This window comes from Pseudorasbora parva, chromosome 17 (assembly GCF_024679245.1).
Source record: "Pseudorasbora parva isolate DD20220531a chromosome 17, ASM2467924v1, whole genome shotgun sequence".
Classification (NCBI taxonomy): Eukaryota; Metazoa; Chordata; class Actinopteri; order Cypriniformes; family Gobionidae; genus Pseudorasbora; species Pseudorasbora parva.
Genome location: NC_090188.1, coordinates 16,160,340 through 16,577,699, shown reverse-complemented (window position 1 = coordinate 16,577,699; position 417,360 = coordinate 16,160,340). Strand labels below are relative to the sequence as shown.

The 417,360-nt window shown below is 37.5% G+C and overlaps 18 protein-coding genes and 3 long non-coding RNA genes across 46 annotated transcripts; 15 read left to right on the top strand and 6 right to left on the bottom strand.

The window, feature by feature from the left end:
• Positions 1-3,500: 3,500 nt before the first annotated feature.
• On the bottom strand, positions 3,501-9,230 carry si:dkey-174i8.1 (arylsulfatase I). Of its 2 annotated transcripts, XM_067420941.1 has the most exons (4): positions 8,175-9,230; positions 7,182-7,732; positions 5,800-6,132; positions 3,501-5,716 (listed from the first exon to the last, which is right to left on the bottom strand). In XM_067420941.1, exons 2-4 carry the CDS (start codon positions 7,439-7,441, stop codon positions 4,621-4,623), a joined length of 1,689 nt encoding a protein of 562 aa, XP_067277042.1. In that variant the 5' UTR covers positions 7,442-7,732; positions 8,175-9,230; the 3' UTR covers positions 3,501-4,620. The 2 variants fall into 2 exon arrangements, with proteins under 2 accessions (XP_067277042.1, XP_067277041.1); XM_067420940.1 differs by having other exon boundaries at positions 7,182-9,230.
• A 2,884-nt stretch (positions 9,231-12,114) lies between these two features.
• On the bottom strand, positions 12,115-259,271 carry ndst2a (N-deacetylase/N-sulfotransferase (heparan glucosaminyl) 2a). Of its 4 annotated transcripts, XM_067420775.1 has the most exons (17): positions 259,119-259,271; positions 217,879-217,983; positions 98,533-98,567; positions 58,995-59,103; positions 29,270-30,912; positions 22,621-22,708; positions 21,121-21,275; positions 19,810-19,995; positions 18,608-18,736; positions 18,120-18,302; positions 16,500-16,596; positions 16,291-16,414; positions 15,802-15,976; positions 15,313-15,483; positions 14,007-14,116; positions 13,801-13,903; positions 12,115-13,169 (listed from the first exon to the last, which is right to left on the bottom strand). In XM_067420775.1, the coding sequence occupies exons 5-17, from the start codon at positions 30,287-30,289 to the stop codon at positions 13,044-13,046; spliced, it is 2,667 nt and encodes an 888-aa protein (XP_067276876.1). In that variant the 5' UTR covers positions 30,290-30,912; positions 58,995-59,103; positions 98,533-98,567; positions 217,879-217,983; positions 259,119-259,271; the 3' UTR covers positions 12,115-13,043. The 4 variants fall into 4 exon arrangements, with proteins under 4 accessions (XP_067276876.1, XP_067276877.1, XP_067276878.1 ...); XM_067420776.1 differs by lacking the exon at positions 98,533-98,567; XM_067420777.1 differs by lacking the exon at positions 217,879-217,983 and having other exon boundaries at positions 259,119-259,242.
• LOC137045591 (uncharacterized) lies at positions 127,836-133,022 on the top strand. Its single transcript, XM_067422300.1, has 3 exons — positions 127,836-128,486; positions 130,392-130,537; positions 132,258-133,022. The coding sequence occupies exons 2-3, from the start codon at positions 130,439-130,441 to the stop codon at positions 133,020-133,022; spliced, it is 864 nt and encodes a 287-aa protein (XP_067278401.1). The 5' UTR covers positions 127,836-128,486; positions 130,392-130,438.
• On the top strand, positions 133,950-137,590 carry LOC137045590 (uncharacterized). Its single transcript, XM_067422299.1, has 3 exons — positions 133,950-134,859; positions 134,960-135,105; positions 136,826-137,590. Exons 1-3 carry the CDS (start codon positions 134,610-134,612, stop codon positions 137,588-137,590), a joined length of 1,161 nt encoding a protein of 386 aa, XP_067278400.1. The 5' UTR covers positions 133,950-134,609.
• LOC137045375 (uncharacterized) lies at positions 137,365-147,129 on the top strand. Of its 5 annotated transcripts, XM_067421967.1 has the most exons (4): positions 137,366-137,622; positions 141,401-142,197; positions 144,100-144,245; positions 145,969-147,129. In XM_067421967.1, the coding sequence occupies exons 3-4, from the start codon at positions 144,147-144,149 to the stop codon at positions 146,731-146,733; spliced, it is 864 nt and encodes a 287-aa protein (XP_067278068.1). In that variant the 5' UTR covers positions 137,366-137,622; positions 141,401-142,197; positions 144,100-144,146; the 3' UTR covers positions 146,734-147,129. The 5 variants fall into 5 exon arrangements, with proteins under 5 accessions (XP_067278069.1, XP_067278068.1, XP_067278066.1 ...); XM_067421968.1 differs by lacking the exons at positions 144,100-144,245; positions 145,969-147,129 and adding an exon at positions 139,535-139,680 and having other exon boundaries at positions 137,365-137,622; positions 141,401-142,264; XM_067421965.1 differs by lacking the exons at positions 137,366-137,622; positions 144,100-144,245 and adding an exon at positions 138,710-139,680 and having other exon boundaries at positions 145,969-146,073.
• Positions 148,641-152,333, top strand: LOC137045311 (uncharacterized). The gene is made up of 2 exons (XR_010898736.1): positions 148,641-148,724; positions 151,636-152,333. It is a non-coding gene; the product is annotated as an uncharacterized lncRNA (long non-coding RNA).
• On the top strand, positions 168,671-173,856 carry LOC137045589 (uncharacterized). Its single transcript, XM_067422298.1, has 3 exons — positions 168,671-169,320; positions 171,226-171,371; positions 173,092-173,856. The coding sequence occupies exons 2-3, from the start codon at positions 171,273-171,275 to the stop codon at positions 173,854-173,856; spliced, it is 864 nt and encodes a 287-aa protein (XP_067278399.1). The 5' UTR covers positions 168,671-169,320; positions 171,226-171,272.
• On the top strand, positions 174,784-178,424 carry LOC137045588 (uncharacterized). The gene is made up of 3 exons (XM_067422297.1): positions 174,784-175,693; positions 175,794-175,939; positions 177,660-178,424. Exons 1-3 carry the CDS (start codon positions 175,444-175,446, stop codon positions 178,422-178,424), a joined length of 1,161 nt encoding a protein of 386 aa, XP_067278398.1. The 5' UTR covers positions 174,784-175,443.
• Positions 178,199-187,963, top strand: LOC137045377 (uncharacterized). 5 transcript variants are annotated; one of them, XM_067421973.1, is made up of 4 exons: positions 178,200-178,456; positions 182,235-183,031; positions 184,934-185,079; positions 186,803-187,963. In XM_067421973.1, the coding sequence occupies exons 3-4, from the start codon at positions 184,981-184,983 to the stop codon at positions 187,565-187,567; spliced, it is 864 nt and encodes a 287-aa protein (XP_067278074.1). In that variant the 5' UTR covers positions 178,200-178,456; positions 182,235-183,031; positions 184,934-184,980; the 3' UTR covers positions 187,568-187,963. The 5 variants fall into 5 exon arrangements, with proteins under 5 accessions (XP_067278075.1, XP_067278074.1, XP_067278071.1 ...); XM_067421974.1 differs by lacking the exons at positions 184,934-185,079; positions 186,803-187,963 and adding an exon at positions 180,369-180,514 and having other exon boundaries at positions 178,199-178,456; positions 182,235-183,098; XM_067421970.1 differs by lacking the exons at positions 178,200-178,456; positions 184,934-185,079 and adding an exon at positions 179,544-180,514 and having other exon boundaries at positions 186,803-186,907.
• On the top strand, positions 189,475-193,167 carry LOC137045308 (uncharacterized). Its single transcript, XR_010898735.1, has 2 exons — positions 189,475-189,558; positions 192,470-193,167. It is a non-coding gene; the product is annotated as an uncharacterized lncRNA (long non-coding RNA).
• Positions 259,272-260,484: 1,213 nt separating the features above from the next.
• Positions 260,485-297,246, bottom strand: zswim8 (zinc finger, SWIM-type containing 8). 10 transcript variants are annotated; one of them, XM_067422432.1, is made up of 27 exons: positions 295,648-297,237; positions 294,450-294,482; positions 290,469-290,622; positions 290,208-290,302; positions 286,045-286,217; positions 281,990-282,097; positions 281,514-281,595; positions 281,279-281,399; positions 280,005-280,206; positions 279,600-279,775; positions 278,239-279,466; positions 277,835-277,966; positions 277,560-277,739; positions 276,966-277,149; positions 276,768-276,866; positions 276,524-276,648; positions 275,456-275,744; positions 275,165-275,317; positions 274,775-274,997; positions 271,661-271,950; positions 270,530-270,753; positions 269,937-270,428; positions 269,402-269,642; positions 268,096-268,269; positions 267,641-267,760; positions 265,348-265,526; positions 260,485-262,046 (listed from the first exon to the last, which is right to left on the bottom strand). In XM_067422432.1, the coding sequence occupies exons 1-27, from the start codon at positions 295,823-295,825 to the stop codon at positions 261,843-261,845; spliced, it is 5,859 nt and encodes a 1,952-aa protein (XP_067278533.1). In that variant the 5' UTR covers positions 295,826-297,237; the 3' UTR covers positions 260,485-261,842. The 10 variants fall into 10 exon arrangements, 8 of the variants coding, with proteins under 8 accessions (XP_067278533.1, XP_067278534.1, XP_067278538.1 ...); XM_067422433.1 differs by having other exon boundaries at positions 268,096-268,266; positions 295,648-297,236; XM_067422437.1 differs by having other exon boundaries at positions 269,402-269,582; positions 295,648-297,236.
• Positions 297,247-298,647: 1,401 nt separating this feature from the next.
• si:ch211-51a6.2 (neurotrypsin) lies at positions 298,648-325,086 on the bottom strand. 2 transcript variants are annotated; one of them, XM_067421485.1, is made up of 14 exons: positions 322,454-325,086; positions 320,318-320,360; positions 314,413-314,655; positions 310,070-310,208; positions 309,794-309,972; positions 308,764-308,911; positions 305,777-305,955; positions 305,479-305,620; positions 305,084-305,298; positions 303,654-303,795; positions 303,295-303,573; positions 301,419-301,541; positions 301,005-301,285; positions 298,648-300,271 (listed from the first exon to the last, which is right to left on the bottom strand). In XM_067421485.1, exons 1-14 carry the CDS (start codon positions 322,532-322,534, stop codon positions 299,949-299,951), a joined length of 2,517 nt encoding a protein of 838 aa, XP_067277586.1. In that variant the 5' UTR covers positions 322,535-325,086; the 3' UTR covers positions 298,648-299,948. The 2 variants fall into 2 exon arrangements, with proteins under 2 accessions (XP_067277586.1, XP_067277587.1); XM_067421486.1 differs by lacking the exon at positions 320,318-320,360.
• Positions 325,087-325,494: 408 nt separating this feature from the next.
• chchd1 (coiled-coil-helix-coiled-coil-helix domain containing 1) lies at positions 325,495-329,019 on the bottom strand. The gene is made up of 3 exons (XM_067421487.1): positions 328,742-329,019; positions 326,462-326,574; positions 325,495-326,068 (listed from the first exon to the last, which is right to left on the bottom strand). The coding sequence occupies exons 1-3, from the start codon at positions 328,869-328,871 to the stop codon at positions 325,964-325,966; spliced, it is 348 nt and encodes a 115-aa protein (XP_067277588.1). The 5' UTR covers positions 328,872-329,019; the 3' UTR covers positions 325,495-325,963.
• A 17,385-nt stretch (positions 329,020-346,404) lies between these two features.
• si:dkey-191g9.5 (rap1 GTPase-GDP dissociation stimulator 1-B) lies at positions 346,405-364,219 on the top strand. The gene is made up of 14 exons (XM_067421547.1): positions 346,405-346,908; positions 348,495-348,599; positions 350,088-350,210; positions 351,092-351,217; positions 352,627-352,755; positions 354,397-354,522; positions 354,703-354,846; positions 355,078-355,209; positions 355,323-355,457; positions 355,974-356,099; positions 357,267-357,406; positions 357,490-357,616; positions 360,787-360,915; positions 362,796-364,219. Exons 1-14 carry the CDS (start codon positions 346,896-346,898, stop codon positions 362,921-362,923), a joined length of 1,683 nt encoding a protein of 560 aa, XP_067277648.1. The 5' UTR covers positions 346,405-346,895; the 3' UTR covers positions 362,924-364,219.
• LOC137045079 (uncharacterized) lies at positions 358,341-360,191 on the top strand. The gene is made up of 2 exons (XR_010898684.1): positions 358,341-358,818; positions 359,257-360,191. It is a non-coding gene; the product is annotated as an uncharacterized lncRNA (long non-coding RNA).
• A 4,240-nt stretch (positions 364,220-368,459) lies between the features above and the next one.
• On the top strand, positions 368,460-381,504 carry si:dkey-191g9.7 (uncharacterized). Of its 3 annotated transcripts, none has more exons than XM_067421341.1 (3): positions 368,460-368,655; positions 375,806-376,418; positions 378,541-381,504. In XM_067421341.1, the coding sequence occupies exon 3, from the start codon at positions 378,551-378,553 to the stop codon at positions 379,835-379,837; it is 1,287 nt and encodes a 428-aa protein (XP_067277442.1). In that variant the 5' UTR covers positions 368,460-368,655; positions 375,806-376,418; positions 378,541-378,550; the 3' UTR covers positions 379,838-381,504. The 3 variants fall into 3 exon arrangements, with proteins under 3 accessions (XP_067277442.1, XP_067277443.1, XP_067277441.1); XM_067421342.1 differs by lacking the exon at positions 368,460-368,655 and adding an exon at positions 372,788-372,937 and having other exon boundaries at positions 378,544-381,504; XM_067421340.1 differs by lacking the exon at positions 368,460-368,655 and adding an exon at positions 372,788-372,937.
• Positions 381,505-383,898: 2,394 nt separating this feature from the next.
• On the top strand, positions 383,899-384,297 carry sprn (shadow of prion protein). The gene has a single exon (XM_067422295.1). The coding sequence runs from the start codon at positions 383,899-383,901 to the stop codon at positions 384,295-384,297; it is 399 nt and encodes a 132-aa protein (XP_067278396.1).
• Positions 384,298-384,894: 597 nt separating this feature from the next.
• On the bottom strand, positions 384,895-389,114 carry mtg1 (mitochondrial ribosome-associated GTPase 1). Of its 2 annotated transcripts, XM_067421343.1 has the most exons (11): positions 388,825-389,114; positions 388,459-388,523; positions 388,281-388,385; positions 388,084-388,170; positions 387,921-387,977; positions 387,752-387,842; positions 386,755-386,816; positions 386,570-386,666; positions 386,402-386,483; positions 386,149-386,261; positions 384,895-386,007 (listed from the first exon to the last, which is right to left on the bottom strand). In XM_067421343.1, the coding sequence occupies exons 1-11, from the start codon at positions 388,925-388,927 to the stop codon at positions 385,910-385,912; spliced, it is 960 nt and encodes a 319-aa protein (XP_067277444.1). In that variant the 5' UTR covers positions 388,928-389,114; the 3' UTR covers positions 384,895-385,909. The 2 variants fall into 2 exon arrangements, with proteins under 2 accessions (XP_067277444.1, XP_067277445.1); XM_067421344.1 differs by lacking the exon at positions 388,825-389,114 and having other exon boundaries at positions 388,281-388,381; positions 388,459-388,501.
• A 1,434-nt stretch (positions 389,115-390,548) lies between these two features.
• On the top strand, positions 390,549-394,322 carry elovl6l (ELOVL family member 6, elongation of long chain fatty acids like). The gene is made up of 4 exons (XM_067421998.1): positions 390,549-390,794; positions 390,904-391,035; positions 391,980-392,131; positions 392,385-394,322. The coding sequence occupies exons 1-4, from the start codon at positions 390,700-390,702 to the stop codon at positions 392,810-392,812; spliced, it is 807 nt and encodes a 268-aa protein (XP_067278099.1). The 5' UTR covers positions 390,549-390,699; the 3' UTR covers positions 392,813-394,322.
• A 3,474-nt stretch (positions 394,323-397,796) lies between these two features.
• mxtx1 (mix-type homeobox gene 1) lies at positions 397,797-399,644 on the top strand. Its single transcript, XM_067420617.1, has 3 exons — positions 397,797-397,818; positions 398,004-398,185; positions 398,874-399,644. The coding sequence occupies exons 1-3, from the start codon at positions 397,797-397,799 to the stop codon at positions 399,642-399,644; spliced, it is 975 nt and encodes a 324-aa protein (XP_067276718.1).
• Positions 399,645-402,754: 3,110 nt separating this feature from the next.
• Positions 402,755-416,009, top strand: tspan14 (tetraspanin 14). Its single transcript, XM_067421687.1, has 9 exons — positions 402,755-402,868; positions 404,250-404,336; positions 405,517-405,567; positions 406,118-406,264; positions 406,472-406,642; positions 410,670-410,795; positions 412,443-412,496; positions 412,969-413,082; positions 415,692-416,009. Exons 2-9 carry the CDS (start codon positions 404,256-404,258, stop codon positions 415,758-415,760), a joined length of 813 nt encoding a protein of 270 aa, XP_067277788.1. The 5' UTR covers positions 402,755-402,868; positions 404,250-404,255; the 3' UTR covers positions 415,761-416,009.
• Positions 416,010-417,360: the final 1,351 nt, after the last annotated feature.

The following is a 417,360-nucleotide window of genomic DNA, read 5'->3' as shown; positions in this document are numbered from 1 at the left end:
AAAATCATAATACTATAAACACTTATTATAATAGTTACAATACAAAGCATTTAATGGAATTTTTGTTTTTGTTTTTAATTCTACAATTGTCTCCTATGGGACTTTCCTTATGAGGAAAATGAGCCTTAAAAAAAGAACAACCACAAGGCAATCTTTACATCATTCCTGAAGAACTTCAACCTGTGGACTGGTAAGTAAGTACTTTATGGTTTAGGCCAGATTTGACCCTCCTTACCTACCTGACTAATCAAAGGGTAAAAGTGTAAGATAAAGACGCACGTGACAGCATAAATGCAGATGCTTCAGTTACACAAGCTCAATTCCATGTCTCATTGCATTCCGAAAATCCCCAAGTAGATGTATTGTTGATGTAAGATGAACATAATAAGGAGACATAGGGCGTTTCTCAAATGGAAGGCTGCATATCTCGGTTCCCACGTCATCAAAAGTCATTGAAGACCATCTCGATTTGAAGGATCCTTGGAAGGGAGATTCCGTTTCACATCCTTCATTTGGCCTGTTTAAATGGACGAATCAAATGCATCCATCACCCATAATTCTTTACACACATTTATATTCACAAAAATAAACTGATGGAAAAACGAGTTGGTAGTTTGTTATAAAATGTAAGATAAAAATAATGTTTTCGGATATGAGAGCCACCCGCATAGATTTGATCTTTAGTTTTGCTGTAAATTTATCACCAACACTTAACTGATAATAAAGTAAGCCACCGGGAGACCGCAGATGGCTTTCATTCACCGCATTTATAGAAAGGCAGTTAATATAAATATTTGTAATGAGTGTTTTTCCCAAATTAAGCTTTAACAGCATTTTCGTGCTGTTTCCGTGGGAGGGTGAATATGTGTGACATAGCAATGCAAACTTAAAAGAGTCATTGTAGTGTTTAATAGCTGAGGACACTACAATCCTCAGAAGGACTGGACTGAGAAGGACAGTCTCGGTAGGATGCAGCCTTCCGTTTGACAAACACACAGCCTTTCAGGCTCACACTAGCATCTTGTCAATAAATACAATCATACATTTAAATGTTTTATTTTTTATCGATTTACTTGATCCACTATATTATTCCGTTTTAGGGACGTTTATCGCTTCAGAAAAAGAATAAACACTGTCTGAAGGATGTAAATACTTTCTGCTTTCATGGTCAACCATGTGAAGCAAAGGTTTGATTAGAAATGAAGAAGTGCAGGGACTGTAATTACACAGAGGCAGGTTGATATGAAAGCTTAATTAGAGCAGAGGTGGGTGGTTATTAATTGCAGCGTTCCTGTAGCGCTGTTGCCGTGTATGGGAATCTGTCCTTGCATGCTGGGAAAAGCCACATTTCGGTATCCTCAGTCCTCCGCAGAAGCTCAGCAACAGAGAATGGAGGGCTTGCTGCCAGACAGCGTCGGTTCTTCAGGAAAACGTAGTGCTTTTGGTATTTTAGACCATATTTCCACATCATGTTAGAATTGTTTGTAAGATGCATATTGTGCCATAATCAGGCTGTTTTGTCTATAATAGACCAATGTTTGAATATAATAGAGCTACTTTAAAAAAAATAAAAAATAAAAATAAAGAGGTAGGCTATCAGCAATGTCATGCTCTGACCACATTATCACTTAATCTATGTAATCGAAGATCAACTGAAGCGTCACAAAACGGGCTAAGAGGAGTCTGTGGAGCGTAATGCAAATGTATTGTATTGCACTTGACATCTTTACATTAGCACAATTACCATCTTAAGATTTATAATTAGCCTTTAATGAGTTTTCCCTTGTAATGATGATTGTTGCAACACCACATCACGTTGCTTTATTGATTTGCGAAACAAATGTGTAATCCACTACTACATTAAACGAGGATGAATGCAAGATGTTGTAAGCAATTTCAGCCATTTTGCTAAGTTGCACCACGATCGGCTGCGAGTTAGGCCACCCGAATTCCTTCGACAACCTGCTTATTCCAAAACCCCACCCTTCAAAGACTTGTCAGCAAACCTGTGTTGTCAAACTAAACATCTACAATGGATTACAGTAAAAAAACAAACAAAAAAAACGTGTCCCAGTGTTTCTGGTATTAACATGTTATCCATCTGCTGTGTTGTGCTAGTTGTACGCCACAAAGAAAACGATGCTTGATTTGCCAACAATTGAGCTGGTTCTTTTTTAACGATTCAAAACAAAACAGTCAGAAGCAAATTAGTGAATGAGACAGTAAATCGAGGAGTTACAGATTGTAAAACTTTGAACAAGATGTGTGTTTTTGTCATGTCCATTTGGAATTATTAATCGTTACAGCAACATATTCTTTAAATGTGTGAGACTTGCTGAATGATTTGTCATGAAATTTAAGATTTTAAAAAAAAGTTATTCTTAAAAAAACCAACAACAAAAAACCCACTAAAAAGCTTAACTGTAACAGTTGGCATGTGTCAATGGAACCATAAACAATGAAACATTTGACTTTCATAAGAATATTTCTGCTTGTTAAAAAACAACTTATTAAATATATCTGATCTTTTTATGATCTGCAGAGTTATGGTATCAGATCTCAATACAGCCTAAAACATTACTTTATATAACTGCAACATCTCATCATCATTGCATATAGCATGACTGGTGGATTAAAGGTAACAGAAGCTATGCATTCAAATACATTCATTCAATGAATTATTTGGTGTATGTAAATGTAAAAATGATGTATCCCCCCTGTAGACTTGAGCGTGGACAACAGCGTACCGAACAACCATATGTATCAAATGATTCTGTATGGACAAGTAAAACATCACTTTTTTTTTCTTCGTCTGAGCGCCTGTATCTGTCAGGTAGTAAGGACATTTTTTGCGTGGTATTTCAAAAACAAAATGCTCATAACACCTTTAAGAGATGCCAAACTCAGCATGTGTTCAGGATGACTCATACACTGTGAGGGAGTTAGTTGGATTGCCCATTGTGCATTCTTACCACAGTTGAAGTCTTTCCAAAGTGGGTTGAAGCTGTTTTGAGTTGTTTTCTGAGATAAACAGGAGGAGGAAGTGTTTTTGTTGCATTGGTGAAATTACAACACTTACATCTGCTTACATTAAGGAATAATAGTTAGTTGCGTAATAATTCGTCCAGTTACATTCCTGGATTTTCTTCACTTCTTTAGAATTGGCACATAGAAACAGGAAACATAAAAATGCCCACTGGACTATGACCTACAACAGATTTACATCAGAGATTGTAAAGGTGCGGCCACACTATACTTCCCTTTCTCCAGTCCAAGTCTGAAGTAATTTTTACTTTTTGTATTATTTTCATTCTGCTGAACAAAAAATAGATGTTGATAACCAAACAGTTTTGGCGTATTGACTGTAATTCTATGGGGAGGGGGTACAGGTCGTACAGGTTTAGCCTGACAAGAGGGTGAGTGAATACAGACAAACTATGCCTTTAACATTTAAAAGAACACAGCATTATTCAGCAATAACAATTCAAAGGAAAGTCGGAGCAGACTGAATCATGTTTTAATGAATCTTTAACAACAGCCTCCAGAAAGAAAAGATACACAGTTATTCTTGCTGTGTAGCTCTTAAAGTAAACATATGTTTGTGACAGTATGAACACATCTTTATGGGAATGCTATTGCAAACAAATCAGATGGATGTATTGTTTTCTAGGAACGCTAAAAGACAAAATAATCAGAAATACACACGATTACATCAGAGTAAAGGGATTAACATTGAGGTAAAATTGAAAAGTTATTTTCAAAATATGCATTACATTTAATACAGAGCACATTTCATCACTTCTTGTGAACTGTGTCTCTTGAAACCAGGAGATGAACAGGCCAAGAATGTATTGTATAAAGGCACACAGCCTTCATACCCAAGAGTAATCATCCTCCTCCTCCTCAAATAGCCCTCATTTTACATAAAATAAACTACTTTATCGCTCTTTTCCTTGCTCTTGTATTCTTGCTTCTACATCTGCACTGACCTGATCTACTCAAACTGAGAAGGAATGCAAGAGGACGAGAAACAGGTGGAGGAGAAAGTGCAGAAACAATGAAGAATCTTGTGTTATTCTGGTTGTGGTGGGCTATGTCAGAGCGGATTTGGATTGAGCACAAGCATAAAAGCAATAGGTAGGAGAATGAGAGAGGCGTGAGGAGGAGTGCAAGGCAGAGGCATGTCAGAGAAAGAACAGATAGATGAGAGAAAGTGAACCAGGGGGTGGATAAGAGAACACTGATCCAGTGAAGAACAATATAAGTGCTGTATTATTCCCTATTAAATCAGTGCCACTACTTGCATCATTTGCTGTAGTCAGATAACTGGATCATTTGATAAAGATCCAGTAACATCTACATTAAGTGCTTATGAAATCACATGTGATCAAATTCATTCATCTTCTTTCTGGGTCCCATTAACAGTAGGCGATCTGAACTTTACAGTAAAATCCATTGCATCATACAGATGGGAACGTCTGTGTAAAAATCTTAGTTCATAATGCAGGCAGGACATTTCAAGTTCTTGATGTCCCAGTGTGCCACGAATTATCTTTCAAAGACGAGTGAAATGGACGGAATAAAATAGCTTTGTGGATCCTGTCCACAACTACCTCTTGACTACAAGAACAAAGTGGCCCTTTGCATACGGGTACCAACCTTTTTAAACAAAGCTTTGAGTTTGCAGACTTTACAGGTACTTTTGGACCTGGCCTTTCTGTTTATGCTGTCTGGTTCCTCATTATCCTCTTCATCTCCTGCCTCTTCCTGACCTAGCCAAGGAGTCCAAACCCCTCCATGAAGTTGCGGGTCCGCCATCGGGTCGTCTGGCGGATTGCGTGGAGCCACAGCAGTCTGATTGTACTCGGCAAGCCGGGTCAACAGCACCTTGACCACCTCAGGCCGCGCCTCAGCCAAATCTGCCCTCTCGTAGGGATCAGCGGTGACGTTGAAAAGCCAGACGGACTTCCCTCGCTGGTCTCGTCTCTTTTCCATTCCCTGCCACTGCTGCGGACCACCTGGCATAGTCTGCGGAGGGAACCAGTCTCCGTCGCCTACGTTCCCTGTCAGAAGTTTCCAGTCACCAGCTCGTATGGCTGCCCGCACTCCTGTATCCCAGATCCCAAAACCGTTAAGAGTTAGGAGTCTCGGGTTGACTTCTCCATGTCTGCGTGACACTGGGTCAATGTTGAAGAGGATTTCAGTTCGCGGACAGGGCAGGCCGCTACTTATAGCGCCCCAAACATCTTGGCCGTCTAGGCGGCTGGAATCAGACTCGCGGTATCCTGCGAGAGACAGCAAGGTTGGGTACCAATCGGAAACATGAATCAGAGCCTGACTCACCACCCCCTTCCTTTTTAAAAGTGGGCTGTGTACAAAGCCAACTGCTCGAACTCCACCTTCCCAGTAGGAGCCTTTGCCGCCGCGCAGGGGCCAATTACAACCCCCTGATAGAGGTTGGCCCCCGTTGTCTGAAGAGTAGACGAGCACAGAGTTGTTGTAGTAGCCTCGCCCCCGCAGCTCACTGACAATTTCACCTACTGACTCATCTACGCCGCTCACCATTGCGGCATAGTGGCGCCGAGGTCTGTTGCCAAGGGTCTGGTAGCGTCTGAGGAGATGCCCAGGAGCTTGTAACGGTGTGTGCACGGCCTGTAGGGCCACATAAAGAAACAGGGGCTTCCGCTGGTCATGATGTCTCAGGATTTCTTTCACTCTGCAAGAGTCCAAATGACGACAAAAGTTAGCATGACTCATTGCAGCAAAGAATTTGGTTCACAAATGGTTGCAGTTTCTCACCTCTCCGTGTAAAGCCTTGTTGAGTAATTTCCACTCAGCTCCCAGGCTGGCCGGTCTCCATCATGCAGATCGAACCCACAGGCCTCTGTACCGTCACAGCTTTGGAAGTTGAAATGGTCTCCGCTGCCCGTCAGTGATCCAAGGAAGCTTTGAAATCCACGGCTCGTTGGCAGACACTCAGGCCGGCAGAAACCCAGGTGCCATTTCCCTACCATGTGGGTGCTGTAGCCAGCCTGCCGGAGCCTCTCAGGGAGCGTTGGTATGTCAGAGGGCAGGCAGAGGGGCTGGCGTGCACGAATGATCGAGTGTTGAAGCCCAGTGTGAATCTGATACCTGAAGCAATAGATGGTAGGTGCTGATTGTGACGGATTTTCACTGGGTTCCTCAAATCTGGCCCTGAAGGGCCACCGTCCTGCAGAGTTTAGCTAAAACCATGATCAAATTTGCCTACTTGTAATTTTTCTAGTAACTCTGAAGACTTTAATTAAAGGAACACTCCACCATTTTTAGAAATAGGACTTATTTAACTTCTTTCCTGCATTTAGATATGTGGGCAAATGCATTTTTGTCTCAGTGCATGCACTGTTTTAGTTTGGCAGGGTCGCCGCTAGCTTAGCATAATGAATGGAATCCTATGTTGCCAGCTAGCATATCCAGAGTAAAAGGGATCCAAAAAACCCCCCACCTAATTACTTCTTGTGGCCTGCGTATTCACAACAAGTACAAAGAGCGATGCAGATTAATACTAGGCGATGTCCTAGACAGATATTGACTTGGGACTATATTATGGGGAAGCACAGGCAAAGCACTGCTACTTAGGTGCACACAGCTATCTCTGCGACCAAGTAGCAGTGTGTCCCCAAAATATACTCCCAAGTCAATATCTGCCTAGGAAATCGTCTAGTCTTAATCAGCATAGCTATTTGTACTCATTGTGAATACACAGGCCACAAGAAGTAATTAGGTGGGGTTTTTTTGTTTTTTGGATCACTTTTACTCGGGACATGCTAGCTGGCAACGCAGGAATCCATTCATTATGCTAAGCTAGCGGCGACCCTGGCAAACTAAAACAATGCATTTGCCCACATATCAAAATGTAGGAAAGAAGTTGAATAAGCCCTATTTCTAAAAACGATGAAGTGTTCCTTTAACTTGCAAAAGTGTCTTTTTGAGCTAAACTCTGCAGGAGGAACCCTTGTCTATACTAATAAATTAAATGGGTATAACCACAACATAAAACAGCAACTAATATTGAATATAATTTATATAATAGGATGAAATTAATAGTAATTGCATTCAGGTATGAAATACACACAGACATGTACATACACAGTAGGATGCATATAATAGTGGCATTAGAACAACAATAGTAAGTCTCTTACCGTCCAGTCATAAGCTGGCTTCGTGAGGGGGAACAGATGGGCTGAACATAGTAGTTTTCCAGCTTCACCCCTTCGCCAGCCAGCTGGTCCAACACGGGCGTGTGGATCTCTGAGCCATGGTACCCGATATCATTGAAGCCTTGGTCATCCACCATTACAAAAACAATATGTGGGGGAACTCTGCCCGGTCTGAGAACCTTTCCCTCCATAGTGTGTAGAAGTCCTAGCACTAGGCAGAAGCCAAGCACCAACACATCCATATCCAATCCACAAGGTTGCCTGTACGTTGACCAGCCCTTTGGTGACTTTTAAATATTCTAAATGTTCTATTAACCAATCCAGATTAATAGAGAAAGCTTGCTGTTATGATCCATCAAGAAGGTCCTTTATTTTTACTATGAAATCCGTTCTGCAGGTCTTCACGATTTGTTATGCTAGGATGGTACAGTTTACTGTATGTCTGAGAAACTTTGTGAGCTGAGCTGATCTGTCCGAGAGTAAACACTGCTGTCTTCTAACAAGACCATGTTACATTCCTCAAGCACACACACCTACAGGATCACGATAATAGAACAGTAATCAAATGTGTTAAACATCCTTAAAAAATGAATTTCATTATAAATATATTTTAATTGAATAGCACAAAGTTTATATACTTTTAACATTACTTTTTATACATTATATGAAGTTTCAATTTGTGATGCTGCATGTGAATGTTTCTTGATGAGGATGAGGAATTGTTTAAAAATATGGAAATATGATAAAAATACAGGACAACTAAAAAAGAAGAAAAAAACAAGGAAATACATTGTTGACACCATCTGGTCAGTAAGTGTATTACACCAAACTAATAATAGGTACAGGGCATTAACTGTGTGGATGATATTGACAAAACAACAAGCATTAGTGCAAGTGAAGCATTGCTGATGAGACAAACTTCACAAATGTTTTCACTGATACTTTAATTACTCAGAAGCACAGAAAGGTGTTTACCTGATAATGAGTTCCCAGAACAGAGGCTGGCTTTCCTCTATACAGGCTAACTGATGCTTGCAGTGGAAGTATGCATGGCAAGGACAAGCACTGATCTGCTAAATAAAGCTCAATAAAGCCTTTACTTGCATTGATTAGACGCACATCAATTAAAGGGACAGTCCACCCAAAAATAAAATCAGTCATCAGGCTCCTATTTAACCAACATAACCTTTTTAAAACTAATGAACACATTCAAAACTGTGTCCTTCCATTACATCCATAAAACCAGTAGCAACCGCAGAAATACACACCAACACACCAGGCCTGAGCTTGTATTTCAAGTAAATGTGTCATATTGTAAAACCTACCAATTCAATAAATCACAGCAGAAACTAGTGGCATTGAACTGTCTCTACCGCAGCCAGGCGACCACTGACACGATAACATAAATCATGTGATGTTTGCAACACCTATAGATGAAGGTAAAAGGCCATGACGGTAGATCACCGCTGGGGAATTACAGACGAAGGCCGTGAGAATTAAAACAGGGAAACAAACAACGACACACAAGCGCTCACTTCCCTATGAGAGGAGAGGTGCGGCACACATATCCGACCCTCTGAAGGGCTATCGACCGCGCTCAGGTTTGCTCTGCCAGCGATCTCCTCTATGTAGCAGAGAGGAAATCAATGCCACAAAATGAGTCAATTTCCTACATTAAGCCAAAACAGACGACAGTCTCACCCAAGTGGGAAATTTCACAACCATTTCAGTGCAGGGAGAAAAATGGATGAAGAAGCCAGAGGGAAAGAGAAAAAAAAACACATAAAATGAGCAGCCTGGCCTTCAAATGGTTTCGCTCCAGGACCCTGATTTACCTTGGACACTGTGGCAACCCAACACTAAATTGAAATCGCAGTGTGGCAATTTCACTATGGGAGACTAAACAGATGTCAAGTAGAACAGACTTTTAATAATGTAAACAAGCCTTAAAGGCATTGTTCACTCAAATTTGAATATATTTTATATATGTACATATATTAGTTCATACAATAAAAGGTTTGAAAGACAAGAACAGACAGTTACACAAATCTTCTTTTGTTCAGTAGATGAAAGAAAGACAGACAGACATATAGGCTTGGCACAAAATAAGTAAATGACAGAATTTTCATTTCTACCTCTTTATGTTATTGAAAGCACAATATAACATAAGAGGACATTGAACTTTCTCAAGAGCCTCTTTTTGCCAGTGACATCAAAGCCTTTCCAGTAAATTACTCTTTAACTACTACTAAAACTAAATATACATGAATACACAAACACACTCAAAAGAGGTGTAAACATTTTGTGGCCATATACCCAGTGAGCCTATAAAGCCCATAACACAATAAAGCAGCCGTGTTATTAAAGGGAAAGTTCACCCAAAAAAGAAAATTCTGTCATCATTGAATCACCCTCAAGTTGTTCCCAACCAGTAAGAATTTCTTTCTACTGCTGAACACAAAAGAAAATATTTTGAAGAATGTCGGCAACCAAACCGTTGATTTTCAGGAGAAGAAAGAAATTAATATAAGTTTGGAACAACTTGAAGGTGAGTTAATACCTTTTTTGGTGAACCATCCCTTTAATCAACGGATGAGTTTAGATGTTCTAGAGGTACAGTGTGCATATGCATGCATTAAGTTAGATGAGGAGAGCATTAAGCCATCACAAAATCACACAAGTCTGTAGCGCCTCTATGTGGAGTAAAAAGGCACAACAATGACATTACTTAAGGAGCTACCACAAGGACTGTACTATATAAATGTTACAATTAAATTAAATTTGTTAATGCATTTATTGAGACAGGTGCACATCAGGCTCTCACATGCATGGTGTTGGCGTATTTAGAGAAACGAATATAGATAAAGTGCATTTTGAAAGTGAAATCACCTTCTCATTCACATCTATGTATCGTTTTACAGACATGTTTTCTCTTAGTAAATCTTCCACAGGAAGTTCATAATGCAGCAGTGTGATCTGTGGTGAGAGAAATGTGGTTTGCTTGAAGTCACTGCGATGGAGACTGAGCTGCTTAAAAATATTTATGTATTCAATATTAGACACAATATGACTGTTAGATGCTCTCTTTTTGTTGCTTTTGGGCATTTAAAAAAATATAAAAAAGTGCATCCCTAGACAGAACTGTGCCCTTTAAAAGTTGTTTTGGTGGCAACATCCACAGGCAGCTATTTTCTAGGCAGTTTTCTAAGTAGAGCTCTTCTGCTTGAATGAAATAAGGAATAAAAATTCGGGTCAGTAATACTTTTAGGTGTTGCTGAAAGAAACATTGATCTTTGATCAAATAAGTGCAGTTTGGTGAGAATAAGAGATTTCAAAAGCATTAAAGGGGTCAATGACTGGCTTTAAAAAAAATGCTATTGTCTGAGGTCAACTTATGACATTCATATAGTTTTTACATTCAAAAACATTATAATGAATAAGTAATAAGCTATTTTCTACACTGGTTTTGAGTCTCTCTCATGAAACGCTCAGTTTTAATGACTTGAGCATTTAAGACTTGGAAACACCCATGGCTAGGATTGGATAATATTTGCATATTTAATGGAAACGGCAACTGGAATTAATCGCACAGGTGGCCGCAGGCTCGCAAACACGATTCATCTCTCATCCACCCGCGATTAACTGGAATGTTATCTTTTTATTACGTTACTTGGCCTGCCCGATCGATGAATATAACTGTGAACCGTACACACACACACACACACACACGTTTATGTGAAATGTGGGGACGATTCCATTAGCATAATGGTTTTTATATTGTACAAACCATATTTTCTATCCCCTACACTGGCCCTACACCTAAACCTACCCATTACAGGAAACATTCTGCATTTCTACGTTCTCATAAAAACTCATCCTGTATGATTTATTAGCATTTTGAAAAGTGGGGACATGGGTAATGTCCTCATATTTCACGGTCTCCTTGTAAAACCTGTGTCATACCCATGTCATTATACACGTGTCCTGATATTTCACTAAAACAAGCAAAAGCACGCACACGTACACACGCACACACACACTGCGTGCCCATCAAATATCAAGTCATGAGAGTGAACAACGCACATCGAGAAAGGAATGTTATTTCACTATTTAAGATAGCGTTTTGGTAGCCTGTCTGGAAAACACAAAGTCGCGCGACACTGGCCTTTGCAAATACAGTCTCTTGTTTACAAACTAATCCACGGTTAAATAAAGGGACAGACTTGCATTGTCTTCCCCACGTGAGCTGGATACTCATTAAAAATAAAGTTCATCCATGCATTCATATTAGAATCTGAATGAAGTTCATGTGGTATTTTTACTGCTTAGATAAAAATCTGATTCGGTTTAGCTCTATGTAGGCCTTTGTCATGTTAGCGGCACGAGATGGTGGGCGGGGCTACATAATCAGGCGCTGTTCTTTTTCCGTTGAGGAGGAGCTTCACCACACGTTGACGTTACGGTGTGACATGTTCTGAGATCGATTGTTTTCTGGGCCTGGTGTCAATAGAAGCTTTTCTTTGACTAACAAGGATGTTTTCAGCTCTGAAACTTGCAGTATATTCTTATATTACCATGACCTTTTATATATCAAAAGCTCAAGGGAAAGTTGATTTCTCAATTCATCACCCCTTTAAGATACCTTACTGACCCCAAACTTTTGAACAGTAGTTTCTAATTAAATATAAATTAAAAACTGGGATCAAAACACTGGTATTAAATTTCCCTAGAGCTCAAAACACTTAAAAATGTTCTGTTTTGTCCAGCTAATACACATACGTGTTTCTAAAGTGCAAAATAAATAAATAAAACAAAATGATTAAATGAGGTGCCATAAGATTCCCCCTACTTTTTAGCCCATAATCTGCTCTTTTAAAAAAATGCTCAGTACCAGATCAAATGAGTCACACAAATATATCCAACCTCTCTAAGTGTTTATTAGAGATAATACAGCGTTGGAAGTTTTTAAAATACATTTTTTACAAAAAAACCAAAAAGACAAGACAGCAGCTTCTCCTTGTGTAGGAAAGACCACACAGCCCAGCCCTTCTCCTCTCCTGTGTTCACTGCTCCTGACATACAACACATCTGCCACAGCCTCTACATCAACTTCCACATGTCAGTGTGCGTAGTGTGGAGGAAAGTGCATGGTTAGGATAAATACGGGGATACACCTGATAAGACACTTGAAATAAAAGCTTTCCACAAGATTCTAGAGGGAGACGAGACATTGTACAGATGCTCCCTCGATTGCATATACTTTCTTTCCGTTTGGTTTCTGATCCAGCTTTGTGCGTTTGTGTGTGGAGAAGAGAAGGGCTGCTGATCTGACGTCCTCTAAGTGTCCTACTTAAACAGAGCTCTTGCTGTACACAAACGCTGTCAGGTTCAACTGTTGTCTATTCAGTCATAATCCCACCCACCCGGACCCAAAATATACAACACTTTTAAATGTACATTGCTTTACAATCATTCCTCAGGCGAGATGAGCAAGGCTAGACCGTGTGTGTGTTTTTGTATGAGTACAAGTGTGGATTAACACACTTAAGTCACCAGGTAATTCATGCTTGTCCACACTGATTGTGCGTTCCGGTCCTGATAGGCAGGTCTGTCATTAAGAGTAGAGAAGGGACTACATTTCCCAGTATTCCCTCATCTTAAGCATGACAGACAGGGCATGTGAGCACCTTGGCAGCAGGGAGAGGCTGAAGTTTGCAGTCCACTCAAAGCCGTCAGTTATTTCATCTGGTACTATAGTTTTGAACCAAGTGGTTTAGGTACCTCTGTAGTGAGCAGACATTATTATTTAGGCGTTCTGATACTGGAGGTGCAGTAGGCGTCCTCTCAGCTCCAGCTGGTGCTCTGGAGCTCTTCCCTGAGCCAGGTAGGTAATGCCTGGCCCAGCCGATTTAGCAGCCGCAACAATTCCAGGTTATGCTCTCGGTAGTACTCCGTCAGGAAGGCACGTGTCTGGGGAAACAGAGCTGTTTCAGGAAACCTGCAACTTAGACCTGTTGCGAGTCCTAACTAACAACTAACTGGGCTACCATAGTATGAAATACAAGCATGTGCGTACATGGTTGTATTTTTGAGAAAATAACGTTTATTTAATTGAACCACATTGCAATAAATGAAAACATGACAAATAGCCAAGAATTATCTACTGAGCATTTTTCTGTTCATTTTAACAGTTAAATTGTTTTCTGAAAAACATTATAATTCTTTGACCACTTCAGCTCTGCGAACCACATTTGGGTCCAAATTTACATAATTATTCAAAATATGCTGCAGAGCTGAAGTGTTAAGTGTAAAAGTTGAAACTAACCCTGTGTGTTTTGTTTCATTCTACTTGCAATGAGCCAAAATGCAGCTTGTATTTTACTAGTTGAAACATATACAGTGATATATGACACATGACTATCTGTGTGTGAGTGTGTGTGTGTTTGTGTGTGTGTGTGTGTGTGTGTGTGTGAGGTCAAGCCCATCACGTCTCACTGCCTGTGAGTCACGCGTCTATAACAACGTGTTCTTGCCACTGGCATCACTAAGAAAGAGAGAAAGTTATATAAGACAGTAGAGAAGAGTTGAGACTGCCATCTACCTCAGGGGCCATTTCAGGATATTTTCTGCCTTTACTCTTCCCCAGACACTTAGGACGCCCACCTTCCAACCTCTGACACCAGAATCCTTTACCTTCATCAAAGCTGCAAAACACACACAACACATATTTATAAGAGTAAGATTATTTACAAGAATATACAAGTGTTCATTAAAAGAGTGAGGGGATGTGTAAACAGCAGGACTCACACAAGGGCCTGGGTGTAGTTAAAGATGGGCGTGACCCCCAGAAACCTTTGGATGCCATCCATCACCAGGGCTGGGTTAGATCGGAGCAGGGTGCCGTCTACAATATGGAGCTAATGTGGAGGAGCGTCAAATAAAGAAAGCATTAAAAAAAGCATTCCTAATGTATTGAAAAATTTTACTGGTATTGACATATTTTGAGAAAAATTGTTGGTAATAAATGCAACACACTACTGGCAAAGCAAGCAGTGTTGTTAACTTACATATATCAAAATTGTTAACTTACATTAAGCTGAAATAAAATATAAATATTTCTGGTATGTGAAAAGCAAATTTGAAATGTTGCTTTGGCAGTACTAAAATTACTAGCACTAAAACTGAAAAAAATAAATGCAAAGATATATATATAAATATAAATATATATATATAAAAAATTAGTTATTCAGGTCATCCAATTAGGTCATTTGTTATTATTTCTTTTGTAATGCAAAGCTTAGATGAAAATGCGGAAAGAAATAAGGACAGATTTAACGCCACAGGTTTTAAACCGGGTGGTGAATTAAAAAAATCAAAATTCCCATGAGCTTTTGATATATAAAAGGTCATGGTAATACCATGGTAAAGATCCTATAAGTTTGAAAACAGAGCTGAAAACTTCCTTTTTAGTCAAAGAGAAGCTTTTATATCACGTGGGGGAGAACGCTTGTGTTTTTGCTTCATTTCACTGGTCTAAAGTGCTTGATTTACAGACACAATGTTGTGCTTTCTATATTGGATCCGACAGGAATGGTGCTTATGTGAGTAAAACGTCTTTTTTATATGTAATAGTACTAGTCCCGTAAACGTACGCCGTCAGCAGAATTTTTTTTTTTGATCTGGGCGTGCACGTGTGTGTGTGTGTTCGCTCTTATATCAACCAATCGTGCGGGTGCAGGCCATGTAATACATTCGCGGGTGGATGAGAAATAATTGATTGTGTTTGTTTGATAAAGACAAGTTGCAGTTGCCGCTTTCAAAATAATCTCTCCCTCATGTGAACTGACACTGGGGTATAGATATGGGGCCAATCCTAGCCGTGGGAATTTACTTCCAAGTCTCCAGTACGGCATGCCCATCAAAAACCTGGTTAAGGAGACAGCCTCAAACCCAGGGTAGAAAATAGCCTATTACTTATAAGTTATGATATTTTTGAATTTAAAAACCACACAAACGTCATTAACAGTATAAAAAACAAAACGAAAAAACAGTTCATGACACATTTAAATGCGTTTGCCTCCAGAGTTGTTAAATACACAGATAAGGGCACTACCTGTCTGGCCTGGTAGTGCATAAGCCAGTGCTCTAGATGTGTGGCGTATGTCCCGGGCTGAAGGCTGCGGTTCTGGAGGGTCAACAGGTCTTTAGATGCAGAGGGACCTGCAGTTACAACCTCATGGAAAGTATGGTTTATTGCAGCAGGGTCCTGGTGTGCTCGCTGATGCTGACAAGACATAAAAAAACATAATAAAAGAGAAATTCATGTCATAATTTCTATGGTGGAGTATGGTATGGTGGAGGCAGATTCATGGTTAAGATAAATTATATCTGTCCAGGATGCTGCAGACAAGAACTTCTACTTCCCGCTGCCCATATACAGGCTGCCCTATTAATGCATTAAATGATTGACAGGCAGAGTGCTTAAAAAAGTCTATAGCTGCCACAAAGATGTGATATTTCAGGACGTAATTCAGCTATGTGTGTCAGGTAATGGAGATATTTTCTGAGTGAATCTGGAGGATGAAAGAAATCTGTAGAGTACCTGATACCAAGAATAGGCTCTGTCGGCTGGGTTGATAAGCACAGCTATGACCTTGGCTCTGGGCAGTAAGGCGGCAGCCCTCTTTGGAGCCACCTCTGTGTCAAAGTAGTTGGCACTTTTTTCAAACATGAAGTCTGTGCTGACATTTGAGGGGAAGGGAAAGAAATCCATGTACCTGAAAAACGTTAAGACACTCAGCAAATACAAATATACCATAAGAGGGCACCATCACAATCATTTTATTTCCAAATAAACCCAGACAGGGATAAGTCTTTCATTACAAGACACTGTAAATTATGTCTCGCTATTAAAATTCATTTTTTAACAGTGGACTTGTTCTGTAAGTAATGGATCTATTAAGACTTTAATCTGAAACCCAGACAGTACTATTGATATATTAAAGTGTAAGGATGATACAAACATTTTATGACTAATGGTTTGTGTCTGCTACATTGGCTGGGAGAGAAATTGCTGCATTGTGTAGATTACCAGTCAATGCCATTGTGGTAATTTGGCCCGTTAAAGAACTGGATCTCCTCAAAGGTGACTGGGCTGGGGAAGTTGCTGGTGATGGCGGGGTGAAGGGTCAGAAAGGAGTGCAAAGCGGTGGTACCTGTTGTCAAAAATAGTATCTCAGATGCAATATCTAGCTTGTATTTTGGACCATTAGATTTGAGTCTGGAAACACCAGGACTTACCTGTTTTCTGTGGGCCAATAACCAGAAACTTGGGCAACCTATCACAGGTCTTCTCTTTGGACCAGATGTCTTTATGTCTCTTGTCATGACAGGGGTTCTGAATGGATGAAAAGATGAATAAATATTACTCACTTTTTAAATGCAATCATTTATAATCATTCATTTATTACTCACATTACATGACTTTTTAAATGCAATCATTATTACCATTTGAATTATTATTTTATAGCACTTTTTTTATAATTTTTTTTTTTTGCATGTCAGACACGAATCATTGTAATAATGAACAGATCAAAGGTCACAAATGTCTACAAAAAAAATATGTTTATTTGGGTTTCCTTAATTTTTACAACGAAAAAAATAATTAAATTGAGTATTATCGATAATGAAAATAATCGACAGCAACTTGATTATCAATTAGCCGCGTCTGCACGCTGTGCCCAGGAAAACCATGCGCCTGATGTGATAACGCATTTCTTTGGATGTAACAAAAATGGAAAATAGCGGAGGACAGAGTAAACTGCTGGGGGAAAGGTGCATGATCCAAGTTGTCCAAAACATGAGAATGCTTTATATTTATAAGCACTTCTTACAAAAGAATAAGCATTTAATCGCGTCTTGCTCTGTCACGTTTTGACGGATGTTTAAAGCCTCTCACGTGTTTTCCACAGTGCATAACTTTGTTTATATCCTTATTTGTAAATATTACAAAGTCCTGCAAGTATTTCCATTTTACACATTCTGACAACAAGCTAGTCGATAAACTTCAATGAATGAGCTCCGGTGTGCACATGCGCATTAAACCTAAAGAGGGCAGTAGAATATGAGCACAATAATTCAGACTAAAATACACATTTTGTTAGAAATTAGGTTTAGGTTTAAAAATATACATGGAACACGAGTAATCATATTTGTGAGACCGATAACACTACAGTAAAGGAATCAGGGCTGTAGCTAGGGAATTCTGGACCCCCTGAAAAAAACCTGGATGTGGGCCCTCTATCATATAGGATATGGGCATATAAATAACACACACTTTTGCTTATTTTATATTAATTTATATACAAAGTTTATATAAATTACATCAAAATGGCAAAAGGTGATTAATAACTTATTGTGAAACACTGCAAGTCATCAAGCTATTTTTTTAAGACAAACTTATAAAATAACTATAAACACACACACGCGCACACACGCATGCACACTCGCACGCACATACACACACACTTTTGTGAATTGTGGGGACATTCCATAGGCGTAATAGTTCTTATAAAGTACAAACCGTATTTTCTATCCCCATACACTGCCCCTGCCCCTAAACCTACCCATCACTGGAAACATTCTACATTTTTATTAAAAAATACTCCTGTATGATTTATAATCATTTTGAAAAGTGGGGACATGGTGAAATGTCCTCATAAGTCACCCTCTTCGGTAATACCTATGTACTATGTATATTATACACATTTGTATCCTGATATGTCGCAAAAACAAGCGTATGCATACACGCACGCACCCACGTATGCACACACGCACATTATATATATAAAATTAAATAACTAAAAATCTAAATGTATCTATTTATGTATTCGTTTGGTCACATTTTTGTGATTACACTACCTGCCATAGGGGGTCCATCTCCTCTGGAAAGATTTGGAAGTATTTCTCGCCTAGTTCCAGAGGAGGTAGAGTCTGTAGCCGTAGGTTGGTCCAGCACTGCACAAACTTCACAAGAGACTCAAAGGTGTAGAGACCGAGTCGATCGTTTCCATAGTTAGACAGGTGAGTCATAAAGATGCTGATCTGCGGGTGGAAACAGCATTATTTACTTTTATGTTAATTTGTTTATTTTAAAGGAAAGCTGTGGAAACATCTACTACTTTCATTGTGAAGATCATAATCTAGTTTATGTTTCCAGCTGCTGCACTAGCAAACATGTCAGGCGACAGGGCCAAACACAAACAAAAGCACAGAGTGCAAGGGCAGGACTCTGTCACCACTTAAGGCTTTAGGACATATAAACAAACACACAAAAAAATATATACTCACTCCCATTCACTAAACACAGACACACACACACACACACACACACGGGAACAAATGCTCACAGGGTTTAGGAGGACGGTAAGGAAGAGTTCTCCTCCACGTATGCTCTTGTCCAGCTCGTGCGAGCCTCCAGGGTACTCATTATAGAAGATGGTGTGAGTAAACAGGCCACATGTCTGCCTGGGCAACACCTGCAGACAGAAGAAGGTTAGAGACCTGAACAGACAGCCCTTAATTCTGCTCCAGCCGCCACAAGAACGACCAAGACAAATGAATTAGAACTTAAAAGGAATGAAACAGTCATTAGTCACTTCATCTAATAATGGTGGGTAAAATTTGAGTTCAGGCTACAATAATGGCATTATTGTTTCTAGGATTTGAAGGATCTAAATCAAACAACACAAGCAGAATGAATCTCTAAATTGTTTATAGAATCATTATTGGATCAATTGTTGCACACAATTGAATTATTAAAGAGATACACAGAAAAGCGTTCTGCTGCTGTTTTATGAATAAAGGCAACCAAAATCACACCAAAATCAAAAAACTCGGGAAAAAAAATCACAGAAACACTACTGTAAAAAAGTCAGGAATTATCAGATCAATTTTTTTATTATTACAGTGCAAAGATGCATTAATTTATCAAGGTGACACTAAAGATATTTATATTGTTACAAAATATTAATAATAATAATCATTTCAAACAAATGCTGACCTTTTGAACTTTCTATTCATCAAAGAATCCTAAAAAAGTTTTCTACAAAAATATTAAAGTGGTCCTTGATTATGATTTCTTTTTAACTGATTTTGTAAACTTTTTTTGTTAAACTTTAGTTAGTGTTTAATGTTGCTGTTTGAGCACAAACAACATCTGCAAAGTTCAACGCTCAAAGTTATTATACAAAGGGAGATTTTCTTTTATAGAAATCGCTTTTTAAGGACTACAACAAGTAGCAGGTAGGGACTACAAAAGCTTCTTCATGGGTTAGTGACATCACTAACCCTAAAATTTACATAAACCCTGGAGTCTGTTTTAGGAGTCTGCTCAAGCTGTCGCATCCGTCTTTTTATGTTTATTGCAATACAGTACTCATTTGCTTTTGAAGCGACACACACAAACATGTAAAAGTTTTTTACATGCTATAAAAAATTATCTGTGGGGTATTTTGAGCTAAAACTTCACATGCTCGCTCTGTGGACACCACAGATTTTTCCCATTTACATTTTTTTTTATTTTAAAAGGAAGTGAAGCAACATCTTTTACCTTTATGTCACGATGTATAAAGCCCCTGCGATGGCGTGCCGGTCTCAGGTGTGGATATTCTTCTGTGCTGGTCACTGTGATCCCCCATACACTTTTCCAGGCCTCGTACAGCTGGCTGTGTATGGGATAGACCCCTGAATGATGAGGGGCCACAGCGTAGCCCATGTCTGTGGGAATACCATGCTCCTGTAACAGGAAGAGACAAACAAACGCTCATTTATATAGCCACTCACCACTTGAAATTCACTTGCAATTCCACTGCCAAGACTTATTGGGCGAATGGGAGTAGAACAGAGGAGAAAAGTCGATGAGAGACGCATTAGAGACACCTTTAACAAGACATGTCATCAGGGTGTGTGCAAGTGAGCAGCTTTTGATTATGTCTCACAACAGAGGCAGTGTGTCAAGAGGCGTAGTTATTTCCAACACCACAGGAGGGTGGTATACAAACACATCATAAGATAGGCAGAGGGCTTTACTTCAAACCCAAAGTGCCAGCTCTAAGAGCTCCATGTGTGTGTTCCTCCTCACTTGTGTGAGCACAAACTGTGAGATCCACAAGCCCCGGCTAAGAACGGCCCTTTGCAGGCTCATTAAACCTTGATGAAGGAGCTGTGTCTTCTCCATTGAGCAGAGAGCAGGAGAAGGCATATGTCAGTGTCTGCTCTAAAGACAGGATGTGACAGAGGGATTAGCGAGAGGAGGAAAGGGCTGGTTAGTATTCACTGCATGTTCTCTTTCTCTGTCTGTCTGCCTGCGGTCCATATCCCACTCCAATGACCATCATTACACCAGGGTGGGCTCATTTCAACAGGCCAAATTCACAATCTCCTCAGCGGATGCACACAGAGTCAAGGTCAAAGAGAATCCTACCGATCCAATGAAAAAGTGCTAATACAAATCTATAATGAAATACCAACAGGAGATAAAGCAGGTGGCAGAGAATCGATACTCGCACCTCTGCGACAGCAGCAATAATGGCTGTAAATAGCAACACAATGATGAAGAAACAAAGCGTGCTCCCCTGTTGCAACACAACCCATGAGCGAAAAAAACTAATTCAGAAAAGACTGAAGAAACGAATTACCTATGATTTTTCCCATCCAAACTTAATATGTCAAGAAAACTATAAGTAAGAATTCTGTAAGTTGGCTGAAGAGTGTAAACACTTGAAACATTCAAACAATGGAGTACCAATAAGGACAGGGTCATTTCCAAGTCTTAAGTTTCTGGGAAACATGTTTGGTAACTTAAATGCTATGTTTAAAAATCAATAATTCAGTTTTAAGATGCATAATTTTACCAGCTAACCTGTGCAAACTGCATATTGAGTCTCATTTGCTCCGCCAACACACTGACATTGTGGAAGAGGTGAGGCTGCATGTGACTCCACATGTGTGGAAACCACCAGAACTCATGCCGATGCTGTAACAGCATGTCATCACCTTCATCCTCCTCCTCTGTACCTGCAAACACATATATACATGCTTAAGACCATTGCCAGCTGTAAAAATCTGTTTGTTTTTGCTTATGTAAAACAGATCGGTTTTATTTTTTTGTAGTCTGAAGAGGAAAAGTTAAAGGGTTAGTTCACCCAAAAATGAAAATTAATGACTTACCCTCATGTCGTTCGACACCTGTAAGACCTTTGTTCATCTTCGGAACATAAATTAAGATATTTTTGTTAAAATCTGATATGTTCAGATATACCTCCATTAGCCACAATGTCATTTCCTCTCTCAAGACCCATAAAAGGTACTAAAGATGTCGTTACAAAGTCCATTTCACTACAGTGGCTCTACAATAATTTTATGAAACTATGAGAATAGTTTTTGTGCGCAAAAAAACCCTAAATAACAACTTATGTAGTGATGGCCGATTTCAAATCACTGCTTCCTGAAGCCTCGGAGCTTAATGAATCAGTGTATCAGCAGTTCGGAACGCCAAAGTCATGATTTCAGCAGTTTGGCGGTTTGAATCGATACGCTAATTCATAACGGTTTGAAGCTTTACGAAGCGGTGTTTTGAAATCGGCCATCACTATATAAGACATTATTTTGGTTTTTTTTGCGCACAAAAACTTTTCTTATAGTTTCATAAAATGATTGTAGAGCCAATGTAGTGAGATGAACTTTGTAATGACGTCTTTAGTACCTTTATGGGTCTTTAGAGAGGAAATTACATTGATGTAAATAAAGGCCTTTCTGAGCCAATGGTTTTCAACAAAAATATCTTCATTTGTGTTCCGAAGAAGAACAAAGATCTTACGGGTGTCAAAAGACATGAGGGTAAGTAATTAATGACAGAATTTTCATTTTGGGGTGAACTAACCCTTTAAATACTTTGCAAGTTGTTCAAAATCTGATCATTTTTTGGTATTTACTCTCAGTCTGAACAATAAAATCAGATTACACAGATTTAGATGTTTCAAGGTTTCCACAAAAAAACATTAACAATTTCAAAATTGATAATAAGAAATGTTTCTTGAGCAGCAAATCAGCATATGACAATGATTTTTAAAGGATCATGTGACACGGAAGACTGGAGTAATATTGAGCTTTAACATCACAGTAATAAATTACATTTGAAAATAAATAAATAAATAAAACACTATTTTAAAGTGTCTTTACTGTATTTCTTATTAAATAAAGCCCTTGGTGAGCATAAGTGACTTTATTCAGAACATTCACAACAACAATGAATAAAAGACCTGTCCATAAATAACTAAATAAAAGAAACTAAAACTTAATTTTAAAAAGTGTAAACAAACGCTAAAGATTCAGACAACAAAAGTAGGGAAAAAATAAGTACCTGCATGGTAGAACTTTCCAGAGAAGCCAAGATTGAAGGTGAAGTTGGGAACTAGCGTCTGTAGTTTATTCTGCGTGTTGAGCAAAGCCTTGAAATTAAAGAAGAGTTATGACTTTAATAACACGCTATCAAAGTACTGTCCAAAATCTGTGTAATAAGATTAGCAATTTGCCAAGAACAACAACAACAACATCTGACTTTGAGCTGTGCTTGATGGCAAGAACATCAACCGTGCTGTTAAATTAATCTCTCCACTACCTTAGGCATTCACGTTAACAAATGTATGAGCTAAAGTCACCAACAGATGGCAGTGTGGTGCCAATTCAGCCCTATGAAGAAAAGACGAACTTTCAGGCCATCGGCCAGATCGACAGACTGAGTGGGATGTGAAATATACATTTGCATTCAAATATCCTCTACCCACAGGCAGGTCAGACGTGCAGAATGAAGCTGCAGACTTAACATCAATCTAAACTCATCCTTGTGAAATGAACAGATTTCATAACTTGGCATCACTGCGCACATCTAGCTAATGACGGCGCTGTGAGGCTTGAAATACAAAATGATCCTGCCATCAAGCCCTTCAAACCCTGAGAGTGATATGGGGGTATAAGCGAATTACAGCGCTGTTCCAGCACAAATCAGACGGCGGGGAGAGATAGTGTCGCTTTCCGCGCAAATCTAACACAAAGCTGAGCCGATAGTTGCAGCAGTATCACAAATCAAGATGAGCTGCTGGGGAGAGAAGGCTGCTGCTTCGCAATGAAGAGATGGCATCTTACGCTGATTTAAGAGCCGTCGGTGTCCCTGAGTATGAGTGTATCCAATATTTGTTCTGCCTTGAGTGTGTTTGCTCAGCATGTCAGCATAATCCTGCAGTTTTTATGGCAATCTGCAAGCTGCCCAAGACAGTAGGGCGGTGTCCAGGAGTGGACAATCAGTAGTGTGAATCAACTTTGACAGTTTGATAAAAATAGTTAGTTTAAAAATTATACTGAACAAATTTGTCTCCACCTAACTTTGCCATCACATTAGCCTTAGTTCAGCACTACAGCAACATTTTCATACCTGAATCCCATTTTCTTCCCATAGCCAGTCTGATTATGTCTTAACATTACAGACTCAAGATAGTTCTCAAGAAATGATTCGGCTCCGGCAGCCAGATTGAGCGAATGACATGGGTAAAATCGTCATTCCCATACAGATAATCTCATCTCCCTGTACAACTGACACTCAGTGGTGACATGAAGTCGCAACAAACTGTAAAAATGAAGTATAAACAATACACTGCTGTTATAATACAGCAGTAATCAAGTCTAGGCCTAATTAAGAGTAAAAACAGGCTCTAAAGTGTAAGAACTTTATATACCGTTAAATGTATATATATGTATGTATGTATATGTATGTGTGTATATATATATATATATATATATATATATATATATATAAATATTTTTTTTAATGTGTATTTATTTGTAAAGTTGAGTTTAAGATTCAAATAAAAATTAAATGCATTTAACATATGTAATAATTAATTCATTCTTGTTATGGCACTCCATAGTACACTGTTGACCCTACACTGTTTACACTGTTGATATTTATATGAAATATAACATTTATATAAAATGTGTTTGTGTGTGTGTGTGTGTGTGTGTGTGTCTATCTATCGATCTATATACATACATACACACACAAAATATATATATGTATTTATTTATTTATTTTTAGTAGAGCAAAAGTGTTTCCCGGTTGTTAAGAGTATTTTCGGCTGGTACATTTTCTTAATTGAATTGGCAGGTGTGGCAAGTTAATTTTGGAACTACACATCAATCAGAACAAAGAAGGAAGAAGAGCACTGAACTATGTGTACGTATGTGCATAATGTATATATGTGCGAGTAGGTCCAAATAAGCTTCAATGCTGAAAAAGCAAATGGAGTAAGAATAGATGTGATTAGTCCACCATTAGACACAGTTTGTTTGAGTTTCTATGCAGCACCACTGGCTGAGGTGATTACAGCCCACTTGTTCAGCTCGAGGCCAGGTGGCATGGCATACATCACCATACGAAGCTGGCAAAAAAAAAAAAAAAACATAAACACAGCTCTGTGGGAGGATAATCTGTCTGTTACACACATATTCCTGCAAACCACTCATGCTATCTGTGGAATGAACATGGATGAACTAAAAACCATGCTCCGAGGTATTGTTCACCAGTAAACATGATGATTAAGAGGAAAACATTTGGAACTGAGAAGCTACAATGTTAAAGATTCTTGCACCAGTAAATAATAAATAGCAGCTGTTGTGCGACAGGCTGGGTTTTAAGGGATGTTTAGACCTAAATACAAGTTAAGCTCTACCAACAGCATCTGTTGCATGCTGTCTATTACCACAGAAAATAATTGATTCACCCCAGTTAGAAAAAAACATAACATGTCGACAAATATTCACTTACGATAGAAGTTTGTGAGGCAAGTACATAGCAACTGCCCCATAGAATGCTACTGTAAGTGCACTGATTCTATTGTATAGAGCTTACCTTGCATGCAGTTTTATGCAACTGAGGTACAAGATATATATATATATATATACATATATTCTTTCAGTCCATTTTTTTTTTTAAACTGAGGGCATGCACGACAATATTTGTTCATTCATGTGCAAAAAAAAAGAAATCCCAAAAAAAAATATTCGATTAGATTTAAAGATGCCTTTCCTGAGAATGTCAAAGTTTTACCAAGGTAGGATTTAATATTTGTAAGGTAAGAACATAATTCCCAACCTCAATAATGAGACTTTAAAGAATAGTTTAGCTAAACATTTAATCTCTGTATCATCACATTTCAAACCACTGTAATTTTGGAGCTTGACAGGAATGGTCATGTTATTTTTTACAATGGAATTAAGTCATACAGGTTTAAAGGTATGAGGCAGAGTGAGTAATGACAAAAATAAAGAATGAATTCTTGTATTTGTGCATAGCTATTCATCTTACACAAACAGAGAAATATTATATCTCGATACAAGACACATAAAAATCTACTTATATCTATCATTATGCTGACGTCACACATCTATCCATTCGCCAAATTATCAAATTAAATCCAATTTAAAATTGCCAAAGACCAATCATTAATGTACACTTCTCCACATCCCTTGCATATGAAACAAAATGGCGCTATTGTCAAATATAATTGATGGTAGACTAATTAACTGCCTGACTGACTCAGCAAGCAGACAGACAATGCAGACTTTTCTGCTGAAGAAACATCTTCATGTTGTCAATGCAAATGGGACATTAATTGACACATTATTTCTTATTAGAGCTGTTAATTTACTTTGACTATCTTCAAAGAGGATGACCTCTGGGTGGTGTATCTCTTTACAAGTGTATGCTATCCGTTTATGGCTCCTGAGGGTGTACAGACCACGGGCAGCAGTGTGGTTTGCATAACGTGGAAGGCTGAAAGCTTCTACACAACCTGATGATGAGAACTGGGAGGGATTCATAAGTCTGCGTAATCAGCCCCTTTGGCAAAGCCGCTAATAAATAGGAGGTTAATAGGCACATTGTCCAAACAGAGCAATTATCCCTTGCTCTAACAAGCACATTATTTTGAGTACTAGCTGTTAGCCTCTCTATGACACTACAATGCTCAATGCACAATCTGCGTACCATGTTATCTGTTAGCCAATAGGGGTGTAACGATACACCAATGCCATGTTTTGGTTCATATCAGGTTTCTGGAGCCACGGTTTGGTTCGGTTCTGTTTGCTGTGTGTGGAGGCAAGTTAAAAAGAAATAAATGCCTCAACTGTAGACTAGTCTAATAACCTACTCATATTACCATTTACCATAATAATAATAAAAATAAAAACATCAAAATTAATAACACACACACGCACACAAAAAACACCCCCCCCCCCACACACAAGTAAAGTCCCACCTTAGCCTTAGCCTACATAAATTGTATAAATATGACTACTGAATGAATAAATAGGCCTATAAGTTAAAGCTATTAAATAGTTTTTGTTATTACAATAAAATACCCACCACATTTATTTAAAAACAAAGTGAAAAAGTGGCATTTTGAGGTTATGGAAACAGTTACCATGGCGAATACACAATACATCATGAACTGTTAATGAATCATATAACTGCTCCTGATGAATAGAAATGAACATCATACCTGCATGCCTTCCCAGCTAACACACGTCGAATCAGTTATGTGATTTATGGGTACTGTACTTTTATTTCATGACTTATGAATTGACAAAGTAACATGGCTCATAGTTTTTTCGTGCTTTATGAAGTGATTTACAGCGCGCGCAGCCCATTTGGGTGGGCTAAAGGGTGTGCGCTACGAGCACAGAATAACGGCTGACAAGACAGGAAAACGGTTTTCTGAGGCAAGGCATATTTTTTATTTCGTAACAAGCTACGAAAATTATGATTTGCTGGGACTCCAAGCAAGGTAGCATTTTGTCTACCTGGCTAAATGGAGAAACTGGCTCTATATGTCCTTCCACCATGCAGCATGAGCGATCACCCAAGTCACATTACATGCACTTGGAAGGCAAAAGTTTAGTGTAGTATAGTGTAGTATCATAATATTTAGTAAAAATACAGCTCTTATTAGTTGCTAAAAGTGCACATAAGAGTATCGCGGTTCATACCGTGGGTGGTATATCGTGGTTTTACAGTTCGGTTGGAATATCGTTACACCCATATTAACCAATGTATTATTACCCATTTCAAGAAATATTTTGCTTGTTTTGCTTGTTACGTCAACGGATGAAATGATGATTTTGAGAGAACAATGTGAACGCTCACAGTGAAACAACATTGAGCCCCCTAAGAACTTTTAAAAAGATGGTTCACCCAAAAATGAAAATTCAGTCATCACTTAACTCACCGCCATGTCATTCCAAACCAGAGAAAAAAAAGAAAATTACACATAGGGTTGTGCCGATGGACGATATCATCGTCCATCGTGATGGCTGTGCGACATCACGATGGAGAAACACCATCGTGATGCCACGCCCCCGCCCCGCTGCGAGTCTTGTGAGTCGACACCAGAGTATGTGAGCGGAGTGGAGCGGCGGCAATTTCCCCTCCACGCTCTTTCGCATTCAAGAATGCCTCCGCTCCAGCTCCGCTCCGGGTTCACCATCTCCCTCTCCTCGCCCACTGATATCAGAAACACTGCTCCGTCTTTGCTCCGAGGAAATTTGAGGCTAATAACTGAACTCTGAATAACTAAGCTCTGAAATATCACTATAAAGTTCGGTTTATAACCTGCATTAACTGAAAAAAATTATAAAAAAATAAACAATAAGAGATTAAGAGCCTAGTTTCAACGTGGTTTATTGGAACATTTGTGTGCATTTCCCCCCCACTATGCCAAACTGGCTTTATCAAAAGTTAAATATCATTGATGCTTTTTGCAGTGCAAATTTGTTTGTATGTTTGGAAAGATGAACGTTTTCGTCAGTTATTTTATCTACGGATCAATACAGATTTCTGCTCATTCAAAATCATATAATAGAATATAATAACTGTATAGGCTACCTACTGGCTAGGCTACTAATAACTGTATGCAGGTAAGCACTAGGCTACAAGATGTTTTTGAATGCATTAGAGAGAACGATTAGTTTGTGTGTGAATAAGTGCTACCTGTTTAAAATGTGCTTTCACCCGAACATATTCAGTATGAGGTAAAAAAGAAAAGAAAAAAAGAATCCCTTAAACTTTAACATCCCGCCATCGCCGTGTTCTGAACACTGCACTATGCTTATTTAAATCTTTTCGTTTCTACACATTTTAGGCTACATATTCCTCATGTCTGTGAGGTGAGCCTGCTGAGTTTCAGTTTATTTGAGACGCGCTCCAGTTCATGATCATTGAAAGCGATCGCTTCCGCGACCTCATAGTCAAGTCTAGGCTACTTATTTGCTTCTTATTAATTAAATACATGCAATTGGCCAAAGAAACCTTTATTAAAATTAAGATACAATTTGTACAAAACGAAAGAAAGGCTTTTTACAAAACAAAACTTAATATTAAACTAAATATAACCACCAAAATCATTTCTGACCCACTCGCATATTTGCACTTATAGCCTATCATAATCAGATAAAATAAAAAATAAATATTAGGCTTTAATATTTAAACATAAATTAAAAACATGTTTTAATGGCTAAAACAAGCATAGTAAGCTACAGATTTATGTCATGTCTGAGCTGGATTTGAACGAACATCATTTTACCTCTGGGTTCATGAGCACGCGCCTGCAGATTATTGAGCTGATCACACCGGCTCCGCTCCGCTAGTCATTACAGGCTCGTTCCCGACAGAATGCCCACGTATTCAAAAATGGTCGGGTTTAAATGGGGCTCGGGCTCATAATATAGTTAATGTGTCGGGCAGGGCCGGTCTCTCGGGTGCATTGGCTTGGGTAGGGTCGGTCTTGATTTTTTTGAACTGATCTAAGCTCTAGTTCGAAAAAACGAAAACGAAACTAAAATATTCTTTTTTCGTCCCCCCCCACAGTTTTGTGTCATGGCAAAGGTCAGGTCACGGCTGTGAATAAATGACAGAATTAAACATTTTGGCCAAAATTATTCCAAAGTTAGAAGAGACTTACCTTCACATCTGTCACCTTCATCCGCGTACCCTCCTTTCCCACAAATATATCATCCACGTCAACTAGAAGATGCCTCTCCAAGGACAGGCAGAGTTTTTTCCCTGTCAGATAGGCTATGGCATCCACAAAAATCAACTTATGCAGCCAAAATGACAGATTGTTGCCAAAAAGCACCCTCTGAATGCCGTCGTGAAGGCCAAGGTCCTGAACTACAGTGGCATGAAGGGCTCGGTTGGGGCCCAGGTTGGCCAGTGCTTCTGATGACTTTGTGACAGCCAGAAGCACGGGCTCGTAGGTGCTGTGGTTAGACTGAAAGACCGTCCAGTCATCGCCAGGGAGTGGGCCCTGCTCCACCTCATTGGGTTTAGTGATATACAGTAATGGGGCTGCAGGGTTGATGTGGTAGTCCCGTAGGCCCAGGTTAGAGTGCAGGAAAAGCGGGAAGCCCTTAAGCTGGGCACTGAGCAATGAGTTCTCATTGGCTTTGAAGAAGCCAATGATGCCCACACCAAATTCGGCACAATATTTATCCAGCAGGTCACGGTTCCAAGCATCCAAGTTGACGTACTTAAGAATGTTCTCATAAATGACCAGGGCGTAGCGACCAACATCTTGCTCCATCAACGTTGGCATGTCGCCTTTGCTGGGTGCAATCTCAGTGTGGTAACGGAAGCGGCTGGATTCAAGGATGGCCACAATCTCTTGTCCGAGCTGAGAGTAAATGCTCTCCACAAAGACCAGCACCACTGGCTCAGTTCGAGAGTTATCCACCACTTTAACTGTCCTCTGCCGGCCTGTGAAAGTTGGCAGAAAAAGAGGAGCCCGTTGTCCTCCTGCTGCAGCCGCGACCACCTCACCACAGTCACTGAAGGGCAAAGGGGGCGCCTCTTTAATTTTAGGGCTGTTGCTCACATAGTAGGCCAGGAAAGCCATGGAAAGCAGGCAGAAGACGATGAGTGCCAGGATGAGGCGGTGGAGCTCGAGTTGCCTGACGCCCCGCACTAATTTCCACAGCCCCATGGCCACAGTGTGAAAGCGGGACCAGGGAAGAGAAGGGGGCAGAGGGGAGGCTGAGAGGATGACTGTTGCAGTGTTCGCAGCAAGAGGTGTAAAGCAGAGAGGAAAAGAGAAGGAAAAAGGAAAAAGGTTGAGCAGCAGACACCGGCACAAGCTTTGGGTCAGGAGTAGCCATTTATGCTAGGTCACCATGGCCCCCATAGTCCATGACGTGTGTCTCCGCTTTGATTGCTGCCTCTAGCCCCAGTCCTCCAATGAGGTCAACCAGCTCTTTCTCCCCCACCACACGTTCCCTAAGCACACTCACTCTCGGCTGCCGTCTTGGGCCTGGGATAAGAGGATTGGGTTTCTTGATCTCTCTCGACACTCTACCACCACTCGACAAGGGATCAACGGTTTCACCGCTGATTTCTTTTGCGTTGCTGTGCACAAACTTTCAAATAAGCATGTGCTTCTCAGTGAAGAGGTCTTTGGGATCTTTTGGAGAGCTTCAAGATCGGTGATTCACTTGCCCCGCTGGCCTCAGCAGCAGGTTCTCTGAGGGCGTTCACCACTGGAGCCGGATGGTGAACATTGCCCCCAGTAGAGGCCCAGCATGGATGGTACATTCACCATTGAGTCAGAATCTGAAAGGAAGAAAGGAGAGATGCAATTAGTTGAAACATCATCAAACAACTTTAAAGAGCGCATGAAAAGGGGAAGCGAGCAGATCTTAAGCCTAGTGAATGACGAAATGCTGCATCACACTTTATACTTCTAAGTGGTCATGTGATTTTGCTATTAGTGTGACTGTTGATGCGGATCACTACATTACCATGGAGTCTTCTTTTTTCTCATGACTCCTAAAATAGTCCTGGAGCTCTTGTCCTTCAGTAAGATAGCATTACAGGTGGAATAGAGAGATCACTGACCTTATGGACAAGTGACTGGAAAAGTTTTAAAGGTAAACTTTGAACTAATTAGAGCATGGGTAGGCTGATGATGGGTAATTCAAAATTGTGATTTGAACGCACTGTTTGCAAACTTGAGAATATTCTCCATAAGAGAGCAAGACAACAGCTAGATCTACTTTCAAAATGCTGGAGACGGAAATCATCGGATTCCAGGCACATTTTCTCATTCCTTTCCCCACCAAGAGAGGCTTTGTAAGCTTACAGCCAGCTATCAGTCTCTGACATGATCAATGCTAGCCACTCTGTAACTATAAATCAGGGCTGGCACTTAAAGGATCATTTTTCCCACAGACGGACAAGCATGGCCTGTGCTTTGGTCAAAGGCACCTTGTCTAGCACAGATGATAAGCTAAGGGAGAGAAATAAAGGAAACAAGAAACATTGCATAAGGAATGACAATACACTAGAAAAGAGAAACAGACCTTTACTTCTCCCCTCAAAGCTAATAATAAATTCAGAGAATCCTAATTTGGTAATTCACCTGTCTGAGAGACGGCAAAGAATAATTACAAAGAAAAAAAAGAGAATGGAAGCAAAGTGCTCAGCTGCATTAAATGTATCAAACTTAGAATGAACTCTACAGAAGAGCATATCCTGATACGGAAACATAGGTTATTATTAGCCTGGGAGCACTCTAACCTCCCTGACCAGTTCTACATCAGTTCAAAACATACACACGAGTGCACACAAACAACATGTTTCCATCACAACACATTGCAACTCATGAGACCATAAAGATACACTCAGATCAGTGTATCTAATTCAACATTATGTTATCTGTACGGTAAAGCAACAGGGTGAAAGGCAAGGAACGGCAGCCTTGAATCATTGCGCAGAATGGTTTCACATGGCATGTGCTGCTGAAGCCGGGATGAAATTACTACTGAGCATTTCTCATCTCAGGAGAATAGCTTTCACATTTGAGTCAGAGAATGCAATCATGAACTATTCAGAGCTGAACTCGACCAGGAAATGATCAGGATGGCCATGCATATCTTGTGTTTATTACACCACTCGTCAGAAAACAAACATGCTCACAGAGTAATGGTACACATGAGCACCGGAGGTAATAAGATGGGGTGGAGTGTGACTAAGGGAGGAAATAAGATGCAGAGGAAGAGAAAACAAATACAAGAAGGAATAAAAGATGGTCAAGAAAGGAGATAAGGAAAAAGCAAGAGAGGCAGCAGAAAGTCACTGCTTACTAATAAGGCTCTACTGATGTCTTAAAGAACAGTTTGCATTTTGAGAGTTTACATTTCCCATCGGATGATGTTGGGTAAAATCTTTCTAATTTAGTGCTCAAGTATTAATAAGGGCTCTTATTATCTAATGTTCAAAGTAGTTTAAATGCAGCCTTATTTCAAAAGCAGTTTTTTTTATTATTACTCCAAAATCCAAGCTACCTGTCAGAAGTATTCCAGTAAATAAAAAAATAATAATATCGTGTGCGCGCATGTGAAGAGAATCAGGAAATGTAATAGAATTGGAAAATGGAAAGTCTCGCTTCAATATCCTGTGACACTGATATTTTCCTGGTAATGCAGAACGGTGTTAATGGGGCAGAATGAGGACAAAATGAAGGAGTGAGTTAATGTGAGACCATGTGTGAGAGCAAGAAAAATGACTGATTAGACAAAGGCATGAACAGGTGCAGATGTTATCACCTTGAAGATATGACACACGCATGTACCCAAAGACATGTATTTACAAAAATACGGGAGACTATGACAAACCGGGATAGGTTTAATCATGTAACGGCATTTCACCTGGTTAGAACAGTGTGTTAACTGTACATCGTAAGATTACCAAACCAGGAGGGAACTAGTTCTTGTGGTGATGCATAAATTATCCTGCCCCACTGATCCATGACCAATGTGACCTCTGATCCCCTAACCCATACTGGCTGAGCTTTTATCAGGGCCATGTGGGGTCTCAGGTTTTCATCACACCAGTTTCTTTCTGCTCTAACCAAATTACGCCAGAACAACTCAATTTGCCTTTGTCCTGTATCTTGACCGCTAAAAGAAATCAGATACAAACTCAATCAAAACAGCAGCTGTAAAGTAAATGCATTTAAGCCACTTATCTATACCAAACTACATTTTTACATTTTCACAAATAAATAAAGCAAGCGAGCTAAGGCTGTGTGAGTGGTTGCCAAGCACTGCCTGAGTTCAAAAGGCTTTTTAACATATTGCTATGTGGCTGCTAGGGTGTTAAGGGTATTTGCTTAATGACCCAAGTCAAAAGAGTCCACCTCAAAGTCTCTATTATGTTGTGGTTCATATATAGCTTTAATGGAAGTCTATGGGATTTACTCATCCATATTATAATCATCCAAGTAAAAAGTCTGCTGTGTTAGAATAGTGTAACTCAAATAGTGCAACCACGATTCGAGGTTTCTTTCATTTCCTTAGAACAAATGGCGTAGGACATGTTACAAACCAAATTTTAATACTTGTGGTTAGAAGTTTTTCAACCTTTAACCCCAGCTATATACAAATATGGATAATTAGCCTACAGGAGTCATAGTGCAGTGTGCAGTGACCAGCAGGGGGCTTCCACACACAATGGAGCACACTTATCGAAAACCATCCGTCAATTATTAAAAAAAAAAGTTTATACTTTTTAACCTAAATTGCTCATTTGTTGCTCTGCGGCTCGCCACAGATTGCGTAATCATGTCATATAGGTAGGCAGAAGTAGGTGGAAGTACCACTCAATGTGACTGTGTGAGGACTAATACAAACATCCTATTCCAAAAACACTCCATCTTCAACTTCATAATCATCCGACATCGTTGTTTTATCTTTTTTTGTGCATTTGTATTAGTCTTCACATATGCGCTTTGCAAACGGTATATCGGCCTACGTCTAGCGTGACCTTTCCAATGTGATTGCGCAATCCTTGGCACATCGCAGAGCAGCGCATGATGAGCAATTAAGGCTAAAAAGTATATACATTTAATTTTCTTGCATTTGGAAATTCCCAATCGCTTCGCCCTGTTCTCTGACTAGGACCGCGAAGAGCCTCTGAAGCCCTTAGAAACTGCATTGATCTTGACCGTCAACATTTTGGTTGCCATGATGTGGAGAAAAATCCTGGAATGTTTTCCTAGAAAAACGTAATTTCTTTTCGACTGAAGACAGACAGACATGAACATATTGGATGAGATGGGGGTGAGTAAAATAGCAGGAAATTTTCCATTTTAAGTAAACTAATCCTTTATGGTCTCTGGGCAAAATGGAGGAGGGGCTATCATTAGGCCCCAAGGTCATGTTGTATTTGAGCCACAGGTGTGCAGGCCTCTGGGCATCATGGGCATCTTGCCTGTACGTGTACACACACACGCACACACACGAAAACCAGACTGCTTCAATCAATACTAAGTAAAAAAAGAGCACTTTAAACTGCTACTATGTGTGGAGAAATTTAATGAGCCTGCAGCTTACCTGCTACATCCAATTTTCAAGTGAAAAAATACAGAGTTTCTACAATAACAAAACGCTTCAATAGCAGAAAAAAATCTTTAGATGGATTCAATCCTGTGGGGCAATTAACATGCAAATTATTTATAGAATTTACAAGCCGTGGGGGATGGTGAAAAAAGAAAAGGAAAAAAAAAAGCGTATTTTTAATCAAAGGAAATGCTTTACAAACAGCTGGAGAGTGTGGCTTAATCGGAGCTATAATTTTGAATCCCTGAATTCAAGACGACTGCAGGGTGACAACAACAATGCTCACCCTCAATGCTCGCCTGAACCACAAATGTATAGGACAAAGAGATGAAGAGGGACCATGTGAGGACCCTCTCCTCAGCCTCTCTGCCCCAGCAACCCCAGGGTCAAGCCCTCTCTACCAAAACACCACAATGCTGACCATCAAATTCCCTAGGCCAATGCCCCCCTCCCCTCCCCCTACCAAATAGACTCAACTCCAGTGCATGAAACACAGGCAGAACAAAAACAAAAGAAGAAAGAATAAAACTCCCCAGACAATTTGTCGTCTTCATGACATTTCTGGTTTCAGCTGAGGTGTGTGTGTGTGTGTGCATGTGTGTGTGTGGGGGGGGTGGGGACCAGGAGAAAAAAGAAATCATAAAACTCAAAAGCCTGCAAGCTGAACTCCGTCTATCAAGTCTGTGAATTTCTTTCAAAGTGGACCGAGATAAAAACAGCTTTGCTGCTTTTCATCCCATTTAGACTTCAATTGGACATGTGAAGTGTGGCTAAACTACATCTTTAAAGTGTTTATTTTACCCGTCCATTTCTCAGAGTGCAATGTGAGAAGGAGGGCGGTGGTGCTGATAAAGCTCTGCTTGTGTTTGGCTTTTGAAAACACCGCCTTCTCTTTCGGCCTCTCTGAAAATAGTGCAAAAACAGAATGTATAATGAGTGACTGAAAAGGAATTAACCAAACTAAGCTGATTTACTGATGCGAGTTGCATGCTGAAGAGCTCCAGCAGGGTTCACTGTCGCTGACCGCTGATCTCCTGATAATTCTCTCAGCGCAGTCTGTTAATTGTGGGATTACAGGACAGCAATTAGTGAGCCAGACTTAACGGGAGAGGACAAAGCGACTGAATAACTAACACAACTGGGACGAGCTTAAATCAGCAGCCTCCAAAATCTGGGTCGAAGTTTTTATGAGAGCAGCCATCTTAGAACAGGATGCATGTCTTATGGTGACAGTCAGAGTAAAAATCTGAATTAACCTTACAAAAGCAATTTCTTTACAAGAGTGGGTACTCGCTGATGTACCTGATGATTTTGGAATAAATTGCTTCAAATGCAGAGTATCATTGTGCAAAAAAGGACAAGCTTTTATATCAGGTTATGTTGAAACTACTAATATAACAGCAGAAAATGAGAAAATTGTGAAACTACAGTGTGAAATCTACCCAAGTGGTAACAGTCAATATATTCAAACCTATAAAATGTTTTACTTCTGGACATTCATTCAAAATTTGCAAGTTGTTCATGCAGTCTGCCACAAAGACTGATTAAACAATTGCATTTGGAGATTACTGACTGGTTTCAGGAACTAAATGAACAAACTCAATTCACTAGACTATTTGGATATCTAGCATTTGAATTACATGTATCAACATCTTTACCATTTAGGTAAAAAAAGAAGAAAAAAAGGAGGTCACAGACAATTCAGCAAGATTAGTGAACAAAATGATGGATAACATTTATCAGATTTGCCTGTCAGTCATTTATTCGTCATAAGGTCAGTGAAACAGTAGGTTTCCTCTGAATTCATGAGCTGAAATTTAAACTGAAATATCGACACACCACAAGAATTTGAATTGGAATGAATGAATGAAACTGTGTTTATGGCTTATAAACCATCACCCTTTAAGGGCACACTATGTAAGATTTTTGGATAAAAATATCCCAAACCCAGTAGAACAATGTTATTTATTTTGTCTACTTATGTACTTACATTATCCCAAATGTTGCCAATCAGTCGCCTATCAATAACATACCTGCGCTAGCCTCGATTTTGTAGAAACCATGGAAACACCAAAGATGCTTTAATATATTAAGTGTTTTATTAGACAGGTGAGCAACTGTTTGGATACATTTATCGATGGAAAACAAATCATTGTTATATAGCTCAAACACAATTAGTCTTATTGTTTAAATCTAATGATTACCACCAGCACCATGTTTTACCATTCCTAATATTGATCTAGCTTACTACAGTGTGCAAGAAGTGTCTCATAGTAGCTGCTGAGTGAAAGCACAGAGTAGCATTGGTAAATGTACTGCATTTATACAGCACTTTCAACAGACCTATGGCCATCCAAAGCGCTTTACACATTGCCTCACATTCACCCATTCATACACCGACGGCGATGTCAGCCACGTAAGGCACCATCCAGCTTGTCGGGAGCAGCTGGGTTTAGGTGTCTTGCTCAAGGACACCTCGACACTTGGTCAAGTGAAACCGGGGATTGAACCGGTTTGTAGACAACCTACATGATCCACTGAGCCACTGCCACGGTGCCACCCCAACATTTTAACATTATAACCAAACTGTCAGCACACTTAAATGTATCTAATATAGTAAAACAGAGCTGTGTTACCTCACATTCTCATGACGAGAGAAGTGGAAGCATTAATCTGCGGCTTAATAAAAGTCATCAAGCTATGCCTTTGTTTTAAATGAAAATATTTTAGCTGGACAATAACTTTTCTAGAGCTGATGTATCTCTCTTCCATTAATTTCCTATTATCATTGTAAAACTGCTTTGAAATGATCTACAATGTTACAAGCGCTACATAAATGAATTTGACTCGATTTAGTGGCAAAAACTGACATTTGGCTTCAAGGTTTAAATTCTTTCGATCTTTCCATCACTTGTTTTGACAAATCATGGTTTCCATTTAAAAAAATTACAAAAGAATTATAAGAAATTTAATATCTCTGAATTTCAACTGATTTTAATTATACTTTCTGCAATTCTACATCCTCAATTAAAAAATAATACTCATCTACACTTACTAATCCTCAAATAATATACTAATCCTCAAATAATATATGGACTACAGTTAGTCCACGGTTCAATACATGCCTCGGTTTTTAACCACGGTTTTTCGGTTCGGTTAGTTTTTTTTGCTATTCTATTCTGAATAGGTGACAGGAGGTTAGAAAAAGGTTAGGGAGAAAATGTTTTTATTGCAATACTCTTTCTTGATTTTACTTAAAAGACTTGAAAAGCCTTACTTAAACTTAAAGCTACACTGTGTGATATTTTCCCCCATCTAGCGGTGAAAAGGTATATGACCATCCAGTGAATAATAGTTTCTGTTCCTCTCAATTTCGATTTCGTTTCAACTCCTACGGTGGCCGATTTAGTCATGCTTCCAGTTCGACCTCTTCGGTGAGTGTTGCTTCAAGTGATGACTTTTGAAAACTATTATAATTTGCCAAATGATCTATGATCAAATTAATCTATGTAATAATAATAGTTTTACGTTTTCGTTATTTTTTACCATTTCATTGCTAACATCAGCTATCAGGTTCCCAGACGAATGCAAGCTAATCTTAGTAAAGTAACTTTTATCAGTGCTATCGTTATTCTGTATATTGTACGACATCACTAGCGTAAGGCAAACAAATTATAATGCAATTAAAATATTAATCTCATGTTATCCATCATAGAACACGGATTTATGTTATAAGGTAAACAATACTTTTCCATCTTTGACGCGAGGAAAACTATCCTAGACGTCGTTCTAGTGTTATGCACAGCACACCATGATATAATAAGCCAAGCAACAATAAAACTTCCAATATACACAAATAGGCTGAATTAATATTACCTATCGAGAAGAACGCAGGCAACGTCGGCGTCCTTTTTAAAATCGTTGCTCCTCATGAGCTCTTTCCATCTTGGAAAGGCCACTCCAATATTTACTTTTGTCTTGTTGATTTGCCTGTCGCGTTGCCGTCTTAATTCTCTTTTCCGCTTCCTTGGCGACTCTGATACATATTCCGCAATGTTACTAGGTCCCCGACCCGGGTCGAATTCGGTAATCAATTCCGGGACGTGGTTGCTTTCACACACAAGATGACCCGGCAATGTTCCGGGAATATTGCGGGTCCGACGTGCAGTGTGAAAGGGGCTTAAGAGTGATCCTCCATCATCATATAGCAGCCTCAAGCAATCCTCCTCTTCACATTCGACACAGTGCCATCGAGTGTAAAAACGCGAAAAGCGAAGCTTGAATGTCCCTCTTTGGCAAATGTACTTTCAAGATGGAGAAGCAACATGGCGACCGCCATCCGAACACTCAACACGTATGTATTTTCAATGGTATATTATAAAATTACGAGAATACATTACTACTTGAAAGAAGTAAATATACATTAATGAGCACATATATTTTTGAAAGAACTAAGTGATTTTAGCTACGAATATACTAAAAAAATGACATTGTAGCTTAAAACTTTACTTAAAAAAACCTTGTACACATTCCCAGTGTATTGTATAATATAAAATAAATATATACAGTGGCAGCTCAGAGATGAACAGTAGCATTTAAGTATGGAATTAAATTAATAAATGTAGGCTAAAATTAAAACTGCATAGTCTTCAATATACAACATTGATTAAAAGCTACTGTATTAAAGGTTTTTTTGTTTTTTTAATATCATCATATTAGAGGTGACCTGGCCCTTTAACTGCTGTCAGTTGAAGACCTGGTCACATCTCATATACAGCCGTGCAATTTTACTTTCACTTTAGACATAACCGACTGTGTTAATATGTTAACCTTGAGTGTATTTTACAGTAGTGCAGTAAGACTGTCCAGTAATCACGTGTTTGACAGACGTTTAGTGCACGGGCTGAATGCAAAACTCAAACAGAGCAGAAATAAACGTAGACAAATGGAAATATTAATTACATGCAAAACCGACAAAAAAAACACAATTCACCAGCGAGTATTGAACCGTGAATGCCGTACCGAACGGTTCCATATTATATTGAGTATTGTGGCATATATATATATATATATATATATATATATATTATATATATATATATATAATTTTATTTTATTATAACTTAACATCAAAGATTTTAAGAGACCAGATCTGTTAGGAATGACAACAAGGATCGGAACGGTATAATGGCTGGAAGGAAGCAGATAAAATGTTTCATTACAGAGAGAAGAAAAGAGGGAAAGAGTTAAAAAAAAAAAAAAAAAAAAAAAAAACTTCTATTAGTGGATTCCCACGCTGAAAAATATTGAGGGCTAATCTCTCTCATTACTGCAAAATAAATATTTAACGATTAAAAATGGCACCTCATTAGAAGGCCGATTTGTCACGAGAGCCTGCTGCAGTAGGCAGTCAGTCAGAGACGATTCTCTCTCATTCTCTCACAGGTGCCAGCTGTGATGAAGCCCACTGGCATCGCCAATGACAAGTCCGTGTCAAAATATTTACATTGCTGGTGAGAATGTCATGCCTATCCTCCCTGCTAATCCAAGCTCTGGAGCATCACTACGATGCAGAAGTGCATGTGATCAAAGTCCTTGTATGCGTGAGAGAGAGAGTCTCTGGCTCAGTTGACACATGTTAAATGCGAGTATATTTCAGTTGGCCAGTTTTGGTCGAGAGATATTCAGAGGTGTGGGGACTGAGAAAGCAGGAAAGCTGAAGAGACAAGGATCAAGCTCAGGAGAGGCTGAGGACACGCCTGAGCTTCATCTACCTTGAGATCAAGTTGTTCCCTCCCCGCATCACCACACACGGCTGTTTGGAGAATAAACCTTCAGCTCCTGTATGCTGCAGAGGCGAGCAAAGTCGGCCACCCACCGTGTGTGTGTGTGGGATGGGGGACACACGCCTGTTCTGAAGGCAGAATGGAGGAATCTCCATTCTGTTTTAAAAAAGGGTGCTCATGCACATTTGGTATCAAATGGGCAAGAAAAAAAACTATCCTTAAAAACAAACAATTTGTAGTCTTTCTTCATTGCAAATCACTGCTGGTGTGAACACCCTTAAAAGACTAACTCAGAAAATACGAGAGGCAGGCAGAGAGTTGCAGGCCGAGCTGTGCATCATTATTGAAAAGTGAAGGATGAGTGCAGGAGTATATATATATATATATATAGAGAGAGAGAGAGTTGAGTCCTGTTTACACAATTGAACTGTCTTGGCTGCCTCTCAGGATGAAAACACAGTTCTGAGTGTGTTGGCCAAAGTCTTAATCAAATCAAAAGAGTGGCAAGGTCAAGGTTGGACATGTTAGAGGCATGATTGAATAGTCTATTCCAGCTACATCTGCCGGTCTAACAGCTAGAGTCTTCTCAATACAACTCAATATATTTATTAAGAAGTCAAAGTTTAATAGAGTATAAATTAATATCTACATCATGCTTTCTATAATTAAAGGTGGGATACGTGTTATTTCACAACCGTTTTAGAAAAATATGGAGCTAGAAATATGACAAAATGATCTGAATTTGAATTGTATAAATCTGAATTATTGACAAGTGTAATCTAACAAAATTGAATATTATGTTGCATTTTACACAGAACTGAATTTGATTTTTTTTAAATGTTGACTATAGAACCTTTGAAATTGAACACATCTGAAATGTTTGTATGTCGAAATTGTATAGACATGTATTTTCAAACAGCAGATATTTTGTTCTGAATTAATAGACTGTAAATATTCAGTTTTTAAAAATACAGATTCAAGATTTCAGATAAAGAAGAAATTCAGATCATCAAATTCAATGTTCTAAAATTCAGATCATCAAATTCAATGTTCTAAAATTCAGATCATCAAATTCAATGTTCTAAAATTCAGATCATCAAATTCAAAATTCTAAAATTCAGATCATCAAATTCTAAAATTCAGATCATCAAATTCTAAAATTCAGATCATCAAATTCAAAATTCTAAAATTCAGATTATCAAATTCTAAATTCTAAAATTCAGATGGCAGAAATTCAGATCTTACAGAAAGTAGGCCAGAGGTCATCATCAGGGAAGAGTAAAGGATGTCAGAAAAATCCAACGGAGCACCATCTGATCATTTCATTTCCTGTTTGTAATGGAATAAAGAGAAGATCAAACAGCCCTTTTATACTTTTTTGTTTATTTTAGATTAATGCACAGAAAAAGAGATTTTGGCTAGATTTCTCATTTTTCGTGCATGATTTACAAATCACTGATTAGTGAAGAAAATCTCAGCATTTGACGTCATCTGTCGTTCTCCAGGGTTGAATCCAACTTCGCTCCCTAAACCCTCTCTATTCCCTACTTTAGTCCACTAATACAGTTAACTTGAAGGAGTGAATGAATGTAGATCCGATGAGGTTTCTTTCGGGGTTGGGGGTGAAGTTGTTAACAATAATAAGGGGAAATGCTCTAATGTGGCGTGACCTATTTTTTAACAGTCTATGGCGTGACATTCACAGATCACTGTAGCCCTCAGCAAGGTTATTTTCGTAAACGAAAACTGAAACTAAGACTAAAACTATTGGTCAAAAAACATTTTCGTAAACTGAAATAAAATTTTAAAATCTGAATAAATAAAAAACTAAAACTAAACGAAGCTAACTACTCTTACTAAAAAACTAACTGAAATAAAATAATAATTAGCAAAAATAAATATTCGTTTTCGTTGTTAATAAGCTCTCTTTAATGTGGTGGAAAATCTGACTGTGGCGGTTGAGGGAGTGTCTATTGCGCTACTGCGCGTCAAGTGATCTGAGGAGGAGATTAACTGCTGTCCTGTGACGGACGCGTGCAGACAGGCAACACATCGCCAGTCCTAAACGGGAGTTCACAAAGAATCAATGCGTCCGTGGCAGTGAAAGGGGAAATAACACAAGGTAATGAGATGCACGTTGAACTTCTTTTAAGCTCACTGTTTTAGAATGCCATTTCTTAAGCGACGAGAGACGCAGGCACAAAAGTCAGCAACTATATAAGCAAATAACGTTACTAGCCTACTGTGCGTTTGAGATTTCATGTTTGCATAATATTGACAGGCTAAAAGGTGTTATCATAATCATTTACTACTAATAATATTATTATCTGTGTGGAGACATTTCCCCACAAAGTAGGGAATGCCAGGACACACACACACACACAGGTTTGTTTCACTATATAATGAGGACATTGCATGGACTTCCATTGATTTTATATCAGGTTAATGATATTTTATATCTCCTAACTCAATTCCTATCCCTAAACCTACCCATCCCAAGAACGTGCAAAACAATAGATTTAAATAAAAACATGTTTTGGCCGATTTATAAGCCTTTTTAACTAGTGAGGACCAGTCAAATGTCCTTACTAGTCAGTTATCATAATATTTTACTAGATAAGTGAGGACATTGGTCCCCTTTACAATTATAGCACAACAAACACACACACACACACACACACACACACGCACACACACATGTCTGGTGCGCTATCTTTGTGGGGACTTGCCATATAGACGGTTTTTATACCATACAAACCATATATTCTATCCCCCTACACTGCCCCTGCCCCTAAACCATGAGTCTGTGTGCATTCAGTTTGAAGTCCTCACCAGGCTAGAAAAACATGTACACACACACACACACACACACACACACACACACACACACACACACACACACACACACACACACACACACACACACACACACACACACACACACACACACACACACACACACACACACACACACACACACACACACACACACACACACACACACACACACACACACACACACACACACACACACACACACACACACACAGAGCAAAACAGTGTACATTGTACTAGCCTACATTGTACTACTGAAGAAATTAAAATAAGCTTTTAATTGTTTAACAATATTTCATCTGTTATGATTGAGTTTGTCTGGAATTTATAATTTTTACTTTTATATTTTACGTTGCATCTATTTTGTTCTTTAAGATAGATCCTGTATAGGTCATAGTTTGACTCAAGCTTTTTTGCTCAAAGGTGAAGACCCAACTTTACTGCATGTTTTGTAAGACCGTCCTGGGTTTAAACATTAATGCTCGTTTATCAAGTTATTTCACTTAAGGATGTTTAGTAAGATTAAACTCTAATCTGTTAATTAAACTTTGCTGAAATTAAAAACCTTGATTTGGTCTCTACACTTCATTATGGTAACTCTGCTAAACTATAATTACTAAAACTAAAACTGAAACTAAATAAATAAAAACTAAATAGAAATGTATTTGCAAAATAAAAACTAAACTAAAACTAGCAAAACCATTTGTAAAACTAACTAAAACTAAACTGAATTTTGTAGCAAAATTGAAAACGATAATAAAATAAAAACTAATTTAAAAAAGCAAAACTATAATAACCTTGGCCCTCAGTTCAAGCAAATGGCGGTGCTCACGACATGAACCAATCCCCTCCGCTTTACAGCACGAGAGAAATCATGAATGAACACAGGGCTGTCTGTAAGGGCTCCACATTATCTTTTTCTGGGACAAATCAAAGAGGGTTTTACTTTCCCGACCGGACAAAGTCGCGTTGAGGCTGGCGCTGCCTGTCTCTTTGTGAGACATTCGTGGAGAAATCAAAACAAGTGAGCAGCAATATAAACGGATCTGTTTTGCTGAACATTATCACGATTTCAAATACATTGCAATCGTGAATTGTGTAGCATAATTCATTATTAGGTACTTACATTTTAGACTCAAAAAACTTTTTTTGTTTTATTTCAACTACGATTTCACTGACGAAAATAGCTCCAAAGGAACAACACTCAGCGTGGTGTTTTGTACTGAATGATTCAGCGTTTTGAATGAATCATTTGAATGAACGACTCAATGACTCACTCATTAAGATGATCACTTGCTGCCACCTATTGGCGGTTTAGTTTCATGTTTAAAAGTATAATTGCATTTTTTTATTTGTATATTCAAACATTTAGAACATCAATCTCATAACATTATTTATTGTTGTTTTATTTTTGCAGTTTAAATTAATTCATTTGATTGGTAAAAGCCCTAGTGTCTTACAATTATAACTGCATTTATTAATCAAATGTAAGAATTTAACACGAAATGTATACATTTAATAAGATTTTTAAAAAAATGGCCTTTATAAAATGACATAACCCCCTGGGGTAAATATCACAAATATGCAGATTTAAGTAGGCCTATAAAAGCTGATAAAACACTGATGAGAATATTGCTTCAAAATCAATATATTTATACCACCAAAAATCCCCCCAATACACTGTACAGTACATACAATTTGCCATGTACTCTACCTGATAGGCCGGAAGTTAATCAATATCAAATCAAATTTTAAAACTTGTGACAATGCCCAGCACTATAGTGTAAATGTTTTTTACTTGAAGCAAATGCTACCTTTACCTTTATTTTCTTGTCAGAGTGCACCAAAATGCTTTGTTTATTAAAAACTACTGGGAGGCAATGCCCCAGAGAGCCCCCTAAATGTATTTCATTCGGAAACGAGTCACCTTTTTCACCACTTGTCAGTTTAGAGGTATTTATTTGAGGGTATAGGGGGCGATTTCAGATTCAGCCCAGGTCTGTTCAACAAAATAGTAGTCTTATAACAGTAGTAGACTACCGCTTCTTAAACTGTACAGGGCAGGTCCTAGATCAGGCAACTTTTCTGTGCAACTTAAGGCGTTTCACAGAAACAAATGTTTATCTGATATATAAAATATTAATCAGCACCCGGCCTGTCTTATTTAATTGTGCGGTAAACCACACGAAAAATTAGGAATCTCTTTGTCCGTGCATTAATCTAAAATAAACAAAAAAGTATAAAAGGGCTGTTTGATCTTCTCTTTATTCCATTACAAACAGGAAATGAAATGATCAGATGGTGCTCCGTTGGATTTTTCTGACATCCTTTACTCTTCCCTGATGATGACCTCTGGCCTACTTTCTGTATGATCTGAATTTCTGCCATCTGAATTTTAAAATTTAGAACATGATGATCTGAATTTTAGAACATTGAATTTGATGATCTGAATTTTAGAACATTGAATTTGATGATCTGAATTTTAGAACATTGAATTTGATGATCTGAATTTTAGAATTTGATGATCTGAATTTTAGAATTTGATGATCTGAATTTTAGAATTTGATGATCTGAATTTTAGAACATTGAATTTGATGATCTGAATTTTAGAACATTGAATTTGATGATCTGAATTTTAGAACATTGAATTTGATGATCTGAATTTTAGAATTTTGAATTTGATGATCTGAATTTTAGAACATTGAATTTGATGATCTGAATTTTAGAATTTGATGATCTGAATTTTAGAATTTGATGATCTGAATTTTAGAATTTGATGATCTGAATTTTAGAACATTGAATTTGATGATCTGAATTTTAGAACATTGAATTTGATGATCTGAATTTTAGAACATTGAATTTGATGATCTGAATTTTAGAATTTTGAATTTGATGATCTGAATTTTAGAACATTGAATTTGATGATCTGAATTTTAGAATTTGATGATCTGAATTTTAGAATTTGATGATCTGAATTTTAGAATTTGATGATCTGAATTTTAGAACATTGAATTTGATGATCTGAATTTTAGAATTTTGAATTTGATGATCTGAATTTTAGAGCATTGAATTTGATGATCTGAATTTTAGAATTTTGAATTTGATGATCTGAATTTTAGAATTTTGAATTTGATGATCTGAATTTTAGAACATTGAATTTGATGATCTAAATTTCTTCTTCATCTGAAATCTTGAATCTGTATTTTCAAAAACTGAATATTTACAGTCTATTAATTCAGAACAAAATATCTGCTGTTTGAAAATACATGTCTATACAATTTCGACATACAAACATTTCAGATGTGTTCAATTTCAAAGGTTCTACATTTAAAAAAATCATATTCAGTTCTGTGTAAAATGCAACATAATATTACATTTTGTTAGATTACACTTGTCAATAATTCAGATTTATACAATTTAAATTCAGATCATTTTGTCATATTTCTAGCTCCATAGAAAAAGGACTCGGGTCGAGTGGAATAACAAACTTGTAGCCAATCAGCAGGTAAGGGGCGTGTCTATGAGAAGAGAGGCTCAGTGCACGTCATTATTCAAAACATGAGTCACACAGGACAGACATTAGCCAAGAAAGAACTAATATATGCTGGCTTTTGCTTGAATATGCTCGTGTGTCATGTTCGCTTGTTTGTCCATTTGCGATTGTACTGTGGCTCACTTCAGCGATGATAAAGACCCGTTCATTTCCACACTGTATGGAGCATCTAATTCCCCTCAGTGTTTCAAGGTTTCAAGCGTCAGCTCACAAAATGTGTCCGACAGGTCAGATATACTAAACTCCTAATATACCTAATATTTGTTTTCTCTTTACATCTATATTACCCATCCGGTCATAATTGTAATATATGTCGTTAGACTATCGAGCTTGTATAGCCTACTAACTTTATCGAGTTGTTCATGAGAACTGTTTGTGTTTTGTGATTGCTATAACTCTAATCTCGTCATAATTGTAATATGTTGTTAGCTGGACTGTCGGCTCGTGTTCTATCGAGTGGTTCATGAGAACGGTTTGTGTTTTTGTGATGGAAGGGGTGACTTTTTCATTGAATATTCGACCTGGATTAGTAACACACAGATTCTGCCACAGTTGTTGCCTGGGTTACGTATGTGTGGGGCGGAGCTATCAATATAGGGCCGAGACCCTTTTTGGGGGTAGGGGCGTGTTTTTTTTTTTCGTGATTTGAAATAACAACAATGGTTACCAGATATCACTTATCCCACCTTTAAGTGCTACAAGTGCATTCAATTAACAAAAATGTTGTGAACACATTCAATATGTATATAGTAAGGTGCAAAAGTCAGAATCCAACTATTGAACATGCTTCTATTTTGCATCTCTAAATGAACAATTATCAGCATAAACATGAATGTAAAAAAAATCCTTACTTTTTTTTTTTTTTGCTACATTGACATATTATATTTCAAGATTGTCAATGTTGTAAATAGCATCTTGTGCTTTATTGGAAGAAAAAACATATGATCTTTTCACATGATAAATGTCACAAATGTACTTATTCTTAAATAGTTTACATCCTAAAACTTAGTAATCAGCTTTATTTAAACCTTGAATTGAAATGTGGACTCCAGAGCCCAATGTGTCAACTAGGTCATTAGTACACACACAGTACTATGGAGAAATTGTACTAAATAATTTTTTTGTGTTTAAAATGCATGATGTGTTCAGCGTTTTAAAAGCATATTTAAAGTCTTTAAAGTACAGCCTGTTTCCACTTTCTAAAAATGGGAGAGGAAACCCATTCTGACGTTTGTCCTGAAAGCACAGGCCTGGTGGTAGATTGAGGACAGACAGACTGCAGAGGCAGACTTTTGACCTCACCTGCCCTTACAAAGCACCCACATTGACGTCAAAATTGTGGCCAGTGAAAATACTGAGAAAACTTCTAAAGGGATAGATCACCTACAAATGAACATTAGCCTATGATTTAGTCACCCTTAAGTCATCCTAGGTATGTATGACACTCTTTTTTCAGATTAATACAATAAGAGTTACATAAAAATTTTATCCTGGCTCTTCCAAGCTTTATAATGGCAGTGAATAGCTGTTTCTGTTTTGAAGTTCATAAAAATATATCAATCAGAAAAGTGCTCCACAAGTCTCCAGGAGGTTAATAAAGGCCTTCTGGAGCAAAGTGGCGTGTTTGTGTAAAAAATATATCCATATTTAAAACTTTATAAACTGTAATCTCTTACTTCCGCTACTGACACATTCACGGGAGACTGGCGTCCAGCGCAAGGTTATTTTCGTAAACGAAAACTGAAACTAAGACTAAAACTATTGGTCAAAAAACATTTTCGTAAACTGAAATAAAATTAAAAAATCTGAATAAATAAAAAACTAAAACTAACGAAACTAACTACTCTTACTAAAAAACTAACTGAAATAAAATAATAATTAGCAAAAATAAATATTCGTTTTCGTTATTAATAAGCCCTATTTAATGTGGTGGAAAATCTGACATCTGACTGTGGCGGTTGAGGGAGTGTCTGTATATTGCGCTAGTGCGCGTGAAGTGATCTGAGGAGGAGATTAACCGCTGTCCTGTGACGGACGCGTGCAGACAGGCAACAGATCGCCAGTTCCTAAACGGCAGTTCACAATGAATCAATGCGTCCGTGGCAGTGAAAGGGGAAATAACACAAGGTAATGAGATGCACGTTGAACTTCTTTTAACTTAAGCTCACTGTTTTAGAATGCCGTTTCTTACGCGACGAGAGACGCAGGCACAGAAGTCAGCAACTAGTAGAAAGTAACGTTATAGCCTACTGTGCGTTTGAGATTTCATGTTTGCATAATATTGACAGGCTCAAAGGTGTTATCATAATCGATTTACTAATAATAATATTATTGTCTGTGTGGAGACATTTCCCCACAAAGTAGGGAATACCAGGACACACACACACACGTTTGTTTCACTATATAAGTGAGGACATAGACTTCCATTGATTTTATATCAGGTTAATGATATTTTCTATCCCCTAACCCAACCCCTATCCCCAAACCTCCCCATCCCAAGAACGTGCAAAACAATAGATTTAAATAAAAGCATGTTTTGGCCGATTTATACGCCTTTTTAACCAGTGAGGACCAGTCAAATGTCCTCACTAGTCAGTTATCATAATATTTTACTAGATAAGTGAGGACATTGGTCCCCTTTACAATTATAACACAATACACACACACTCTCTCTCTCTCTCTCTCTCTCTCTCTCTCTCTCTCTCTCTCTCTCTCTCTCTCTCTCTCTCTCTCTCCTCTCTCTCTCTCTCTCTCTCTCTCCTCTCTCTCTCTCTCTCTCTCTCTCTCTCTCTCTCTCTCTCTCTCTCTCTCTCTCCTCTCTCTCTCTCTCTCTCTCTCTCTCTCTCTCTCTCTCTCACACACACACACACACACAGACAGCACAACAGTGTGTTGGCTGTATTCAGATGACTTTAGCTGTGGTCTTACGCTGCTAGCCTACATTGTACTAATGAAGAAATTAAAATAAGCTTTTAATTGTTTAACAATATTTCATCTGTTATGAGTGAGTTTGTCTGGAATTTATAATTTTTACTTTTATATTTACGTTGCATTTATTTTGTTCTTTAAGATAGGCTAATACTCAGAGGATCTATGTCAAAAATATCAAATATAATTTTTTAATACCAAAATATAATTTATTTCATTTTTAATCTCCGGATCGTTGTTTGTATAGGTCATAGTTTGACTCAAGCTTTTTTGCTCAAAGGTGAAGACCCAGCTTTATGCATGTTTTGTAAGACCTTCCTGGGTTTAAAACAATAGTGATTTTCATTTAAGGATGTTTAGTAAGATTAAACTCTAATCTGTGCAAACATTAAACTTTGCTGAAATTAAAAACCTTGATTTGGTCTCTACACTTCATTATGGTAACTCTGCTAAACTATAATTACTAAACTAAAACTGAAACTAAATAAATAAAAACTAAATAGAAATGTATTTGCAAAATAAAAACTAAACTAAACTAGCAAAACCATTTGTAAAACTAACTAAAACTAAACTGAAATGTGTAGCAAAATTGAAAACGATACTAAAATAAAAACTAATTTAAAAAAGCAAAACTATAATAACCTTGGTCCAGCGTAGGATAATCCAGTGAGAATATACTAGTTCTCGCAAGAACATTTTGTTTTGCTCCATCCTATATCTTGTATAGTTTTAAAAACAGCCCTTCCATTGCCTTGGATCAGCCAGGACATTTTTTAATAGAACTCTGATAGTATTCATCTGGAAAGAAGAATGTCATATATACCTAGGATGACTTGAGGGTGAGTAAATCATTAAAACCTTGTTTGTTGTTGTTGTTTTTTGGGGGGGTGAACTATCCCTTTAAATGTCAAGCCTGGCTCTTAAGGGTTCACGTAAAGTAATTGGTGAAAAAAAGTAATGAGTTAAAGCAGCAAGGGAATTAGTCTCAATCGATTGCATAAACTAATGCTAATGCACCTCACCTTGTTGCTCAAAACAATGCATCCTGGCAGTAACATAATTGCTGTTGTTGTGATGTACCATTAACTCTCAGATTGTTCTTTAACGCAAAGTCTAATATGCTGAGAATACTTGTTCACTTCTCATTTCCAAAACGTACTTGCCTAAAATAAAAGTGATGAGCTTGTTGTTGTCTTTCCCTGAAACTCTTCTGTACAGTATGAAGTGAAACCACGCTGTCCCGAAAACACACTCAACATAAGTTTCCCTACCCACTTCCAGGCAAAAAACTTCAAGAACTTCTTGAATAAACTTCAAATGTGAGTGAAGTGTCTTTTTAACCAAGCACATCTCTGAGAAGAGGAGACCAGTCATCTTGAAAAGCCCTAAGAGTGGGATGCCATTTCCTCCTATCTTTATGCTTTCTGATGTCTGGCGGTGAGCAGACGAGGCAGCAGATTTGGAAGGCACTATGTCCTTTAGCAATGTCCGTCTCCTGGTGGGAAAGCAGGCAGGGTCGCTGAGGAGTTCACAAGAAGCTCTGATCAAAGGCATTCCCCTGAAGAAAGCACACTTACCTACAATCGCCATGGTGGCACTCAGCCGAAATCCAGTAGGGGTCTTACTAGCGGGTGACATATAAAAGTAACTGCCTTCCTACTTCTGTTAAAAAAAGCACTTAGCAAACAGTGTCACGAAGAGATAGCTGATCGGTTTTGATTTTACAAGGCTCACACTGTCAGTGTTTGAAACTGATTACGAGTAATTATTTACAATTATTATTTATTTCCATAACCGATAAATGACCAATATTAAAATTCTATTCAATTTTGTCAAAAAAAAAAAAAAAAAAATCAATAGTTTAAAGTGCTATAAACCGAATTTAGGATTCACAACATTATAATACACTCCATTAGCCTGATATCGTCATACTCAATTCTAGTCAGAATATTAGTCTGATACTGCTTCATTGGGCTGTAATTATGGGGTGTGTTTCAACCATAGACTGTAAAAAAAATATGGCCGTAGTGTCCTTGACGTCACCCATAGGATTCCGATAAGCCGCTCTGAAGTGTAAAGAAGGGGCGACCTGGGCGTTGCCATCTTGTGAGCAAGTCATCGCGTGTCACTCCCGGATAACAGAAAATGGGCAAAAAGGCGGGATGTGCGGAGCTGTGGTGACGCAATGACTATAGACGGCAGACAAATGGCTATCCACTAGTAACCATGCCCTTAATTATGCAGAACTTCAAGGCTTTATATAACGTAAACGAATGAGTTATAAAATAATTCACCCCCCTCACAGTTGTCATGAAGATCAAAATTAGCCTTATAGGCCAAAACCACAATTTGTACCAGGCTGTAAACATGTTTTTTTCTGTTGTAAAGTTGAGAATTTTAACATGAGGCTCAATGAGATTCTGCTCCCTTCTGGAGCCTGCCTCTAGTGGGCAGTTAAGGAATTACAGTTTCATTACTTCCGTATTGGCTTCAAGAGGAAAAGACCTCAATTGGATAGACCTACAACCAATCAGAGCAACGGAGCGACGCATAATATTAGTTGTCTAATGCCAACAGAACTCAACTTCACTCTGTTGCCAAGTCTGAGGTAAAACAGACTTTTTTCCAAGCACACACATGCACAGAACAGTTTTTTTTACAACTTGACAGAATGAATGGAACAGAACTCAGGGTCTTGATATGGTCTTTACAAAACTGACATGCCATATTAAAACCACAACCAGCCACAGTAAAAAAAAAAAACTTGTAAATGTAATGAAATGCAGTGCATGCTTATTTCAATATGTCAAATGTGCCACATGCACAGTAATATGCACTTTGAAAGTTGCTTCAAATTTGTCAGCTATGATTTCAGTTCTTTTTTGTAAGATTTGTAATAAAAACATAAAAGTTAATAAATTAAAAAAAACAGTGATACATCTGAGCATGTACATAGTCAACCCCCTAACTTGCTATAACCTTGAGTAATGCGTGTAACCATAGTGACAATAACAATAATAAATACTTCGAATTGCATCTTTAATGAATAAATAATTGATTCTTATTGGCATTTCAGCCCACTGTGTTCAATCCTTTCAGAGTTGCGGTGAAAAACACTTTCTGTTCATGCAACACATTTAAACTCTTTAAAAAAATCCACTGTGGCTCCTAAAATTTAAGATTGTCTCCTTGGTCATAGAATGCAATTGCAACTCTTTTCTCTAATGCATTCAATAACATGTTATAACTGCTTTCTCCTGCTATGTGTAAAAAAAGAAAGCAGAAAGGTGTGTATTTCAGAGCATGTTTGTGTCAAGTTACAGTATATAGAGAGAAGGGAAGGCTAAAAATCCATATATTCGGAGAAAGATGTCACAGTGGCCAATCACGGCCAGCTTCTGTCACCAGTGTCATCATGACATGGGTATTTAGAGCTTTCTAATTGGTTGCACTGTGCAAAGGCATCGAGAGAAGAAAAAAAATGACAACTGACAATAGATCCACTCTTGCTGTCAAGTTACACATCCACAAACCGCCCACGTCCTCTACCCAAGGTGCTGCAGTTATACAGTGCAAAAAAGAATTTAGTTTGAAATTCGCAGCTTCCTTTGGGTTTAATCCGATGGCATGCTGTCACAGCTGGCCAATCAGTGGCAAAACTGCCTCTGTGAACTTTTCATTTGTGTGAGTAGGCGTGAGAAAAAGCGGCAGGGGGTGTACGTGTGTATCCGAGAGCGACCTTGCTTTCTTTCTATACCCCGTATTGTCATTCTGTTTTTCTGGCCTGGGGTTTAGGACCCTCCCACATCCACCACAAAAAACAACAAAACAGAATGCCTCTTTGCTCCAATTAAAATTTCTTTGGCACAACTTCGCTGCAGTTATCTTTCCACTTTGTATCTCTCTGAGGAAGAAGCTTGCCAGTATCCTTCCATTCATGCTGTGATCAATCCCACCATGCACACAAAAGTCCTCGAAGACCCCACAAGCACAAACTTGCCTTTAAACTTGGTCTCTTTCTCTCACACCACACAAATACAGGCAGACATCATTATACAATTGAGGAGATGTGCATGCAAGGCCCCTTTGAATAATGAATCTTCCCTTACAGGGAGGTCTGAATTAGACAAACCAAACTGTAACGGGCCTTTAGAGCAGTCTCTTGCCGACAGAGCCCTCAATAGGAAGTAGCGTTTTCCCCTCATGCTGGGATTCAATGTCTAGGTGAGGACGGTATCTCCAGAGGTACGCTCAGTTGGAAAGGTGCTTGCTTAATTGGCACAGAGCAGGAAGGAGGACAGGAGAGGAGACAGGGGGGCGGGAGTAAGGTTCAGGGGCCACGATTCTCTTCCTGGCAGAGCTGATGGCACTGCTGGGACCACACACACATATACGGACACACAGGGGAGCAGGCTTTTGTTCAGCATTGTCACATCACGGAGTAGGACACTGAAGCATTCATACTGTCTCTCTCTCTTTCTTTCTTTCTTCCTCTCTTAAGCGCTCAAAATACAGAGGTTGCAGAATAATGACAATCATTCAAGTACACTAACATGCCCACTCAAAAGAGTATGCCTGCATTTACACACATTTGTACACCCACACACAGGCAACACAAACAGCAAGATCACCACACACACACACACACACACACACACACACACACACACACACACACACACACACACACACACACACACACACACACACACACACACTTCTATGAACATCTCTACAGCTGTAACCCATAGGGATATGCAGATAGAGCTCAAGGGTGTGCACAAAAAGTGATTTCTGCATAAATTGGTCATAAAATGTGATCTGATCTTCAGTCAGGTCAAGACAATAATTGAAAACAGTCTGTGTAAACATAAAACATAAGAGAGGCACATTTTTATGCCTTTATTTGCATGCCTTTAACGAACAAACTCTACACATTCATAGTGCAGTGTGGAAAAGTACAGTATGTGAATCTCTAGGCTAATGACTTTCCCGAAAGCTAATTGGAGTCAGCTAACCTAGAGTTCAAATAATAAAACAAAGTTGCAGCTGCTGGCCACATACTTTCTCTTGCAACTATAATGAAAAAATAAATGGTGGAAAAATTAAATGGATAGTTCAACCAGAAAAAAAGACCAACAACAAAAACCTTTTCTAACCCCATAGGACTTTTGTCCTTTTTTTAAATTCTAATTTATTTAGATTCATTTATCTTCATGAATAGATTAATTTAGGCTTTTGTTTAATTGGTCATATATCTTTATTTATTATTATTATGTTTTAATTCTTTTTACAACTGTTTCTATTTTTACACATGGTATTCTTTTTCTTATGCATACGTTACCACTATTTTAATTCACTTCTATGTAAGGCACTTTGAATTGCCATTGTGTATGAAATGTGCTGTATAAAAAAACTTGCCTAATTATAAACATCGATCAACACATAGTACAAGCACATCATACATGGAAAACAAACTAACATTACTTGCTTGAAGCACAAGAACAAATTTCATTGGTTTTTGAGCTTCCGCTCATTTAATTACATTGTCTTCATGAATTTTTGGTAGAATGGTTTTTCAATGGAGAGACTGAAATCTTTCAGGTTTCATTATAAATATCTGATTTGCTGATTTCGCTGATTTGTCTTATGGCTTTGGAACAACGAGGTTGAGTAAATGATGACATAAATCAGACTTTTTTGGTGAATTAACTCTTAATAATTTTGAACAGCTACAACCAGATTAACATAGAGTACTTGTTGTTTTATTGATACAAAATGAGTAACAATAAACAGCTTGTGAAGTATAAAATTATTAAAATTATTGTATTTTGTGCTTAGAAACACTTCTGACGTCACATGACCGTTAATTTGGATAAATTACAATTACATAGAGTGACTTGCAAACTGCAACAATAATTGTTTTTATTCATTATTTAAATGCGGAATTTATTTTTGAATCACAAATTTAAAAAATCTACAGCAAAGCAAAACTATTTGGGAATATTAAGAATCAGTATCAGACCATATCATTTAAATAAAGATTGTATTTACAAATATATTTATTTTTACCCAGTTCTACATCGCAGTGAGATAAAACTCCCCTCATCCCCTCAGGCTCAATTTCTGCAGTCTAAACTTAAATCAAATCAGCACCAGGGGGGAGAAAAAAATGACAGCTCTCCAATTGGGTAAGAGAGTCATCGATCATGACGGCCCATGTCATTACCGTGACAGAGCTGCACTCAGCAATTCAGCTCATATTCTGTTTGAGCAGAGTTCAGAGGGGGATAAGGAGCACATCGAGCGCCTTTTGCACAAAGCACCTAATTCTATACAGTACTGATCTCATTTCTCTCTCTGCCTGCTCTCCAATCAATGCCAATCAATTCTTTTACACTCCATTCAATGAATGGGTTATTGGCATTACTCATAGTATAGACAAAGACCAAGTATATGATGAACAACAGTAGTCAGCTCTCAGTGCCTACTCATACAGTTACATAAAGATAAAATAAAATAAATGTTATCGTGTCAAGTCATTCTCATTATTTGAGATCTAGAGTTAATACCCACAAGTTGTCAGTGACAAATAAATAAAAAATGAAGTGGAGTGAATAAGATCTAGGAACAAAGAGGCAGCTGATGACAAAGGTCGACAAATAAGCACACTGATGCAATCTCAACTGAGCAAACAATATCAAATCAAGACAATCTTTTAGTCTTTTTGCGTCTCTCTTATAAAACACAGACCCTGGGCAAACACATAGCTAAGTGTTAATGGGAAAACAGCTGCATATTCTCACCGAAAGAGATAAGAGTATAGGGCGATATGACAAAAATATCATATATGATTTTTTTCCAGGGAGATCATGATACGCAATTTTATCAATTCCTTTTAAGTAACGTAGCAGTATAGCAAAACTAATTTGACTTAGTTTGGCCTTACAGGATGACAAAATATAAAAGAATGACAGACCATTTATGCCAAAGAAGGGGTGGGTGAGTATGAAAATCTTTGTTATTAATAATAAGCACAAAGCAGCAAAGTAAATTGTATTATTAAAAAAAATAATAGGACAAATACAATACAATAAAAAAAATGAATTTTTGCTTTCAGTTTTTTCAGCTACAATATTTAACAGTAGCATTCAAGAAACTAAACTAACAAAAAAATTAAGCGCTACATAGACTTCACTGTATAAATAATACATCAATTAACTCCTATTAAACCTCATGCAGAGATCTAATATAGCGACACTAATCCAAACTGTTCACGTTAACTTTGAGAGGTGATAGTTTAAACGTAATAAGATAAAAAAAGAGAACTTAGTTTAGTACTCACACTGTGTTTGACTTCTAAAACTAGCAAGGCTTTACAACAAATAAAAATTCGTGATTTCGTGATTGCAAATAACTGCAATGTCATGTGCGCATATTAGGGGTGCCATGAGGTCTTGTGAGACTAAACTGTGACAAAATTTCTCGTTGAGCTCGTCGAGCTGTCTCGTGTCGGTCATGACGGAGCGTGAGGGTAAAGTTAGAACAGAATATTCCAACGCTATGTTTAATAATGTTTATTATGCCTCGACTCTAGTTTTTGCTTTTTACAGAATTTTTTTACAGACAGGTCTGTGGCAGAGAATATGTTGCGCAAAAGAAGCAATGTCTATTTCAATGTAAGCCAAATATCTATTTTAAAATGTGCATTCAGTACCACCTCTTCCTATTCACAGAGTACACAGAGTCGCGGAATTGAAAGTAAAAGTAAATGGGAGTGCTCATTCAAATGTGTTTTTTTATTTTAATTACTGCTGTTTGAAAGCAGCTCCTTATATGAAAACTATCTGTGTAGCTGTAACCATCTCTTAGCTCTGTATCATTCTATAAGAAAAATGTGTGGTCTCTGTTCGCACTTTGAATATTGAGTACTTTGATTATGGTTGTTGTTTGCACTTAATATCTATGATCAATTTGTGGGAAGGAGTTCAGTTAGGAGGTCAAAAGACACTCATGTGCAGTTCTAAGGTGTGAAGAGACAATCATACAGGAGAGAAGCCAGTTAGCCACAAAGTTTTGGAAAAACCCTTACAGTGCTTGTTGTCTTTTACTACATATGATAACTCGTACTTAGAGAGTAGAACTGAAACAACATACTTTACTAGCGGATGACATCAAAGACCTAGAGAGCTTGTATTCTCTATGGAGGTGTGGTCCATAACCTGCCCTGGAAGTGTGCATGTGCTTTCAAGCAGCATTTGCTTTAGGGAAACGCATAAAAGCTCCTCTTGGTTCTGGGGTCAATTACATCTAAATTTGACAAGCTTAAGAGGTGCACTGGGTACACAATTCAAACACACACATACTAAGTAGATTCAAAGAAAAGCCTAGTTTGGCTAAGTGAAATTTGACTTTCGAGCTCAAAGAGTGAGCGTGAAGCATTTCTGCCGATCTGTCACAGTGAGGTTTGGATAGCTGCTCTGCAGGACTGGCAACAAACACTTGAGTGAGTTTCATTCACATTAGTCGAATTAAGACTGTTACCATGCCTACAAGCAACTCGGAAGTGAGAAATGAGGACTGTTTTGATATGGGGTGCTAATGAATAATGATGATACATTTGGTCAAAATCAGTGCCATACAAGGTTCACACTATTACTTCCGTATCAGAATGGCATAATAAGAGGAACAATCTGTTTAATAGTCTGGGGTGAACCAATAGCAGAAAAAAAAAAAGAGCACAAAAAAAAAAAAAAAGTGTTCCCCCCCCCACACACACAACAATAAGTTTTTACTTGCAACAATAGCTGTAAATATAATAATTTAACTATGAAATATTAATGTCTTCTTTAATCTTAAAACATTTTAACTTGAGACCATCACAAATTACTGTGACAGACCTGTTTAATATTAGTCAGCCGATAACTTTACCATGCGATACATTTTATTTGCAGAAATCACAACAACGTTCAATATATGTCAGAAAATGAAATTCTTATACAGGGTCATCCATATTGTTGTACCATGAAAACAATCACATTCACAAAATGAACGAATGAACAAACAAACAAATTCAGGCCAATTATCCATAGCTGATTTTTTTGGGGGGGTCTTTAAACGTACGCATTCCTACAAGGAAATTAATTCAGGATAAAATCAGTTCAAAGAACAAGCAACAAAAACAACACTTACTTCTTGCAGCTGCAGCTGAAGCTGGTCATAAGACAGCTTGATAAATCAGTCAGTGTTAGTTGATTTGTCCTGGGTGGAAGAGTGTGAATCTCAGCGTGTGTTCAGACACCTGTAATGAGGACAGAGAGGACATGCGGTGAAGGTTTGATAGATGACTCTTGCGCAGTTGAGTCACTTTTGCAGTCAATATTTGCACTCTCTCCTTTGTAAGGTGCCTCTGTCTCAGACGGTCCACTTTTCTCTCCTAGCCTATGATCTGAACACCACTGAAGTGCTTTGTGTGTAATGGTGTAAATGTATTGACAAACAATGCAAAGATGAGAACACCCCATGACCAATTGCAGACCATCCACTTATACTCATACACAGATATAGGAGAGGAAAAAAAACTACAAAAAAGGTTTGATAAGAGATGTGAATGATTCCAATCTTTAAGGGATTTAAACATAAAATTGCCAATTGAAATTGCCAAATGTTTTATGAAAAAGATACAAAATATTGTTGCAAGGAATATGCCTTATTACATGCGGAGATGGCCTGAGTGCATCATGCATTAGACAGTGATGAGTAAAAATGAGCCAATCCTATAATTAAGTGAAGCAATATCTAATTTTGATGCAGTGTGATAAACATCACTACTACAATTAAGGGTCGGAAATATCAGTAGATGAACAAGTGTCTAACGAACACTATATGAAAAGTATATAATATAATAATTCAAGTTGACTTGTGCTAAACAATTAATATGTGATTTAAATGAAAGTTCAGAATCAAGACATTCACAAATATATTCAATAACATCAACTTTATGCAGAGGAGTAGGGTCTCTAAATAATGCAGCAGTTCTTTAGAAATTAGTAGTTTACTAATATACTATAGTTACCGTCTTGGAAGTGCTAAGTGGCACACTCATCTCTAACATGCACTGGACCCAAAAAGAAATGTATAAAAAAACTTTATGAAGAGAAATAAAATGAAATTATTTATGAAAGAAAGATTCAGTCAGATCAGGCTTTCTAAAAACAAGTAGACCTCATGGTGATCTTCACAAGAACAAGCATGCATCTGCTGTCTGAGAGCGCATTTCTGCTGTAGCTTTATTCTTTGGCTGGTAATGCACGACAGGAGGCCGAGAGAGAAAACAAGGACACGTGGAGAGTGAGATACTGTGAAAAAGAGTGCGTATGTGTGTGAGAGAGAGAGAGAGAGAGAGAGAGAGAGAGAGAGAGAGAGAGAGAGAGAGAGAGAGAGAGAGAGAGAGAGAGAGAGAGAGAGAGAGAGAGAGAGAGAGAGAGAGAGAGAGAGAGAGAGAGAGAGTTTTTAGGGCGGGTAAAAAGACAACAGAGGAAGTACATGGGATGAAGCCTTTGTTCTTGCAGATGCAGATTGAGAGTTTAATGTTTAATGGACCTCAGAAAGACAAAGATCTCTCAGAGGACCACCTGAGGAAACCTTAACCAGGATGTCAACTAATAACACACCTTCAAATGGGACGAGAGATGGGTCACAATGTCGACCAGTTGTCTTAACAACAGCCCAGTTGATTAGATATTTTTTTGTGATATTTCTAGTGCCTGTTTTAATTAGCATTCTGACAGCATGCTGCATTGTTGCCCTGTAAAACCCTCTTGTAAATGTTGCATCTTTAAATTCGTCTTTGGTTGCTGAACTTGCATCTCATGATGTTTGAGCATCCCGCCATGAATGCTGCAAGACAAAGCTCTGCAGAAGTTAAAAATAGTCTGACTTTTAAAATGTGCCTCAAGTTCCCTGCATTTTGTGCAACTGAATTTAGCTTTTGTATTTAAACTCTGCATAATAAGTCAGAGTTCAGGCAAACCTTAAAACCAGACTAGTTTGTTTGTCATTCAGATCACCCAACAACTAGTAAATTTTAATGGAATGTATTTCTGCACAAACAAGAGGGATGTCACTGACCCAATAACAAAAATAGCTACATTTTAAACCAAACAATTACACACAAGACATTTACAGTTAAATAGCACTTCATCTCTCCTTCACTAACACAGACACACAAACCTCTGCACAGTGTCAAGGTCCCAGTGAGAGCAATGTTCCACTCTCCACTGACTAATTCAATACTGATAAAAAAAACTAAACAAAGCATGACTATCAGCACTGGAGGATTCCCAGTACCAACAGTGCACAATCTCTCAACTCTACCCTCCCTCTACATGACTCTTCCCATTCATTTCACCGTTTCCTTCACATTCCTTGGCTTTCTTCAGTTATATTAAACAGACTTGGGTTATTTTCAGAGTATCATACTATTGTATGATACTATTGTATACTCCTACACATCTCACCAGGGGTTATTCTTCTGTAGTAGTGGGAAGTTCAGATCATTTACAAACTCGGATCTTTGAATCTCGTTCAGCAAAATGAACAGATATTTTTTCAAGTCAGAATTCGTTAATTTCAGCACAATATAATTAAAATGTCACGTTAAGTTCCCCAACACATCTAGTGCTTGCACAAATGTTGATCACATTTGGAATAAAAACTAAATTATGAGCTAATGCAGCCAAAGGCCAAACTTTGAGAAAGAAATGACTACCGTAATTAATTGCTTAGCTGGGCCTTCAGGCGATGCAGTCTGCTTGTTCACCTCACCTTCGAATCAGAGTCGTTCTTTCTTTGTCACTTCACATTTAATGACGTCTATTCCCTGGAAAGATTACTACACCTCTTGTGTCTTCGGGTTTGAGTTGTTAGTTCCGTCATCAGTCTCTGATCTGAGCCGTGACAGCCTTGCAATGCATGCAGTCCCAGAAACAGAATTAATTAGTTCACCTCTCAAGTCTTCAGGTCATTCGTTCACCAACTCACAGCCCCATAAGCCGAATGCAGAAACAGAAAAATACAGAAGTAATTTGGGCTGGGTAAAAAAAAAAAAAAAATTATTTCTTGATTTTAATTCGATCGATTCTTATTTTTATTAACAAAATGTCATTCTTAAATCCAAGAATCGATAAGTTTATCCTGTTTTCAGTTGATGAATGAACGTAACTTTGTAGAGCACCATCCATCCAAATAAATCGCAATAATCTTTGTGCTTTGTTAATTTTGATAAGATACAAAGTGTCAGATTTCAAATTACATCCATTTTATTATGAAAAAAATAATGAAAAGGAAAAAATAATTATACTGTTTTGTTTGTTTGGCACAATGTAGTGTGCAGCTCAGCTCAAGAGAAGTGGCAGTGAACAGATCATCTCAGCTTTAATATTAGTTACAGCGTGAAATAAACATGAATGAACGTCTGACTCTGAAGGCATGTTAAAAGATGAAGAATTAAACATTGGAGAATGGAATCACAGAAAGACGTCAGTAAGACAGCTTATGAACAATGTCATGCAATGTCACTTTTACTTCAGAAAAACTATTCCGTGTCCATAAACTCGTTAAGTCAGCTAGAAAAATTAACTCTAGAGAGGAGCATTTTGACAAATCTATTCACATTACATCGGCTATTCATTATAATTTTAACATTCTTCAAAATGAATATGCATGTTTAAATAAATCTGTCAAGTTTCTTTTTATAATTGCTACCATTTAAATGTTTATTTAAAAAAAAACTAATTGGAGTAGAAATATGATTATGTAATTACAAAGTTAGTAGTATAGTTTTTTAATAATAATAATAAAAAAATCCTTATATGAGATGCATCCTTTAGTGCATCTCATATAAGTTAAGGTTGACCTTCAATATTACAGTAATCTACCAACTGACTACCATGTATAGTTTACAGCAGTATTTAAGATTTTTTTCCATGAACTTATATACACCCAAAATAATCAATATTGAATTGAATGGAATCAAAATCGTAATCGAAAGCTTGCGAATGGAAATTGAATCGAATCGTGAAATGTGTGTCAACACCCAACCCTATAACCGACGGAATGAACACAGTGTCAACACAGAATGAACAAATCGCTTTTTGAGATAACTTGTTGTTCCCGAATCATATTAAAGATTCGTTCAAAATGAACAATGAACATCACAATTCTTTTACCGAAAGTCGACTCGTCATTTTAATATGATGTCATTGCGTTGCTGTCTTGCCACCAGCCAATCGCTGCATTGTTGATCATGGTTTCGACATTCGAGCATCAATATATCTGCCTTTTCCAGTGAACACAAGAACACACCTAATCTCAGACAACTTAATCCAGGTATTTTAATAAAATTCGCAAATTCGTTTGAAGAACCAAATTAGCCAGCGATCAGTTATCACGATTAATGGATTTGGCATCTGTCAAACCATCTCAAATGTATTAAGCAAGTTATGAAGAATGGACACAAATTTACTGAATTACACAATTCGTGTTATGACATCATGTGAACCCACATTATTGAGAGACAACAAAATACTATTCATTGAAAAGTTTATCATTGTATAACACTGTTGCACTTTAAAACACCATCACACTTAATCTATGCAATATGCAGCGCACTAGCTGAACAGTCTGATTCATCCATCTACATGCCCTCTGGCATAACCCACCTACACAGTGTGTGACAGAATAGTCATTAGTTTGTGCAGGGTGCTAATTGATTGGCTAAAATCTTGTAGACAGCTTGCTGATTGGCTGAGTGTTTGACAGCAATGGAGACCCTTATGTCAGACCCTTATAACAGCTCTGCATTATCAGACAGGAACAGGGCGAACTCCATCAACCCCCTCATTATGCAGTTTTCCCAATGACTGCCAGTTTGCACATGCAAAAGCACACAAAAGCCCACAGAGATCTAAAATGACCTTTGAAAAAAACCCAGCTCTCATTTCTCCATCACTGCACCATCAAACCAGCAGCGAGTGTGTGACGATGTGGTTGGAATAGAATGCGTAACAGCGCATGGGCGGCTGTGACTCATCGCTCCGGCAGGGAATCGTGAGAGAACGGTGCGACTTCGACAACGGTCTATATGCAATGGAAGATTAGAAAATGAACATATTGAAGATTGTGCAGGGCTGTGCTGCTGTGGCAACGCTCATAATCATGGGCATATTTCACAAATAAAAGATGAGTGGAGGGAGGAGCGATGTAATAAATGAAATACACTTTAAAGATGCTGCAATCCTTGTGACATTTCATAAGCCAAAGCGTTGCTTCCAATTTGTGGGTTGCACGAGTGAGAACGGCACCGAGCGGGGGGCGTAGCATAACACCACTGCCAATCTAGTGACAGTGAATGACTTAATTATACCTGAAACCAAGCCATGAAAAAAAGACAGATGTAGAAGACAGCAAGAGATTTATCACAAAGCTTATCATAAATCAGCTCTGTGTGCCAGGATGAAGGCAGGGACAATAAAGCCCACTCAGAAAACACTTTAAATTCATCAGCGTGATTTGTGAAAGTGAAAGAAACAATTTGTTTAAATCCTATAATAAAAAGGCTGATAGAGAGGCATCACTACGGGACAGATATGGCTGATGGAGCTCTCACACACATCCCTGAAGAACCACTCAACCTCTCTCTAAAGGCATTTTATCATCTAGGCTACACAGAGGAGATAAAGCAGAAAGGGAAACCTGTTGTCATATAATCTCCTTATCCTGACAAATACCGTCAGTCTCTTCAGCATTGGACACAGCTTTTGCACATATCGGCCTTGAAGATGTACAACAGCACATAATGTATGTCAAAATATAGATCAATTTATCCATTCTCTAAACTGCTTGTCCTATGGAGGTTTGAGGGCAAAATGTAGATGTGATAAAAGAAAAGAAAAAAATATTAACATATCAACATATCATCATAGTCTGTGTAAACAACAAAAAATATAGGTGCATCTATAGGTGCATTTTCACGGATACGTGTGAACAGGGATTGGTTTAAAAACACAAAAGGAAAAAAGTTTCCAGTTTTTAGTACATTGTTGCCATGTAAACTTAACCTTACCCTAGGGAAAAAATGATCAGTTCCACAAAAACAATTAAGCAGCACAGCGGTTTCCAACATTGATAATATAATAAAGGTTTGTCTGGCTATCACCAGACCATGCTCAATCTTTTAAGATTGAACATTTATCTGAGGAGTTTGCTCTGCATTTTCTTCTGCACAAAAGGCATGATCAACAGGAATAGTTCAAATGACTCTGTACGCAACTGGATAGTACTTTAACCAATCACACCAACGATCCATTGCTTCTATACCCCTTATTGTGTTAAACCTACCAATATCATGAAGGTGAGGTGGATAAGCCAGTTTGTGATTGGGCCCTTCAAATTTGTAACGGTTTCCAGCCTGAGTTGCAGGGCGAAATCAAATCGCCAGCAGATCGGGCTGGGTTTACTCAGTCTAAATAGAGGTTTCTTGAATACTGAATTGCTGAAAAGTTTCAATGTTATAGGAAATGTTTTAAAAATATATTGGAATATAAAATAATAGTTAAAATCAAATAAAAAATAGTAAAATAAATTGTAATTATAGTTCACAATATCGTAATTCCTCAAATAAAGACTGTGGCCCTAATTTACCTGAACTGAAGAAGGGAACGGGCTTTTATTTGAAGCAGGCTTTTATTAGGTGCAGGCCTGTATTTAATTACATCTGTTTGAAAAAGAATTGCTTTAAATAAACTGTTTTAAATGAATAGCGCTTTCTAAATAAGTTGCACATGAGGAAAAAGGCTTCCTTCCACTTAAGAAGAGTTGTGCACTTTTAAGTTTTCACTTTATTTTAATAAATATAAAATTATTTTCTACTTAAAAAAAAACTATAATTTTGTTATTTTTCTAACCCAATTAATGACTCCGCGCTTTCTATATATCGGTTGCACGAGGGAAAAAAGCTTCATTTCAATTAAGAAAAGTTGAGCACATTTAAGCACATTTTATTTTATTAGCTTATGTCGCTTTACATCATTTTTTATACTTAAAAACTATAATTTCCTTATTTTTCTGACCTAAATAATTACTCATTTTAAGTTAAATGCAGAGTAAGACGAGAAAGATGATAGGTGAAGACCAATATTTGTGTAGCCTGCCAGACATGGCATTTTCACAGACGTTGCATCTCTCATAGACTATTTAAAATGGCATAAATGACTCAGTTATATTCTCAATTTAATTTACAAAGCAATCCCGGCAAAGTTTTTTAGGTTATCTATAGAAGAGACTACTATAGGATTAGTGTGCGCCTCCCTCGCATGTACGTAGGGCGCGTGGCATCAGGAGGGTTGCACGATGTCGGTCAGTCAAGGCACAACCCTACTGTACATTACGATGAACTTCAATTCACATTAAATGAAAGGCATTTAGAAGATTATCCACACTATTTCCCCAGGCCTTAATTTGAGACCGGTCTTAATTTGTTTGTGCTGACCTCGCCCCCTGCCACTATCAGAGGCCCGGCGTTTAATTGACTACAGGCTTTTATTTGAGGAATTACGGTATTTCTGCTTTTGCTGTATTTTTTATCAAATAGGCCTAAATGCAGCCATGGCGACCATAGGAGACCTCTTTCAAAAACATAAATAAAAAAAAACCTTTGAACGGTAGTTTATATAAAACACTGGTGAATCTGTTAAATAGAATACTACATTCTAAATGGCAGATGAAAGCATTGGTAAGAATATTTCATAAATGAGCATGCAACAGGCAGAGTCTGTGGGTACAGATCCCATGTGGGCCTGTACATGCTCCTCTGCTGACTCTTATGCTCTCGTGTGATGTTATGTCGTCTCAGTTGCGGAGCTTGATGCTTGATAAAACACAGAGGGATCCCTGACCATAAAAAAATAACATTTAGTCCCCATGGAACATCAAAACATTTTCATTGCAAATTTTAAGAGTTTTACTGTTGGAGGCAGGGAGCAGTTTTTTAGTGCATGCCAAGGAGAAAACAACCTCCGCTTCCACCAAAGCTGTCTGTTTCCAACTGCCAGGAATCTAAATCTGCAAATAGATTTTATAGGTCTCAATAAAATCTGAAAAGTATCAAGAAAAAAAAAAAAGTTGTTTAGAGCCTTCAACTGGAGCAAGACCAGGATTTTATATATATATACAGTATATACATATTTAGTTTTGCTCAGAGGCAGATATGTTTGGAGCTTATTAGAGAATTCAGATAAGATGTGCAAGTAAGTTCTGGACAATTTAGCTAAAATAAAAAAAGACCGGTTCAGCCGAAATTCAGTCATCATTCTCTTCCTCATGTTGTTTGTGTATGTCTGACTTTCTTCAATCGAGATGTTGTGCATAATGTTCAAGGTGCGCTTTTCCATATCAAATGAGCACTTAAAAAGCTCAAAAATCTCATTCAAACTTTATTAGAAATCTGTGCCTTACCATAATTTGCACATTGGGAAACCGATCAAAGTTCCAGGCTTCAATGTGTATATGAGATTTTTATGAGAAAATAATCTCTCCTGTTATGTTACATGGAAGAAAGAAAAATCACAGGGGTTTCAAATTACATGCATTAACAAAGAATTACCCTTTTAGGGTTTGTGGATTTCCAAACTCCTTAAACAACTAGGTTTCCATGGAGGCTCTTCATAAATACCTTGCTCAAGGGCACTGCAGCATAACCATGGGTCATAAAGCAGCTTGACCCTTGTGTAGGTGGGGAGAGACAGCGAAACAAGGAATGATCATCAGTGTTGTGTTGCAGGAAAACATCTTAGTTTGTAACTCAGATGTAACAGCGATGGTCGAATATTGAAAACGATTATTGGCATGACTTTAAAAAATATATTTCTTTTTTTCTGATTGGTTATTGCAGCATTCTTGGTGCCCGAGGTCTGATTGGTTAGCGTTGGGACAGCATGCTGTCAAGAACACTGAAATAAAGTGAAACTATGGTCCTGAATGCTCGAAGTGATGTCAGTACAAGATTTGCAGTACCAATCTGCCATATATATAACATTATAATTAGAACACTATTGTGATAGAATGTTGTAAATTCTTTGTGGTTTAGTTGCCAGTGTGTTGGCATTGTTACTGGAAGAGCGCATTCACAACAGGAGTTACACATTTAGACAAGCACGTCATATTAGTGTGCGCATTCACGTCCTTTTGTGGTTGAGATGTAAGTTGTAATATTACTTCTGTTATATCTGATTAATCTCATATAGGATCATATGTTTGGTGAGTTTATTAAACCGCCAACCGTTCCGTATAATACTAAATCATCCCGTATTTAAGGCATCAATGAAGCACTCCGTATGAAAGCCATACAGAGCGCAGTTTGTCCAATATATATACATACATATATATATACAGGGAGGGATATGCTCTAAATTGAGAACTATTCATTCCTTTGAGACAAATCATTGTTTGATTTGTGAACATAGAAGTTCACGTAAGACTTTAAGACCTAGCAGAATCCTACATATTGCTCCCGTTACAAGTTCAGTGTCTCACGTTAACGGCAAATCTTTTTCACTGTTCACATTTTGATTTCGGCAAATAAATTTGGCAAAATAAATTATTGTTCATGAGTGCAATATTCATCCGTGCAAGAAAACATGCACTCTCCTCGAAGGAAGGCATGATTAAAAAGGGAAGTCATCTTTAACTATATTGTAAATTAATGTTGTTACATAGAGATTTTAAAATATATAGTTATATAAGTAACTTGTAGCGTATTCTCAACCTCATTATTGAAACACAAAATAACCAATAAAGCAATCAACTCCAAGTCTTCCAAAGTTGCGGCCTAAGCTTATTTGAAAGACAGCTGTTAACCAGATTCTTTGTTTTCAAGTAGCACATGGAACTGTCTCTATACATGATGTGATTGGCCTGACCAGAGTTTGGTTTTTCAAGCTCATAAGCCAAGTTGCTAGATGCCCTGGGGCCGCTAGGGTGGCTCTAGATTTCTAGGCTAACTTAATATCTCTTGGTAAATAAATATTCAATAATTTGAGCATGGAGCCACATTATATCCATGGGACTAAACCATAAAGGGCATTTAAAATTACAAGATTACAAGGTTACAAAATAAAGGTTTATTAAGAATGAGAAAATCAAAGGATACTGAGATATATGTAATGCTTATAGAGTTACAGGCACAATATGGGAAAAATAGTATTGATGGCACATTTAGACTCTGTTTAATTGTGTTAAAGAAAAAAAAGAAGAAAAAAAAGATACATGATTCTCATTTCACCCTTCTCTGTGTTCAGAAAACAACCATTGCAAATGTGTACCAATTTATTGGGCCATAAAAATTGAGAGCGAAAGTAAAAAGTGTTTGAAGAGTTAGAATCTAAAAGGATATTAAGGTATATCTTCAAAATAATTTACAGTGCAAACTTTGATCAAAAAACACAAAAAGTGCCTTTTTCCAATTTTTTTAACTGTCACCATTTCCATATAATCTACTTTTTTTGTGCTAAAGTCAACAGATTTACTTAATAGACCTGCCAATCGCTGTAAAAATAAAATAATGAAGCTGCCATCTTTCTAAAGTCATTTTTACACCATTCTGACATTCTTGTCATTCTGACACCCACTACAAAATATTGAATTACTCACATTTAATCTCACATATCACATTTAAAGGTGCACTATGCAACTTTTCCGTCGGCCAGAGAGGGCACCTATTCAAAACAAAGGTGTAGTTTGAGGATGCCAAGTTTGAGCACAGCATCTTGGGACATGTGGTCTTCACCTCACAGCCAGTGGAAAATAATCGGGCTAGGACTCATCAGAAATCATTTTGATGGATGTGGTTATTAACATTACTGTAGTATGAAGCAGAGCAGGACTGAGTGTTGTGGAGCTGAGCAAGGCCGCTGGAGTGATTGTTAATGAGATGAACAACACACGTCTCACAAGCAGCAGGACTTTTATTAGGACGGGGAGGGACAGTTGTCGGGTGCCTGCGCTATTTCCGTTTTTCCGGTCATGAGTATGAGGTAACGTAGTGACGAGTATGAGGTAACATAGTAACAATTCTCTCACAATTTACAAATAGTTGGAAACATTTGGGATATTGTAAGTACTCAACTGAACAAAATATATAACACCAGCCTAGTGTTTTTGGATATTTTACTGCAAAAATACTACATAATGCACCTTTAACATTTTCTTGTTTGTCTTTCTTCATTTATGTTTGCCTTTCTTCAGAAACAAAAGTACCAAATTTAAACATTTGAGCCGGGAAAGTTTCTGAAATTTGGTTGGTTTTGACACAGAATGACCCAAATGTGTTTGTCTGAGAGCTTTTTATACACATACTTAACTGCAGATACTGAAATGGCATGCACTGTGTGGTACAGTGCAAATATTTTGAGTGTTCCTTATTCTGTCCCTTATTTTCCTGTAAAAAACACATTTGTCCCCTATTTTCTTTTCCAGAAGTTGGCAACCCTAACAGTTGGTAACCCTAACCATACAGGTTTCCTTTTCAAAAGCATAGATGATATTGTTAAGTAGTGTTATTTTTTCATATTTTTTTTTATATTTTTCAACAGTAAGCCTGTGTTTTAATTAAAATGATTTCTCGTCATGGCTTGGAAAATGTGCAGTGATGTCAGGAATCACTTGACACAGTAGAAGAAAATACAGTTAAGTGCAAGATGTGCAGGGCCAATCAGCCGTTCATTATAATGAGGACACTATAGAATGTAAAGACGACTTTGTTCTTTAGTTGCTCGTTTTCATTTTGTGGAAGTGAATCTAACTAACTTCACAGCACTATTGGCATTTTCGTATCATTTTTATAAATCACAATTGCTACTTAACACTTCACATGCTAGGGAGTTGAGAAGCAGCAATACAACTAGTCTATAAACATTATCTTTAAAAAAGCTGCATTCATTCAAAAAGACTAAGTTCTCTGAGGGGAAGCAAGTCACTGCTTGATAACATCAACAATAAAAATTAATAGACATTGGAGAAGCCAAATCAAAGCTACTCCAAACTAACGGCAAAAAGAGAAGCACAAAAGCCAAAGGACATATAAAGACAGAAATGTTCATCAAACTGCCATGACAATGGATGAGCCTAGACCTTCTGACCACCCCTCATTTTTATCCATATCCTTTGACCTGTCCTTTCATCCCAGAACATTCCATTAACTGCACTTCTCCTATTAGAGACCATCAGAACCCTGCTTAAATCAATGCTTTGCTGAGGAGTCCAGCAGCGCTCCAGATCAACTGGCACATTCCCGTGTGACTCACAGCGGCTTAATGACTTCATTTCAGCTCTGCACTCCCAATCACCAGACTGGTATTTTTAGAGTAGTGAATGCTCGCACATTGTCTGTGACTCTGCTTTAATTTGCAGACAGGATATAAACAAAAAGGTCAGCTGAGGAACGGGAGATAACCGTGCTCGCCAAAATATGGAGGGAAAGGGAAGGGAGGAACAATGGCAGAATCTTACATACTCTCTCTGAGACATGATATCAAATGTTTGGCTATGCCATCCACAGCTCTTCCTGAAGTCTCCAGGGCAATAAGAGAGAGAGAGCAAGAACACGTCTCAGAGGAGCTGAGACAAATGGGCAGATCAGCCAGCTGTGCAGGTAGAAAGGATATTCCCGCACTTTCCTCAAACAGAATTTTTTTTCGCTGGGTCTCTTGGGAATGGGGAGAGCTATTGATCTGACTGGATCAGTTTGGTTATGGGGTGATGAAAGAACATGGGTCGAAAAGGCCATTTAGCTATGATGGATGGTTTGTTTAAAACTATGAACAAAGAAGAGCTGTATGTTAAGATATAAAACAGTGCTAAAAATGTAAGCAAATGCATTTAGTGTCACCTTGTTCAAGGTTGGACACTGGAGAAAATGAATGGTGTTAATTAAGGATGGGAAAAATTACATGATTGATTTTCTTAAAGTATTGGCACTTTTAATGTCACAAACACGGTGGTTTTATTCAATACAGCTAAAAGAATACAGACTACAATGTATGAAGGTTATATGAAGGTCACATTAAAACTATAAATTCTTTACCACGCCTCCATCATTTATGTTCGCTACCCTTGAAATGTATTTTTTTACTTTACAAACAATGACTGGAATAAACAAACCATTGTCAACAATTTTTCAATGTTTTAAAAGAAGTCGCTCATGCCCACCATCACCAAGATCGTATTTATTTGATACAGTAAAACAGTTATATTGTGATATATTATTACAATTTCAAATAACTTTTCTATTTTAATTAGGTTCCATATGGATCAGTACGCATGTGATTTTTACCTCCACAGAGTGAAAGGTAATCATTTGCACGCATTTTGTCTTGCTAGTTTATGCATTTAATACATTTTAAACAATTCCAGCAATGGAAGAGGCAGAGGAGAATTTAATTCAGTACTTGTGTGTGCACATACGGAGAGGGAGAGGGAGAGGGAGAGGGAGAGGGAGAGGGAGAGGGAGAGGGAGAGGGAGAGGGAGAGGGAGAGGGAGAGGGAGAGGGAGAGGGAGAGGGAGAGGGAGAGGGAGAGGGAGGTGTGTTTCAGATAGCGAGCAAACATCGAATTGATTTCTCTTTCGCATCTTCCTGCACTTGGATGGACACAAACACAAAATTGTCGAAATACCCATCTCGGCAAATATTATTGTTAGTGAATTAAGTGAATGTGGAGAGTTGAGAAAGATCTCAGATGTGCTTCATTATATTGGATCTGTGCGTGGAGTCTTAAAGTGACAGCAGCCAATAAATACCTACTGTGGTCCATCTTTGATATTAATCAAACAACAAAACTCTCCTTTAACAAAGATTGATCTAAATGAATACTACACTTAAACCTTACATTATTTGTAACTTTGTTTATTGTATTTATCTATGCTTGTAATTAGTGTATGTGTTCTTTTTACTGTCTGTTCACTTGCCTTTTAACTTTATTAGTTAGGCTAGTAGTTTTTGCTGTGGTATCTGTCGGAGTACTTAAACTGAGCTTTAATGGAACATGTTTTGAGCACCAGCTCAGCATATTTCCTTCTGAAGGATCATGTGACACTGAAGACAGTGGTAGTAAAGCTAAAAATTCAGCTTTGCCATCAAAGGAATAAATCCTATATTTTAATAAATATTTTAATTTGAAGAAAACTATTTCAAACCATAATAAGAGTATTTTTTGTGTCTTGGTAAGCCCTGTTTACACCAGGTATTAAGATGCATTCAGATGATCAAGTGTAAAGGGGATCTAAAACGTTTTAAGCGTGTATTTTCGACCATTTCCAGAAGCGCATTTTTACTGGATTGATTTCGTAGTATAAACGCTCATGTGGTCGAACAGCCACAAAAGACCGCCTACTCTCCAATTATGGGACTAATGAGTCAACATGATAGCCAGAGGACTAAAGAAGACTGTTTGAAGAAGAAAAACATGCCAAGCAAAATATTCTCTCACCATTCCTGATTACTAATATGCACTCACAGTGTTCAGTGTGGTCTTGCGCCTGTCAGAGCAGAAACGAAAGCTGATGCTCTCTGTATGTTTTCCCGTCGTCTCAGGGTGCATTCATATGTAAATTGCTCAAGCTTCTTTTGTCCATTAGATCGAAAGATCTGAAAAGAACTCTAGAGACTGAGAGACTTCTTTCAAAAAAAAAAATATCTTACTGACCGCAAACTTTTGAGCAATAGTGTATGTTCTCAAAGTCTACAGGACCAAAAGTGTAACAGTGAAGATTCAAGCACACTGAATAAACATTCAAACACAGGGCGCATCACCCTATACTCAAACCTGCACGTCGTAGAGCTTGCATTTTCTCTCTCTGGTACAAACTGTACAAACCATACAAACTGTATATTCTATCGCCCTACACTGCCCCTGTCCCTAGACCTACCCATCACAGGAAACATTCTGCATTTTTACTTTCTCAAAAAAACTCATCCTGTATGATTTATAAGCCTTTTGAAAAGTGGGGAACTCTGGCTGGTCCCCACAATGTAGGGGATCTCTGATTTTACTATCCTTATGGGGACATTTGGTCCCCACAATGTAATATAAACAAGGACGGACGGACGGACGGACACACACACACACACACACACACACACACACACACACTTATATATATCACGCCAAAAGAGAGGTCATTCAGAAGAAAGAGATCCGAGATGGATCACAGATCAGAGGAAAAAAAGGGGAAGAAAGAGAAGGCAAATGATAAGGGATAGAGCAACGAGGAGAGGAAAAAAGATAAATAAAAGTAGAAGGTTCCAGGCGCATCTGTCAGTGACATTGACAAGGCCAACCAGGCGTGGTGTCCAGAGGCGGTGGGACAGGAGAGTTGAGAAATGTGTGCTCCACACCACAGTGCCTGGGGCAAAATACACACTACTCATCCAAAGAAAAAACACGTTACTCACACACACACACACACACAACACTAATGGCAAGGCTTAATGAGATCCAACAACTGGCTTTGTGAGTTTTTATTTTATTGGAAGTCACCTGAATTCCATCAAGTCAGACCTCAGTGTTTTGGGAGCTAAGGAGCAGAGTTAATATCTATCGCACCAGATAAACAAGAGAAGGCAAAGCGCAATACTCTGAGACTCCACCAACAGTGGGTTTGGTTTTGAGCCTTTGAGGAATCTCTGTCTGACTGAAATTTGACCCAATAAACCAACAAGGACAATAAGCACTTCTCCAAGCCCCTCATTAGATAAGGTGGAGGTCTGTCTCTAATGCCAAATTAACACCAGTCCAATTCCAAAAGCACAGATCCTATCCTATTTGACCTGAGGCCATGTTGCCAGTGTGGACCGTTACAGCCCATAATCGACATCTGGGAGAGATAATAGTTCTGTGTAAAGGCTGGAGGCGGCGGTCTGGTGGCGCGAGCGTCTAACAGGGCGGGAGACTAATCCAGCCCCATGCTGCAACAGGCCCCAGCATCACAGGAGGTTGGATTAAACCGAAGACCAGACACAGGCAATTGGGAGGACGACTATTTCAATGGGAGCCTGACCCAAGAGACGAAGGATTACCTGATGGATATATCCATGGAGGTTTTTACTCCTTGCAGTCTTTTCGTTGAGCACCAAATGTTGGGTCCCCATGGCCAGAGTCTTTAAAAGGCAGATTAACGATAATCCATATTAATGCAAGAGGGAAAGCTACATAATACTCTAAACCTACACAAGCAACCAGAGAGGAATGTGTGTGTTGTTGCTAATGCTTATTACAGTGCCTTTTTTATGGTAAAAAAGGCAAATTTACCAAAAAATAGCAAATAAATAACTAATCTAATGCATATAACAATCATTATTCTGTGAATGTCAAGATGCACCTATCTAATGTAATGTTGTACATCCTGATGTATCCAGATCTTTTTTTATGATTTTGCACAGGAGCTAGGCAACAATATGTCATGCAAATTGTCTGGTAATAACTGGCTGCGCTTCAAAAGGGCAGCAGCAAACAGGGTCAAAACTGGAATTGTTTGAACTTTAAGCATCACATTACAACGCTTGACCTGAGCATAACACAGAGCCGGGGGTAATGCTGCAGCTAAATGCAATAGGGAATGTCGAGATGAAACACTGACATTTTTTAAATGAGCAGCACTGCTGGTGTGTGTCTGTGTGTGTGTGTGTGTGTGTGTGTGTGTGTGTGTGTGTGTGTGTATACACAGAACCGCACAAAGTAAAGATAAATAAGAACAACATCTCTAAAACAAGATTTGGGAAAAAGGGAGTGCTCAAGGCAGCAAAAGAGCAGTGTTAATGATTTAGGTTAAAATGAGATTTTAGGCTTTGGTTCGGAGTATATGAGGTGCACACATCTTGCTTTCTCAGTTGGAGAGCCACAACCTAATTTTTATGGTGAATATGGAGCGAATTGGGGCACTCAAACAATGGGGGTGGAGGGTTTCCACCAGCTGGTCACCCCTCGGATGTTGCACAGCATATCAAATTGACCAATCGATAAGCCCCTCCCCTCGAACGCAGATGAGCCAATAGCAGTTGAGCATCAGTTGCACGGGCACCGGAACTCTGTCTTTAGGTTTCAGCGCCATAGAGACACATTAGAAAATCTGATGCTCTCATCGGTTTGATGGTGTTTATGCTACAAAAAGGTGAGGTTTTCACACTGACAGCTGTCATTGTAAGACATAGCAAATCCGTTTGTTTGTCCGAGTTAGCAACAGTAACTAAGGGGGGCGGGGCTTACCGATAGGTCAATTGCACCCGACGTCTTGCTTGTCTATGTACTACGTATTAACACATAACACGATACCATCTTCATGTAAAAATTCAAAATCTAAAATCTGCAGTAAAATTGCACACAGTTAAACAGGTGCAAAAAAAGACTCAAAATTCAATACCTAAAGAAGCAAGCTAAATCTAAACAGTAGATAAATAGTAATAAAACAGAAGTAAATTGAAAAATAAAATCGAAAATAAAAAAATAAAACCACTTGGTATTGTAAATATTATTTCCTCTTGTATGATGCACTTCCCTTCGACATCCCAAAGAGTGTTAAATAATTAAAAGCAAAATTTCCAAAGTCAGAGAGACGTTCTTATTTTTTGAAAAGTATAAAGCTCACATCAACCAAAAAATAGACAATGCACATACAGCTTAAATTATCTTTAGTGTGCATGATAATGCTAAATTAATAAAAGCAAAGAATAAATCATTGGTAGCAGTAATTTTAATTTAGTGCTCACCTACAATACAGAGGGACAAACCACTTGAAAGTGCCAATCTTTGGGCTCATAAATCCCCCCCCCCCCCTCCTTTATTCATTCTCCATCTCTCCCTCGCTCTGTCTGTCAGAGGGAAAGAGGCGAGGGTGGTTGTTCACTTCGAGCGTTCTTATTGGGTTAAATGCACCACGCTGCTTTGCCCCTCTCTAATGCAGTGCAGCTCAGGAGACGAGACTTCCCGCTGAGAAATCTCTGAGCCGGAGAGAACATGTTGACTCACTGATACATTAGACACACTTGCAAGAGCGCAAACACATGCGCGTGCACGCACACACACAAAAAGAGCTTTTTCGTTGACGCATCCCACTTACAAACACTTTGATTCCACTGAACAGAGATCAAGATGACACCCGGAGCTAAAATTTATGGAACATACTGATTAAAGACTGACAACTTGTTATTCAGAAGAAAACTGTGAGTGACTCTGAGCTTCAAAAGAAAAATAACAATAGATTTCTGTCCCCCAAACTTCAGTTCATTTCCTCCCTCAGCTGTCGCTCTCTCTTCAGGAGGCGACTGAACACTCTGTGTGGAGGTAATGGTGCGGCAGTTGAGACGCAGCGGTTCAATGTGTCAGATCGCATCAGGGTAGAAGCATTACCCTGCAGCAAGACACACTCAGAGGAAGATGTGCTCTGCTCGCACACAAGTTTTAAATGATGGGATTAAGCAATGGAGCTCTGGATTATGAGAAGAGGGATGAGAGTCACTGATGCTTATTGACAGCCTGAACGTTCTCTCTAAATACTTGTTTCTCATATGAGAGAATAAGGCGAAGTACAAAAAAAATCAGCTCTAAATAGGGCGAGTTAAACATGAAGGTAATGACTGAGTAGCATTCTCCCTTCCTTGCCTGAATCAAACTCGCTAGAGTGTCAGTGGTAAAGTCATGCTTAATTCATAGTCCTTGTGGAGATACACAGCCACACACACTGGGGTTTGGCCACTCTGGTCTCATTAAACCCCTCAGTGGGAATGTTGCAGAGATTCAGAGAAGGTATAACTGACATGGACACACACACACACACACACACACACACACACACACACACACACACACACACACACACACACACACACACACACACACACACACACACACACACACACACACACACACACACACACACACACACACAATATGAACACATACAGCTGTGATCACAGCCACATATACGGATAAAATACTTGCAAAAATAACACAAGTAACACTAAAAAGTGTGAAAAAGTAAAATAGTGTGTGAAAAAAATAAACATCCATCTAAGACAGTACTGTTATAGTCACCTAAAGCTGAAAACATATATAAAAAATAGTTTTCATTAATTGAAATAAAACTGTCATAAAATATAAACTTGATGAAAAACCTAAACTTATTTCATTTCATTTTAGTTTCCAAAGCAACATTTCTAGTTTAAGTTGGAAGTACTAAATATGAAATACAACTAAAGCAAATAGGAGAATTTTTTTTTTTTTTTTAAAGCGAATAACATTTACTAAAACTAAAAAAAAATATATATAGAATATTTTTCTTTCGGCTGTTCCCTTTAGGGGTTGCCACAGCGAATCATCTGCCAGGAAATATACTGATACTGAAATAAATTACTTAACAGTTCTCACAATCAAGGTTAATGTAATTACAAATGTATTATTAAATGTATGTGTCCGTGCACCATTTTTATGTTTCTAGTCAGTGCAAAGTCCAGGAAAAAAGCCTTTTCTAGGGTTTGATACTGAAACATTCACTGCTGAAAAAAAATCCACCATCCACCATAAAACAACTGAACATTAGCGATATAATGCATTTACAGGAAACGTTACCTTTTCTTCAGTCTCTCAAGACAACAGAAATGGAGGATCAATGCATATTTCATGATGGCACATTATTTTTTAATAGCTACAATGAAGAAACATGATAATGATATAAGAATGATTTCAGTCCTGATGTTATGCAGCGATGCTGCTTAAAGATGTTTTAATGCACAACCACATAATCATGTCACAGGAAATTGAATCATCAGTGTGCTAATGTTTAGTGGATCAAGGTCTCTGATAGTGCCCGAATTCACATTTACCACATGCTGATTCCCATCATAAAAAACTATATAGTGAAATAAGACACAGTAACTCTCTCCTCATTACAAGAAAGGCAGAATCAATACAGCCATGTGAATGTTTCACACAAGGACTGTTATCAAGCCCATAATAACCACTGCCGACTCATGAGCAGATCAACCCATCTCTTCAAACTCATATCACCGCATCTACTGTAGCACATTTATATTCATGCACTAGTCCAATTAGCTTTTGCCATGAAGTAAATTTGCTCTTAATTTCCATTTGCGAACGTGCTACTTTAGACGCGTTGCTTGAGCGTTTCCTGTCTGATTGTAAACCGTCTGCCATGTTTTCTTGCTCCAATTAGGCTGGTGAGAGTTGAGTCATGCCGGATGAGGAATCCTATTACTTTAGAGACCAGAGGAGGAAGGAAATAGAACAGTGATTGAGTGTTTGGCATTCACAGCCAAACGCATTGAGATGTTCCGTGGAGGGAGATAATTCAAACTGTGACACTGAAGGAGGAAGCAGGAGAGATGGAGATAGAGAGATACAGGAATGGAGGCTGACTGTGTACAGATCTGACATGCCGTTCAAATCATTTAAGATATCCAGCTCTCTCTGAGGCACTGACTCAAGTTAGGCTCAAAGATCCAGCTAGGTTTCTTTTGTTCACCTTAAGATAGACAATATGAAGTTACAGCCACTTTCATTCAAACAGTCTTATGTTAATTTAATGACATCTACCTTTAGAGGTCATGTGTGAACAAGGTCTATCACATCAGGTCTATGATAAATTTGCAGGGGAAAAAAATGCAGTTTGAGCACATACCAAGTTTGGATGCACTGATGCAAGAAATCTGCTGCTGTCAAAGAGCTTGAGCCAATCACAAAATTTTCTTGTAAGCCTGAGACATGAGAACAAAACATATTGATTATTTATGAAAAGTTAGGGGAAGAAATTGTCCAATTAAACAGATACTGAAACAAGAGAACTTCAGATGTCTGCAACTACTCAGATGGAAAGATTACTGGAACAGTTGGAGATTCTTTTACAATTTGACATAATTTAGGGCAAATTACATCAGTTTGGGTTAGGGTTAGAACACATTTCGATGTTGATGTGTGAATGGTAGAAATACAGAAAAAAAGACAGGACAGCTCCGTGTGTAAACTACAGATGTACTATATTTATGGGATAAATCAGGCATTTTTTACTACAATATAAACAGTTTTGTGTGAGAAAACTGTTATTACGCATTATAACACTTTCCTTCGGATATACCCATGCTTATAAACTACTGTTTAAAAGTTTGGGATCAGTAAAATCCAGCACCCTGGCATTTAAAAATAAAAAATATTTAAAAATATTATAAAATTAAAGAGAGATTTAAAATGTAATTTATTTTAAAATGTATAGTGCAGATTTTCAATAAAGCAACAATATATTATAGGTTGGAGAGAACAAGATAGGCTATTATTATTATTATTTCTTTGTGCAAAAGTATTATAATATGAAATTTAAATGATTCATACATTGTATCGTTAGACATTAGATTGAATGCCTCCTTGATAGGGGTGTAACAATACATCGATATAGATCCAATACATCAATCAATGCATTCAAGCGATTGAAAGGACTTGCATAATGTTACAAAAGATTCCATAAAATACTATTGTTTGAACTCTATATAAAATCGAAGAATCCTGAAATGTTTTTATTAGTTACCTTAGCACCAAATCAGCATATTATAATGATTTCTGGAGAATCATGTGACTGATACGAGTCTGCTACGACCCACCCCCGGAATCAGGTTCATGTTTAATGAACAGACTCAGGTTTGGGTCGGGTTCGTTTTAGTAACTAAGGGTGCGATTCACATTTGTCATGTTTAGTTGGATTAAAACGGACCCTGGTGCGATTGCTCGGTTAGTGCGGTTCATTTGAACATATTGCAACCCTGGTGCGCACCAAACAAGCGGACAGAGACCGATAAAAAGATAAAGATGGGTCTCGGTCCACTTTCAAACGAACTCTGGTGCAGTTTGATTGATATATGAATGCAACACGGACCAAAGACATGTAAACGGACCAAAAACAGGATGTGATATCAAGATTTGACGCTACAAGTCAGCTGATTTGACGATGCGGAAAAATCGGTGTATCAAAAATTAGTAGAGGGCAAACGTGGATCAACGACAAGGTAAAGTACCTCATCAATATTTGGTCCGACGAGCATGTTTTTTTCAAAAATGCTAGAAAAAACACACAAGCATACGTCGTTCTTCTCATCAAAGGACTTGTTGCCCATTAGTCGGTACAGACGATGGAACTGCCATTTCTTTTGTAGCAGATCTTAGTTTCTGCATACGGGAGGAAATCCTGGTTCTGTACACACATAAAATGATTGCGTTTAATCCAGCACACAGCACTGTTTTGAATGTTTGGTAAGCAAGCTCCGTCGCGAAATATAAGTCATAAAAGCCAACCAATCAGGTTGTGACCGCATCCCTATGCCTTTGGTTCGGTAACTTTAGGTTCGCTGTTAAAAATGCCAGTGTGAATGCTAAGCAGACGTTTTGTTTTTTGGTCTGGACTAAACGGACCAAACTAAAAGTGTGAAAGCACCATAAGAAAAAGGAAACAGGCTATATATACACATAGTTTGCGGATCTAGGGTTCTGGTCCGGTTTGGGCTTAAAATGTAAATGTAATGGTCGGGTTAATGATCTCAATTTTAAAATTAAGTTTAAAATTATAGTTTGACAATATTAATGTTTTTACTGTAGTTTTCATAAAATACTGTAAATGCAGCCTTGTTAAACATTACAGAATCCAAAATGTTGAATGGTGGGGTACATTTCAACAACTCTATGTAACCGTAAGTTAAGTCTCCTAATGACCAGAGGGAGCATCTTGCCAGGAAGCAGGTGATTTTCTGAAGCTGAAGGTCAATGTCTACTTGGCAGTATTACAATAACATTACTCTGTATGTTGTACACAACTTTGAGGGACTCCCCTGCAGCCCAAAAAAACTCCACAAAAATAATCAATACAAGGACCAATGCAATATTATGAGGAAAATCAATCATTACACTGTAAATTGTGTTGTGATGCGAAACGCTGCACTTGCAAAAAAACTATCACACACACATTAAAGGCCATCTGTAGCAACAAGGAGGAAATGGAGAGGGAGTTGTGATTGGTTTCCACACCATTCCCATAATTCATGAAGCAAATGCTCTGATTGTGTCAAGGAACATTAATTGGCCATTGTGGTGCTGTGAGCCATAACTAGAACAGAGGCCAGGACACCAGCGAGACTACACAATATCTATTGTTACATTATGTACAAGTGCAGAAGTGATGAAGATGTCGGTTCGATTGCCTTATGACTACAGAGAAAAGGGGGAGAGGAGAAGCTGGCAGTGATGAAGAGACCTGCAGGGTTTTTTTGGCGTTGCATTAACACTAATTAGGGTTGAATTGATTGAGAGGCGAACACCCTCTCTCATTATAGTACAGTCATTACTCTTAGAATGACAAGTGACAGTGTTTCAAATGAGACTGAGATAAGTCAATGCTGCTGCTGATAGCAGCATCGCTCAGAGACTGCACGCAGCGGCCCAACAGACAGACTTATTAACGACAGCTATGGTACCTTACACAGACTCGTGGCTCGTGTCCGAAACCTGAAAAAGGTTACATGGAGTAGCCCAAGGTTGGGAGGAATCAAGGTATGTCTGAATCTCATGCAAAATACGATCTAATGGGATCTCCCATGCAAAACATCTACAAGATATCAAAAAATACCAGTCACTGTGATTTTACTGCACTTCACAAGTGGAGTGGATGTGACGAACATTAGAAAAAACAAAAAGCTAAATGCAAACTGTTCTTTTAAGAATTGCTTTATAAAAAATTAAAAACAATACTTGTTACTATCATTTTGAAATTCATAATATAAATGTATTATATATATAATATTATAATTCAAATTTTATAATATTATTGCTGTCAAAATGAACTTTGCATCAGTTTTGTCGTCATCCTTTGACTAAGGTCACATTATATGATCATGCTCTTATTTGATGCAAATGCTTTTAAACATTTAAGCATGAAAACACAAAAGAACGCAGTGCAGTGCTAATGTGTTTGTGAATCTCCTGTCTAAGGCGAATACACACACGCGCACACACACACGACTTACGTGTGAAGGCCGCTTCAGACAGCGCTTGAACGGACAAAAACACAAAATTATGCCAAAACTCACATTTTGTCTCACAAGCACAATCTTAAATGAGTTAAATGAACGCAGAGTTGTGAGAAAATGGGATGCATGTCAGATCCATGTCATGTGCAGCAGTACTTAAAGTGAAAGCAGCCTTATAAACCTGTTGATGTTTGTCATCAAGGATAATCAAAGAACAAGAGAAAAAGATCACTTCTTTTTCTCTTGTTAGAAAAAAAAAAAAAAAAAAAAAAATTATATATATATATATATATATATATATATATATATATATATATATATATATATATATATATATATATATATATATATATATATATATATATATATATATATATATATACACACACACTACAAATAGGCTCACCAAAATTAGACAGTTGAAGACTGAAAAAATGTTGCCTGGTCTGATGAGTCTCGATTTCTTTTGAGACATTCAGATGGTAGAGTCAGAATTTGGCGTAAACAGAATGAGAACATGGATCCATCGTGCCTTGTTACCACTGTGATGGCTGGTGGTGGTGGTGTAATGGTGTGGGGGATGTTTTCCTGGCACACTTTAGGCCCCTTGGCACGGCCTACCCTACACTACCCTACATTGTTTCTGACCATGTCCATCCCTTTATGACCACCATATACCCATCCTCTGATGACTACTTCCAGCAGGATAATGCACCATGTCACGAAGCTTGAATCATTTCAAATTGGTTTCTTGAACATGACAATGTGTTAACTGTACTAAAATGGCTCCCACAGTCACCAGATCTCAACCCAATAGAGCATCTTTGGGATGTGGTGGAACGGGAGCTTCGTGCCCTGGATAAGCATCCCACAAATCTCCATCAACTGCAAGATGCTATCCTATCAATATGGGCCAACATTTCTAAAGAATGCTTTCAGCACCTTGTTGAATCAATGCCACGTAGAATTAAGGCAGTTCTGAAGGAAAAACTGGGTCAAACACAGTATTAGTATGCTGTTCCTAATAATCCCTTAGGTGAGTGTGTGTGTATATATATATATATATATATATATAATTTAATAAATATAAATATATATATATACCCATTTTCTTTTTTTTCTTGGGAAGCCAGAATGAATTTACAGCTGGACACATGTTAATTGTTCAGTTACTTGTCTGTGTGGTTCAGCTATTGTTTGAAAGTATAAACATCTGGCATCTAATGGAGTAACTGAAAGCAGGAATTAACTTAGTGGCCAGTTTTTACATTTATGATACAATTTTAGGCAGTGAAGTCCTTTAAAGGTTCACTAATTTGACCACTCAAATTTATAAGTCTTTAAAAGCCTTCCTGAAACCAATACGGTTTTCTAGGTAGCAAGGCAGGTGCCTTTGGTTTCAGCCAAGACAGCAGTGATCTATCCTGCTCCTGAAGATCAACACTCCTGCAGAGTTTATCTCCAGTCCTGCTGCAACGCACCTGTCTGTAATTTTCAAGTGAACCCGAAGACCTTGATTAGCTAGTTCAGGTGAGTTTGATTAGAGTTGAACCTGAACTCTGCGGGGAAGTAGACCTCCAGAAGCAAGTCTGAGCACCCCTGCGGTAGCACAAATTAGCATCATGCCTCTAAAATGGTACAAAGCTGATTGTTGTTGGACTGCTCTCCTCCACAAAGGCTAGTAATTGAAGCATCTCTGCTTCTCGGGCAGAGCTGCAGTGAAGAAAGAGGTGTTTCATTAAAAGTAGAGAGTGAGCGCAAAGTGTAAAGACAGATGAGGAGCGTTAGTGCAAACACAAGAGAGCGAACCTGCAACATGCCTTGATCAAGCACCTAAAAATGCCAGGCACGTACGCAGGCACACAGGCGTGTCCTGGTTTGGCCTGCAGTTAACGGCTCTAACAGAGCGTCTTCCCCTCTCCATCTGCTTGGTCATCTCAGTGGCACTTGGCAGCAGATTCAGGACTCACCAAATCCCCTATACTAGCGACACCATTCGTGTCCCAAACAATCGGTCTTGCTTAGCTTACACTCTCTACACTATCAGGCATTTACACACTTATGCAGCTTAAGGACGCTCAATGTTAGGGATGTGCAAACTACAGTTTGAAAATTGGCATAGTTGGTGGATTGTGGGAATGCTATGTCAATATTACGGAAATCCTGAATAATTAGGCTGGTTTCAGGCTTCCTAATCAAATGCTACAGATCATTCAAGTAGGATGTTTTGTGGTCAAAACACTCTACCGAGCACAACAGAATATAAAAGAAAAGACCCCATGATGCATTTTATTATTATTAATACTAATTATTATTATTTATATGAATACTAAGTATTGTTGTTATCAATAAATGAAAATACAATTATTGTTCAAAATATATTTTCAGAAAATATTTGATATGCTGAACATACATGACAACTACAAACAGAAGATTGTATTAGATTTCAAAGCAAAAAATACTATAAAACAGGGCTATTCAAATCTTACCCTGGAGGGCCAATGCAGTGCAGAGTTTAGCTCCAACCTTAATCAAGCACACCTGAACATGCTAATCAATGTCTCCAGGATCATTAGAAAATCACAGGTGGGTGTGTTTGATCAGAGTTGGAGCTAAACTCTGCAGTGCATTAGCCCTCCAGGGTAAGATTTGAATAGCCCTGCTATAAAATATACATACAAAAATACATTTCAATGAATGGAATAAAAAGTTAATAGAACTAAAGACTTTTAAAGAAAATATATGACGTAATGGACAATAGACATTCATTTCATTCATCTGTACTGTAGTGATGGTGTTTTTAAGAGGTTCATTTAACTACTATACTTCCAGAATATAAATCACAATTTATTTTTAATCACGCTGCTACTAATATAATACAATTAATGTCAAGACATCTTGGTTTGTGCTGAATGAAAGCGGTACGTTTTTTTTGTATAGCGCATTTACCACACACCAGTAGTTTCAGTTTCACTTTAAAATAACTTGTTTAGACTTGGTGTTTATAATAAATATTGTTTACAATGAATGCCACTATAATTTATGTTTGTTTTATACTTACATTTTTTGTATATTGGTAAAAATATATTCTTGTTCTATTCTGAATACCAATACATTTTAAATATTTCATTGTAGAGGGTCAGGAACCACAAGTCATCAATGCAGCTTACTTGGTTTTTTTTACTATTAAAAAAAAAAACCCTCTAAAATTACTTTACCTCGCTAATCACCTAGTCTATACTAATCAACTTTGTGTTTTTTCTCAATCTGTAATCCAATGCTGTGACACAAATATGAATCTACAGTCTCCCCCCACCACAACTCCCTTACTGTCCCTTGTTTGGCCCTGCTCTGTTCTCTCAGCTGCAGCCTCTCTCTCACCAGCCCCACAACACAATGAACGGCTGTCATTGCCACTAAAACAACCTGCAGATCCTGATGACGATTATCAGCCTGCAGGCGGGAGAGTCAGAGAGAGAAAGAGATCAAATGAAGGAGAGATGTCAAGCTTTCAAAAACAATAACACCAAAGAAATAGATATCAAATAAGATCATACAACCCAGTATTTTCTCACACACAGCGAGATGGAGCAACTACAACAACACGGTAAAGCACAGCGCACACAAGAAAGAAGGCCTGTCTGCAACAAAAAGCCATGGATGTAAGCAAACTTGCAGGATAAGGTCGTCAACACTTGGAAGACATGTTTGGTATGTTTGGTATCGAATGCACGAATGGTATCATGTTTGAAGCATAAACTCACTTAAATTTCTGCTCCAATTTAAGACATTTTTGATGGGCCTTAAATTGTAATAGGTCAAATTAAGACTTAAGACCTTTCTAAGACCCACAGAAATCCTCGTAAATAGTTGAGAGAAAATGTGTGTATTATTAGATCTGAATTCAGTCTTAATGAGCCCTGAGCTGTTTTCTGGGCCCTGGAGGTGTTTTGACATGTCCTGACATTTGAGCTCATTTCTGTAACATTTTCATGGCTAAAGTCAGATTACACTGTATTCGGCACAAGCTCTGCTACAATAATAGCATGTATGTAAAAGCATGAGCAGGAGTATGAAAAGTTTTAAGTTTTGAGAAAATTATGTTTATGCATGGTTTGTGAAAAAAAAAACAATTAAGTCACTGAAATAAGGCCATAAAACCTTTTGAAACTTTTTGACTTTTGAAAACTAGATCACACAGGCTAGAATTTTTGCTTCAAGATGATGTAAAAATCACTATGGCCACTCATTCACATGAAACAATATATTGATTTAAAATGTGTAAGACGTTTTGTGTCAGGAAGGCTTATGTGGAGAGGGCGTGAAACATCCAGAATATTTTTAGATTTCGTTTTTTCACACCTGAAAAGACAAAGACCCTCCACTGATGGCCCTATCAGCTCAATGGGACTGTGAGGGAATTAGAACAAAGGATATGAAGAGATTAGAAGAATGTATTTTTGAATCGTTTGCATTTATTTACAACAACAAAAATCCAAACATACACAACGAAGGACAAAAAGAGGGACAAAAATAAGGGACAATCGTGGTTCTTTATAATGGACACTCAAAACGTTTGCACTGTAATTTCAGTGTCTGCAGTGAAGTGTGTGTAGAAAAGGCTCTCAGATATAAACACATTTGTTCTGCTTAACCTATTAATGCACAATTTAATCCTAAAAACAATTTTAACATCATAGAAATGAATGCCATTTGTTACACACAAACCATCTAAAGCTTTATACACTGCCGCTCAAAAGAAAAAGAAAGAAATAGTTTTATTCAGCAAGAATGCATTACATGTGTCAAAATTTACAAAAGTTTTCTATTTCAGATTAAAGCAGTTTATCTTGTATAAAAGAAATGACTGCAAACTGGCACAAATAGATGTTTTACCAGTATTTTTGTTTTTTTCAAACATTGCTATTTCTTATGCTAGATTTAGTGTACATTTCAGAATATAAATCTATGTTAATTATGTCCTTAATTAGTTTATTTAAAAAATATATATATATATATAACAAAAAGAACTGTTAAGAATACAGTTAAAATAGTGAATCGATAAGCATATTAATACTGTTAAAACCTAAACAAATAAATACCTATTCCTAGCTATGACAACGACAGCAGACTGTTTGTCAGGTGTGTGAACTTTCATTGTCCAATGCCCATGACATTGAAAACACAACAGAAAAAAAATATATATAAAATATATATATTTTTTGCAGTGTGCACCTGGCCTAAAAAAAGTCCCTTGAGACCCATATTAAAAGCAGTAATGGAAGGCCCGTGATACTGAATAGAGAAAGAAGAGAGAGACGAAAAAAAACAGACTCTCTGGGGGTGGATATGGTGAGATGAACAGACAGACAGAAAGATGAATACACAGACAGACAGGCTGCTATATCGGCACAGCATGTCTACTGCTAACAAGGACACGCAGACCAGATGAGAGAGCATACCACCTCCACAAACAAAGGCACAGACAATCCTTCTTGTTTGATGGTGACTGAGAAATACATGGTCTCTCTGCTCTAAGGTCATCACATCTGGATACAAACGCAATTGTCATTTTTCATAAGGTTTGAGAATGTTTGATTGTAAAAATGTCTGAAACTGAATAATGATTTACAGTGTTCAGTTACATTAGCTGTTGGTGGAGGTGCATTATTTAGTATATGCAAACTGAATGCTGTACTAAAATGACAGTATTTCCTGCACCTCTTTATGACACAGCTGAGTGTGTAGTACTACTGCAAAAGAAATGATGTCTTGAGTCGTCAACTGATAGTCTAAATTGAATATCAAAAGAGAGATACATGGTAAAAATACAGCTGCCCATGAAAACAAATACATAGTGTGATAAGATTTGTTAAATTACTTTTATGAGCTGGTTCTTATTAACGAATTAGTCACAAAAAACACTCAAAGTTTCAATCAAATTGGTTTGTCTTAAGAGTCATTAACACTCAGTAAAGCCTAAATCGTTACTTTATTCATGTTTTACTCAAAAGTAATCCAATAGTTACAGTATAGTCAAATTTTTAAATTAAGCTAAACTTTTTGTTTAGTATTATAAATGGAGGATGCCTTTACACTGTTAATGCAGTCATCAATGGCTTAGAATCATCAAATCCCATCTTTATTCTTCATTCCAGTTGCAATCTAGAGTGTAGGTTTACTTTCCATCTGTGCTTGGGATTGTGTAAGTAAACATTACTTTCTGACTCTGTCTGCACCTGACTGACCATGTGTTTATAATAGCATCTTCAACCAAACCATAGGAATCAAGGCATGAGAAGCATTCCTCTCTAGTTGTAACCCTGAAGCTATTACAGTGGTTACACCCTTCAACAAAAGCCATGGCAAGACAGCCAACTGCAGGAAACATCTCTGATAGCTTTCCTCCTCCTGTCTTTCCTTTAATCTGTCCCTTCTCCATTCTTTTCTCCTGCACCCTCATCTCCTCTTTTCCCTCCCTCTGGGAATCTCTTCTCCTCATTACCTCCTTCCTTTTCTTTCCGTCGTCACATGCATTCTGCTTCTCTCATTCCTCGCCTGCGTCATTACTCCGCTCATCCTTCTGGTGGAAACAGATCCTGAACGTTCCTGTGTATGCGATTAAGCTGCAGGGACTCATTTACTGATGGCTCTCGGCTTTCAAGCACAGGCGAACGATCACTCAACCTCACATACCTGCACTGTTTCACTCTCTACATGCTCCATATGCTGCTCACACAAAGTAAAGAGTGAGGGAAAGTCAAGGAAGAAATGCTGTGAGCGGCCATATCATTCCTCCTAAACTTAAGACTGATCTAGTCAGAACAGCCATCTGTTGGGATCCCTGAACATTGAGCAGAGCAGGAAACACAGTGTCAATCTGTTTTGCCATCACATTTTTATATTATGCCAATGGCAGGCGTCTGCTGCAAGACGTGCCGTTCTGTTGTATACTTCTTAGTCTATGCTAAAAAAAATTAACTCAACTATTGAGCATCAACACCAAAAACTGAAGTCATATTATTGAAATCCCCCTTTCAGCTTGATGTAAAAGAGAGGGAGTGCACTGGTGTTTGGTTACCCCCGCTGAGAGCAGCTGCTGGAGTGACAAGGTAAGGTAAAGCTATGCTGTTGGTGTAAAGTTGCAATTGTAAAACTGGTAGAAATATGGAGTTGTGCTGGTGTTAAGGTGAGCTGATGGAAAAACACAGCTTCAAATTGCAATGGCTTTAGATTCATATCTCAAGATCAGATCAGGTTACTCTGTCCGAAGGGAGTAAAGTCACTGACTGTTGGCCTCTCTATAAATGACTCAGCAGTTCCCATTGTCATTGTGTGCCTGTTGGTGTCCCAAGTCAAACGGCATGCAACTCTACACACAATATTTTGCTTTTGTACTGCAAGTAGAAACAGTGAAATGTGTAAATATGCTTGAGCACAACTTCTGTTGCAAATTGTTTGTATACACTACAAGGTACACTACACTCAAAAGGTAGTGTCCAACACATTCAGGATGAACTGGAATGAAGATTGCAAGCAAGGCCTTATCATCCAAAATCAGTGCCTGACCTCACAAATGTTCTACTGGATGAATCGGAGGGTGGTGGTGGTCCCAATACCTTTGTCCATATAGTGTATGAGCTGGTAATTTTTATTTTTACTGAATGTGCAAGCAAGGCAAGGCAGAGAGCCATGAGAACGGAGAAAGGCCGGTGGCATGAGTGCTAATAAGCATCCCCTGTGCACCACACTAGTCACTGTTCTCTTGGAGCCCCAGAAACTTTATGTTGAACATTTGCCGGTTCTCACCTCTTAATCATCTTAAGATCGCCAAGGCTGCATTTAATTGATTAATAATATAACATTTTGCTGAATACAAGTAAATACTTTTTTGACCCCAAACTTCTGAAAGCTAGGATACCTATAAAACTCTATGCACTATTTTGCTAATCTTTTAGGAGTTGCTCGAGTTGCTTGTTACTTGTTTGAAAGGTGTAGCAGAGAGCAGCTGGTGCACCGATGAAGTCTTGTAACATCATGTCATAAGTCTAAACCTCATGCTGTTATTTAGTGTCTGGATAAAGTTTGTTGGACATTTTCTCTCCCAGACTAGCACTGTTCACAGTCTCACTCAGAGCACCTGGAAACATGCCATCTCAGCTTTTCAGCAGCATGCAATCAACAACACTGAGTGTTCTTCGCTTATGCACAAACACGCATTCAATCGCCCCCTGATTTTCCTACCTTTAACATACAGGCACTATCAGAGATGAATAAAATTTGAAAGGCAAGTTAAAAATGTCCCCTTTCCTCATGTCTACTGCATTTAAGGAATACCGTTTCCCACACAAACTCCAAAACACAGGCATGCACATACACATAACAAACTGACTAAGACAGATTCAGCTCACACCCCAAGTCTGCTCTTTGCCAACGGCCTCTTCCTGTCTCTGCGGTGAAAGCTGAGGGAGAGCTGGGCAGTGGGCGACACTGACAAATGTCCAGCTTCAACCCCACAAAGTGAGAGAGGAAGAGAGAGAGAAGCATGACAGTTTCTTCTCCAACAAGGCCAGCTGCACTGCAGCAACCCTAAAGTCCTTGGTTCAGATGACTTCCTTTTCTTCCCCCTCATTCTTTCTTCATCGCTGCTTTTAATTCTCAAGCAAGCCAAGTACAAATTACCCCCTCATGCACAGTCGGCAGTAATGACAGCAGCAGTGAAAGCGATATGAATTCACCCTGGTGATGAGGTCTCGGTTCAGGTCAGCCGGCCAGCTGTCCGTCAGGCAATAGCCATCGTGATGGGTTACCGTTAGTCTGGTGGTGGAGAAGTCAGTACAGCCAGACCTGTAGGGCTCCATTAGCGCAAAGCTAATGAGACAGAACCTCAGCGGGCGGGAGTACACGCTCATTATGGCAGGATCATGGGCCTGTGCGGGGCAGGGAACTGGAGTGTGTGAGCGTGTGACTTATGGCAAAGAGGTGTGATGGAATTTGTTGAAATTTAAAGCTTCAGGGCTCCATTTCCATTAGAAAGAAACCAAGTATAGATTGGATGTGGAATGCATTTCTTAAACATCTGCAGGAACTGTTGCCTAAAGCGGTCTAATTTACATAGAAAGCAGGAAAACAATGGAAAAGACTGGCACATGATCTTGAAGCACAATGTAAACTAGATGTTTACATGTTCTGAAAAAATCGCAAGTGGTGCTTGCATCTGTAAAACTTGCTGCCATGATGACAATCGGTTATGAGTGGTTGCCTGGGTGTTGTTACCACAGTTGGCTGGAATCCAGAGTTAAAGAATTGTCTCCCTTCCAATTCATGAGTTAGAATATGAATTGGCAACTTATTGCAATTGACCTAACTGTCGCATTTCAAGTTGAATCGGAATGACGAGGAAATTAATGAAGAACACAAGAACTCAACAGTGCTCTCATGCTCTCTCTCTCTCTGAAATATATTTTATTCAGAAAATGTATTATTTTTTGGTGCTGAATATAATAAATAATAATACTTAAATAATTAAAATAAATTGTATTCTTTTGAGAAGTATATTCTATTGTACAATAGTAATATAATTCTGTCATAATTTATTTGTTAAACCAAACTTTTACTTTGACGGACCTTGTTTGACAATGGTTTCTTAAATAAAATGATTAAATTCTCATCAAGTGTTTTCTCAGAGCAGCTCTGGATATGTTAATGTGTTCATGTCCTCATATTGTGAGAGAGCAGATGGTGAAAACACCATGAACAGCGTACTTGAGTAGCAGACGAAATGGCACAGCTCATTCAAATAGACAAGCAGAACAGGCAGATTATATATTTATATAGAAATCTTTTGCACTTTAATATTCACATACCTTGTCGTGATTACATTTTTTTTGTACAGCTATACTTTAGATTTATTCATCCATCAATATGTGCGTTTTACAAGAGATCTGCGTTATACTATAAATTCCGTTTTCATAAACAGATTTCGGGACTCCCTTTGCATCACGGAAATCGTACAGCCTTAAGTTCGAATCAGGACATACCTTTATCTGCACAGATAGATGTCCTTGAATATAGGCGCCGGCGGACATGTTCAATGTGTTTCCTCCTTTTGCAGCCACTTGCATCCTCATTTTTGGCAAAACTGGATATCTATCTATGCTCCACAGTATACCCATATTGCAAATTTAAACTTTTTTCTAAGAGGGATAGATAGACAACAGCTTCCATCTCTGACGTTTCCTCTGCTGTACGCGTGTAGGTGGAGCAAGTTGAGAGTCTAAGCAGTCAAGTGGAAAGAAGTTGCCCCCCTCCACCCCCCCAGATAAGCAAATGTGCACAGTATGAAAATTGTACGTTCATACTGTGACTTACTGTCATACCTTACATTGACATTACTTGCATCCCTATTTAAAAAAATACATAAAAAGATCACACTTAAAGCGGTTTAATTAAGTTGAATTTCATCCAACTCGATTAAGCTGAGGTATGAGTATACTGTGCTACTGACCTGACAAACTGAAAGGACCTCAATAAGAGTGACTTGATTAATATAGCCTGTCACTCACGTGAACTCAGTCTGACCTAACCCAGGTTTCCTTCTCTCCAAGATCCACAAGAGCACAGCCAGCCATAACACAGCCTGAAAGGCTGATCAACAAAATGGACACCACCTGCTAAAATACAACAGGACCAAAATGCCAAAACACTACAGTCCCTTCTTTCCATGAGTGAATGCAGGGAGGTGTCCAACTTGTCAAAACTACACGGTGCCTTGACCTGCACTTAAACAAAATAAACAGAGCCAACCTGCTCCATTAGGGCACAGCTGAGTGATGTCAGTGCTGGCACAGCCCCTGTGATGTAACACGGCACGCTAACAGAAAAGACAGAGCTGCTTTGGCCATAAGGGACTGCGACAGACTGCGCTTTAGCCTGGCTCTAGCTTTGGAAGCCATACAGAAAAGCCATTACCAAAGGAGCAATTTAACAACATCAATTAATCAATCAGAGCAGGCCGGAAATGAATTTGGCGAGCGCCTCAACAAGGAGTGAATTTTTGATACCGAATGTGTCATATTTCAGAATGGAGGTTGGGTGAAGATGAAAAAAACAACAACAACAACACAGAACAGGAAAAAGGTCTCATTTGGATGGTGTCCCAGCTTCCAAAAGTCTCACTTCATTAGCAGAAGTGGTAAAGAAAATAGCAAGGACTTTAAGTTAACTTTGCCCACCAAAGCAGCCACGGCGGCAGCATACGAAATGATAAAGGACACAAACAGCTGTTCCCTGCAAGACGTGTTGATTAGCGTATTTATACATTTCTAAACAAATCTTGGATGAGAGATTGCCAGGTCAATGCGGGACTGATTGTGTGCATGCAGATTACTGCAGCTGATTAGTAACAGGGCCTTATGTTGCTTTAAGACGACAAGAGACCAATACTGATGACAGGAAGTGCCCATCAATAACCAGATACTGCGTCTCAGGTTCAGTCTCACTCCATCTGTCTCAAACCAGCCTTCAGTTTAACCCCCTCATTCACCACATTACCTCCCATGTATCCTCAGGTGGCCCATCTGTGCGGAGCGGCAGTCTGTGTCCGTGTCCCCTCAAGACCCGTTAGGGAGAGGAAGAGAACCGTGGCTTTCACTCCACACACTTCGGCACATTCAGCAAGGCCTGATCAATCGGATCAATGGGGGTGATCAGCGTTATGAGCTCTGATCAGCCCGCATGGGGAACCGGCTAATCCAGTTAAGCCATTAGCAACCCGGGGACAGATGAGCCTGTTGGGCATTGAGCCCATCTATGAGGTCTGCTTATTAGAACACTGACATATGGAGACAATAGAACACAGTCATGAATGTAGGGCCCTGTGCTTTTGCGAAGCAAAACACAGAAGGAATCAAAGAATCCAGTCATAAAAATGGAATGTACGGAATGTCACGATTGTAAACATTTCAAAAGTAGTGCTGTACACTAATCAAGATATGAACTTGTAGGCAAATGTGTGAATATTAAAGCAAACTTCTGTTTAAATATGCATGACCTGCATGTCTTTGTGTGAATAAGTGGCGTAGTTTAGTTTACAACACATATTGAAGCATGTATGATGCTCATGGTGGTTTCAGCATCTGCTCTCTCACTATAGCCCTGTTTCCACTGAAATTACCCGGAACAATTTGTACCTGGAACTTTTTTACCTCCAGACCTGCTACTGTCTGCGTTTCCACAGTAATATTTTTTGCGCGACAATATGTCTGCAACAATGGAGGAGGTTCAAGCTGTGCTGCTTTTGCTGGTTATGTATTGGTATACTAAAGAAGTAATTAAAACGGCAGAAAAGAGAAGTAATACTAAAGCGAATTCTGAAAGCTTGTAAAGCTAGATTTATGTTAATATCAGCTATGACAGACATTGACCGCGAAATGGCTGAAACGAACACGTGCCATCAGACAGAAAGAGCAAGACTGATATTTACTGAACGCAGATCAAATCTTGCAAAAGACTTAAGAAAAATACTTAAAAATGCTGGTTGATATAACATAAGATGCTCCGTGAGCTAAACCAATCAGCATGTTCAGCGCCCAAGTCCCACCCACCAAGTTCCTGAACTTTGAAAAAGTACTACCTCACGAGCAGGGCCGTTTGGAGGGGGAAATATTTATCCGGAACTTCATTTAGATCCCGGTTCCTGCGGTCGAAACACACCGAGTAACACCCAAAAGTTCCTCGTTCCTGGGGAAGTTCCTGCTGTGGAAACACGGCTTATTTGTGGATAATCCACATGAATTTGCTCTCCAGGGCTGCTCTGAAAGTCACTTCACCAGCATTTCACTTTATAAAACTATTGTCAGATACATACAGAAAGACCTCAAAGGTCTTCGCATCGTAAAAATTAAACTTTGGTTTAGAAACTATGACAGAAATATATTAAAGGTCCCGTTCTTTGCGATTCCATCTTTCAAACTTTAGTTAGTGTGTAATGTTGCTGTTAGAGCATAAATAATACCTGTGAAAATTATAAAGCTCAAAGTTCAATGCCACAGCAGGAAGTGCAGGGATGTAATGATGTCACTAGAACCGTTTGTTGACTAACCCTCCGCCCAAAAGAACATGCAAAAAAGGGGGCGTGGTCTTGTTGCTCTCCCATGTGGAGAAGAGCGCGCATTCAGCGCTTGCATCTCCCCGCTTTGGTAAGAGGCGGGACCTTTCCGGGCAAAGTGGCTAAGCTGCTGTCCAATCGCAACACGGGAAGCGCTGGCCCAATTAGAACTCGTTACGTGTTTCTGAAGGAGGGACTTTATAGAACAAGGAAATCATGAGGCCGTTTTTAGGACAGAGGAAACAGCGCTGTACAGATAAGTAAAATGTGTGAAAAATACTGTGTTTTTTACACATGAAACATGAACTCATGTTATATTGCACACTGTAAACATAATCAAAGCTTCGAAAACACACGAAGAATGGGACCTTTAACTCTTTCCCCGCCAAACACGGAAATTTCCGTTATTTGTGAGACAACGCTTCCAGGCCAATAACGGAATTTTCCGGGTTTCCAGGTTTTCACTGTCGTAGCTAGGGGGCGCTATTGCGCATCTTCCGAATGAGAGCACTGAACCTCCTGATCAAAACACACGCGAGTAAGACGCAGTGAAACGAACGATCGCATGTAATCATATGCATATGAAAAATAACCTGATCATCATCAATAAACAGCATATGAATCAAAACTGCCTAATGTTACTGAATGAAATGTGGACCCAGGACGAGCTACAGGACTATGCAAGCATTAGGAGTGTTGATGGACTCGAACTCCTCCATCTGCGTTTGATCGTCGCTCTGAATCTGATCTGGAAACAGTCTTTCACAAAAATGTGATTTTCTCAGCTTTGTGTTCAAAATGTTACTTTTTTTATGAAACCTACCCATATTCCAGTGTTGATAAAAAAGAATGCATGAAGCTAGAATAAAATGGTTTTATTTGTTTAAAAAAGAGGGTCAGCTCTTTATTTTGATATATTGCATGCTCAGATATTCATTAAACAAAATATTCTATGGGCTATTACATTTTTGTGAAAATTGAAAAAAAACTGAATGCATTATTCACAGGCCCCTATGAATGTAGGGCCAGAGGATACAAGGATGGAGGAGGGGTGAGACCCTGCCCTGGGTAAACACAGAGACAACGTGGCCCCGTGCTGGAGGTCACCCTTCAGCCTGTGATTGAGCATGTGGATCAAACTACATTAAATGCACTACAGCTTGTGTTACAGAAATCCATTTTCAGCTCAGCAATTACCAGCCACAGCCTTCAACCTACACTCACACTTGCTGCCATCTGGGAACCGATTTAAAACACAAGATCTGTCCCATGGTTAGAAAGTGAGTGAGCGAAGGACCGGTGGAGGAAACTTACAGGTCTGCTTGCGGAGTTAAAAGGCATTAATCATCAGTCCTGATGTTGTTTTTCCTGCTGCTGCATTTCATTTGTTTCATATTTAGATGCTCCTCAAAAATGAATCTCTGCAGGTGCTCAAGTAGGCTGCCGATGGCAGAGAGGGCATTAAACGGCTCTACCATAAATTACACAACCACATTAAAAGCTACTGCAGAGAGAAAAAAAGAGAGAGAAAGAAACTAGTGCTGCTAGTAAGCCAAAATAATAAGCTAAACATGATTCAGCCTCCTTTAGAAATGTGTCTTTTTCAATCACATCCTCTACTTTAAAGAAACACATTGGCAGATGGAGACAACAGACATCCTCAGCGGGGTGAGAGGTGTCAGATGTGGTTGGAAGAGGGCGAGAAGAGAAAGGAGGAGAAGAAAGGTGAAGAAAAGAAGAGGGGTTGAAGAGAGAGAAATATGGTCATCACAACACTGTTGCAACATAACAGTGGAAGGGATTTAAATGATCTCTGCATGAATCCTCTGCCTCTGTTACACTGCAGAGACTTCAAACTCCGACTACAGAGACGAAATGTTGCCTAAACAGAGAAACCACCTCAAAGCAGCAAAAAATGAAAATGTCGTACTTTGCATTCAGCCTGGGAGCAATCGGAGATGGAAGGAATAGTTTATGCTGCTACTAGATATCAAAGGGAACCAAGTTTATGCTGCTATAGCATAAACGTACCAAAGGTTCCCATGGCGCACATTTGATATAGATGGCTGCTCCCCCCATTATGATGCTAGCTCACTTTTGTCTATTTTACATTGAGCTTTTCCCTCTTGTATTTTCAAGTGTTAGAATGACAAACCTGTTCTAGCTCCATTTATTCATGAATTAATGTCCCAATAGTCGCACCTTGTTCTTTTCTTTATGATACAAATATACTAGGGATGCACTGATACAAAAATCCTGGTTGATGGTTATTTAAAAAAAAAAGATGATATTTAGCTTTTAAAGAAATTAAAATTCCATACAACCTTGTCTAAATAACAAGAAATCAAAATTAATTAAAAAAATAATTCTATGTTAATTGATGCATTAAAAGAATGTACAGTATGAAAATAAATGTTAATTTTGAGATTTGATAAAGAGTACAACATTAATTATATATTACAAAAGATTTATATTTTAAAATAAGTGCACAGCTTACCTTATTGAAGGGAGTCTATCAGCAGAGCCAAAGACCTAGAGAGAGAGAGAGAGAGAGAGAGAGAGAGAGAGAGAGAGAGAGAGAGAGAGAGAGAGAGAGAGAGAGAGAGAGAGAGAGAGAGAGAGAGAGAGAGAGAGAGAGAGAGAGAGAGAGAGAGAGAGAGAGAGAGAGAGAGAGAGAGAGAGAGAGAGAGAGAGAGAGAGAGAGAGAGAGAGAGAGAGAGAGAGAGAGAGAGAGAATCATTACCAATGCAGCTCAAAGCTCTACAAATTGAGCCCCTGCTGTCCAGGTCTACATTAATGTAACCTGTCTTTTTCCTATATTCCTCAGACCAAATGAGGGGAAAAGAAAAAACGACATGGAATGACTTCTTAAGCAAAAAAAAAACCTCTGACCTTGAGCATTAGACACTTTTCAAATCTTAGGACCGCTGTATCATTTAAATTAAAGGTAATATTATCATGTCAAAATGAACCTTTACGTGTTTAATTCTCACCCGATTCATTTCCTGTATGAATAAAAACTCATCATCAACCTGCGTTTTCCTCATGAGGAAGCAAAAGTCTTGGGAGACAGTCTTGGATAGCCCTAACATATCGTTCTGGATCCTCATGCATACAGCTGTATTTCAGGAAAGCTGCTGCACTCTATTGTTCAAGCCTAAACTGCACAAGACTCCTATTGGAGGGAATTCTGGGGTGAGAACCTGAGGGATCAGGGGGCTGCTGGTCCTTGGCACTTAACCCCCAAGCCCCAGTACTTTGCACCACAGCATTCCAACCATGCATGTCAAACGTCAATCCTCACGGATGAGCCGACCAGCCTGTGGACACTGTACATAAATAATGTAATGCTATTGGCTTCAGCAATGAATCATTCATACATGTTATACACATATTTATGCATGCACATTGCACAGTATTGCAGATCATTTTTCCATGTACCTTTATTCTTACACATGTATTTAAAAAAAAAAAAAATCACTGAAACAGGAGTTCATGGTCATATTTAGAAATGAGATCTGATGCTGTCAATAAAGAAACATGTCTCACTGGACAGACTCAATGAAATATGCTTCTGTCAGTTGCAGATTTAAGACACTGTTGATCTTGTTTGGACCTCTCTCTGCCCATGTGATCTCTGCCAATTAACACACCGAGAGCAACACTAACAACCCCGCTCGACGGATTCCACTGTGGATGGGGTTTCTAATCCAATTGTAAACAGAGTCTCCCACTTGGGACAGAGCAAGAATGGAGAAGAGGAAAAAAAAAACTGTGAGACAGAGAAAGAGCAAGAGATAGTGATAGTAAGCAGTCTGCCAGCAGGTGAGGATTAGTAGACTATCATAATAAGATTTTACCTGTGTGTGGTATATCAAATCAGCACAGCAGAGGGGAGTTACACAAGACAGCATTTCTACACGACATTCCACAGCTTCTCTCTCCCAGCTCCCTGCACCTGACCATGTTTAGGAGACATAGGCATTGGCAAGAGACATGCTCTATATAAGAGACGCAATGGAAACTTGATGGTGTACAGTTGATAAGATAAGCACCTGCTCTGAAACGTGATAAGTTAAACAGACAAAAAGCATGATTGCGCATCAATCTCACTCTTGAATACAGAAAGCATATTCCAGTAAAATTCAAAAATGCATTGCAAATTCAATCCCTAATATTATTGATTCGATTTTAAACACTAACAAATCTTCTAAAAATGTTTCTCATATTTTCATCAACAGCATTTTAAGTTAAATTTGTGCTAATCGGTTCTTTACGCCTATGGTAGTTTTTGCAATGGAATATGCCATTTTGTTTGCATTTGCTCTATTTATGCGCATTGACTTATGTGAATAAAAGCCTGAATTAAATTTGTTCATCATACAATGCCTTGGATTAAACTGTTTTATTCAGACAGAAAGATTCTTAATAACTATAGTAAATTATTTAAATGAATAGCAATAACACATTTAAATAGAATTTAACACCTCTCCAAAAAGTTTTTTTTATTTACTTTTCACCCCCAAAAAATTCCCCATTTTCACTTTTTTTTCAGCCGAATACATGACAGAAGCCTGTCGTCACTATAGTTACCTGAACTTATAAGGAGCCTTTCAAATAGAATGCATTTTTCCATTCTACTGCACTACATCTCCATTGTTTCCAATGTTTTTTTGTTGTTCAATGTCACTGACTTTTCGTTCCACTGACCTGTCTTGTGATTTCAACCCTAACCGATTGAAAGCGCACTTATTTCAGTGTTATTTAAAAGGCACAATAGATTTTTGGGATTAAAATATCCAAAATCCACTACAACAATGTTATTTATTTTGTTGATTTATGTACTTGCATTATCCCAAATGTTTCCAAGAATGTTTAAATCTATAGAAAAAAGCAATTTTCCATTTAATTTTCAGCCATTTTGTCCGTCATCATACCCACGTTACCCTTGATTTCCGTTTTCCGTTTTATTTTGTAGAAACCATTTAGACACTTTAATATAGGTTTTATTATACATTCATGGTCAGAAAACTAATCATTGTATATAGCTCAACACCATTAGTCTTACTGTTTAAATGAGACATGAGCACAATGTTTTACAATTCCTAATATTGATCTAGCTTACTGCAGTGTGCAATAAGTGTCTCATAGTAGCTGCTGAGCGAATGCACAGAGTAGCATTATATCAGAACTTTCAGGACACTCAATGTACTGTATATAATATGATAAAACAGCGCTGTTTTACCCCACATACGCATGGGTGGAAGAAGTTATCTGCAGCATAATAAAAGCTATGCAAAATAAAGACGTCCTCAAGCTCCACCTTTGATTTGAATGAGACCTCGAAGTGGCAAAAAATCTTGTGTATCAATATCAAGCCAAAAATAGAAGTTGTTTTTTTAGAACGTTTCAGCTTCTCAGGTAATTGCAATGGTATGACCAAATTTAGTATCTGCCAAATAACAGTTGATAATCAGAGTTTGAAATGTATATTCATAAGTAAATATGAATATTCATGAAAATACATTAAACTCCCCATAATTTACACCTTGATACCATGTACTGTAAATATATCGGACTGTTTTTTTTCTTTTCTTGTGTGCTTTTCTCAGCCTCTGCTTTCCCACTATACAGTCTGAAGCCGCGTTGTGAGTGTATTATGCACCACACAATTATTTTCAGCTAATAAAAGAAAACACTGCAATTTCTGGTGTTGTTTGTTTAGGGCATTCTACAGACCTTCACCAAACTTCTCAAACAGCCATCCTCAAATTGTTTTTAATCAATGCATGAATTTCGTAGCAAACCGATATAAAAACGATCTGTGCTTTCATTTGGTTTGGCCGGGCTCAACACACCCCAACCACACCCCACTCATAGATCAGCCCCCGGAGAGAATTCCACCATGAAAAAAAGGGTGAATCTCTTATTAAAAAAGCACATTCACTTCTATTCAGAGTGGCTGAAGTTCATGAGGTGACATTTGCGAGCTGACAAGCACATGGCCCATCATGCTAATGCTACAGAGTAATTAATCTGCCCCCGATGGAACCCAAACCACTAAAAGGTCACTCGCATACGCTCACTCTTTGCATCTCTCTTATATACACACACGCACGTGTATCCACGACTGCACAGCCACAATTCACAGCCAAGACCAAACGCAGAGAGGAGGAAGTGCATCAAAACAGCTAATTTATCTTGTGGTACAGAGCGTTCTGCACCTCTGCTTGTATCTGTATTTGTGTGTGCATTCTGCTATCACCCCTGTTGTTGCCGTTCTTCAGCTGACAGGTGAGATATGAGCATTACCTTGACCTGTGAATCACATGTGGAGGGGAAGAGCTGGTTTTCCCCGAGTTAATGCAAATGGAATCAGTGCAGGAATATTCTTCTCTGCAGTGAGATCTATTCAAGCGGCACAGACCACTGATCCTTCACTGCTTATAAAACTCACACAAGCAGCGTGCATGTGCATCTCATCCAAGGGAACAAGCCTTTTATTATTACCCATTCCTGGGTTTGTGGATAGAGGATCTGGACTGAAGAGACAGGTCAGCCAAAAATTGAAATTCTGTAATTTACTCACCCTCACCACACTTCAAAATTGGTTTCAACATTCTTTAAAATATATTTGTTTATCTTCAAAAGAAGAAAGGTAGCCATACAAGGTTTGGAAAGACGTGAGGGTGAGATGACGACAATATTTTTTGTGTGTAAACTAACGCTTTAGGGAGCAGAAGAACATGCTGCTGGGAAACATGCTGCTGGTTTGTTAATGCATATGTTGCTTTCATATGCAAGGTCAAATGTACCTGCATGTCTCTCTGCATCACTCCTGTGTTCAAGCTTTTCCCCATCTCATCTGCATATTAAGTCCCAGCAGGAGGAGTGTGTTAATAATTGGACCCTCCCATTCATGATTGGTGGGTCAGCTGAGATCAGATACCTATAAGGGAAAGTGGTTAGGGCAAGTGGGACCCATTGCTTTTTGTGTGCGAGAATCTGTGTACACATTCGATATAAGATTTTTCCACTTGCATCGTTCTCAAGAGCTTTGTGACAGAAGAACATATGCTGCATGTTTGATGAAGAGCAAACTACCTACACATTTACAAACGCCTGAAATGGCAAAAAGAGAAATTAATTCTCTTGACTGCAAATGAAGCCTTTTGTGCAAGTATGGAACTGCGCTCTATGATGAATAGCCACATTTGGGTATAAGATGAATCTCAGACCGGTGTATCTGATAAAAGCCAAAAGTCTCTGCAGTCCCACACTAATAAGAAGGAGATCTTCATGGCTGATTGCCGTGGCCCGCAGGCGTCACAGAATTGTGTCAGGACTATACAAACAACCTATGCAGATCCAACGAAGATTAAAAGGCAAATGTAGGATATGGGGCTTTGATACAGCAGAACACCGAGGTCTGGCGTATCTGCTTAGAGCAGGAAATATCTAGATGCCTGGCCACCTGTAGGCCTATGATATTCACTTAAGTGCCATGCCTTTTTAATGAACAGACAAGTTAAGATGTGCCCAAGACAGCGGTGCAATTATTAAGCAGGTTTGCCAAAGTACACTTTCTAAAACATGCATTGGTCTTCATGTATAATTCACTGTTATTAAAGATAATTTAAATGTCAGTAAATGCAAAGCTAGTGACGTTAAAAGCCTGCTTGGCCATGTGTAAATACGAGAAAACCATTAAAATGGCACAGTGCCAGTTTTACAAACAAATACACTTAACGCATTACACCCACAAAGAATTGCTCAAAAAGCACACACTATGTCGTACAACCTAGAGCTGTGTGAGTAATCGAAATTGAGTTTGTGTTATTGTACTTCCAAAAATAGTTGGAAGCTTCCAAATGGGACCTGCTTGATATTAAAAAGTGCGAAAGAACACCCGTTGTTCCTCCGGTGACTTTCTGTGTGTGCCCTCAGAGACGGACTAAATAAATAAATATATATATATATATATATATATATATAAAATGTACTCTTTTGTTTGTAATTTGCTTTTTTGCTTTTTTGATTTTTTGCCATAACTGAACAGCCCTAGTTCAACCAAAGAAGCATGCTCACGCTCCCTCTGCAGAAGAGAGAAGGGGAAATAAATATGAAACGCCACTAGAAAAGTGCACTGCAGGAGAAGTGCACACTCTTGCACTTTCTGACAAGAGGAAGACAGCGAGCAAGGCGAAGATTTATGGCGTGCACAACATCAGGAGTTGATAATTCTATTAGAGGTAGCACCCAGGATTAATACACATCTTCTCTGGGTCTTCCATGTGAGCAAAACAAAAGGGTAAAACAGTTAGTTCTTCCCAATAGATCGATAGGAGAGAGGCAGGAACCTGACATAACTACAACTCCAATCACTAAAAGACTACATCAAACTACTAAAGGGCGATTCGAAAGCGAAAAAATAGCCATGACAAACAGTGAAAAGACCCAATAAGCAAAGATAAAGAGGTACAAAGAAAAATATATTCTGTTAATTGACATAATTTACATTAAAATTGGTGCAATGTATCTTGAGGCACCAAATTTGAAAAAGCGTATAAGAGATTAGAGAGCTACAGTGGAGTTTCATTAATAAAAAATTTAAATATCGATCAATTCCCTTCACATAGATATAGTATAGGAGATTTTTTTTGTGTCCTTTTTGGCGCTTGACAATGCCTGGTTAGCCTTTTGTGCAAAACATCTGTTTGTGTTCCACAGAAGAGAGAAATTCATATGGGATTCCAGTTTCCTTTTTTGGGGAGGAATTATTCCCTTAAAATCCCAAACAAAAAGCTGTCGTAGAGGCAGCATTGATTTATAATACAGATGTCTCAATCAAAGCACAGATTTGTCTACTGGTTTCCTGTATCAGCAGAGATGCTGAAGCTTTGTTCCGAAACCTAAAAACATTTCAAGGCATCATAGAGGCATGCTAGTGGCACAAATGCTGCTTTAAAAGGTATGAAACTTAATTACACTGTCTCACATGATCCCTAATTTTGGCTAAAATCTAAGGCATGTATCCTTTTGGGAAACACAACCCCATAATGCACTGTGACAAGCTCTGTAAAAACATAAATTGATGATTATAAACGTGCCTAATTCATTCAATACCAAAACCTACTGATAAAAACTATTTTAGTCAATATTTGTGTTTGTGCTATGGCTTTTTATAGCTTAGTAACATGCTAATAACAAAAAGAGCCTGTACACTTAAGTGGCCTTGGCTTTGGAAGTATTTTTCCCATAGGGATTTGAAAAAAGTATTTCTTTCAGCTACAAAGTGAATCACATTATTACAGAGTTTTGAAGCAAAAAATGAGTGTATTTAATGGCTTTAATGAGGGAAAGAACTACAATCCCATTACGCATTTTGAAAGGCAAAATTAAAAACGAAGAAATACAAAAAACATTTTTTAAAACAAGTATGCATGTATATGTTTTGATGTATTCATTATATGTATGTAGTTTGGGAGTGTAGGGAGATCTGATCAGATTTGCAGTGCTTCATGCGCACTAAGTGTTTATTGGCAAGACTTGCTTGTGATTGTTAGAGATATTATTCAGAATTGTGTATAATGTAGTTTTTCACCAATAATTCCTCTGTCAAACCCGATTATTTATGGTTGAAAATGCAGACTGATAACTTCAGCAAAAACAAATTAATGATCAACCTTGAAGCTCACAGAAGGACTTTAAAGGTTTACAAATTAACAAAATTTCTCCTAAGTTTCACTCTATGGAAATGAATTTAAGTTGCTTCCCATAGACAGTGTTCCCAAACAGTCAATGATAAGGTTCCATTTCTGTTAGGATAGTGTTGACAAGGTTCTGGAACAGACTCAGAGAGTGGGCGATGATGGACAGAACACCTGTAGGACAGCTACAGACAGGAATCCTTCAAGACAAGGGTAGTAATCTGGTTTAGTGCAGAACGGACAACCCAAAATGCACTTCTTTCTCTATGGGGACCGCCTGTCCAGATGCTTCTCATGATGTGGCTTGCAGTTGCAGCCCAAAACATTTCCCGAAAGAATAACCAACAAACTGATCTACGAGACAACAGACATTAACTAAACAAAAAATAAATGACAAATTCATGCACTTGCAACTATATGTTGTGTGGAAGCTCTATAATGAGGAACAGCTTATATATAGCAAAACATTTACTGCCACAACACTTTAGGCCTTAGGTCTGATAGAGATCTTCACCCCATGAAACACACAAGCCCGAAAAACTAAAGAATGACAGACACACAAAAACACAATGTCCTCGCATTCACTTTATCAGAGCTCAATTATTTCCATATTATGAAGGCGCTGTAGAAGGACAGAGGACCGTAATAAATGGCAATGAGGCGATACTAATGTATCTCTCTTGTGCTCCCCACTTTCAGCCTGAGAAAACACAACAGAGAGACTCTCAGGCCTGGATGAACACAAACCCTTCTGAACGAGCTTGAAATTTTTTAAGGGGGGTGGGGGAGTGGGTTGAGGCTTAGCTATTCATTTTTCCCCCTGTGCAGCAGCCTGCCTCTTTGAGTTATCATAGGGCAGTGTGTTCACAGCCTGTTTCTCTTCAACCACCCCCCACCAATTGTTCCCAGCCTGTCTGCCACAGGAAATTACACTTCCACCTTCAGGCCATGCACGAGCAGGCAAGGCCTGCTTCCACATGAAGACCAAAAACAAGCAATGAGAGAGGAAAAGACGGATGCGGACAGACACGCAAGGCAGGAGACTGGCTCAGGCCCGGTTTACATCTGGTATTAACACTGATCTCAGATGACCACATGAAATGGAGTGGTCGACCGAAACAGAATGAAGTTCACTTGGTAGGGCTGGGCGATATGGCCAAAAAATAAATCATCATGACAGTATTTTCATATCTGTTGATATCAATAATTATCATGATAAATGTCAAATATTTATATATCCTGAGGGGAAGTTTTAGAAATCAGACAGTCAGACAGAAATCAACTGCATGTGGTTTTAAAACACTTTATTGGTCAGGAGAACATGACAAAAACTTGCCAAACTGGTAAACGTCTCCCAAATTTGAGGTAGAATATTAAAAACAAAATATGCATGAAATAATCCATGTCGCAATCCATGTAACTCGAAGATGTAATACTTCTGTGATAGGGCTGGGACGGTATGGATTTTTTCTTACCGCGGTTGTAAAGCAAGAATTTCCCACGGTTCAGCAGTAAACCGCTTTTAAACTCTGATGCCACACCCCCTGTCTTGTTGTGAGTGCAACACACACTAATCTTCTTCTATAGTTTGCTCTGTAAATTAAATTGAGAGTATAACTAATGCATATATGCTATTTTAAATACTGTAGTCTATGCCAGATATATATAGCCTATATTTTAAAATAATAAACGCTTAAACATCCATTGCATAAGCATGCATGTTTATTTTTTCCATCAGTGAAACGATACACTAGCCTGTAAAAACTGTAAATGATTATAAGTAAATTATGGTAATCTTAAGAAAATTAAATATTTGTTTAAAAAAGATTTGTTTATTTACCTATTTCCCCGCAAACTGCGCAAAGATGCGTCATGCCGCTTTGAGATGAATGTGGGACACAAGATGGAGAGACACCTTCTTGAATATCTTCATCTTCATGTTTTCTCCTGATGTCGCAAAGTAACACTTGTTGTAAAACGTCTGAAGAGTGAATTTTATCTTCCTCAGGGTCAAGACATTTGGTCAAGACATTTCTCTAGCAGTTCATAATGTTTGATTATGCACTACTAGAGAAAACGAAGGCAAAATTGCTACATGTGAACTGTGCTATTCAAATAAACTTTGGTGCGCCTCAAGTCTAATAACAAGCACAAAATGGGTTAAATTAAATTTTGTCCTACAGTGTTTTTCTACTTTACCACAGTAAAAGATGTGAATGGGTATAATAGACTTAAGCACACGAAAGGAAGAAATTATTTTAATTCCCTGCAAAAATTAGTGTGACGCGAGTAAAGATTTGGGAAAACAAACGAGAGGTCCCGTGGGATAAAATTGACTAACGTTAGGCCTATTGTTAAAATGTACGGAAATCTGAACATTTGATGACCAGATTGCAAAACAGAATTAAAAAGCTGGCAAATCTTAAATTGGCCTCAGCTTCCCGCTCTCATTCGGCATGAATCTATAGCCTATGTTTTGATGTCTGAGTAACATCTGCAAATGTATTTCCCATATAAGTGCTTCACTCTTGTGGTAATAATCACGTAAAACAGCGTTCACATACACAACACTAGTTACGTGATATAATAACGAAATTAGTTTTAAGTAAAAATGTAGATAGGGCTATAAAAAGTGCACAACTCCTCTGGAAGCAAGCTACTTTTTTTCCTTCGCGTGCAACCTAGCGTGGATAAGTCCTTATTAGGGTTTGTAAAATAACGAAATTATAGTTTTTAAGGAGTAAATAGTATTTATGTAAAGAGATAGGCTATATTAAAGTAAAAAAGTAAAACTCACAAGTAAAAGCAATGACTTTTTTTCCCCTCAAGTGCAACCTAGCGCGGAATCGCGGATGAATGGGTTAGTAAAATAACAATATTATAGTTTTTAAGCAGAAAACAGTATTTATCTAAAGTGATAAAAGAGTAGCCTATAGTAAATCATGTATTTTATACAATTTTAAAAAATGACTGTCATCGTCCATTATAATAGAGAGAACAATATGAAAAAAATATGAAGGCTGCATGTTAAGTTTTTTTTTTCTTTTTTCGTAGGCGTCATGTGACTGCGATATTGCGGTAAAACGGTAACCATCCCAACCCTATTCTGTGATACTTTTTAGTATAAATATAAGTGTACAAATGCAACAGTTTAATAAAAAATACCACAATTATTCAATTACTCTTTTAATATGTCTAAATTAAAATTCAACATAAATATATCACACATTTAGCGATAATTATCGTTTTATCACACATCCCTATCACCTGGTATTAGCATACATTTGCCCGAGTAGTTCTGGCTATTATGACATTCCTATTCAAAAATCCTCTACCCAAAACCGCAATGAATCAGAAAATCTGTATCAATACCCAGCACTAATGGTCACATGACCAGCTTTGAATGTGTTTACATTAGAAATCTGTCAACCAGTAGAGATTTTGGACTATCGTCGCCATCAGTTACACTGACTCACGTAATGCAATTGTAAGCTTTGCGGTTTAAAAACAGATTGTTTTAAAGCATTAAAGCACAATTAGCAGCGAAAGACAACTCATTTTATTATATGTGCACAATCTCTGAGAGACGTGTGACATGAAGCAGCTGGTCAGAGTGCGTGAGGACTGAACTGCCAAATGTCAAATGTTAAACAAGCCATATAGAGAAGTTACATGTTCAGTTGCAAAAAAAAGCGCATAAGTAAGAGAAAAAGCAGTTGAAAGGCAGCCAGTCATCTCTTCAAACTTATTTAAGGTCAAAACGTTTATAGATTTCTATCAATTAAACATTCCACTCAAATCGGAGTTTAACAAAAGCAACAAATAAAAGCATGTAAAGGAAAGAAAAACCTAGAGTGTCGCTGAAATGGATAAAGGATATTAGGAGCATCGAACCAGAGTCATAAGGATATGGCTGGAAGGAGAAAAGGTAAGTAAGAAACAAACATTTAAATAAATAAAAAACATGGACGTCTCTTCAAGCCGAAAGGTCTTGGTTTCAAAATGGAATCTCATTACTTGGCTCTCCAGGCGGCAGGAAAACTATTAACACAACAGCTGGATTTAGACAGAGGGGAGTAAGACCATGAGGGAGAGACTGAGCGGGGGCCAGGAAAAGAAAAAGTGAGCTGAATAGACATGTCAGAGTAACATGGGGGAATAAAGAACGTGATGTGAGCACGGATGACAGAAGTTGAAGCAAGGGGTGTAGAACGAGAGTGTGAGCGACACAATAACTTTAAACCTTTCACCTAATCCACAATGAGACGAGCTGTAACATGCCAGGAAATTAGCTGCAGCAGACTTAAATGTGGGTTCAGCGAACAAATATAATCACATGGCTACGAAAAACAACTTATATAAAACACAATCGCATTTATAGTGCTTTTCTGACACTTTCAAGCTCAACAGCCCGGATAATTTTTTGATAATGTGCAAGTAAAATTTCACGCGGTCGCACTGGTGCGAGTGCAAAATGCCGAGCCAGAGATGGATGCACTCAGTCAGCTCTGCAATACTATTCAGTATTTTTAACCACATAAGGTTTATTTTAACATTTCACACATTTAAAATCATAAGCATTAGCAAAACAATACATGTATAGTTTTGAATATTAGGGGTGCGACAAGATCTTCTGCCCTGAGACGAGATTTCTCATCAAGTAAAAGGCTGTTGTGAATCCTCATGTCGGAGGGTGAAATTTGCATAGAATGTGTCACCGCTACATTTACATTACATTTTCTGCTATCGTTTAGATTTTTTTAATAGAAATAGAACATTTCAGATATACAGAAAAATAAAAACCTTTTAATTTAGCTGAAAACGGTCACTTAAATCGTAAACTATTGTAAACGTCTGCTTTGCTCAACCAGCACAAGCTGCAATCGTGCACAAGCAGAAATTACAGTTCAATGATCAGGTGATGAAAGTAAGGAGAGATGATTGACAGGACCATGGCGGAGAATGTGCTCGCAACAGAGTCTAAGACAGTGTCTAAACCAAATGCGAGTGGTGCAAAAGACAATACAACCCATTATGATCAGTGATGCTGTGTACACTGGTGACAACAAAGTGACCGTTGCAAAGGATTTGTCCTTCATGTCAGTACGTTAAACGATGCATACGTTTATTGTCAGAGATTTGTCGTGTCTCATCGCATCCAGTATAGACAACTTAACTGATTATAAAGGGTTACATTGTCTTTTATTGTGTCGCATCATGTCCGGTGTTGACACGGTTATCTTGTAAAATGTGCGGTCCGCACCGCCACTCCCTATACACACGTGGGATCGCAAAGCAAAAGAGTGAAAGTAAATGCAATCTCCTTGATTCACACAAATAAGGCTACATACAATAGCCTGTCTCCCAATATCAACGCTATATAGGCTGGGCTGTGTAGCTGTAACAACCTCTTAGCTCTTGTAAGGTCTGAAAAGACTCGTGAAATCATACAGAAGAGAAGCCAGTCAGCTAAGATTGAGTCATTTTACAGTGCTTGAGTATTGTTGTCTTTCAATGTACTTGATAATTACTCCTCAAAGTAGAACTGAAATGACCTTCATTACAAGATGATTAGTTAAAGTATTTCAAAATGCACCTGGAGACTATTTGTCCAGTCATGAATTTTGCCATTGAGGACTTCTTAAAAATACTGTGCAAAATTCTTGTCTCACTCATTCTCGTGAACCCAATCTCGTATCTCGTCTCCTGAGCTTTGATGTATTTCAGGAGAAGCGGATTAACTGATGTGTTGTGAATTTGACATTCTCTAAACTGCGGCCCAAACTAACATGGAGACAATCTATAATCAAGCATTATAGATCAACTAACATGATTATTATATTTTATTATTAATTATCATAATTATCATTTTATCATGATTATTACGTTTTTTTCAACAACAAAACACATCCACGTGTATTTGAGAATCGGAATATCAGGTAGTTGATGACATAACCAGCAATTTTTTTTTAAATATATTTTTAATAAAAATATATATTTTTTAAATAAAAAAATCTGACATACAGCGCTATTGTGGCTGCTTTGTGTACCATGAAGGGCATGAAGCGTCATTTAAATATCACTTTAATAAAAATAACACTCATGGTAATAATACTTGAGTTATACATGTGATAATACCTTCTTTTAAAGGTACACTATGCAGTATTTTTGCAGTAAAATATTCAAAAACCACTAGGCCAGTGTTATATATTTTGTTCAGTTGAGTACTTACAATAATCACAAATGTTTCCAACTATTTGTAATTTGTGAGAAAATTTCTATTTTAACCAAGGAGCTGGGACATCTGAGCATAGCATTTGAGGGAGTTGCCTGTCAATTGCGTCATATCTGTGTTACCCTCGGTTGCCGGTTTTATTCTGCAGAAACGCTTCACTCTTAGCAGTGTGCAACAAGTGTCACAGCAACCGCTGAGCAAACACGCAGTGTAACGTCATAACATCATTTTAAACACACGTAAATGTATCAAATATGATAAACAGCGCTGTTACCTCAAACTCATGACTGTAAATATAAAGCCTGGCGACTGTGTCCACGTCATAATAAAAGTCCTGCTGCTGGCCAGGCGTGTTGATCACCTCATTAACAAATCTCTTCAGCAGCCTTGCTCAGCTCTACAACACTTGGCTCTGCTCTGCTTCACACCACAGTAACGTTAATAATCGCATCCTTTAACATGATTTTTTGCCAGAGTCCTATTTTCCAACGGCTGTGAGGTGAAAACCACATGTCCCAAGATGCTGCGCACAAACTTGGTGTCATCAAACTACGCATTTGTTTTGATTAGGCTCTCTCTAGCGGATGGAAAAGTTGCATAGTGCACCTTTAAATGTGTGCTTGTTAGAAGCAATGTTCAGATTAAAATATTTTGCAAATAAATATCAAGTTTTAGTCACGTCAATCTTTACATGCAAAACCCACATATAGAAATCAAGAGAATGATTCATCAACATGCAAGGTCATTATGATTAATATAAAATAAAGGGTGCGAACCAAATTCTAAGTTGGTGCAACCAACTGAGAAAGCTAGTCACACCAGATGCGACCAGTGGAAAGAATGAGTCTAGAGCCCTGTGTTTAATGGAAATTGATTATTGGGTGAACTAACCCCATTTGCCAGCAGTTCAAAACTGAAAGAATTAGAGTCTACATCAAGTTCTCATAGAGCTTTTACTAATAAAGTGGAAATGGCCCAATATTAAATAACAGATGCTCTTTATCCAAAGCAACTTACGAGTCGGCCTACACAAACCACAAGTACAAACTCTCTGAAGCACTGAAATAAATACAAAAATCTCTCTCACAATTCATTGTGAAAAGGATTTTGATTTCAGTGACTCTCGACTCCATCAAGAATATAAACATATTCTTAATCAATAGGCTACCGCCACCCCAGGCACACGGGAAAAAGCAAAAGCCTTGATGAGATTTACTATGCAACAGAAGTGCTGTCCATAAGACTCAAGCAGAGTCGCTCCCTATAAAACCCTGTTTAATTTGGTCGTTCTGAAGCCCTTATCTGTAACACGCAGTCAGCAATATAAGTGACAATGTCTTTTCCAGCTGTGAAAAGAGAGTAGGAAATGTCCTCAGGGAGACAAAAACAGTCTCAAATATGAGCTCCAGCCAAGTTTCCTCCCTTTCAGCTTTTATTATTGCACAGAGGCAGAGAGAGAGAGACAAAGAGGAAGTCTATCAGCGTTGCATAAATGCTTCCTGAAACCTGGGACTCATCTCAAGAGTTCAGTAAGAAATAAACACTAGCACTGACTGCATTTACAGGTATAAACTGACACGTGCACACTTTAAACAGTTAAGCACTAACGTTTACATACACAAGCACAGAAAAAGGGATGTCACATCATTTACCTATTGATCTGCAAGTAAATAGGTGCTTAGTCTTAAGGAGAAGCTGATGCCATTAAGTCATTAAATATATTTTATGCCTTAACACACACTTGAAGATAAAGGCAAATATTTACTCTCATCTGCTCTCAAAGTGATCTGGACAGGCCAGGTGCTTTGAGCATGCATGTATGCCGTAAATCAATACAATAAAACCTTGCAGGACAAAAGTGCATAAACTTTTGTAGGCAAATTAATCTTTATATGTCTTAAACCTCTACATAATAATGAAGTTCTGTCATCTAAGAGCTTAACAGTTATATTAAAATCTCCTACCAAAAATATATTTTCTGATTCATGATTAGTTTTGTAATAAACACTTAAGACACGGTTTCTAGGTTTGCAGCGATAGCTGCTGCGGTGTTCAGGCGAAAAACTGGTTACATCACATGCCCACCGTGGCACCTCCCCCGCGTGAACCCACCATTCAAGCAACCTGTCCCCGAATTGGCACTAATTCTAAACCGAAAGTAAAATGTTTCACACTGTCATTCATTCACCGCTGCAGAGGTGGGTTTTCAGTTAATTCTTATGAAAGCTTAAAAGAACACACCACCGTTTTAGAAATAGGGCTTATTCAACTTCTTTCCAACATTTCGATATGTGGGCAAATGCATTTTTGTCTTAGTGCATGCATTGTTTAGCATAATGAATGGAATCATATGTTGCCAGCTAGCATGTCCCGAGTAAAAGTGATCCAAAAAACAAAACAAAAAGCACCTAATTACTTCTTGTGGCCTGCGTATTCACAATGAGTATAAAAAGCGATGTAGATTAAGGCGATTTCCTACGCAGATATCACAGCTCTCATCCTCACGTCCTCCGACTGTTGAGCGGTCGAAATGTATTGCGTGCCCAAGTAGCTCTGCGCCCAAGTAGCAGTGCTTCGCCTGTGCTTCACCATAAATTAGTCCAAGGTCAATATCTGCCTAGGAAATGGCCTAGACTTAATCTGCATCGCTATTTGTACTTGTTATGATACGTGGGCCACAAGTAATTAGGTGTTTTTTGGATCATTTTTACTTGGGACATGCTAGCTGGCAACATAGGATTCCATTCATTAGCTAAGCTAAGCTAGCGGCGACCCTGCCAAACTAACAGTGCATGCACTGAGACAAAAATGCATTTGCCCACATGTAGGAAAGAAGTTGAATAAGCCCTATTCTAAAATGGTGGAGTGTTCCTTTAACTTCCATATGAGACGCTACGGTGGCCGACACAGGACAAAGATGCTGTCATCCAAGACATCAGATTAGCTAGAGCTCTGTCAAGCAGTTTGTCCGTTTAGAGCTACTGTAGAAACAGACGAAAAATGTTGATTTCACTGTAAGAGGGCCTTTCTTAGACAAAATTCAATATATTTCTTTGTAAAATTTACATTTATATATTTTTGTCAAATAATAACTCAATTGAAATTTAAAACCAAATCCGATTAAAACCAATCTTCAAGGAGATATTCCAATGATATTTTCCTGGGAGGAGGTTGTTTCAGCTTCTTCACTTTCATTACTTCAGAAATAGCAGAAGTAAAAACAGTGACAGGGGTTTTACATTTGTTATAAAGGCAAGATTTTCAATTTGCATGATTACACTTCCAAGAGTTAGAAAAAAAGAACACAAATATGCCATAAAAATCAATAAATTATTAGAGAAAAAAAAATCCATGTACACATTTAGAGAAAGAGATGGTAAAATAAATATAACACCAGATTCTGCAACAGCACAGCTCTCCTTCAGTCTGTGGAGTACGCACCCTCATGCTGGTCTTTCTCTTGATGAGGAAAAGCCTGGAATTCATTTACTACGGCAGAAAACAGCCCAGTATCTTTCGCTGTGAAAACACTGATGCACCTTGTGATCTCCACGGCAATCGCCCTCGACTCCGCGACTGCAAAATCCGCCAGTCAGTGTGGTTTGGCCTATTATCTTTTACACGCAGACGGAGGGGACCGGAGCCTCTCACTGAGGTGATTATTAGACATTGGAAGGTCAAAGGCCACCACACCTCCAATTTGAATGAGTCAATGTAAATTACACACTTCCCAACTTCCATTTGGATTAACTAAAAACATTTGTTTATTTCACTCCTTTTCACGCCAGTGCGCACACACAGTCCATAACGCTAGCATCAACTGGCTTGTTTCCATCATGCCTCTTAAGTGATGTCAAAGTACATGGTTTCAGCGTTTAAAACGTATTCTTTCAACCGACCTGAATCGTAACACACTTGTATCGATTTTTTGACCAGGTCCGACTGAATCATTACATCCCCTACAACACACTGCACCTTTAAATGTGTATGCATTGAGGCGCTCATTTTACAGAGTAAAGATGTTAAAAATATCGCTGTAAACTTAGAGAGGAGTAAAAGGAACTACAAATAGGGAAAACACTGCTAAGCTTTTTCTGTCAACAAATATTTTGTATTGTGTATGTTGTACCAGTGCTTCACCAATGTTCATGTTTTTGGCTTCTGGCTTCTAACATTTTCTGCATCTTTGGTCGCAGAGGCACTGATTCTCCTGTTGTCTCTCTCCACTGGAAAAGCAAGATGATAAATGCATTGCATTGTCTAATTTTCTCTTCGCGTCACCAAACATAATTTTACTACTAGTGTATCTACGGAGGTGGCAGGCAATGAGCATGAGAATTCTCTGCACTCTCTCCAACATTTAGTGAAACACAACGGGTCACAAAACCACAAGACATCATGATTAGAAATGCTCTGTTTGCAATTTTCTTGGGCAATTCTTGTTTCCGAACTATAATTGGCTGCATATACAAACAAAACTCGACTTTTCAATGCAAAATATTTTCATAAAATTTGTTTTATTTATTGTAAAAACTCTAAAAAATAAAGAACAAATTGCAAACAACAGCACAAATAAATGCAATAGAATAAAGAGAGGTATGAAATAAACACAGTTTTAATTTTTCCAGGTGGGTCTAACAGTGTATTCACAGAAATGAAAAGAGTCACATGATGCGATTTCTTGTTTTTCTTTCTCCTTAGGGTTATGTAGCTGTTTGTGCATGTATGAGACCTGCAGTTACAAAGCTCAGTCTCAAACCCAAAGAGATATTCTTTGTAAAGGTCAAGGCTCAGCCACACCTTCCTAAAACGCTTCATACAAACACACCCCTACATCTCCACTTCAGTATGTGGGGGCGGAGAAAAGAAGGAAGGCGTAGTTTTAATTATCGCTGTAGTATTGTTTTCGCCGGCACCACCATGTAATGGAGACTCTGTGTTTTTCATTGCGAAAGTCAAATTACTTTGTTTGGCCTTTCAAAAGAGGGGGCAATTTACAAAAAAAAAAAAAAATTCAAAAGTGGTTAAGCTTTATTTACAACACCATTACAGAACAGTACAGCCCAATTTTTTTCGACTGCGTGCTGTGCATTTTTCAGAGGACTGTTTCTAGCACCTGGAGAGCACAAAGGCTGATTCAAAAAAGTGGGGCAATTCCATCTTTGCAAGTACAGTCTGGCACTTCTGACTCACAGACACAGGCTGTAAGCATGTTTTAATTTTTTAAAGAATTTGCTACTGACCATTCAGTGAAAGTTTTGAGCAGACCAGTATAGAGTATCGTTTGTTTGTCGTTTCAACGATAACAAATGCAAACTTCCCAATCCGAAATAGAGGAGAAACAATAATGTACAGTATGTGTAAAATCATTTTTTGAACCTAAAACCAAGTAAACACATTGCATTAAACCAAATACACAAAATAATATTACAATTAAAGTTACAAAAGATTTTCATTCAAGAACAGGGAGTGGTTATCTTTGGCTTTTTTCTTTGATTTTAAAACAGAAATATTTGACTGCTGTCACTTTAAGAGTTCATGCATGCAAAGGTGGGCATATACGGTGTGAATCCTGTGCAGTTTCAGCAAGGTCTTCTACTGACACTGGCTTTACGTCGTATGCAGTCTACTCGTACAAAGCTCACGATCTATGTGCATGACTTGACTGCTCACACTATACATGGGAAATATGCACAATAACCCCCGTGCCAGCTAGCACCGATAGACCATGATATGCTGTACTAGAGAGATAGCCTGGTCAAATGCATTAGCTATCGATATCAAGAGAATTAATTTCCAATTTATGTATTCAATTATTATTAATAATAAATAATATTGTTATCATTAACATCATCATCACATCACTATTATAGGGTAGGCCTCCCTTATTATTAAATTTATATTATATTTAATTTGCCCCGCAATAATTTCATAACATGCGGCATGATAAAGATTAGAAAGATTTGCTTCCTCCTCATTGAAATTAAATTATTTAAAAACATTTAGGCCGACAATACAATTAAATATAGGCCTATAATTAAAATGATTAAGAGTCTTTATTATGTCAAAACACTGCAATAATATCAGTCTCAATGAAAAGAGCAGCTTTATTTCAAAAACAACTTTAACATGAAATAGGCCTTCTTCTCTTCTCATTTTTTTCCCCACTAGGCCATATGGGCCACAAGAGAAATAGGCCTAAGAAAATCAAGACATTTATATGTCTTCAGCATGTTAAAGTAGTTTCTGTCTCGTGGTCTCTGAGAATATAAGCTTGTCAGATTTTCCTATTATTTTCTAAGGTTCTTCACCGACATAACTCTTGCGCAAAGTTTGCACATTGCGTGATATCCACTGACTCTCCTTCATGATTTAAAATGCAAAAATAAGTGAAAATAAAGAGAAAACTGAAAGAAGTAAATTAATGATCAAGTAGGCTACACGGTTGTTTTGAAGACTTAGATTATCCATTTTACACCACGAACTGGAGGCATGCAACAGTTAGCTAAATTGCTGCTATTTAATAACTGCCTACAGAAGTTAGACCTCCCTCTTTAGGTTTTCTTTGCTGCATTAAAGATGAAATGGTTCAACTTCTGCTTCCGAGAAGGCGCAGTGAGGGGAAATGGGGCAATCAGTTCGTAGCTCTGCTTTAGCTGGGCGCCCTCACGAGGGGTGACCAGAATTTCTGACATGCCAGAAATTCATCTGACCATCCGATTTGGAGAGGTTTATCGCCTCTCGTTTTCCCCTGTTTTTTACCTCATGACAAACAACCCATGACAAATATTTTTAAAAAGTGGCCCGAAAAGTTGCGTGACTCAGAATTCGGAAGATTTTGTCAACTATTTATGTTCCAAAAACGGACTTTTTTTAACTGAACACTCACCAAGACACTCACACTTTTTGGTACTTGCAACTCACAAGCTGTTTGAAAGGCAGCTTTATGTGTGTGCACTTTTCGTGTGAGCTCGAAACCTGCAGGAATGTAAAATGATACCGTTGTATCAATACTGCAGAAAAGGTGTTTTGGAACCATGTCAGATATTTCAGTATTGATGCGTATCGAAATTGATAGTAGGTTTGATGTTCTGAACGTTTTTGCAGTGGTTCCTTCACAGTTTACTTTTGCCACACAAGAATTATAAATTGCAAAACGTGTCCCCCACTCACACGAAAGAACTTCCAAGCCAATGACATGTTTACATGCAAGTGTGAGCATGGCTGTGCCATTACTGCAACAAAACAGACTGGCCCAGAATTATAAAGATGTGAGAGAATTATAAAGATGTGAGAAATTATCGGAATATGGCCGTCGATTGGTGCATCTCTAATCATGAAATCAGAACAACAGGTTACACCCAAGACATAAATCAGGTCCTGCCATGTCCTTAGAGAGAGAATAAATCCTGAATGGCGTATTGTGGACTTGTGATCCAATAGCACATTTGTCATTTTAAGAATCAAAAGGGTGCTCATGAGCATCCACTTTGTGGTCACTTATTACAAAAATCTACATGGCATTAGGCCTTGGCACATGGCTGAGGGTGACATTTGGGACAGGGAAAGAGAGGTTAATGTGGAAGGATAAAAATGACAGGACACAGGAACAGTCTTTAAGATGGCTGAAGCAGGAGTGTTGACATTGTGCACAAGCTTCAACTTCTCCTGTATAATCTCCTACAGTAAACCCTACTGCTGGTTTACGGCCAGCCTGAGAGACAGTGAATCCTTGGCATCTTGGCAAGACCCTGGAAACTCTGCCTCATGGAAACAGTGGGGCACCGAGCTCCAGCATCACGACGCCTCCAGCAGAGCCATTCTGAATCTCGACCATATGGACTGTCCTTTTCATTTCAGCTTCTTGACTCTGCAGATGCCGGGCTGCTCAACACTCTGCAGCGCATGGGCTGAGATCAGAGCATGTTACAGATGGTTTGAATTTAATAATTAACTGATTAGATGCTATGAATGAACCATGAATTATTTGGCTTTTTAATGCTGGAACGCAATCTTGGTTTAAAGTAGGCGGCATGGCTAATGTGAGAGGATGTCAGAGTGAGATCAGGGGCTTGAGAAAAGAAATGGAGAGGGGTGGGGCAGGGTTATTGAAGTTAAATAAAACTAAAAACATTTTGGTGCTTGAATAAAACATGGACTGAAATAAAATGCAATCAAAATAAATTAACTTATTCTGGCTAGTTGTCAAGTTGTTAAGTTGCCAAATATCTAATTTTCATTTAGTTTAACTTGACGTACTCATTCAATTATTTAAAACTATATATATATATATATATATATATATATATATATATATATATATATATATAAAATTATATTTAAAAAAAGACACCTGAGAAGAGTAAACCTGCCCTTCAAACTGAAAATCATCTTATTATTACCTGCAGCGATATGAATGTCACAAACTTTCTTTAAGTACTCCCATTGGGTCTCTTTCACTAAAATAAATTAATTGTGGGGATGCTTTTGTATGGACAGGAGAACATCTCATGAAAAAAATCTTGAGCAATGCCAAGTGTGCCATTCTCATCAGTTCTCACAATACACACCTTTTATGAAGACCCAGATTACAGAGCTCTCATTAGCCAGCTGTACATGTACATTTGCGTTATTCAGAGATACTTTGCAGCTGAAGCTATAATGTAGCTTTTCTTGTATATGTTTGAATGTATTTAAGATGAAATTAAATTGTATTTAATAATTTTATACATGGATTATTTATACAATTAATGCAATATACTTCAATTTAATTATAGTCATGTTTGGATGAAATTTAACTTTCTAACATGATTATAAAGCCATACAGACCAAGTACATCTGGTTTCAGCCATTTCTATAGTTTTTCGTAAGTTAGGAAAAAAATATTTGTACGCAAATTTCGCGCACCAATTTGTGCATACGCATGCTTAGGGAAGGAGACTTATTGATTTTATTATTCTTCACCTTATTTCTACCCCTCTATACCCCAAGTTTCATCATGATTCATTATTAAGCAAGATCTGCCTGTCTACCCTCCGTGCTGTTGCTGTTTGAGCTAAAGAGCCTGATCACGAGTCAGGTCAGAGCATTACCCCACTTAAGCCCAGTGGACGGCAAGTGGGGTGTAGAAGCCTTCTCTGAACTGAAGTGCACTTGACTAGAGAACAGGGGCACAGAGACCAGGAAAGTGTTGCAGAAAGCTGCAAAAAGCCAGGCGAAAGAAAGTATGTGCGAGCTAAAAGAGAAAGATTAAGGCACAGAGTGACAGGGAGACTTATTTATAAGAGGGATGGATAAAAGTGACAGCGTGACTGCAGTGGTGTGAAGCAGTCTGGAACGAGTTGGTGAATAGGACCAAGACTTAAGGTAAGAAAGAATAAAATGAGGGAATGATAAGAGACTAAGATTTAGCCCCTTAAAAAAAAAGCCATAGGCAACGCTTTTCTTGGCAGATTGTCCAGAGTCGGGGCTTATTCAGTGAGAAAAGTCTATAGCCATTAGCAAGACATTAGGAGACTTAGAATCAGGTTCTTTTCACAGTGTTCATGTATTTTCCTAGATATTCGGGGGATTGGTTGGGGTCAGAATATCAACGAATGGGCAGGACTGGAGCATGAGATGAGAACACTGGCAGATGAATGGCTGGAAATGAAGGACAATACAATAAGGTGAATGAAGAAGAAAGTGTGAGAGAGCTATATGGAGAGATGGAGGACAGAGAGAGGGAAAATGAAATGGCAATAAAAGAAAATATTCACTCTATGAGGGCAAGTCTAGTCTTGTGAAACAATCCATCCCCTTCACTCTATCGATAGCAGTGAGCCTATTAAAACTGTGAGCCTGCTGTAATCTGCTCTGTGTTTGTGGCAGCTACACCTCTTTCCCTCATATATACCGACTCCGGAAAGTGTTATGGAGAATGTGCAGAACAGTGGTCATGGTGACAAAGCTGTTGTCATGGCAATAAAGAGGTCAGGGTCTGGATGCTAAAGGTTAAAATCCTTAGATTTGTATTGGGTTAAGATGCTGCAGTTTCCACAGGTTTGTTGAGAAGATCAGACAAACTATGAACTCTGGGATATATTCTATGACTTATATTCTATGACTAGAGCTGCACTATTCGGGATTGAGAAATCACTTCTTTTTTTTAAAGTTTATTGAAAAAATGAATAGGCTATTTTTGTTCCTTTTCTGGTTTGCTTTAAACTTGGATGGCAAAACAACAAATAACATTTTAAGAAAAGAAAAAAAGATATAAGATAAGTGAAAATGGTCTGCAAGTTATACAATAATGTTCAGCAGGGCAGGGCTCGTAATGTTGTCTCTACGCGTGCAGACTTGTCAGCGCTGGAATGCAGCCACAAAGCCCTGTGCTGCCACAACCTCTTACAGCTGGAGCGGCCGACATGGACACAGCAGGGTCACTGTGAGGTTAGCAGGTTAAAAAACACAAAAGCTCACTAACTACATCAAGACACGCAAGGCGAAATCACAGCGGCGCTTCCCTCCTGGACCTGAACTCAAAGTACTCAAAGTGACAACACAAGCAAGGAACAGAGAGAGAAATCATAAGGAAAAAAACCCAAGGAGGCAGAGCTCATGCTCAATTCCTCTGAGGTGCTGTAAAAAGCCAGAGGGCCTGAACCAACACACGCATGAAAAATGACTTGGCATGAGAACAGCATGAAAACGTCTGCGGTCTCGTGCGCTCGTGCTTGGCGACCTCAATGCCGAGCCACTGTAGGCAACTAATCAGCAGGCTACCAGCAGGCTGTGCTACAATCACTATCTAGATACACTGTGACACTTTCTCAATAATGTCTATATTACATCATGATCATATATGTTGCATGTCATCCAGACTAGAAGTAGCAAACTTATTTCAGGTTGAGAGCCAGGTAGGGGAAAACATGCAGACTAAATTACTTGTACTTGGTACAAAAAAATTGTGTGCATGTACCGAATTAAGCTTTATCACAAGGTATGAATGAAGTTGGCATCAATCAGTGTTCCATCTAAGCTGCTCATGTATGTGGCTGTGTACGTTTCAAGTAGAGCTGCAGGATATTGGAAAAAACTATCACTGCAGTATTTCGTTTTTCTGATATATATACAGGGCTCTACGCTAACTTTTTTCTTGAGGAGCACTTGTGCTCCTAATTTAAAAAAAATTGGAGCACAGTCAAAAATTTAGGAGCACATTCTAATCCACACATTCCAATTATAACTTTCCTATTACAGGACGATATTTGTCCTTTAATGTCCAGGGGCATTTTTACCATTATAAGAGCAATGTTTTCTAATCTTATTAAATGTATGCCTCATCTATCAATTTCTTAAATTCAACATAATTCTGACATAATATTACCAATAACTTCTGAAAGTACAGCACAAATACAAAAAAAAATTAAAGCTGCAAGCAGCATTTAGCGGGGTTCAAGCCTTTAAGGCCTTTAAAGCACATAGGCATTAAAGACATTAAGTTTTATTTAGCAAGATTTTAAACACTAAAATAATAGATGGAAAAGTCCATTTACAGTCAATATAGGCAATTTAACATAGGAAATGCATGGTTCTTATAACTTTTTAACAGTTATAGCGCCACCTATAGTCCAATCTCTTTAAAACTTTGCATGCTTCATCAGCATGTTATGCCACATATACCCAACAGTTTTCGTGAATTTTTGAGCTTCCCTTTTGAGTTAGCGCCAACTAGTGGCCGATTTCTTTCAAAATTCTTACAGACCTCTAGGACCATGAGTCAAACATGCCCACCGAGTTTCGTTCCGATCGGCCTCTGTTAACCCCATCTAATAGGTGCTCAAATTTCATTGGCCGATGGCGGCCATGTTTTTTGAGATACGCCAATGTCCTCATAGACGTACATGGGGCCTTGGACCAAGACACTGCATACCAATTGTCAGGTCAATCGGACTAGCGGTCGCGTGGTTACAGCCCTTTTCATGTTTTTTTCGCATTATAGCGCCACCAAGTGGCCAATCATCGCGATTTTTTTATCGTGACCTCAAATTGAGCCGATATACATGTGTACCAAGTTTGGTGACGATATCTCATTTCCTTCTTGAGTTATAGCCTTTTTAGTAAAATAGGCTCCGCCCTGAACGTCCATTTTGAAGCGATTTAGCATAAATGAATCGAAATTTCAACTTTTTTTTGATAACTATTGATAAACAGAGACCAGAGAACATTTTGACACTGGTTTGGTTCCGATCGGTCAAAAAACCAGGGACTAGTTTGCAAAAGTAGGTTTTCAATAAAATTCAAAATGGCGGAAAAATTTGCATACTGGAAATAAAATCTGAGATATACATTTTGTTCGCCAAGGACTCAGCTTTCCAATGATATATGACACTTGAGTGTGGACCAAACGGTTTAGGAGTTATGAGCCTTTTCTCGCAATTGATTGCTATAGCGCCACCTATGGGCCAATTGGGGTCATAGCTTCTCAGGGTCTCCCCAACATGAGTACTACCATCTGACAAAGTTTCAAATTTCCAGCTCTTACGGTTTGGTCTGCACGATGCGTTTTAGCGGAGAATAATAATAATAATAATAATAATAATAATAATAATAATAATAATTAAAGCTGCAAGCAGCATTTAGCGGGGTTCAAGCATTTAAGGCCTTTTAACCACATAGGCATTAAAGACATTAAGTTTTATTTAGCAAGATTTTAAACACTGAAATAATAGATGGAAAAGTCCATTTACAGCCAATATAGGCAATTTACCATAAAAAATGCATGGTTTTTATAGCTTTTTAACAGTTATAGCGCCACCTATAGTCCGATCTCTTTAAAACTTTTCATGCTTCATCAGCATGTCATGCTACATATACCCAACAATTTTCGTGAATTTTTGAGCTTCCCTTTTGAGTTAGCGCCAACTAGTGGCCGATTTCTTTCAAAAATCTTACAGACCTCTAGGACCATGAGTCAAACATGCCCACCAAGTTTCGTTCCGATCGGCCTCTGTTAACCTTGTCTAATAGGTGCTCAAATTTCATTGGCCGATGGCGGCCATGTTTTTTGAGATACGCCAATGTCTGCATACCAATTTTCAGGTTAATTGGACTAGCGATCGCGTGGTTATAGCCCTTTTCATGTTTTTTTTCACATTATAGCGCCACCAAGTGGCCAATCGTCGCAATATTTTTATCGTGACCTCAAATTGAGCCGATATACATGTGTACCAAGTTTGGTGACGGTATCTCATTTCCTTCTTGAGTTATAGCCTTTTTAGTAAAATAGGCTCCGCCCTGAACGTCCATTTTGAAGCCAATTAGCAAAAATGAATTGAAATTTCAACTTTTTTTCGATAACTATTGATAAACAGAGACCAGAGAACATTTTGACACTGGTTTGGTTCCGATCGGTCAAAAAACCAGGGACTAGTTTGCAAAAGTAGGTTTTTAACATAATTGTGAATATTTAATTAATGATTTGATTGACAGCAATGGGTCTAGAGGCAAATTTGTTCAGCATGAGGAGATCTATCATATGATATGCATATTTTGTGGATGCGTGAAAAAACACGTGATTTCAGAGCCATAAAACTCGTTAGCGCCAACTAGTGGCCGATTTCTTTCAAAATTCTTACAGACCTCTAGGACCATGAGTTAAACATGCCCATCAAGTTTCGTTCCGATCGGCCTCTGTTAACCCCATCTAATAGGTGCTCAAATTTCATTGGCCGATGGCGGCCATGTTTTTTGAGATACGCCAATGTCCTCATAGAAGTACATGGGGCCTTGGACCAAGACACTGCATACCAATTTTCAGGTCAATCGGACTAGCGGTCGCGTGGTTACAGCCCCTTTTCATGTTTTTTTCGCATTATAGCGCCACCAAGTGGCCAATCATCGCGATTTTTTTATCGTGACCTCAAATTGAGCCGATATACATGTGTACCAAGTTTGGTGACGATATCTCATTTCCTTCTTGAGTTATAGCCTTTTTAGTAAAATAGGCTCCGCCCTGAACGTCCATTTTGAAGCCAATTAGCATAAAATAATCGAAATTTCAACTTTTTTTTGATAACTATTGATAAACAGACACCAGAGAACATTTTGACACTGGTTTGGTTCCGATCGGTCAAAAAACCAGGGACTAGTTTGCAAAAGTAGGTTTTCAATAAAATTCAAAATGGCGGAAAAATTTGCATACTGGAAATAAAATCTGAGATATACATTTTGTTCGCCAAGGACTCAGCTTTCCAATGATATATGACACTTGAGTGTGGACCAAACGGTTTAGGAGTTATGAGCCTTTTCTCGCAATTGATTGCTATAGCGCCACCTATGGGCCAATTGGGGTCATAGCTTCTCAGGGTCTCCCCAACATGAGTACTACCATCTGACAAAGTTTCAAATTTCCAGCTCTTACGGTTTGGTCTGCACGATGCGTTTTAGCGGAGAATAATAATAATAATAATAATAATAATAATAATAATAATAATAATAATAATAAAAATCAGTACAATTACAATAGGGTTTCAGCACTTCGTGCTTGAACCCCTAATAATAATAATAAAAATCAGCACAAATACAATAGGTGTTCAGCACTTCGTGCTTGAACCCCTAATAATAATAATAATTAAAGCTGCGAGCAGCATTTAGCGGGGTTCAAGCCATTTAAGGTCTTTAAGCATTTGACGCCTTTTGCATGGAAGGTTTTTAAGCACTAAATGAATTTGAGAGATATCAGGTGAAATCAAGTGATAAAATGACAAAATGTGATTTGAAATATTATAATAGTGACTTTATAAAGTCTAAATATGAATTATAGAAAAATATTAATCAATAGTATGAGAAAATTACTATTTTACTTTGCTAACAGGATCAATATGTTGCTAGGTGATTGGTAGGTTGTTCTTGATGGTTGTTATGGTGTTGCTAGGCAGTTGTTAGCTGTCACAGATGGTTACTATAATGTTTATAGAGTTCTTTCTATGTTCTTTGCCTGATTTAACACTTAGCTAATCACTGCTAGCATGTGTAGCATGTTGGAAGTGCTGTTTGCTAGCATGACAGACAGATAAACACACACATACACACACACACACACACACACACACAGACACACACACACACACACTTCTGTTTTACATATGAATAAATGAAATAATGCTTATATAGATATGTGAAATAAAAGATAGATAACAAATTGCTTAGTCTTTGTTTTACACTTTAATTTCAGGTGTTATTTTATTTGTAATGTAATATTATTGTTAAAAAAACACACACATTAAACTGGTAAACATTGAGAAAATTTTATTTGCAATATTATTTTAATTATTTTAAAACGTTTATTTATGTGCTTTGTTAGTAGAATGAACCAACGAGTGGTCTTTTGTAATTGTAAGGGATATGTAATAGGCACATTTTCCATGTTAACTTATTTAAACTTCAATTTAGTTGCAAATATATTTGAAACAAATGATTTTGACAAAATGTGATAGTTAATGTTGTAATAGTGACTTTATAATGTCTAAATAGGAATTATAGAACATGATAGGTAAATGGTATGACAAAATGACTATATGAGCCAACAGGTGGCAGTAGAGCAGCACTCATTGGCTCATTTTCATTTTTAATGTCTGTTTTTCATTTAATGAGCACATTTTTCAAGTTAATGCCATCAAGCATGCTTTACTTACATGCACATATTGTTGAAGATATAGATATTTGAAATAAATGATTGGTAACAAATAGCTTAGTCCAGGTTTTCCTATTTTAAAACATTTTCAGGCATTATTTTAATTGTAATATAATAATTATTTGTGAAACATAAATCAAATGAACAAATGAATTGGTAACACTGACAAAATATCATTTGCAATGCTATTATAATGTTATTTTTAAGTTTATGCTTAGTAGACAGAATGAACCAATGACTGGTCCTCTGCTGCCCTCTGGTGGCAATTTTAGGTAATATGCCATATACGCATTTGCACTTTGTCACCTTTTTCACTGTTATAGAGGCATTTAATGCCCGATCTCCATGAAAAGGTTCCATGCTTATTTAGAGTCACATGTTGCATTTGCCCACTTATTTTTGTGAAGTTTTGAGTTTTTGTTCAGGATTAATATGCTTTTAAGCAAGTTTTGCCACATCTCTAAATGACCCTGTTATAGCTCCCCAAAGTTTAAAGGTCATCATGTTTTTGATAACTATTGATCAGGACTAGTAAGGACTAGTTTGCGAGGTTTTTAACATAATTGTGAATATTTAAATAAAGATTTGATTGACAGTATTGGTTATAGAGGTAAAGTTGTTCAGTATGAGAAGATCTATCATAATATATGCATATTATTTGGCTGTTTTAACCCCACCTGATTACAGAGATGGAAAATACTGGTTGGGCTTGCATTGGGAACAAGTGATGCACGTGACAAAGCTGTAGACGAAGAGGTTGCTGGAGCAATGCAGGCTCTGGAGAGAGAAGCGATGTAGTGGCGCAAGACCAGGTGTTTTAAAGGAAAACGGTAATTTCATGTGACATGAAGCATTTTTGATTGGCATGCTGGAATGTGTGCGTTCAGGTAAAATTGGTGAGCGTTATTTTTTATATATATATATATATATATTTCTTTTGTTGTTGTTGCTGTTCAAGACCAAGAAATGCTGATTTCGCTTTGTTTATTTAAAGAGATTTTTTTTGGTAAATTTTTTGTTTTGTTTGTACAAGTGTGTTCACAGAACAAGTGCGGAAACGATTGTAAAATCAGACATTTATTTATATTGTATTTTATTTAGATGCTCTTGGCGGATTTGTAAAGGTTTTGAAATTTTTCAAACAACAATGACATTTAGATGTGTGCTTTAAAGATATGTATATAGTTATATTTGGCAAAGGCTGTTGTATTTATTTTAACACTTATATTTAGGTATTTATTTATTTTTGTTTTTATTATATTTCATCTAGCAACCTGATAGCTGTATGTCAAGGTTTTTGTTTGACTGTTTGAAAACATTTTTTTTTTATTAGCTATAATGCCAGATTATTATATATATATATATATTTTGTTGTTGTTGTTGTGCTGAGTACAGTGTTTTTTTGTTGTTGTATGATGTGTTATGTCAAATAAAGTTTTCTAAAGGAAGCCGAGACGGTTGTTTTTAATGACTTTGAAAGTGATTACTTAATACTGTTGTTTTTTTTTAAATAATGTATTAAGCAATTTGTAGCTATAAAAAGGAACATATGTTAGATTCTTGAACGTTTGGTAATTTACTGAAGTCCGTGGTGATTTTGATGACGCTTTCATTTGCAGATGTTTATGTTGCGTATGGCTGTCTAATGTTGTGTTAGCTACAGGTTGTGTAAGTAACTAAAGTACAGCCTATATTTTATAGTTTGATGAACATTTAGAAATACATGTTGTAGTAGTTTAGGTATGTACGTGATTTCGCGTAAGATATCAAAATAGCCTGCACGTGTAAAAAGAACTCATAGCAAAACCTAACAGGTCACAGAACTTGCTTATGTGATCATTTTTCAGCCTGGTGTGAATAGTCTTGGATGTTCGTTTTGATTGTGAAATCTTCTGAAAGTAAATGTCGCTCGCGGTGCTTTGGCGAATAGGCTTGATTCTTGGGATTCGGCTCAAAAGAGCGATTCGTTGAAGAATCGTGTAGTACCGTGTGAACTGCAGTTACAGAATATTCAGTGTCGGTGCTTTCGTTAATTTCTTTTTAGCATGTCAGGTATTTCATAAAATGGTGAAACGACGTTAAAGTTTGTATGCATTTGCAGAATTAAAGTATAAGTGGGAAAATATCTCGTTTTGGGGGGAAAAGTGACGGTATTGCGGGCTACGCTATGCAGTGGGTGGTGACGTAATACAAAAAAATATAGGGAAAATTGTGTAAAACGGTAAAACATATATCGTGTCAATAGGTATTAGTCGAAGTACTTTTTCTCGGGGTAATATGACTCGGACGGGACGACGTGTGCGCGTTTTATTGTCCGGTAGTTGTGTGGCGAAAGTGTTTATGGGTAACGTGTTTACGCGAAGAAGACGAAGGAAGAAGACATCATGGCAGGTCCCGCGAAAAGATCCAAAACTGATGTTCAGGAGGAAGACTGCGTTAGTGGTTATATTCATGCAGTAAGTACAGTAAAAGTAGGAGTGCGCACTGGAGGACATTATTTTAACGCGGTTATTCAAGTGAGCCGCGAGGAATATCGCCATGTGGTGGTTTTCGCCGTCGAGAAGCGGTCAAGTTTCTGCCAGGCCGAAAAAAATAGGAGCGCGGTGAAGCTGAAAAATATCCGAAGACGCGTCAGTGAGTATTTTCGTTTTTTTTTTTTTTTTTTTTTTTTTTGCTTAAAGAAGTTGGTAGTGTTGTTGTGATTCTGCAGGCATTAAATGTCAAGTTTGTGTTAGGTGCGGGCGGAGGCGAGTTTGACGTCCAGTGCGGAAAATCGACAGAAATGGTTGTGGTGAAAAACATTGGTTTCGCATTCAAAGAAGCTCCACAGAATTCCAAAAGAACAGTGGCCGAGCTTAAAGCGATGGCAGGACGACAGCAGGTAACCGTGAAAGTGACGACTAAAATGTTAAAAGGTGCATAGATGTTGCGTTTAAGCAAGAGGTGGTGTAGAGGGGGTGGGGGTCGTGCACTGGTAAAATGTAGCGTGTATTGGTAAGGTTTGACGTCTGTAGAAGTATTGTACATGGTGTTTATAATATATTATATGTATGTATGCATGTATATGTGTCGGGGATGGAAATGAGCATTCGCCACCAGCCATATGAGGGTGATTTTGATTTGTCTTGCATTAGGTCTTAAAGGCACAGTAGCCTATACAGCTCTGTTTTAATGTCACACAAAAGATAAGGACACCACTCACTGCTCTTGATTGAATAGCTTTTGTAAGTTTAGTAAGGATTCATCTTTAATTTAAACAGTTAAATATGCAGTTATTTTACATTTGATTACTTTATTCAATTTCTGTACCTTTCTGCTGGCCAGTAGGCCTGTACATTATTATTTAATGTACACATGTGTGGTCAGGTTAAACATTTTAGTTTGTGAATTTTGCAATGTGCTAAGAAAAAAAAATGGCATAATTTGTAATTGATTTATTATTTGAAACGTTAATATTAATGTATGCAATTGTAATACCTTGCTTTTTAGTAAAGTTACAAAGACATAGCCATGAATGCAATGGTACTAATAATTGGCATATTTTTTTGCTGTGTTTTGGTTTTCGGCCTTGGTTTCCTGTTTTTCGGTTTCGGCCAAGAATTTTGATTTCGGTGCATCCCTAATGACAATGTTCTGCTCGTTATGTCACCAACACGCTTCAGAAGATGCCAAAACTAATAGTTTCATTGTTTGGACTGAAAACCTAAAACTGGAAGCTATAAAAGACTATGAATCATAGAAATGCCACATCCAGGTAAAAAAAAAAAAAAGAGCTCTCAGAGCCCTACTCATTTAATTAAATGTATATCAGTTCATGGTTGGTGTGTGTGTGTGTGTAAGAGTGAGAAAATGTCAGTATTTTATTGAGACTTGAGATTAAACAAAATTGCTTAAGTATTGTACAGCTTGTAGAATTCCTTTTCACATGAAGTTACACATTGTCAGTTAAAAACAAGAAAGTGGCTGGTAAAAACATTGAGTGGCTGGTAGATTTTGACGTCAACCAGCCACAGTGGCCGGTGGACAAAAAAGTACATTTCCATCCCTGGTGTGTGTGTGTGTATTTACATTGACATGGTGAAGGAGAGAAAGTATGCTGATGAAGATGACATAGTGAAAACGAAAGTGTTTTAAGAATATAAAAGTTAACAGTAACCAAGACAGGAGTACTTTGTGTTGATAAATAAAGGAAATCATGTGTGTTCAATAAAGCATAATAATATTAAAAATATGTTTTATAAGTAGAGAAAGAAAATTTGTTTAAAGAATAGACGTTTTGAAAGCATTGAAGATGATGGCCTTTTTTTTTTTGACAGTGAAAAGAGTATATAACACGTCATTATATGACACTAGTACTAGGAAGTGTGAAAGACCTTAGAAGACCTTATGTTGCTTAGCTTTATCATGTTGTGTAAATATTATAACAACATGTTTGTAGTTGTTATAGCTATAATGGTGTAAAAGACAAAGGCTAGATAGTGTGTAGAAAGTGTAATGTTATGCGTAGATATGAGTTTAGAAATAGTGTGTTGAGTGGTGTTTTGTTGCTTTTATGTGACGCTACGTTTTGGGATGTAATTGTTTTTGTATTTTTCCCTCAGGTTGGACTCATAGAAGTGAAGGTCCGACACATAGATCTGGCAACGGAGATGGTGGAAATAAGGGGTGCCAATGTAGAGACCCAAACCTGCCATGTTGAGGATGCCTCTGGAAGAATCAAGCTGCAGTTGTGGGCAGGACAGATTGGAATGGTGCTGGTCGACCATTCGTATCAGATCCGCAATTTGTGTACCCGTGAGTACTTGGGGGATTTGTTTCTGACCACAACGTGCAGCACTGAGATTGTCGAAGTGAAAGAAGTGGCTGGAGCGAGTTCTTTTGAAGAGTTTAAGGTGGCAGAAGAGGACGTCAGCATCTTAACTGGGACCATTAGCCGGGCTGAAATATCAGTTTCGAAGAGGTGCACTAAGTGCCAGACGTGGCAGGTGGAGTTTAATTCCACCATGCAGTTCCATCGGTGCGAACGGTGTCGATTTCTTCAGAAGTCTTCGAACTATCAGTGTACGGCCAAGGGAAGAGTGGTGCTGTTGTTAAATGAAGGAGATGAAATGGATTTGACAGTGTCAAACTCTGTGATACGTCGCTATCTGCAAAAGGAGAACATGCTACATTTGCTAATTGAAGGGCAAAATGTTGAGGAGCACCTGTTATCTGGGGAGGCATGGCAGGTCAAGATACAACGTGAGGTCGTAGTTACAATAGATAAAGTGGCTGGGCTTGCATTGGGAACTAGTGATGCACGTGACAAAGCTGTAGACGAAGAGGTTGCTGGAGCAATGCAGGCTCTGGAGAGAGAAGCGATGTAGTGGCGCAAGACCAGGTGTTTTAAAGGAAAACGGTAATTTCATGTGACATGAAGCATTTTTGATTGGCATGCTGGAATGTGTGCGTTCAGGTAAAATTGGTGAGCGTTATTTTTTATATATATATATATATATATATTTCTTTTGTTGCTGTTCAAGACCAAGAAATGCTGATTTCGCTTTGTTTATTTAAAGAGATTTTTTTTGGTAAATTTTTTGTTTTGTTTGTACAAGTGTGTTCACAGAACAAGTGCGGAAACGATTGTAAAATCAGACATTTATTTATATTGTATTTTATTTAGATGCTCTTGGCGGATTTGTAAAGGTTTTGAAATTTTTCAAACAACAATGACATTTAAATGTGTGCTTTAAAGATATGTATATAGTTATATTTGGCAAAGGCTGTTGTATTTATTTTAACACTTATATTTAGGTATTTATTTATTTTTGTTTTTATTATATTTCATCTAGCAACCTGATAGCTGTATATCAAGGTTTTTGTTTGACTGTTTGAAAACATTTTTTTTTTATTAGCTATAATGCCAGATTATTATATATATATATATATATATATTTTGTTGTTGTTGTTGTGCTGAGTACAGTGTTTTTTTGTTGTTGTATGATGTGTTATGTCAAATAAAGTTTTCTAAAGGAAGCCGAGACGGTTGTTTTTAATGACTTTGAAAGTGATTACTTAATACTGTTGTTTTTTTTAAATAATGTATTAAGCAATTTGTAGCTATAAAAAGGAACATATGTTAGATTCTTGAACGTTTGGTAATTTACTGAAGTCCGTGGTGATTTTGATGACGCTTTCATTTGCAGATGTTTATGTTGCGTATGGCTGTCTAATGTTGTGTTAGCTACAGGTTGTGTAAGTAACTAAAGTACAGCCTATATTTTATAGTTTGATGAACATTTAGAAATACATGTTGTAGTAGTTTAGGTATGTACGTGATTTCGCGTAAGATATCAAAATAGCCTGCACGTGTAAAAAGAACTCATAGCAAAACCTAACAGGTCACAGAACTTGCTTATGTGATCATTTTTCAGCCTGGTGTGAATAGTCTTGGATGTTCGTTTTGATTGTGAAATCTTCTGAAAGTAAATGTCGCTCGCGGTCCTTTGGCGAATAGGCTTGATTCTTGGGATTCGGCTCAAAAGAGCGATTCGTTGAAGAATCGTGTAGTACCGTGTGAACTGCAGTTACAGAATATTCAGTGTCGGTGCTTTCGTTAATTTCTTTTTAGCATGTCAGGTATTTCATAAAATGGTGAAACGACGTTAAAGTTTGTATGCATTTGCAGAATTAAAGTATAAGTGGGATAATATCTCGTTTTGGGGGGAAAAGTGACGGTATTGCGGGCTACGCTATGCAGTGGGTGGTGACGTAATACAAAAAAATATAGGGAAAATTGTGTAAAACGGTAAAACATATATCGTGTCAATAGGTATTAGTCGAAGTACTTTTTCTCGGGGTAATATGACTCGGACGGGACGACGTGTGCGCGTTTTATTGTCCGGTAGTTGTGTGGCGAAAGTGTTTATGGGTAACGTGTTTACGCGAAGAAGACGAAGGAAGAAGACATCATGGCAGGTCCCGCGAAAAGATCCAAAACTGATGTTCAGGAGGAAGACTGCGTTAGTGGTTATATTCATGCAGTAAGTACAGTAAAAGTAGGAGTGCGCACTGGAGGACATTATTTTAACGCGGTTATTCAAGTGAGTCGCGAGGAATATCGCCATGTGGTGGTTTTCGCCGTCGAGAAGCGGTCAAGTTTCTGCCAGGCCGAAAAAAATAGGAGCGCGGTGAAGCTGAAAAATATCCGAAGACGCGTTAGTGAGTATTTTCGTTTTTTTTTTTTTTTTTTTTTTTTTGCTTAAAGAAGTTGGTAGTGTTGTTGTGATTCTGCAGGCATTAAATGTCAAGTTTGTGTTAGGTGCGGGCGGAGGCGAGTTTGACGTCCAGTGCGGAAAATCGACAGAAATGGTTGTGGTGAAAAACATTGGTTTCGCATTCAAAGAAGCTCCACAGAATTCCAAAAGAACAGTGGCCGAGCTTAAAGCGATGGCAGGACGACAGCAGGTAACCGTGAAAGTGACGACTAAAATGTTAAAAGGTGCATAGATGTTGCGTTTAAGCAAGAGGTGGTGTAGAGGGGGTGGGGGTCGTGCACTGGTAAAATGTAGCGTGTATTGGTAAGGTTTGACGTCTGTAGAAGTATTGTACATGGTGTTTATAATATATTATATGTATGTATGCATGTATATGTGTCGGGGATGGAAATGAGCATTCGCCACCAGCCATATGAGGGTGATTTTGATTTGTCTTGCATTAGGTCTTAAAGGCACAGTAGCCTATACAGCTTTGTTTTAATGTCACACAAAAGATAAGGACACCACTCACTGCTCTTGATTGAATAGCTTTTGTAAGTTTAGTAAGGATTCATCTTTAATTTAAACAGTTAAATATGCAGTTATTTTACATTTGATTACTTTATTCAATTTCTGTACCTTTCTGCTGGCCAGTAGGCCTGTACATTATTATTTAATGTACACATGTGTGGTCAGGTTAAACATTTTAGTTTGTGAATTTTGCAATGTGCTAAGAAAAAAAAATGGCATAATTTGTAATTGATTTATTATTTGAAACGTTAATATTAATGTATGCAATTGTAATACCTTGCTTTTTAGTAAAGTTATAAAGACATAGCCATGAATGCAATGGTACTAATAATTGGCATATTTTTTTGCTGTGTTTTGGTTTTCGGCCTTGGTTTCCTGTTTTTTGGGTTCGGCCAAGAATTTTGATTTCGGTGCATCCCTAATGACAATGTTCTGCTTGTTATGTCACCAACACGCTTCAGAAGATGCCAAAACTAATAGTTTCATTGTTTGGACTGAAAACCTAAAACTGGAAGCTATAAAAGACTATGAATCATAGAAATGCCACATCCAGGTAAAAAAAAAAAAAAGAGCTCTCAGAGCCCTACTCATTTAATTAAATGTATATCAGTTCATGGTTGGTGTGTGTGTGTGTGTAAGAGTGAGAAAATGTCAGTATTTTATTGAGACTTGAGATTAAACAAAATTGCTTAAGTATTGTACAGCTTGTAGAATTCCTTTTCACATGAAGTTACACATTGTCAGTTAAAAACAAGAAAGTGGCTGGTAAAAACATTGAGTGGCTGGTAGATTTTGACGTCAACCAGCCACAGTGGCCGGTGGACAAAAAAGTACATTTCCATCCCTGGTGTGTGTGTGTGTATTTACATTGACATGGTGAAGGAGAGAAAGTATGCTGATGAAGATGACATAGTGAAAACGAAAGTGTTTTAACAATATAAAAGTTAACAGTAACCAAGACAGGAGTACTTTGTGTTGATAAATAAAGGAAATCATGTGTGTTCAATAAAGCATAATAATATTAAAAATATGTTTTATAAGTAGAGAAAGAAAATTTGTTTAAAGAATAGACGTTTTGAAAGCATTGAAGATGATGGCCTTTTTTTTTTTGACAGTGAAAAGAGTATATAACACGTCATTATATGACACTAGTACTAGGAAGTGTGAAAGACCTTAGAAGACCTTATGTTGCTTAGCTTTATCATGTTGTGTAAATATTATAACAACATATTTGTAGTTGTTATAGCTATAATGGTGTAAAAGACAAAGGCTAGATAGTGTGTAGAAAGTGTAATGTTATGCGTAGATATGAGTTTAGAAATAGTGTGTTGAGTGGTGTTTTGTTGCTTTTATGTGACGCTACGTTTTGGGATGTAATTGTTTTTGTATTTTTCCCTCAGGTTGGACTCATAGAAGTGAAGGTCCGACACATAGATCTGGCAACGGAGATGGTGGAAATAAGGGGTGCCAATGTAGAGACCCAAACCTGCCATGTTGAGGATGCCTCTGGAAGAATCAAGCTGCAGTTGTGGGCAGGACAGATTGGAATGGTGCTGGTCGACCATTCGTATCAGATCCGCAATTTGTGTACCCGTGAGTACTTGGGGGATTTGTTTCTGACCACAACGCGCAGCACTGAGATTGTCGAAGTGAAAGAAGTGGCTGGAGCGAGTTCTTTTGAAGAGTTTAAGGTGGCAGAAGAGGACGTCAGCATCTTAACTGGGACCATTAGCCGGGCTGAAATATCAGTTTCGAAGAGGTGCACTAAGTGCCAGACGTGGCAGGTGGAGTTTAATTCCACCATGCAGTTCCATCGGTGCGAACGGTGTCGATTTCTTCAGAAGTCTTCGAACTATCAGTGTACGGCCAAGGGAAGAGTGGTGCTGTTGTTAAATGAAGGAGATGAAATGGATTTGACAGTGTCAAACTCTGTGATACGTCGCTATCTGCAAAAGGAGAACATGCTACATTTGCTAATTGAAGGGCAAAATGTTGAGGAGCACCTGTTATCTGGGGAGGCATGGCAGGTCAAGATACAACGTGAGGTCGTAGTTACAATAGATAAAGTGGCTGGGCTTGCATTGGGAACTAGTGATGCACGTGACAAAGCTGTAGACGAAGAGGTTGCTGGAGCAATGCAGGCTCTGGAGAGAGAAGCGATGTAGTGGCGCAAGACCAGGTGTTTTAAAGGAAAACGGTAATTTCATGTGACATGAAGCATTTTTGATTGGCATGCTGGAATGTGTGCGTTCAGGTAAAATTGGTGAGCGTTATTTTTTATATATATATATATATATATATATATATATATTTCTTTTGTTGCTGTTCAAGACCAAGAAATGCTGATTTCGCTTTGTTTATTTAAAGAGATTTTTTTTGGTAATTTTTTTGTTTTGTTTGTACAAGTGTGTTCACAGAACAAGTGCGGAAACGATTGTAAAATCAGACATTTATTTATATTGTATTTTATTTAGATGCTCTTGGCGGATTTGTAAAGGTTTTGAAATTTTTCAAACAACAATGACATTTAAATGTGTGCTTTAAAGATATGTATATAGTTATATTTGGCAAAGGCTGTTGTATTTATTTTAACACTTATATTTAGGTATTTATTTATTTTTGTTTTTATTATATTTCATCTAGCAACCTGATAGCTGTATGTCAAGGTTTTTGTTTGACTGTTTGAAAACATTTTTTTTTTATTAGCTATAATGCCAGATTATTATATATATATATATATTTTGTTGTTGTTGTTGTGCTGAGTACAGTGTTTTTTTGTTGTTGTATGATGTGTTATGTCAAATAAAGTTTTCTAAAGGAAGCCGAGACGGTTGTTTTTAATGACTTTGAAAGTGATTACTTAATACTGTTGTTTTTTTTTAAATAATGTATTAAGCAATTTGTAGCTATAAAAAGGAACATATGTTAGATTCTTGAACGTTTGGTAATTTACTGAAGTCCGTGGTGATTTTGATGACGCTTTCATTTGCAGATGTTTATGTTGCGTATGGCTGTCTAATGTTGTGTTAGCTACAGGTTGTGTAAGTAACTAAAGTACAGCCTATATTTTATAGTTTGATGAACATTTAGAAATACATGTTGTAGTAGTTTAGGTATGTACGTGATTTCGCGTAAGATATCAAAATAGCCTGCACGTGTAAAAAGAACTCATAGCAAAACCTAACAGGTCACAGAACTTGCTTATGTGATCATTTTTCAGCCTGGTGTGAATAGTCTTGGATGTTCGTTTTGATTGTGAAATCTTCTGAAAGTAAATGTCGCTCGCGGTGCTTTGGCGAATAGGCTTGATTCTTGGGATTCGGCTCAAAAGAGCGATTCGTTGAAGAATCGTGTAGTACCGTGTGAACTGCAGTTACAGAATATTCAGTGTCGGTGCTTTCGTTAATTTCTTTTTAGCATGTCAGGTATTTCATAAAATGGTGAAACGACGTTAAAGTTTGTATGCATTTGCAGAATTAAAGTATAAGTGGGAAAATATCTCGTTTTGGGGGGAAAAGTGACGGTATTGCGGGCTACGCTATGCAGTGGGTGGTGACGTAATACAAAAAAATATAGGGAAAATTGTGTAAAACGGTAAAACATATATCGTGTCAATAGGTATTAGTCGAAGTACTTTTTCTCGGGGTAATATGACTCGGACGGGACGACGTGTGCGCGTTTTATTGTCCGGTAGTTGTGTGGCGAAAGTGTTTATGGGTAACGTGTTTACGCGAAGAAGACGAAGGAAGAAGACATCATGGCAGGTCCCGCGAAAAGATCCAAAACTGATGTTCAGGAGGAAGACTGCGTTAGTGGTTATATTCATGCAGTAAGTACAGTAAAAGTAGGAGTGCGCACTGGAGGACATTATTTTAACGCGGTTATTCAAGTGAGCCGCGAGGAATATCGCCATGTGGTGGTTTTCGCCGTCGAGAAGCGGTCAAGTTTCTGCCAGGCCGAAAAAAATAGGAGCGCGGTGAAGCTGAAAAATATCCGAAGACGCGTCAGTGAGTATTTTCGTTTTTTTTTTTTTTTTTTTTTTTTTTTGCTTAAAGAAGTTGGTAGTGTTGTTGTGATTCTGCAGGCATTAAATGTCAAGTTTGTGTTAGGTGCGGGCGGAGGCGAGTTTGACGTCCAGTGCGGAAAATCGACAGAAATGGTTGTGGTGAAAAACATTGGTTTCGCATTCAAAGAAGCTCCACAGAATTCCAAAAGAACAGTGGCCGAGCTTAAAGCGATGGCAGGACGACAGCAGGTAACCGTGAAAGTGACGATTAAAATGTTAAAAGGTGCATAGATGTTGCGTTTAAGCAAGAGGTGGTGTAGAGGGGGTGGGGGTCGTGCACTGGTAAAATGTAGCGTGTATTGGTAAGGTTTGACGTCTGTAGAAGTATTGTACATGGTGTTTATAATATATTATATGTATGTATGCATGTATATGTGTCGGGGATGGAAATGAGCATTCGCCACCAGCCATATGAGGGTGATTTTGATTTGTCTTGCATTAGGTCTTAAAGGCACAGTAGCCTATACAGCTCTGTTTTAATGTCACACAAAAGATAAGGACACCACTCACTGCTCTTGATTGAATAGCTTTTGTAAGTTTAGTAAGGATTCATCTTTAATTTAAAAAGTTAAATATGCAGTTATTTTACATTTGATTACTTTATTCAATTTCTGTACCTTTCTGCTGGCCAGTAGGCCTGTACATTATTATTTAATGTACACATGTGTGGTCAGGTTAAACATTTTAGTTTGTGAATTTTGCAATGTGCTAAGAAAAAAAAATGGCATAATTTGTAATTGATTTATTATTTGAAACGTTAATATTAATGTATGCAATTGTAATACCTTGCTTTTTAGTAAAGTTACAAAGACATAGCCATGAATGCAATGGTACTAATAATTGGCATATTTTTTTGCTGTGTTTTGGTTTTCGGCCTTGGTTTCCTGTTTTTCGGTTTCGGCCAAGAATTTTGATTTCGGTGCATCCCTAATGACAATGTTCTGCTCGTTATGTCACCAACACGCTTCAGAAGATGCCAAAACTAATAGTTTCATTGTTTGGACTGAAAACCTAAAACTGGAAGCTATAAAAGACTATGAATCATAGAAATGCCACATCCAGGTAAAAAAAAAAAAAAGAGCTCTCAGAGCCCTACTCATTTAATTAAATGTATATCAGTTCATGGTTGGTGTGTGTGTGTGTGTAAGAGTGAGAAAATGTCAGTATTTTATTGAGACTTGAGATTAAACAAAATTGCTTAAGTATTGTACAGCTTGTAGAATTCCTTTTCACATGAAGTTACACATTGTCAGTTAAAAACAAGAAAGTGGCTGGTAAAAACATTGAGTGGCTGGTAGATTTTGACGTCAACCAGCCACAGTGGCCGGTGGACAAAAAAGTACATTTCCATCCCTGGTGTGTGTGTGTGTATTTACATTGACATGGTGAAGGAGAGAAAGTATGCTGATGAAGATGACATAGTGAAAACGAAAGTGTTTTAAGAATATAAAAGTTAACAGTAACCAAGACAGGAGTACTTTGTGTTGATAAATAAAGGAAATCATGTGTGTTCAATAAAGCATAATAATATTAAAAATATGTTTTATAAGTAGAGAAAGAAAATTTGTTTAAAGAATAGACGTTTTGAAAGCATTGAAGATGATGGCCTTTTTTTTTTTGACAGTGAAAAGAGTATATAACACGTCATTATATGACACTAGTACTAGGAAGTGTGAAAGACCTTAGAAGACCTTATGTTGCTTAGCTTTATCATGTTGTGTAAATATTATAACAACATGTTTGTAGTTGTTATAGCTATAATGGTGTAAAAGACAAAGGCTAGATAGTGTGTAGAAAGTGTAATGTTATGCGTAGATATGAGTTTAGAAATAGTGTGTTGAGTGGTGTTTTGTTGCTTTTATGTGACGCTACGTTTTGGGATGTAATTGTTTTTGTATTTTTCCCTCAGGTTGGACTCATAGAAGTGAAGGTCCGACACATAGATCTGGCAACGGAGATGGTGGAAATAAGGGGTGCCAATGTAGAGACCCAAACCTGCCATGTTGAGGATGCCTCTGGAAGAATCAAGCTGCAGTTGTGGGCAGGACAGATTGGAATGGTGCTGGTCGACCATTCGTATCAGATCCGCAATTTGTGTACCCGTGAGTACTTGGGGGATTTGTTTCTGACCACAACGCGCAGCACTGAGATTGTCGAAGTGAAAGAAGTGGCTGGAGCGAGTTCTTTTGAAGAGTTTAAGGTGGCAGAAGAGGACGTCAGCATCTTAACTGGGACCATTAGCCGGGCTGAAATATCAGTTTCGAAGAGGTGCACTAAGTGCCAGACGTGGCAGGTGGAGTTTAATTCCACCATGCAGTTCCATCGGTGCGAACGGTGTCGATTTCTTCAGAAGTCTTCGAACTATCAGTGTACGGCCAAGGGAAGAGTGGTGCTGTTGTTAAATGAAGGAGATGAAATGGATTTGACAGTGTCAAACTCTGTGATACGCCGCTATCTGCAAAAGGAGAACATGCTACATTTGCTAATTGAAGGGCAAAATGTTGAGGAGCACCTGTTATCTGGGGAGGCATGGCAGGTCAAGATACAACGTGAGGTCGTAGTTACAATAGATAAAGTGGCTGGGCTTGCATTGGGAACTAGTGATGCACGTGACAAAGCTGTAGACGAAGAGGTTGCTGGAGCAATGCAGGCTCTGGAGAGAGAAGCGATGTAGTGGCGCAAGACCAGGTGTTTTAAAGGAAAACGGTAATTTCATGTGACATGAAGCATTTTTGATTGGCATGCTGGAATGTGTGCGTTCAGGTAAAATTGGTGAGCGTTATTTTTTATATATATATATATATATATATTTCTTTTGTTGCTGTTCAAGACCAAGAAATGCTGATTTCGCTTTGTTTATTTAAAGAGATTTTTTTTGGTAAATTTTTTGTTTTGTTTGTACAAGTGTGTTCACAGAACAAGTGCGGAAACGATTGTAAAATCAGACATTTATTTATATTGTATTTTATTTAGATGCTCTTGGCGGATTTGTAAAGGTTTTGAAATTTTTCAAACAACAATGACATTTAAATGTGTGCTTTAAAGATATGTATATAGTTATATTTGGCAAAGGCTGTTGTATTTATTTTAACACTTATATTTAGGTATTTATTTATTTTTGTTTTTATTATATTTCATCTAGCAACCTGATAGCTGTATGTCAAGGTTTTTGTTTGACTGTTTGAAAACATTTTTTTTTTATTAGCTATAATGCCAGATTATTATATATATATATATATTTTGTTGTTGTTGTTGTGCTGAGTACAGTGTTTTTTTGTTGTTGTATGATGTGTTATGTCAAATAAAGTTTTCTAAAGGAAGCCGAGACGGTTGTTTTTAATGACTTTGAAAGTGATTACTTAATACTGTTGTTTTTTTTTAAATAATGTATTAAGCAATTTGTAGCTATAAAAAGGAACATATGTTAGATTCTTGAACGTTTGGTAATTTACTGAAGTCCGTGGTGATTTTGATGACGCTTTCATTTGCAGATGTTTATGTTGCGTATGGCTGTCTAATGTTGTGTTAGCTACAGGTTGTGTAAGTAACTAAAGTACAGCCTATATTTTATAGTTTGATGAACATTTAGAAATACATGTTGTAGTAGTTTAGGTATGTACGTGATTTCGCGTAAGATATCAAAATAGCCTGCACGTGTAAAAAGAACTCATAGCAAAACCTAACAGGTCACAGAACTTGCTTATGTGATCATTTTTCAGCCTGGTGTGAATAGTCTTGGATGTTCGTTTTGATTGTGAAATCTTCTGAAAGTAAATGTCGCTCGCGGTGCTTTGGCGAATAGGCTTGATTCTTGGGATTCGGCTCAAAAGAGCGATTCGTTGAAGAATCGTGTAGTACCGTGTGAACTGCAGTTACAGAATATTCAGTGTCGGTGCTTTCGTTAATTTCTTTTTAGCATGTCAGGTATTTCATAAAATGGTGAAACGACGTTAAAGTTTGTATGCATTTGCAGAATTAAAGTATAAGTGGGAAAATATCTCGTTTTGGGGGGAAAAGTGACGGTATTGCGGGCTACGCTATGCAGTGGGTGGTGACGTAATACAAAAAAATATAGGGAAAATTGTGTAAAACGGTAAAACATATATCGTGTCAATAGGTATTAGTCGAAGTACTTTTTCTCGGGGTAATATGACTCGGACGGGACGACGTGTGCGCGTTTTATTGTCCGGTAGTTGTGTGGCGAAAGTGTTTATGGGTAACGTGTTTACGCGAAGAAGACGAAGGAAGAAGACATCATGGCAGGTCCCGCGAAAAGATCCAAAACTGATGTTCAGGAGGAAGACTGCGTTAGTGGTTATATTCATGCAGTAAGTACAGTAAAAGTAGGAGTGCGCACTGGAGGACATTATTTTAACGCGGTTATTCAAGTGAGCCGCGAGGAATATCGCCATGTGGTGGTTTTCGCCGTCGAGAAGCGGTCAAGTTTCTGCCAGGCCGAAAAAAATAGGAGCGCGGTGAAGCTGAAAAATATCCGAAGACGCGTTAGTGAGTACTTTCGTTTTTTTTTTTTTTTTTTTTTTTTTTTGCTTAAAGAAGTTGGTAGTGTTGTTGTGATTCTGCAGGCATTAAATGTCAAGTTTGTGTTAGGTGCGGGCGGAGGCGAGTTTGACGTCCAGTGCGGAAAATCGACAGAAATGGTTGTGGTGAAAAACATTGGTTTCGCATTCAAAGAAGCTCCACAGAATTCCAAAAGAACAGTGGCCGAGCTTAAAGCGATGGCAGGACGACAGCAGGTAACCGTGAAAGTGACGATTAAAATGTTAAAAGGTGCATAGATGTTGCGTTTAAGCAAGAGGTGGTGTAGAGGGGGTGGGGGTCGTGCACTGGTAAAATGTAGCGTGTATTGGTAAGGTTTGACGTCTGTAGAAGTATTGTACATGGTGTTTATAATATATTATATGTATGTATGCATGTATATGTGTCGGGGATGGAAATGAGCATTCGCCACCAGCCATATGAGGGTGATTTTGATTTGTCTTGCATTAGGTCTTAAAGGCACAGTAGCCTATACAGCTCTGTTTTAATGTCACACAAAAGATAAGGACACCACTCACTGCTCTTGATTGAATAGCTTTTGTAAGTTTAGTAAGGATTCATCTTTAATTTAAACAGTTAAATATGCAGTTATTTTACATTTGATTACTTTATTCAATTTCTGTACCTTTCTGCTGGCCAGTAGGCCTGTACATTATTATTTAATGTACACATGTGTGGTCAGGTTAAACATTTTAGTTTGTGAATTTTGCAATGTGCTAAGAAAAAAAAATGGCATAATTTGTAATTGATTTATTATTTGAAACGTTAATATTAATGTATGCAATTGTAATACCTTGCTTTTTAGTAAAGTTATAAAGACATAGCCATGAATGCAATGGTACTAATAATTGGCATATTTTTTTGCTGTGTTTTGGTTTTCGGCCTTGGTTTCCTGTTTTTTGGGTTCGGCCAAGAATTTTGATTTCGGTGCATCCCTAATGACAATGTTCTGCTTGTTATGTCACCAACACGCTTCAGAAGATGCCAAAACTAATAGTTTCATTGTTTGGACTGAAAACCTAAAACTGGAAGCTATAAAAGACTATGAATCATAGAAATGCCACATCCAGGTAAAAAAAAAAAAAAAGAGCTCTCAGAGCCCTACTCATTTAATTAAATGTATATCAGTTCATGGTTGGTGTGTGTGTGTGTGTGTAAGAGTGAGAAAATGTCAGTATTTTATTGAGACTTGAGATTAAACAAAATTGCTTAAGTATTGTACAGCTTGTAGAATTCCTTTTCACATGAAGTTACACATTGTCAGTTAAAAACAAGAAAGTGGCTGGTAAAAACATTGAGTGGCTGGTAGATTTTGACGTCAACCAGCCACAGTGGCCGGTGGACAAAAAAGTACATTTCCATCCCTGGTGTGTGTGTGTGTATTTACATTGACATGGTGAAGGAGAGAAAGTATGCTGATGAAGATGACATAGTGAAAACGAAAGTGTTTTAAGAATATAAAAGTTAACAGTAACCAAGACAGGAGTACTTTGTGTTGATAAATAAAGGAAATCATGTGTGTTCAATAAAGCATAATAATATTAAAAATATGTTTTATAAGTAGAGAAAGAAAATTTGTTTAAAGAATAGACGTTTTGAAAGCATTGAAGATGATGGCCTTTTTTTTTTTGACAGTGAAAAGAGTATATAACACGTCATTATATGACACTAGTACTAGGAAGTGTGAAAGACCTTAGAAGACCTTATGTTGCTTAGCTTTATCATGTTGTGTAAATATTATAACAACATGTTTGTAGTTGTTATAGCTATAATGGTGTAAAAGACAAAGGCTAGATAGTGTGTAGAAAGTGTAATGTTATGCGTAGATATGAGTTTAGAAATAGTGTGTTGAGTGGTGTTTTGTTGCTTTTATGTGACGCTACGTTTTGGGATGTAATTGTTTTTGTATTTTTCCCTCAGGTTGGACTCATAGAAGTGAAGGTCCGACACATAGATCTGGCAACGGAGATGGTGGAAATAAGGGGTGCCAATGTAGAGACCCAAACCTGCCATGTTGAGGATGCCTCTGGAAGAATCAAGCTGCAGTTGTGGGCAGGACAGATTGGAATGGTGCTGGTCGACCATTCGTATCAGATCCGCAATTTGTGTACCCGTGAGTACTTGGGGGATTTGTTTCTGACCACAACGCGCAGCACTGAGATTGTCGAAGTGAAAGAAGTGGCTGGAGCGAGTTCTTTTGAAGAGTTTAAGGTGGCAGAAGAGGACGTCAGCATCTTAACTGGGACCATTAGCCGGGCTGAAATATCAGTTTCGAAGAGGTGCACTAAGTGCCAGACGTGGCAGGTGGAGTTTAATTCCACCATGCAGTTCCATCGGTGCGAACGGTGTCGATTTCTTCAGAAGTCTTCGAACTATCAGTGTACGGCCAAGGGAAGAGTGGTGCTGTTGTTAAATGAAGGAGATGAAATGGATTTGACAGTGTCAAACTCTGTGATACGCCGCTATCTGCAAAAGGAGAACATGCTACATTTGCTAATTGAAGGGCAAAATGTTGAGGAGCACCTGTTATCTGGGGAGGCATGGCAGGTCAAGATACAACGTGAGGTCGTAGTTACAATAGATAAAGTGGCTGGGCTTGCATTGGGAACTAGTGATGCACGTGACAAAGCTGTAGACGAAGAGGTTGCTGGAGCAATGCAGGCTCTGGAGAGAGAAGCGATGTAGTGGCGCAAGACCAGGTGTTTTAAAGGAAAACGGTAATTTCATGTGACATGAAGCATTTTTGATTGGCATGCTGGAATGTGTGCGTTCAGGTAAAATTGGTGAGCGTTATTTTTTATATATATATATATATATATTTCTTTTGTTGTTGTTGCTGTTCAAGACCAAGAAATGCTGATTTTGCTTTGTTTATTTAAAGAGATTTTTTTTGGTAAATTTTTTGTTTTGTTTGTACAAGTGTGTTCACAGAACAAGTGCGGAAACGATTGTAAAATCAGACATTTATTTATATTGTATTTTATTTAGATGCTCTTGGCGGATTTGTAAAGGTTTTGAAATTTTTCAAACAACAATGACATTTAAATGTGTGCTTTAAAGATATGTATATAGTTATATTTGGCAAAGGCTGTTGTATTTATTTTAACACTTATATTTAGGTATTTATTTATTTTTGTTTTTATTATATTTCATCTAGCAACCTGATAGCTGTATGTCAAGGTTTTTGTTTGACTGTTTGAAAACATTTTTTTTTTATTAGCTATAATGCCAGATTATTATATATATATATATATATTTTGTTGTTGTTGTTGTGCTGAGTACAGTGTTTTTTTGTTGTTGTATGATGTGTTATGTCAAATAAAGTTTTCTAAAGGAAGCCGAGACGGTTGTTTTTAATGACTTTGAAAGTGATTACTTAATACTGTTGTTTTTTTAAAATAATGTATTAAGCAATTTGTAGCTATAAAAAGGAACATATGTTAGATTCTTGAACGTTTGGTAATTTACTGAAGTCCGTGGTGATTTTGATGACGCTTTCATTTGCAGATGTTTATGTTGCGTATGGCTGTCTAATGTTGTGTTAGCTACAGGTTGTGTAAGTAACTAAAGTACAGCCTATATTTTATAGTTTGATGAACATTTAGAAATACATGTTGTAGTAGTTTAGGTATGTACGTGATTTCGCGTAAGATATCAAAATAGCCTGCACGTGTAAAAAGAACTCATAGCAAAACCTAACAGGTCACAGAACTTGCTTATGTGATCATTTTTCAGCCTGGTGTGAATAGTCTTGGATGTTCGTTTTGATTGTGAAATCTTCTGAAAGTAAATGTCGCTCGCGGTCCTTTGGCGAATAGGCTTGATTCTTGGGATTCGGCTCAAAAGAGCGATTCGTTGAAGAATCGTGTAGTACCGTGTGAACTGCAGTTACAGAATATTCAGTGTCGGTGCTTTCGTTAATTTCTTTTTAGCATGTCAGGTATTTCATAAAATGGTGAAACGACGTTAAAGTTTGTATGCATTTGCAGAATTAAAGTATAAGTGGGAAAATATCTCGTTTTGGGGGGAAAAGTGACGGTATTGCGGGCTACGCTATGCAGTGGGTGGTGACGTAATACAAAAAAATATAGGGAAAATTGTCTAAAACGGTAAGATGTTTAGAAAGTAAAAGTACTTAGTTGTACTTAATTTCGCGTTTCCAACATGGTTTATTTTGTTACATTTTCCGATGTTCAACCAAATGCTTAAAAAAAACAAAAACAAACATTAATTTCGTCACTGAACAAATGACACAGATGGTCCGGTCATTTTTCAGTATGTCAGAGAGAAACAGTTATGAGTTTGCATGGCAGAAGTTTTCATTTGAAAAGCGCTGTAAGTTTGGAAGTACACCAATCGTTTAAAATGTTGTTGTTCTTAGAACATTTCTCGGTTCAGTTAAGTAATTTTAAAATATATTTCAGTATATCGGTTTATTCTAGGACAAGGGAAAGTGACTTATGCCAGAAAGTTAATTAATTTAGTAATATGTGGATCAGCACTAAGTCGGAGACGAGATCTGTTTAAAACGAATTGTTGAACTGGTTCGTTCTGGTCGGTTCACTAAAAGAACCTGTTCAAAAGAACGATTCGTTCACCATCATCACTTTGATGAGATCGACCATCCTGAAACCGTCATTGCTTTGGTTCCTTTGTCAATCACTTCACTGTGTCAGGTAATTCTTAAAATGGTCGAATACATAGTTGCGGTTTGTTTGTGAAAGTTATTTGTGTTAGTATATTAAGCGTGCGGGTATAGATTTAACGTTGATGTTTGATATAGTTTGCTTCGTGTATTGTGACTAGCTAAATGCTATGTTAACTGCCAATAAACAATGTAAAAAACGGTTTATGACGATTTTAATAATTAGTTATCGGAAATGTATAAATTCATTCTTTTGAAGGCTTTTATGTTAATGTAAATTGTGTGGGATAGTCGTATGAAAGATATGCGTGTATGAAACTAGGGCGTAACATTTGTTGCATGAGTAAATCAAGTAGGCTAATAGGCCTATGTTGTATGTTGGGTTTAGACATTGACGTTAAAAGATGTCATTACGTTGTAAAGAACGTTGCTATAAATGCAAATACAAATTTGTAGTACAAAGCTAGTGCTTTCCATTTATTAAATATTGTGGTGGGAATATTTAAATTGATAATAATTGCAAAAAAGGTTTTTAATGTCGTGTTTTGCGACTAAAAAAACTAAAACGCTAGAATTTACTTGTGTCCTTATGCAATTGGGAAAAAACTGTATTTGCATTGCGCAAAGCCAATTGCAGGCATTGTTCACGTGATCAGCACGTGATCAGGTTTGCGCCTGAGAGCCGTTTCTGTTGCATGTTGCATGGCGGCTGCTTGGCGAATTTTTATACCTTTGCATACCAGAAGCGTGTCTTCAAAAAACATTGACAGCAAAATATGCTACAGAATATTTACTTCTGTATTGACTGGTGTAAAATTTCAAAATCAATAATTCTGTTTTTTTTTTTAATTATTATTATTATTACAATTGGTCACATTTGACCATCAATGAGTGTGACCAATTAGTAATTAAGGAATACCTGAGGGCTAAATACAAGAATCACATTAACAATGTTGCATGTCTATCACTCTCCATAATAAAACGATCCTGTAAATATGGTTGACTTAATAATCAATGAACACTAGTGTTCTGTTTACCAAAACTTGCTGCAAACATATGTATAGTAAAAATGTTGCGTATCTGCTTAAGCATTCAAATGCATTGACATGACGCTGGAAGTATTGAGCGGTCCATGATCCATGTGACCAGCGCACGACACAGGGAGCTGAGATCATGTCGCAACTCCGCTTTTCAACGCCTCTGGCTTTAACATTTTTCTATACTGGTATTAGCCTTCTGGCTGAAATGCTCTGTTTTAAGGTGCGTGTCTGCTGTGAGACTTCAATGAAAACACACACTGCTGTGATTGGCTGAAATCTTTGCATTTGAAATTAGATTGTGGCGGAGGGGATGTGGTTTAGTCAGGCGCGAGCAGCAGCAGCAGCACTGCCAGTCCAGAGATAGACAGAGCTGGGGAAAGATTGCTGAGGTACTTTAATTTTACTAAGTTGTTGAGAACGCGAGTTTATTTTGTTTGTATCTGAGAGCTCTGAATAAACACGAGTGAACTTTGCTACGTTATTTCTCTCACAAAATGCTTTCATCACAACTAACAACAGACACGACATGAATACAGTTAAAGCTTCTATTAACAGGGTCATCAAAACGGCAGTTTGGGCAAGTGGACTACAGATAAACATGTGATTGACAGATCCGAACATTATAAAGAGTGTTCTTTGATCGATATCTGTAATTTAATTATTTAAATAACAGATTTGTTTCATGCTACTAAAAGAAATGATGTGAAGTTGATGGTTTTAGTCACTGGCATGAGTCACTGATGCATCAACACGACCAGCAGCTGGACTGACAGTTTTAAATGATTTAGAAAGAAGTCTGTGTGAATTTGAATGATTAGCTACAGATCAGAAATCACTGATCCCAGATCAGGCATTAATGAGCACTGTTACTTACTGTTTGTGGCGGTGCTGTCGAATCCATATGGTAAAGCCTGTGCTGCTGACATCGCGACTGATAAACTGAATCCATTCTCTACTAATTCTCTGTGCGGGCGAAGCAGAGGAAGGGGAGCTAACCTTTCCTGATGACGTCATAACAAGAGAATTCAAGATCAAATCATTTCTCATTTTATCAAAGGCAGCGAAAGACAGCCAGAAGTCGCTTTACATAGATCAAAATTTCTAGCCACTTGGGGACAATATTCAAGCTAGCGGAACTCATATTAATGTTGAAAAACCTCATAAAATAAATTATTTTTAAAAAAATTATTACATGCAATGATTTTATTATTTATGATGATGCAAATAATAAATAAACATTTAAAGTGTGTATGCTGTTTAAAGTAAACATTGTTGATAAAAAAGATCAAGTGAAACCAACTATCTAGGCATAATTATTATTAAAAGGAGAAACATATTACGTAGAGACATAGCTGAATTTGTACAACATTAGCCTAATATATTTCTGTTTATTTGTTCACGTTAATGGGTTTCTGTGAAGACCTGTGTTTATGAGTTTTCTCAAATGAAATGATAAAATCTCATAAAAGACGGTTTTATGCATTCATGTCCTCATATAGTGACACAGCAGACATTAAAAAGACAGTGAGTGAGTGTCGTGTGTGTGTGTTCATTACACTCGCTCATTAGTGCCCGTCATGCACATACAGACACAGAACATGCAGCAGCGGGAGTAATATGTAAATAGTATTTTGTAATTTAATATTCACGTACAACAGTATATATTCAGCTATAGTCTGGAGCTCTGCGTTAAGATAAAACATGGAAGCCACTGAATAACGGAGCTGCAAGTACGCCTAAGAATAAAAATATATCGATACTTCGTTCTAAAGTATCAATGTCTTGTGGCCAGAAATGTCACGATAAATCAACATATCAATTTTTTTTTTTACCACCCGTACTGTCTTGTGTTTGTGAATTAATTCATTTGTGTCTTTGTTTTGTTTTTTTGTGTGTGTACAGATGCCGCGCACAAAGCAGTCTCGGCGATCCCAGGCAGCCAGGAAGAGGATGGCGGACCGGATGGCTGCTGATCCTGAAGAGGCTCTGCCACCTCTTAAAAAATTGGCAGAATTATGTGAACGTTGTGTACATCACAACGTGTTAAAAAAACAATCTAAACATGAATCTAAACATGAATCTAAACATGAATCTAAACATGAATCTAAACATGAATCTAAACATGAATCTAAACATGGTCTGAAAAACTTTGAAAAGCCAACGAAAAGTCTTAAAAATCCTCTGACAACTATGATTGACAAGTCATTGTCTGAATTTGTACCTGAAACGTCTGTACCATCCATCTCTACGTCTACAGATAATGAAAACATTACCTTGGAAGATGTTTCTGATTTATTTCCACAAACATCCTATTTAAGAGGGTCTTTCCATCAAGGCCATTACCGGTTTGGCTCCAATAGAAGCAAGCAATGTGCTACAAATAGTTTATGTGCAATCTTGATGTGTAAGGTTAAAAATGTGTTGAGATGGACCCAAAATGATCTGAATGCTGTTCTGATACAAGGAGATAAACTGTACAGTGCCATGAGAGATGCAAGCAAAATTAATGATCCGATACAAGGCTTTATACAAGTTTTGGAGCTTCCTGACACACACATGTTAAATAATTGTAGTTTTTCAATAAACTATGGTGAATCATTTTCAGGTTTGTTTGGTGTTGATTTCTATGACGAAGGTCTGCAAGGCTTTGCCATGTCATTTGATGAAGCTATAACTCGAGCATTCCAGAGGTTTGATGCCTGTTTGGTAAATATTAACCTAAACATATGTGCAGCTGTCAGAGAAGGATCGTGGTATGCAGTGATTGATCCACATTCACGACAATGTGATGGAACATGTACAGCTGATGGTAAAAGTATAGTGGCTTTCTATGCCAATATACAGTCTTTGCTTACTCATTTCAGGAAACTTGGTGTGTCTTTGAATGCAAATAATGTTCCATTTGAGGTTACTGGAGTCAATGCAAATAAGATAAATCAGCATGATTGCTTGGTTTACGATTCAGTGATGGAGGAAAATGCTGAAACAGAAAGAGTACGTAAACTTGTCAAATCAGAAGTTGATATTAGTTGCAGGCACTCTTTGCCTGATGCTATAACCACAGAGGGAATCCTTGTGAATGATACGTGTACAGAAAAGAAAACTGGAATATCTTTTGAATACTCAAGAAATGATAATGCAGATGATTTTGAATTTATTTCACAAACTGGCAGTGTTTCTTTTCAGTTTTGTCCATTAGCAGTGGAACAACAAAAAAGTATTTGTTTGAAGCTGAACATTGTACACGTTGTAAAAGAACAGAGTAAAATGAATGAGATTGCTGAAATGGTTGAACCTTGTGAAACCAAAGATATTGTGGCTGATGGTAACTGCTTTTTTAGAGCAATAGCTTATGCTGTTAGTGGAAGTGAACAAGAACACCGAAAAATGAGACTTGCTTTAGTAACGCACATACTACAGAATGAAGGACGATACATTCAGTATCTCAGACATGGACACACTTCTATTGCAAGCTATATTGCCACTTCAAGAATGAAATATGTTGGAACTTGGGCAACAGAGCTGGAAATACAAGCAGCCAGTGATTTAATTGGTGTGAACATATTTACTTATAGTCAAGATAAATGGCTTAAATATTCACCTTCACATTTGTCATCTAATAGACATAGATGTCAATACCACGGAATTTACTTGAAACATGTAAATAACTGTCACTATGAAGTTGTTGTATGTGTAAAAAGAACAGATGGTAGCTGTGCTTCCATTTGTAAATCATCATTTGAAGATTCAATGTTAAATGCTAACTCAGACCCACGTAAGCTATATAGACAAAAAGTCCAATACAATAATAACCAGGACTTAAAACACAGAAAAAAAAATTCTGTAAACAAAAGATATCATGATGATGAAACTTACAAAAAGAAACTAATGACATGCAGCACTGAAAAGTACAATAAAAATGAACAGCATCAAGAACAAGTAAAACAATATAGCACAGATAAATACAGAGATAATACCTCCCATAGGGAGTCAGTCAAAAAGTACAGTGTGGACAAATACAGTGACAATACCTCCCATAGGGAGTCAGTCAAAAAGTACAGTGTGGACAAATACAGTGACAATACCTCCCATAGGGAGTCAGTCAAAAAGTACAGTGTGGACAAATACAGTGACAATACCTCCCATAGGGAGTCAGTCAAAAAGTACAGTGTGGACAAATACAGTGACAATACCTCCCATAGGGAGTCAGTCAAAAAGTACAGTGTGGACAAATACAGTGACAATACCTCCCATAGGGAGTCAGTCAAAAAGTACAGTGTTGACAAATACAACGACAATGAAATACACAAAAACAAATTGATAGATTACAACAAACAGAAGTATAAACATGATATAAGATTTGCCAATAGTATTAAAATGAGAAATGCTGAAAGTCGAATTGAGGCAGAGATCAAAAGGAAAGAGATTGACTGTGTAATTGAACAATTTAAACAAAAAATATCTATAGGTCCTGAGTATGTATGTTCAGTTTGTCATCGTTGCTGCTTTAAAATGCAGGTGAAATACTGTAAAATAAATAAATATGTACAAAAATCGGTCCATGCTGGCTATATTGCAAACAAATGTATAACGCATAATTATTTGCATAACTGTAATAAAGGCTGCAGTGAACAATGTATTTATAAAAATACCCCAGCTGAATCTCTGTGGATTTGTCACACATGTGATAGAAAGATTAGTGAAGGTAAAATGCCTGCTGAAAGTGTAGCAAATAATCTTGCTCTGGATCCAATTCCTGTTGAATTGAGCCGTTTAAACTCTCTTGAGCAACATTTAATAGCGAAACATATCCCATTCATGAAGATGCTCGCGTTGCCACGCGGCGGACAAAATGGCGTACATGGCCCCATAACATGTGTTCCGTCTAATGTGACAGATGTGGTAAATGTGTTACCAAGATCAGAAAATGATGATTTAATGATACGAGTAAAACTTAAGAGGAAATTAACGTACAAAGGACATTATGAATTTAAATTTGTGCACACTGATCATGTCAAAAATGCTTTGGAATACTTAAAAGAAAATAACAAATGGTATACAGATGTAGAATTTAATGAAACTTGGATTAATCCTCTGAGTAAAACTGAAGAACAGGTTAATGATACAACTGAAAACACTGAACATGATTTGGATGGATGTCAGGACACATGTGTCGATAAAGAGCAAAATATTGAGAATCAGGATGAAGAAATCACTGATGAAACACTTCATGATCGACAGCAACATGGTTTGTTTATGGATTCGTGTTTACAGCCAGTAGATATTGCACAAGAGGTTTTAGATCAACATTTTGATGGCATTATGTCACTTGCACCAGCAGAGGGCAATAATCCAGTGAGAATATTAATGGATGAAACCAATGAAGCCAAATGTTTTCCAGTTCTCTTCCCAAAAGGAACAGGAACATTTCATGATCAACGACCTGAAAAATTAACGCTGTCTAGATACTTAAATAATAGAATCCTAAATGCAGATGGACGGTTTGCTCAAAACCTAGATTACATCTTTTATGGACAATATTTGTCTGAGCTTAATCAAGTTATTTCAAATGTATCTATTGCTTTACGGAAAGGTCATGACACAAGCAACAAAACAAAAATTACTGCAGAAATGCTAACAAACAAAGAGTCACTGCAAAAGATTTTAAATTTTGATCAGGGGTATAAATTCTTGAAGCCAGTAAGAGGGAGTCCTGTTTTTTGGCAAAGCGTTCAAAAAGATTTGTTTGCAATGGTGAGACAATTAGGTATCCCAACATGGTTTTGCTCATTTTCATCAGCAGACTTGCGATGGACAGAACTAATGCAATCTATTATTAAACAAGAGGGTTGTCAAACTCCTATTGATGAATTGGACTGGTCTGATAGATGTGGGATGCTTAAACGCAATCCTGTAACTGCTGCCAGAATGTTTGATCATCGATTTCATTGCTTTCTAAAAGATGTGATCATGTCACCAGCACAGCCAATCGGAAAAATAATAGATTATTTCTATCGAATTGAATTTCAGCAGCGTGGATCTCCTCATACACATTGTCTTTTTTGGGTTGACAATGCACCTCAAGTAGACAAAGATGATGATGATGAAGTTGTAGCATTTGTTGATCAATATGTCACTTGTGAAATGCCACCTGAACAGCAAAAGGAAATGCATGAAATTGTGAGCACTGTCCAACAACACAGCAAAAGACATTCAAAAACATGTAAAAAGAAAGGAACTGTGTGTAGATTTAACTTTCCACGTCCACCTAGCAAAAATACATTCATTACAAGAAGCAGCAAAAGTGATAAAGATGAAAAAAAGACAGATGATGAAAAAAATGAAAGTAAATGCAAAAGGACAAACAACTGCCAAGAAATATCAAAAGAGTTAGCTGAAGCTATAATGAAAAGAGTGAGAGAATGTTTGTTAAATAGTGATGCTGTCTTTGACTCAGTTGATGCTATGTTTGCATCTATTGGTATAAATCAAGAGACATTTGAAATGGCTTATAATAAAATGACGAAGAAAACAAGTGTTGTGTTGAAAAGAAAGCCAAATGATGTATGGGTGAATCAATATAATCCAGATCTTTTACGATGCTGGAATGCAAACATGGACATACAATTTGTTGTTGATGCTTACTCTTGTATAGTCTATATAATTTCCTATATTTCTAAAGCAGAAAGAGAAATGGGATTGCTGCTGGCTAACGCTCAAAAAGAAGCACACAATCAAGGTAATATGGATGCAAAACAGGCTTTAAGAAAACTAGGAAGTGTGTTTTTACATAATCGAGAGGTCTCAGCTCAAGAGAGTGTGTATCGACTAACTAACATGAATCTAAAAGAAGGATCAAGAAAAGTGGTGTTTATTCCAACTGGTACTAATCAAATAAGAATGAGTTTACCCTTAAACACCATACATAAAAAAGCTGAATGTGGAGAACATGACGGTGATGGCATATGGATGAAAAGCATCTCAGACAGATACAGAGCCCGTCCACATACAGAAGAATTTAGTGGAATGTGTTTAGCAACCTTTGCATCAGACTACAGAGTTTTGACTGCTTCTGAAAAATGTCCAGACAGAGTAAGACTGGAACATGATATGGGGTTTGTGAGAAAAAGAACTCGTACAGACTCTGCCATTGTGCGATATGCTCGTTTTTCGCCAACTAAAAATTCAGAAAATTATCATCAAAGTATTTTAGAATTATTTTTGCCTCATTATGTGCGAGATCAATTGAAACCAAAACATTTTAATACACATAAGGATTTTTATGAGACTGGATTTGTAACAATTTTAAATGATGAGCTTGAGTCAGTTAAAATGATAGTGGACACTAACATGGGAAAATTTGAAAAAGAAGCAGACACAATACAAAGAGCTCAAGAAGATTTAGAACAACATGGACCAATGGAAGATGCTTGGGCGCAAATCTGTCCAGAAGCAGAACTTGAACGTCTAGAATGTCTGGAGAGTAAGAAAGAACAGGTAGTAACAGAAGAAGGTGATGATATCATTCCTGATCTATTACCAAATGTAGGTACTTTCAAGGTAGAAAACAATCCATCAGCGATGACAAAGCAAGATGCCATGGGTTTACTGCGTTCTTTGAATGAAAAGCAGTCAGAAATATTTTACAAAGTGCGGCAATGGTGTTTAGCAAAAGTACAAGGTGAAAACCCAGATCCATTCCATGTGTTCATATCTGGTCCAGGAGGTGTTGGAAAGTCAGTACTGATTAAAGCCATCTATTATGAAGCCTCTCGAATTCTTTCGAAGTTAACAGACAACCCAGATGAGACACATGTGTTATTAACTGCCCCTACCGGTGTGTCAGCCTACCAGATTAATGGATCTACTATACATTCTAGTCTCTGCATCGGAATAAATGCTTCTCTGCCATATCAGCCACTTGGAGATGAAAAAATTAATTCCTTGAGAGTCAGATTTGGAAAACTACAAATATTAATAATTGATGAAATTTCAATGGTTGACCATAAACTTCTAGCATATATTCATGGAAGATTGAGACAAATCAAACAAACAGGAGATTACTCTGCATTTGGAAAAGTTTGTGTGATAGCAGTTGGAGATTTTTATCAGCTGTCTCCTGTAAAAGGAAAACCACTATACACTGAACCCATGAACAGTGTCAATCTTTGGGAAACTAACTTCAGTTTTATTGAACTTACAGAGATTATGCGCCAGAAGGACAAACAGTTTGCAGAATTATTAAATCGTTTAAGGCTACGTAAGAAAGATGAAGCAATGCTTGAAGAAGATATTGCAATGCTAAAAACATGTGAAACAGGTGATGGTGATGAGAGTACAGATATCCATATTTATGCAACTAATAGTGAGGTTGATGAACATAACCTTAAAATGGTGCACAAAATATGCTCTGACACGGTTACTGTTAATGCCCAAGATTTTGAAAGAAATGCTAAAACTGGCCGAATGGAAAAAAAGGATGGGTTTCATCTCAGAGTTCACAACAGTTCTTTGGAAAAATCCCTTGAATTAGCAATCGATGCTCGAGTAATGCTACTGAAAAATATCAACATATCAGATGGTTTAGTGAATGGAATTTTTGGAACACTTAAAGAGTTCTGTTATGAAAATGATGAAATATTTCCATCAAAAATATACATTGAATTTGACAATGAACGAGCTGGTAAAGAAGCTAGAGGTAGATATCCATGTTTGAGACCTGGACTGGAGAATAGCACACCAATTGAGCCTGAAGAAGAGAAAGTGACAAGCAGTGGTGGTGTCAGAAGACAGTTTCCTTTGAGATTGGCCTGGGCTTCCACAGTTCACAAAGTGCAAGGTCTGACAGTGAACAAAGCTGTTGTTTCATTGAAAAAGATATTTGCTCCAGGACAAGCATATGTAGCATTAAGTCGAGTTACCTCTCTTGATGGACTCATAATAGAAGATTTCAAAGAAAAAGCTATTTATGCAAAAGACAACATTCAGGAAGCTCTACAAAGAATGCCTCCGTTCATTGATCCATGTGAAACCATAGAAAATGTAATTTTTCAAATGATGTTACACAATGTCCAAGGGCTAATTCCACATATTTCAGATATTCGGCAAGACAATAGATATTGTAAAGCAGATATGATTTGTGTAACAGAGACGTGGCTAAAACCAAACTATTTTGAGAACGATATCAGTCTTTCTGGATTTAATTTCCATAGCAAATCACGAAGTGTTGCATATGACACAAGTGAAGATGTTTTTGATAAACTAAAAGAAGAAAATCATGGTGGTGTTGGCATATATCACAGAGAGAATGTAAAAGCTGCTTTAGTTAATTTACCATGTATTAACATTGAATGTCTAATGTGCAATATACAAGACGTCAACACAACTGTGGCAGTCGTATACAGACCACCATCATATACCATGGCATTATTTAGAGAGCACTTGATTACCTTAATTAATCAAATACACTGCTTATCAGGTGGCAAAATAATTCTAGGAGACTTCAATGAAAACATTTTCAATAAATCAACAATTCATGATGTTATGCAGCATTTTGGCTTCACACAAATAGTGGAAAATGCAACAACTGAAAATGGCACATTAATTGACCATGTATATATTAAAGATATTGACTTGGATAAAATAAAGATTAATATAATGCCCACATACTTCAGCTATCATGACTGTGTTGTGCTCAAGTGGCTATTATAATGAATCTTCCAATCAGATGGGGGGTGGGGGGTGGGGGGTGGGGGGTGGGGGAAGGGGGTTTGTTGGGATACAGAAATGGATGTTTAATACTGGACAGTCTCTCTGGGAATGCTGCTTTCACGTGCTATCGGAATTAGCGTAAATCAATTTACTTAGTTGGAAATTTAACATGAACAATGAACAAAACAAAAACAACAACAACAATATATATATATATATATAATAAAAATCAACTACAAAATATTGCTCAAAAAGATTAACAAAATAAATAGGCAAAAATCACCTTGCTTTCCATCAAAAATCCTATTTTTCTTGCCAATAAAATGCATGAACATGCCAAAATAATAATCATGACTTAAGAAGTCAGAAATAGGACAATTCCGATAGCACGTGAAAGCAGCATTAGTCATGGGGATTGTTAGTGGGTGTTAAGGCCATGTACAGTACATTTCCATATTCATGTTACATTTTATAATGAACTGTTAATGTTTTATTATTTAAAAATACAATATATATATATAATTAAAAAAAGACATTTATTCATTGGCCTTAACACCTGAAACATTCTATTAGTTTCCTTTTTCATTGATACATTTATTGATTGATTGATTGATTAATTAATTCATTCATTCATTCGTTCATTTATTCATTCATTCATTCATTCATTCATTCATTCATTCCTTCATCCTGTTTATTTCTTTCTTTTGTGGGTAATTGTTCAAAATGTTTATATATGTCCTTTTACAATAAATTTGTATGGAGACTTGCATCATACAGTTAGCACTAATGAAATTTACTTTAGCGTACTTTAAAAGGCGGTGTAAAAAAATTGAACCAATTATTTACAGCGAAACAATGAATGGGAAGATATGTAAAGAAGAAAGGAAAAAGAAAAATTATCTTTAAGAAATATTGGACTATCTTTGACTATCTGCCTCAACCATAAGAAAAATCCAGGCGACAGCTGCTTCAGGCAAATACTCCAAATCAGATGGCCAGTAAACATTAGTAACAGGGAATTGTGAGAGAGAACCAGATAGCAGCCTGTAGAGAAAAAATCCTCCAAAGAAGATGGGGCTGGATTGGCCAAACTCTCAAAAAACCTGCTAACAGCATTATTACATAAGTGTGGACCTGGAACCCTCAAGGCGAGAGAAAAAGTGGCCGCCCCCCAAACACCTGGTGACAAGACTTGAATTCCAAGGAAATGGGACTGTCATGGGGACAACTGGAGAAAGTAGCTCAGGACCAGAACTGTTGGAGAGCTTTTGTTGACAACCTATGTCCCAAATTGGAGTAGAGGCGAATGATGATGATGATGATCATGAGACTATCTTTACTCCTTCATTCTCCTCATATTCCAATACTTCAAATATTCATAAACAGGTAAGACAGTGTTTATCTTTTAAATTGGTTATAACATATATTAACATAATATGCCTCTATTTATATGTTTGTGTTATAAGAATATTGTATTAAATAAATGGTTGCTTTAAGCATACACATACATATATTAATTACATCCTCATTGTCTATATGTACATCAAATGTCTTATGCTGCTTTGATGAACACTTTATTTTCATTATTAGGACAATATTTAACTAGAACCAGCTGAAGATTGTATTTTATGCAAATCAAGTAAACAGTTTGGCAGCAGAGAACAATGTCCAGATCCTTACACCATCACCATTGTGGATTGTTTATTCAAGGCAAGTCATGGATTCCTGCTGTCTTTATCAAATATGGACCCTACATCTGTAAGGCTCAGTTCAGCAGCAATTCAGATTCATCAGAGTACATGGTAAATTATTCCCAGTTCATTTTTGTGACTTTGAGTTCATTGCAGCTTTAGCTTTCTGCTCTTGTCTTTCAACAAAAGATCAACATAGTCTAGTAATTTTACATTAACATGTATTGAACATTCTGATATGCTGACCATTCTGAAATGTTTATCTCAGTTGTATCTGACCGACTTTTTGTGTTTGACAGAGGCCAATGTCATCTGTCATTGAGGGTCACACTGTCATCATTGAGGATTGTCTATGAGCTGAGCGGCCACTGAATAATTGTCATGGGATGAGCTGGATTATGCCACATTAAAAGATCTTCACTTTCCACTGGTTCCAACTTCCAATCTCCAAGTTACAGCATATCTTCATCTCTGCTGGTTCAGCCCAGTCATTAGATGTCTTCGTTGCCACTGCTTCAGTCCACTCCCAATTCATCTTCATCACCGCTATTCCTGCCCAGCTCCAAATGTATTTTGCTGCAGCTGATCAAGTCTCCTTTGTCATCATCTCAGCCTGGCTCTACACTGTTCACAACTACACCTATGTCAGTCTGGCTGCTGGTTCACCCTACCTCCTACGTCCATCAGTTCTGTCGTGTTCCATCATCTTCTCTTAGTCACTCTTTGCCTCCTCCCTCCATTGCATCCTGCCTGACTTCTTCCTCCATCATCTCTACTGTGATGTTTTATTTTGTCAGATCCTGGGTCTCATTGGTCATTGACTCCTCATTGCGAACCTGTTACTTCTATCCAGCATGAGCGCAACTTTTTTGGTACTGTGACTTTTACGGTTATGTCACAATATTATTTGGTTTACTTACTCATGATCTCTAGTTTAACTTTGTCTGTCACCACTTGCCCAAATTCTTGTTTGTTGTTAGAGTTTTTTATTGTTATTTATTTATTTATTTATTTATTTATTTATTTATTTATTTATTTATTTATTTATTTATTTATTTATTTATTTTTTGTTTTAATGTAGGCATACCCTACCACACTACCTTACTTTCAGCTCTGCTGTTTCATGTGTATTTGCCTGAACACCTTAAATAACTTCTTAGACATAAGTATTAAAGATTCTCTTGAAGAATGTGGACTTTTCTTTTAATATTTATCGCTTTTAGATATACTTCATTGAATATGTTATTTTTGCTTTTAAAATGTAATTTCTCTTCAATGCACTTAAAAGGAATTAAATAATGGTTTATTTTTATTTTATTTGAGGGTTGTTTTTAATTAATTTGTGTATTTTGTACTATTTAACAAATATGCTTTTTAATTGAATGTGTTAATTTTGCTTTTAAAATGTGATTTTTCTTCAATGAATTGAAATGGAATGAATGAATGGTTTATTTTGTTATTGTTGATATTTGATATTGTTATTGTTGATGCAATATAGTTTTGAACATATACTGACACAAACTCTTTGCCACTTTCATATGTGCAAACAATTTAAATTGAATGAATGAATGATTGAATATACTACTGAACTTTTGAATATTTTTCAAATATTTTCTTAAATGTGTTTAAAATATATTATTCTTTAATTTTTGCTTTTTTTGGTTATTATTTGACATTTTTTAAATATTGATATGTACTATTTTACATTTTATTTCTAGATGCTCTCATTTCAATTTTTACTACTTCACAATTATGGATTTTCATTTAATATGTGATTAAAAACATTTTTAACACAAACACATACTTTAATATGCAAAATAATTAAATTGAATGAATTATTTATTTCTTATTATTTCATATTCTTATATTATGCATTTTGTTATTCTGTCTTTAAAATGTTAAATAAATTTTGGTTTCTTTGACTTTTTAAATTTTTTCTTCTTTTCATTCTATATACTTTATGGCACATTTTCCATATTACATCAAATACATGTGCTTACACACATTTTGTTGTAGATATAGATAGATTAAATAAATGATAGGTAAAAAAATGCTTATTACAGGTTTCTGTTTAAACAATTATCTTCAGTTTTCATTGTAATCATGTAATATTATTGAAAAACATTCCTCAAATGAACAATAAATGAGATAAAGATTTGTAATGTTATTTATTGATTTTATAAACTTTCAATATTATTTGAAATAAAAACATGTAGTTACAATATTAATGAGCGCAATGAAAAAATTAAGTGATACTCTAAGCATTTGACACCTTTTGCATGAACGGCTTTTAAGCACTGAATGAATTTGAGAGATATCAGGTGAAATGAAGTGATAAACTGACAAAATGTGATTTTAAATATTATAATAGTGACTTTATAAAGTCTAAATATTAATTGATCAGGAGAGTGCAGAGAATCATACTGCTGTGGTTTGGTTCCAATCAGGCAGACTAGTTTGCAAAACGAGGTTTTTAACATAATTGTGAATATTTGAATAAAGATTTGATTGACAGTATTGGTTATAGAGGCAAAGTTGTTCAGTATGAGAAGATCTATCATAATATATGCATATTATGTGGCTGTTTTAACCCCACCTGATTACAGAGATGGAAAATACAATTAACAGGCAATTCACCATAGGGAATACATGGTTTTCAAAGCTTTTTAACACTTATAGCGCCCCCTATTCTCCGATCTCCATAAAACTTTGCATGTGTCTTCAACATGTTATGCCACATATACCCAACAATTTTCGTGAAGTTTTGAGTTTCCTCTTAGGATTTATAGGCTTTTGAGTGTATTTTGCCACGCCTCTTTTCTAAATGGCCCTGTTATAGCCATCCAAATGCAAAAAATCAACTTTTTTTGATAATTATTGATCTAGAGAGTCCAGAGAATTGTCCTAGACTGGTTTGGTTCTGATTGGGCAAAAAACCAGGGACTAGTTCGCAAAAGTAGGTTTTTAACATAATTGCAAATATTTATTTAACGATTTGATTGACAGCAATGGTTCTAGAGGCAAAGTTGTTCAACATGAGGAGATCTATCATATGATATGCATATTTTGCCGATGTGTGCAACACCACGTGATTGCAGAGCCATAAAACTCGTTAGCGCCAACTAGTGGCTGATTTCTTTCAAAATTCTTACAGACCTCTAGGACCATGAGTCAAACATGCCTACTGAGTTTCGTTCTGGTCGACCTCCGTTAACCCTGTCTAATAGGTGCTCAAATTTCATTGGCCGATGGCGGCCATGTTTTTTTAGATACGCCAATGTTCTCATAGACATACATGGTACCTTGGGCCAAGACACTGCTTACCAATTTTCAAGTCAATCGGACTAACGGTCGCGTGGTTATAGCCCTTTTTGTGTTTTTTCCATGTTATAGCGCCACCAAGTGGCCAATCGTCGCGATTTTTTTATCGTGACCAAAAACTGAGCCCATAAACATGTGTACCAAGTTTGGTGAAGATATCTCATTTCTTGCTGGAGTTATAGCCTCTTAAGTAAAATAGGCTCCGCCTTAAATGTACATTTCCACGCCCCTTTTCGTTCATGAGTCAAAATTTCCACTTTTTTTTGATAATTATTGATATTCAGTCTAGAGAGAACATTTTGGCACTGGTTTGGTTCTGATATGTCAAAAAACCAGGGACTAGTTCGCAAAAGTAGAATTTTGACAAAATTCAAAATGGCGGAAAAATTTGCATACCGGAAATGAAATCGGAGATATACGTTTTGTTCGCCAATGTCTCAGCTTTCCAATGATATAAGACACTTGACCCTTAGGATGAACGGTTTAGGAGTTATGAGCCATTTCGCGTTTTTGGTTGCTGTAGCGCCACCTATTGGCCAATCTGGCTCATAATTTGATAACCTCTCCTCGATTTTTGGACTACCTATTGACAAAGTTTGAAGTCTCTAGCATTTACGGTTTGGTCTGCGCGATGAGTTTTACGGCAGAATAATAATAATAATAATAATTAAAGCTGCGAGCAGCATTTAGCGGGGTTCAAGCCATTTAAGGTCTTTAAGCATTTGACGCCTTTTGCATGAAAGGTTTTTAAGCACTGAATGAATTTGAGAGATATCAGGTGAAATGAAGTGAAAAACTGACAAAATGTGATTTTAAATATTATAGTAGTGACTTTATAAAGTCTAAATATGAATTATAGAACAATATTAATCAATAGTATGACAAAATTACTATTTTACTTTGCTAACATGACAAACATGTTGCTAGGTGGTTGCTAGGTTGTTCTTGATGGTTGTTATGGTGTTGCTAGGCAGTTGTTAGTTGTCACAGATGGTTACTATAATGTTTATAGAGTTCTTACTATGTTCTTTTCCTGATTTAACACTTAGCTAATCACTGCTAGCATGTGTAGCATGTTGGAAGTGCTGTTTGCTAGCATGACAGACAGACAGACAGACAGACAGAGACACACACACACACACACACACACACACACACACACACACACACACACACACACACACACACCACCTATTTTTGTGAAGTTTTGAGTTTTTGTTCAGGATTAATAGGCTTTTGAGCATGTTTTACCACACCTATTCTCCAAATGATCCTGTTATAGCTCCCCAAAGTGTAAAGTTCAACATGTTTTTGATAACTATTGATCAGGAGAGTCCAGAGAATCATACTGCTGTGGTTTGGTTCCGATCAGGCAAAAAAACCAAGGACTAGTTTGCAAAACGAGGTTTTTAACATAATTGTGAATATTTAAATAAAGATTTGATTGACAGTATTGGTTATAGAGGCAAAGTTGTTCAGTATGAGAAGATCTATCATAATATATGCATATTATGTGGCTGTTTTAACCCCACCTGATTACAGAGATGGAAAATACCATTTACAGGCAATTCACCATAGGAATACATGGTTTTCCAAGCTTTTTAACACTTATAGCGTCCCCTATACTCTGATCTCCATAAAACTTTGCATGTGTCTTCAACATGTTATGCCACATATACCCAACAATTTTCGTGAAGTTTTGAGTTTCCGCTTAGGATTTATAGGCTTTTGAGTGTATTTTGCCACACCTCTTTTCTAAATGGCCCTGTTATAGCCATCCAAATGCAAGAAATCAACTTTTTTTTGATAATTATTGATCTAGTGAGTCCAGAGAATTGTCCTAGACTAGTTTGGTTCTGATTAGGCAAAAAACCAGGGACTAGTTCGCAAAAGTAGGTTTTTAACATTATTGCAAATATTTATTTAACGATTTGATTGACAGAAATGGTTCTAGAGGCAAAGTTGTTCAACATGAGGAGATCTATCATATGATATGCATATTTTGCCGATGTGTGCAACACCACGTGATTGCAGAGCCATAAAACTCGTTAGCGCCAACTAGTGGCCGATTTCTTTCAAAATTCTTACAGACCTCTAGGACCATGAGTCAAACATGCCTACTGAGTTTCGTTCTGATCGACCTCCGTTAACCCTGTCTAATAGGTGCTCAAATTTCATTGGCCGATGACGGCCATGTTTTTTGAGATACGCCAATGTTCTCATAGACAGACATGGTACCTTGGGCCAAGACACTGCTTACCAATTTTCAAGTCAATCGGACTAGCGGTCGCGTGGTTATAGCCCTTTTTGTGTTTTTTCCATGTTATAGCGCCACCAAGTGGCCAATCGTCGCGATTTTTTTATCGTGACCAAAGACTGAGCCCATACACATGTGTACCAAGTTTGGTGAAGATATCTCATTTCTTGCTGGAGTTATAGCCTCTTTAGTAAAATAGGCTCCGCCTTAAATGTACATTTCCACGCCCCTTTTCGTTCATGAGTCAAAATTTCTACTTTTTTTTGATAATTATTGATATTCAGACTAGAGAGAACATTTTGGCACTGGTTTGGTTCCGATATGTTAAAAAACCAGGGACTAGTTCGCAAAAGTAGGTTTTTGACAAAATTCAAAATGGCGGAAAAATTTGCATACCGGAAATGAAATCGGAGATATACGTTTTGTTCGTCATGGTCTCAGCTTTCCAATGATATAAGACACTTGACCCTTAGAAGCAACGGTTTAGGAGTTATGAGCCATTTCGCGTTTTTGGTTGCTGTAGCGCCACCTATTGGCCAATCTGGCTCATAATTTGATAACCTCTCCTCGATTTTTGGACTACCTATTGACAAAGTTTGAAGTCTCTAGCATTTACGGTTTGGTCTGCACGATGAGTTTTACGGCAGAATAATAATAATAATAAAAATCAGTACAATTACAATAGGGTTTCAGCATTTCATGCTTGAACCCCTAATTAAAGCTGCGAGCAGCATTTAGCGGGGTTCAAGCCATTTAAGGTCTTTAAGCATTTGACGCCTTTTGCATGGAAGGTTTTTAAGCACTAAATGAATTTGAGAGATATCAGGTGAAATCAAGTGATAAAATGACAAAATGTGATTTGAAATATTATAATAGTGACTTTATAAAGTCTAAATATGAATTATAGAAAAATATTAATCAATAGTATGAGAAAATTACTATTTTACTTTGCTAACAGGATCAATATGTTGCTAGGTGATTGGTAGGTTGTTCTTGATGGTTGTTATGGTGTTGCTAGGCAGTTGTTAGCTGTCACAGATGGTTACTATAATGTTTATAGAGTTCTTTCTATGTTCTTTGCCTGATTTAACACTTAGCTAATCACTGCTAGCATGTGTAGCATGTTGGAAGTGCTGTTTGCTAGCATGACAGACAGATAAACACACACATACACACACACACACACACACACACACAGACACACACACACACACACTTCTGTTTTACATATGAATAAATGAAATAATGCTTATATAGATATGTGAAATAAAAGATAGATAACAAATTGCTTAGTCTTTGTTTTACACTTTAATTTCAGGTGTTATTTTATTTGTAATGTAATATTATTGTTAAAAAAACACACACATTAAACTGGTAAACATTGAGAAAATTTTATTTGCAATATTATTTTAATTATTTTAAAACGTTTATTTATGTGCTTTGTTAGTAGAATGAACCAACGAGTGGTCTTTTGTAATTGTAAGGGATATGTAATAGGCACATTTTCCATGTTAACTTATTTAAACTTCAATTTAGTTGCAAATATATTTGAAACAAATGATTTTGACAAAATGTGATAGTTAATGTTGTAATAGTGACTTTATAATGTCTAAATAGGAATTATAGAACATGATAGGTAAATGGTATGACAAAATGACTATATGAGCCAACAGGTGGCAGTAGAGCAGCACTCATTGGCTCATTTTCATTTTTAATGTCTGTTTTTCATTTAATGAGCACATTTTTCAAGTTAATGCCATCAAGCATGCTTTACTTACATGCACATATTGTTGAAGATATAGATATTTGAAATAAATGATTGGTAACAAATAGCTTAGTCCAGGTTTTCCTATTTTAAAACATTTTCAGGCATTATTTTAATTGTAATATAATAATTATTTGTGAAACATAAATCAAATGAACAAATGAATTGGTAACACTGACAAAATATCATTTGCAATGCTATTATAATGTTATTTTTAAGTTTATGCTTAGTAGACAGAATGAACCAATGACTGGTCCTCTGCTGCCCTCTGGTGGCAATTTTAGGTAATATGCCATATACGCATTTGCACTTTGTCACCTTTTTCACTGTTATAGAGGCATTTAATGCCCGATCTCCATGAAAAGGTTCCATGCTTATTTAGAGTCACATGTTGCATTTGCCCACTTATTTTTGTGAAGTTTTGAGTTTTTGTTCAGGATTAATATGCTTTTAAGCAAGTTTTGCCACATCTCTAAATGACCCTGTTATAGCTCCCCAAAGTTTAAAGGTCATCATGTTTTTGATAACTATTGATCAGGACTAGTAAGGACTAGTTTGCGAGGTTTTTAACATAATTGTGAATATTTAAATAAAGATTTGATTGACAGTATTGGTTATAGAGGTAAAGTTGTTCAGTATGAGAAGATCTATCATAATATATGCATATTATTTGGCTGTTTTAACCCCACCTGATTACAGAGATGGAAAATACTGGTTGGGCTTGCATTGGGAACAAGTGATGCACGTGACAAAGCTGTAGACGAAGAGGTTGCTGGAGCAATGCAGGCTCTGGAGAGAGAAGCGATGTAGTGGCGCAAGACCAGGTGTTTTAAAGGAAAACGGTAATTTCATGTGACATGAAGCATTTTTGATTGGCATGCTGGAATGTGTGCGTTCAGGTAAAATTGGTGAGCGTTATTTTTTATATATATATATATATATATTTCTTTTGTTGTTGTTGCTGTTCAAGACCAAGAAATGCTGATTTCGCTTTGTTTATTTAAAGAGATTTTTTTTGGTAAATTTTTTGTTTTGTTTGTACAAGTGTGTTCACAGAACAAGTGCGGAAACGATTGTAAAATCAGACATTTATTTATATTGTATTTTATTTAGATGCTCTTGGCGGATTTGTAAAGGTTTTGAAATTTTTCAAACAACAATGACATTTAGATGTGTGCTTTAAAGATATGTATATAGTTATATTTGGCAAAGGCTGTTGTATTTATTTTAACACTTATATTTAGGTATTTATTTATTTTTGTTTTTATTATATTTCATCTAGCAACCTGATAGCTGTATGTCAAGGTTTTTGTTTGACTGTTTGAAAACATTTTTTTTTTATTAGCTATAATGTCAGATTATTATATATATATATATATTTTGTTGTTGTTGTTGTGCTGAGTACAGTGTTTTTTTGTTGTTGTATGATGTGTTATGTCAAATAAAGTTTTCTAAAGGAAGCCGAGACGGTTGTTTTTAATGACTTTGAAAGTGATTACTTAATACTGTTGTTTTTTTTTAAATAATGTATTAAGCAATTTGTAGCTATAAAAAGGAACATATGTTAGATTCTTGAACGTTTGGTAATTTACTGAAGTCCGTGGTGATTTTGATGACGCTTTCATTTGCAGATGTTTATGTTGCGTATGGCTGTCTAATGTTGTGTTAGCTACAGGTTGTGTAAGTAACTAAAGTACAGCCTATATTTTATAGTTTGATGAACATTTAGAAATACATGTTGTAGTAGTTTAGGTATGTACGTGATTTCGCGTAAGATATCAAAATAGCCTGCACGTGTAAAAAGAACTCATAGCAAAACCTAACAGGTCACAGAACTTGCTTATGTGATCATTTTTCAGCCTGGTGTGAATAGTCTTGGATGTTCGTTTTGATTGTGAAATCTTCTGAAAGTAAATGTCGCTCGCGGTGCTTTGGCGAATAGGCTTGATTCTTGGGATTCGGCTCAAAAGAGCGATTCGTTGAAGAATCGTGTAGTACCGTGTGAACTGCAGTTACAGAATATTCAGTGTCGGTGCTTTCGTTAATTTCTTTTTAGCATGTCAGGTATTTCATAAAATGGTGAAACGACGTTAAAGTTTGTATGCATTTGCAGAATTAAAGTATAAGTGGGAAAATATCTCGTTTTGGGGGGAAAAGTGACGGTATTGCGGGCTACGCTATGCAGTGGGTGGTGACGTAATACAAAAAAATATAGGGAAAATTGTGTAAAACGGTAAAACATATATCGTGTCAATAGGTATTAGTCGAAGTACTTTTTCTCGGGGTAATATGACTCGGACGGGACGACGTGTGCGCGTTTTATTGTCCGGTAGTTGTGTGGCGAAAGTGTTTATGGGTAACGTGTTTACGCGAAGAAGACGAAGGAAGAAGACATCATGGCAGGTCCCGCGAAAAGATCCAAAACTGATGTTCAGGAGGAAGACTGCGTTAGTGGTTATATTCATGCAGTAAGTACAGTAAAAGTAGGAGTGCGCACTGGAGGACATTATTTTAACGCGGTTATTCAAGTGAGCCGCGAGGAATATCGCCATGTGGTGGTTTTCGCCGTCGAGAAGCGGTCAAGTTTCTGCCAGGCCGAAAAAAATAGGAGCGCGGTGAAGCTGAAAAATATCCGAAGACGCGTCAGTGAGTATTTTCGTTTTTTTTTTTTTTTTTTTTTTTTTTGCTTAAAGAAGTTGGTAGTGTTGTTGTGATTCTGCAGGCATTAAATGTCAAGTTTGTGTTAGGTGCGGGCGGAGGCGAGTTTGACGTCCAGTGCGGAAAATCGACAGAAATGGTTGTGGTGAAAAACATTGGTTTCGCATTCAAAGAAGCTCCACAGAATTCCAAAAGAACAGTGGCCGAGCTTAAAGCGATGGCAGGACGACAGCAGGTAACCGTGAAAGTGACGACTAAAATGTTAAAAGGTGCATAGATGTTGCGTTTAAGCAAGAGGTGGTGTAGAGGGGGTGGGGGTCGTGCACTGGTAAAATGTAGCGTGTATTGGTAAGGTTTGACGTCTGTAGAAGTATTGTACATGGTGTTTATAATATATTATATGTATGTATGCATGTATATGTGTCGGGGATGGAAATGAGCATTCGCCACCAGCCATATGAGGGTGATTTTGATTTGTCTTGCATTAGGTCTTAAAGGCACAGTAGCCTATACAGCTCTGTTTTAATGTCACACAAAAGATAAGGACACCACTCACTGCTCTTGATTGAATAGCTTTTGTAAGTTTAGTAAGGATTCATCTTTAATTTAAACAGTTAAATATGCAGTTATTTTACATTTGATTACTTTATTCAATTTCTGTACCTTTCTGCTGGCCAGTAGGCCTGTACATTATTATTTAATGTACACATGTGTGGTCAGGTTAAACATTTTAGTTTGTGAATTTTGCAATGTGCTAAGAAAAAAAAATGGCATAATTTGTAATTGATTTATTATTTGAAACGTTAATATTAATGTATGCAATTGTAATACCTTGCTTTTTAGTAAAGTTACAAAGACATAGCCATGAATGCAATGGTACTAATAATTGGCATATTTTTTTGCTGTGTTTTGGTTTTCGGCCTTGGTTTCCTGTTTTTCGGTTTCGGCCAAGAATTTTGATTTCGGTGCATCCCTAATGACAATGTTCTGCTCGTTATGTCACCAACACGCTTCAGAAGATGCCAAAACTAATAGTTTCATTGTTTGGACTGAAAACCTAAAACTGGAAGCTATAAAAGACTATGAATCATAGAAATGCCACATCCAGGTAAAAAAAAAAAAAAGAGCTCTCAGAGCCCTACTCATTTAATTAAATGTATATCAGTTCATGGTTGGTGTGTGTGTGTGTGTAAGAGTGAGAAAATGTCAGTATTTTATTGAGACTTGAGATTAAACAAAATTGCTTAAGTATTGTACAGCTTGTAGAATTCCTTTTCACATGAAGTTACACATTGTCAGTTAAAAACAAGAAAGTGGCTGGTAAAAACATTGAGTGGCTGGTAGATTTTGACGTCAACCAGCCACAGTGGCCGGTGGACAAAAAAGTACATTTCCATCCCTGGTGTGTGTGTGTGTATTTACATTGACATGGTGAAGGAGAGAAAGTATGCTGATGAAGATGACATAGTGAAAACGAAAGTGTTTTAAGAATATAAAAGTTAACAGTAACCAAGACAGGAGTACTTTGTGTTGATAAATAAAGGAAATCATGTGTGTTCAATAAAGCATAATAATATTAAAAATATGTTTTATAAGTAGAGAAAGAAAATTTGTTTAAAGAATAGACGTTTTGAAAGCATTGAAGATGATGGCCTTTTTTTTTTTGACAGTGAAAAGAGTATATAACACGTCATTATATGACACTAGTACTAGGAAGTGTGAAAGACCTTAGAAGACCTTATGTTGCTTAGCTTTATCATGTTGTGTAAATATTATAACAACATGTTTGTAGTTGTTATAGCTATAATGGTGTAAAAGACAAAGGCTAGATAGTGTGTAGAAAGTGTAATGTTATGCGTAGATATGAGTTTAGAAATAGTGTGTTGAGTGGTGTTTTGTTGCTTTTATGTGACGCTACGTTTTGGGATGTAATTGTTTTTGTATTTTTCCCTCAGGTTGGACTCATAGAAGTGAAGGTCCGACACATAGATCTGGCAACGGAGATGGTGGAAATAAGGGGTGCCAATGTAGAGACCCAAACCTGCCATGTTGAGGATGCCTCTGGAAGAATCAAGCTGCAGTTGTGGGCAGGACAGATTGGAATGGTGCTGGTCGACCATTCGTATCAGATCCGCAATTTGTGTACCCGTGAGTACTTGGGGGATTTGTTTCTGACCACAACGTGCAGCACTGAGATTGTCGAAGTGAAAGAAGTGGCTGGAGCGAGTTCTTTTGAAGAGTTTAAGGTGGCAGAAGAGGACGTCAGCATCTTAACTGGGACCATTAGCCGGGCTGAAATATCAGTTTCGAAGAGGTGCACTAAGTGCCAGACGTGGCAGGTGGAGTTTAATTCCACCATGCAGTTCCATCGGTGCGAACGGTGTCGATTTCTTCAGAAGTCTTCGAACTATCAGTGTACGGCCAAGGGAAGAGTGGTGCTGTTGTTAAATGAAGGAGATGAAATGGATTTGACAGTGTCAAACTCTGTGATACGTCGCTATCTGCAAAAGGAGAACATGCTACATTTGCTAATTGAAGGGCAAAATGTTGAGGAGCACCTGTTATCTGGGGAGGCATGGCAGGTCAAGATACAACGTGAGGTCGTAGTTACAATAGATAAAGTGGCTGGGCTTGCATTGGGAACTAGTGATGCACGTGACAAAGCTGTAGACGAAGAGGTTGCTGGAGCAATGCAGGCTCTGGAGAGAGAAGCGATGTAGTGGCGCAAGACCAGGTGTTTTAAAGGAAAACGGTAATTTCATGTGACATGAAGCATTTTTGATTGGCATGCTGGAATGTGTGCGTTCAGGTAAAATTGGTGAGCGTTATTTTTTATATATATATATATATATATATTTCTTTTGTTGCTGTTCAAGACCAAGAAATGCTGATTTCGCTTTGTTTATTTAAAGAGATTTTTTTTGGTAAATTTTTTGTTTTGTTTGTACAAGTGTGTTCACAGAACAAGTGCGGAAACGATTGTAAAATCAGACATTTATTTATATTGTATTTTATTTAGATGCTCTTGGCGGATTTGTAAAGGTTTTGAAATTTTTCAAACAACAATGACATTTAAATGTGTGCTTTAAAGATATGTATATAGTTATATTTGGCAAAGGCTGTTGTATTTATTTTAACACTTATATTTAGGTATTTATTTATTTTTGTTTTTATTATATTTCATCTAGCAACCTGATAGCTGTATATCAAGGTTTTTGTTTGACTGTTTGAAAACATTTTTTTTTTATTAGCTATAATGCCAGATTATTATATATATATATATATATATATTTTGTTGTTGTTGTTGTGCTGAGTACAGTGTTTTTTTGTTGTTGTATGATGTGTTATGTCAAATAAAGTTTTCTAAAGGAAGCCGAGACGGTTGTTTTTAATGACTTTGAAAGTGATTACTTAATACTGTTGTTTTTTTTAAATAATGTATTAAGCAATTTGTAGCTATAAAAAGGAACATATGTTAGATTCTTGAACGTTTGGTAATTTACTGAAGTCCGTGGTGATTTTGATGACGCTTTCATTTGCAGATGTTTATGTTGCGTATGGCTGTCTAATGTTGTGTTAGCTACAGGTTGTGTAAGTAACTAAAGTACAGCCTATATTTTATAGTTTGATGAACATTTAGAAATACATGTTGTAGTAGTTTAGGTATGTACGTGATTTCGCGTAAGATATCAAAATAGCCTGCACGTGTAAAAAGAACTCATAGCAAAACCTAACAGGTCACAGAACTTGCTTATGTGATCATTTTTCAGCCTGGTGTGAATAGTCTTGGATGTTCGTTTTGATTGTGAAATCTTCTGAAAGTAAATGTCGCTCGCGGTCCTTTGGCGAATAGGCTTGATTCTTGGGATTCGGCTCAAAAGAGCGATTCGTTGAAGAATCGTGTAGTACCGTGTGAACTGCAGTTACAGAATATTCAGTGTCGGTGCTTTCGTTAATTTCTTTTTAGCATGTCAGGTATTTCATAAAATGGTGAAACGACGTTAAAGTTTGTATGCATTTGCAGAATTAAAGTATAAGTGGGATAATATCTCGTTTTGGGGGGAAAAGTGACGGTATTGCGGGCTACGCTATGCAGTGGGTGGTGACGTAATACAAAAAAATATAGGGAAAATTGTGTAAAACGGTAAAACATATATCGTGTCAATAGGTATTAGTCGAAGTACTTTTTCTCGGGGTAATATGACTCGGACGGGACGACGTGTGCGCGTTTTATTGTCCGGTAGTTGTGTGGCGAAAGTGTTTATGGGTAACGTGTTTACGCGAAGAAGACGAAGGAAGAAGACATCATGGCAGGTCCCGCGAAAAGATCCAAAACTGATGTTCAGGAGGAAGACTGCGTTAGTGGTTATATTCATGCAGTAAGTACAGTAAAAGTAGGAGTGCGCACTGGAGGACATTATTTTAACGCGGTTATTCAAGTGAGTCGCGAGGAATATCGCCATGTGGTGGTTTTCGCCGTCGAGAAGCGGTCAAGTTTCTGCCAGGCCGAAAAAAATAGGAGCGCGGTGAAGCTGAAAAATATCCGAAGACGCGTTAGTGAGTATTTTCGTTTTTTTTTTTTTTTTTTTTTTTTTGCTTAAAGAAGTTGGTAGTGTTGTTGTGATTCTGCAGGCATTAAATGTCAAGTTTGTGTTAGGTGCGGGCGGAGGCGAGTTTGACGTCCAGTGCGGAAAATCGACAGAAATGGTTGTGGTGAAAAACATTGGTTTCGCATTCAAAGAAGCTCCACAGAATTCCAAAAGAACAGTGGCCGAGCTTAAAGCGATGGCAGGACGACAGCAGGTAACCGTGAAAGTGACGACTAAAATGTTAAAAGGTGCATAGATGTTGCGTTTAAGCAAGAGGTGGTGTAGAGGGGGTGGGGGTCGTGCACTGGTAAAATGTAGCGTGTATTGGTAAGGTTTGACGTCTGTAGAAGTATTGTACATGGTGTTTATAATATATTATATGTATGTATGCATGTATATGTGTCGGGGATGGAAATGAGCATTCGCCACCAGCCATATGAGGGTGATTTTGATTTGTCTTGCATTAGGTCTTAAAGGCACAGTAGCCTATACAGCTTTGTTTTAATGTCACACAAAAGATAAGGACACCACTCACTGCTCTTGATTGAATAGCTTTTGTAAGTTTAGTAAGGATTCATCTTTAATTTAAACAGTTAAATATGCAGTTATTTTACATTTGATTACTTTATTCAATTTCTGTACCTTTCTGCTGGCCAGTAGGCCTGTACATTATTATTTAATGTACACATGTGTGGTCAGGTTAAACATTTTAGTTTGTGAATTTTGCAATGTGCTAAGAAAAAAAAATGGCATAATTTGTAATTGATTTATTATTTGAAACGTTAATATTAATGTATGCAATTGTAATACCTTGCTTTTTAGTAAAGTTATAAAGACATAGCCATGAATGCAATGGTACTAATAATTGGCATATTTTTTTGCTGTGTTTTGGTTTTCGGCCTTGGTTTCCTGTTTTTTGGGTTCGGCCAAGAATTTTGATTTCGGTGCATCCCTAATGACAATGTTCTGCTTGTTATGTCACCAACACGCTTCAGAAGATGCCAAAACTAATAGTTTCATTGTTTGGACTGAAAACCTAAAACTGGAAGCTATAAAAGACTATGAATCATAGAAATGCCACATCCAGGTAAAAAAAAAAAAAAGAGCTCTCAGAGCCCTACTCATTTAATTAAATGTATATCAGTTCATGGTTGGTGTGTGTGTGTGTGTAAGAGTGAGAAAATGTCAGTATTTTATTGAGACTTGAGATTAAACAAAATTGCTTAAGTATTGTACAGCTTGTAGAATTCCTTTTCACATGAAGTTACACATTGTCAGTTAAAAACAAGAAAGTGGCTGGTAAAAACATTGAGTGGCTGGTAGATTTTGACGTCAACCAGCCACAGTGGCCGGTGGACAAAAAAGTACATTTCCATCCCTGGTGTGTGTGTGTGTATTTACATTGACATGGTGAAGGAGAGAAAGTATGCTGATGAAGATGACATAGTGAAAACGAAAGTGTTTTAACAATATAAAAGTTAACAGTAACCAAGACAGGAGTACTTTGTGTTGATAAATAAAGGAAATCATGTGTGTTCAATAAAGCATAATAATATTAAAAATATGTTTTATAAGTAGAGAAAGAAAATTTGTTTAAAGAATAGACGTTTTGAAAGCATTGAAGATGATGGCCTTTTTTTTTTTGACAGTGAAAAGAGTATATAACACGTCATTATATGACACTAGTACTAGGAAGTGTGAAAGACCTTAGAAGACCTTATGTTGCTTAGCTTTATCATGTTGTGTAAATATTATAACAACATATTTGTAGTTGTTATAGCTATAATGGTGTAAAAGACAAAGGCTAGATAGTGTGTAGAAAGTGTAATGTTATGCGTAGATATGAGTTTAGAAATAGTGTGTTGAGTGGTGTTTTGTTGCTTTTATGTGACGCTACGTTTTGGGATGTAATTGTTTTTGTATTTTTCCCTCAGGTTGGACTCATAGAAGTGAAGGTCCGACACATAGATCTGGCAACGGAGATGGTGGAAATAAGGGGTGCCAATGTAGAGACCCAAACCTGCCATGTTGAGGATGCCTCTGGAAGAATCAAGCTGCAGTTGTGGGCAGGACAGATTGGAATGGTGCTGGTCGACCATTCGTATCAGATCCGCAATTTGTGTACCCGTGAGTACTTGGGGGATTTGTTTCTGACCACAACGCGCAGCACTGAGATTGTCGAAGTGAAAGAAGTGGCTGGAGCGAGTTCTTTTGAAGAGTTTAAGGTGGCAGAAGAGGACGTCAGCATCTTAACTGGGACCATTAGCCGGGCTGAAATATCAGTTTCGAAGAGGTGCACTAAGTGCCAGACGTGGCAGGTGGAGTTTAATTCCACCATGCAGTTCCATCGGTGCGAACGGTGTCGATTTCTTCAGAAGTCTTCGAACTATCAGTGTACGGCCAAGGGAAGAGTGGTGCTGTTGTTAAATGAAGGAGATGAAATGGATTTGACAGTGTCAAACTCTGTGATACGTCGCTATCTGCAAAAGGAGAACATGCTACATTTGCTAATTGAAGGGCAAAATGTTGAGGAGCACCTGTTATCTGGGGAGGCATGGCAGGTCAAGATACAACGTGAGGTCGTAGTTACAATAGATAAAGTGGCTGGGCTTGCATTGGGAACTAGTGATGCACGTGACAAAGCTGTAGACGAAGAGGTTGCTGGAGCAATGCAGGCTCTGGAGAGAGAAGCGATGTAGTGGCGCAAGACCAGGTGTTTTAAAGGAAAACGGTAATTTCATGTGACATGAAGCATTTTTGATTGGCATGCTGGAATGTGTGCGTTCAGGTAAAATTGGTGAGCGTTATTTTTTATATATATATATATATATATATATATATATATTTCTTTTGTTGCTGTTCAAGACCAAGAAATGCTGATTTCGCTTTGTTTATTTAAAGAGATTTTTTTTGGTAATTTTTTTGTTTTGTTTGTACAAGTGTGTTCACAGAACAAGTGCGGAAACGATTGTAAAATCAGACATTTATTTATATTGTATTTTATTTAGATGCTCTTGGCGGATTTGTAAAGGTTTTGAAATTTTTCAAACAACAATGACATTTAAATGTGTGCTTTAAAGATATGTATATAGTTATATTTGGCAAAGGCTGTTGTATTTATTTTAACACTTATATTTAGGTATTTATTTATTTTTGTTTTTATTATATTTCATCTAGCAACCTGATAGCTGTATGTCAAGGTTTTTGTTTGACTGTTTGAAAACATTTTTTTTTTATTAGCTATAATGCCAGATTATTATATATATATATATATTTTGTTGTTGTTGTTGTGCTGAGTACAGTGTTTTTTTGTTGTTGTATGATGTGTTATGTCAAATAAAGTTTTCTAAAGGAAGCCGAGACGGTTGTTTTTAATGACTTTGAAAGTGATTACTTAATACTGTTGTTTTTTTTTAAATAATGTATTAAGCAATTTGTAGCTATAAAAAGGAACATATGTTAGATTCTTGAACGTTTGGTAATTTACTGAAGTCCGTGGTGATTTTGATGACGCTTTCATTTGCAGATGTTTATGTTGCGTATGGCTGTCTAATGTTGTGTTAGCTACAGGTTGTGTAAGTAACTAAAGTACAGCCTATATTTTATAGTTTGATGAACATTTAGAAATACATGTTGTAGTAGTTTAGGTATGTACGTGATTTCGCGTAAGATATCAAAATAGCCTGCACGTGTAAAAAGAACTCATAGCAAAACCTAACAGGTCACAGAACTTGCTTATGTGATCATTTTTCAGCCTGGTGTGAATAGTCTTGGATGTTCGTTTTGATTGTGAAATCTTCTGAAAGTAAATGTCGCTCGCGGTGCTTTGGCGAATAGGCTTGATTCTTGGGATTCGGCTCAAAAGAGCGATTCGTTGAAGAATCGTGTAGTACCGTGTGAACTGCAGTTACAGAATATTCAGTGTCGGTGCTTTCGTTAATTTCTTTTTAGCATGTCAGGTATTTCATAAAATGGTGAAACGACGTTAAAGTTTGTATGCATTTGCAGAATTAAAGTATAAGTGGGAAAATATCTCGTTTTGGGGGGAAAAGTGACGGTATTGCGGGCTACGCTATGCAGTGGGTGGTGACGTAATACAAAAAAATATAGGGAAAATTGTGTAAAACGGTAAAACATATATCGTGTCAATAGGTATTAGTCGAAGTACTTTTTCTCGGGGTAATATGACTCGGACGGGACGACGTGTGCGCGTTTTATTGTCCGGTAGTTGTGTGGCGAAAGTGTTTATGGGTAACGTGTTTACGCGAAGAAGACGAAGGAAGAAGACATCATGGCAGGTCCCGCGAAAAGATCCAAAACTGATGTTCAGGAGGAAGACTGCGTTAGTGGTTATATTCATGCAGTAAGTACAGTAAAAGTAGGAGTGCGCACTGGAGGACATTATTTTAACGCGGTTATTCAAGTGAGCCGCGAGGAATATCGCCATGTGGTGGTTTTCGCCGTCGAGAAGCGGTCAAGTTTCTGCCAGGCCGAAAAAAATAGGAGCGCGGTGAAGCTGAAAAATATCCGAAGACGCGTCAGTGAGTATTTTCGTTTTTTTTTTTTTTTTTTTTTTTTTTTGCTTAAAGAAGTTGGTAGTGTTGTTGTGATTCTGCAGGCATTAAATGTCAAGTTTGTGTTAGGTGCGGGCGGAGGCGAGTTTGACGTCCAGTGCGGAAAATCGACAGAAATGGTTGTGGTGAAAAACATTGGTTTCGCATTCAAAGAAGCTCCACAGAATTCCAAAAGAACAGTGGCCGAGCTTAAAGCGATGGCAGGACGACAGCAGGTAACCGTGAAAGTGACGATTAAAATGTTAAAAGGTGCATAGATGTTGCGTTTAAGCAAGAGGTGGTGTAGAGGGGGTGGGGGTCGTGCACTGGTAAAATGTAGCGTGTATTGGTAAGGTTTGACGTCTGTAGAAGTATTGTACATGGTGTTTATAATATATTATATGTATGTATGCATGTATATGTGTCGGGGATGGAAATGAGCATTCGCCACCAGCCATATGAGGGTGATTTTGATTTGTCTTGCATTAGGTCTTAAAGGCACAGTAGCCTATACAGCTCTGTTTTAATGTCACACAAAAGATAAGGACACCACTCACTGCTCTTGATTGAATAGCTTTTGTAAGTTTAGTAAGGATTCATCTTTAATTTAAAAAGTTAAATATGCAGTTATTTTACATTTGATTACTTTATTCAATTTCTGTACCTTTCTGCTGGCCAGTAGGCCTGTACATTATTATTTAATGTACACATGTGTGGTCAGGTTAAACATTTTAGTTTGTGAATTTTGCAATGTGCTAAGAAAAAAAAATGGCATAATTTGTAATTGATTTATTATTTGAAACGTTAATATTAATGTATGCAATTGTAATACCTTGCTTTTTAGTAAAGTTACAAAGACATAGCCATGAATGCAATGGTACTAATAATTGGCATATTTTTTTGCTGTGTTTTGGTTTTCGGCCTTGGTTTCCTGTTTTTCGGTTTCGGCCAAGAATTTTGATTTCGGTGCATCCCTAATGACAATGTTCTGCTCGTTATGTCACCAACACGCTTCAGAAGATGCCAAAACTAATAGTTTCATTGTTTGGACTGAAAACCTAAAACTGGAAGCTATAAAAGACTATGAATCATAGAAATGCCACATCCAGGTAAAAAAAAAAAAAAGAGCTCTCAGAGCCCTACTCATTTAATTAAATGTATATCAGTTCATGGTTGGTGTGTGTGTGTGTGTAAGAGTGAGAAAATGTCAGTATTTTATTGAGACTTGAGATTAAACAAAATTGCTTAAGTATTGTACAGCTTGTAGAATTCCTTTTCACATGAAGTTACACATTGTCAGTTAAAAACAAGAAAGTGGCTGGTAAAAACATTGAGTGGCTGGTAGATTTTGACGTCAACCAGCCACAGTGGCCGGTGGACAAAAAAGTACATTTCCATCCCTGGTGTGTGTGTGTGTATTTACATTGACATGGTGAAGGAGAGAAAGTATGCTGATGAAGATGACATAGTGAAAACGAAAGTGTTTTAAGAATATAAAAGTTAACAGTAACCAAGACAGGAGTACTTTGTGTTGATAAATAAAGGAAATCATGTGTGTTCAATAAAGCATAATAATATTAAAAATATGTTTTATAAGTAGAGAAAGAAAATTTGTTTAAAGAATAGACGTTTTGAAAGCATTGAAGATGATGGCCTTTTTTTTTTTGACAGTGAAAAGAGTATATAACACGTCATTATATGACACTAGTACTAGGAAGTGTGAAAGACCTTAGAAGACCTTATGTTGCTTAGCTTTATCATGTTGTGTAAATATTATAACAACATGTTTGTAGTTGTTATAGCTATAATGGTGTAAAAGACAAAGGCTAGATAGTGTGTAGAAAGTGTAATGTTATGCGTAGATATGAGTTTAGAAATAGTGTGTTGAGTGGTGTTTTGTTGCTTTTATGTGACGCTACGTTTTGGGATGTAATTGTTTTTGTATTTTTCCCTCAGGTTGGACTCATAGAAGTGAAGGTCCGACACATAGATCTGGCAACGGAGATGGTGGAAATAAGGGGTGCCAATGTAGAGACCCAAACCTGCCATGTTGAGGATGCCTCTGGAAGAATCAAGCTGCAGTTGTGGGCAGGACAGATTGGAATGGTGCTGGTCGACCATTCGTATCAGATCCGCAATTTGTGTACCCGTGAGTACTTGGGGGATTTGTTTCTGACCACAACGCGCAGCACTGAGATTGTCGAAGTGAAAGAAGTGGCTGGAGCGAGTTCTTTTGAAGAGTTTAAGGTGGCAGAAGAGGACGTCAGCATCTTAACTGGGACCATTAGCCGGGCTGAAATATCAGTTTCGAAGAGGTGCACTAAGTGCCAGACGTGGCAGGTGGAGTTTAATTCCACCATGCAGTTCCATCGGTGCGAACGGTGTCGATTTCTTCAGAAGTCTTCGAACTATCAGTGTACGGCCAAGGGAAGAGTGGTGCTGTTGTTAAATGAAGGAGATGAAATGGATTTGACAGTGTCAAACTCTGTGATACGCCGCTATCTGCAAAAGGAGAACATGCTACATTTGCTAATTGAAGGGCAAAATGTTGAGGAGCACCTGTTATCTGGGGAGGCATGGCAGGTCAAGATACAACGTGAGGTCGTAGTTACAATAGATAAAGTGGCTGGGCTTGCATTGGGAACTAGTGATGCACGTGACAAAGCTGTAGACGAAGAGGTTGCTGGAGCAATGCAGGCTCTGGAGAGAGAAGCGATGTAGTGGCGCAAGACCAGGTGTTTTAAAGGAAAACGGTAATTTCATGTGACATGAAGCATTTTTGATTGGCATGCTGGAATGTGTGCGTTCAGGTAAAATTGGTGAGCGTTATTTTTTATATATATATATATATATATATTTCTTTTGTTGCTGTTCAAGACCAAGAAATGCTGATTTCGCTTTGTTTATTTAAAGAGATTTTTTTTGGTAAATTTTTTGTTTTGTTTGTACAAGTGTGTTCACAGAACAAGTGCGGAAACGATTGTAAAATCAGACATTTATTTATATTGTATTTTATTTAGATGCTCTTGGCGGATTTGTAAAGGTTTTGAAATTTTTCAAACAACAATGACATTTAAATGTGTGCTTTAAAGATATGTATATAGTTATATTTGGCAAAGGCTGTTGTATTTATTTTAACACTTATATTTAGGTATTTATTTATTTTTGTTTTTATTATATTTCATCTAGCAACCTGATAGCTGTATGTCAAGGTTTTTGTTTGACTGTTTGAAAACATTTTTTTTTTATTAGCTATAATGCCAGATTATTATATATATATATATATTTTGTTGTTGTTGTTGTGCTGAGTACAGTGTTTTTTTGTTGTTGTATGATGTGTTATGTCAAATAAAGTTTTCTAAAGGAAGCCGAGACGGTTGTTTTTAATGACTTTGAAAGTGATTACTTAATACTGTTGTTTTTTTTTAAATAATGTATTAAGCAATTTGTAGCTATAAAAAGGAACATATGTTAGATTCTTGAACGTTTGGTAATTTACTGAAGTCCGTGGTGATTTTGATGACGCTTTCATTTGCAGATGTTTATGTTGCGTATGGCTGTCTAATGTTGTGTTAGCTACAGGTTGTGTAAGTAACTAAAGTACAGCCTATATTTTATAGTTTGATGAACATTTAGAAATACATGTTGTAGTAGTTTAGGTATGTACGTGATTTCGCGTAAGATATCAAAATAGCCTGCACGTGTAAAAAGAACTCATAGCAAAACCTAACAGGTCACAGAACTTGCTTATGTGATCATTTTTCAGCCTGGTGTGAATAGTCTTGGATGTTCGTTTTGATTGTGAAATCTTCTGAAAGTAAATGTCGCTCGCGGTGCTTTGGCGAATAGGCTTGATTCTTGGGATTCGGCTCAAAAGAGCGATTCGTTGAAGAATCGTGTAGTACCGTGTGAACTGCAGTTACAGAATATTCAGTGTCGGTGCTTTCGTTAATTTCTTTTTAGCATGTCAGGTATTTCATAAAATGGTGAAACGACGTTAAAGTTTGTATGCATTTGCAGAATTAAAGTATAAGTGGGAAAATATCTCGTTTTGGGGGGAAAAGTGACGGTATTGCGGGCTACGCTATGCAGTGGGTGGTGACGTAATACAAAAAAATATAGGGAAAATTGTGTAAAACGGTAAAACATATATCGTGTCAATAGGTATTAGTCGAAGTACTTTTTCTCGGGGTAATATGACTCGGACGGGACGACGTGTGCGCGTTTTATTGTCCGGTAGTTGTGTGGCGAAAGTGTTTATGGGTAACGTGTTTACGCGAAGAAGACGAAGGAAGAAGACATCATGGCAGGTCCCGCGAAAAGATCCAAAACTGATGTTCAGGAGGAAGACTGCGTTAGTGGTTATATTCATGCAGTAAGTACAGTAAAAGTAGGAGTGCGCACTGGAGGACATTATTTTAACGCGGTTATTCAAGTGAGCCGCGAGGAATATCGCCATGTGGTGGTTTTCGCCGTCGAGAAGCGGTCAAGTTTCTGCCAGGCCGAAAAAAATAGGAGCGCGGTGAAGCTGAAAAATATCCGAAGACGCGTTAGTGAGTACTTTCGTTTTTTTTTTTTTTTTTTTTTTTTTTTGCTTAAAGAAGTTGGTAGTGTTGTTGTGATTCTGCAGGCATTAAATGTCAAGTTTGTGTTAGGTGCGGGCGGAGGCGAGTTTGACGTCCAGTGCGGAAAATCGACAGAAATGGTTGTGGTGAAAAACATTGGTTTCGCATTCAAAGAAGCTCCACAGAATTCCAAAAGAACAGTGGCCGAGCTTAAAGCGATGGCAGGACGACAGCAGGTAACCGTGAAAGTGACGATTAAAATGTTAAAAGGTGCATAGATGTTGCGTTTAAGCAAGAGGTGGTGTAGAGGGGGTGGGGGTCGTGCACTGGTAAAATGTAGCGTGTATTGGTAAGGTTTGACGTCTGTAGAAGTATTGTACATGGTGTTTATAATATATTATATGTATGTATGCATGTATATGTGTCGGGGATGGAAATGAGCATTCGCCACCAGCCATATGAGGGTGATTTTGATTTGTCTTGCATTAGGTCTTAAAGGCACAGTAGCCTATACAGCTCTGTTTTAATGTCACACAAAAGATAAGGACACCACTCACTGCTCTTGATTGAATAGCTTTTGTAAGTTTAGTAAGGATTCATCTTTAATTTAAACAGTTAAATATGCAGTTATTTTACATTTGATTACTTTATTCAATTTCTGTACCTTTCTGCTGGCCAGTAGGCCTGTACATTATTATTTAATGTACACATGTGTGGTCAGGTTAAACATTTTAGTTTGTGAATTTTGCAATGTGCTAAGAAAAAAAAATGGCATAATTTGTAATTGATTTATTATTTGAAACGTTAATATTAATGTATGCAATTGTAATACCTTGCTTTTTAGTAAAGTTATAAAGACATAGCCATGAATGCAATGGTACTAATAATTGGCATATTTTTTTGCTGTGTTTTGGTTTTCGGCCTTGGTTTCCTGTTTTTTGGGTTCGGCCAAGAATTTTGATTTCGGTGCATCCCTAATGACAATGTTCTGCTTGTTATGTCACCAACACGCTTCAGAAGATGCCAAAATTAATAGTTTCATTGTTTGGACTGAAAACCTAAAACTGGAAGCTATAAAAGACTATGAATCATAGAAATGCCACATCCAGGTAAAAAAAAAAAAAAAGAGCTCTCAGAGCCCTACTCATTTAATTAAATGTATATCAGTTCATGGTTGGTGTGTGTGTGTGTGTGTAAGAGTGAGAAAATGTCAGTATTTTATTGAGACTTGAGATTAAACAAAATTGCTTAAGTATTGTACAGCTTGTAGAATTCCTTTTCACATGAAGTTACACATTGTCAGTTAAAAACAAGAAAGTGGCTGGTAAAAACATTGAGTGGCTGGTAGATTTTGACGTCAACCAGCCACAGTGGCCGGTGGACAAAAAAGTACATTTCCATCCCTGGTGTGTGTGTGTGTATTTACATTGACATGGTGAAGGAGAGAAAGTATGCTGATGAAGATGACATAGTGAAAACGAAAGTGTTTTAAGAATATAAAAGTTAACAGTAACCAAGACAGGAGTACTTTGTGTTGATAAATAAAGGAAATCATGTGTGTTCAATAAAGCATAATAATATTAAAAATATGTTTTATAAGTAGAGAAAGAAAATTTGTTTAAAGAATAGACGTTTTGAAAGCATTGAAGATGATGGCCTTTTTTTTTTTGACAGTGAAAAGAGTATATAACACGTCATTATATGACACTAGTACTAGGAAGTGTGAAAGACCTTAGAAGACCTTATGTTGCTTAGCTTTATCATGTTGTGTAAATATTATAACAACATGTTTGTAGTTGTTATAGCTATAATGGTGTAAAAGACAAAGGCTAGATAGTGTGTAGAAAGTGTAATGTTATGCGTAGATATGAGTTTAGAAATAGTGTGTTGAGTGGTGTTTTGTTGCTTTTATGTGACGCTACGTTTTGGGATGTAATTGTTTTTGTATTTTTCCCTCAGGTTGGACTCATAGAAGTGAAGGTCCGACACATAGATCTGGCAACGGAGATGGTGGAAATAAGGGGTGCCAATGTAGAGACCCAAACCTGCCATGTTGAGGATGCCTCTGGAAGAATCAAGCTGCAGTTGTGGGCAGGACAGATTGGAATGGTGCTGGTCGACCATTCGTATCAGATCCGCAATTTGTGTACCCGTGAGTACTTGGGGGATTTGTTTCTGACCACAACGCGCAGCACTGAGATTGTCGAAGTGAAAGAAGTGGCTGGAGCGAGTTCTTTTGAAGAGTTTAAGGTGGCAGAAGAGGACGTCAGCATCTTAACTGGGACCATTAGCCGGGCTGAAATATCAGTTTCGAAGAGGTGCACTAAGTGCCAGACGTGGCAGGTGGAGTTTAATTCCACCATGCAGTTCCATCGGTGCGAACGGTGTCGATTTCTTCAGAAGTCTTCGAACTATCAGTGTACGGCCAAGGGAAGAGTGGTGCTGTTGTTAAATGAAGGAGATGAAATGGATTTGACAGTGTCAAACTCTGTGATACGCCGCTATCTGCAAAAGGAGAACATGCTACATTTGCTAATTGAAGGGCAAAATGTTGAGGAGCACCTGTTATCTGGGGAGGCATGGCAGGTCAAGATACAACGTGAGGTCGTAGTTACAATAGATAAAGTGGCTGGGCTTGCATTGGGAACTAGTGATGCACGTGACAAAGCTGTAGACGAAGAGGTTGCTGGAGCAATGCAGGCTCTGGAGAGAGAAGCGATGTAGTGGCGCAAGACCAGGTGTTTTAAAGGAAAACGGTAATTTCATGTGACATGAAGCATTTTTGATTGGCATGCTGGAATGTGTGCGTTCAGGTAAAATTGGTGAGCGTTATTTTTTATATATATATATATATATATTTCTTTTGTTGTTGTTGCTGTTCAAGACCAAGAAATGCTGATTTTGCTTTGTTTATTTAAAGAGATTTTTTTTGGTAAATTTTTTGTTTTGTTTGTACAAGTGTGTTCACAGAACAAGTGCGGAAACGATTGTAAAATCAGACATTTATTTATATTGTATTTTATTTAGATGCTCTTGGCGGATTTGTAAAGGTTTTGAAATTTTTCAAACAACAATGACATTTAAATGTGTGCTTTAAAGATATGTATATAGTTATATTTGGCAAAGGCTGTTGTATTTATTTTAACACTTATATTTAGGTATTTATTTATTTTTGTTTTTATTATATTTCATCTAGCAACCTGATAGCTGTATGTCAAGGTTTTTGTTTGACTGTTTGAAAACATTTTTTTTTTATTAGCTATAATGCCAGATTATTATATATATATATATATATTTTGTTGTTGTTGTTGTGCTGAGTACAGTGTTTTTTTGTTGTTGTATGATGTGTTATGTCAAATAAAGTTTTCTAAAGGAAGCCGAGACGGTTGTTTTTAATGACTTTGAAAGTGATTACTTAATACTGTTGTTTTTTTAAAATAATGTATTAAGCAATTTGTAGCTATAAAAAGGAACATATGTTAGATTCTTGAACGTTTGGTAATTTACTGAAGTCCGTGGTGATTTTGATGACGCTTTCATTTGCAGATGTTTATGTTGCGTATGGCTGTCTAATGTTGTGTTAGCTACAGGTTGTGTAAGTAACTAAAGTACAGCCTATATTTTATAGTTTGATGAACATTTAGAAATACATGTTGTAGTAGTTTAGGTATGTACGTGATTTCGCGTAAGATATCAAAATAGCCTGCACGTGTAAAAAGAACTCATAGCAAAACCTAACAGGTCACAGAACTTGCTTATGTGATCATTTTTCAGCCTGGTGTGAATAGTCTTGGATGTTCGTTTTGATTGTGAAATCTTCTGAAAGTAAATGTCGCTCGCGGTCCTTTGGCGAATAGGCTTGATTCTTGGGATTCGGCTCAAAAGAGCGATTCGTTGAAGAATCGTGTAGTACCGTGTGAACTGCAGTTACAGAATATTCAGTGTCGGTGCTTTCGTTAATTTCTTTTTAGCATGTCAGGTATTTCATAAAATGGTGAAACGACGTTAAAGTTTGTATGCATTTGCAGAATTAAAGTATAAGTGGGAAAATATCTCGTTTTGGGGGGAAAAGTGACGGTATTGCGGGCTACGCTATGCAGTGGGTGGTGACGTAATACAAAAAAATATAGGGAAAATTGTCTAAAACGGTAAGATGTTTAGAAAGTAAAAGTACTTAGTTGTACTTAATTTCGCGTTTCCAACATGGTTTATTTTGTTACATTTTCCGATGTTCAACCAAATGCTTAAAAAAAACAAAAACAAACATTAATTTCGTCACTGAACAAATGACACAGATGGTCCGGTCATTTTTCAGTATGTCAGAGAGAAACAGTTATGAGTTTGCATGGCAGAAGTTTTCATTTGAAAAGCGCTGTAAGTTTGGAAGTACACCAATCGTTTAAAATGTTGTTGTTCTTAGAACATTTCTCGGTTCAGTTAAGTAATTTTAAAATATATTTCAGTATATCGGTTTATTCTAGGACAAGGGAAAGTGACTTATGCCAGAAAGTTAATTAATTTAGTAATATGTGGATCAGCACTAAGTCGGAGACGAGATCTGTTTAAAACGAATTGTTGAACTGGTTCGTTCTGGTCGGTTCACTAAAAGAACCTGTTCAAAAGAACGATTCGTTCACCATCATCACTTTGATGAGATCGACCATCCTGAAACCGTCATTGCTTTGGTTCCTTTGTCAATCACTTCACTGTGTCAGGTAATTCTTAAAATGGTCGAATACATAGTTGCGGTTTGTTTGTGAAAGTTATTTGTGTTAGTATATTAAGCGTGCGGGTATAGATTTAACGTTGATGTTTGATATAGTTTGCTTCGTGTATTGTGACTAGCTAAATGCTATGTTAACTGCCAATAAACAATGTAAAAAACGGTTTATGACGATTTTAATAATTAGTTATCGGAAATGTATAAATTCATTCTTTTGAAGGCTTTTATGTTAATGTAAATTGTGTGGGATAGTCGTATGAAAGATATGCGTGTATGAAACTAGGGCGTAACATTTGTTGCATGAGTAAATCAAGTAGGCTAATAGGCCTATGTTGTATGTTGGGTTTAGACATTGACGTTAAAAGATGTCATTACGTTGTAAAGAACGTTGCTATAAATGCAAATACAAATTTGTAGTACAAAGCTAGTGCTTTCCATTTATTAAATATTGTGGTGGGAATATTTAAATTGATAATAATTGCAAAAAAGGTTTTTAATGTCGTGTTTTGCGACTAAAAAAACTAAAACGCTAGAATTTACTTGTGTCCTTATGCAATTGGGAAAAAACTGTATTTGCATTGCGCAAAGCCAATTGCAGGCATTGTTCACGTGATCAGCACGTGATCAGGTTTGCGCCTGAGAGCCGTTTCTGTTGCATGTTGCATGGCGGCTGCTTGGCGAATTTTTATACCTTTGCATACCAGAAGCGTGTCTTCAAAAAACATTGACAGCAAAATATGCTACAGAATATTTACTTCTGTATTGACTGGTGTAAAATTTCAAAATCAATAATTCTGTTTTTTTTTTTAATTATTATTATTATTACAATTGGTCACATTTGACCATCAATGAGTGTGACCAATTAGTAATTAAGGAATACCTGAGGGCTAAATACAAGAATCACATTAACAATGTTGCATGTCTATCACTCTCCATAATAAAACGATCCTGTAAATATGGTTGACTTAATAATCAATGAACACTAGTGTTCTGTTTACCAAAACTTGCTGCAAACATATGTATAGTAAAAATGTTGCGTATCTGCTTAAGCATTCAAATGCATTGACATGACGCTGGAAGTATTGAGCGGTCCATGATCCATGTGACCAGCGCACGACACAGGGAGCTGAGATCATGTCGCAACTCCGCTTTTCAACGCCTCTGGCTTTAACATTTTTCTATACTGGTATTAGCCTTCTGGCTGAAATGCTCTGTTTTAAGGTGCGTGTCTGCTGTGAGACTTCAATGAAAACACACACTGCTGTGATTGGCTGAAATCTTTGCATTTGAAATTAGATTGTGGCGGAGGGGATGTGGTTTAGTCAGGCGCGAGCAGCAGCAGCAGCACTGCCAGTCCAGAGATAGACAGAGCTGGGGAAAGATTGCTGAGGTACTTTAATTTTACTAAGTTGTTGAGAACGCGAGTTTATTTTGTTTGTATCTGAGAGCTCTGAATAAACACGAGTGAACTTTGCTACGTTATTTCTCTCACAAAATGCTTTCATCACAACTAACAACAGACACGACATGAATACAGTTAAAGCTTCTATTAACAGGGTCATCAAAACGGCAGTTTGGGCAAGTGGACTACAGATAAACATGTGATTGACAGATCCGAACATTATAAAGAGTGTTCTTTGATCGATATCTGTAATTTAATTATTTAAATAACAGATTTGTTTCATGCTACTAAAAGAAATGATGTGAAGTTGATGGTTTTAGTCACTGGCATGAGTCACTGATGCATCAACACGACCAGCAGCTGGACTGACAGTTTTAAATGATTTAGAAAGAAGTCTGTGTGAATTTGAATGATTAGCTACAGATCAGAAATCACTGATCCCAGATCAGGCATTAATGAGCACTGTTACTTACTGTTTGTGGCGGTGCTGTCGAATCCATATGGTAAAGCCTGTGCTGCTGACATCGCGACTGATAAACTGAATCCATTCTCTACTAATTCTCTGTGCGGGCGAAGCAGAGGAAGGGGAGCTAACCTTTCCTGATGACGTCATAACAAGAGAATTCAAGATCAAATCATTTCTCATTTTATCAAAGGCAGCGAAAGACAGCCAGAAGTCGCTTTACATAGATCAAAATTTCTAGCCACTTGGGGACAATATTCAAGCTAGCGGAACTCATATTAATGTTGAAAAACCTCATAAAATAAATTATTTTTAAAAAAATTATTACATGCAATGATTTTATTATTTATGATGATGCAAATAATAAATAAACATTTAAAGTGTGTATGCTGTTTAAAGTAAACATTGTTGATAAAAAAGATCAAGTGAAACCAACTATCTAGGCATAATTATTATTAAAAGGAGAAACATATTACGTAGAGACATAGCTGAATTTGTACAACATTAGCCTAATATATTTCTGTTTATTTGTTCACGTTAATGGGTTTCTGTGAAGACCTGTGTTTATGAGTTTTCTCAAATGAAATGATAAAATCTCATAAAAGACGGTTTTATGCATTCATGTCCTCATATAGTGACACAGCAGACATTAAAAAGACAGTGAGTGAGTGTCGTGTGTGTGTGTTCATTACACTCGCTCATTAGTGCCCGTCATGCACATACAGACACAGAACATGCAGCAGCGGGAGTAATATGTAAATAGTATTTTGTAATTTAATATTCACGTACAACAGTATATATTCAGCTATAGTCTGGAGCTCTGCGTTAAGATAAAACATGGAAGCCACTGAATAACGGAGCTGCAAGTACGCCTAAGAATAAAAATATATCGATACTTCGTTCTAAAGTATCAATGTCTTGTGGCCAGAAATGTCACGATAAATCAACATATCAATTTTTTTTTTTACCACCCGTACTGTCTTGTGTTTGTGAATTAATTCATTTGTGTCTTTGTTTTGTTTTTTTGTGTGTGTACAGATGCCGCGCACAAAGCAGTCTCGGCGATCCCAGGCAGCCAGGAAGAGGATGGCGGACCGGATGGCTGCTGATCCTGAAGAGGCTCTGCCACCTCTTAAAAAATTGGCAGAATTATGTGAACGTTGTGTACATCACAACGTGTTAAAAAAACAATCTAAACATGAATCTAAACATGAATCTAAACATGAATCTAAACATGAATCTAAACATGAATCTAAACATGAATCTAAACATGGTCTGAAAAACTTTGAAAAGCCAACGAAAAGTCTTAAAAATCCTCTGACAACTATGATTGACAAGTCATTGTCTGAATTTGTACCTGAAACGTCTGTACCATCCATCTCTACGTCTACAGATAATGAAAACATTACCTTGGAAGATGTTTCTGATTTATTTCCACAAACATCCTATTTAAGAGGGTCTTTCCATCAAGGCCATTACCGGTTTGGCTCCAATAGAAGCAAGCAATGTGCTACAAATAGTTTATGTGCAATCTTGATGTGTAAGGTTAAAAATGTGTTGAGATGGACCCAAAATGATCTGAATGCTGTTCTGATACAAGGAGATAAACTGTACAGTGCCATGAGAGATGCAAGCAAAATTAATGATCCGATACAAGGCTTTATACAAGTTTTGGAGCTTCCTGACACACACATGTTAAATAATTGTAGTTTTTCAATAAACTATGGTGAATCATTTTCAGGTTTGTTTGGTGTTGATTTCTATGACGAAGGTCTGCAAGGCTTTGCCATGTCATTTGATGAAGCTATAACTCGAGCATTCCAGAGGTTTGATGCCTGTTTGGTAAATATTAACCTAAACATATGTGCAGCTGTCAGAGAAGGATCGTGGTATGCAGTGATTGATCCACATTCACGACAATGTGATGGAACATGTACAGCTGATGGTAAAAGTATAGTGGCTTTCTATGCCAATATACAGTCTTTGCTTACTCATTTCAGGAAACTTGGTGTGTCTTTGAATGCAAATAATGTTCCATTTGAGGTTACTGGAGTCAATGCAAATAAGATAAATCAGCATGATTGCTTGGTTTACGATTCAGTGATGGAGGAAAATGCTGAAACAGAAAGAGTACGTAAACTTGTCAAATCAGAAGTTGATATTAGTTGCAGGCACTCTTTGCCTGATGCTATAACCACAGAGGGAATCCTTGTGAATGATACGTGTACAGAAAAGAAAACTGGAATATCTTTTGAATACTCAAGAAATGATAATGCAGATGATTTTGAATTTATTTCACAAACTGGCAGTGTTTCTTTTCAGTTTTGTCCATTAGCAGTGGAACAACAAAAAAGTATTTGTTTGAAGCTGAACATTGTACACGTTGTAAAAGAACAGAGTAAAATGAATGAGATTGCTGAAATGGTTGAACCTTGTGAAACCAAAGATATTGTGGCTGATGGTAACTGCTTTTTTAGAGCAATAGCTTATGCTGTTAGTGGAAGTGAACAAGAACACCGAAAAATGAGACTTGCTTTAGTAACGCACATACTACAGAATGAAGGACGATACATTCAGTATCTCAGACATGGACACACTTCTATTGCAAGCTATATTGCCACTTCAAGAATGAAATATGTTGGAACTTGGGCAACAGAGCTGGAAATACAAGCAGCCAGTGATTTAATTGGTGTGAACATATTTACTTATAGTCAAGATAAATGGCTTAAATATTCACCTTCACATTTGTCATCTAATAGACATAGATGTCAATACCACGGAATTTACTTGAAACATGTAAATAACTGTCACTATGAAGTTGTTGTATGTGTAAAAAGAACAGATGGTAGCTGTGCTTCCATTTGTAAATCATCATTTGAAGATTCAATGTTAAATGCTAACTCAGACCCACGTAAGCTATATAGACAAAAAGTCCAATACAATAATAACCAGGACTTAAAACACAGAAAAAAAAATTCTGTAAACAAAAGATATCATGATGATGAAACTTACAAAAAGAAACTAATGACATGCAGCACTGAAAAGTACAATAAAAATGAACAGCATCAAGAACAAGTAAAACAATATAGCACAGATAAATACAGAGATAATACCTCCCATAGGGAGTCAGTCAAAAAGTACAGTGTGGACAAATACAGTGACAATACCTCCCATAGGGAGTCAGTCAAAAAGTACAGTGTGGACAAATACAGTGACAATACCTCCCATAGGGAGTCAGTCAAAAAGTACAGTGTGGACAAATACAGTGACAATACCTCCCATAGGGAGTCAGTCAAAAAGTACAGTGTGGACAAATACAGTGACAATACCTCCCATAGGGAGTCAGTCAAAAAGTACAGTGTGGACAAATACAGTGACAATACCTCCCATAGGGAGTCAGTCAAAAAGTACAGTGTTGACAAATACAACGACAATGAAATACACAAAAACAAATTGATAGATTACAACAAACAGAAGTATAAACATGATATAAGATTTGCCAATAGTATTAAAATGAGAAATGCTGAAAGTCGAATTGAGGCAGAGATCAAAAGGAAAGAGATTGACTGTGTAATTGAACAATTTAAACAAAAAATATCTATAGGTCCTGAGTATGTATGTTCAGTTTGTCATCGTTGCTGCTTTAAAATGCAGGTGAAATACTGTAAAATAAATAAATATGTACAAAAATCGGTCCATGCTGGCTATATTGCAAACAAATGTATAACGCATAATTATTTGCATAACTGTAATAAAGGCTGCAGTGAACAATGTATTTATAAAAATACCCCAGCTGAATCTCTGTGGATTTGTCACACATGTGATAGAAAGATTAGTGAAGGTAAAATGCCTGCTGAAAGTGTAGCAAATAATCTTGCTCTGGATCCAATTCCTGTTGAATTGAGCCGTTTAAACTCTCTTGAGCAACATTTAATAGCGAAACATATCCCATTCATGAAGATGCTCGCGTTGCCACGCGGCGGACAAAATGGCGTACATGGCCCCATAACATGTGTTCCGTCTAATGTGACAGATGTGGTAAATGTGTTACCAAGATCAGAAAATGATGATTTAATGATACGAGTAAAACTTAAGAGGAAATTAACGTACAAAGGACATTATGAATTTAAATTTGTGCACACTGATCATGTCAAAAATGCTTTGGAATACTTAAAAGAAAATAACAAATGGTATACAGATGTAGAATTTAATGAAACTTGGATTAATCCTCTGAGTAAAACTGAAGAACAGGTTAATGATACAACTGAAAACACTGAACATGATTTGGATGGATGTCAGGACACATGTGTCGATAAAGAGCAAAATATTGAGAATCAGGATGAAGAAATCACTGATGAAACACTTCATGATCGACAGCAACATGGTTTGTTTATGGATTCGTGTTTACAGCCAGTAGATATTGCACAAGAGGTTTTAGATCAACATTTTGATGGCATTATGTCACTTGCACCAGCAGAGGGCAATAATCCAGTGAGAATATTAATGGATGAAACCAATGAAGCCAAATGTTTTCCAGTTCTCTTCCCAAAAGGAACAGGAACATTTCATGATCAACGACCTGAAAAATTAACGCTGTCTAGATACTTAAATAATAGAATCCTAAATGCAGATGGACGGTTTGCTCAAAACCTAGATTACATCTTTTATGGACAATATTTGTCTGAGCTTAATCAAGTTATTTCAAATGTATCTATTGCTTTACGGAAAGGTCATGACACAAGCAACAAAACAAAAATTACTGCAGAAATGCTAACAAACAAAGAGTCACTGCAAAAGATTTTAAATTTTGATCAGGGGTATAAATTCTTGAAGCCAGTAAGAGGGAGTCCTGTTTTTTGGCAAAGCGTTCAAAAAGATTTGTTTGCAATGGTGAGACAATTAGGTATCCCAACATGGTTTTGCTCATTTTCATCAGCAGACTTGCGATGGACAGAACTAATGCAATCTATTATTAAACAAGAGGGTTGTCAAACTCCTATTGATGAATTGGACTGGTCTGATAGATGTGGGATGCTTAAACGCAATCCTGTAACTGCTGCCAGAATGTTTGATCATCGATTTCATTGCTTTCTAAAAGATGTGATCATGTCACCAGCACAGCCAATCGGAAAAATAATAGATTATTTCTATCGAATTGAATTTCAGCAGCGTGGATCTCCTCATACACATTGTCTTTTTTGGGTTGACAATGCACCTCAAGTAGACAAAGATGATGATGATGAAGTTGTAGCATTTGTTGATCAATATGTCACTTGTGAAATGCCACCTGAACAGCAAAAGGAAATGCATGAAATTGTGAGCACTGTCCAACAACACAGCAAAAGACATTCAAAAACATGTAAAAAGAAAGGAACTGTGTGTAGATTTAACTTTCCACGTCCACCTAGCAAAAATACATTCATTACAAGAAGCAGCAAAAGTGATAAAGATGAAAAAAAGACAGATGATGAAAAAAATGAAAGTAAATGCAAAAGGACAAACAACTGCCAAGAAATATCAAAAGAGTTAGCTGAAGCTATAATGAAAAGAGTGAGAGAATGTTTGTTAAATAGTGATGCTGTCTTTGACTCAGTTGATGCTATGTTTGCATCTATTGGTATAAATCAAGAGACATTTGAAATGGCTTATAATAAAATGACGAAGAAAACAAGTGTTGTGTTGAAAAGAAAGCCAAATGATGTATGGGTGAATCAATATAATCCAGATCTTTTACGATGCTGGAATGCAAACATGGACATACAATTTGTTGTTGATGCTTACTCTTGTATAGTCTATATAATTTCCTATATTTCTAAAGCAGAAAGAGAAATGGGATTGCTGCTGGCTAACGCTCAAAAAGAAGCACACAATCAAGGTAATATGGATGCAAAACAGGCTTTAAGAAAACTAGGAAGTGTGTTTTTACATAATCGAGAGGTCTCAGCTCAAGAGAGTGTGTATCGACTAACTAACATGAATCTAAAAGAAGGATCAAGAAAAGTGGTGTTTATTCCAACTGGTACTAATCAAATAAGAATGAGTTTACCCTTAAACACCATACATAAAAAAGCTGAATGTGGAGAACATGACGGTGATGGCATATGGATGAAAAGCATCTCAGACAGATACAGAGCCCGTCCACATACAGAAGAATTTAGTGGAATGTGTTTAGCAACCTTTGCATCAGACTACAGAGTTTTGACTGCTTCTGAAAAATGTCCAGACAGAGTAAGACTGGAACATGATATGGGGTTTGTGAGAAAAAGAACTCGTACAGACTCTGCCATTGTGCGATATGCTCGTTTTTCGCCAACTAAAAATTCAGAAAATTATCATCAAAGTATTTTAGAATTATTTTTGCCTCATTATGTGCGAGATCAATTGAAACCAAAACATTTTAATACACATAAGGATTTTTATGAGACTGGATTTGTAACAATTTTAAATGATGAGCTTGAGTCAGTTAAAATGATAGTGGACACTAACATGGGAAAATTTGAAAAAGAAGCAGACACAATACAAAGAGCTCAAGAAGATTTAGAACAACATGGACCAATGGAAGATGCTTGGGCGCAAATCTGTCCAGAAGCAGAACTTGAACGTCTAGAATGTCTGGAGAGTAAGAAAGAACAGGTAGTAACAGAAGAAGGTGATGATATCATTCCTGATCTATTACCAAATGTAGGTACTTTCAAGGTAGAAAACAATCCATCAGCGATGACAAAGCAAGATGCCATGGGTTTACTGCGTTCTTTGAATGAAAAGCAGTCAGAAATATTTTACAAAGTGCGGCAATGGTGTTTAGCAAAAGTACAAGGTGAAAACCCAGATCCATTCCATGTGTTCATATCTGGTCCAGGAGGTGTTGGAAAGTCAGTACTGATTAAAGCCATCTATTATGAAGCCTCTCGAATTCTTTCGAAGTTAACAGACAACCCAGATGAGACACATGTGTTATTAACTGCCCCTACCGGTGTGTCAGCCTACCAGATTAATGGATCTACTATACATTCTAGTCTCTGCATCGGAATAAATGCTTCTCTGCCATATCAGCCACTTGGAGATGAAAAAATTAATTCCTTGAGAGTCAGATTTGGAAAACTACAAATATTAATAATTGATGAAATTTCAATGGTTGACCATAAACTTCTAGCATATATTCATGGAAGATTGAGACAAATCAAACAAACAGGAGATTACTCTGCATTTGGAAAAGTTTGTGTGATAGCAGTTGGAGATTTTTATCAGCTGTCTCCTGTAAAAGGAAAACCACTATACACTGAACCCATGAACAGTGTCAATCTTTGGGAAACTAACTTCAGTTTTATTGAACTTACAGAGATTATGCGCCAGAAGGACAAACAGTTTGCAGAATTATTAAATCGTTTAAGGCTACGTAAGAAAGATGAAGCAATGCTTGAAGAAGATATTGCAATGCTAAAAACATGTGAAACAGGTGATGGTGATGAGAGTACAGATATCCATATTTATGCAACTAATAGTGAGGTTGATGAACATAACCTTAAAATGGTGCACAAAATATGCTCTGACACGGTTACTGTTAATGCCCAAGATTTTGAAAGAAATGCTAAAACTGGCCGAATGGAAAAAAAGGATGGGTTTCATCTCAGAGTTCACAACAGTTCTTTGGAAAAATCCCTTGAATTAGCAATCGATGCTCGAGTAATGCTACTGAAAAATATCAACATATCAGATGGTTTAGTGAATGGAATTTTTGGAACACTTAAAGAGTTCTGTTATGAAAATGATGAAATATTTCCATCAAAAATATACATTGAATTTGACAATGAACGAGCTGGTAAAGAAGCTAGAGGTAGATATCCATGTTTGAGACCTGGACTGGAGAATAGCACACCAATTGAGCCTGAAGAAGAGAAAGTGACAAGCAGTGGTGGTGTCAGAAGACAGTTTCCTTTGAGATTGGCCTGGGCTTCCACAGTTCACAAAGTGCAAGGTCTGACAGTGAACAAAGCTGTTGTTTCATTGAAAAAGATATTTGCTCCAGGACAAGCATATGTAGCATTAAGTCGAGTTACCTCTCTTGATGGACTCATAATAGAAGATTTCAAAGAAAAAGCTATTTATGCAAAAGACAACATTCAGGAAGCTCTACAAAGAATGCCTCCGTTCATTGATCCATGTGAAACCATAGAAAATGTAATTTTTCAAATGATGTTACACAATGTCCAAGGGCTAATTCCACATATTTCAGATATTCGGCAAGACAATAGATATTGTAAAGCAGATATGATTTGTGTAACAGAGACGTGGCTAAAACCAAACTATTTTGAGAACGATATCAGTCTTTCTGGATTTAATTTCCATAGCAAATCACGAAGTGTTGCATATGACACAAGTGAAGATGTTTTTGATAAACTAAAAGAAGAAAATCATGGTGGTGTTGGCATATATCACAGAGAGAATGTAAAAGCTGCTTTAGTTAATTTACCATGTATTAACATTGAATGTCTAATGTGCAATATACAAGACGTCAACACAACTGTGGCAGTCGTATACAGACCACCATCATATACCATGGCATTATTTAGAGAGCACTTGATTACCTTAATTAATCAAATACACTGCTTATCAGGTGGCAAAATAATTCTAGGAGACTTCAATGAAAACATTTTCAATAAATCAACAATTCATGATGTTATGCAGCATTTTGGCTTCACACAAATAGTGGAAAATGCAACAACTGAAAATGGCACATTAATTGACCATGTATATATTAAAGATATTGACTTGGATAAAATAAAGATTAATATAATGCCCACATACTTCAGCTATCATGACTGTGTTGTGCTCAAGTGGCTATTATAATGAATCTTCCAATCAGATGGGGGGTGGGGGGTGGGGGGTGGGGGGTGGGGGAAGGGGGTTTGTTGGGATACAGAAATGGATGTTTAATACTGGACAGTCTCTCTGGGAATGCTGCTTTCACGTGCTATCGGAATTAGCGTAAATCAATTTACTTAGTTGGAAATTTAACATGAACAATGAACAAAACAAAAACAACAACAACAATATATATATATATATATAATAAAAATCAACTACAAAATATTGCTCAAAAAGATTAACAAAATAAATAGGCAAAAATCACCTTGCTTTCCATCAAAAATCCTATTTTTCTTGCCAATAAAATGCATGAACATGCCAAAATAATAATCATGACTTAAGAAGTCAGAAATAGGACAATTCCGATAGCACGTGAAAGCAGCATTAGTCATGGGGATTGTTAGTGGGTGTTAAGGCCATGTACAGTACATTTCCATATTCATGTTACATTTTATAATGAACTGTTAATGTTTTATTATTTAAAAATACAATATATATATATAATTAAAAAAAGACATTTATTCATTGGCCTTAACACCTGAAACATTCTATTAGTTTCCTTTTTCATTGATACATTTATTGATTGATTGATTGATTAATTAATTCATTCATTCATTCGTTCATTTATTCATTCATTCATTCATTCATTCATTCATTCATTCCTTCATCCTGTTTATTTCTTTCTTTTGTGGGTAATTGTTCAAAATGTTTATATATGTCCTTTTACAATAAATTTGTATGGAGACTTGCATCATACAGTTAGCACTAATGAAATTTACTTTAGCGTACTTTAAAAGGCGGTGTAAAAAAATTGAACCAATTATTTACAGCGAAACAATGAATGGGAAGATATGTAAAGAAGAAAGGAAAAAGAAAAATTATCTTTAAGAAATATTGGACTATCTTTGACTATCTGCCTCAACCATAAGAAAAATCCAGGCGACAGCTGCTTCAGGCAAATACTCCAAATCAGATGGCCAGTAAACATTAGTAACAGGGAATTGTGAGAGAGAACCAGATAGCAGCCTGTAGAGAAAAAATCCTCCAAAGAAGATGGGGCTGGATTGGCCAAACTCTCAAAAAACCTGCTAACAGCATTATTACATAAGTGTGGACCTGGAACCCTCAAGGCGAGAGAAAAAGTGGCCGCCCCCCAAACACCTGGTGACAAGACTTGAATTCCAAGGAAATGGGACTGTCATGGGGACAACTGGAGAAAGTAGCTCAGGACCAGAACTGTTGGAGAGCTTTTGTTGACAACCTATGTCCCAAATTGGAGTAGAGGCGAATGATGATGATGATGATCATGAGACTATCTTTACTCCTTCATTCTCCTCATATTCCAATACTTCAAATATTCATAAACAGGTAAGACAGTGTTTATCTTTTAAATTGGTTATAACATATATTAACATAATATGCCTCTATTTATATGTTTGTGTTATAAGAATATTGTATTAAATAAATGGTTGCTTTAAGCATACACATACATATATTAATTACATCCTCATTGTCTATATGTACATCAAATGTCTTATGCTGCTTTGATGAACACTTTATTTTCATTATTAGGACAATATTTAACTAGAACCAGCTGAAGATTGTATTTTATGCAAATCAAGTAAACAGTTTGGCAGCAGAGAACAATGTCCAGATCCTTACACCATCACCATTGTGGATTGTTTATTCAAGGCAAGTCATGGATTCCTGCTGTCTTTATCAAATATGGACCCTACATCTGTAAGGCTCAGTTCAGCAGCAATTCAGATTCATCAGAGTACATGGTAAATTATTCCCAGTTCATTTTTGTGACTTTGAGTTCATTGCAGCTTTAGCTTTCTGCTCTTGTCTTTCAACAAAAGATCAACATAGTCTAGTAATTTTACATTAACATGTATTGAACATTCTGATATGCTGACCATTCTGAAATGTTTATCTCAGTTGTATCTGACCGACTTTTTGTGTTTGACAGAGGCCAATGTCATCTGTCATTGAGGGTCACACTGTCATCATTGAGGATTGTCTATGAGCTGAGCGGCCACTGAATAATTGTCATGGGATGAGCTGGATTATGCCACATTAAAAGATCTTCACTTTCCACTGGTTCCAACTTCCAATCTCCAAGTTACAGCATATCTTCATCTCTGCTGGTTCAGCCCAGTCATTAGATGTCTTCGTTGCCACTGCTTCAGTCCACTCCCAATTCATCTTCATCACCGCTATTCCTGCCCAGCTCCAAATGTATTTTGCTGCAGCTGATCAAGTCTCCTTTGTCATCATCTCAGCCTGGCTCTACACTGTTCACAACTACACCTATGTCAGTCTGGCTGCTGGTTCACCCTACCTCCTACGTCCATCAGTTCTGTCGTGTTCCATCATCTTCTCTTAGTCACTCTTTGCCTCCTCCCTCCATTGCATCCTGCCTGACTTCTTCCTCCATCATCTCTACTGTGATGTTTTATTTTGTCAGATCCTGGGTCTCATTGGTCATTGACTCCTCATTGCGAACCTGTTACTTCTATCCAGCATGAGCGCAACTTTTTTGGTACTGTGACTTTTACGGTTATGTCACAATATTATTTGGTTTACTTACTCATGATCTCTAGTTTAACTTTGTCTGTCACCACTTGCCCAAATTCTTGTTTGTTGTTAGAGTTTTTTATTGTTATTTATTTATTTATTTATTTATTTATTTATTTATTTATTTATTTATTTATTTATTTATTTATTTATTTATTTATTTATTTTTTGTTTTAATGTAGGCATACCCTACCACACTACCTTACTTTCAGCTCTGCTGTTTCATGTGTATTTGCCTGAACACCTTAAATAACTTCTTAGACATAAGTATTAAAGATTCTCTTGAAGAATGTGGACTTTTCTTTTAATATTTATCGCTTTTAGATATACTTCATTGAATATGTTATTTTTGCTTTTAAAATGTAATTTCTCTTCAATGCACTTAAAAGGAATTAAATAATGGTTTATTTTTATTTTATTTGAGGGTTGTTTTTAATTAATTTGTGTATTTTGTACTATTTAACAAATATGCTTTTTAATTGAATGTGTTAATTTTGCTTTTAAAATGTGATTTTTCTTCAATGAATTGAAATGGAATGAATGAATGGTTTATTTTGTTATTGTTGATATTTGATATTGTTATTGTTGATGCAATATAGTTTTGAACATATACTGACACAAACTCTTTGCCACTTTCATATGTGCAAACAATTTAAATTGAATGAATGAATGATTGAATATACTACTGAACTTTTGAATATTTTTCAAATATTTTCTTAAATGTGTTTAAAATATATTATTCTTTAATTTTTGCTTTTTTTGGTTATTATTTGACATTTTTTAAATATTGATATGTACTATTTTACATTTTATTTCTAGATGCTCTCATTTCAATTTTTACTACTTCACAATTATGGATTTTCATTTAATATGTGATTAAAAACATTTTTAACACAAACACATACTTTAATATGCAAAATAATTAAATTGAATGAATTATTTATTTCTTATTATTTCATATTCTTATATTATGCATTTTGTTATTCTGTCTTTAAAATGTTAAATAAATTTTGGTTTCTTTGACTTTTTAAATTTTTTCTTCTTTTCATTCTATATACTTTATGGCACATTTTCCATATTACATCAAATACATGTGCTTACACACATTTTGTTGTAGATATAGATAGATTAAATAAATGATAGGTAAAAAAATGCTTATTACAGGTTTCTGTTTAAACAATTATCTTCAGTTTTCATTGTAATCATGTAATATTATTGAAAAACATTCCTCAAATGAACAATAAATGAGATAAAGATTTGTAATGTTATTTATTGATTTTATAAACTTTCAATATTATTTGAAATAAAAACATGTAGTTACAATATTAATGAGCGCAATGAAAAAATTAAGTGATACTCTAAGCATTTGACACCTTTTGCATGAACGGCTTTTAAGCACTGAATGAATTTGAGAGATATCAGGTGAAATGAAGTGATAAACTGACAAAATGTGATTTTAAATATTATAATAGTGACTTTATAAAGTCTAAATATTAATTGATCAGGAGAGTGCAGAGAATCATACTGCTGTGGTTTGGTTCCAATCAGGCAGACTAGTTTGCAAAACGAGGTTTTTAACATAATTGTGAATATTTGAATAAAGATTTGATTGACAGTATTGGTTATAGAGGCAAAGTTGTTCAGTATGAGAAGATCTATCATAATATATGCATATTATGTGGCTGTTTTAACCCCACCTGATTACAGAGATGGAAAATACAATTAACAGGCAATTCACCATAGGGAATACATGGTTTTCAAAGCTTTTTAACACTTATAGCGCCCCCTATTCTCCGATCTCCATAAAACTTTGCATGTGTCTTCAACATGTTATGCCACATATACCCAACAATTTTCGTGAAGTTTTGAGTTTCCTCTTAGGATTTATAGGCTTTTGAGTGTATTTTGCCACGCCTCTTTTCTAAATGGCCCTGTTATAGCCATCCAAATGCAAAAAATCAACTTTTTTTGATAATTATTGATCTAGAGAGTCCAGAGAATTGTCCTAGACTGGTTTGGTTCTGATTGGGCAAAAAACCAGGGACTAGTTCGCAAAAGTAGGTTTTTAACATAATTGCAAATATTTATTTAACGATTTGATTGACAGCAATGGTTCTAGAGGCAAAGTTGTTCAACATGAGGAGATCTATCATATGATATGCATATTTTGCCGATGTGTGCAACACCACGTGATTGCAGAGCCATAAAACTCGTTAGCGCCAACTAGTGGCTGATTTCTTTCAAAATTCTTACAGACCTCTAGGACCATGAGTCAAACATGCCTACTGAGTTTCGTTCTGGTCGACCTCCGTTAACCCTGTCTAATAGGTGCTCAAATTTCATTGGCCGATGGCGGCCATGTTTTTTTAGATACGCCAATGTTCTCATAGACATACATGGTACCTTGGGCCAAGACACTGCTTACCAATTTTCAAGTCAATCGGACTAACGGTCGCGTGGTTATAGCCCTTTTTGTGTTTTTTCCATGTTATAGCGCCACCAAGTGGCCAATCGTCGCGATTTTTTTATCGTGACCAAAAACTGAGCCCATAAACATGTGTACCAAGTTTGGTGAAGATATCTCATTTCTTGCTGGAGTTATAGCCTCTTAAGTAAAATAGGCTCCGCCTTAAATGTACATTTCCACGCCCCTTTTCGTTCATGAGTCAAAATTTCCACTTTTTTTTGATAATTATTGATATTCAGTCTAGAGAGAACATTTTGGCACTGGTTTGGTTCTGATATGTCAAAAAACCAGGGACTAGTTCGCAAAAGTAGAATTTTGACAAAATTCAAAATGGCGGAAAAATTTGCATACCGGAAATGAAATCGGAGATATACGTTTTGTTCGCCAATGTCTCAGCTTTCCAATGATATAAGACACTTGACCCTTAGGATGAACGGTTTAGGAGTTATGAGCCATTTCGCGTTTTTGGTTGCTGTAGCGCCACCTATTGGCCAATCTGGCTCATAATTTGATAACCTCTCCTCGATTTTTGGACTACCTATTGACAAAGTTTGAAGTCTCTAGCATTTACGGTTTGGTCTGCGCGATGAGTTTTACGGCAGAATAATAATAATAATAATAATAATAATAAAAATCAGCACAAATACAATAGGTGTTCAGCACTTCGTGCTTGAACCCCTAATAAAAATCAGCACAAATACAATAGGTGTTCAGCACTTCGTGCTTGAACCCCTAATAATAATAATAATAAAAATCAGCACAAATACAATAGGTGTTCAGCACTTCGTGCTTGAACCCCTAAAAAAATCAGCACAAATACAATAGGTGTTCAGCACTTCGTGCTTGAACCCCTAATTAAAGCTGCAAGCAGCATTTAGCGGGGTTCAAGCATTTAAGGCCTTTTAAGCACATAGGCATTAAAGACATTAAGTTTTATTTAGCAAGATTTTAAACCCTGAAATAATAGATGGAAAAGTCCATTTACAGCCAATATAGGCAATTTACCATAAAAAATGCATGGTTTTTATAGCTTTTTAACAGTTATAGCGCCACCTATAGTCCGATCTCTTTAAAACTTTTCATGCTTCATCAGCATGTCATGCTACATATACCCAACAATTTTCGTGAATTTTTGAGGTTCCCTTTTGAGTTAGCGCCAACTAGTGGCCGATTTCTTTCAAAAATCTTACAGACCTCTAGGACCATGAGTCAAACATGCCCACCAAGTTTCGTTCCGATCGGCCTCTGTTAACCTTGTCTAACAGGTGCTCAAATTTCATTGGCCGATGGCGGCCATGTTTTTTGAGATACGCCAATGTCTGCATACCAATTTTCAGGTTAATTGGACTAGCGATCGCGTGGTTATAGCCCTTTTCATGTTTTTTTTCACATTATAGCGCCACCAAGTGGCCAATCGTCGCAATATTTTTATCGTGACCTCAAATTGAGCCGATATACATGTGTACCAAGTTTGGTGACGATATCTCATTTCCTTCTTGAGTTATAGCCTTTTTAGTAAAATAGGCTCCGCCCTGAACGTCCATTTTGAAGCCAATTAGCAAAAATGAATTGAAATTTCAACTTTTTTTCGATAACTATTGATAAACAGAGACCAGAGAACATTTTGACACTGGTTTGGTTCCAATCTGTCAAAAAACCAGGGATTAGTTTGCAAAAGTAGGTTTTTAACATAATTGTGAATATTTAATTAATGATTTGATTGACAGCAATGATTCCAGAGGCAAATTTGTTCAGCATGAGGAGATCTATCATATGATATGCATATTTTGTGGATGCGTGAAAAAACACGTGATTTCAGAGCCATAAAACTCGTTACCGCCAACTAGTGGCCGATTTCTTTCAAAATTCTTACAGACCTCTAGGACCATGAGTCAAACATGCCCATCAAGTTTCGTTCCGATCGGCCTCTGTTAACCCCATCTAATAGGTGCTCAAATTTCATTGGCCGATGGCGGCCATGTTTTTTGAGATACGCCAATGTCCTCATAGACGTACATGGGGCCTTGGACCAAGACACTGCATACCAATTTTCAGGTCAATCGGACTAGCGGTCGCGTGGTTACAGCCTTTTTCATGTTTTTTTCGCATTATAGCGCCACCAAGTGGCCAATCATCGCGATTTTTTTATCGTGACCTCAAATTGAGCCGATATACATGTGTACCAAGTTTGGTGACGATATCTCATTTCCTTCTTGAGTTATAGCCTTTTTAGTAAAATAGGCTCCGCCCTGAACGTCCATTTTGAAGCCAATTAGCATAAATGAATCGAAATTTCAACTTTTTTTTGATAACTATTGATAAACAGAGACCAGAGAACATTTTGACACTGGTTTGGTTCCGATCGGTCAAAAAACCAGGGACTAGTTTGCAAAAGTAGGTTTTCAATAAAATTCAAAATGGCGGAAAAATTTGCATACTGGAAATAAAATCTGAGATATACATTTTGTTCGCCAAGGACTCAGCTTTCCAATGATATATGACACTTGAGTGTGGACCAAACGGTTTAGGAGTTATGAGCCTTTTCTCGCAATTGATTGCTATAGCGCCACCTATGGGCCAATTGGGGTCATAGCTTCTCAGGGTCTCCCCAACATGAGTACTACCATCTGACAAAGTTTCAAATTTCCAGCTCTTACGGTTTGGTCTGCACGATGCGTTTTAGCGGAGAATAATAATAATAATAATAATAATAATAATAATAATAATAATTAAAGCTGCGAGCAGCATTTAGCGGGGTTCAAGCCATTTAAGGTCTTTAAGCATTTGACACCTTTTGCATGAAAGGCTTTTAAGCACTGAATGAATTTGAGAGATATCAGGTGAAATGAAGTGATAAACTGACAAAATGTGATTTTAAATATTATAATAATGACTTTATAAAGTCTAAATATGAATTGATCAGGAGAGTGCAGAGAATCATACTGCTGTGGTTTGGTTCCGATCAGGCAAAAAACCTAGGACTAGTTTGCAAAACGAGGTTTTTAACATAATTGTGAATATTTAAATAAAGATTTGATTGACAGTATTGGTTAAAGAGGCAAAGTTGTTCAGTATGAGAAGATCTATCATAATATATGCATATTATGTGGCTGTTTTAACCCCACCTGATTACAGAGATTCACCATAGGGAATACATGGTTTTCAAAGCTTTTTAACACTTATAGCGCCCCCTATTCTCCGATCGCCATAAAACTTTGCATGTGTCTTCAACATGTTATGCCACATATACCCAACAATTTTCGTGAAGTTTTGAGTTTCCCCTTAGGATTTGTAGGCTTTTGAGTGTATTTTGCCACGCCTCTTTTCTAAATGGCCCTGTTATAGCCATCCAAATGCAAAAAATCAACTTTTTTTTGATAATTATTGATCTAGAGAGTCCAGAGAATTGTCCTAGACTGGTTTGGTTCTGATTGGGCAAAAAACCAGGGACTAGTTCGCAAAAGTAGCTTTTTAACATTATTGCAAATATTTATTTAACGATTTAATTGCCAAAAATGGTTCCAGAGGCAAAGTTGTTCAGCATGAGGAGATGTATCATATGATATGCATATTTTGCCGATGTGTGCAACACCACGTGATTGCAGAGCCATAAAACTCGTTAGCGCCAACTAGTGGCCGATTTCTTTCAAAATTCTTACAGACCTCTAGGACAATGAGTCAAACATGCCCACTGAGTTTTGTTCCGATCGACCTCCGTTAACCCTGTCTAATAGGTGCTCAAATTTCATTGGCCGATGGCGGCCATGTTTTTTGAGATACGCCAATGTCCTCATAGACAGACATGGTACCTTGGGCCAAGACATTGCATACCAATTTTCCAGTCAATCGGACTAGCGGTCACGTGGTTATAGCCCTTTTTGTGTTTTTTCCATGTTATAGCGCCACCAAGTGGCCAATCGTCGCGATTTTTTTATCGTGACCAAAGACTGAGCCCATACACATGTGTACCAAGTTTGGTGAAGATATCTCATTTCTTGCTGTAGTTATAGCCTCTTTAGTAAAATAGGCTCCGCCTTAAATGTACATTTCCACGCCCCTTTTCGTTCATGAGTCAAAATTTCAACTTTTTTTTGATAATTATTGATATTCAGACTAGAGAGAACATTTTGGCACTGGTTTGGTTCTGATATGTCAAAAAACCAGGGACTAGTTCGCAAAAGTAGGTTTTTGACAAAATTAAAAATTGCGGAAAAATTTGCATACCGGAAATGAAATCGGAGATATACGTTTTGTTCGTCATGGTCTCAGCTTTCCAATGATATAAGACACTTGACCCTTAGGATGAACAGTTTAGGAGTTATGAGCCATTTCGCGTTTTTGGTTGCTGTAGCGCCACCTATTGGCCAATCTGGCTCATAATTTGATAACCTCTCCTCGATTTTTGGACTACCTATTGACAAAGTTTGAAGTCTCTAGCATTTACGGTTTGGTCTGCACGATGAGTTTTACGGCAGAATAATAATAATAATAATAATAATTAAAGCTGCGAGCAGCATTTAGCGGGGTTCAAGCCATTTAAGGTTTTTAAGCATTTGACACCTTTTGCATGAAAGGCTTTTAAGCACTGAATGAATTTGAGAGATATCAGGTGAAATGAAGTGATAAACTGACAAAATGTGATTTTAAATATTATAATAATGACTTTATAAAGTCTAAATATGAATTGATCAGGAGAGTGCAGAGAATCATACTGCTGTGGTTTGGTTCCGATCAGGCAAAAAACCTAGGACTAGTTTGCAAAACGAGGTTTTTAACATAATTGTGAATATTTAAATAAAGATTTGATTGACAGTATTGGTTATAGAGGCAAAGTTGTTCAGTATGAGAAGATCTATCATAATATATGCATATTATGTGGCTGTTTTAACCCCACCTGATTACAGAGATTCACCATAGGGAATACATGGTTTTCAAAGCTTTTTAACACTTATAGCGCCCCCTATACTCCGATCTCCATAAAACTTTGCATGTGTCTTCAACATGTTATGCCACATATACCCAACAATTTCCGTGAAGTTTTGAGTTTTCCCTTAGGATTTATAGGCTTTTGAGTGTATTTTGCCACGCCTCTTTTCTAAATGGCCCTGTTATAGCCATCCAAATGCAAGAAATCTACTTTTTTTTTGATAATTATTGATCTAGAGAGTCCAGAGAATTGTCCTAGACTGGTTTGGTTCTGATTGGGCAAAAAACCAGGGACTAGTTCGCAAAAGTAGGTTTTTAACATAATTGCAAATATTTATTTAATGATTTGATTGACAGCAATGGTTCTGGAGGCAAAGTTGTTCAACATGAGGAGATCTATCATATGATATGCATATTTTGCCGATGTGTGCAACGCCACGTGATTGCAGAGCCATAAAACTCGTTAGCGCCAGCTAGTGGCCGATTTCTTTCAAAATTCTTACAGACCTCTAGGACCATGAGTTAAACATGCCCACTGAGTTTTGTTCCGATCGACCTCCGTTAACCCTGTCTAATAGGTGCTCAAATTTCATTGGCCGATGGCGGCCATGTTTTTTGAGATACGCCAATGTTCTCATAGACAGACATGGTACCTTGGGCCAAGACATTGCATACCAATTTTCCAGTCAATCGGACTAGCGGTCACGTGGTTATAGCCCTTTTTGTGTTTTTTCCATGTTATAGCGCCACCAAGTGGCCAATCGTCGCGATTTTTTTATCGTGACCAAAGACTGAGCCCATACACATGTGTACCAAGTTTGGTGAAGATATCTCATTTCTTGCTGTAGTTATAGCCTCTTTAGTAAAATAGGCTCCGCCTTAAATGTACATTTCCACGCCCCTTTTCGTTCATGAGTCAAAATTTCAACTTTTTTTTGATAATTATTGATACTCAGACTAGAGAGAACATTTTGGCACTGGTTTGGTTCTGATATGTCAAAAAACCAGGGACTAGTTCGCAAAAGTAGGTTTTTGACAAAATTTAAAATGGCGGAAAAATTTGCATACCGGAAATGAAATCGGAGATATACGTTTTGTTCGCCAAGGTCTCAGCTTTCCAATGATATAAGACACTTGACCCTTAGGACGAACGGTTTAGGAGTTATGAGCCATTTCGCGTTTTTGGTTGCTGTAGCGCCACCTATTGGCCAATCTGGCTCATAATTTGATAACCTCTCCTCGATTTTTGGACTACCTATTGACAAAGTTTGAAGTCTCTAGCATTTACGGTTTGGTCTGCACGATGAGTTTTACGGCAGAATAATAATAATAAAAATCAGTACAAATACAATAGGTGTTCAGCACTTCGTGCTTGAACCCCTAATAATAAAAATCAGCACAAATACAATAGGTGTTCAGCACTTCGTGCTTGAACCCCTAAAAATCAGTACAATTACAATAGGGTTTCAGCACTTCGTGCTTGAACCCCTAATAAAAACCCTAACAATTACAATAGTGTTTCAGCACTTCGTGCTTGAACCCCTAATTAAAGCTGCAAGCAGCATTTAGCGGGGTTCAAGCCTTTAAGGCCTTTTAAGCACATAGGCATTAAAGACATTAAGTTTTATTTAGCAAGCTTTTAAACACTAAAATAATAGATGGAAAAGTCCATTTACAGCCAATATGGGCAATTTACCATAGGAAATGCATGGTTTTTAAAGCTTTTTAACACTTATAGCGCCACCTATACTCCGATCTTTGTAAAACGTTGCATGCTTCATTAGCATGGTATGCCACACATACCCAACAATTTTCGTGAAGTTTTGAGTATTCCCTTAGGATTTATAGGCTTTTGAGTATATTTTGCCACGCCTCTTTTCTAATTGGCCCTGTTATAGCCTTTCAAATGCAAAAGTTCAACTTTTTTTCAATGAATATTTATCTAGAGAGTCTATAGAATTGTACTAGACTGGTTTTGTTCCGGTCGGGCAAAAAACCAGGGACTAGTTCGCAAAAGTAGGTTTTTAACATAATTGCAAATATTTAATTAACGATTTGATTGACAGCACTGGTTCTAGAGGCAAAGTTGTTCAGCATGAGGAGATCTATCAAATGATATGCATATTTTGCCGATGTGTGCAACACCACGTGATTACAGAGCCATAAAACTCGTTAGCGCCAACTAGTGGCCGATTTCTTTCAAAATTCTTACAGACCTCTAGGACCATGAGTCAAACATGCCCACCGAGTTTCGTTCCGATCGGCCTCCGATAACCTTGTCTAATAGGTGCTCAAACTTCATTGGCCGATGGCGGCCATGTTTTTTGAGATACGCCAATATCCTCAGAGACATACATGCTACCTTGGGCCAAGACACTGCATACCAATTTTCAGGTAAATCGGAGTAGCAGTAGCATGGTTATAGCTATTTGCAGGTTTTTTTCACATTATTGCGCCACCAAGTGGCCAATCGTCGCGATTTTTTTATCGTGACCTCAAATTGACCCCATACACATGTGTACCAAGTTTGGTGAAGATATCTCATTTCATTATTGAGTTATAGTCTTTTTAGTAAAATAGGCTCCGCCCTGAGCGTCCATTTTGAATCCCCTTATCTTCCGTGAATCGAAATTTCAACTTTTTTTCAATGAATATTGATTTTCAGACTACAGAAAACATTTTGGCACTGGTTTGGTTCCGATTGGTCAAAAAACCAGGGACTAGTTCGCAAAAGTAGTTTTTCGACAAAATTCAAAATGGCGGAAAATTTTTCCAGACGGAAATAAAATCGGAGATATACGTTTTGTTCGCCATGGTCTCAGCTTTCCAATGATATAAGGCACTTGAGTGTGGACTAAACCGTTTAGGAGTTATGAGCCATTTCGCGCTTTTGATTGCTGTAGCGCCCCCTATAGGCCAATCGGGGTCATAATTTGATAAGCTCTCCTCGATTTTTGGGCTACCATGTGGCAAAGTGTCAAGTCTCTAGCCCTTACGGTTTGGTCTGCACGATGCGTTTTAGGGGAGAATAATAATAATAATAAAAACCCTAACAATTACAATAGTGTTTCAGCACTTCGTGCTTGAACCCCTAATAAAAATCAGTACAATTACAATAGGGTTTCAGCACTTCGTGCTTGAACCCCTAATAAAAATCAGTACAATTACAATAGGGTTTCAGCACTTCGTGCTTGAACCCCTAAAAAGCAGATTTGGACTTTATACAATCAAACACCTATGCATTTAATGCAGCTAATGGGTTAATGTTGTATGAATGTTTTACATATAAGTTTTTGAATTTAGAAATATGTACAAATTAAACTTTAAAAGTTTATTATTTTAAATAAAAAGTCCATGCAAAGTATAAATATGAAAATAAAACCGCCAGTAGGTGGCGGCAAGTCATTCAGTCAATAGTTCAAAACACAAGATTCATTTGAATTAATCGCTTGGAGATGCGAATCAGTTCTGGTGTGGCTTTGATTTTCACAAATAGACAATGTTGTGGCTAAAACGTTGTTACTTAATATCAACTTGTCTATTGGATTTTTGCACAAGTTCAGTATTACACATGCAATCATGTCAATACTCGGAGCTATAGCAAGCCGTAACTTTTGGTGCTCTGGCGCTTCATAAAAAGAACCGCATGAGTCTCACGGAAGAACATTGCAGCCGGATCTACTTCTCTCTGTTTGTGTCTATAGCGAGTCGTGCAGAAACTGTGCTAATCCGCAGCGGGAATAATTTATTTTATGTGTACCATATTGATTAAGGATAAAACAAAAACACGGTTTGGAAAAAATCTTCATGATATACTTATATAGACTAAATTAGTTTTTTTTAACAGCATGTGTGATAAAGATCAACTCAAGGGCTTTTTAAATGTATTATTAATAAATTATTGTTTGATGGCATTTATGCCTCAAGCATCCGCTAATTTCTGAGCGTGTTTATGATAATCCAAATGTGGTATTTCCAGTTCATTTTGATTTGGCTGTAAATCAACAGCGCGAGGCGTCTGGTAGCTAAAGTGCGCATGGCTGCCTCTTCAGACCCATTTCACTTTGTAAACCATTTTTGTTTGAAGTGTAGTCCATCGCACACGTTTTTGCACTTCTTCTGCTGACTGAAGGCATGAAAAGCAGCTGATTGCAGAAGGAAACGTAGCCTATCAGTTTCTCAGTGTTGATGCACTTTAGGAGTTGTAGTTTTTATTCCGATTGTAGCCTATTACACATCCATTATGAGAATTGATCGGGTCATTTGCACCGGTGCGCCTAAATATTTTTTCACAGTCACACTCAGTAATTTTTTGGCGTGAATGCGCCCAAAATGGGCGCTATGAAGAGCCCTGATATATTGTGCCAGATAATCTGAATATCTCCAATATAAACGATAAGCATCAGTTTTTTCCTACATTTTCCACAACACAACCTACTACGCTAACCAGTTTTCTTGCATTTGATATTTAAACCGACTGAAAACAAATGCAACAAGTGCAAAATAGAAATGCGCAATGAAAATGTCTCAAATTTTAATTTATCAAATAATTTGTTTTAGTATACAGAGGCAAGCAAAAGCAAGTAAAATTGAACATTTCAGCTACTAAAAAGCTTTTTCTGAAACAGCTATTGATGCTAACAATTAATGGTGGGCTGAAATCAGTGGCCGAAACAAGCGTTTAACTACCACTTTTCCGATGGCACATTTTGACTGTTTTCACTGTGACCATGCTGACTGTGCACTTGTATTATTATGAATGGGGTAGAAACACAGTCTTTCTATGTATAAAGTCTGTTAATAATCATTATTAAAACTTATTTAGCCATTTATTATGTATTGTCAGGTTCGGTATTTGTCCAAGTGCATCCTGAATTTTTGGTTGTTTCTGCCCCGAATTTTCATTTTGGTGCCTTGTTTTGAAATGGCTTTAATATTTTTATTTATTTTTTGCCTTTACTACTTACTTCAAGCTGCTCATTTAAACATATGAAGGAGATAAAATACAAAAATATTACAAATACAAGCACCTTAAAGTAAACATTGTTATTCATCAACAGTAGATCAAAAGCTATTTAATGGACAGTATTGATCGTGAACTGCCTGTAGAACCGTGCCACATTTTCACTTAGAATGTGCAATGCTCAAATTGATTTAATAAAATCATCGCCTTTTGAAGTTTAATTATCACATAAAGCAGTATTGTAATTATAATTTTCTGGTCCCAGCTTTAAGACTTTTTAAAATTATAATTAAAACTTTGGTTATACCAGAAAAACTGAATTTAAAACTGGGGACTTTTTACTTTTTATTTGCACACGTACTCTTGAATACATTTTCCAGTTTGCACAAATCTATTTTAGTCGCAAATGCAAGTCAAATGCTAGCACTGTTGAGCCCTGAAAGGTAGATTTTTGTTTTTTTTAACAAGTCCACTGCTGGCTGTAAAATAAAAAGAGACTGAATGGAAAAGCCCTGAAAGCTGGAAAACAATGTTAAAAGCAGGGAGGCAGATTGGATGGAGGGATTTGTGACAGACCCCCAGTGTGTGACTCACAACAGGAGGAGGGCCCTTATGTTTCCTTTTGACATCCAGTGCCACCTATTTAATCTTATTTTCCTCAAATGTGGAAAAGAACAGATGATAAATTCAATAGAACGGCATTATCTTCCGAAGTATCACACACTGCCTCAACACACACACACACACACACTTCAGTGTGGCACACACCTGCTGGCAAAAAGGCCAGTACAGACGGACGTCCTACTGAGAGCTGACAGAAGAAAAAAAATGGGAATTTTTTTTTTCTTCCTTACAGTGTCTGGCCATCAACAATTAATACAAGACCTTATCTTTCAAGCGGGTCTGTTGATGCATTAAAAATTTATTTGCAGATTTTTATGTACTCCAGAGCACAGTACAGTACACACAACTTCAAGACTGTGACCTAAGAAGGCTTTGAATAAGTTAATGTCTTTCTGCATGTACTTACATTATGCATGCAGTGACCTCAACAAAATGAAGCATATGTATGAATGTTTGTTTTGGATTGTGCACTTTAATTTGTTTGTGGCAAAGTCTCTCCATATTTAAAGTTAAAAACCAAAAGACGCCAAGCTCCTAGGGCTGGGTGAAAAGGAATAAAGAAAGGACTATAGTAGGCTGGGCGGTAAGACAATATCGTTACTACAGCATAAAATGTCTATTGTTAGAGATTTTGCTATACCGAGTATAATCGCAGTATGTTAATATATAGAACTACTGACACTTCAAAGTGATGAAATATATGAATGACCATTGGGCCAAACTGTTCTCTGTTTCATTCCATGCTGATCCGGCACCGTGGGGATGATAACAGAGCTATTTGGAATGTATAATGTTGCACTCCTGTTTGTCATTGTGCACGAAACTTCACGGCAATAAATCATCAGAAATATTGCTGACTTTTGCATCTCAAGCCCCCTCTTTACTTTCATCCTAATGTCCATTAGTTGTCTGTGGATTGGCGTATATTAGCATTAAAAATGAAAACTATTTAAAATCGATTTTAGAATCGATTCAATGAACACTTATGTCTCAAAAATCAAACAGGATTTTTTTTTTACAAAAGTGACCAATCCATAGTAGTGACGTCTACCAGCACGGTTCAGAGCGGTTAACCAACTGTGCTGAGAATTCTGTGGCCAAGAATGGTGGAAATATAAAATGGAACCGTTCCTTACCATTCATAGAACTATTTGGCCTGATAGTGGAAAAGCAACTTAAGTCTTCACGCTCTACTTTTAATTATTCAAGATGCCCATAAATATGAAAATACACAAAATTGCTGCAGTAACAACCAGGCCTTCAAGCAAAGGAAACAAGACTTCACCTGGTGAATCACCCAGGATGATGTATAAATGGTTGGCTACACAAACAGAATGTCATGTCTGTGCAAGCTGCACAGATGTCCACCAGTTGGCCTGCAAACATGGATGAAAAGGGGAGTGACTTTAGAATAAGGAAGGGTTTTTTTTTAATATAAACTGTAGAGAGAAGAATTCTCTAATTGGAGATTCTAGCCAAAATCTTTAAACAATGGCGCATCAAAACAGCAAGCGCTAAGGTTTTGGATTAGAGGGAGAGAGGAACGCTTGCCAGGACGGCACCCTGCTGGGCAAAAAGGATGGCCAGCGACTGACTGATCCCACAATAAGCAATAAGAAGTGACAAAAGAACCATTTGGTACCACTGACACTACATGACACTCCAATATGGAGGATTAATGTTTTGATGGTCCATGCATCCAAAGCCTTCCTTCACCCGAACAAAGCACCCTTCGGGAGTTGAGACAGAGTGGGAGAAAAAGAGTCCTATAGCTTTGTCCTAGTATGGTCTCAAAAACACATGCTAGTTTGAATGGGTCCATTTAAAAGACATGCACAACATCAATGAGCCTCACAATCTAAATGAAATAAAAAAGCATGATTCTCAACTTTTTATAAAAGCCAGGAATTTTGCTACAGCTTTGTGGAGTGTGTGCATTGAGCGCAGAGACATGTAGGAAAAAGTTCCTTATAAAATCGTATACATAAACTATCCAATAATATACATAAATAGATAACCCACCTTAGACTGAATTTCTCACAATTACAGATGTACAGCGTAGGGTGTGAAATGAAGAGACTCTGGAAGAACAAGCGTTTCCATAGTTAACTGGTCAGGAGCAGCAACCTATTAAAACAAGAGACGCTTCATAAGATTATATGTCTCAGAACAGCACTGTAACAATCACTTTCACTACAGTCAACAGCACTTACTGGCTTGATCTCCTTAAAAAAGGACATGGTAAGACTATTTTAAGGTGACGTATTTACACATTACTGAATGTACTTAATTACTATAGTAATAGTAATTGACAATTTAGTAAAAATAGGCATGCACAATATATTGGCTACCATACCAGTATCGGTCACTATACAGGTCCTTCTAAAAAAATTAGCATATTGTGATAAAGTTCATTATTTTCCATAATGTAATGATAAAAATTAAACTTTCATATATTTTAGATTAATTGCCCACCAACTAAAATATGTCAGGTCTTTATTGTTTTAAAACTCATGATTTTGACATACAGCTCATGAAAACCCAAAATTACTGTCTCAAAAAAATAGCATATCATGAAAAGGTTCTCTAAAACGAGCGATTAACCTAATCATCTAAATCTACTAATTAACTCTAAACACCTGCAAAAGATTCCCAAGGCTTTTAAACTCCCAGCCTGGTTCATTACTCAAAACCGCAATCATGGGTAAGACTGCCTACCTGACTGCTGTCCAGAAGGCCATCATTGACACCCTCAAGCGAGAGGGTAAGACACAGAAAGACATTTCTGAACGAATAGGCTGTTCCCAGAGTGCTGTATCAAGGCACCTCAGTGGGAAGTCTGTGGGAAGGAAAAAGTGTGGCAAAAAACGCTGCACAAGGAGAAGCTGACCGGACCCTGAGGAAGATTGTGGAGAAGGACTGATTCCAGACCTTGGGGGACCTGCAGAAATAGTGGACTGAGTCTGGAGTAGAAACATCCAGAGCCACCGTGGACAGGCAGGCGTGTGCAGGAAATGGGCTACAGGTGCCACATTCCCCAGGTCAAGACACTTTTGGGCTACAGAGAAGCAGCACTGGACTGTTGCTCAGTGGTCCAAGTACTTTTTTCGGATGAAAGCAAATTTTGCATGTCATTCGGAAATCAAGGTGCCAGAGTCTGGAGGAAGACTGGGGAGAAGGAAATGCCAAAATGCCTGAAGTCCAGTGTCAAGTACCCACAGTCAGTGATGGTCTGGGGTGCCATGTCAGCTGCTGGTGTTGGTCCACTGTGTTTTATCAAGGGCAGGGTCAATGCCGCTAGCTATCGGGAGATTTTGGAGCACTTCATGCTTCCATCTGCTGAAAAGCTCTATGAAGATGAAGATTTCGTTTTTCAGCACGACCTGGCACCTGCTCACAGTGCCAAAACCACTGGTAAATGGTTTACTGACCATGGTATTACTGTGCTCAATTGGCCTGCCAACTCTCCGGACCTGAACCCCATAGAGAATCTGTGGGATATTGTGAAGAGAAAGTTGAGAGATGCAAGACCCAACACTCTGGATGAGCTTAAGGCCGCTATCGAAGCATCCTGGGCCTCCATAACACCTCAGCAGTGCCACAGGCTGATCGCCTCCATGCCACGCCGCATTGAAGCAGTCATTTCTGCAAAAGGATTCCCAACCAAGTATTGAGTGCATAACTGAACATAATTATTTGAAGGTTGACTTTTTTTGTATTAAAAACACTTTTCTTTTATTGGTCGGATGAAAATGCTAATTGTTTTCATGAGCTGTATGCCAAAACCATCAGTATTAATACAATAAAAGACCTGAAATATTTCAGTTGTTGTTCAATGAATCTAAAATATATGAAAGTTTCATTTTTATCGTTGCATTATGGAAAATAATGAACTTTATCAAAATATGCTAATTTTTTTAGAAGGACCTCTATGTTCATTTTTAATCGTTATATCATTAGATCATTTTCGGCCCAATAAGAACATTTGGCCGATATATTTAAGCTGATAAATAACAGAGTATTTCCTTCTGCTGAGACACCACCATGATGGTTTTGAATTGCTTGAAATATGATTGGAATCACTTTGAAAAGTGAAACATGTGCAGCACAAGTCTGTCATATAGACTAGGCTACATACAATTATAATGAGAACATTAATTTTGTGCTTGAGATATGGCTTTTAATGACGAGACTTTGTGTTTGTAATCAGGCTCTCAAAAATTATATAAAAAGTTAGACTTATTGGTCAATATATCGGTTATTGGGTTTAAATTATAAAGAATTATAATTACCAGCATCAGCTAAAATGTCCATATTGGTGCATCCCTAATTACAAGTAAGTAACTAACCCTAAACCAAAGATTACTTATTTGAATAGTACGATGTAACTGTCACCTTAAAATAAAGTGTGACCAAAGACATTAATAAATACTCTTGTAGTTTTCTTGTGTTGTTTTTCCCTAAATAGTTTTGTAATGAGCATGCTACATTTGTTCTAGATACCCGTCCTGGAAATTGCCACTTATGAGATAAGGATACAAGCTAAGAACATGAATAAACTTCTGTCACTTAAGACTTGAATAATTATGTCAAATTCTCTGGGTAAGAATTGCTAAATTTAAAGACAAACAAACATACAAACAAGTGCTTCAAGAAAAATAAAAACAGGTAAATATAATTACTTTAGAAAACATCCGTAAACAAGTGATTCCTGAGTTTGTATTTATTTTTTATGGCATTCAGCTCTCATTTTGCTTGATTGGCATGTAGCAAACCAGCTTCATTTCAAAGAAGTGAACCTTCTCAGGTTTGGCAGGGATACAAGAAAGGAAACAGCCCAAGCCAACCAAACAATACTTGTTCTCTGTTAGTGCACAAACAACCCTTCCTCAATCAAATCCATCAAATCTAATTTTTTAATAGATTTGTCAAACAATTAGCACATTGAATTATTCTCTCTCATAATAGGTTCTTGGAACAATTTCAAAAGCACCTGGCACAACCCTGTTTGTCGTAGTGTGTAAACAAAATGTACACTGGATTCTGCAAAATCGTCAAGTGTAATTAAAACATATGGGATTAAGGGATTAATGATCTTGATTTTAAATCAATCCAAATAAATCAGGTGGCATCTGATGACCAAACAGCATAAATAAACCTACATTCAAATATTTAACAGAGGAGATACAAACCTAGCCTGGCTCTGCCCTCCTACGTACTTCCACTCAAGTTTACTTTTTATTCACAGGGTTTTTCCTGGGTCAGAAATGGTCTTCGGTGGTGGCTGACCAGACATGCACACGCATGCACACAGTAAAAGTACCTACCCACGTGATCTGTGAGCGCTATACACTGACAATAAATGTATATTAAATGCAAATAATCTAATTTTGATATCTCATTATGTATGATGTCTTGATGTTTGTTTCTTTTGTTCCTTGTTTTTACACAGTTTGCATGGTTTACTGATTAATTATTTTGGCACTAATCATTAAAATGTAGCATTAAAAATGTAATAACAATAATTCTCTATATACAATTTAATAAAATTATTGTCTATCAACAACTTGCGTTGTCCTGGTTTCACCTTATTCCAGTCTAAACAAATTTTTTTGTGGTAATTTACTACACATTATCAATAATCAATATAAATCATTGTGCAAAACATCTGTCAAAAGAGGTGCATTTTTGAGCACAATTCACATCCAGTAATTGAGGGAAAATATTGTGCGAATGTGCCACGTGGAACATAGATTCAGTCTTCCGACCTTTTACAATTGTGTCAGTTCAGTTGATTTTGATTGATATGTGCGAGTGAGCAAGAGCGAAGACGGTGATCGTTTCAAAGACCGAGAGAGTGCGCGGGCTCTCTGCTTGTCTGGTAACTCAGTTAACATGCGCCCTGCAATGCGCATTTGTCATCTAAAATTTGTCATTAAAGCCGGAGCAATAACAATCTTTGCTGGGGTTTGTTGGTGGCCATGATGTTGTGGCCCTCCTCCCCAACAGGGGGAATTCGGGAAAAGTCTGATTTTCCAGCTCGCTCCGTTAGTGGTGAAGGAGTTGGCTGAAGCCCTATTCGGATGGTAATTGTTTGTCATGGGGTCAGAAGGTATTGCCATCTTTAGGGGTCAGTGATTTTATTGCCATCCGTCTCCCACCACCCGCGTAAAAATCCCCGGCCGAGCTACCTACTGCTTTTGACAAACACCAGGGTCATGTGGTGATGTAATTGCTGTCCGAATCCACATCTCTGAGAGATGTGAATCCACATTCATCTTCAAGAATATATCACTCAATATATCAATATCAAAATTCACTGTTTATAATCATTTTTGACTAGCCTGACAAGCCAGACCCACATCAAGATGTTTGGTCTGGAAACTCACCATAGACAGGGCTCAATCTGAGGGGCGGGATAAACGGTTGTCTTTCAAACTCCCTCTGCACACGATAGGATAGCGCTACAACCAACCAGAGCAACGAAGGTGAAGCAGAGCTAGTTGACAGATTAAACTTTCGCCATATCCGGTCGGAAAAACTCAGAACACAGCTTCCCTTTTTAAGAATGACTTCAGTGCCGCTCTTTGTTCTTTTCTCAGAGAAAAGCTCAACTCCAAGTCTTTCAGAATGGTGGCCAAAGCTGATTCGAAAGACCGCTGTCCGCCAGTTACAAGCGCAACTCGGCCGTCATTATGTTAAGCCCTGCCCACAGACTCTATACACAATGTGATTGGCCCAACCAGAGTTTGGCTTTTACAGCTCAGAAGTGTATTGAGAATTGCTAGACGACACTCGTGGCAGAATAGATTTGCTGCCGCTAGGGTGCGTCTAGATTTCTAGGCTAATTTTTGACCACTGAAGAGCACCATACGGCTGCACTTTGCTGTAAGGCCATCCTTAAAAATATTTTGGTTTGCAGTAACAGTAAAAAAAATGTAAAAAAGGGTCGGTAGGTAGGTCTATATTTTTTTTTTTCAAATTTTAATACAAAAAAAAATGTACATTTTTGGTGATGGTGATTACGTAGGTATGAATTTAAACAAATTGGCATATCGTGACATCACTGACTGGGTCTTCAAGCCATGCCTTCGGGCGTGTAGGCTAACTGCAGGCTATATAGACCACAAACAAATTGAAATATTTGTCAAAAACATGTTTATTGCATCAATTTCAGGTGCATTCTTTAAGAAAAGGGTCCAACCACCAGCTAGCTGTCATTGACTCAAAGCTGTCAACCCTCCCTTTTTTTCCGGGTTTCTCAGGTATTTTAGCTCTTTTCCCGCTGTCTTCCCGTTTTAGAATTTTCCCGTGATATGTTTCTTATTTTTATGCTCGATTGTGTTAACTCAGAACACGCAACTATCTGTGTCTCTGAAGTGGCTTGCACTTCTTGCCAGACCAGCGCATCTGGTGATATAGACTAGTGCATTTGAATATTAAAAAGCAAAAAGTTGTTTTTATGAATTCAATTAATTAAGTAGCTATAACCAGCTATTCAATCAAGAGCAGTGAGTGAGTCCTTATCTTTTGTTTGACAGACAGCAGTAAAGGCTACTGCCCCTTTAAGACCTAATACAGAGATATGCATCGTCTTTCTCAACTGTATAAAGTTCTCTTAAGGGATATAGACTGATGGATACTCATCAAGATCGACATGTTGACATACTTTTTGTGTGAGTTTATCCGTTCAAACGCAAGACTTGAAAGAACTCAATATTTGCGCGCTGTGAGACGAGCGCGCGCTGCGCACAGAGACAGATCTTCTCACACTGCAGAGTTCTCATTCGCGTCTTCTGGCGAATATACTGAGTGATGATGGCGAAAATGACTCGTCATACGGCAGCACTCGCATGCATTGAACACAGTTTACAAAGATAGACCGTTTTGCCCACGTTTTCTTTTATTATCGCTGTTGTAGTGCACGTGTATCCATCGACAGAACCATACATAAAGCATTAATTTTCAAGTTACAACCAGTGCCGCCGCTCGCACCACGCGCTGGGGTCGAGCAGAACACACGCTACCCATAGCAACGCGTTAGGACAACGACATTTCAGACTGACAGAGACAAGATAAACGGCTTTTCCACCATTTGTTACTGTTTTGTACACGTTGTCATATTAATTATAATTCAAATTCTGTTTTATTCGCCACAATATAGTAATGATAAATGTTGAGAGGGGCACTTTTGATTAATTTTCAAAAAGGGCCGGGGTTCAAAGCCCTCCCCTCTGCAGTGCTCTTGCCTGGTGTGTGTAACGTGTCCATGGTCCTGACTCCTGTCACACAATGCGGCGAAATCTCCGACAGGGCTTTAACAGTCTAACGTTACAGTGAATGAGAGAATGAGCCGAAACGAACGCACGTGCAGGCCATGTGACATAACATAGATGACGTAACGGGTTTTTCTATAAACGAAAGAACGTAGCCTTCGTTTTTATGGCCCAGGCAATTTATACATTTATAATACTTACTAAAATATAATTCATATTATTTTATTAATGTTGTATTAGTTGTTTGAAGAGTAAAAAAAGAAATTGGTCGGTCTTAAAGCCAATTTACAACCGGCAAGTCGGTCGGACTAAAAGGGAAAAAAAATAAAAAATTGAGTCGGCCCTAAATTGACAGGGTCGGTCGGGTTACGGCAAACAAGAATATTTTTAAGGATGGCCTAATTTGGATGCTTCTCTAGACTTGTATTTCTTTAAAATGCTGGCAAGTATTTAAAAGAGCAATATATTTAATCACCGCTCAAACAAATTAAAATAAAAGCACAAACATTTGAATTAGTCCGTTATTTATAGCAGCATTTAATATCATACCAAGCATATGACATTTCATTTACAGCATACAATCATGTTACGTAGGGGTGTCAACAATAATCGATTCGGCGATGCATCGCGATGCGGGGCATGAACGATTCAGCATCGATGCGGCAAAGTGCCATAATCGATTATGTCACTGTTTATTTTCTGGCGGACGATAAAGTTGTGAAGTTTCAAATACCTCCGGTTCCGGGAGAATAACAACAACAACAAGTAAGATGGCTGAGGCGGAGGGAGATGACCGCGATAGACGGGTTATTAAAAACGCGCTAACGACCCGGGGTGTGTAGGATTGTACGTATATATTTTTTGCACAATAATAAATTAATCTATAATGACGAAATACGGCGCAATTCACCTTTATTCCACAAGGTGGCAATGTCTGATACAATGATGAAGTGACGTTTCACTCATAGTTACCTCTGACAGAAAACGAAACAATAATTATAATCTGCAAAACTTGAAAAGGGTTAGTGATTTACTTCAGAGAGCAAGTACTAAACACAATCATATGTTAGTGTCACTGTCTCTTGATGATGGTTGTGGTCAAAAAGCTGTCAGTGATCAAAATATTGATTTTGAAGACGTTGAAAATGAGTTTGGAGAATATGCTGGAGATCGCGAATATGAGGCAGATGCTGAATATACTGGTAAACGAGCTCTACGAGGTCATATGATGATGGTATTAAACATCTGCTCAAACTGAATCCTTCCAAGCCCCAAAAGGTAACGAAATAGGTTTTATTTTATTCTTCTGTAGCTGCTACTCTAAAATCAGGAGTTTTATATATTATCACGACAGGTAGAGGTCTATCCATGTTAAATATAGATCTGGGTCGCTAACGACCTGAATATGTAAGAATGTTTGGTGAAACAGTCATGCATTTAAGGGTTAATTGCATTTTATTTTATTTTATTACATTTTATTTTATTTAATAACTTTTATGTCAAAGATACAGGAGACACATAGCAGCCAATACAATCTGTTGTTTAATATCTGCTTGTATTGCCTCATGACTGATGAAAAATTTCCTTTGTGTGCAGTAGAATTTTGATGCATCACAATGCATCGTAGAATCTAATTGAATCGAATCGTTACCTGGTGAATCGTAATCGAATCGAATCGTGACGGCTGTGCCAATGCACACCCCTAATGTTACGGACCAAGTGAGCGGCGCGTTCCTGATCACAAAACTCTCCCGTCCACCGTGGCATGAATAAATCCCAATCCAAATGCAAAAGATTTAGGTTATCACTGAGGTGGCCTGCACATTTATTTTGACAGATTTCCATTAAATGTCACGACCAAACGTTAGCGATTGGTTATGGCAGATCCAATAGTTTGAAATAGTACCCGCCTTCGTGGAAGCAACGCTTGTCAATGGAGAGATGGGCAGACTATGTACAAATGAAATGTACGAGTCTGACAAGACCAGGCTAAAGGAAACCTTCCAAATGCATGTAAAATTAAGACAAGTCTCACAAAGACAACGTGGCACAGAAGCAGGATTTTTCCTATTGTCGTTCTCCACAACCTTGAATCTGCTATACAGTGCTCATTAATACAAGAGCTCATTAAGCTTGGAATTATGCTTCGACTCTCAACATCAGAGAACAGCAGTCTCAACAGGTGCACAATCTGTAAATGTAAATCATGCCAAAAAAGCCCAGAGTCTGAATCGTGGTCCCGCTCACTTCACTATGTGCGCGCACACACACACACACACACACACACACACACACACACACACACACACACACACACACACACACACACACACACACACAAATAAATTAGACTCTGTTCAGTGAGTACTCTACATTTCTATAGGACCAAGCAAGTCCCATTTGTTTACATGGGACTAATTAAGTGTGCTTAAATGGAGGAGCAAAAGTGCCAACAATGAGTCCCTGTGCTGGGAATGAGGGAACATCTCAGGTTCTATTCGTCAGTCCAACATTCACGTCACAGCCATTACAAAAACTTTTGTCAAGAAAGCAAAAATGACCATCGTGAACAATTCATTACTAGGGTTAAATCATCCAAATTAATAAAGTGTTAGTTCACCCAGAAATGAAAATTTACATCATTTAATTTTCATCATTTACAGATATTTTTTTCAATATTGATAATAAGAAATGTTACTTAAGCACCATATCAGCATATTAGAATGGAGTAATTATGCAGCCTCAAGAAACGATGCATTTTTAAGACTTGTGATTTAAGAAAACGCAGCTAAACAGTGCTCATTCGATATGCTGCTCATACAGCACATGAGTACTTGTACTGGGCCTAAACAGACAAATACACACACGTCAAAATGCCTGTCTTTGTGAGTATCTTCGTAAACACAGTCGTTTATGTCTTAAAGGGGTACTTCAGCGCTGGGAAGATGATCTGTATTTAAACTCATTAATGTAGTTAATTGTTGAATTTGGTGGTTTCTAGACTGAGAAAAGACAGAAAATGTATTTTCGTCTCATGGGGATGAAAGACTACAATTCCCAGAATGCTTTGGGCCACTCCCAAAGCCACCGCTACTGAATCACTTTTACTTTCCCACCACCATGTTCATCTTCATAAAATCAGTTCAGTTAGAGAACAGACACTACAATTAAAAACTGAACATGGCTGTTCAATATATTGAGATTTAGCCACTAAGGAAGTGTCAGCAAAAACGCAGCAGGAGTAATATCACATGCATCGTGATGAGCTGAATGAGCTCTCGTGATGAGAGCTGAGGTAAACACGTCCACGCTCGCGGCAGTAGTTCTCAGTACGTGTTCAGTCTGGTGCGTTTTCAGTTCATGTCTTTGGAAGATTAACTTTCATAGGAATTAACTTCGGAATCATAGGAATTAACTTGAGAAGATAAAATACTTCCTTTGCTGCGCCGGCCGCAACGTTTCCATGAAGGCCTGCAGCTGCGAGCTGAGCTGTGAGTGCGACCCCATCCCCCATGTGCGAGTTGAAAACATGCGGAAATAGCTCCCTCTGCTGGCTGTAGTCTTTAGCGTCTGGCCAAACATTTTACCGATGACGCAAATCGACGATATTTGCATCACCGGAGTAATTTTCCCAGAAATAAAATGCATAAATCTCTCGTCTCAGGGGGATATAAGAGAGTGGGGAGCATGTTCATTTGAATATACTCCAGGGTTTCTACTGATAGAAAGCCATACGCTAATCGCTGAAGTAACCCTTTAAGTGAGCGTATATGGCAATGTATTCAGTGTTAAAGTGAAAGCAGGCTAATAAAGCAGCTGTCATCCTTGGCATTTATGTTAATCAAACAGTATCTCATTGCTCTTAACTATAAATCACTTTTGTAAAGATTATGCACTGTTTTGGTACAACTGATTACTTCATACAATTGATGTTGTAGTACTAGTGCTTGATGTTTATTTAGCACCCGACTGTTGTTGGTGAGCGACTATTCATCAGCTGCATAAGTTTTGGATGAAAAGAAGAATAGGGTCTCCATACCTCTCCAAAATGCAGAAAGCTCAAATTTGTGAAGAGAATCCTGCCTTAAGAAGGATGGACACAATACTCCGCATTTGCTGAATATTCCTTTTTATTTTTGTATCAGACTACTCATTTTGTTAATTTAGGAGTTGCAGTGTTTCTATTTGTCTTTGTCCTCAGTCACACAAAGAAAAATGTTTAATTACACCATATGGGTTGTAATTATGTTTAGTTTGATATGTCTTCTAGGCTTTTTAATAATCACTCTGGAAAATCCTAATATAGATAGTGTTTTGTATAAAGCCTATTAAAAAGTTAATTGTAAAATGTACATTTGTTGTGCTTATTTATTTAATTATCAATGAAAACAACAATAGCGTTACTGTAAATACCATCTGCAGTATTACTCATCTGGGAAAAAAACACTGACATTCAATAGAAACTTGGTTAGCATAATTTTCCTCGAATTGTAAACCTTACAACAGATTTAGGAGCTGGTTTAAGCACTACAATGCTTTGTAAAATACCTTAAGAGCAAAATGTTAGGAGTCCTAATACTAACACATATTAGTTATGGCTGAATCAGCAAGTCTTGCTACCATTTTTTTCCTGAAATAAGTCACATTACACAAGTAAAAGGCATTAGGGGTGACATTTCTGGAAGACTTTAACAAGCTGAGCAGTAAACAATACATCTTGTCTCGTTATCTTTTTACAGCACAAAAACTTAAATCATGTCAAGACAGTTTATAGTGGACAGAGCAAAGGTTTCATATTTAAGCAATAAGGATCTTAAATAGTGAAGCATGTTACAAGTGCTTCTCTCCTTATTTGCAATGCAACAGAAGTTGAGCAGTTTATTCTGCCAAGAGGCATTGAGACAGTATCTTGTCATTGGCTAAAAGCATCTCTCATCGCATCCGTCTGCCAACTGGAATTTCTGCTCGTGTTTGGTGATGGTCCAGACCAAGAAGCAGAACTCCTTCCAAATAATATCCATGTGGGGCGCAAAATACAATGATATTACCAAAAGACTACGAGCTGGGCATGAGTCGGCATTGGCTTAAATACCAAAACAGACGAAAAGGGAAATGAAAAACCTGTGGTGTCTAAATTACGCATGCAGAGTGGAGAGACACAAAAACGGTGGAGGATTTTCTCAGAGGAGTGGCTAATTCTTGCACACAAATGCTTGTTTTTGTGCTTCTGATGGCAGTGTAATAAAACATGCATGCAACTCAACAGAGAGGAAGAGGCCAGTAAACAGAGAAGCTCATCACGCTTTTCTCCCTCCCGTGGAGCGCTGCAAGGGAGAAAGAGAGCAAGACGGAGAGAGAGCATAAGTGGGAGAGTGAGCTGTGACTGCTTGTTGCAGATCATGCTGTTTATCCGCCAGCCTGCCTCCACACTGCGCTCATTCAGTCTGAAACAAAGCCCGATCAGCCGAGAGGCTCTGCTAGGACACGCACTACAAAGCAGGAACACCAGAGACAAGAACAGAAATGGACATGGAAAGAAAGGGACAGAGAAAAAGACGCTGTACCTAAACAGAAGCAAACACAGCTCTGAAGGAAAGAAGCAGTGAAAAGTAAAAGACAAACAACACACATTTTCAAAAAATATTTCAACAGCAAGTACACTCAGTCACACTGAGTCATGCCAGCTAAAGCGAGTGTGTTTACTTGGCCCTGACACCTGGTTCTCAGAAAACGTGCTCTGTCATTGGCTATGGAAGGACCTCCAGACTGAGCACCGGGCCAGCTGTGCAGCTGTGCACTGACAAAACATAAGTAAAAAGAATGTATCAAATTGCTCGACTACAACACAGGACACTAACAGATTTCCAGAACACTAAACAGCCCTATGGCCATTTTTTTTTTTTTTTTGCATCATTACCAAAATAATGGTTAGTGATAGCCTAATATTCCTACAGAAGCCCTGATAATGGATAGTATTTATTTTCTGTCATGTCGTGATCACAAATTAATTTTCTTGTGATCTCGAGATAACAAAAGATCACAAGAAAATTGTCGTTATCATATGAGAAAACAACTTGAGATAACAAAAGTTGTATTGTCGTGATCACGAGTTAAAGGGTTAGTTAATCCAAATGATGTCATTAAAGACTCACCCTAACGTCGTTCCACACCCGTAAGATCTCCGTTCATCTTCAGAACACTGTTTAAGATATTTTATATTTCGTCAGAGAGATTCTGTCTCTTCATTGAAAACATATGCACAGTATACGGCCCCTTTCCAGAAAGATCAGAAAGGTAGATTCGAACGGTTATGAATCAGCGTATCGATTCAGAATTCCAAATCATGAATCAATACGCTGATTCATAACCGTTGGAATCTTTGTTTGAGGATTGAAAACGAACCCAGAAGAGAAGACTGCTGAATAAAGTCATAGTTTTTGTTATTTTTTGGACCAAAATGTATTTTCGATAGCCTAGAAATCTAGACGCACCCTAGCGGCAGCAAATCTAATATGCCGCGAGTGTCGTCTAGCAACTCTCAATACAGTTCTGAGCTGTAAACGCCAAACTCTGGTCGGGCCAATCACATCGTGTATAGAGTCGGTGGGCGGGGCTTAACATAATGACGGCCGAGTTGCGCTTGCGTGCTTGTAGTAAACACAGAAACTGGCGGACAGCGGTCTTTCGAATCAGCTTTGGCCGCGAATCTGGAAGACTTGAGTTTAGCTTTTCTCTGAGAAAAGAACAAAAAACAGCACTGAAGTCATTCTTAAAAAGGGAAGATGTGTTCTGAGTTTTGCCGACCAGATACGGCTAAAGCTTAATCTTTCAACGAGCTCCGCTTCACCTTCGTTGCTCTTGTTGGTTGTGACGCCATCCTATCGCGTGCAGAGGGAGTTTGAAAGACAACCGTTTATCCCGACCCTCAGATTAAGCCCTGTCAATGGTGAGTTTTCAGACCAAACATCTCGTCAGGCTATATTTTCTATGCTTCAAGAGATTCTAACTAACCCACAGATGTCAGATATGGATTACTTTGATGATGTTTTTATTAGCTTTCTGGTCCTTCTGGAAAGGGACAGTATACTGTGCATACATTTTCAATGGAGAGACAGAATCTCTTGGACTAAATATAGAATATCTTAAACTGTGTTCTGAAGATGAACCGAGGTCTTACGGGTGTGGAATGACACTAGGGTGTGTCATTAAATGACAAAATTGATTTTTGGGTGAACTAGCCCTTTATATTTTAAAAGTTGTTACACAACTGCGCCAACAGGTGGCAGTATAGAACCAACTAACTGATGTGGTGCAGCATAGCCCATCCACTAGGGATGCCACAATTCTCAATATAATATTGAACCGTTCCGTACGGCATTCACAGTTCAATACACGCTTGTGAATTACATTTCCTCCCCCCATTTTTGCATTTAATTAGGGCCCAAGCCCTGAAAGGGCGCAGAGCCCTATTGTTCTTCTAAGGATTATTATTATTATTAGGGCCCAAGCCCTGAAAGGGCGCAGAGCCCTATTGTTCTTCTAAGGATTATTATTATTATTATTATTATTTTAACCCGACTATTTGGGCATTTTTGGGGCCCTTCCCATGCTCGAAAACTCTTGAAACTTTGCACACGCATCAGAATGCGCGGCCATCAGGGCCGGGCTGAGGCTGGTACCCGGGCGTGGCAGGGGGGCTCGACAGCGCCCCCTAAAGTGGGGTCTGAAAACGTGGTCTATAAATCAAACACACTTTCACGTACATATATGAAACTCGGTACACATATAGAGCTCATCGGGCCGAACAACTTTCGTGCTCTAAGTTATGTGTCAGCCCAACAGGAAGTGAGCTATTATGGGTTGTTCGGAAAACGCATGCTCTGGAATTTGTGATACTCCTCCTAGACGATTCACCCGATCAGCACCAAACTCGGTCAGCATGAAGTCAAGACACTGAGGATGCCAAATTGCGAGCGACTTTCTGATATCTCAAACGGTTTGGCCGTGGCGAAGAGACGAATTTATGGCGAGAAAAGGGAAACAGGAAGTGTGTTATAACTTTTGCATACATTAATTCATTTTGATGAAACTTCAGCTGTGTGTTCGTTGTAAGAGGCTGATCACATGGATATGACTTTTGTAAGCCAAAGTTATAGCGCCACCAACTGGCACCAGGAAGTGTCCCTTTTTTCCAAAGTGGGGGGTTAGTTTTATCTACAGTCACCAAACTCGGTATATATATTGTACTTTTCGAGCCGGACAACTTTCTAATTTACAGTCATTAGCTCTGACCAACAGGAAGTCAGATAATTTGGTTGGAAGATAACACAAAGTGGAAAGCGAGCTCTGAGTTTTTACCTTCTCCTCAAAAGCGATTCATTCAATCTCCTCCAAACTCGGACAACATGAAGTAAATATACAGAAGATGCTAAAATGCGAACGGTTATTGGATATCTCAAACGGTTTTCCCTTAGCATAAGCCTAAAAAACACAAAATAAGCACACAAGTGCCTGGTTCATAAATAAGGCTATACTCCCACCTGCTGGTTATTCTATATATCACACTGTTGTTGTTTTTTTGTTGTTTTTTCAACACTTATGCTCTCACTTAAATGACCAGTAGAGGGCAATATTGTATAAGTTTTCAAGCAAAAAACCTTGCCTCTGTGTGTGTGTGTGTGTGAATGGTTTTCTAGCCTGGTGGGGACTTAAACCTGAATGCACACAGACTCATGGGGACTTCCCAATGGGTACAAAAGCTTATAAATCAGACAGAATGAGTTACTTTGAAAATGTGAAAATGCAGAAAGTTTCCTGTGATGGGCAGGAGCAGTGTAGGAGGACAGAATATATGGTTTGTACAGCATAAAAACCATTACGTCTATGCTTGAGTCCCCAAAAAGAGTGAACCAGACATGAGTCTGTGTGTGTGTGTGTGTGTGTGTGTGTGTTGGGAGGAGGGGGGGGGGGATCGGGGGGATGGGCTGAGCTTTTAAGGGTTGCATGCAGCATACTTCAGCATTACTACTGTGTGTGTGTGTGCGTGTGTGTGCGTGTGTGTGTGTGTGTGTGTGTGTGTGTGTGTGTGTGTGTGTGTGTGTGTGTGTGTGTGTGTGTGTGTGTGTGTGTGTGTGTGTTATTTTTTCTAGCCTGGTGGGGACTTCAACCTGAATGCACACAGACTCATGGGGACATGTGTCACTGATTTCTACAGTGTGTGTGTGTGTGTGTGTGTCTGTGTGTGTGTGCCACTCTTCTGTCTAAAAAGATTACCTCTCAATGCTGTGCTTTGGCCTGCATTAAAGGATAAAACATATTATTCTGGGTTTGAATAAAAAAATGAATGTATAAAACCAGTTTATTTGTAGGGCATTGACAATATTGTTTTATATAATTAGCTAAATATTTGTGTAAATACAAATAATTATTAATAAAAAATATATAAATATAAAAAAACATTACTAACAAAGGAAAAAACACATTTGAGTGTCTTTAAAAAAAAAAAAAGTAGTGTAACTTAAAAATTAGAAGATTAATGCCTTTTGTTTAAGGACAAAAATGAGAACCAATAAGCTATTGGTTTGATTTTGTGTCTCTGTCACAACCCCCCCCCCCCCCCCCCCGCCCCTCTCAGGATCACTCTATGTGTGTGTGTGTGGAGGGGATCTCTCTCACTCTGTGTGTGTGTGTGTGTGTGTGTGTGTGTGTGTGTGTGTGTGTGTGTGTTTGTGTGTGTAGGGGGTCTCTCTCACTCTGTGTGTGTGTGTCACCTTGTCTCTTGTTTTTTCATAATTTAACCCTTTCATATCATAGGCTATCACAAATATCTATCACTTTATTGTGAAAAATAAGTAAAAAACAAAAACATATATTATATCTTTAATTAAATACTGGTCTTGTGAACTTACAAAATTTTGAGCTGCAAAAAATACATTTGCACATAATTGAAAGTGATATCCTAAATACTTTTCTATAACATGGGCTTTAAAGAAGGTAATGTGCTGTGTTTGCAAAGATCACGTATGACACCTCTTTAAACTAATTATTTATTGATAGAATTCAAATGGATAAAAAAAATTTTTTCACATGATCTTATAAAAGTGGCTGTTTATAATAAACTTCCATAAATTATATGCACGGATATTACTCTTACCTGACACCGATATTAAAATCATTGTTGTGGTCTCTGTGATTTGGCTTAATTTATTTTTAAGAGAAGTGTAAGGATAATACAACATCAGCATTTGGACAGTATTCTGCACTCATTTTGAAATTGACATTTGACGTCATCTGACATAAAATTAATGAATAAAATGTAATTGATCTCAGAGATGTGAGTGTTGTGGTTTCTGGTCATAGCAGCACCAGTTGCTGCAGTTAATGAGGTGAATTCAAATGACTTTGACATAGTCCCTTTATTTATTTTTTCCCATATTAAATGCCTATTGGCCTGCTGTGCACAGTTAAGCTGATGCCACCGGGGTGGCGGTGCCCCCGGCTTGGGCCCGTCATCGCTGCTCGCAGCTTTAATTATTATTATTATTATTATTATTATTATTATCTTTTCGCCTTTTGGGCATTTTTGGGGCACTTAACGTGCTCGAAAACTCTTGAAACTTTGCACACGCATCGGAATGCACGGCCAACAGGGTCGGGCAGAGGCCTTTGACCCGGGCGTGGCAGGGGGGCTCAACAGCGCCCCCTTGAAAAACAGGGTCTATATATTAAACACACTTGCACGTACATGTATGAAACTCGGTACACTAATAGATCTCATCAGGCTGAACAACTTCCGCACTCATAGTCATAAGCTTCGCCCAACAGGAAGTGAGCTATAATGGGTTGTTCGGAAAACGCATGCTCTGGAATTTGCGGTACTCCTCCTAGACGATTCACCCGATCAGCACCAAACTCGGTCAGCATGAAGTCAAGACACTGAGGATGCTAAATTGCAAGCAACTTTTTGATATCTCAAACGGTTTGGCCGTGGCGAAGAGACGAATTTATGGCGAGAAAAGGGAAACAGGAAGTGTGTTATAACTTTTGCATACATTAATTCATTTAGATGAAACTTCAGCTGTGTGTTCGTTGTAAGAGGCTGATCACATGGATATGACTTTTGTGAGTCAAAGTTATAGCGCCACCAACTGGCAGCAGGAAGTGTGGCTTTTGTCCAAAGTGGGGGGTTAGTTTTATCTGCAGTCACCAAACTCGGAATATATATTGTACTTTTCGAGCCGGACAACTTTCTAATTTACAGTCATTAGCTCTGACCAACAGGAAGTCAGATAATTTGGTTGGAAGATAATAAGAAGTGGCAAAGCGAGCTCTGAGTTTTTACCCTCTCCTCAAAAGCGATTCATTCAATCTCCTCCAAACTCGGACAACATGAAGTAAATATACAGAAGATGCTAAAATGTGAACGGTTATTGGATATCTCAAACGGTGTTCCCGTAGCAAAAGCCTAAAAAACACAAAATAAGAACACAAGTGCCTGGTTCATAAATAAGGCTATACTCCCACCTGCTGGTTATTCTATATAGCACACTGTGTTTTTTTTTTTTGTTTTTTTTTCAACACATGCTCTCCCTTAAATGACCAGTAGAGGGCAATATTGTATAAGTTTTCAAGCAAAAAAAACTTGCCTCTGTGTGTGTGTGTGTGTGAATGGTTTTCTAGCCTGGTGGGGACTTCAACCTGAATGCACAAAGACTCATGGGGACTTCCCAATGGGTACAAAAGCTTATAAATCAAACAGAATGAGTTACTTTGAAAAGGTGAAAATGCAGAAAGTTGTGTGATGGGTAGATTTAGGGGCAGGGGCAGTGTATGAGGACAGAATTAATGTTTTGTACAGCATAAAAACCATTACGTCTATGGTGAGTCCCCAGAAAGATAGTGAACCAGATATGAGTGTGTGTGTGTGTGTGTGTGTGTGTGTGTGTGTGTGTGTGTGTGTGTGTGTGTGTGTGTCTGGCTGTGTGTATGTGTTGTGGATGGGGAAATGGGGGAGGGGCTGAGCTAATTTGAGTTACCTGCAGCATACTTCAGCATTACTAGTGTGTGTGTGTGTGTGTGTGTGTGTGTGTGTGTGTGTGTGTGTGTGTGTGTGTGTGTGTGTGTGTGTGTGTGTGCGTGTGTGAGTGTGTGTGTGTGTGTGTGTGTGTGTGTGTGTGTGTGTGTTGTTCTAGCCTGGTGGGGACTTAAACCTGAATGCACACAGACTCATGAGGACTCGTGTCACTGTAGGGACCTAAACTAAGGTCCCAATGGGTACAGAAGCTTATAAATCAGACAGAATGAGTTCTTTTGAAAAGGTGAAAATGCAGAAAGTTGTGTGATGGGTAGGTTTTGGGGTAGGAGCAGTGTAGGAGGACAGAATATATGGAGTGTACAGCATAAAAACCATTACGTCTATGGTGAGTCCCCAAAAAGATAGTGAACCAGACATGAGTGTAAGTGTGTGTGTGTGTGTGTGTGTGTGTGTGTGTGTGTGTGTGTGTGTGTGTGTGTGTGTGTGTGTGTGTGTGTGTGTGTGTGTGTGTGTGTGTGTGTGTGTGTGTGTGTGAGAGAGAGAGAGAGAGAGAGAGAGAGAGAGACACTTTTCTGTCTAAAAAGATTACCTCTCAATGCTTTGGCCTGCATTAAAGGATTAAACACATTATTCTGGGTTTGAATAAAAAAATAAATGTATAAAACAAGTTTATTTGTAGGGCATTGACAATATTGTTTTATATAATTAGTTAAATAATTGTGGTAATACAAATAATTATAATTAAAAAAATATAAATATAAAAAAAATTACCCCCCCTCTCCCTCTCTCAGGATCACTCTGTGTGTGTGCGTGTGTGTGTGTGTGTAGGGGGTCTCTCTCACTCTGTGTGTGTGTCACCTTGTCTCTTGTTTTTTCATAATTTAACCCTTTCATTTCATAGGCTATCACAAATATCTATCACTTTATTGTGAAAAATAAGTAAAACAAAAACATATATTATATCTTTAATTAAATACTGGTCTTCTGAACTTACAAAATTTTGAGCTGCAAAAAATACATTTGCACATAATTGAAAGTGATATCCTAATACTTTTAATTGTTTTCTATAACATGGGCTTTAAAGAAGGTCATGTGCTGTGTTTGCAAAGATCACGTATGACACCTCTTTAAACTAATTATTTATTGATAGAATTCAAATGGATAAAAAAAAAAATATTCACATGATTTTATAAAAGTGGCTGTTTATAATGAACTTCCATAAATTATATGCACGCATATTACTCTTACCTGACACTGATATTAAAATCATTGTTGCGGTCTCTGTGATTTGGCTTAATTTATTTTTAAGAGAAGTGTAAGGATAATACAACTTCAGCATTTGGACAGTATTCTGCACTCATTTTGAAATTGACATTTGACATCACCTGACATAAAATTAAAGAATAAAATTTAACTGATCTCATAGATGTGAGTGTTGTGGTTCCTGGTCATAGCAGCACCAGTTGCTGCAGTTAATGAGGTGAATTCAAATGACTTTGACATAGTCCCTTTATTTATTTTTTCCCATATTAAATGCCTATTGGCCTGCTGTGCACAGTAAAGCTGATGCCACCGGGGTGGCGGTGCCACCGGCTTGGGCCCGTCATCGCTGCTCGCAGCTTTAATTTTTTGTTATTATTATTATTTATTATTTTTTTACGCGACTATTTGGGCATTTTTGGGGCCCTTCCCATGCTCGAAAACTCTTGAAACTTTGCACACGCATCAGAATGCGCGGCCATCAGGGCCGGGCTGAGGCTGGGACCCGGGCGTGGCAGGGGGGCTCGACAGCGCCCCCTAAAGTGGGCTCTGAAAACGTGGTCTATAAATCAAACACACTTGCACGTACACATATGAAACTCGGTACACATATAGAGCTCATCGGGCCGAACAACTTTCGTGCTCTAAGTTATGTGTCAGCCCAACAGGAAGTGAGCTATTATGGGTTGTTCGGAAAACGCATGCTGTGGAATTTGCGATACTCCTCCTAGACGATTCACCCGATCAGCATCAAACTCGGTCAGCAGGAAGTCAAGACACTGAGGATGCTAAATTGCGAGCAACTTTTTGATATCTCAAACGGTTTGGCCGTGGCGAAGAGACGAATTTATGGCGAGAAAAGGGAAACAGGAAGTGTGTAATAACTTCTGCATACATTAATTCATTTTGAAGAAACTTCAGGTGTGTGTTCGTTGTAAGAGGCCGATCACATGGATATGACTTTTGTGAGTCAAAGTTATAGCGCCACCAACTGGCAGCAGGAAGTGTCACTTTTGTCCAAAGAGGAGGGTTAGTTTTATCTACATTCACCAAACTCGGTATATATATAGTACTTTTCGAGCCGGACAACTTTCTAATTTACTGTCATTAGCTCTGACCAACATGAAGTCAGATAATTTGGTTGGAAGATAACACAAAGTGGAAAGCGAGCTCTGAGTTTTTACCTTCTCCTCAAAAGCGATTCATTCAATCTCCTACAAACTCGGACAACATGAAGTAAATATACAGAAGATGCTAAAATGCGAACGGTTATTGGATATCTCAAACGGTTTTCCCGTAGCAAAAGCCTAAAAAACACAAAATAGGGACACACGTGCCTGGTTCATAAATAAGGCTATACTCCCACCTGCTGGTTATTCTATATATCACACTGGCTGTTTTTCTGTTTTTTTTTTTTTCAGTTTTTTCAACACTTATGCTCTCCCTTAAATGACCAGTAGAGGGCAATATTGTATAAGTTTTCAAGCAAAAAATCTTGCCTCTCTGGGTGTGTGAATGGTTTTCTAACCTGGTGGGGACTTAAACCTGAATGCACACAGACTCATGGGGACTTCCCAATGGGTACAAAAGCTTATAAATCAGACAGAATGAGTTCTTTTGAAGAAAGTTTTGTGTGATGGGTAGGTTTAGGGGCAGGAGCAGTGTAGGATGACAGAATATATGGTTTGTACAGCATAAAAACCATTACATCTATGAGTCCCCAGAAAGATAGTGAACCAGACATGAGTATGTGTGAATGTGTGTGTGTTTGTGGGTGGGTGTGTGTGTGTGTGTTGTGGATGGGGGATGGTGGATGGTGGATGGGCTTAACTGATAAGAGTTGCCTGCAGCATACTTCAGCATTACTACTGTGTGTGTGTGTGTGTGTGTGTGTGTGTGTGTGTGTGTGTGCGCGCGTTTGTGTGTGTTCTTTTTTCTAGCCTGGTGGGGACTTCAACCTGAATGCACACAGACTCATGGGGACACGTGTCACTGATTTCTACAGTGTGTGTGTGTGTGTGTGTGTGTGTGTGTGTGTGTGTGTGTGTGTGTGTGTGTGTGTGTGTGTGTGTGTGTGTGTGTGAGCCACTCTTCTGTCTAAAAAGATTACCTCTCAATGCTGTGCTCTGGCCTGCATTCAAGGATAAAAAAATTTATTCTGGGTTTGAATAAAAAAAAAATGAATGTATAAAACCAGTTTATTTGTAGGGGATTGACAATATTGTTTTATATAATTAGTTAAATAATTGTGTTAATACAAATAATTATTAATAAAAAATATAAATATAAAAAAACATTACTAACAAAAGAAAAAACCCATTTAATTGTCTTAAAAAAAAAAAAGTAGTGTGTGTAACTTAAAAAAATGAGAAGATTAATGCCTTTTGTTTAAGGACAAAAATGAGAACCAATGAGCTACCGGCATATAGAATAACCAGAAGGTGGAAGTGTAGCCTTATTTAGTAACCAGGTTGGATATGTCCAAGGGAACACTGTTTTGAAGATTAAACTATTGTTGTTATTGAAAAACAGTGTTTTCAGACAGTGAAATAAAAACAATGTTCGCTCACTGTTTAGATTTTGTGTCTGTCATTCCCCTCCCCCCTCACTCTCCCTCTCTCAGGATCACTCTATGTGTGTGTGTGTGTGTGTGGAGGGGGTCTCTCTCACTCTGTGTGTGTCGCCTTGTTTTTTGTTTTTTTTTCATAATTTAACCCTTTCATATCATAGGCTATATCAGCGATTTCTATCACTTTATTGTGAAAAATAAGTTTAAAAAATGTATTATATATATATATATATATATATATATATATATATATATATATATATATATATATATATATATATAACACTGGTCTTCTGAACTTACAATATTTTGAGCTGCAAAAAATGCATTTGCACATAATTGAAAGTGACCTACTATATCCTAATACTTTTAATTGTTTTCTATAACATGGGCTTTAAAGAAGGTCATGTGCTGTGTTTGCAAAGATCACGTATGACACCTCTTTAAACTAATAATTTATTGAAAGAATTCAAATGGATTAAAAAAATAATTTCACATGATCTTATAAAAGTGGCTGTTTATAATAAACTTCTATAAATGATATGCACGCATATTACTCTTACCTGACACTGATATTATAATCATTGTTGCGGTCTCTGTGATTTGGCTTAATTTATTTTTAAGAGAAGTGTAAGGATAATACAACTTCAGCCTTTGGACGGTATTCTGCACTCATTTTGAAATTGACATTTGACATCATCTAACATAAAATTAAAGAATAAAATGTAATTGATCTCATAGATGTGACTGTTGTGGTTCCTGGTCATAGCAGCACCAGTTGCTGCAGTTAATGAGGTGAATTCAAATGACTTTGACATAGTCCTTTTATTTTTTTCCCATATTAAATGCCTATTGGCCTGCTGTGCACAGTTAAGCTGATGCCACCGGGGTGGCGGTGCCACCGGCTTGGGCCCGTCATCGCTGCTCGCAGCTTTAATTAATTATTTATATTCGTCTCTGTTTTAAATATTTCTCTGTTTATTTTAGCTCTGTTTGAGTGTTCCTGTGAGTGTACGCACTGATATGAGCAAATATCCAATCATGCACTAAAGTTAGGGGGTTATTAGCCATGTTTTAAAGCCTTGCCAGTTAAAAATTTAATTTGCGTTTTACATGTGCTGAGCAGTGAGCACACACACTAAAAGCCTGTCAAACGTGTGATTACTGGATTAAGTAGTCTTACTGCGCTAATACATGATATTAACAAGGTTAACATGTATAAACACGGTTATGTCTAAAGTGAAAGTAAAATCGTGTGTTTCTGTGTACAAGGTGCAAACAGGTCTTAGCAGCACAGCCTAGTGATTGTGAACACTTGTCCTTAAAAATAACAGGCAGCATACCAACGTTCAACAGTATTAAAAGACCTATACCTGTGTATGTCAGTAGTGCAGGAATGTTAAGGGTGCATATTCCCTTTTTAAAATCCAAAGAGGGGAGAAAGCAGTGTACAAGAGAGAGTAGGTTTGAACCAGAGATACAGTTTGTAGCTTTCTTATTCCTGCTTTTAATATTTATTTCACATTTAAGGTCTCTTTTTTATGAACCATTACTTTTGTAAAACATTAAAATATAGGGAGAATATTATGTAAAGAATTTTGCAATTAAATAAATTGATACAGTAATTGTTAGGCATAACAAAATATTCTAAATTATTTGCTAACCCCCTGTACAGGGTATGCAGGGTTTTTTAAAAATCATTTTAAAAGTTTCCTAATTTAGCTTTGAGGTCTCCAACAACAGGTTTACATACATCCAAGGTCAAAAAACTATCTTTGAATACCTCCTTTCCAAACTGAAAAAAGTGTATTGGACTTACATGATTTAATTGTGTACGTCGGGCCCACACAAATCAATTCAATTAAACAAATAATATGTTCTTGTAACATCAACATCATTAAGGAATACATTTTAAGTAACTCAATTATGTAGTCTAAAAGTTAATTTTATATGGCTCCCTGACATGATTCAGGCATTCAATTTAATACATTATTTTATCCACTTCAATTTCATATACTTTAATTTTACAAAACTTAATTGTAATACTGCACTAGCTAGTTGATAAACTTGTAGCTAGCAAAAGCATACATTAACATCTTAAATGCTTATCGTAGTCTCATTAAAATCTCCTTCAGCAAAGACGTTATGCCATTAGTTGTATTAGTCCACAGCCTAAGCAAATGCTCCACTCTACTCCACAATGGTAACCCACTGTCTTCTAATAATTCCAACAACCTTGAATATTAAAATTTATTAAACACAATCAAGTCCCCCCCCCCCCCTCTCATCTTGCTGAAAAATACATAAAATAGCACTTTTACAAACAAATTAACATTTACTCTTTCTTGATTTAGCCATACGTAAAGCATGCTGGGAACTAACAAGCCCCGTTCAGTTTCAGTTAATGCAACAAATCATTCACGTAATCTCAACACAAACTAATTAAGTTAGGACAAAATGTATAGCAATTGTGTTGCTTTAGCTTATTTTAATTAAAGCTGCACTATGTTACTTCTCCTTCCGCTAGAAGGCGCCTATTCAAAACAAAGGCGTAGCTTAATTACGTCAAGTTTGAGCTCAGAATCTTGGGACATGTGGTTTTCACCTCACAGCCAGTGGGAAAGAGTCGGGATAGGCAGAAATCATGTTCATATATGTGATTATTAACATTACTGTAGTACGAAGCAGAGCAAGACTGAATGTTGAAGGAGCTGAGCAAGGCCGCTGGAGCGATTGTTACGCAAACACATGGCTCGCAAGCAGCGGGATTTTTATTATGACGGGACATAGCCGCCGGGACCATTTCCACTTTTTTGGTCATGAGTATGAGGTAACACAGCTCTGTTTATCATATTAGATACATTTAAGTGCGTTTAAAATGGTCACTCAGCGGCTGCTGTGACATTTGTTGCACACTGCTAAGAGTGAAGTCCTTCTGCCAAATAAAAACAGAAACCGATGGTAACGCAGATATGAAGCAATTGACAGGCGACTCCCTCAGACGTCCCGGTTCCTTGGATATAATAATTCTCACACAATTAACAAATAGTTGGAAATATTTGGGATATTGTAAGAACTCAACTAAACAAAATATATAAAAATGGCAGGTGGTTTTTGGATATTTTACTGCAAAAATTCTACACCTTTAAGCAATCTGAACAAGCAGTAAAAAAAAAAAGGTTTTCCAGTGCACAAGCCTACTCTGCTCTGATTGGTTAGATGGCCCAGTCTGTTGTGATTGGTCTACTATTGCATACACCACATATTTTGGAAGCTAAATGGCCATTATCATAACTGAAATTCAGCTCTGTCCGGACCAGAAGCTCAGTGATTACACACTGTAAAGACAGTAACAATGACATCGATTTTACATCAATTCCACAAAATAATCTTTTGTCATATATGAAGAATGTCTTATGTTTCTGAATGTTATGGCAATTTTTAATTCAATTAAAAACAGTGGCCATAAAATTACACTTGGGAGGCATGAGTGCTCCTGAACAAACATCAGAGATTTGGGAATATGACACACTAATGACAACAGAGCTTGCAAGCAGTCTGTCTCTAATGAGGCTAAATGAAGTCAACAGATGTATTCACACATTCCTCAGTACAGCAACTGAAAAAAACCTGTTTAAGAGACAGTAATCCAAGCGTTTTACAGTCGTCTGTGTGTGTTCTGCAAGCAATTACCATTCAAAAGTCTCTTAGTGCTAAGGAGGTAAGCCACCTGTTCTTAACACACATTCCCTTGACATTCAGTCAAATCCCAAATAACGAAAGGCAGTTTCTTAATGTGCAGACAACGAGTATGAATTTTTCTCAGAGATTTTAATCAAGCCCATTACAGCTCAAACCCAGACTGGAAAACTGCTAAATTTCTCATTAAAGACTTTCAACAGTTTGTGTTGTTGTTGAAAGTAACTAGAAAAACTAAACTCTACCATCCTGTTTATGGTGTGGAATCATGCTGGAATTCAAAATATTTTTAATCAAGTGTTTTCCTGTGATAGTTTCATAAAACTCATTTCAGCACAGGTTAGCAGTAGCACCTCTCTATAAAGTAGCACATGTAATAAACATTTGTTGCACAACTTGCCTTGAACCATTAACCATTAAAAAAAACAAAACTATTGCTTCATCATGCAAACAATACAAACACGTACTTGCAACACCACACTGACGAATCAAGCACTTGCTGGAAAAAGGGTGAAGGGAATAACTTGAAATGATTCGAATGGATTTTTAATTTTTTTATTAAAATCAACCACTTTTTACTTAACGTGAAAAAAATTACTCACTGTAGCACTCAACCCTATTACCCTCTATGGTCCTCAAGTGTCTCGGAGAATATTCAGGGGTTGCCCTACAGACCCTGACATTTCATATTCTCTATTCATGACAGAAGTGTTTGATGTCAAAGTTGATCATGATTACCAAGTCAAATTGTTAATTTGTATATAATAATGCATAATATATAATAATTCTCTGAAAGAGACGTAAATAAAGATTTGGGAAAATGAATGAGATTCCATGTCCAGTAGAATAAAATGGAGTGAGCTTATTGTTACATTTGTGGAAAAATCAGGTGACCAGATTTAAATTTTGCTCACCTCACAAAGCCTACTGCTCTCATTCGGCATGAATCCATGTTTCAATGGCTGTGATGTGTCATTTAATTGCAAACCTATTATTTATTTTGTAAATAAAGCTTTGTGCTTCCCTCATGCCATAAGTTACATAAAAAATAAAGTTTTTGCCGACTACCGCCGGTGCTACTCAGACGCTCTATCATGGTGGTGCTGATGTCAGGTTTATTGGCACAGCCCTAAACAGAAAAAGGGGCAAAGATCCAAATGTGGAAGTTAAAATGAACAACTACAAAGACTTCACAGACTGTCATTTGAAATCTCCAAAAGTCAATGGAGCTGCCTCACTGAGTTCAATCTCTCCATCTATTACAATTGAATGTTTAAATAGCCACCTCAGAGGAATACCTGACCTTGAATTAAAGCGACAAGTTTAGTGTATCCAAATCAGTTCAGCTATTGCTTGATTGCCCAAACTCAATGATTGAGGCAGTATGTTAAAAATGTTCAATGCCTTGGTGTTCCTGGTAGTAAACACACACAGCCATACAACACATCAAGATACTTCTATTGAGGTAAACATGGTCAAATATACCTTTTGAAAACCTTTTACAAACAGAACAACAGATGTCAAATACGAAAGGAAATTGTATTAAGGAAGCCTTTCATTAAAAAGATGGACAAACAGACTACCTCTTCAAGCCAAGCATGAAGACTGGAGCGAGAGAGGTTTCATCTTGAAAGAGTAGAAGCACTGCTCTTTGTAGCAGCCCCCCGTGTACAAGAGCTCTTGATGGAAGGCAGAAAAACCCTGAAGAGATTAGAACAACTAATCTTCCGCTGCTACTTCAAAAATGTTGTTTTTCGGAGTCCTTTGATCTCTCATTTACAGATAATTGAATCAATCTACCATTTCTTTAACCTAAGGGGTAAAAGCATTCTAGAGGTGCACTCCCCAACCCTTGTGTCTGTGTAGACTGATTAATACTGGTCTGCGGCACTTTCATTAGCATGCATTTCAGATGGGATTCTAGCGGAGACGATGACACGCATACAGGTATCAGATGGTGGTATTAGTTTAAATATATACACAATATTTTCTAAGCAAGTTAAAGCCACAACATACAGTGGTGACAGTCAGATAGATGGAAGTGCTACAGGTAGTGACACTTCTCTCCTCCCCATGTTTTTTTCCTCAGATGCGTGAAAAGATTGGATAGCGGCATTGCACAGGATGGATCACTGGGCTGAGCTGCTGGACAGCACAGAGCAACCCTATGGATGTCAAACAGCGGGACAGCCTGACATTCAAAACAGAAGGGGAAAACCTGATCTTGCAGACAAATTTTGTAACATCAACATACTAAACTGAATCAACACTGAACTTACTTGAGCTGAATAATGACACAATTTCTGTTTGTAGAGCTGCTTATAGCTGAATTGAACTAATTTAATAATGCATAATGCATTTCCTCCCACAGCTCTCCCTCCATCTCTGTCACTCACACATCTCTCTCATATACACCACACACACAAACACACTAGTGCTGCAAAGACGCGTCAACGTCATCGATTACCTCGACTACAAAAATACGTCGACGTGCGTGAAATGCGTCGACGCGTCACACTGTTTGTTTACATCTCGCGTAATGGCATACAGGGAATGGAGAAAGTTGCATTCGATCACAAAAACAGAGACCACTGTTATCAAAAGTATGGGAATACTTTAAACAGAGGACAAATAAAATGGCCCTTTGTTCCCTTTGCAAAACCGATATGGTGGACCACAGCAGCACAACTGCGATGCGCGAGCACCTCAGAGGAAAACATCTGGGCTGGGTGTTACGGTTTAACTGGTTTCCGTGTGATCTGGTGACCAACTTCCTGGTTCAGGTCTGATATTCTTTCACTTGCGGCATTCTGAAAAGTTGAGATGTTTTTAACTCAATGCGGTGCGGACGCGCCTGGAAAAAACAAGCGTGTCGCTTCCATTATGAGCGTGCTTATCGCGCGCCTACATTGGAAATAATGAACTTGAGCGCACAAAAGACGTGATATGTGAACGGCCCCTTAAAAGACAGCACGCCGCGAGACAACAGTCACAAACCACCGAGCTACCCCGAATCAGCTCCAGATCTCTGGAAACCATGCTAAACCATAGCAGAACCCTGACTACATTTCATGGTTTGTGATGCTAAAGAACATTTCATGACGTCTCAGACAAATGTAAATGTATGGCTACTGTGGTTTAATTATAAACGCTATCATAAACTCATATTTACCATAGTAAAATAATTTTCTTTGCCTCTTTATTATTTTATACTGTAAAAACTTCAACCACATTGGTTGAAAATTAATAAAGGTTGAAATATTATATTAGAAGTTGTACTTATATTTTTTTTGTGTAAAGTTATCCAAAGGATTCATGAGCTAATTACAAAAAAGAACATAAGATTAATTACTTATTGTAACAAAAATAATCGTTAGATTAGTCGACTAATCAAAATAATAATTGTTAGATTAGTCGACAGAAAAAAATAATCGTTAGTTGCAGCTCTAAAACACACACACAGTTCCATTCGTCTGCAAGTCTGGGCTGCCAACTCTCACGCACTTGGCTTAAGACCATAGACTGTAAAAAAAAAAATTTTTTTTTTAAATTAGCTTGAGACACACTTTCAGGCGTTGTCTAACAGTCTCACTCTGCCCAAGTAAATCTCACGCCAAATTGCAAAACCAGCTTTTGATACAAATCAAAGTCTAAGCTTTTACATTTTTAAAATTTTTAATACAAAATTCAAACAATAAATAGCATTTGGCACACTTAATGTGGCATAACAGTTAAAGCCGGAGCCGTTGAAAAACTTTCAATTTAATCAGAAATTGTAACCTCTTAACCTTCGCCCTGCGCCGAGAAATAAATTAAAAAATGACATACCCCAAATAAAAATGTCTGCAGCTCTTAAACCCTATGGTCTATATCCATAAATGTGGTCTTATTTTAAACTAGACACTTCAAATAATGTTACCCAAAAGTCATAATAACTCAAAGTAGTATAGGGACAGATTAAAACAAGGGGAAATATGCATGTAAGTGACTCACGTTTTCATTTTTTTATTATTCCCTTATGGAAAAAATATGAGATTTTAATTTTAATGCCCTGAAAATAACCTAAATATAAAACTGAATGTCTGATCATGCTTTGATTAAAATTTGAGGACGATTCTCTCAAAAATGTAGCTTCTGTAAGCTTTTATGTCAAAAAAGACTGGGCGTCCTTTCAATAAAGTCCAATTATATTAGAACATTTGTGTAACAGTAAAGAGTAGTTTTTATTCAAATAAATCTGCAATAAACTGCTAATTATAATGCATTTGCAGGCCCTGATAACTAAAACGACTATTTACAGAATTTACAAGTGTTAAAAAACTCATTTAGTTGATAAAAACAGTCTCTAATTTAGTCTGCGCGTTTTGTATGGTAAGTGTGTGCGGCAGGCAGGCACTTACACTGGCAGGCGCTGGATACTAATGAATACCTTGAAGACGACGCTAAGTAAGCATGAGGTATTCACCAATGCTTCTTACGACATCTCTTACAGAAACTACGCAAAATATTGTCTTTTGATTCGTTACTACATCCATCAATCAAATCTATGCTGGCTATGCATTGGCTAGGCATTGACTGGCTTATCCAACTAAGGACCGGCGAGTTTGACTGACAGATGTATCACCCAGTGACGAGCTCCCTTTCTATTTGTGTGTCCTAGTCAGCTTTTGATTGAAGGAGAGAGACCTGGGAGGGTTTAATTTGACCGGAACAGTCCACAGTACAGGGGAGATTGTCAAAATAATGATTATAATCGCTATTTCATTGAAAATGGACATGATTGATTACTCTTAACGCAAAGCGCTTATGCAAACAACGGAGGATTTTTAGTTTGTTCCCCTTATTTTTCGTTGTTTTGGATTAAAAGTGGGATGCATTTTGAAGAGTGGACTTTTACACAGACATGTATGCTGTTGTTTCGTGGATTCGTCCGATCTGATCTGAACGTCAGGAGATGAAAGATGAGTACCGCGTTCATTATGCTAATGTTTAAATAGCCACTGCTTTAGCATTTAATTTAACCCTTTCCTCTCTGGTGTATTTATTGCAAAAACGAGTTCAGAACATAAATCTCGAGTGTTTTAGCTTTCAAATGATGCATAGTTTGTGATAGTTGATTGAACAGCTTGTATAAAACAAAAGTAATTATAAGTAGAGACACGCCCACTTGCGTCAGACGCCCCGCCCACGAACCGGTGCGGATTAAGAAGTTAAACAGTCAATAAGTGGATAAATCGCTACTTACTGCTTGCAGGAATACAGTTTGTAATTGACATTTTCTTCAGTTAAAGACACTGAGCGAAGCTTGCTTGAAATGGGCCGAACAAACGATCTTGAATTAAATTGTTGTGGTATCGGATTATAAACATCAACCATGACTGTTGACATTTTTTTATCTGTGGGAAGGGTAGAAAAGTCTCCTGCACAGCCTGGAACATGAAGTGTGTCCATGCGAGCAGCTTGTTTTTATGATTCGCTCCCATTTCCGCACAAAAACTATTTTTGCCGCATTGTAACATTATTGTACAGCCACTGTAGTGAGATGGACTTTGTATCGATGTGTTTAGTGCCTTTATGGGTCTTGTGAGTGGAAATATACTGGATGCCAATGGAGGCCTTTCTGAAGCCTTTCTCAGCCATCAGCTTTCAACAAAAATATTTTCATTTGTGTTCCGAAGATGAACGAAGGTGTTACAGGTGTCCAACGACATGAGGGTGAGTAATTAATTAAATAATTTAAATTTTTGGGTGAACTAATCCTTTAAAATAGTGCTAAAAAGGCAAACTTATTTTATCTTATATGTACATTAGGCTATATATGAATTGACACTGAATCAAGATCAAAATTGATAGGCTATTTGTGCCAATCACCCCTCTCTCCATGGATGCACAAGCAATTCAGAAGGACCTTCTGATTATCAAGTTTTGAATGAAATGCCACACACCCACCTCACCTGTGAATCAACACCAGGAGTAGAGAATTGTGCTTACCCTGCACGGCTATTCAATTAGTCACAGCCAATCTCATCCCTGGAGAAACTTCAAGAATAAAATAAACAGTAAGAAAGGCGATGCAATTTTTTTGTAATCCGCAGCTGTGCGGCGAGATAGATCGAGTTAGAAAGAGGCATAATATCTTGTGGCATGTAGAAAGAATCCATCTAATGGGGTTCAAACCAGGTGAGATGTACTGGCAAATGGCAGATAAACAGAAATACATAAGGGAAAGGGGGAGGGGGGAGGGGGTAAATGTTTTAGAGAAGTAGGCAAACAGGTGAAGAGAAAAACATTTTTAAAAAAAACTAGCCTTCGACACATTGAAACTATCAAAAATAAATTGCATTTTAACTTAGATCTGATCAGCAAATGCACATCTAAAATAATTCCTAATAGACTTTATTATCTATTATAGACAGTATTATCACTTATCTGAGTCTACACCGGTGAAAAGAGCCACAAACTCCCACTCTTAAATTTATAACCATTCATAATTCATCATCTACTAGATAAAAAAGTATTGCTCTCTTCAATGCCATAACCTGTGAAGATAACACAAAGCTAATTGAAACCCCACAGGCTTGCAGATGAAGAATGCTTATATCTCTGCTGGGCTGGCAATCAGCTCAGAACTGATCTGATATTAAACTAGCATGCCATTAATACTTGCACCTCTTGACCCCTGCCATGCAGCAATCCCTGCAGCATCACTTTTTATTATTAACAAGAGCTATTTAGGCTCAGAATACTGATCTACTGTTAAAAACTAGAGGAATATGGGATCCCCACCCGTTCGTCTCTGCCTCTTGACTTAGTGAAGTGAGGGCTAAAAGAGGCTCTGCATGGATACATGAAGCTGACTATTTAAATACACCGCTTGTTCAGAGGGTTTAGATTGGCTTTTTTTCCTGCTGGTGCGACTAAATTTTGTTAGAGGTCGCCCCTCTGCGACCACCCCGTCGGCCAACTATAAAATCAAATCAAAATTTATTTATATAGCACATTTAAAAACAACACAAGTTGACCAAAGTGCTTTACAGGCTCCACAGTTAAGTTAACATTGCGTGAAGCGTGAATTCGAACATTATTATAAAGTTGAGAAAGACGATGCATATCCCTGCATTAGGTCTTAAAGGGGCAGTAGCCTTTACTGCTGTCTGTTTAATGTCAAACAAAAGATAAGTACATCCCTCACTGCTCTTGACTGAATAGCTTTTGTAAGTTTAATAAGGATTTATTAATCTTTCATTTAAACATTTAAATATGCAGTTATTTTACATTTGATTACTTTATTCAATTTATGTACCTTTCTGCAGGACTGTACATTATTATTTAAGGTTTAGGTTATTTAAGACTTGAGGTCAAGTTAAACATTTTAGTTTAATTTATTTTTATTTTATACTGTGCGTTGTTGCAATGCGCTAAATAAATATTTCCTTAATTTGTAATTGATTTATTATTTTGAACTAATATTAATTCATGCAATTGCAATGTCTTCTTGGTTTTAGTGCATACAATCTGTCTAAGCCATAAATGCAATGGTATTAAAAATTGGCATAATTTATTTCATTGTTTAGGTTTTTGGGCCTTGATTTCCTCTTTTTGGGCTTTCAGTTTCAGCCAAGAATTTTGATTTCGGTGCATCCTTAGTCTGAAGTAACCAAAAAGAAGGCGTGAAAATGCATATTTGGAATTTAATGTGTGTGCATCGTTATTATATTGAACTGAAAGACATTTTAAACAAAAATGACATTTTGGGTTTTTATTCAACCACAACACAGGAACGGGAGGGAATGGGAGTCATTCTTCTGGGATTGGGACAGGAATTTTCCCCCATTTTTTCATGGGATTGGGATGGGACAGAATTTTTTTTGTGGGAGTGGGACAGGAGAGGTTTGAAAATCCACTCCTGTGTCACCCTCTACTTTGGCCATGACTAGGGCTGGGTTTCGATTCAAATTTCAAGAATCGATTCGATTCCGATTCTCAAGATTTTGAATCGATTATCATTATTCGATCTGATCCGATCCGATCTTTGAGATTTAGATAAGTGTTTTTAAAGAAAGCATTTTTTCCAGCTGTTACCTGAATATTACAGGACTGTAGTTATGCAACATATTGATACTATTATTATAGACATTCAACTGCAAATGAATGGATGGTTGTAAAGAACAAATGTGCGCTGTGGAGAGGGAGCGTGCTGTCATGACAAGCCAGCCATTACAACTTCCTTGGCAGTAAGGGCACGCTGCAGTGAGAACGGCTGTGACGCAAGCCGCGTTCTCGACATATCCAGCAGCCCGAGTTTACTCGTCTACCTTACTCTAGTATTCTCTGTTCGCGGCAGTAACTAGAGAAGAGGAAGAGTGAGGAAAACTCGGTCTGTCCGCGGCACTTCTTCAGCACGGCGGCGGAGGTATAGTGACAAGAGCTTCGGCTTGAGTTTGTCTACTTACTCTAGTATTCTCTGTCCGCGGCGGTTCTGGAGTTTTCAAAGCTGCCATGTTCGTTGTTTTAATGTCCTTCCTCCTCCATTGAATTCAATGACGCGGCAAATTAAAATTCACGGGGAAAATGTAGGCCTATTATTAAATCAATTCTCTGAGTTACAGATCGATCATTAGAAATTAATATGAAAATCGATTCAGAATTGGTGAATCGATTTTTTCAACACAGCCCTAGTCATGACTCTGAAAGACTTGAAGTTAAGCTTTTCTTTGAGAAAAGAATGAAACTGAAATCTTACTTAAGAAGGGAAGAAGTTTTTCCGACCGGATACGGCGAAAGTTTAATCTATCAACTAGCTCCGCTTCACGTTTCTCTGGTTGGTTGTAGTGCTATCCATTTCCGTGCAGAAGTAAAGTTGAAAGACAACTGTTTATCCCGCCCCTTGGACTGAGCTCTGCCAATGGTGAGGTCCCAGACCCAACATCTTGATTTGGGTCTGGCTTGTCAGGCTAACAAACAAGCACTTTTACTTTTAAAAAAAGGACATAAAATTACCACTATAACCAGTAGTTGGCGGCAGAGAAGCACTTATTTGACTTGTTAGCCATTTCCACTCCCCTTTCCTAAAATATGGAAAAAGTATTGTTTTTGTTTTGTTTTTTTAAACACAGAAAACAAGTGTTATCACTGAAGCTGTCGGTCAGTTCAGTGTGATAGTATAGAAAAACAATGGTACATTTAACACAATATTTAAATTAATTATTTCTGTAAAAATTTGATTTTCACATTACTGTTATTCATAAAAGTTACCTTTTATCTTAAATTAAAGCTCAGGGAGTCACTGTTAAATTTCCAATAAACAAACATGTAATGTTACTGCATAGTAATAGCACTTATTAACAAAATGCAAAACAATAGTAATTATTATATTAAATTAACGTAATGATTAGGGGTGTAACGATACGCGTATTCGTATTGAACCGTTCGGTACGAGGCTTTCGGTTCGGTACGCGGTACGCATTATGAACCGAACGGTTCTTGGACTAATTAATTCGATTTGGAAAATAAAAAAGTGTGTGAAATATAATAATATGCGTTCAACAAGGTAGCCCAATAACCAAAACGACATAACAGGCAATGCCCCTGACACCGCCGAAGTGAAAGAAAAAAAAAAAACACCAAATATGTTTTAGGCTGCTCAGTCAGGTGTTCGCTTACTCAGTAGGCTACGCGCTGAATGCTCGTCGCAAAATGGCTATTGCGTTTAACAAACCAGAAATAGAAGATCCTCCAATAACCAACGGTCCTCGGATCCTCCAATAACCAACGGTCCAAGAACCGTTCGGTTCATAATGCGTACCGCGTACCGAACCGAAAGCCTCGTACCGAACGGTTCAATACGAATACGCGTATCGTTACACCCCTAATCATTACGTTAATTTAATATAATAATTACTATTGTTTTGCATTTTGTTAATAAGTGCTATTACTATGCAGTAACATTACATGTTTGTTTATTGGAAATTTAACAGTGAATCCCTGAGCTTTAATTTAAGATAAAAGGTAACTTTTATGAATAACAGTAATGTGAAAATCAAATTTTTACAGAAATAATTAATTTAAATATTGTGTTAAATGTACCATTGTTTTTCTATACTATCACACTGAACTGACCGACAGCTTCAGTGATAACACTTGTTTTCTGTGTTTAAAAAAACAAAACAAAAACAATACTTTTTCCATATTTTAGGAAAGGGGAGTGGAAATGGCTAACAAGTCAAATAAGTGCTTCTCTGCCGCCAACTACTGGTTATAGTGGTAATTTTATGTCCTTTTTTTAAAAGTAAAAGTGCTTGTTTGTTAGCCTGACAAGCCAGACCCAAATCAAGATGTTGGGTCTGGGACCTCACCATTGGCAGAGCTCAGTCCAAGGGGCGGGATAAACAGTTGTCTTTCAACTTTACTTCTGCACGGAAATGGATAGCACTACAACCAACCAGAGAAACGTGAAGCGGAGCTAGTTGATAGATTAAACTTTCGCCGTATCCGGTCGGAAAAACTTCTTCCCTTCTTAAGTAAGATTTCAGTTTCATTCTTTTCTCAAAGAAAAGCTTAACTTCAAGTCTTTCAGAGTCATGACTAGGGCTGTGTTGAAAAAATCGATTCACCAATTCTGAATCGATTTTCATATTAATTTCTAATGATCGATCTGTAACTCAGAGAATTGATTTAATAATAGGCCTACATTTTCCCCGTGAATTTTAATTTGCCGCGTCATTGAATTCAATGGAGGAGGAAGGACATTAAAACAACGAACATGGCAGCTTTGAAAACTCCAGAACCGCCGCGGACAGAGAATACTAGAGTAAGTAGACAAACTCAAGCCGAAGCTCTTGTCACTATACCTCCGCCGCCGTGCTGAAGAAGTGCCGCGGACAGACCGAGTTTTCCTCACTCTTCCTCTTCTCTAGTTACTGCCGCGAACAGAGAATACTAGAGTAAGGTAGACGAGTAAACTCGGGCTGCTGGATATGTCGAGAACGCGGCTTGCGTCACAGCCGTTCTCACTGCAGCGTGCCCTTACTGCCAAGGAAGTTGTAATGGCTGGCTTGTCATGACAGCACGCTCCCTCTCCACAGCGCACATTTGTTCTTTACAAAGAATCCAAAGTTCACCCAAACACCAGACCTGGTGTTTGGGTGAACTTTGGATTCTTTGTAAGCTATAATGGTGTTGGCAAGAGTGATGGATTAAAAAACAACGGTATGTCGCATTTGCTGATGGTACAGCTGCGGGAATAATTCATGTCATGTCAATCAACTCATTTACGCCGACAACAAGACGATAAAAAGAAGAAACGGCCACAAACTATCCCACAAACTATCCCCGCAGCATTTAGACAGACATTTCCAACTTATTCAAATGGCAAAAGACATCACCGCGGCGAGTGGTCCATTAGCCGCGGATATGAGACCTAACGCCCGTTTCACACACACTCCGTCTGCAGTGCGTGTGCGGTGCGTGCTGCGTTGCGTGTGCGTTGCAGGAGCCCCACACCCTGTAGTCCTTTCACATATGCTGCGTTTGCAGTCCGCAACTGATCCGCTGCAGCATACCACAAACACAGCATTTATTAATGATTTTTTAATTTAAAATCCAGAAGTTGTTACTGATCTTGGCTCATCAGAATTGCAATTCTCTTTGTTTAATCTTTCTGAGTAGACAGGTTAACGTAGGCTACAAGCCTACATTTAAACAACATTTTTTCAATTCATTAATTCATATTTATATATTAATATACTTTAGATTTAGCTCACACAAAAGGCAAAACATTTAAACATAGGTTATATCCTAAAATCATAAACATTTTAAATTAGAAACTTAGAATAGGCTATACAAAAACAGCCGACTCTCGTCTTTTCTTTCGTTTTTAAACCCTTTGAAAAGAAATCCTGCAGGTCAAAAATAACTTTGCATTTCACCTCCAAGAAAGTGCTCTCCATTATGGCACATTTTTTACCTAAATGCCAGGTAAGGTGTCGTTTTGTTGCTTTACTTGAGAAAAAAAGCCATGTGTTGACTTTGAAACAAGAGTATATTTTAAATGATATGCATCCGTGTTGAAATTACTAGATTTTCGCGTCAGTACATGTTTATTTTAATGCGAACAATGTTCTATCACTTTAATGCAGCAACGCAACGCAGCACAGCGCTCGTTTTCGTACCGAGTCTATTTTTTGCTGCGCTGCGTTGCTGCATTACCTGGCATTTAGGTTAAAAAAAAAGTGCCATAATGGAGAGCACTGGTACTTTCTTGGAGGTGAAAAGCAAAGTTCTTTTTGACCTGCAGGATTTCTTTTAAAATCGTGTAAAAACGAAAGAAAAGACGAGAGTCGGCTGTTTTTGAATAGACTATTGTAAGTTTCTAATTTAAAATGTTTGTGATTTAAGGCTATAAACTATGTTTAAATGTTTTGCCACTTGTGTGAGCTAAATCTAAACTATATAGCCTAAATATGAATAAATGAATTTAATAAAATGTTGTTTAAATGTAGTAGGCTACGTAACCTGACTTCTATTAAAGAGTAAACAAAGAGAATTGGAATTCTGACGAGGCATGTTCAGTAAAAACTTTTGGATTTTAAATAAAAAATAATGAATCAATGCTGTGTTTGTGGCAACAGCGGATCAGTTGCGGACTGCGCACTACAGGGTGTGGGGCTCCTGCATCGCACATGCAACGCACATGCTAATGTAAAGAGCTAATGTCTTATTCCTGTAACTACATAGAAGATGGGTAACGTATAGCTCCATCATTGTTCAATGTAAAAAAAATAAAATAAAAAAAAATCATACTTTGTTAGTGTTAATAAAAAAATAATAAAAAAAGGTAATTTATCTGCCAATTTTTTCTTTTTGTTGTAGGCCTATCTAAAACATACCGAACCGAACCGTGACACCAGTGTACCGTATCGAACCGAACCGTGAATTTTGTGAACCGTTACACCCCTAGTAATGATACATTTTCCTCCAGCGCCACCATCTGGTGTCACTGCTCTCAAATGTTAGTCTGGAGCCCTGCAATAAATGTCTTGATAGCTTTTATGTCAAGAGTAAGTCATTTTCATTCCAATGCCGAAACACTTCTTTTAACACTTACAGCCAATTCTGGATTCATACGATTACTGATGTTGCTATTATTACTCCTGGTGTCTACAAGACCATTGGTTTGGAGAAGAACCCTTCATCTACTCAAGAATTCCTTGAGTGCTTCCTTCATTGCATGGCCCGATCAAACTGTAGAATTCCCTCCATGTCGACATCCCTCTCTGATTTCCCAGCGCTGCACAGGACCTGACTCAGCTCCCTGAAGATTAAACGGACTAAAAAAAAATCAGATCCCTTATATTCCGTTCTGCTCTTTAGTGGAAAGTGACAGTAGACTGCACTGCAGCAAAAGCAGCACCTTTGCATTATCAATGCAAAAAAGGTGCATTTCATGGATACAACAAGGCTTTTATCTAACAACGACATGGCAAAAGAGTTCATATGATAATAAAGTTACAGAAATAGTTGCAAGTTCAGTTAACCAGTGTGTCCAAAGGTCATCTTGAACAAGCAGTGAGCAAGTAATACTATAGGCATGCAATTAAGATACAGGAGTGAAATTAATACTAGCTTTAGGGAGATGAGACGAAAGAAAAGAGCCTGGTCATTTAAAGTCATTAATCTAATGGGATTCTGGGTTCTTCGCTGGCTCTATTGAAATATAATCCAAGTCTTGTCCCACTTTCAGAGGGTTTTTTTTCTTTTTCATAACACCCAAAAAACTCTCAGCATGAGTGCCACCCCAGGCCCAACATTCATTTGCAAATTACCTCAGACATTTATAATGTTTTTGGGACAGGGACAGAACCAAACTCATCTCTACCTCACAATTTAATGGTAATTGGGTCATGGACTTGGGGACAGAGCGAAATGAGTTATGAATGATGTCATGGCATACATTTGTCCTGTTTTAACTTTTACAGCACAGTCAGCATGAGAATCAGAAAGTGGAAATAGGACAAACAAAAGCTAAATGGCTGTAAAAATCTCAATTTTTTCACTTATCACACTACTTGATCTGTGAGTCTTCAATGCCAATATTTACAACATTTCCTCAGGACGAAGAAAATCATTTCATGCTCAATCATAAAAACGTCTCCAAATTCCTTGTGGGCAAAAAAGGACAAGCCTAGGAGTGTGTTAGGTTTGAAAGCTACTTGATAAATCAAGTGTCACCTTAATCACTTAAGTTTTTGAGGTACATTTCATTGGTGACACTTTACAATAAGGTTTCACTAACATTAATTAGCATCCTTTCTTCATAAATCAAAATAGAAGAACACGATGCAGTAAGTAGTACATCTATCTATCTATCTATCTATCTATCTATCGTACACAAACGAACAAAGGATGTTTTGGAAAGCTGACATGTAACTTACTTAAAGTGAATTAAGATTTATTTTCTTATAAATATTAATGTTTAACTTAAATATTGGTCATGTCAATGAACACGGTAAGCGTCAACAACCCACAACTACATTACGTATTTGTATTTATACATTACGCAAGATCAAAAGATGCAGATTTTTTTTCTTCCAAATTACTAAAATCAACTATAATTTTAAAAAACGCCTACAATTTTCAAAAACTATGAATCCAAGAGCATATTCTTCTGACGTTCAGCTAGAGCAACATGCACTAAATTATCATTTTAAAGAGATTTTCGAAAGCAACACAGATGTGCACTACAGGCTGACACACGAGATATTCTTGACTCACCTATAAAAGAGAACAGAGCATTGACTGAAACCCATGCAAAATTCATTACTGCCCAAAACGAGTCTCCATGGCATGAGCTGGCAGAGCTGCTCAGATTTTCCAACGGACTGCGTAAAGGTAGTAATGCAGATTCAATCTGCCCATAAAGTCCTACAGAAAAACATGCATTTAAAGCAACAAGCATCCCGCTTTGCTTTTGTCCCAGCTGCTCTGCAACTCAAACTTGCACACGTTTACGCTGTTACTGCGCTTTAAGACTGTGTAAAGAACAGGAAAGCGCTAGGTTATGTATATATGTAGATACTTATTGTTATTTAAACACTTAATGGGCGTGTAGATACAAATCACAGACAAAACGAAACTTCCACTAAACTGCAAAACTCAACTCCAGTGCGGCTCAAATAGTCTCTTCTATGGCTAAACGCGGTTTTTATCCAAACAGCAGAGACTTGAGAGGGGTAAATGTCACCGTTTTAAAGCTAAGGCAAGTGTTTGTGAAAAACTAAAAAGGAGTTTAAAATAAAAACATGTTAATACGGCGCTTCTCTGATTTTCTTCAGAACGAGGTTAGCGCGGCTAGCCGTAGCATTTTTTTTCAGTTACAAAGAGGCAAACTGCACTTGTTTTGAAGAAAACACAAAACATGACTCACCGATACAGTTTTCTTTGACACAGCTATCCGTAAGTGATCCTCAAATGTTTACAAAGTTTTAAAAATGAGAGGTGAACTTAAACTCTCGTTGACAGCATCACTCTATGAGCCGCCATCTTCACTCAGCTATGATGCTGCTGTTGGCTCGAGACGCTCTACCTACCGAAAACTCTGGAACAAACCAAATCAGTCCGTCCGATGGGGGAAACCTACGGTAACTCACAATATAGCATGACATTATCCGAAAGTTTTGTCAAAAGTGAATCTTCAGTTGGATGCGTTGAACTCTTTCATCTGAAAATGTTGAGGACTTAGAGCAATATACTGATTAAAACATTTTAAGAGCTAATACCGTTAATTAATCCCCCTGCACTGTAGTAAAAATTTAAGAGACTCGTTTCCAACAGAGATTGCACCTCAGAACAGATTTCTTTCAGGTAGGGGCACAAAAAAGGACCACAGTGATATTATCGTGTTTATCTTGTTGACACATTTGCTTTTCAGCTTCCATCTGAACTTTCTATAAAGTGGTTTGAAAACACTATTCTACAAGTTTGAACAAAAATAGGTTATCATTAAGACACAAATAAATAAAAACAAGTTTAATCTGGCAATAAAAGTACTTGCGTGATTGAATAAGCAAAGCTTTTGAATATCAGGTCCTAAAATAATCGGAAGGCCCGATATTTCCCACAAAATCACAGCAGTTAATATTTAACCTTCTAGCGCCCCCAGGCGACGAAAACTCCCTAAGTTAGTACAACGTTGATTCCTTGCTAATCAAGTTAGTTTTAATTAGGTACATTTCTGACACTTGCTATTAAACTATCTTTATCCTTATAAATTACCGTTCAAAAGTTTAGGTAAACAAGAAGTATTTTTTTGGTTTAGTTTTTTTCTTCTCTGAAATAAGTTTTACTCAGCAACAATGCTTTAAATTAATCAAAAGTTACAGTAAATACATTTATAATCTTACAAAAGATTTATATTTAAAATAAATGCTGTTCCCAAAAAAATCATTGAGAAATGTATTACTGTTTTCACAACAATGTTAAGCAGCACTACTTTCAGCATTAATAATAAATGTTGCTTGAGCAGCAAATCAGCATACGATAATTATTTTTGAAGGATCACATGACACTGAAGACTGGAGGAATGATGCTGAAAATTCAGCTTTGCCATCACAGGAATAAAATACATTTGAAAATATATTCAAATAGGAAAGTAAATAATTATAATATTTCACAATATTTTTTTAAACAAATAAATGCAGCTTTGGTGAACATGAGAACCTGCCAAACCTAAACTTTTGAACAGTATTGGATATAATGGTTAGAAAAACATACACAGAGATAAACTATTAGTGTTTTGATTTATCTTTATTAAGTAAACTCTACATTTTTAATATTGCTTTGTTCCAATTTAGTTTTTCTCTTATCCCCATTTATTCTAAATTACATCCGCTTGCAATCAAAACAGTTTCATATTTATATGTATTTATATAGATTTTTTTTTTTTGTTTTTTTTCCAACCAAGCTACACTTGAAGAATACAAAAATATCACAGTACATTTTCTACGCAGTCACTCTCCACTAGTGAGTTCCAAAGTTGGGGCCGGCGCTGGAAACATGGGAATCTGGCAGTGACGTTTATTGACCGCTCAATTACGCTAGGCCAAGGGGAGCAGTTAACCGATTTTAAAACGAGGATGAAACTAAATTGTGTGGTTCGACAAAATCTTGAAATATGAAATTGCAAAGGTGATTAACAGTATGGGAAATGACTTGTCCAATAGCTGGAGTTCAGATATAATAGAACCCAATTTAAATGACAGGAAGCCTGAATTGTTTTGGACTCGAGACACCGCTGACAACTAGAATTAAAGCTGTGTAATCTGGTCCAGCCAGACTTCTCTGTTCCAGCACTCAAGCCACCAACATCTGACCGGAAAAAGGAACTCACAGAGCAGTCAGTAATAACATTCTTCCATTCCTCATCCTGCTCTCTGCAGACACACCATACTATACAAAATATTAAAAACAAAAGATAAAACAAAACATTGAAGAATCCTCACCCGTACTTTGATTATTGTTTCATAATAAATGTCTCTTTTATTATTTTAACAAAGTTTTGTTTTATTTTCCTCATTTTTACACTGCCATCCACTATCCAGCGTTGAAATCCTTAATGACCGGTGGAGGCTCTGTTCTCCAGGGTAGAGGAATGTTGCAGTATGAGTCTGACATTTAGTGGTTTTGCTCAAACGTGAACCAAACATCAACATAGCAAGTGAAAACCTTAGTCCCCTTATCAACCACCTAAATGAACTCAGGGGATCACAAAACGTACAAATCAGTGAATGAAAGATGTTAGGACACAGATAAAACATAGAAAGCCATTAAGTTACTTGACTGAACACACTAAAAAAGAACAAACAAAAAAAGAAGAAGGTCAGACACAACACTGGGATCAACAACTCGACGAAGGAGGGACCCACTGACAGGAGTAATTCACTTGCCCCAGCATCTCTTTGCCACATTCTCATGACTTCAGGGTCTGAAGGACTACATTTTCAGTCATGTGAGTGGGCTTGTACAGGAAGTTGGCATGGCTACACTTCCTATGAAGGGGAACTGCGTGTCGGATTGAGCTGTGTTAGTGGTCTGGGGGAGAAGACAGCTGCAGGAGATTGGGCGTCTGTGTCCCCGCTGGTCTCTGGAGCAGTCATGGTGAGAAGGTGGCCATCTCCAACGAGATCCGCTGCCATAGTTCTTTTGTCTGTTTGCCCCTCTTCAGGTTCTGCAGCACATCATTGAACTGCATCATGCCAACTGGCGTCAGGCAAAACGCCCCGCGGGCACTTCGGATGATGTTCACAAAGTCGTCATAGTCTGCGGGAGTCAGATGGATAAGCCTGTGGTGGATATACTGGAAAAAACAATCAAGACATTAACGTGAATTCTGTCCCAAGATTATTTTAGGTATGCATTTTAATGGAATTTCCCCCCCACTATTTTCAAATTTAATTTCAGTTCAGTTTTTCTCCCTTCCAACAATAGTTTTGTTAGTTACGGTTTCGTTATTTTGTTAGAGTGTTCATATTTCGATATAAATTGCAGTTAGCAAGCCTTATATAATGTTATGCATTTCTGAGTGAAACATACAAAGCCCTTAAGGGGACATGGTGATGAAAAAATATGAGATGGTAGGAAAAATAATGTGTAAATGCTTTTGCATTCAAAATTTTAGCATTTTGTGAAAAGTTTCACGTTACTATGAAATGTTTCTCAGGGAATGCAGAAGTTCTAGTGAAGGAAAAAAATGGGCAAAGGAAGGGAAAATAATATTTCAACTTTTCTGTTGCAAAAGTTTGTTGGAGTAATGCTAAGGTTTTGTGAGCAAATCAAAGGCATTGAAATGCTCCCATCTCATTTTTCCTTCATGTTCACTTAGGGGCTCTGCAGAAACAGGATATTCAACAATTAAAGAGGACAATTTTTAAAAGGAAGAACAACTTGTTACGGTTTGTCAGTGTTTGTAGTGTTGCTAGCAAGACAAAGATCTTCACTGATTAAAAAGTTGTTTTATTTAACAAATAAAGATAATAGATGTACAATGTGTGGATTTCCTTTATTTTGATATGTTGCTGCTAGACCCATTGTTTTTTTTAATAATGTAATGGCCTCTTTTTCCTAGCAGAAGCTTTAAAGGTGCTCTAGAATGAAAAATTGAATTAACCTTGCCATAGTGAAATAATAAGAGTTCAGTACATGGACATCACATACTGTGAGTCTCAAACACCATTGCCTCCTCCTTCATATGTAAATCTCGTGCATCAAAAACACCACGGAAAAATAAGTGCTTCCTAACATTAGGCCAACCGTGACGCAAGCGTTGGGGATCATTTATATGCACGCCCCCAACATTTGCATCTATCTGAACATGTTCCTTGCCAGGTGGAACTGACGGAGCCGAATCATCGGAACTGCAGATAAACAAACGACACTTGAGGATAGCAAAAAACGGCAGCTCTCATTGACACGTCACATTCAGGCTGTGCAGGAGACATGAGGACTTTTCATATGTCAACATGGTTGAGGTTTATTATCAGATACCACAACAATTTATTTCAAAACCGTTAGTTTGTTTGGCCCATTTCAAGCAAGCTTCGCTTAGCGTCTTAAACTGAAGAAAGGGGCAACTGTATTCCTGCAAGCAGTAAGTACTGATTTTATCCACTTATTGACTAGCTGTTTAAACAATTTCTGATTAAATTGAAAGTTTCTTAGAGACAGCATTGTACAGATAACGCAAGATGCTTACAGTAACAATAGGAAACTCAAAGTACCATACAAAACTAAACAGTGTGTCTAATGACAAAGGTTAATATTATTTTGTATTACAAAATACAACCGTAGATAGGTTGCATACAGATCGTTCACTTGATCCTTCTAGCAAACGTCACCTTTTCCACCATATAAGTTAAAACGACAGTCATTTGACAAGGCTATTAATTTAGTAGAAATGTAAGTTATATATTTCTATTTTTGAGAACTGAAGTAGGCCTGTGATGTTTTTGCATGCTTGTATTTCCGAGTACATCACAGTCACTGCGTAACGTTAGCCTACATTGTGACTAACATTATATAAACATGCAATATCGTTGACGAAAAAAGACAAATCTAAAATGTAGACTGAATGACACTATAGGCAGAACATCTCAAATGGAGATTGAAAAAATTAAGCTTATTTGTTTATTGGTGTTTTCAGATAATCTCCAAGCGAGAGAGAGCTTGCGTGCATATCGCTCTTACAAATAAGGCAAAAACAGAGCATTACATCCTAGGGACAATTTATAGGGTTGTAAATGGACCTGTAAAACTGTATCTGGACAATTTTTGCCCTTAAATAACCCACATACCCTCTATGTAGATATCAGAGAACAATTTAACATATTGTTTCAAATCATTAAACGGCACCTTTAAACTAATCTACAAGAAGAAAAAAAAGAAAAAAGAAAAGAAAACAATCACCGAACTAAACCCAAATCAGTATTTCATGTTCATGTATTTATTTTGCTAGTAGATAAATGCTATAATAATATAATAAAAAATGAACAAACTAAATAATACATGATGCTGTGTTTTGAGGGTTTTGAGTTGAGTTTCTAGCTCTAAATGTGTTAACGTATCATTCAACAGCCTTTTATTAAGGTGGTGTCTTGATCTCCCTGTGGTTAAACGTGCGAGACAAATAATTCATAAATATTCCTGTTACTGGATGGCACTAACCTGAACCTGTTTTAATAAAATGTAAACAGGTCATGAAGCATCATGTCCCCGGATGTTTATAGGGACACGCAGCATATGCTTATTTCCCACCAGCGACGTACAAAATGACTCAGTGACAGTCTGGGTAGGTTTCTCTTTAAATACAGCCTCTCGGTCCCTCATCTCATTATCCACGCATGGAGAGAGTGGATTAGAGCTGGCCCTGTCTCCCTTTCACATTTACCCAACATTCATTTGCAAAGATTTACAGTGGCAGACATATGGTAGAGTCTCCCTTGATCTGGTCCTTCTAAAACACAAGGCCACGAGAGCGCACTGGCCAATTGCATAGACAACCACGTTGTTTGCTCATGCAACAACTTGAAACCTCTTTGAAATGGCAAAATAAAGACTCTGAGCCGGCTAGCAGGTAACTGTGTCTGTGTGTGTGAGGGAGAGATAGCATGTGTGCGCTCCTTCTCTAGGAAGCAGCTCTTGGCTTTGGGCTGTCACAGTGTGTTTGATGCTCTCTCATCAGTATGCTCCATCCTGTGAACAGACTCAGGCTTCCCTCTCTAGCTTTAACACTCCAGAATTGTTCATGCACAATTTATATTCAGTGTGGGCGACAATGCCGTCACAATCCAGCCTTGGAACCACTCGAATGCTCTAAAACCTTCTCGAATTCTCTACTTGAAACTTAAAACTAAGTCTAACGAATATAAAAACGAACCTTGAGATGGTTGCACTGCATTCAGTACAAAATGTCAGCTGTGACAGATCATCTCATGTGTTAGAGTGTAATTTTAACCGCTTCTTTCAGTGGAAGAACTTATGTTGTTCTTGGATCACCATCACCATCATTATCATCAGGGTACAGATTTATGTTAGGATTTCATCCTATTAGAGATGTTATTAGTAATAATGTCTGTGATTATTTCCCCAGGCTGAATCTGTACCTGTAAGTAGGCCTGCTGGCAGCGCTGCACAAGCTGGTGGAAGGCAGGAGTGCGGAGGTGTGCGTGGATATGTGCAGGGTTTAACCTCTGCAGAGCCTCCATAATGATCTCCTGCAGGACAAACGGACTAAGAACACCTTTCGCTGCCCCCACACAAAACTGGTACACGTGGTTCACACCTGAGGAGAGAGGCAGAGGGAGGAAATGAAGGAAACATTCTAAAACTAAATGATTCTCTAATACATTGTATTTATGTTCTTTTCATTCTTAAGTTTTTAATTTATGATTCTGATTATTAATAATTTATTAATGTTTGATTATACATTATTTACTCATTTTTTCTAATATTTATTTTTTATTTATAGCTTGCCCCATTATGCTATTTTAAAGGTTCCTATTTTTGTTTTAGTGTCCTACAACAATATACATTGCACATCACCTCATTTCTCAAAGAGTTTGAAAATGGTAAGTATGAAGTATTTCCGTCTCTCTAAACCCCTCCTTCCTGTGAGCCTATTCTGCTCTGATTGGTCTTATGGCCCATTCTGTTGAGACTGGTCTACCGCTTATAGACAAAAACACCTATTATATATCTGAATTTCAGATCTGGAAGCTTCCTCAGTACTTGTATACAAAGTCATACGAACAACTTCAGGTTTTCGGTGTCAATTCCAGCAAAAGTCCTCATCCTTTTGAAGTGCATGCCAAGTGAATTCACAGCACTGAAAACAGCGTTTTCTCGACATGTCGGCAACACAAATCGAATTGTTCTAGGCCTCGGCTACAACAACAGTGTTTGAATGAAGGTAAAAGTAGACGTTAGGCTGGCATTATGCAAATGTATTACATTGTAACACGGGTATGTGACAGGAAGTGAGACTATAATTGGTGACGACTCGTTTCAGCAGTTTAGATTCGATTCTTACATTTAAGAGACAACTTATTTTATGAGGTGCTTTGAGCTTAAAACTTTGCAGACCTTTTACATATCACAGACAGCTATATTACACGCTGAATGAAAGGTAATATTTGAAAAAGCATAAAGGGAGCACTTTAAATTTAAATCCAAGTTCAAAATGCACTGTCAATATACAACCATTTCAATAAGCTGACTTCTGCCCTTTCTGGTTGTGTCTTGCCAAACAGTGCACTGCTTTGCTTGTTCTGTGTCCCTTTCTTCATAAACATAAAATGCAGTGAGCCCAAACGCCCAAGACGTCACACCTCGATAAATTATCAAAAAAGATAATCTGCATGAATAACTTATTTAATAAATCTAACTCAGATGGGATGCTTCCCAGAGGTCAAGTAATTTGAATTCTTTGTGTGGTGAAATGTAATTAGCATCGAAGCTTGTGTGAAATATCAAGTGAAATATCACCCACAAGTAAAACACAATATGTAGAAATGTTAAGGCAAACAACTTTGGAGGGCTGCATCTATGTTTGCATTTCCTGTGCATGTTGAGAAAATATAGAAGAAAGGGTCCCAAGTTTTTATTAAGAAAGGGCCAAATATAAAACTTGGGCCAAAAGTAAGTGATGCATTATATCCAAATTTATATTATAATATTCAATATTATAATAATCATCATCTCTACATTCAATTCAAAAATAAATAAATATATATATTAAAACAAAAAGATAAATTATAAATAAATGTGCAACTTAATTACACCAAGGTTATTTAGTATTTAGTTATTTAGTTCTCTTTGAACTGTAAGCATTACCAAATATATGGAATTAAATATTCCGATTAACAGCACTCTGATTTGTCGAGCTGCGTTTCAAGAGTGCTGATATTTAGTATAAAAAGCAATTGGAATGTTTCACTACATCCGTTTGTGTTTATGAATCATTTAACCCAGAATATCCCTTTAAAAGAAAAATGCAAAGAGTCCATTTCATTGCCATCTGATTAGGATGCAGATCCATCTCAGTGGGGACCATTAGCAAAGCAAGGCAAACAAGCCATTTCATAAGATGCCTAACCTGAACATTGCTAAATATTTTCTACTTCTATATTTTCAATTGTAACATTTAGCCCCATGAAAACTAGCAACATGCTGCAATCAGCATGGGATAAAGCTCAGGGAAAGAAGAAAGACATCGAGATGTCAATAACTCTGCTGGAGACGTGCTGTTAAATCACCTTGTCCGCTGAGCGCAAGGTAAACTGCCAACACATCATTTACAGTCTATTTCAGCTATTATAGAAGGTAACATGAAATAAAATGGGATTCTAGAAAACGTGTTTTTCCTAAAAGCCTTATTGCAAATATAAATGGGCATACCAAGGCGCGCAGCCAGGCCCAACAGCCATTTGACGTCTTCTGTGTACGGGGGGCTACGGGAAAAGTTGTTCGGGTGATCGTTGTGGGCCCTCCTTCCCAACATCTCCAAGGCCAGCATACCTAAATAAGGACAAGAACATTTCGCCATCAACACTCTGTACTGTACGACACTGTACTGATCAAGTATTGAAATGACACATGCACCCAAACATCCTAATCTCCAGGACTTATGAGTACTGATAAAACGGAAATCATGCCTTAATTAATATTTCTCACTGTGAGAGTTCTTTGTGAGTCCTGCAACATGGACACAACCGACCTCTCCCTCACCTTTCTTGATAATTAATCACCACAATTCAGGACCAGATGGATCCTAATGGGTGCAAAACAGCAACATAAGGACAGGCAAGCCATGCCCTAAAGGATCTATGTAATTAGAAATCAGGCGTCCTTACCGACTCTATATGCCGAGTGGAGGTAGTGCAGGCCCTGCTGGCTGATTGGTTGACTGTGCTGCTCGTCTTCCACAGGGAACGGTGCGCTGACCAGTGAGGTGGGCTGGGATGAGAGTCCTGGTAGAGAAGCCCCCTGAATGGCCTGGATGGTGGAGCCCGAGTGTACTCCTCCTGCTTGGCAAAAAAAGAGGAGAGGCTGTTAAGGAGTTTGTCTATGAATCTGCAAACTGTCCAACTGCCTTCTCAATAATCTCTGGTAAACTGGTAAGAACTGTAATTAACTTTTGTCTCCACCAAGTTTAAGGAGCAAATAATTACTTTGTTGCACTGGCCTTGAATTTTTTACTGACATCTAGTCTTGTTGTTTTTTGTTACCAATGGCATTGTAGAAATTTCTTGCAATTTCACCTCTGCTCTAGTTTGTTTAATAACCTAGCTTTCTAATAAACCTGGTATTGTATACTATGAATGTTGTTGGCTCTGTGACAAATTGGTGTCTCATTTGTAATTTGCTTTGGTTAAAATTGTCTTCAAGCTAAATTAATAAAATGTGATATTTGTCACCCATGATTAAATAATACTGATCTGACGTCTCACAATTAGATCCAATTTTGATTCAGGGAGTTACAATCCAATTTTAAAGTGATTCCTGATGCATGTAAATGTTGTCTTACTGACTGTTCTGTCATATATAGACACATTTTGTCAACGTGAGTTGCGTCTCTTAGACTTCCAGTGACAGAAGCCTTTATGCGCCACAATACAGCCAACTTTTTTGTTGGTGTGGTTACTGGAAAACAGAGGCCATTTACATTCCTTATGAATGAGCTATTAAGAAAGAATTGATGAGTTATTCTTAAACATTGTTTAAGTTCAGCAATAGTCACACCTGTATGGACTTCACATGACTCTTGCTTTCAGCACGCGAGATGTGAGCTGCCACTCACTGGTGATGCAGCAAACAGTAATACTAATAACTAGTAAACTAGTTAGTAAATAAGCATCAAACCAATTGTTTTTAAACCCCATATTTTTGTGTGTTCCCATATGTTAAATGAGGAATAGCTGTTTTAAATTCTATGTACGTTCACGCACATTTTAAATCTGAGGGGGAAAAAAGTACTGTTAATTTCTTGAAAATCTGTGTAAATTGTAAATGATAAATTGTTTATGATGGATGGATGCACCTATATACACCTAGGATTGTTTTGAGGGTCAGTAAAATCATGTGGTAATTTTCATTTTTTAAAGTGAATAAATCCTTTAAGGTGAAATTGGAATTCTACACCAAACTTGTCATCCTCACCTGCCACAGTAGTGCTAAGAGGCAGGGCTGCCTCTGCAGTATGGTATGGGTGGACAGCGATTTGAGTCATGGACGGCACTGGCACGCCAGGGAAAGTGACAGCAGTCGCTGCCATAGGAGGATGAGGGCCAGTGGCCACAGAAAACGGGTACTGAGCCCCAATAAAGGCAGGGTGCATTCCCTGAGAAGACAAACAGACGGTCTTAAAACCAGCTTGATACGCCTTCCTCACGTCATATACCTGCCGTTGAAAAATTAGAAGCCACAAAATAAGTTAAAACAAGGGCATAGATATAAAGATCATTACAAATGTATAAACAAACTGGTATGAGTCTCTCTCTATTTATATTCTGCCAGGAATGTTGTGCTATGCATCAATGACTGCCAAGTAAGCATCTGCATTAGTATTTAAATTTAGTATTTATTACCTTCAGTTAAAAGTAGACAAACAATATTACAGACTGAAATAAAAATGCTAAGCACAGGTAATTGAAACCCATAAATCATATCACTAGGAAATGAACAGAGCTCATACCTGTGGGTATGCTGCCCCAGAGACGGGGAAAACAGCAGGACGGGGGACATGTTGAAGTGGGTGTCCAAGATACTGTGGGGTGCAGACGGTGGGCAGATGGGTTTGGATGGTGGTGTAGGGATGCAGGCCTGCCGTGTGTGCCATGGCTGAGCCCGGCAGCGCATGCGATTGGTATATGGTGGAGCCGACGGAAATGACAGGTACTACGGCGGCTGCCGTAACGGTCGTAGTTACAGCCGAGACACCTGATGAATCCAAAACTCCGGTGTTATCCAGAATACCGCAGCCTCCCTCGGGTGCCGTTCTCCCTGCTCCACCATTGGCCCCGCAGCGACCAGACCCCTCTCGCTGGGCCCCCGATCCACCACCCACTGTTTGTTCGTACAGCCAATACCACTGGTGAGCCACCTCAAACAAGACCTCAGGATATACACCGCCACCCTTTGCAGCCTCCTCAACTGCCATGCAAGCTTTCTCTAGCATCACATTATCCTGAAGAGAGAACAGCGCACAAAGTGTTGTTTTAAAGCAACAAGCAGATGATTTTGATATTATTAGATTAAAAAAATGGTACAATGAATGCTGGACAATACCTGCTCCTTGCACTGCACCAGCGCTCTCTGAATCTCATTGGGGTTGAGGGCATGAGCGTGAGGCAGGCAGCTCAAGGCCAGCTCTGCCGCAGCACGCACCATGTTGGGATCCCGTGCTCGTGATGCACGGTCTGCGAGTGATGCCACCTCAGGAGGTGTGAGGTGGCCGTCCCAGCACTCCACCAGTATGTTGAGGGCAGCACTCCCAATCTCCATGGCTTGGCCTGTGCAAACACGACAGAGGAATTCAAAAATCAAACAAAAGGCAGGTTTGCCCACCCATTTGAAAAGTGAACAGCACGAATAAGACGCTACATCAGATTCTTGTCAGAATCCCTTCTAGACAAATTCACTTATATAGGGTTACCTTCTAAAACTAAATTTGCTTGTATAGGGGTTCCCTTCTAGAAACGACCACATTATGTTAGCTTCTCAACTGTGCAGCCCAGGGGGCCCATCTTAATAGCCTCCACTAGGGCCCGTCATTACTAAGTTACGCCACTGGCACACAGTATCATTATTTCTGTTACAAATATTCTTATTAGCACAGAAGTACTCAAATAAAAGTGTATAGCTTGGATAAAACACTGATGTCTACGAAAGCAATCAAATAACATTTCAAAAGTAACTTGGCACTTCAAATGACAATTATATCACTTAATTTTTTAATTAAAAGTGACTGTTAAAAATGTATGTAATTGAATCATTCATCTAAGAGATTTGTTCAAAAATACCAATTCAACCAGTATTGAAAAATGTGAAGTATTTAGGAGCATGTCATTGAATCATTCACCCAAACGTAGTTTAAAAAAAAAATCTGACTAATTAAACATTTTAAATAGACTGCAGCAATTAATATTTTTTCAGAACCTCTAGTAAATTAAGTTATTTTCTTTAGTTGTCTGTTCAGAATAGTGAGAGAAACGAGATCTCTGTTTGAAACAAAACAAAACATCCATCCGCCTGGAGAGATAAATTTACTGTAGTATAGTATTATATTTCTCCTTCATACTGAATTAAAACTCTAAAGCCAATGATATGAATTTTAAATATTACATTTGCATTTTAAGGGGATAATCATAAATCATTTTGAAGTTTGTTATCCCTGCAGATTACACAATTATCTCTCACCTGTAATCCAGGATACATGTGAGGAATATGTCCTTGACAGCCAGTTAGGAGACACAAAATTATGCAGGCCAAGGGCATACAGGCCAATCTCGAAGGCACACAGATGCAGGTTGCGGTGGGGTCCTTGGTGGCCACCACTGGCAGAGGGTTGAGTGAAAATGGAGGTGGAGCTGTTTCCTCCAGCTTTAATCAGCACAGTCTTGGCCAGCTCAAAGTAAAAATGGGCAGCTGCCTCAGATGGCTGGTTGGGCACGTGTGGAGCATGGCATTCAGGCCGGCGGCCTTTATACCTATAAAAAGAAAGAGATGATGTGTGTCATTTACAGCAGACGTAGGGGAACAGAGAAGCTGTGCTGACTATAGGGCTGCACGGTAAATCAAACCACAATCGCGATTTGGCTTATGTGTGATTATTAAAACGTAAATGCTGTGATTTTTGAAGAGTGGCTCTGTGATCAGAAGTCGACACTGCTCCATTTAAAAGCACTGTGAGAGTCGCTTAACGTGTTAGAAAAACAAAACAAAAAAGACAACGGTTAATAACACGTTTTAATGCACTTCATATCGTCAGTCAAGTGTTTCATATTTCCTTTTTGTGAGCTAATGTGGCTTATCATCCCAGAATGAGGCAGACAATTAATTATTTTATTATACAGTGATGAAGTCTTTGTCAATCAACAACACTGCATTTTAATATACTTTATTATTATGAAAACACCTGAGAAGGCTTAAAGAACTCAAATGCACCATATATTGACTCAGTCGTGTGTTGTCTTCATGTTACATCAAAGTGTTTCTAATTTTCTTTTTATTCAGCTATGCAGCGCTAGCGTCACATTATGGATAGGAACACACCGATCCGTTACACCATTACACCAAGTGTACGGTTTCTCAAAAAATTACTTTATTTTGCTGGAGTTTACTGCTGTAAATCGTGTTACTTTCTCCCGGGTGTCAGTGAGATCACAACACTAGACTAGAGATTGTATTGTTTTTCACACACAGTAATTGAAATTTTAAACTGTTAAGAGAAATGTCTCAATAAAATATTGCATAGATACACACTATGCGTCAATATATCTTCCCTTTGTGTTTTGAACTTCTCAATGTGGACGGAGTGCAGCGAGTTGTGAGTGCAGCGCGCTATGTTGCGGGATGCCCATACACGCTTATTATTCTACTCTTTTGCTTCATGCGCATCATTCTGCGCACAGGATGTGCATATGCTTTGAGCTGCTCTGTATTATAATACTTTTGCGCTATGAAAGATTATTAATAGCCTTTCTTGTTCTGCCCCATTTTTAATATGGTGCTGCCTCATTAAAAAGATGCGCTATACCATAAATGTAATAGGCCCGATATATTTACGTGTTTTTCATGAATTGTTGTTCCAAATTTTACCAGATTTAGAGATACACTTATTCACTTTTATGGTTTTCTTTATTTTTCCCCCAATAAATGTTTGTAACTTTTGCTGCTGAATTATTCACTAATCTAATTTATTCACCATCTAGTGAAAAGTAGTATTTGTGTCATTTTATATATATATATATATATATATATATATATATATATATATATATATATATATATATATATATATATATATATATATATATGAATTAATGACCCCCCCCCCCCCCCCCCCCGAACTATTACAATAAAAAAACACACAAAATATACTCATCAAATATGATAAAAACATAACAAAAATTCAGCAAAATAATCACCCTGTTTGAAAAGGGATAGGTAGAAGCCCTAGGCTTATCAAGAACTACCCCCAGTTCATTACAAAAAAAAAAAAAAATCACAATCTAACAAGATGAATCAAACATACTATTTTAAATAAAAAATAAATAGAACAAAAGACAAACACAACTCTGATTTACAGCCTACTTTGACATAATATTAAGCTAAAGTAGGACAAACAGGAGCAAACTTTCAGCAGCATTAACAACTATTTTAATCTATCACTATCATTCCCCACATCTGTACTTGTCAAAAATAAATAATTTGAACCTTTTTTTAAATTGAAACATATTTACACTTTGTTTAATAAATTAGTTCAGACCACTCCACAAAAGCACCCCACAAATCAAAATACACATACTTTTAAGCTTTGTCCAAGCCTTCTTGTTTCAAAATCAGATCCCCTCTCAAATTTTTCTTTATAATGAAGTCTGTATTTAGTAGATTGTGTTAAACTCACAAAAGAGTGATTATCAGTTCAACAGACTGAGGTATAGAAATTCTACATATAATTCTTAAACAAAACTACATTGGTATCGGTTTAGTATTTTTAATATCGGATCGGAAAAAAATGGTCTCGGTGCATCCCTAATTATGGATTTCCTGAAAATGTCTTTTACTTTTTACTAATTACTTCTCTCTGAGGCAAATGAGGCATTTCTGGTCAAGAGCGCCCTCTGGCCTCCAATATGAATGAAACATGAGTGTGTTTAGCACCCAGCAGTGCTCACTCCATCCTATATAATATGGAATAAGATTTTTTATATATTATATATATATATATATATATATGTATATTTGTGCTTGTATATTATGACTAATAATAATTTATTATGATTGAATTATTGATTAAATTCTGATTATTATTGCTAATAATATACTGTGTGTGTGTATATATATATATATATATATATATATATATATATATATATATATATATATATATATATATATATATATATATATATATATATATATATATATATATATATATACACACACACAGTATATTATTAGCAATAATAATCAGAATTTAATCAATAATTCAATCATAATAAATTATTATTAGTCATAATATACAAGCACAAATATACACACACTTTTCATCTGTAAAAAATAATAATTCGCATTTTAAAATTGCATATCAAAATTTTAACCAGAATAAATCGCATTTAGATATTTTCTCCAAATTGTGCAGTCCAAGCTGACTCTCAAGTAAAACAAATGATTTAGTCAATGAACATCTACTAAATTAGAGATTGTTTGTTGAGGGCTCAAAAAGAGATGTTGCTGTACAAGCACCTAAAAAACAAGACCAAATCCTCATAAGAGGCAATGAGGGCAAAAAAGACAGGTTTGTCTCACCTGCTGGTGTCAGTACTCTTGGCTCTGGCTCCTCCTCCAGCTCTGCGCGAGCCGCTGGATGACGATGAGCCCAGTGAATCAGAGGAAGAGCTGCTAATGCTGTCACTGTCCTGGCCTCTCCCCCAGGAAGCAGCTGTCCAACCCCCTCGAAGTGGGCGTCGACTAAGAGTAGGAGAGCTGTCTGAAGTGGTCTCTGGAGCACTGCTGTCAATGCTTGCCATGCCTACATTTGAAATATCAAAAGTAATTACAAACAATATATATAAAAACTATTTAAACTATAATCTTTGCATTGATCTATGACCTCTTTTTACATAAAAATGAAGTGCACAGGTGCTGCATCAAATAATCTCTTCTATCTATCTAATTAACAAACCCACTGTCCCCTACCAGTGTGTTTCTTTTTCTGCCGTACAGGTGATCCCCAGCAGCGTGTGCCGTATGCCCCACGGCCCCCCAGTGCCAGACGACTGGGCACAGTGCCCTCAGGCTTGAAGGGTGCAGCTTCGCTCTGCTGCTCACAGGAGGTCGACTGCGCACCCTCTGCCAAAAAGAATGATATATAAAAAATTAAAAAAATTAACTAGGTTGCTAAAAAGTCCACAAAGACTAACATTTCAGTAGTGAATTTCCCTCTGAAATTGAAGTGTCTACCACAACACTTTGGTGGATGTGGTTTACCTTGATCTCTGTTGTCAGAGATGCCCTCTCCCGTTGCTGTGTTCTGAACTCCGCCAGCCGCCAAACCTCCCTGCTGCCCTGTTGCTCCCCCGCCGGTCACGCCCTGCACAGCAGCTGATGTTGCTGAAGGGGTGTGCTTTGACACTCCCCCCGTGGCTCCGCTGGCACCATGGGTGGCGTGTTTGGATGGGCTCTTTTGGCTGCTGGTAGCTGGTTTGCTAGAGTAAAACGAGCTCAGAGTCTGAGGCTTATGGGTCTGGCTCTCACGGTCAAGGAGTTTGTCCAGAATCTACACAAGGATGAAACCAGACATTAATCTAAGTGAGCTTAAGATAATTTAAAACGTAAAAAAAAAACAAACAAAAAACGTTTGAACAGTCCTCTGAAGCCTTACTGTGTGTTCACACCGCCGGCAGCAAGAGTGTCAAGGTGGCTGGAAGTCAATTCATTTTCAAGCGAAAGTGGCGCGGCACACTTTATGTATTGAGCTATGGTAACTTTATGGTAATGTGCTATGACCCGGTCTGATGGCAACCAATTGAAATGTAGAAGTGCTCCGATTGAGCAAAATCCAGAGAACGCAGTCCTTTAAACTTTGGTTCTGACCACATTAGTTCCCAAGCAAAATGGAGGAGAAGCAGATCGTTGCTGCGCAGGTTTCCCTATCATTTACGACAATATCATTCATAGTGATGTGTAATTTGTTAAGAAGGCCCGCAACACTATTTTATAAGCGCTAGAAATGTTTTTCAGCAGGAATGCAATTCATTCTTACTTTCACATTTAAACGATTTCATGAGGTTAACTTATACCCAGCTTGTGTTCAGTCTGCTAATCAACATGCTTGCTTGCTTGCTTGCTTTGCAGCCCCTTTAAATTGTTTTAAAAAGAGACCAAGCATTCGATCTACGTCAGAGTGCCAGTGAATCTTTCTAAAGCGTCATTGGCGGATGGCCAGAGCAAATTTTTACTCTCTCGCCGGCAGCGGTGTGAACGCAGTTATGATAGCTGAAATCTACTATGTATTTTAGCTGATGTATATTAGATAAATATCTTCAAAACACTTGCCTTTTTAAGCTTGCTTTGGTCATCTTTATAGGTGATCATTAGTGCTAGAGCCAAGTCTCCTTTTTCTCTCCGTGTACCTTCACACAGTAGAGGATGCTCTGCTTCACTGACTGTTGTCTTCATACCTGACAAAAAAATAATGAGAGAAATGAGAGACAATTGAAACACAGAGAGAAAATATATCTTTAACAAAACATATTAGTGCTGGTTGGTTTTGTGTCTTTTTACATAAATTGACTCTTACCAAGAGCTGCAACAGCAGCCTCAAATCCCAGCTCCTCATCACCAGGCATTTCATTGTTACGGTTTCGGCTAGGAGGTCGAGAGCCTGTGGGAGAAACCACTGCAACAGGCAAGTGATAGGAAGAAATATGAAAAATGAGCATGGGGATTTTGGGAGCACTTTTTTAAAATGGTGTGAAAAGGTAGACGTGTGACTTACCAGGGGTGCAAAGTACGTCAAATATGAAGCTCGCCAGCATGAGAGGCAGAACTGGCCGATAGTCACAAAAGTTTCCATCCCGGAGCTGCTCTGCTCGGTCCCTTATGGAAGTCATTTCAACAAGACCCAGAGGAATCTTCTTTAGGAGAGCCACCACCTCTGACTCCTGATATGCCAGCTTCACCTAACACAAGAGCATAGAAATTTTTAATTCTGGGACTCAAAATACTCCACTACATCTTTGAAAACAGGCAACAAAACCTTTCATTGTTTTATTAATTTGTGGTTTGTGTTGTTATATTGGGTGTTAATATAAGTGCTCAAATCTCTGCAATTTGTGTATGCCTTGTTTGCTAATGTTAATCTACTGTATATTATTTACTTTTTATATTTATGTTTGAATACATACATGTAATGTAAATAGTTTTATAACACTAACAAACAATAATATTAAGCATTAAATATTGAACATTTTGAAAATAACCCCTGATAGCGCAGGCTTCCTATTTGGACAAAACCAGACACATCCCTAACAACAAACTACATTGTTGTACTAGTATATCACCAGATTTATAAGATTAACATCTGCTTTACCTCCAGAGCTTTAGTAGAAGCCGGTGGTCTCTGCAGCTCCAAGGAGAACATGCCAGTGTTGAAGGCCAGGTTATGGAGCTCCAGCCTTTCACTCAACACAGTCAGCAGAAAGGCTACTTTAGACAGGGTGTTAGTGGCCACCTGTGTCTGTTTACTGGTTGACACCTTACTCTTTTTACCCTAAACAAGACAAGGAGAGATTTAAAGGTGGCCATCAGTATTGTTTGTCACAGCTGAAACTTCTATGAAAGCAATGAAAAAGTGTATTTAAGTACCTTTGTTTGTGGTTGCTCCACCTTCAGGTCGGGGGGATTAGACAGAAGATCTCGCGCAAGTTCAACAGCCAGTCGGCAAGCGTCATTACTGTAGCCGTGAGCGTAGAGAGCCTCAGCACAGGCAAACAGTATCTGCAAAACACCATTATCCCATTGAAAACTTTTTTTAAATGATCTGCAATTAAATTATTTAAAACAATTCAAGATTGTGGTCAAATCATGAAACATTTTATGGACAGTTCCAATACTTGTTTATGATTGGCTGAGAACATTTATCTATACACATAATTTTGAATTAATCCAAAATAATTTAATTAATTATTCTGTAAAGTTAAACATTTTTAAAATGACAATTTTTAACAGAAGCTTTTCTAACAGAAGTTATTAGAATATGGGGGGTTCACCTCCATCCTGCCCTCCTGCTCCAGAGGTTTAATCCCAGCAAAGATGTCTGGCTCTTCCTCATGGTTACCATCTGCAACCCCTCTATCCGCTCCCTCTTCTGAGGCAGCACTAAGATAGTAGGCTTGATAGTCATCTTCACCGACAGCATCTCCGCCTGCTGCTGCCTCAGCCGCCTGAGGTCCTGGGGCCACTGAAGCTCCGCTTCCATCTCCATCTCTGCGGCCTCTCTGAGCCTTGCTGGGGAGTGACGCACAGGGCCGAGCATCGTCTACAGGGTCCTCGTCTCCTCCGGTCTCATCCAGGTCTGCCTCCACCTCCACCTCTTTCTCCATAGCTACCACTACCGGGGGTGTAATGGAGCTCTCCTTTGAAAAGCAGGCATGGGCATCAGCAGCAGAGGGCATGCCAGCATGCGCCACATGTTTAGTCTCAAAGGCGCGCTCTTTTGAAACGTTACTGTTGCTGTATTTGAGTGGCTCACGGAGCAGTGGGCTGGGTGAAGGCAACATCTCAGGAGGAGGAGGAAGGAAATCGAAGGTGTTGCAGGCCTCCGCCCCGAGCGCCAAGCTGGAGCCATCATCGAGACTTAGCTCTGCCATGTCAGGCTCTAGAGAGCTGTCCTCACTGCTGGTTCGCCGCTTTGCACCAGGGTGTTTCCCACTGACGCCACTCGAACTTCCACACGTGCCTTTGTTGCTCTGCGTTAGCTTGGCCTTACTACCAGCTGACGGGGAGGAGCTGCTGGCTTTATACATGCCTTTACCTCCCTCCTGAAGTGAGAGCGAGACCCTGCCACCCAGACAAACCAGCACGCCTCCGCTGTTCACACCAGACACTCCTTTCCTCTTGCTCACAATGGTCTCCTTAGGGCGGACAGCCACCTCCTGCTGGGGAAGATGGGAGTTGCTCCTTGACTTATGTTCAGAGGAAGTACCTTCTGACGCTCCACTGCGAGCTCCTTCTCCTAATTCCCCGCTGGTCCCAGCTTTAATTCCCCGCTGCTGCTGCACTGCCCTGGCCCAACAAAATGAGGCGATTTTCTTATCTGCACTGCAATAGGTGATGCCAGGTAAAGGGTAAGCCACTTCCCAGTTGAAGTAGCAGCACTCAACAGCTGGTTTGAATCCCTGGAAGAGTTTGTCCAGAGACTTGCGGTGCTGCCCTCGTTTTACTATCTCTATTACCTTCAGGTGCCACTGCTTCAGCTGGGCGGCAAGCTCCAAGCGCCTGAGGAATCACAAAAAGGGAAAAACATTAGCTTACCTAGCCACAAATCTTTAATTTGAGGAATTCTAGATCAACATCACAAATAAGAATCACTAGTTCTTTAGAGCTAAACCTGCTGCACTAACTTGCTTACCTCTGAGGACTCATGGTAGGGTCTAGAACTGCCAGTCTCCATAAGACAACCATCTCATCACACATACTTGCACATGCATGTGCCGCAACCTCTGTTTGCCCATTACTGCGACCTGTGTGCCCGCTGGCACTGCTGTGAGAGGCGGATGTCCTCACACTGTACCACCAACCAATGATCTGGAGGAAGAACAAAGAGCAGTAGAGCATCATTAAAATAATCCAATATTAAGCATATAGAGTCAACAACAAAATATTTAAATTCCTTCCAAAATAAAATAAAAATTTATTTGTGCCTGGTTTGAATGCAGGCACAAATGTGACAAGTGTTGGCAACAGGATGATGCAATTTTTTACACTTGAAACTGTCACCCTGGTTTGTAAACTGTGACCAAGTCAGGTTTGGTACCTGTTCGTGGGTGAGACACTGTTCAGTGAGGATCTCTAACAAAGGTGCAGCATTGCTGTCTCTCCTCTTAAACATCTCTCTGACGATGGACAGAAGGTTCCAGATGCCCTCTGGCTCTCTACCTCGCAGGGGCCTCAATAGACAAGCCCATTCAGCAGCTGCTGGTGGCTCAGTGGACGACAGGTACATGGAGTTCACATCACTGAGAACAACAAGTGACAAAATGAACAGTTAGTTATGTTTGTGCTCCCTATAAGCCAGTTATTTATATATTTTGCAATAGTGTGTTAGTAGTTAATATCAGTTTACATTTTTAAACATTTATTTTGCCATTAATTCTAATGTTTGACAACAGCTGTTTAATCTACACGGAGATCTAATCTCACCATCATCGAGTCCTTCTTAGATCCCACTTTATATTAGGTGGCCTTAACTACTATGTACTTACATCAAAAAGTAAGTACAATGTACTTATTGTGTTCATATTATATTACAAAACACGTTTGCTAATATTGAGTTGGGATACGGGTAAAGTTAGGGACAGGTGTGGTGGTGTGTGGGTAAGTTTAAGGGTAGGTTTAGGTGTAAGGGAAGTGTCAACAGTGCAATTACAAATGTAACTACAGAAATTAATTACAGATGTTATTACATGCAGGTCATTTTGAAAATGTAAGTACAATGTAATAACATCTATGTGCACAATTAGTCCATTTTATCAAATTATTAATTACAATGTTAGTACATAGTGGTTAAGGCCACCTAATATAAAGTGGGTCCCCGTCTGGTATTACATGAAGAAACTGAAAAAACAGAGAAAAAAATCCACAAGAACTGCGACATCTCTTTACACAAGATGCTTGAATAAAACGCTCCCTCCGAAGCTTCGGTATTGATTACTACTGAAGCTTAAAAAATGGTATTCCGACTAGCCCTAATATTTTATTTCTGAAGGATCATATGACACTGAGACTATATAAAGCCTGGAGTAATGGTTGATGAAAATCCAGCTTCGGATCACAGAAATGTATTATATTTTAAAGTACTTTAAAATAGAAAACCACTATTTCAAATTGTAATAATATTCAACATATTACAGTTTTTTCTGTATTTTTGATCAAATAAATTCAGACTTGATTATCGTAAAATACATCTTTTAAAAACATTAAAGCCCCAAAACCCAGCTCAGCTATGCCTGGTTGGAAAATACTGATTCAGAATACAGGATTCAGGAATGGGTGATACACTGTAGGTAGTACCAGTCTGTTTGCCTTTACCTAAACACAACCGGTGAAGGGCCACAGAACTTGTGAAGGGTCTTCTTTATGTTGTCACTGAGGGTGGACTCATCTAGATACCAGGTGCTCTGGTCAGAGGCTGAAGGGCCAGCAGTAGGATCTGTTGAATCAATCGTCAAAAAAGAACAAGGAGGGTTTACAAGGTCTGCGTATATTCACAGAAAAATATCAAATTCATAAATTAATTATTTGTTGTTTGTAGGTCAGTATATACCCGGGGCTCCACAAACAGTGTTAATAGCGGTAGACTGGGAGGAAAGAAGCTCATCCAAAAGACGCTGAGCTGTCGGCAAGATCTACAGATACAAAACCATAAATCACAATAAAGCCCATTTAATGTTTAATATAATGTTGTATACATGTAGATTATGATGGCATAATACATAGTCTCTTTGAAAGAAAGAAAAACATTAGCATTTACAGCTTAATTATTATTGGTAATTGTTTTCAGCCTCATACTGTACCAAGAATTTACAGAATCACACCAAAGCCATGACCACAGAACTGTGATACAAACCAAACTGTGATAAATCTGAGCCGTCACACTCTAATATGGACAATGAGGCCAATGTGTGCAATTCACCACAGTTATTTAGGGCTGTGCAAAGACACTTTACAGTTCAGAGAAGCCATGGGCAACAAGACCATCTCAATTTACAAGAACAAATAAAAAAAAAATGCATGCCTCACCTGCTGTGGGAGTTCACTGATGAGGTATTGTGCAAACTTCTGGAGTTGATCCCGCTGTAATCTGGACAGGGACTCTGATACAGGTGCTCGAAGACACACCGCAGAAGCCTATAGCCAAACACATGCCAAGAGTCACTGATATTTGTAGCTGGCCGACATACATAACTGAAATAAAGCTTCAGTGCTTGAACCCCTACCCTCTAGTGCAAACTAAACCGAGAACAGGCTGCTCATTAGCAAACACTGTGCATTTCTAATGTGTCTGGAGGCTTTGATGCCTTCAGGTGGCTGTCCCAGTGTGCCATCACCTCCAGCACGTGTCTTCACAATGAGCAGAAAACCCCTCATTTGCAATTTGCCCATACATAATATATGAGCTCCAGATAGACATGCTTTGAGCCGATCAGAGCTAATTCTCTCTTTAGCTCATAGTGAGATTATTAAAGGGAATGCAGAATGTCCTGTGGGGGAAGCATTGTGAACTACTGGAGTGAAATGTGGCTGTTTGAGAGATGGAGGACAGGGAGAGAGATGATATGGATAAAGGACAGACGTGGAGAACTGCACTGAGGAGGATAAGGAGGACGGAAACGTTTAGGATTCCTGGACAACACAGCCCAGAATGACTGAGTGCTGGATTAGCCACGTGGCTGAAAGTCTAACTATGAGAGACCAAATACTTCCATACACAATATCAACCGACCCCTCATACATTTCACATAAAATGGGTATTAACTTTTTAATCTTATTAACCCCAATCCTAATTATGATGATATTTTTAATGAGGGGACTCCCATCCCTCCCAAAATATAAAAGGGATATATAATTTTAATCATTAAAAACCTATTTATTAAGTGGAAGAAATGCATAATAGTAAAAATTAACTAGAACATAAGGCCTTCCTGTAGCTCATACAGTAGATCATGGCGCTAGCAACTATAGCACTATGGGTTGAAATCCCAGGGAATGCATGAATAAAATAATAAAAACGTATAGCTTAAAAGGTTAGTTCACCCAAAAAAATGAAAATTCTGTCATTAATTATTCACCCTCATTCATTCCAAACCATCAGACGTTTATTCATTTTTGAAACACCAATGAAGATTTTTGATGAAATCTGAGAGCTCACTGACCCCTCCATAGACAGCTAATTAACTAACATTTCCAAGGCCCAGAAAGGTAGTAAATACATCTAATATAAATACATTGTTAAATATAGCCTTATTTTTATGAAGCGACGAGACACTTTTTGTGAGCAAAAAAACTAACAAAAATAACTTTATTCAACAATTTCTTCTCGTCTGTGTCAGTCTTCCATGCTGTCAACATAGTAAACACAGTCCTGTGCTTTCGAGTTACATTAGAGCTATGCCGGAATACCATTGGTCAATGCTGTTCACATGAGCACTATGACAAGGCATGCATGCTGATGCAGGAGCTGGCCAATGTAAACTGCATAGAAAACTGACACAAACATGAAGAAATTGTTCAATAAAGTCGTTGTATTGATGAAATCTGAGTCGTTGTATTCAGATGATTAGGTTAATAGCTCGTTTAGAGAACCTTTTCATGATATGCTAATTTTTTGAAATAGGAATTTTGGGTTTTCATGAGCTGTATGCCAAAATCATCAGTATTAAAACTATAAAAGACCTGAAATGTTTCAGTTGGTGTGCAATGAACCTAAAATATATGAAAGTTACATTTTTATCATTACATTATGGAAAATAATGAACTTTTATCAGATATGCTAATTTTTTGAGAAGGACCTGTACAGTAAATGGCAAATGTGAAAGTCACAAAAACTGGCTAGAAGACAGCATTCCAGCAAAAGGTTCCCGTAATTACGCTGGTGGTTACTATTCCAAAGCAGTTTAGGGAAAGTGATGTTCATTTTGGTTAAGTTTAGGAGCCTTTATAATGTTTTCAAATTAGGTCAGTTAAAATGCTTTTTAATCCAAGTTGTAATCAGCATAATTAGTATGGTGAGATGCAATTTGAGCTGTGAGGACAGTCTGACAGCTCACTACATTTGAAGAAAACCACACAAGCCCACTCAAGTAGTTAAAGGGCACAGCTATGATGCAGAATGAGAGGTCTAATAACCGACACAAAGTTTATCGCTGGTGCATGCCTTTCTAGCCCCTATTTATAGACTATAATATAATAATCCAGTAGTATCAATGAATGTTTGAGTCTGTATTTTTCTTGATGTCATGTTCTGCTAAGGATTTAGAAAAAGTCTACAAGAAATTCATTATATTTTGTGACAGTCTCTGCGATCGTGTCGAGTAGGTGGGGTAAATGTCAAGCCAGGAGCATTTGAAGTTCAGGCTGTGATGTATGAAAGTGATAGGTAACCTCATCAGTCACCAGCCTCAACACACAAAGGAGCAAATTAAGAGATTCTGCAGCAAAACTATGATTTACTGAAATGCTTATGTGGCTGATAAAGGTCTCGTAGCATAACAGAACCAATAATATATGGTTCATTCAATTCTCACAATAGCAGAATAGACACTAGAGCTGTTTACAACACAAAGGAATGGACAATGATGGTAAATGCATTAAAATTAAACACTTTTACCCAAGAAATGGTTAAGATACACGTAACCTACAGATATGGTCAAGTTTCCTTTTGCACACATTACCTAAAGAGTTTCATTCTCATGCTTTTTAATTTACTTTACTAAAACATTTAATTATTATAAACAAATAAATGCAATGGAGTTCTAGCGACAGCTATAAGAAACTAAAGGGGGAATTGTGTATTTGATATGTACAACAAAACCAAACCACGCAAGAAAAGTTTATGCAAAATAAGTATGTTATAATTTCCCCCAACGGCAGTAAACAGAAGACAAAGCTCACATGCAAATGCTAAACGCCACCCACGGCCCGGGCCACCGGGTCTATCTGACTGTGGCAGGCCCTCCTACGGGGGAGTGGGATATCACAGCAGTGCAGATCCTTCCCTCCACCCTCCTGACTCCACAGGGAGGCATCAAACCTAATCAAAAGCTTCTCAGTGCTCTCACGCCCACAGTCACTCCGCACTGATAGAAACCTAGAGACAGATCGTGCATGTGCCGTACGTGAAATCTTCCCCACAGATATGTCCATTTGAACCAGGCTATTGTGCGTATTCAAATTCATGTGTATATGTTGTTCTGAGACAGTGAGAACTGTTGCCTACAGTAGGGACTTAAGATTTAGATCTTAACTATGCTACAAATGGAGTTGCAGTGTTGGTTCAAAAACAGACTCATTTAAATATGCTTTCCTTTTTAAACTCTGTATTTTGCCCTAGACCAAATTCCAGTCTTAACATAAAGGTCATCTTAGTAATTACACTTTACTTCAAACATTCCTATTGGTCACCATTTGGATCTGTGGGTTTTGCACATATTTAACCAATGAAAAGTATTAAAAAGAGCTTGAGATTAAACCTTGCACCTCTATTGGATACTCAAACTGTTGATCATAACTCCATCTCCACCCAGCCTCTATCGTGAATAAAGTGTTTCAATGCAGTTTGGACCATCTCTGCTTGTTTGCAATGCAAAAGGAAATAAAGAACTGGTTCTTTGAATAAGCACAGGACTTTCTTTACTCAAGAAACAATATATAAAAGGCTAATGTTTTAAATGTTTGAGGAGCGGAGAAGAGAGTCTTAATCCAGAATTTGTTGTCAAATTATAGCACCGTGCGTAGCACTATCTTCATTCACATGAAAACAAAAAGAATGTGCAAATTTCTCAGAAATTCCCTGGTCAAACACTTTTTCCCATTTCCTGAAAAGCAGCATTTTTGGAGAAACAAGGTTTCCTCCTGACAACAACGATAGATATTACGTTTTCAGATTTCCTAAAATGATATTTAACATTGATAATTATCATTATTATATTATAATTATTAATCTAATAAATGTAAAAATATGCTAAATAAAGCATGCACAATTAAATATCCCATTGGAAAAAAATCATATCATATACAATAAATTATACAGACATACAATGTATCCCAGAACAATGTGTGCATCTACATTCTCTTACATTGTGAATTCTGAAGAGGCAGAGTGCCACAACGTGAGCACACCATTTGGCTCCTGCTCCACAGGTGCAGCTGCAGGAAGTGATGCGGCAGCGGTCAAACATTACAGCCACATTGTAGGCTCCTTTTGATTGGCCTGCCTGGGGCGACACTACTGTGGCACTGAGGTGGAAGCCTGTTTAAGAGAACAAAAGCATGTCAGTCTTTTATTAACATATTTAACACAAAACTAGTTCACATTCTCCTCACACTCTGGATAAAAACGCCCTAATTATTGGGGAGTCTGTTTAATGTACTTTGCTGTGTCTTTAGAGGGATTATCTGAAAACATCATATTTTCACCTGATGCAAGGAGGTATTTAAAAAATGTTGGGAAACGTTAATGTTTAATAGGCTGAGGGAGTTTAGTGACTGTTGGACTGAATGATATAACAGCAAATGAACTGTACACAGACCATACAGGAAATGAAAGACATCTGAGATGGAAAGAGAAAAAGAAAGAGAATCCAAATGTGTGTGTGGAGAGTCGAGTGCAGGGGGTTGGCCGAAAGCTTTTACCACTGGATAGCAGCCAGCTCTCCTCTGGCCAGTAAGAGCAGAGGTGGGGGTGGTGGGTGGTTTCAGCTTATAGCTCCTGTTCCAAATTCAACGGGCCTCCTCAAGCCAACTCTACTACACAGCCTCTTTTTTTTTGTCTACCTGTCAGTGCCAAAAGCACCCCTCTATTCCTTTATTCCTGACCCACATTACCCTGTCAGCTGTCCCTGATAAAACAAAAGGCCCACAGATTTTATAATCTTGATTAAAACATTGTATAAAAAAGGGTCTTTCTTTAAGAAAACGGTTGCCAATAAGCACATCAGAACTGCAAATGTCACTGGGTTGCACGTAATTAAATAATATTATAATTAGTATTAGTATTATTAGTATTAGTGAAATTGTATTTACATGTCATTGTCATGGTAAAATTAATCTCTGATTACACTGATAATTTACCTCACATGAACCACAAGTTAAGTGACTGAATGGGTTTATCTGACTCATATCCCAGTGGGCAATGCAGCAGTGTTTGTTGAATCGACTAATAGGTCGAGTTTTCGTGAACATGTCGTGAAAAGGCTGATCCTTGAAGCTTATTGTCTTTTTAGCACTGTTCTCTCACTATGAGGTTAAACACAGTGCAAAGGGAAGAGTTTTGGAAGCACTTCCCGTTTAGGTGCAGCTGTTCTGTGTCAGACCGTTCTGGCTCCACTCTGTTGGACAAACATTTGATTTGGCCTTGACGGGCAGTTAGGAGGTCAGTGTGGTGAGCTGTCACTGATTGGCCAGGGCAGTTAAAGGAGGATGGTGTTTTTATGGTCTTTTCATGATTATATAATTGATCATAAATCCCCCCTAAAAATCTGCTACCACAATGTAAACAGAAAGCAGTGAACGAAACTCACATAGATCAGAACCAGAGTGGTCAAAACGCAACCAAAAACCTAAAGTTCCTCCTGAGGAACAGGCTAGTTCGATTTTTACCTTCTCAAAAGTTAGAGAGATAGTTCACCAAAAAAATTAATTTATCTCATGATTTCCTTACATTGTGTAACTCAAAAGTTACTCTTTTGGCACAATTCGACTTGAGTACGGTTGTCTGCCTTAAGATAGTTATTTTAGGCTATAAAGATTTAAATATTGATATTTTTCATACAAACGATTGCTTCCCTTCAGAAGGCCTTTATTACTACTTTAAGAATGGATGGATGTGGGGGGTTTTTTACCTTCAAAATGTCATTTAACATTCACTGCCATTATAAAGCTTGGAAGAACCAGAATATTTTAAATATATATATATATATATATATATATATATATATATATATATACATATATACATATATATACATATACATATATATATATATATATATATATATATATACATATATACAACTGTGTTCGTCTGGAAAAAAAAGGGAAAAAATGTCATATCTCAGATGTCTGCTCTTAGTCATATAAGTCATATACACCTACGATGGCTTGATGGTGAGTAAATTATGGGATAATTTAAATTGTTGGCTGAACTATCCCTTTAAAATGTTTAAACAGCAAGATCACTATTATTAGAGCTACTGACACATCTTAACTGGAAGTTTAAAAAAAATGTAATAACACATTTCTAATCTTGAGTGTGGAAAGACCAATGATGATATAAAATGTAACTTCTTCATATGTCTCAATGTTCATTATTAAAAACTAGTGTTGTCAAAAATATCGATATTTCGATATATATCGATACTGGAATATCTGAAACGATACGATTCTCAGTTTTTACAGTATCGATATTAGCTGCGCTCTCCTCTCCGACCGTCAGCGAGCTGACACACACCGGCATATTCTCACTCAGCCCGGTTAACCTCTGAGCACGGCGAACGCGCGTTCTGCTGAACTTTTTCCTCATGACAGTGTGTTAGTGTTAGTGTGTGATCGGTCTGAATTTCGCGCGGGATTACACATAAATTAATTCTAGCCTACTAATGCCCGCAGATTTCGTGCTCCACATCTGAAGCGCACACACACATAGCCTACCCTAATAAAGCCGCCTCTGACATGATACAAGTGCAAACATTTGCTTCCTTTTCCAGCATATTATTGGTCAAATACACTCAAAGAATTATCAGTGCACATCTGGAAGAGTATTAACGTAAACACAGTCGCAAACAGTTCAGGAAGAACGAGTAACAGGAGCAGTGTTTAGGATCCATGCGTCTGTTAGTCTTAAAGGGACCGCAGTCATTTGTTATTCAAACTACAAAAAGACAAACGATCACACTGCTCTTGACTGATCAACTTGTGTAACTTTAATAGTTTCATCTGTACGCTATTGAATTTTTTACAAAGAACATTATCCAATGTTGTTTTAAATGTAATTACTATGCATTTTTTTAATTCAGTTTCTTATCTGAATGTTAGACCTACCTGAAAAAATAAAGCAGTCTTTTTAAATTTTATCTTCTATTCTATTGCATTTATTTGTGCTATTGTTTGTAATCTGTTTATTTGTTCTTATTTTATTACTGTTTACTCGTCTTTTTAAATTCAATTTACCATTCGAAATCAAGCTTTCTTGTGCTGTGTGTAAGCTACTGCAACACAATTACCCTATTGTAAAAAATACATTGAGATAGCAAAAATTTGTGAGATAATTTTAATAGTAATTGATCAATTGATCAATAATTGTTCAAATCAAAATGATGCCCAACCCTAAGGAACATGCTGGCCACATGAATGTTTAGTAAAAAATAACAATGAATAATAAGTTCTGTTGTCATATTAAGCATCTTATCTTATTTATTTATTTATTTACTGTGGTATCGATTTAGTATCGATATATCGATATTTTAGTCTGATATCGTATCGAAGTCATAATTTTGGTATCGTGACAACACTATTAAAAACAAACATATAATTATCCCTACCTATATAAACTACTGTTCAAACGACTGCCATCACAAGAATATATTTCAAAAAAGTTATTTTAACTTGTAATAATATTACACAATATTACTGTTTTTACTGTATTTTTGATCAAATAAATGCAGCCTCATGAGCATAAAATACTTATATTCAAAAAAATCTTACCGACCCCAAAATTTGAACGGTAATGTATACTGATTCATCACTAATACCTTAAAAGGTTTTTTTAGGCTTTTGAAAAGTTGTCAGCATTCTATGGGCAATTTAAACGCTGTGAATCGACACGCGGGCAGCCCCTTGGAGGGAAATTGCATGTGCGAAAGCTAGGTCAGGCTTGGGCCAGCTGCATCATGACTTCCCTCTGCCTCCAACAACAGCATTCATTCACACAGCCTGAGCTCAAACCACTTACACACACCCTCAGCCTTATGTCCCATGACTCTGGTTCTCTCTCGGGCTATTTGAAGACTTGTCATTGAACATTTACAGAGCACATCAGAGCCAAAGATGGCTCTAAACACAATAACGGCTTATTTAGGAAACAATTTTAAGATTTGTATCCTAAAAAACATTAAGATTTATGTGAGAAGTGTGCAGCAAAGCAATTCACCTAAAGGGACTTTTCAACCAGTTTGGTCAAAACCCCAGCACTTGACACAGTAAATTCTTCTGGTGGATGTGTGGGATGTCTTTGATTTCTCACCTATCTGAAGAGGGTCTTTCACAGCTCTCACCCTATAGAGCTGCTCACCACGCTGGAACTCATCAGGGCTGCCATTGGCCAAACAAGAGTATAATCTGTGCAAAAAGAAAGAAAATGTAAATTAAACAGAGCAGTCAACAGGTCATACTTTAAATCTTATAGGGCATTCTGGTCATCTGGTTAAGCATAAAGTTAAAGCACAAGTGTTAAAAACCAAAAGCTGATAATATATTAGCTGTTACAAGGTCTGTGGGCTTTTACCTGATGTCCTCTTCGTTCTCTGGAAAGCTCCAATAGGCGATCCGCAATTGAAGCTGCTCAGGAACGGGGGGATAGACTTTTTCCACCACTTCGAAAGGAATATGGAATGCCACCTGCTTGGCTGATAGCTCCACCAAAGGGATGACTTGTCCATCTAAGAAAGGAATGACATCTGTGTTACAGCTTCTGCTTCAGGTACTCAAATAATTAATGAGATTAACAGGTATTTAGCAGCAATCTGAAGGCCGGTTCACACAAAAACAAAAATCCAATGGGAAAGTTCCATGCAATAAACATTTTAATTTGAATGAACAGCTGCTAAAGCATCTGTTCAGACTGACACAAACATCCAAACACATTTAATCCAGTGCAACTTGCCATTTCGGAGCAAAAACAATTTCAAAGTAAAACATACACCAAATAGCGTGGTCACATGCACCGAGCTGTTGCTGTTATATAAAACTACGATTTGGTGGCGCTAATGAACAGAATATTTTGCTAAGCGACAGTGATTAGCAGAGGAAGAATCCAGAACCCAAACAAATCTGACCAAATTCTCATACCGAACATTCGCGTTGGCGTGAACAGCCCTTAAGACGGCTAGATCAGCAGGTTGATAAAATCACTACTTTCCGGCCACCCTACATTAAACAATCAGAAATACTTGGCATCTCTGTCGAATAGTTGAACAATAGTCACACAGATGGCTGCAGTTCAAATGACTTATTTTGGAATGGAGGGAACAGGACTGAGAAGTGAGGTTCAAGACCTCAGGCAACCTACTTTGTTCCTAAACCAGACATTTCATATACACCCATGGCTAAATGGAGAGAAAACAGGACCGCTGCCAACAGGGACTAAATGCTGTCCGCTGAGAAGGGGTGTGTGGGGGGGGGGGGGGGGTCCCAGTATCCTGCAGGGTGCTGGATTTAAGTCACTAATTTCCTCCAGACAACGATAAGAGTGGCCAGGCATAAAGAATGAAAAATACCCAGACTGAAAAAAACAAAGAGCATCTGTGCCTATAGCCTAAAGTAAACTCAACCACAGGTTTGAGAGGCAGCAAATATAATAGAATGTTCTTTTCTAGATTGAGCTGCATAGGGTGTAGTGACATACTTATCTCATAAGATATTAGCAAGATCCATCTGAAATGAACACCAACTTCAGGTCATTATAATAACAGAGCTTTAGGCAATGGCACTGTAATCCACTGCACTCGGTCACCTTAGAGCCGGATCTCACATTACATTCACACAGACGCTGCACTGATACGCTGTCACTATACAACTGCCCCATGAAGCCAAATCAAGCCACTACCACGTTTTTTTATACATTGTATTGTGATTCCACTGCATGTTGTGCTTAAAAGCAACTTTTACTATACTAGTATAGTAGCACAGTCTTATAGTTTTATAAAATGGTTACTAGATAATAAAAACATTAAAGACACAAACAATTGCACTAAATAATTTGTAAATTATGCAAAAAGTGCATTCAAAGATTTTTCAGTAACTCTTCTGAGGGTACATTTATGGATGTGTGATGCGTGAAACAGTTTAATAAGAAGATGCTTTATAAACACAGTGCATTACGCGTTCACAGACAGGCGCCATCTTGAAAAACATTCTCGACTAATCGATCCACGAGCACTGTTCTAAGTCAGCTGGTCGATAGGAATTAAGTTTGTGAAATGTAATAACATGGACATTTTTATTTTTATTTATTTATTTTCTCTGTTGCGTTCAGTGTTTTCTTCCGGAAACAACGGACCATATGAGATTCCAAGTCACAGTTCATCAGTGAGCAGAGCTCCAGTCGCTCGACGAGTCGAGACTGTTTTCCAAGATGGCGCCTGTCCGTGAACGCGCAATGCACTGTCTTTATAAATTTTAAATGGACTACTTAATCTATGAACAGTCAAATCCAACACTGAATGCCACTAAACATAGGTCAGTTAAATGCAATTTGCTTGCCTTGCATTATGGTTATCAAACTTGGAGCATTCGTGTGTCAAACTGCTGTAATCACGTGAATGAATGAATAAATCCGCTGATTCATAACCATTTTAATTTTTATTTGAGGATTGAAAACAAACCAGGAAGAGAAGACAATGCTAAAGAAAGTCGTAGTTGTTGTGATTTAAAGTAGTTGAAAGTCGTAGTTGTTGTGATTTTTGGACCAAAATGTATTTTTCGATGCTTCAAGAGATTCTAACTAACTAACTAACTGACTGAAGTCACATGTGGACTACTTTGATGATGTTTTTATTACCTATCTGGACATGGACAGTATAGTCTGTATATACTTGCATACACTCTCAGACTAAATATACAATTTCTTAAACTGTGTTCCGAAGACATTAGGGTGAGTCAATAATGACATAAATTTCATTTTTGGGTGAACTAACTGTTTATTTCACAAAAGATTGTTGATTACACGAGAATGTGGGCAGGACTTTTGACACTTTCTACCATTGTGTCAGTTTAGTTTGTTTTTGCCTGCCAATATTGTGTCTACAAAGTAAGGTGTTTAATATAAAATAAAGCATTTCATAAAAGCAACAAAGCTCCTCAATTTCAAAAGTCTTACACACCATATATTTGTATTTATCTGATTCCTTGTGAGGGAAAATTAGCAGATCTGTCAATTTCTATCAAGTGTGACCATCAAGTTAAGCAATGTTACATGAATCACCCTTAACCAAAAAGCACAATTGTCAAACTAGTAACTTAACTTTGCATTATCTTTTTGTGATTGACATCCTGCAACTTATTTTACCATCTATCTGTCTACCTACAACATGGTGTCTCAGCTGTCAAGCAAAGCACTGAAATGTGTGTCATGGTCAAATAGTAGAAGCAAACCACACCATTACCAGCCACACACAATTTAAACCAACCGCCAGAAGATGAGATGCTAAACTACTTTGGAGATGAATTAACCAGAGCACAAGTAGAAGAATACGTTATAGACAGACAGTGGGAGACAACGACTTCACAGGGGACAGGGGACTCATTAAAGGTGCAGCCAACAAACAGCTGCTCAGCAACAATATCTGCATAAGTGTGAGCGAGATCCCAATGAATCAGGTGGCACACTCATAGCCAGTCTTGGCTGACTAATCCATGGTGACCAACAGAAAAGAAGTTAGCACAGGCTGCGAGACTTTTGTGAGGCAGTGAATAGGTAAGACAGTCTCTCATGAGCGGTCTGCCATCCCACTGCTCCAAACCCTACCGCCTGCTGCCCAACAACCAGAGAACAAAGACACCCGACAAACAGAGTGCTATATAAACAGCCATGTCTGAGTGATTGTGTTCCCTCAGTTTCAGTGCCAAGAAAACGGGCACGTGAAACACCTCTGTTTTTTTTTTAAACCTGGGGGATTTGGTGTCTCAAACCGGGCCGTGCAAGATCAGCAGCATTATGCAGATTGATCAAATGTGGCTTTTTCTGTTTAACCACAATCCTTTGCTCTGAGGCAGTGACCTGCACAAGACAAAGCTCTTTTTACAGGCCTCTGCTGCTCAACTCCACCCAACCCCCCACAACACTTACTCACTCTCAATCTAAACACCACACAGGCCTTCTTTTCCAAACCCCCTTAACTCATCCAACAAACGCTCAATGCTCCGCTTACGGATCTGCAGCAGCACAGATCTCTCCCTTCACAACTGACAACTCTCTTGGCACATACACAGCACAGAGCCTTTGGTGGGACAGTGTTTCAGCAGTTTAAAGAGCTAATGCAGAGCCAGAGTGACTGACCAAATACAACTCAAAGTTGTTTCAAACATGACTTTAACACATCATCGTTGTGCTGCAATATTAAAGTGAATGGTAAAACATAGACAAACCTGAGATAACCCAAAACTAAAAAGTAATGCATAAACTCATGAAACAATTGGCCATTGCCTTTTCTAGTAAATATAATAAAGGGACAGTTCATCCAAATATAAATTGTCATCTTTTACTCACCCTCATGTTGTTTCAAGCCTGTATGACTTTCTTCTGCGGAACACAAAAGAAGATATTTTGAAGAATGTTGGGGTTCAAACAACCCATTGACTTTCATAGTATGGGGTAAAAAACAGACATCTTTGAAAATATCTTATTTTAGTTCAAAAAACAAATGAAGTCATACAGGGTTGGAAAGACATGATTCATTTTTGGGGGAACTATCACTTTATGTTTACTATTGTCCTCCAACATTTACCTCACATGTGATCTTCAAGTCAAATTTGACTCACATTGAAAACAATTAAAAAACACATGAATGTATTATTAGCAGGCAACAGATCTAAAAATCCCTTTTAAGAAATTATAACAACAATATAATAATTATAGAAATTCATTAAATACTGATGTAACAAGACATTTAGTAAAAGACAAGCAAAATCTCTTTCTGCTTAATTTAAATCACTTTTGGTATTTCATAACATCTTACATAGTTTAAAACAACAACTGTATGACTCTGCAATTTGTTAAAAGATGATATGCATCTTAAAGAAAAAATTACAAATAAATCTCCATTGTGTCTAAAAGTCACTATGGACTCACTTTTGCAACAAATCAGTTCATCCCTACATGCAAAACATAATGTGCTGCAGTACTGCAGGTTTTATTAGAGTACTGTTGTGGTTTTTGTTGCCATGTAATGATAAATGATAAAATTATATCAGAGAGCTGTTTTACCACACTGCACCCCAGCATAGAAAACTGTATTTGATTAGACGATAAGATATTTGACATCTTGACAGGCCAACTGACATTTACAGATAATAGCCTGACTCCACTAATTGTATTTAATGTGTATTCTTGATATATATATATATATATATATATATATATATATATATATATATATATATATATATATATATATATATATATATATATATATATATATATATATATTTTTTTTTTTTTTTTTTTTTTGTCAAAAATAATCAAGATATAAAATGGTTCAAATTATACAAAATGTTTAAATAGGGCCATGTATGAAGGCACAGTTTTGCTTGGTAGTCCTGAACATGCAGGTCACGTGACAGTATTATCCATAAGTTTAGAATAATGCCTAAGGTCAAAAGTGCAGCCATGCCAAGGAACGGTGAGCTCAGGTTACAATGACAGCACATAAAGCATTTCACAGCACACAAAGACAATCTTCCATTACCTTTAATTTTCACGGTGGGTGAATTTGGGCCGGCAGACTGTTTCCTCCATCCTCTCCAGTTCTGGCAGAGGCTTTCCGCCTCTGATATGAATGAGCACAGGGAGTCCTCCTCAAAACGGTCAGAATCTTCAAAGGAGAACCTCTCTCCGTCTTCCCACTCAGCGAACATTAGTTCCATCACATCCGCCGTGTGGAAGCTTCAACTGAAAGCTTCAAACTGAACGTGCCTCTGCGCTTCTGTTGTTTTGAGAAAGTGACACTCGCTCAGGGGGAGGGGAAACTCACACTCAACCCAAGACACCCTGCGAAGGCCCTCAAAAAAGCCTGTTTTTCTTAAAAATGTATATTTAGGTTGTCAAACAGAGCACTTGCACATCACTGCGGTGCAGTTAAGTGGAGTTAATCCATCCTTTTAGACCCCAATAGCTAAAAACGCTTAGGGGTCTAGTTCTTGGGAAAAGTGACAACCCATAGCTAAAGATTTACTAAACGTAACTTGTGAGTTTTTCCCCAATACAAGTGATGTCTTACATCGTCAAGTATTGATTTAAAGGACAAAACACTCCAGATATGTATTATTGGACCTTTATCGAGGTTTAAATGATTTTGAACTCAATAAGCCCCTTTACGGTGTAACGTAGTATTCAAACTACACAGCAAGAGATGTTATTTGACAGTGTGAACTGTAGTGACTGACTTGCATGTAAACATGTTAGCATGAGTTCTCTTCACTCAAATGTTAATTTAAACCCCCTCTCCTCTGTCCTATCAGCTGAGCCTCGAGTCCAACAACAGCTCCGCGGCTAACAAAACAAGAAGAGAGCGGTGAAGAAAAACAGGCCCCTGAGTACACCTAGTGACCCTCTGCGGGGTTATTTCTCGTAAATAAGGGCATATTACAGTAGTAAATCTGTGTTAACCCCAAACAACCCAGGTACGGTTGTTTATTATTTCGATCGAGGTAGCTTTGCTAACGTTAACTCCGATAGGCTAACGTTAGTCAGTTACGTTAGCCTGCTAGCGTTCCGGCTAGCCCGAATTCCCAAACATTTCGAAAACTGTCAAAATAAGCGCTGACACGACCTGTCCTTATGTCCATACACTTAACCAGATGGAATAACACTGTTTTGATGTTTTGCCATAAAAATATTAGTCCCTAATTCGAGTCTTGTCGATCCACAGATTACCCAAAACAAACAACCGACCAGTGCTTTTATCTCAGCATTGTACCTCAATACGGGTTTATCGAAAATTCAGACGCCAAAAATTCAGATTTGACCCCTCGACCGGGACAGACGTCCATCCGTGGAAAACACATTTGTCTTCATGCCACTTCTAGCTGCCTCATATGTCTTCTCCTTTGTGTGTAAAAGCTTGTCATCCGCTTGCCTTCATGTGCCACCGGCCGGTTCTTTTCTAGTCCTCCGTTTCGAAGCAGCCAGCGCTCTCTGGATCCAAAATGTCTTTAAAAGCTGACAATTTGAAGTCGAGATCCCCCTGTTCTTTCTGTCCTGTCCCCCTCTCCTCTCCTCTGCTCGGGAAGATGAAGATGGCTCTCCAGCATCAGCTGATCCGCACTTCCGCTCGACATTAAAGCCAGACAAACACTAGTCTCTCGTTAAAGCATTTTGCTTTGATAAATTATACGGCAATTATTTGTTCGTACGTATGCAAGTTTAGTAATAAATCATTAGTCATTTATAATGCATTGCAACTGTTTAAAGTAATACGTATCAACAAATGGATATTGTGCAACAGATTGTCATGGTTCGATTGACAGTCTTGGACTGTGTGATTTGGGACAAGCTCACATTCAAAATCAAATAGGGAATGCTTGATAGTGATTTGGATAGACCTTCTTTGAGCGATGCAACAATTTATGTTGTTGTGTTTGTATCACAAAAATAGTGCATTTTTATCTTTTTGAGAGCCAGTACCCATTCCAGTGGGCGTTTTATAAACCTTTTTTAAATAAAAATAAGTATTATTATTATTATTAGTAGGTAGCAGTAGTAATAATTTGGTGCCATATAATTTGGTAATATATAATAACTTGGCCTATTTTAAATTAGATCTGTTACAGCATGTAAAAGACAAATATGCCATAATTCTATTATATTTATCATTAAAAAAAGTAATTATGTGTCTGTTTTAAAAATTGGTGATGTTAGTAAGAGAAGTCATGCTATCAAACTAGGGACATTATTATGTCTAAAGTAATGGATAGTGAGTCTCAATATTTCTGCAAAACTGCTGGAGGTAATAAAAAATGTTTTTAATATGTTTAATAAAGGTTACCAACTGTATTTTCTGTCTTAAAAACCATTTAGAAGTATGTCGGCATGCAAACTGTTTGTTGTTTTAAATATTTGTTTTATTAGTTATTCCAGTAATATTTTTTTCTCCTTATTTTTAATTGACAAAACAACATAATCTACAACAAATTCATACATATATTTATGTGGATGTTGATGTTTTTATTTATTCACTTTTTTTCCGAATAAATGTTTATTGAAATACACTTTAATAATAAATATTTGTTATTAAAAAAAAGTGTCTGCATTGATAGCAGACACAAAGCATGATCATATTTTTTATTTCTCTTAACATAATTAGGGTCTGAAAGAGTTTGTTTCACTATTAACAATAATAATTCATATTCAAATAATTCATGTGTTTATTTTTAATGAGCCAGTTCAAATGTAGTTAATGCAGTCAAGGTACATTTTAAACATTTAATGCAAACACAATTTTGGAGATAAATTATTCATTGTAGATGCCTTCACATTACACTATGCATTTTGATTAGCTTGTTTTTGCTTTCCCATCATCATTTTTAGAATAAGAAAATAAAGTGCAGAGAAGGACATGCATGCTGTTTATCCCATTGTTTCCATGTTATGTTTGGTAAAGTTGGTGTCTAAACATTTGACTATTCACAGTATGGCTAAACTGGTTTAAACAAGGCTAAATTTGGCATACTATAACACAACCTTTAGGTTTTTACATCAAAGTTTCTGTTTGGAATATATGAAAAGCATATTGTTCATAGATTATCAAGAACCAAAACATCTAAATAATTTAAACAGAATGGACTACATTATTATACTTTAAGTTTTGCCAATAAAAATGACAAATAACTTCTCAATCTCTTCTTCTGTTTATGCCAAATTTCAACAATTCTTGACAAAACAATGCATTTGTAAGCCTGTATCTTCTTGTGTAAATAAATACAAAAACCTAAACACTAGAAGCAAATGTAGCATCACTCAAGACCCTTTAACATAACTTACACAATGTAATATAATGACTGACAGAAATATGGTAAGTCATAACATCCTTTACTTTTCAGCAGCAGATTCTGACTATAATGTGAAAAAGGTTTGGAAAAGGTTTAGCTTTTAAAGTCTGTGCGTAGTTTTAACTTTTATCTGTTGCCCAGGATATTAGTGTTTTTGTATAGTAATATTTTCCTACAACATACTATTCAAACCCCCTAAGGGGACATGGTGATGAAAAAAAATATGAGATCTGAGAAATAAATATATTTCAATACATTTACATTTGCTCACTTTTGGGTTCACTTGCAAAAGCACTGAAATATATTTTTCGCTCCTCCCATCTCATAATTTGTCTCTTAAGTCATCCAGCTGATTAACCGTCCAATACTTCATATCAATGATATTATTACATCTCTTCAGGAGAAAATTTGTATATGTACAAATAAACTGACACTGGTTTTCCACATCCCACTTGAAAAAAACTGAATTGTAAGCCCAAAAATGGTAGTCGTACCCTACATACCTTCAACAAGAGTACAAATAACCAACATACAAGTGGAATGTTGAAGAATATTTTCATATATGCATGCCGCTCCTTACCAAAACATATTTAAGTGCAATATGTGTCTTAATTTAAGGTCCTGATCCAGAAAAGCCAGACCAAAACATATAACTCCCACAGATGCTCCATTTTGTTGGCATGCAGATTAGTGCAAAATGACTTATTTACAAAGGCTTATCTGTTAAAGACCTTTCAATCTCATAAAATTCCACTCACTTAATGCAGCTGTCCCTCAAAAACATAAATTTGTGGCTTTATGTTCTTGTGCATGTACACAAACGTTTCAAGTGGACCGAAATGAAAATGAAATGGCATGGTGCAAGTGTTAAAATGTGCAACACAAAAAACTGGATCAAACCAGCTTTAAACCTAATGGTCAGCTGGTGATCCTTTCATAGGCATTACATGATATATATTTATACAATGCAGTAAGTGGCATTAATGTCAACACTGTAACATCACGCTTTGGCAGGGGGGCTGTGGGTGACTTTCTCAATCCATTTCAGGAAACGGCTGACCCGTGTGTATACACCAGGATAGGTGGGGTCGCCACAACCGTGACCCCAGGAGATGACTCCTGTGAGCATCCAGTGTCCACCATCGCTCTGGCACACTAGTGGACCCCCACTGTCACCCTGACAACTGTCCACACGCCGATGATTCGACAAACTCCCGGCACATAACATGCGGCTGGTGAAGCGACTGCCGTAGCGTTTTTTACACTTCCAGGAGGGCAGTAACGGAACCCAGGCTTGGAGTAGTGTTCGGGAATACTCAGAGTCTAAATACAAGATGAGAAAGAAAAATAAGCAACATTTCAAAGTATGTAAATAAATGACATTATATAAAAATATATACAGAAACGTTCAAAAGTTTGAGGTCAATGAGATTTACTATGTAATACTTCTATTCAACAAGTGACAGTAAAGACATTTATAATGTTAATAATGCTTTCTATTCAGAAAAGAATATCACTTTCCATCAAAAATATATAACTGTTTTCAACATGAAAAATAATAAGAAATATTTGTTGAGCAGCAAGTCATATTAGAATAATTTCCGAAGGATCATGTGACACTGAATACTGGAGTAAAGATGCAAAATAATTATTTCAATTTTGATTTAATTTCAAATTCAATAAAAAATTTAATTGATATAATAAAATAGAAAACTGCTTTTAAATTGTAATAATGTGTGACAGTATGTTTTACTGTATTTTTATTATAAAATGCAGTGAAATCCAGCCTTGGTGAGCATTAAAGACATCAAAAAAAAAAAAAAAAAAAAATCCAACCCAAACTTTTGAATATTACTGTATTTTAAACTGTATACTGTATTTGTTTTGCAAAAATAGTTTGTTCCCCCTTATTTTATGTAATATATTGTTTATAAATAATTTGTATTTATATTGTTTTTACCCAGCATTATTAGCATATGTCTTCCATTCTGAAAGGAAACAATTAATAATCATCAATGTGTTCAAATCACTTTGAATATGTTTGAGTTTGCAGTACCTGTAATTCCCCAGCCGGTAATAACACAGGCGATGGGCCTCTTGCCCTTCTTGTTGCTGTGAGCCGGAAGGCAAACTGCATTAGTGTGCGGGTTAAAGGCCACACAGTTCCCATCTGTGCCCTTCAACTTCAGTAAGGCAATATCATACTCCCAGCCCTGGCTGCTGTACTTCCTGTGGATCACTATGCGCTCTGGAGAGAGAGTGCGCTCAAAGTCATCCCTCTCCTCTGTGTGGTAGTCACCGAGCCGCACCACGTAACGGGAGGGGTCAGAACCAAACCTGAAAAAGGAGATGTTCATGCACAGCATGTTTGTTTCTTGTCAAGATGTCATGAAAAACATATATTGTAACAGTGTAAAGTGGTAATCATTCTGTGGAGAGCCACTAGATGTCAGCACAGTCGCTGTCTCACCTCTTGAAGCAATGAGCAGCAGTAATGACCCAACAGGAATTGATGAGAGTCGCCCCACAAAGTGGATGTGTGCCCTTCGATTGAGACCTCAGCCACAAAGATACTTGCCACGGCCAGTCCCCACTACAAGACAGTCAAATATGGTTTAAAAAATAATAAAAATAGATATAAAACATACACAACATTCTTATTGTACAAGCCCAATTCCAAAAAAGTTGGGACACTGTACAAATTGTGAATAAAAAAGGAATGCAATAATTTACACATCTCATAAACTTATATTTTATTCATAATAGAATATATATATATATATATATATATATATATATATATATATATATATATATATATATATATATATATATATATATATATATATATATCAAATGTTGAAAGTGAGACATTTTGAAATGTCATGCCAAATATTGGCTCATTTTTGGAATTCATGAGAGCTACACATTCCAAAAAAGTTGAGACAGGTAGCAATAAGATCCTGGAAAAGTTAAATGTAGATATAAGAAACAGCTGGAGGACCAATGTACAACTTCTTAGGTCAGCTGGAGACATGATTGGTTATAAAAAGAGCCTCTCAGTGTGGCAGTGTCTCTCAGAAGTCAAGATGGGCAGAGGATCACTATGTCATCTGGACTAAAGGGGACAAGGACAACCCAAGTTGTTATCAGCTTCAGTTCAGAAGCCTGCATCGCTGTTAGTATGGGGTTGCATGCGTGTGTGTGGCATTGGCAGCTTACACATCTGGAAAGGCACCATTAATGCTAAAAGGTATCTATAAGGCTATATTGAAGTTCTAGAACAACATATGCTCCCATCCAGACGTCATCTCTTTCAGGGAAGACCTTGCATTTTCCAACATGACAATGCCAGACCACATACTGCATCAATTACAACATCATAGCTGTGTAGAAGACGGATCCGGGTACTGAAAATGGCCAACCTGCAGTCCAGATCTTTCACCCATAGAAAATATTTGGCGCATCATAAAGAGGAAGATGCGACAAAGAAGACCTAAGACAGTTGAGCAACTAAAAACCTGTATTAGACAAGAATGGGACAACATTCCTATTTCTAAATTCCCTTGAGCAACTTTTCTCCTCAGTCCCCAGACGTTTGCAGACTGTTATAAAAAGAAAAGGGGATGCCACACAGTGGTAAACATGGCCTAGTCACAACTTTTTTGAGATGTGTTGATGCCATGAAATTTTACATTTTAAACTTATTTTCCTCTTAAAATTATACATTTTCTCAGTTTAAACATTTGATATGTCATCTATGTTGTATTCTAAATAAAATATTGAAATTAGATTTTTTTATTTGATTTGCATTCTGTTTTTATTCACAATTTGTACAGTGTATCAACTTTTTTGGAATTGGGTTTTGTATTTAAAAAAAAAAGAGTAAAACAGTAACATTGTAAAAACAATAAATTTAACTAATAACTGATTTATATTTTAATATATTTTAAAATGTAATTTAATTCTGTGATGTGAAAACATCAGTGTCACAAAAACATCATGGAAAAGAGTGGGTAGCACATTCTTAAAAATCTCTTCTTTTTGTGTTCCAGCGAAGAAATACAGATTTGAAAGGACATGAGGGTTAGGAAATGATGAAAGAATTTTTATTTTTGGTTAACTATGCCTTCTCCAATTATAAAGAAGAAGTAATTTTCTTGTAACTGTAAATATAAAAACATTACCGGTATATAATGTTCCCCTGAGATCACAGTGATCTCATATCAAATATACAAGACAATAACAATGGCAACTGGCCAATAAACAATAAATACAGCAATTAATATATGCAATGCATATGTTACAATGTTAGCAAATAAAATTAAACCTATGACATTCATTACCGTAGAGACTTGTCTCCTCCAATGATCCTTCTCCTGCGCCTCTGTGTGTTGGGTCTCAAACCACATTCCTGCTTGCTCATGCCGCTGTACTTTACAGGTTCAGTGGTGTAATCACAGATGACACCTGCATCTTCACTGTGCCTGCAATCGTGGGCGTCCAGGCCTACAACTGAACACTCCCCTAATGAAGCCTCAGTCCCAATGCACTTTACGTTATCAAGATGGATGGGACCCTGGCCCTCGCCGAAATAAGCCATGGAGCGTGCCTTCGAGACCCCACTGATATCGAACAGGAAAGAGAAAACAAATAAGTGTCTGAAGACTTAAAGATCTTATTTAATCACATGAAACATACTTACATGAATCCCAGCTGTCTGCAGACCACTCCAGCGTTGATGTCATTCCAACCATCGTCACACACGCTGCCCCACTGGCCATTAATAAACACCTCTACGCGGCCCTCCTTACGGCTCTCACCATCCACCAGCCTCACCAGGGGACCTGGAACCACAGCATAGCTAGATACAGCACAGAAAAGATGGGCCTCTATAGACTTGGAAACATAATTCAGGAATTTAGTCTGATTGCCAAATCCTGACTGACGAGAGGAGGAGCCAGGGATGAAGGAGGGTACAAGAGCTCTGGAGAAACCTGATAGCTGCTGATGATACTGAAGGAGCTAATGCATGCTGTGATAGGCATCATAATCCTATCCGGTTGTTAAGGCTGACGTCACGCGGCAGCGCTTCCGGGTCCAAACGCTCTATCTTATACCACAAGAAAAACTACAAACGGTGCTAATATACACGCACAATGGGGTGTGATACTACAAAAAAAGCTATAATCATAACCTTTTTCTCCATACCAAAATTCTAGATGGCCAGACAGTAATTCATATTTTTTAAATCGTTAAAATAGTAATGTAAGTGACGCTGTGAGCACAGAGACTGTTGTGTAGACTGTAAGTATTTCAAATGTTAAACTTTTTTAAACGTTTGATGTTTAATATGAATAAATCGCGCTCATAAATGGGCGTCAATGGCATTCTCAAGTGAAACGAGTTGAGGCTTGGACCCAGAAACGGCATTCCTTACGTCACGACTTAACAAGCGGATAGGTAGACATGATCAGCTGACAGTCAGCTGATGCAAACTTGACCTGCCAGAACTAACGCTATGCTTGATTTACAGTATATTGTCTTTTAAAAGTTCTATTATGCATCACATTTTTTTACCAAAGCTAAAAATGGTCAAATAAAATATATATATATATATATATATATATATATATATATATATATATATATATATATATGTTTTTGTCCATTCCCCAAAAGGCACACTTCATATGCACTTACCGTTTTATAGACTTATAATGGCCACCACATACTAGTTAAGTCCACTAGACCATAGGGTGTCCCATTTGTCTAATTAGGTTTAGCTTCAAGAATTCAAAAAATGCCTGATGTCGGTGAACTTGGAGTCAAAAATGATTGAGAACCACTGATTTAGATGGCGGAAAATCAAAAAGCACATTATTTTAATCAAGAGCAACTTATCACTTTCTGATGATTGTAATAATTTTTACACCATGTCCAATCCTTATTTTTTATAACCATATAAATATGCAAACATCATTTAGATGACGTTTCCCAGTATCTGGTTTGTTTTGGAGGGCTCTTAAAAGTGTAAAAGGGACTTGTTTCTTCTTGTGTAACATCTGGTTAGGATTTTGTGTTACCCTTGATGATTATAAAGATAATAAAAGTGTTTACATGGAGTTTACGCACCTGTGGCAGGAGCCACTTCGGGGATTTCATTGTTCTGTCCTTCTCTTTCACAGCGTATGCCCACATCTTCACTGTGGGAGCAGTCATGCTGCCCCCACTGACCGTAAGCACAATCCAGTAGAGAGCTCTCGCCCCCTTCACATTTCACCTCATCCAGCAAGATCAACCCTGTACCCTCCCCATACATCCCATCAGGAGCCATCTCAGCACGCCCTCTGTTGAACACACAGCGGTATTGCAGCAACAGATCAGACTGCTAAAAGAAACACTTATACAGTTACACACTACTCAAATCAAACACGAAAACAACTAATATGTAAAAATGTGCTGCTTTTAATTACTTCAAAGTAGCACATCATATGCTTACATAAGAAATATGTTATCAATCAGCTTACCGATAACCCAGCTGTCGACATACCACCTGGGCTTGACGTCCAGTCCAGTTGTCATCACATACAGTGCCCCATTCTCCAGCGTAATAAACTTCAAGGCGTCCTTCCCATGGGCTATCAGCTCCTACTAGACGCAACACTCCATCTACAGCAGCATTAGCATGGATAAGTTTAATCTATTCACATCTACAGAGATAAAATGGTGATAAAAGTAAAAAGGGGGCAGGGCTTTTGGTCCCTACAGTACTTTCAATGGGTTATTATTATATGGGCAGTGATGTCTGACAAAGCTCATCTTCACCTGTAAATGGGTTACAAGACACTCCAGCATCCTCCATGTGGTCACAGTTGTGCCGCCCCCAGGGAGCATGAGGACATTCCTCAAGAGATAGCTCGTTTCCTGTGCAGTGCACGCCATCCAGTACAATAGGCCCAGTGCCCTGCCCAAAGTGTGCCCATGTCCACGCCTTTGGTACACCGCTAAAAATAAACAACTGTCTGTGATTCATTGCAGTGCCAAAACAGTCAAGAAACGCATTCCTTTTCAAAAGTTTGGGGTCAGTATTTTAAAAAAAGAAAGAAATTAAAGGGTTACTTCAGCGATTAGCATATGGCTTTGTATCAGTAGAAACCCTGGAGTATATTCAAATGATTGTGCTTTCCCCCCTCATATCCCCCTGAGAAAAGAAATTTATGCATTTTATTTCTGGAAAAATTCATCCTTTGACGCAAATTGATGATATTTGCATCATAGGAGGAATGTTTGGCCAAAGGCTAAAGACTACAGCCAACAGAGGGAGCCATTTCCGCATGTTTTGAAGCGTTCTGGAAATTGTAGTCTTTCATCCCCATGAGACAAAAATACATTTTCTGTCTTTTCTCAGTCTACAAAGCACTAAATTCAAAAATAATTTCACATTTCTACTACACTGATGACCCAGTTTAAATACAGATTCATCTTCCCAGCAAATACTTTTATTTACATTAAAGTAAACATTTTTTATAAGTTTATTGACAGTAAAGACATTTATAATATTAGAAAAAAGATATTTCAAAATGCAGTACTTTCTATTCATCAAAGAATGCATCATGGTTTCCACAAGAACACAGCTGCAAAACACTGATAATAACAAGAAATGTTCCTTGGTCAGCAAATCAGAATGATTTTTTTAATGCTCATGTGACACTGAAACCTGGAGTAACCACCAAGTTCCCCCATTCACACCAAGAACAATAACTATAAAGATAACTATTAGCATCTCCACCCATGCACGATATTGTTCTGTTTATTCAGGGTATTCTCACAAAAATGCATATAAATATTACGAGTGTGCAATGTAAAGAGTACGAACCCCCCACCCCACCACCCTAAACCTACCCAAGCGCGTGTCATATATACGCCCCACCACCCTAAACCTACCCAAGCGCGTGTCATATATACGCCATAAAGTGCGCATCATATGCACGCGAAAATGAGTTTTGGCGTATACATTCCACGACATTGCACACTCGTACTATTTATACGCATTTATGTGTGATAAGCACATGCTGCAGTTGTGTAGTCTGCCGCTTGAAATGCTCAAGCTCGTTAAAGCTGGATGGATTCTGGCAGTCAATTATTTTGTCATTCATTTGCTTGAAAAAAAAATTGTTGTGAAAATTTATCAAAAGATCTCAATACTCTATGCCAGTACCATTATAGTTGTAATGTGGGCACTGCTATTAGGTTTTATTTAGAATGGATTAACCTGGCTGCTCAAAATTCAGCTTTGCCAGCCAAGAATAAATTAAAATTTAAAGTACATTACAATAAAAAAGGTTATTTAAATTGTAATAATGTGACAATTGTATGACACTGTTACTGTATTTTTTATCAAATAAATAAGCAAAAGAGACTTTCAAAAATGTGTTAAAAATCTTACTGACCAAAAATTAGGGGAAGGAAAGATACAGAGGTAGCATATTAGTTTAGTTGACTTTGTAATGATACTTACATTGCAAAGCAATTAAAGATCCTCATTATTTATAATGTACAGAAGAGTATAATGAGAGCATGGTGTTACATGGACGGAGAAGGGTAAACTTTCCATCCCACTGCAGATTCATGGAGTGAATCCCTGCACCCCATCAATCATTCATACACTCCTTCCATTCATCTATATTAATAAAGTTCACTTACTGTGCTAGTGCGTGTTTGTGTGTAAAAAAGGACTGCCCTTTTAAGCAGCACTCAGATTTGTGCATGACATCATCAGTGTCTCCCAGCGCAAACGCAAAGCATTTCTAAATATGATCTAAACAGAAAAGAGCTCAATAACATCCTAATTATGTCCTTACTTGCAAAAGCTTTTAAGCACCATTAGAAGAACTTGCAATCATTCTTGTACTCCTGCTTATAAGATAACTTTTTTTTGTTTTGTTACTAAATGTATTTTTAGAGCTGTCAAAGTTAACTTGTTTTAACATTTAATTTATTTAATTTAATATTATTACAGTTTCATTCTTTCTGGTCCAAAACCAAATGATTATTTTCACAATGATTTTTTTCTTCTTTTTATCGACAGCCTCAGTTTAAAATGTATGAAATAAAATAAAATCAGTTTTTTATTTTAACATTTTATACACCTAAAATTGTTCTAAAAGAAGGCAGACAAGCTATCAACTTAATAGGCAATCAATATTTTCCAGATATTTTAAATAATTTTTGCTTCTTCTTAAAAACAAAAAAACCCCACTCATTATTGTATAATTGGGATTTTTCACAGTCAAACCAAAGTTTATTCAGACACCTTCAACATTTTCTCATATTATCACCGTTTATTCTCTATAGTTTAGAAAATGGTAATAAAATATGACAAGAACTCATGTAATGGATTACAATCAACCAATCAGCTATTACATTTAAGTACACAATTAGATAATACCAATTTAGATCAGCCAATTACCAAGTAATGCTTCATTTTGTTCAGCCTTTGGTGTAAAAGGTTGCATTAGCAATTAAAGAAAAACACTTAAGCAAAACATGGTCAGGTCAAAGTGTCTGAATAATTATGGTCCCAAATGTTTTATACATTTTACTGGTAATATGTATGGAGAAATGTTGAATATAATATGTCACAGTTTATTTTATTTTGCTATCCTCATTTATATAAATGAACTATAGTGTCCTGCACCCACTAGTACAAAAATATATCTGGTATCTGAACAATTTTTGGTTTCACTGTATGTGAAATAATATTTGGGGATCCTTGGCATCAAAAAGGACACATATTATGACATATTTCTTACCCCAATCCCAGCTGTCTGCAAACCACTTCAGCATCGATATCATCCCATTCGTCATCACAGATAGTACCCCACCTCCCATTATGGTACACCTCCACACGCCCCTCAAAATCTTCAAGGCCTCCCACAAGCCTCAGGGGGGCACCATTGCCTAAACAAAACAGTCCATTCAACCGATGATCCAATTTGTAGCTGAGAATGAGGTTGCATTATTTTAATGATACATTTAAGTACTGAGTAATAATAATTAACTACATGTACTTACTACACAGGTATGGATAGGAATAGGGCTTGGTTCAAGGTTAGTTGGATGTAATTATGCATAATTTATAGTTATTATTACAGCAATTACATGTAACATGTAACAAGGACACAGTAAAATAATGATTAGGAAAAAATAATCAGTGAAACATTTCACAGTATTTTGTAAGCAGAAGCTTAAAACTCTATTATATGCATTACTAGAGATACCTACAAGATATAGGTCTCCCACATATGGCATACTAATACTTTGCAGCATGTACGTGTGCATGGCAAAGGATGGGGACATGTGTAAGAACCCTTGGCAAAGCCTCAGAGATCTCAGATTGCTTTCTCCTTCCTAATGTTTCTGTGTGAATAATTCACAGCTCTCTCTAAATATACCTGACCCTGTTCTAGCAAACTGTCCCATTACAACAGGCACACGTTTTATGACCCTACTTCTGACTGTCGTGAATTCTGTCTTCATTTAGCTCCACAGAAGGCCTTTCCACACTATAACACAGTTGAAAATATATAGGAGTATGATCAGCAGAAACAGGAAGCTTGGCTGTTGCTTTAGGAACTGTGACTCTGAGAAATGAAATTGACAGCATGTGACAAAGATAATGTTTCCTAACTTGCATTCTTTCCTCTCTCACTCTCTCTTTTTATATATATGTATGAACATATGTATGTATGTATTTATATACCTTTCAAAATATTAAATAACAAATTAAATGGATAAAAATGTAAAGCATATATACCCCACTCGAATGAAAAACAAACTTGCCCTCTGGAACAGCACACACGACTCCGGCCTCATTGCCATGGTTACAGTCGCCGGAGACATATTTCCGGCTCCGGCACTTCAGCAGAGAATCTTCATTGCCATGGCAGCCAAGACGTTCAAAGTGGAAGAGACCAGATCCAGGTCCAAAGTAAGAGTGCCGAAGCGCAGTGCCGATTTCACTGTTGGGAGTTAGCAGGTAATTAAATGAGAGCATATACTGAGTGTTAATCAGTAGAGAGCCTCTAGCTGATAATGAATAGAGTTTGCAGCTTATACCCGAGCCTCAGTTGTCTACAGATCACACTGGCATCTCGATCGGTCAGGTGGGTGTCACACACTGCTCCCCAACGGCCATTGAGGTACACCTCAAGACGACCACTCTTATTAGATGAAGCTCCCACCAACCGAGCCTCACCTGGAGGAATAGGTGCAGAATCTAAATTATATTCAAAGATTTTGACATATAACAAATCTTTGAACTTTTCTTTTGACTGTAAGACTTTTACTTGATCCACTGATTTGTAGAGAGTGGGATGAGAATAAATATGTATATATAAGTAGGTGACTCAAATACATACGAGCTGTGACTTCTTTAACCAGGTATGCTGGGTGGTGTATCACGTCAAAAAACAAATGTGGTGCAGATACATTGGATAGGTTTATTATAGTGATGTCTCTGGTGGTGGTTGAGGAGACACCTCTGTCATGAGTGTAAAGCGCTTTGAGTGTACAGTAGTACATATGAAAGCGCTATATACATGACTCATTCATTCATTCATTCATTCATTCATTTAGGTAAATATAGGCTACTTTCAACATCCAAAGTCCAAGATATTAAGAATAGTTTTAGCTGTGTTGCTTTGTGTCATGAGAGTAAGCAACTGTTTAGCTAACATTGTACGCAAGTGTCTCGCTTACCATTCAATGTATCTTCATCAGGTGTTTTATTTTTAATGATTCAACTCGTCTCTTTAAGTGTTGTCAAAAGTACCGACTTCGGTTGTTCACAGACATATATGTTGAGTGTGTAAACACAATGGTCACTCTGTTTAAGAATCTGTTCAACAGCGCTTAAACTGCTAGAAAGAAATGCTGGTGTTGTCACATTATTAAAATTTTAGTACCAACTTGGTACCGAAGTCGGTAGCTTTCTTTTGACAACACTAATCTCTTTACATGACACACCTTATCCCTAATCTGGGAAAAGCTGTGTGAAAAGCTTTTTATGTTTTGAGAAATCCATTTCTCCACTTCCTTATTGTTGCAGCTACTGTCTTCTTTATATTCAGTTGAGAGCAGACATCGTGAAATATAATTAGCTTTTACCTCTGTCTTCTTTCTCCTTGACTAGAGGACAACTTAAATTCTCTTACCCGACTCTCTTTACATTAACAGACTCTGTGAATCAACTCTCTATAATTAGTAGAAATACTACATTAGAGACACTCTTAAAAATGATCATCTTGCTGCCACACGTCATACTCACAGACGTGAATTTAAATACACACACTAATTGTTTTGTTTAGTCTGTAACAGTTGAATGTCATTACATAGAAAGGAAAAGGAGGAGAGAGGCAGACAGAGATAATCACAGCTCCCAGAGATAAGGCAGACAAATTTCAACACCAACTCGCGACTGAACCACAGACACAGGCAGGTGATGATAGACCAGCACAAAGAGATCCAGACAGTGAACACACACTTTTCGAATGAGAGTAATAGAGGATAACAAATCCACATGAGGGATGTAAGTCTGATTGCTTATTAGACAATAAATGCATAGACAGGGGAAGATGAATAGAGGGTAATAAAAAGAGAGGACAGAGAGAATCCTTGGCTGTGGCTGTTTGCTGTGACTGCAGTAATAAACATCACTCAGCTTCTGTACAACACCACCTACGCTAATATGACAGCAATGACACAAATACTCACCAGGACACATTTGCTTAATAAACTGAAACCAAACCCATGGTGATCCAGTAAGAACTTTTCTAGGCCAAATGTACCTAGACTAGAGCCATCTGCAACCATGCACTACAGCTCCAAATGTTTTTATTTTATATTTTATGCATGTTTTAATATCCCAGTTGTTTCTCATATTTACGGTATGTATGTACTGCAGGTATTTTAATTGTAATGGCAATGTATGGGATTTGTATATAAAGGACTTAGAGATATAAAAAGGAAACTTAGATACAAATTAGCTTGTGCTTCATTCTCTATGTAAAATGGATTTAGTTTGTTTTTGTACTGCCTCTAGACAAATAGGTCTAAACATTTTTACCTAAAATAAATAAATAAACAAACCTATAAATAAAACTGTAAGTTAGATAAAAAAATAAACCTGTGAATAAATCTTTAAATACATATATACATAAAGTACAGTTGACCATAACGATGAATAATTTTAGAATAATCAAAATGTAAAAGAATTAGCCAACTCTGTGGGTACATTTATTATGTCTAGAACATATTCAGTGAATAATTTAACAAATTCTAACTTAGCTGGTTCACAGTATATCTCTGATGTCTAAAATGAACCATGAGAAAGTCATGCTAGACTCTCTGTAATGATAACTAGCATGCTCATAATTTTGTACAAATTTTATTATGAGTAAATCAATGTGTTTTCAGGCTTAAGTTTAGAAATAGTTTTGCTTGTGTTGGTTGGTTTTAATGATCTGAGCGGATGGCACAAGTGCACTTGTGTTAGGGCGTGTTCGAATCCACTTTTGCTAGTTTAAATACAGGAAAAATGGTAGGCGCAGCCGGTGCATGGTCTTCAAAGGGTTGTCCCTATTCTCTTAATGAGCAATAGGTGTGTTTTGGGCATAACGTGCAATAAACCAATTAGAGTCTCTTCCCTTTAAAAGCCAGAGGCACTCACGCCATGGCAGATCCGTTATGTACATGGCGGAATTGGTAAACGGAAAAACACTTCTCAGATCTGTTGAAATGGATCTGTTCATCTAATGACGCCTGCTTGTTTGCCATTACTGCAAATAGGTAGGCTAATTCTGATACACGCAATGATTATCCATTATGACATGTAGGCATTTTTATATTTAGGTACACAAATATAATACATTTTTTACATTTTAATCCTATAATTTTTCATACTTAAAAAATGATTGTGGTTTGCTATGTTGTGGACCTGCCTATAGGTGGATATATTTATGAATACTATGAATACATACTATGAATAACAAAAAAAAATACTGCACTATTGACTTAAAGCTACACTTTTTTTTTTTTTAAAGCAACTTTTTTTTAGTTTATTCTTAGCTAAAACACTTAGTTCTTTCAAAAATATATGTGCTCATTAGTGTATATTTACTTCTTTCAAGTAATAAAGTATTCTTGTAAGTTTACATACGGGTGAGGGGTTCGAATGCCGGTCGCCATGTTGCCCCTCCATCTTGAAAGAACATTAGCCAAAGAGGGACATACCAATAAATTCAAGCTTCGCCTTTCACTATTTAACACTCGATGGCACCGTGTCAAACGTGAAGAGGGGGATTGCCATGTTAATCTTGGACTAAATCGGCCACCATAGGAGTTAAAACTAAATCAGAATTGAGAGGAACAGGAACTAATATTCACTGGATGGTCATATACCTTTTCACCGCTAGATGGGGGAAAATATCACACAGCGTAGCTTTAAGACCAGGTTTTTGTTGGTCAATGGCGCAGTCTATTTCAGATGCTTCAAAATAGCAACGCGCCTTAACACACCTCATTTTCAGACCAGAACATGGGTTCAGAAATGGGAGCAAATGCATTTGCTATTTAAACAATATGACACTAGCCTAGAAATCTAGACGCACCCTAGCGGCAGCCAATTTAATCTGCCCGCAAGTGTCGTCTAGGAACTCTCAATACCCTTCTGAGCTGTATTCCCCTCACTCTGGACGGGCCAATCACATCGTGTATAGAGTCGGCGGGCGGGGCCATAATGACGACGGCCGAGTTGTGTTTGCGTGCTTCTAGTAAACACAGAAACTGGCGAACGGTGTTTCGAAACGGTCTTTCGAATCAGCTTTGACTGCGATTCTGGAAGACTTGGAGAAAAGAACAAAGAACGGCACTGAAGTCATTCTTAAAAAGGGAAGATGTGTTCCGAGTTTAGCCGACCGGATACAGTGAATGTTTAATCTATCAACAAGCTCTGCTTCACCTTCGTTGCTCTGGTTGGTTGTAGCGCTATCCTATCGCGTGCAGAGGGAGTTTGAAAGACAACCGTTTATCCCGCCCCTCAGATTGAGCCCTGTCAATGGTGAGTTTCCAGACCAAACATTTTGATGTGGGTCTGGCTTGTCAGGCTAATATGACACTGGACGAGAAAATGAAAAATGCGTCAGGCTGAAACTAGCAAAAAAACACTTGCGTCACACCTGGAGCCGCATTGTGCCAGGTGTATAATAGGGCCCTTAGGGTAGGGTCTGTTCACACAAAATGCACAGTGTTCTAAAAATGCAGCGCTGTAGTTAAAAGGTCAACTTTTAAAAAACACATTATATGTGAATGAGCCCTTACTTTCCCTCAAAACTCAAAGTAATACAAAAAGCTATTAAAATGAAAATAAATCAATCAATAAAAAAACAGTAAGGAAAGCTCACCTTGGTGGCAGTCGCAGTAGGCCCATCCTATGGCTCCTGACTTCTGTCTGAAAAAGCACCAGGGGTTTGATTCACGGTCAGGATTTCTACAGTGGTTGTGGTCACCCAGTCCACGACCAGGGTACTGCAGCATGTAGTCTGGAAAGTCAGTCCATTTTAGACAGGAAGAGCCAGAGTCTGTCTGAGACACAGATCCATTGTAATAACCCAGCTCAGTGAAGCCCTCAGAGCAGGACAGAGGACCTATGGGAAAAACACACATTTTATACGTTAAATTTAGCATTCAAATTACTTGAATAATGCCCTGGGTAGAGCATAAAATAATATTTTAATGCAGTGGCAAAATAAACTCAACTCATTTAAAAATGGCATGAAGAAAAGAGCATGACCTAAAATGATAGGACCTTGTGTTAACGCAAAGTAGCAGTGATGCATCCTAAGGAGGTCTTATTAGCTTTCTTATTTTGTAACTTTATTTCTATGAGTGAAAAACCCTACAGTCTTTCCTCTGGGTGCAGACAGCAGTGTTAGATACTAATGATGGCTTATTGTACTGCTGGAACAGCAAGATCCGTGAGGACCCACTAGATAAAACACAGATTCAGACTTTACATGCCTTATAGTGATGGGTTATACAATGTATGTGTATGTGGTTGTATAATATACTGTAATAAATAATATAAACTAAAATAATAATACAAATATTTTATTATATAAATAATATAATAAAGTAATATAATATAAAATAATATAATTTATAAAATAAACAATATATATATATATATATATATAGTAATATATATATTATTATTGTATATATATATATATATATATATATATATATATATATATATATATATATATATATATATATATATATATATATATATATATATATATATATATATAGTAATATAAAATAATATAATTTATAAAATAAACTATATATATATTAATAGAGTATTATTTACTTTTCTGCCCTAAAAAGGATAAATATTTTTTTATTTAGGGGTAGGGTTAGGGCTTAGTATTATATAAAAACAAGTGTCTTTGGTATTGTCACGGGCGACTAACAGGAAGCGCACCACAAAGGAGAATTCAATTCAAATGGTTTTTAATCCCCCCTAAAAATAATACAAAATAAATTAAATAAATAAAAAAATCACAGGAACATTTAGAAAACCAGAATAACAACCCCCTAAAGGCCAAAGTATACTTTACTTTTTACGCATAAACGAGGGTAAGCATAATGTGCATATAACGCAATTAAAAAAAGTATGCGCATACTGAACACGCACTGTCAGATTTTTGTAACAGCAAATAGTTTGCAATATTTATATGGGTTGAAACTCGTGGCGAAAGATTGCTCAAAATGCATGCGTTGAATGCCTGTGCACGCATACAAGTCAAAAGAAGAATACTTTGCAAGGCTGTGCGTTCGACTGTGCGCATGCGCTCATGTACGCATAAAATACAGTGTATACTGTCAGCTTAACACTGAGGACACCGAACAAAGAACTGAATTACACAGATGTACAAAAGGGCTAATTTATTAGAAACCAAATGACAGGGAAATAGGCACAAGGAAAACAGAACCAAGACACAATGGAAACTAAACCAATACAGAACACACGTTGCAGTAGCTCTCACGCCCGGAGAAGTGTCCATCTGAGGAGGAAGGGAGGAGACTCTGGTGAAGGATGCAGCTGGAGAGGGGTGAAAACAAAAAGAAACAGGCAAAACAGTCCATGGGGGAGTAGAGGGTGGGAGGAGCCAATGTGAGCCAGGAGCAGGAGTAGCCAGACAGGGACCCAGGCCACTGCAAGCATAAGCAGGGACCAAGGTGAAGACCCAGATGGAGCCACAGAAACACAGAGCCAGGGTGAACCCACAGGTCTGGAGGGCCAAGGTGGAGCTGTCAACATGTGGGAGCGAGGTGGAGACAAGGACCCGGAAGACCATGGTGAAGCCGGAGCGATTGATGACAACGACGGAGCCAGAGGGAAGGCATGGAGCCAAGGAGAAGCTGATGGGTTGGAGGACCATGGTGGAGTCCGGCGATTGGTGGCTGGAGGCGAAGACAGGGGATCCTCACGCCAAGATGAACCCGGGGAATTGGCCGGCTCTTCTAGAGGAGGTGGGAGAGGGAGGCTGGGAGTGATCACAAGGAGCACAGGTGACATGGGGCTGGGCAGAACCAGAAGATAAACAGGAAACTGGGCTGGGTAGAACCAGAGGGGCACTGAAGAGTTGATGCCACAAAATATCCTCTCCAAAATCATACAGATAGTCACCAGAGGCCAGGCAACACTCTTTCCCAGCAGTGGGGGCGTGTGCGGGGCTTCCCTCTTAAACTCCCTGAGGTTGGGTGTTGTTGCCGGTTCACTCACCTGGTCAGACATGTCCATAGGCTCAGGCTCCGGGGCAGGGTGCAGCTCAACTTGGTGTACTGGCTAAATATCCAAGGTGTGCCCTGGACCTGGACGGAGAACTGCGTTTGGCACACCAACCTCAAAAAATTCCTGGTGTGAGACTCCCTCTACTTCAGGCATAACAAAAGAACAGCAGGACCATGGTGGTTGGATTGAGAAACAAAAGGGTGGCTGCAAACAGAAAGCGCACGACGAAGGAGAATTCAATACATATAGTCTTTAATCCAAAAAACTCACAGAAAAATTTGGGAAAACATACTAACAAACAACCCTTTAACACTGATGACACTGAAATAAGAACTGAATGAAGACAGGACTTCAATACACAGAAGAACTAAAGGGCTAATACATTTCGACAACAGGTAAAAGGAACAATTAATCAAACACACTGGGAAACCAGGCCAAATGACAAGGAAACAAGGAAGGAAAGCAGAACCAAAACACAATGAAAACTAAAGCAAAATGTTAAAGGCATGTCCTCAATTAGACTGTGATGTATCGTAAATGACACTTGTGTGTATGTGTGTGTGGTTCATGCACAAGGACACAAAGTAGCTTATATTTTCGAAATAATTAACATTAAGGAATGATTCTATTTACCAATGTACTTTTGCTTTCTTGCATTAGTTAGTCACATAACTCCCCTTTTCCAAATTATTCTAATCAAAACCATTAAAGTAAACAGAAATATTGTGACTTGGAGCAAAATTACCTGATATATTCTAGACAAGTCTCATGTGAGCGAGCATTCTCTAATACAATTTATGTGCAGCAGGAGGCCAGAAACAACAATTCAATTTCATGCTTTAGTGTGAGCTGTTAAATTAATTTGTAAGTATTTAAACAATCATTTAATACAGCAAACCATAATTTATTAGCTATTTCTTATGTTGTTCCCCATATGCTGCAAGTCTGGAAATGTGACTAGAAAGGGAGAAAGTCCTGGGCTTTGTGCCCACCGTCCAAACGCAAGCCTAACTAAAGTCTTTACATATTTTCAGACAAGAGACAGATGTTAAATCCATCCACCACAAGATAGGCATATTTCAAAAGTAGTAGTCACTTCATTGGCGCTATGGAGGCATTTATAAAAGGGAATCGAATGAGGTTTTAAAGACTACTCATATGACACTATCTTTAGAGCAATTAGTGGTTTGCTGAAAGCATAATGCATATAATTTCAGATTATATAAAACATTTGTGTAGGCAAATAAGTTTCACCAAAGGGAAGAGAACTGATCATCTCTCTCTAATTTATAGGCCTGTTGTGCAGGATCAAACAGAGGACAATGTGCCCTAGTCTCTCTTTCGAACAGGTGCTAAACCCTTAGGGCGAGAGAGATGAGACTGTCTCATACTGTGAGCACTATGGGCCAAAATGCTTGCAGAGGTAACACTAGAAAAGTATTTACACCTGTATGCATATACAAATCTACTCCCCGCGACGTGGACACATAGCCTAACTCCTGTCTCTGCTTGTGTGGATTACTTTAGCATAGACTTATTGAGCTGAGATGAGTGCACTTAAAAGACTGATAGCCCATATTAGCGCTAAAGCATCACTGATACTCTATTACGTCGCCCTCTTCTGTCTACATTATTCCAAATATAACTGTAAACAAAGTGTATCTGTAAACTGTAAACTCACACAGTATCATTCCATATCTTATTAAAAACCATGTTTATACTAAGAGAACAGTATTGGATATCCAATGCGAGTCATTTTTAAACCTCCAGCCACCCTTTATGATTTTCTTGATTTAGGGAAAAGAAGAGGATGACATTGACATAGATTTCTGACATCTATCAAAAAAAAAAAAAAAAAAAAAAAGATTTCCATGATCTAATGATAAAATATTGATAATTTTTTTTATTGCAGATAACCAATATGTAATGTAATATAATATAATATATAATGAATATAATATAATATATATTGATAATTTTTTTTTTGCAGATAACCAATACATAATATAATATAATATAATATAATATAATATAATATAATATAATATAATATAATATAATATAATATAATACAATACAATACAATATAATATAATAATCATTATCAAATATTATATAGAGCCAATAATTACAACCAAAAATATATCCAATAACTTAAAATATATATAATTTCAGGCAATTACTGGAAATTATATTTTAATCTATTGGCTATATATCTGGTTGTAATTGTTGGCAATATATAGTGCATTTCAAAAAAGAAGAAAAAAAATTGAAAGCTTGCAAAAATCAACTCTATATTCTTTTTCATAAGCATTATAAATATGTGCAGTGTGCAGTCAATGACATAACACCATACACTGTGTTATGATCATAAAATGTGATCTATGGAGAAAAGAGAGAAAAGATTTGATTGTTGTGGTTTCGTTTAATATTTAGTACGATTAGACTTTTGGACACCATAGCATTTAATAATAACCAATTTAAAAATATCTTCAACATTACAAATAGTTTCCATTCTTATACATCGGCAGGTTAATAGTTCAGCAGTCCAAAATCCTTTCTTGCACACACTTGTCTCGTGAGAGCTCAGGTTCCGTGCTGTATGTCGGTCTGTACATACAGTAAAGCAATTTGCTGAAATAGCATCAGGGTAGAGTTCCAGTCATATTTCTCATAGTGTTACAGTTATAGAGCACGATAAAGACCACCAACAAGACTCCTGGTGGTATCACAAGAGACTAAATATAAGCTGTTTAACAGCAGAGACTGCCGGCCTGAGTAAAACAAGTCTACAGATGAGGCAATCATAGAGGAATCTCACACTGCCCCAGCATGAACTGGGAGTAGGTTGACGGTTCTGTGGGAAGGCTGAGTAGATTTCAGCATCCTGCCCTAAGGATGTCAGCACACAAACCTGCCCAGACTTGGAAGGCAAGGAAAGCGATAAAGTTCACAGAATATGAATATGGCACGTGTAAAATGCAAAAACAACAGTGGGGTATTCAATCTCAAAGTAGCTTTAAAGCCCATCAATGCCACAGTTGCTTCACATCCATTCGCTGTCATCAGTAAGTGTTTGTGCTTCACTTATATACAAGCACATTGAATATTGTCTCTCTCCACTTGTCTGAGGAGCAATTGTTGTGGTTGAGTATTTCTTTAATTCTGCCCCAGGGAAACATCGAGAAATATATCTCCTGACAGTCGAGTGATTTTGCATCAGTTAATGTTGTATTATACAGAGCCAAGCAGAGATGCGGTTACTGGCATCGAAAGAGATGCTCTTTACGAGAACAAAATACAGTGACATTTCAGCTGCAACCAATCAGTGTCTGCCTGAATTAGGCGGCGTAATTTAATTTCCCAAGCAAATATTTTCACAAAAGAGATGCGGGTATATCACCAATTCCCGTAAAAGAAACAAAATAGGATTCCAGCTTGCACCTTTCTTCAACCTTTAAGAAATAGTGAAAAATATAGACTTGTAAATGCATGCGAGTGCCTACCTGAGCTCTGCAGGGAATTTAGGTACACAGCGCTCTGTCTTGCCTATGAAGACAAAACAACAGTCAGTTTACTTATTTCACTAACAAACCAGCAATTTTTTAAAGTTTTTTTAGACATGTACTGTACCATATTCTTTGAATTACCTTGTGAAATTAATGGGTAATAATTTGGTACATAATTTTGTTATTGGTATTTTGTTTAATATTATACGAAAGTACCATGATATTCCAATCTGATACCTTCCGGTGCCACATTCTTAAAATGAAAGCTTACAAAATGGCTGTTTGCACTGCAGTGATGTCATCATTTTGGAACCTTTTATTTTTAAGAGGGTTGTATATTTTTGGTTCCTCAAAGAACCACAAAGAGTTCTTAAAAGAACCCATTTTTCTTAGATTTAAGAATATTTTAACAATCTAAAAGGACTTTTCCACTACAAATAACCTTTTGTGCAATGGAAAGATTCTTCATAGAACCATAGATGCCAATGAAACTTTTTATTTTATGTTTCATGTGCATGACAGTTTTATAAGGGTATGAAAAATAAGTAAGGTGAATGGCTAGATATGAATTATGAATTATACGCATGCAGGAAAGGATACAGTTATGTTATTTGTTAGGGTGTTTTGTTTTGATCCCAATAACCAGCCGCCAGCAAGGTTTTCTCCCTGGAGGAAGGTTATCAAAGTATCCGTTGCTTTACGACAGGAAAACGTCACAAAGACATGAGTTAATAGTGTGGAGGAGTTTTGCTTCAGCAGTACAGCTGAGATCAAAGAACACTTTCATGACCATCAAGCCATTACGTGACTGCTACTGTGTGAGCTCACACTTCTCCCTCATCCTGACTAAATAGCAAGCAAGCGACGGGACAGGATGCTTGCAGTGTAGAGAGTGTGTAAGTTCCTTAAACCTTCAGACTTCAGGAATAGACTAAACAACAGCAGCAAGTATATGTTAACTGCCTGATTGTCCTAAGAAACTGCACCCACCTGTGATCATTGTGTGCCCACTGAAAACCATTGAAATCCACAAAATCTTGATGGCTTTGTTTTATGATTACAAAGTGAACAGTGAACTGAATATTGATGGAGGAACAATTTCATACAAATATGTTTATGATTAAACACAATAAAAGATCAAACACTATAACTCAATTATTGACCTGAAGACATAGTTGTTAAGTATGTACAGATTGAGTATATTCTCCCAACTCATTAAGGTAGATAAGCATTATGTTCTGTTTTAATTATTTCCATGAATGTTTTGATTATTCAAATATCCTTGCTGAAAAAGCTTAAGAGTTTTTTGGCTTTCTTGTAGCCTATATGTTTTAAAGAAGGGTTTTGTCCAATATTCAGCTTGTCAGGCTACAGCAGACTAGCTGAAGATAATTTTTAACCATCTGAAATCAGGAAATGTTACTGGTAACACTATATTACTGTAGTACTGTTTATATATTACCGTAATAACAGTAAATTTTGCATAAATGCATGAAAAACCACTAACCACTCTATCCCTAATACTAGCCTACTTGTTAATATTACTCTCAGTAATAAAATGTATAAACTGTCTGTAACAAGGACAGATACAATGGTGTAACCATGATTTTTATTTAGTAGAGAATGATAATACAATAAAAAAAACAGGCTAGAAATAAAAAAAAATAAAAAAACACGTTTAACGCATGGAAACAGGATAGAGAACGTGTATGCATACGGCTCTAATTATCTCGTGATTATTTAAATCCTTTAAAGAGATGAAATGTTGGCTACTCGGGGCAAAGTACACCTCAGCCACAAAAATGAACAAAGACTGCATGATAATTCCTTCTGCAACATTTACCCCACTTTCACGTGATACACGGCGTTAGTCACACACTTTAGTGAAGATGTCAATGTAGCCTAATAATTACATGCAGGATCAAAATATAACAGTTTTCGCGTGTCGACTTCCATTCATTTAACAGAAGAAAAATGTACAAAAACATATTTAGGAGAGCCTAAAACAGCCTTTTGTCGCCGTCTGAACTCTCCACTAAAACCCAAATAAACAAGTCAATGAATAAATCAGTTCGACTGTTCGTGAGCTGACTAAGAACTTATTAGTCATCCTAGCAAACTGCGTTTACATACCTCGCCGTAGACACCGATAGAGAAACGAAAGACAGCAGCGATAGAGAGGATCCCAGTGATGTCCATCCTGTCATTGATCATACATCCAGCACAACTGTCCCATCATCGCTGTCCGCGGGCAAACAGGGAAAGTGGGACGCCTTTCCGCCTCAAAATATTTACAAATGTATGTTACAGAAGAAAAATCAGAAATATTCAAATAGAACAAAACAATATTGTGTAAACTTCTAAAAGTCCAAAGACGCGACTGACACCCCTCCCATGTTGAGGTCTGACTGAGGTTCGTGTTCTGTTCTGTTCTGTTCACTGAGGAGGTGACACGGAAAGAAGAGACGCCGCTCTGCAGCCTTCAGTACACACTACAGATGATTATAGGACATAAACATTTATGGAGCACAGTGCACTAAGGCTGTCCCCTATGGCAAGCCGTTTAAACATGTATTTCCTTTAAACTAACTAGCATCTATTTTTATAGTAGCCTAGTTTTTATTAGTTATCCAATAGTGACTATCGTTTGCCATTTCTCTAATAATAACTATTCATTAGAAAGGCCTACTTATGAGTTTTATTTGGTAGATTTAAAAAAGTAGTATTTAAATTGGTTTAGTGAAGAAATAACGTTTAAGTATTACGTTAAACTAATTAAACAAGTGCTTTTTTAAATTTACTGTAAACCACTCATTTGGTTTGGTCATTGTCTCTTATTTAAAATTAGTGTAAAACACTGGCAGCTGTGGTTGCCAGAACCTTACCGTAAAATATGATGGCAACAATTCAAGTTTTACATATTTAACTTAAATTTACACTTTAAAAAAAAGCATATAGCCTAACTGATATAATGTTAATATACCGACCTATGCTAATATGTGTTTTGTAACATTGTAATACACCCACCAATAAAGGTGGCGATGAAAAAGCCACATGATGAATCAAAGATCATCCCAAGCTGAGAAGGTAAATACTAATATATAAAAGGCGCAGTCATTCACCCAAATACAAAACACTATCAACACATATGACCCTAAAGTAAACCAACATTAATTTAACAACATTACATAACTGATTAGAAAGATCTATAAGAAGAAACCTTGTTATACATCATCTAATGCATATATACATCAAATGTGAAGTGTCATGCAGGGAATTCTGGGAATGTCAATTTAATTTTGTTTCACTTGATCTTTTACCCTTACAACAATATGTAAATTGAACAGTATTTTATGTAAGGTTAGTTATTCATTGTATATATTAGATTAACTTACTGTTAACCAGTTAACAGGTTATTGTCACATTTTTATAGTCTTTTACCATTAAAATCAATAAATGAAAAGAAATGTTTAATTAAAACAATGTACAGCAAAGTACAATGAATCGTTCAATGTACAATTCATACAGAAACTGAGGAAAAAGTAAGCATCAGTGGGGCGAAAGCAAATTGTACAAAAATGTACAATAATTGTACAAGTTTATCTGAATAAGCCACCATTTCGCCAAAATGTAAAATCGTTATGAATTTCAGAAATTTTTGAATAACTCAGCAGACGCTTGTACAGCAGACCTAAAATGCGCCTTAAGCTTGTAAACAGAGAACCCAGACCTTTTGCGGTAACATGGCAAATATGAAACAGACAGACAAGGAATTCCTGCTCTTTTCAATAACTCCTATAACTTTCCAAACATGGGACAAAGGGCATGTGTTGATAAGGTGGATATTATTAACCACTTGGGAAAAAAAATAACTTTTAAATCTCTTGGGTTTTATAAATACATGAAAAACTAGAGCCTCGATACACAGGTGGTTGAGCTCACCATGTCTTGCATTGTTCACCTGTGTATACAGACACTTGAATAGACCTCATTCCACATTGTTCACCATTCATACATGCTTCAATAGAAGTTAGCAATACCTGAATCACTTACTCATAATTTAATAAAAGATCAAAGGCTCTTTTTAACCAGAACACAATAAAACATGTTATTCATATTCAACTATACTTAAATTCATTCATCTGTAGGATCAGTTTACTTGTGTCCAGTTTTGTTGGTCTTTATACATAAAGATAAAATAATATTTATTCTAATCCTTCTGAAGAGGATGTGCTCACCCTGACACACTAACTAAGATTACATCATTACTTAAAATGTAAGAATTTGTAAATTGGATCAAAGCTAAAAAAATATTTTTATCAGGTATCAAGGAGCTAAAAACAACAAAACAAACAACTCATAATCGTTGGTTTTCTCTTATCTGATGCTTAAAGGTGTGGCTGCATTGCTTGGCATTCATCCACACTCTGTTCTGGGGGTGTTAATCTGGTTTATATATGCTTAAGTAACTGGAGACTGGAATGGATTACTGTATATAACATTAAATGCCTATGGAATATAACAGGTTAAGGAAATCACTGTAGTATTTAAAATAATATCTGAGTGGCATTGACATGGTAACACCATTTTGCATAGCTGTAGCTATTTTAGGCTTAGATCTTAAAGTATTTTGGGCTGTTCATTGTTGCTTGATTCATTTTTTGTTTCAAGTTTGTCCTGTTGACAATAGTTCAACAGCAGCAAATTTACAATGTCGTGATTGAGCAAGGTTTAGATCTATAGCAGACAGCATTTCCTTTGGGGTCTAAACACATTACGCTGCGGAGAACTGTATAATCAGCCTAAGGAAATGGTGGGCAGTGTTATCACAGGATGGCTAGAAGGGAACTAAACCAATTCTTGGTCACAAACTCTAATCAATCAAAACATGAAATCTATCATTTGAATAGAAAGTGAATTATTTAATACGTTTACAAATGAGTTATTTTCATGCTCAAAACCAGTACACAAGGTCCCGGCATGTAACATGATCTGGCACTGAGTACTTCTCCCTTGATCTCCATTTTCTGATAATTGAAAATGAATGAGCCTAATTAAATTGTGGACAGAGCAGGAAAACAGGACGAAAATAAATAAATAAATCGTCTGGTTTCACAAGTCACAGCTCAGTTATGCAGGGGGTATTTAGAAAACCAATACCAAAAACCAATACATATAGGTAAAGTAATTTATTAAAGGGGACATTTCACCGCAAAAATGAATAGTCTATCAACATTTATTCACTTTTATATCATTCCAAACCTGTATGACTTTCTTTCTTCTGTTGAGCACAAAAGATGACATGAGGGTGCTGACATTTTAATTTTCGGATGAACTACCCGTTTAATTATGTGAAGGGAACTGAGCTTCTTCTTTTGTACTGTTTTAATGGGACGACCTACAGGAGTGCAGCGAGTAAAATGTAGTAATCACCAAAAGTACCTTCAAAACCTTGTGAATGCAGTTAATTTGCTTGGCAAGCATCCCAGTGACAGCTTCATTGCTGTTTTGTTTTTTAGAAAAACTTTCCACACCCTGTTCTCATCAAATGGCTGGCGCAGTAATGCACTCAGACTAAACTCTCCATTTATACAGTTCATATAATAAAAGTGTCCATTCTGTGACTAATCTATGTTACTGATCCTAAATCTCACTGGTCAGGTTGGGAAATCGTTTTAATAAGGTGTTGGCTTCCTTAGGCAAAAGTCGACCCTGAGTTCCCTGCTGTCCTTTGGCCTTGTTCTTCGCCTGTAAAAAGCGAAATTAAGAAACATTGTTAAATAAAAATAACTACTTTATGCATTTATTTACTATTCCTCCTCAAAGGCTTTAAGAGAAGTCATACTAGCCTTGTAGGGGGAGATACTAGATGAAATATTATCTTGCTAGATGTAAGATGCCAAAAATACGGAAAAAAGCAAGGTACTAAAAGTCTAGCAGGAAACTGCACTGCAAACTGGGAAGCGTGTTCGCCATAACCAGGAAATGGCAGAGAAAACCTAGTTCTTCGTCCATCCTAATTAGCCGTTCCCATATATTCATCAAAACCATGTTAATTAAGGCCATTAAATTGCTGTCAGCTATCAGTAGGGTGTTTTACAGAGGATTTCCTGAGGATTGTGAGTTGCACGCCTGTAATACCTTTTCAACACATGTGTAGAAGCCTGAGACTTCTTTAGAGCAGACTGCATTGTTAAAGTCGTTCAGTTTCCAGCAAGCCATCAGCAACGACATCTCCGTGACACAGGTGGCCTCTGTAACAAAGAGTGTGTATCACTACCATGTGAGGGTTTAGCAAAACAATGCATTACAACAAGCCTTCGATGTTGCCTAAAACACCAAACTAACATCATTTGTATTTCCTGTCCTATTTAAGAAAGCAAAAATATTTTTGTGCACGTATGTAATTTTAGTTTAGCCAATCAGATAATGTTACTTTTAATATGGCGACTGAGTAAGTTACTTATAATGTTTTTTAAAATTGCTAAATGTATCTATACGCTTAAAAATATTTAAATAATACAACACTTTTTAAATTGAACTACATCTGACGTAAGTTGAAATCTTTAAAGATTTATATTAATTACTGGTAAATGTATGTTATGTATACATTTCTTTATAGTATAAGATGAATATTATTTATTAATCCCCATTATACTACATTCAATTGTTTTGCTACACAATTAAAACTACAAAGCTTTGATCAATATAATTTAAATATAATCTTACTATACTATTAGGAGATTTCGAGTGACAAGACAACTGATATTTATATGCATTTTATGAAAGTAGTCAGCTACACTGCTATCAAAATCTCATTGGTTTGCATTAAAGCTATCAAAAATTCATATTAAACTTTGGCCTGATGTATCAAATATGATACAAGACACAATTGTAAATCATACTTCTTTTATTTAAAACAAAAATCCTAAATTATCTTAGATTTTCTTGTATAATTTGTACAAAGGATAAATACCTTTCATTTTAAAAACAGATGATGAGGATTATTATTTTGTATCAGGCTATACTGGGAAACTTTTACACTGTACTTCATTATTACACTGTAAAAGTATTATTCACTATATTTCACAATACTCCTGAACAAAATCTTAAGACCAGGGATTCATTGCAAGTTTTACACATTTCGTACTTGTGGATCATAACCGGGTTGTAAGTGAACATCCCCAAATGTTCTCAATGAGATTTAGATCAGGGGAACATGCAGGATGGTCCAAAAGAGCAACGTTATTCTCCTGGAAGAAGTCCTTCGTCAGGCGGGCTTTGTGAATTGCAGCATTCTCCTGTTGAAAGACCCAGTCATTACCGCACAGACGGGGGCCCTCGGTCAAGAGGGATGCAAGCTGCAAAAGATCCACATAGCCAGTCGCCGTTTGACGCCCCTGCACAACCTGAAGCTCCATTTTCCCTCCTCCACTGTGCCGCGTAGAAAACATCTCAGGTGGGATCTCCTTGTCATGCCAGTAACGTTGGAAGCCATCAGGACCATCCAGGTTAAATATTTTCTTCCACTTTTCAATGTCCCATGTTTGGTGCTCCCTTGCAAATTCTAAATGGGCAAGTTTGTGTCGTGGGAGGAGACGTGGCCTTTGAAAACGTTTTTTGTTCTTGAAGCCCTTCTCTAGCAGATGACGTCTTATAGTTATTGGGCTGCAGTCAGCATCAGTAAGGGTCTTAATTTGGGTTGAGGATCGACCTGTGTTTTCACAGACAACCCGTCGGAACCTGCGGCTCAGTGCAGGTGAAATCTTTTTGGGTCTACCACTTGACTTTTTTGTCCCATAACTCTCAGGATTTTTTAAGAAATGTAAAATGACTGTCTTACTGCGTCCATCCTCAGCAGCGATGGCGCGTTGCGAAAGGCCTTGCTTGTGCAGCTCAACAATCCTGCCACGTTCAAAGAGAGAAAGCCTTTTTGCCTTTGCCATCAGGAGATCTTGACAGTATAACTGCTTGAAGGACAATGACATGAAAGCCATATTTTTGTGCAGATTTGACCTTTTTATGGCTATGGTCTTAAACTTTTGATCAGCTGATGAACGGCCTGTTTGAGTTTAAATGCAGCTTTCAATAAATTGCCTACTCTCTATTTTTTGTCTCTTGCTCTTGTTTCTTATTTTGGCATTTTGAATAAGCACTTACAACCCGGTTATGATCCACAAGTGCAAAATGTGTAAAACTTGCAATGGATCCCCTGGTCTTAAGATTTTGTTCAGGTGTGTGTGTGTGTGTGTGTGTGTGTGTGTGTGTGTGTGTGTGTATATATATATATATATCTCCTATACATTCTACACTTCGACTATCTGTTTATCGCACATCCATTTGATCATTAAGAGAGACATACAGACACAGAGTTTATGTACACATATGTTGACATCAGTATGTTAATGAAAAAATCCTTACCTCCTTTCTTCGGCTTGCGGTTAGCGACTTCATTCTTGAGCATCAGAGGTTTGACAGCTTTCATTGCAGGTTTCCCATTATGCTTGCTCAACAGTGTCGCAACCTTCTCTTGAATCGCAGATCCACTCATTCTCCTCTCGAGGCGGTTAAAACATTTAATTCAAAATAAGAGTGAAATTTAGTCTAACAATATAACATTACTAATGACAGACTCATGTCATTGCCGACTCAAACGTAAGTCGCCATTTTGTGTCGGAAAGCGTTCTTGACTCGTTTTCATGGTTACCACTGCTGACACTGTCGTAAAAGTATCGTGAGCTATTTATTTTCATGGCTCATACATACAACAGCAACATTATTGGATGCACATAAAGTTGTCAATCGTCATAATCACAAATAATATATTACTGGACTTTAAAAAATAGGAAAGTAGTTTATAGGCAGTTGATTTAAGAAATATTGAAAAACAAATGTTATTCATAGCTCACTGTAGGGTTAATTACACTGGGAATGCAGGTAAGTGTTATCTAGTGTAATACAGAGTTATTTAGGTGTTCCGGCGTGTTCATCTGGAATTTAAATTGAATGAGAACCAAATCTAAAATTCGCCCATGCCTAATGCAAACTTAGGGATTAACTAATTTACCTTTTTTAACAAGAACTGGACTTGTGCTTAATTGTAAACATCAGGACAGGATGCCTTTAGGTGATGCAGGTTTTCCAATAAAAGTTTTACTCAGGACATAATTACACACTTATGACACAGCAGGGTCCTGTGAGAGCGCAAGACATGCTTGATGCTTGCAGAACAAACTAGATTTTTACTTTCAAAGGACCAAGATAAACCCAACTGTTCTTAATATAACAATATGCATATCCTTAGATAGCCAGTACTCCAATTTCAAATAAGTATTATTTATAGAGAAACTCTAGGCTACTTCTCTCTTTTTTCTATTTAAGACGAACCAGAGATTTCCTTTCATGCCAAGAAAACAGGGCAGATTAGAATCAGACACATTTTCTCATGGATTTGACCGAATGTAACACCACACAAATGCTCCCTGATCCTGTTAATTGCTGCTTATGAAAGTACGTGATATTATGTTTTTCACTCGAAATTGATGAGGCTTATTAAACAGAAACTCCCTTCATTTGCAGCTCCAGTTATAAACATACATCATGTTGCTTTATGTTCTTTCTTGAAGTAAAATCAGGCCAGTTTATTTTTTTTATTTTTATTTTTATTTTTTTAACAAATTGTGTGTCAGTGTTTCTGTCCAAATGTAAATAATTCAACTTTGAATTATGAAGATAAGGCAAATATTTTCTGATCATTTTTCACCTGTCTTTCCCCACCACGTTTCCTTCAGGGTTGTTTAACAGCAGATGAACTCCAACTGGTCCATGCATTCCATTAAATGGCAGCTTGCACTCATCTTCTTTGGTATTCTGACTGTGTCTCTGCTTGTTTTTAGCAGGGCTACCTACTACTAGTTTTCAGCTAGATGGAAAAACAAAGAGCCATAAACCAGTTATTAAATTTTTTGCACATGCTTAGATTGGAAAGTGTTCCTGGAATGTTCAGGACTGTTTCTAAGTAATTCCATTTCAGAATTTCATAAAAGCAAAGTTCAAATCCGTGGTAAGTCACAAATCATGAGCTAAAGACAAGTTAAAACACAACATGTGGACTGTAAAAAATAAGGTATCGTTTAAACATTTTTTTTTATTAAATCCAATTAAAGTGCAGGACATGTAGTGTAGCTCCAAGCTTATTTCAGCAGTAGTGTTTTTTTGGTCTGCATCAGTTTTTCATGTGCCAGCAGAATATGTTGACATGGACAATACCTAAGAAACAAAGACTGCCCCTCCCTGAACTCTGACCTCTCCTGCTCCTGTTTGCTTGACTGAGCTAAATTCAATGCCCTAAGTTTTTCCAAGGAAGTTTTTCTTTTCTTTTTGGTGAGGTTGGGTTTTCTCTGCTCTCAATTATAAATCATTCCCTGAAACATCTATTTCAAACTTCATTCAACAAGCCTGACAAAATAGCTTTTTTCTTATAGAACTAGAGCTATCGGACTAGATGGGTTTGAATCAGGACTTTAGTGTCATCTGCTTTTTAAGGGGAAAAAAATATTTAGTGGGTTAGTCTATAAATATATATATATATTTTGCACCACCATGAAAGACATTTGTAAAGTCTGGAGCCCTTTTATCAAATCTAAATAATAATGTGACTACATAATCATTTTACAAATTTCTATTTGAACTTCTCTCTACTTTTCTCAACCAAGAATTCAGTTTACCATTTTGGTCTCACATTACCATGTTTCCCTTTCTATTTTCCTCTTTTTATTCAGCTGTGCTTGCCCAATGAGTTGCATATGCTGCACAAACATACCAGACCAACAAGAGGTCATGACATTCTCCTCCCTCATTGTTGCACTGAGAATTTGTGTCGGTACCTTACTGCTTGGTAAGGTGACCCTGTAACCTGTAAGAATGCAGTTAGACCTCCTCTGAGACCCTTTTTCACCACATGATCCCACCCAAAAAATACCACATTAGTTAAAACATATAAGTTTGTTTGATTAATGACTCTGATAGTACGTTAATCCAAGTCTACAAGTCAAATTATAGTAGGTGATAATATAATGCATTTACTCATGATATTCAGTGATAATATGAAAAAGAATAGCAAAGGTTAATGTGGGAATCAAGCTACTGAAGTTTAATTCGATAATAATCCCTCACTCTAATTTTAGAATGAGTTTAATGGTTGTCAGGGGCTATGTAACGTGATGTTAAGGAAGAATGGAAGGCTTAATATAATATCATTAAACTCCATATAACTTACAGTCAGGGGAAAAGGAATTAACAAAGACTTTAAGGCTTAAGCTTTATGTTTCCATAGAGGAATGAAGCGAAGTTAAATAATAATTTTCTGCTTTATAGAATTTTGATTGAAAAACTGTGACCCACGTGTAATAGTTTACTAAATAAGTCTGATAATGCTTTTATCTGTCTTTCTCTCAATTATTTTCCAGTTTATTTGAATGTGCTAGGTTCCTCTAACATTAATGCTCAATTTTGGTTTCATTTTCATTGTTCTCAGTTTCCTGTCACTAGTTTATCAGAGTTATTTAGTTCCTTCAGTTCATATTCTAACACTATCATTATAAAATCTTCTGGCTAAGTTTAAAATATAGTTTTTGTTTTCTCATTTCCCATTGATGCACCACACTTCAGTTCAGTTATTGGCAGCAATGCAACGAAAGCTGGTCTGCCAACCACCAATAAATGAAAAAGAAGAAGTAGTTCATCGTCTGGCGTTGCAGATGCTTCTACAAACATTTGTGAAAGAATGGGTCGCTCAGGAGCTCAGTGAATTCAAGCATGGTACTGTGTTCCAAAAGTCAATTTTGGAAATGTCCTCACTACTAAATATTCCATGTCAACAGTTAGTGTTTTTTTAACAAAGTGGAAGCAATTGGGACAACAACTTAGCAGGCCACGTAAAATCACAGAGTGGGGTCAGCGCATGATGAGACACCCAGACACACTCTTTCTGCAGAGTCAATAGCTACTAGGGATGCAACAATACAGGTCCACGGTTCAATACAGACCTCGGTTTTTAACCACAGTTTTTCGTTTTTCTTTCTTTTTTTTTTTTGCTATTCTATTCTTAGGCGACAGGAACAGAAAAAGGTTGAGGAAATTTTTTTGAATGCAATACTTTCTTTATTTTATTTAATAGACTTGAAAACCCTACTTAAACTTAAATCTTTACTTAAAAAAACCCTTACACATCCCCAGTGTATTGTATAATATATAAAATAAATATATGTAAATATTTACAGTGGCAGCTCAGAGATGTACAGTAGCATTTAAGGATGAAATTGAATAAATAAATGTATGCTAAAATTAAAACGTCATAGTCTTCAATATACAAAATTGATAATAACTGTATTAAAGGTCTTTTTTTTAAAATTAACATTATTTTAGAGGTGAACTGTCCCTTTAAGGACACTTTCACTTTAGACATAACAGACTGTGTTTATATGTTAACCCTGTGTGTATATTACAGTATTTGTGCATTAAAACGGTCCAGTAATCATATGTGTTTGGCAGACCTTTAGTGCGCGTGCTCAATTCAAAACAATGCATAGCACGGCTTTAAAACGCGTAAACACCACCTAAATTTGGTGCATATGATTGAATATTTGCTCATATCAGCGTGTAGACTCACAGGCACACTCGAACAGAGCCTCAATAAACTGGGAGAACTATTTCAAACGGAGAAAAATGGAAATAAATAATTAAATACAAAACCGAAAAAAAGCAATTCACCAGCGCGTACTGAACCGCGAAGGCCGTACCGAACGGTTCAATATTATATTGAGTATTGTGGCATCCCTAATAGCTACAGATCTCCAAACTTTGTGTGGCCTTCAGATTAGCTCAAAAACAGTGGGCAGAGACCTTCATGGAATGGATTTCCATGCCCAGGCAGCTGCATCCAATCCTTACATCACCAAGTGCAATGCAAAGTGTCAGATGAAGTGGTGTAAAGCACCCTGTCACTGGACTCTAGAACAGTGGAGAGATGTTCTCTGGAGTGACGAATCACACTTCTTTGTCTGGCAATCTAAAGAAACGAGTCTGGATTTGGGGGTTGCCAGGAGATAGTTGCCTGACTGCATTGTGCCAAGTGCAAAGTTTTCTGGAGGGGGGATTATGGTGTGGGGTTGTTTTTCAGGGGTTGGGCTTGGCCCCTTAGTTCCAATAAAAGGAACTCTTAATGCTTCAGCAAACCAAAACATTTTGGACAATTTCATGCTCCCAAATTTGTGGGAATAGTTTGTGGATGGCCCCTTCCTGTTTCAACATAACTACGCAACAGTGCAGAAAACAAGGTCCATACAGACATGAATGAGTGAGTTTTGTGTGGAGGAACTTGACTGGTCATGACCTCAACTAGATAGAACACTTTAGGAGGAATTAAAGCGGAGACTGTGAGCCAGGCTCCCTCGTCCAACATCAGTGTCTGACCTCACAAATGAGAAGAATGGTCAAAAATTTCCATAAACACACTTGTTAAACCTTGTGGAAAGCCTTCCCAGAAGAGTTGAAATTGTTATAGCGGCAAAGGGGGTAGCCAACTTCATATTAAACCCTACAGATTAAGAATGGAATGTCATTAAAGTTCATGTGCATGTAAAGACAGGTGTCCCAAAACTTTTGGCAATATAGTGTAATAATATAATTGTGATCTTATTCATAATTTTGTTTTCTGCACCAAGTAATGTACCAAGTTTCACCAGCCTGCTGTTAATTCTTCATTTATCATTATCTGATTTTATATATTTATCCCCACTCTTTTTAGTAAAATGGGTCTCATAAATATAATCTTCTCTTAGTCTTTTATATTCAATGTTATGATAATGGGAGACGTCCCTGGGGGAGTAGAAGCCCCCTGAGTGTATGAAGATGATGAATTTTTGATGAGATGTCATGGTGTGGGCCTTTTTCTCAGATGGCACATTATGTAGTGTGACAGACACGGGGGTTCTCTGTCCTGTAAAACACAGCCATGACACCCCATCTGCCAAAAACAGGACATTCAGAGGCTCAGCATTCATACACTATACGGATACTGAAAACTACATGTAAATAGACACTGATATTGCTCAAATACCAGACATAAAGAGGAATGTTTTGCTTTTGTTATTAATTCAACTGTCTCTCTTGCAAATTTGGCTCTTATTGTTCATTTATGATTTATTACTTTAATTATACACAGCATTTAATTTTGCACTTGTACAGTAGGCATACTTTGTGAGAGGTGGCTGAGAAGATATTGAGGGTTTGTCCATGGGGAATAGATGAAAATGACATAGGACAAAAGCGTGTCTGTGTTTGTACTAGAGAGAGAGAGAATCAGAAAGGAGAATAGAGACAGTCTGGTCTCTCCGAGGACTGTCTGGAATTGTGAATTGATTAATGCAAGGCTGATCCATTAGCTAATGAAGTCTGTCTGGTCAACAGAGCATTCTGTAGAGCAATTACTTCACCTCGGCCATGCATCTTTTGACTTTGTTCTTTCACGGTATTGCAAGGCTCTTGCATCAGTGGTATTATTTATTTGTTTTAATGAATTATCTCTATTGGGTATCATTATGGCCAATGGCCTATGCAATGTGTAAGACTTTACGGGAACTTCCACGTCTATGAGAAGCAAGTTGATGCAAATGTGCTTGTAAATGTGACGTTAAATATTGTATAAATACAGTAGACAGTAATGTTGTGAAGTAGCCTATTACAATTTAAAATAACTTACATTTTTTTTCTTTTTAAATATATTTTAAAATTTATTTTAATCCAGTAACGGCAAAGCTGAATTTCGAGTCACATCACATGAAATAACTTCTTCAGAAATTATTCTAATATGAGGATTTGCTGCTCAAGAAACATTTATTAGTATTATAATGTTCAAAACAGTAATTATCTTTAATGAATTAATCTTTAATGACTATAAAGTTTAAAGGAACATCATTTATTTGGAATAGAAAATTGTTGTCATTATAAATGATAAATGTCTTCATCACTTTTGATTAATTAGCATTAATTAGCAGAGTTCCTGCTGAGTAGATTTTTCTTTAAAAAAAAATCTTACTTGACCCTAAACTTATCGTGGCGTCATATACTGTCAATATTTTCCTATGGAGATATGTTGTTCTTGAACTGGCAAATAGTGGTTAAACAGCACAAGTGGATGCCTCTACTCATGAATTTAGGTCAGAATGTGTTTATAGTGACATTTGACTTTTTGCCCCTTGAGCTCCTGACTCAGATTTATTAGTAGGAAAGGTTTCAGTAAGAGTGTCAGTAGACCCTTTGTTTAAGCAGATGTGAGCCTTGATATCTGCTGTCCTGTTTTGTCTGTTTGGTTTGGGGTTAGAGGCCAATTTCGATATAAGAGCAATTTTGAATCATTCACAGGGCACAAACATGTCTGTATAGAGGATCTGACACTAATGATATTCCAGTGCATTGAATACCCGCATCATGAGGCCCTGCGTTTCAGCTATGCATGTTTAGTGAAATTATAACAATGTATCAAATACATACTATATGTTATAAATATATTTATCATTTAAAACACATTATGTCATGTCTTAAAGCATATTAAAAACACCACAAAGACAAACAACAATAAAAACATTAATTCTTGAATGAATCAGCCATTTGAATGAATTGGTGATGTCTCACTTATTAAAACAGTGACTTACCACCATCTACTGGTGGTTTTAGAACAATTAATACCCATTTAAAACTCAATCATAATTTTATTGTATCCTAAAATACAGAAGAGTTACCCTGGAGAATGGAGGTAGGGACCTGGCAGTGGGGGCTGAAATCCTTGGTGGGAGACAAGGGAGATCCAAAATGGTGTATCAGGAAGGTCGGGATCTTGCAGCCAACGTAGACAGGGAAGCTGGGAGCAAAAAGAAAAGGAGAGGGGAAAACAGGAAAAAATAATGAAATAAAAAAAACAACCAAACTGCAGAAAGAAGGCAGGAAAACAAGACTAGACTCAGACTAGTAGTAGTACTGAAGTAAAGGATCACAGTCTCAGTTACAACAGCCAAGAGCCTGGTAACTCAGCAAAGCAGCGATTCAATCTGGCACAGGACAGAATACAAGAGGAGAATATAAAGGGTGACAAACAAACTAAAACAGGTATGAGCCCTAACGCAATAACAAGGTAACAAGAGGTGGCGGAGTAACAATAGACAACACAAACAATTCCAAAGCTGATCAGACCGGCTGATGAGTACCTGGACTTGTGTCCTCCCGTCATCGAGAGTTTGTTCTCCTGATTCGAACTTGGCAAGTTTGAACTACCAAGAATGCAAGTCACAAGTTTGCGTACTTGGTATTGAGAAGCGGCCTTGAAGTGGGTGGGTCTGATGAGGGAGATATACAAAATGTGCAGTGGTGAGTGGTCCCCAGGACAGGTTTGAGAACCACTGGCTTAAAACATGCTGATCCCATTCTGTTTGTGGATGGAGCGCATCAGTTTAAAGGTGCACTATGTAAGATATTTGCAGTAAAATATTCTAAAATCACCAGGCCAGTGTAATATATTTTGCTTAGTTGAGTTCTTACATTATCCCAATGTTTCCAACTATTTGTAAATTGTGAGAAAATTGCTATTTTAACCAAGGAACCAGGCCGTCTGAGGTAGTCACCTGTCAATTGTGTCCTATCTGCGTTACCCTTGCCGTTTTCCATTTTTATTTGGCACCAACACTTTACTCTTAGCAGTGTGCAACAAGTGTCACCGCAGCCACTGAGCAAATGCACAGATTAACATCATTTTAAACACACTTAAAGGGATAGTTCACCCAAAAATGAAAATTAGATGTTGATCTGCTTACCCGCACCGCAGTGCATCCAACATGTAGATTTTTAACTACAACCATTGCTGTGTGGCAGTCATATAATCATGTGAATGGGTAACAATGAACAGTCTTAAGACACGAAACAATCCGTTTCTGTGAGAAACCGGACAGTATTTATGTTTTTTTTTTTTATCTCATATTCCAACATTTCTCATGTAGCCTAGTGTTCCCATCTGCTATTACTTCTGTCTGATAAGATTCTATCTATCTATCTATCTATCTATCTATCTATCTATCTATCTATCTATCTATCTATCTATCTATCTATCTATCTATCTATCTATCTATCTATCTATCCATCCTTCCTTCCATCCAGCCATCCATCCATCCATCCATCCATCCATCCATCCATCCATCCATCCATCCATCCATCCATCCATCCATCCATCCATCCATCCATCCATCTCTCTCTCTCTATCTATCTATCTATCTATCTATCTATCTATCTATCTATCTATCTATCTATCTATCTATCTATCTATCTATCTATCTATCTATCTATCTATCTATCTATCTATCTATCTATCTATCTATCTATCTATCTATCTATCTATCTATCTATCTATCTATCTATCTATCTATCTATCTAATATATAATGATCACCAGTAGTAGTGTAGCTTGATGATGCCAAGTTTGAGCTCAGAATATTGGGACATGGTCTTCACCTTACAGCCAGTGGAAAAGAATCAGGATAGGACTTGGGCCGAAATCATGTTCATGGATCCTGTTATTATTGTTATTTTAGTATGAAGCAGAGCAGGACCAAGTGTTGAGGGATACGGAAGTATGAGGTAACACAGCTCTGTTTATCATATTAGATACATTTAAGTGTGTTTAAAATTATGTCATGACGTTACTCTGTGCGTTCGCTCAGCAGCTGCTGTGACACTTGTTGCACACTGCTAAGAGTGAAGCGTTTCAATAAAACCGGAAACCGAGGGTAACGCAGATATGACACAATTGACAGGCGACTCCCTCAGACGCTACGCTCAGACGTCCCGGGTTCTTGGTTAAAATAGCAAATTTTCTCAGTTTACAAATAGTTGGAAACATTTGGGATATTGTAAGTACTCAACTGAAGAAAATATATAGCACTAGCCTGGTGTTTTTTTGGATATCTTACTGCAAAAATCCTACATAGTGCACCTTTAAGGCACTTCATTATTGTTTCTTATTTAATTACACTTGTGCCGTCAAATTGTTGTATAAAGCGATATTACTTATATATTGTAAATCTTCAGTTTTTATCAACTATTTGATAGTAGTTGATTTTATCAATTTAATTTTAATTAACCATTTATGTCTTCACAATGAGCTTATATGTTCCCTCTGGATAATTCTATGATCATTGATATGTTAAATGGTACACAACAGTTTCTGCCAACCTCATGTTGTTCTCGAATACTTATAGAGTAGTATTGTATCCTTAATATCTCAGAAGATCCTTTAGTTTAATCTTATTTATAAAAGAAAGATGCACTGTAGGCCTATTCTTCTTTCCGAAAACAGCTGAACTCCTGGAGCCGTGCAGTGGGTGGAGCTAGAGTTACAAGCACACACACACACACACACACACACACACACACACACCAAATACATCATGGCATTAACCCTGAATAAATTTCGATTCACTATATGTTCGTGTTGTTTATATATTATATGCACTTATGCGCCGACTGCCAACAAAACACATTTGATGCCATTTCAATTACTGCCTGCGGTTTTAACTCCAGACTGGGAACAAGCAAAAAACACACAAAGCTCGTTGATGAAGCTCTTGCTCTAGTTGATGTGCACAAGCTCGGCCAGCCGGGGTAAGTGCCTGTACAAGGAATCCCGCCCTTTATGATGTATTTGGCACAGAAATACTTCCAACTCGTTGTTCTTTTTTTTCTTTCTTTTTCTTTTATGTTATTATGAGAATCTCACTCTCTTTGAAAATGTTAATAAATCAGAATGCAATAAATATAATTAGATTCCCCCCATTTAATCCAATCCTATAAAAGGAAATATGCCTAAATTAAATGGCTCTTGTCATGCAACTATTCCATCACCTTCACGACAACCTGCAATTTAGTTTTAGTACTCTAAAAAAAGTCAACCATTCTTTTTAGACCCATCAACCCCAAAGCTCGATTTTCCTCTCATCTGAATGACGGCCTCATGCTGCCACCTGCTGCTATAAACCATTAAATCAAAACGACTGAACAAATCACTTGCTGGTCTGAATTAAAGCAGACACTGAGGTGCAGCCAACCATTTCTGTGGAAAAGGTTAAGATGCTGTTTTGGTTTTTACACAAGTAAATGCATAACATTTATAAAAAGTACCATATGGAACATATATTTTTATAGACATGTTCCATCATGCTAGTATGGTATTCTTTGCACACAACATGGAAAATCATGCAAAATATTATGGCATTTAAAATATAACAGGGTACTAGGGAACATAACAGACTATTAGACTTGGTTTTGTTATTTTGAGATGTGCTATTTAGATTTTCTTATTTCAATATTTCTGCTAAATTTGTATTTTTTCTGATGAATTTTGCTGCCCTCTGCTGATAATGCTTGCTATCTGATAATGATACATTTCCATGCAAGTCATGACACTGCTGGTTGGGCCCACATTAAATTAAAAAAATAATTGTTAGAGAGAAAACTACAATCCACCTTTCCCCTAAAACCTATGATGATGAACTTTAGCATTGTGTGATAATATTTCACAGTTCCGTCATTTCGACAGATAATAAATGCAAGCCTATTTACTGCTTTAGAATCAAATCATATAAAAACAACAGTAGTTAACCACTGTGCTGTAAAAAAAAGTTAAAAAAAAAAAAAAGTAAATATAAGCAACAAAGACTGCAATATGATTCTAGAATTAGAATTAGAAAAGGAGACAATTACATTTTAAAGCATATCTGTGTAAAAACTAAATTTGGGATGAAAAGCGATAGATTCTTCTTGTATTCCAGTGAATTATTAATGGTATAATATATGCAAATTAAATAATGAGAGTAGATATATTTTTCATACTGTTACAGATGAATTCAAAAGAAAATATATATAAGAAAAAGATATTCTTGTGTACATTAAAATACCAATGTTATTGTCTGAAAATAGCTTAAATCTAGACGCACCCTAGCAGCAGTAAATCTAATTTGCTGCCAGTGTGGTCTAGCAACTCTTCATAGAACTCTGCAAGTTTATATTTTAAATGATTAGTATGAGTGTTTTACCCAAACCGTAATTCTCAGAACACAGTAGGTTTGTTAGGGAAAAGGTGGAATATTGTTGTCTCTCAACACAGATAATATTGAACATCTGTTTTATTTATGCTGGTTTGAAACTTCATAATGAAATGTAAACCCTCTCATTATAACAACAATTTAATCATTTCTCATCCATTGTTATTTGATTCAGATGTGATTTAATTTTGCAATAATATTTTATTACTGCCAATTAACACTCATTTTACAGATCCATGACAAGATTTAAAGAGTTCACCAGAAAATATTTTTCTGTCATAATTTAACACAAGGACTTCACATCAAGGATGGTGACTAAAATGTTAAAAATTAAAATTTAAAGCTATGTCCCATGTAACTTTAAATTATCAATTTAAATAATGAATGAGTACATAAAAAAAAAAAAACCTAACCAATGTTATTGCCTTGCCCTTAATCAATATAGCAATATGGTAATTATTTCTTATTTAGAGTTTTTGTTGGAACAGATTTTCTGGGAAACTGCATACTTCCATCCATGAGAGTTTACATCATATCAGAGTCAGCACAACTCACGTAATTGGGAAAATTAATGTTCCTCCTGAAGTAACTTGTAGTTTTATGCTTCAACAGCTAGAGGGCCAAAATTAAATAGTGTAGCTTCAATAATCACTCAAAGAATATTAAGTCCACACCACAACTATAATGATAACAGTGAACATAATTTCATCAAGTAGAACATGTTTCTGGATAAACATCCTTGTTGATCCTGGAACAATGTTTCAATCAACCAATCAGGTTTGAGAGTTAATCCCAAATTAGTCACCTAACTTGTCTAACACATCATCTTAGTCACCTACCATTTCCCTCTGATTTTAGGCATAAATTGTGGTAGTTTAGGACTATTATTATTATTTTTGGACAGAAATGTTTTAAGACCAATGAAAGATTAGGTATAAAATTATTATTAATTATTGTTCTCTGTGTGATGAGTCTTTTACCCTCTTTCAGTTCCAGTTTCTTTTTTGCGTGGTTCCAAGCTACCAGCCATCCCTGGTCTCTATCCACTTTCATTATAAAGAAAAACAGCACATTGAACATTTTGCTAAGTGACAATGGGGTTTGAAACGACATTAAAGGGATAGTTCACCCATAATGAAAATTAGCCAAGGATTTACTCACCCTCAAGTCATCCTAGGTGTATATGACATTCTTCTTTTAGACGAATACAATCATTATATTTATTATATCATTATATAGTTATATTAAAAAATTTCATGGCTCTTCCAATCTTTATTATGGCAGTGAATAGCTATTCTGTTTTGAAGTCCATAAAAGTGCATTTATCACTCATAAAAGTAATTCACATGGCTCTAATTAATTAAGGCCTTCCGAATCAAAGCCATGTGTTTGTGAGAAAAATATCCATATTTAAACCTTCATAAACGAAAATAACTTGCTTCCATCAGACTGCCTTTAAAGGAGGGGTGAAATGCTGTTTCATGGATACTGAGCTTTTTACACTGTTAAAGACTTGGATTCCCATCCTAAACATAAAAACTAATGTTGAACATTTGATGGAGTATTTCTGTGTTAAAAATACTCCTTCCGGTTTCTCACAAGTTTCGGAGAGTTTTTTTCGAGTATGGCTTGGCTTGACGTTAATAGATCGGAAGGTCCTTCTATGGGCCATACGGGCTCTTCTCCCGGTAGGGTGCGCGCGCGCCTGACTAGAGTGAGAGAGGAAATGCACGCCCATAAACACTCTGGTGCAGATCCAGTCGATCCAGGCGCCGCGCTCCACTTTATTCCTATGGGTGACTTCAACGCTTCAGCACAGCATTCCGGGAAGGCAGCGCTGCATTTGACCCGATTTGAACGCAGAAATGACGGGAAGCTTCACAACATCGTTTCAGTCGCGTCGCAAAAGTGGATCTCCACCGTTCACTGCTGTCAGGACTTTACCAAATCATACCAAAGAAGTGTGTTTTTGACGGAGCTTTCCCAGCAATAAAGGTTCGGTCCTGCTTTGGAAGCAGCCGGTGAGTAAAACTGCTTCAAATGTCTCTGCTGTTGGCTATCGTCACGTGAGTAAACATCAGTAAACGACACGATCGCGTGCTTCGTCATTCAAATGCGCTAACGGACTCTATTGTTGTTCTATGTAAGTTATAACGTTACACTAGTCTGACGTACAAAACAATAGTCCATAAACCGAATCATGTCCTCATAAACTGCAAATAAAGACACACAAATGTTGACAGGCCACTAAATACAGTACATAGCACAGAGACGGACGTCCTGCATTGCTGTTTCTCCTGTTCAATTTATTTCAGCCTCCGAATGATTCTGGATCATTATCTGTATTAGCTGAGATCGATAGCCATGAGTTTCTCCACGCTTGAGGACGTCACCGCTTTGTAGTGATGTCCGGTTCGCGAACGAATCGTTCTTTTTAACCGGATCTTTATAGTGAACCGGTCGAACCAGTTCACCAAATCGAACTGAATCGTTCTAAACGGTTCGCGTCTCAAATCAGGGCTGATCCCACAAATACTGTAGATATTAACTTTCTGCCATCAGTGACAGTCTCTCAAACTAGAAATAAAACTAATATCTTGAAGTAGATGCTGTAACTCCAATCGTTAGCTGAAGTGAGACATGTTTTGCTGAGAGATCTGATGAACTCACGAGCAGCTGATACTGAGCATGCGCGTGTAACCGAACGTACCGGTTCGGTTGTCGGACCCTCGGATCAGCAGTACAGAATCAAAACCGTTTCTATCGGACACGTTCGATACTGAGAACCGATGAGCCGATGAGCTGCGCATGCGTGTTATTTGTTCAGAGGAACGAAATGCAGGTTAAGTGTATTTAAAACTAATCACGTTTGGAAACATTATAAAGCTGTCACTGTATTATTTTAAAGTTTTGGAAACAATAGATTGTAAAACGGTCAAATTAAACATTTATTTGTTTTATCAATAATGCATGATATTTTCAGGAACAGCTTTTATCTTATTTAATTTCTAAGTCGATAAAGATTTTAAAATAGATGTAATCAAAACAGTAGCCTATGATATAGACTATTCAGCAGCAGTTCGCAGCTCAGCACCCTGTCCTCAGCACACACACACACACACACACACAACACACACACACACACACACACACACACACACACACACTGATACAGCGGTTCTCGAGTCAGATCGACCGGTTGCAACGGATCACCGGTACAGAATCGAGAACCGTTTCTATAGGACACGTTCGATCTTTCGGACATGTTCGATTCTGAGAACCGGTGAGCTGAGATACTGAGCATGCGTGAGAGCGTCGTAACCGAACTGTTTCTCTCGGACTGGGATAGCTGATGCTGATAATACATGAGCCCGGGTGAACTGAGGATTTGTGTAATGTCAATGTAAGTTTATTTAATCCGTGTAAAACATCAGTGTGTGCACGACAGTGACAGTGACAGTCTCTCTAGAAATAAAACTAATATCTTGAAGTAGATGTTGTAAATCGATTCAGTTCGATTTGGTGAACTGTATTGAGTGCTGTTGCTAAACATAAATGAAAAAATGTTTCCAAGATGATGATGCTGTCAATTATAATTATTACTATACTAAGTTTTGATTACAAATACTTTATATGGATGTGTTTGAATGTATATTCATCCGCCGGGATGATAGAAATGACGTCATTACGTAAAGACGTAAAAGAACCGGTGATCCGGTTTTTTTAACCGGATCATTGAAACGAACTGTCCGAAAGAACCGGTTCGCGGAAAAGAACCGAACTTCCCATCACTACCGCTTTGATCGCGATCGTCATTCTTTAGCGCTCGTTTTTTCCCCGGAAAGACTCTGTACAGCCCATATTTCTTTTATAAATATAATAAAACTAAAGACTTTTCAGAGATATGAAGGATGCAATACTACTCTATAGTTACTCAAGATTGACATGAGATTGACTGAAACTGAGTGTTTCACCCCCCCCCCCCTTTAAGCATTGATTTATGCTGAAAGAACCCTTGACATTACGCATTGACAAACATAGAAGCGCAGAGGATAGAGCAAAACAAATCACCAATCATGAATTAGAAGTCTAAAATGCCGGCGGATTTTAGACAAAGGCCTATGAGTTTGTTGCCCAGCCCTATTGTTTGAAATGCGAGAGGGCGTCCAAACTTGCAATTCTCCTATCACGTCAGGGCTTAAAGCTACACTGTGTAATTTTTTTTAGTTTATTCTTAGCTAAAAACACTTAGTTCTTTCAAAAATATATGTGCTCATTAATGTATATTTACTTCTTTCAAGTAATAAAGTATTCTCGTAAGTTTATAATATGCCATTGAAAATACATACGGGTGAGGGGTTCGAATGCCGGTCGCCATGTTGCTCCTCCATCTTGAAAGTGCATTAGCCAAAGAGGGACATACCCATAAGTTCAAGCTTCGCCTTTTGCGTTTTAACACTCGATGGCACCGTGTCAAATCTGAAGAGGGGGATTGCCATGTTAATCTTGGACTAAATCGGCCACCGTAGGAGTTGAAACGAAATCAGAATTGAGAAGAACAGAAACTAATATTCACTGGATGGTCTTATACCATTTCACCGCGAGATGGGGGAAAATATCACACAGTGTAGCTTTAACGTTAGTGGGAAGTTAGGATCATTTCACAGAATAATAATTGCTTAGCTGGGTCTTCAGGCTATGCAGTCTGTTGGTTATCCTCACCTCCAAATCAGATTTGTTCTTTCTTAACTTCACATTTAATCCCGTTTGTTACTGTGGAAATATTAGTAGCTACACCGCTCCTGTCTTCAAGTTTGAGACTTTGAGTTGTTAGTTCCGTCATCAATGTCTGATCTGGGCCGTAAAAGACATATGTAATGTATGCAGTCCCAGTGTTGTGCCGAATTTCGACCCCCTGCCAAATTATTTCCCCCCTCGTTGAAGTCACTACCTGATTGCCTAATCCTAACCCCTCCCCCACAACTAACCCTAAACCTACCAATACTGGAGTGTAATAATTTGCCGGGGGTCGGAATTCGACACAACACCGGAAACAGAATTGATTAGTTCACCTCTGGAGTCTTAGGGTTTGAGTCATTCATTTCGTTCACAAAGTCGTAACTCCATAGGCTGAATTGAGAAACAAAAAAGATCCTGTAAAGAACCAATGGCATGTTGCACATATGCGGTCAACACAAAATGAACGAATCACTCTCTGAGACAACTTGTTGTTTCCGAGTCATATTAAAGATTTATTATTTTGCCGCAAGTTGACTTGCAGGCCGTCTGCCGGAAGGTAATTATTTTAGTTTATAATCAGGTTTTTCTTATACAACGTATAAGATTTGTAATAATTACAATTTTTCTTATACAAATGCATTGCTTCACTTTTTAATTTTAAAATACATTTATTAACTACATTTTTAAATACATTTATTACATTTATTGTTTTAAATAAATTTATAACACTCCATTCACTGCCATTAAAGCTTGGAAGAGCCAGCAGGACATTTTTAATATAAGAATGTCTATACACCTACAGTCTCAGAAAAAAAGGTACAGTGCTGTCACTGGGGCGGTGTTACATACCCTAAGGTACAAAAGTGAAAAGATACATCTTTGTACCTCACCGCTAAATGGTACATATTAGTACCTTTTCGGTTTTGTACCTTAGGGTACAGTGACAACAATGTACCTTTTTTTCTGACAGTGTAGGATGGCTTGAGGGTGAATGCACTAATTAAAATTTTTAGGTAAACTATCCCTTTAAATGAAAAATAAATCCATTTTTGTGTGTGTGAACTGTTCCTTTAAATGAGTCTCCCCCACTGTGACAGCCTAGCTAATATGTTGATAAATAGCTGCCAGAACCCCCGAGCCAATTCCCAGTCTTTAAATTTCACGTTTGCTCTGTAATATTACCCAAAGATGAAGGGGTAACTGTGCAAAGCAAAGCGCCGAGTGTTGTGTGTCAGCCTCGGTGTCTTCCTCGGTCTAATTGTCAACTGATTAGCTTTGAGCAGCTTTAGGATTTAGAGTGTATTATGAGGAGGGAGGGAAGGAGGGAGAGGCAGCAAGAATACTGCTAGAGACTGAGGACCGGGGTGGGGAGGATTGCATCGGCGAGAGAGACACACTGAAATAATAGGGCATGTGAATTAGCCAAAGTGGATGCAGCGTCACTGAGAGGCGCAGAGTGAAAGTGAGGGAGTGAATGACGGCGAGGGACCGAAGGAATACGCATGTGTGATCAACACAAACGGGAAGGGTGAGAAGCCGAGCAGAGGAGAGGAGAGGCTAGGCTGCTTTACTGACTTCAGGCATTCTCAGGGCTGGAGCCGTCCATCCTATGCCTTGAGGAGGGCTGACTCTCTAACCACACGCTGCTGAGACACGCTTGGAGGGAGATTCAGATTCAGAGGACCCGTGGTCATGGCAGACATAGGTGAGTGATTCAAATCTCTTGTCTTTAAATCCTTTTTGTGATTCTGCTTCAAGTTTTTAACCATAATACGAGGTATAACTTTAAACACATAGACCTTCTGCCTTCAAAGGTCACGCTTTCTTAGGTTCGTAGCAATTGCATTAATTAACCCACCAGGTGAGCTGAAGCCCATTGTCTGAGAGGTGTATCCTTAGCGGGTGGGTGTTAAAATAAGGGCATGCTGGGAGCCAGACACCCAGAGTTAATGAGAGCCCCAGGGTATCCTCAACCCCGCCCAGCTCTCATACGCACTGCTGCTTTCCATCCCTGCCCTTTACACCTATAATGGAGAGTGCTGATATCGCAGGACATATCTATTGTGACTATGAATGGATCACAGGGAGTTTGATGAAGGGAAAGGTATGATAGCCCTCCTCTATGTCTATTTTCACTCTGCTTACCAGGGATTATCAGGGTGATTACTTACAGAAGAGATACAGAATTGTCTCTTGCTCTCTCTTTCTGGCTCTCTGCTTCTTGTTACCGTCAAAGTGTGCCAATGCAGATATTGTTTGACCTTTAATGTATTATAGTGGTATATTATATATGATATGAATGCATGCACATTTATACATATGTGTTTATGGAGTGAAGAATGTCCCAGCAGATCAATCACATTGACATGTTTGTCCACAGGCATCTTCATTTAGTCTTTAAAGTCATTACCGGCAAATGAAAATGAAAATTGACAATTGATTCATTCATTTTTAATGGAACATTGCTCTGTATTTTATTTAAAGAATTTATCTATATGTATCCTTCTGCAAAATGATGTAAAGTATGAGAATTTAATATTTATGCTTAATATGTAATTTAGCAAATTACATTTAATCTGCAAGATGCAGATTATTATTACAAATGAAATATAACACTGCTATTAAATTACTTGTATTTATAAAGATCAGATTTAAGTGAGTTAAGGTAATCTAAATGATGCAGCTTAATAACACATAATTTTCTATGATAATGTACATGGGTATTCACGGATTGCATGGATAATTAGATTACATTAAATAATTTGTAAGGGGACAATGCAATTTCATAAAATCAGTAAAAAAAGCCAGAATTAGTCAAGAGGCTATTTTTTTAATCTGTGGGCCCCTGGTCAAGATGTTAAAAGAGCAAAAAAATATGACACGGATATATATTGTTAGTAACAACACAAAACAAATCCAAAAGACATTACTTGGAAAACATAAAACGCACAACTGAAACAACCTTAAAACACCCCAACCCCCCCCCCCCCCCCGTAGTACTTTGAGATTCTTATGAATGAAAAGTGCATTATAAATAAAATCTATTGTTATTATTATTATTATTATTATTATTATTGAAAGGCACAAGACATACAGCCTATACAAACAAGAGAAACAACAGTTTCAAGTCTTTAGTAATAATCTCAACTTGCTACATGATGGTTATATATCAACAGATGGTTATGAATCTTAATAAAAAAATGTCTCAGAAACACTGTTATATCTGCTTGTTATTTTGAAATGTTGTGCAGGGCTGTTTGTGATGTGGTGACACACATGACTGTGTTTCAGAATCTCTCGGCGAGGCCCTGAAAGCCATCACTGTGAGCACAGAGCTGGTGGAGGAGGAGCTGAAGCCTCATCTGGATGTTCTGCTTACCCTCCTATTAGAGAAGAGTGAGTTTACACCCATGTGCTTATTAACTGCCCCTCAGCCTATTTATAAATCTCTGTGTATCTGTCAGTCCTTCAATTCATATGTATATCTATTGCAGCATCCAATCCTGGTGCCATGATCCATACAAGAGCCTGTAAAAAGCCATGATCACTTGTGAAAGTGACGTGTGTTGTTGCCAGATGCCCTACTGAGCGAGGGCATCATTTAGCGACGCACTCATTACACACTCATCCTACTGTGAGCTGCTATTTGCCTCTGCTTCCTTGAAGAAGTATGTGAGTGTGTAGGAAGACAATCCAATGTAGGGGGCAGCAGAGGGTCAGCTTATCTTCCTGCTGGCAGATTTGGGGCACAAGTAGGAGACAAGTAATCCGCATTTACATTTGAGAGAAGGAGAGAGGGAAGGCGAAGGAGAAAAAGGGTTAATCTCATTAATTATTTTCTCCTCTTCACTCCCCATCTTCTGCTCATTCTCACAAATTAGTTTGCACCAGCTGGCCCTTCTTGGCACATTCCTTGTGCTTTCGGATTGCAAATGTTAAAATCTAAAAATGGAAAAGCAGCCCCCGCAAAAGAACACAAGAGTAGATGTTACCATAGCAGCTAGGCTTCCTCTGACAGCTTGACCTGCCACCGTGGCTCTTGTGGATATCTTTTTTGAGGAGAACATGATTTTAATGACATATTTCCTCTTACTAGCATTTCTGTCTCCGGGGCAGATCCTCGTCAACTACTGTGAATTTGAACGGATTAGTCAGCTTCACTGTCAGGGCATCTCTGAAATGCACAGAGCAAAACCTGAGGGAGGAGATACAAGAAAAAGGGAAGCAACAGGAAGAAAGTGTGGTTTGACTTCACTGAAAAATAGGGAAGCTTTGTTAAAGCATTCAGTTGGAGAAAACACTGGACCTAGTCTCTTAATGAGTCATGTGGGTGTGTTTTGGACTTAACGTCCAATAAACCAATCAGAGTCTCATCTCCCATTCTCTTTAAAATCCAGTTTGCAATTGCAGCATAGCGGATTCCCTTTTTACATGGAGGAATTTGCGATTGGAAAGACTGAATGCTTCTCCAGAGAGGAATCCTTTTATTTTTGTAGGCATGCATATTACTAATGTTCCCTTTTAACTCAAAAAAATACTGTGCTATTGATTTTAGACCAGGTTTTTGTGGGTCAATGGCGCAGTCGTCGTCAGTTGCCTCAAAATAACAACACACCAAGAATGCGCCTGAACACACCTCGTTTTCAGACCAGCATGCCCATGGGCTAACAGATAGGCCTGGGTGGATTTGCTATTTTAACAACATTTAATGGTCCTGAAAATAACTGCATCGGGCCGAAACGAGAAAAAACACACGCTTGGTGTCGCATTGTGCCTGGTGTATGATTGGGCCCATATTATTTGATCTCAGTTTGTGTGTATTAGACATTATACAGACATTACAAACATGCAAAGAAAGTAATTAAATATATTTCAATCCCCAAGAGAAAGGAACAGCGGAAAAAATAGTCTCCAGTGGTGTTCTGCCCATTCTGGCTCAAGTCCTGAGGAAGAAGAGTCCCCTCACCTCTCAGGTCACCTTATTGGTGGCAGAGATGGCCAGAGAAGGTAAATTAGATTTATATTACAGTCTGTTACTTATGCAAGTGTTTTTTTTAACTTTAGAAATTTAGCCATTGGGGAGGAATGGCGTTTGGGGAGTAAAATGTGTGTTATTTTGGCAAGGTTGCCTGTTATATATACATCACATAATTGAGGTCGCTTTAACCCATGGACATGGAAAACAACCCATGGAAAAAAACGCAGTCTTGGCAACACAATGCAGTTGAGTTCTGTTGACAATTGACAACTAACTTATGCGTCGCTTCGTTGCTCTGATTGGTTGTAGGTCTATCCAATTGAGGTCTTTCCTGGTTCGGTTGAAACACACCCCATAATCACAGCCCAATGGAGCAGTATCAGACTCATATTCTGACTAGAATTGAGTATGACCACATCAGGCTAGCTTTTATAGACACCAGGCTCAAAAAACGAGAGCTCTCAAATCAATGTTAATGTTAATAGAAGGGGGAAACGCCGCCTCTACCGATAAATGTGTACGCTGCTTCTGTAGCCCTGCCCAAAGACTCGTGTAGCTAAACACGCTGAAGATAGCAAGACACAGGCCGACACTGGATTTGCAGACATAATGACAATGAAACTTCAACCTAAGTTATATAAACAGCTCGATAATAGGACTATTGTCTATTTTCACATGTTCACTCTTTAAAAAAAGCCCCCCCCCCCCCCCCCCCCATTGGAACCTTTCTTTTTAATACCAAAAAGTGTTTGTAATGGGTAAGATTGTTATTTTTTATGTTACAAATTATGTAATTATGTTTGTAATTATATTAAGCTTAATAGAAAAAGAGTTGTTTAATAGAAAAGAAAGCAATGTAAGGTTTCCAAAATTATGTAAAACATGACGTTTCTGCATTTGTGTGTGTTAGCTACTGTGAGGGAGCGCTGTATCGAAGCAGGTCTGGTGACCGTATTAATGCCTTTACTGAAAAGCACAGACCAGGACCAGCTGCTGCACACAGGCCGTGCAATTGGACGGATCTGCTTTGAAAATGGTGAGTGCAACTGTTCCTGCAAGTCTCTGAATTAACAGTTGAAAGTTTGAAATTTGGGCTTTCGTTTGAGAAGCTCCTTGTCTTGATGTGTCTCCACTTGGTCCCAAAGTTCCCTTCAGCTTCTTTGCTTTGGTCCTAACACAATTTTCATTCTTACCACAGAGTTTCATTCAGATAATAAATGCCAGGATCTTGATTCTGTGCGTCCTTCAACTTCTTGAACCTGTAGTTCTCCTGGTATTATGGTTCAGTGATCCGCATCTGGTATAGAGACATCTTGTGTGGAGTGATTCTTTGATCCTTTCTAAGTCCTTGGATTGACTTTCTCTTTTGTCAGCATCTGATGGCCTAGTTTTCTCTGCCTTTGTGCTGAAATGAAAGTTTCTTCTAAAGCACCAGAACTTCTGTCCAAGGTCTATATTGAATTGTTCCTCAGGTTGGTTATGCAGTTTGTGATTCGTCAAAAAGTAAAAAGTTCTTAGCTAACAAGATGCTTTAAATACATTTGGTGAGTCCCAATTTGCACACCATCCGTCCTAAATAGTTTTTGAAAACCAAATTAGTACATCCCAAATCGTAGTTTGTTAAAAAAAAATTATTCCAAAGATACGTGGATGGTCTATTTCCAGTTAGAATTCGAGGTTCAGATCCAGCTAATACTGCCACAACCCACCGTGAGTCTGGTGAGGATTTGATTAGAACTACAAACATGACAGATGTGTGAATCAGACAGATAAAGGGCTTTGAGTGAATAATTATAAGTATCTAACCTGACGAAAAGATACTTATTTAGTGTTATCCATATTTTATTTCATTTGCAACAGCATTGAGAACTTTTGTAATGATATATTTGACCATCAACTTTTAAACACATCAAAATATTCAAATTGCAAACACATGAGGGGAGTCTCCGCATGAAATACCCACGACTGGCAGATTAGCGTGCAACTACAATTCTGTCCGATAAGGCAGGAATTTAAATGAAATTGAATGCGGATGGTTTTACCTGTGATGAGATGATTGACAGAGCAGTTTAAATGTTGATAGGATGCATGTGACTAAGCAACAGAGCCATTAAAGATGTTAAAGTAGTACACCTACTATTCTGATACACCCTCAAAAGTATGTACTTTTTCTACACAAAAAAGAATAGGACATACTTTTAGGACATAGTATAAGTAGGCAAATTGGGATGCAAATTATTATTCTGCTCTTGTTTTGTTGAGACTTGGTTTGTGACTGAGCATTCATGACACACATTCAGAATAAATTAAATCACCATTCATTCTCTGTGCTCTTCTCTCCATGATTATTCTCACATCTTCTATAGCTCTCAATGCCCATCCCTCTCTTGGCTGTCTCTCCCTGTGTGCCCACTCACCCATCCACCCCATGTCTCTCTCTCTCAGCTGCTCAGCAGACGCAGCTGGTGGAGAATGGAGTAATCCCTAGGCTGGTGGCCATAATGCAGCAGTATCCTGAGAATGACCCGCTGGTAAATGTCTGCCTGCTGGCACTCTGCAACCTTGCTGATGTGGGTAAGACAAAAATAGAGAGCAGGGAAGCTCTAAAATCATATATTATAAAAAATACTGGCTGACTGGACACGGGCACACTTAGGGACACACCCTTTTTATTTATTTGTTATTCTGGCAATATGTTTTTTGTTTTATTTATTTTCATAACCATTAGTCTACATGGTCTAAAATGATACATTATTTATCTTTTTAAATGTAGTTATTATATTATTAAAGGAACACTCCACTTTTTTTGAAAATAGGCTGATTTTCCAAGTTCCTTAGAGTTAAACAGTTGAGTTTTACCGTTTTTGAATCCATTCAGCTGATCTCTATATCTGGCGGTAGCACTTTTAGCATAGTTTAGCATACATCATTGAATCGTATTAGACCATTAGCATTGCGCTCAAAAATGACCAAATGCTTTATTTTTTCAAAGATAATATATTTCCTATTTAAAACTTGACACTTCTGTAGTTTACATCGTGCACTTAGACCAACGGAAAATTAACAGTTTAGATTTTTAGACCGATATGAATAGGAACTATTCTCTCATTCTCTCACTCTCATTTTCTGTTGGTCTCAGTACACGATGTAACTACAGAAGAGCCACGTTTTAAATAGGAAAATATTGAAAGTCTTTGGTCATTTAAAAAAAAAAAGCTATGCTAATGGTCTAATCCCATTCAATGATGTATGCTAAGCTATGCTAAAAGTGCTACTGCCAGATACAGAGATTGTCTGAATGTATTCAAAAACGGTAAAACTCAACCATTTAACTCTAGGGTACTTGGAAAATAAGCCTATTTTCAAAAAATTGGAGTGTTCCTTTAAAGCTACACTGTGTGATATTTTCCCCCATCTAGTGGTGAAAAGGTATATGACCATCCAGTGAATAATAGTTTCTGTTCCTCTCAATTCTGATTTCGTTTTAACTCCTACGGTGGCCGATTTAGTCCAAGATTAACATGGCAATCCCCCTCCTCACATTCAACACGGTGCCATCGAGTGTTAAAACGCGAAAGGCGAAGCTTGAATTTATTGGTATGTCCCTCTTTGGCTAATGTACTTTCAAGATGGAGGGGCAACATGGTGACCAGCATTCGAACCCCTCACCCGTATGTATTTTCAATGGCATATTATAAACTTACAAGAATACTTTATTACTTGAAAGAAGTAAATATACATTAATGAGCACATATATTTTTGAAAGAACTAAGTGTTTTTAGCTAAGAATAAACTAAAAAAGTTACACAGTGTAGCTTTAAACATTTTTATATAATAGTTTTTTGTTGCATAACCGATAAATGACCGATTTTTACATTCTATATTATTTTGTCTGTTATTAAATCTTTACAAAAAAATAAAAACAAGTGAATTTAATCCTCACAACAGAATGATGATCCACAGTATGAAATGTGGATATTCATTTTAGGATATTCATTTATATTTATTAACTTTATAAATATTAACTTAAAGTGAGTGTTAGATGAGGGCAAAGTTAATTTAAACGTAAAAAAAGGGACATGCCAATAAATTCAATAGCATATTTTCATATTTTATAGCCATCCCATTCACAGCTTTTCTTTTCTTTTTTTTTCATAATATCTCTAATCTTTATTAGAGCTAGTGATTAATTCTGAGGTATGTCACTGTGTTCAGATGCTGCTCGAGAGGCTCTGGCAGAAGTGGGTGTGGCGGAGGTTTTGACCTATCAGTTGAAGCGGGCACCGGACGCTGAACGCCGGCATCTCATACTAGAGGTTCTTGGGTCACTGGGAGAGAGTGGTGAGCCATTTAAACCAGGTCCATACTTGAGCCTGGATTGTACACAACATTAATTGTATAGCTTACTTTAGATGAAATAAGATCTGTCTTGCGCTTCAGTCTCTGTCTAGAAGGGAACTGAAAATGTACTTGTGCGTGTCCTTGCAAATCCCTGTGTGATTGCATGTTCATGTCTCTTAGATGCTCTGAAATTGCAGTTTGTGGAAGCTGGAGTGCCCGAGGCTCTCTCTGAAATGATTCGAACTCTTCAGGGTGGCTCTGACACGCATGACCTCTGCAGCATCAAAGTGGCTTCAAACCTCATAGTGTCCCACCTATTGGGAGGTATATATAGTACATACATAGTACTTACTACATCTAACTCCATACATTAGGTTTAATCCACTTTTTATACACTATCACCAGTAACAGTGTGTCAGTACTATACTAACAATACTAATCCGTTTTATTTTATATAGCTTCCTTTATTAACCAAAATGGATGGATGAGTGATCCATTTAATTCAGCATCCTTTATTTAATTTAGACCTTTTCTAGCATCTGCCTTCCATTACAGATGAATCAATGCAGAAGTGTTTTGGGGAAGGGACAGGGATGGTGTATCAGGATGTTCTGTCCTGGCTGCAGTCATCAAACACTGAGCTGCAGCTGTCAGGAGCTCTGGCCATTGCTAACTTTGCCAGAAACGGTGAGGAGATGAATACAGATAGTTTTTTTTAGTGAATGTTTTGTCTGAATCACTTCAACTTTCTCAAGCATATCAGATCAGTAAGAATAGTGTCCCCTCATGTTTGTTCTTAGACAACAACTGTGTGAAGATGTTGGAATTAGGAGTTGTTCCTCATATTCTGGACCTGTTGGAGCAACATGTAGCTGAGGGAGATGTATCTGTGCAGCACGCTGGCCTCAGTGCACTTAGAAATCTCGCCATTCCAGGTTATTCGGTTCTGTTCTTTTCTATATAATTCAATATAATCAAGCTTCCTTCTGTAAATACAGTAGTTGAAAATCATTTTTGAGTTTCCTGAAAAGAGCAGCATGGCAGAACAGCAGTGTGTATTGGACACTGATCTCAAGCAATACAACTTTCCAGATTTATTCCTATCTATATTCTGTAGGTTATTATATTCATATATCATTCACCTGTAAAATCCTATCCTCTCTGTAAAATCCTTTAACTTATGTCAACATTATGAAACAATTTTGAACCTGGCTTTATCTAATTCTCAGACTTTTGTTCTGTAAATGAATGCAAATGAGTGCATATTTAAATAGATAATGCCATTAAATATATTAAACATAAGATTTTAGAAACCTTTAATCCAAAACAATTGGCACAATGTACTTTGATTAATCAACCTGGGAAGTATGTCTTGCCTTAACCTGCTGCCACATTCAGTCTAAGTTTCAGCTTTTTTCTGTCATCTTGCTCTCTCTATTTCCCCGATGTAGCCTCCAATAAGGTGCGTATGTTGGAGGATGGAGTCACCGAAAGGATCAGGACACTTCTGCGCTCGGACATGCCCCCAGTCCAGTTTAAACTGCTGGGCACTTTGCGCATGATGGTGGACGGCCAAGGTAACAAGTCAAGAAAACTGTAGATTGCTATCTGAATTTTTGGGCAGCAGATTAAAGAGACTAGTTTGCAGTTTCTCTAACAATAGTTGGAAACAAGGTTAAAACATTTGTGTACTTTAAACAACGGTGTATGGTCCCAGCTTACAAAAATATGTTTTTAAAATGTTTTGCTAACGTCCCCATTTAGGTATGAAAATATTATCTCTAAATGTTCTCTGTATGGTTCAAATCATAGTTTTTTTTTTTTAACCCTCATAGGGTCTGAATCTACAGTCTATGGTCTGAATACAATTTGGCTCTTAAAAACAAAAACAAAAAACAAACAAACATGTTTTTAAGACATTTGCTCTGTAATGTAAGACCCTGTATGTAAAGGGGGAAATGAGGACCATATAAATATTTTTTTAAAAATTGGTTAAGTGGGAACATTCCATTTTATAATTCAAACATTATAGGAACGTTACTTTTAAATGTTCTCCGAAATAACATTTAAATAAAGTTAAACGTTTGAGATTTTTTTTTTTCCATGAACAATGTACAAATAATGTTTTTATGCTAATCTTTTGAGAACATTATTAAAGAGGGTCATGGGGTTGATACCCAGGGAATGCATGAACTGATAAAATATATATCGAATGCATAACACTTTGGAGAAAAATTACTTAAATTCATACAATGTAAAGACTGAATAAGTGTGACAGTCCTGGTAGTAGTAAAAAAAGTACATTAATTTGACTGTTGAAGAGGAGGACATGACAACAGACAGGGTGTAATTTTTAGACAAATCTTGTTAAACTATACAATTACCTGCCAAATGACTATAATGGCTGATAAATTAACATTTCTCCTAACAACTTTAACCTGTTGTTCAAATGTAGGGAACATGGAGGCTGTAATTTCCAGCCCTTCAGTAAAGTGTGTTATTTTAGAGAGAGCCCTTAGACACCTCAGTATGCAGACAATAGGCCTGCAAGGGCTTTGACACACTTAATTACTGTCTGCACTCCAGTGATTTTCTTACGCTTGACAAAGGTGACCTGAGTAACTAAATACAGAGGTAAACAAACCTTAAAGTGCTGTCACGGTATTTCTTTTAAATTTGTAATGCCACATTAAATGTATCACCAGTTATTTTGCCATGTTTTCTCTCTTCATTTCTACCCGTAGAGGAAGCGGCTTCAGTTTTAGGGAAGGATGAAGCTTTGTTAACACGAGTCATGGAGTGGTGCGAGGCTAAAGATCACGCTGGTGTTAGAGGCGAGGCCAATCGCCTTTTAGCAGCTCTCATAAGACACAGCCGAAACCCTGTGAGTTTTAGACACACACATAATGTGTAACTGTAGTCATTAGTGCTGTTTATCTAAAATATCACCCTTTCTTGTCTTTAAAGGAAGTCATCCAAACTGTCATTAAAGCAGATGGAGTCCAACATCTCATCTCAATGGCTACCAGTGAGCACGTCATCATGCAGAATGAGGCTTTAGTTGCTTTGGCCATTGCCTCTGCAATAGACATTGGTAAGACTATGGTTGTGTCCTAAATGACATACTATACACGTATACTATGCACTATCCCCCTACCCTTCCACTACAAAAGGAAAGCAGCGACATTTGAGTGCATGATGTATCCAACATACCAGAATTCTACTGTTTTTGAAATTGAAAATATCCAGATTCACTATACATTACTCACTAATGTAGTCCACTCGAATGAGTCAATACAAACAAGTGCTCCTGAAGTACTGTGGGCTCTGTGAACATTTTTAGGCAAGACATAGGAATTAGTTTGAAGCGGTGCTCGCATGCAGCGGCTATCCGTTGAGTGTACATGTTATTGTCGTTCATATTAGTTCACTTGATACTGTCCAGTATGGTTTTGTAACCTCTACAAAGGGCTGTCCCCTTAAATAGTGCTCTATATAAGGGTAAATGGGGTGTATTCAGACATAGCTTATTGAAATATTGTGTGGGAAAAAAGTTACTATTTAAGTAAAAAAAAAAAGACATTTATATATATAAAAATGGTATAGAATAATACACAAATTTAGATGTACCTTATGTTTTTATAGAATATACAACCTAGGAGTTGTTAAAGGGGTACTTCAGCGCTGGGAAGATGAATCTGTATTTAAACTGGGTCATCAATGCAGTAGAAATGTGAAATTATTTTTGAATTTGGTGTCTTCTAGACTGAGAAAAGACAGAAAATGTATTTTTTGTCCCATGGGGATGAAAGACTACAATTCCCAGAATGCTTCGCTGCCCTGTGCCATTACCAACGCCACCAACTTGATTACAGTGACTGAGTTAGAGAAGACACTACAATTAAAAACTGAACGTGTCTGTTCAATATAATGAGTGAGTCACCGCGCGAGTATCACAGCACTGAGCACTAACTGCACGAGTGATGAGAGCTGAGGTAATCGCGACTACACTCGCGGCATACATTCACAAAGCGAGTTCAGTCTGGCGTGTTTCAGTTCATGCCTTTACAAGCTTAACTTTCATATAAATTAATTTGAGAAGTTAAAAGACTTACATTGCTCACCATAGCTCCGTTTAAATGAGTGCCCGTAGATGGGTTGAGCTCTGACTGTGATCTCCCATCCCCCATGCCCGGGTTCAGAACATGCGGAAATGGCTCCCTCTGCTGGCTGTAGTCTTTAGCCTTTGGCCAAACATTCCTCCTATGATGCAAATATCGTGAATTTGCGTCATAGGTAGGGCTGTAACGATACACCAAAGCCACGATTCGGTTCGTATCACGATTTTTGACCCACGGTACGATACAAACCTCGATATGGGGGGGAAACAAAACAGTTCAAAAGATATTTTGAGGGGAAAAAAATAATCTATCAGTGTGTCTCCAGCATCTGCATGTTGGTTGTGTTGCCGGCCAGTTGGGGAAGCTTCTTGAAACATTTACGGCAAATTGTGTGGGTCTTGTCAACTAAACGATTGCCATCCTTGCTCTCCAACGGGTAGCCGAAATGTTGCCATACTGCTGACTTAAAAATTGGACCTGGACAGGAAGGATAATTCTGGGAGTTGGAAGGGGTGTGTCGCGATTCTGCCTTCTCACATCGCGATATAGGTTCGTGGACCTGCATATTGCGATTTCGATTTCATATCGCATATCGTTACAGCCCTAGTCATAGGAGGAATTTTTCCAGAAATAAAATGCATAGAGTGCCTGTAGCTGCCAGCTGAGCTCTCCCTGCAAGCTGAGTGTTATCTCCCACCCCCCATGCGCGGATTCAAAACATGCGGAAATGGCTCCCTCTGCTGGCTGTAGTCTTTAGCCTTTGGGCAAACATTCCTCCTATGATGCAAAAATCGTCAATTTGCATCATAGGAGGAATTTTTCCAGAAATAAAATGCATAAATCTCTTGTCTTATGGAGATATGAGGGGGGAAAGCACAATCATTTGAATATACTCCAGGGTTTCTACTGATAAAAAGGCCATATGCTAATCGCTGAAGTAACCCTTTAAACAGCAGTTATTTACGGTGCTTGATTCGGATCTGTCAGAACTTCATTCCAAAAGTGCTGATATGTAGTCCAACAGTGGGACATTTTGCTATTTATAGCACTTCTCTTCTCTGTGTATGCATTTCAGTCTGTCAGTCTGTGTTAGCGGTGAGGTTTTTTCAGTGACTCTTTCTGCAGGACTCATTGTTGCGCAAGTAGGTGATGGCAAGTGACTGCCACAGTGAGTCATTGAACCATTCATTGACCTGATTCGTTCAAAAACACTTATTTATTCTGGACAGAAACATCACTACTGTGGCTGCATATGAAATTGCACGCTCCCTGAGTAAGTACTTGTTTTAAATTAGTAATTGTAAGAATAAGTAAATGTGTAGTATGTAATGTAATCTGGACGTACTACATTTGTCATGAAGTCAGTGCCAGTTTCATTACCATTCACAAATGTTCTAATGCGGCCTCATGGGAGAGTACAATGTGTCAATGTGTACTTCAGAATCTTGTTGAAAGTAGTAGGTAATTCAAGTACTTTTTACCTACTGTTTTAGGATTTTTTTATATATATATATTTGGACATATTGGACATTTTACATATTTATATATTTGGACTACCCTTTTCTTGCTCAGTTTTTTTTACCTAGAATATAGTTGGTAATAATACATTGGTGTGCAGGCTGTGTGTAAATTATTGACAAGTATTTATCAGTAAAACGGTGCATAAATGATTAATAAATTCAAAATGGAAAATATTTTGACAGTTTTACTCAAATACTATAAGTTGGAAAAATCGTTCTGGAAGTCCATTTTTAGGGCTCAGCTATTCTTTAAAATTCAGAGTGATTTTTAAAATGGTTATCAACCTGGATGCGAACAGGACTTTAGGCCAATTCACACTGCACCAACAGAAGGCAACAGACACTTTTGGCATTGTCAGATCAGTGCTTTACCCCGTTGGCGTCTGTTGGCTTTCGTCGCCTCTTGTTTTTGCCATTTGATGTTAAATCTCTGTTTGTCAGGTCGTGGGATGTCTGAAAAGTGATGTACTGTAAATCAGGCGATTGTCCACGTTGGTCAGCGTCTTTCTCTGCAGTGTGAATTAGCCTTTTTGCTTATAGGCTGGTCACTGAACACTGAATTATGTGATGTCCCCATACATCTCTAATCTTGTTATTTGCATGCCACTTATTCTTCTGTGCAGAGGCGGTCCAAGAACCTTTTCTGGATGCAGATCTTCTTCCAACATTGCAGAAGATGCTAGATGACCCTGTTGTAGCCGTGGAGGTCAAATTCAGTGCTTTAGGCCTCATCTGCAGCCTAACCAATTCCAGTCAGTATCGCAAAATTAACAACAAGATGTGAATATTGGATGGATGGATGGATGGATGGATGGATGGATAGATAGATAGATAGATAGATAGATTTTATTTATTACTTTTATGCATTTGTAGATGTATACGTTTTATGACAGTTTAGCACATTTCCCTCTAAATTCTTGTTTGAATTTACTATGGATGTTGACGTGACATCATTCCCAGTGCATTATGGGAATTAGACACTCTTAAGGCCTGTTTACACAAAGGACGATAGCTATAATGATAAAGATATCAGATTATTCATGGTATTTTAAAGTGCCCACGATAACAATATGGCGCACGTTCATTATTGTGATATCGTATTACTAGCCTGACAAGCCAGACCCACATCAAGATGTTTGGTCTGGAAACTCACCATAGACAGGGCTCAATCCGAGGGGTGGGATAAACGGTTGTCTTTCAAACTCCCTCTGCACGCGATAGGATAGGGCTACACCAACCGGAGCAACGAAGGTGAAAGGGAGCTCGCTGAATGATTAAACATTCGCCGTATCCGGTCGGCTAAACTCCGAACACATCTTCCCTTTTTAAGAATGACTTCAGTGCCGCTCTTTGTTCTTTTCTCAGAGGAAAGCTTAACTCCAAGTCTTCCGGAGGCGCGGGAAGAGCTGATTCGAAAGACCGCCGCCGTTTGCCAGTTTCTGTGTTGACTAGAAGACTGTGTTACTAGAAGCACACAAACGCAACTCAGCCTACATGATGTGATTAGGCCGTCCAGATTCTGAGGAATACAGCTCAGATAGGAATTGAGAGTTGCTAGACCACACTTGCGGGCAAATTAAATTTGCTGCCGCTAGGGTGCGTCTAGATTTCTAGGCTATCGTGTTACCGTTTACCGGCACATGTCTGATAGATAGCCAGACAGACAGACAGACAGACAGACAGACAGACAGACAGACAGATACCCACCATAATTCTAATCTACACTATTGCATTGTCATTGGTTTCCAAGACAATATTATTGTACAATATCAGGGTTGCCAGGTCTGTGCAGTTAAATTAGCCAAATGCACAGTCAATCATGCAATTTTCTCCATTTGGCAGCAGAATTCTGCACTGAATCTGTATGTCTGGGGAGTGTTTTGGGGGTGTTGTTGTGCCAAAATCATATGTATAGGGGTGTATATCAACCCACAGAAATGTTTTTTTACCTGCAGCACCAACTTAGTCCAATTCCAAAGGAAAACCGCAGGCTTGGCAACACTGAGAGAATTAGTTTTCCTGATAATTTACTCACCCCCATCTCATCCAAGATGTTCATGTCTTTCTTTCTTCAATCGAAAATAATATATTTTCCATATAATTTATTTCAATCGCAACCAATGGGTTGAAAGTCCAAATCAATGCAGTTTTAAAGTGCATGAACATCTTGGATGAGATGGGAGTAAAATATCAGGACATTTTCATTTTGAAGTGAACTAATCCTTTAAGAGGTTATTATAATAGGGTAATTCATATACTTTTGAGAGGCTTACATGCAATTATAGAGCAAGTTTTCAAATGATTCAACAACTTTGTTTTTAAACTAATGGACAAGCTCATACCGTACAGAATTACACTACACTTACACTCATAATCACAAACAGAAACAAAAATTCTCGCTCCAAAATACCCGAGATGACGAAGGAAGTAGTTTCACCTCGTCTTTTTATTTTACATATACTGTCTATATGGTCCTTCCAAGATACCATATCTCTCATTACTTATGTTGTGTATAGCTAACTGATGTGTTCCTTGGTATAACTACAAGCATATTTAGAAAGCCAGATTTAAACTAAACTATATCTTCCTATTTACCTCTTCTCATCATTTGCCTTTTCTTTCTCTCTCACAGGCATGTTAAGGGAGCAGATAACATCTCTAAACCTGAGGGATACCCTGTCCAAACTGTCCACTCACACCAGCACAAAGCTGGCTAAGCAGGCCGACACAGTGATGGCTGTTCTTTCTGAAACTGCCTAGACTGGCACATCTTGCATAGTCATCCTTGTGAGCATATTTTCAGACAGTTCATCCCCCATAAGGACAGTAAAATAAAAAGTTTCTCCATCTAGCTTGGCATATAGTCAGATTGAAGCAATATAAATGTACCCCAACAACTTCAGAGAAAGGTGGTGTGATTTCATCATCTAAAGTAGGAAGAAGTCAGTTTGTCCAAGATAGATGTCATTTGTTGTCAGCTATCTCAGGGACAGGGACACTTCCACAGGGAGACAGACTATCCATCAGACATCAGTAATGAACCTGCTGCCCTCTGTAAATTCATGAGGGGTGTTCAGTGGAAAATATCTTGGTAAATATCTGCAAGTTTATTCTCCATGGACTTCTGTTGTATGAGCACTAAATCTAACAAAGCAACTGTATCTATCTATGAGCTTGCTGTCCGTCCATGGAAATTAATTCATAACAAACATTTAATTTTATGTTGCATACCAATTTTATGTTGCATACCAATGTACCACACTGCTGTTAACATGAGTTGTGTTATACTTGTCTTGCGGTTTCTTTTATCAGAGTATGTTAACTGCTGATTGATATTTCATCTTAAAGTTATAAAATGTGGAATGAAAAAAAAAAAGGTTATAAAATAGTATGTCTCGGGTTGTAATGTTTATTTTCATATCATAGCTGGCCTTACTACTTTAGTTTTATTGTGTAGGGCTTTTTAATGCAGATTCTTTGATCATGTTGATCATTTATTCCTAGCTAGCCATGAGCACAAACCTTAATCTCCATATCGTGAAAGCAATAGCCAGAAACATATCAAGAACAGTTCTTGAGCTTCCTAAGTCTAAATAAAAAAGCAATTGTCATTGATACCTTTAGCAGTGTTGTGTAAATGCTATTGTTGTGTTTGCATCTTTGTATCCATGTCTTAACTCAATTTCCGTCAGAAAAAGTCAGACGATTGATGAAACGGAACAATTTTAGTGTCTACTGTGTCAGAGGAGACTGTCTACGAGTGTCTGGCCTGTATATTTCCTAGAGACGAATGGCCTGGGGCAACATCAGACTTCAGATTTAACAAGCTGAATGTGTGAGGTTGCTGGGAAGTGGCCAATTTTAGAAGGCAGGCATGCAGCGCTGAAGATCACCAGGCTTTTCACAGCTTGATAAATAGCACAATATTCATCTGTCCTTCGTAGATGCTGCACTAATGGGTGTTGATTACATTTTTAAATAAATAGACTATTTTTGTGTGTGTACGTACGGTTTACCAGAACAGCTTGTTTCTGGCAATAAAGTGAAAATACAGCAGAGGATGCCTGGTGTTATTTATATAATGATGTTTAGACATTTCAAGCATGAATATGTGTGTTTATATACATACATACATTATATATCTACAAGGATGTAGGAAGACTGTAAAGCCAGCATATTATAATGATTTATACAGGATCATGTGAGGCTGACATTTAGCTTTCCCCTCGCAGGAAGAAAAGAATAAAACAAAACAAAAAGAATTATTTCACAAACAATTTCTGCAAGTTTTGAATGGTGCAAACTGCAAATATATACACTAACACACTTTATAATAGAATGATATTGTCTTATAATTACATGATTATTATACATGGATGATGTAGAAAGTTTAAAAACAAAAATGCTATCATCCTCATTGGAACAGTCTTTTTAGTGAACCGCGTATGAACACTGTCCACTAGATGGAGACAATTGAAACACTTGACTACTAGAAAGCATGCGTTTATTGCAGATTTCAGATAGCCAGCACAGCAGGTCGTTTCAACCGTCATGGGGAGAAAACTTTATTATCGTGATAAAGGAAAAGCTGAAAACCCAGTTCAGTAAGTATCTATTTGCTGACTAATTTGATTTCATGCCAATTACGATTTAGGGGTGGGCCGGGCACAACCTAACCCGGGTTATAACACACATTGGTTTAAAACTTTCCACACATGCCAGGATGACGAAAAGTGTATGTTTAGGCTAGGGGAGAGCAGGGGCGAAAATACCATTTTTCAGAAAAACGTAATTTTAAAAGAAAATGTTTTAGACAGAGATGGGTCAAGACCGAGATGTTTTAGACAGAGATATATATTTGCTCTGGTCAATAACTTACAACCTATCAGTAGCAGGTGGTATTTTGTACAAATGCAGAACGACTACTGTATAATTTCACTTTGAACACAAGATGCAGATTGTTACTTTTGACCCCATCAAAAGTAACACAACAATATAAGCTAAATTGTTTTGTTTTACTCTTGTTTTTATTAAACATACCTGATATGACCTTGTTAATATGTAACTGCAAACATTTTGTAGCTACTTTATCTTTGCAAAAAAAAAAAAAAAAAAATACATTTTCCGTTTAAATTTTAAGTTTAATCAAATGTTTCAAATATAACCTGACAATACAAACTTGTAGGTTTAGAATATTTTTTTGTGCAATGTCAATCTATTTGATAATTTTTTTTCTTCAACAATAAGAAGAATATGAAAATTAAATTAGCATATGCATATATATATATATATATATATATATATATATATATATATATATATATATATATATATATATATATATATATATATATATATAGAGAGCGAGAGAGAGAGAGAGAGAGAGAGAGAAGTCCTGCCATAAACACGATTTAGCTACTTTCATACTTACTGAAAAACTCTGAAAAGACAGGATAACAGCTATAAATAATCTGTAGATTAATCATGACACATGAAACGAGAAACACAACTTGCAATTAGAAAAAAAAGTAGGCCTACCGCTTCAGTAATTTACTTTCCGTCCCAACCGCGGGAAACGATTACGAAATCACATCATTTTTGGCAGATCCATCAAAGGGTGCGTGCTGAACGTGCTGTCATAGCTTGGAAAGCAAACTGAGAAAATCGCTTTGTTAATTTCGTCCCGCGTTTCTTTCGCCCCGGTTCTCCCCTACTGTGTCAACACTATTTAGAGAAAAATTGCGACAAAATTAAATATCGTTTGGAAGATATAGCAAAAGTAAATTTCTTAATTTAATTTTTCATCTTAGTTTTTTTGTGTGTATTTAAAATAAGACAAATATGTTTTTTTTAAAATCTTATATCCGTTAATTAACCAAGCCTGCAGTCTCCCTCTCATTTACTGAAGCTTTCGCGCCTCGATCGCCCCCCGGTGACCGGTCCCAGTATAGCCGCCCCTCTGTGATTTCTAATGGACGCGAGGCAAACTAAATAATAAAATTACACTTCAAAAATTTTCCCCCAAAGTTAGTTTATGTCACTGAAGGCAGTTATCATCACGATGATTTCATTTCAGGTGTTCGTTTTAGAAATAAGTTTAGTTTGAGTTAGTTATTTGATGCTATAAAAACGGGGGGTGTGACGTCATGATTGACAGCTGAGACTGACGGCTTCTCTGAGTGAAGTTGTCACTGAGGCACTAACGGACTTTTTTCGAAATTTTTGGGAGCAGATTAGAGCTTTAGCTTTAATTTCTACATTTCCATAACTGTTTATTTCACACCAACATAATTAATTGTTCTGCATCTGCGAGAGTGTGGGCGGGCTTTTGATGTCGCGACTGTACTTCCTGCTCTACTTCCTGCGCTCTACTGCGCAACTCCGGTCCCGAAATCGCTACTGCGCAGACTCGTCCCAAGATGTCCGCGCCGTGCAAGGCCGCCTGAAAGCTTCAAATATGGCAAGCGGAAACGGATGATGTCGAGTCGTCCATATTTTTTTACGGTCTATGTAATTAACAGATAGGTTTTTTTTGGGGGGTGGGGGGGGTGGGTGTGGGGGTGGTGGAAAACTCAGTTTCGGTCAATCTCATGTCAATCTTGAGTACCTATAGAGTAGTATTGCATCCTTCATATCTCCGAAAAGTCTTTAGTTTTATTATATTTATAAAAGAAATATAGGCTGTACTGCTTCCCGTCATTTCTGCGTTCAAAGCGGTTCAAATGCAGCGCTGCCTTCCCGGAATGCTGTGCTTGAAGCGTTGAAGTCGCTTGATGAATAAAGTGGAGCGTGGCGCGAACTATAACGACATAAATGTTCACGGGCGAGTGGATCTGCAGCTGAGAGTGTTTATGGGGCGTGCATTTGCTCTCTCGCCTCTAGTCACGCGGGCGCGCACCCTTCCGGGAGAAGAGCCTGTACGGCCCATACGAGGACCTTCCGCTCTGTTGACGTTGAGCCGAGCCATACTCGAAAAAAACTCTCAGAAACTTGTGAGAAACCGGAAGGAGTATTTTTGACGCATTGTCAAATTTTAACATAGTTCAACTGCACTGTGTTGCCAAATCCGCGTTTTTTTCCCACGGGTTGTTTTCTATGTCTGCGGGTTGAAGCAACTTTTATGTGATAGACCCATGAGTGCGAATTTTAGCAGGCAACCTTGCCAAAATAACACATTTTACCAAATGCCATTTCCCCCCTGGAGAACCCCCTTCTCTATTGTTTAGGTCTAGTAGTTGGTGGGTTTTGTTGTAAAAACTTGGCAACCCCATCTGCACGCGTGCTGAAATCAGGCTGAAATACACAATCTTTGCCGGTGTTGTAAAAAAATGAAATAATTTAATGATACACAGAGTACTTACCCAACATGATCATCATTTCTGAGAAAAATTGTGAAGGTGAATGCATATACAAACAAGCTCTCCGTTTAAAATTCGAAAAAATATAATCCAAGCCCTTTGATGACGTGTATGATTACGTTCCTGTTGATCATCTGTCCGTCATCGTTTAAAGCCCGCCCTGATGATTTCATTGTTCCGAACAGTTTCTGTTCGGGGATAATTACTCCTCTATGGTGCAAGGCCAGATCGAACTGCCCGACCTAAAAATGTTGTGGGCGGGGCTAAATTCGGCTGGCATCCAGGCTAACTATATTCTGTTATATTTTTACTTTTATGAATTCTATTAATAGATATATTAATAATATTAACAATATTGAGAAACCATGAGAACAAAGTGAATAAGGACTGAGAGTCAATATGTTTTAACTATGCTGTATATTTGTGTTTTGCAGTTTGTTTGTTGTCAAACTCAAAAAGATACGATAGCATTTTAAGCTTGTTACAATGTATGGGGCATTCTTCCATTCTTTCGAGGTAAATCAAGAAAACAGTATACACTGTATTAATGAAACAAAACCACATGATTTTACGAGACCTGTGGAAAAAAAATAAATACTCTGAACCCCAAGTGAATTTACACAAACTGAGAAAGTCAAAAAGCGTTAGATTGTGTCCCGCTCTCCCCTACTTGATTATTTGTCATTCATGGTAACCTAATATTTTATAAGTCAGAGTACCAGTTACAGTGATATTGTTTTTTTTTTGTGTGCCTTAAAGCTCTGTTTGATATGATCTGTAACGAACACTCAGTTTACTCTAAACCTGGTTGTTGATTCATGTGACAAATGATTATAACGCCTGAGGGAACCACTATCTTTGAAGTTTTGTATACATGTTTGCATTAAACAAACGGTGGGCATGTTTTTCAGGAGCGGTGCCGAGTGAAACATATGGGTAGTCTCTACAGGAGATTGGTAGCTACAACAGGCCACATGCCCAGAGTTCATCCACTCCCATGTGTCCACATTACACAATCCACAGCACCCAGCCGAGCCTAATCAGTGTGTTCCTCCGTCATCCACTGAGTGGACCTCCACCTCCAACATCGCAGCAATAGCTCAATAAATAACCTCACCAAGGAGGAAATAATAGGTAAGGCTTTCCTGTTAAGCAGTACATTTTCATGTACCAGCCATACACGTAATATATTTGAACTCACAATTGCTGGAGATAAACCTTTATACTTTAAATTGCAACCCAGGCATATTCCTGTTTTAAAATGTACATATACAGTACTGGGAACTGCTTAACAGAAATTACCTGGTCATTCAAGTACTCAAATAATGAGGTATCTACCACCATCTGAGATTAACTTGATTTATATTCATTGAAGGAAGGCTGCTTGCCTGGTTTTCCTCTCCTTGTGTCAAGATTGATCAGAGAACTGCAGCTGTTACATTCATTTTACAGTTGTAGAGTGTAGAGTGTAGGATTTGGCTGGTATTTTGTGCATTTCTGTTTATTTTCATTTATACTTATTGTTTTTGTTACTTATTTTGACTAGAACTGTAATGTTGTGTATTTCCTCTTTTTGTTGTGAAGCACTTTGTGATTTTTATCTACGAAAAGTGCTATACAAATAAATTTTACTTACTTACTTACTTACAGTTGTATTCTGGCATTGCTATATATAAATCACTACAGCTACACAAACACTCCAAACCACAAAACAGGTTAGAATGAACATTGCTCTGCTCCTTTCAAGGATGCTACAAAGATTGAAATGCCTTTGTATCTTAGTTCATCCCGCGTGTTCAATTTACAACTTAATCGATGCTTGCTGTTGTGGAACATTACAACATGACCTTTACAGATCACACAGAGGTTAATCTGTTTATCCTTTAGAGTTATCAACTTCCTCAAGAAAGCAAAAGTGATGAAGAGGAAAGAAAAAGATAAAAGGGCGCTCTGATCTTTGATTATGGCTTGATCGGATCTGCACATCTTATTTTTATCGGGGGTTAAAAAAAACTACAGATGTATGGCTTTCATAAAAGTGAAAATGATGTATCATGGAATTAGATTTCTTTACACAGTAAATGTGCTGCAGTAATTTATTTCTGCATCTGATTGAATAAACTGCAGTTTAGCTATTACAAAAAAAGTAGTGAACAGAAAATAAATTGATGCTAGTTTGACATTAATAATAATAATAATAATGCGTTCGATTTATATAGCGCTTTTCAAGGCACTCAAAGCGCTTTACATAGAAGGGGGGAATCTCCTCAGCCACCACCAATGTGCAGCATCCACCTGGATGATGCGACGGCAGCCATATTGTGCCAGAACGCTCAGCACACACCAGCTTATGAGTGATGAAGCCAATCAGGATATGGGGATTATTAGGAGGCCATGATGGACAGAAGCCAATGGGCAAATTTGGCCATGATGCCGGGGTTACACCCCCTACTCTTTTTTCCGAAAGACATCCTGGGATTTTTAATGACCACAGAGAGTCGGGACCTCGGTTTAACGTCTCATCCGAAAAACGGTGCTCTTTGTCAGTATAGTGTCCCCATCACTATACTGGGGTGTTAGGACCCACACAGACCACAGAGTGAGTGCCCCCTGCTGGCCTCACTAACACCTCTACCAGCAGCTACCTGGTTTTCCCATTTGGTCTCCCATCCAGGTACTGACCAGGCCTAGGCCTGATGCTTAGCTTCAGTGGGAAACCAGTCTTGGGCTACAGGGTGATATGGCTGCTGGTGCATTACAAACCAGTAGCGCGCTTCTACTTCTATTGTTTGTTTGTTTTTAACTATAGCCATAGGACCAATTTCTCGATACTTAGGTCACTTCACGCAACAAAACTCTTCATGCAGTGAGGATTTCAGTTGTCTATGTGGGCTAAATAGTGAACCATTTATTGCTGCTTTGGCACAAAATCAATTACTACTTATTTTAAATGGTATGAATTATTTTCTCAGCTAGTCTCTGCAGTCTCAGATGGCAACATCTTTGTTCGGTGTCAGCCACTGTTAGACTAGAAATCTAGACGCACCCTAGCGGCAGCAAATCTAATCTCCTGCGAGTGTGGCTAGCACACTCTCAATACATTCTAAGCTGTAAAAACCAAACTCTGGTCAGGCCAATCACATCGTGTATAGAGTCGGTGGGCAGGGCTTAACATGATGACGGCCGAGTTGCGCTTGCGTGCTACTAGTAAACAGAGAAGCTGGCGAACGGTGGTCTTTCAAATCAGCTTTGACCGCGACTCTGGAAGACTTGGAGTTAAGCTTTTCTCTGAGAAAAGAACAAAGAATGGCACTGAAGTCATTTATCACTGAATGTTTTGTTCAAAACAATAACATAATACAAAACTGAATAAGATAAGATAGGCTTACCATATTACAATTATTCTGGCGCTAAAAAATAAATGCTATTAAAACAATTACAGGTCCTTCTCAAAAAATTAGCATATGTGATAAAATTTCATTATTTTCCATAATGAAATGATACAAATTAAACTTTCATATATTTTAGATTCATTGCACACCAACTGAATTTTAATACTGATGATTTTGGCATACAGCTCATGAAAAACCAAAATTCCTATCTAAAAAAATTAGCATATTTTGTCCGACCAATAAAAGAAAAGTGTTTTTAATACAAAAAAAATTATTATGTTCAGTTATGTGCTCAATACTTTTGCAGAAATGACTGCTTCAATGCGGCATGGCATGGAGGCGATCAGCCTGTGGCGCTGCTGAGGTGTTATGGAGGCCCAGGATGCTTCGATAGCGACCTTAAGCTCATCCAGAGTGTTGGGTCTTGCGTCTCTCAACTTTCTCTTCACAATCTCTCACAGATTCTCTATGGGGTTCAGGTCAGGAGAGTTGGCAGGCCAATTGAGCACAGTAATACCATGGTCAGTAAACCATTTACCAGTGGTTTTGGCACTGTGAGCAGGTGCCAGGTCATGCCGAAAAACGAAATCTTCATCTTCATAGAGCTTTTCAGCAGATGGAAGCATGAAGTGCTCCAAAATCTCCTGATAGCTAGCTGCATTGACCCTGCCCTTGATAAAACACAGTGGACCAACACCAGCAGCTGACATGCCACCCCAGACCATCACTGACTGTGGGTACTTGACACTGGACTTCAGGCATTTTGGCATTTCCTTCTCCCCAGTCTTCCTCCAGACTCTGGCACCTTGATTTCCGAATGACATGCAAAATTTGCTTTCATCCGAAAAAAGTACTTTGGACCACTGAGCAACAGTCCAGTGCTGCTTCTCTGTAGCCCAAAGTGTCTTGACCTGGGGAATGTGGCACCTGTAGCCCATTTCCTGCACACGCCTGGCACACGGTGGCTCTGGATGTTTCTACTCCAGTCTCAGTCCACTGCTTCCGCAGGTCCCCCAAGTTCTGGAATCAGTCCTTCTCCTCAATCTTCCTCAGGGTCCGGTCACCTCTTCTCGTTGTGCAGCGTTTTTTGCCACACTTTTTCCTTCCCACAGACTTCCCACTGAGGTGCTTTGATACAGCACTCTGGGAAATGTCTTTCTGTGTCTTACCCTCTCGCTTGAGGGTGTCAATGATGGCCTTCTGGACAGGGTCAGGTCGGCAGTCTTACCCATGATTGCGGTTTTGAGTAATGAACCAGGCTGGGAGTTTTAACTGTAGTTAGTCTTTCAATTTTATTGCCATCCATACTAAAGTGGATAACTTAGGAATTTAAGGGCTTGTATACAGTATAGAAACAAAGAAGCAGAGAAACAAAGAAAACCAAACTAAAACACCCTAAAACACAAATGACCTAACAGACCTAAACATAACCCTGTGACAGCAACATATGCTGCAGTCAATTCTAATAAATAGAGAGCTGGCATTCTTGTTTTGTAGAAAATGTATAATGCTACGCACAGTATTTTTTTTTAGATTGTTGTTTTATGAGTGACAAAGTGTGCTTGTTGGGTGATGAGTTTTGCTAGTGTTATGGAAGAATGGCTTGATTTAATGTATGAAGTTTTTTATACATTTTAAATGTAAAAAATGTACTGCTGTGGCAGGTTGGGAGTTGGTAAGGAGAACTGTGTGAAGTATTGAATATAATGTTTCTGAAACTGAATATGTAGGGAGTGGCAGTACTGAATAGATTGAGCTAAAGGTCGGTACTGACATCTGAAGAACTTCTGAAGGTGAGAATGTAAACATGCCGGTGTGGGCGTGGCTGGAGTTCAGGTAGTTGTGTGAACAGTGGACAGAAAAAAAAAGCTTCAGGGGAAGAGACATGGAACAGTTGTGCCCTTTGGAACAGCCATGACTGAAGGACTTTCTTTCATAAGAGAAAGTTCAGAGTCCCATTAAACAAAACCTAAGAAAAGCGCAAGGATCCAGGACCACCAAAGGACTAAACTCGCCTCTGCAAGGTCAGTAGAAAATGATCATGCTCGGCGTAAATGTTCATTCATTAAAAGGAAAATAGTGATAATGTGTATTATTTACCAGTGGGCCTGCTTTACTTAAAATAATTATGGTGAGCTTCAGTCTGAATATAATAGGTTCAATATAAATACGATTTAGTATTGAAGTGTTTCTGATTATGTTGAAACTTTCTGCTGTCTGGCTCTGTTAATTTGCATATAAATTTCTTACAATTGCTGCATTCATTTACATGTGGAAACTGTGATTAGATTAGACGGTTCAAAAGTACAGCATTTATTTAAAACAGAAATGTTGAATAACACTATGAATGTTTTTACTGTCATTTTTTATCCGCACCTTTGCTGTATACAGATATTAGTTTCTTAAAAAACCCCAACCTGTTTTCCTTTCTAGGTTTTTTACATTAAAGACCCTTTTCCACATTCACTTCTAGCAGATATGTAATTTAGCAATGAAAAATGAAAATTCTGCCATCATTTACTCCTGTTACTCTTGTTCCAAACCTGTATAAATGTATTTGTTCTGCTGAACACAAAGAATGAAATGTGGATGTTTGTAACCCAGCAGATCTCGGCAGCCACTGACTACCATAGCGGGGTGCGAACATTCTTCCAAATATCTTCCCCACACTGTTATTTGTGTAAGGCAAAAATGTACACTTGAGTACAATGATGAAAATGATGGGATAGGTCATTTTATTGCGCAAATTACGGAAGAAGTTTTATTGTTTACTCCTGATAGATTTTTATTACCACACTAGAAATGTTGTGCACCAAATTTGTCAAATCTGTCACCAACTCCCTTCTTACTTTTTAATACGTATGGTTCAGATAAATCTGAAACTATTTTGTAATGGTGCTTATTACAGTTTTTTTAATTGGGTTGGTGTAATTTTTGTATGCATTTTCAAAACTCTTAGTGGACCTACTATTATCACAACAGATCAAACATTTCATTTTAATTGTGTAAATGTAATACACAAAATCACAAAGTATAGCCTACTTTTCACTGTTTCAGCTATACAGTATAAATGTTTAATTCACAATAACTGCTGAATTTTGTACACCCATAGATGTTGAATATATAGACAGTATAGAACCTGTTTGCAATTTCCAATATAGATTACCAAATGTAATGAATTCTTTTTATCTTATATTAGATTTATTTTAGATCATAACCACTATGTTCAAAGTGTGTGTGTGTGTGTGGGGGGGGGGGGTGAACATACAGAAGGATAGATAGAGTACAAGGGAGAGGAAACAGTAAATTGATCAGAGATGCATCAGAATAAGGAAGACAGATGGCATCAAATATAACATTTCACATTACAGTCTGCTGTGATACTGTAAACAGATTACCATGTATATTGGTACATTATTTGACCTCACCCTTATAAAGGTCAACTAACTAACTATCTTATAGATTACAGCATAGATGGTACAGTGATTTAATTTACTGTAGCAAACATGTATCTTGTATTGTGATCATACCGTTGTGTTTCAGTGATTAAACACAATTTTCTCATTTCATATTACAATAATATTGTGTTTAAAACAATGATTATGAAGAAAAGTATACAGTAAAAAAATTCCCCTCATACTGAGTCACTGAATAGGTGTCAGCAGTTCCTTTGTTTATAGACACAGCTGCTTAACCTTGTTTTTATCTGCTGCCCCCATTGCCCTGCCAGCAGTGTTTTCTTATCAACAATGCAGCTGAGAATGCACTCTCTGAGCATGTAGCAGTTTTTCTCTCTCTGTTTTATAGACCCGAATTTGAAACTCGCTCTAAATAAGGTCAGGTCACCTAGTTTGCAATATTGTGATGTTGTTCTATAAGCCTTCAGTGAACCCTCAAAATTGTGTCAGCAGCACAAACAAAGCCCAATTTCACTTAGAAAAATGGCCACATCAATAGTGGCCACATCCATCTTTAACACACTGACAAAAGATAGCATCAATCCCTATTCAAGAACGATGATTGTTGTCGGCTGCTTTGTGGCTTGTTTTCTCTGTCTTCGTCTGTTTCTGTATTTAATCTGTGCGCTTCGGATCACACTCCTCTCCAGATGTTGACTCTTGAGGCTTCTCTCCCTCTGCAACACTAGATAGATAGATAGATAGATAGATAGATAGATAGATAGATAGATAGATAGATAGATAGATAGATAGATAGACAGACAGACAGACAGACAGACAGACAGACAGACAGACAGACAGACAGACAGACAGATAGATAGATAGATAGATAGATAGATAGATAGATAGATAGATAGATAGATAGATAGATAGATAGATAGATAGATAGATATTTAATACAATTTCATTGGAATTTTCTAAGTATCAAGGTTTAGGGGTATAAATATTTCTCTAAATGTTTCCTCTATTGCCTCGAGCACCCAGAAAACAAGTAATAAACTGGTGAATGAACTGTTGAATGAACTGTTTCCCCACAAATGTCTCTCAGAAGCACCAGTGTTCATTATCCACACTTCATTTTGATGATAATAATAGGTTGTGTACATATTGAAAGGGAGACAATACATAATATCAGTATTATGAATATAAGACGATTCATCTTAGCCCCATTGAGAAATGTTGTTTCCATAGCAACAGGGGGGAGAATGACGGTTAAGCCACAGAGACCTAGAGAGGGAGTGGCACTTCTTCATAAAGAAAGAGGTGAAAGACAGAAATACATTCCCACTGTCTTTGTGTGTGTGCCCTCGTTCATAAGAGATATAGTGAGGGCATTTGAAGACGAAGGGGAGGGAGTGAGGGAGAGATCATTTGGCTGTCCATCCATTGATTTCCTTCTCATTCATTCATGTGTTCCCCTTTATTTTCTGTCAGATGCATGAAGTGGCACCAACACCGGCGGCTTAACCACCTCCTATTCTCCATATCTCCTTCAGCCCTCCACCACATCACACACATAGTCTTTCCCCACAACACCCACACAAACACAGGCACGCACATCCCTCCTTCATCTCTCTCTCTCTCTCTCTCTCTCTCTCTCTCTCTCTCTCTCTCTCTCTCTCTCTCTCTCTCTCTCTCTCTCTCTCTCTCTCTCTCTCTCTCTCTCTCTCTCTCTCTCTCTCTCTCTCTCTCTCTCTCTCTCTCTCTCGGTCGCTCTCAAACACACATACACGCTCTCCTGCCTGGGGATTTGAAGATGTGACTGAGGCTGGTTTGTAATCAGATGAAAGACGAGTTTAATCCCGAAGCTCCCTCCATCTTTTTCACTGCTGGAGTGGGGATGCTGAAGGAGAGGACAAGGGCCAGGATGGGTGACGTGTGATGGAGAGATCTGTGCCGACGGATTCTGTCTTTATAAGGACCTGGACTGACGCTGCACTCTTGGGAGTCTGTGATGACCGCAGAGACCATTGAAGAGAGAGTGGACAGGTAAAGACGGGACAGAGAAGACATTAAAAGGGAGCTTCATCTGTGACTGGGACACGAGGTAACCATTTCTTTTGAAAAAAAAAAAAAACTGTCAGCCATCGTTTTTTGATGCATATGTGTGGATGGGGTTAGATGCACAGGATGGAGTTCTCACCTTGCCAGGCAGGTATTTTTGGATTTAATGGAAGGAAATGCACTCAGGCCTTGAATGAATTAATAATGCGATGCTGTTTCCTCACACTGTACCTAAGTACTGTACCCTTCTTTTCATGTGTGAACTTCAACATCATTTATGAAAGACTCTTAAAGAACAATCAAACATTATCGTTTTAACATTTAGAATTATAATATAAATACCAAGCATGTTTTAATGTTATTTCTGATTTCTACAATGTAAAAAAACTTAAAAAAGAGTTAATATAATTAAAATGTTTGAGAATCGACAACCTTTATTCAAATATAAAAAAAAATTGTAAGCATATTGGGCAATTATGTGTATTTTATTTGTGAAGACGCAATGAAACATGCCAAATTGTGCTTTTTTCATGATTTATCACATTTTTATGTGGTTCAGATACAATTATATTTTTAGTTTCTATTGATTAAACAAATTTTCTTCGTTGTATCAACTCAATTCATTTCAATTAACAATTTTTTTAAGGCAACCAAGTTACTTACTTTTTTAAGTTAAAGCAACAATATTTTTTTACAGTGTAATGCAAATAATATAGACTATAGATGTTATTGTTTCTTCTGTCAATATATCACAAACAAGATATATTACTGAAAATCAACTCAAAATTGTGGGGGGAAAAATAGTTTTGAACTATTTTAAGAAAGCTGTACCAAAAGTACCAAATTGTCTTGTTTTGGCTGGTTCTTCACAATGTCAGCATTCATATTGTAATCTATGCATATAGGGACTGTTGAGTGAGAAAACATTCACTGGGATTGAGACCCTTAGAAATAGCTGACTTCCCACAAGACAAATAGGTAGTGTCTTGATATATGTACTGTATATATAAAGTAAAGTACTTTTCAGATGTTTGGGATTGTTAAAATTATTTAATGTATTTGAAAGTCTCTTATGCTCAGAGAGGCTTTACTTTTTTACTTAAAAAACCTTTGTACACATTCCCAGTGTATTGTATAATATAAAATAAATATACATAAAGATTTACAGCTCAGGGATGTACAGTAGCATTTAAGTATGAAATTAAATGAATAAATGTAGGCTAAAATTAAAACTACATATCCTTCAATATACAACATTGATTAAAAGCTACTGTATTAAAGGTTTTTTATTTGTTATTTTATTAAAATCATTTTAGAGGTGAAATGTTCCCTTAAGGACAAGCGGTTCACTAGCTGCGCTGTCAATTGAAGACCTTCTCGCATCTCATAGACGCACGCAATTTTACTTTCACTTTAGACATAACCGACTGTGTAAAGCTAAATTTAGCTAAATTTTCAACATCATTACTTCAGTTTTAAGTGTCACGTAATCCTTCAGAAATAATTCTAATATGTCGAGTCTGTGCTCAAGAAACATATCTTATTATTATCAATCTTATAATGAAAGTTCAGTAACATTATCTAAATATATATTTGCCGATTTTTTTCCTTCTCAATTTTAGGGCTGTCAAGCGATTAATCGCGATTAATCACATCCAAAAAAAGTTTGTGTTTACATAATATATGTCTGTATACTGTGTATAATTATTATGTATATATCAAAACACACACATGCATGTAAGAAAATGGTATATATATATAGTAAATATTTACATTTATATATATAAATGTATATAAATGTAAATATTTACTATATATATATATATACCATTTTCTTACATGCATGTGTGTGTTTTGATATATACATAATAATTATACACAGTATACAGACATATATTATGTAAACACAAACTTTTTTTGGATGTGATTATCGCGATTAATATATATATATATATATATATATATATATATATATATATATATATATACCATTTTCTTACATGCATGTGTGTGTTTTGATATATACATAATAATTATACACAGCACATTTATAAATACAAACTTTTATTTTGCATGCGATTAATCGTTTGACAGCATTTTCTTTAAAAAAAATCCAACCCATGTTGTTTTGAAAGCATTTTTCTTCTTTCTCCATTCATTTCCAGCAGATATCTGATGGCTGAGACTGGGCGGAGACTGTCATTCCCACCAGGGAGCCTCACCACCTCAGACCCTGTCGTCACAGTTGAGTGCAGTTCAGCATTGGTAAGGCCTGAAGATGTACTCCTGAAGAGCTCCAATGAAGCATCATACTCTCCAAATGACCTCAAAGACAGCAGCCTGATTGACCAACATCAGAATAAACATGCATGTTCACTGACAGTTCACAGAGAACATGCCTTATCCTCTCACAAAGACCTAAATGAGCACAGTGTGTTGTCAATACAAAGAAGTCACTCGGACAGCTTGCAGATTTTCAAAGAGGCCACTGCTTCTCCTCTCTACTGTGAAACGGAAGGCGCTTTTTGCCAAGGACGAGACCAGGATGTTTGTGCCCAGTCGTTTCCTTCTTTAGTGTGTAAACAGGCCATGCCGCTTCAGCAGAGCAATACGATGACAACGTCCACCAGAGCAGGGAGTAGTGGGTCGGGCAGCCCCACTCAACCGGCCAACCATGGCTTCATTCAGCTCTGTGAAGTCATTCCAGAATCCACCTGCCCCAAATTCAACGAGGCTGTTTGTTGTAACTCCCACTTCCACCATGGACCCGCCGAAGACACATTTGCGGCATATTGCCACCCGCAGCCCATTCCTGCCCCGGCGCAGCTGCTTCCGCACTTGGTGGGAGTGAAGGAGAACTACAAAGGTCATGTATCAGCAAGCAACCTTCTCGCTCTTCCACGGCTCATCTCCTCCGTCAGCGAGACCGGTTTGGATGGTAAGCGACTCCTCTGCTGCTGCAATCCGGACTGCTCTTGGCCTGGTCCGTTGCGTCCAGTTGCCGCCCAACAGTGGGTGGATGAAAAGACCACAAGGGAAGCGGAGACCATGACTTCACAAAATGAACTGAGAGATGTAGGAGTGCAAGTGGGTCAGGACTCTGAAGAACATCCCCAGCACGTGTTCCCAGAAGTGTGCCTGGTTGAGGAGAAGACGAATGTGAGTGGGAAAACGGTGTCAAAGAGTCAAAAGTCTCCAGTGAAGGAGGTGAAATGGGATGCCGAGGGCATGACCTGGGAGGTGTACGGGGCCTCGGTCGACCCTGAGGAACTCGGACTTGCGATTCAGAAACATCTGGAAGTACAGATCAAAGAGACTAAGGGAATAGCGGCGAAGCTCTCGCGCCAGAACACAACAACATCCCAGCACAGCTCAGGATCGACCCAGAGGAGAAAAAAGGGGTTATTGGGATCTTTGCACCGCCCGGGATGCTGTTCTCGCACCACTGGTGCTGTGGACTGAAGAACCAACCTGACTGTGATCTCAAATAGACAATTTAAATACAGATTTGACAGCCAATTAAATAATAGGTTCAAAGTAGGAAATTTTTTGTAACATTACTAAAGCAAAAGTAATATATTTCAGAAAAAAAAAATCATGTCTTCCTTTAATTTTTAACACATCACTTAATTACTGTAGTAGTTTGCGCAGTAGATTTAAAAACTTTATTTTGTAATAGTTAACTGCTCTTTGGTTTATGTCATCCATCAGTAAAACATAATGATTATGAGTTATGCCTAAATTCCTGTCTTGCATTAGTCTATGTGGAACTGTGTCCATTCGATTAAAACATTTTAGTGTTTAATTCTGTTGAAGCACTGTGATGAAAGTAAGATAATGCAGTAACTGTGGCGCTACCTTCTGGTCAAAGCATGACAGTAACATAGAGGGTATCACAGTTTGTTTACTTTTCAATATAACTGCTTTTAGAAGTGAAATACTATACAATACACTACCATTCAAAAGTTCAATAAAAGGTCTGGTTTTTATTTTAAAAGGTTGGATGTTTTTAAATATCTCTTTTTTTAGGCACTATTGTTTAGATCAAAATACAGTAAAAACTGCATTGTTGTTTCTTATTTTGTTATATTTTTAAAAATGAAATGTATTCCTGTGATGGCAAATCTGATTTTCAGCAGCCAAAACTCCAGACCCTGATTTGGTTAAACAGAGACATTATTATTTTTCAGTATTCTTTGATGAATAGAAAGTTCAACTGAATAGCATTTATTTGTTTTTTTTAACATTATAAATGTATTTACAGTCACTTTCAATCAATTTAAGGAATTCATCCATCCATATACCTAGCGTTATTCCTGTGCATTTACAGGGTCCTCTTCACACACACATTTGATTTGGCACATGTTTATGCCAGATGCCCTTCCTGACACATTCACACTCACTCCTACGGACAGAGTAGGAGTGAGTGTGAATAGAGTAGGAGTGAGGTGAACTCTGTATTTTAAAAATGAATAATAATAATAATAATAATAGGCTATTAAAATTAATTTCTGTGAATTAAATTGCATCAATTCACAGAAATTTAATTTGGCCAACTGAAAAATGTTGATGTGATCAAGACAATTTTCAATTGGTGACAAATTTTTTTAAATAATTTTCACATTAAATTTGAAAATTACCATTGGATTTATAAGATTTATTAACAATCATGGATAATAACAAAGAAGAGGGATTATACTATATTCTGAGCAACACATTTTGGCACTTGGAAGTGGAGTAGGCCTACGATTTGTTCAGTTATTATAATTGTATTATACTGTAAAAATAAAAGCAATGTGGCGGTTAATTGAAAACACTCAGAATCTGTAAATCTAACCATATTCAATGTTGTTATAACGTTGACTGAATGTTACCACCTAAGTAAGCAAAATGCATGTAAGCTGAATTAATATGACCTCTAATTTCTTTATAGTGACTTGTTTAGTACACTAATAGGCTATGGAAAACATCTGTAATTATGAAAAAATAATGACTGTACTATGTTTGTGCTCTCATAATCCATGTTCATGATCAGCAATATATTTAGAGGCAGACTAATTGAACATTTAAAGCAAGCAAAAACACCTGAACATTTACTAAATTAACTATAAAATATTGCACAAATCTTATACGCCTGTATTTGATGTTATTGTGTTCAAAACTGCCTAGTCTGGTTGTACAACATAATGGACAATTTTAGAATTTTGTCTAGCCATTTGCATTACATAAATCTATACATGAATAAATATTTAATTAGTTATTGCCACAGTTAATGAATTTGCTAGTGGTAATTTTAAATCATTTGTTTTTTAAAAATTATGCAAAATTATGCCTTTAAATACATCCAGCTGCTGTTAGACATTTCAGAGGCTACTTTTTAGTAGGGCAGCAAACACTACACCTGCAGTGTCTTAATTCATCATCTCCAGCAGCAGCAATACACTACGAGCAGTGCTGCCTTACATAACGCGTGCATTTGGTTTGATCTCACACATGATAGGGAGATATCTTGGGCTATTCTGTGGACACGGGCACAAAAGGAGGTAAGTGCCTCGATACGGCCAAAGATAAAATGATTTAAATGAATGAATATGTATAATGACGGGTTGTTGCAGCTGAGGTGTAGCATCCATTTAACCAATGCGAGACTCCACAGAAACGCCTTGCATTTGTACGACCATCAGTCGACGTCGCATGCATAATGTCATATCATCAGGCATACCCGTTCCGTTTCTATTCGCATAGAGACTGCCAATGCTAATAACGGGTCTTGTATTGTGTTCTAAAAAACGAATTAAATTATTGATATCGTGACCATTTTAAATTTGTGACCAGGAGAACGCTGTGTAAATCGTATTTTTCTCTCATCCTATTGTGTTATGTGACATGATTTGCATTACTGTATATTCGGAATAACACAAGGTCAGGATAAAATAGTATTCTGATCTCTCTTGCAGATATTGTGAGCCGTAAATTAATCAATATCTAGTGACCTAGTTGGAGAATAGCCAAATATCTTACAATTTCATCTCTTCCTTAACCACACTACAGTAAATGGCACATTTTAAGGCACAGACATTAAAACTATGATAGCTTAATGTATTTGTTACTAATGAATATGAGTTCATTAGCCATCACCAGTGCTACCCCCCATATTATATTAGGCCTCAAAGCAATCTATTTACATGTGGAGTCAGTAGACTATCACCAAGCAAACTCAATTAAACTGAACAGGCATAACAAAATGTCAAACCTTTGTTAAACAGTTACATACTTTGCAGTTCCCAACCATATGTGGACACTTAAGTAGCTTGTGTCAACTGTTTGTCTGCATATTTATGGAAGCTAGAACCATAAAAATGCATTGACAAGATGTATTACTCCTGCAAAACACCATCAGGATAAAGCATATGACAAAAATAATGCAATATACATTAAATTTAATAAACCCATGCACATAATATCATCATTTTCTAATTCTGAATGGAGAATTCTGCTGATTAAAAGTTTGATAAGTTGAAGTAAACAAAAATCTGCTCACTGCTGCTAAAGATTTATTTAAAAAGACAATGTTTCAACCCAAAGGGACGATGGCCCTTTTGTTTACTTCGATTTATGCTTTATTTAATCTGGCGCCTGTTAAAGTTTCATTGGATGTGCGCACAATTCTTCCTTTTTTTTTTCTTTTACAAGGTTTAATAAGTTAACAATATTTTATAGTGTAGTGCAGTGTGGTATATCAAAGTTAGCTAAGTTAACAGTTCTTTTTTACATTCTTTCGGCCAGTTAAAACTAAAATGTTTTACATTTCATCGTTCCCCTAAAGTTCACTCATGTCCTAGCAGGTGTAATTCATCACATGAACTATGCACCTGTTCCACTAAGTTTGACAACAAGAAAGTCTCCACATACTTTTGGGAGATTTAAATATTTTATCTAATGCAGTGGTTTTCAATCTTTTTGGCTCCAAGGACTTGTTCGGCTGGTTTCACTTATATGGCTTAAAATATAGTCCCAGACTAAAATGCATGTTTGAGCTGTTTTAGCTGAAAGCTACTTGTATTTCTGTGTTTTGTCTCAAGATGCACACCAGTAATGCCCCCCCCCCCCCCTCTTTTTCTTTCTAAGGCATATTTGTAAAAGTTACATGAATGTCCTAATTGAACAAGATATCTGGCTTAATCTAAGCCCTGTCGGTGAAACCAGGCCATTGATTCTTGGTTGCTTTGGCTCATTTAAAATAATTTGTAAGTCTTTGGACGTTTACTGAGGCCCTGTTTGAGAATCACTGAATAAATGCAATAGCATTCATGCATTTTAAATGCAACTTAAATATTCTTTAAAAACTTAAAGACACGTTAAAACAGACAAGGCTTGGATTAGACCTGTGTTCATTTAAATAGCTTTTTTTTTTAAATGCTGTAGAAAAAACCCCTAAAAAAACATTACTGCATCTTGAAAAGTTTTTTTCTCTCTCTCAGAATCATCCCCATGTTTTAATTCCATCCCCAGGGTGATCCAGAATGAACAGGGCTGCCGCCACCTGCTGGATATTTCTCCTGCTTTCAGCATTCCTTTGCGATCAGGTGATATCCAAAGGTGGCAGAGGGGGTGCCAGAGGTTCAGCACGGGGCACAGCCCGAGGCGGCCGGACGTCCCGCACTCGAGGCTCCCCCGCCGTGCGGGTGGCCGCGGCAGCAGCGGCCGGGGCTGTGGTGGCACTGGGAGCCGGAGGATGGTACGCGTCGGCTCAGCGCAGACCGGATGACAGCTCAGAGCATGGAGATGATTACTACAGTAACAGAACAGACTGGGAGCTTTACCTCGCCAGGACATCAAGCGCAATAATGCACGACTCCACTACCACTAGACTTTCTGCTCTCCTCCTACCAATACACCTTGTGATGTACTTTGCCCCTTGAGGCAGTTTAAGACACAGATTGGCACAGCTTAATAAACTGTTTATGTATGTTACTGTGCAACACCTATGTTTAATAACGTCTGTTGCACAACCAAGAGTATGTGAAAACAAAAGGAAGATTCATATCCTTTATTTAGTTTAGTAGACATTTTAGGAATAGGATCTGAAAAGTTAGACTGCATAGTTTGCTTCAACAGGAGCATTAGTAACTATACAACTATAGACTACATAAATTATGCTGGTATGTACTGGATGGCAAAAATACTGTGTAACTGTTGTTCTTCTTAACTGTTGGAAACACCACTGTTATTGAGATTTACACCTTTTTATATGAACCTTTATCTGTTTACCAATATTTATATTCACGTTTAGCTTATAATTGTGTAGATTGAAGGGGTATGCTGTAAAATGATTAGAATATGAAAACGTTGTTTCTATCTGTACCTGTACTTCCATTGCTATGGGTGTGAAAACATTCCTTTTTTTAAATTTCCACCTTAGTCACGCTATTTCTAGTAGAACATTTTGATAATACAGTATGTATTAAGTGCAGAAGTGTTTAAAAAATGCAGTGCAGTTAAATGTTTTTAAAAATAAATAAATAATATAACATAACACAAGCACTGTTTTGCCAGCAGTTAGAAACATTTAAAAGATTATAATTTTAGAACTCAAAGCAATTACATGCCAAATACAGCATTTAATAAAATGGACTTAGTATGGAGAAACAGCTGATGTTGTGAAAGTAGAAAATCGAATTGTTACTTTTGTGTTGCCAATTGGCGTTTGGTTGTAATCTTTGCTTTTCACATACAAACGTATGCACACTATAACAATGCTCTTCAAATTAAACTAAATAATTTATTTTTGCTTCAGTTGCAGTTATGAAAAATAATACATTCAATGCACCTTTGATCTGATAACTACAAGACATGTCCAAAATACCCAGTGCACCATCTTTTAATTAAAACATTAAAAAGTGGTTCAGTCTTCAACGTATATACAGTCAAGCTTTCACTGCAGTAGGTACAAATCAGCCATTTAAAGGGTTAGTTCACCCAAAAATGAAATGTATGTCGTTAATGACTCACTCTAATGTCGTTCCACACCTGTAAGACCTCCATTCATCTTCGGAACACAGATTAAGATATTTTATATTTTAGTCCCAGAGCATATGCAGTCTATGCACACTTTACTTTCCATGTCCAGAAAGCATGCGATCCAAACTGCTGAAATCACGTGACATTGGCGATCCGAACCATTGATCGATTCACTGATTCATAACCGTTTGAATCTGTATTTGAGGAACACGGAATAGAACACAATGCTGAATAAAGTCGTAGTTTTTGACCAAAATATATTTTCGATGCTTCAAGAGATTCTAATCAACCCACTGATGTCACATATGGACTACTTTGATGTTGTTTTTATTAGCTTTTTGGACATGGACAGTAAAGTGTGCATAGACTGTCTATGCTCTGGGACTAAAATATAAAATATCTTAAACTGTGTTCCGAAGATGAACGGAGGTCTTACAGGTGAGGAACGACATTAGGGCGAGTCATTGATGATATAAAGTTCATTTTTGGGTGAACTAACCCTTTAAGACACAACTAGTCAAGAATCACTTTTCCAAGTTCTCCTTTCCGGAATGCTCTGATGAAATCGTAGGCTGCTGCACTGTAGTCTGGCATTTGGACAGTGATGTTACCTAAAGAGTTACATCGGATAAGTTATGTCTCATGAACAACTGAATGCTTCAATATTTTAGTGAGGTTGAGTGAGGTTGATTTATTGTGTGAATTCAGTAAAATAAAATAAAAAACTGAGTGGCCTGAATGAATCAACTCACCAACTCCAGTGATGGCCTTCACACGCTTAGTCTTGCCGAGCTTTACTGCTATACACTTCAGCACATGCTGAATATCATCGCAAGGCTCTTTAAGATTGTACTTCTCAACGTAACTAAAGAAGAAATCGCCACAATCATTATTGATTGCTCTACATGTAGTACATGCTGCTGCTTAAAATATTAAACAGATGAGTTTACTGCTATATAATTGTAGATTTGCTCAAAACCCACTCAGAATCCTAGCAAAACCTACCTAAATCTTTCCAGTCTGTTCAGTGAAAAAAGAAGATAATCTGCAATGATATCCTCGCCAACTAAATGGTCCAAAATGGTGCCTGTTTGAAAAGAAAACACCCTAGTTATCTTACAATCATGACATTACAACAACAAAGCTACTATACAATAAGATGTGTGGACTTACCACATAAAGCAAGTTTCATTCCAGTCTCTATGTTCTCTATTTTAGGTGGCAGGACTCCTGGGGTGTCCAGTAAATGAATTATGGGTCGGTCACAGACCTAGTAAAACAAATTTTAATTTAATGCTACAAGAGAACACATCAATTCAATTGAATCCACCTATTTATTATGAATTAATACAGCAAACCTGAATTTTGGTCAGGACAGCTTTCGTTATTCCTGGTTCACCTCCAACTTTTGAGGCTTTCCCTGAGAGCAGTAAAATAAAAATGTAAAAAAAATGTCTAGGCCTTATGTTTGTTTGTTAAAGACACCATAAAACAAATGTGACTATTCATTTTTGAATGGGATATTGCAGTGTATATTATAAATTATTTATCCTAGCACTTTTTTTTAAATTCATGTGCTCTTGTAATATATAAACAAAACAGCTTTCCCTCATTCCTCCAGTGACATCTCATGAGGGCAGGACAACCTGTCACTCACATGAAAGCAATCCACAATCATCCAATCAATTCTCAATGGACAAAATCAAGTCCCACCCCACAATTGTTTTTCTTGCTCAAGAAGCCATTTCAATCATATATACGGCACAATAGGGAAAAAAGCGAGTGCAACTTCCGTTTCATTCTGACTTTAAAGGGTTAGTTCACCCAAAAATGAAATTTCTTTCATTAATGACTCACCCCAATGACGTTCCACACCCGTATTAATTCATGATTCGGATCACCAATGTCACGTAATTTCAGCAGTTTGCCACGCGATCTGAAACCATGAATAAATACCTTGATTCATGACCGTTTGCTTCTTGATTTGAGGAACACGGAAGAGAAGACAATGCTGAATAAAGTCGTAGTTTTTGTTATTTTTGGACCAAAATGTATTTTCGATGCTTCAAAAGAGTCTAACTAACCAACTGATGTCACATACGGACAACTTTGATGATGTTTTCATTACCTTTCTGGACGTGGACAGCAAAGTGTGCATACACTTGCATTCAAAGGACAGAAAGCCCTCTGACTAAATCTAAAATATCTTAAACTGTGTTCCGAGGATGAACGGAGGTCTTACGGGTGTGGAACGACATTAGGGTGAGTCATTAATGAAAGAAATTTCTTTTTTGGGTGAACTAACCCTTAAAGATTAATTGACTGGAATTTCTTACAGCAAAATAAAATAAATACCTTTTTTCAGATACGTTCTTCTCACAGCATTAATTAGCGATGATTTTCCCACATTTGGCACACCAATGACCATAAGGCAGTAACTTCTATCCTACACACAGATGAATAACAAACAAAGTCAGAAAACATTACAGCAAAATGTAAGCCACAGAAATAATCGAAAACACACCTCTTCTCTGTGAAAACGTGACCCACTTTCGATCAACTCTGTCACGAGGGGAACAATCTGGAACATCAGACAGTGAAAGACATAATGTTCAAAACAATAAGGTGCCAGGTTCTCCAGTCAAGCTTTAAGTTAGAAACATCTGATGTAATGTTCAGCACCTCACCTTTTTTACATTTTCATCTCGCTGTCTTAAGCAGTCTGTGAATAAAACATTCCTCACACCTTCTCTCTCAAGCTGCTTCATAATATTCTGGTGGAATTTAAAAAACGTGTTGATTAGCACATCATTTATTCACTTTCTGTTCTTGCATTTATTAATGTAGTTTATTTTCAAAGCAATAATGCATAAGATCATTAGACCTGCTTTTTGGATGTGTCAGCCAGATCCATCTTGTTCAGTACAAGTAAATGTGGCCTGACATCAAGGCTTTCTTGAAATGAAGGATTTCTTCCAGAAAAGGGTATGTTAGCGCGTTAAAGAGGGCTTAACTGAGGTTTAAATATGTCAAAATGTCCGTTCTCTGTCATAAAAGGATATTCTAGCATCGTGGATTTCTAAAATGCAGTCAACCTTCCTTAGACTGTCTCTCATCTGCTTGAGTCCTAACAAGAAAAGGTTACAATGTTAAGCATAATTCTGTAGGAATTACATTATTCATTTAGAAAATGTAGACATCTACAGTACGTTTTTTCCCTCTTTTGATTACCCCAAATAAGATTAGTAACTAAAGAATGATGAATGATTGTATGCCCCTGCTCTAAATGTTAACTTGCAAATACATTTAAGTTACACAAAGGGTATGATATAAATTTGTATTTCTCTCAAATAAATGCAATAGGTCCATGTCTTAAAGAACTGTAACAAAAAAGAAGCCAGATTTAGTGATTTTAGAATGTCACGCACCTTTAGCCATATGTCCAGGGAACCAATGCGCCACCTCTCGCTCACCAAAGTCAAACACTCTCCTAAACTTGGTCGCATTGAGTAAAGAATGATAAATTCTCATTGTGACCGCTCAATTCAGTCTATATATAGAATATATTTGCAAGACTAAGACCACCGCTTTTCAAAATCGTATAACTAAAGGGCTCTAAACGATTTCATTAAAACATCGTAGTAAACATCACTCTCCAAAAGATGCCATACTTCTTCTGTGCTCTAACTGCACAGGAAGAAACTCAATCATCGCCACCTACAGGATTAGCAGTGCAACTACAGGGCGCACTGACGTTTGACTGACAGGAAAACCATTGCACTGATTTTCTGCCATATCTTTAGCGGGTAGGCTATTATCTTTTTTTTTTTTTAAACAGTCTACTTTTATTATACGCTGCAAAACTCTATATGAATAAATGTTCATTATTTAAATTGCAAATATTATTAGGCTTGATTTTAATTAATTAAATGAAATAGAGGCCAATTTGAAATGCTGGATTTTTTTAACCTCTAGCTAGGCTTCCTTACAAAAGGGTGAATAAAGCATGTTTTCTTAACACGTCTTGTAATGTAGGCCTACATCTGATTCCAAATACCCTGTCCTTTAATTATTTATCCTAAATAAAAAGGCAATATGTTATTTTTGAACATTTTGAACAAACTAGGCTATTGTTTTATTTTAAAGCTTCTGTAGGCCTAGCCGAAATAAAATAAACTCTGTTTGCATCATTGAATAGTTTTCCTGTTATCATCGAATCTTTTGAAAAATGGTATTAAGCGCAAGACTAAATAAAGGTGACTTGATTTACTATAGCGCCCTCACGTGCCAACCTTTATGAGAATCCTAATAAAATAATTATTTCTCTAAATTTTCACGGGTTGCCATGCAGTTTACAATTGAATCTGCCACATTAATTTGAATAGGAAAATCAAGAATGTGAGTTAGGGGAAAGAAATTCACAGTCATACAAACGGTTTGCAAAAAAATCATAGATTTTGCCTAATTTTAGGCTACCTATTGATTCACTATTCCAATTATACTAGTTAAATATTTCTCTAAAATAAATCCAATAGGCCTACACTAAAACTAACAAACATAGGTTAAAAATAGTTTATAGCCTATTTTAACAGTTTATATTTAAAAATAGGCTATAGGCCTATATAAGCCCATTCCTTGTTTATCCTATATCCCAGACCCTATAGGCTAATTATGCTAGATAATTAGAGCATTGTGTTCATCATAGCACTTTATTAGTATATATTTAGTTTTAATGATATGAAAAATATATGTTTATTACATCGCAGTAGTTTTTATTAATTATATATTTTTCATGAAATAGCATAGCCAATATAGGCTAAATTAATTAGAATTAGAAATAAGAAATTAGAAATGTATTATGAAGTTAAAAGCCTACCCTACTGAGAATATTTGGAATTCTAGCGATAATGTCGATATTATTTGAAAAATTCATATTCTGTAGCCTAATTGATTTGTCTTCTATCGCAGCTGTGAGTTAATTACAATGGCAATCGAAAGAGACTCTCAATCAGCCTCTTTCTCCCATATTTATATACAACCAGCATAAAGAGTGTTCTTTGGCTGAATCGCAAAAACTGCCATTCCATTCAGGAAATACAAAAACCAGCTTTATGGCCGAGAGTCACTCCCTAACGCCACTATAAACTCCACCCTGATTTACATGGGCCAGGTGTGTGCACAGGTGTGTGTCTGAGGCTGCCTATAACTGGTGACCGCATTGCCGAGCGGACAGTAACCAGAACTATTCCCTTCAGAATTAACTCTGGTGCACTTTTATGTTGCATTTTTGAAGGGGGCTCAACATGAATGCCACTGAGTTTCAGCTTCCTCTGGCTGAGTATGATTTCGAGCGTCACTTTGATGAGAGGTTTGCTATTGAATGGATGCAGGACAACTGGTAAGAACGAAGACGTTTTTGACTGAATAAGAATTTCGTCTGTAGCTAACTCCAGCCATTGCTTGGAGGTATTAATTTTTTTTCTGGTGTTCTATTTTGTCTCTTTCAGGAAAAAGTCGTTTTTGTTTGGGGCTGTGTATGTAGTGGTCGTGTTTGGTGGGCAGCACTTCATGAAGGAAAGACGGAGACTTGATCTGCGTAGAGTGTTAGTGCTGTGGTCCCTCAGTTTGGCCATCTTTAGGTAGGCTATGTTAAAACTAGCGTTTGGTTTAGCGCGCGCACGTTTACGTGGTTATCTATTCTAAATAATCAATAAAGTTTACACAAGCAAATCCTTAAAATTGTTTTGTTAAATTTACCCCTCTATGGGTACACTGGGGGAAAAAACACTCCGAAATTGCTAAAAGGTTTAACAAACAATTACCAAGTAGCTATTTCGAATGGCGACACACATTTAATTAAATGTCAAGTTTTGAAGAAAGTACTACCTTTTTGGGGACATTTTGGTTCTGGTAATGTAGAGAATACCAGATGATATCTATATATGAGAAGGTTTTTATTTAGGGTACTCTGAACTTTTGACCTTTTTTAATGACACAATATTTTTTTTTAAATCTTATTTTTATCTGTTGGACATTAGGTTACATATGTGATTGTACCAAGAGACAATTGGGTCCATATCTATTGTTGTCTGCGAAATTGCTGTTTGAAATGTGAGAGTGCCAAACGGCATGCAAATGACATGCTTTTGAGATTTATTTCAAGTGTCTTTATTAAATCTTCAGTGCTATTGTTTAAATTTGGGTTTGGTTTCACTTGGGTGGGGATAAGCTGTCTTGGTCCAATCTCAAAAGAGAACCCAAATGACAGCAAGCACAAAGTAACTGTTTGTATGCTTGTAAAAAGAACAATGGAATATTGTGACTGGATGGCAGCAATGACCTCTGGTCACATGCTCTTTAGATCTCCAATGGCAACTGGACTTTCACCACTTGGTGAATATTTTCATATTGATTGCAGTTTATCACAGATACTATGTGCTATAGCAGTGTTTCTGTGTTTTTTTTTCCGCCCTCCCCCACCCCCAGTGTTAAGAGGCCTCAATTGTTTATCTTGGATACCATGATTTCACAGCCACGGCAGACAATATTAATTTACAGTGCATGTTTTTTGTTTTTGTTCCAGTATCATTGGAGCAGTGAGAACTGGTTGCTTCATGTTGTACATTCTCAGCACCAGTGGTTTTAAACAGTCTGTTTGTGATCAGAGCTTCTACAGTGGACCCATTAGCAAGTTCTGGGCTTGTGCGTTTGTGCTGAGCAAAGCGCCAGAGCTAGGTGAGACTTTTTTTTTTTTTTTTTTTTTAAAGGGATGGTTAATCATTAATTACCATTATGTTGTCATAAGTCTGTGGAATATTTTGAAAAATGTTTTTTAATTGTTTTGCACGCATAATGAAAGTCAGTGGTGTCCAAAACAACTTTGGACCCCATTGACTTTTGTTGTATGGACTAAATTATTTTTAGGTTAATTGTCTCTTTTTGCACTTGTAATCTAACCCTTTTTGCGCACGCCCTCATTTTTTTTCAGGGGACACCATATTCATCGTCCTGCGCAAACAGCGGCTGATCTTCCTGCACTGGTATCATCACATTACCGTGCTGGTGTACTCCTGGTATTCCTACAAAGACCAGGTCGCCGGTGGAGGCTGGTTCATGACCATGAACTACACCGTGCACGCGCTCATGTACAGCTACTATGCTGCTCGAGCTGCAGGACTCCGTGTGCCGAAACCCTGTGCTATCATCATCACCTGCACCCAGATTGCCCAGATGGCAATGGGGCTGGCAGTAAGTGCACTAGTGTACCGGTGGATGCAGGATGGGAATTGTCCATCTTATGTGGATAACATAGTGTGGGCTTCACTCATGTATCTCAGCTATCTGCTCCTCTTCTCCTCTTTCTTTTATCAGTCTTACATGAAGGGTTCAAAACCCACAGGCATCAAAACAGAATGATATGCAGCACTGCACTTTATATACAGGTTTTATTTTGAATGTTAACCTTGTTAAAATATATTAGTTATATTATTTATTTCATGTTTTTAAAGCAAGGTGAAGAAGTGAAGATGTCAACTGCTATTACAGTCTGGCTGTTTCAGGGCCATGTTTGTTTTTGTTCTATACTGTATTAGTTAAGCAAACCATCAAATGCAGCTTATGTTGATGTTGCTGACAGCCTAAATAATTCTGAAGAACTTCCCAACATTTTTTTGGAGGGTGATTTGGTGACTGCTTTGACCTCCTGTCTTACAGGCCACAGCTTCTAATCTTCATAGATTCTATGTTTGTTTACTTTATACGGACTTGGTAACATGCCCTGAACCCTGCTGAGACGTACGGTGAATGTTGTAGCGTGTGCCAAGATATGTGCTTGTAGTTTGAGAACAAATGAAGACTTTGTCAAAGTGCTAGTTTTAATGTACAAAATCCTAGTTTAAATGGCCACACAATTTGGTACATGTGTTCTGGGTGTGTATACACCCTATAGGATTGCTGCATGCTAGCTCTGTGTTTCCTCATGATGTTACAGAAACTTATTATCTGTGCTGACTGGTTGGACAGGTTTCTAGAAATTTAAAATAGGCATTTTTAAGGCTGGAATTCTCCAGAAGGACGACACCCATGTTCTTGCTCGTCATTCTGTGCGTGTTTCTGATGCAATGAAGTTACAGTATGTAATACTTGAGGAATGACTGACTTGGACTCATTCACCCTTGAATGTTTCAAGAGGAGTCTGTATGAAATTATTCCTTCCTGGTTTTCTGTCTGTAGTGAGTATTGAATTGGTGCTTGATGGAGCAGTTAACCTTTAGCTGTCCCTATAATGGTGTTTGTTACCCGAGTCATTAATAAAATGTACAGTTTATATATTTATCATATATCACAAAGTCACCTTTGGGACATAGTTCATGGTTTATAGTTCTGGGGGTATTTGTTTGTCCACTGAAATTGCAATGATGAGGTTTCCACCTATGGTCACTAAGATATTTTATCAAGTACTGGTAGAGAACAAGCCTTTTGAGAATATTCAGTGGAACTAAATAAGTATTCTAATTTGTAATCTGAAATGTTGCTGCTACCATCCAAGATGCTTTTTGTTTCCCTTTTGGTGTCTGTTCTTTTAGAATCACTTTATTTTAAGACTGAAAGTTTCTACATTAGCAAATTTCCGTTTAAATGACGCTTTGATTTTGTTTTAAGGAAATTTTATGACTGTCTTAACTTTAGAAATAACATTGTGTTTGTAGGAAGGTGACATGAAGTTGAATGGCACTAGTTACAAAACATTTACAACAAGTTTACAACTCCTATATTTTAATAAAGGAGTGAAATGTGATGTGATAAAGGTGTCATGTAAATCTGTACATTTCTTACCTGATTGTCTGTACAAGTTCCTAGCCAATGTGAAGTAATTATGACTGTATGTTTATTTTGTTTTTGTTATTAAAGTTGTTTCTGTATTGTATATCATGTTCAGTTTTTCAGATAAATGACTCATTACCTGAGCTGGAATGTTTTACGCATTCATGCATCTTGTAAACCGGATTTTTTACATATTTTCAGCTGTGACTGCTTGACCTAGAGTTTCACTCCACTTTTAGACACTTGCTAACTTCCCTAAACTCTTCCACTCCAAGTCCCTGCTGCTATTTTGAAGTGTATTTGTACAGACAGACCCTCGCTGCCTTGATTTGACGGAGGGAGTGTGTCTACTTAATATGTATGCTTCAGGCAAATCCATTTACCACAATGCAACACAAGTGTGACGTCATGGCACATCATGTTTAACAAACCTCACCACAGACAACTCATGATAAATATTAAGTTATTTATATATATTTTAAATATGTAATACAACTCAAAACACACCTCTATATAAATACTCCATTAATCAACTTCGTAAGGAAAAAAAACCTGATCGAGGGCTTAGGACATTCCAATTCGGTCCATTACAAAGTTTCCGCCAGCAGTGGGCACTTATGCAACATAAGCAATGATGCACATCCGAGAGAACAATGTGGAGGGAAGTTGACAAATGAAGGGCATAAAGCCCTTGAGATTGACTAAAAGAAAATGACATTCTCCCAGTTCAGTTGGGCCATGCAGTCACTTTTTCTTTTTCTCATTACATGATAAAGCTCATGTGGTTGGATATGATTATGAAAGCCTCTTCAGAAATGAGTGATATCTTATCACATCCTTTAATCTCAGAGGTTTTAATATTTAACTGTGATAATGACAAAACAGACTCACTCTGGAAATATTCTGGGTGGTGTTCTCCACTAGCTGGCAAAAATGTGGTTAGGAACTAAGTAGCCGTACATTGACCCTAGCATTTTTTATGAAGCCAGTCAGCATCAGCAACTTGCCATTTAGATGACACTTTTCATCGCCTGGCTGGAACCAGAGTTTAAGTGACTTCTTACAGCAGCAGTGATACAGATACTTCAGTGCCTGCTTATTCCCTGCTGCTCTTACTTTGCCCAACATATCTGGGCAGCAATTTGTTTCATTTGTTCATGAAATTTAAGCCACCAATAAATTCCCAAAGAGGAAAGTGCCTGACCTTCAGAGCAATGCGAGGCTGTGGGGGATATTCTGTGTTCTCAATGGCATCTGATGTAAAAACCTGTTGAAAGCTCCTAGATTATTTATAATTTTCCACATCTTATAAATTGCCTGTTTTTTTTCCTACTTAAATGTTGTCACCAGAACAATCCAATAACGCATTAACCTACTGCAGGGATGTATTTCTATCCCTCACTGCCTCACTTTCATTTTCAACCTGGAAGTTAGCATCACCTACCAGGCTAAGCATCACCTGGTTCCCTAAAAAATGGCTTTTGGATTAGCCTATTGCAGAAAATAAGCTTCTGTGACCAATACGTTTTATGTATTTAAAAAATACATAAGCCAGCTAATCCCTGCAGCACGTTCACTAAATCTCCGTAGTTTATTTGAAGTACAGAAATGATATTTTGAGGTAAAATCTGCATTTTTTATCCCCTAAAATCAAAACAATTATAAATTGCATTGACCATGTTCGCCTGAAATGTTTGAAAGCATCTGATGATTTTAGAGCTGTAAGTAACATGGAAAAACTGTGCCACAATCCAATAAAGCTGTTAAAGCTCAATACTGCCACCTACTGTTCTGTCTATAGAACAACTGGAGTCGGAGTTACAAGGACAAAAAGGTACAATTTCATGAAAAATGAAAATAAGCGATACAGAAACTGAGGGGTGAAGAAAGTTTCTATATTTTCTGATATAAAAAAAGTAATGTTGCAAGGTAATTGTATACAAAACAAATAAATGAAAACGATCTGCAATTTGCACATTTATCTTAAAATAACAAACTGATTGGATTTAGCATGCAGCAGAATGCAGTATCAGCTAAGAGGGTGTGTTTGATTAATGGGGGGATGTCACGCTCTACATTTTGTTAGGGGAAAACAAACCTTTTATAGCCTCAATGCATGCTTGCCAAACTACTTAATAAAAAAACGTTGAGGTTATGTATGCTTTACATGATAATTTAATTTAACAACCATTAGCAAGAGCAAGATGAGATGATGAGAGGAACCTGGACTGCATGAAAATCAGTCCAAACTGGTAGCTAGCCAGATGCCATCATTTATTTTAACTAGTTTCAATAAGAATATTTATCTTGTCAGATATGGAAATTATGTATTGATTTGTTCTGTGTTTACTTGAGGAAAATCATCAAAATTAACTGGTCAGCCATACCTTGGACTGAAAGGTCCATGTGTTAAATTTGCTTTAGTCTGTCTTAATTCCACAGCATGTCTAAACAGCTCATCTGAATTGACAAGCTTGGCAAGAACCTTGACTTTGAAATGACCATTATCCACCCATGGATCCTCTGGAGCAGAAAGAAAGAGAGAGAGTGATAATACTCACACATGTAAACTCTCCTATTAATCATTTCACAAATCGCCCGCCTTGTTTTCCCTGGCTTCAAAACATGTTTCTTTTGAAAAGAGATCTGATGACACAAAGAGATATCCATTCACAGCCTTTTGCTTAAACTTATGTTGTTAATGTCTTTGTTGGTTAATATTTTATTGAGTCTATTGTTTTACTGATTACAATGCTTGAATGAAAAGCAATTACGGGAAATGACACCAACTATTTACACACTTTTCCAATAAGTGCAATTCTATATTATATGATTGATTAATGCACAAGAAGCCTTCTGTATTAACATACAGTCTGTATTTATTTTTATAGTGTTTACTTATATAAATAGTTTTGAAACAGATGTTATATATATATATATATATATATATATATATATATATATATATTTATTTGGTACAATCTGTGTTCAGTTTTATCCTTTGTATACAGGAATATAAAATATAAAACAACAAAATAATATTTCATTGCATTCTGCTGTTTTAAGTTATGTTACCACTGATTTACAGCTAATGTCATTGTGACAATATCCAAACTGCAAAGCTGAAAACTTTAATATGTCTTTATGATGTACATATTAAGAATATAAATATACAATTTCATATATATTTAAAATGGAAAGTATATATATATATGTTCCAATCAAATAATAAAATAACTACAGATAAACATAGATAAATCGCATGCATTTCAAAGATCTGACTAAATAAAAAGATCTGGAAAGAAAACTTTTCAATGTTGTCAAACCCAATTGAAAGAGATGCAACTTTTTTGTTGTTGTTGATAATGGTGTTTTTAATGGCTTGGGCCTTCATCTCATTCCTATTTCACCTTTAAGCACTTCTAATGGGGGGTGGGGGTGAAAGGGGGGTCATGGGATAGGTACAGGTATAAAACAGTGCTGCAGGGGTCAAAAATCAAATCCCTGAGGAGTATCAAACAAGACAGACCTTCATACTCTTCAGCAGTTTTGAGGGTTCAACCAGTGGTGGCACAACATGTGGAAAGACAACAGAATTGGTAAGCGTGCTGAATGGTGACATTTTTAATGGGTCAGACACTGTTACTATTCTTCTGTCGCATATATTATTATGATTGTGAGAAAGTATTCATTCATTTCACTGATGTTTGCTTTTAATATGAGTTTGTTCACTGACAATCATGACAACAGTATTTTGACTAATTTTGATCGTTTTTTTTTATAGATACATCTGCTAAAATATCTGGAAGTACAGTATCAAGGAGTGCAAGTCGCAGGAAAAGGACAAGTTTCTCAAAGGAACATGTTGAGCTTCTGCGTGCCACATTTGAGACAGATCCTTACCCAGGAATCAGCCTCAGAGAAAGTCTCTCCCAAACTACTGGACTGCCAGAGTCTCGCATACAGGTGGGTCACGGTGTCTTATGGCACTTTATGTACACTGAAATCACTCGAATTTAAAGGGGTAGGTCACCCCAAAAAATAAAATCTGTCATCATTTACCCTCATGTCGTACCAAACCTAAATCACTTTCTTTGTTTTGTGGAACACTAAAGAATATATTTTGACGTTTCCCCGATTATCTTTATCCATATATTGAAAGTCAGTGGGGTCTAAAAAAACTTTTGGCCCCATATTCATTCTATGGACAAAAAACATTTTGTGTGACATTTTTGTGTGAACTATTTCTTTATTTATGTAAATAAGGAAACAACCCCTTTTTGTATCTCTTACGCATGTTCAATTTCACCAGATACGCATAACAACAGGTGATGTGATATGCTAATAAGGCCTTATGTGAAAACATACTGTTTGCTGTCAGATACCACTATCAATATCTGACATGACGTAAGCGTCTTTGTGTTTATCTGCTGTTTAGTTTAGAGACCATACAGCCTGTAAACAATAGACATACCAGGCATAGATAACCATCCCGACTTTATGCCACCGTAGCTCCGTGTCATCTCACAATGATTAACTGGAATCTTTTGACAGGAAAGCTCTTATCTGTATACACTAGATGGTTGAGTCTAATCTATCAACTGTATTCTTATGAGGCTGACCCTTTATATCTTGATGTCTCCATGTGCAATAGGTATGGTTCCAGAATAGGAGGGCTCGCACGTTGAAATGCAAGGGTGGAAATAAACCGTTGTTGCAATCTGACTCGCCATTGTCAGCCTACAGTGCCACGCAGAATTCACCGGTACAATACTCTTATAACATGGAGGCCGGCAAGTCTGGTGCGGTCACTGGGCCTTTATGCACTTCACCAACTGCGTACCCTGATCATATTAAGGAAGAGATGGAAAGGGATGGCCTTTATGGATGTGACACTCCATCTTCCATGTCTGTCAGTGATGATTCTGGCTACGGCACCCCTTCATACGGACACCATCAGGCCAGAGCCATGAACACTCATTGCAGCCCTCCTCTTCTAAGCCCAGGGCATCAGATGCCCCCTAACTGGGCAGCGAGGTATGACAGGAGGTCACCTATGAGCTCCACGTGGAGTTCATATTCCCTTGATGCCTATGCCTGCAATACCAGCTCCATCCAGAGATATTTTTACTCTCCATCTGGAAAACACAACAGCCTTCAGCCCCTGACCCCTGTTACCCCAGACTCGGGTTGCTGGGTGGGCGGTTCGGAGGGCACTCCTCCAGCTTCCAGCTCTTACTATATTGTAGACAAACCGGAAGTTCCGAGGATGGAGAGCCAAGAGGAAAGCGGGATTCACCACAGGCCTCTGCCTGAGCTGCCAGCCCTGTCGCTGCAGGAGATCCTGGGAGAACTGCAAGGAGACTGGTGGCAGGGAGAAGGACTCAACAACCACTCGCCTGAGGACAACCATGCGTATGGCTGAATCGTGCAATCTATTTATGACTATTTATTCAATGTATTTATTGACTATAAGGCTATGCCTAAACAATAATTATTTATCTGATCTGAAAGTAACAAGGTGATGTTTTCAGACTAATTAAACAGGCTTTGATCTTATTTATCTTCATTTTTGCTATTTATTTAATAGTCTCTTAAAAAATCATGCAGCAGTGTGTACAGACATCTTTTTTGACTTCAATTAATTGCTGCACTTGCATTTAAATAAAGATGTTTTTTCCCCTAATGTTCTGTCAAATGTCAGATTTCATACAATTGTTCAATATATATTGCTATAGGTTTTTGTACTTCTTTAATGCATGGATAACCTCAATTCCAGAAAACCATGGTATAATATGCATAAGAGAGTGTTTCTTTCATCCATGTGGTGAAATAGTTTGATTCTCTCACTTTTCTGCACTGTAAAAAATTATTTCGAAAAAAAGTTACCTGGATGCCTTAAAATCTTGAGTTCATTGAAATTAAAAATTTGAGTTAATACAATGAACATTTTTTGAGATTCGACAACCTTTATTAAAATATTATTAAAAGATTTTGTAAGCATATTGGGTAATTGTGTGTGTGTGTTATTTCTGATGATGCAGTGAAACATGCCAAATTGTGCTATTTTCATGATTTATCAATTTTTTTATGTGGTTCAGATACAAAAATATTTTGAGTTTCTATTTATTAAACAATTTTCCTTCATTGTATCAACTCAAATTTTTAATTTCAATAAACTCAAAATTTTAAGGCAACCAGGTTACTTATTTTTTTTAAGTTAAACCAACAAAAAACAACACAATTTTTTTACAGTGTGATCTGAAAAACACTAAGATTCGTTTCTGGTGTAATCTACACCAGCTGCTTTTACATCGTGCATGGTTAACTTTTTTTATTCGTTTTTTATTTGTGAGTGTGGTGTTGTGGTGTTTTTAGAAACAGTGATATAACAGGAAGAGGAGATAAGTGCTTTGCATAAACTGGAAGGACTTTGTCTGCTTGCAGCTCCTTTGATCAACCAACAGGAGCGATTGTTTTGAAGAAGGGTGGAACCAGCACTAATGGGTTTTGGCTCTGTAGTAGAAAGGCTTTCATGATCAAGACCTATTTATTGTACTTTTGAATTCTTAATCTATAAATAAGAAAGCTCTGGAACTATACAAAACAACATGACCCAATATCAAAGTTGACAAGGTGCAAAGTAATCTCCATGGTTTCACATCTGGTTTGCAGGAGTATGATGAAAAGCTGTTGGTGTGCTTTCATGGTTCCCTGGTGGTAACTGAAATATGTCTCCTTTATCTGTTGGAGATGTCTCCACACTCTTTTTTCCTCTACTATGCCTGCCAACAGCATGTTCTCTTCCCAAAGGAAGAGAACTCCCTTCTATATAAGCATTCCTGTCTCTCTCAGAACAAAATAAGTCACAGTGTAACCGGCCTGAGGCCAGGTGGAGTTTTCGGACAGTAGAAGTATTTTCCAAAAGTCTGGTCAACAAGCATTCACATTCTCACTCCTTACACATCTACACTGGTATGGAGTAGTACGGGCTAGTATTTTATGTGCTGGTGGATAATTTTTTTGCATTTATATGTGTCTGTACATTCATCTAACCCAGTAATCTTTTGATGCCAGGTCACACTACACCAAATGATTCAGACAATCACCAGATTACAGTGTGTCACTTTCAGACATTCCCCGACCTGACAAAAAGTGATGGAACATAAACTGACCAACGCCAACAGATCCCGAAGTGTATCTGCCATTGGTTGGAGTCTGCAGTGTGAATTGGCTTTTACAAATGACTGAAAGTGTATTTCAACAGTTAAAGATGTACTGATCTGTTTTTATTACATTGCATGTTCTGGGATGTTGTCTCACAATGCACAATACAGCAGGATGTTTGGCATTTTCTTTGAAAAAACACTTCAAAAAAAGGTGGAGGAAATGGTGCTTTTTGTTATTCTGTTCCTCTTGGATGGAACTATACAGTTTTTATTGCATGCATTAGCAAAACGTTATGTGTATTATATCCTCCTGAGACCAAGCAATGGATTTTTTCTTCTCAGTAGAGGACATTTTAGCAAATTTCTCTAACAATATACCCGTCAAGAGCACATTCGATACTTGGAGGTGTAACCATGACAACCCCCTCTTCTTAGATTGAATGAACAAATGTATCACTCATATGGAAAATATGAACATATTTTGCAATTATCATTTAAATTGTTCTAATTTTCAAATAGAAAATGTTATGGGGTTAAAAATCAGAATATGACTGGGAATTGATTTTATATGTGATATCTGCAGAGGACACAAGGCATGTCAGGCATTTTAGAGACACAAAAGTGAGGGAAAGACATTTTATATCAATATTGTTATGAAATATGAGATATTCTTATGAAAATGCTCCCAATTATCACTCCCATTTTACACATCTTTTTTTTAATTTTTTATTATATGTTGCCCCAAGAGCACAGTATACAAATTAGATGTCATTTACATGCATATTGCATGACGTAAAATGGTATAGGCCTATCAAATAATTTTGTTATATCTTTCATCATATATAGTTTGGATAAAAAGCTTGAAAGCTAAATATTGATTGGTGAATAATAAACTCTTTTTTTTTTGCCAATTTATGTCTTTACATGTCTTTACACTTTCTTAATAAATGTGTCCTCTACAGAGGAAATAATACAAGAATAAAATATCTTTTAAAAAAGAGATGTCTTATTCAATTGCATAGCAAACCCATGAGCAAACCCTTTAACCCCTTTGTCTCTTCCTGTTTACACAATTCACGACAGAGCAGCAGCGGATGTGGCAGAATTAGCCTGAACGTTAATTATTTTATACATTTAATTTATTATTTAAACAGTATATAAAAAATAAAATACAAAATAAAACACTAGATATTATGAAAATAGTCTACTCTCTCTACACACACTCTAGATATTCTGTTCGAATAATTTAACGTCGCTTTATTCAATATTTGCATATCTAATAAAATAGATAAGCGGATACCTTGTAAATAAATCGTGAAAAAGATTTGGTAGTGTTTTTTTAATGAACATTACTCGGGCGTGTCTTTCTCACGCTCACTCACAAAGTCTTGCATTCATGTGTGGGGTGGGTAAGAGTTAGTTTTTTCCTTTCTTTTTCAAACTCTACCAGGCGGAGGCGTTGTGTGACATAAACAAAGAGGTGAGCGCTTTTAGATCACACATTATAACTGCTTGTTTATTTACTTATTTCTTAACATTGAGTTATTTGCTTGATAATACACGGCTCTACTTTATACGTTTAAATTGTATATTTTACACAGACTTCAGTTGTCGAGCATTTCGTTTCACCCACAGCGCACTCTCCTCCCAAGTAAATCAATTAAACTGTGGCTGCATTTTAAATAGTCGTTATAAAGATTTTATACATCGGTATATTATTTATATATTTACTTGGTAACTGTGAGTAAATAGTTGGTTTTAACAAGTTGTGAGGGGATAAAGTTGGCTAGCTATGTTGAGATATCTAAGTTAGCTCTTAGCATTGTTCTTATGTTTACCGTATAAGCTAAACAATATATATATTAAACTACATTGTTCCCTGCATTAACTTGGCAACATCTTCTAACTGAAACCCCCACTGTTATGGAAGACTGGAAGTTTCCTTGACAGCTGGTTTTAAAGTGTGAACTGACAACTTTGCTAATCAACTAACATTAGCCACTTAGCTAACATTACGTGAAGAGGAAGAAGTATTAGGAAAGCGTTCGTGAGCCAGCAGATTCTCATTTAGTTTTCTGTATACTGCAGATTAGTGACAGGCAAATGTTTTATTATGAAGGGTTTCATGGATCATTAAGTAGTGCTTTTTAATGATCAAGATTTTTGGATGTGAATGTATAAGGTAGATGCAGGAATTCCCAAACATTTTTATCAGCAGAACCCACTGACTTAAAATATTGGCTTGGTAATACACCCTCAGATTATTTTAATAAGATTAATATTCAACCATTTAACAACATATTTACATTTCAGCAGTGTTGATTAAAGGTAACAACATGCAGGTAAACACATTTTTTTTGTTTTGTTTTTTTGTGTGTGCAAGTTTTGTTATTGTTTTGTTTAGTTTTCATTTTAAAATTATTTAATGTTCCTGTTTTGGTTTGAACCCAGATTTGGGGCCTATAAGAAAGTAAAGGATGCAACATTTTACTGCAAATAAAGTGAATTTTTATCTTTTACAATATTTAGTTCAAACTCCGTCCAGGAAGGGAGGGTCTTCTTGCATTAAGAAAAGGGAAGTTTATGCTCTTAGTTGGAAATTTCTCTTTGCTGTCATAACCTCAAGTGTACTATAGAGATTCTTCCCAGTGTTACCGGCGGCTGTATAAGATGCGGGCGAATTTTGTAATTCAACTCTTGTGCAATTGATTAATCATGAGGATGTGATATAATTTTTGGTGAATTTATCAGATCAACATTAGTTTAACACTTATAAGCATCCCCATGTATTTCAACTTTTGTTAATGCAGATTTTAAGTTTTAATGGCTTAATCTCAAATGTCCTTTCCTTTATGCTACAGAAGAAGATGCACTATTACAGATATGAAAATGCAGAGGTCAGCTGTTGCTACAAATACCTCATGTTCAGCTACAATATTATCTTTTGGGTAAGTTGATGACAAATGTTTTATTTTAATATAAACGCATGCACAATCACACACAAACATGCCCTCATCTGCAAATCGTGTTTAAATGGCCATCCTTCCTGTTCTGACCTTAGATAATGCCCAGTACTGTCTGCCCTGCCTATCTTTTATGCCACTCTTGCTCAGATAACATGATCTGCAGACGAGCCCCACTTAGTTTTCCACCGTGTGCACAGATGTTTCACACTTTCTGACTGCATTGACACCCCCCCCCCCCCCGCTTAACCTTTATATATCAGGAGAAAAAGTCAGAGAGCATAATGATGCCAGGATTCCATATTTACGACAACAGGAAACAGATTTACGCTAACATACTATTGCAATAATTTGTGGTGTCCTGTATAAGGAAGCATGGGAGGAGTTTTAGTGGTTATGCCAGATAACAGCTTTTAACCCATTTTCCTGTTTTTGAAATTGAACATGGTTCCTGAGAAACAAGTTTTGTTATTACTGCATACTGTGCTATCATGCCCTGTTTTAGATATAAATTAGAAGTGTAAGTCTTTATTTTCCAAGCTTTTGAATACAACTGAATAAATTAATATCTTTAGCATGTTCACACATTTTATACACTACCATTCAAAAGTGTGGGGTCATGTCAGTGAGATTTAAAAAAAGTTAATATATTTATTATAAAAGAGGATGCATTATTTGATCAGAAGTGACAGTAAAGACATTTGAGCTATAATGTTACAAAATTCAATACAATTCAATATAAAATAAGTGCAGTTCTTTTGAATTTTATATTCATCGAGAAGAAATATGCTAAGCAGAACATTTGTGGAATTCTATCACAGGAAAAATTACAGTTTAAAATATATTAAAATGAAAATTATAAATAAGTTATTTTACACTGCAATATATTGCAGCCATGATGAGTAAGAGACTCTTTTTTTTACCGACCCCAAAGTTTTAACTGTGTATTTAAAAAAATAAAAAATATTCCAAGTAGAAGTGTCTGTTGCTTGGTGTTCTAGAGACTTGTCACACCACACACTTAGGTCCTGTCTGAAATGGCACCCTAAACCCTCGCTGTCTTCCTACGAGTCTGCACTTTCATGACGTAACACCACTTTGTCTGAACTTGATTATGATTAATGCAACATTTCCTAATGTCTCTTAAACCTCTTCTGCTTTTCAGTTAGCTGGAACAGCATTCATTGCAATTGGCTTCTGGGCCTGGAGTGAAAAGGTGAGTAGATGCGTCTGTGAAATTTCCTTTATCTATTCTTTTAAGGGTGTGTTCACACTTGTAGTTCAGTCCTCTTGGTTCTTTTGGTCCAGACCCAAAAAAAAGAATTCAAATAAATAATTTTAATACAGAACCTGAAGATGCCTTAAAACAGCTTTTATGATGTATATATTTTGGGATGAAACTTGTGCCGCGCTAAATGCATTTGCTGTATGTGCATCGTGAAGAGCTTATAAAGGTGTAAAGGTGTCAAAACAGTGTCAGAAATCCCTTCATCTCACACATACTAGGTTCGTATGGCTCGGATGGCGGCGTTCACAGTTCACACTTATTCAAATTAACCACGCTTCACAGAACAATCTTTGCTTTAACCATACTAAATCTGCCAAGTGTGAACACATGAAAATCACCTAAAAAAATATTTTTCTACTCTGTACTACGGTTTCTACTTGATTTTTTAAAAATGAGTTTTTGTGGCTGTAAAAGTGTTTTAAGTGGCTCAGAGAAAAACAAATAGTAAAAATAGCTTCCTTTCTTGATTTACCCACAGGGTGTTTTATCAGATCTGACGCAAGTCACACGTCTACATGGTTTTGACCCAGTTTGGGGGGTGCTTGTTGTGGGCACAGTCACTTTCGTTTTGGGATTTGCTGGGTGTGTCGGAGCACTCCGGGAAAACATCTGCCTCCTTAAGTTTGTAAGTTCTCACCTTTTTGATGTAATAATGAGGTGCAATCACTGCTGGTCATTTTTGCATGCCTTGCAGTGCCAGACCTGTACAAGTTAAGAACTTCATGATATGTTGAATGTAATTACTTCTCAGACAAAAAAAAAACACAAATTGTATTTACACTGTCAAATGCTGCTCTTTGAGTTACCTTGTTTCTTGACTTTTTCCTTTCAGTTCTCTGGAGTAATTGGCTTCATCTTCTTCCTGGAGCTGACGGCTGCAGTATTAGCATTTGTGTTCCAGAGCCAAGTTAGGGAGTGGATCAACGAATTCTTCTTGACCAATGTGAAGGCCTACAGGGAAGACATTGATCTGCAGAATTTGATCGATTCTCTCCAGAAGCTGGTAAGTCTGAGAGAGTTTTTAAATGTATACCAATTCTCATTTATTAAAATTAATGCTTTCTGTTTACTTAACTTGCATACCACCACATACATAGTAGAGGTGAACGTGTTAAAAACAAACTTTATGCTTTGCTATTCACACTACTATTTTTTACTATTATGTGTGTGTGTGTGTGTGTGTGTATATATATATATATTAGGGGTGGCCCCGACTAAGGATTTACACATTCGAATCAGAATTTTCGAATCTCTTTATGGTCGACCGATAGTCGAATCATCTATGTGTGTGTAAACCATAGACCCAGGAAAAAAATAAACGGTATAAACGGGTTGGGAAGGGCAGGACACTAGTCAGTAGGAGGCTAAGACTATTTTTATTTTACTATACACACGGCACACACAGCCACCACTTTGAATAAAGTGATCAAAACTAGGCTACACTACACATTCGTAAATTAACCGTTCTCTCATAACATTTAAAAGCTGCGATCGAAGCACAGAACATCACACAAATATATAAAAGAACATTTTGATAAATAAACCTAAAAAAAATACCTGCCTAGAGAGGAAAAGAACACTTTGAGTGCGTTTATATGCACGTTCTTAAGCCGATTGTGCCTAAAGGGGGTCGCACACCGGACTGAAGCTCAGCGCCGTGTCTCAGGTATCTCACACCAGGCAAACGTGAACATTATATCCGCGCAAGCTCCATTTTGAATCAACTTCTGACAGAAGAGCTGTAGATGAGTGTATCTGGTAGCACAGGGTGAAATCAGTATGTACCAGAGTTTCCGCTAGAAAAAAATGGTGCCGGTCAGAGTGACCGGCAGAGGTTTCATTTTCCGGACATTTTGATGATATGCCGGTCAAAAACTCCTGAAAGCAGTTTATGTAACTTTAAAAAAATGACATAATCAGGCCGTATATGCAACATGTTTATTAGCCTAACTTTCAAATAGACGGAAAAAAACATGAACGTCCGATTGGCGTCAATCAACCAATTTTTTTAACTCATAGGCGTAATTTGCGGGTGGGACAGGTGGGACATGTCCCCACCACTTTTTTAAAACATCTTGCTTCACGGATTAACCTAACTAATACAAACAAAACATCTCTGGTTAACTAGAAGAGTATCATTTCATTCGTTTGTTAAATAAGAGGCGATCTGGCACTTGTTGCCGCTGTTATCAGTGGAGCAGATTTCTCTCGCGGCTCGTGCAGTCTTCACACAGACGAGCGCTTTAATCTAACGCTTAACGCCGTTGCAGAGACTTTCTATTTGTTCCGGTCAGATCGCGAAACAAAATGCACAAAAACTGTTCCTGCTCTTGATGTACAACCACTGATGGTATTCGGTTTTGATGAGGGAAAAAATAGGCTACGAGGGCATATTAGAAACGAGAACTTCTAACAAGTTTAACAGACTAGACCAGTGATTAAGCAAAGTGTGCAAATCTATTTGCCTTTATTCACGTAAAAAAAACTTGGCACAACACTATTGTAAACTCAGTATGTCTCATTTAGTTGGTAACATTTAAATTGGCCACCGTGTGAAATGACAAAATCATATAATAGAATATAACAGTATACTGATAACTACAAGCAGGTAAGCACTACAAGATGTTTTTGAATGCATTAGAGAAAACGACAAAATTACTTATTCACAAATTTCCGTGTGTGAATAAGTGCTGTTTAAAATGTGCTTGCACCGGATCATATTCAGTAGAAGGTAAAAAAAAAAAAAAAATCCCTTAAACTTTAACATCCCGCTTATGCCCATCGCCGTGATCATCTGGTTGTTTACCGTGTGAGTTCTGAACACTGCACTATGTGCTTAAATCTTTTCGTTTCTACACATATTAGGCTACATATTCCTCATGTCTGTGAGGCAAGCCTGCTGAGTTTCAGTTTATTTGAGACGCGCTCCAGTTCATGATGAAAGCGATGGCTTCCGCGATCTAGTCTACTTATTATTTCTTATTTATTAAATACAAGATTGTGGTACCGTACCGAAGCCAAAATTGTGGTATCGAGCCATCCCTAGCGGACAGGCGTCGAATGCCGCTGTCGGTGTATATGTGTTCGAATTTCTCAGTGCCCTTAAAGGGGCGAATCCAGGGGCGAATCCAGATTTTTGAGGTTCGGCCGAATACCGAATCCACTGGTTAAGATTCTGCCGTATCCGAAACCGAATACCGAATCCAACTCCCATCCTCACTCCATTATCACAGTAAACACATTAATGACATAAACAACGTCCACAGCTGTGTATTTTTAATTTAATTTTAATTTAAAAAAAAAGGCAACATTATGCCAGGATGACTGTGCCGTATTGCTGTGTGTAGATTCCTTCATGCACAAAAAACCCGGATCACCGCTTCTTTTACGTCCTTACGTAATGACGTCATTTCTATCATACCGGCGGATGAAAATACATTCAAACACATTCATGTAAAGTATTTGTAATTAAAACTTAGTATAGTAATAATTAATATTGTAATCATCGTCATCTTGGATACGTTTTTTAATTCATGTTTTGCAAAAGCACTCAATACAGCCACTGTCGTGCAAACACTGATGTTTTACACAGATTAAATAAACGTACATTGACATAACCTAAACTTACACAAATCCTTGGTTCACCCGTGCTCAATTATTATCAGCATCAGTTTTCCGAGAGAAACAGCAGCCGTCCCACTCCGAGAGAAACAGTTTGGTTCAAGACGACGCTATCATGCATGCAGTATCTCAGCTCACCGGTTCTCACAGCAAAACATGTCTCAGTTCAGTGAACTGTTGGAGTTACAACATATACTTCAAGATATTAGTTTATTTCTAGTCTGAGGGACTGTCACTCATGTCAGAAAGTGAGTAACTATAGTAACTTGTGAGATCAGCGCTGATTTGAGACGCGAACCTTTTAGAACGATTCAGTCCGATTTGGTGAACTGGTTCGACCGGATCACTACATTAACATTTACATTTATGCTTTTGGCAGACGCTTTTATCCAAAGCGACTTACATTGCATTCAAGGTACACAGTTTACATTATTGTGATTTTTTTTTTTTTTTTTTTTTTTTTTTTTTTTTTGCTTTCCCTGGGAATTGAGCTTGGCGTTGCTAGCGCCATGCTCTACTGTTTGAGCTATAGGAGAGATATAGGAGAGCTATAGGAGAGGAAAGGATCACTAAAAAGATCAGGTTAAAAAGAACGATTCGTTCGCGATCCGGACATCCAACGGCTATTGTTTAGGGTTTCATGCCACCACGAGACAAATCGGCATTGCAAATTGAACATACTTAGCTCAACTTGAATTGCCTTCTTGTGACTGAAAGTACTGCCAAACAACACTTTCTGTTCACAAGTTCCATTTTCACTCTCTCACAGCTTACTGCATTCGAATGGTCCACCTAGTAAACACGTTGCCATAATCAACCACGGCATCATGTTCTACCAGTATCGCGTAGTGCAAGCGGGTTCGGTTCGGTGGAAAAAAATTCTAAGGTTCGGCAGAAACCGAATCCAGTCAAAAAGCCCAATATTCGGCCGAATCCGAACCCGAATCCTGGATTCGGTGCATTGCACCGAATCGCATGTACCCAGTTATGTAATATGACAGTCTCAATCATAGGCCTCTATAAATGTTGTGTGTAGGCTCTTCTCTTTTATATGGTGAGGAACACAGTGTTTTGAGCAACATGTCGTCATGCTGTCAGCTAAAAGCCACTGCTGTGGACAAATGTTGCAGTATTAAGGCTAATGATTAATAGATTAATTAATTATTAATTTAAATGACGATCAACCATGGGAATTTGTGTAAATTGACATCCCTAGTAAACACAAACTTTTATTTTGGATGCGTTTACTTGATTTGATAGCACTACTTTGTTTTGAATTTATATCTGTTTTCACAAATAAATGTTTTGCATTTTAAAATATTATTGATTTTAGCACAGTGCTAACTCACCTCTCCTGCTGCAGGGTTTTATCAAAAACGTTCTGAACATTCGTTTTGTTTTATTCACAGAATCATTGCTGTGGAGCTAAAGATCCCAACGACTGGAACCTGAATGTATATTTTAACTGCTCACAGAGTCACCACAGCAGAGAGAAATGTGGAGTACCCTTTTCCTGCTGCATCAGCGACCCTGCTGTAGGTTCCTCTCTCCTTCACAACAGCCCTCCACAGATAAAAGATATTTTCATCCCCAAAAAAATACAGTTTTTAAAGAACACATGCTTTCAAGTCGAAGGCCGAACACGTTGAAGACTTTCTTTGCTTTTTGTGGCCTTGAAATGCTTTAAGTTTAACCTCATGTCATTCAAAACCCATATCTCTTTGAAATTTTGCAGAATGTACTTTATAATTGCATGGATCAACCAATGCATTTTTCCAAATTCAATGAAAAAAAAAAGTTATGTGGATTTGGAACAACATGAGGGTGAACTGAAAGCTGTTTCCCCCAAAATCATTATTTTATTTCTTTGTGCATCAAGCCAATCTGCCAACTTGGTTACTATCTACTCTATCTCAATTTTTTTTGTAAACATCATGACATTCTCCTTTATTTGCAAATAGTTTAATTAATTTTCCTTGTGTTAGGGAATTATTTTATTTGTGGGGTTTTATTTGTGTTTGGGATACTGAATAGGGGTGTGACAACACTTAGCTCATGAGGGGAGACGATACGATATACAATATTGGGTTCACGAGAAGACAAGACTATATTTAAGAAATCTTCAATGACAAAAATGTCTGTAAAAACTCTTTTATTCGACTAATGTGCATTTTATTTATCATTTAGCTAATCTAGGGCTGTCACTAACGGTTACTTTGCTAAATGAGTAATCAGTCTTCCATTTTGATTTAATTGAGTAATCAAATCCCCCCCCCCCCCCCCCCCCAAGAATAGACGTTATAGTGACCTAAACTACATGTATAATAACAATGAGGCAATAATAATTAAGACAAAGTAAGCAAGTAATCTTATGGTTTTATTGATCAAAACTGTTATAATACATAATGTAATATACATTATATTATAAACAATCAACTTATTGATTCAATTATTGCTTTGTGCCATTATAACAAATGCATGCAGAGTGCACCAATGACCAAATCCTTGTTTAATATTGGACAAACAACATTTAATTAAATTGTTCACTTAATCTTTAATATTTGGCCACTTATTTGCGATAGAAATGCTACAGCCACTGTAATTCTATGAACAAGAACATATGGACATCAAAAGGAATGCTCAAAAGGAATGTTTGAACCTTTATTTTGAAATCGCAATGAACAACAATTTGCATATTAAGAAACATACTGGTTTATTATTCTGTGTTAGTGTAGGTTTAATAAATTATAGCTCTATGCCATGCTATATTATGATTTTTAAAGGGTTTATATCCTGGAACCACTTCTGGTTAAATAAAGGATTTAAAAAAAATCAGGCATTTGAATTTAATTGAGGAATTGTGACAGCCCTACTCTAATCATCTTGTAATGAATGTCACTTAATTTCTACTTTCTATAAATGTCATATGCTGTAAAAGACAACAATAAAATGTAAAAGGTTTTGCCACTATCTCAACTCTATGACAAATATAGCATCGCATTTTAATATCACGACGAGATCTCGACACACCTCTAATACTCACCCTGAAGCTTTTTGTCCTAGGCACAGGTTATGTATGGTTTTGGTTTAAATGACTTAATGCATGGTCTTTTTTTCTATTGTAAATGACTTTAAACTAATTGTAGACCTCATTTTTATGAACCTGTGACTTCTCTTTACAGGATACAGTGTTGAACACGCAGTGTGGGTATGATGTTAGATCAACTGGCACACCGGTGAGTGCATATTGGACAGTTGTACTAGTATTTTTTTTCTTTACCATTGTTGACAAAAGTTCTGCTTTTGATACACGCTCCCCTAGAAATGTTAAAGTTGTACAGTGAGTTTTTGCTACAGAAAGTGGAATAAACACTTCTCAGCTTGCATGTACAAGAAAATATATCGGTAGTAAAATTTTCTGAAATTAAAGTCTCTATGCCGCCATTCTGATGGCAGCACCCATATCAGTAAGTTTGAAAATTGCATCTCCACTTGCAATCATTCTCTTTCTGTTCCCTACTGGCAATGAGAAATGGATGATATTCTAAGAGCAGAATACCTGCACTTGTATATTTTAATGTGTGGCACAGGGTAGTTGCTGATATGTAGTTGTAATAAAATGCTTTTTAATTAATTGTATCAATTTTACTGTAATTTAATGTCACTTATTTTGTGAATAGATATAACGCAGAGTGTTTTATTTTTCAGGCTAAATGGAGCGACACCATTTATGTGAAAGGATGCATGACGGCCTTAGAGGAGTGGCTTCCACGCAATCTGTACATTGTTGCTGGAGTCTTCATAGTCATATCATTGCTACAGGTATTGGATGTGCTTGGAAAAAAAACATACTGCATGGAAATTTATTATGGTATATATCAGGTACAATACATGGCACATTTTTTCAAGGAAAACAAATATTTGAACCAATGCTGTAAATTATGGGAGTCAGAGGTCATCATACTAGGCTACATTAGCCTATCATAATATTGAAGGTAAAATGAACTGATTTGTTTACAAACATTTAAATTACACTTGAAGGTGAACTATGTAGTATTTTTGCAGTAAAATATCCAAAAACCACTAGGCCGGTGTTATATATTTTGTACAGTTGAGTACCTACAATATACCAAATGTTTCCAACTATTTGTAAATTGTGAGGAAATTGCTATTTTAACTAAGGACAGGGGCATTTCAGCATAGCGATTGAGGAAGTCGCCTGTCAATTGCGTCATATCTGCGCTACCCTCGGTTTTGGGTTTTATTTGGCAGGAGCGCTTTACTCTTAGCAGTGTGAACTAGTGAACGCACGGAGTAACGTCAACACGATTTTCAACACACTTAAATGTATCTAATATGATAAACAGAGCTGCATTACCTCATAATCATAACCGGAAGAGCGGATCAGTGCAGGCGCCCGGCGACTGTGTCCCGTCCCGTCATAATAAAAATCCTGGTGTTCGCGAGGCTGGTATTTGTTTAACAATCACTCCAGCAGCTGTGCTCAGCTCCACAACACTCAGTCCTGCTCTGCTTTACACTACAGTAACGTTAATAACCGCATGCATGAACGTGAATTCTGCCCGAGTTCTATTTTCCACCGGCTGGGAGGTGAAGACCACATCTCCCAAGATGCTGCGCTCAAACTTTGCGTCATCAAACTATGCATTTGTTTTGAATAGGCGCCCTCCAGTGGACAGAAATTTGCATAGTGCACCTTTAATGTTTTAATATTAATTAAGTTATATGAAATATAAACATTTAAATGGTGGCTGTCATACAAAATTGCCAGATGTATCCAAACATGCATTAAATATTGAATAACATTATAAATTATAATGAATATGTAATATTCAAAATGCTCCCCTGGAGTTAATTTTCTAGCTGACTAACGAGTTTATGGACACAGGTTTTTCTGAGGTAAATATGACGTTACGTGACATTGTTTACAAGCTGTTCTACTTTAGCCGTTTTAACACACTTTCAAATGCTCATTCATGTTTATTTCGCTCTGTAACGGTGGCCTGTTCCATGATGGTGTCATGCTGTGAGACTGAGATTCCCTTCTCGTGAGAGAAGCAGTGAGATTAATTTCTCTCTTATGCAGAATATTACATGATTGAATAATATTAAGAATTTAAACAAGTTAACACAGGAAGAAGAAAAAAGCTGAATATGAAAGAGGACAACTTAAAGAAAATCTCACTACGTCAGTGCAAGTAAAAATCATGAAGTTAGCTTATTTGATACAGACAGAATTGAACATTTAGTTATTTTTATAGCTTTGTTTATTGATTTTAAAACTTATTTGCATGAGCGTTATATATTCATTTGAACTAATGATTGATTAACTAAAATGATACATGTGTAATTGATTAAGGGTATAATAATTACATAAATTATATCTAAGTCATTCAAAATTATTATTGTTATAAATAAGCGTTGTTAAAAGCCAGACGCTTTAGTCTTTAAAAACCATTTGCTATGTAGTGACCTTTAATTTGGAGTAGAAACTGCGGGAGTGACTTCATTGCATCAGAAGTGTGTCACTTTGCTCACAACTGATTGATCCAATTTCAGTTTGAGATCTCTTATCCAGAACATAACCTGCTCTGGATCAGATTAGTCGTGGAGGGTAAATTACTATGGAGATGAACACTTCTAAAAGCCAAACTACTTTAAAGCAGTAACTATTATTCACTGGATGGTCATATACCTTTTCACCGCTAGATGAGGGAAAATATCACACAGTGTAGCTTTAATGGTACCTAAAACCCAGGATTAGCACAAACTAACCTAAACCTATCTGGATAGGCAGCTAAACTGTATTCATGGTACAGGCCCCTGGTGTTAACGCGGAAGAGAAGATCAGTTCATGTACCATTTCTCTTGAGCTGAGCTGTGCCAGAGCGGCCGTATTTAGGTTTTTGAATCTCATAATAAAATGGAAGCAAAGTGAAATCTGAGACTTTGTTTCATGTCAGAAGTAAAAAAGCACACAGAGTATTGCAATTTATTGGATGGGAGGCATGCTACGATGTCCCGTTCATTCATCAAGTGAAAACAGGATGACTAATGGATTCTTGAGATTTATGAATCGATATCGGTTGTTGAAAATGAGAATTGATTAAAATCAACAAATCAATATTTTATGCCCAGCCCAAGAAAATACGTTTTGCAGCTAGATGTCACCCTCAGCAGTATTATTTTCATGAAGCGTGCACCCCCCCAAAAAAATAAAAAAAATAAAAATAAAAATAATAATACAAAAAAAACAACAACAACAACAACAAATTCAGATTCTGCCATTAGAATTAATACACATTGAAGGGCCTGAAAAGAAATGAACTTCTGCACGTAGAATGTCTTTTTAAAACTCAGTTTTGAAGTTAATCTGAATCTAATGTTGTGTCTTGTCACTTTGCTATTAGATGGTGGGGATCTTCTTGGCTAGGACGCTGATTGGAGACATAGAAAAAGTCAAGTTTAATTATTACTGAGCTCATGTAACTGGATGTGAACGAAGGTCAATGTATGGAATAATATGTGGACCTCCAGTTATCTTTTTTGTGGAGGTCAAGAACATTTGTGGAGAAGAGGACTCTGGACCATTCACTTGGGCCACCTTTTCATCATTTCTGAAGACCACATATTGAATATGCAGCCGTCTAAGTTCATTTGGATACTGTCACGTGTGCCTTCTCTCTTTTTCAAGTTTACCTCCAGCAGGCCACTCCCATTGTTTATTTTTTTATTTTTTTATAGGACCACCATTAACATTAGAAATTTTGGGACCACTTTTAACCAAGCTTGATATACATACTGGCCACAGGGCGGCACCATTACCTATAAACTAACCTGAAGTGTCATTTTAATCATGAGAAGAAGCAGACTAGTCAACCAAGCTTTAATTATTGACATTTATTTGTATGTCCTCTTACACACACTCCAAAATCTTGCGTATCCCCCCCCCCCCCCAGATAATATCATGCTATTACATGGTAACAAGTGTAATAAAAGAAGTCAAAGAACAATTGTAAAGGATTTTTAGCTGCAGTAAATGCATATCCCTTTTCGTAGGTAATTTAGTTTTGTTATTTTTGTAACTAAATGCAGACCTTCTGTCTGCATAAATGTAATTAATGTTAGCTGCAGAAGAAATATATCAAGATCTGACAAGACTCAAAAGCAAACTGAACATTTTGAGAGTGCATTTGGGTAGAAATCAAATTCCAGTGAGTCTAGAAGAGAATGGAGCTGATCTTATCTGACATCCGACAGGCTAGATGCATCAAGTGTGCGTTTTGTAATTCTACACATTTATGCTATTATTTTTCTATCCTCTTAATGAACATTTTATCTGATTGTCTCACATTTGAATTCAATAACTATCTACTGGACATTTGCAAACCTTTAGGAGTCACTGGAGCTCTATGGAAATCACCATATGGTTTCTAATACTGATGTCAACATTGCCTTGGAGATGCCAAGACTTACCTCCTTTTTTCTATTCTTACCTGGTGACTTTATGCAAAAAAAAAAAAAAAATTCAGGTTGTGCCTTTTCTCGTACTGAAGGTTTTATAAAATGTATTGTACCATGTGACATCTTTTTAGAGTTTTTTTTTTGGCATCAATCATTACACAATAAAAATAATATATATTACTTGAGACAAACTACTTAAAATCTATAACAATAACTTCACTCTCAACAATATGCACTCTGCCTGCCTACTCTTTTCTATAGCCCAAAGACTTTTACTGCTATCTTTCCTTTTTACAGTTCTATATCCTTCTATATGACCACTGAAATTTTCATCAATGCAAAATGAAAATGTTATAAAAGAGCCCCCCTATTAGAATGCACTATTTTGTCCCTTTTTTGGAGTGTCTGTCTGTGCCATTGTGTAGTGTTAAAGCTTGTTAAGATATTTACTAAAATGCAGTAGTTTCTCTTATACTGCAAGAGCATCCTTTGTATAAAGGGATGTTTTTTGTTTTTTTTTGTATTTGTTTTTTTTGTTAGTTTAAAAAAAAAAATGTGTGTTGTATTTGTAAATATGTTCAAAATTCTTTTCATCTTTTTTATATTCAATAAAAA

Coding starts and splice junctions, on each gene's coding strand:
- mtg1 (XM_067421343.1), bottom strand. CDS start 388,927: ATGAGAATTTATCATTCTTTACTCAATGCGACCAAGTTTAGGAGAGTG. Junction 388,524..388,824: donor CCCTGGACATATGGCTAAAG/GTGCGTGACATT, acceptor TTTTCTTGTTAG/GACTCAAGCAGATGAGAGAC. Junction 386,008..386,148: donor GAAGGCCATCACTGGAGTTG/GTGAGTTGATTC, acceptor GTAACTCTTTAG/GTAACATCACTGTCCAAATG.
- sprn (XM_067422295.1), top strand. CDS start 383,899: ATGAACAGGGCTGCCGCCACCTGCTGGATATTTCTCCTGCTTTCAGCA.
- tspan14 (XM_067421687.1), top strand. CDS start 404,256: ATGCACTATTACAGATATGAAAATGCAGAGGTCAGCTGTTGCTACAAA. Junction 404,337..405,516: donor GCTACAATATTATCTTTTGG/GTAAGTTGATGA, acceptor TCTGCTTTTCAG/TTAGCTGGAACAGCATTCAT. Junction 412,497..412,968: donor TTAGATCAACTGGCACACCG/GTGAGTGCATAT, acceptor TTTATTTTTCAG/GCTAAATGGAGCGACACCAT.
- LOC137045591 (XM_067422300.1), top strand. CDS start 130,439: ATGGTTGTGGTGAAAAACATTGGTTTCGCATTCAAAGAAGCTCCACAG. Junction 130,538..132,257: donor CGATGGCAGGACGACAGCAG/GTAACCGTGAAA, acceptor TTTTTCCCTCAG/GTTGGACTCATAGAAGTGAA.
- LOC137045375 (XM_067421965.1), top strand. CDS start 139,183: ATGGCAGGTCCCGCGAAAAGATCCAAAACTGATGTTCAGGAGGAAGAC. Junction 139,681..141,400: donor CGATGGCAGGACGACAGCAG/GTAACCGTGAAA, acceptor TTTTTCCCTCAG/GTTGGACTCATAGAAGTGAA.
- chchd1 (XM_067421487.1), bottom strand. CDS start 328,871: ATGAGTGGATCTGCGATTCAAGAGAAGGTTGCGACACTGTTGAGCAAG. Junction 326,575..328,741: donor CCGCAAGCCGAAGAAAGGAG/GTAAGGATTTTT, acceptor TCTTTGTTACAG/AGGCCACCTGTGTCACGGAG. Junction 326,069..326,461: donor TCTACACATGTGTTGAAAAG/GTATTACAGGCG, acceptor CGCTTTTTACAG/GCGAAGAACAAGGCCAAAGG.
- si:dkey-191g9.5 (XM_067421547.1), top strand. Junction 355,458..355,973: donor TAGAAATCTCGCCATTCCAG/GTTATTCGGTTC, acceptor TCCCCGATGTAG/CCTCCAATAAGGTGCGTATG. Junction 357,617..360,786: donor TGCCTCTGCAATAGACATTG/GTAAGACTATGG, acceptor TCTTCTGTGCAG/AGGCGGTCCAAGAACCTTTT.
- LOC137045590 (XM_067422299.1), top strand. CDS start 134,610: ATGGCAGGTCCCGCGAAAAGATCCAAAACTGATGTTCAGGAGGAAGAC. Junction 134,860..134,959: donor AAATATCCGAAGACGCGTTA/GTGAGTATTTTC, acceptor AGTTTGTGTTAG/GTGCGGGCGGAGGCGAGTTT. Junction 135,106..136,825: donor CGATGGCAGGACGACAGCAG/GTAACCGTGAAA, acceptor TTTTTCCCTCAG/GTTGGACTCATAGAAGTGAA.
- LOC137045589 (XM_067422298.1), top strand. CDS start 171,273: ATGGTTGTGGTGAAAAACATTGGTTTCGCATTCAAAGAAGCTCCACAG. Junction 171,372..173,091: donor CGATGGCAGGACGACAGCAG/GTAACCGTGAAA, acceptor TTTTTCCCTCAG/GTTGGACTCATAGAAGTGAA.
- si:dkey-174i8.1 (XM_067420940.1), bottom strand. CDS start 7,441: ATGGATGTGTTGGTGCTTGGCTTCTGCCTAGTGCTAGGACTTCTACAC. Junction 6,133..7,181: donor AGCCAGCTTATGACTGGACG/GTAAGAGACTTA, acceptor CTATTGCTTCAG/GTATCAGATTCACACTGGGC. Junction 5,717..5,799: donor ACAAGGCTTTACACGGAGAG/GTGAGAAACTGC, acceptor GGACTCTTGCAG/AGTGAAAGAAATCCTGAGAC.
- elovl6l (XM_067421998.1), top strand. CDS start 390,700: ATGAATGCCACTGAGTTTCAGCTTCCTCTGGCTGAGTATGATTTCGAG. Junction 390,795..390,903: donor GAATGGATGCAGGACAACTG/GTAAGAACGAAG, acceptor TGTCTCTTTCAG/GAAAAAGTCGTTTTTGTTTG. Junction 391,036..391,979: donor CTCAGTTTGGCCATCTTTAG/GTAGGCTATGTT, acceptor TTTTTGTTCCAG/TATCATTGGAGCAGTGAGAA.
- si:ch211-51a6.2 (XM_067421485.1), bottom strand. CDS start 322,534: ATGATCAATGACAGGATGGACATCACTGGGATCCTCTCTATCGCTGCT. Junction 310,209..314,412: donor CTACTGCGACTGCCACCAAG/GTGAGCTTTCCT, acceptor CTATTCCTCCAG/GTGAGGCTCGGTTGGTGGGA. Junction 305,299..305,478: donor TGTCGACAGCTGGGTTATCG/GTAAGCTGATTG, acceptor TGTGTTCAACAG/AGGGCGTGCTGAGATGGCTC.
- LOC137045588 (XM_067422297.1), top strand. CDS start 175,444: ATGGCAGGTCCCGCGAAAAGATCCAAAACTGATGTTCAGGAGGAAGAC. Junction 175,694..175,793: donor AAATATCCGAAGACGCGTTA/GTGAGTATTTTC, acceptor AGTTTGTGTTAG/GTGCGGGCGGAGGCGAGTTT. Junction 175,940..177,659: donor CGATGGCAGGACGACAGCAG/GTAACCGTGAAA, acceptor TTTTTCCCTCAG/GTTGGACTCATAGAAGTGAA.
- ndst2a (XM_067420775.1), bottom strand. CDS start 30,289: ATGGGGCTGTGGAAATTAGTGCGGGGCGTCAGGCAACTCGAGCTCCAC. Junction 22,709..29,269: donor TGAAGGTGACAGATGTGAAG/GTAAGTCTCTTC, acceptor TTTAATTTCAAG/GCTTTGCTCAACACGCAGAA. Junction 15,484..15,801: donor GAGCCTATTCTTGGTATCAG/GTACTCTACAGA, acceptor ATGTCTTGTCAG/CATCAGCGAGCACACCAGGA.
- LOC137045377 (XM_067421970.1), top strand. CDS start 180,017: ATGGCAGGTCCCGCGAAAAGATCCAAAACTGATGTTCAGGAGGAAGAC. Junction 180,515..182,234: donor CGATGGCAGGACGACAGCAG/GTAACCGTGAAA, acceptor TTTTTCCCTCAG/GTTGGACTCATAGAAGTGAA.
- zswim8 (XM_067422432.1), bottom strand. CDS start 295,825: ATGGAACTAATGTTCGCTGAGTGGGAAGACGGAGAGAGGTTCTCCTTT. Junction 280,207..281,278: donor CCTTCACCGGTTGTGTTTAG/GTAAAGGCAAAC, acceptor TGTTGTTCTCAG/TGATGTGAACTCCATGTACC. Junction 279,467..279,599: donor CCTACCATGAGTCCTCAGAG/GTAAGCAAGTTA, acceptor GTGATTCCTCAG/GCGCTTGGAGCTTGCCGCCC.
- si:dkey-191g9.7 (XM_067421341.1), top strand. CDS start 378,551: ATGGCTGAGACTGGGCGGAGACTGTCATTCCCACCAGGGAGCCTCACC.
- mxtx1 (XM_067420617.1), top strand. CDS start 397,797: ATGTGGAAAGACAACAGAATTG. Junction 397,819..398,003: donor GTGGAAAGACAACAGAATTG/GTAAGCGTGCTG, acceptor TTTTTTTTATAG/ATACATCTGCTAAAATATCT. Junction 398,186..398,873: donor TGCCAGAGTCTCGCATACAG/GTGGGTCACGGT, acceptor CATGTGCAATAG/GTATGGTTCCAGAATAGGAG.